Here is a 571,909-nt window from a genome sequence, read left to right on the forward strand (position 1 = left end):
GGGGCTAGGTCAGTGGTGACAGAATCAAGGGAGTACTCCCAAGGGGCAGGGAGTCCTCAGTAACAAGGGGGTAAGGAGGGGAGTCCTTGGGCAGGGGTTTGGGATTTGGTCGATTTTATCCCAGCGGTGCCAGAGCAGCAGTGACTTGTGGGTGGGCAGGCTGCTTCCCTGGGGGAGACAAGTAATGCTCATGAGTCACACCACCCGAAATACAAGCAAAGCTGCCTCCATCGCCTTTTGCTGCAGCCCAGATTGACAAGTTTGTTTGAAATCGCGATCCACGGGGTATATTTATAATCGCACCTTTAAGAGAAATCTTTTTGCAGGCCTCCCCTCCCCCTACTGCCAGCCGCTCAGCTGGCGGGGCTTCTGCGAGCAAAGATACCTCGCGTTGGGGGTGGGGGGCGGCGGCGGCGGCGGGAGCCGGGTGCTGCACCCGCACCAAGGAGTCAGTCCGTGGGCTTGGTGGCCCCAGGCTGGGCGACGGAAAGGAGCGGCCTGGCCGCTCTCACTGGCGCACAGCCCACGATAGGTCGCCGCCGGTTCACCCCCGATCGACCCCCAGCTATGGAATTTCATTTATTAAATGTCGAGGCGGCTACTGGCAGCCCCATCGCTTGGCTGTCTTTGTTTCTCCGCTGTGTGGGCGCGTCTCGAGCACGTGGCAGCTGGAGCGCGCAGACCGGAGGAAAAGCGACCTGGGTTTGGTCTAGGGCCGCGTGGCAAAGAAACCCGGCTGCTAGGGGTCTAGGTCCCCCAGTCCAGGCTGAGCTCCCCCTCTCCCAGAGCTTCAACACTTTTCAGGAGGATGATTCATGTTGCCCCCTCCTGCCCGCCAGCTCCCCCTCCCGGCTGGCCCGGGGACTACCTGGGAGTGGCCCAGGCGAAGAGCCACACTCTCCAAACTTTGTTCCGGAAGCCCCCGGCCCCGCCACGGTAGAGCTTCTGCGCCTGGGACTAGGAATAAAAGGACTTCAGGATTTCCCTTTGGAGATGTCGCCACCTCAGGAAGCGGGACGGTAAAAGAGAAATCTCAGACCAGGTTCTAAAAACAATTTAATGAGGAAATGTACAGGCATTCTCCCGGCCACTCCTAGCTGTCCCTCCCCCGCTCCAGCCCCCTCCCCAACTCCGGCTGCAGCCACAACGCTCTGCTGACCCCTGGTGGTAGAGGTGGGCAGCGGTCCCCGGTTGCGGGAGACGCCAGCCGGCTCCTCCCTGGCTGGAGAAAGGGGCGAGGCAGTCCACTCCTCCCTTATCCTTTCCCGCCTGGACCTGGCACCGCAGGGTGTGGAGGAGGGAGAGAAGACCACACAAAGAAACCTGAGAGAGGCGCGGAGAGTTTGCAAGCTTTTGCTAGCACCTCCCACACAAACACTTTTTGGATTGTTCTAAGTAGGGCTGGTATGGAATCCCTAATTCCTGTCCTGTTCTAGGGTGGACTCGAGAAGGCACTGGGCCCGGGCCCGGTCCCGCCACCTGTCTCAGTCCGCCTGGGTTTCGGGCGGGATGTGCCGTTTCCCAGGGCAGTTACTATCCTTAGCTCACCCCAGTAGGTAGTATTTAGAGTCTCATTTAGAGGTGAGTGGTCTGAGAAAGCAGAAAATTTAAGCAATTTGCTTACGGTCAAGCGGTTAGTAAAGAGGAATTCGAACTCTGGTTTAAGATCCCAGTCCCTCCTCCCTTCAGGGACTGGGCCACGCCTCTAGGTCACTCCAGCCCTTGCAGTAGGCAGCCCCAGAGGTCAATTACACTTACCACAGCGTCTGCTGGGCCCCTTCTGGAAGGACCTCTCTGCCCTGGGGTTATTCAGGAAGGACGCAGCCTCGGAATCAGTCACTTCCTCTCCTAAGGGGACCACACTGAGTGGAGGTGGGAAGCCGCCACCTGCTGCTTACTCTGCCCAGCCCCACTCTGGTCCTTGCGGCGGACAGCAAATGGTGGGGGGGACTGCCCTTCCAGCCTTAGTGGTCCTTCCCTTTGAATGTCAAGTGTGGAAGGTGGAATTTAATTTGCTAAAGAAGGCAGGGACGACTCCTACATAATAGTTTCACGTGCCAGATCCCTGGTTGCTCCAACGACCTCTGGTACTATTGTCCCGCACCTTTCTCAGGAGTTCCCCCCCCAATCAGTCACTCTTCTTGGAATCTGGATCCCCCCTCACGTTCCACTGGGACCCAAACTCAGTCCTGAAGGCCACAGCTTCCCGCGCCCTCTAAGGCTTGAGCAAGGCCTGTAGCCCCTTCCCTCCCCCCAAAAAGGCAAAACGCCCGTGGGTGGGGGTGCGCCCCGGCCCACCCGGCGTCAGGACACGGTCTCCGTTTCCCGCCAGCCCTGGCTCCCTCCCCACCCGCTCATGGGAGCAAGGGGGACCGTGCGGGACCTTCTCCGGCGCCCCGCCACCCGCAGTTCCACGAGGCGGACTACATGCCCCATGATGCCACGGGGCCGAGCTACCACAAGCTCTGCCCCGGGCACCCGGGTCCCCCTCCTCTCTCCCCCGCATCCCCGCATCTCTCGCCGGCCGCTCGGGCTGAGGGCCGGGCAATGCAGCTGCGGGGAGCCGGGGGCGGCGGGCGCGCGTCCCTGCGGCGGCGTCCCCGGGGTTCGCGCCCCGTGCGCCCCCGCGCCGGCTGCGGGCGCCTGCTCCCTCAGCCGAGCGGCGTCTTTGTGTGCGGGGGTGTGGGAGGTGAGGCGCGAGTCCGCGCCGCGGCGCCGAGCGCCCGCTCCCTCCCCGGGCGGGTGGGGGCCTCTCCGCGCCGCCCGCCACCGCCTCGCGAGGACGCCCGCGGCCCGCGCCGCCCGCACAGCGCCGGGCGCGCCGCCCCCGCCCGCCGGCGCCGCTCGCACATGCCCGAGCCGCAGCCCTGCGAGCAGGCAGCGCCGGCCCCCCGCCCCGCGGCCCCGGGCCCCGGCTCCGGCGCCGTCCCCCCTCCCCGGCCGGGCGCCGCGGCCCTGGCATGAGGAGCGGGCGATGATCCCGGCCAACGCCTCCGCCAGGAAGGGGCCCGAGGGCAAGTACCCGCTGCACTACCTCGTGTGGCACAACCGCCACCGCGAGCTGGAGAAAGAGGTCCGCGCCGGCCAGGTACGAGCGCCGTCGGGGCGCCGCGGGGACCCCACCGCCGGGCACGCCCGCCGGGTGTGGGGAGGGGGCGCGGCGCGGGCTGTCCCGCCTCCCCGGCGAGTTTGCAGCGCTTCTTTGTTCGCAGCCGCGGCTTTTGTGCTTGTTGACCGGGAGAGGGTGATGGGAGCGGCCCCGCCCGCTCCCCTCCGGCTCGGACGGACGGCCCACACGTGTTCCGGACCCTCCCAGGTTGGGGTCGGGGGCACGGTGCCCCTCCTCGGCCGAGGCGGAGGGCTGCGGGGAGGGGCTGCGGGCTCGGGTCCGCGCTCCATGTGGTGGGAGAGTCCGCGGAGCAGCCGAGCAGCGACACCTCCCGCGTGAGTGTGCGGAGGTGGGCAAGGCCTGCGTCGGGAGGGGGGTCACAGGTCAAGGATCAGAGAATAGGCTGTGACACTCCCAGGCATCCCAGCCCCACCCAGTGCCCTCTACCCTCCCGGGTGAGCGCTACATCTGTTTGCTCAGGTTGGGCAGAGCCCCTGGATCCCCCAGAGCCCAGCGCCGGCTCTGGAATGGAGTGGAGAGAGACACCCCCTCCCCGGGGAAGCCCTGAAGGGCCTTGTCCAGGTGCTGAAAGGAGCTCTCCTGCCCTCTGGTGCTGGGGCCTGGCTTCTAGGCGCGGAGGAAGCTAGGGGGCCACTGGGCACTGGAAGGGTTTGAGGTTCTGCACACAGAGCGGGCTCCCTGGTTCCTGCCAGTCAGGGAGAATGGTGGGTCAGCCAGCTTTGGCTGGGCGGTGGCCTCCCAGAGGCCGGGGTAAGGGATGGGGTCTCCTGGTCATTCTCCTGGACCAAGGCAGGGACAGTTCGCAGGTAGCTCCCAACTCTGCCACAGGCCACAGATGGGCATTTGGGGTGTGGATAACTCACCCTCCAGGCTGGGGGAGCAGGGGCCAGAGCTGGGCCCAGCCTGCCCTTCTTTGCCTCAGGCTGAGGCCAGCGGACTTGGCCCAGATCTGAGACCCTGGGGGCATGGGAGTGGTTCCTCCAGGAGTTGTCCCCTTGGGGAATATGCCTTTTGAGGGCCACTTCCTGAGTTACAGGAAGTTCAGACTGAGGAGCTGTTTGCTTCCCAAAGGACGAGCGAGGTAGAGAGCAAGGTGAGGGTCAGAGAGCGTCTCGGAAGTCCACCACTGAGCCCTCAGAGCAGCAAAGCATCCACCTCTGCAGAGCAGTCCTAGGAAATGTTGGGGTGACCTGAGCCTCCAAGCCTCTGGGCTGGTTGGGCTGTCCACTTACATTCCACCTCTGCTTAAACAAGGGCACTCCAAGTTGCTCCTCAGACCATGCCTCTGTTTATCCGTCGTAAAGGAAGTGGTTTGCAACCATCGAGCCCTGATGAAGGAAGTGAGGCCTGAGTGGTAGGTCCTGGGGGACAAAGATGAACAAACCAGGCACATCCCTGGCTCTCAAGGAGACCCTGTTCTGGTGATGTGAGCATGAACAGAGAAATACCGTATGATGTGCTGGGCGCTCGGACAATCCAGTCTCTCCTGACTCTTTTCTGTTTTCCTCCCATGAGGGCAAAAGAAGACAGGCTTCTGACACAGGTTACAGCTGGAGGGATTTAAATCTGATCCGAGAGGAACTTCCTGATGGGGTGATTGATGATTGGTCCAAGGACTGTTAGGCAGAAGGCGAGTGGCTGAATCTCCAGAAGGTCTTACTTGGACTCCCTTGTCTGAGGGGTGGCTGGTTCTTTTCTTGCTGAGATTGGAGAGAGGCAAAATGCCCTAGAAGAAAAGACTCTCACGTAGGCCTCTCTGACTGATAGTACTCAAGTCAGCCATCTTGCCGGAGTGAGATTGGGGTGGGGAGCCCGGGAACCCGCTGCATGTGGGGGTGCTTTGGGGCTGCTGAGTGTGTTTCTCTTTCCCCTTGGGCTGCCACAGAAACTAGGCACCAGGTTCAGCCCTATCTTCACCCTCCCATCCCTCCCACTTCCCTGGTGTGTTAATGTTTCCTTGAAAGGGACACTGTCTGCCCTGATCCAGGATGGTGTGGGGGAGGAAGGAATATAGGGCACTGGTTGAAGTTAACCCTTGTTCAGCCACAAAGGAGTCAGGCCAGTCCTCTCCTTCGCTCCAGGGGTGCCAAGAGGGAGAATGCCAATCAGTCCAGGCGAGAGAGGCTCCTGGATGTATCTCCACTCTAGGACTGACCCAGGATGGCCCTTGCATTCCAAAATGTGCACTATTCAGTCCTTAGGGCATGGGGCCCCCAGGGAGGGCCAAAGGTGCCCTACCCAGCCCTTTCCTGCCGGGGATGGGCCTGGGGGCAGCCACCTAACATCATAATGAAGCCCTGTAGACCCTAGACATCCCAGCAGGGGTTCCCTGACCTCTGGTGCCCCTAGCACCCACTGTCCCAGAACACATCCAAGCTTTCCTCAAGCACACAGCAGCTGGGTTTCCCTGGCTGCCTCTTCTGCACTCCAAGAAAGCCCCACAGAGGCCCTCCCATGAGCAGGCTTGGCAATGCTGGCAGGCTGGGGAGGGGGATGGCATGGCAGGCTTCAGAGCAGATTCAGTGGCTTTGCTCAGTGCCCTCACCCCTATAGTGCTTCTTCGGGGCTGGAAGCAGGGAGCGGTGGGGAGATGGGAGGTGCTCACCAGGTGTTTTGGTGAGGGGAAGGGTCCATGACCACCCCTAGTTGGCATCCAGCAGGATGATGGTTGCCGGGCACCCTGCTTCCTGTCACACACATGCCCTGCCAGACCGGGAGGGGGCCAGGGGGCCGTAGGCCAGTGGATGTGCCAGTTTCCCCTTGGCTGACGAGGCCGTGAGGTTGGCTCAGCTGGCTGTGTTCTTGAGTCACAAGTCCCTGGTGTTCCCAGGGGGGCAGGAGGTGGAGGTTAGGCTGTAGAGCTCCCTGTGGGAGGGCTGAGGGGAGCAGGGTTCTTCCCTTGGCAACAGGCACTCTGGAGGGGGCCAGACTGTGTTCTTAAGGAATCATTTTCTTTCTTCCTGGGGCTGCCTCCATCATGGCCCTCCTCCCTGATTTCCTCAGTTCATCCTCCTGACCTAGAAGCAGGCAGGATGGGATTGTGGGGGCCCTAGATTCTCAGACAGAGGCTACCCCACCCGAGGTACCTGGTGTGTCCCGGAGCACCTGTGACCCCCTCTCCCCCTCAAGTAGGCAGTCCCACAGCTGATGAGTTGGGAAGCTCAAGAGAGGGACCTACAAACCTCAGAAACCCAACATCAGTGTGTCTGGGAAACAGTGGAGGGGCCGCATGGGGCAGGATGGAGGGGGGCTGCGTGGGAGGAGAGTCAGTAGGTGCCACCCTCAGCCACCCAGCTCAGCTTGAGGAAGCATCCCGCCTCCCTGACCCTTGAGGGAGCTCAGGCCTACCTGGTGGGAAGGCTGGGAAGCAGTGGCCACCCCAGCCTCTGGTGGTCCTCCTTGGGGCTGGGGAAGGCAAAGGAGCAGGGAAAGGAGACCAAGGCTAAGCGTGCCAGGCTCTATGCTCTGGGCGCTTCACCTTTCTTCTCCAGCTGTACACATTTGGTGTGTCCTTCTAAGATTTCATCTAACAAAAGGATTCTGCTAATGCTAAACCAGTTTGAAAGATACCCCGCTAGTGCCTGTGGGCTCAGGGGGTACGCGGTGTGCGAGTTCACTGGCCACAAGTGTGCGTGCTATGCATCAGTAGGCTCGTGCAGATCCAGAGGGCGTCTGAGCACACAGGTGCCGTATAGGGCAGCACACGGACCCTGAGCGAGGGCCAGAGGAGTAGGCCTGGGTATTCCTATGGTACCTGTTCACGCGTGTGCGCAGCTAGGTGCGGGCCTGGGTACAGGCAGGGCGTCCCCCTGCCCAGGGAGCCCCAGCCCCTAAGCTCAGTAGACCCCTCCCCCCCCTGCTTTTGTCCAGCGGACGCCTGCTGGGGTGCAGAGTTTCATTCTCCTGGTGGGGAGGGTCGGGTGTTAGGTTCATGGGAACCTTTTTCATTCCAGCAGTGAAATAGCTGCAGGCCTTCGCTGAAGAAATGAATGAATTTGCCCACCTGGGCCCCGGGCAAGATGCCACTTCCACTGTAGGCCCTGCTTTGGGTGGGTTGGGGGAGCTTCTCTGGGGGTGGGCTGGGTGCATGCGGTGGGGCGGGGGAGGCCCACATGACCCCCCCCCCCCAGCAAACAGCAGGGCCCTGGGACCGCGGGCAGAGCCCCTGAGGAGTAGAGGGAGGGAGCAGTGCCAGCCTCTCTCCAGGGCCTGGAGGTGAGACACCTGAGGGGGGAGGGGGGCAGGCAGCATCTGGAACCCCACCCCCGCGTGTGTGTGTGTGGGGGGGGGGGGGCGGGTGCCCTGCCCGCTCCTTGGGGCCTTGTTAGCAGCAGTAGCGGGTCTGGGGCAGGGCTGGGGGCCGGAGATGGCTCAGCTGCAGCTCCCTGGGAAGACTCCTGACTTCCCAGCTCGGGAGCTATGGGCCCTCGGTCCCACCCCAGGACTCAGGGCCCACCTCGGTTGTCGGCCACCTGGGGGCTCAGCCCATCCCATAATAGGGAAAGAGTAAATAGTGCTCTCCCTCCTCTGTGGGGAGCTGGTGTAGAGGAGCGCGGGGTGGGGGCGCTCAGATCTCTAAGTCACCGCTCACAGGGCCACACGGGCCAGGCATACTTTGTTGTTTTTGTTTGTTTTTCCTGAGGTTCCTAATATATTTAAAAATGAAGAAATGAGGGCCCCTGGCTGGCTCCACCAGTAAAGCTTGTGACTCCTCATCTCAGGGTCGTGAGTTCAAGCCCCAACTTGGGCATGGAGACTCCTTAAAAAATTAAAAATAAACAATGAAGAAATGCCAACAGAGGGTTATAAAAATTATGTAAATTGCTTAAATTATTTAAAATGTTCTTTTGTGACAATGGAGTTCATTCTCATGTTTTAAAACATATTTAGCTGTTGTTAGAGGCTTGTCATGAAAAGGCAGTAGTCCTCACCCCAGCCCTCCCCACCTCTCTCATTCCCTGGAGGCGACCACCTTGAACGCTAGGGTGTTCTGTTATTTACCTCCATAATTATAAACAATATACGTCTATGACGTATATAAACCAATATGTTTATTGGTTTATCAGTTTTACATGTTATTGCCTTCCCTCCCCATGTCCCTTAAATATAGTCACTTATGCATTTGTTGAACAAATATTTATGAAGCACCAGGTATGTGCCAGGCACTGTCTAGGGGCTGGGGATGTAGCATTGAACAAAACACACAGGGACCCTCCCTCTGTGGGGCTTACAGTCTCAGTGAGGGAGACAATGAAAAACTGGACAAGCAATCTAACGTGGGAAGAGAACTAAAGCAGGATCAGTGGCGACAGATAGATACATAGCAAGTGTCATTTGAGATGGGTTGTAAGGGCAGGCCTTTCTGAGGAGGTGACATTTGAGCGGCCACCTACGCGGAGCGAGGGAGAAAATGCCGGGGCCACCTAGGGCGTCGAGCAGAGTGGAGTTTGGAGGAGAGGTGGGAGAGCACATGAGTTCAAGGAGGCGTCCAGGGCTGTTGGATTCTATTCTAAACAGGATGGGAAGCCTTGGGAGTGTTTTGAACTAAAGGGTGTCAGGACCTGCAGAACGTTTCACAGGATGACAGACGCCGCGATGGGTCATGGGGAGAACAGAGCTAAGAAGCCAAGAGAGGAGTGAAGAGACCACAGGGCCACCGGGTGAGAGAGAGGGTGGCTGCCACCAGCATGGTAGCCTCAAGGTGATGAAAACTGAGAAGCGTCTGGATCTGTTTTGAATGTAGAGCCTATGAGATCGGGTCTATGCTGATGGATTAGATATGGAAGGTGAGAGAGAAGGAAGAGAGAAAGACGGTTACAAAGTTTTGTTTGTTTTTACCAAAAAAGGGAGTGAACTGAGGTAATGTTTCCTATGAGGGGAGAATTGGGGCAGGGACAGCTGTCCAGGAATGGCTGGAGTGAAGAAGGCGAGGGAAAGATGAGAAGTCGCGGGAAGTCAGGATGTCCCATTTTGTCTCATGAATTCAGTTATCTTTTCATATATTTCTGAGGATGTCAATTACTGTTTTCCCTCCAGAAAGTTTTCTCCTGTTTCCTGCATTGACAGTGTTTCCTCTGGGTTTTTTGCATCTGTTTGCATGTTTTGGTATCTTCATGTTGGTGGCTTTCCTCAAATGTCCAGTCACCCTTGGCTGTTGGAGCATATTGAAGAATGGGGGTGTGGAGGGGTGCCCAGGTGGCACAGCGTCTGACTCAGTTTCAGCTCAGGTCACGATCTCGGGGTCGTGAGATCGAGCCCCGTGTCAGGTTCTGCGCACAGTGTGGAGTCTGCTTGGGATTCTCTCTCTCTCTCCCTCTGCCCCTCCCACTCATGCTCGCTCTCTCTCTCTAAAATAAATAAATCTAAAAAAAAAAAGAATGGGGGTGTGGAGCTTATTGATGCATGGGTGGTACTACTATGCAATGATTGGCTGGCAAGCTGGCCTGCTTATTGTAGGATCCCCAAATATCTGTACCCAGAGGTCTCTGGTGCCTCTAGTGTCCCCAAAGAAGAATCCTCCAATCTCCTACTAGGGGTGGGTTGGGGCAGTGGTGTGGAGGCAGGGAAGGGACTGAGCTTTCACTGTTCACTACTTTTTAGCCCCATGACCTCATCCTCAGGCCAGTGTCCCCAAATCCAGTGCATGTCAGGCTCAATTTCTACAGAGAATAAATTCCTGGCATCCTATGGAGGGGAAGGGGGGCGTCTCCCAGCTTTTCAAGATTGGGGAGGGGGCCAGGGGTTCTGAATTTTAACCAGCTCCCCTGTATTTAGCTCTGAGCCTCACTTACACCTCTGCCATCCCCACTGCCTGCATGTTCTGGACATTTCAAGGGTGATCTGGCCTGACACTCACTGGGGTTCCCCTTTGTGAATGCTTGGGTTCTAGTACCCTCTGCTCCCCTAAGTCAGTTGTAATGCCTCAGCCACTTTCCGCGTTCTAAAGATGCGTTAACATTTTTCATCTGCTAACATCTTTTCTCTTTACTCTTGTGGGTTTTAAATATTTTATTGACATTCTTATACTTACTCACAAATTTTCCTTTTGGGGCACTCTTCATTCCTTTGTACGGATCTAAGTTTCCATCTGTTAACGTTTTTCTTCCACTTGAATAACTTCCTTTAACATTTCTTGCATGTCTTCTGGTGATAAATTCTCTTAGCTTTTTTTGTTTGTCCACAAAAATCTTCATTTCCTCTTCATTTTTCACAGAATATAGAATTCTAGGTCAAGGGCGCCTGGGTGGCTCAGTCGTTAAGCGTCTGCCTTTGGCTCAGGTCATGATCCCAGGTTCCTGGGGTCGAGTCCCACATCGGGCTCCCTGCTCCGCGGGAAGCCTGCTTCTCCTTCTCCGACTCCCCCTGCTTGTGTTCCTGCTCTCGCTATCTTTTTCTGTCAAATAAATAAAATCTTTAAAAAAAAAAAAAAGAATTCTAGGTCAACATTTTTCCCCCCAGCACTTTAAACATTTCATTCTATTGTTTTCTAGCTTGCATCGTTTCCCTTGAGAAGTATTCATTATTTCCTGTGTTCTTCATAGTGTGTCTCATTTCTCAAAAGAATTTTAAGATTTTGTTTTTATCACTAGTTTTCAGCACTTGATTATGATGGGCCTTAGTGTAGTTTTCTTGGCGTTTACCTTGCTTGGGATTCGTTGAGTTTCTTGGTTCTGTGGGTTTATCATTGTGTTAGTTTGTGCAAAAAATTACCACAGAATGGGTGGGTTAAAACAACAAAATTTTATTCCCTCATTGTTTTGGAGGTTGGAAGTCCAAACTCAAGGAGTCAGCAGGGCCCCACTCCTTCCAAAGGCTCCAGGGGAGAATCCTTCCTTGCCTCTTTCAGCTTCTGGTGTCTCCAAGCATTTCTTGGCTTGTGGTTGCATAATTTCATTCTCTGTCTCTTTACATAGAGCTTCTCTCTTCATGGATCTCTCCTTTGTATGTCTTATAAAGACGTCTCATTGGATTTAGGGTCCACCCGGATAATCCAGGCTGATCTCAGGGCGCCTGGGTGGCTCAGTTGGTTAAGCAGCTACCTTTGGCCCGGGTCATGATCCCAGGGTCTTGGGATCGAGTCCTGCATCTGGCTCCCTGCTCAGAGGGGAGCCTCCCCTCTCCCTCTGCCCCTCCCCCTGCTTGTGCTCGCTTTCTTTTTTTTTCTTTTAAAGATTTTATTTATTTATTTGAGAGAGAGAGAGAGAGAAACAGCATGAGAGGGGAGAGGATCAGAGGGAGAAGCAGGCTCCCCGCTGAGCCGGGAGCCCAATGTGGGACTCGATCCCAGGACTCTGGGATCATGACCTGAGCCGAAGGCAGTCGCTTAACGAACTGAGCCACCCAGGCGCCCTTGTGCTCGCTTTCTCTCTCTCAAATAGATAAAAAAAAAAAAATCCAGGCTGATCTTGTTTTGAGATCCTTAATTTCACCTGCAAAGACCTATGTTCCAGGGTGCCTAGGTGGCTCAGTCAGTTAATCATCCAGCTCTTGGTTTCTGCTCAGGTCATGATTTCAGGGTCATGAGACTGAGCCCTGCATCAGGCTATGCACTCAGTGCAGAGTCTGCTTGTCCCTCTCCCTCCTCCTCTGCCCTTCCACCCCACCCCTCACGCACAGGCATGCACACGCTCTCTCTCTCTCTCTCTCAAATAAATAAATAAAATCTTTAAAAAAAAAACCCACCCATGTTCCAAAGAAGATCACATTCACAGGTTCTGGGGGTTAGGGTATAGACATATATTTTGGGTGGGTACCACCATTCAACTCCCTATAGCAATTAAAAAAAAAAACAAATTCGGAAAAATGTTTAATGTTATCTATTTAAATTTTAATTTCTCTTTAAGTTTTAAAAAGATAATGTTATCTCTTTCAATTTCAATTTCAATTTTTTTAAGATTTTATTTATTCAAGAGAGAGCATGAGCAAGAGAGAGAGAGAGAAAGAGAGAGAGAGCATGAGTGAGCATGAGCAGGGGGTAGGGGCAGAGGGAGAAGCAGACTCCCCACTGAGCAGGGAGCCCGATGTGGGACTCAATCCCAGGACCCTGGGATCATGACCTGAGCCGAAGGCAGATGCTTAACCAACTGAGCCACCCAGGTGCCCCCAAATTTAAATATTAAAGAGATAATGTTATCTCTTTAAATTTCTTATTTCTCCTACTTCCTTATCCTATCCTTTGGGGACTCCAATCACACATAGTTAGAATGCCTTATAGTGTCCCATAGATAGTTGAGGCTCTGAATGTTTTTCAGTACTTTTTTCCTCCTCTGTGCTCCATTTCTGTTCTATGTGTTCTGTTGTTATATCTTCAAGTTCACTGATTTTTTTATTCTGTATGTCTAATCCAATGAATTTTTCATTTCAGAAATTATACTTATCTCTTACTCTTTCCCCATGAACATTGTGTTCATGTGTTTCTGTAAACTCATGAGCACACTGAGCCATTTACCATCTTTATCATTTCTTTTTTTCAAGGTTTATTTATTTGAGAGAGAGAGAGAGAGAGAGCACACGGGTGGGAGGGCAGAGGGAGAGGGAGAGAGAGTCTCAAGCAGATTCCACACTGAGCGGGGATCCTGACTGGGGGCTTGATCTCACGACCCTGAGATCATGGCCTGAGCTAAAACCAAGAGTCCGATACTTAACTGACTGTGCCACCAAGGTGCCCCATCTTTATCATTTCTGAATATCTCCCAATTATGGGTCATATTTTCCTACTTCTTTGCACGTCTAGTAATTTTTTTCTAGTAGTTTGTAACTGGGTATTATTGCAAATAATATTGCAAATATTATCATATTAAGCATCTGGATTTTATTGTCTTCCTTTAGAGTGTTAGGCTTTGTTCTGACCAACTAAGCTAAGTTACTTGTAAACCAGTTTGATCCTTGTGAGATTACTTTTAATCTTTATTAGATTGGATTTAGGTAAGCCTTTTCTCTCAGGATAGTTTAGCGCTACTACTAAGGCGTACCCATTCTTGGGTCTCTGTGGAATACCCTGGGCAAGCAACAAGGACTCTCCACTCTAGCAGGTTGGAGCTTGAATGTCTCCTTGCCCTGAGACATGAGAATTTCGAGAATTTTCCAGCTTATTGCTCCTTTTCTACCTAGTGTTGCCGAGTTTCACTCTACACAGGCCAAGTTTAGTATTCAGCAAAGGCTTGGAGGAACCCCATGCAGATTTCTGGAGCTCTTTGCACAGCTCACTCCTTCCTGAAACTCTGTCCTGCAACTTCTTGCTACCTCAGCCTCCCTGAACCCCTCTCTCTGTCTCCCCAGCTCCCAGCAAGACTACCATGCTCTGCTAGAGATTCCCCTCCCTGAATTGCTGTCTAGAATGTTCCTCCATGTAGAAATCTAAGCCATCATAGGGCCTACCTTGTTTGTTTCTCTTACTTCAGAGATCACAGTCCTGGGCTACTTGTTGCCTACTATCTGAAAACAATTATTTCATGTATTTTGAAGCAGTAGTTTTCTTTGTTTATGGGAGGATGATTTCAGCTTATCTCATCATGGTTGCAGTAGAAGCCTTTTGACTGGCATTTTAATCAAGTTTGGGGATGGAGAGGAGGAGTTACATGTATGTGGTCAGTTCACTGTATTTAGCTAGAGGCCTTAGGCTCCTGAAATTTATTTATTTATTTAAAAGATTTTATTTATTTATTTGACACACAGAGAGAGAGGGAACACAAGCAGGGGGAGTGTGAGAGGGAGAAGCAGGCTTCCCGCGGAGCAGGGAGCCCGATGCGGGGCTCGATCCCAGGACCCTGGGATCATGACCTGAGCCGAAGGCAGACGCTTTAACAACTGAGCCACCCAGGCACCCCCTGAAATATATTTAAATATTTATGTTTAACAGACATGTTTTTTACCGCCCAACAAAAATCTCATACAATTCATCATGCTATTCACAAAACAGTAATAGGATTTGTAAAAAAAATTAAAAAAAAAAGTTAATACATAGTGTTCCACAGGCAAAGGATGTGGGTTTGAAGTGGTACCATGAACATATCCTTCATTCCTATCAATCTGTTATAGCAACTGTGAAGCCTCATTCAGTGATAATGTCAATGATCTAAATTGATAGCCCTTCCTGAAGGTGTGATCTTGGACCTGTAGGTTGGGTCCTGCCTCAAGTGCCCTCCTTGGCCAACAGCCTCTCTAGACCACCCTTGAACCCTAGACTTACTCTTCCCAGGCAGCCCAGTTTGGAGCCTTGGAAGAGTCAACCCAGTCAGGGGACGTAGGTGGCCAGGAAAGGAGGAAGGGCCTTCCTTCCTCAGAGCTGCTTCCTGCCCTGTCCTGCAGGCCTCTTTTCACCTGCCCAGCACCCCGCGCATTGTGTCTCTGTTCCGTTGCCTGGTGAGGTGGGCAAGGCAGGGCGGCCAGGTGGCTCCTGCCTGCCTAGAGGCTGTTGGGCTCAGATGGGCTGCCTCAGAGGTGACCAGGGATACATCTTCACCTCCTTCTCCAGGTGGACATCGAGCAGCTGGATCCCCGCGGGCGGACTCCCCTGCACCTGGCCACCACACTGGGACACCTTGAGTGTGCCCGTGTGCTCCTAGCACACGGGGCAGATGTGGGCAGGGAGAACCGCAGCGGCTGGACAGGTGGGCGCCCCTGCTCACCCCAGCCCCACAGCCAGGGTCTCCCAGCTTCGAACCTTCCCCCTGGGTGAGCGGACGGGGGCCCCCAGGGAGGGTTCTGCCCTGACGTTGCCTCCCCCCCGCCCCGCCCCGCAGTGCTTCAGGAGGCTGTGAGTACCCGGGACCTGGAGCTGGTGCAGCTGGTGCTACGGTACCGGGACTACCAGCGGGTGGTGAAGCGGTTGGCGGGCATCCCCGTGCTCCTGGAGAAGCTTCGCAAGGTGAGGGCCAGCCTCTCGGCCTCCCCACCGCAACCCTCGAGCCCTGTGTCTAGCACAGACTTAGGTACCCTCCTTCTCATTCTCCAGGCCCAGGACTTCTACGTGGAGATGAAATGGGAGTTCACTAGCTGGGGTAAGGGGGCCGGGGCAGGGGGGCCCTCTGTGGGCATCCTCCCACCCAGGGCTTTTGCACCTGCTGCTCTCCTGCGTGGTGCTCTTCCTGGGGCTCCTTCTCATCCTTGAGTTCCCAGCTCAGTGCCACCCCCTTAGCCTAGCTTTTCCATGCTGCCTCAGACACTGTCTGGATTCCATTATTATTACTTCCTTCACTTTGTAAGGATCCGATCGTTTGTTTGTTACTTGTCACTCCTTGCTAGAAGGTAAGCGCCCAGAGGGCACGGGTCTTGTCTTGTTCAATGTTGTATCCTCAGTGACTAGAATAGTGCCTGGTATACAGTAGGTGGTTAATAAATATTTGTTGGAAGACGGGATGAAAGATTGAGTAAGTGAATTAACAAATGGTGGCTACTAGGGACTTGCTGGTGACGGGGACGTGCCTATGTCCGGCTTCAGGTTGCTCACGTCGGAGTGACTGGTTTACATTCACGTGGGGGGAGTTGGGGAGTTCTCTCGTCCTTTCCGGGCCACACCGCTGACCCTGACCCCCGTGCCCCGGGGTGGCCCAGGTTGGGTGGGCCAGTCAAATTGAAGCCACCTCTGACCTTCCCTTCCACCTAGTGCCCTTGGTGTCCAAGATCTGTCCCAGCGACACCTACAAAGTGTGGAAGAGTGGGCAAAACCTTCGGGTCGATACCACGCTCTTGGGCTTTGACCACATGACGTGGCAGCGAGGGAACCGCAGCTTCGTCTTCAGGGGCCAAGGTCAGGCAGGCAGGAGGTGGGGCAAGGTGGGAAGGCTGGGGACACCCACTTGCCTGCCCCCGCCAAACACCCCTGTGCTGTTCTGTGGCTGGTAGATACGAGCGCCGTGGTCATGGAGATTGACCATGACCGCCGCGTGGTGTACACGGAGACGCTGGCCCTGGCCGGGCAGGACCGGGACCTGCTGCTGGCGGCCGCCCAGCCCACGGAGGAGCAGGTGCTAAGCCGGCTCACTGCGCCCGTCGTCACCACACAGCTCGACACCAAGAACATCTCCTTTGAGAGGTGAGTGGGCACAGCCTTGGTAGCCTCGAGCCAGCCTGCTGGGGGGCCCCTCACCTGGACCACTCTGCTTCCCCAGGAACAAGACTGGCATCCTGGGCTGGCGCAGCGAGAAGACCGAGATGGTGAACGGGTACGAAGCCAAGGTGAGGCTGTCGCTCCCTGATCCTGGAGCCCACCCACTCTGGCCTACAGCCGGCTGGGCGGGGGCTTCCCGACCACCCCCTCCCAGCCTTGGAGGTGCAGAGGCAACGCGGCGTGGAGGGAGGGCATGAGACTCAGAGGCAGCTGATGAGGACGGCCAGTTTACTGAGCACTCACTGTATTCACGTTCGGGGCACCGTCCCCATGTTTTATTTGCATGACGTATGAATACGCGCACGCGCTCAGTCCCAGCAGATTTGGGAAGGTGCTATTATTATTATTCCCGTTTTACAGATTTCATTGAGCCTTTCCCACAGTATCCCATTTAGTCTTCACCACGACTGTGGGGTAGGGTATTGGCCCATTCTCTGATGAGGAAACAGGCTTGGAGTGGTCACATGACCTGTACAGGGTCGCTCAGCTATCAGTGGCCCAGCTGAGGTTCAGACCTTGGCTGCCTGACTCCAAAGCCAGGCCTTTACCCCTGAGGATACTGTGTTGGTCCCTCTGGGACCCTTGTCACCCCCATGGGGCCCGAGGGTGGCGCCGGTGAAAGCAGGAGCTAACGCGCGCAGAATGGCCCTGCGGGGTTTCCTCCTGGAAGGCTTCCCCGGCCTGCTAGGCTGGGCTAAGGCCTCTGCTTTTGGTTCCCACAGCCCTGTGCTCCCCCCACCAGAGTGGGTCTCACATTATGTTATAACTGTCCCTTTTCTTGTCTCTTCAGCTAGTGTGTGAACCTCCAAAGGGTGGGGATTGTCTCCAGTTGTGCTCGTTCACCACTGTACCCCTGATGTCTGCCTCAGGGCCTGGCACATAAAGGCTCCTCACAAAATGTTTGTTGAATGAATAAGAGAATGGATGAATGACTTCATATATTCACTTGCCCAAAGGCTGGGAGATTGGAGCGAACAGCTCCCCCGTCCCCCGGTGGCCCCTCCTTTGCAGAAAGTGTTCATAATGCCCTTGGGGGCAGGAGGTAGGGTACCAGAATTGTCTTTGAGCCCTTTCCTCATCTGTCCCCAGGTATATGGGGCATCCAATGTGGAGCTCATCACCCGGACACGGACAGAGCATCTTTCAGAACAGCACAAGGGCAAGGTCAAAGGTAATGAAGCGGAGGTGGATGGGGAGAGGTATGAGGGAGCAGCGCCCACTTGAGTCCCTCCATCAGTGCTCCCTGTGACATCCCAGCAAAAGCCGGGTAGTTTATTCACGCAAACACATTTCAGTTCAAGTGCTGAGTGCTGATAATTGAGAGTGACTGCCTGGAGTGCAGCTAGGAAGATTCTAGGCAACGTTCGGGCTCGATGGGAGGGAACGCTACAGCTGGTAACTGACGTCCGCATTGGATTTGGGGTGGAAGCGTCATGTGTGTGGTTTATTGGCCATCCCCGTCCAGTGGACCAGGCCCTAAGCAGTAAGTCAGGGGGCCTGCCACTGATCCTCTGTGCCTCTTGATACCACACCTGACTCTTGGGCATCAGTGAGTCTCTCTAGAGTAGCAAGACAGGAGAACCAAATGAGGTAATTAAGACAGAAGTGCCCGAAGGAAAACACAGACAGACACATGCGTACCCCAGCACTGCTCACCAAAGGCACGTATTTCTTGTCCAGTGTCACCAACGTGGACCCTTTTGGAAGTTTCTCCAGAGCCCCAGGCCTATTTTTATTCCCGCTGTGCTTGTGGTCCTGGTCCCTGTCCCTTAGAGTCCTCAGTCACCTTCAGATGCAGGTGCCCAAGTGTTTGGTGTGGCTGAGCAGTCCTCCCCACCTGCCAGGAACCAGCCTCGTCACTAGGTCTCGGGGGCTGGCACGGCTGAGGGTTCAGTGTCCTCTGAGACGCCACATTTCTTGTAGGCTGTAAGACACCTCTGCAGTCCTTCCTGGGAATTGCTGAGCAGCATGGGGGCCCCCAGAATGGGGTGAGTGTGTGCCAGGGGTGCCCTCGTGTGGAAGGGTGTGGATGTGGCTCAGGAGGCAGCCTGGGAGGCGTCCTGCCCAGCACGGCCTGTGTGAAACTACTTTCCACACTGCCCAGGGCCATGTCAGCTGCAGGGTGGCTGGGGGGGATGGCTCTGGGGCCCACGATCCCAAATGGTTGGCCTGGCATCAGAGACTGAGAAGGGCTCACGGGTACCTCCTCATGTGGTATACAGACCCTGATCACTCAGACTCTGAGCCAAGCCAACCCCACTGCCATCACTGCAGAAGAGTACTTCAACCCCAACTTTGAGCTTGGCAACCGGGACATGGGCCGCCCCATGGAACTCACCACCAAGACACAGAAGTGAGGTCCCCTGATGGTGCTGGGGAGGGCTGGGTGGGGTAGGGCTGGGCGGGGTTTCCAGAAGGTACTCGGAGGCAGTGGCTTCTACTATGCCCCTCACCCCTTGGGATCTGGGGGGGCAGGTTCAAGGCCAAGCTGTGGCTGTGTGAGGAGCATCCCCTGTCCCTGTGTGAGCAGGTGGCCCCCATCATTGACCTCATGGCTGTCAGCAATGCGCTTTTCGCCAAGCTCCGGGATTTCATTACCCTACGCCTGCCGCCTGGTTTCCCGGTCAAGATTGGTGAGACCCCAGCCCCATTTCCTCTCAGCCGCTGGTGTGTGTGTGTGTGTGTGTGTGTGTGTGTGTGTGTGTGTGTGTGTGTGTGTGTGTGTGTGTGTGTGTGTGTGTGTGTGTGTGTGTGTGTGTGTGTGTGTGTGTTGAGGGGTGGGTAGGGCTTAGATGAGGTAAAGATGAGGGGTGCCAAGGTAAAGATGAGGGGTGCCAAGGTGTAAGAAGGTGGGTGGTGGCACCCGCTGTTTCTTCATCCTCAGAAATCCCAATCTTCCACATCCTCAACGCTCGCATCACCTTCGGGAACCTCAATGGCTGCGACGAGCCGGTGCCGTCGGTGCGAGGCAGCCCCAGCAGTGAGACGCCGTCCCCAGGCAGCGACTCCTCCAGCGTCAGCAGCTCCAGTTCCACCAGTGAGGCCCTCCCCATCTGCGTGTCCGCCCGCACGTCCCTCCCCACCGAGCACTGGCCGGCTCCCTGCGCAGGCAGGAGGCCGGAGGGTGCGTGCGGCCACACCCTGACCCCCAGCCTGGCGTCCTCAGCCTCGTGCCGCGGCTGCGAGATCTCCCCCGCGTTGTTCGAGGCCCCGCGCGGCTACAGTGTGCTGGGCGGCCAGCGGGAGGCGGCGGCCCGCGACGACGACGACGACCTGCTGCAGTTCGCCATCCAGCAGAGCCTGCTTGAGGCGGGCAGCGAGTATGACCAGGTGCGTCCCCGCCGCCGCGCTGCCCCACGGGACTGCGGCCTGCCGTGCCGCCCGAGCCGACCGGCCACGCCCCTCCCTCCAGGTCACTATCTGGGAGGCGCTGACCAACAGCAAGCCGGGCACTCACCCCATGTCCTACGAGGCTCGTCGACAGGACAGGTCAGTGCCCGCCTGTCCTGACCTAGCACCCCTCCCCCGAAATAACACATGCACGGAGTCCCTCAGGACGCTGTCGCAGTGGGTGAGGACACCAACGGCTGGGCGGCCCCTCGTGGCCCCAGAAAACCGTGGTACTCTCCTTAGGGCCCCTACTGGTTTGCAGAAGGCTTCCACCCCCACCCTTTCCTCACTCCAAAAGCAGCCTCAAGGCCTTCAGACCCTTACCGGGCAGGATGTTAGGGCTGGCGTTCTAGAAGATGCCCACACGTGCTGGTGCACCGTCAGCTGCAAGGATGGGCTTTGTAGGGGCAGAGCTGGGTGGGAGCCAGGGAGGTGACGCAGGACTCATCGGCTCCAGCGGAGGGTGGCGAGGCCTCCTCTGTCCTGGGGCCCCCACGCAGTCTCCCGGCCCCGCTTACGGGCAGGCGCGCCCCGGAACCCTCGACGTATCTTACCCGCCCCCAGGAGCGCCCCGCCCACGCCGCAGCGCCAGCCCGCCCCCCCCGCGGCCCTGGCGTCGGTGCCCAGCCCTCGGCCCAGCCCGCGCCCGGGCGGCCACGTGTTCCGGAGCTACGACGAGCAGCTGCGGCTGGCCATGGAGCTGTCGGCGCAGGAGCAGGAGGAGCGGCGGCGGCGCGCGCGCCAGGAAGAGGAGGAGCTGGAGCGCATCCTGCGGCTCTCGCTGACCGAGCAGTAGCGCCCGCGGGAGGACCCCTGGGCCCCGCCTCGCCCGCCCCGCCCCGGAGCCAGACTCGCTCGGGCCCGCGTGCCCGCCGGGCGCGGCCGGGAGACTGGAGCCGCAGGCTCGGGGCCGGTGAGGCGCCCCTGGCACCAGCCGGGCAGGGGTTCGGCGAGGTCGCGGGGTACCTGTCCCGGCCAGGGCCCCGGAGGCAGCTCTCACGGCCCGGTCCCCCCCTGCTTTGCTGTATCCTGACGCCCACCACTCTATCCTGGGCGCAGACTTGTCCGAGGGGGCCAGGCCGTCCTGAGGGGGAGGCGGGTCCTTAGAGGAGCAGTGTCCCCCCTCCCTCGCTCCTTCTGGCCGGTCCTCCTTTTCTGCTCACAGAACCCAGTGTAGGACACTGTCCGTGAAGCCTTTGCATCTCCGCTCTTCACCCCAGGGGGGGCAGCTGAGCTCCCCACGTGCTGTGTTGCTGCTTTGTCCCAGACACAAACCAGCGCGTCGAGGGCCCAGCTCCTCCTTCACCCCGGCATTTCAGCGTCAAGTGCACTTAGCGGGGTGCCCGGCTTCCCCAGCCCCCCCCCCACGCCCCTCCCGGGTCTCAGGGTGGTCCCAGTTTCTCCTTGGGCGGCCAGAGGTTGGAGTCCCCATGCCCACGGCACGCTTTTGTGATCAGGGAGGGTGTCCAAGGTGCCCCCCCCCGCCTCTCCCCCCCCCCCCCGCCTGGGCAAGGCCTGATTTCTTCATGATGTCTTGGCAAATGGGGGACAATATTTGGGCTGGGGGCGAGCACTAGACCCTGTCCCCTGGCCCCGCTTTATGGGCAGGTGCACCCTGGAGCCCTCTCACCAGCTCAGGGCCCTGCGCCACCACCCACCCCTTCCCACCAGCTGCTGCTAGCCCTCTGTGGTCGTGTGTCCCACCTGCCCCCAGCCAGGGGCTGACTCTAAATCCCTTCATCCAATGGTGCTAACCCCCGGCTCTGCCCTGCCCCACCCCACCCACCCAGAGAAGCACAGACCCCGCTAGGGGCAGGGGCCCACCGCACACCCTTGTCCGCCTTCTCTCAGGCTGGCCTTCCTGGCTCAGCCAGTGAGGCTCAGCAGGGACACAAAAGGGATGGAAGAAAAGAACAAAGAGAAACTGTTCCTCTCACCTTCCCTGATGCCAGGGGCACCGGACTGACTCTGAGGCACAAATAAAAGAGGCTTCAAACCCGAGGCTTTTCCTGGCTGGCTTTACTGGGGGAAGAACGCCCACCTACCGGTTGGGGGTTCCTTCTGAACCTCAGTGTGGGGAGGGCTCTGAGGTAAAAGAATGCCCGGTGGGTCCTGAGCATGTCAGCAACCCCACAAACCCGGGGTGGGGTACAGCATTTGCAGAGGCCGGGGGTCTTGGCCCCCTCACCCCCAGGCATGCAGGAGGCACACACCGAGCACGTAGTAAAATATTTCATTCAGTGAGTCTTGTTTTCCTTCTAGAGCCAAAGCCACAGCACAGGGCTGGGGGCCGTTGGGGGGTGGGCGGGAAGAGGGATGTGAACCTGCTTCCATGCTAGTTTTCTGGTTAGTTCTCTGGCGGGGCTGCAGTGAGGAAGCCGCCCTCTCCCCTGCGGGTGAAAAAAAGGGAGCCAGCCCCCCGCCATAGCCGGCAGGGTGTAACCGGGGGGCTCGGCCCTTCGGCCAAGGGGCTGTGTATGTCTGTGGAACTCGGGGGACGCCCATCCGGTTTACCACTTCGGGTAGCGGAATCAAGTGAGCTGATTAGAGGGACAAGCGTTGTAACTTTCCCCAATCGGTCTGGCGAGACCCGTCGCATCGCCACCCCTTCGAGCTCAAGCCCAAGCTCCCCGACACCCCCAAGAACAGCGCTAATACTAAGCACTTCCCCTGCCCTGGGCGGGAGACAGAAGGGACCCCGCCTCGCCGTGCAGCACCATTGCTGAGGTCCCCGTCACCCCGGGCCTCCCAAGGCCAGCTCCTGCTGAGTCCCGGACGAGGCAAGTGGCCAGGCGGGTGCCAGGCAGACGCGAGTCTCCGCGACGCTCGGTTTGTCCAGGCCTCCCGCGAGGGCAAGGAGTTCCCTTCCCAGTCCCGCCCCCGGCCCCAGCCGGGAGAGGCGGGGTCCGGGACTCCGGACCAAAGGCCGGGGCGGGGCCAAGTCCTGCTCCCAGCCCGGCTTCGCCCCCCGCCTCCCCCCCCCCCAGGCTCGGAGCTGCACCCCGCGCGCCGCACTAGTCCGTGCCGTCCACCAGCTCGCACAGCATGTTCTCCAGGGCCGTGATGCGCTGCTCCTGGGCCTGCACCTGCTCGCGAAGGGCCTTGATCTCCTCCAGCAGCGTCTCCAGAGTGTGCTGCTGCTGGGGCGCGGAGGACAGAAGAGGCTGTGTCAGGAAGGGGGGGGTGGGGGATATGTAGACTGGGCCGGGGTGGAGCGGAGCCGGATCTTACCGTCAAGGGGGCGTCGCTGGCCGACTGGCTGCGACGGGGGCCGGCGGGAGGGCGCACGTCCAGAATATTGCGCTTGGTGACCCGGAGCTCGCGGTGCTTCGGCGGCACGTAACCGTCCCTCAGCGAGATGAGCACGGGTTCGGCATCCTGGCCAGACAGCCACTCGTCCGCTTCTAGGGCTGGCTCGGGGCCGGGAGTATCTGGGTATAGGTCATCCTGGAACAGGTCTGACTGCGGGGGTTCGGGGGACAGGAAGACTAGTGTTCGCAGAGGGCCGGGCCTGCTCCGTTGCCTTCCGCCTCGGAGCCCTCTCCGCGCCCTCTCACCTTGCGGGGCACAGTCATGATGATGGGCTCACATTTTCTTTCGTGCAACTTGTAGAACCTATAAGGGAGGGAGCGGGGTTCAGCACCCCCGCCGGCTCCCACTCCCTTTTCTGCCTGGGACCAATAGGTTGGAGACCAACACTTGCTGAGCCGCTACCATGCACTGCACTTCAAAACACATTATTGGTCCAACTGGTAAAACATCTCTGATGGCGTGTTTATCATCATTTTGATGACAGATGAGGAAAGTGAAGTTTAGAGAATGTTAACGCTGGGGCTGGCACCGAAACAAGCCTGTTTGACACTCCTCCCCCCCCCCCCACAAAATACCCTCACTCCTTCCCAAAGATTACACGAGGCGAGAAGCCCCTGTGTCTTCCCCGATGGCAAGTGGGGACAGACATGCAAGCGAGAAGGGCGAAGGCTGCTGACCGGGCGATCTCACACTTGCTGACGTCCAGCCCCCGCTTGGGCATGAAACCCATGCCTCTCTGAGGTTCCTTGCTGCTGAACGTGTTCAGGTAATGCACGAAAGGTGGTTCGTCGGTAATCTCAAAGTACCGAATGCTGCTGTCGCCCTGCAAAACCAGTCGGTTCAGAGACGCTCCCAGGCGGGGCCCTCGACATCTCTACCCAGCCCCTGTACTGCCCTGCCGGCCCCAAGCACCTTGCCGCAAAGGTAGACGATGCTGGAGTCGGGGTCGTAGAAGGGCAGTAGGACCCCGTTGCTCGTGTCCATCTCCTGCAGTGCCACTGGCTCCTCGAAGTTGTTCTGCCCGAGCACAGGAGGCGTGACCAGCCCTGTCCCGGCCACCGTGCCGCTGCTGGATCCCCTGAAGCCCCTTTACACTTCCTACCCGCTGCAAACCCCGTGCGTTCCCAAGGCGGCTTTGGTGAACCGAGCTGCCGGTCCCTCCCATGGGCCCATCACCCCCAGTGCCCCGCACAAATAGCCCCTGCGCCGCCGCATGCAGTCACCGCAAACCACCCCCAGGGACTCGGCATCACCAGGTGGGGGTGCCGGCGTGGGCTCCTTCAGGCGACGCAGCAAAACTGGGCAGAGGGGTGGGTGTGGGGATGGCGGGCGCTGCAAAGGGGGCAGCAGCCTCCAGCCCAGTCCAGGTGGGCATGCCCTGCGGGGGGGGGGCGCCTGGCCCCTCTCCCGTGATGCCAGTCCCCGGGGCACACACCCCAAGCTTCCAGCTGCGTTACCGGGTCCCACAGGCCCAGCTCTCGCTGGCTCATGCGGGTGAAGCCCGTGGTGAAGATATGACCCTGGCGCGTGAAGACGGCCCGCATGGGCCTCATTCCCTCGTGGGCCGCAAACCTCTCCTGGGGGGAGGGGGAGACAGGGAGAGGCGTCATCCAGCTGCCTGCCCTAGGGAGCCTGGAGGGACGAGCAACCAGCTTGCTGACTTTGGCGGGGGAGAGAGGCGGGTGGGGGTGGGGGGGCGGGGGGGGTTGGAGACAAAAGGGGGCCTAACTACTCAGCTTCCGGGGGGGGGCGTGGGGGGACCCGGTTTGGCCCCAGGCCTGGAGAGCCTCTGGGCCCGGAGAGAGCGGGAGGCGCGCGCCTCTCGGCAGGTCCCGAGCCCTGAAGCGCCCTCAGAGGCTGATCCCTAGAGCAGGGGAAGTCGGCCGGCTCCCCGGGGTCGCAGCGAGGCTTTTCCCAGACGGGAGCTCCCCGCTCCGCTTCCGCCTTCTCGGGCACCGGCCACGGCCTGGGAGGGCGCTCCGGGCTGGGCCAGCGAAGGAGCGAGCGCGCGCGGCCAGCGCGGCCTGGCCTACCGGGTCCCAGAGCGCGACTTGCCGCTCACTCATCCTGCTGAAGCCGGTGCTGAGCAGCTTCCCGTCCGCAGTGAAGACGGCCCGCAGCGGGCGGGCGCCCTCGTGAGGCCGGGCTCGCTCCTGCTCGCGGGGTTAGTGGGTTAGAGCGCCCGCCGCGCGCACTCGGCGCAGACATGCACGTGCCCCGCGCCCCCGCACCCCGCGTCCGAGTCAGGCTGCCGACGCGGGTGCCGCCGCCCTCCCGGGGCACCGAGCTAGGACTAACAAGGCGCGGGGGTGGCCCCCTCTCCCCACCCCCTCTTCGCCCAGCGGGTCGACTCGGGCAGAAAGGGGCCCGCCGGAGAGCCAGTGTCGGGCCCCAGACCCTGGAAGATGGCGCTGGGTGCCGGCCGAGAGGAGAGGGGTCCGGGATGTGTCATGCAGGTTCTGGTGGAAGGACAGAGCTTGCAGCGTCTCCCCTGCTCAATTACAACTCGAAGAGCACTGCTCGGAGCTTCTCAGATGCCGGGGAACGGAGGGAACCTTTCCCCGGCATCGGGGGGGGGGGAGGGGTAAGGGCGGGACTGCCTCAGGTTGGGGTAGGGGAGGCGAGAGCCGGCACTAGGGACTCAGAGGATTAAGGGCACAGGGGCCTGACAGTTGGTCCCTAGGGTAGGGGCTGGGGGATGGCCAAGCCAGCCACTCACCGCCACCACCTGGCCCTTGCGGGGGTCGATAATGCGCAGGGTCTTGTCCTTGCAGGTGGTGGCTAGCCGGCTACCGTTGCTGTTCCAACACACGCTGTGGATGACGTCCGGGTGCATGTCGTCTAGACTCAGGAGCACCTCCCCAGTGCCCACATTCCAGATGAGGATCACATTGTCACCACCTGCCCGGAGCAGCCCGTCACCGTTACTTGGGTCCTGCCTTTGCCCCCACCCCCCACGCGGCCCCATCTACAGGAGGGACCCCTCCCTCTGCCCCCAGACCTGCACTGAGCAGGACATTCCGGGCAGTGGGGTGCCAGCAGAGGATGCCCACACGTTTGGAGTGGCCCTCAAGTGTCAGGATGGGTTCCGTAATGTTGCGCATAGGGGTGTAGTCTGGAATCTGCCACACCTGGGAGGGGAGAAAAGGTGTAGGGTCGGGGTGATGAGGAGACTGCTTTGTCCCTCTACGCCTCCCCAACTTTGCCCCCCACCCCCACCCCTACTGGCTCTCTTGAGTGGTAAGGGTCAAATGCAGGGCAAGATGTAATGATGCCTGCCCAGGGCAGAAGCAGCTGGGAGCCAGGAGGGGACACTGCCCGCTCTCCAGGGACCTCTCTAGACACCCCAGCCAGGAGACTGACTGCAGAGTACTGCCCCTTGCTCTTCAGGCCTCAAGTTGGCCATGGCTATAATTAGTCCTAAGAAGTGCATCCTGGGAGGGGGTGGGCATGTGGCTAAATATAGCCTGGGAGCTGGGCAGGGCAGGCCAGGGCCCTGGGACCCAGCACCTCTTTTACCACCTTCCCTAGCGCAGGTGAGGCAGCCCTCCCCCCCTCCCCCTGCCCAGCTGCCCCGCAGCATCCACCTGGTTCCTACCATGACCGTGGTGTCGTCTGAGGCACTGGCAATGACGTTGTCATTGTGTGGGCACCAGTCGATGTCCAGCACAGGAGCAGTGTGCCCAGTGACCAGTGGGTAGTTCTTATCCACGCGTCCTGTCTGGAGGGGTCAGAGAGGGAGCTCCAGTGTCACTTTCCTGTGTGCTTTTTGGGGGTGGGCAGTGACCTGTTTACATCTCAATACTCTATCACCTCTTTTCTCTTTGCGAACCCCTTTCTGCACCTCCAACCCCATCCAACTATTCCTGTACTCCACTGGAGGCAGACAGAGTTGAAGCCACTTAATATCAGGGAATCAGACTCAGAGAGGTAATGGCTTAGCCAAGGACACACAGCAAGATACCGGTGGAGCCAAGACCTGAACTCTCAGTCCAGTGCTCTTGCAAAAACACCTCCTTGGAGGAGACTGTTGTTGGGCCCGTCCCCCAGCTAGAATGTCTATAGGAAGCCCCTGGTAGAAGAGGTCAAGGGGAGGTAATATGCAATGCAGTGGCCAACAGCCCTTTCCCAGCCGCCCTTGGCAGATCTCTCCCTTGTCACTGGCTTGACCTTGGAACCACCAGCAGCAGGCACTCCTGGTGCTTGCTGTCCCCCAACCTGAGCTGGGGCTCACCTACTTTTGGTCTTTACAGGCTTTTTATGGGGGGGCTCTGAGACGTTCGCAGGGGCTGGCATCAGTAGGGGAGAGGGGTGGCCGTGTGGCACTGGAATGGCCGTTGTACTGGGTGAGGAGGTGGCTCCAGTTGAAATTTGAGCCCCGGAGATGGTGTCCTTGGACCATGTCTGCATTGTCCCGGAATGAGTCACTGGCTATTGTCAGGCCTCTTCCTGACCCTGCCACCTGCGGGGTCTCCCTTAGCAAGGTGTAGGGACCAGATCAAGGTCATGACTTGAGGTGGCCATCCTGGGGGGTGGAGATTTCCAAGGGGTTTGAGGTTCCTCAGCAAAGGGGGTGGTAACTGCCCGGCCCCTATCCTGGGGTGGAGAGGGCTCTGGCCTTATGTGTGATGTCCCCCTGCCCTTTGTTCTCATTCTATCTCACTGTAAGAACCATAGTGGGGAGGTGACCAGGACTCTTTGGAAAGAGCTTGACCCTTTCCTCAGTGTGCTGCTCTGGGGTGTGATTTAATCAAATGGTCACCGTGCACTGGGGGAGAAAGATCATGAGGGGGCGTGGCATTGGGCAAGTCAGGAACAGAATCTGGGTCAGGCCCTGGCTCCCCTGCTGCCCACAACTATCTCCATAACACCCTTCTGGTCCCTGCTGGCAAGAGGCTGCTGCTCGGAGAAGGGGACGGGCTATGCGTGGGTGCAGCCCACCGTGCTGCTACTGGTCTGGGCAGGGTGAGGGAGCCTCCGACTTGGTCCCCAAGGGCTTAGGGAACAGGGAGCCGCCAATGGACACAAAAAGCCCTCCTGAATGAAGGAGGGGTCCCCAGCGGCCACAGCCAGTGTCTTCCCGCCTGCTTTCTTCCCCTCATCCCTCACCTTGGCCAGAGGCAGGACAATGAAGGCACCTCCACCTCCAGCCTCCACAATAATGGCCAGGAATTTGGGGTTGACGGCACAGAAGGAGCTGTCCCATGTGACCTTGGACACACGGATGTCCTCGTAGGACTGGTCAGCCTTTGCCGCCTGCCCAAACACATGGCGGAACTTGCTCTGCCGAACCACACGCCGGCTCATGGCGGTGGGTAGAAATGGAGGATCTCAGTGCCCAGGAGTGCCTTTGGTCCTTAGTCCTGTGAGCTGTGGGAGGAAGGAAGAGCAGGGAGGGGGTGGCAAGTGAGAAGGGTTACCTGGCTATGAGTCAGGTCCTAGAGCAGAGAGCTTTCTTCCAGGTGATCAAAGAATGGCAAAGGGAAAGGTCTTTGCCACCTATAAAGTGCTGCTTAAAATTTCAAGGGGCTAGGATTTGGGGCCTGACTTCTCCTTTGAGACCCATGCAGGGAACAGCAGAGTTTGCGCCTGAAAGCTTCCTGGAAGTTGAAGTGGTTTGGGGAGGAGCCTCAATGCCAGGCTGCCCTCCTGCTGCCAGCCTTGGATGAGCATCTCTTCAGGAAATGGTTTCTCTCCCAGCTGCACCTTGTCCAGAATCAGAGGCCTTGGTCCTGGGATCTTGGCTCAAGGCCAGCTATGGGGCTAAGACTGGAGCCCCCCAAGATCCGGAACTCTGCATCTCTAACCTAGTTTGGGCAGATGGGCTCTTGTCTTTGTCTAAAATTTTGCCAAGGAGAAGTTCCTCCTGCCAGCTAACCGAGTCTGTCCTGCTACTGTTTTCATCAATTTCCTCCCATCCTGTTGGGGGACGCAGTGTAAGGTGGCTCTCTCCTCTTTCCACTCCTCTCTTCACATGGTCCTAACCATGGTCCGGCTTCTCCTATGGGTCCCCTTTCCTGCTGAACTCTCCTGGGGTGGGGTCCTCACCGTCCCCCCTCCCCCCGCGAGGGCCAGATTTGCAGGAGTGGGGAGGGTGAAGTGCCTTTTCTTCAGCCAGGGTCTGTGCTATGCTCTTCCCCAGGGGACTCACCGAGCTTTTCCAAAGCCCTATCCACTGACTCCTGCCCCTCCCCAGCCCCGGGCATCCCTGTGCCCTTCACGCCGCTTCTGCGGCCCCAGGCCTGAGGCCCGGGCCTCCCCGCACCCTCCTCCGGCCTCCTGCCCCCGCACTGCGTTCTTAGGAGACGAGGTGACGGGGCCGTGCAAGGCGCGCGGGCCGCTGTCCGGCCAAATATAGACACCGAGTCCGCCCCGCCCGGGACCGAATTTGGCGGCGTGGGGGAGGGGGCGCAGATCTTTGCCCCCTCGAGAGACCCCGCCCGCTGCGGCGGCTGCGGTGGCGGCGTGGGATGTGGGGGGGTGGTGTACCTGGTCCTGAGTGGGCCGAGGGGCGCTCACTCTGCGACTCCTCTGCTGAGGGGGCTAGGGGTGCCCTGGGGGCCGAGGGAGTCAGGGTGCCGGAACTGCCTCTCCGGGTGTCCGCGGCGTCTGGGGCCCGGGTGTTCCTCTGCGCGCTCGGGCCGCTGCTTGCGGCTCTCCGGGGCCCGGCGTCGCTGCAGTCCCAGCTGCCGCTGCCATCAACCTGCGGGGGCGGGGCCTACGTTGGGGGCGGGGCCACAGCTGCCCCGCCCCTCCAGCGGCGGGAAAGTCGAGCGCGGCCGGTTCCGCTCCGCCAGCCCGCCGGGCTCAGAAAACTGTCAAAAGTAATTGAGTGTGTACGCGCGGCTTGTGCGCACTCCTTCCACGCCCTCCGTACCTCCCGGGTGGGCTGGGCAGACCCAGGTTCCCAGACCCAGGCTGGGCGCGGAGAGGGAGAGCCGGCAGCCGCGCAAGATCAGGTGCCTTCGCGCCGCATTCCTGCCGCAATCGCACTCCCAAATTAGCCTGTCCAGGCCGGCGGCCCCAGGCTGCGGGACTGCACGTCCAGACCCTCCTGGGGAGAGGTCCCGGAAGATGCTTCGAGGGAGTCTCCCCAGCCTTTGGATGAGGGCCTAGGCTCGCCCAGGGCAGCTCGAGGGTACCCGACAGGGGGCTCTGAATGTCGTTTATTGTTATTAATGGCTATAGCGACCACTTGAGAACCTAAAACGTTGGCACTATAACTAGGCATTTCATCAAGTTAGAGAGGATTCCATGGAGCAGGGCAGAAAGCAGACTAAAGACTAGGTGGGGGAATGAATCCACCTTGACCCCGTGGGAACACCAGGTTCAAGGAGAAGCAGCTGCCACAGGCCTTTGGCAATCAAATTTTATTTATTTTTAAAAAAGACTTAGAGAGAGAGAGAGAACGCGAGCATGAGCGGGGGCGGGGACGGGGGAGGGACAGAGAGGCAGAGGGAGAAGCAGACTCCCCACTGAGAGGGGAGCCTGTTGCAGGGTTCCATCCCAGGACCCTGAGATCATGACTTGTGCTGAAGTCAGACGCTTAACCAGCTGAGCCACTTGGGCGCCACAGCAATCAAATTTTAATTGCCCAGCCTAATTCCTAATGAATTCTTCTGGGACTTGTTTAAATTGGTGCACAATTGTGTTCCAAACAAGTCCCAGCCGCCCCCCCCCACTCCCCCTGGGACCCAGGGATCTGAGTATTGATCAAGGTTAAGGAGAAAATAAAAACAAACCTGATCAAAATACAGCCAGTGAAGAACAACTAGTCCCTGAAGCTGCTGTACATCCAGCACCCACCCACTGCCTAGATTTCGTGCTTTGGATCATAAGGCCCTGGAGGCAGCATGAGGCCAGTTATTACCTCCTATTCTCCAGGGCACACCTGGGAATCAATGGAACAGCCTTCTGGAGGGCAGAGATTAGCATCGGGGGTTAAGAGGAGGGAAGGTGCTTGGGAACCCCAATGGCCCACCCAAGGCTCCTTCTCAAGAGGAGTCCAAGTATCCAGTGGCTTGTAGGGGAATAGAATCAGAAACTTACAGGTACTCCAGAAATAATTCATGGTACAGAGGGCCATAAGGGTAGATGACTCTCCCTTTTACCTAAAGATTCCAGGCACGTGATTAGGAGGGAAAGAGCTGAGTTGTTCAGTGGCTCCTTAATAACAATAGGTCACAACTTTACACATATTAAGTTCATTCTGATAACAGCCTTCTGTGACAGCTATTCTTAGTATCCCTGTTTTATAGGTGAGGAAACTAAGGCACATAGAGATTAAGTAGTTTACCCATCACTCAACTGGTAGTTGGTGGAACTGCGACTTTTATCCAGTGGTCCGGCATCTGGGTCCATGCTATTCAGCACCATGCATTTTTGTTTCCTCTTGAAGAATAGTGCCACTTTATCTCATAAATGCTGATATTGAGGGTTAGTTTTTGTGGCACAAAGGAAAGGATGCTTGGAATAATTAGAAAACTGGAATTCTGGCCCTGACTCAATCACCCCAGTTTTGCAGTTCTCTGAGCTGTACAATGAAGAGGGCTGGGTCAGGTTCCTTCCAACTCTGCACCACCTGTTGGCAGACAAGGGATTTGACACGCCGCCTCCTACCTTGAAATGACCTTTTCTTTCCCCTTTCCTTTCCTCCTCTTTAAAGAGGACTCCATTCTAGAGGCAAGAGTCTGAGACTAGGAAGTAGGAATCCTTTAATCCATCCTGCCTTCAGTTCTATCATCTGAAAAGAGGGGTGCTCTCCAGGTACAGAAGCAGGGACTCACAGGTATCACTTGGACCAGGCATGCCTCTCAGGTCTGCCCTCTGGGCTTTCTTCTGGCTGCCAAAGCTTGGCAGAGAGTGGGCAGGCAGAGCCAAGGCATAAAGAACTAATCAGGGGAAGAAGCCACTTGGGCTAGGGTACTTTCCTGTGTGGTTAACCCTTTGAACTCTTAGCTGGGCTCTGAACTACAATCCGTAGAAGACAGGCATGGATTTCGTCTTTCATAAAGTCATTTTCTGGAAGAGGTGGCCTGGCAACTTAGACATGATTTGCTTTGGCTATAAAGACTTAGCTTATCTAGACAGGTCAGTGACTCCGGGCACCCCTAGAAAACATTGTGAAATGACCTTGCCTTTACCATCATGCACTCTGGTACTCCAGCCAGACCAGTCATGTGTCTCTCCTACTTGATTTGGACAATTCAGAATGCAGTGGGCCGACTTAATTTTAGTTCAACGCAGTGTTTTCTCTAGACACATCAATACTTTGTTTTGCCAGCACTTTGGAAACTGAGCTTTCCCTAGATAATAGTGATGAATGGTGCCACTACACAGCTCATGATGGGTCTATGGAGGAGTGGGAGAAGTGGAGAACTGCTCCCTCCCACACCCAGCCTGTTTTGGAGAATGGCCTGTCAGCCCCATCTCCCTTCTTCAACCATTATCCAGTGCTTCTCTTCTAATGGCAGGAGATGGTTAAAAGCTTTTACTTCTTTAGAAAGTCATGCCCCATTTCCAGAAATCACTCAGTGAGCTGAGGTGAAAGTTTGTGAGTTCTATCTCACTACTGTCCAGAGGTCAGTGACCCAAGAAATCTAGTCCCTGCTGGGGCAGGTCACAGCAGCTGTGTCCCAGAGCAGTCTGTACCACACGTGGCAGAGAAATTTTGGTCCCTTTGCTTATTCATTCTCCTAACATTCAGGTGGTGGCTTTGGCAAGGTCTTCTTTGACCAGGCAAGTTCCCAGCTTGGTCACTTGATTGGAGCCACAAAGTCTGAAATAATCTTTGGTGATTCTATCCAGTCCTTATTTTGTAGGAGGTAGAAAGTTGTATTTTTTTCCCCAGAGCTCAGCTAACTCTTAAGGACGTGCCTGATGGAGAGCAAGAATTGCTCCATGTGCCCTACTGCTCACCAGTGTTCTCTCCCAATCCCTCCACCTTCTCTAGCACCGCCTCCCCCCCTTTTTTTTGCATTTGATGAAATACACGTGTCATCTTCAAAATAAAAATTTATTTAATCTGTAACAAGAACATTGAATCTGCACATTTGCACACAAGTTCACATTTAAAAACAGCAGAGCACATCAGTAATAAAAAAAAAATCTATGATACAAGTGGAACATCCCAACCACCAGGAAGATTAAGGAAGGAGATGAGACCACTCTTTATATTCTGCTTCAAATGCCTCAAAAAGGTCCCAGAGATTCCAGGGAGCACCTGCTTTAATAAAATGTGAGCATAAAAGTTCGGACTGGCCTGGGGCAAAGGTAACAGTCAGTGGGAGAGTCTTTTGGGGTTGTTTTCTACATTTAGAACAAGTCCTACAAAATAAAGTAGAAAGAAAAAAAATAAAAGGCACCTTAAGCTATGCCAGGCAAACCAAAATCCAAACAAAACAAAACCAAACCAAACCCAACCCACAAAAACCAAACAATCCCCTGTGGGCCTGTTGACTGAGAATCATTTCAGGGCCAGTTCCCCAGCTTCCAGCTTGGGTCATCAGCTGGAATGGAGCCCTGGGTATTAGCTCTGCGTGTACAGAGGACGCTGCCACCAGTGTTGCTGTGAGGACCCAGACGGCAGCACTAGTCATATACCCTCGGAGGCAGCTTCCAGCCGACGCGGGGCGATTCCAGTTCAGAAATTCTGTCCTAGATCTCGGGGGCACTGAGAACATGAGGCTGGTTTTTTCATAGCAGGAGCCAGGCCCAGTCACCCTCCACTTCCATGCTGTAAAAGTACACAAGCACCTTGCAATAGCTCTCCATGGCATCAAGGGACCCCAAAGCCCTGGGACAGGGGTTAGGAGTGTGCAGCTTCCCGCTTTGGTGGCAGGCTTTTTCCTAATATGGGTGTCAGATGAGTTGAGGCAGCAAATACATTTATGCCTGATACATGCCTTGACCTTTTAGTCTGGAAGGGAAAACAAAGTCCAAGATACCTTTCAAGTTGGACTGGTGCGGAAAGAGCTAAAATTTCATCTACCATCAAAAAGCAAAACAAGCTTTAGACAAAAATGACACTAGCCATTCACCGTTATAACCATCACTGTAAGACACACCATCACTGACTGAGGAAAGGGCTATTTCCACACAGAGTGTTGAACGGGAGTGCAGGACACAGATGGAAGTCAGGTCCAGGTCCTCCCCAGCTCCCCTCGGGTAAGGGCTGACCACCACAGCCTTGCTCTGCGTGAGGACTCCGCAGGACAGCCAGGGCGGGTGCCTGGAGGAGGGGACCGAGTGGCTGTCAAGAGGATGCATGTTTTAATTATTACAATGTAAACAAAGTATCCACAAATAGTTGTCAAAAAGAGCCAAAGAATGGCTTTATTTAAAAAATTTAAAATGCCCTTAAAAGTGACCCTCTTTGCATAATGCTTTCTTTCTTAAAAGAAAAAAAAAAAAACTCCCACAGAAACATCTCTACCAAACATGCCTAGATCACTATAAAACTGAAATCCTCAGATGGAACAGGTGAAGATTTTTATGAGCTGCTATGTCTGAGAAACTTCAGGTTTACCCAAAAGTATCTGTCTGGGGCCCTTGAGCCAGAGGGGACCTCAGAGCCTGGGCTGTCATTCTCAGGTTGTCCTTGGAGCTCTTGGTAGTTTCCCAAATATAAAAGAGTTGGGATAAAGGTACAGAACCAGGAAAATGCTAGATAGAGCCTGGAGAAACTGGGGTGCTAAGAATGATCCCAAACATTAAGACTCTGAAAGGCAACCAAAATGAGGAGAGATGAATATTACTATAGTACAGTACTATGGGTCTACTACAGTATATACTACGCCTAAGTGTTTTCTAAAATCAGGAAATGGTTGAAGTTTCTCTCCTTCCTGCTGACAGGTAACCCTCCAGATTATAGCTCAAAAGTTGTGTGCTCCTGGGGCTTCTACCCCATGCACCAAAATGTTACTTTTCAAAATATTTTTGCACATGTGCGCACACACACACACGCGCACACACACACACACACACACACACACTCTTTCTCTCTCTCCTCCAGAGTAACTGAGAGTCAGACTATGGTGGTTTTCAAAATAACGATAAAGAGAGGCACTGAACAAGAGGTCAAGACTTTTTCTACTCATCTCTGTCAACCTACCAGACCTGCTGTTCTGGGTTTGAGTTTTCCATGAACAGGAAAGGGAAATAGGCCACCTGAGATTATCAAAAAGTCTGAGGACAAGAAAGTCTGAGAAGTCCTTGATGGCTCATCATGTACTGCCCCTGGACATCGCTCAGCTTGCAAATAACACATGGACACTCAATTGTGGGGGTTTGAGAGGCTGGCAAAACCCCATGGCATGGTTGAATTACCCCGAATGGAGGATGTTTATTGAGGCAGGTAGATTACATGATAACCAAGAATGTAATTAAAAAAAAGGAAGGCAGGGCAAGACTATTTCCTTTTTCTTTAAAGAAAAGTTTTCTTCACAGCATTAGAGGATCTCTTCCCCACCTCTGTTGTTACTTATTGCAGGGATAGTGGGCAGTAACCGCAGTTGCAGGGGAGGAGAGAGAACAGTGCAATACTGTTGTTCCTGCTTGTATTAAGTTCTTAATGTGAGGGATGTCACCATTTCAAAGGATTAATGAGGGGACACCACGCTCTTCACCTCCATGCAGATCCTTCTCTCCCTGCCCCTGCCACAACTTCCTGTCCTTTCCCTATCATACTGGTGGTGGCGGAACTGCCTCAACAGGGCTGTTCAGATGGAGGAGTCCTGGAAATTCATAACCCTGTCTCGCAAGCCTCCTCACACTGGTACACACCACCTAAGAGAACCACTTCACAACACATTAAACATCCAGGAACCACAAAGCTGTGTGGAGGATACATTTGAACATTTAAGGAAACTATTTAAGGACTGCACAGGTACATATAATTACTATATCATAAAGACACTTAGAGCAGGAGGTTTCTGTCCAATCCACCTCCTGCACAGCAACTGGATTCACAGCTCCCCTGGAGCACCTATGAATGGCTTCAATCCACCTTTTCTCTCTCCTGGAGGTCACCCCACTATCTGCCCCCACCAAACTCTGGCCTCTGACATGCCCCTGACAGTCTGGGCATCTGTCTTTTCCTCTCAGTGCCGTCCGTGATGAGCCAAAAACCAAAGCCCAAGTCTGTACTTGGTCAATCTCTCAGCAACATGGACATCAACCAAAGCAAACAGGAAGCAAATTTGCAAACCTCCTCAGTTTTGATGAGCTGCAGAAGGTATTTCATTCCAGGCTCAATGTTTTCTGTAAGAAGCCCAAATAGGCTTTTTATGGCAAGCGCTCCCGTGTTAAGATCTCCACAATAGCAGCAAAGCAAAAGCATCCTAAACGGAGTCATAATGGGTGCCTGCCCTTGGCAGGGGCCTTCCTACTGATGAACCCTTCAGCCCAAGAGAAGCTTCCACCCGGGGGCAGCAGTAACACTCACATACACTCCCTGGCTGTGGTTCAGCTCCTGGCAAACAATCCGCTCTGGGATTTCAGTCTCCAAGAGAAATCAGCTTTCAGTCAAACTGGGATCTAATGGGAGCCTTTAGGGGTTTCTCTGAGAAAGAAGTTACTAACACATAATTTGGCAGGGGATGGCGATCAGAAGTCCCCATTTAAACAAAACCACCATCAATATACTCTGCAGATTCCTACCAGCAATTATCAGTTTTATTTCTGTGGTGTCTGTGTGTTTTCTCCAGTTGCAGCTTTACTCCTTCTTAAAAAGATTAAATCAAAAAGATCCTAAGACGACATCAACAAAACACTGTAAGAAAGTGACATTATGTACATAAATACTGTGTATGACAAATCTTCCAGGAGAAGAAAAAAAAAATCCCATGTCAAGTGTTAACATCGATAAGAAAACTTTGCGTTCAACGGAGGTTATACGTAAGTAATGTAACAATTCAAATATCATCTATGGAATTTAAAAAAAGGGCAGCACTGGGAGAAACAGCATGAGGGAGGAAAGTAAATTGGAAAAAGATACGGCCATTAAACTCAGAAGGCCCACAGAATTATTCAAGTAATGGAAGTGTTAAAACCCTACGTATGTATTCATTTTACAAGAACACACTGACTTTCAATTGCTGTTTTTCAAACTTGTCCCTATTCTGTTTTAACTGGAAGGATGTTGCAGAGCCCACTTCCTGGCAGGGAGGGCCAGGATGACCACCTATGTGGAGCCCACTGACCCGGAAGATACTGGGCCACAGCCTCCGCAGACTTCGCCTCCTCCTCCTCCTCATGTGCTTTCCTCTACACAGATCTCTTAGATTTCATTTGGGGTTCGCTTTTAATTTAAAAATTATGTGCCTGGCGGGGGGGAACTATCTGCTTGGTAAGTTTACAAAGCCAGCCAGTATCATGCCTTTTAATAATGACAGACTCAGGAATCCAGAAGAATTGGCTTCTGGAAGACCGCCCTTTGAAAGCAAAGCAGAACCTGCCCACTTTGGGAACTCTCAGTGGGCCAGGGCCCAAGGCTGAGAGCACGCACACTTGCGGCTGCTCTTCAGCCCCATCCCATGCATCAGGTCTGAAGCCCAAACCATCACCACACAGGCCCAGGGGGGCATTTCCGATTTCCAGCCTTTTTCTCAGAGGGCAAATGAGGAGCAGGTGGGAGCTGACTGAAAAACAGCAATTTGCCTTTGATAAAGGTGCTCTTTGAAAATGAGTATTTTTGAGGTTTGAATTTTCTAAAAATAAAAAATGCTAAAATGGTCTTGCTGTCCAAATCAATCTCTCTCTCTCACACACACATACACAGAGAAAAAAAAAAAAAACCCAAACCCCGCATGCGCCAGGAACAGTAAAATGACCAAAATATTATAAAATTAACCAATAAAGTGCATGTTCCTTACATATTACACCTGCCCCTTTTACAAACATTTCTCTCAGAAAGTCACACGTGTAGGCTCAGAATCACATGGTATTATAGAAGGGGTTGGTTGTCCGTTTTTTATCATTTGCTTTTTTCAGTCTCCTAAGGGGGTGAGTTCTGCCGTGTGGCTGACGGGGCGTCACAGCCAGCCCTGGAGCTGGGCCTGCACACTGCAGTCCCTGGGGTTGTGGCAAAGGAAGGCCTCCTTCAGAATTAGTCAATTCAGGTCCTGCCCTGGGGAGCAAACACTGCTGACTGTAACCAAATTCTTTGGCATACTGTACGATGGGCTTCTCCACTGGCTTGCTCTGCGCGATACACTCTGTTGTTTTGAGTTGCTCTATAAAATACTTGGTGGGCTCTAGGTTCTGGGGGGCATCTGGGTTTTCTGAAGGCTCCTGGGCCTCCATGGCATGCATGCCTGAGTCTGTTCTGATGAAGGGCTGAAGCAGTTTGAGATGAGGGGTATCAGAGGAGACAGGCTCTCTCTCCGATAAACAGTCTTTACAGAGGTCCAAGTAACCTAACTTGGCGAGCACAGCCGAATGCCTCATTTGGGATGGTTTGGTGAGCCCTCCCTGGCAAATCGCTCGGGACTCGATTTCTTTAGTGCGCTCCTTCACCACGCTGGGGCTATGGCTGAGACCCTTTATATTGTCACTACTAGAGCTATGTGGGAGGTGACAGGCTACAGGTAATGGGTCCAGTTTTTCTTGTAACTCCCCAATATTGTCAATGAGTTGGCTTAGGTCTTCACTAGTTAACTGGGGGTCCTTGGACGGTATTTCATTGCCACTGGAAAAGGGGCCCTCCTGACTTTCTTCCCAGCTCTCCTGCTCTGAAGAGGGCTCATTGTCGGTGGTGCTGCTTTGCTCTCTGAAGCCTTCGAGGTGAACTACAGTCTGCGGATATGCGGAATCCAAGCTGGCAGACGGGACGTGGGTTGTGTGGCTGACAAAAGGCCCTCCTGTCTCCGGGGCGGTCAACAGGCTGTCGTCCCAGGCTTCAGGGCTGCTCAGGGTGGAGGTCAGGTTGGTGGGACTGTTGTGCTCAGGAGGGGAAGAATGAGGCAGAGGTAGCACGTTGGGGTGAGCCTGGGCGGGGCCGAGAGTCCTGTTCAGATTTTCATCCAGTGCACAGAGGACGGGGATGGAGTCCTCCACTTTCACTTTCCGCAGTCCTTGCTCCCCACTCTTTTTGCTCGTGGCTCTTCCACTTCCTGGCCCAGGGTGATCGGGAGATGTAACTGTGTGGGTATACTCAATGATTTCCACCTTTTTGGGAAGGGAAAGAGGGCCTGCTTGTGTCTCAGATCCCTGGCATGAAACCACAGTCCTCTGCTCCTTCTGGACTCCTCCCTGCTTCGTACTAGTATCTGACCCTGGGCGCTCCTGAAACTCCAGCAGCTCAGGTGCTGGAACAATGACATCTTGCTCAGAATGGGGTAGGGAGCCAGCTTTGGACCCACTGCACTTCCCTTTGCCCTTGCTAATTTCTGGTTCCTTAGGGACAAAAGAATGTTCAAGGGTAGCTTCATCACTCTTTCCTTTTGGTGCTAGGTCTGCCACAGCAGAATCATTCTTGGAATTCTTGCGAATGGACAATGAGGTACAACCAGGGGCAGCACCATGGTGCTCCTGCTCCTGTCGCAAGCGCTCTTCAAACTCCAAGGTAGCTCGCCTCACGGACCCAGGGTACCACTTGGCACCTGGGTGCATTCCTGGGCCCCAGAGCTCTTGTTCCTCCTCAGCTGGTTCCTCTTCTTCCAACTCTGTGGTGGATGAGTGTATAGTTAAGCAGCCTTCTAGGTCCCACTTCCCTGAGTCTTTGGCTAGTTCAGGCTGGGCTGTGGAGGAACCCTCATTCTGCTCCAGATTTCCAGGTTTGTTCTCCAGGGCCTGAGCCCTCTCAAGGGGCAGCTCATGGATGGTGTGCTTCTTTGGTGTATGACATGGGTTAGATAAGATGTCTCCTTTCAGTTGAATCTGTCCGACTCCTTGACTGATGGATTCAATCTCAGTAACGATTTCTTTGACTGAAATTGCATTTTCTGAGTGAGACTGCATGAAGATGTCTGGGCTGACCAGTTCTAAGATTGCCTAGGGAGAAAACAGTGAGATGGTTATGGCAAATCATAGTCTAATTAAAAATGCCAGATGTTTTGCTTAGTAATCTTCTAATCCAGGAGAACCTTCCGGCTATGAGGACATAAATCATGGAGTGCCTGGGACTGTCCTCTGCCTGGGACTGTCCTCTGGCCAACTGTTTTGTCATACAAGGAAAAAAAAACCCAAAACAGATTCATCAAAGGAAGAGATACAAAATTTGTTACAGCTTGTATCACTGTCTACTAAACTTTTGTTCTGTTTATTTTTTATTTTTTTTAAAGATTTTATTTATTCATGAGAGACAGAGAGAGAGAGAGAGGCAGAGGGAGAAGCAGGCTCCCAAGGAGCAGGGAGCCTGATGCGGGACTCGATCCCAGGACCCTGGGATCATGACCTGAGCCAAAGGCAGACACCCAACCATCTGAGCCACCCAGGTGCCCTGTTCTGTTTATTTAAACAGAATTCCAACCCAGTATCTTGCTTCAAAAATGAATAGCGGTTAGCCTTGGAGGCTTCTATAATCTTTTCTTTTTTTTGAAGAATTTGAGAGAGAGAGAGAGATATAGAGCAAGCAAGCACAGGAGCAGGGGGAGGGGGAAGGGCAGAGGGAGAAGCAGATTTCTCGCTGAGCAAGGAGCCTGATGCAGGACTCGATCCCACGACCCTGGGATCATGACCTGAGCCGAAGGCAGACGCCCAACCAACTGAGCCACCCAGGTGCCCCAATCCTTACTTTCCTAAGACCATTAGCCTTCAGGATTTAGGCCATACTGGGGTAGATGAGATTTTTCGTCTCTGGCCTATCAACTTCCAGTTTGATTCTGTTGATTCTAACCTAGTTCAAGGGGAAGAGTTCCATTCAAGGGCTCAGTGACCACCTTCAATATGCCCAGTGTTAGGGTAAGATGAATGAGGTTATCATCTGATGTCTGATTTGGAGACTCACTGCTCTCTTCTCTCCTCTGTCCTGCCAGCTTTCATCCTTACCCTTCCACTCTTGGAATCTCTTGGCAATAGCATTCCAGCACGTGAGGGCACTCTGTACCTGGTCACACAATTTCCAAGTTTTGCATGGCTCCTTCTGGGAAAGGTTTACTTGGCTTACGGAGCCACATGCCTAAGCAAACTTAGAAACTGTGACTCTGATATATTACTGTTCTACCAGTTATAAATTTGGATGGATTTAGATCGAGGCAAAAGAAAATTAGCCAATATAAAATCAGGTCCTATTGTTAAAAAAAATGAATTTCAAAAGCTGAAAATGGCTTAGACATCTCTTAAAGTGGATCGTAACAACCATCAACCTGCTTTAACAGTTTATTTATTTAATTAATTAATTAATTAATTTATATTTTACTTTATTTTGAGAGAGAGAACATGAGCAGAGGGGAGGGGATGAGGGGGAGAGAGGGAGCCCGATGTGGGGCTGGATCCCAGGACCCTGAGATCATGACCTGAGCCCAAGGCAGATGCTTACCTGACTGAGCCACCCAGGCGCCCCTACTTTAACATTTTTATAAGCCTTCAAAGTATAACATTTCCCTAGGAATTGTTCTGATCTTTCTCCTTCAAAAGAAAGTCAGAGCTAGCACAAACCAACAAGGTCAGGCACACCTTTGGGAGAAATCTGCTGGGATATTAGGCAGAGGTAAACTAGCCGAGACTGGGAGAGAAGCCACAGCAGGCCCAGTGCACAGGCTGTGGAGAGAGTGCTCATATGACGGGGGGCTTTGCAGAAAAGCTATTTCTGTCAGAGCTGCTACGCCCACTGGTCCAAAGGAGAGCTCAAGCATTCTCATTTCCCAGTAAAAATGAAGCAGAGGCATAACCTCTGGGGAGAGAAGACAGAAGCAGAGGCAATGACTGCCCTGGGGTAAAGAGACAGAAAAGATAAGTCATGGACAAGGTGGTAAATATAAGTAGACAGCTATCAGGAGATGTCTAAAATGTAGTTACCTCCACCGAAATCATTAAGTGAAGTTTGATATGTGAGAGTAAATCTGTCACCATTTACTTCACAACTACTTTATTATAGTGATCTAAGATACCATTGTTTTTAAGATGCATCCCAATTTCAGAAGTGTCAAAATGAGAATAAGAGTGAGTCTTAGAATTGATACACAGTAGTTCTTTCCCTGGTCTGAAAGGGCTCCTATGAGCTCATATGCCACAGAGAAGAATCTTCAGGGTCTGTCTGTTCTCAATCATTTCCCAAAACTATCCCTCAAATCTTGGATACCACAGGGTCTGAGATAAGGACCAATCGAGAAACATTATTAATAGCAAGAACTCAGCATGCGCTGCTACTCTAACAACTATTTACACATTGTCTAGTCTTTGAATTTTCTGAGACAGTATTTCCCAAACAAATCCATCTCCTCAGAGAGACACAGGTCTTACTCAGGCAGCATGTCAGTCCCAGGCACTTCATTATTGGTGAGATTTGATTTGAACTGCAGAGGTCCAGGGAGGGGGCCTCTCCTTGTTCAGGCAGGAGATTTGTTTTGGCTACCCACCATCCCCATCCCCTCTCCAAAGTGCTTCCAAAGACACCAAAAGCTTGGAAAGATAAATTCCTCAAAAGGCAATGGGTTTAAAAAAATTTTAAGCCTTAAGTTTTCAAGGAAAGTCTCAGCCACGCTGTCTCTCCCAAACCGCCTTCCTAAATCTTTAGCAACATTAAAAGTAAAACGAACACAGCAGAATCCCAAATATTTTGTCTTCCAAAAGAACTTCATTAGGTAGAGAACTACTTACTATAAAGATACTTTTTACCTTTGACTGTTCCTCATCTATTGAAGATTCTTCAGATGCATGGGGAGTATTACTCAAAGAGCTGCTTCTCTGGTCATCAGCGGTCCCTTCGGAAGGGGCTACTTCTACCACTGAGAGTCGACAGCTCTCACTCCTTCCTCCGCCCAGTTCTTCCATCCTTGAGTGGGAAAAAGATCGGGACCGGGTTTCTTGGGAAAGCTCTACAAACTTTTCTAGGGCGCTAAAAAAATCAATGCGATCTGTACTGAAATCTGAGACTTCAGCCTGGCAACTAGGTTGGGGGCTTGGTGATTCAGGATCAGGGGACATGGGAATGTCTTTCAGGCGAGATGTTAACTCTTCCAAAGGCAGTAAGTGGACGTTCACATCTGCTTTCAGAGCATCTGTCTCCAAATCTTCCACTGTTAAGTCTGGGAACTTGTTGGCAATTTCTGGGGCCTGTCCAGGTTGGATTAAGGCTTTGGATGCTTGGCAGTTGTCAAGAGGGAATTTTGATTCACTGAGACAACACCCTGATGAGCATCCATTGATGTCATTTAGATTTAATTCATCTTCAATCTGTCCGGCATGAAATTCCCTAGAAGTAAACTCCAAGCAGATCATTCTTTCTTTGGTACACAGGCCCTTCTGATTTTCATCTTGTGGGACGACATGTTCCACAAAGACGGGAGGTATGGGTGGGTGATTCTCCATGGTCTTCACCTCGGCAATCTGGTCTGCTGAGGTGGTGATCTCCTTCTTGTTGAGTTCTAGCCCTGGTTTGCAGATGGGTTCATGGTGGTCTGAGAGGTCGCTATCTGAGTGAGATCTCCAGAGCTTGTTATGCCGCTGTTTGCTGTGGAGGACATACACAGGAAATGCCTTACTCTGGTTTGTGAAATCAATCAACACCCTCCCAGGAAACTGCTCCCAGATAAATTTAAATATTAACCTGCAAATGCTTTGTATTTAATACCCAATGGAAGAAGTAGGCAATAAACATTTGTAAAGAGGCTCAATTTGGGGCGACTGGGAGGCTTAGTCATTAAGCGTCTGACTTCAGCTCAGGTCATGATCCCAGGGTCCTGGGATCGAGCCCCGCATTGGGCTCCCTGCTCCGCTGGAAGCCTGCTTCTCCCTCTCCCACTTCCCCTGCTTGTGTTCCCTCTCTCGCTGTGTCTCTCTCTGTCAAATAAATAAAATCTTAAAAAAAAAAAAAGATGCTCAATTTAACTAATAGCAAAAAACAAAAACAAAGCAAAACAACAATAATAAAAACGAATATGATATCTGATTTTTTTACCTATCAGACTGACAAGGCTTAAAATGGTTGCTAGCAGCTAGTGTTGATGATGGCATGGCCAAACAAGTCCTCTCATATATAGTTGGTAGGAATGTGAATTGTAGAAATTCTTTTTTTTTTTTTTAAGATTTTATTCATTTATTTGAGAGAGAGAGAGTGAGAGAGAGAGCACGGGCAGGGGAGAGAGGGAGAAGCAGGCTCCTCACTGAGCAGGGAGCCCGATGTGGGGCTTGATCCCAGGACCTGGGATCATGACCTGAGCCGAAGGCAGATGCTTAACCAACTGAGCCACTCAGGTGCCCCTGAACTGTAGAAATTCTGAGAGTGAAATCTGACAACAGCTCTCAAAATTTAACCCTTAAACCAGGAATTCTTCTAGAGAAATACTACTATAAGTGCACAAAGATAGAGATATAAGGATGTTTATTATATAATACAGTGGTACTAAAGGATCAGACACCAAAAAAAAAAAAAAAGATTTATTTAAATTACAGTCCATATACCTACATGCCATTCATGAAGCTATTAAAAACAGGCGTTTTAATGGAATGCTGTCCAAGGTATACAATTAAGTGAAAAAGCATGCTGACCACATTTGGAATGGTCAGTTCCCATGTTAGAAGAAGTATAGGAAAAGACCCGAAGGAACATCATCAAACTGGTAACAGGGTTCCTTTCAAGAAAGGCAGAATACTTTCAGGGAGGGCTTTACTTCCAACACTCTATATTTGTATAAGTTTTAAAATTTAAAAATAATGAGCATGTTTAACATTAATAACCGGGGGGGGGGGGGCGCAGGTACTAAAACAAAACAGCATCTAGGCAGTACAAAGAGAAATACTCTATTGGAGCCCACTACAAGTTCTTATAATTGGGATAAAGAGCTGATACAGGATTAATTATGAAGTAGTAATGTGAGGAGGGTGGTAATCTTTCTTGAATTAGAAAGCAAAGATGAGGCTAGTAAATCCACAGAAAAAGGTTTATATGCATAAAATACAGGGCTTCTTTCATAAGGATCTTTCAATAAAACCCATCAAGCTAAGGGGACACCTGGAAAAGCAGGTGGCCCAAAGAAGATCACTCACATATATCCATCCTTTGGCCTATTTTATGGAGGGAAGTTTTTTTAAATTTTATTTATTTATTTGAGAAAGAGAGAGAGTGAGCGAGAGAGAGAGAGAGAGAGAGCACACGAGGAGAGGCAAAGGGAGAGGGAGAACCAGACTCTCCCGCTGAGCAGGGAGCCCCATGTAGGGCTTGATCCCAGGACTCTGAGATCATGACCTGAGCTGAAGGCAGACACTTAACCAACTGAACCACCCAGGCGCCCCTGTAGAGAAGTTCTGATAGGATGAGATTTCATTTCAAACCATACTAACAAGGGAGCACAGTTCCCAAAGCCCTAGCCTAAAAGAAAAAGGTGGCCCTGTGGTTGGTCAGGATCACCTGCCCAGGAAACAGGTCCCTAGATATGGCATTTAGGGGTGTGGTTTCCACGACTTACAAGTTGGTGAAGAGTTACCTAACTGCAGAGTGTAATGGGAAATAGCCCAAGACAATTTGCCGCAGGCTCAGGGCCACGCCTGCCTATGAATCTCTGCCTAGTCATGCGCCTGCACTGATGTGAACCCCTGTTTGTTCTCAACTCTGCACCTGCTCTCAGCTCCCCCTGTCTGTCTGCTGCTTGGGTGGGGCTCTCTCTGACTCAGGCCTGCACCGCAGAAGGGTGGTTTTCCGGGTAGGGAACAGGTCATTCTGTTTATGAAGACAGGCTATAATCAATAGCTGGAAGGAAGGTAGGGTTTTCACCTTTTCCAAGCTGCATGAACTCCAGCCACCCCTAGGAGGAGACAACATATCACACATCCCAAACAAGTGAGTGACTGTGGGGTGGGGCAAACTGAATGGTTGGATAGGTGGGGCCTGAACTGTACCCAGTGATCAACCCAGGCCATGTGCTTCCCTTTAAAGTTTCTTCTACATCTAGATACTCTTGTTTCCTGACCTACATATGGCTGTGTTCTCCAATTTCTAACCCTCACCTATCATGAGGATGTTCAAACCTGCACCAACTCCTCTCAGCCACCATGGGAGGGCAATTCCTGTGATGCAAGTGATTGGGAAGACATCTCAGGGAGTAGCTATTCTCACCTTTCTAATAATATAAAAGAACAGCTTATCTTACCAGTCAACAGGCAAATGGGATTTTTCATGATCCCAAGAACCTTCCGAAGCACGATTTTTAAAAAGTTTTTATTTATTTATTTGACAGAGTGGAGAGACAGCGAGAGACGGAACACAAGCAGGGGGAGTGGGAGAGGGAGAAGCAGGCTTCCCGCTGAGCAGGGAGCCCGATGCAGGGCTCAATCCCAGGACCCAGGGATCATGACCTGAAGCGAGGGCAGCCGCTTAACGACTGAGCCACCCAGGCACCCCCTAAAGGATGATTTTTTAAAAAAGTGCCTGCAAATCACTGATCAATCAGGAGGGAATGAGACTGAAATTATGCTAATAGGTATCAACAGTGTATGTTTCAGAGGAAGTGGCTGACATTACAGCTGCCTTGCCCAGCAGGGATTTCCTTCTCTTTCTGGGGGAGATAATCATCAGAAAATATTAGGCCAGGGCTCTGGAATTAAACTGATCACTACTTGTAAAGCAGAAAGAAGAATCTCAATCCAAAGATAGGTCTGATTCCGCTACCTTTTTCATTTTTGCAGTAGGGCCTGCAGGGAGGGTGGTAGGCAGCGCTTTGATAGAATCAAGAGACTCATTACCATGGCCTTCAAAGCACTGCCACTCCAGGTGCCCCTTCCTGCTCCTCCCTTCCTCCTCCCACCTCAGAGGTTTTAGTAAACTCTGTCCTGAATTTTGTGCTTATCATCCTCTTTCTTTATAATGTCATCATGTTTTGTTTGTTCTTAATATACTGCTTAGTTTTGCATGTTGTGAACTTACATAAATGAAATCATACTCTATGTATATATTCTTCTACAACGGCCTTTTGCCTACACTGTTTTTAAGATTCATCAATGTGTGCAGCTGTAATTTCAAGGAGGATGATGAACATACCAGTTTATTTACCCATCCTGTTGATGAACAGTTTTGGCTAGTATGAACAGCACTACCATGGACATTCTTGCACTTGGTGCATATTTTGGTTTCTAAAAGATGTTATATACAGGAGCGGAAAAGGTGGGTCACAGGGTATATGTTCACCGTCAGTTTTACTCAGTAACAGCAAACTATTTTCCAGTACAGTTTTTTCCCAAGTCTGTTTATTCTGATGCTCTATCACTGGTAGGGACAGATGTAAGACACCGGATCATATTTATTATTTTAAACTGTTAATGTTTCAATTCAACTGACTCCCTCCACCTATTTCAGGTAGGCATCAAGTAAACAAGTTGCCAAAAAGAACTTCAGAGTTGGTTTGTGGCCTGGATGATGCAAAGAAGTCTCAGGTTCTTTTCTCCCTTGAGTGACCTCGGACCTGAATTTGGCCTTTTACTTCATAAATGAACAAGAAGGAAATCTAAATGACAGGATACACATGATATCCCATTCTCTTGCCTCCTATTTGCTTTCTTTCTTCTTGTTACATGTTTGGTAAAATACCAACTTTGTTTGAGAAAGTTACATAGAGGAAAACACTGCTAAAAATGGGAGTATCAGGTTATAGTAAAATTAGACTGTTTATGGTTACCTCTTAGGACAGCCTGTAGAAAGGACAAGAAAGAAAAAGCAACAATTGAGCATTCTCTATGTTTTGTCCACGGTTCCTAAATGCTTGAAAATTATTTCACTGAAAAGCTACTAAGAAAATCCTTTAAATCTCAATTGCGATGAACCTCAATTGCGATGTGGGTTCATTCTCAGGTTCCCTGCTGCTGGCTGACCACTGTGCACCAGCTAACTAGACTTCAGTGTCTCCACCAGCAAAGCAGGGGAGTGTAACAGACACCGCTGCCTCCTCTGGCCCTGGTGACGGGGGTTTTCAAAGAATCAAAACCGACATCTACGAAGACATGTGGCATGAACTCTCCCTGGCTACCACCCAGTGTTTCTTCTCTGCCCCTTATACACTGGAACCTAATATCACAGACACATGGTCCAGCTTGCGAATGCCTGAAATCCGAACTTGTCTAATGGAACAAAAATCTGCCAGATACCTGCATGATCAGAGTACAGAATAACAAACACGGCTGTTGGCAGTTTAATGGAGGTTTTACACACACACACACACACACACACACACACACGCACACACACACACCCACCCTCTTTCTGTCTCACTCCCATCTCCCAGCTATAAAAAGATAAAAAATAAAATTAGATATGCACAGTATCAGTGGCTTTATGATACCCTCCCTTTTAGGTCCAAAGGGTTATATCAAATATTAGCCTTCCCTCTTAAAGACATACTGAACTATGCAAAAAGTCCCTTGCATTTCAGATAGGAGGTCACTGTTTGGTCCATAGCCTCACATTCTGATTAAAGAGACTGTAACCAATTCATAAACCACTTACAGAGGCCTGGTATCACCTTGGTAAACTTCTCTTCTACCAAGACATCAAAGCACCAAGCAAATACCCTCAAACAGAGGGCTGTGACCTCAAGTTAAGTACCCAGTGCCACTCTAGACAACCATAGGGGCTAAAGAATGCTAGGATCAGGGCTCTTTTTGGGAAAACCACATGCTTCCTGACAGAAGATGTGGAATATAAGATCTAAGTGCCTCCACAAGAAATGGATTTCTTTGCAGACAGAATGAGTGGGGTTTTGCTAAGGACTTTTCTTCTCCTGGTTACCTAAGCTGTAGAGCTTCAGACAGTTCCAGGAGTCTGGGGCTTCTCTGTTTTTGCTCTTCTAAGCAGGCAGACCCTGGAGTAGCGCTCTAGGGCTGGGCAAGAATCTGCTGGGCCCAGTTCACTTGGCAGCTAGCTTGGCAATAGCCTACAAGTGCTGTTTCTTAAAAAAAACATTGGAGATTGCAGACCCTAATGACTGTATGCCCGGCAGGCGCTCCCACTCTTTTTCCTAACTGGCAGAGGCCTGATCTGGTTTGGGTATTCACTGTTTCATGGGAGCCCTGGCAGGCGGGAGACAGTCTGGAGGGAGGAGCTAAAGGCAGGTCACTTATTCCCCTAGCTTTCTCCCCACAGGGTCACTTCAGGCCGGCTGTGTCCCTTGACTGAAAGTTATTTCTCCTCTCTGAAGGTGCCTCTTTCTCCAGGAGTCTCCTTCCAGGTTCTAGTAACTGCTCCCTCCCTCTTTGGGCCTCGCAGCTATTACCGAACAGCTCTGCTGATGCAAGTCCCTTGATTCTACTATAATCCCACATCTTTATAAAACCCTCCTCAAATAATCCTAATACGAGTATGCTGTTTCTTGTTGAGATCCTGACTGATGGAGGTATTCTATTACTTGAAAGCAGCCTAAGTGATACCCCTAGCACAAGATTCTGTTCTTAAAATCCAGGAAACACCACAGTACAGGAAATTCCAGGACCACTTCCTATTCTTGTTTCTTTTTTTAAGATTTTATGTATTTGACAGCAAGAGACACAGTGAGAGAGGGAACACAAGCAGGGGGAGTGGGAGAGGGAGAAGCAGGCTTCCCGCGGAGCAGGGAGTCCGATGTGGGGCTCGATCCCTAGACCCCGGGATCATGACCTGAGCCGAAGGCAGACGTTTAATGACTGAGCCACCCAGGCGCCCCCCTATTCTAGTTTCTAATGGAGTTAGTGCGCCTGTGGGTGGTGGAAGGCAGTGGTTGGAGGAAGGAGGAGAGGATAAATGGCACATACATGTATGTGTTTCTGGGTAGCCCTGGAGAAAGATGATGATGAGAACCACATCAGAATAACCCTTACCAGTCTATACTGTACATTGTTTTTTAAGATATATTTTTAAAGATTTATTTATTTGACAGAGACAGCAAGAGAGCACAAGCAGGGGGAGCAGGAGAAGGAGAGGGAGAAGCAGGCTCCCCGCTGAGCAGGGAGCCCGATGCGGGACTCGATCCCAGGACCCTGGGATCCAGACCTGAGCAGAGGGCAGATGCTTAACCATCTGAGCCACCCAGGTGCCCCTAAGATTTTCTTCTTAAGTAATCTCTATCCTCAATGTGCTCGAACTCACAACCTGGAGGATCAAGAGGTGCATGCAGGCTCCTCTGACTGAGCCAGCCAGGCGCCCTCGTAGTGTACATTTATTTATACATATTTTTATTTACAATAACCCTGTGACACAGGGTTCTTTAAAAAATTTTTTATTTAAATTCAATTAGTATTAGTATTATTAGTTTCAGTGTGACACAGGGCTCTTGATTTTCATATTACAGATGGGGTCAGGCGAGGATCAGAACTGTGAAGTAACTTCTCAAAGTTGCAGCAAGAGGATGAACCAGAGATGGAAACCAGATCTACTGACTCAAATTCTGTGGTTTTCTCATTCCCCAGGGCTTGCTCCTCCCTCCATGAATCAAGCCCAGGAAAGCAGAATAGAACCGAAAGGGAAAGGAAGAGGCAGAGTGATTTGTGGGTTATGCTGCCCTTCTTATCCTCATCTAAGATTTTTCTGAAGTTCCTTTAACATCTAAGAAAAACCACATCCTCTAAAAAAACCCAACCCAACAGCTTGCAGTAGCCTGAGATTCCAGAATAAATACTGAAATTGGCAGGACACATAATATCCTTGCTCTCAATGGGTCACGTGAGGACACTGCATAACATCCGTCATGTGTGTGTCTGGGAACATACAATATTTATGTTTCATCCAACCCTCAGATGCCTCTTTCTTGTGCCAAAAAGAACCGCTTTGTCCTACCTTCTGATCTAATCCAAAAATGTCATCAAAATCTGGCCCCCAAGACCTCCAAATTCTTTTTAAGTGGAGGAGACTTGAGTATCCTCCCTGCTTCCTAAAAGAACGGCTCAGATGAAATCATGCCAAGTACTGAGTAAACGGGAGGGGTTTTTTTTAGTGGAAACCATAATGCTACGCTGGGCTGCATTTTCACAAGACTTCGGGGGTGGGAGGGTGGTCCCTCTGCCTGGATAGGCTGGAAGGCTATTTAACATTTTGTTCAGGGGAAACACAGCCCAGATTCAAGCATCAAGACCAAGTCATGAGACTCACTGGAGTCAAACTCTGGCACCAGCCCCAACTGCTTCTAGGCAGCTGTGCCTTCATATGAACAAAACCACCTAGAATATGCACACATGGAAAAATTAAAGCAAAATCTAGCACTCCACAGAACTTTAGCATGTGGCATCTCGGGAAATTGACCCTTAAACCCAGTTTAATATGTGAATCTCTTTCCTTGAAAGCAGGTGAAAGTGGCCTTCACTACCAGTGGGGTAAAATAGCAAATAATTACTCATTTTTTTAAAAGATTTTATTTATTTGAGAGAGAGAATGAGAGAGACAGAGAGCATGAGAGGGGGGAGGGTCAGAGGGAGAAGCAGACTCCCTGCTGAGCAGGGAGCCCGATGCGGGACTCGATCCAGGGACTCCAGGATCATGACCTGAGCCGAAGGCAGTCACTTAACCAACTGAGCCACCCAGGTGCCCCTTATAATTACTCATTTTATAACCAATTACCAAATTATTCCTGAAATGAGTAGTTCTTATTGATACAGGAAGATGTTCAAGATCTAGTACTGGGTAGACAGAGAAAGACAAATACTGAATAGTATCACTTATATGTGTAATCTAAAAAAGCCATACTCAGAGAAATAGAGAATAAAGTGGGGGTTACTAGGGGGTAGAGAATGGGGGAAATGGGGAGATGTTGGTCAAAGGGTATAAACTTCTAGTTATAAGATTAAAATGTTCTAGGGATCTAATGTAAGATGGAGATTATAGTTCATAATACTGTATCATATACTTCTGAATGTTGCTAAGAGAGATCCTAAATATTTTCACCAAGAAAAAAGAAACAGCAGGTGAAGGAATGGAGGTGTTAGCTAATGCTGTGGTGATAATCAGTTTGCAATATATAAATGCATCAAATCAACACATTGGACATCTTAAATTTATACAATGTTATATGTCAATTCTAGCTCAGTAAAACTGGGGGGAAAAAGGATGGTTAAGTGAGGGCTAACTGCAGTGTAACTGTTCAATATACATTGCTACAGTTTAAAAAAAAAAGCAAGACCAGTTATTGGGTGAAGAGGTAGGCTGAAGAATAGCTTTTGTGAGAAAGTATCCATCAATATATGGGGTAAGAGTCAGACCTGGAGAAACATGCAAGATAATGTTGATTACTGTCTGTGGGTATTGAATTTATAAATGATTTTTCTCTCTGTGTTTTCTGCATTTCTGCAAAGCATATATAGACATATATATAAAAAGATTAAAAGATTTTTCAAAGGAAAAGAAAAGAGTTATTTCCAGGAAGTGCCTTCATACCCCAAATCTGATTTGTCACATGACCAAAATTTTGGAGAAGGCTCACTGAAACCAAGCGCTGATAAAAAATGATGCTTAAAACAGCACCACGTACTTCTTAAATTTTATTTTCTTTTACAGAACAGGCCAAAATATTTTCTAAGAACTTCATCTATGCTTAGCATTCCTTTGGGAGCAATAAGTATCCATTTTGATAAGGCAGCTGTATCTGGCCTTAGAAGATGTTGAGAAATGTTTATGATAATCAGCACCTACTTGAGAAAGTAAGAGAACAGTATGTCCACCTTTTAGTTTAAATGTCTTTAGTTTAAACACCTGACCTTCCATACTATTCTTAAATGCTTGTACTTGTTTTTTAAAATCTAGATTGACAGACGTTTCAATTTTCAAAATGTATCACACATCCAAATTAGGCTGAGAATTGGCTGGAGGGAAGGAAATTTTATCTTGCCCCGGGGAGCATAATGGGGGGAAAATCTCAGAAAGTCCCTGAAGGACTCACCTTGCCAGCAAGATCCCCTGGTACTCTTCCAGTTGTCTCATGAAGCTGGGGTTGGGCTTGGTCACTGTTCGCCTCTCCTTCACGTAGTCATAGGCCCGGTCCAGATTCCAGCCGTACTCCTTCATTGCGTAGGCAATCACAGTGGAGGCTGAGCGACTCACCCCCATTTTGCAGTGCACAAGGCATTTAGAGCCATGTTTCCTATGTCGGGAGATGGAGGTAAGGAGAAAAACACAAGAGTGAGCACATTTTAAAAAGCTACGTTCTACATGTTTCCAAGTCTCCTCTCGTCTTTCCATTTTCTTTCAAACCATCCCACCTTAGTGTACTTGTATATCTATAGTCAAATGTGCAGGGAGGGGAGGCAATTCTAGTGTACTCAAACAATAGTCAATGTTACTATTAATCCTTTTAAATTAATTCAGCAAACATTTATCAGGCAATCACTGTTGTAAGATAATGTGCAAGGTTTCCCTGCCTCCTCCCAGTAGAGGCAAAGAAAAGTAAATCTTCCCTAAATGGTAGGGTTCGGGGGAGAAAGAGATAATTAAAACGCAGAATGGTAATTGCAATGAGTGTGAAGGGAGAATTTTCAATTTAGACACTGGACCCCATTTTGCATGTCTGGAGGTGCATGTTCCAAGGCTGGCACAGTCTTGAGTTACAAGTGTGACAGTGATTCATCTAATATATCCAAATGTTCTGAGTTGCTTCCAGTTCAAGTTCCAGTAAGGGTTCTGTCCCTGGAGGAAAGTACAAACCAAATAAAACTAACCCTCCTCTTTACTCAGATGTAGTCCTACATACCACTTTTCAAACTATCACCATCATGTTCTGTCTAGGGACTGGCTAGACAATCTGTGGAGTTGGATGGGACCATGTGATGCACCATGAGGCTTTCTCAGTGAGGAGGGTGGAGTAACTACCTGTTGTTGTTTTAATGGGGTGGAGGAAAGAGAAAGCAAAGTTACCATAAAGTGACTGTAAGAAACAAACAAAACCCTGTGGTCTCAAGATGCTAGAGCTCATTACTTTGGATATGAACATGACTCAGTTATGCTATGCGAATTCTGCTAATAACACAGTGTCTGGCACAGAGTAAGCCTTCAAATATTTACTAAATGTATGAACAAACTTACAGATCTGCTGTTAGATCTGTCAGCTATAAGTAAAAATATTTTAAAATCTGGAAAAAAGAATGGTTACTCTTTTCACTAGAGTACATGGGCTAAAAATCCTTCCCATGTGGCTAGTCCAATAAATTAAAAAAAAATGTACATCAGCCTAATAGGGGAAATCTACTCATTCACTCACTCACTGTATTACAGTAAACAAGCTTCCTTCCAGAGGCTTATAACTCTTCTGCTGGAGAAAGACACACAAGAAAGAGTTAAGTACAATGCAAGGAAGGCATGAGGTTACATGCCAAAATGATAGGAATGAGGTTATGTGCCAGATAAGTGATAGGAATTCAGAGAATGATCTGCAATAATCAAAACAGTCTCAAAAGGAAGGTAAGATTAACCTCCTACCCATCATTTAGATGCAAAATTCTGGAGTCCTTAGGTTGATGAAGGTGTGTGTCTCTGCATGCTTAGATGATCCCAAATGACTAGGACATTTTTGTTTTCTTTATGGCACCATAACTTTAGACTACAGTGCAAGTTCAGACATGTGCTCTATATTTTCCCATCAAGCTCTGACATCAAATTTCAGGTCTATACCCGCAGGTATGCAAGGTGCTCAAAGGTGGACAATTTTAAGAAAAATACAGTTATGAAATCCACCCCCATAAAAGCATGACTTCTTTGGAAGTCATTATTTTGAATGGGGCTTTTTCAGCGGATGGTTTCTAACTCACATTTTGAAGGATCTGAAGTCAGTTCAGAAAATCCAATTTCATCTTTCAGTTTCAGCCACACACCGCCCCCCTTCCGCCCCTCCCCGTGCTGGGTTGTCTAGATTAAGCCTGGTCCTGGTATCACTTCAGGAATTCTAAACCCACCCATCTGTAGGTCGAGTCTGGAATTCAGGACCCTGATCAGGATGAAACATGTGAGGTGCCTGGTGCCATTTAAAGAGGCGCTCACTCTCAGATGCCGACCTACACTCACATGAGCCCAAGCAGGACTGCCTGCTCATGTGTACCCTGCAGGCCTCACATATCTTACCTCAAGGCTGAAACTGGCCTTTCCTTTCACTGGGACTGGGGCCTCACCTGAACTCTAGCCTCTTTGGCTGTGATCCTCACAACATGCCTAGTCTTTTCCAGTCTCCCTTCCTTAAGGAACTAGACTATTCCTAAATACTTCATGGACTCTGGAATAAGACATGATCTTAGGTTCAAGTCCTATCTTCACCACTTGTTACTTAACTTCTCTGAACCTCATCTCTATAGTCTGTCCCTATCTGTACAAAAGGATGACAGTATATGCCTCTCTGGATTCTGGAAAATATTACATGAGAGAATAAAGTGTAAAGTACCTGGCACATAGTAAGCATGCCGTGAGAGGTATTATTGAGAACAATTTAATAATAGGCTTCAAGAATATAAAACACTCCTCCAGGTGCTAGGTAGAGACTGAGAGTATGGGCTCAAAGCTAGGAGGATTCAGGGTAACTAAGACGAAGAACTTCTTGACTATGGAGGTCCTGAAGAAAGATGTGGAATCATTGCTGAGGGAGGGCTTTAAAAATGAGAAGTGCTTCTCATCTGCCAGGGATGTTTGAATGTGGTCCCATCAGAGGGGCAGCGTGGCTAACATGCTCATTTATGGCTCCTTCTATTGAAGGAATATATAGGATTGGCAAGGAAATCCCCAGGGACTTAAAAAAAACCAGCGCAGACATACTAATACTAATTAACACTAAACATTAAATTAATACTTTGTTTCACTAAAAGGACCAATTCAGGGCGCCTGGGTGGCTCAGTCGTTGAGCATCTGCCTTCGGCTCAGGTCATGATCCCAGGGTCCTGGGATCGAGCCCCGCATCGGGCTCCCTGCTCAGCGGGAAGCCTGCTTCTCCCTCCCCCACTCCCCCTGCTTGTGTTCCCTCTCTCACTGTCTGTCTCTCTCTGTCAAATAAATAAATAAAATCTTAAAAAAAAAAAAAAGGGACCAATTAATTTCAAGATGATATCAAGAGAACGGCCAGAGGAAAATTTCACTGCTTAGAGTACCATAAAAGTAAAGTAAAAGAAAGAGAAAAGATTTCCAAAGCTCACTAAGTTTCCCTTCTGGTCTTCAGAAAGAAGGACTCAGTATCCCACCCACCTGGAGTAATTTCTGTTCTCTCACTTTCACATGTCCCCTTTGGCAACTTAGCACTTCCTTTGGAACATCTTCCTTCTCTCACTCTTACTGCGTTTGCAGCGGCTTCAGTTTGTGTTCCCTCATCTTGTGCTCAATGGAAAGAGTCAACAGGGGATTCATTCTTCCAGGGGTTTCATCTACTTACAGGGAAAGTATGAAGTCACTAGTCAACTCTTCCCCAGGATTAAGGAACCTAAGTCTCCTTTTTTTCTTTAATTCCTTCTCCCAGAGTACAGACAGTAAGCCATCTAGAGCTCTCAGGCCCCAGTCGCATGTGGTGCGGGAGGAACATGGGTCAGAGCACGTGTGTGGGACCATTACTCACTTTGCTTTAGAGATGAATTTGTAAGTGTCATTCCAGTAAGCCAGGAGATCCGTTGCCTCTTCATCGTATACTCGGATGTTATGATACTCAAAGACTCCTGGGAAGAAGTTATCTATCTCTCGAGTGACATTCAAGATATACCGTACCCTGCAAGGAAACCAAGGGAGAATATGTGCTCTACAACTCAGGCTAAATCCAATTCCAGCACTGTTTTTTGTATTTAAAATTTGTTTGCTCTCTAGGTTGAAATAAAATACTAAAATATTGAGGAAAGCTAAAGAACTAAGAGGCTATATACTTATTTAGTAGAGAAACTAAATAACAGAATCCAGGACATACCTGGGCACCAATGAATTACTGAGCGAAAAGCTGTCTACCAAGTTCAACATCTAAATTCCCTTTTCAGTTTATGTACAGTTACACAATCTCATCTTTGATAGTCTTCTGAAAATATGCCTTGTATTTTACTTCAAAAGAATCAACCCAAGGTCCGTGATCTGACAATTTCTCTTCAGTCGATAAAATTACCAGAAACATAATTTATTCTTTGGAAGTCATTTCTATTAAATCAGACTATTAACATCTACCTCAAGACACAAAAAAACAACAAAATAGGAAAGGGAAAAATTTCCTCCTATCTTTCTGAATGCTAGATTTTACTCTGTTACTCTCTGTAAACTACAAGCAAGGCAAGAGAGGCGAGGGCTGGGAGGGTCAGAGGAAAGTTGGACCTAACACTCTTGTCACTCTGCAGGCTGCAGTCCTGGCTGCCAGAGCAGCAGATGTGTCTGAGAGTTCTCCCATACCCAGAGGCTTGCAGAGAAGGGTTTCTGTACCACAAATTTCTTCTGCTGTCTCTCTCACTGCACAATTTCAACAAATGCTTGGGTTTAATTTGCCAAACGGTTATCTTTTCTCAGTGCTGTGTGGACTTGGACATCACTGGAGTTTACTCCAACAAGACAACACAGACTGACTTATTTCTCTCTACAGAAGCTGCTTCCTTCTTGGAACTACACATAGTGTTCTTACAAACCCAATCCCTGAAGTCAGAGAAATGACTACAGAAAGGGAGAGCCATAGTTAACCCATTTTGTGGTTAAGGTCAAGAGACCAAAATTTTTCTGAAACATGATATCTGGATATGTTTTAACTTTGCATCAAAGTCCATTACTAGGAAGGATTTTTTTTTTCTTTTTAATTTAAAAACCAAGCACATGTAATTGTGGAAAACAGTACATGGAGTTACTCTATGACCCAGCATATTCCTCTCCTAGGTATAAACCCAAGAGAAATGAAAAAGAAGTCTACCCCAAAATTTGTACATGAATGGTCACAGCAGTATTCATAATAGCTAGAAAGTGGAAAAAACTCAAATGTCCATCAACTGACGAATGAATAAATAAAATGTGGTATTTCCAAACAATGGAACATTATTTGTCAATAAAAAAAAGGAATGAAAGTACTAACACATGCTACAACATTGATAAACCTTGAAAATATAATGTGAAGTGGAAGAAATCGTTCCTAAAAGAGCACATATTATATGATTCCATTTAAATGACATGTCCAGAATAGGTAAATCTATAGAGACAGAAAGTAGATTAGTAGTTTCTAGAAGCTGGGGTGACTGTTAAAGGGTACAGAATTTCTTTTTGGGTTGAAAAAAATGTTCTAAATTATTGCACAACTCTCTAAAAATAATACATATCATTGAAGTGTACATTTTAAATGGATGAACTGTATGTGAATCCTATTTCAATGAAACTGTCAAAAGGAAAGCACACTTCTCTTATTTAAAATAAAAATGAATAACCTCCCACCTTTAATCCCGTAATTTAATAATGGATTATGATAGGACAAGGCTTCCCAATCCTACTTATTACAGAACCCTTAGACAGCCACTACCAACTGAAATCAGCACTCCGTGAAACTTCTTTGACATCTCTATATGGAGGAGTGCTTTACTTGGGGTGCTAAAGTCAGTAGATTGGGTGAAAACGGCCTTATTGCCAAAATTAGTCTTGGAAGTCCCATAAATCATCCACAAGGGGCAGTATATGTGTTTTGTAACTATAATTCTTAATCCACAAGAGTTTAAGAACCAGTGAATTTATGAAACAAGATCTAAGTCGATGTCTGAGCATCCGCCTATACTGTCTTTTAAGACAAATACATCTGCGTTTTATAATTTAGCATTATAAGTAGTAAATGAGATGAACAGGTATCATCTCCAGTGGGGGGATTAGAAGTCAAAGCGTACTCTAAAGTCAAAGCCCATGTGCGCATGATGTAATTTCAATGCATTTGGCAAGCACTGGCTGTATCAAATCTCAGATTTCCTATTAAACACTGTATCTACATGCTAGTTTCTGGCAAGTCACAGTCAATTTTTCTATCGTCCCTTCACATTTACTGAGCACCCTCTTGGTAATAAAACTTTGAGCTAGGTAGAGGTACGTTTTAAAACTAAGATACAGTCTCTATTTTCAAGAACTCTAGACTCAATTCTAATCAACTTAAAATTTCCAAGTTCTATTTATTTTCATATCTTAAATTAAGTAACCAGATTCACACCCCCCTTCTCCCCACCCCAAGAACTCTTTGTATAATTCTCTGCCTTAAGTCTTGTTCCAAGTTCATTTTAGCAATTATGAGATACCTTTCTTCTGAAGGAAAAGTAGGGAGTATGCATCTAATCATGCTAAAGATAACCAGAAGGTTGGCTTACAGCTGAGAAAACAGGAAGCCAGCAACTAGCCATCACTACTTCTGGGTTTCAGTAGGTCTTATCGCTGTCCACAATTATGAGTTAGCATGGCCAACTTCAATGAAAAATTTAGGCATTAGCTAAGAAGTAAAAAGGGAAGAAAAATGGCAGCCTTTTGCTTGCTGAATGTTCATGGTGGTCTCAATCGCTACAATCAAACTCAATAACCATGCTGCTTAGGGGCACATTTCTTAATACAAAGTAGCAAAGTAGGTATTCTTGTTCAATTTCAGAAGCTTGTCCACTTTACATTTATAACCTCCTTAGATTTCAAGCACCTTATTAAAAAAGGATAGGGACTGAGTCTTATTTTTCTTTGGATCTCTAGTATCTAGCACTGTACCTGGCTCACGGAAGATGGTCAATAAATTTTGAGTGGATAGTTGTGAACCCAACATATGTAGTTCTGTGTACTCTTACATAAAAATAGGAACCAAAGGCAAAACTATGGTGGCAGTAAAAAGATCAGTGGTTGCCAGGAGTGGGGGTGGGAATAAATGGGCAGAACAGAGGATTTTTAAGGCAGTGAAAATACTCTATGATACCATAATGATGGATGCATGATACTATACATTTGTCCAAAGCCACAGAATGTACAATACTGACAGTGAACTATAACGTAAATATGGACTTTGCATGATTATGATGTTATCAATGAAGGTTTATCAATTGTAACAAATGCACCACTCGGGTGGGGATGGTGATAGTGGGTGGGGGCTATGCATGTGTGGGGGCAGAGGTAGATGGGAAACCTCTGTACCTTCTCCTCAATTTTACTGTGGATCTTAAATTGCTCTAAAAACAAACAAAAGGAACCAATAACTACCTTTGTTTTAAACAGCAGGAAAAGCATGCACATTTCTTTTGGAAAGCCTTTCCACTGAAACAGTAGCTCTTTCTTGGGAGCTGTGTGTGGGGGAGGATGAAACAGTGGGAGAATGGCCACTTAACTTTTTATTAGATTACACCTGATTAGAATCAACTGGAAGCAACTCTAAGGCTTAAGGTTACTCACAGACACCTATATGACAGGAAAAAGTAAAAAGGAACAGTGATTTCTGTCAGGGGGATAAAAGCAATTGCTCTGTGTGCTTACCCTCGGTTCTGTAAATCCTCTAAATTGGAGGCATTCCACTCTGAGCCCTGTGGAGGGGGGAAAGATTAGGGAGTATTAGCAAATGAACAAAACACAATGCTTGTAAAGGAGTCCCATGAGGGGAGCAGCAGAGCCAGTAACATCTACCACGGTTCCTTTCAATAGGTCAGGTACTTCATTATACATGATCACATTTAGTTTTCACAAGTGATAGGGTAAGAAAGTTACCTTCATTTTTACAGATCAGAAAACCAGCCCTCATAGAATTCAAATAATTTTTGCTCAAGATCACTTGCTGGAAAAGTGTCTTTGATCATCCCCCACTCTAAGGTAAATGTCATCTGTCTTCCTTGTTTATAGCACTCTGATGTTTTTCAATACTACGTATCACAATTTTTACTTGTATATTTATTTATGTGCTTATTTACTACCTCTCTCCTCCACTATAATATAAGCTTCTGAGGACAGCAACCAGATCTCTTGTTCCCTAAGGACACCCTGAACAGTGCCTGGCACTTGGCAGGTATTCAGGAATAAACATTTGTTAAATGAACAAAGTGGCATTATTATGAATTAAACCTAAATTTCATTCTAAAGCCCATATTCTTTCTAGTGCCTTATGTTATATTCAGAGAGAGTGAAATAGCAGCTTCTGTTACAAACAAGGGAAACATGATATACAACATTTAAAGAAGGAAGAGCTGTACAGATTATCTGAAAGACCTATCATTTGTTAATATTTTACCATATTTGCTTTCTCTCTCCCCCCTTCCCTTTCTTTCAATATGTATCATACTTTTTTCCCCTGAGCCATTTGAAAGTAATCTGAGCAATCATGACACTTCAATATTTGATCATGTATTGCTTATGAACAAGAACATTCTATTTCCATTTTTACAACTAAGAAAGAAAACACTAACGCAGTGATAGCCTAATACATTATCAATATTTGAATTTCAAAAACTGTCCTCTCAAAACTGTCCTTTATATTCATCCAATCAAGAATCATACTTTGTGGGGCTCCTGGGTGGCTCAGTTGGTTAAGCATCTTACTTTGGCTCAGGTTGTGATCTTGGGGTCCTGGGATCGAGCTCTGCGTCTGGCTCCCTGCTCAGTGGGGAACCTGCTTTTCCCTCTCCCCCTGCTACTCCCCCCAGCTTGTGCTCTCTCTCTCAAATAAATAAATAAAAATCTTAAAAAAAAAAAAAGAATCATACTTTGTATTTAGTTTCCATGTCTCTTTCTCAATTAATCTGGTCTTGCACAGTCCATCCCAACTTTATTTTGGTTTTCATGATATTGACATTTTTGTTGACTACAGGTCTGTAATCTTGGAGAACTCATCACAATCTGGATTTGTCTATTTGTCTCCTGATAATTAGATCCAGGTCAAAATTCTTGGCAAGAATAATACAAGGATAGTATTGTGTATTTCCTATTGCATCAAATCTTGAGGCACACAACGTCCATTTGTCTCATTGTTTGTCATGCTGAACTGGAATTCTTGGTAGGTACCTTTGTATCTGCCACATCCCACTATTGTAAAGGTTTCTTTACAATTAATTAGTAATCTTTAGGTATTAGTGATCTTTGAAGTCAGGTGAATATCCTGTTTCACAATAATCTTTTACCCTATGGTTTTAGCATCAACTGCTGACCTTGTCCAAATAAATTATTTTACTGGATGTTGACAAAATGGTGGTTTTCTAATTCTATCATTAGCTGGCATTCTTCTTTGTAAAAGAGAGCTTCACCTAGTCATTCCTTCCACACTCTGAATGCCACTATGAGTTCTTGAATTCTTTTTGTATTTAGAATGTTATATAATCCATTACCATTTTTTTTTTCCTGACACTCAAATTGTCCTGAATTTGATCAGTGGGAATCTCTTCAAGCAGGCAAGCTCTTTTTGATATGACCCCACTAGTTTTTGAATATTTCTTTGCTTTCTGGCATAAGAAGTTGTTCCACATTCACTTTGTGAGTGGAATTAGCGATTTCCCCAAGGAGCCCTGGTTTCTTTTAGCAAAGAATGATATTTTGCAATCAAAACCTGGACATTAATTAGATATGCTCATAAATATTGGGTGTTACTGCTTCTAAACTTTTCAGTGAACAGATCTAGGAAATACTTGAAAAAAAATATTGAATTTACAGGAGCACCCAGGTGGCTCAGTCAGTTGAGCATCCAATTCTTTGTCTCAGCTCAGGTCTTGACCTCAGGATCATGAGTTTGAGCCCCATATTGTTAACTCTCTTTTTTGTGCCAGGCATGAGGCTAGATATTTGTGCAATCTGATCTGTTTCTATAAGGAGAGAGTAATGAACCATAACAGGTAGGTATTCATGGAAGGCCCCTGGATTAGACAATTAGAAGTGGTCATTAGTAACATTAGCAAGAGTGATGAGGGCAGAAATCACAGTGCTGTAGGTTGAGACATATGGGAAATGAGGAATCAGAGGAAGTGTTAGATTATATTTCTATGAATCTTGGGAAGGGAAGGGAAGAAAGGAGTGTCTGGAAGAGAATTCAGGATGGAAGGAGGGTTTTTCCACTTTAATATGGGAGAAACTTTTTTTTTTTTTTTGTGCCGGGGGCTGGGGGCTGGAATGGGAACTCATAAACAATAGAAACTTATTTCTCATAGTTCTTTGGCTAAAAAAATTGAATTTACACTGGTACCTCCAATTCAAAGTTAACACAAGGTTCTTCCTTTCTTTCTTGTCCCTTTGTCATCATTTTTATCTCCCCATTCCACAGTGATAACCTTGGTTTCCAACAACTCATTAACTCTATTTACAAAACAACTTCAACATTACTACACCAATATCACAGCCAATTACAAACCTTTTTTTTTTTAAAGATTTTATTTCTTTATTTGAGAGAGAGAATGAGATCGAGAGAAAGCACGAGAGGGGGGAGTCAGAGGGAGAAGCAGACTCCCTGCTGAGCAGGGAGCCTGATGCAGGACTCGATCCCGGAACTCCAGGATCATGACCTGAGCCGAAGGCAGTTGCTTAACCAACTGAGCCACCCAGGCTCCCGATTACAAACCTATTAGGTTCAAATTTTCTTTGCAGTTTTTTTTCTCTTCCCATGAAGAGGTTCAATCAGAATATTATGCTCAAAAATTATTTAATTTCCTTCTTTTTAAAATAATTTTTAAAAATATTTTATTTATTTATTTGGCAGAGAGAGCCACAGCGAGAGAAGGAACACAAGCAGGGGGAGTGGGAGAGGGAGAAGCAGGCTTCCCGCTGAGCATGGAGCCCGATGTGGGGCTTGATCCCAGGACCCTGGGATCATGACCTGAGCTGAAGGCAGACGCCCAATGACTGAGCCACCCAGGCTCCCCTAAAATAATTTTTTTAAAAAAGATTTTATTTATTTACTTGAGAGAGGGCGAGAGCAAGAGAGCACAGAGGGAGAGGGAGAAGCAGACTCCCCACTGAGCAGGGAGGCCCACGGGGGACTCAATCCCAGGACCCAGAAATTATAACCTGAGCTGAACTCAAGCCACTTGAGTTCACTTAACCTACTGAGCCATCCAGGCGCCCCGAATTAATTTCCTTCTGTGAAGTTATCCATTTGCTATATATTTGGGTTCACTTGCTCCTGTTTGTATTCAACTTTAGGGTGTGCTTTTTCCATTTGATTCTGAATATGCAAAACTTTCATAAGATTGAAAGTCAAAAGTTTATTAAAAAGTAAACCTGAAGTCTCACTCAGTCCACTTTAATCCCTAAGGGTAACCATTTTCATTAGTTTCTGGCTTATTCTACCTATGTTCTATTTTGAAAACAACAACGACAACAATATATCCTTATTATCATTTCTTACTTACATAAAACTAGTATACTACACATATACTTTTGTTCCTCACTTGCTTCACTTTACAATATATCCTTAGAACCACTCCATCTCATAGTTCACAGAGATCTTCCTTATTCCTTCTTACATCTATTAGCACTTCACTGGATAGTGATAGAATAGTTTATTCAACTAGTCTCCTATGAATGTTGTTTCATATTTGTGGAAATGAGGTTGCTGGGTCAAGGGCCAATGCACAGTTTTGTCAGACATTGCTAAATTCCCCTCCACAGAGAATGAACAATTCTGCATTCCCACCAACAATGTATGAGAGTGCCACTTTCCCCACAGCTTTGCCAACAAAATGGGTGGTTAAGCTTTTGAATTTTTGCCAATTTGATAGGTGTGAAATGCATCTCAGTGTAATTTCAATTTGCATGTTTCTTAAGAGTAAAAGTGAGCAACTTTTCAATGTTTCAGGTCCATTTTCTTTCTTTTTTTTTTTAAGATTTTATTTATTTATTTGACAGAGAGCACAAGCAGGCAGAGCAGCCGGCAGAGGCAGAGGGAGAAACAGGCTCTCGCTGAGCAGGGAGCCCAACGTGGAGCTTGATCCCAGGACCCTGGGATCATGACCTGAGCCGAAGGCAGCTGCTTAACCGACTGAGCCACCCAGGAGCCCCCTCAGGTCCATTTTCTATCTTTGGACCCTCTCTTCATTCTCTTTTGAAAAGGCAAACATTTAAAAGTAGGAATTTACCTATTTTAGAATTATGCATTAAATGGAATTTAGCATTAGAAGACTCAGGTTCAAGTCCCAACTTCCCACTCTACTGTGGGGGCACTGGGGAAACTGCTTAACCTCTCTGTCTTTGCTTTCCTTATCTGTAAAATGGAACACTCTTCCCACCCTAGTCCTATATACCTAAATGGGTACCTTCTCAAATTACAGATAGGAAGTTTTTACCGATCTCTTTTGCCATGTGAAAGTATAAAGAAGTCTATGACCCAGAAGATGGTCCTCACCGGACTGTGCAGGTACCCTGATCTCAGATTTTAGCCAAAGAACTGTAAGAAATAAGTTCCTGTTGTTTATGAGTTCCCATTCCAACCCCTAGCCCCCGACCAAAAAACAAACAAACAAACCAGTTTCTCTCATATTAAAGTGGAAAAACCCTCCTTCCATCCTGAATTCTCTTCCAGACACTCCTTTCTTCCCTTCCCAAGATTCATAGAAATATAATCTAATACTTCCTCTGATTCCTCATTTCCCATATGTCTCAACCTACAGCACTGTGATTTCTGCCCTCATCACTCTTGCTAATGTTACTAATGACCACTTCTAATTGTCTAATCCAGGGGCCTTCCATGGCCTATCCTAATGGCCTTCCATGAATACCTACTTGTTATGGTTCATTACTCTCTCCTTATAGAAACAGATCAGATTGCACAAATATCTAGCCTCATGCCTGGCACAAAAAAGAGAGTCAACAAATGTTTATTAAATGAATGATCAAATAAGTAAATGAAGCAATCTGAAAACTGTGTTATGCAAGCACTATCATCACAATACAAGTGATATGTTATTTAATTTGGCTGTGGAACTGAGAGATATAGATCAAGGATGCTGTGAAGTTCCATTTAGGAAAAGGACAGTAACTGATGGACAACTGATCTTTTCTACAGACCTGGGCTCAGCTGACTTGCTTTCAAAAAATATGGGAGGTTCTGAAGGCTCTGTGCTCAACCTCTGAAAACAAGTTGCCACACCAAAGAAAGAGGTAAGAACTATAAGAACTTCAAGGAGACAGAAGCCAGGCAATAAGGGTTGAGAGGCTAAATTGTAGCCAGGGAAATGTGACCACTTCACTTAATTTAGAAGTCTAAATCCTCTGTGGAACTTTGTCCAGCTAGATGGAAATAACCCTTACGTGATAGGAAAAGTCCATGGTGTTCATCTACCTGTCCAGAGAAAATTCAACCTGACAATCTGAAATGGTACATATCCAGAAACAAAATAAATTAAAAGCTTTGGCTACTGACTTATTGAAGTCCGTATAACATGACTCGGGCTGTGCTTAGGGCTGCTTCAGGTTCAGCCTGAAAGGAAGAACTGGAGTCAACGTGGTGTAATTACTTTGCTGCCCTCAATATAAATGCTATGCATATTAGCCCCCTGGGCCCTCCAAAGACTCAATCTTTTTTTTTTTTTCCCCTCTCCATGCTTCTCAGGCTTACAATGACACAATTCCATGGGGTTTTTCACTATGTTCTATATAATTATGCAAAGCATATTCTCATCTTACTGAAGTGTAAAATGAAATCTTGGGACTATAACACATTTTTAAGTAAGTTCATTTCCATCTTTCACCCTGGTTCCCCTACACTGTGCCATAGCCCAGAGACCCGTGTGACTAATTTCTTTCTTTTAATTTTTTAAAGTAGGCGCCACACCCAATGTAGGGCTTGAACTCATGACCCTGAGATGAAGAGTCGCATGCTCTACTGACAGAGCCAGCAAGCGCCCCCATATCTTCTTCATCATATCATACCTACAGCCTCAATACTGAGTCATATCATGGCAGCAACCAGGCACAAGAGCTCTATTAATTTTTCCTTCTGAGAAAAGTTCATGCTACACATCTTCAGTTGATGGACAAAATCATAAATAATTAAAATAGCCCATTTGATTTAAGTCTGATCTATTTACATATCCTCCATTCTCTGCACCTACAGAAGTAACTACCAATTTGAGGCTTAATTTTTCTTTGAAAAGGAAACATTATTCTTTAATGTCAAATATTAAAAAAGATAACCATCAGCAATAAAAATTGGCTAGTTTTTTATTAATGAACATAATTATTGGTTGTGTCCAATATTCCTGTGTTTCCCTTGTTCAACTAAGAAAGCTGCCTGCTTTTCAGCAAAGGGTCTCTGTTCACACTTAGCTTCTTCTCAGCCAAACTGGACAACCTCCAGTAGAACTGTTGATATTGAGACTTGGTTGGGCAAAGGCTTCCAGCTCCGAGAAGTGGTACACTCTTAAGGGTGTGGAAGAACTTTTTCTGGAAATACCCTGGCTTCCAACCAATCAATCCTCTCTTCTTGCTGCAGATTTTCTTTAAACTATGCTTTAAACTTTTCTTCTCCATACCAGCTGGACACCTTTTTAAATAAACATCTCTGTGCAGTGCACTGCAGAGCTGAGCATTCTTCCAAAGGGAGGGGAAAAATCCTGCTGCCTCCCTTCACACAATCTGCTTGCACTCCAGGCATGGCAGCTATGCACAAGATGAAATGACTTTGCAGAAAATTAACACCACCGCTTGCAGCTTGGATAAGACCTCTTTTTCCGTGTCAATTGCTAGGAAAGCCAGCAGAGTACAGACTCACTGGAGAAGAGATAGGGGTTTGGATATAGGATATGGTGGTGCAAACAAAGGGAAGAAGCCATTGATGAAGAAGTGTTCATGCACTCATTTTGTTGGATAAGAGTTAAATTTCAGAATTCTCCAGTTTGAAAATTTTTCCCAAATAAGAAAAATATTCACAATGGAAAGAACATGTCCATTCTCTAGAAAACAGAATTATATCTGAAGCTGAGTAGGATTTCCCTTTTTCAAAAATATATAGACACATATTAAAAAAGTAAAACAGATGGGTGCCTGGGTGGTTCAGTCAGTTAAGCATCTGCATTCGGCTCAGGTCATGATGGTCTTGGGATCGAGCCCCACATCAGGCTCCCTGCTCCGCAGGGAGTCTGCTTCTCCCTCTGACCCTCCCCCTCTCATGCTCTTTCTCTCCCTCAAATAAATAAAAAAAACCCTTTTTTAAAAAAAAGATTTTATTTATTTATTTGACAGAGAAAGACACAGCGAGAGAGGGAACACGAGCAGGGGGAGGGGGAGAGGGAGAAGCAGGCTTCCCGCGGAGCAGGGAGCCCGATGCAGGGCTTGATCCTAGGACCCTGGGATCATGACCTGAGCTGAAGGCAGACGCTTAACCACTGAGCCACCCAGGCGCCCCATAAGTAAAATCTTAAAAAAAAAAAAAAAAAAAAAGTAAAAAAGACTGGAATATTATATAAGATATCAATGCTTATCTCTTCTGCTGACGATTAAATGTTACTGTCTTTTGAAATTGTCTAAGCTTTCTACAATGAACATGAATTATTTTTGTAATAAATAAAAAACCCAAGACAGAAGAATATGTCAGTAATCGTGCTAAGTGAAATAAGTCAGAGAAAGAAAAATACCGTATGATTTCACTTGTACGTGAAATATAAAAAAATCAACAAATAAAACCAGACTCTATACAGAAAACAAATCGGTGGCCGCCAGAGGAAAGCTGGGGGTGGTGGGTGGGTAAACAGATAAAGGGGATTAAGAGTTACAAACTTCCAGCCACGAAATTAATAAATTACAGAGATGGAAATGTACAGGATAGGGAATACAGTCAATAATATTGTAATAACATTGTATGGTGACTACACTTAACTGTGATGAGCACTGAGTAATGTATAAAATTGTTGAATCATCATGCTGCACACCTGAAACTAATATAACGTTGTATGTTAATTATACTTCAATCAAAAAATAAATAGAAAGGAATGGACTTCGTGTAGCTCACTAAAAAAATTAAATTGTCTAAGCTTTCTATAATGAACATGAATTATTTTTGTAATAAGTAAAAAACCAAGACAGAATATGCCCATAATCATGAATTAATAGGATGAATATCCTGGTACAAACACTCAAATGCATTTGTAGTTGATTAGAGACTCTAATCTGGGGAGAAGTGGATTGTTTTTTCTGCTAAGAATACCACTAAAATTTCTATGTCCTAAAATATATCATTTCAGGAGGCAGGAAAGAGAAGGTAGTTCTTGAAGGGGGTGGCACCAGAGGTGCATGGAAGTATGCCCCAAATTAAACAGGTTGAACAGTCAGGTATTAACTGTATTTCATATTCATCATGTCTACATCCTTTCTGGTATTAAAATACAAGCTAATGCAAAAGTGACTTCCGAGTTTACAGCTCTGGTCATTTTCTAACATGAGCTATTTTTGGCTACAGGAACTTGCCCTTCATAAAAATTAGTCATGTTACACAGAAACAGTTGGGGGCAGGGTCCATTTGAATGAGTGACTCATAAGTTTTCTATAGATTACACAAAAATTCTTTCCAACAATACACCAGCAGGGAATACTTGAACACTTTTGGAGGTATACACAAAAGATGAAGAAGCCAAGTGCTTTACAAATGGGAAAGGTCAATGATAGTTTTGCAGTATGATCTCCACCCAGAAATGGCAACACACATTGGTCAAGTTAAAGTAATGGGAAAAAAAGTTCCCTTTCCAGCTCACAGCTTTTCATGAGTAATTTCATAGCTATACAGCACTATGAATCACTCTACAAGCACACATACTCTAGACTGTCAAAAAGTTAATTCAGGGCACAAGCCTTCAATGGTACAAAATCTGACTGCTTGATGATTATAAGCTCTTGAATATTCAGGGGTGAGATGATCCAATTTAGTCAGTTCCTGGGCATTTATTCCTCTTGTCTCCTGTTTCTCAGCTTCTAATCATTTCACAAATGTCCTCACCAGAGAAAGGAAGTGAAATTCAAACCAATCAATTTATTTCCTTGTTAGCATTTTTGGTCAAAGTGTGTGGGAAGTGGAAACAAAACGAAGCTTTGACATTTCCCACTGATTCTAATTATCCTTTTTAACCTATTCCCACTGCCATGTACAGATGGAAACTAAAACTCTTTAATATTTGGAAGGAAAATAGGTCTTGGGATTTTAGAAGCTTTCTAAACATTAGAAAGGTGTCCTTGGGTTAATTTCAGGTCACTGAATGTTCAAAAACCATGAAGAACAATTTTAAGTCACTGAAATTTTAGCAAACACAAAAATATTTGGGGGACTCAAAATGTAGCTATAAAGTTCCAAATATTCAAAAAGTCCAATAGTCTCTCAGTCCTAAGTAGTCCCCACCTGCTCTGCTCAGATATATCTGACCTTACACAAATTTGGCAAATCTGAAAGAGTGACCTCAAAGTATCATTCTATCTGTATCCACTGTATAAAGCTATTGTGGACTGGTCTGTTTTTGACTTTTGACTGTCATGAAGAACAGATGAGATATTTAACAATCTCTGGGGGGAAAAAGGGCCTGATTTGTAGCATTTGCCTACTTCCTTGGTGTAAATTTTCGCACCAGTCAATTTCAATCTACCAGCTTGATGTCACTGAATGAGGAATTGGGAAGAGATGAGCAGCACACCATTATCTAACATTTCCACCATATAACAGATGTAAATAACCTAAGAGCACAGATAACAGTAAAAAACTAGGAAGTGATGAGGTTTGAGTATTTACTACCTTTGTTTTTAAGTTACATTTTATTTAAATATACTAAAATTTAACAGTTGCTCCTCCAGAGCTGGTATGGACTAGATTCAGCACATCACTTAGAGTGGCCCTGAGACTTACCAAGAATACATGCTCAAATATCTGTGTAGGGCTATCCATTTGACCAAGGATCACTATCATTTCATTATCTATAAATTCCTTGAATTCTCGTAGGTTGCACACCATTTGCATTTCCAACTCAGTTCGTATCTGAAACAAAGAGGACACATTTTACTAATCTCTGAAAAGTATCTCTGTGCTTTCAATCACTCATGATTTCTAACCCTATACCTACTGTTATCCCACACTCCTAGCCTTGGAACAGGGAGAACTCAAGGTCTCTTACCTCTTTGGATGTGATATTCTCCAAATCCTTCTGCATCATTATCTCCCTTAATTTGGTTTTAATTAATCTTTCTGTTCGCTCACGTTCAGTTGGTCTGAGAAGAGAGAAATGGTGATTTTTCTTAGGCAGGAATTTGACTAGGTTAATGAATGTGCCATTTGTTTATGTCTTCAAATTGGCAGACCTTCCTTCTATTACCCTCGAACATTTATATTCTGGGGGCATGGCAAAAAAAAAAAAAAGTATTTAAAAAAGTTTCTTTTCACAATGTATAGAATGTAAATGTGTAGAAATTATTACTTGAAGAGGTTGTACATGTCTAAAAGCCCTTAAATATCCACATACATCTATAGGAATAAAGACAATAAGCTATACTGTGTACTACTTTAATGCAGAATCAAAGCCGTATTTCATCAAGTACCCCTGACTACCCCTTGCTGAGCTAGAATACCAAGCTGGGTAGAACAGTGGTGTGACCCACTACAGAACGAGGTCTTCTGTAGCTTAAAACACCACTTAATGCTGACCATTCATTGCTATCATTCTAGAAAACAGGAAAGATGAAAGAATGATTTCTGTCTTCTTCATTGAGGCAAATTCACTCCAAAGAGGGTTTTCAAGGATTAACTACCAAGAGTACTTTCATCCAAAATGTGTTTCTTTTCATAAAAGCTCTCACAACATCTCTGTGAAACTCTTATCCCCATTTTACAGATAAAGGAAATAAACAGCTAAAAGGTTAAATGACATGCCAAAGATCACAATGCAGGAGAACCAGCATTCTCAGCCCAGCCTAACACTCTACCTGAAGGATTATGTTGCTTCCCTTAATCTTCTGACTCTTAAAATAAAATTACCCTTGGAACTTTAATAGGAATTAAACTAGGAAGCTGACTCTCCAATTACTAGAAAGGTATTGGTTCAACATAACTGGATGCTTCTCTCTAAAAGCATTATTTCATATGATGCAGAATTTGCATGAGGCTGACCAAGAGCACTTTCTGTCTCATCTTCCCTCTTACCTACTCAAAAAAGGTATCTGCTCTGTACCTCCTTATTTGGAGATGGAAATGGACTAAGCCATCAGGCATCCTGCCTGCCCTTGCTGCCTACGGCCTTATCACTGGCTGTAAAAATAGCTTCAGTAATCTCCAAAGATGGCTGCTCTGACCTCACAACCTTGGGGCTCCCCACCACTTGGGCTCGTAGTTTCTTATGAACCCTGCAGAATACAGATAATGCCTGTGCCTTTTCCCTATCCGCCAAGGCATCCCTGTCTTGACCAGGATTAAAATTCTTAATCATGCTCCTCACCACTTTTCCTGGACTAGCTAATGGTAGAAAGTTATACATTTCAGTCTTCCATTAAAATTATTGATAAAAACAAATTTTACCATCTATGTGCATGAGTTAGATTCCCTAGTTAGCAATCTTTCTCCTAATCCTTTATAATACTTCTTTGAGGCAGAGTGGTTTGGGAGCAGACACACCTGGGTTTTAATCCCAGCCCTGCTACTTCCCAGTGGTACAACCTTGAACAAATTCCTTCCCTTCTCTGAGCGGGTTTCTTTTTCTATAAAATAAGGATAATAATCATACTGACTCATGAGGGTCTTATGAGGATCAAATGAGGTACCATGTATGAAGTGCTTGGCATAATATCTGACGTGCACTGGAGGCACTATACACGTATATTCCCTTTTTCCCCTTCCTTGTATTTCAAAATATAAACTTTATTTGCAGTAGAGCACCCAAATCCATTTTGGCACACATCTTCCCTGTATGCTCAGCATTCTTTTTTAGGCTTTTCTAGTCAGTTTAGGGAGGAGGAGGGAATGGAAAAAAATTACAACACAAATACACTTTCTTGCTTGGATTTCACTAGAGAAAAATTCGGAAAATACATAAAAACACGAAGAAAAATAAAAATCACTGAAAATCCCTGCATCAGAGATAATCATTATCAATATTGCGACCTACAGCTTTTCAGTCTCTCTTTCTGTGACAGACATTTGGTTAGTAAATATATCTTAAAATTGGGGTTATATGGTACATACTAAGAGCTAATGTTTAATGAGCTTCTACCATGTGCTTGGGGCTACACTTTACATTATTCTTTTTGCTTGGGGATAGAGACGGATTACGGCCAATTTCCTTTCCTTTTCTTTCTTTCTGATGTAATATTCAAATTTTCTCTAATAAAATCATGAGAAATGAAAAGAAGGGTTTTCTCTCTCTCATGTAAGTCTGGTTTGGAATGTCCATTTTTGAGCCAGATGAGACATCCATTCCCTTGATACCCATCAGCCAGCTATAAGGCATGAAATCAGTAACATTTTCCAAGATTCTGAAAGCCGGACTAATCCTTATCTTTTCAGTTACTGTGGGATCTTCAAAGGACTAGGGCTAATGAAAAGGAGGTCCTAGTATCAGTAACACCCTGTTCAAAAAGCTTCCATTGCTTTTTTGCCTGCTCTGTTCACACAATTCTTGGAAATTTCACCTTTTCTAGTAAAAATAAGTTTACACTATTATCTAAACTAAGCATTTTCTTAAAACAAAACAAAAAACCCCAAAAAACCATTAACTGTTTTGGTATCAATTTAGGAATCTGAAGGTGAAGGTTTGTATGGTCAGATAGTAAGTAGCTACTCTTCTTTTCCAGCTGTAGAATACCTTGGAACTGCAGAAAGATCAATTCAGAGCAAAATAAACATCCTGATTAATTTCCGAAATAGTCACATAAGTTTCAACACACAGACCTAAAAAGGAAATAAATATCAACTCCACCTCAGGCTTTTATCAACTCACAGTATACCAGGGAGATTTAATAAAATCTCACTGACAAAGACCCAACAAGACAATGGTGGGGCTGAGTCAAACACTTGAATTATAAGTTATTTTTTAAAATATGTGGACAGAAATCAGTTTAAAATTAGCACAGCAACCTAGGCAGTCTTTTAAATTGACTGGAAGCATCTGGTTTTCTTAAGTATTGGAAACATTCCTTTAAAACCTTCTCTATATGTTGCGGCGCTTGGCTGGCTCACTCAGTAGAGCATGTGACCCTTGATCTAGGGGTTGTAAGTTCGAGCCCCACATTGGGTGTAGAGATTACTTAAAAATAGAATCTTAAAACAAAACAACAAAAACCTTCTCTGTGTCATTAATTTGCTTACCAAATGCTTCTTTCACAGATAATGCAGAGGCAGACTTCAGCCTAACTCCTTTTAAACTCAAATGTCAAATTAGTGGAATCTGAATGGGATTTTATGGTATTGCAGTTCTTTACTATGGAGATTCCATTGTGCCCAGGAATGAAACTCTTTAGGCCTTTGCAGACAGCAGAAAGAATAGGGTTCTTTGTGTGGCAGTTGTGTAGTGTAGACATTGACTAATATCACTGGATGAAATTAATTCTCCAAGAGGAGAGATTAGGGGGGAACATGTTGCTTACACCTCCTAGGATACAACGAAGAACACTTCCGTGATCCTGAGTAAGGTGACTTACATGTCTGTGAAGAGAGCTGGAGAGTCAGGCCGGTGGGACTGCACATCCTGCATAGCATTCCATTCATTGACTGACGACTGATCTGAGTTGATGTGGCTCTCGTAATAACTCACCCAGGTGAGAAACAGGCTGCCTGGGTAGTAGTTATGCATTCTGGCCACTTCACAAGCCTTGTGTAAACTCTGTAGTGCAGACCTGAAAGATACGCTGGGAAATGAGCACTGTAGAACTGTGGGGACACCAAAAAGCCAATAATCCATGTGTATCCAAAACTCTTTCAATTTTTAAATCCTATAGAATTTGGCCTCTGGAGAATCTATCTATTCCCTGGAATTTAAGATTCTCTGATTCCGCTTATACTATATTATCTATTCACAGCAATTAGTTAGACACTTCTTGCCAATGCATTATTAAGGTTGGGGGTAGAGAGGGGCAGGAGAATTGACAACCCACCAGTGAAAAATAGGTCTGGGTACCTATGGAGCTCATGATCCTGTAGTTGGAACCATACTGTAGGTATGCTGTATTACTACAGAACTAAAGACCTCAGCTATTTACTATATAAATATTTGTTTCCCTTGGCACAGAATCATCTTACTGCATACATTTCCTATGATTCTTAGAGGGTCCACAAAGATCACATAGATAGATGTCCCTAAGCCTTGAGGACATGTCCTTTCATGCCCAGGAAGTACTAATCTAATGACATTTATTATCCTTACTGCTTTAGTCTCCCAGTCTCTTTAAACCATTTATTCATACACTTGAGCCACTTTCTAAGAATAGCTCTGGTTATACTAATTAAATCTCTGACCATGAACTCAGGAACCCAAGAAGGGTAAACAAAACTGAAAGTACTTTTTTTTTTTTTTTTACTTTTATTTTATTTGAGAAGAACCTTTTTAGTTATATACTTGGGAAAAGCTAAAACCAGAAATGCTAGGAAATTAAGTTACATAAGAGCAAGGATCTTTCTACATTTTGTTTACTGATATATCTCAAGTGCCTATAAGAATGCCCAGTTCATTACTGTTCATAGTTGGAGCACAGTTAGTATTTGTTAAATGAAATGTCTTATTAGCTAAAAGCTAATGTCTCCTACGGGAAGAGGGCATTATGAGAGAATTCTATAGGCAATCCATTTACATTTTTCTTTTAAGAATACTGTTTAATTTTTTCCCCCATAACAAAAGTGATCCATGCTAACTTTAGAAAATTTAGGGACCTTAAGTAAAAGGCAGAAATATCCTGTAGTCTGACCACTGGGAAATAACCACTGTTATTAAAGTTTTAGTATAGATCTTTCCAGTCTTTTTGTCTATGCATAGATCTATAATAACGATATGACCACATTCTACACACATTTTATTTTTCTTTATTTTTTAAAAAGATTTATTTATGGGGCGCCTGGGTGGCTCAGCTGTTAAGCGTCTGCCTTCAGCTCAGGTCATGATCTCAGGGTCCTGGGATTGAGCCCTGCATTGGTGGGGTCCCTTGCTCAGCGGGGAGCCTGCTTCTCCCTCTCCCACTCCCCCTGCTTGTGTTTCCTCTCTCGCATTGTCTCTGTCAAAAAAAAAAAAAAGATTTATTTGTTTATTTTAGAGAGAGAGAGAGAGAGAGAGAGAGAGAGCAGGGGGAGTGGCAGAGGGAGAAAGAGACTCTTCAAGCAGACCCCCCCACTGAGTGCACAGCCTGACTCAGGACTTGATCTCATGACCTGAGCCAAAATCAAGAAACGACTAAGCTACCCAGGTGCCCCTCTACATACAATTTAAACTTGATTTTAGTTTACACCTTCTTGTCAGCATCTACATCAATATTCTTCAACTAGATTATTTTAATGGTTGTATTATATTTAATAACATGGATGCACCATAATTTAACTAATTCTTATTTTTCAGACATTTAAATTGTTTTCCAGTTTTTGCTATTATTACAACACTGACAAACATTCTTATGGTTAAAATTTTTGCACATACCCACAATTATTACCTTAGGATAAATTCTTAGAAGTGGAATTACTGGGTCAAAAGGGCATGCAGAATGGTAAAGCGTAATGGCAAATCATTCTCAAGAAAGGTTGTTCCAGTTTATTTTCCCACCAATAGTAAATGACAATGTCTGTTCCCTGAATCCTTGTCAACCCCGTATAATGTAAATTAAAAATAAGATAATTACCAATTTGATAAGGGAAAAACATTTCAGTCCATTTTTATCAGGGAAACATTTTTCCTTAAAAAACAAAGTTGCAGAATCTTTTAAAATGCTTTCTATTACTCAAAGTAAGCCAAATTCTCAGAGAAGTTTATCAAATTCTCAGAGAATTCTCTGTGAATTTCAGTTTCACTACATAGATTTAAAGGTAAGGGCCAGCTAAGTGCAACGTACAGGATATTCAATGCATGTTGTCTTCATCCAGGAAACTCGTGCTTCAAAAGCATATGCCACATGTGTCTGGGGCAAGTACCCTAAAATATACTCAAGGCTTAGCCACCTCAGATACTTCAGCTGCATATAGGAGCAGGAGGCTACAGTAACTACCTTCCTGTGAAGGCAACACCTGGTTTAAATGCCGTTTTGATCCATAGATCATTTTTCCTGTGACTTTCAGTTCACTACTGCCCAGATGGTACACCAAAAAGTTTATTCTGCAATAAGCTAACAGAAGTAAGACTAGTCAGTTTGCTTAGAACATCAAAGACTGAACTAGGTTATTACTTGAATCTTCCTTCATTGTCTTAAGAATTAAGACTGCTTTGTACTCCTTCTTAAAACACTCATTTATGGGACTTATGCTGTTTGGTTTTACTTGGTACCTAAGAATAGATAGGTCAGTTGCCCTTAAAGGAGGCTTAGTCAAAGAAGGTAAAAGTTTTCCATGAGAAATTTATCTGTGAAATGTGCCCTAAATCTAAAAATCTGGTTTAAACACATGACGTGTAACTCTGTCCCACCTCAATTACTGCATGAAACGATAAGACTCTTAAGTTCAGTTGACTCTGTTTTATGACTGCACCCACCTCAAGCCTATCAATCCTGTTATTCAAGGGCAAATGAGCTCCCTGGAGTCTTTTTTCAGGCTCCTTTATTTCCTGCTTGGCTTTTGTTCTCTCCATTCTGCTCCTCATGAGGACTTCTACTACAGAACAGGCAACTGAATGAGAAACTGAAATTCAAATCTCTAGCTTAGGGACAGACTCTGAAACTTACAGTCACACCATTCCCTCGTTACATTAGATCATTTTTCTAGATAATCTAGAATAAGAGAGTAAGAGTCTATTCCTCCAAAATGGAAAAGATGTTCTCAGGCCAGGTATGCAACCTCTCCAAAACTTCAGCTTTCTCATCAATAATAAGGAACTAATAATATTATTTTGGGGGAGTTGTTGGTGATGATTAGATATAATCCATGTAAAGCACAATGTCTGACATATAGTTAAGTAGCTCCAAAGTGTTAGTACACCAGCTGATGATTATTAACATCTATAATGTTTAGGCTTTATTTGCATTATGCAGTCTTGCAAACAGTCATTAGCAATTTTAATGGAAACTTATCTATTAATAATATCCCTGATTACCCTAAGAAACTGAACACCAATGCACTGTAGTAGTGTGATGTTCTAGATTTGGCTCTAGACTGCTGCTAACTTAGTCAGTATACCCATATAAGACTGTTCCAACCAGCAATCTGATTCATTAAGTATCTTCCAGAGTCTAAGAACACCTCTGAATTTCACTTGTTCACCAATGCTTAAGGCCTTCCACTATGATAATATGAAAAATGAACTCCTAGGTCATCTTTAACTATGAGGGCCACACAAACAGATCACAGAAAATCTTAAACACACAAATAGATCATACAGCATCTTCATAGAGAACTATACTATTTCTAATACTACTGCTCACAAAATATTGCCCCAAAAATATATTTAAAAACTTTCATAGAAAAAAAACACCTTTCACAGAGACATTAAAATTCCTCTTACCACATTGCCTGTACAGATACAGGTTTGAATATGTGCACTCTGTTATCCGTTGATACACTGAACCCACTAAGGAAAAAAAAATGAGATAAAAATCCACAAATGAGAGTAGGTTATTTCAATTGTGAGTTTTCAAGGTTATTTCTCAGGCTAGCAACTGCTGGCTCATTTGGAAGAAATCATCAGGCACTTCATGTAGAAGTCAGAGTACAGGACTTGACTGAAAAGCTTCAGCAAATTGTCTGATTTTATCTACCAAGCAAAATGAATAGACTCCCACACTGCAGTTAGGGAATTACATAGTTTTCCAGCTGTAGCTACAGACAAACTGGTCTGCTATATATTTCTATTTGGAAGTCTTGTGGGTTCTTAGTAAACCTGACCCTGGTTTTACAAACTGGAGCAAACATCTTGGTCTCTTGGGGACACAGTCTAAAAACACCAGGAGGTGGGGGTGGAGGGTCACTGGAAGGAACTGGCACAGGAAAGGGGTTATACTGTAGGCTGACAGCTGGCAGAGGCAGCAAGAGGTTATTTGAAACAGAACATATCATCCTCTGGGAGAGCATTGCAACAGTCCCCACATGCTCAGATTAAAGAGTGAGCCAACAAACTAGTTTTTCTTTGTTTGGATTCTTACCATAGTCGGCCTAGAAGAACAGAAGTGAGAGGCCCTGGCAAGTTGTATTTTTACTCTACTTTACAAAACAGGAGTTTAAAAGGACTCACTGAGTTGCTGACATGACAGTTCACTTGGGCACACTGGGCCTCCCATTCAGCTTAATGAATGGGCACTAAGATGGAACCCCACCCCTTGGCTTTCTGTAGGAGAATAAAAAGGGAAAGCTCTTACCCATCACCATCCAAATGAATTAGGGTATCACTCCAGAGGGGCAGGACTAAGCCCATGGTACAAGTGCTACTGCAAGACAAGAAATAGTCCATAGGTTAATTCCTGTTATTCTAGGAAGCAATTCTTTATTAACTCTTTCAACACAATGGATAAAGCCCCTAAACTCTAAATTCTGGTGTGTTAGAATGGAGGAATTTCTATCATATAACTATCAATCTAATGTATGTGCTCTGGAGCTGTATCAAACAGGTGGTTAGTCAGGTCCTTATGTATTTAATAAAGAAAACTTACTAACTGAGCTCCTTGTATCTCAAAAATGGCCACTGTCTAAAAAATCCAGGTGATTGCTGCTGACCTGTGATTGGCAGGTTTCACCCCAAGGTCCCAGCATCCAACTCAACTCCAAAAATCATTTCTAATGCCAAGAACTATTGCTGGTTGCTGAAGACCTCTGAATATAATTTGCTCCAATTTAACTCTGAGGTTTATGTAGATTTATTGAACACCAATTGGGAAATTGTGTATCTATCATACCACACCTCTGGATAACTGTAATCTACCCCAGATCTCTGCCACTTTCTCTCCTTAAGGCTGCTGTAAACCATTTTCCCCTTCCATCCAGTCTCCCAAAGGCTCTGACACCCTCTCCCTGCCAATGTATACAGAAAAGCAGCATTGTACAGAAGGAATCTCAGACATGTGAACATGCAAAGTATGCACAGCAAACAGTAGAACAGCAAAGTATGGTTGAGAGCACAGGCTCTGGAACCTGGGCTCTGGCACTAACTATATAATTTTAGGCAAATTATTTAATTGCTTTGTATTCCAGTTTCCCCATCTATAAAACTGAATAAAAATACCTTCTTGATTGGGCTGTTTTTGAAGGTTAAATTAGATAACACACTAAGAAACGTATATAACATCACCAAACATAATAACGACCACTTATTGGGCAGTTATACTTTGTCAAAATATCTGGATTTGATCCTTTTCAGTATTTCAATTCCTTTTGTCAAGTTATTTACCCTTTCTCAGCCTTAATTTCTTCACCTTAGAATGCAGTTAACAAAACCTACCTTCATAGGGTTATCATAAATATTTTAAAGTGAAACAATACATATGAATGTATTGTCACTTAAAACAAATGTTGAATATGAATTTTTAGTGAGTGCTCTAATACAACTGCAAGTGACTGGGGGTGTCGGGAGGGGGAGGGACATCATGAAAATGCACTGAAAACAACATGAGGAATACCAAGCTTTTGCTATCAGAGTCACTGCAGGGCTAACGAAGACCGTTCCCTAGGTGGGCTGTGTCTAGTGCTCTGCACTGTACTTGCTGGCCTGTGTTACTCAACACCGAGCACTGTGTGCTCTACTAGTGATTCCAGAATTCAGGAGAATCAAATCAAGATTGCAACAGCTTATCCACACTGGAAGGCTGGGCCTGAATTCCAGATGCAGAGCTATATGCAAGAATCCAAGAGGGAGGAAGACAGCTCCACCACTATTTTTGTTGAGTAGATGAGGTGAGCACAAGGAAAACTTGTTTCGAAGATGGCTTCCCAAGATGGAGTGGGGTTATTTTCAGAGTAGTTCCTTTTTCTTTTCTTTCCTTTCCCTTTCTTTTCTTTCCTTTCCCTTTCTTTTCTTTTCTTTTCTCTTCTTTCTCTTTCTTTCTTTCTTTTTAAAATGAATGCTTAGCCAGGTTCCTAGCAAGTATAGTTTGGGTATAAATATGAAGGGTTTATAGCCTGGTGACAAATCTTGAAATTAAGTAACTCCAGAAGATGATATGGAAGATCCAAAAGAGTGTGATCTGTGAGCTTGTGATGAGATACCAGTTAAACTTTGGACAAGTGACAGTGATATATAGGAACCAAATATCACATGTTCAGCTTATACTCAGGTCAGGCTGCTTCTTTACATTAAGTAGCTTTTTCACACAATAGGAACGAGAGGCCTGAATTAGGCACACCTGGTATTTTTATCTAATTTACCTTGAGTTTCATGAGATTTTTCTCCTTTGAAGTACAGGTGCTTATTTTAGTAGATACTCATCCCATTCAACAAATATTCATTGAGTGCCTATATATACTAGACATTTCAAGGTGTTGGGGGTACAAAGAAAAATTATAAAACAACACCATAAAACTATTATTTTATAATTTGAAATATATTCAATGCAATTTGGATACCAAGGTTACATTGTATATTTAAAAATTTATTACTTAAAATATAACACAATACTAAAAATTTTATTATTAAAATATAACACAATGCTTAAAAATACTATAAAAAGGTTAAATGAGTTGACATCATATCTTGAGAACTACTTGGGAAGATATGTCTCTCATAAACAATCTGGGTTCTACTTTGGCTTAGTATTGTTTTGAAACATTAACTTTTTATATTCTCAGATACAAAATGATACAAATTCCTTCAAAAGCAATTGAGGAAGAAATGATACTAGATTATGTGAGTGCCAGTATTCTGAAGTGGGCAGCACTTTTCTTACTGTCCAAGGAGCTCATTCACAGAATATGGATGGGAATTCATAATGCCAAGTTTACCAAAAAGAATGAAAACTAGTTTCTATAGCTTTTCACATCACTTTTTTGTCTTCCATTAAATAAAATTTTCATTTGTTAGCTATGATTCAGGCAGGACCATTACTGAAGACAGACACAGTTCACTGAGGATAAGATTACACATCTGATTTCTCACACACTGGTCAGGAGAATCTGAAGTTGTTGCCTTGTATCTCTAGGGGCAGGCTCAAGTGAAGTTTCCAAGCAATCCCAGTTCCTGTTTTATGGGGTTTCCAAGGGAGGAGTCAGGAAGAACCAAAGGAAATAAGACATAGAGTAGCACTGTTGAACTTTCTGCAATGATGGAAATGTTCTATATATGTACTGTCCAATATGGTAGCCACGAGTCACATATAGCTAGAGTACTTGAAATGTGGCTAGCTGTGACTGAGGAACTGAAATTTAAATTTTGTTTAATTTTAACTTATTTAAATAGTCACCATGTGGTAGTGGCTACTGTATGGGACAGCACAGATCTAGAGAGATAAAAATCTAAATCGGAGGTCTTAAAATACTAATAAATGTAGGCAGGGTAGGTGCTCTTAAAGGATAAATGCTTACTGAAAGGTCTGTTGCTTAGCTAACACCAGAGGTTAAATCCATGTAGGAGAAAACCTAAATGTGGTTTACAAGCCTGTGCAATTTCAGAGCATACAATTAAAGGCTGTAAGAATTATATAAGGTAACAACTCTGGCCTTGTGATCCTTGTGAAACTACAAATAATTTTCAGGTTGACTGTACAAGCTTAGGTAAACACTTGTTTGGGAAACCTTCTAATGACAATGTGATTCTTTTCCTCCCAACATCAGGACAATTAGAATCACTCCTAGTCTCTTCTTTTGTGGCTAAATGTGTGGCCTGGGTCACACTGCTAGCCACTTCACAGTCCATTCTAGTCTCAAACCAGGAAGTCAGTGCTTTGAGACATCTGGCAGGATTTCCTGAGGCTTATTATCCAGAGTGCAAAGATCTGCTTAGCCACATTCCAGTCTTCCAAAGGTTTCTCCAGAAGAAGTGGGAAAATAAAAAAGGAAAGCAATAAACTTTAGGGACACAAAAGAGCCAGGTTCTGAGTGCGGTACGATACCTTTAATTATAGGATGCAAAGTGCGGCTAAAGCCAAAGGTGCATGAGTATAAAAGGTTCTGTTCTGAGTTAGAAAAAAAATCAATTCCCTCCCACCCTACCCTTTTAACTCAGAAGATGGAAAAAGGAAGGAAAACATTTGGTAAAAGCAAGGTGTAAGGCCATGAATAAATATAAGAGATTAGAGTTAAAGTGGGCTCTCTCTGAACCCAAGATCTACTGGTGCACTATCACAAAGGGTACTGTGCCCTAGAATAGGCAAAGTGAATCATTACTGCTTAAAATAAAGTTAACTACAAAGATAACACAACTTTTTATTCCTGGAGATATAAGTTTAAATCATTTGTATTTAAATCATTTAAATCATTTATATTCATTACCATTTAAGGATGAGGGGAAGGTAAGGGATAGTGATAATTTAGGAACACAACCAAAGACATTCACTAATCATTTTCATCTCTCAAGACTGTATGGCTAAGATACTTTAAGAGTAGAATAGTGTAAGATGTTTTTGTAGTAACTCAAAAGGCAACTGGAATAGTTATTTAAAAAGGAGTTTTCTCATCCTTCCTTTTGTGGTACCATACCTGTCATTAGAAGAGAAATCCATTCCTAGGACGATGCTTTCTTCAGTGTCTTGTCTACCATTAGTTGAAACCACTACCATATAGCGTGTTCTATTCTGGTAAGTACTTTCTAGTCTTACAGCCTGGAAGTTAACAGACAACAGATATATTAGGAAATTTAGAAGGTCAGTTTTAGATCATTCAACCTCTTTTTACATCAGCTTCTTAAAGAATGCTCAGGAAGACTTAACTTCAAATTCCAGCTCATGTATTAACTGTGAAACCGTCAATAAGTTACTAAATTAATTGGAGGGAGATATAGTAATACCTATCCCACTGGATTATAAGAATCATATGAAATAGTGCATGTTTATAAAGCACAGTGCTTGTCATATAGTACAAGCTCAAAAGATACTGGCTACTAGCATAATTTAGAATAATAACAACTACCAGGGCATGTTCTAAAGACTGAAAGAGGGAAATGTGAGATAATATGAATGTAAGCATTGGACTCACAGATGCAAGTCCCACAAATAATTATGATACAAAGCAAACCATTAATATATAAGAGGAGTATACTCTGTTGAAATCTTACAGATTATACACTGCAAGATTTTCTTCTTCAGTTTCAGTGATAAAGAAACTGCTTTTTCAGAGAGAAATTGCTTCTATTATTTTTTTGTCAAAAACTTATTTATTGCTTGTTTGTAATATTTTAAAAGGGCCTTCCAAAAATTTGAATATGGACAGGATGTTAAATGATATTAAGGATTTACTGTTAGTGTTATAATGGCACTGTAGTTATGCCTTTTTCTTAAGTATCTGGAGTAAAATGACATGATGTCCAAGTTTTACTTCAAAATATTCCAACAATGGGAAGCAACTAAGATGTCCTTCAGTAGGTGAATGGGTAAACTAAATACATCCAGACAATGGAACATTATTCAACACTAAAAAGAAATGAGCTATAAAGCCATGAAAACACATGAAGGAATATTAAATGCACATTACTATGTGAGAGGAGCCAATCTAAAGAGGCTACATATTATATGATTCCAACTATATGACATTCTGGAAAAGGGAAAACTATGAAGTCAGTAAAAAGATCAGTAGTTGCCAGGGTGCAGGGGAGCAAAGAAGTTTTTAGAGCAGTGAAACTACTCTGTATGATACCAAAGTGAGAGGTACATGTCATTTTATGTTTGTCAAAACCCACAGAATGTACAATACCAAGACTGAACCTTAATGTAAACTATGGACTTTGAGTAATAATGATGTGTCAATGTAGGTACATCAACTGTAACAAATGTACAACTGGTGGTCTCTCACTCTCTCTCAAAAAAAATAAAATCTTTAAAAGGAAGGAAGGAAGGAAGGAAGGAAAAAAGGAAGGAAGAAAGGAATAAAAAATTCTGCAATGCTGAGAATGGACCTGAGGTTTCAAATTTCCTTTTAGGCTTCAAGATTCAAGGTTAAGAAATTAAAATTTTAAGAGCCATAGCATAAAGAAAAACCCAATACCCACCTGGGTTAGAGGTTTATCTCATAGTCCTCTGCTAGGAAGAAGATTGATAAAAATCTAATCATCTCATTTTTTTTAAAAAAGATTTTATTTATTTATTTGACAGAGAGAAAGTTAGCGAGAGAAGGAACACAAGCAGGGGGAGTGGGAGAGGGAGAAGCAGGCTTCCCGCTGAGCAGGGAGCCCGACATGGGGCTCGATCCCAGGACCCCGGGATCATGACCCGAGCCGAAGGTAGACGCTTAACGACTGAGCCACCCAGGCGCTCCTCTAATAATCTAATTCATGAAGTTAATCAGAAAAATGTAATTTAAAATGGCAGTTTGTACATAATACCCTAATATTAGAATTGGCAGCAATTTTGGTGTTTCCTCAGTCTCCAAAATTTACATGGAATAGATGACTGAAATAAGGCAATTCAGGTGCATTTGATTAACTCCAGTTCTCACTGAAAAGGATACCACAGAAGTTTATTCTATTGTCCAGCCAAAACAATACTTTGAATTTTAAAACTCTGCAACACTAGCAACTGAGAAAATTATTCCAAGAAAGTCCATTTATTGCCTAAATTTGGATCCTGTTACAAGTGTCAGGTGAACTCGACTCGGCAATCTGAGGACTGAGATAGGTCTGAGAAGTCATCTGCCTCTGCTTTATTTCTGATAAGAACCCAACCTGTTTGCAAAGCTCATCTACCAAAGAATGATGTTAAAACTTCTCTCAGTAACTACTTTTAAATGTTTATAATCTGATTACAAGCAGTTCACAAACACCACCTGATAAAATAACTTCTGTCCTTAGCATCATCCAACATCAAGAAATACTATTCCTTAAGCTTACACTGCACCTTTGCCTTTAATTTCTTTTCACCAAGAGTCTTACATCATGCCACTGCATGCAATGTTTATCCTCAAGGAAGCCACATTACAAAGTCCCAATGTCTAGACAGGCAGCTCACCCAATCCATCAGAGAGAAAGGTTTCAAAGTATGTAAATATTAAATTCTAGCCAAAAGAACAAAGCAAAGTCATTATCTAAAATTAAAAGACTTCAGATGTGACACTAATAAACTAAAGAACACTGTTTTCAAAAGAAATAGAGCTTGAGGGAGTCTCAGGATTTTATTTTTTTAGTTTATCTCTATGAAATTCTTAAGTTAAAAAAAATCTATGTATTATATTCTGTGTAGCCATTAAAAACAGATTTATTTGTTGACATGGAAAGATATCTAAAATAAAGAGTGAGGAAAGCAGATTGTAAGTTAGCATTTATGCTTTTATCTCATTTTTGTAAAAAAAAAAAAGTGCTGACATATACTCTTCTCCATTCAATTTTGAGCTCAGATCAACTGTAGAAACCTTCATAGTTATAAAGATCGGTAGTAAAACCTTTTCATCATTGCTCAAAACAGATTAGCCTTTCATATATACACATTTCCACCAATTTCATTCATCCATGAGCAAGTCCTCAGTTATCCACTTTTTAAACACACAAAAACACCCCTCCTCATCCCCAGACATGTCTTGTTTTGACGATTTTAATTATTTATTTATTTGAGAGAAAGAGAGAGCACAAGTCGGGGGAGAAGGACAAGCAGACTCCATGCTGAGTGTGGAGCCTGATGTGGGGCTTGATCCTATAACCTAGAGATCACGACCTGAGCCGAAATCAAGAGTCAGCTGCTTAACACTGAGCCACCCAGGCTCCCCAAGTCTTATTGTTTTAAATTACTTTATACTTTTGCTTCTCAGAACTACAGAGATCAATCAGGGAGATTAGTAGGTCTTCTGATACTCAGGTTTGGCTATTTTTATAGAATCTGACATACTCTTACACACACACACACACACACACACACACACGAAAGACTGGAAGGACGCTTATCCAAATTGCTAAGAATGGTTTTCTCAGAAAATAGGATACAAAGTGATTTTTACTTTCTTCCTTACACCTTCCTGTATTCTATGATTTTTAAAAATTTTGTATTTAGAAAAAAATAAACCCATTTTCATTTTGGGAAACTATCAATGTAATATAAAAAACAAAGCCTAAAAAGTCCTTATTTTCTTAAACTCTCCTGGCAAAGTACTCAAAAACATCTTGTTGCCTTATCAGCACCTTAACTCTAGTTAAGAATATTAAAGTTACTTCCAATGTTAGGAAAGGTTTTCATTTTCCAGTCTATTTTTTTTTTTTTATTGAATGGGTATTGGGTAATGTGCAAGAGTATTAAAAAAACACGGTCTTCATTTTACCAGCTACAGTTTTTGTAAATACTGAAGTTAATGCTTGGGACTGTATTTGGAATGCAGAGTTTCCCTGGAGGAAAAAATGGTTTACTCTTATTTTTTATTTTTTATTTTTCCAAAGGTGCAGAGGGAGAGGGAGAAGCAGGCTTCCCACTGAGCAGGGAGCCCGACGCGGGGCTCAATCCCAGGACCCCAGGATCATGACCCGAGCCGAAGGCAGACGCTTAACCGACCGAGCCACCCAGGCGCCCCTACTCTTATTTTCAATGCTAAAGCAAAGTGTGGGATTTGGTGCCACTATCTGTTGTTGGGTTATTAAAAAAATAAAGGCAGGACTTTCAGTTCACTATCAAACTTTTAACCTTATGTACAAGCCCCAGGATGAGCATTTTAGCATTCCAAATTTAACTCAAAACAAAAGGCCTTGCTTTGAGTCTACAAATGCTCCTTTCAGTTAGAAAAGTGCTAATTTGTCCAAAGTCACACAATGTATTCACTCATTTTCTTGAAGATGACTCACTCAATAATCTGAAACATAATGACTATGTGTTTGTAACAATTCAAAACAACTGTAAAATGGCTTGTCATTTAAAATGAATTAATTCAGAGGCATCAGTTACATTTTCGGAATTTATATTTTATAAATGTAAAGCAGTTAAAGCTGCATATTTTAGTAGGCCAAGAAAAAAAGTTAATTGCCAACTCTGCCTTCCCTAACTGCTTCCTTAATGTTTTCCTGTGGTTAAAATTACTTTAATGTTTAGAAGTGCAATCTAAATTCCAGAAGGTTATCAAGGAGAAAAAGATAAAGTGATGACAGACCTCAACTTTAACTCTACCAAACTACACAATTTTTGGAAACTATAAACATGTATCTGACAGACATTAAGTATGTGCAAGTGACCATTATTATGGGTTTTAGAGAAGATGTTTTCTAAGTGTGATTCCTGGATCAGCAGCATCAACATCACTGGAAAACTTGTTAAAACTGCAAATTATTACTGCCTCCCCCTCCCCAAATCAAAAAGTGTGGGTGGAATCTAGCAAAGGGGGCCAGTTCAACAAAGCTCTGCAGGTGATTCTGATGTACTCTAAGGTTTGAGTATCACTGCTTTAGAATATAAATGCTGTAAAAACTGTAAACCACCTTTGTTCACTTATAAAGAAGTGTTTAAGAGAGAAGTATATAAAAATATGGACAAGATTTACGTAAATGTATGATGTAATTTTCAAATTAGGATATAAAATAATTATGTAAGGATTTCTTATTTCATATTCTTTAAATTCTTTAAATTTCAAAGGAAGTTTCTCACTCAACAAAAATGGACACAAAAATTTGTGTCCATTTTAAGGTGACAGAGACAGCATCTGAGAGAAAAAAATGACAGAATTTGAACACAGAATTACTAAGTGAATGAAAAATCAGTTAATTACCATAGAGTTCAGAGCCCTGATCATCAATTTTTTATAATCATTCTTGTATTATACTCATTATCTCTCTTCCCGTTCAGAAAGCAGAGATCAACCATTTGAATTTAACATGCCAAAAGAAACCCAATTTCCAAGTTATCACCCGAACCTAGAAGGGCCGATCATCACATGCTTAGATTATTGCAACAACTACCTAGTGGACCTCCATGACTTAAGATGGCTTCCTCCTCCCCACTATTCTGTATTAGCTTCTGAGGAATCTCTCTCTCTCTCTGTTTTTTTTAGTAATCTCTATACCCAATATGGGGCTCAAACTCACAATGCAGAGATCAAGAGCTGGATATGCTACTGACTGAGCAAGCCAGGTGCCCCTCTGTTAAATACTGTAGCTGTTCCATGTAATTCTTTGCTCCAAACCTTGTAGTGTTTCACACTACTGGTTACTGAAAAGGCAGAGGTACTACCTCCAAGTATTAATCTAGAGGGTCAGATAGGGAATACAAATGAGTGAAGTAGGCCATATGAATATTAAATGGGTAGAAATGCTCTTCACTTTTCATAAAGAAACATACTCATCCCATTTTTGTTTTCCTATTTTAATTAAATATTCTACTGTAAGAAAACTAACAGTGAAGAAATGATGACAAATAGAGACACCTGGCTTTAGAGTCTAGGAGACAACACGGTATGTGGGGATTATGGTAAATTAAAAGCCTAGGCCATACCCATGCCTGCCTCTTTGGGTCTAGCAAGTTTTATCATGTGAGAATAAGGTCCCAGTGTTGCCAGAATTTTAGATTTTTGAAGACAAGCTCCAAGTATGGATTTTTATGTGAAATCATTCAACTTTAGAATTCTGGCTCGGAGGGCACCTGGGTGGCTCAGTCAGTTAAGCATCTGCCTTTGGCTCAGGTCATGATCCTGGAATCCCGGGACTGAGTCCCGCATTGGGCTCCCTGCTTAGTGGGGAGTCTGCTTCTCCCTCTGCCCTTCACCCTGCTTGTGCTCTCTCTCTCTCTCAAATAAATAAAATCTTTAAAAAAAAAAAAATTCTGGCTCAGAGTGAAAAACACCACCACTTGTGGTCCAAACAAAACATATCTGCTACTTTGAGTCCCCTAGTTTGGAGCATTAAATTCTATTTGTCTGCCTTGTTTCCTGGTATCTTATCTTCCTTATTGTAACAATAATCCCCAGATTTGGGCAGCATTTTATTCTCTTCAATATGCTTTCATGTCCATTTGATCCTCTCGACTGTGAAAGGTAGAAAGAAGATGAGGAAGCAGGCTCAGACAAGCTAAGTAACTTGTCCAACATCACATGATTAGTAAAAGCCTAAGCCCAGGTCTCCTTACTCTGAGACCAGCACAAATCCCTGGCCCTTTTACTCTTTCCTTTTCCCTTACATGTGCTTTTGTCTCAGTCAGGCCCTCATCTAGAAGGATGGTCTTCTTTCTTTCTGCTAATCTAAATTCATCATCTTTTAAGACCCAGCTCAAGTTCTACTGTATACATAAAACCTTTCCAACTAGGGCAAGTCTCAAAGTATTCTTTCTTCTGAACTTCAGTTGTTCTTATGGTTAGTAACTTACAAACTGGTGCTTATCAACAGCCTTGAATCATCAAATTATTTCACATCATTTCACATTAGCTCATATCATCCCAATGATATTCTAAGCTCTTTGATGGTGTGGACATGTTACTCTTTTTTGTTCCACATAGCTCCCAGCACTCTGTTGGGACATAAAAATTACTGCTTAATGTTTGCCATCTTAGATAGTCTTTTGAGTAAGAGTTATACTTACCAGCCTGATGTTATCTTCTGGGCGGAGTAATATGAACATTGCTTGGAGATGCTGTTGGAGATCACCTGGTGAAATTTATGAAACAAAAAATAATTATTCTCCACTGTAATGTCAATAGAGAGGATTCCTTCTACCTTAATAACCTGTATAAAAGAGAGTTCTGGGTCACTGAAGGACTATAATTAGACACCGAAATTAAGTGTCTTAATATTATTATTATTAACTTTAAGTGGAAAGACAGAATGGTGGACTGCATCTCTATACATTCACTTTTAGCCTATACTACATTAAAATTTGCTTTATGTTTGTCCAATGGGAGGTGCACTTGAAACCAATCTCAGTTTTGTACTATCGCGGATGTTGATGAAAGCAATGGTGAGATCTGTTGGGCTGTGCTTTCAGGCACACTGAAGGCAGCAAGGAGGGAATCCTGAAAATGCGGTGTGTGATGAATGGGTTTAGAATTACCTCTAACATTACAAAAAACTATTTTGCCATTCTTTTTTCTGTAAATCTTTAGTTGCACTTAACCAAAGATTTTTAGATTCCCCTTAGAATAATGTCAATGGTTTAAAATGATTTCCATATTAGTGGCTGATATTCAAGTAAGAGTACTCATTAAATACAGTGGGTCCCAAGAAATAAATATTCCACTGAACCTAATGTTAGGTCCTTTAACATGGCCAACCATTATTTGAATACACACTTGTTTCTACACATTCTCCAAAACTAAGTTGAATTTTTTTTTGTATTAAAGTATTATAGATTTCCTCATACTCCTTATTCTATACTAGAAAACATGGAACTTGGGCTAGTAGGAGATAATTAGATAACATACTGTTATAAATGATGACAATCTGAGAACAAAAAACTTCATTCATGCCCACCCAGGTCCAGCTCTTTTTTAAAAATTTTTTATTGTTATGTTAATCACCATACATCATTACTTCTTGATGTAGTGTTCCATGATTCATTGTTTGTGCATAACACCCAGTGCTCCACGCAGAATGTGCCCTCTTTAATACCCATCACCGGGCTAACCCATCCCTCCATCCTCCTCTCCTCTAGAACAGCTCTTTTTTAAGAGTCTAAAGTGACTGACATAGCCACCTAATCATAGATGCCAGTGGATGCCTGTTCTTTACATTCATCTTGAAATCTACATACAAAATCTTCCTCCAGGTAATTTCAACTGTTAACAGTGAGATGAAATACTGATATGTGCAAGAGGTGGTGAGGGGTAGGAAGAAAGAAAAGTAGGTTAGCAAACAGATATTTGTTTAAAAGGTCAGCAAGTCTGAAAGCCTCTCCTTTTTTTCCCGTTTCCTTCTCTTAAAGAATGGTTTTCTTGCCGCCCATCCCCCAACCTCCATTTCAATGCTGGCTTCTGACCAATTCCATTACTGCAGAATCTTTCAACTTTCAAAATTAAAAAGGAGAATCATCATGTTTGGCCAGGTCTGTTCTACCACATTTCAAACCCAGAGACACAATCGAAGTCTCACGTGTAAGAACCAGTATGGGCTCATAGGTATAAAACCAAGAGAAATGAAAACATATGTCCATGCAAGAACTTACACATAAAGATTCACAGCAGCATTATTTGTAAGAGTCAAAAATTAGAAACAACTCAAATGTCTATCAACTGGTGAATGGAAAAATGAAATGTGGTATATCTATACACTAGAATATTATTTGGTCATAAAAAGGAATGACACATACCATAATGTAAATGACCCTTGAAAACATTATGCTAAATCAAAGGAGCCTGTCTCAAAAGATCATTTATATAATTCCACTTATATGGAACACCCAGAATGGGCAAATCTATAGACGGAGAAGTAGATTAGTGGTTGTTTAGGACTGGCAGGGAGGGTGGAGGATATAGGGAATGACTGCTAATGGGTAACTGGGTTTCTTCTGTGGGTGATGAACATGTTCTAAAATTACAGTGATGGCAGTACAGCTCTGTATATACTAAAAAACAACAACACTGAATGTATACTTTAAATGGGTAAATTAGGTGAAGTACATGGTATGTGAATTATATCTTACTAGAACTGTTAAAAAAAAAAAAAAGAACCAGTGTGGGGAGACAAAGTGTTAGCTATAAACAATGAAAAGTGACTTAAGTTACATGTTATAATTGAGTTAAGCAGCTGAGGCTTTTTAAAAATTAAGATTCCTTCTGCTCCATCAGTACAGATGACCCAAGGGAAGGATTTTTAGGATAGAGAACTTGTAGAGGACAACCATTTCTGGGTAAATAGTGGCCTAAGTCCCTACTCCAAGTGCTACTGGCCCAAAGATCCAGCTGGCTTCTTGAAAGGTCAGGCAAAAGTCAAGAAGCCCCATCCCTTCTCCCGTAAGCCTTCTTATGTGAGCTGAGTATGTGGAAACTCAGGTTTGTTAGTGGTGAAAAGTACTGTCGGTACGCAAACTGGCTATTTGCTACTGGAAAACCTTAACTGATAAGTCACATAAGGATTCATTACAGTATCTTTGTACCTTATTATTTTTCCAACACAAATTTATTGAACACTTACTACATATATAATGCATTCTGCTAAGTGCCAGAAAAATAGTGAAAGAAAAGTGATTACAGCACAGTACAATGCCTTCTTTCACTCTTACAAGACTGTTGGAGAAACAGGGATGAGGTTGTCAGCCTTTTAGCACAAAACAAAAGGCAAAGAAACCAAGAATGGAATGGTGTATGTGGAGCTTTACCTGCATGCTTGTTGCGTCTGTGGCTAATTCTTGGTGTAGATGAGCCATTTCCCCGTGGTAGAAAAAGGGCAGCACCTTTGACAGTTAGAAAGCTCTCGCTGATGCTATAAGGGAAAAAGTCAAAAGGAAACAGATTACTTAAGGAAGGAAATCAGAGTATGATGGAGATCCATTTTGGGATTATTCTCTCTCCCATCTTCCAAAGTCCCAATTTCATGGGATGAAGTAAAAATAAAATTGAGAGAGACCCTTTTACTTACACAGTCCTATCTAGACAGTTTTTCTGAAGCAAAACCTACAATATTCTATATATATATATATTACATGGTAGTAGTTAAGAATGAAGGCTCTGGAAACAAAAAAGAGGGTAAAGGCTCTGGAGCCAGATTGCCTGGGTTTGAATCCTGGCTCTGCTACTTCTTACCTGAGTGAATTTTAGGGGGCCTAAATTTCCTTATCAGTAAAACAAAGGTAATAAAATGAAGCTGTTGTGAGGAATCAACAAGTATACAGTTTCTTAGAGTGGTGCCCTTGTGCAGAGGGATTTTTGAACTCAAAATGCAACTAAGGTATAAAATTCTCAGTTTTACTTTAGAAGTATCTCTAGAAATGAAGCTGGCAGACACATCTGAGAACACTTTAGTTGCTTTTAAAATTCCCAAAGCTCTACCATAAATTTAATTCTTAGTGTTTCAAAGGATTGCATTTTAAGGTACATAAACACAGGTTACACAAATATCAATGCTATAGAAACATCTTTAGATAAGCATAAAGGTATAAATGCCTAAACTGGAAGAAACTTGAAACCCTCATCTTAATTCTTTTTTTTTTTCTTTTTAAAGAGTTATTTGAGAGAAAGCACATGCGTGAGTGGGGAGGGGGTGGTGGTGGATGAGGGAGGGGATCCCGGTGACCCTGAGATCATGACCTGAGCCAAAATCAAGAGTCGGGCACACAACCAAGCCACCGAGGTGCCCCTCTTAATTTTTTTTTTTTAAAGATTTACATATTTGAGAAAGAGAGAGCGAGAGAACGAGCGCATAAGCATGGTGGGGAGGGGCAGAGGGAGAGATAGAGAGAAACCCTAAGCAGATTCCATGCTGAGCGCAGAGCCTGACGTGGGGCTGGATCCCATGACCCTGAGATCATGACCCAAGCTGATACCAAGAGTCCGACGTTCAACTGACTGTGCCACCCATGGGTCTCTCATCTTAATTCTTTTTTAAAAAATTTTTAAAAAATATTTTATTTATTTATTTGACAGAGAGAAAGATAACGAGAGCAGGAACACAAGCAGGAGGAGTGGGAGAGGGAGAAGCAGGCTTCCCGCCGAATAGGGAGCCCGATGCGGGGCTCCATCCCAGGACCCTGGGATCATGACTCCAGCCGAAGGCAGATGCTTAACGACTAAGCCACCCAGGTGCCCCTCTCATCTTAATTCTTAAATGTAGTATTTCTAACTTGTGACAGACAGATTGATTGGTAGCCATTTTTGTGTGTTTTAAAATAACTGGGAGTATAGTTGAAATTTTATACATCAAATGACTGCTATTGAATGTTGCAGGTCAGATGTGGTTATTTTTAGTTTATTTGAAATGACTAACTAAAGGGGGGAGGGGGAAGTAAATATCTGAAATTTGGAAAACACTAAACTTTTTGGTAATAACTTTTAATTTTCATTTACATTTTCTTTAAGGATATAAAAGGTTGATCCTGTATGTAGTTAAATTGACCCATAACCATTGGTGATCATGGGGCAGGTAACTATAGCCTGCAGAAAAAGTTATGATCTAGGAATTTAAGATCCTGAAGTTTTTGTTTAATTGCATCAATTTCTGTATTTATGTGAATTTATAAACTACATTAAGTTTTGAATGAGATTAGTCTTGTTTAATATAAGTAAATGTGTCTGTAGACTGTGATCTCTCCAAACTAAAAAGATTAGTACTTGGAATTGTGTTCTTTATGGTTATAGTGTTGGTAAAGCACTAATACACAGAAAATAAAGGAATTACACAGTGCAAGAAAAAAAAAGTGGTGCCCTTAACAAATATTATTGTTATTGGGTCTATGATTATTAATAACAGTGTTTGATTAGTGTTCTAATCAGATGTAAATTATGTTACAACAGTTACTAATAACAGACCCAAAGTCTGCCTAAAAAATTTTGTTTAAAATACACACACACCATGCTGAAATGTTACCCCAAATTTTACTTTCACTGACTTGCATTCCCACATGCAGTGAAAAGAGGCCATAGGAAATGTGTTTAACCTATGGAGTTTGCCATATTAACATCATCCTTCAATGTAAATGACAGCTCAACAGAGGTGGAGATTTACTGTTCAGGATAGCGGTTAATATAATTACTAGTGAATATCCACAGAAAAGAGAAAATATATCTAAACTATTTCATACCAACAGACTAAGCCTTTTAAATGTTTAATGTTTAAATGTTATCCACAAACTGAAAAGGCTAGAATTTCTAAAACACTAATGGCAAAATTTAGAAACATATAATGGAATGGAGGGTTCCAAGTTTGCCTGTAAGTATGTTATGCAGAGTTAGCTAATGTATTGTAAATTACACTGCCTACTCAACATTTCCACTTGGAAATCCAATTGGCATCTCAAATTTACATTGCCAAAACAAAGCTCTTGAGTCCCTGCAAACCTGATCCCTAGTCTCATCCACCCAAATTGTTTGGTCCAAAATACTTGACAGTCGTCTTTGGTTTCTCTTTTTCCCTGCAACTTTATGTATCCTAATCCAACAGCAAAACCTGGCTTTATTTCCAAATGTATCTTGAATCTGCCCACTTAGCTCCATTACCACTTTGACAATGTCCATGGCACCATCATTTTTCAAAACTAACACCACTGTTAAAGGTTTTTTTTTTAGCTTTTTATTATAGAAAATTACAAATATAAACAGAAATAGAGGGGATAATATAATGAACTCCCATGTTCTCACACATTTCAGCTTTAATTCAAGTCCAACCTTTGTTTCTTCTACATCCTTACTCTCTTCACCTTGTCCCTGAAGTGAAACTAACCCCAGACATTCTATCAGCAAAAAGTCTCTTAACTGGTCTATCTGCAACCACTTCTGCACTGCTGCTATCCACTTACCAAAGAGCAACCGGAGGGACTGTATATATCTAAAATACACAGATACATCACGTGCTTCCCTTTGTACTTACAAAGAAAAGCTGAAGTCTTTAGCTTAGACTTCAAGGCCTAGTAACATCCAATAATACATCATTTCTCTGATTTTGTACTATCTCCCCTTTTGTTCACTTGCTATAGTTGCACTGATTTCTTTTGTTTCTTCGATATTTCAGGCCCCTTCTCAGGGCCTTTGTGCTTTTTCTTTTCTTCTATTTTAAAAAAATATTTTATTTATTTAAGGGAGAGAGCACGCACGTGCGAGCACAAGCGGGGAAGGGGCAGAGGGAGAGGGAGAAGCAGACTCCCCGCTGAGTAGGGGGCCTGATGTGGAGACTTGATCCCAGGACCCTGGGATCACGAACTGAGCTGAAGGTAGATGCTCAACCAACTGAGCCACCCAGGCGTCCCATGTTTTTTATTTTCTACTTGGGATACTTTTTCTCCTGGCCTGTCACTATTTAAGTCACAGCTCTAGTATCATCACCTCTTCCCCATCCCAATCATACTCTATCTTGTTATTCTGTTTTGTTTCCTTCAGGATATATATCATATACTAAAATTATGTTTATTTACTTGTATACTTGTATTTACTTGCATACTTTATTTACTTGTATACTTGACTGTGGTTATCTCCTTATGATAGCATATAAGCTCAACGAAGAGCAAGGATTTTATTTTGCTCAGTACATAATCCTTAACACTGAAAATAGTGCCAAGCACATATTAGGTGCTCAACGGCTATTTAAGGAATGGAAACAATTCATCCCAGGGTTCTTCCCACATGGTTGTATCTGTCCCGTTATTGTAGCAGGAATTGTAATTTAGGACAAGAAAAAAGAAATTCTGTAATTTCACATGTAAAAAATAATTGTTACAGAACTCAATATATGTGGCAGATTAATGGACTGTAAATACAAATGTTTGATGATAAATTAATTGTCAAATAAAATTAAATCACCTCTATAATAATGTTGTCAGTCGTTGACTCAATTTTATCCTTTAATTAAGTGGCATGAAGCTGATAAACTTTTGAGCTAACTTGCCAAATAGAGTGGAACATGTCTTCTGAAAACAAACATAAGAATCCACGGATGCCACTTTAAAAATCTGCATTCTGGCTGGGAGGGGCTGCCTTTATTTTGTTTTGTTTTCATCTTTAAATAAAGCATTGTGCTCTTGTGGTCTGTTGCACAAGTCTTGTCTCTTGTTACGTTAGTGGTATGCACATGTCACCCTGCTGTGGGTCACTCTGTTTCACTCACATTACGGGAACCTAAGACAAAATGTCTTGAGTGACAGGATGAGTGGGGTACACCACAGACAGGAAATGAAATTCACACTTCTGCCAACACAGCATCTGTCTGCTTTACCAAATGAAAATATTTTAAAAATACAGACTAATATTCTACCTATTACCAAAGTTACAGCTGTGGGCACTTTGGTTTCCGGTAAGCAAAGTGGTCTCAACATCTACAAAAGAAGTATATTTGTAGAGAGCTTAAAACAACCAAGCATGCTTTAGTCATTCCTTTTGTGAGACAGAGGTAGTTTCTCTTAGACAAACACTAGTTTAAGAATAAACTTCCTGGTTTGATACATTTATTGTTGCTCATGCTTTAAAGCAAAAAGTGTGTTCTTTAAAATGTATGTAGTGCTTTCACACGGGGAGGGTTAGGGCGGGACCATGGTTAATTGGTTAACCTTGGTTAATTCAAAGCTACCTGGAAAATTCCTGATGGTAAAGGAAAGACCAGGAGTCAAACTCACATATAGTATAAGAGAAAAGATGCTTTTCTATTTGAATCATTTACAGAAATCTCCATGAACTTTTCTGATAGAACAAAATGCACAGTGGATACAGCTGGGTCAGGAGACTGTCCTATTAGGTGCAGTACAGGCTTCCAGAGAGTCATGGCAGACACACTATGGATGGTACAGTCAATTGTCTTTATTCTGTGGTCCCAGATTAGGACTCTCCAGTTACCATAAAAGTGGCATATACTGTTGGTTACAGGGGATCAGGAATAAAAGTGTGGCTGATTACAAAAATCCCTTATCATCACTGAATAAAAGTCAAAGCTCTATAAACGCTGTAAAAAATGGGATAGCAGTATGGTGGTGTGGAAGTGAAAAAATAAAATTCACAACCAACAGGGTTAGGTGGTTCAAATTCAACTTGAAAATTAAATGCTTTATTTGTATATGAATAAAATTATATGTACATAAAATTCAATCACATGTACTTCAGTGTAAGGTAAAAGCTTAGTATATTTTGCTAGAACGGCAAGAGATTCATTTATGTAAGTACTGGTCTTTCTGAAAAAGCTTCCTGAAGATCCAATCAACACAGAGTTGGTCTCTACTTAAAAATATAGAGAGCAAGTGAAAACTTTTACACATTTTCTGAGTTGACCAATTCTGGACCAGAAACAGGACTTCGCCAGTAAATTTTATGGAGCCATCCATAGGTGATAACAGATGCCTGAATTAGACACAAACCCAAAAGCTTTCTCAGTCTAAAGATGGAGAGTATTTAGCTGCTTGATAAGAAAATGACACAGGATCATCTTGTTAAGAAAATGACACAGTGACAAATGAAGTTCTCCAGTCTTTATCAGAATACAACTGAAGATCATCTATTCCTCTCTTGCCATAAAACTGCTTGCTCAACAGAGAGACAATCATTCCTAGTTAGACATATGAATAGCTAATAACTAACTTGACTGGATGCTTAGAGTATGCTGGGCACTAAGCTGAGCACTTGACTTTATTTCATTTAATCTTCACAACAATCCTACGAAGTAGGTACTATTTTTTACCCCCAATTTACACGTTAAGAGACTGATGGACTCAAGAGATTCTACGTTATTTGCCCAAGATCACACAGCTGGTAATCCTCAGAGCAAGAATTCAAACCAAGATTTGACTTGAAAGTTCATGCTTTGAATCACTCTCTACTATGCTGTTCTAGTTTTATGATATAATTTAAGTAAAATGAAATACAATGTTTTCCCACAGAGCTTCCAACAGAATAGAATTTAAAAGTAGACTACGGGAGTGAAAGAAAAGGACTGAAATAAATCCAGATCTCACCTCTTCTCATGCCTTTTTTGTTTCCCTTATCAAGGGCACGAACAGAAAGACTATACTGAGGGGAATCAAGAACATCTGGCTGAGAGATGAATCCAGATGGGCTGGACAGTACAGAAAAGAACAGTAATTTCTGTTGGGAATGACAGTAGCATTTCAGTCTTGAAATGGAGGAAAGGTGACTCCGCTTTAAATAGATTTGGGGAAGCACTCTGTGCCAATCTCTCCTGATCAAAATCACTTCCTAAAGCATGAAATTTGTTAACTGGCAGTTTATTCTCAGGCAGAGTGTAGAGAAAAAGGTCAACTAAAAGAAGAAAATACTTAACTGTTCTGAGGTTGGAATAATTTTTTTTTTTTTTAAGATTTTATTTACTGAGAGAGAGAGCACGAGGGAACACAAGAGAGCACAAGCGGAGGGAGGGTCAGAGGGAGAGGGAGAAGCAGACTCCCCCGCTGAGCATGGAGCCCGATGTGGGGCTCGATCCCAAGACCCTGAGATCGTGACCTGAGCCGAAGGCAGACGCTTAACTGACTGAGCTACCCAGGCGCCCCGAGGTTGGAGTAATTTTTAAAGAATGTGGCCAGCGTGATCATCCATGACCAGCAGAAAGGCCAAGGAAACAAAAGAAAGCAACAGCACACCAGGCCAAATTGCGGAGTATCAGGTGGATACATAGTCTTCTGTTTTACATATAACATACACGAAGAGATGGATCATTTACTATGGGAAGTTGGGTTTCAGAAAGTGGATGTAATACTTTTATTTCAATATTGAAATGGAGGAAGTAGATTCTCATGTTTATAGTATTTGTAATGTTCGGTATTTCTGTCAAAGCCAAAATTTATAGGTAAATTAGGTTTTACCTATAAATTGTACAAAGTGATATGGCTACCATTTATGTAAAACTAAAATACACATAATCTGAACTGTTTGTTTTATCTTTGTTTTGAGGAATATTCATCTAGGGGAAAGTTTCAAATATATTCTACACTAACATTCTCCCTTTCTTGATACGTGTTCTCTGCTTATTTAGTTGTTTAATTTTCAGATTCAGGGCACTAGGGCAGCAGCTTCTGTCAGTTCCTTAGGTGGAGAGGAACTCATGTCCCTACTCAGCGTGACCATACCATATAGAAAGGAAATTTCATAATAAAAAGCTTCAAATATCAGACCAGAGGCCAAAAGACTACAGAGCTATCAATAACAATACTTACTGAAAAGTTTGGCTAACTCCAAAAAACAGGAAGGAAACATGGCTGCAAAAGTCAAAAGCATATTTCCAAGTAGTGAGAAAAAGTTTGATTCTGTAACCCTAAAGGAACTTAGGGACTAGACACTAGTCTAGACTATAATGGAAGAAAGTCTAAATCTAAATATCATACATACTCTTCTCTGTAATTAAACATTCCCCAATCCCATCCTCACCCCTACCATACATAGCCATATGCTCAAATGACAGTATTAGAACAGCAGTCAATACCTGGAACCCTCTCCCCCAAGGTATAAACTCCAGACACATGCCTGTGAATGCAGGCAGTAGGATTATTTCTCTCCTCATAGGCAAACAAGCAGAGGCTGGGGTACATAAGTAGACAAGTTATCGGCAAAGTAGCTAAGAACTTAGGACTCCAGTTCTTACTCATTAACTATAACCATCAAACCATTTTAGTTCCAGCTAATCTTCCACTTAAACTTTCCTGTACAATGTCCAGCACAACTGCCCTCAGATGCAGCTGTTTGTTTTCCCCCTTTCCTACTTTTCTACAATCTAAGAAGAAAAGCAAAGGTCTATTTGTTTAAGGCTGAGGGACAAACTCCTTCAGGACTATCCTGGTCTTTTCCCTATAAGCATAAACAGAAGAAGAAACAAACCCAGAACTTTCCTTTTGTTCATTTTGGATGCTCATTTACTTGGTGAGATCTTGTAATGATTCCATTTTGCCTCAAACATGTGCATCTTAGAAATGTTCAGATAGAAACATAATGTAGGAGCAATAATTTTACCACTGGCCATATAACTCAATCTTCCAATTTCCACAGACTGGGGTACATCTGAATGTACCCCATTTGACATTTGTTATTTTTGGCTGTCCAGCAATAGATGTCTCCTTCCTAATCTCCCTCTGGTCTCTATTTGGGGAATCCCCCCAAATGTGGTCTTGGTGGTCTCCAACTCTGGAACTGTAAAGGGGCCTTCCAAGAACCTGGCATGTGGTTTAGGCCTGGACAGTTGGAAATTCTCCCCAAATCTTAAGACAAGTTACCCAAAGGAGTGGAGTAGAGATGGTGGGGGACGGTCACATTCACCGTGGGGAGAAAGGCAAGGTATAAACCAGTCTGTTCCTACTCCCTGGGCTTCTCTGAATGCCCTTGGCTCCTGCCTGTTCTCTAAGCCTCCCATCCAGTAGGTGAGCTCTGACTTCCTTCTAACAAATATTCTGGTTAAGATAAGTTAAAATTCATTTCTGAGCTTGCAACAGAGAATCTGATATATCAACTGAAGTTCAAAGAATTTAATGACTTGTCACAAGTCACACAGCTAGTTAGTTCAAACTCATACTAAGCTCCATGTCATCTGACACCCAGGGCAGCACTTTAACCCGTTATCCAGAGTTAGATGTTCCCACAACAGGACATACTGTGGGCCTAATAATTTGAAGCAACCAGCGGTTAAAAACACATCTCTGGTCAGTTCATCTAAAGAGAACAAAGACAGGATTTTACTGCAAAGCCTATTTTTCACAGTATCCTGAAGACAAAGTTTAGGTTCCAGTGGGGAAAAGTTTAGACATATTCCAATGAGGCAAATACTTTCACGTTGTTTCTTAAAGTTGCTTCTTCCCTTTTTTCCTTTAATAAGTTTGTTGACTATGACTATGACTATTTTAAAAAAATATCAAAAACTAGATGCCAAAAACAAAAAGTTAGGAAGACCGTGGGGCTCAGGAAGGAGGGGAAAGAAAGCCTACATGAGAAAAGTGGATGCAAAAGAAAAAGAGGGAGGACTCAATAAATAAAATCAGAAATGAAAGAGAAGTAACCGACACCACAGAAATATAAAGGATTATAAGAGACTAGTGTGAAAAATTATGTGCCAACAAACTGGACAACCTAGAAGAAATGGATACCTAAATGCCTAGAAACATACAATCTTCCAAAATTGAATCGGAGAAATAGAAAATCTGAGCAAACCAATTACTAGCAACAAAATTGAACTGGCAATAATAAAACTCAAGTCCAGGACCAAGTGGCTTCACAGGTGAATTCTACCAAACAGTTAAAGAGTTAATACCTATTCTTCTCAAACTATTTCAAACCACAGAAGAGGAAGGAAAACTTCCAGATTTATTCTATGATGACAGCACCACCCAGATATCAAAACCAAAGACACTACCAAAAACGACAACTAAAGGCCAATATCCCTGATGAACGTGGATGCAAAAATCCTCAACAAAATACTGGCAAACCGAATACAGCAACATATTCAAAGGATCATTCATCATGATCAAGTGGGATTTTTTCTAGGATGGTTCAACATCTGTAAATCAATCAATATATCACATTAACAAAATGATGGATAAAAACCATATGATCATCTCAATAGATGCAGAAAAAAGCATATGACAAAATTCAACATCTGTTCATGATAAACAACTCTCAACAAAGTAGGTTTAGACGGAATATATCTCAATATAATAAAGGCCATATCGAGTGAGAATCTTGTTCTCAAGAAGGTCCTTCTCCAAGGAGAGGAGAAACTGCCTCAGCTCAAAGGAGCCCATTTCCTTTACAGGCTGAATTAACAAAGCTTCTCAGTCCTGTGGCCCTAAACTCTGGACTTAAATACTTCTCTTTCAAAAAGGTAAAGCTTAAAAGCTGTTTGGACCAAAAAGTAAATAACCTGAACAGTTCTTTCTCAGTATTTAAATTGCCAGATGTATTGGTTACCAAGACAAGACCAATATTACTTGAGACCAAATTTAAAATAGTTGGTGGGAATAAACAAAACAAGACAAAACAAAAGGATATTAACTCAGAAACTGTTCAGCATTTGAAAAATCACTTCATTTGCATGATTCAACAAATGCCTTTCCAGGTATTTAAAACACACCTGCAGAAGGAATGCAAGCTGGGCTTTTAAGCACTTGGCCAAAATGTCCAACCCAAATCTGTTTTCAGATTTCTCTTTCACCCTAATGCAAAGCTTCTTCTTTTTCTTTCTTTTTTTTTTTTTTGAGATTTTATTTTATTTTATTTTTTTGAGAAAGGAAGAGAGGGAGAGAAGGAGAGGGAGAGGGATTCCATTGTTCATATAGATGAACATCCAACAGTTGTGTCCCCAAATTTCTCATCCTCCTAATATTCAAAGGCTTTTACCTGGACTCCATTTAGATTTCTAATTCCCAGAGTCGCTTTGGAAGGCATCAGATCTTGGTGGACTTGATTTCAGAAACTAAACTCCCACTTTCTGACTATAATCCCCTCTCTTGTGACTCTCACGTGTTCACTGTGGCCACTTTATCCTAGATATAGATGACTTCTGATTAGTTATCTATTGTTGAATAACAAATTACTCTAAAATGCAGAAGCTTAAAACAATAAAGATCCTTCATTATCTCACAGTTTCTGTGGGTTAGGAATTCAGGAGCAGCTTAGCTGGGTGGTTCTGGCTCAGGGTCTCTTATCAGGATGCAGCAGGCCTCTGAAGCCCTGAATAGGACTGAAAGATCTGCTTCTCAAATGGCTCCATCAGATGGCTACTGATAGGAGACCTCAGTTCTTTGCTATGTAAACTTCTGTACTGTTCTACTTGAGTACTCTTATGACATGTCAGCTGTCTTTCCCCAGAGTAAGTGATCCAGAGAGAACAAGGCAGAAGTGCAATGTTTTATGATTTAACCTTGGAAGTCACACACCATAATTTCTTTCTTTTTTTAAAGATTATTTATTTTTAAAGATTTATTCTTTTTTTTTTTTTTTTTTTTTTTAGAGAGAGAGACAGAGAGTGAGTGTGCGTGCAAGCAGGGCGATGGGCAGAGGGAGAGGGAGAGAAATCCTCAAACTCCCGGCTGAGTGCAGAGCCCCACGCAAGGGCTCAATTTCATGACCCCAAGACATGACCTAAGCCGAAATCGAGAATCACATGCTCAGTTGACTGGCCCACCCAGGAGCCCCTACACACCCCCTACACACCATAATTTCTGCAACACGCTATTAGTTATACAGGACAACCATATTTAACGTAGGAGGGAGACTACATAGGGATGTAAATACTGCAAGTCGAGAATCAATGGGAACCATCATGGAAGCAGGTTGCTACAACTTCCACACTGGTTCTGCAGCTCAGATCACCAGAGCCTTAGACCTATACAATCAACTGTCTACTAGATAGCTTTTTGTTGATAATAATGACAACAGCTTTACCATTATTTCACAAACTTTATTTGTGAAAACTTGCAATCTGGTACAATGGCATATCCACCAAAATGTTCTCTCTGGGAGTTGTGTCACGGTGGTGGAAGTGGTTAGGAGCTGGTTCCGAGCATCATAAAATAAACTTAAAGAAGATGTTGTAATTATCATTTATTGAATGCGCACCCTGTGTCAGGCATGATTTTACATCACTATCTCACAACTCTATGAAAGGAAGTGATTCTTCCCATTTCATAGATGAAGAAACATAGATGAGAGTAACTTGCCTAAGTTTACCAATTACACAATCAGCAAGATAGAGCAGGGATAAACATTTAGACTTACTTCCAAGTTTTTTGTTTTTATTTTTTTAAAGTTCCATTCCATGGCTGCTTTAGCAGTTTGAGTTCTTTGCTTGTTCTGTACAATGCAGTCCCATTGCAGCCTACCCACCAGGGTAGCAACTGGGTTGAGAATTCTCAAACATCAGAAAACCAAGGGTTTATTTGTTTCTTTCTTTTTAAATTGAGTCAGTTCAGAGTTCAGTGCTACTTTATTGCAGTCTTACAAGTAATTCTCAAAACTCCCTGGCCACAAACATTTAATACAGTCTGTAGAGCACTAGTCTGTCAATTTTCCTTATCAAACCATTTCTCCTAGAGTTATCTACCTTAGTAGGCTAAGAAAATGAAATAATTTGCAACAGACACTCTTAAAAGTCCCTCAAAAAAATATTTTTTTAAGATTTTACCTTTAATTTTAAGTAATCTCTGCACCCAACGTGGGGCTCAAACTCACAACGCTGAGATCAAGAGTCTCATGCTCTTCCAACTGAGCCAGCCAGGTGCCCCCAAAATAATAATTCTTAAATATCAAACAAAGGGGAATAGAGAAAGGCATGGCAAAGTTTGAATGTCTTTTAAATCTATTGCCTGGTTTTCTTTACTATCACTGCACTGACTTTAGAGTCCTTGGGCAAATCCTTATTTTCATAACTATTTTAATGCGTATTACAGATCCCCTTGGCCATGTACTAACACACAATGAAATCCAGGAAGAACACTGTTGCCAGTGCTTAGGTTCTGACACTTAAAAAACAGTTAACTTTTGTAAAATAGTGATGATGATGATGGAGGAAAAGGAGAAGGAAGAGAAAACAAAAACAAATAGCAAAAGGCAAAGTTCAAAGGACAATTTAAGGAGTTGTCAAAGAAAAGGAAAAAGAGAAAGCAAGTAGCAGTCTGAGGCCTTAATTAGCTCACAGTTTTTAACCAGTCCAATGTTCCTTGCTTCCTACTTAATCATTACAGACTCACCATAGAATTGCACCACCAGTAGAGATGAAAAGTTTACCCCACTGGTTCCTCACAAATTTAATTTGTTGAGCTTTCTTGATGCCTGATCTAATGCTTAATAATTAATTTTTTAAATTTACTAAATGCACATTTTAGATCAATTTATGAAGAAGCGTGACCCAAAGCACTTTCTTCCCTATTTTCCAAATACTATTCATAAGAAATCAGAGAGTTAGAGACAAAGAGTTCACACAGTAGTATTTTGCAATACTCTAGAGTGCAATGTGAAGTAATGAGAATTCCAAACATTTTAGTTAGGATTTGGAAAAAAAGAAAAATATTCCAATCAAAATGATCCAAGTGTAAATTTCAATTTCATATGTTTTGGGGTGCCTGGCTGGCTCAGTCAGTGAAGCATGTGATTCTTGATCTTGGGGTTGTGAGTTTGAGCCCCATGTTGGGTGTAGAGATTACTTAAAAAAAAAAAAAAAGTCACATATTTGCTCCAGTGTAGCAACAGATATTGTAGTACAATCCCATACCTAGATTGCTTTTAGGTCCTGGTTGAACTAGGTCTTATAAACTCCCAAATGGCAACTCAAGACACAGGAAAACATAAGGAACAAAAGGAAATGACTTTAACTGCCAAAGGCAAAATTTTTGTACAATGACTGGAAGGAGAGCTGCAATCCTAATCCTACCATTTTCTCACACAGTAGCAGACAGCTAGTGAGGCTGGATGTGAGTTTTGTAGACTTGCTTAGTCATCGGAGGACCCTACACATCCCAGAGATTCATCCTTTAAGTATCTAAGCACAGGGGACCAGAGTTTCTAAAAGGAAGGTGGCTGAAGATATTCCATTGTAGCAAAACAAGAAGATATGCTCCATTTCATTCTTTTTTGTAAAACAATAAAGGAAGAATAATGAGAAACATGGATATGGCCTTATCATTAGAGAACAAAAGATGAGACAGCTTGATAAGGTAAACAACTAGTTACAAGTGAAGCACTGCTACCAATGAGACTAGTCAGGTGTTGGGAGAGTTGAGGCTTGCACTCAATAAGGGCAAAAGATACAGACACACTGTTTTTCTTTTGGCTGCATGAATTGGTTAAGTTTTATTTATATTTACTGTGAATACTGACATGTGGACTAATAAGTGTTTTCTATTTATGTTGCTTTTATTTTTCCCATTAATATTTTAATAGAATTTAATATTAATATGTAAAAATATTTTTTTATATTTCTATTTTCTATTTCTGTCATCTATTAGGGTAAAAAATAATACATTCTATTTCTATTTTTACATGCATATCTTAAAACCTTAGTAAGTATATTTAATGCAGCAAATCAAGAGTTTTACATTGTAGACATGTTTTTTTCCTAAATAAGGCTGTCCTGGAGTGGGCCCAGTAATGTGCCTTAAAAATCAATGTAATTTAAAATACCAGTTTTTAAGTGTAAAGGAAATTAAAAATCCTACACATACATGTATGTCTTACTTTTAAAAAATAAAGGTTAGGTCTCAGCCACACTCTAAAAACTAGAATACTTGGGTGTAGGAAAGGAAAATAAAAACTAGAACTCACTGACAAAATGCTGATAAAATCGCAATGCCCTTTTGGTAACTCAAGACCCAAAACCAAATTATGCTAGAGTCAGGAAAAAAAATAAGGAAGTAGCTGTATTTCAAATTACCTGAACTTCTGCTTAAGAAAAAGGCCATAACCATGCAAAAAAGCCATGCATGTGAAGAATGGGAAGGTAGTAAGGCAGGAGTGGAAATGACTATTAGCAAAGGAAGGTGACACTGTGGGTGATAGTTTTCTTTTTTTTGCAAATTTCTCTTTAATGATGTTGTTATATACTGTGTTTTCAATTTTTAAAAAGGACCCTGCCCCCACCCCCAAAAAAGAGCAGTACAGGAAAACGCACCGTGGGAACGGAGTCAAGCACACAGATGTTCTGCGTAAGCTGCTTTTCAGAGACATCTGCCTTTGTGCAAGACTTGAAAAAGTAAAGCTGTTGTCAACAAGTTCTCCAAAGTGAGGAGGGGTGGGGCCTGAGAGAAAGTGAGCTGTGAAGAAACCAACAATTAGAACCCTAAGGGCTGAGAAACCCATAGTTTCTTAGACGAAGTTCCTCATTTATGAGCCACCTCTCTGCCCAAATGCTTTGCCGTCAGCAACGTCTGCTACTCAAACAAGGAGGATTCAAGCTGCCCATGTGTCTCCAGTGATTGAGGCTCTCTGTCAGCAGTGCCACTCAGCTCTTTGCAGGGGCTGCCTATCTCTGTGCTAAGAGAGATAGGGCACAATCTCCCATGGAAAAATCTGAGTGGGAAGCAAGATGCCTTACTCCTCCCTTCTTGTTCCAACTCCAAATAAAAATGCTTATTATGTACAAAAGAATTCATGTAAAAGCAAAGATAATAAATACACTTATCTGTTCTATTGTCTTGCTTTTATTTATTAAACTTTATTCTGTTTAGCAAGATGAATACTCCTAGGTCTATATTGTTCGCTTTCCCGTGTAAGGCAATGGAGGGTGAGTGCCTTCGCCCTGCTTTACATAGTGCCCAGTCTAATGCCACGGACAGAGTGTTTAGTAAATGTGATCTGCAAATGACAACAGGGACGGTGCTGAAGACTCAAGCGCACTTTGGAGGACTATACAGCGTGAAAGTCACTGTGTAAAACCTCTTTTCTGGTGCTCACGTAGCAAATGCCTAAGCCCACATGTCTGCAACACAGACTACAGGAAAAGGCTGCCTACTTGTTTGCAGCCTTCAATCATGCCTGATGCGAGTGGGGAACTTCTACTCACCAAAGAACTTTTAACTTGCTTGCAAAGTTCTCACAAAGTGCTATTTAGCGTTCAGTTTTGAACTTCCCTTTCCTGAGAAGTTGGGTGTGTTATGTGGGTTACTGTCCTACATTTGCCTTCTGGGGAAGTTAACTGCAAAAGACTCTAGACACCCCTTATTCAGGCACAGGAGCCTCTTCTAGGTCCTATAAAAGCTCCACTTACTGCTAACATGACAATGGAGCTGATAATTTCTAGGTTTATATAAATTTGTTAGGATAAAGCTACCTAAACTGCTAATATAACCTCACTATATTGTGCAAAGTAGAGGAAGGGCCACAATAAAGATGGGGAGAGGTAAGCAGGGCACAGAAATGAAAGGTCTTACACAACTTGCCAAAGAATTTGGACTTTATTCTGAAGATTAACAGAGATCCAAAGTTTGCATTTCCAGAAAGATTTCTCCAACTACAGCAAGGAGAATGGATTGGAAAGCGTTAAAATAGAAACAGGGAGCTAGATGTTACTTTCGTATTCCAGGTGAGAAAGAAGGGTGGTTTGATTGGAGCAAATGGGAATGAAGAGACGATGGATGATATCCATCTTGGGGATAGCTGTCTAGCTTACTTTCTGGTACAGATGGAAAATTTGTTCCATAAAGAAATTCAAATTGTCAGAAAAACCTGAGAGAGAAAAGCTTTGATATGAGCAAATTCCTTGCACTCAAAGAATGTCTTTTTCTTTGTACCTCCTGGCTCTTCAGACAGATCATTTTTTCCCTTTAACAAATTCCAATGCTTTAAGACTCTCACCCAGGAGGGTCAAAGAAAGAAGTGTATTTACATGGCTATTAGCTTTCATACCACCTGCTCTGTCCAAACTTTTCTCAAACTAGGTTTCTTTCTCTTAAGTTATACTTTGTTAACCCTCAGATTTTGAGATAAAATCTGCCTTACCCTATCTATCTGCCAGCTGACAGCCAATCATCCTGGACAAGTCCAAGAACCTTACAAGCAATTCTTCCTCATGTCACTTTGTTATCACACATGTCTGTATCATTTCCTGCCAGGCACCAAACTTCCAGCATCAAGGAAGAACAGCTGAGGAGAATGTTTTTACACAAAGGACTTCCCTCCTTCCTTCTCCCCCATTCAACGGATATGACAATATGCTGATGATACAGTGAGGGCTTAAGTTAAATTAAAGACAATGAAGCTAAGTTCTGGAACCAGCATTTCAAACCATTCATAAAAGACAGCAAACTTAGTTACTCAGTTGTCTGAACATAGTAACAAGCAAAAGATTATCAGAAACCTGAAGCTAGCTTCCATCAAAGGAAGGCAAGTGAATTTTATAAAATCATTTGTTTTACATCAGAATAGGACATTAGTGAAGAACTGCTAAGCGAGTAGTGCTAAATCTCCTTGGTTCTCAGCTAAATACCTATTATTAAGAATTAAAAGACAGTTCTCATAGATAATTTCCACACCTCTAAAATCAGTGCTTGTGTAAAACACAGCTGTTGGAAAATTTTAAAAGAATTTTTATTACAGATGAACCACATACAGGCTATCCAGAAGAAAGGACTGGGTAAGTCTGGGGAATAAGACTTGATTCAATATGTATCTAAATCACAGTGCAGTTGCCATGTTGTAATAGGCAACTATTTTTGCTTCTTACTTCTCCTCTACAAATGAGATCATAACAGTAAACAAGATGTTTGAGTGAAACAGGATGGGAAATATGATAAGATAGCTATATCAAACCTTTCCACAAATAGACTTCCAGTTCTCAGATCGCATTTTCACTGACTTGGGGGAAGCAGTAAGCAGTAGGTGCACACTTGGCGAGGACTCAACTGTCCAGTCTCACTTTACCTATGGCTGAATGCCTTTGAGTCCGTTTTAGCACTTTAGGCAGATTCTCTGTTTACAAAAGAAGTTAGTATCTCACCTCTTGCAGGGAAACATGCAAAGGTAGAGAGAAAAGCATGGGACTGAAAGGTGGCCTGGAATTCTTTTCTGTCACTAATGAATCATATTAATCTGAGGTGAGACAAGGGGCTCTCAATTTCCTGATATAACATTATAAACTGCCCAAGTTTATGATTTTTAAGAGATTTTCACTACGAACCTTAAAAGCACTCCATTGGTTCAAGAAGAAATCATCACTATGTTTCAAGAGTTATTAAACAAAAAAATACAACTAGATTTTTTATAGCAGAAGAGATAACTCTCAAAGAATGCTCTAAAAAGTTATGTCACAATGGGACGGACTATTCTGCAAATGTGACTTAAATCCTATTGGTTCCTGTTCAGTAACCAGTTAATTTGTTTACTGAATTCAAGCTTCCACTGGAAAATCTTTCTGCAAGTGGAATCCTATCCCTCCCCAACCCCGGTGTTGGCTAATTAAGAGGGGAAAAAAAAAAAAAAAAGGATAGGAAGACTGCCTGGGTTGTTTTATACTCTTAAAGGAGGGTAATGGATGGCTGCTTGAGCTAAAGGGTGGTATACTGCACTGGCCATATTACTGATTCATTTAGTCCTCTAGAAAATCATTGTACTTCTCTTTATCTAAATTTCTTCATCTGTAAAGCAGGATTAGATATATCTACCCTGTCTCACATGCTTGGGAATAAAATATCCTTTCTTCTTAGTAGACAAAAGTTTCTGTAGGCTTTCTAGAAAGTAGCAAGTACTGGGACTATATAAATGCAAGTTATTATTCTAAAGTACATAAACCTTAGGCTTTACCTTTTACATCCTGAATAAATGTTAACTTTAAGCAAGGGCAAAAATGAACTATTGGGATTTCATCAAGATCAAAAGCTTTTGCACAGCAAAAGAAACAGTCCACAAAACCAAAAGACAACCGACAGAACGGGAGACGATATTTGCAAATGACATTATCAGATAAAGGGCTGGTATCCAAAATCTATAAAGAACTTATCAAACTCAACACTCAAAGAACAGATGATCCAATCAAGAAATGGGCAGAAGACATGAACACACATTTTTCCATAGGTCAATTAAAGAAAAAGAAATCACTCTTTAGGCATGTTTTCATATGGCATGAACTTCTGGCTTCTTTCTGAAGTGACTAACGTTAGCTTTTAAAACGATTGGTTTAGTGCAGACAACTTTTTACTTAAGGAAGCTGAGCAGCTGGAAAGAGCACCTCAGCCTGTGAGCATAACTAGATCACAGTGTCCCTATTTCTTTAAATTTAAGTGTAACACTAGTATTGAAGACCAGCTAAGGTCATTCTACTGTCTCTCTACATATTGGCCAAGTCTACACCTCCCTATATTTAGACAAGGTATGCCTACCCCATTAAAGACAGACTAGACTCAGACCTAGGTGTAGGATCACGGCAGTGGGGTTTTATTTCAGCTGTGAGGGGAAGACACTAACAAAAAAACTGTAATGATGCATTCCTTGGCAACCAACAGAACAACCAATGCTCAATTTTATTTCATTCTGAGCAGATGTATAAGGTCTAGTATGTACAGAGCAATCTCTACCACAAGCTCTGGCATAGTTATGATTAAAGCAAAGCAGTGAATATCTTTTAGGTAAGTCACTTGCCAGGACTGCCTGCCATGTTTTAGCCAGAGACAAAGAGCTGCCCAGGTCAACAGGGTAAAACATTTCAACAGTTTGGTCTCCTGGGAATTGGAACAAATGGGTTTTCAACCCAGGAATCACAATTATATCAAAACACCAGGGTCTGGCTGGGTGGAACCCTCCAGCAGTGTCCAGCTGACAGCCTCCAAGACCCAGCATCCAACAAAAGAAGAACCAAATGGAGGCAAAGCTGACTTATGTATTTACAAAAAAAAAAAAAAAAAGGAAAGAAAGTTAAGAAAAAAAGTTATGGAACATGGATTTTGTAATAAAGAATGTGTTGAACTGAGTCAGAGACATGATAGTGCAGGTATAATGGGGGGTAAGGGGGAACCTGCTTGGCTAAACGTATTTCCTTAACTGGCCCCTAAATCTGGAATCAAAAAAGTCTGAGGAAAATATCTTAAAGAAAAATATAATTGCCCTTAAGAGAAAGCTAAGAAGAAAACCCCAGTAACAATCAGATGTTTTGGTATCTCCCCAACTGTCAGGGGAAAAAATTAAATACATTTAAAGAATGCAGTAAATATACTTCTAAAATATAACAAACAGAAATCTGTTTATCTTCATTCAGAGGAAACTGCACATTGCAATTATGAACATTTCCACTGTAGGAAAGATAAGCAGATGTTGGATGTTTTCCCAAAGTTTCTCTAGTGTCACTGAAGAGGTTTATGAAATCTGCTTTACATTTTTTCAGTTAACAGTTAATGCTAAAAAGGCAACATTCTGAATATTGTTTTCTCTTCATAATATATTTTAATATTTCTACAGTGACATATTTAAACAATAGTTACCAAAAAGATAACTAAACATAGTTTATATATTTGTATCTTCATTTTCCAGTATTTACTTCTAAACTAAAAGCTACATAAATAGTTCAGTATTTCAAAAAGAGTGGATTTTGAAAAACCCCATTTTCTGTTTCCTCTGCCTCAAACCCTACTTAAAGAAAAAGACCTACATGTAAGTATTCCTAATTGACAATGAAAACTGAAATAATCCTCTTAGAGGAAGATATTCTAAGATAGATAAAAGTTTTTTTAATAGGGTTTTTAATTTCTGAGAGTTAAACTAGTCTGAGTTTTCTCAAGGCTTTATATGCAAAACCCAGGATTTTTTGCCAAACAGGCACTGGATTAAGGCCTAAATAAATAAATAAATAAATAATGTGAGATGGCAAGAAAGCAAAAATGGTACATAAAACTTAACTGGTCACACTTTTGAAAATTTATACATGGAAGGCCGCAGAAATTGGTCTTAATTGCAAAGAATGTTTTAGTAGCTTGGAGAATCCTCAACCTTCAGTGTACAACTGAGTTCAACAACACATTCATTACACTAAATGTCTATGCCCAGGGCAGTGGTCTCCCAAACCTCCCAACAAGCTCTTTATAATTAATTTAATAAGTATCTGGATTAAATGCAGTTAGAAGTTCTAATTCCTCTCACGACTTTTTCTTCAAAGTAACAACTTTAAGTCATTTTTGCCTTCTTGGATATAGTTCAAAGCACCAGAAATGTTTTACCCAATATTGCTTCTTTTTACATTCACCACATAGGTTGTGACTATTGGTTGAAGAACACAAATATTCAGGCTTTACAGTAATATTCCGAGTTTTCCTTAAGCAAATTCCATTCTTGGGAGTATCTACTCCAAGATTATTATGAGAGAGAGAGAGAGAGAGAGAGACAATTCAAAAGGCTGTACAATCCTTCTCAATAGAAAATGTTAGTTCAGAATCTTTCAGTGTTGGGAAATTATGAGTGATTGTTTAAAAATGGAAAAATGAATCTTGCTGGTAAGGTCAAAAAGCTTAAAAAGAGTTTACTTAATTTCTAAGTCAAATGTCTGAAACAGTCTACTCCAGGTTCTTAATTTGGGGCGTGAGAGGGAGTTGGGAGGGAAGGTCACTAGATTCCTTTGAGAATTTGATACAAGCTATGGCCTCTCCTCCAATAAAATAAATGTACAATCAATCATATACAAAAACCCACTTCTGCATATGATTTCACCGTATCCATGAATTTCTAGTCTAAAAAACTCTGGATTAAAAAAATCTGATAGTTGACCTAAAGAAACCATGGGCAGCTGGGAATTAACAACCTCCCCACTATCACCACCTCATCTTTTGGCAGATAACAACTCAGCTTTAACAAGAGGCAAACACTGAATGACTGATGCTTGGATTTAACTTTGAAACCAAAGGAAACACACATAAATAAAGTTTGGGACTTTCAAAGGGGCTTTTTAATTAATACTTTGGACTCTGTCATGCTAAAGCACACAAACAGGCAAATCCTATGAGAAGATCCTCTACCTGTCCCATTGTGCTGCCCCCATCTCTCCCCATTTCTGAAAATCCCTCTACAACAAACATGTTTATATTACAAAGATCCCCAAGCAGCAGGTGAAAGTTCACTTACTGAAGCTCTATAGTACTAGATATAATGGAATTTCAGTACAATAAAGAATTCTGGACAAGATTTTTGAAATTCATTACAATTAAAGCAGACCAGCATATGAGATTTTACACTTCCTAAACCTAACGGATACTCCAGAAATTTTAACAGCTGCCCAGAACATGCCATGTCGTGTACATGCCATTACAGTACTTATTTTCTAGGAGTGTGAGCAGTCTAAGGTCACTAACACATTAAACACTGCTTTATATGGTAAGTGATGCATCACGAAGGAAATGACTAGTTTTAGAGCTTTATTGATCTTATGATTTTATAATCCATGCTCCATGGGAAAGGAGATTAAATGCAAAGTGTAACTGTTACTATAAAGGTTAATGTTTATTATAGTTAACAATCCTCACCTATTGCCATTATGTCCATAAATGCAGTGGCCTCATATTGTTTAGGTGATTTTTTTGTACCCTAGAAATTGATTTATACATTCCCACCAAATATCTACATTTCAGTTTGTGGCTCAAACAATGATTAGGTCCCCGACCAGTTTTTCTAAAATAGCACTGCCTACTCCCGGTTTATTTTCCATCTTTTTGTCCTGCTTTATATTCTCTTTACAGCCATACTATCAGCTGATTACTTATAGTATTTATTTACATGATGGAATGTAAATTCTAAGAGCTGAGTCTTGGTCTTCTTGGATCACTAATGCATTCCCAGTGCCTAAAACATTGTAGGTGATCAATAAATGAGTGAATAGGTATTTACTACTAAGTAGAGATTTAAAATTAGTTAGAGCCAAACACAGCACAGTACAAAAGCGTGGGATATAAAGTAACAGCACTTGGATTTCAGTCACTGCTCTTGCACTTATTGTTTACAGAACTTTGAACAAGTCATTTAATCTCTTTGAACCTCAATCTCTTTCCTTTAAAATGATGTTAAAATATTACTACACAGGGTTATTGCAAGGATTATAGAAAATAACAGAAGTAAAAACTTGTTGCAAATATTCATGATTACATCCCAGGAGTTATTCTTGGGAAATTGGCAGAAAGTTCTGGGAAACAGATCAATGCTGAGAAAGCAAGTTATCGCAAGTCACCTTATCCCTGGTCTTGCAGAACTGCAGAGGCAGAAGGACGTAACGAGAAAGCACAGCACCAGCAGACATGGGCCTGAACTTCACTTACTAGCTGGCTGACCTTGAGAAAATCCCTTAACCTCTCTGAGGCTTAATTTTCTTACCTATAAAATAAGGGGGCAAATATTGCCTCCACAGTATAGTTGTTTGATTCAAATGTTACATTAATTGTGAAAGCACCTAAAAATAAAATGCACAATATGTTTTCCCTGAGGTCAGTTAACTGCCGTTCCTTAAAGAAAACCCTGATCCTGTTAGTTCAACCGAGGGGAAGGTAATATTATTCAAGAACGTGCTCACACAGACTGCAGGCAGACGTATACATACTCCCAATTCTGGCTGCAGGTTGTCCAACTTTGGTGAGAGGACAGAACCCAAGAGAAAATGACAGAATAGGACTATATGGAACGGGAAAAGAAAACAGAGGTTCAGAGAGACACACGGAGTAAGCAGAGAGCTCTCATCAACTTCAGGTCTATTTAATTTCACATCCAACAGGCAGGGCCAGCTTCATGGATGTGTGATCTGTGCAGTTGCATAGGGTGGGTGCTTGGAAGGGCCCTACACTTGGTTCAATGCTCTGTTGTTGCTAACTTCAAATTCTTAATTCTTTCTGGACAAGGGGTCCCACATTTCTGTTCTGCACTAGGTCCTGCAAATTATCAGGCTGGTCCCGCTCACCGTCTTTCCACTGGCCCGGAGGACCAGGACAATGGTTTACAGTCTCAGTGAGTCTGTATACAGGAGCCACTCAAAGGACAGTCACTAAAAAGGAGATCTTTAAATAGGTTGGTGGATCACACATTTGTAATACTTGAATTCCAAAGTGAGCAAAATACTTCTGAAAAGCCAATTTAATTAAAAAGCATTAGCCCTGGGGCGCCTGGGTGGCTCAGCTGGTGGAGCTCTTGACTCTTGATTTCCCCGCTCAGGTCACTATCTCAGGGTTGAGATACGGGCATGGTGCTCATCAGGGAGTCTGCTTGAGATTCTCTCTCTCTCTCTCCATCTCCCTCTACCCCTCTCCCCAAGCTCAGGCATGTGAGCAGGCATGTGCAAATGCGCTCCCCCCCAAATAAATAAAGTCTTAAAAAAAAAAGCATTAGTCCCAATTAGAAATGCAAATGGCATATGCCTTTCTTATCTTTGTGATCCTAATAATGGGCCAAAAGGTGATGTTAGTAAATGAAATACCAGAATCCAATTTAACTGACTTTCTATTCTGAAACCCAACAAAAGATCCTATGATGGTAGGTTATCTTTGGTTTTGATTTGATATCTGCTACCTCACAGTAAGCAAAGTGACATTGCCACAGAAATCATCTCTGGGGTGAAATCCCTAACACAACCCAATTCAATTAAATCACACCCTTTAAATAGTGTTCTGTTTCCTTCTGCTCCTGCTGACTGCAGAGACTGTTGGTTTTTCTCTAACGGCAGTGGGAAAGGCTGAAGCTGATGAGCAGAACATCTCCCAGGCCGCAATTCAGTTTTTGATGTCTGCTGGCCAAAAACATGCCTTTTCCCCTTAAATCCAGACTGAGTCTATACGAGTCCATTTTGACCTCTGGACTCCTTATCAGTGACCTTGGGTCTCTGACAGCAGTTGGCAGAGGTCCACTCTCCACGAACAAAAGCTGCCTATGTAAAAGAGACGAGCTTCGGGCCCAGATATGATCTGCAGAAAAGGTGCTGAACTCATCCTCTGTGTTCCCACAGCACGTCCAGGGCTGCTGCCACTACAAAAAGTGAAACTTCACCCAAACACGTTTTCTCTCCCAGTGATTAAAACATACACCTTCATTAAGGAAGCAGCGAGATTTCAGATAGAGACAGGCAACCACTACTACTGAAACTAGCGTGCAACTGTGATCTGCACTCCAGCACTCCTTTCTCCTTCCCATCTTTCTTTTCTTCTTGAAGTCAGCCAGAGGACCACTCTGGTTACTGTTTAGACCTGCCAGTGACATTTCAAGGTGAGATGCTCTAAGAGCTTTAGGAAGTACACATACTCTTCTCCTTTCTCCAATACTCAATACTCACATAATCTCAGAGATGAAAACTTTTGTTTCAAGAATTTAACAGCTTGTTCCCTAAAAAAGTTAACCTCCTCAACTTTGAAAAATATACCCACTCTTTCCTATAGTTAGGATCAGGAAATTCTAACCTCAATATACTTAGAACCGTTAACAAACTAATGTATTTGATCATCTTTATAAATTTCACCATCCTTAGTTAAGATGGTACTATGGGAAATCTCAACACTGCCTAACATTTCCTAAACAGAAAAACAATGAAATGTTGCTCAAGATCTGACTTAATTTGCTGCAGGACTCTAGGTAAGTCTGTTTGTTTATCTTTTGGCCTAAAATTCTCTAAGTCAAAAAATGGTGATGATTTTAGAATAAAATGAAAAAGTGGGAAGCAAACTTAAATTCATAAACACTACATATATATTCAACAACATCTCAGGGTAATTAGTTTATCTTATCAATACACTGTTATTTCATCTATTAGTTTTACTCAAATAGTTCACAAATTAAAGAATTTTCCATTAGTGCTTAGGTATGAAATAGCTTCCTGATAGGAAAAGGCAAATGAGGATCAATTTTTCTGGGTCTCCAAGCAGTTCATATGAATTACAGAATAAAACTGTATTTCTCTCGATTTCACTTTTTATCATTTCAGGGGTGCTATGAAAATGAATTACTAAAATTGCTGGTGGGAGTAAAACTGGCACATTACTGGTGAGCAACTAGCAATCTATCAAAAGCCCTAGGATTAGGTATACCCTTTGGCCTAGCGATCTCAGAACTGAGCTTCAGGATATTTCTTTTATGGACATGTGCAAAGATTTAAGCACAAGGATATTCATTCAGTGAGGTTTAGTCAAAATGTGTAGCAACAGGACAGAATTTGAATCAGTTCTATGGAAAACAAACAACTCTTAAAAAGGATATGAAAGAAATGCGTTTGAGGACAATGGCAGGATGTTCGCAATACGCTAAGTGAAAAAAAATTAGGTTACAAAGCAGTAGACAGAGGACAGTCGCCTTTTTAAAAGTATATACATACATAGAAAAAGCCTGGATGATGTTAATAGTAAATATCTTTGGGAGATAAGAATGAGAATAATGGTTTTTGTGGGGAAAAGGAGTGCCTTAGTGTTTTCTCTTTTTTTCCCTATAATAAATGTGCATCATCTGCAAATATTGAAAAATAACCAATACTTTTTGCTTGGTTATTTTAATTATCAGTAAGATCAGTCATATTAAAAAAGATCACTCACCTAGGACAAGTTCGCTTTAAAGCTGAGTGGGTGGTAAAGAAAGAGATATTACCAACTTTATAAGGTAGATAAGTTTTTAAAACAAAAGGGAATCTCCACTTGGAAATTTCCCCCAAAGTGATTTGTAAAAGTGCAATAAAGAACAGCACTGGTATTCAGTATTTGTTAATTTTGATTTTAATTGAGGAAGAGACTAGATGTTAATTTTTTTTTTAAAGCACAACAAATATCTTAGGACACTAACATTTTCTAATAAACAGGGCATATGGCCTTGCTGAGAAGTTCTCCAAGCATCAAAATGGCAACAAAACAAAGAGAGAATTCCAGTAGTGTGGGAATAGTTAACTTGAGACTGACCACAGAAGAGCCACAGACGTGAACAAGCCCCAACTCACCGATAGTTAAAAGGACTGAAGTGGGTTCTCAACAGATATACTCAAGTACTTCCAAGGAGGTAATAAGAATGTATGGTGATTAACGTAACATAAAAAAAAAAAAAGAATGTATGATTAAAACAACAATGGCTTTTCATCTTTAAGTTAGAGAGATGATAACTAGCCAGTCTACAATCTTCAGTTTTCTTTAATTTTGAAAAAAAATTACTTTGGGTTTACATTTATTTACTTGGAATCACTAAGTGGAAATAAACGTGCAGTTTCTCTTATGTGCTCACAGTCTGCCATTTTCTCAGTGCAATTGAGTATAAGGAACAATCTGCAAAAGTTTTAGCACTTCGTTGCAGCTACTCTTCTTTGAATCAGTATCATTAAACTATCATTTGGGCTTAGTGTAACATGGCATTTATATAGTTCTTGATCTTTATTAAGTGATGTCTAATTGTAGCCTTACTATGTGTGTAAAAGATCCAGGTCCACTTGGATGGTTTCCATGTGTATTTGACTTAGAAACTAAGGAGCTGTACCTTGCTTATAGAACGCTAAATAAGTTGAGCTATTAATAGGCAACCAGGCCATTAAACTGGTAACCAAGCCAGTAAGAACAAGGACAAATAGTAATCAGCACACTCCACCCCTTATAGCTCATTGTACTGTAAATATTACAAGCCCTCTGTGCCATGGGAACCATGTTGCCTACCACATGATGCTGATGTAATAATATCTAGAGCTAAGCACCTGGAGGAAGCAGAGGAGGAGGTTTTTGCTTTGAATTACTTGAATGTGTTTTCTTTTTCTTCTTTCTTTTGTTTCTCTTCCTTCCTTCGTCCCTCCCTCCCTCTTTCTCTCTTTTCCCTCTCTTCCTTCTTTCTTTCCTTTCTCTCTCTCTCTCTCTCTCTTTTTCTTTCACCATAAAGCCACTAACAGATAGTTTAATGATTTCTGTTCTTATGCTGCCTGTAGGGATTTCACATTGTACTCCCAGCCACTGGTACTGATTCATTAAGAACCCTGTAAAATTGGCAGCCTTCCTAAATAAGCTATGTAAAGTCTGCAAGTGTTAGTTACTGTGCTGTGTACTCAGTGGGTACTCAATAAAACTTGATAAATTCTGCCCATGATATATCCAAAATATGCTCACAGCAATATCCTAAAGAATATAATCAGTCTATCCAAAAGCCTTTCTGGATTCTCCTTCTCACCGCAAATAATTAACAGCAGTCCTACACTGAAAATTAACTATTTGTAATATGGCCATAACATCTGCCACATCAGTCTTCCTTTTCTCTCACCACTCAAGTACCCTTTATCTCTGTTTATACAAATCAAGACATTTAAGACAGGGAGAAATAAAGGTCCGCGTCCCAGCTCAAATCCTACTTCTGTAATGCCTTTACTAATTGGCTCATTTACAATACCTTTCTGTCCTCTGAATACTTAAAGCACGGTTTGCACCAGTCAGCTGGCACTTAGCGTGTGCTAAATTGTTTTCTTATTTATCCTTTTATTGACCTGTCTGCTATCTTCAACAGATTGAGCATCCTGACTGCAAGAACCATGTCTTGTGTTTCTTTGAATCTCCCACCCTTTGCCCAGAATAGGTGCAATTATGACAATCATGCAAATGGTAGAATTTTACCATCAGGCTGGCTTACCACTCTGTATTCTAATTCTTTCCCCTATATTTTAGCTTATGTTAAAAGAGCAAAAATATTAACTACCATTTACTGAGTGCTATTAGCAGTACTTCACAAATATCATACTTAATCCAAATAGGTATTCTAAGTTCCATTTTATTAATGAGGAAACTAAAGCTCACAGTGGTTATATAATATATTCAAGGTCACACAGCTCGTAAGTGGTGAAACTCTGAATGGGACTAAGGTCTGTTTCTTTCCCTTTCCTTTCCTTCCTTCTTTTTTTTTTTTTTAAGATTTTATTTGTTTATTTGACAGAGAGCACAAGCAGGCAGAGTGTCAGGCAGAGGGAGAGGGAGAAGCAGACTCCCCACTGAGCAGGGAGCCGAGCCCAAGGCAGGGCTCGATTCCAGGACCCTAGGACCATGACCTGAGTTGAAGGCAGATGCTTAACCAACTGAGCCACCCAAGCGCCCCAGGTCTGTTTCATTCCAAACACCAAACTATTACTATTAGCAACAAGAACAAATGGCAAGATTCTGAGTATGTGACCCATGAGACCTTTTAAGAATTTTTAAAGAGAATAGTTAAGGAATGGGATACTTTTAAGAATTGAATGTGAAATTTTACTGGGGACGGATGAACATCACAGAGGTGGGATTGACACAATGATCTACACCAAATTTGGTCAAAGCGATGTCAAAGAAGTTCAGTTTCACATACTGTTTGACCTATTTCATTCATCTCCTAGGAACAGAAATATACATTGAGAATTTACATCCTCCATAGATGCTGCAACTTTTCAAACTAAAGCTCCCCACAAAAATTAATAGAAATTAAAAATTAATAATAATAGAAAATGAAAATATTTTGGTGTTTATGGGAATTGGGTATATTAACCTTAGGAGAAACAGTACAGGTGACTGACTGTTCCTTGAACAATATGGGTTTGAACTGCATGAGTCCACTTACATGCAGACTTTTTTCATAGAATATACTGGAAAATATTTTGGAAATCTGCAACAATTTGAAAAAATTCACAGATGAACCATGTACCTAGAAAAAGTCAGAAATCATTATAAGAATATAGTATAGGGGCGCCTGGGTAGCTCAGATGGTTAAGCATCTGCCTTCCGCTCAGGTCATGATCTCAGGGTCCTGCGATCGAGCCCCGTGGCAGGCTCCCTGCTCAGTGGGGAATCTGCTTCTCCCTCTCCCCTCCACTCATGCTCTCTCTCTGTCTCTCAAATGAATAAATAAAATCTTGAAAAAAAATACAGTATATAATACATATAACATAAAAATATATGTTAATTGGCTGTTTGTGTTATTAGCAAGGCTTCTGGTCAACAGCAGACTAGAGGAAGTTAAAAGTTAGACACAGATTTTCTATGCACAGGGGGGTCAAGGTTCCTAACTCCTGCCACCTCAGGGGTCAACTGTAATTCTAAGTCTTCCACATCTAAAAACTGTTACAACTTAAAAGAATACAACACTCTAAAACAGACTAACACAGAAGTTTCTCTTTGAGAGTAATTCAAGCCTCTGGATTCTGTTGCTTTAAAAGACATAACTAAAGTCAAAACCCTCAGGTTACTAAAAGAAGGATCACACCCCTCAAAAACAGATTAATGCAGAAAACAAGAGTTGCTCAATTCGCACAAACCTGCAAAAAAGGAAGTGAGCCCAAATTTGCCCTTTGGTGTGCAAGCAATCTATTTATAAATCATTTGCTACATCCTTTCCAAATCACAGGAACACCTAAAAGGCCTTGATGTTCCTACCACATTTCTTCAGGTTAAACCTAATTATATTAGTGCAGCAACATCCTGCATCACTCAACAATGCAAAGCTAACATTAACCCTATCTTAGTTAGGATACCAATTTTTTTCTTTCACCTTAGAAATTCAGAAACATTATGTGATAGCATCTACACCACTGTTCTTTAGCCCCAAGGCAGTTTAACATATGGTAATTAAGAGGACTCACATTTACTGGAGACACCCAAGAAGAGCTGTGAGCAACATGATACATAGAAGTTTGGACCCCTCTATTACTCCAAGGTCCAACAGCTCTTGGAAACAGAGAATGACAACATCCTTAATTATTTAGCTTTGGGCAGTGGTTTCTCAGTACTAGTCTGAAGAAATTGCTCAATTTTAGGAATGATTACACATTAAGCACACAAGCAAAAAGCAGTAATTTAGGGGGGGAAAATCCACTCTAGGTTAATCAAAAAGAAATTCTGACTTGAACATTATCACAACTTCACCATTCTTGTTCATCTTCATTGTGCAGATTAACTCTTAAGTTAACTTGGTTGAACACGGTCCCAGTAAGGCCAAAGTTGAGAGCTCTCCTTTTATTTTCTCTTTGACTCCAAGCCAATTACTGCTCTGACTCCAAACACACACAAGTGTGGATAAAACCACATAAAATTATCACCACTAATGAAAACATAAATGTACCTTTCTACTCTGACAACAGATCATTAACCTTTTCTTCATATTTGAAGGCCATAACACCTAGAGGATTCACCAGATGTAAACTTACTTGATCTTTTAAAAGACGTTCCACTTTTTAAGGCTATTTTCTCTATGTAAGAATCAGACAGCTACAAAAACAATATTAATTTATAACCAAAGAAAAAGACACACCTCATAACTCTTTTAAATATTAGTATTAGTCTCCTTACCCACCAAAGAGAGAGAGAAAAAAAGACCTTAAATCATAAATAAATGCCTGGTTCCAATCCATTACCAATTATCTATCAATTATTCTAATGATGTTTGCCCATTTCTGTAAGGGACAAGATCTAGATTTAAAAAGTATCATGGGTGATAATTACACTTATTCAGTGAGAACAAAGACATTTAAAAATTTGAAAGGCAAAAAAATTCATAAAATGGGTAGGGCTTCTTGGTGCTAGACTTTTATAATATAGATAATTTCTGCTAACGAACTGTCTCAGATCTAGAAATAGATGGAAGGCTACACCTAATTATTCTACAAATCAGACATACATTGGAGAAAGCACCACAGATTCGACAAATACTCAAAAGCAAAAATCTTAAATAATAGTAAACCAAATCCAGCAATCTGTTAACAAATAACGCAAACAGCGTGTAAGGATGATTTAACTTTAGCAACTCAACATAAGTCACTGCGTTACTAGCAAAGGGGGAAAATATTATCATTCCAATAGATGCCCAAAAAGCATTTAATGAAATTCAATAACTATGCATAAAAATGTTTGAATAGGTATACAGTTGACCCTTGAACAATGTGGGGGTCAGGGGAACTGAGCCCCCACGAAGTAAAAAATCTGCAAATAACTTCTGACTCTCCAAAAACTTAATAGTCTACTGTTGACCAGAATTCTGCCTTACCAATAACATAAATAGTCAAACAGTTGATAATACATGTATTTTTTAAAGATACTATTTATTTATTGGAGAGAGTGAGAGTGAGAGAATGTGACCATAAGTGGGGTGAGGGGCAGAGGGAGAAGCAGACTCCCCACTGAGCAGGGAGCCCCATGTGGGGCTCGATCCCAGGACCCCAGGATCACAACCTGAGCCAAAGGCTGACACTTAACCGACTGAGCCACCCAGATGCCCCAATACATGTTTTGTATATGTATTATACTGTATTCTTACAATAAAGTAATTTAGAGAAAAGAATACGTTATTAAGAAAATCGTGGGGCGCCTGGCTGGCTCAGTCGTTGGGCATCGGTCGTGATCCTAGGGTCCTGGGATCGGAGCCCCACATTGGGCTCCCTGCTCAGCGGGAAGCCTGCTTCTCCCTCTTCCACTCCCCCTGCATGTGTTCCCTCTCTTGCTGTGTCTCTCTCTGTCAAATAAATAAATAAAATCTTAAAAAAAAAACAGAAGAAAAAAAGAAAAAGAAAATCGTAAGGAAAATACATTTAAAGTACTGATTGTAAAAAAAAAAAAAAAATCCATTTTTAAGTGGACCCGCATGGATAAAAATCCATGTTGTTCAAGGGTCAACTGTTGTAGGAGATGTCATCAACTTGATAAATGGTCTATGCCAGAACCTATAGCACACAATATACCTATTACAAAACATAAGAAACATTCCTTGTGCAATGGAAAACAAGGTAAGACCATAAGCATTGCTACTATTTAACATTACATTAGACCCCAGCCAAAGCAATGAGTTTATAAACATTCAGGCAAAATTCATTTACAGGTGATATAATCATCCACCCAGAAAAGTGAAGAAAATCAATTTAAAAATCTACTGGATATTACGACCAAGCAAGAGTTCAGCAAGGTGGTCTGATATAAAAGCAAATAAAAAAAGTAATAGGGGCACCTGGATGGCTCAGGGTCCTGGGATTTTATTACATAAAAATTATAAAAACTTCTAATGCATCCATTTGACAGACCTGGAGCAGTTCCTGTCTATTGCTAAGGTTACCACTAGAGATGCAAGAAAAAAGTGTCCTCGCGCTTTCTGTCTGTCTCATTGTGGCAGTCAAGATTGAATGGGGGAGTACAGGGAAGAACCGGGAGAATTTCTGCAACTCAGAAGTAACCCTGTCAACAACGAAGACCTTGTTTTACTCCCCCCCCCCAAAAAAAGGAAACTTTTATAACAAGATGTAAAGTTAAAAGACACAATAAACTGGCAGAAAGTATTTTTGCCATATATTAAGGACATACAGAGTACATCAAAAAGAAACAAATACCAACAGAAAAAATGGTCATAAGTACAAACATGCAAATAAGAAAAATGAAAAAGACTAATAAAAAATATAAAAGGATACTTAAACCTCTATAGTAATTAGGGAATTGCAAATAGAGAAATATTTAAGAGCAGAGGTCCTGGAGTCAGGCTGCCTGTGCTTGCATCCTGGTTGTATAATCTTAGACAAGTTACTCAACATCTCTGTGCCTCTCATCTGTTAACTGAGTATATCTAACTCTTGAGAAGAAAATATTAGACAATATAAACAGTCTTCAAAATAATGCCTGGTACATAGCAGGAGTTCAATAAAAAATTAATTGCTATTTAGTGTTAATACTACCAGGGTTGGTGAAGGTATACTCTTACAGCTGGTAAGAGCCAACTGGCAGAGCCTTTTCAGAAGGCAGTTTGGCAGTATGTATCAAATTTTTAACATATACATACCATTAGACCCAGAAATTCCGCTGTTAGAAATTTATCTAAAGAAATGTTCCCACATGTATACAAAGATATCAGTACAGTGCAGCATTGTAGAAGTTCTGTATTTGGAGACAGGAAATGCAGGTTCTAGCTTCAGTTCCACCAATAACAAATCATGTAACTGCTATGCAAAAAAAAATCACTTTACCATTTCAATTTTGTTAGTTTATTACTACACAAAATGTGGATGATGACTTGCCCAATCTGCCTCAGAGGAATACTTTAAGGATGTGGTTCTCAAAGTGTAGTTAGTTTCTGGACCAGCATCATCTAGGAACTTGTTAGAAATGCAAATTATCCATCCCCACCCCAGACCTACAGAATCAGAAACTCTGGGGGTGTGGGCAGCAATTTGTGGTTTTTTTGTTTTTGTTTTTTTAGAGAGGGAGAGAGAGAGAAGGGTGGGGAGGGGCAGACTGAGAGGAAGAGAGAAAATCTTAGCAGGCTCCAGGCCCAGGCCCACACAGGGCTTGATCTCACCACCCTAAGATCATGACCTGAGCGGAAATCAAGAATCAGATGGTTAACCGACTGAGCTACCCCGGCGCCCAGGCAGCAATCTGTGTTTTAATACGTTGTCTAGGTGACTCTGATGCAAGCTTAAGTTCAGAAAGGAGCAAATGTGAAGTCACTTGGGTAACTACAGAACAGAACTGAAAGAGTACTAGTACTATTACTAATTAACACAAAAATTAAAACTTTTTCCACCTTTCAGTTTCACAAAAATTTATATTTTGGATAATCATCTGGATATGCTCCTGGTGCTAAGCCTGAGCTTTAGAAAGCCTTGATGTGAAGCTAGGACATCAAACTCATATATGAAATCAAGTAATAAATACAAGTATTTTAAGTCAAGGATAAAAAGTTCAAGGTAACCTGTTTAACAAATCAAGCAATGTCCCAAGAACTTAAATTCCAAGATTTCTGATCAGAGGTTTTCATAAGGGGAACACTGTTTTAATGGTAGCCTTTGCCAGCATTTTATCTAATAATTCTTGATCTTTCTCTGAACTTTGTAGGACACAAAAATAGCCACCTATTTGATAAGCTGCTTGGCATATACCAATACACTAGAAGGCCCCTTGCTTAGCTAGCGGCCATTTCTCAGGGATTGAATGTTGGCTCTCTAAAAACAACACAAGTTCCCATATTTTTCAGAAATTCTGATTTCTATTTTATTGAAAAGTATGTATAGACTCTTAAAGGGTACGGAGCTTTTCATGAATATTTGAGCAGTCTGATCTAAGACCCCTGAAATTTGATCACATGATGCTCTTGGCTGCTCACATATTTTTTTTCTAGTAGGATTTAAATTTATGACAGTAACTATTCTTAGTTTCTGGAGTGACTTTAATAACTTCTTAATGTTCTCCATTGATACTTCAAAATTAACCCCATATTTGGTGAGTTTTATGCAATAACAAAGGGAGACCATAATCTAATTATGATGATATTATCGCCAATAAAATACAGTAATACCCCAGCTAATCTCTAATTTCATTTATATATAACAGTTGGAAGTCCAGAAATGAGAATGATCCTGTGAAATCACCGAATAGGTGTCTAAACACCATACTCTAAATAAAGGTCATGAACTTTCTCTATAGGAGAGCCCCCCTAGGATCTAACTCTATGACTCTAGCCTTTTTACTCTGACACAGATCTCATAGGGTTTGTTACTTGGGTTTCTAAACCCACAGCAAATCTAAGGCAGCAAGTGAGAATAAAATAAAAGTTCTTATGAGTGGGTTCTCAGCAGTGACCACAGAACCATCCGGCTAAGACTAGTCATGTGTTAAGGGACCCCCTTCCCCAAATACACACTTAAATTTTTTTTTGAGTCAGCTTCACTTAGGATCCTAAATCTTAATCTTTTAGTTGCTCCCACCAGTCGCTGCTATTTATATATCTGGCCTGACAGGGATATGCTCACACCAGTTGAGCTCTACAGTATCAAGCCTTAGAAATAATAGTTCCTTTTAGGAAAGAGATTAACTTTTTATAAGATCACACTGAGAATCTGATTTTAAAAATACATTTATCTGCACAACATTTTCATACGATCTCAAGGTGTTTACTGACCTTCTTAAGCCAATCCATAGAACTATGGGTGACCATGGACCCTAAATTAACCTTTGCATTATGTACCCAAAATGCGTATGTTTTACAAAATCTTCATTTTTATCAGAATGATCCCTAAAGATTTTTAAATGATGATGAACTTGGTGACATTAAAAATGCAAAATAAAAATGATGGCTAACGTAATACTAATGAATACATTTTAGAAGAAGTGAAATTTGGATATTAAGTCTCTTACAAGAAAAAAATAAGTGACAAAAGACAAAAATGAAAAATATTCTGCAAATTCTTAAAAGATTGTCTACCTTAACAAATCTTAGCGTAACAAATACGGTTTTCACTGCTAAGTTGAAGATGTCAGCAGGTAAGGGCATCTGCTAAGATTAAGTCTCAAAAGTGACCTTGCAACTACTAAGAATATAATTTTTACAGTGGTTGAGAGCACCAGTGTAGGAAACAGATCTGGATTCTAAGGACAGTTTTGTCATTTACTAGCTATATGGCCATAAGCAATTACTTAACTTCTCTAAGTCTCAGTTTCATTGTCTGTAAATAGAAGAAATTGGTTCATAAAGTTGCTGTTCTGATTAAATGAGACAGTATACATTTAACTCTTAGCAGAGTGACAAGCAGTCAACAAATGGAAGCTATTAGTTATTGTTTAATTTCAATTAACTCATTTTTTGTGCAGGGATTTACAATTTGCAGTGTACCTGGCACATATGATCTCTTATGGGCCCCTGGGGTAGGCACCTCATTTTCCAGTAGAAGACACTGAAGTAAAATGATTTACCCAAAGACAGTAATTAGTAGGAGAAGAAATTTGGGCTTAATCTGATTATACTAGGAACTAAAGTGCAAAATTCCTTCCCCCCCCCCAAAGCTTAGAAGCTCTGCCTTTTAAATTTTGTTTAATCTTTTTTTTAAAATTGCAGTTTAAATATACATAACATAAAACTTGCCATTTCAACCATTTTAAAGAGGCATTAAATATAGTCACATCGTTGTGCAACCCTTCACCATCATCCATCCCCAGAACTTTTTCTTCTTTCTGAAATGAAACTCAATCTATTAACCACAAATTTCTCATTCCCCTCTCCCCCAACTCCTTTGTCACTGGCTTATTTCACTTAGAATATGTCTTCAAAATTCATCCATGTTGTAGCATTTGTCAGAATTTCCTTCCTTTTTAAGGCTGAAAAATGCTCAGTTGTATTTCATATCACATTTTGTTGTATCCATTTATCCTACTGGTGGACATGTGGGTCACTCCCACTATGGTTTTTTTTTTTTAATTTTTAAAGTATTATTAACACTATTATTTTGAGATTGGTTATCCAGTTTCAGATTATTCCCGCTTTTCCTTCTCTTTTACTCCATATTGTTTTAAAGAAAAAAATGCAAGTAAGTGATTGAATTTAATTCTGTAGAGTTTACACTCACAGCAGTAAAACCACTTTTTTGTGTGTGGCTATTTTTTGTAGGTGCTCCACCATGAATCAACACAAAGGAAAAAAACTGAAACTCAAATGAATTTAATTTGATTTGGTGGGAGAGCAAACCATTAATTAAAATAATAAATTAGATGTAAAGTTATTTATAAATCACTTAACACGCTAATCTTGGGACCTTTAATAAGAGATCATGGAAAGTTTCTGTTGTTGGACATTAAAAAAAGTTTTTCAGGGTTGACCTGGGAAGGAGACAGAAGCATTGCTTAAGTACCGGTAATCTGGGTAAACCTCAGTAGCTGACTCTCCTGGAGCCACTCGGGAGTGAGTGCTAATATATTACAAAGACCAAACTGCTGCTACCTAAAGTAATGGTAAACCACCCCACTGGTTTAAGGATGCTGCTTGAATAGATGGAGTTCCTCTACTTTGCGCTTTGTAACTGTGAGACGAGATTAACCACAAGCTTCAGCACACAATTCTCAGAAATAGCTAAACCACAATGGAAGGGAAGGACAACAACTCTAGAGACTTCAAAAACAGCGATTTAAAGATGCGTTGAATCTTGCACTTTCGTGAATGAAGGTGTGCAAGCCGACTTGTACTACTACAGGGGGAGACTAAAAGTAAAACAGCCAAACTACTGAAATCCAATTTTTTGAAATAATTCCAGACTACAACCAGCCGGAGCAAAGAATGGACAGCCTTCCTTTGTGTTAACAGCTTGCAACAGGAACCTATAGTCACACGCAAACTTATTCCAAACGACAAAAAAACCCTAAACAACAAACACCGGAGCTTGATCACCAGCAGGACCCGCAAGGGAGGTCCAAGCGTTTCCGGGCGGCGTTTCAGGAGCTAAAGACCGCCCTCCACCCCTGGAGTCTCCCGCTCGGCTGTCACTCGGCCACCACAACTTCCCAGGGACGACTGCACTTTCAGATTCCCTCAAAGTTCATCAGAAAATTCTCGCAAATGGTTCTTCAATCCGCCCAATCCCCGGGGACACGTTCTGCCTCCAAGAATTACCCCACACCTCCACCCCACTATACCCCCGGACACTTCGAAACCTTCAAGCCCGCAGAGTGCGATTTCGCCCTCGCTTGCTTGCTAGCTCCCCAGGATGCTGGGGAAAGCGGCTGATGAAAAGCAAACTTTCCCAGCTTTCGCGGAGGGCGGGAGGGCGCGCGGCGCACTCACAGCTGGTTGATGGCGTTCTGCGAGATGACCGCGTTGGCGGAGAAGTAAGGGATCATGTCGGGGCCCCCGAGGCTGCAGGTGCAGGCGGGGGACGCCTTCCTCTCGCGGGCCAACGTGCTCAGGGTCATGGGGCCAGCTCAAGGCTCGCAGCTCCGCATCCTGGCCCCCGCCCGGCTCGGGCACGAGGCGCTCGCGTTGGACTCCGTCGGGCCAGAGGCGCGGGCAGCCCGGGCTCCCCGCGTCCAAACTGGGCCCTCCGGATCGCGCGGAGACAGTCGCCGCAGCCCTAGGGCTCGGCTGTGTAGTCTCGGCTGCCGGGCGCCGCCAACAGCCCGCCCCAACCCGCGTCCGGGGCGGGGCGCTGCGGCGGGGCTGGCCCAGAGGGCGGGGAAGAGTCCGAAGAGCCGAAAGGGTCGGCCCTTTGGGCGCTCCGCCCCGGAGCTCGTGGCACCCACCCGATACTGCGGCGTGCATCTCCGTACGTGGGGGAACGATTGGCACCAAGACGTCGCGGCTCGCGTTAAGGACTGAAGCGAGCTTGGCGTGGGCAAGAAAGGCTAGTGTTTCTTGGGAATGTTTCCATAGAAAGGTCCTGCTTCTTGAACGACTCTACATATTGAACCCGAAACCCCATTTTTCAAATGTTCTTAAAACTTTGAAGGCTGTTCATTCACAAATGCAACGAATACTTATCAACGGTTTTCTATGTATTAAGGGCTAGGGAAATTCAGAGATAAGCTTTTGTTTTGTTTTTTAAAAGAGAGAAAGAAGAGGGCTGGGAGAAGAGGGAGAGAGAGAATCCCAAGCAGTCTCCACCCCAGTGGGGAGCCGGATGCAGGGCTCATCTCACGACCCTGAGACCATGACCTGATCTGAAATCAAGAGTGGGAGGCTTAACTCAACGGGCCACCGAGGGGCCCTTGGATCTTTTTTTTTTTTTTTTGAAGCAAAACAGCTTAAGTTATGATGGGGGAAAAAACCCTATTTACATTGTTCATAACATCTGCTAACCCTTGTAAATTTATAAAGGGCTTTCCTAACGATTCTCCAAACCAAGGATTCACAGCCTTAGCTGCACATATGAATCACCTGTGGGTATTTTAAACACCCCAGTGCTTGGCTGCACCCTAGACCAATCAAATCAGAATCTCAAGAGGTTGAGATCTTAGACATCAACATTTTTCAAAGCTCCCTGGGTGATTACAACGTACAGCCATCGTTGATAACTACTGTGCCAAATGATCCAGGAGATGGAGAAGGCTAGAGAGTATATCCTCACTTTACAGATGTAGAAATAAATATTCAGGGTCTATCCAGATGACCTCATTTGTAAGTGACATCACTTAGATACGAACCCCAGTTTTATGATTTCTGTTTTAGATGGAGCTTTTCCTACCAAACCCTATATCCTGATGCCTTCATGAGTTTAAGCTTTATCATGTTCCTAACAATTCACTGAGCAATGCCTTTCACCTGACCAGGAAGTAGCTCTTCATAAAATGAAAATCTCTCCTCTCTCTCCTGCATGCTATATAGTGGTTTACAAAGGGGCTGGCCTGGTGCAGGCACGCAGTAAAAGTTAGTTCCCTCATCTCTTGCCCTTCCAGTCTCATGAGAACAAATATTTTCAGGCATGTGCATGTTATGCTTTTCTGACTACCTGACTAAATTATATATCAATAAAACTCTTTGGATCTAGAGCCAGAATTAGTAATAATTTTGAAAATGACTTCACTATCCTATTATAAGATAAAAGAGACTAAAATTAGAAACAAGTCTTTGTTTTATATAATTTTTCAGATCTCTTTTCCTATTAGGAAATTTGGCAATTTTCTAAATACTAGAAATGAAATAATCTAAATTATATATTTTATGCCTAAAACCAGAAACTCTTTTGTTATTTTGCCTTCCATAAAACTTAAAGTTGTTGCCAAGGCACTGAGAGATTTGAAATATTGCAAACTCATGCTGGAAATAGGAATCTAAGTTTCCTACAGATCTGGTAATAGGAAAGAACCAGTTGGCAAGTGAAGAGTTAATGAAAGGTCCGGAGTCCAGTGCATCATCGTCTTCATCCATCTCTAGTAAGGAAAATGTTTGAAAGATTTATTCAGGCTGTGTCAGCAGGCACCCAAATGGCAGTGTAAGAAAAAATCTGCTGATACACCCCGAAATAAATTGCTTTAAATATCTGGCGAACTTGCCAGTTTGAAACTTCTTCCAGGCTGTAATTTATTACAGCCTCCTGGCAGTGATCAAAAAAAGGCAGCAGGCTGTTTAGAAGAGCACTGTTAAGGTGAGTCCAGTTCCCTTCATGGCAGCAGAGATGGGATTTTATTGAAGTCAGTACTAAATGATGCCGTTTATGAAAATGATGGAATGGTAATCATCTATATCTGTCTGAAAAAGAAGTCAGCAGGAAATGTATCTTACTCAATTCACACTTAATATCTCTGGCATTTAAAAAACGCTAAAGATAAGGATTTCATAAATATGTATATTTGTCTTTTATAGATAGGTTCCTACAGTGACACCTCAGAAGTGCATACAGTCCTCTGTTTCCCCTCAAAAGACCTCTGCCAGTGCCTGTTCAGCGGAGTCTATTTTAACACCCCATCCAGGCCTTTTTAAAAGCTTTCAAAGTTAAATTCTCGCATTGAACTGTAAGATAGGAAATTGGGAAAGTGCTAAAACGTGCCTCATAATTTTTTATTTAAGAAAAAAACTAAATCATCTTTGCAAACAGGGGTACCTTTAAGGGACTAGTTCTGCTACTGTCTTAAAAAGTTGAACAAATTCCCTTTCTTTTCACAATCTGCAGTGTCAAAATGTCAATCAATTTAGTTTCAGCTCAATTTAATCCTTTACTCTCCACAGTCAGGAAACAAGGCTCTAGGGAGCAAGCTCTCTGTACCCAAGCATCTAGGAATTAAAAAATGATTCCAAATTAGACTAACATGAAATAAACTAAGCTACTTTTCCACTCCACTTGAAGTCAGAAGGAGCTTTAAAAAATCTGCACAAAGGCCCTGAAGAAAAACTGCTGCATTTCTTCATACTCTTACTTGAGTTAGAAGATTTAAAATACATTTTGTCATGTCATTTGCTGACCATTTCAAGGCTCAGAAATATGAATATTTTAAAATGTTATTTTGGCTCTTGACAGCATTAGCTATGACCAAATTAAGTTTTTATAGAATTATATGTTAAAAACATTAGATGCTTTTAATAGATGTCCCTTGTATCCATAAAGTGCTTCTGTTACTACGTCTTCACGTGTCTCTCCTTAAGGTGTAAACACTGTAAAACCAGAGACTTACTTGCTGACCGATAGGAATTCCAGGACAGACAGGAAAGTGCCCTTAAATGTGAATGAAGGATGTGGGTATGTTTTTGCTGCTGTAACAAAATTTCAACCTGGGTGGATCACTTGAATGGAAGGTAGCCAATGAGCTAAAAAGTGATAGTGTTAAAGTGCCAAAAGCAGTAGACTAGAAACCAGAGGACCTAAGCTCTAGTTCTAACATGGCCATTTAATAAACTAAGATTTTGGCTAAGTCAATGCTTTTCATCTGTAAAATGGGATAATAAAACACTAAGGGAAGGTCCCCAAATCTATTTTTGTTAGAGTTGGGAACCTTAGGAAAGGAATTTCATCCAGCCTAGAAATCCTGAAAAATGCATTTAACCTACTTAAGATAAACAGTCATCGAGTTCAAAGCAGTAGAGCCCAGCAGTTAAAAATAGAATATTACTCAGCCATAAAAAAGAATGAAATCTTGCCATTTGCAACAAGGATGGACCGAGAGGGTATAGTGCTGAGTGAAATCAGTCAGTCAGAGAAAGACAAATATCAATGGTTTCATTCATATGTGGAAGTTAAGAAACAAATGAACAACAAAAAAGAGACAAACAAAAAACGAGACCCTTAAATACAGAGAACTGGTGGTTGCCAGAACGGAGGGGGGATGGGTGAACTAGATGAAGAGGATTAACAGTACACTTATCTTAATGAGCACTGAGAAATGTATAGAGTTGTTGAATTATACTGTACACCCGAAACTAATATAAAGCTGTATGTTAATTATACTAGGAAAAAAAATCCTAGCCTTGGAATTATTAGGCTGGGTTTGAATCCTAGTGTCACCATTAGCTGTGAACTTTGAATAGTTACTTCATCTGTGGCTCACTATTAGTACCTCATTTATGAAGTTACTGTGAGGATTAAGTTAATAGGTGTAAAGTACTTGAAAGAATGTATGGCACAAAAATCTACACTTGGGACTTAATGGCTCCGTAAGCTTAAGAGAGTTAAGAGAAAGGTTGGGGAGATTACCCTTCAGAAATAAAATCAGAGAGCTGGAAGTCTCCAAAGTATCTTAGATCAGAGTGCATGGCTGTAATAAATAAATCTATCTATCTATTGATTTTGGTTTTTTAAGTAATCTCTACATCCAGTGTGGGGCTTGAACTCACAACCCCGAGATCAAGAGTCACATGCTCCTACCAACTGAGCCAGCCAGATGCCCCTAAATCTTTTAATTAAAAATTTTTTTTTTTGCTTTTCTAACTCCTCCATTCATCTTATCTGTTGACTGTTTCTCTGAGGTAAAAACTCTTAATAGGGAAAAAAACCTATGGGCCTTTCTTCAGGTCATTAAGAAAGCTGAGTGTGTGTATGTTTGTGTGTATGTTGGGGGTGAGCAGGGGCCTCTGAAGTCTGTCTGGCAACCTTGAGGTAAAGTTGACTGCACATTTTAATTCATTCATTGAAGAAGTTAAGATGTTGACTAGAAATAATCCTCTATGCTCTTTCCACCAATCTGAAAAATAGCTAAAGCAGGCAACACTAAAATGTCAATGAGTATGATATCAGAAGTTCTAGATTCTAGTTACTTTATCCATGGGCAAACTTTAATCTGTTCCAGCCTCAGTTTCTTTAATCTTAGAGTGGGGATGGTAATGTTTACCTCACAGTTTTACATAATTGCTTTATGAACAAGATAGCATGAAATTCTCATTATTACCATTCATAAACTGGCCAGTCAGCTTCTAGTAACAGAAAGCTAGTTGTATTTGGGGTGAGAAGTTGATGAATGAATGGAAATTAAAACACATACAAACTTCCCCAATGTACTACCCCATTTCATCCAGGAAGTGTTCACCATTATTGTTTGCCAGGTAGTTAATTACATTAACTTAATATTGCATTTTGTAGTAATGTGAGATCTGCAGTGTTTACTGGAATTTTGTATTTACAAGCTTTTATTTATTATTATTATTATTTAAAGATTTTATTTATTTATTTGAGAGAGAGAGACAGCAAGAGAGCACAAGCAGGCGGAGCGGCAGAGGGAGAGGGAGAAGCAGGCTCCCCACTGAGCAGGGAGCCCAACATGGGGCTTGATCCCAGGACTCTGGGGTCATGACCTGAGCCAAGTTAAGCGTCATGACCAGACGCTTAACCAACTGAGCCACCTAGGCGCCCCTGTGTTTAAATAGCTTTTAAATAATAGTATTAACTTATATAACTTTATTTTAAAAATACCTAGTCATAAGAAAATATGATTATATCTGTCAGAAGGCCTATTTGTATTTTTATGTTTTCTCCAAGGGTGTGATCTACAGAAATAAATAGTAAATTAATCTCCTGAGTGTCAAAAGGGAGAACACCAACACTTTAAAGAGTTACAAAACAAAAAGTCTGTTACCTGGAGTAGCACAACATTCTGTCTCCTGTTAATCTGTAAAATCCCATTAATCTGTAAAACTCTCAAGATAATACATCCAAGTTCCTAACTTATTGCCCAGACAGCACCAAGAGGTATCTCACTACACTTAGTCAAGGGCACTCTTCATACAATAAACCAAACTCTGTAAACAAAGGCTCTTAAAAGCAATCCTTTTGCAATCACCATGTGGCTAATAGTTTTATTTAAAAAGAGTATCAGACAGTAGTTTTAAACACTGGATAGAACAATGTCACTGAACCCTTCTACTCCTTTCCATGGAACTTTCCACGTAAGAGCAATGGGGAATACTGAAAAGATCGGCATATCAACTCCATGAGAGGCAATTTCTAAGGCGTTCGTTCATCCCCCGTGGTCTTAACCACCACATGCACCAGTAGGAAGAGATGCTGAAATGCTGCTTTCTTCAGGTTACAAAAGCCCCACATGCTATTGTTTAGTAAAAATAATAGGCATTTATAGATCACTTTTCACATCCAACACACCTTATAAAACATTTAACCATTTAATCCCCATTCTATCTCTTTAAACATTTTATCTTTACTTCTTTATTTCTTTATTATTTAAAAATTATTTTATTACATGCTGAATGATTGTTTTATAAAACTTTTTTATACACATGCTGAATGATTAAAACTTTTTTTTCCAGTTTTTAAAAATTGTGTTTATTTTTACTCATTTGAAAAAGTAATACGTACTTATGGTATTTTTTTTGTTCAGTATTCAGAAAGGTAAAAAGTCACTCTTCTCATCCCCATCATCCTACTCCCAGCGATGACTGTTAACGTTTCCAGAAGTTTTCCTTGCATATGTAAACATTAATATATTGTAGCTGCCTTTTAAGAAACACACACGCCCATAAGCATAGAATTATATACATTACACATATTATTCTGCTTCTTGCTTCCCCCTCCACTTATCACTATATCTTAGACATTTTCCTATGTTTATATAGATTTGCCACATTCTTTTAAAGGAGTGCGTAGTGTTCTATTTTACAATTATATATAATTTATTTAAACAGTCCTCTCCTGATGGATATTTAAGATTCTTACAGTCTTAACCATTGCATACAATATCATTATGAACATACTTTCACGCAATCTTTATGCATACATGTGAATATATTTCTTGGATTTATACCTAGAGGTGGAATTGGCAGTTAGTTAAAATATTTTAAACATCTTAGGAATTGTTAGATATGATTAAATTGCCCTCCTAAAAGGTTTAGTTTTTTATTTTCCCATGGAATCTTAGTGCCTCCTATCCTGTGATCTATAAATTAACTCAGGGCTCAAAATTCTCTTCTACATACCATCTTTTACATACTACATTAAAAAAAAAGTATATATATATGTATATGACACATGCTTATGGAGAGAAACTAGAAAAACAGACTTAATTTAAAGAAAAATGAAAAACTATATTATGGACATTTATGTCAAAGAATTACTTAGACTATAACAAAATATATGTAATACTTGAACTACTTTGGAGATAATATAATTTTAAATCTAGAAGATATTTTAGGATCTTGTTTGGTGCTAATGCTCTAGAACATACTATAGGTAAATGAGCCAAATGTGGCTTTCAGTATCCTGGAATGGAGTGAGACAAGAGACAGAAAAATAGAAAGTTAATTGGGAGTAACAAAAAAATGAAGGCTAGAGGAATTGAGAAGGTCTTGAAAATAAACACAATAACTGACATTTGTTGAGCTGACCTTCATGGTGTACCAGATCCTCTATTAAGAGTTTACGTGCAGTGTCTCACTTAATTCTCACAAACAACTCTATGATTCTATTTTTCTCTTTATGAGGCTCACAGAGGTGGAATAATTTGTTTAAGGTTATATAGCAGTATTTCAAACCCAGCCAATTATTCTGGCTCCACAAGCTGTTTCCTTAACCAGTACTCTACACTGGCTCCATGAGATGGAGGTTCACTATGGAATAGGTTAAGTCTGGAAAGTCCTACCGCCACCAGGAAGAGCTCCTGGAGACCCTACTTACCTTACTGCGCTTGGTATTACCTCCTCTATTTGATCCTCGCTATGCCAGCAGGGCCTGACAGTAATAGGGACCTAACCCAGCACTGAATACAGCAGTTAAGATCTTCTGGCTGTTGTATACCATCCTCTTGCTACCAAATCCCTTAGAACTCTGCCTTTCAAGCTAATATTCATCACAAGACATTTTCCAAGGCATTTATATCTATAGTTTTTTGTTTGTTTCCCTAGTTTCTTTACACAGCATCCTATGTGAAGGAAGCATTTAATGTATTTGTAGATAATGGTGGCACCATCATCTTATTTGATGTTTGAAATAAACCTACTAGCTATAGCTAGGCAGGTAAAGAAAAAGATGAACCAGACTAATAATCTAGGTGATAAGAAGCTTAGACTCTAGGTGCAGATGTGTCTAATTCGTCCTATATATTGTTGATAGAGTGACTGAATTCAGTTAGACTAATTTTGAATACTTGTATGCCAGGCACTTTCTAAGATACTATCAAAATAACTACTTTTATTTATTTATTTAAAGTTAAATACTTTTATAATAATTCCTTAGTCAGAATCCCCAAATAGTTTCTTATTCCCTTTCAGAACAAGTCCAAACTTTCACTTTTAGCCTTCAGATCCTCCATAATTTAAATCCTACTATAATCCAGTCCTTATGGCATATTACCCTCAATTCCATTCTTTCCAACACAGTGTAACTATTTTTTTTGCCCATTCTCCCAAAACAGATCTTTGCTATAATTAGGAGGTTTTTATACTGTCCTCCTGTATCTGAGTCTCATTCTCCTCTCTGTTCAAGTTGTTCCCTCTCTGAGACCACTTTCATCTAGCCTTTCAAGTTATCTATGTAGAATATATTTCTCAAGGCCTTGTTTCAAATTCTCCGGTCTTTCAAGAGTTAGAAACTCTATAGTGTTTTCACATTCATCCTCACTTGATTCTCATTAATTACAATCCTGTGTATAGATAAGCAGAGCTAGCTGGGATTATCAGCTTCATTTTACAGATGAGGAACCTGAGGCTCAGAAATTAAGGGACCTGCCCAAGTTTATACAGTCAGAGCTAGGCTTTGGTCTGATTAAGTCCAATGATCAATTCCTTGTTTATAGTATGCTATGACACTTTTCTGATTCCTCTAGAATTTATAATCTATATTACTATTCAAGGTTTTACTCTCTATTTTATGCTGTATAACTTATCTCTTGGTGGGAACAAATCAGACACAGTAACTCTCTTTTGTGGACTTCAAAGAACTTAGCACAGTGCTAGGCAAGTCTTAAAAATTAAATATATTTGGTTGATCCCTTACACTGCACCCCACTATAGTTTTCTTAGGGCTCTAGATTAATATTTCCTGAAGGAATCAATACATTAGTGATCTCCCTCACAGCTGGTATAAGGAGTGGCCCCTAAGACTCCTTTTCACTGCCTCCTTTTTCTCCTGCTCTCTCTTTTCTGATAGATAGACGTCTCCTTCACACAGAGAATCCAGTAGAGGGCCTGGAATACAACCCAGTTAGGTAAGGGCTTTATTTTTATTTTCAAGCGTGTCTTAGACTTTCAGGAGCCAAAAGTTCAAATCGCAGCAGGATTGATTCAGCCCTTTCACAGCAATTTAGTACTATGCAGTTTGTTTAGACTGGTCAAGTTTCTCAGCCCTGGCTGAGCAGCATCATTATCTCTTCAAGCTTTCATGTATCAGCTTCCCTGGCCATATTTCACTTTCCATGTCTTTCTTTTCTAAAATCAGGTGAACATGCAAAATCACATACTTACACAATTATACACTTTTTCAACAAGCATGTCAAATATCTTCAAGGAATTTAAGTACAATACAGGAAGTTCTTCTCTCTGGGTTAGGCAAAACCAAGAAGTATGCAAAAGTTATACTCCTCAATACTTTGTAGAAAGGGGGTATTTTGTATCATTCTTTAGCTAGTGCATCAAGTGAGCAAAGATATGGTGTTGTCAGATTCTACTTAATCCACCTCAGCTGGAAGGCCAACTAGACAATGGATCTTAAGTGAAGTGAAAAATACTTTGCCAAGGGAAAAGAAAACTAAGTAGCAAATATTTTAATTTTTAATTGTGAAATATTTCAAACATACAGCAAAGAACAGAGAGGATAACAAACAGCCAGATACTCAATAGACAGTTCTATCACAGTCTAACATTTTACTCTTTGGATTTTTAAGAAATAAAACATCACAACTGAAGCCTTCTGTGAACTTTTCTATGAGCCCTTTCACCCTGTCTGTACATGTAGCTACTCTTCCTAAATTTGGTGTTCATCTTGCCATTTATGTTTTTATATTATGCATATGGCATATTTTTAATGTAAAATTCATTCAGAAAGTTGTAGCTTGTAAAGCCTTGAACTTTAAAAATATTTCTTATATATTGCTACATAAAATAGATATAAAAGAATAAATAAAACATTTTTCCTGCTTAAAACTTCTAGTCCAGGGTGGACAGGTGAGTAAATATCTGATAAGGTCAAGAGAGCAAAATGCTAATTGTGAATCCAGAAAGGGTGTGTATTTGGGTGTTTACTGTAGAGTTCTTTGTCTGCATTGTCCGCATGTTTACTTTTTTAAATAATAAAATGTTGGAAAAATAAAGCCTGGCTGATGCAGTGTCCTCTGACTCTTGGCTTCAGCTCAGGTCTTGATGTCAGGGTCATGAGATTGAGCCCGGCATGGGGCTCCACTCAGTGCAACCTGCTTGAGATTCTCTCTCCCTCTCCCTCTGCTCCTCCCTCAGCTCATGTGCGCATGCGTGCGCTCTCTCAAATAAATAAATAAATCTTAAAATAAAAAAAACAAAACCCTCTAGTTCCTATTTTGTCTAAAAATCTCAGGAATAATATCAGCTGGTTTCAGATACTTAAGAATCTGGTATACTTATAGAAAACAATAATTAGGCTTGATAGTCTAATTACTGTTTAAGTTCTTGCTTTATGGTATCTAACAAATAAGAGAAAAGACCAGTCCCTTTGAGATTTATCTTCACATAGTCACTTCTCATAAAGTAGTTATTTCAGCTTTGACTTTTCTATCCGTTTCTGCAGTTCATGAAATGATTTGAAATTTTATAATCCCCTTCTCACCATGGTTTAAACCCAGGGAGGGGAAACTATTTATGGTTGATAAGCATCCCTAATAAAATGAGTATATTAAATAATTAGAAGAGAAATACTTTTAAAAGTTTGTTTTAAAGATTTTATTTGAGAGAGAAGCAGACTCCCTGCTGAGTGCGACCCCTTTGCAATGCATGACTTGATCCCAGGACCCTGAGATCCTGAGCTGAGCTGAAGTCAGCCGCTTAACTGACTGAGCCACCCAGGTGCCCCTAAACATTTTAAAAAGGTTTTTGTAGTTCCCCTTATAAACCTTCTAAATGAACTCTTATTTTAGGAAAATGCTCTGTTACAAACTGACCATGAGAAGAAATACAACAAGAGATTCACTAATGATAAAAATACCTTCTGTGATAAAACATTTATGTAACAGGACTTTGCCTATTTGAGGTATTTTCATATTTCTATATTATTTATGCCTCATAAAAAGCATGCTATTTTTTTTTAAGTAAGAGGAAACTGCGTCTCAAAGAATGAATCCAAGGTCATGCAACCAATACAAACATACATCTAACTCCAATACCAGTGCTCTTTCCACATAATTGAAAACAATGGAATATACATCTTTCGGTTTTAGGGTTTTAAAACGACTACATTACCAGAAATTACATTCTTTGTAAGGTACTTTACATTCTTTGTTTGTAAGGTACTTCACTTTAAGTGGTCTAACTTAAAATAGTAATTACTCCTTGAGGCTGATGTTTTCATAATTTTACAGGTAAAATAATAGATACAGAGAAAAATCAACTTGAATGTGGCCTGTTTCAGTTGCAGAATACTGCCTTTCAAAAGGAAGGTCTTCAAGGAAAAGGATTGTGTTGAGTTAAAAATAGCAATTCAATTTTGGGAAATGAGAGATACTACGGCCTTAACCCAACTTCTAACAACAATTTTTAAAGAAAAATTACTTATTAAAATTAATCATTTAGGTTAAAATTAAATTTAAAAGTATGTCCAAGCTGATTTTTTAGATTGAGCAAATAGGAAGATATAATAAGTGGCTGTTAAAATAAAGTCCTTAGTGAAATTTATTGATTACTGAAAACCACTTATAATTATAGTCCTTTCTATGTCATAGAAAATAAATTTGGGCCTTTGAGTGAGAGGCTGGTGACAGATTTAGCTAACACTGAATGAATTACAATTAAAGAAAGTTATTTTCTTCTTATATTATTACCAGGAGTAATTTATTCTAGATATTACTGGAACAGAGGTGGATGATTAAACAGTCAGTTAAACTGTAACAAAAACATAGCTCCCTAATTCTCCATTCTGAAACTCTTTATAGTTGAATGGAATCAAAAGTGGCACCTAAATATACATTTAAAACATAATTCCTGTAAGAAGAAATCCCATCACTAAAAAAAGACCAAAAGCACACAAACACCCACCTTTGTGGGCTGTTAAGTTTCATCTGCTTTGTAAAATGCAATCTCTGCTTAAAGGCATCTTAATTCTCCACAGCCACCCCATCTCCAAAGGTCCATACTGATATTGGACTATATTGGGTGATACTGCTGGAACGATGGATGTGTTCTATCAAATATTAAATTCACATTTCTCAAAGAGTTCAAATTTTGTTCTGCATCCCCAAAAACATAAAACATATTTTGCCCCAAGGACCCTTTCTTAAAAAATCTCAGAAGAAAGATAGCTTGAGTCAATCAAACTTAAAGCATTAACTACAGAAGAATGGCTGCTTACATTTTTACGTGGACATAATGGTAAGTACTGAAATGGTAAGTGCTAATACTCTAGAGAAAAGCCCTGTAATAATAAAAACAGAACACTAGGAGACAGAATAGTAAATTTCTTATACTGAATCTTTACAACAGGGCTTTCAAAGTCCCTTCAAACATTAATTCATATTTGGACATATACTGTGATTACTGTTCATATTTTACCGATGGATATACAGAGGCATACCAAAATATGAATACCAACTCTGCCAGGCACCATGTTAATACTAGGTATTCAAAGAAGTATGAGAATATATAATTATATGGTAAACAGTTCACAGTAAAGCAGGGGAGACAGATGAGATATATGAAAGACTGGCATTCGATTCACCAAACTACTCAACGTTCTCCCTGAATGGTGTGCTCTTCACTGGTCTGCATTTGAAAAGTTTACTCCTCCCCTCCTCTCATCACCACCCAAAGCTGTCGGGTTAATGCTTTATTTAAGACCCCTTCTATAAAGGTTATCATGGTTCTAATTAATAGTGAATAACATTTATTGAACATTTACTATGTGCCAAACTATTTAAATGAATTCTATCTCATTTCATTGTCACAGCAATCTGTAAGAATTGCTAATCAGCTTCCAGTTTTAAAGGACTTGAGGGACTGACAGTCTCTATAAAGCATACTGTCATAGTAGCAGAGACGTTCCTGCCTAACAGGCCACTCCTCTCTAGTAATGCCCATTCACTTCTACTTTTACCAGTTAAGGGGCATGCTTATCAAGAATGTGTGTGCTTGTGGGGCACCTGGGTGGCGCGGTCAGTTAAGTGTCCAACTCTTGGTTTTGGCTCAGGTCATGATCTCATGCATTGTGAGATGGAGCCCCATGTTGGGCTCTGTGCTCAGCGGGAAGTTTGCTTGAGATTATCTCCCTCTGCCCCCCACCCCACTTTCTCTTTCTCTCAAATAAATAATCTTTTTAAAAAAGAATCTGTGTTTGTTTTAAAAACTTTGGTGCCCATTGCATTTCTTATCGTAATTATATAATGTAATTAAGTATTATATAAACCAATTACTTATGATTACAAAAATAAAAAGTTATTTCTAGAAATATGAACTCAAAATTTTTTGAAAAACCTAAATAAAGGCTAGTTACTTTAAAAACTGCTGTTTAATTAGGTATGGCTAAGAGGGTTGTAAAAGACTGAAGGAAAGTTCTAAATTTCTAGTAGGATTCTGTACTCAACTCTCTTCACAATTATGTGTAAGTTCGCACTCTAAAGAAATCAAAACAGGAAACTAAAGACAATGCTTTCATGATGGGTTGGATGATACAAGAAAAACTAGAAATCAGAGTATCAGAAAACCAGGACAATTCACATCTCATCTAATTCTAAAATCCAGATTCTCAGCCAATACTCAAAAAGTGCTAAAGTTTACAGGATGGGGCACCTGGGTGACTCAGTCAGTTGAGCGTCCAACTCTTGATCTCAGCTCAGGTCTTGATCTCAGGGTCATGAGTTTAAGCCCTGCATTGGGCTTCACGCCCACCCAGGGAGAAAAAAAGTTTACAGGATAGATGATTGAAAAGAGAAAACTCTCCATGGGAGTTGATATGAGGTAGACTTTAAAGGATGAATGGAATGTTACTAGACAAAAAAAAAAAAAAAAATGATGGGAAAGGGCATTCTAGAAGGTGGGTAGGAAAGACATTAGAGTGAAGATATACTAAGTTTGAATTTGAGTTCAGTGCTGTATGATTTGTCACTAATCTTTCTGGGTCTCAGCTTCCTCATCTGAAAAATGGACAATACTTCCCTGGAACTGTTAGTAGGGATGAAATGAGATAATAAATATGAAGCATTAATTTGGTGCTTGAAGGCACATATAATTTAGCTTTGAGAGGATAAAAGGCATGTTTAGGGAAGAGTGCATAGTTCCTTAAGGCCTGAATAAAGGGTGTAAGGTTGAGTAGCAGTAGGTAAGACTGGAAGGTTGAACTGGGGTCAGTTTTTAAAAAATGTCATACCAAAGTCTAGACGATTCTATAGGTAATAGAGAATAATGGGAGACTTTAAGTTGGAAAGTGACAAGAATAAATCAGAGTCATGCCTGAAGGTAGGTGAAGGATATATCAACATGAGGATCAGTTAGATGCAAAGAGATCATGTTAGGAGGCAATAATTCAAGCAAGAAAAGGACCTAGATTAAGGCTGAGGCAGAACCTACAAGCAGAAAAGGAAGTCTGAGATAAAAACATATATGTACATTTTATGTAAGCCCTTCTGCCCTTGATTCTATAAATACAGAATTAAAGTCCTTTATAAAGCTATTAACATAAATCCTGTCACTAAAATAAACTCTGTATTATTTTATGCAAGCTTTTAAAATTTGATTAAAATAAGTTTTGCCAAATGATAGTGAATACCCAGATAATAAAGCCTATAGTATTACTACAGAATCAAAGGATCAGTCTGTCCAAATCCACCTTAAACCTGATGCTTACTATTCTTACTTGGATATTTGTTTAAGAAGTTATTTACATGGCGAGTGGGGGCGGGGAATGGGTGAAATAGGTGAAGGGGATTAAGAATGCACTTATCCTGATGAGCCCAGAGTAATGTACAGAATTGCTGAATCACTATATTGTACACCTGAAACTAATATAACACTGTACATTAATTATACTGGAGTTAAAAAAAAGAAATTATTTTCACTAACTTAAAATGGTTTTGTCTATACTAAGTCCTTGTTTCAGTCTATAACCTTGTCATATTTGTTCTTTCATCAGTAAGAGGATAGGAGGTAGAAGTGACAGACCTAGGGATTTATTGAATTTGGAGGCATTGGGTAGAGTCAGGGATAAATATGAAGTTTCTAGCTTAAACTAGTAAGTGGATTGTGGGGTCCTTAAGAAGAGGAAGAAACTTTGTTAAGAGAAATAAATTTCACAAATACAATAAAGACAATCAGAAGACATACAAGAGATTGGAGGCAGTTAGAAATAAGCGCTTAAAGTTCAAAAAAGAGATCTGAGGTGAATACATAAATTTGAAAGTTCTTGGTACATGGGCATGAAGAATGGGGTGGATGAAATCACCAAAGAACAACATATAAAGCAGAGAATGGGAAGCCATCAGTACTCTTGAAATTTTATGCAAAATTAAGTTGTATGCACATATTTTTCTTTTGAAAATGTCTAGCATTTTGACTAGCTTTTCAAATGATTCCATGTTCCCCCAAAGGTTGAAAATGTCGCTCTACAGTAAAAGAGAGGTAAGGATGATTTCTGGAGGAAAATTAACTTTTAAGAGATAAATAGGGGAAGACTTGTTGGTGAAACCAATTGGGAGGTTATGGGCAAAGGCCATAAGGGGGACCAGCAAAAAATGATAAGAAAACCAAAGGAGGTGAAAACTGCAGAGAAGAAAGGTCTATAGTTTCATTTAAGATGGGAACCAAAAAGTATTCACTGGTGATCTTAACAGCAGCAGTTTGAGTTGGTAGAAGGGTAAAAGCTAGATTTCATGGGTTGAAGAGTGAATGGGAGTAGACAAAGGACGCAGTGAATACAGACTGTCCTTTCAAGAAATCAAAATAAAATTGTAGTTTGAGATGAAAGCAAGGTTATGGAATATTTTAAAATTATATTTCAATTTCTTTTAGTTTGATAAAGACCCAACCACATTGATAAGATGAGGGAAACAAGCCAGTTGAGAGAGGTAAAATATATATTTAACTCAATGACAAAGGAGGACATTGTCACAATAATTGATCTTGTTATGCAAACATTTTTGACTTAAAGGTTAATATTTATAGAGTCTAAACTCCAAGAAACCATTAGAATGCTTTAAGACTATTAAAATATTTTGCAGAGTCACACTTTCCAAAATGTATTCACACACTTGAACCCATGGATCCACATCAAGTTGGCTTGTCAGCCATTTTCCAGAAATTTCTTGAGTGACAGAGAAATGTAATTGTGTGTGTGTGTGTGTGTGTGTGTGTGTGTGTGTGTGTGTGTGTGTGAATCTCATCAATTTCTTAGTTTACATTATTATTGCAATGCTGCTAAGTAATCCTGACCTTCTCAACTCCAGGTCAGTTCCTAAACTCCACAGGACAACCCTACCTGCATGCTATATGGCATTTAGAGTTTAATACATCCCCAAATAAACTACAGTATATATAAAAAACCCAAACAGTATGTGTGGGGGAGGGAGAATTCAGTTAATAAGCTTTGCATGGTAGAATCTGGTACTCTAAAAATTGAGCTCTTGCATGGTTACCTTACCTCAATTAAGGAACTTACAATTTCATATGTAACTTCTAGCCAACAGGTTTTTGTTTTTTTTTTTAAGATTTTATTTATTTATTTGACAGAGAGAGACACAGTGAGAGAAGGAACACAAGCAGGGGGAGTGGGGGAGGGAGAAGCAGGCCTCCCGCTGAGCAGGGAGCCTGACGTGGGGCTCGATCCCAGGACCCTGGAACCATGACCTGAGCCGAAGGCAGACGTTTAATGACTGAGCCACCCAGGCACCCCTAGCCAACAGGTTATTTAAAACAACAACCATTTCCTCTTCTCAAACACAGATAAAATCTCCAACTTAAAAATAGTAACATACATGAATTTCCTACTGGCATAATATTTTTACATGTAATTATTTGCAATTTTCCCAAATATGCCTTTCTTATCTTCTTCATGGCCTATCTTTTCCTGTTCCAGAGGATATAAATATTTTATGTGGCTAAAGATGCAGTAGCAATGTATAAGTGTAATGTGTGTGTAATGTATATATGCTAGAGCATCCTTTTTATAGAAAGCCCAAAGTTTGGTTTACTTAAAATTAAGTCATTTGGCATTCTATACAATTCATATACCAACCTATCTAAGACAATCACCATTTAATTCAGTTGAATATTAAAAGTGACTTCATTGATCATATGTTCCAGCTGTTAAGAAGAGGGATAGTTAAGCAAAACTAAACAAAACAATAAAACTTTGGCCTGCTGGGTATATTTTAACTTATTTGAAAAAAGCTTTAACCTTAAAATCAACAGCTTATATTCCCCAACCCCCAAGGCACTAGGCTGTAGTGATTTTGAAAATTTCTGAAATATGCACTATGAAGATTTATTCATTATGGACAAAAAATTATAATCCTAGTTTTAGAAGAACTCAGTTTATAATGATAAAAAGGAAAAACAGTAAAAATAATATTAATAATTACTACTCTTTGAGTGCCTCTTACTGTGATAGGCACTTAACCTTCATATTTTATGAAAATCCTTAAGAAAAACTGAAATATTTTGTTTCTATTACAGAGTTGAGGAAATGGGCTCAAAGAGGTTATATATCTTTCCCAAAACCTGAAAATGGATGAAAAGTATGGTTTTTTACTCATTACTTCTACAGGAAGTTACTGAGTACTTTCTATGTGCCAGAATTTAAGGATACAATCATGAACAAGATAGAGATTCTTTCTGTCTTTACTCATTGGTAAGTGGCAAGAAGAGACAACAAGTAATATGTAATAACAGTGGGGGAAGTGTTGTAAAAGGGAAGCAGAGAGTTCTGTTAGAGCATGAAGTGAGAATTTTTCTACTGAAGAGGATGGATTGTTATAGGCAAAGATGGCTCATAACCAATCATGTGTTTTAAACAGTTTCTAAATTTCCTGACCTTTTGTTTGGTGTTTCAGCAGAACAGCTGTTTTAGGGCTGGGCTAGGTAATCAATAACAGGTCCTTTCTTCTCTCTCCAAATGACTGCTTGGCTTGGGGAAATTCCCAGTGAATAATTAACACCAGAATAGTCTGCCTGTTATGTTTATTAATATATACTTTCTGCCTCAGGATAGTGGAATAGTAGTGAGTCAGAGAAGCAAGTAGATGAGTCTCTGCTTAATATTCATTGAATGAATAAAACAAGATGATCAGCACCTTTAAACAGGGATTTCCAAATAGCATCTAATAGCTGCAACTTTAGGTTATCATCCAGGTTGAATCATCTCAACTACTGACCCCGAGATGGGAAGCTCCCATTCCTAATCCATACTAGATTTGTAGTAAATAAGAATTTTATTGGTATCTAAAGTCTGTCAACTTCTCTTCTTGTTTTTCCTCAGTAAATTATCTTAACACTATATGATATAAAGGGTGTCAGTCAAAACAGAGTTAGAGAAATTAGGCTGTGAGTTTGTGAAACTAAAATGGAAAAGAATTTAGACAAGTACTAGTGAAAGTACCACCAGTTTACATCTTGCTGTAATATTGGGTGCTTAATATTTGGTAAGGCTTTCCTATACACTATTTTGCTTTTTCAACAGAGCTAGAGGATAGATAGGCAGATATTATCCTTATTTTACAGATAAGGAAACTGAGGCTTAGCATAGTAAGAGGTGAGGCAGAACTAAAATTAGTTCTTTGTACTCTTAGTTCACTGCTCTTTCCCTCTATTACACTGCTGGATACCCATACTTTCCTTGATGACCCCTTCATATATATAAAAAGAAAATCAAATAAGCTGTAGACTTAGAGTCTTGTCTAACTAGACAGGAAGGCTAAGACAAACTAATTATTATAGAAATAATATTACACTGATGATAGAAAAATAACGTAGTCCAATTCCCTGCCATTACATAGGTATGATAGGAATTGTATGCCTAAAATTTATATACATTTATGTATGTTTCTGCTTCAATCCAATTTGAAGAACAGATGCTGCTCTGGGATAAACTTTTACTTTTACCTGGGAAATTTTTTGTTTTTCAGAAATCTTGTTCTGAAGATGAAAATATGGCAAACATTTTGAAGTGTCTTTCCAGAAGACTAATATTCTGTAAATACTAATACTCAACATATTAGTTCTAGTAAATGCTCTTTAATTTCACTTCGTAAAAATTCTCCATCAGAAAGTTTATAGCATCTTTTGAGGTAATTAAATATGAATGTTGACGTGATACAGAATTTGATGATGATGGCAATTTGAGTTCATTTGGGTTATCATAGGAAATCTTCTGTAGTATCTATTTCCTTTAAAATATATTTATTTATTTATTATTTATTTATTTGACAGAGAGAGAGAGCACAAGCAAGGAGAGCAGCAAGCAGAGGGAGAGGGAGAAGAGAAGCAGGCTTTCTGCTGAGCAGGGAGCCCGATGAGGGACTCAATCCCAGGACCCTGGGATTCTGACCTGAGCTGAAGGCAGACGCTTAATGACTGAGCCACCCAGGCGCCCCTCCTTTAAAATATATTTAAAACTAAACATACACATAGGTGAAAGATATATATATATGCATAATATATGTATATTTGTATATATGTATATTATATACATATAGTTTTCTTACCCTGAAATATATACTTGCATGTGTACACACACACACACACACACACACACACACACACACACACACACACTGTATATAAGTTTCAGGTAAAAAAATCATGTATATCAGGAGTTCCTACAGTTTATACTGTTTAAATCCATAAGCACAAGAATATCAGAAGAAGAAAATAAAAAGCTTGACCTTATACTGAACTTGGCAGTTCTGAATTAAGTATTCAGAATAGAACTTTCCTAATAGCCTCTTATCCTTTCATCCAAAACAAATAACTTGTAGCGAATAAGAAGGAAAGTATATTAACTTTATTAATTTTTTTTTAAGTTCCCTGAATATTTCCTGGAGGAAGATGAGATTCTAATTTTGGGGGTTGGAAGAGGAGGGTAGAGAAGTGGGGAAGAAGGAAAGGCAAATCTTTGGTTCTTATTTGTAAGCTATTTTTTCTTTAAATGAAGTTAATTACACCTTTCATTCAATTGGGAAAAGGTAATAGCACTATAAAAAGTTAATCATCCAGTCATTAATTACTTTTAAAGCTACAAGATTCTTACTGCTATACAAGCTTCCCTAGTTTCAATTCATACATTTATCATTAATTTATTCATAATTTAACAATTAGGTAATGCATGTCTATTAATTGCCAGGGGTTGGCCTAGATCTTGGGAATGCAATAACAAGGAATGCATGGGAGCTGAGAGTCAAAAGGGGAGATAAACAAGAGTGTGAAAACTGAAGTCCTTTCCTACAGAAATATCTGTGAATTATTATGAACTCACATTGCTAATTTTATTCATCAAATTAATATAGAACAGACCTGCAAAATTCAACATAGTTTTAAAGCAGGACTAATAGCAAATTCACTAAAATTTTTTCATGAGTGAGTGGAACTATCCTGTGACTATGTCTTTAAAAAAAAAATATATATATATGTATATATATATATATATATAGAGAGAGAGAGAGAGAGAGAGAGAGAGAGTTGTCTTTTATTTGTATGTTCTGCTTTTTTTGTTGTTGGTGGGAAGAAAAGAAAGTCCTTAACATAGTGGTTCTCCTATTCTGGATTTATGCCTTCAAACTCATTCCCTGAGTTTCCTTGGCCATATTGTTTCATCTATAGGATAGGGCTTTATCCTGAGACAATGCCACTTGCGGTCTTGCTAAATTGGTAAAGACCATGGCACCACAAGTCATCAGTACTCTGTATCTGCCCTTGAACTCTTTATAACAAGGCTTTAGTTTTAATTTTAAACATAATCTGGAAAAAGCTCTTCAAATGCCTCAAAAACTATGGCAAAAGGAAGACAGTAGGTCTAGCAGGACTTTGGATCATGAGCAGCTCCTTGGATCAGGCTCTGGTTAGTAGAATCCACACATCTGCCTCTGCAGACGCTGTCCAGCAAGAGCTTGGCAGAGTTTCTGTCCAGATCCTCTAGAGCACGGCTGCCCCCTGGCCCTTACAGTTGAGGGCCAGTTCGGCAATAAGGAAGGTTCCATTGGTGGTCTTAGCAAAGAATGAGAGCCCACAGATAGAAACTTCCCAGGGCTGGCCCTTTTCATGTGGTCTATGTAAAGTACAAAATTGTTAAAGGTGCTCCTTGAGAGTGCCACAATTTGGTTAGTCATCAAAGGTGATAATACCTATGGAGTACATTTTCCTCTGATACTTTTTAAAAAAAGATTTACTTATTTATTTGATAGAGAGAGAGGATGTGCAAGTGCACGTGTGTGTGTGTGTGGGGGGCACAAGGAGAGGGAGAGAAAGTCCCTGGCTGACTCAGCGCTGAGAGTGTCTTTTAAAATTTCTTTTAGCAATGATTTATAGTTTTCATTGTATAGTCTTTCATCTCCTTGGTTAATTCCTAAGTATCCTTTTTGATGTTATTATAAATGGAATTGTTTTTGTAATTTTCTTTTTAGATTGTTCATTGTCTACAAATATGTAACTGACTTTTGTGTCTTGATTTAGTATCATATTGACTGAAAGCATAAGTAATTCTACTTCTTCTTTTCCAATTTGGATAGTCTTTTATTTCTTTTTCTTCCTTAATTGCTCTGGCTAGAACTTTTAGTCCTATGCTGATAGAAGTAGTGAAAATGGGCATCCTTGCCTTGTTTCTGATCTTAGAGGAAAAGCTTTTAGTCTTTCACACTTCACATCAAAAGGTGTTGAGTTTTGTCAAATGCACTTCTGCATCAATTGAAATGATTGCTTTTTCCCCTTTATTCTGTTGATATGGCATATTACACTGATTTTCATATGTGGACTATCCTTACATTCCAGGAATAAATCCCACTTGGTTACAGTGTACAAGTCCTTTTAATATGTTGCTGAATTCTGTTTGTAATTTGTTGGAAATTTCTGCATCAATATTCATATGAAATACTGGTCTAAAGTATACCGGCTTTGGTATAAGGGTAATTCTGGTTTCAGAATGAATTAGATTTAAAAATCTAATTTTTTAAAAATCTAAAAAATTAATTTTTTTTGAAGTTTGAGAAAGATTGGTATTATTAGTTCTTTAAATGTTTGGCAGCAATGTCAGTGAAGCGTCGGGTTCAGGGCTTTTCTCTGTTGGGAGATTTCTGATCACTGATTTAATCTTCTTACTAGTTATAGGTCTGTTCAGATTTTCTATTTCTTTGAGATTTAGTCCTGGTAGTTTTTTTCCTGGAAATTTATCCATGTTATCTGGTTATCCAATTTGTTGGTGTACCACTGTTCATAGTACACTCTTATAATCCTTTTCATTTCTGTAGAATCAGTAGTAATGTCTCCTCTTTCATTTCTGGTTTAATAATTTGAATCTCTTCTCTTTTTTCCTTATTTATCTAGCTAAAGGTTTGTCAGCTTATCAATCTTTTTGAAGAACCAATTTTTTGTTTCATGGACTTTTTCTCTATTGTTCTTCTACTCTCTATTTCATTTATCTTTGTTCTAAGTTTTATTATTCCCTTCCCTCTTCTAGTTATGGATTTACTTTATTCTTTGAGCTGTAAAGTTGGGCTGTTGATTTGAGATCTTGCTTTTTTATTTTTTAAGATTCTATTTTTAAGTAATCTTTATACCCAACGTGGGGTCAAACTTACAACCCCAAGATCAAGAGTCGCATGCTCTACCAACTGAGCCAGCCAGGTGCCCCAAGATCTTGTTTTGTTTTTTTTTTAATTAAGATTTTATTTACTTATTTAGTTATTTATCTTAGAGTGAGCAGAGGGAGCAGCAGAGGGAGAGACAGAGTCCCAAGCAGACTCTGCACTGAGTGTGCAGCCCTATGTGGGGTCCGATCCCACAACCCCAAGATCATGATCTCAGCTGAAATTAAGAGTTGGACACCCAACCAAATGAGCCACCCAGGTGTCCTGATCTTGTTTTTTAATGTAAGCATTTATAGCTATAAATTTTTCCTTTAGCACTGCTTTTGCTGCATCCCATAAGTTTTGGCATGCTGTGTTTTATTTTCATTTGTCTCCAAGTATTTTCTAATTTCCTTGTGGTTTCTTTGATGCATTGGTTGTTTAGAAGTGTGTTAATTTCCAATATTTTGTGAATTTTCCAGTTTTCCTTTCATTATTGACTTCTATCTTCATTACACTGTGGTCAGAGAAGATGCTTTGTATAAGATCTACCTTTTCAAATCTATTGAGACTTAATTTGTTGCCTAACATATGGTCTATCTTAGAAAGTTTCCCATGGGCCCTTGAGAAGAACGTATATTCTGGTGTTGTTGGATGGTGTTCTGTACATGTCTGTTAAGTCTAGTTGATTTATTGCCTTGGTTAAGTCTTCTATTGTTTTTACTTATCTTTTGTCTGGTTCTTCTATCCATTATTATGAGTGTAATATTAAAGTCTCTAACTATTACTACATAAATATCTATTTCTCCCTTCAATTTTGTTAATTTTTGCTTCATACATTTTGATGGGTTTGTCATTAGGTACATAAATGTTTGTAACTGTTACATCTTCTTGCTGTATGGAATCTTCTTAAAAAAACTGAAGTGTAATTAACATACAGTGTCATATTAGTTCTGTATAGTTCCAATATAATAATTCAATAATTCTATATATTTACATAAGAAAAAACTTTTCTAAAAGTTAGTTCGGAAAAGTCAAGAACTGAGGGGAAATTTACATTTTGTTGTTGTTGTTAATGCCATGAAGAATAACCTCTGGAAAAAAAGTAAAATTACTTACCTAGCTTTAAACGATATACCTAATTTCATCATGGCTGCAATAATTAGATTTGCTTTTTAAATCAGATTTAAAAAGAATGTCCTTCATAGCTACCAGAAGCAGAACATGCCAGATAAATATAAAATATCTGTGAATACATAATTCAGAAACAAAGAATACTTCAGTGAAATGAAAATTCTCACTCTTGTCAGGAAACTAGGAAAAGGAGGAGGAGCGGGAGCAAGATGGTGGAGGAGTAGGAGACCTAAATTTCATCTGGTCCCAGGAATTCAGCTAGATAGGGATCAAACCATTCTGAACACCTACAAACTCAACAGGAGATTGAAGAAAAGAATAGCAGCAACTCTCTGAACAGAAACGTGACCACTTTCTGGAAGGTAGGACACGCAGAGAAGTGAATCTGAGGCGATATTTGGGAGGATAGACGGCGGGGGAGGCGGCCTCCGTTGGCCGCTACTGGCAAGTGATAGAGCAGCAGAGCACAAAATCAGAAATTTTAGAAGTTGGCTGTGCTGAGGGATGTCGCTCCAGTGGCTAAGCTGGGGGGGGGGGGACTCTCACTGGGACAGTGTGGTCGCAGGACCCCCTGGGTCACAGGAAGAACGGGGGTGCCTGAGTGCGGCAGAGCTCCCAGGTATCAGAGCGGGGAAGCCGGCTGTAAAGACGCAGCCGAGGAGTGGGCTCTCAGCTCGGGGTGGCCATAAACCGTGATCTGCAGCAGTCGGGCCACTGCTCTTCCAGCAGGGACCCAACAAGTAGCAGATCCAGGGAGACTCCCCTTCCTCCCCTGGGAGGAGCAGCGCGGGAGCATACCGCAGGGATCGGCTGGGTTTGGAGACTCCACTCGGGGTCAGGTGCCAGAGATAGAAACATTTGATCACAGGCCGGGTGAGCACGGAGCACGGCCGGAGACTGGGGAGACGGGAGTGTGATTGACTGCTTTTCTCTGGGGGCTCACTGAGGAGCAGGGCCCCAAGTTCTCGGTTCCTCCAGGGTGGAGACTGGGAGGCCACCATTTTCACTCTCCTCCTCCAAAGCTGTAGGGAAAGCTTGCAGGGAACAAAAGCTCCCGAGAGCAAACCCCAGGCGGTTACTTAGCCCCACCTGGCAAGGGTGGGGCAATTCCGACCCTGGCAAAGACATTTGGGAACCATGGCAACAGGCCCCTCCCCCAGAAGGTCAGCAAAAACAGCCAGCCAAGACCAAGCTTACTGATCAATGAGAATGGCAGAACTCCAGTGCTAGGGGAATACTGCACATAGAATTCATGGCTTTTTTGCCACGATTCTTTAGTCTTTCAAGGTTAATTTTTTTAATTTTCTTTTTCATTTTTTTCAAATTTTTCTTTTTCCTTTTTTCAACAAATCTTATCAATCCTTTCTTGAAAATATATATTTTTTCATTTTTAGAGTCATATTCTATCCCTTATTAGTAGTTAACCTTATTTTTGGTATGTATATATATATTTAAGTTGTTCTCTCTTTAAAATTTTGGGATACCATTTCTTCTAACAGACCAAAATATACCCTAAATCTCTAGTGTATGGCTTTGTTCTGGTCTCCTGCCCGATCACATTCTCTCCCTTTTTTTTTTTTAAATCCTCTCTTTCTTTGTTCAACCAACTTCTTATCAATTCCTTTTATAAAATCTTATAATTTTCATCTTTACAGTCATATTCCATCCCTTCATTGTATTTACCCTTATTTTTGTACATATATGTTTTTCTTTCTTTAAAATTTTGGGAGGCACTTTCTTCTAACAGACCAAAATACACCCAAAATCTAGTGTGTGGCACTGATCTATGTACCAGCCTGATCATATTTGATCATGTTCTTTTTTTTTTTTTTTTATCTTTTTCTTTTTCCCTTTCTTTTCCACCGGTTTCAGGTCTCTACTGATTTGTTTAGTGTATATTTTTCTGGGGTCGTTGTTACCCTGTTAGCATTTTGTTCTCTCACTCATCTATTCCCCTCTGGACAAAATGCCAAAACAGAAAAAAATCACCTCAAAAAAAAGAACAAGAGGCTGTACCGACTGCTAAGGACCTAATCAATATGGACATTAGTACGATGTCAGAACTGGAGTTCTGAATGATGATTTTAAAGATACTAGCTGGGCTTGAAAAAAGCATGGAAGATATTAGAGAAACGCTTTCTGGAAACATAAAAGAACTACAATCTAACCAAGTTGAAATCAAAAAGGCTATTAATGAGGTGCAATAAAAAATGGAGGCTCTAACCGCTACGATAAATGAGGCAGAAGAGCAAATTAGTAATATAGAAGACCAAATGATGGAAAATAAAGAAACTGAGAAGAAGAGAGATAAACAACTACTGGATCACAAGGGCAGAATTCAAGAGATAAGTGATACCATAAGACAAAACAATATTAGAAGAATTGGGATCCCAGAAGAAGAAAGAGAGAGGGGCAGAAGGTATACTGGAGCAAATTATAGCAGAGAACTTCCCTAATGTGGGGAAGAAAACAGGCATCAAAATCCAGGAGGCACAGAGAACCCCACTCAAAATCAATAAAAATAGGTCAACACCCCGACATCTACTAGTAAAACTTACGAGTCTCAGAGAAAAAGAGAAAATCCTGAAAGCAGCTTGGGACAAGAGATCTGTAACCTACAATGGTAGAAACATTAGATTGGCAACAGACCTATCCACAGAGACCTGGCAGGCCAGAAAGGACTGGCATGATATATTCAGAGCACTAAATGAGAAAAATATGCAGCCAAGAATACTATATCCAGCTAGGCTGTCACTGAAACTAGGAGACATAAAAAGCTTCCAGGACAAACAAAAACTAAAGGAATTTGCAAACACGAAACCAGCCCTCCAAGAAATATTGAAAGGGGTGCTCTAAGCAAAGAGAGAGCCTAAAAGTAACATAGACCAGAAAGGAACACAGACAATACACAGTAACAGTCACCTTACAGGCAATACAATGGCACTAAATTCCTATCTTTCAATAGTTACCCTGAATGTAAATGGGCTAAATGCCCCAATCAAAAGACACAGGCTATCAGATTGGATAAACAAAACCAGACCCATCAATATGCTGTCTGCAAGAGGCTCATTTTAGACCCAAAGACACCCCCAGATTGAAAGTGAGGGGGTGGAAAACCATTTACCATGCTAATGGAAGCATACCAAAAGAAAGCTGGGGTGGCAATCCTTATATCAGACAAATTAGATTTTAAACCAAAGACTATAATAAGAGATGAGGAAGGACACTATATCCTACTTAAAGAGTCTATCCAACAAGAAGATCTAACAATTGTAAATATCTATGCCCCTAACATGGGAGCAGCCAATTATATAAGCCAATTAATAACAAAAGCAAAGAAACACATGACAACAATACAATAATAGTTGGGGACTTTAACACCCCACTCACTGAAATGGACAGATCATCTAAGCAAAAGATCAACGAGGAAATAAAGACTTTAAATGACACACTGGACCAAATGGACTTCACAGACATATTCAGAACATTCCATCCCAAAGCAACAGAATACACATTCTTCTCTAGTGCCCATGGAACATTCTCCAGAATAGATCAAATCCTAGGTCACAAATCAGGTCTCAACCGATACCAAAAGATTGGGATCGTTCCCTGCATATTTTCAGACCACAGAGCTTTGAAATCAGAACTCAATCACAAGAGGAAAGTCGGAAAGAACTCAAATACATGGAGGCTAAAGAGCATCCTACTAAAGAATGAATAGGTCAACCAGGAAATTAAAGAAGAATTAAAAAAATTCATGGAAACCAATGAAAATGAAAACACAACTGTTCAAAATCTTTGGGATGCTGCAAAGGCAGTCCTTAGAGGAAATTATATAGCAATACAAACCTTTCTCAAGAAACAAGAAAGGTCTCAAATACACAACCTAACCCTACACCTAAAGGAGCTGGAGAAAGAACAGCAAATAAAGCCTAAACCCAGCAGGAGGAGAGAAATAATAAAGATCAGAGCAGAAATCAATGAACTAGAAACCAAAAGAACAGTACAACAGATCAATGAAACTAGGAGCTGGTTCTTTGAAAGACTTAACAAGATTGATAAACCCGTGGCCAGACTTATCAAAAAGAAAAGAGAAATGACCCAAATAAATAAAATCATTAATGAAAGAGGAGAGATCACACCAACACCAAAGAAATACAAACATAATTATAAGAACATATTATGAGCAACTCTATGCCAGCAAATAGATAACCTGGAAGAAATGGATGCATTCCTAGAGATGTATCAACTACCAAAACTGAACCAGGAAGAAATACAAAACCTGAACAGACCTATAACCACTAAGGAGATTGAAGCAGTCATCAAAAATCTCCCAACAAACAAGAGCCCAGGGCCAGATGGCTTCCCAGGGGAATTCTACCAAACATTTCAAGAAGAATTAATACCTGTTCTTCTGAAACTGTTCCAAAAAATAGAAATGGAAGGAAAACTTCCAAACTCGTTTTATGAGGCCACCATTACCTTGGTCCCCAAACCAGACAAAGACCCCATCAAAAAGGAGAATTACAGACCAATATCCTTGATGAACATGGATGCAAAAATTCTCACCAAAATACTAGCCAATAGGATCCAACAGTACATTAAAAGGATTATTCACCACAACCAAGTGGGATTTATCCCTGGGCTGCAAGGTTGGTTCAACATCCGCAAAGCAATCAATGTGATACATTAATAAAAGAAAGAACAAGAACCATATGATCCTCTCAATAGATGCTGAAAAAGCATTTGACAAAGTACAGCATCCTTTCTTGATCAAAACTCTTCAGAGTATAGGGATAGAGGGTACATACCTCAATATCATAAAAGCCATCTATGAAAAACCCACAGCAAATATCATTCTCAATGGGGAAAAACTGGGAGCTTTCCCCCTAAGGTCAGGAACACGGCAGGGATGTCCACCATCACCACTGCTATTCAACATAGTATTAGAAGTCCTAGCCACAGCAATCAGACAACAAAAAGAAATCAAAGGCATCCAAATCGGCAAAGAAGAAGTCAAACTCTCACTCTTTGCAGATGATATGATACTGTATGTGGAAAACCCAAGAGACTCCACCCCAAAAGTGCTAGAACTCATACAGGAATTCAGTAAAGTGGCAGGATATAAAATCAATGCACAGAAATCAGTGGCATTCCTATACACCACCACCAAGACTGAAGAAAGAGAAATTTAGTCGATCCCATTTACAGTTGCACCCAAAACCATAAGATACCTAGGAATAAATCTAACCAAAGAGGCAAAGAATCTGTACTCAGAAAACTATAAAATACTCATGAAAGAAATTGAGGAAGACACAAAGAAATGGAAAAACGTTCCATGCTCATGGATTGGAAGAACAAATATTGTGAAGATGTCAATGCTGCCTAGAGCAATCGACACATTCAGTGCAATCCCTATCAAAATACCATCCACTTTTTTCAAAAAAATGGAACAAATAATCCTAAAATTTGTATGGAACCAGAAGAGACCCCGAATAGCCAGAGGAATGCTGAAAAAGAAAAGCAAAGCTGGTGGCATCACAATTCCGGACTTCCAGCTCTATTACAAAGCTGTCATCATCAAGACAGTATGGTACTGGCACAAAAACAGACACACAGATCAATGGAACAGAATAGAGAGCCCAGAAATGGACCCTCAACTCTATGGTCAACTCATCTTCGACAAGGCAGGAAAGAATGTCCAATGGCAAAAAGACAGTCTCTTCAACAAATGGTGTTGGGAAAATTGGACAGCCACATGCAGAAGAATGAAACTGGACCATTCATTACACCACACACAAAAATAGACTCAAAATTGCTGAAAGACCTAAATGTGAGACAGGAATCCATCAAAATCCTAAAGGAGAACACAGGCAGCAACCTCTTTGACCTCAGTCGCAGCAACTTCTTCCTAGAAACATTGCCAAAGGCAAGGGAAGCCAGGGCAAAAATGAACTACTGGGACTTCATCAAGATAAGAAGCTTTTGCATAGCAAAAGAAACAGTCAACAAAACCAAAAGACAACGACAGAATGGGAGAAGATATCTGCAAATGACATATCGGATAGAGGGCTAGTATCCAAAATCTATAAAGAACTTATCAAACTCAACACCCAAAGAACAAATGATCCGATCAAGAAATGGGCAGAAGACACGAACAGACATTTTTCCAAAGAAGACATGCAAATGGCCAACAGATACATGAAAAAGTGCTCAACATCACTCGGCATCAGGGAAGTCCAAATCAAAACCTCAAAGAGATACCACTTCACACCAGTCAGAATGGCTAAAATTAACAAGTCAGGAAATGGACAGTTGTTGGCAAGGATGCAGAGAAAGGGGAATCCTCCTACGCTGTTGGTGGGAATGCAAGCTGGTGCAGCCACTCTGGAAAACAGTATGGAGGTTCCTCAAAAAGTTGAAAATATAGCTACCCTATGACCCAACAATTACACTACTAGGTATTTACCCCAAGGATTCAAATGTAGGGATCCGAAAGGGTACATGCACCCTGATGTTTATAGCAGCAATGTCCACAATAGCCAAACTATGGAAAGAGCCAAGAGGTCCATCGACAGATGAATGGATAAAGAAGATGTGGTATATAATACAATGGAATATTATGCAGCCATCAAAAGGAATGAGATCTTGCCATTTGTAACGACGTGGATGGAACTGGAGGGTGTTATGCTGAGCAAAATAAGTCAATCAGAGAAAGATATGTATCATATGTCCTAACTGATATGAGGAATTCTTAATCTCAGGAAACAAACTGAGGGTTGCTGGAGTGGTGGGGGGTGGGAGGGATGGGGTGGCTTGGTGATAGACACTGGGGAGGGTATGTGCTATGGTGAGTGCTGTGAATTGTGTAAGACTGTTGAATCACAGACCTGCACCTCTGAAACAAATAATACATTATATGTTAAAAAAAAAAAAAAAAAGAAGGTAGCAGGAAGGGAAAATGAAGGGGGGAGGTAATCGGAGGGGGAGATGAACCATGAGAGACTATGGACTCTGAGAAACAAACTGAGGGTTCTAGAGGGGAGGGAGGTAGGGGGATGGGTTAGCCTGGTGATGGGTATTAAGGAGGGCACGTACTGAATGGAGCACTGAGTGTTATACGGAAAGAATGAATCATGGAACACTATATCAAAAACTAATGATGTAATGTATGGTGATTAACATAGCATAATAATAAAGAAAAAAGAAACTAGGAAAAGGGCCAATGTGAATGTACTTAATGCCAGAGAACAGTATGCTTAAAAATGGTTAACAGGGCAAATTTTATGTTAAGTATATTTTTCCACAATTAAGATAAAAATATTCTTAAAAAAAAAAAAGTGTGCACTTAACAATTTAATGGGGCAACCCCATACAGTGGCAGAACTCAACTGAATGAGAGGACAGCTCACTACACCCTGTGTTGGCCATACCCAAATGTTTATAAACAGTTGATAGTTCTCTGGATTATAAGATTATAAGATTATAAGAATAATCTGCATGGTGGGAGGTAGAGATTCAAACTTCAGTAGGGTCAATAGCAAAAGATGTATGGCTTCAATGTGATCAGTTAGAACTAATTTTTAATATATGGAAAGTTCTACATTTGTAAGCAAACAAATCACACATATACATACTGTTATAAATTCAATAAATATTCAGTTATACTTTCTTAAAACAGAAAAGCAAGGTGATAGAGCATTTTAGTATCAAATGGCTCAAGAAAAAAATCCCTTGTATTGTATTTGCAACTTTCTGTAAATATGAGATTATTTCTTTTTTTTTGTTTTAAATTTTAAGAATGATAAAAATGAGGCAGCTCAGATTTACAATGGACTTTTCTTCTTTCCTATCTTGTTTTTTTTATTTAAGTATAATACTTTTATTCTCTAGGATAATATATTCTTTAACTAGAACATATACTGAGGTGGGAGTATATCTGTCCTTTTCTCATGGGCAATGCAGTACATTTATTATTATGATATTTAAATCCATACTAAAATTATTTCTTTTTTAGTAAAGATTTTATTTATTTATTTGACAGAGAGAGAGACAGCAAGAGAGGGAACAGAAGCAGGGTGGGTGGGAGAGGGAGAAGCAGGCTTCCCACCAAGCAGGGAGCCTGACATGGTGCTCGATCCCAGGACTCTGGGATCATGACCTGAGCCGAAGGCAGCTGCTTAACCAACTGAGCCACCCAGGCACCCCCATACTAAAATTATTTCACCAAATAAACTGAAATTAAATGAAGACATATCCCAAAAGTACAAATAACAGAGCAAATAGAAGATTAAAAAAACCTGATGAGGTACCAAAGATTAAGATTTGGAGAAGAGATTTGGCCACTGATTGAATGAACTAGTAACACAGTGCCATTTTGAAACTATATCTTACACAAAGACATGTCCTGATTCTGTTTTCTTTCAACTGTCTTCAAGAGGTCTCCATTTGACTATTGCACCGTAATTCTACATGTTCAAAGGTGAACTCCTCACCCAAGTTTTTTTTTTTAGTACATCATTTTTAATAGCGATATCAACACTCTCTTATTTTCATTTATTCACTCACCATTCACTTAAGCATTTACTGAGTGCCAACTACATGCTAGTTGCTGTGGATACTGAGATAAAAGGCATCACCCCGGTCTTCATGCTGCTGTCAGATGGGGAGGAGATTGCCCACCTCTAGCCATTTGCCTGCAACAGCTTTCTGGATAGTTTTCTTGCCTCCTCTCATACTGCTTAACACTGCCATACTCTTCTGGCAATCATGTCATTCTTCTAGACAAAGATCTATCAAAAACTCTGCTTTTAAGATACTGACAATTATCTTCTAGAAACACATTAGCACCTACTTCCAGACTTCTGAGGATATCTTTCCACTCTCTCTATCTTCCTGTATTTGGAATGCTCTCCTTCTGTTCTATCTAAATCCCATTCATTCAAGATCCAGCTCTTCCAAGAGATTTCACAAGACTTCTTTGGCCCACAAAGCTCTCTATCCCATCTGCTGCAAACTTTGTTTTCATTGCTCGGTCTGAAGTACCTTGGGAGAAATAACATGTTTTCAAAGGTGAAGAACTTTCTCAGTAGATGGTGAGTAATTCTTTATGTCTATCAATGACTAAAAAGGAAGAAACCAGGCTTAAAACATGAGGGGCTTTGGGCTGAACATGAAAAATAACTTCACAGGGGCACTTGGCTGGCTCATTCGGTGCAGCATGCAACTCTTGATCTCAGGGTTGTGAGTTCAAGCACCATGTTGGGCATAGAGCTTGCTTAAAAAAAAAAAGAAAAAAGAAAAGTAACTTCACATTGATTAATTTAAAAAGAAAAGGGTCAGTACTTCCAGCCCCCATTATTTTGGATTCCTCCAGAGGGCAACAGACTCCTGCTGGTCATATTTTGGACATAACTGGCTCTCCACAAACAGCTATGTAACCTTAGAAGTCACCTTCTGGAGGTGGGATCAAGATGGTAAGTAAGAAGATACTGAGCTCACCTCCACCCACACATGAAGGAGATCCACTGACTAATTTTATGGTGTGGGCTGGAGGAGCAGTGATCTGTTGTAATGTTCCCTGGAGACAGAAACACTGGTGGGCACTTTTTATTTTTTTACTTCCCTTCTACCTGGTTTTCCTGGCCGTAGCAGGTGCCATTTCTGACACTCTCCATCTACTGTGCTAGCACCACTAGCCCCATCCAACCTACCCACCCAGCCCCTCCCAAGTGGATCCCTGATCCACCACATCCCACAGGCACAGGCACACTCAGTCAGCACCAGAGCCATTCCTAAGTGTTCCTGCCTTGAAGGGCCAGCCCTGCACCTAGAATGCTGGCAACAGTCACAGCCAGACACAACAGTCAGCTGTGCCAGAGGGCTGCCCAGCCCACCAGCATGCTTATGGCTATTGTGGCCACCCCACACACCAATGAGATTGTACTAATTACGACCAGGCTACAACAGGAAGGTGTATACAGCCCACACAAGAAATACCCCTGAGGGACCTGGCTCAGGCGATCAGAGGTGTTTGCGCTACTGGGCCCCACAGGGTGACTTCTGCATAAAGCCAGTCTTTCAAGGCTGGTACAGGTAACTGATCTAATACATAAAAACAAATAGACAGTTAGGTAAAATAAAAAGACAGGAGTACGTTCCAAAAGAAAGAAAATGACAAAATCTCAGAAAAAGAAATGAAATGGAAATAATCTACCAGATAAAATTCAAAGTAATGGTTACAAAAAAACCTCATGGAACTCAGGAGAAGAATGAATGAACATAAGAAGAATTTCAACAAAGAAACAGAAAATATAAAAAGAACTAATCAGAGCTGAAGAATTCAATAACTAAAATGAAAAATACACTAGAAGGAATCAACAGCAGATCAGAATGTAGAATGGATCAGCGATCTGGAAGACAGGGTAATGGAAATCACCCAATCAGAAGAGCAAAAAGAAAAAAGAATTTTTAAAAATGAGGCTAGTTTAAGGGACCTCTGGGACAACATCAAGCATACAAACATTTGCATTATAGGGCTCCCAAAAGGAGAAAAGAGGGAAAGAAAGGGACAGAAAAACTATTTGAAGAAACAATTGCCAAAAACTTCCCTAAACTGGTGAAGGAAGCAAAAAGAGTCCCCAGTAAGATGAACCCAAAGAGACCCACACCAACACACATTATCATCAAAGTGTCATCAGTTAAAGTAAAGAGAGAATCTTAAAAGCAGCAAGAGAAAAAACAACTACTTATGTACAAAGGAACTCCTATAAGACTATCAGTTGATTTGTCAGCAGAAACTTTACAGGCCAGAAGGGAGTAGAATATATTCAAAATGCTAAAAGGAAAAAACTTCCAACCAAGAATACTCCACCCAACAAGATTATCACTCAAAATTAAAGGAGAGGCAAGGGATTTCCCAGAAAAGTGGAAGACAAAGGAGTTCATCAACACCAAACTGGCCCTATAATAAATATTAAAGGGACTTCTTTATTTATTTATTTTTATTATGTTCAGTTAGCCACTGTATAGCACATCATTAGTTTTTGATGTAGTGTTCAATGATTCATTGTTATGTATAACACCCAGTGCATATCACAACGTGTGCCCTCCTTAAATGGAAAAGAAAGGTACATAACTAGAACTAAGAAAATTATGAAAGAAAAAATCTCATTGGTAAAAGTAAACATATAGGAAAGGTGGTGGGTCAACCACCTACATAGCTAGTATGAAGGTTAAAATACAAAATTAGTAAAATCATCCAGATCTACAATAATTAGTCAAAGAATACACAAAATAATAAGATGTAAAATATGACATCAAAAACATAAAACATGGGGAGGGAGGAATAACAATGTAGTGCTTTTAGAATGTGTTTGAACTGAAGCAATCATTGACTTAAAATAGGCTGCTATATATGTAGGATGTTATATATGAACCTTATGGTAACCACAAACCAAATACTTATAATAGATACATAAAAAATAAAGAGAAAGGAAAACATAACACTAAGGAAAGTCACCAAATCCCAAGGGAAAAGAACACCCAACATAGGAGCACCTAAATAAATAAAGCAAATATTAACAGACACAGAAGAAACTGACAGTGATATGGTAATAGTAGGGGACTTTAATACCCCATTTTCATCAATGGTTAGATCATCCAGACAGAAAATCAGCAAGAAAACATTGGCCTTAAATCACACATTAGACCAGATGAATTTCATAAATATCTGCAGAACATTCCATCTAAAACAGCAGAATAATTTTTTTTCAAGAACACATGGAATATTCTCCAGAATAAATCACATTGGGTCATAAAACAAGTCTCAGTGAATTTTTTTTAAAGATTTTATTTATTTATTTGAAAGAGAGAGTACAAGCTGGGGAGAGAGGCAGAGGGAGAGGGAGAAGCAGACTCCCTGCTCAACAGGGAGCCTGATGTGGGGCTTGATCCCAGAACCCTGGGATCACGACCTGAGCTGAAGGCAGACGCTTAACCGACTGAGCCACGCAGGCACCCCAAGTCTCAGTGAATTTAAGAAGACTGAAATCATACAATGCATCTTTTCCAACCACAACACTATGAAACTAGAAATCAATTATAAGAAGAAAACTGGGTCAATGAAGAAATCAGGAGGAAATAAAAAAATACTTAGAGACAAACGAAAATAAAAATACAACAGTCCAAAACCTATGGAACAAAGCAAAGGTAATTCTCAAAGGGAAGTTGATAGCGACATAGATCCACCTCAAGAAACAAGAAAAATCTCAAGACAACAATGTAACATCACACCTGAAGGACTAGAGAAAGAACGAAGCCCAAAGTTAGTTCAAGGAAGGAAATAATAAAGATCAGAGTGAAAATAAATGACATAGAGACTAAAGTAAAAAATAGAAAACATCAATATAAGTAGGAGGCAGTTCTTTGAAAAAAGAAAAAAAATTTATGAGCTTTTAGTCAGACTCATCAAGAAAAAGAGAGGACCCAAATAAATAAAATAGAAATGAAAGAGAAGTTACAACGGATATCACAGAAATACAAAGAATCATAAGACACTAGTACAAACAATTATATGACAACAAATGGGACAACCTAGAAAAATAAATTCCTAGAAACATACAATCTTTCAAGACTGAATCAAGAAGAAATAGAAAATCTGAATAGACTGATTACTAGTAATGAAACTGACCCTGTAATCAAAGAATTCCCAATAAAACAGAAGTCCAGGACCAGACAACTTCATAGGTGAATTCTACCAAACATTTATGGAAGAGTTAATACCTATCCTTCTCAAACTATTCCAAAAAACTATAAAGAGGAAGGAATGCTTCCAAAATCATTCTGTAAGACCAGCATTACCCTAATACCAAAACCCAAAGACACCACAAAAAAAGAAAATTATAAGCCAATATCCCTGATGAATATAGATGCAAAAATCCTCAACGAAATGTTAGCAAATTGAATTCAACAATACTTTAAAAAAATCATACACCATAATCAAGTGGGATTTATTCTGAGGATGCAAGGATGGTTCGATATCCACAAATCAATCAATATGATACACCATATTAACAAAAAGAAGGATATAAATCAGATAATCATGTCAATAAATGCCAAAAAAGCATTTGACAAATTTCAATATCCATTTATGATAAAAACTCTTAACAAAGTGGGTATAGAGGGAACATACTCCAACACAATAAAGGCCACATATGATAAACCCACAGCTACCATCATATCCAATGGTGAAAAGCTGAAAGCTTTTCCTCTAAGATCAGGAATAAGACAAGAATGCTCGCTCTTGCCACTATTATTTAACATAGTATTAGACACATTGATCAAACAAGAAAAAGAAATAAAAGACATCCAAATTGGAAAGGAAAACGTAAAACTGTCACTATTTGCAGTTTAAATGGTACTATATAGAGAAAACCCTAAAGACTCCACCAAAAAATTATTAGAATAAATTAATTCAGTAAAGTTGCCAGATATGAACTCAGTACACATAAATCTGTTCCATTTCTATACACTAATAATGAACTATCAGAGATGTGAAATTAAGAAAACAATCCCATTTACAATTGCAATAAGAATAAAATATCTAGGGATAAATTTAACCAAGGAGGTGAAAGACCTATACTCTGAAAAATATAAGACACTGATGAAAGAAATTAAAGTTGACAGAAATAAGTGGAAAGATAAACTATGCCCATGGACTGGCAGAATTAAGATTGTCAAAATATCCACACCACTCAAAGCAATCTACAGATTCAACACAATCTCTATCAAAATACCAATGGCAAATTTTCACAGAACTAGAACAAGTAATCTTAAAATTTGTATGGAACCACAAAAGGCTCTGCAAAGCCAAAGCAATCTTGAGAAAGAACAAAGCTGAGGTATAACACTCCCTGATTTCAAACTATACTACAAAGCTATAGTATCAAAACAGTAATGACACTGGCATAAAAACAGACACATAGTTCAATGGAACAGAATAGAGTCTAGACATAAAGCCACAATTATACAATTAATCTTTGACAAAGGGGCAAGAATATGCAATAGAAAAGACAGTCTCTTTAATAAACAGTACTGGGAAAACTGGACAGCTGACATACAAAAGAATGAAACTGGACCAATTTTTACACCATATACAAAAATAAACTCAAAATGGATTGAACACCTAAATGTGAGATGTGAATGTGAAAACTTAAAACTCCTGGAAGAAAACATAGGCAGTAAGCTCTTGGACACTGGTGTCAGCAATATTTTTTTGGATCTGTCTCCTCAGGTCAACAAAAGCAAAAATAAGCAAATGGGACTGTATCAAACTGAAAAGTTTTTACACAGGGAAGGAAAACATCAACAAAATGAAAAGCAACTTACTGAATGGGAGAAGACATAACAAATAAGGGGTTAATATCCAATATATACAAAACACAATTGGTTATATATTGGTTAATAGCCAATATATATAAAAAACAATTCAATTTAAAAATGGGCAAAGGAGCTGAATAGACATTTTTCCAAAGAAGACACGTGGATGGCCAACAAACATGAAAAGATACTCAACATCACTCATCATCAGGGAAATGCAAATCAAAACCACAATGAGATATCACCTCACACCTGTCAGGATGGCTAGTATTCAAAAGACAAGAAATAACAAGTATTGGTAAAGATGTGCAGAAAAGGGACTTGTGCAGTGTTGGTGGGAATGCAAAATAGTGTAGCCACTATGGAAAATAGTATGGAGGTTCCTCAAAAAATAGAACTACCATATGATTCAGCAATTCCACTTCTGGGTATTTATCTGAAAAAACAAAAACAAAAACACGAATTCGAAAAGATATCTACATCCCTATGTTCACTGCAGCATTATTTAAAATAGCCAAGATATGGAAGGAAACTAGGTGTCCATCAATAGATGACTGGGTAAAGAAGATGTGGTAGGTACATATATATATATATATATATATGCATGTATGTATATATGTACACACACACACACAATGGAACATGTGAACTATTACTCAGCTATAAAAAAGAATGAAATCCTGCTTTTTGTGACATGGATGAACCTAGGCAGTATTATGCTAAGTGAAATATAAAAAACAAAATGAGCAAACAACAAAACAGAAACAGACTCATAGATACAGGGAACAATCGGTTGGTTGTCAGAGGGGAGGGACTGTGGGGTTGGGTGAAATAGGGGAAATAGACTTCCAGTTACAAAACAAGTAAGACATGGGATACAATGTACAGACAGTACAGGGAACAGAGATAATAATACTGCAACAATTTGTATGGTGACATTTAGTACATGGATTTATCATGGTGATTACTTCGTAATGCATATAAATGTTGAATCACTATGTTTGTTGTATAGCTGAAAGTAATATAATATTGTATGCCAACTACAATAAAATTTAAAAAGTCACCCTCTCTACAGATCACCATTCTATTCCATTAAAATCACCCTGTAGAATTCACCCATGGTGTTTGCACTTCTAAAGTCAATAGAACGCAATGGTGGGGAAAAAAAGACAAAAAAATTCTTGAAACATACAAACAAAAATTGGTAACAAATATTATATGTATTGCTTGAATTGACTGGGGAAAATATAAAAACTGTCCTGAATGGCTTAAATATTCATTTCCATTTTTTCAAAAATAGCACAATTTCTGGATCTTTGAAGCCATATTATTGTACAATACTATAAATTTCTGACCTTATAATTTCCTAAAGGTCATTCCTTTTCTCTTTATACAACTCTTAGCTTAGAGTTGGTACACACAGGAATGGAAGAACTCTACTGTAATTAAAATACTTATTTTCTAAATTTAGATCTAAAGTACTTTGTTTCCTATCACAACTATTCACCTTAAAAAAGATGTCTTGTGATTTCAAAGATTTCAGTGGTGTATTTCTTTGTTCATTTTTATTTATTGTCTTATAATTTTTTTAAAGATTTTATTTATTTATTTGAGACAGAATGAGAGAGAGAGAGAGCATTAGTTAACTCATATGAGAGAGCCATTTATAGGTCAAATTGTTGAAGACTGGATGCTGTATGGTTTAGTTTTATACTCATCTTCCTGGTTGTTCCCAAATAAGCAAAGTGGGTCATCACACAATCAGCAAAGCAATGAGTTCATAAACATGCACAAGGAAGACTGGCATTGAGTGTCATCTATTTATCTTTTTTACTAAGAATAATATACAACCTGATTTTTAACTCTGTGATCATGTTATCTTTTTATGCTTATCTTTTGAGAAAGACAAAGTATTGCCAGAGTTGTCATAAAAAGGGGCCAATGTAGCATGAATACATTGTTTTTAACTATAGTAAAAAGTACATACCATAACATTTGCCATCTTAACTATTTGTTAAGTGTACATTAAGTACATTCCCACTGTTGAGCAACTATCACCACCATCCATCTCTAGAACTTTTTTCTCTTCTAAAACTTTAACTCTGTACCCATTAAACAATAACTCCATTCTCCTCTTCCCCCAGCCCCTAGCAATCAACATTCTATTTTCTATCTCTGAGAATCTGACTACTCTAGGTACCTCATGTAAGTGGAAGCATACAATATGTATTATTTGGTGACTGGCTTATTTCACTTAGCATAATATCCTCAAGGTTTGTCCATGTTGTAACATATGTCAGAATTTCCTTCCTTTTTAAGGCTGAGTATATTCTGTTCTATGTATATACCATACTTTGTTCATCCATTTATCTGCCAGTGGCTATTGTGAATAATCTTGCTATGAACATGGGTGTACAAGTTTCTCAAGACCCTGCTTTTGATTCTTTTGGGTATATAACCAGAAGTGGAATTGCTAGATCATACGGTAATTACATTTTTAGTTTTTTGAGGACCTACAATACTGTACCCTTTTACATTCTCACTAACAGCGCACAAGGGTTTCAATTTCTTCACATCGTCACCAATACTTGTTATTTTCTGTTTTTTGGGTAGTAGCCAACCTGATGAGTGTGGTGATATATCTCATTGTAGTTTTGATTTGCATTTCCTAATGATTAGTGATACTGAACATCTTTTCATGTACTTATTGGTCATTTGTATATCTTCTTTGGAGAAATGTCCTTTACCCATTTTTTAATTGAGTTGTTCAAAGGTTAATTTTATATGTCAACTTGACTGGGCCACAAACTTCTGGGCTCAGAAATTTGGTTAAACATTATTCTGGGGGTGTCTCTGAGGGTGTTTCTGGAAGAGATTAACATTTGAATCAGGAGACTGAGTCAAACTGATGGCCCTTCCCAATGTGGGTAGGCTTCACCATTCCAATGAAGGCCTGAATAGAACAAAAGGCTGAGCAAGTTAGAATTTGCTCCCTCTGCAGGTCTTTGAGCTATGACATCAGTCTTTTCCTGATCTGACTCAGGCTCAGACTGGAAGTTAGACCATCAGCTCTCCAGGGTCTCCAACTTGCAGATCTTGGGGACTTCCCAGCTTCCACAAATTGTGTGAACCAATTCCTTACACTAAATCTATCTGTCTTTATATTTCCTATTTTTTCTAGAAAACTCAAATATAGATTTTGGTACTGAGAAGTGAGGTGCTGCTATATTGAATACCTAAAAATGTGGAAGTGGCTTTGGAATTTGGAAGTGGCTCGAGGCTGGAAGAATTCTGAGGTGCATGCTTGAAAAAGGTAAGATTGTCATGAACGCAGTGTTAATGGCAATTCTGGTGAGAGCTCGGAAAGAAAAGAGGAGGGCCGGAGAAAAAGCCCTCTCTCTTCTTAAAGAATACATCATAATCATGAACAGAATGTTGGTAGAAATATGGGCAGTAAAGTCCACTCTGATGAGGTCTCGGATGGAAATAAGGAACATGTTATTGGATAACGGAGAAAAGGCAATACTTGTTATAAAGTAGGAAAGAACTTAGCTGAATTATGTTCATGTTCTAGTGTCTTGTGAAAAGTATAACTTGTGAGTGAGGAAATTAGATATTCAGCTCAGGAGATTTTTAAGCAAAGCACTGAAGGAACAGCTTCCTTCCTTCCAACTGTAAATAGTAAAATATGAGAAGAGAAAAATGAATTGAAGAAGTAGTTAAGCAAAATGAAACAGAACTTAGAGATGTGGAAAATTCTCTGTCTGTATTGTAAAAAATGAGAGAGCATGTTCAGAAGAAAACCCCAAGGGTGTGATGATGAAAGTGGGTGTGAACCATGGACCTCTCCACAGCCATCTCCACAGAAGCTAGGAATAGAGATGGGATTTATACCAGCAGAAACACTACCAGCTGGGACTAAAGGAAGCAAAGAAAACAAGAGAGAATGAAGGAAGGCTGTGAACATACATTATCCTTCAAGAAAAGGGAAGAAGGACCCCAAAGGCGATTCAGAGATCATCAGGACTGCTACTCCAACTACAGACCCGGAGTGCAAGGGCTGAGGGGCAAGGCTGCCTTTGCGTTGGTCCTGCTGCCCAGCAGAGTGCCAGGTAGACGGGCCCTTGCAGAATGCCAGATGTGTGGCACTTCGAGGGAGCCAAGGGTACAGGGCTGCCCTGCTGAGCCATGGAGATGACACCACCACTCCAGTGGGTCTTGAAGGCAGGGCAACTGCCCCAGTGGGTCCCCAGTGAAGAGTATCGAAGCCAAAGAGCATTATTGTTGAGCCTTAAGATCTAAATTTGCCTTGCTAGGTTTTGGATTAACTTGGGGCCTGTCACCTCTTCTTTCTCTCCTATTTTCCTTTTTGGAATGGGAATGTTTTCCCAAGCTTCTCTTACCACCATGTCTTGAAGTGCATAACTTATGTGGTTTCAGAGGTTCATAGCTGGAGAGAAATTCTGCCTCTAATCTCACCCATATCTGATTTAGATGAGATATATTTTTTTAAAGATTTTATTTATTTGACAGAGAGAGAGCACAAGCAGGAGGAATGGCAGACAGAGGGAGGGGAAGAAGCAGGCTCCCCGCTGAACAGGGAGTCTGATATGGGACTCGATCCCAGGACCCTGAGATCATGACGAGCCGAAGGCAGATGCTTAATCGACTGAGCTACCCAGGCATGCCCATGATTTAGATGAGATATTTAGATGAGACTTTGGACTTCACACTTAAGAGTAGATGCTAAAATGAGTTAAGACTTTTGGGACTACTGGGATGGAATGAATATTTTATTTTTTTTATTTTTTTTATTTTTGACAGAGAGAGACACAGCGAGAGAAGGAACACAAGCAGGGGGAGTGGGAGAGGGAGAAGCAGGCTTCCCGCGGAGCAGAGAGCCTGATGCGGGGCTCAATCCCAGGACCCTGGGATCATGACCTGAGCCGAAGGCAGACGCTTAACGACTGAGCCACCCAGGCGCCCCATGAATATATTTTTTATGTGAGAAGGATATGAGTTGGGGGGGTAGGGTGGAATGTTATGAATTGAATATTTGTGTCCCCCCCCAATCCATATGTTGAAGCCCTAACCCCTAATGTGATGGTATTTAGAGATGGGAGCCTTTGGGAGGAAATTAGGGTTAGATGATGTCATGATGATGTCAGAGGGCTCCTGTGACAGGATTCATGTCTACATATGAGGAAGAGACCAGAGCATTCTCTCTCACACAGCCATATGAGGACACAGCAAGAACACAGCTGTCTGAAATCCAGGAAGAAAGCTCTCACCAGGAACCAAATCTGCCAGCACGTTGAGCTTGGATTTTCCTGCCTCCAGAACTGTAAGAAATAAATTCCTGTCGTTTAAGCCACTTAGTCTATGGTATTTTGTTATAGGAGCCTGAGCTGAATAAGACAGATTGTTCTTTTTCCATTGTGCTTGAGTTGTAAGAGTTCTTTATATATTCTGGACATTGACCCCTTATCAGCTATATTATTCGCAAAAATTTTGATGTAGACTAATTTATCTATTTTTGTTGTTGCCTGTGAACATTGGTTTTTAAAGACTTCATAGTTTGAGCTAATTATATTAAATGATTACTTTTAACTTAAGACTTTCCCAATAAATGGCATTTGGTTAAAATAAGAGATAATTAATGAATCATCTTTTTTATTATGTGGAATTGGCATTAGTTTTATTTTTTTTACTTATTTTTAAATTTTTTATTGTTATGTTAATCACCATACATTACATCATTAGTTTTGGATGTAGTGTTCCATGTTTCATTGTTTGTGCATAACACCCAGTGCTCCATGCAGAACGTGCCCTCTTTAATACCCATCACCAGGCTATCCATCCCCCCACCCCCTCCCCTCTAGAACCCTCAGTTTGTTTTTCAGAGTCCATCGTCTCTTATGGTTGGTCTCCCCCTCCGATCCTCCCCCTTCATTCTTCCTCTCCTGCTATCTTCTTCTTTTCCTTTTTTCTTAAAATATGTTGCGTTATTTGTTTCAGAAGTACAGATCTGTGATTCAACAGTCTTGCACAATTCACAGCGCTCACCATAGCACATACCCTCCCCAATGTCTATCACCCGGCCACCCCATCCCTCCCACCCCCCACCACTCCAGCAACCCTCAGTTTGCTTCCTGAGATTAAGAATTCCTCATATCAGTGAGGTCATATGATACATGTCTTTCTCTGATTGATTTATTTCACTCAGCATAACACCCTCCAGTTCCATCCACATCGTTGCAAATGGTAAGATCTCATTCCTTTTGATGGCTGCATAATATTCCATTGTGTATATATACCACATCTTCTTTATCCATTCATCTGTCGATGGACATCTTGGCTCTTTCCACAGTTTGGCTATTGTTTGGCATTAGTTTTAATAATATGCTGTTTACTATTCAATTCTCTACTACAAACCACAACTGAACCCACAAACTGAAAAGGTGAGTTCCGGCATGCTCAGTGAAATGATGCTAATTCAGTGCTGGTTTATTCTCTAATAAGTGATAGGGAATACCAGAATAATCTGCAGTAGTCAAGCACACAAAAAATCAACCTCTTACATACCATCTAGCTACAAGGGGCATTCAATTGGCACTTAAGAGAAGTTTCTTTGTTTTGAGTCAGACTAAAACAATTAGATTTAGAAATAGCCTGGGAAACATACTGAATGTAAGAAATTACAACAGGCAAGTAAATTTTGATTTTTAAAAATGGGTGCTACCAGGGATGCCTGGGTGGCTCAGTCATTAAGCATCTGCCTTCGGCTCAGGTCATGATCCCACGGTCCTGGGATCGAGTCCCACATTGGGCTCCTTGCTCAGTGAGGAGCCTGCTTCTCCCTCTCCCTCTGCTGCTCCCCCTGCTTGTGCTCTCTCTCTCTCTGACAAATAAATAAAAATCTTTTAAAAAAAAATGGGTGCTACCAGGTTTTTCTTCATTCCTTCTTTGTATAAATGATCCTTTTCTTGTAAAAAGAAGCCTACAAAAACCCTCTGCTAGTCATATTAATGATATATTGCCAACAACTTTAAAAACAGTGGTCTTTATAAAGATTCTTAATGGCTTGACAATTCAGGACTGTGAATGAGAGTAAACTTGCATTGCCTCATCATTATGTAATTTTTGGAACAACAATTATCCCCCAGTAGATGCCAAGTCAATATGTAAGCTTGAAATTAACCCAATGATCTTTACATTTGGCCCTGTAGAAAATTCAGAATCTTTTGGAATCCTTTTTTCACTCTAATGGGAATAAGGTTATGACGCCTCTGGTAATAATTCAGCTAAAATTTTTTTCTGGGTTTCTATCTCTTAGCCCTATGTGAAAGAATGACACTTCACTGTCAGATCTTACCCAAGAGATAGTGAGATATTAAGCTGCAAGCCAAATTTTTCATGCTAACCAAGACAGGAAATTTATTGTCAATAAGCTTCAGTTACTGATGAAAAGGAACTCTTTTTATATAAACTTGCAGTTTACAAGAGTGGTATACAGCAACAAACACTTGATAATTCATCATTAAGGAAGCATTCCCTTTGGCCAGGTTCTCCACATTGAGCATGCTTACTGTATACTTCCTCTGTATCATACAGAACAGCTCATGTGATTGAGTTCAAAGGATACAAATTTGGTAGCATTTAAATGACCACCTTGAACTTACCAGAACTGTTTCTTGGGGGAAAAAGTTGATTTATAAAACCACTTATAGGAGATAACAAAAATATTTATATACTTCCTAAATATCTCTCATAATATTTTTCTTTTAATGGCAGCAGGCACTGGTACCCTTTTAACAATATGCCCACTACTCTGTGAGTATTCATTGTATTTGAAGGACTGGGTAAGTTACTCAGTATATCCTTTGTATTTAGAAGCAAAATATTGACCAATCTATAAGAATTTAAATATCCATCAAAATGAATGACAAACCTAAGTACAAAACTGAAGGCTGAAATGTTCAGTTGATATTTTCCTAAAAGGTAATGAGAATTTACTTTTTTATTACTCAAGATAGTTCTTCAGACTTGAATAAAAATTGGGCCAATATTGGCATACCTGCACTTTCTTAAAGCAATCTACCATTTTATGTATGTATGTATGTATGTGTGTGTGTATAACTGACATACAACATTGTATTAGTTTCATGCGTACAACATAATGCAATCTACCATTTTAAATCTCTGAGTCAGTGACTGGATTCTTAAAGCAATTCCATTTTGAGAGACCAATTAAGCTTCTTGGAAAACCATGATAACCTAATCTGACAAGACTAAGAAAGAATTAGAGAAAAAACATTAACAATAGAAATGCTATAGACTATAACGAACAAACATACCTCCGGGGCTGTGACCGGCATTCCTCCTCCCCACTGTCTGCCTCCTGCAGAGACAGGAAAATGATAAAAAAAACAGTTTAAAACCTGAGGTCATATATCATAATATCAACAACGCAATTTTACTAAGCTTTACATATAGGCATATCTCACTCATCTTGCGCACTTGAACAAATTCTCTCCATAAATAGCAACTTCAACCAAAACAGAAGGTTGATATATATCAGTAGAATTTATTTCTGGAGGAAACTTCAACAATAGCCAATAAATTTCATTGATAACAAAATGCTAATAGTTAAAAGAATTACCTCTGAAAACCAACTAAAGATGTTATGCCACTGTTATGCTATTTCGGATTCAAAATGAGTGGGCATTCTGATTGCCACCAACAAATCTCATTAAGATGTTCTATTAATAATTCTGATCCCCAAAGAACAACCTAAACAATGAGCTACTTCACAAAGTGCTCATGATCAAATCACGAACAGTATCACCCTCAACATAAAGGTTACTAGTTATTATTTATAACGTTCCAGGCTCCTTGATCAACACTTTAAGTACATTGTCCTACTTATTACTTATAAGTAATTCAGAAGGTTGAGGGGCGCCTGGGTGGCTCAGTTGGTCAAGCATCTGACTCTTGGTTTCCACTCAGGTGATGATTTTGGGGTCGCGAGATCAAGCCCAGCATTGGGCTGCACGCTCAGTGCAGAGTCTGCTTGGGATTGTCTCTCTCCTTCTCCCTCTGCCCCTGCCCCTGCTTGCAAGGAATGAATGAATGAATGAATGAATGAATAAATAAAATCTTAAAAAATAATTCAGAAGGCTGATGGTACTATATTTCTCACTGATTCACACAAACACACACACACACACACACACACACAGCTTAGGATAAATATTTTCAATCAATAAAAAAGCATTGAATCATAGTTTAATTGCAATATTTATTTTTTCTTAGTGGCACATAAAATAATTGAGGGTGTTATAACATTGTAATTTAGATTAAGTGAAATACGGATTTTACAGATGAAGAAACTGAAATTCACAAAGAGGAACTAGGTAAATTGCCCAAGGAAACTCATATGGTGAAGCTAGAATTAAAACTGATAAAAATACTGCCTCCCAACACATTGAAAAAGCATCATTTATTTCTCCCTGGCCCAGGTTAGGTCTTATAAGTTATCACACAGATTTTCATGTACAGAAGAATATTGACATAAAGGAAAAGTGAGAAAAGATGTGAGAATTAATAATACTAAAGTGTTAAGTTTTTCCTTAAGTTTGTTCCCTGACATTTTATATTTGCTTTTTGGTCACTTTTGCTCTATTTGGCAAACATAAAAACTGGAGGACAAAAATAATTTCAAACAGTATGTGTACTGTCTGTCACTGAGCCACCGACATTTTCGAGTTTATGAAACCAAACCCATTCACCTCTATATCATTCTGTCTCCATTCCAGGTCAGCTACTATTACTTAAAACTCTACAACTTTTATTCTCATTTTATTTTCGTTATTGATTAGAGGCATGCCTATTATTTTCCACAAAGGGAAGAACGCAGTAAAGATTCTACCCACAGAGAGAAGACAGGTTAAAGGTCATAGTGTGCTCAACTATTTGCCTGTAGGGGAGGTTTTAGGTTCAGAAGTATTCCCTTTAGGGATTGAAAAGAAGGGTGTTAAAAGGAAAGGAACTGATTGTCTCTAGAGTCAATAGAACCTGGAAAGTTTGCAAGAAAGAAAATGAAAAGATTCAGACAAGCAAATGTAAATGTTAGATTTTGAGGCCCAAGGGAACTATAATATAGAGAAATGATATCCTGGAATGTCGTTTAACAAATAGTGCTTCATTATTGTTATTACTGGTTAATAGAGCTCAACTTCTGATGTATTCTTATCATATTTTTTAATTGTATGAAAACTACATAAAGGGTATTCTTAAGATGTATGTAAGTTACGAGGTGCAATAATACAGTGAATATCTGTGAACACTGAAGAGCTGACTAGTACTGGGGCACCTGGGTGGCTCAGTTGGTTGAGTGTCTGTCATGATCGCAGGGTTGTGAGATTGAGCCCCGTCCTGGGCTCCATGCTCAGTATAGAGTCTGCTTGAGACCCTTGCCCCCTCCTACTCCTTCCCCCTCTGCACCTCACCCTACTCACATTCTTTCTCTCAAATAAATAAATAAAATCTTAAAAAAAAAAAAACTTAAAATAAAAAGAGCCAGACTAGTACTGATACCTTTGCATCTGTGTGCTTATTACCTATCTCCCATTCTTATTCTTCTCCCAGGATGTGACTACTACCTTGAATTTTAAGTTTATAATTTTCTTGTTCTCATTCTACTATAAAAAATTTCAAACATAAAAAAGGTTGAAAGACCATATAGTGAATCTGTATATTTACCATATGTATTCTACCATTAATATTTTAATCACATATTAATTTATCTATCTGCCTTTCCATCAATCCATCTTATTTTTTGATGCATTTTAAAGTAGGTTACAGACATCAGTACACTTGCCATTAAATGTATATAATTAATTAGAATTCAGTATTACAGTTTTTTCTTCTTACAGTAAAATTTATATACAATGAAATGCACAAATCTTAAGTGCACCATTCAAAGAGTTTTGAAAACATATATATCTGTGTAAATAAAACTTCTATCAAGAAGCAAAACATTTCTGGGGCACCTGGGTGGCTCAGTTGTTAAGCATCTGCCTTTGGCTCAGGTCATGGTCCCAGGGTCCTGGGATCGAGCTCCGCATTGGGCTCCCTGCTCCGCGGGAAGCCTGCTTCTCCCTCTCCCACTCTCCCTGCTTGTGTTCCCTCTCTCTCTGTGTCTCTCTTTGTCAAAATAAATAAATAAAATCTTAAAAAAAAAAAAAGCAAAACACTTCTATCACTTCAGAATTTTTTCTTGTACCTCTTCTCAGTCCACACCTGGCACCACCCACCCCTAGAGGCAACCACTGTTCTGATTTTTCTACCACAACTTTCCCCCCCAAATTAGCACATAGCATATAATTCCATTTATATGATTCTACTATTCATATAAATGGAATCATATAGTATGTACTCTTTTCTGCGAGGCTTCTTTTACTCAGCATTATGTTTTGAGACTCATCCATGTTGTTGCATTTAACAGGAGCTCATTCCTTTTTATTCCTGAGGATTCCATTGTAGGAATACACCACAGTTTATTCATCTCCTACTGATATATGTGCTCGGGGTGTTTGAATTTTTGTCTATTATGAATAAAACTGTTATATGAGCTTTCCTTTTTTTTTAAAGATTTATTTATTTTAAAGGGATAAAGAGCATGTGAGCAGGGGGAGAGGAAGAGGGAGAGAGAGAATCTCAAGCAGACTCCCCGCTGAGCATGGAGCCTGATGCAGGGCTTGATACCAGGACCCTGAGATCATGACCTGAGCCAAAATCAAGAGCTGGAGGCTTAACTGACTGAGCCACCCAGGAGCCCTCTTTTGTGTGTTTTTTTTTTTTTTTTTGGTGGAAATATGTTTTTGTTTCTCTTGGGTAATGAGATAGATGCATGCATAGTTTTATAGGAAATTGCCAGACCTTTTTCCAGAGTGCTTGTAACACTTTATACTTAATCAACAATGTATGAAAGTTGCAATTACAGTTTAATTAGCAATTTTCTTCTCCAATGGTTGTTTTCCATGTCCTCAGAAACTTTTGCTTACCCTTTAGTCACAAACACACTCTACCATACTTTTTAAAATGTTGCACAAGGTGTTTTCTCTTCTTCTTTTAAATATTTTATTTATTTATCTGAGATAGAGAAAGAGAGCAAGAGAGCATGCGTGAATTGGGGCAGGAGCAGAGAGAGAGGAAGAGAAGCAGACTCCATGCAGAGCACAGAGCCAGACTCAGGGCTCGACCCCACAACCCTGAGATCATGACCTGAACCAAAACGAAGAGTCAGGTGCTCAACTGACTGACCCACCCAGGTGCTCCTACTCTACCACATTTTTAAATAAAAGCTTTATGGTTTTATATATAAGGTCTAAGGCCCATCCTGAAAAAATATTTGTATATGGTGTGAGTAAGAGGTTCATTTTTTTCCACATGGATATCTAGTTTCAAGTACCATTTGTTGAAGACTTTCCTTTCCTCACTGGATTACTTGGCCCCTTTGTAAAAAATCAAATGATTGTATAGGTGAGTCTACTTCTGGGTTCTTTATTCTGTTCCATTGATCTATTTGTCAATCTTTATGCTAGGACCACACTATCTTGACTACTGTACTTTATACTAAGTTTTGAAGGAAATATAAATCCTCTAACTTGATTCCTCTTTTTCAAGATTGCTTTATCTTCTAGTAAGACTTTTTATCTTGAAATCTGCTTTATCTGATATTAATATAGCCACTACAGACTTATTTATACAAGACATATTTTTCAATCTCTTTGTATTTTAAAGACTGTCTCTTATAAACAAAATATAGTTGCATTTTGGGGAGCCTGGGTGGCACAGTTGGTTGAGCATCTGACTCTTGGTTTCAGCTCAGGTCATGGTCTCAGGGTTGTGGGATCCAGCCCTGCATTGGGTTCTGTACTCAGTGCAGAGTTTGCTTGAGATTCTCTCTCCCTCTGCCCCTCTCCATGCCTCCACCCCGCACACGCTCTCTCTCTGAAATAAGTAAATCTTTAAAATAATAAAGTTGCATCTTGCTTTATCTAGTGTGACAATCTTTGCCTTTTATTTGTAGTGTTTAGTTCATTAACATTTAGTGTAATTTGATAGTTAGATTTGGTTCTATAATGTTACTATTCATTTTCTGTTTGTCACCTACATTTTTTCCCTCTATTCCTCCTTTTCTGTCTTCTTTTGTATTATTTGAATATTTTTTAGAATTTCATTTTTATTTACTTTACTGGCTCTACCTCTTTTCATTATTGTTTAATTCCATTGTCTTTTTAATTACATCTATATTCTTAAACAATATATTATTTAGTTTTGATTGTTTAAGAGTTTTAAAAATTGTACTATATGTATGTAGTCTTCTCAATATGCTTTTTAATTTTTAATTTTTTTTTAAGATTTTATTTATTTGACAGAGAGAGACACAGCAAGAGAGGGAACACAAGCAGGTGGAGTGGGAGAGGGAGAAGCAGGCTTCCCGCGGAGCAGGGAGCCCGATGTAGGCTTGATCCCAGGACCCTGGGATCATGACCTGAGCTGAAGGCAGACGCTTAACGACTGAGCCACCCAGGTGCCCCCCAATATGTTTTAATAGTATTATGCAAACACGATTCATCTACTTATTACATATAACTATATTTCATTTTACTGAGGTAAAAGACTACATTATATGAATATATCAAAGTTTATCCATTCTAATTACATAGATTGTTCCCAATTTTTGGTGACATCTACCATGCCACTATAAACATTCTTGTACGTGTCTTTTGGTCTACATGCATAAGAGTGTCAACACAGGATATAAACCAAGCAGTGGAATTGCAGGGTCACAGAGTAAATAAAGGTTAACATTTACAAGATAGTGCCAAATTATTTTCCAAGGTGGTTGTGCTGATATATACTCCCACCAGGAAAACGTGTTTCAGTTGATCTAAATACTACCCAACACTTGGAATCATCATGTTTTTATTTTTTGCCAATGGTCTCAATTTGCTTTGCCTTCATTACTAATAAGGTTGAGCAACCTTTTATGTTTATGGCCTATTACTAACTTCAGAACAGACCAAAAGGGGGATAATTCAAATTATTTTCAGCTCTTTGGTGGATTTTTCTTTCTTTTAAGATTTATTTATTTTAGAGAGAGAGGGATAAAGAAAGTGCTTGTGAGTTGGGGGGGGCAAGGGGAGAGGGACAGAATCTCAAGCAGACTCCCTGATGAGCACAGAGCCTGACATGAGGCTCAGTCTCACGACCCTGAGATCATGACCCGAGCCAAAATCAAGAGTCCGACACTTAACCAACTGAGCCACCCAGGTGCCCTGGATTTTTCTACCGGTGAGAATTGTGATGAGAGTATATGGAGAAGTAAAAAGCAAAAACACCCTTGATGCTTCCTTAGTGGGCACAGACAGCCAAAATCAGTTATATCTACAGAGGCATATTTTAATATGCACCATAATTAGACTTGTTCAAGGACACAATGCTAATAAGTGGTATAGTTAGGATTTGAACTCAGGTCTCTCTTTCTGTTCTAACTAGCTTCCTCTAAACTAAAAATCTGACTTTGATACCTATATCCAAAGATAGTGGGTAGGGAGGGAGCCACAAAAGAAAGCATTTCTTTTTCATGGCTTATAATAAAATAATATCATTTATCATCTTTCTTTTATAAGACTTCTACACTTTAAAATAGTGCCAAAGGAGTGGAAAATTCCTTTGGCACACACAAAAAAGCAAGTCAGAGTAGTGCTTCTTTTTTTTTTTATAAAGATTTTATTTATTTGTTTGACAGAGACACAGCAAGAGAGGGAACACAAGCAGGGGGAGTGAAAGAGGGAGAAGCAGGCTTCCCGCTGAGCAGGCGGTTCCATCCCAGGACCCTGGGATCATGACCTGAGCCGAAGGCAGATGCCTAATGACTGAGCCACCCAGGCGTCCCCAGAATAGTACTTCTAATACAAGATCCTCAACTTTTTCTTTCTTAGATTAATATTACAATAGTCAGGGCAATAAATGATTTGCTTCCCATCGCTATTACTCGGAAAAAGAAAAAAACAACTTAGTATATATCAAGGTATTGTAGGCCTTAGAGTAAAATGGATTTAAAAGGAATGAAGAAAATGCTCAATTACGTTTCTTTCAGAATTCATTGCCACAGAAGCAAAAATAAAACACTGCTTATTCAGTAAGTCATGCAGTTATCTTGAATAGTGGCATTTAAATGATAGCTAAAGTAGAATGCTTACTATTCTATTCTAACAAGTTCATATGACAGATAAAACCAACTACCTTGTCAAGTAACTTCACACATTGTCAGGAAAAAGGAAAAAAGCCAAATAGTCAACCTGCTCAGAACATTAGAAATTACCAGGATAAAAGTATAGAGGTAGCTCTTTAGTTTCTTCTTAGTGAATGGACTCATTTCTAAGGTGTAAGCAAGAGATCTAAATAATAAAACGATTAAATATATATTTGTTGCTCTTTTTATATTGCACAGTCCTATTGCTAAATAATTCTTGATGCTCTTAAGAAAAATTCAACCTATAAACAATATGGTATGAGATTCTGAATGTGCATTTAATTTTAAGGTATTCAGGAACCATTAAGTATGAACTAAAAGATTAATGCATTCTTATGAATCTACTACCTGAGCATAAAAGTAGGTTGCTAAGTAAAAGATGTTTGGAAAAATATAAGCACCCAAGTGATATTTGCTGATGAGTAGGCTGGGGAGAGGGAAGTGCTGCTAGCCTTGAAAAACACTGCACTATGTAGGTGTTAAGTACCTTCCCAAACCTTATTGTTTAAGATTCTTTCCACTTTCCATATTCTCCAACCCAAGTGGACTCATTCATTATACTTCAAAAGTACCTATTAACTTCCTTTGTCCACACTGTTTCATCAATGTGGAAGGCCCCTCTCCCCTCCTATATCTCTCCCCAGCTTTGAAAGATGGTTTCAAAAGCCTGAAGTTCATGACATTTTTTTAAATCACCTGATAGGCTGTCTGTCTCCCTCCAAACTTAACAGTTACTGTGCATCTTTCTTGTGGCACCACCCAGCTCTGCTTATGGGTTACCATTGAGAGCTGTTGCTGGGTGTCTTTTGTCTACAATCCTTTAAAAATTTTTTTTAAAGATTTTATTGATTTGTCAGAGAGAAGACAGGAAGACAGAGAGAGGGAGAGAGATAGAAAGACAGAGAGAGAGGGAGAACACAAGCAGGGGGAGTGAGCCTGATGTGGAACTCGATCCCTGGACCCTGGGATCATGATCTGAGACAAAGGCAGATACTTAACCAGCTGAGCCACTCAGGCAGCCCCAAAATTTGTTTAATATGTGCAACTTAACTCACCCACTTGTGAAAATTTCAGAATTGCTACACTGTCTTTTCTATCATCAGAGATTCAACTCTGAGGCTACTTGGTTTTTTAAAAAAAGCAACAAGTTTCCTGTGTTCTGAACCTGTTATATCTGACAAACATGCAATATGAAAACGTTATAAGGTTCTTAACTCTGGCTCCCTTTACAACTTTTTTAATAAAAAAATCTCCAGGTCTCATGCTTACCAATTTTTATTCCTTAGCTTTGAGGTGGGGCTGATGGTGTGCTGGGGCTGGTTAGTAGGCTCATGAGAGCCAATTGTTAGATTTTTTAGGAATCTCCTGACATTCACGTTGGAAGCTTGAAATTGGCCATGGTGGGAGTATTTACCAGGAAAATCAGCAAATGCTACAAACAGCCCCCACCCAGAGAACAGGTTTTTAAACATTTACCAGTACACCATGAGGTATGCGGCCCAAGAATGTGTACATTTAAAAAGCTTCATAGATAACTAACAAACAGTTAAAGATTGAAAACCTTTATCTTAAGCGTTTGGAAAAACATTAAAAAGCCTGGGGTACACATAGCTACTACTCCCTCAAGGTAACTGTGCTAGGGAGATCAGTGATGATGGGAACTTAGCTCCCCAAAGCCTCTACTGTCCCCCTTCCTAGACTGTAAGGTCTATAACGGCAGGACTATGTTTGCATAGTGACAGTCATGCTCAGTAGATATTAGATGAATTAATAAATATTGTTCAAGGCATCATAACCTTGGTATCACAACTAGGTATCACAACCTAGTAAGTGGCAGAATTAGGAATAAACCTTAGGCTAATTTCAATATATCATGTGCCTCATCTCCATTAAATTATTGGTCATATCCTGGTCTGTCAATCCAAGATGAGTGCTTAAAATGGGGTAGAGAGCAAGCAGCATCCACCATAAGGTAATAAGACTATGCCTCTGTGCCATCTTTTGGTTCTCCATAATTTAAAGACTATTATTCATCTGAGCCACCCTGGAATGAATGCTATGCAGGTATGAGTAGAGATAACTTTTCAGCTGAAGAAACTCATAGAAATGTGATAATTTGCTCAAAGTAACATAAGAGCAAGCAGCAGAGTCAAGATTCTGTCAATAAGGTCAAATATATCTTCTGCCAGAACAAGCTGCTTCTCTTCTATCAAAAGAATACTCTGGGGCACTGATAGGGGCCTGATCCTAGGACCCTGTCTTTGAATTCTCTCCCTATCCAAATTCTGTTCCCTCCTACTCAAGTGAAATTCCACATCTCACTCTCTGATGATTCCACCATTGGTCCATTTCCTTCTTTGTAGCCTGAGCCCTCAATATGGACATATGGTCTTATGTACCAGAACACAGTGGTACAACTGTACTAATTGCTTAAACATTGAAATACTTCTGTGCCAGATGGTAAACAGTAGCTGTCTACCGCCTCTCAGAATGTTTCAATATCCAACAACAAACAGGATGATGCCAGGCACAGCAGAGGATTTCCAGGTCTTGCTCCTGACTATTCTGATTGGTTTATAGGCATGCCATACTAGTTGCTAAATATTTTGAATATCATCTTTACCTACAGCAAATCTTTTCTGTGCTCTAAACTTTGATTTAAAACTCTTAGCTCTGGGGGCGCCTGGGTGGCTCAGTCTTTAAGCGTCTGCCTTCGGCTCAGGTCATGATCCCAGGGTCCTGGGATTGAGCCCCCGCATCGGGCTCCCTGCTCAGCGGGAGCCTGCTTCTCCCTCTCCCACTCCCCCTGCTTGTGTTCCTGCTCTTGCTGTCTCTCTCTGTCAAATAAATAAAATCTTAAAAAAAAAATACACATACTCTTTAAAAATAAATAAATAAAACTCTTAGCTCTGTCTTAGCTTCACCCTGGAGATAATGTCTGCATGCCTCTTTCACCTGTATCATCTGTTCTGTTTTTTGTGTGTCCTGCTAGCCACACTCCAATTGCTTAGACTGTCTTTTGGTTTTAGTACCAGTCCTCTGTGACACATGATTACCATGACTCCCCAAGGAATTTAAAAATATAAAAGGCACTGATAACATCTGGAGGAGGCTAAGTAAAATCTGATTATTAAAGTTTCTCTAATTTTAAACACTTGAATTGTTTATGGATATAAAGAATTAGAATACAATTAACCAAAGTTACAACTTCAAACATTATTCAGAAATAAGGCCACAAGACTCTGAAAAGCCAAAGAAATCTTGAGAAAGAAGAGCAAAGTTGGAGGTATCACAATACCAGATTTCAAACTATACTATTAAAGCCATAGTAATCAAAGCAGTAAGGTAGTGGCATAAAAACAGATACACAGATCACTGGAATAGAATTGAGAGCCCAGAAATAAACCCACTTCTTAAAATGTCAGTGTGCTCCTACAACAAAGGAGGCAACAATATACAATGGGGAAAATACAGTTTCTTCAATAAATGGTGTTGGGAAAACTGAACAACTACATGCAAAAGAATGAAACTAGAACTTTCCTGCACTATACACAAAAATAAATTCAAAATGGAGTAAAGACCTAAATGTAAGACCTGAAACCATAAATCTCTTATTTTTTTTAAAGATTTTATTTATTTATTTGAGAGAGAGAGAATGAGAGATAGAGAGCACGAGAGGGAAGAGGGTCAGAAGGAGAAGCAGACTACCCGCTGAGCAGGAAGCCCGATGTGGGACTCGATCCCAGGACTCCAGGATCATGACCCGAGCTGAAGGCAGTCGCTCAACCAACTGAGCCACCCAGGTGCCCAACCATAAATCTCTTAAAAGAAAACAGGCAGTAGTAATCTTTTGCACATCAACCTTAGCAGTATTTTTCTGGATATGTCACCTAAGGCAAGGGAAACAAGCAAAAATACACAATTGGGGCTACATAAAACAAAAAGCTTTTGCAGAGCAAAGGAAATCATCAACAAAATGAAAAGGCAACCTACTGAATGGAGGAAGATATTTGCAAATGACATAACTGATAAGGGGTTAGTATCCAAGATATATAAATAACTCACAGAACTCAACACCCCAAACTAATACGATTAAAAACTGGGCAGAGGACCTGAATAGACATTTTTCCAAAGAAGACTTACAGATGGCCAATAGATACATGAAAAGATGCTCAACATCACTGATCATCAGGGAAATGCAAATCAAAGCCACAACGAGATCATAACCTCACACCTGTCAGAATGGCTAATATCAAAAAAGATAAGAAATAAGTGTTAGCAAGGATGTTTAGAAAAGGGAACCCTCCTTGTTCACTGTTCGTAGGAATGTCAAGTGATGCAACCACTCTGAAAAAACAGTATTGAGGTTCCTCAAAAAACTATAAATAGAATTCCTATAATCCCACTTCTGGGCATTTATCCAAAAAAATGAAAATGCTAATTTGAAAAGATAAATGCAGCCCTATGTTTATTGCAGTGTTATTTACAATGGCCAAACCATGTAAGCAACCTAAGTGTCCATCAATAGACAAACAGATAAAGAAAATGTGATACAGAGGTAAAATGGAATACTACTGAGCTATAAAAAAGGAGATCTTGCCATCTGCAACAACATGGATGGACCTAGAGGGTACTCTGCTAATAAAATAAGTCAGACAGAGAAAGATAAACACCACATGATTTCACTTATATAAGGAATCTAAAAAACAAAACAGGGGCGCCTGGGTGGCTCAGATGGTTAAGCGTCTGCCTTCGGCTCAGGTCATGTTCCCAGGGTCTTGGGATCGAGTCCTGCATCGGGCTCCCTGCTCCTTGGGGGCCTGCTTCTCCTTCTGCCTCTATCTCTCTGTCTCTCTCTCTCTCTTTCATGAATAAAAAAAAAATTAAAAAACAAAACAGACAAATAAGCAACAATAAAAAAACAAAAAAGAGAAACAGACTTATAAATACAGAGAAAAAACTAGAGATTGCCAGAGGGAAGGGGGCCGGGGTGATAGGTGAAATAGGTGAAGGGGATTGAGAAGTACAAACTTCTAGTTATAAAATAAGTAAGTCATGGGGATGAAAAGTACAGCATAGAGAATACAGTCAATAACATTGTAATAACTTTGTATGGTGACAGATGGTAATTACAGTCATCCGGGTGAGCATTTCATAATGTATATAACTGTGGAATCACAATGTTATAAACCTGAAAGTAATATAATATGCAACTATACTTCAAAAAGCAAGCAAGCAAGCAAGCTGGCCAAAGAACATACATAGAAGGGTAATGAAAGGACACTGATTACCTACCAAATATTACTGTACTAACAGAATAATTTTTTTCAAGTTTTCCAAAGTCATTTTCAAACCAAGGAGTTGATAAATACAGTCATGACTCTGATCAAAAAGAAATTAGAATATTTAAGACATAGATGTACCGCTAAGATTAGTTTGATTAGGGAGAAATGCATTGCTATTTTGTTTGGACTCATATTTAAATCTAGACAATTAGCTATTCAGTCATCAGCAAGGGAAAAGACAGAGTCAGGATATGGGATATCTTTGGCAAATAAATAGTCAACATATTCACTAAAAGCTGCTAGAGTCCACAGGGGACAAAAAGAAGGGTGAGGGGCGCCTGGGTGGCTCAGTCGGTTAAGCGTCTGCCTTCGGCTCGGGTCATGATCCCGGTGTCCTGCGACTGAGCCCCGCATCGGGCTCCCTGCTCGGCGGGAAGCCTGCTTCTCCCTCTCCCACTCCCCCTGCTTGTGTTCCCTCTCTCGCTGTCTCTGTCTCTCTGTCAAATAAATAAATCTTAAAAAAAAAAAAAAGGGTGACACAGTACCATAGTCAAGGAGTTAATCTGGCTACTATATTGAAAAGTGGATACAACAAGTACAGTGTAAAGCATAGCACAGGAAGTAACATTTCACAACACAGGAAGTAACATTTCAGGAAGTTCAGAAGAGAGATCTCTGTGGGTACAGTGTTCACTGGAACAAGTGAGCTATGAGTCCAATCTTGACAGAAGAGTAAGATTTGAAGAGGCACAGAGACTGACAGAGCATCTGAGACATGAGCAAAAGGAAGGAAAACAGGAGTATGTTTGGCACTGGTGGGGTGGTGGTGAGCTGATCAGCTGAGTTGAAACCCAGGGCTTGCAATGATCCCATGGGGAAGCTAGGGAAGGTATTTATCAGCGTCTTAGAAAATGGAACAAAATTATGAATATGTTGCTTTGGTGGTAATAAAAATTCTTTAAGGAAGCAGAGGCTAAAATTTGGAAAGCCAATCAAGAGAAATGGGGTACTCTTCCTAAAGCCAGAGGACATTGCTCAATATAACCACAGATCTCCACTAGAGGGCAGACAAGGTTCATTCTGTGGTTGAACCGGAGGACCTGCATCCACAGAAAATACTGAAAAAACATCATGTGTTGTTTAAAGATCATTTTCAGTGCTTTCAACCTTGGACAGAGCCTTTAACTAATATACAAATCTTTCACAGAGTAGCTTTCTGTGGTATAAAATGCTTCTTAATTGCAAAATGGACCAGTGGAAAAGTTATACATTAGGAACCTGGTTTGGCTGACAGGGACATGTGCTTATCCGTCACAAACATACCTGGAATCACAAACATACCTGGAATGCCAACAGCAGCACTTATCACTGGCTATCTTACCTCAAGCTTCCCCTCCCATCTCAAGCACATCCTAACCACCACTCAAGCCAATGACTAACAATGTGTATACTAGCTGGACCATGATTTCAATCCAGGTTCTCCTTTTGGTCAACTGAAGATGTGCTTGGTCTTAAGGACTCATCCTTTTTAAAGTCAGAGTGAGGTTAGGTCACCAGAGAGAGGTTTTTATACATACATTTGACTTAGTAGGCTGAGGAGCTGTCACATGGGGGTGTTGGTGGGAGTCCTCAGGTCTTACTAACATAGCATGAATATTAATTTCCAAATAAAAGGGTTGAGAATGCCATTAAACTTTTTAGATGCTAAGGCTAGATTTTATAAAGTACCTAAACATTTTTTCTGTTTTGATCTCTTGCAAAGTGTTTGTCATTAAAGGTGCAAGGGCAGTAGTAGGTTGACTTTCTGCCATTAGCTGGAAGTAGTTTTCTTCCACTCTTGATCAATACTAGTATCACAAGTATTTTCTTTCTCCTTGGAAAATGACAACAGTTTCTTGAAAATGACAACATTTGGTTTCAGATATTAGATATTTCAACTGCAGGTAAATTTTGCTATCCTGAAATTCTGGTAGTATCGTCAACAAGCCAGGCCATTGTGTATCTTAGACTTTGCTATACTGTTCCCTCTGCCTATAATACACTTCATTTCCCCTTTTTCCTTGCCTACTTCTACTCAGGTATAGTGGAACAAATCCTTCAACCAAGGTGTCCCATTTTCCATGTTGTAGATTCAGTCTTCAAGCATTATTTACTATGTATAATTTAAATACAAAAATGTAGTAAAAATTCCTAGCACAAGAATATTCATAGCCATACCTGTTGCATATTTTCACATGGTCAACCATTTTAGAGGCTTTTATAACAGAATTCTGATAGAAACAAAGATGAATGGGGCAATGTTTCAATAACAGGGCCTAATCATCATTCTCTTCTTTTAGGAATGCATTCTATTTATCTTACTTTCTGGGAGTGGTAATACCTACCTCTAACCCTTGCAGAAAATAAAAGGATAGAAAGACCCATTAAGCTGTGAGCTTTTTGAAAGCAGGGACCATGTTTTGTCTTTAGATTCAAGTACCTGGCACATAGTATTTGTCTTGTTTTTTTGTTGTTGTTGTAAACATCTTTATTGAAATATAATTCACATACCATTCAATTCACCTATTTATTTTTTAGTATCTTCACTAAAGAACATGGTTGAGTATGTTCTTAAGTAAGTGGTCACACATTTTAAAACCATGCCATATATTCAAATATAAAAGGATATACACAGGAAAATAGTAAAATTTAAAAAAAAAGTCTAATGACAAACCAAGAAAAACAGTTTCACCATAAATAAAACAATGGATTAATAGTTTCAATAAACAAAGAATTCCAATGAATCAATAAAAAAGGCAAATACCCCCAGAGAAAAATGGGCAAAGATAATTCACACAAGAGATATAAATGGGATGAAAAGGAAGTAAAAATATGCTTAGCTTGAAATAAAAAAAACACACAAAAATTCAAATAACGATGCTGTAACATATTTTCTCTATTATTTAAGATAAAACAAATAATAATGTGCAATACTGTCAAGAGGTCATGAAAATGGTCAGTCTTTTTGGCACTCTCTATCAAAAGCTTTAAAATTGGTCCTTATTGGGTATGTGCTATGGTGAGTGCTGTGAACTGTGTAAGACTGTTGAATCACAGACCTGTACCACTGAAACAAATAATACATTATATGTTAAAAAAAAAAAGATAGTAGGAAGGGAAAAATGAAGGGGGGGAAATCGGAGGGGGAGACGAACCACGAGAGACTATGGACTCTGAGAAACAAACTGAGGGTTCTAGAGGGGAGGGGGTGGGGGGATGGGTTAGCCTGGTGATGGGTATTAAAGAGGGCATGTACTGAATGGAGTGCTGGGTGTAGATGCAAACAATGAATCATGGAACACTACATCAAAAACTAATGATAAAAAGGAAAAAAAAGAAAAACAATAAAAAAATTGGTCCTATTTTCGACCTTATAGTTTCATGTCTAGAAATGTATTCTAGCAAAAACAAAAACAAAAACAAAACAGAAATATCCCCAAAGATTTATATACAAGGGTACCAAATGCAGACTATTCATAATAGCAAACAAGTTGTAAGCCACCTTAATGTACAAAGACAGGAGAAGTTGAGTAAATTAAGAAATTGCTATACAATAGAATTTTATTAAGCCCTAAGTTTATACTGTTTATTTAAAATGAGAACATGAGCAGAATGTGAGGATTACTGAAAAAAAAAAAGGCAGGTTTCTTATGAGATATGGGTTATAAGTGGTAACTTTCTTCTTTATGATCATTTATATTTTCTAAACTTTCTACAATGATCATGTATTATAATCAGAAAAAAACTTTAAAAATGTGGAATAAGGACATGGGAGAAATGTACAGATTCCTATTCTTTTTTTCTTAATTAGATGTCTTCTGATATATTAGGTAGAAGATTACACATATCATCAAACCAATATTTTAAAAGAGACATAATTAATAAGTTGGAAGATCAATAAAAGTCTCTATTGGCAGGTGGCTACCTGAGTAAATGATATGCTCTTTTCTTCCTCTTTGAACAGGAGCTTCTCCTGCTATAGCCATTCAATGTTCTTTTGTTTATGGAAACCAAATAAAGTTTTCCTATTCAATGTTCTTTTTCTCTAGAGCCATGCTTTTTAAACCGGGATACAAGTACTCCAGGGTCATGCCTCAGTGTGGTAGGAATTACTGAAATCAAAGGATGAATATAAATCATATTCCCAGGGCATCAGTTATACTTGATTGGAAGTAATGTTTTTAAATCTTTTTTTTTTTTTTTTTAAGAGAGAGGGGTGGGGAGGGGGAGAGAGAGAACCTTAAGCAGGCTCCACACCCAGAGCGGAGTCCATGGTGGGGCTCAATCTCACAACCCTGAGATCATGACCTGAGCCAAAACCAAGAGTCCGACGCTTAACCAACTGAGCCACCCAGGTGCCCCAGTGGGAAGTAATATTTTTATAGCAACAGATATATAAACATGAAATTTGAAGTAGACCATGAAAATTCAAATAAATCTCAGTCTTATAATAGACTCCTTTAAACTCTGTATACCCAGGCCGCCAGAGGTTTTCTATTCACTCTCTTCTGCTGTTAGAGAAACTTCCGGTGGAAAGATTTGAGAAGTACTGCAGAGGACTGCTGTGTGTAACTTTATTTACTTATGTATTTATGTATGTATGTATGTAGGTAGGTATGTATGTGTGTATTTTTACGTAGGCCCTACACCCAATGTGGGGCTTGAACTCACAGCCTTGAGATCAAGAGTCACATGTTCTACCAACTGAGCCAGCCAGGCACCCCTTGCTGTGTATAACTTTAAAATAAAGTTTGCGGGGGACGCCTGGGTGGCTCAGTTGGTTAAGCGTCTGCCTTCAGCTCAGGTCATGATCCCAGGATCCCGGGATCGAGTCCCGTGATGGGCTCCTTGCTCAGCAGGGAGCTTGCTTCTCCCTCTGCCTACCGCTCTCCCTGCTTGTGCTCTCTCTCTCTCTAATAAATAAATATCTTTAAAAAACAAAACAAAATAAAATAAAGCTTGCGCCTAATACTGAGCAATTAACATATAAATTAAATTCTGGGGAGTATGATCAGTTAATAAATATGAAGAGATCAGATGCTTATGACTCCTTATTCTAATTCCTTGATCTACCTCTGAGACTACAAGGGCAGGCCACTTAACTCTATTTGGTTTCCATAAACAAAAGACTAAAAAACAAAAGTGGTGAAAAAGTTGACTGAGTACTTAAACAAACAAACCCAAAGCCTCCAAGCTTACTTGAAGTGAAAGAGAGGTACTGAAGTGAAGAAAAAAATATGAAGTTATACATCAGAATGTGATTTAATTCCTAAAAAAGTTAAGCCTAGCTAGTGATCCTTGCTAACACACTAAACATCATAAGGAATCCAATTATTAATAGTTTTCCACAGTTAAAACACCTCTGGATTTATTTTATTAATGGAAATAAATGACAGAGGAAAAACATTGGCAACTTATTGCAGGAAGCTTTTAATTACACTCACAGTCCCTATGAACCTTGACAACCCACCAACTTAATGATAACAAGAGCACCTCCCGCACTAATATAAGTCTAACTAGAACTGCATGATTACAAAATGCTGTTTAAAAGAAAGGTAAACTCTTATAAAAGAGAACTATTCAGTCATCTGAATTTCCCCTCTAATTTGTTAAAAATCAGAATCATGTATTGTCAATTTTTCGATTATCTAACCCACCTCAGAAGCTTCTTGGTTATTCATTCTTATGTGTCTATTGTTTTTCATTAAATACTTCCACAATGTCTCCCCATTTTCTCCTCCAGCCTCATTTTTACTTCTCTAAGGCTCCTATCTACCTTTCCCTTCCATTTTGCACAAACCTCAAGAAGTTCTCCCCTTGGTCTTTGAATTTTATACCTTGAGATAACTTTAGAAAATATTTATATTTTAAACTCTGGGAAAATATTATTGATGCATCTTTCCCACCATCCCCTCACCAGTTAACAGTCTAAGACAGAAGAAACTGTTATAACCAACTTTTCAATACAATCCTTTTCTTCTTCCATCTGCAGGGAGTTTGGGATATACCTCATCAGTGATGCTTTGGGTCATTAGAATTCTGACAATCCAGACAAGTAACTACAGGAAGGCTGTGATGATATAGTCAGATTAGTTTGCTAATTATCCTGTTATCTATTAGTAATGTATTCTTTGATCTAGATTTCCCCCTCAAAACTGAATAGAACTGGGGAGGAAACAGGAGATAAAAAAAGGCAAACAATAAAAGGCAAGATGGGCATACCTGATAGGAAGCCCATTCCCCTATTTACAGATTCTAGTACAAAAAAGCTTAACTGAAAACATCTATCCTCATTGTCATTAGTTATTTCTTCTTGAGAAACTAGTACAGCCCCAATAGGGATTTAGCTATATGTGAAAATTCAAAAAACCAACAAAAAGCACCAGCAGTGCCATAAGAATGCAATACCTGTAAGAAAAAGCAGTTTTAAAAAGACATTCCCCAGACAGTATCCTGGTCAGTAAACACTTTGAAGCAACCACCAAGAAATATTTATTACTTCCCTAATTTCCTGGAAACGTAACTTTCTTGATAAACAATGCCTTGAACATCCCATGAAAAAAGTACCCAAGACTATTAAGTAAGTGTTGGTAAAATGAAATATTACATGCTACTATTTCATATAACTTAGAGTCAACTGAAACTGTGGAATAAAATATGGAATAAAATAGTAGTTATAAAGTATACTGCAGATTAAAAAAAAAAACCCTCAAACTATCAAAGTAAATTGAGATGGCAGACAAAAATACATTCATGCTGGGACGCCTGGGTGGCTCCAACAGTTGAGCATCAGACTCTTGGTTTCAGTTCAGGTCATGATCTCATGGGTCGTGAGATGAGCCCTGAGTCGGGCTCCACATTCAGTGGGAAGTCTGCTTGAAGATTCTTTCCCTCTGCCCCCCTCTGCCCTGCTCCCATGTGCACACTCTTTCTCTCTCTCGAATAAATAAATATATCTTTTAAAAAAAATGTTCATGCTATATTTTCTGCAAGATCTAAGAGACCAACGATAAGAAAAACTAGGCCTTGAAGAAAATCAATAGTGGCTTACAGTTTTATCTATACATATGATATGAACACATGTACATAGTCATCATCAATCTCAAATAAATGCTTTCACAGACTGGACCATGGAACTGAATTTTTATAAAAGTGATCATTTCCAATTTTCATAGTTTTGAGGAGTCACATAATTGAATACTCAGTATGCACAATCCAATGGCAAGTAAGCAGTTATTAATGGTTACTGTGACAATTATGAAAGCTATGTAATGTATTCAGATCTGATCCTCAGCCTTTAGGGCAACTGCATTGCATAGATAACTTAATAATCAATGCTGGGTTCATAAATACTTATTTCCTGGCCTGTATAAGTCAAGGGTTTAAAACAATTTCACATAAGTAAAATATAAGAAATATTAAAAATATTTCCACTTTTTAAACTATTCTATTTTATATGAACACTTCCATGACATTTTCATATCGGGGGTTGGTTAGGCAAACTAATTCAAAAGTTATGGTTCTTCTCCTTATATTGATTAAAATAAAAACCAATGCCAATAATAGTTATGCTTATAATGTAGAGAGGCAAAATAAATGTAAATTAAACGGCATACCAAGGTTGTAAATATTCAACTTTTTCTCCATACTTCACTTCAAAAAGCTTGTGTGAGAAAAACAAAATCTGTTTCTATATACTCTTGACATTCTTAGATTCTTCTAAATGAATCCACCACAGAAATATGGGACATGACACTTCAGACCTACATGCCCATTTATTTAAGAATTGTCTCATAAGTCACTCCAGTCTCCAAGTACAGTGCTAGGTGTTGGGGATAAAACAGATATAGTCCCTGCTTCAGTCTGATAAAGGAGGCAATCAAATAATCATAAGCAAATAAGCAAAAATAAATTGTAACTACAAGTAGTTGGGAAATAAAATAATAATTCTGGTGTTCATCATGCATACATACTGACTGCACACCCCAGGTCCAAGCTTTTATGCTGTTTGCAGTAAAAATCCTCACTCCCAGGGTGCCTGGGTCATTAAGCATCTGTCTTCAGCTCAGGTCATGATCTCAGGGCCCTGGGATTGAACCCCATGTCAGGCTCCCTGCTCGGCAGGGAAGCCTGCTTCTCCCTCTCCCACTCCCCCTGCTTGTGTAACCTCTCTCACTGTGTCTCTCTCTGTCAAATAAATAAATAAAATCTTAAAAAAAAAAACCTTCACTCCCTTCTAAAAGTTATTCTTCAAGGCTTCTTTCATTCCTCATCATTCATTTACAGAATAAAACAAATTTAAATAAAACATTTCCATTGAATTTCTGATACGAGTGCTGCCATGGAGACTACCTCACAGGCTATTAATGTAGACTTTGGATTTTAAATCATAAAGAAGCCTATTGGAAAACTAGCTAGAAAATTTTTAAAAAATTAAAATAGATATGAATTCAGCCCATTGCCACCTCTCTCTCTACCAACTGTCCTTGGACTGTGCAGCAGTTTCTATCTCTGCTATTTGGGGGAATCATCAACCATAAGAACTCTAGGCATTTTCATTTTTCTCTTCTCCTATACCACTTCAAGTTATCCTAGGGAAATGCTTCAGTCAAAAACATATTTTGCTTTGACCTTCTTACATCAAGACTTGGTTCCTGCTTTTTAGGAAGAAAAATCATGCAAAATCCTAAAGTCTCTGCTCTCCCTCGATCGGGTATGAGCACTCTCCTTTCCTAAAGCCCTATTCTTTCTTCTTGCATTTATCTTTTTTTTTTCAATTATAATTACATATGTTCACAACTTATCCTTATTTATTAAGAGTAAAGGACCTAATACATACTCTGTAAGTACTGAATCGGTAAAATATGAAAGCAAATTATGAAAAAACATTTCTACGTAAGGAAAGGGAAAATTAGTAAAATGGATTTCACAAAGATGAAAAAAGCATAGAGGGGTAACAACATTCTGGTCTATTACATAGCAATAAGGACATAAAGCAAATAATCAGCCAACCAAGGCTATAAAAACCAAAGAATATCTAAATGTGTTATACCTAATAAACTTTGGAATTCATGGTGATAAGAAACTGGAAACAAGAGCTAAATAATAACCTGGGTCAAATTTGTAGCTAAGTAAAGGCAAAGGCCACATTTAATAAGATCGCAGATAGAACCAGAATCACCAATGCCCTCTCATTCAATGCATCTTTTTTTTTTTAAGATTTTATTTATTTATTTGACAGAAAGAGACACAGCGAGAGAGGGAACACAAGCAGGGGGAGTGGGAGAGGGAGAAGCAGGCTTCCCGCAGAGCAGGGAGCCCGACACGGGGCCCGATGCGAGGCCCGATGCGGGGCTCGATGCGGGGCTCGATGCGGGGCCCGATCCCATGACCCTGGGATCATGACCTGAGCTGAAGGCAGACGCTTAACGAATGAGCCACCCAGGCGCCCCATCAATGCATCTTGTTCTCTGAATTCAAAGATGCTGTTACCTCATTATATACTAACTTACCCCTTCAGCAACTCCAGTGATATGCAACCTACCAGCTCAGTTACCTGAGACTGGCAATTAGTTAACAAGTTGCACTTTCTCAGTCTCATTAAACTAAGCAAATTTTAAGTGATATATATTTCTAGCTATGGAAAGCTTTTGTTAAAATGAGATCATACAAATACTGAAGAAAAACTTCTTTTGAGCCAGGTACTCTTTCACTTTCCTTTCTTCTGGCCCCAGTTTTCTCCAATCCTCATTTCCATAAAGCACATTTAATAGGCAATGGATAACTCTTGGCTTTGGGAAAATCAACCTAGCTCTAGTTCTTCCTAAAGATCACAGTGGGACCTAGGTTGGCCATATTTATCACTAATAAAATGATATAATCATTTTATAATAAAATCACTAATAATCTTGACTACCTAATCACATTTTCAAAGAGATTGCAACCATACCACGCTGTTGTGTTGATAATAATGGTGAGCTGAAACTTTTGCTTACATAAATCAAAGAGTTTGGGACATCAGTAAGCCTGATCTTTTTTCCTCAAAAGACAATTTCTATAAGGTTTTCTTTGAAACTTTTTTAAAGTGCCAAAGTAAAATTGTGAAGAAATTAAATATTTTACTCCACTGAAAACTAAAATGAAAAATATTTTCTATGCAGATGAAAGGCAGATTATAATTAATGAAATATATGCATTATAGAAAATAAGCTGATTTGCTGGGAAGGCAATATTGCTTTAATCAAACAGACAGGGTTTTGAGGAATTTCATGTAATATATTAAAATAACAGTTTCATATTTTAAAAAGGCATTAGAAATATTAACTTCGTGACATTTTCATTAAAAAATGATACAGAGGTGCACTGGGGGCACATATGATTACAAAATTACAGTAAAGTTTCCAGAACAGTATAAGCAAATATCTTCCTCATCCCACTCAGGATCTGACACCTTGGCATTGGGCCAGTGTCCCTCTGGGTAGAAGTCTGCTTCATGTTCCTCAGGCTCTAACATCCCCTGTCTTAGGACATGCAATCCTTGCTTCCCACAGAGACTCCTTCTTCACCCATTCAGGTTCTAACAATCCACTGCTGGGTGCCAATATTCTACTTACACTGAGCTTCGGCGCCTGAACACACCCATCATGCTTAGTCTCATCTAATGGCTTTTGTACTGAATTGTTAGAGGAAGAAAGAAAAGTGTTTTATTCTTTAGTGCTTTTAACTATAAACACAAATAAAGACAAGCACATTCCTCTAACAAATATTTACTGGACTGCAACTATGTACAAGGCATATACTAGGTCCAATGGAACTATGTAGCTCTCCAAGAGCTACTTTTCTGAGGAACTTATGATATCTCTACTTATTACTCAGGATGTTTTTCAGTCTCAAGTAATTAAAAAAGCCACCCCAGAATGGCTTAAACAATAAAGAAAAGTTTCACCTTAATTCTGTAGCTGAACTTTAACAACAATGCAGTTTGTCCCCATCTTTTGGCTCTGCCATCTGGATTGTGTCAGCATTTCTCTCAGGCTAATATGGTCCCAAGATGACTGCCACATTCAGGGTCCATCACATATATATCTAACAACAGTCAGCTGAAGAAAACAGCTCTTTCCCTGTCTCTTAAGTACAAGAAAAATTGTCCCAGAAGCCTCTTTCTTGTACCCCACCTCCTCCAACTTCCCCTCTCATCTCACTGCTTTGAACTGGATGACATGCTCATGTTTAAGCCAACCACTGGCAAAGGCTTGGCACCCTCGGACTGGCTGTTAATGAAACAACAAATAATTTTATTTTCAACAATAAATAACCTTTATTTTCCTACTTAAGCCAGTTTCTATTTACTCTCAACCAAGAATCCTGACAAATACATTATTTTTTTAAAAGATTTTATTTGTCAGAGAGAGAAAGAGCACAAGCAGAGGGAGTAGCAGGCAGAGGGAGAAGCAGGCTCCCCCGTGAGCAAAGAGCCCGATATGGGACTCGATCCCAGGACCCTGGGATCATGACCTGAGCAGAAGGCAGACGCTTAACTGACTGAGCCACGCAGGCGTCCCCTGACAAATACATTTACCACAATTTCCCATCTGCACAATCAAGGAGAGGTAAGAAAAGGAAAAAATTATTATTATTATTATTATTATTTTGGAGGGGGAGGGGCAGAGGGAGAGAGAAAATCTTAAGCAGGCTCCATGCCTAGTGGGGAGCCCAACACAGGGCTTGATCTCACAACTCTGAAATCATGACCTGAGCGGAAATCAAGAGTTGGCCGCTTAACCCATTGAGTTACCCAGACACCCCGAAGGGGGAAAAATTTATTTCCATTTTACAGTTAGAAAAATAACCCAATGTGCTCTGCCTGTGAGAATATGTTGTCCTTCACACAAGCTAGAGAGTCCAACACAGATATTGAGATTACAATAAAAAATAAATGTGTGTGTGTGTGTAATTTTTTCTTACAGCAAAATATTCCCCAATATTTTGGTGAAAAAATTTTATACAACTGCCTTTAAAGTCTAGGACTGGGGCATGTTTTATGTGGCATGAACAAATGGCATTGGCTCAAAAAGGCATGACTCAAAGACGTTCATGTCCACCCAGCTCATTGCTGCCTAGATTATGCACTCACTTTGCAACTACTGTAGCTTCCTTGACAGCATACTGATCCTACGTCAAGCTTTTGTTCAATTTGTCCTTAAACCATTTCCTCCTACCTGTCTGGTTTCTCTATTTTCAGAGAGCAAGTCCTGGTTAAGGGAGATACCCCACTGTTCAGGCCACATAAGAGAAGTGGTCATGGGCAAGGCCAGAGTGCTTACATAGTGTCTGAGTTTTAAACATCTGTCATTATAGACTTTGTCCTGCCATATAATATGAAACAAGGCAACTATAATTTGGTCAGAGGTCACAGCCCTAAAAGCAGATCTAATTCCTCTATGGTAAACCAGGAAACACTGCTGTTTACTTCTAGCCTGTAGGTTAATACTGAACTAGAATAACTATGTATACTAAATACTTTAATAATCTCATTCTGTGGACATTGGTGTTTTTAGATATTATATCAAAATACTTCTTTACCTGAAAATTTAGAAAATTTTAACATAGAAAAATGTATTCCACACAAATATCAAATCAGATGGGTTGTAATAACATATAGTAACAAAGTCTTAGTGGCTTAAAATAGTAACAGTTTCTCATTTATGCTACATGTCCATCTTAGATTAGTGGAGATTTTATTCCATGTTACCCTCACTCACCAAGGACACGCCTGGTCACTATGGCAGGGAGAACAGAATATAACGAATCATGCATCAGCTCTTAAGACAAAGCCTTCCACTTAGAAGTGACAAAAGTCACAAATTTCATTTGCCAAAGCAGTCATGTGACCATTCCCAACTCCCAAGGAAGTATACTACCACCATTATCTGGGTGGGAGAAGGACAATTAGAAATATTAGCTAACACGAATGACTACCATAATAATAGGTGAGGATACTGCATTATACAAGATGCTTTTGGTTACAAGCAATCTGACTTAAGAAAAACAAACATAGGAGTAAGGTAGTGGTGCATATAACCGGTAAATCCAAGGGAGGGGGGATTCAGAAATGCAATGATGCCATTAGGTTTCTATCTTCCCCTCTCTCTTTGGACTCTGCTTTCTTCTTAATCTTAGGCAGACTGTCTCCATGTGGTAGTAGGATGACAACCAACCACACCAAACATATATCATCCTCTTAATCAGAGAGTCCAGAAAAAAGAATTTTATCCTTTTTACCACAAGCGTCTGTATCTATCTCTTAACGGACAGGGCCTGATTGGCCCTGACTGGGTCATATTCTACCCTGAATCCACCATGGAATCTAGGGAAAATGGGTACCTTAAGCAGCCTGACATGGGTCTATGGACATATGTCTGTCCTAGTGGTAGAAAAACAGGGCCAGGGGATTGTCAGCACCACCAGAATCATACAGAGTAGAACAGACAAGCTCCCAAAAGGAAAGCAGACCATACCAAATAAGCAGTAGCTATCTACCCAGAGAACTCTGTTATTTCATTTCCTTCATCATTCCCCTCAACTGTGATGACATATGTGAGATTAAATTCTATAAACATAAACTCACGTGGTCTTGGCTTTCATACTACAAATTACTGCTGATGTTAAGCCAGATCCATTGCAAAAACATACCACAGAACGTATACAGGTAAATTCTGGGACAAAATTTCTTTAAGTTATTTTGCATAAGGCTCCTCTGAGTGTATGTAAATCCAAGTAATTAACAAGGAAATTTCCTATTATACAACCAATGTAATGAATGATTTTTTGAGATACCCAAATGAACCCAAATGAAAACATGAGGTGAAAGAAGGGAAGTGACTTCCCAAGGTCACAGATAATGTGGTCATACCAAGATCTGAACCCAGCATTTCTCTTGGCAAAGGCAGAAGGCGAAATGGTCAGGCATCAGACTATTAAGCTTTATAGGGCAGTGCTTTTTAGTTTGGTTCACAGATATATCTAGAGCATCCAGAACAGTGTGTGGCACATACTAAGTGGTTGATAAAAAAGTGTAAGGATTAAGTTCCTTTTCTTATTTTAGGTAATAGTCAACAGCAATAAAATAAACTTGATTTTCTCATTGTTACTCTTCTAAAATTTGGGTAAACAAATTTCTACAGAAATAAAATGCTCGGCTCCCAGGAAGTTCCAGGTAATACACATTGCAACTTGGTACATTCCTCAGTGTATCTTCTTCGAGCTGAGCAGGACAGACACAAAACAATGAAAAACAAAACAGAATGAAAGAGAACATTTAAAAAATCAACGTGGTTACAGCATCTGTATATGAACATTTTTCTAGATTAACATAAGCCCACACTACTTTAGGTTTTAGAAGTAAAGTTATATAATGCATAGTTAATAATTTAAAGAAGGTAGTTACATATAGTAAAATGTCCGTTTATCTTCCTGCAATAGCTGGTTAAACCCTGTTTTTGGCCAATCCTTTCTCACTCAACACCCTTCCCACTGTCAGAACAATTTAGCTGATGCTTTTGGGTCTTTCCTTAGAGCACAGAGCAACAGGAAAAAACAGCTATGCAGGTGGAGCCATCATGTTGGACAAGAGAAGGAACAAGAAACAAAGCTCACTTTCATTTTTAAAATGGAATTATTCACCATCTGTGAACCATCTCACCACAGGAAGTCTCTGACAAAATCAGTAAGTAAACTTGATTGCAGTGAACTCTCATTGACTACATAAGAACTGTTAATTTTTTCTTTTGGCAACAAAACTCCCTTCAAAATCTTGCCCTCTAATGTTCTCAAGCTAGAAGATAAATTTAAACCCAAAACAAAGACTTTCTGGGCAGGGTCTGAATTCACTGCAAACTTTTAGAATAGACTCCCATCTATCCTAAACTCCCCAGGACTCTTATGAAAGATGACATGCTTTAGCCACTCTCCCTAGTTCCACAAAATGGATCATAGGCAGAAATGTATAATTTTAGAGAAGAGGCTAAAGATAGCAAAAGTCAGGCAGTAGGAATTTCTATTAGGATGTGATATGGCAAACTTTAAAGTGAAAGAGAAAACACATTTTCTGTGTACAAATTTCCTAGAAAATATTAAATTGGAAGATCCCAGTTTCCAGGCCTAGAATTACATCTCACTGAATGACACCTAGGGTTAAAGCGAACAACCATTCATTCCTCAGCCTCCATTTCAAATGACATTTGTAAAAGTAAACCATAAGCTTGATGTTTCCTTACCAGTTGACTAGGCCAGGCTCCTACAGTCCAGTGGTGATAGCTAGGCAAGTCCTTATGTGACTTTTGGATGGAAAGCCATTCCATGGACCACCAAGAGTGGGTGGTTCTCAGAGGAAAAGATGAACCTTTTGTGAGACTGTTAAATTATAACAGTGGCTAACATTTATTATAGGTTTACAATATGCCAGGTCTTAGTCTAAGTGTTAGCAGACATTGTCTCATTTAATCTTCACAATAACCCCACAAAGCAGGTATACTATTTATTATCTCCATTCTTCGGATGAGAAAATTGAGACTTAGAGATGGAAAGTAACCTATCCAGGGTCATACACTCTTCACCACACCATACTGACTTTTTGTCAACTTTCTTCTTCTTAAGAGCTCCATCCCCCAACAAATGAGTTAATCAAATCAAATCACAGAAAAACAAAAAGCCATAAACAGCCGGGGCTTTGTTTTTCTGTACATTCTCAAGGGTACCACTAGGCAGATCTTTTTAAAATGTTAACTGGTTCACTCCCCAGCTGAACTCTTCCGTGGCTTCTTACTGTCCAGGGAATAAAGACTGAGATCTTTAATTTAGCTTACAAGAGTCTTTACCAGCTGGCCTTTGCTGACCTCACTAGCATCATCTTGCATTATTTCCTCCCTTATTTTCTATGTTCAAACTTTACTGGCCTTCTTTTGGTTCCTTGAATATGCCATAGGTTTCCTGACCTGTAAGTATTTCCTTTCCCACTCTCTCCACCCAACTCTCTAGTTGACTTTGACTCATCTTTCAGAGCACAATTCAAAACACTAGTTCTCCAAGGAAGCCCTCTTTTGACCACTAACCCTTAAGGAGGTCAGGTCCCAGCCTGCTAGATTCTCATAGTATGGTGTACTTTCCTCTTTTCAACCAGCACAGTGTCTAGCACATAGCAGGTACTCTGTACATACTTGTTGGCTGAAAGAATAATGAGTGAAAGGTAATCATATACACAAGAAATGGAAACTAAGGTCATGCCCTTAAGGCACAGGGGTCAAGCAAGGAAGTGTGACTATAGTCAGTTCTGCTCCACTTCTGGTATGTGCCTAGTGCTGCTCCACATTAGGCCAGTTTAAATAGTTCAAGGTCGAGCCACAGAACCAGACCAGGGGAAATGGAGAAGGAAATGAATGGAGAAGGAAATGAAACAGTAGTGCTTTAAAATATGACTTGAGAGATGAAGCTGATCACAAGACCTGGACCTAACTCACAGGGTAGAATTTAAATTATTATGACACAGCAACATCATATTTGATTATGTTCCAGTGGCTTTTAATTGGTATTTACTTGTTATATGTAGCTTGTAACAGGAAGGGCCATAAATTCTGAGGGCCAGAATTGCTTAGTATAGTCCTGGCTGCTCTGTAGCTCACTTTTAAGACATCTAAAAATGGCCCCAGTGAAGGTCTGCTAGTGTTAAAGAAGCTCTTTGAGAAGGAAAAAAAAAAAAACCCCAAAAAACAAAAAAAAGGTTATATATCAAAAATTGAAAAGATACCCCTGCCCCCAATGAAGATCAATGAACACTTCCACAGATATAACCTGTACACTAATCAGTTCCAAGGCTCTTCACAGTAGCCTGCAGAGATTCAGGCTTAAATGGAGGGGAAAGGTAGAGAGGTGCATATGATAAAGAGTCTTTTTTTCCCATATATTAATTTAGGGCAAATACAGTATTTCCCATCCTCTCATCTTTAAGACTACAAGTAATAGACTCTAGAGACCCTGGCTTAGCTGGGTACTGGATTACTTGATTTTTAAAAATCTAAAGTAAATTTAAAAAACCCACTGTCTTTAAAATACGAATAAGACAACTGTGATATTCCAAAAGCCCTTCACAGTCTCACCATTTGAATGAAACCTTATATTTAAGGCTTCTTCTGGGTGTTTTAATTCCTCTTTTTGTTATTTATTTATATAGTTTTTACATAATTGCAGAGTATACATGTAAATTTTGTTCATTTTTATTTTATTTTAAAAGAATTGTTTTATTTTTAAGTAATCTCTATACCCAACGTGGGGTTTGAACTTACAACCCTGAGATCAAGAGTTGTATGATCCACCGACTGAGCCAGCCGGGCACCCCAAATTTTGTTCATTTTTAAACTTGTCATATCAAGCAAGGAAAAGATTATTCTCTTCTTGAGCCACATTGTACCTAGTACACACATCTACTCCATGATTGCACTTACACTATATTTCAGTAATCCTACTTAGATACGTCTCTTTTTCTAGGCTGTGGGCATTTAAGGCAAGGAATTGTCTTCTTTCTTTTAAAATAATATTTGTGAGGGGCGCCTGGGTGGCTCGGTCGGTAGGCGTCTGCCTTTTTTTCTTTTTCCTGACAATGTGTGAAGTTACTTGACAAGGTAGTTGCTTTTATCTGTCATATGAACTTGTTAGAATAGAATAGTAAGCATTCTACTTTAGCTATCATTTAAATGCCACTATTCAAGATAACTGCATGACTTACTGAATAAGCAGTGTTTTATTTTTGCTTCTGTGGCAATGAATTCTGAAAGAAACGTAATTGAGCATTTTCTTCATTCCTTTTAAATCCATTTTACTCTAAGGCCTACAATACCTTGATATATACTAAGTTGTTTTTTTCTTTTTCCGAGTAATAGCGATGGGAAGCAAATCATTTATTGCCCTGACTATTGTAATATTAATCTAAGAAAGAAAAAGTTGAGGATCTTGTATTAGAAGTACTATTCTGGGGACGCCTGGGTGGCTCAGTCATTAGGCATCTGCCTTCGGCTCAGGTCATGGTCCCAGGGTCCTGGGATCGAGCACCGCATCAGGCTCTCTGTTCAGCGGGAAGCCTGCTTCTCCCTCTCCCACTCCCCCTGCTTGTGTTCCCTCTCTCACTGTGTCTCTCTCTGTCAAATAAATAAATAAAATCTTTTTAAAAAAATAATATTTGTGGAATGAATGAATGGTAACTACGAAATTCTGTTCTACCCCTTTTTATTATTTTAGTATTTTTTAAAAGGAGGTAACACATGCACATGGTATACAATTTGGAAAAGGACAATATGATAAACATTAAATAAGTCCCCATCTCACATCTGTTCCCTGAGCCAACAAGTTCTTCTCCCTAAAGACAATTTTTAATTTTTTTATATATTTTTAAATTTTATATATATATATCTTTTTAATTTTTATATATATTACAAGATACAATCTAGGCATATTTAAATATCTAAATAGATTCTTTTTCCTCTAATTTTTTTTATACAAATGATATACACATACTGCTTTGCATCTTGGTTTTTTTTTTTTTAGAAAAGTTATTTACATATTTGAGAGAGAGAGAGAGAGAGAGTGAGGGGAGGGGCAAAAGGAAAGGAAGAGAGAGAGAATTCTTAATCAGACTCCCCACTGAGTGTGGAGCCAAACTCAGGGCTTGATCCCAGGACCCTGAGATCATGACCTGAGCAGAAATCAAGAATCGGTTCCTTAACCAATTGAGCCACCCAGGCACCCTGTTGGTATTTTAACAATAGGAGATAATTCCATATTAATTCGTATGGAAACACCTTGATGGACATATAGGATATTTTGAATTTTTTACTATTATAAATGACTTTGCTATAAATATGCTTGAATGTATGAAGTTTCACATATACAGGAAAATTTCTGGAGGATAAATTTCTAGGGCAAATGAATGGACATACAGAATTTTGATAGATATTTCCAAAATGTCCTCCATGGAGGTCATTCTAATTTACAGTCCACCAACAATATATAGCATTGCTGCTTCCCCTCTGCCTCTGCCAACACAACACAATATCACATTTTTTTGATCTTTGCCAATCTGACAGGTAAATAATGGTATTGGTTATGAAGACTACTGAATGTTTTTTTATATGGTGAAGAGCCACTTGTATATCTTGCCGTGAAAGTCTGTTGATTTCCTTTGCACATTGTTCTGTTAGGTTTCTGATCTTTAAAAAAACTGTAGAAAACATTATGTATTATAGAAATTAGCTCTTTATCATATGTGTTGAAAATCTTTTTCCAACGTGTTGTCTTGTGACTTTGTTTATAGGATCTTTTAAAGTAGAATTTTTGGCTTTATGTATTTGAATTTATCAATTTTTTAAGATTTTATTTATTTATTTGACACAGAGAGAGAGACAGCAAGAGAGGGAACACAAGCAGGGGGAATGGGAGAGGGAGAAGCAGGCTTCCTGCCAAGCAGGGAGCCCGATGTGGGGCTCAATCCCAGGACCCTGGGATCATGACCCGAGCTGAAGGCAGACGCCTAACGACTGAGCCACCCAGGCACCCCATTTTATCAATGTTTCCTTTTATGGTCTCTGGGTTTTGTGTCTAATCGCTTCAGAGTTAATATTACCATAGTTTACCTAACCATTCCCTTTCTCCTATTATTAAACATATTCACTAAAATTTTAGTACTATACTTTTAAATAATTTTTTTAGAAGAAGTTTTCAAGAATTAGATTTCTATGTCAAAGAGTTTGGACATTATTATAACTTTTGACTGAACTGTCAGATTGCCAGGATTTATAATCTTCACCAATATAATTATCAAGTTAAGATGTATACATGAATATCATGCACAGATCTTTTCCAAACATAAATTTGTGCTACGACTATTCAAATCTACAGTTAGGCTTATAATCTACGGTTTAAAAATTTGCCTCACACTTCTACAGAATCTGACCAGCCTAAGAATTGCTGTTATTTCCTGGGAGGAAAAAGAGTAAGTGAACAAATTCTTCTGGAGCAAAGAGGGAATTCAGAGGACTCTCTTGGAAAATCCTGAGAAAGTAACTTGGCAAATTAAGCATTGCACTAGAGTCAAAAGAAGACAGCAGCATTTAAATTCAAGGCTGTACTTCGCCATTCACTTCGTTCTTTCCCTTCCCAAGAGCAGTGTCCCTTCCTTCCAACATTCTTTCCAAGTATCTTGAGGTTCTAGCCACCATGTAACATTTCTCAGTCGGCTTCTTCTTTAGATGTCTTCTGCCTGGCTCCCGGATCAGCCCTTCAAGTTCTTTAAGTTCATGTAAGGCCAGGAAATAAGATGTTGATCCCAAGTGGAAAATCCAGTTCCAGCCCATGCATGCCAAGAGAGCACTTCCTCATGTAAATGTACCTAGTACAGTTATAGCAGAGATTTCCAGATTCTCTGGGGCTATGTCTCTCTCTCATTTGCTGAAATTCATATACTGCTTGCAATTTTTTGCTACCCCTTCTCCTTGCTGCCTCCTAGAGCTCTCCTTAAAGAAGCATTTTAGGAGAAAAGAATTATAGGTTCATAATCATAAATTTTATGATGCTCCTGGAAATCTGGTACAGTGTCATGATAGGAATGCTTGTCAGACCAGACGGGAGAGTCACAAGCCTAGGATAGACTCCAAGCACATGCCTGACAGGCAGTAGAGCTTGGTGAGCAGAGCCTTGGAAATCAGACTTGAACTTCACCACTTACTAGATGTGTGACACTAAGCAAATCCCTGAACTATTCTGAACTAAAATATCAACATGTTAGAGAGGCCCTTCTTGACCATCCTTTATTTAAATGGCTATTGTTATTTTTATTTTGAATATAAATAAATATTGTTATTATTATTATTTCCCCATTTGTATTTTTCATTGCACTATCACATTTTATAATGGAATACTTATTTTTTTTTTTTTTATGTGTGTTCCCCTGTAAGTTCCATTAAGGATGGGGTTTGATTTGTTCACCACTGGATACTCACTGCCTAGCATGGTACCTGCCACAGAGTAGACTCAAATAACTGTAGAATAAATGAGCTCAGTTTCATTACCCCTAAAACATTATTCACATCAGAGATGTAATATGAGATAATACATGTAAAAACATTTACTACAGAACCAGGAATATGGTTAGAGTTCAACAAATGTTAGCCATTATTTTAGTTATAGTTCTCAGCAAGTCATGGCCTTTGTAGCTCAATTTTCCTAACTGTAAAGTGAAAGGAAAAGTTACTAACCCTTCTCTGCTGCCAAAGTACACTGTAAAGTTACAAAAAATAAACAAAAGGCATTAGGAGGAACTCAGAAGATAGGATCCATTAAGATTAACAATTTGTTAAATTTATAACTCTCCCATGACATTTGTCTTAATCAGGGCCATCCACTGCTCTCTCCAGGGTTAGCAGTTCTTGCCTAAGAGTCTGAAATTGCAAATTCACTAGGACTTCACCCCAACCACTGAGTAAAAAGGTATTTGGGAAAGGAAATTCGGGTTGAGAAGGACTGTGCTTGAGTACAACAGTGGCAGCACTCTAGAAATTGATAGAATGAAGAATTAATCTAGCTATAAAATACTCCAGTGAGGGGCGCCTGGGTGGCTCAGTCGGTTAAGTGGCTGCCTTCAGCTTGGGTCATGGTCCCAGGGTCCTGGGTTCGAGCCCCACATCGGGTTCCTTGCTTGGTGGGGAGCCTGCTTCTCCCTCTCCCTCTGCCTGTCTGCCGCTCTCCCACTGCTTGTGCTCTCTATCTCTCTCTGTGTCAAATAAATAAGTAAAATCTTAAAAAAAAATACTCCAGTGATATATCCAATTTCCAGTGATGTGTACTACCTTACCTCTTGAAACATGAACTTGACTGTTATTAAGCCACCTCCTCTTTCCCTAAACTTCTGTCAACCGTGTGTCTTTACAATATCCCAAATTCAGTCTTCAGATGCCCCCAGATCTATAATCTTATAATTCCTCTCTAGAGAATTTCTAAGAACCATGATTCTCAACTTTGGCTGCATGAAGTACCTTTGTAAAGAATAAAGATGTCCAAGACCCACTGAATGAGAAGGTTACTAAGGTGAGATTTGAGTCTCTCTATGTTTAAAAAGCTCCACAGATTATTCGGGTGCAAAAAACAGAGCTGAGAACCACTATTCTATTTGCCCCTGACCTCCTAGCACCAGAATAACAATATTCCATTCAGGGGCAAAGGCAATCCAGCATAAGGATAAAAGCTCAGAGTGTCAGGCAGACTCGTCTGTCACTACCAGTGTGGTCACATACTTCAGGCATGCCTCTGTTTCTTCAGCTTTAATTGGGAAATACTAAAAGTACTTAACCTCAAAGACTTGGATTCAACACTAACTTGTATGAAAATCACCTAGAATGTCTGGCAAATAATAAGTGCTAAATAGATTGCCTTGCTCACCTTTCAAAGGGTAAATTATTTCCCAACTGCAATCTAAAAAAAGGCTGTATAATTTTATTAATGAAAACACCTACAAGTCATGCCATCTTCTGATTTTCTTGCTTTCCTAAACCAAAATAAGGGACAAGTACACTTGAACAGGCCCCGCCTCAGATTATGAAAGCAGAATAACTCAGCTAGTCGGAGCTTTTATTTGGCTGATTTTATAAATTAGGCCAACCTCTTGGTGTCTGCCTGCAGTTGTTTCACTGCTACGTTATGTATCCATGTGCCAGATATCTCCAAAATATGTCTCTGGTCAAAAGAAGGACCAGAAGTCGAACGAATATAAATCCAGCACAGGGTAAGCATGGTGTGCCTGAAGCATCATTTTTAGATTCCATTACCCAAGGCATTAAATATGTGCAACTTCTATGTTAGGCATTATGGAGAATAAAAGGATGTATGAGAGAACATTTCTGGCCCTTCAGTGATCAGTTTATGAATTTAAATAATATATTTATTTTTTAAAGATTTATTTATGAGAGAGAGAGAGAGAGAGAGAGAGAGAGTGAGAGCACGGGTGCAGCAGGGAGGGGCAGAGAGAATTAAGTAGATTCTGTGCTGAGCATGGAGCCCAATGCAGGGCTCGATCTCACGACCCTGCGATCATGACCTGAGCTGAAACCAAGAGTCAGAGGCTTCACCAAGTACACCATCCAGGCACCCCTAAAGAATATATTTTAGAAGTGGCCACAAGTTACTCACGCCACAAGGCAAATAAAGGATGGTGAAGAAAAGGAAAGATGGTCAAGATGTCCACTTTTTCCTCCTCCTCCCCTACAGAGCTGGACCATAAACTTAAATTGAGCCCAAAGATAACAGCGGCACTGTCCTGACTCTATGGAAGAGATGGTGAGACCAGGGAATCCTGCATTTGCCCTGCTCTCTACATAGCACAGAAAATGTGCCAGGCCCTCTAAGTACCTTACATAAGTCATCTTATTTAATTCTAACAACTCTCTGAGACAGTATTATTATTATCCCCATTTTATAGATGGGGAAGTGAGGCTTAGAGAAGCGAAGTCACAAAGCCAGGAAGTGGTGGAGCTGGGACTGTGACCTAGGTTGTCTGAACCCTGTGCCTGAGCTCATTACATCATGCTGAGCCCTGATTCTGGTGGCCAAAGAGGGTCATCTAAAGAGCATAGCCTCATGCTCACATCAAAGTCATATGGTCAAGAATTCACGATAGTGGTTATCTTGGGGGTTGAAGGTGATGATAGTTGGGAAGGTGAAGAGTGACTAAAAGGGAGAAAGGGGGGGTGTTAGCAGAAGGGGGAATTGGTGGAGGGGAGTGGTAATATTCCATTTCTTGATCTAGGTACGGTTACACACTTTCTTGATGTGTGTGAAAATTCATCAAGATATACATAAAAGTGCAAGATAAGTGCACTTCTCTGTATGTATATTTTATTTCAAAAAAAGTATTATATACAAAGTCTAAAAGTGGTCTTTAATACTTTGTCTTTATGCTAGCTCCTAGCGGTATTGACACAGGAAGGATAAGTCTTCATAACCTCATGGAAAACCTGGCCCTTAATTGACACAGGTTCATTGAGGATTTGGATCACCGAATTTCAGTATCTTGTTCCTCTTTTAACAGAAGCCTAGCCAAGGAATTTCACTGAATAAAAGTTAAATGCATTGTAACTGAGTTATCAAATGCAAAGTCAACTCTTAGGATTCTAGTCAATGTCTTTTTTTTTTTTTAAGATTTTATTTATTTGACAGAGAGATAGAGAGAGAACACAAGTAGGCAGAGCGGCAGGCAGAGGGAGAAGGAGAAGCAGGCTCTCTGCTGAGCAGGGAGCTGGACGTGGGGCTCGATCCCAGGACCCTGGGGTCATGCCCCGACCCAAAGGCAGCCGCTTAACCGACTGAGCCACCCAGGCGCCCTCTAGTCAATGTCTTATTTTGTCCATTCTTCAAGGAAACAGATGTTACAGACGTTGGAGACTGGAGCTCTGATTCAGGAGATGCAAAAATTAGCATAGAGTTAAAACAGTCATTCGTAATCCCTCATTCACCTGAGAATAATCCTGGGATCACTTAAAAAATACCTATACCTGGGTCCCACTCACAGAGATCCTGATTTAACTGGACTGGGGTGAGACTCTTATTAAATTATTTTAAAAGGTCACAGGTGATTCTAATGTGCAGATGCAATGAGAATTACTGAGTTAAATGATAACGGTAATTCTTTTTTTTTTTGTCCTTACAATTTTTTATTTATTTTTAATATTATGTTATGTTAATCACCATACATTACATCATTAGTTTTTGACCTAGTGTTCCATGATTCATTATTTGCATATAACACCCAGTGCTCCATGCAGAATGAGGGGTAATTCTTTTTTTAAAATTTTTATTGTTATGTTAATCACCATACATTACATCATTAGTTTTTGATGTAGTGTTCCATGATTCAATGTTTGTGTATAACACCCAGTGCTCCATGCAGAACATGCCCTCTTTAATACCCATCACCAGGCTAACCCGTCCTCCCACCCCCCCAACCCCTCACAAGGGGTAATTCTTTTTTTTTTTAATTTTTTTTTTAAGATTTTATTTATTTATTTGACAGAGAGAGACACACAGAGAGAGAGAGCACAAGCAGGGGGAGCGGGAGAGGGAGAAGCAGGCTTCCCGCTGGGCAGGGAGCCCGATGCGGGGCTCGATCCCATGACCCGAGCCGAAGGCAGACGCGTAATGACTGAGCCACCCAGGCACCCCACAACGGGTAATTCTTAAAATAGCCTTTGTATACCCAAGATTACTAAAAATTGCATTTTCCCTCAAATAAGTCACTCAAGAGGGTAAGATTTTTAAAAAGAAAAGTTGCAAATTATTTCTCATTTGTTACTCTAAGATAAAATAGTTGAACAATGCTTTCTGATTATATCTTATTCTGGAACAAAGAAAAATAAGTTTGACATCAGAGGAGGTAGATCCTCTGTGTTATTTTTTCAGTAATGGCAACCATGATAGTGACCACATGGTCATTCCAAGTTGCTTATTTACTCATAGCAGTGATAATCTTTTGTGAATTCTTGTTCGAATTCCTTCTGCTTATGGTGTGATCCTCCTTTTCAGAGAAAGCAGTGAGTTGGGTTTTTTTTTTTTTTAATGATTATTTAAGCTATTCATGTGTGGTGGTAGTGGGATATCTGTTTAAATGTGTACATTATTTTAATGTAATTGTTTTGTGGATGGGTCACCTTTGGAAAATATTTCATTATAGTTTTATATTCTATACTTGCAACCTGTTTCATGATAAGTTGATATGTTGTCCTTTGTAATTTCTACATTTTGTGTTTGTACTTTTTCATTCATTTTAAATCTAGTTCATGTAAAATAGAAATATTTTATACTTCAATGCAGTATTTACCTTCTTTTGGTCAGCTCCGAAATATCTTTAATCTATATATCTACATCTAATCTGTTTTAAATTTTACTTGCAGTTTCATTTGCAAAAACAAAAACAAAAACAAACAAAATTTATTCGTTTAGATCAGACTCCCTCAAAGGGAAAAATAGGAATACCATTCATGGTGAAACTATGTTTTTTGCTACCGGCAATACTTCTATGCCATTCTCTGACCAGGTGCCCTATCAGTAATTGCTCTACTATGCAGCAGAGGTGATGCAGAAACAATTCAAATAATCCTCAACTCTGGTGGGACAGCTGTTTGCTGTTGGCTAACTGGTCATTTGGAACTCATAATAAAACCCACATCTCCTTAGCAACAAATTTTCACTTTTTTCCTTTTTATATTTGTGTATGTTGTCCAGTGAAATGCTATCTCTGCAAATGAGCCTGAAAAAAGGAAAAAATACAGTACTAAGAGCTGAATGAAGGTAAATACAAATCATCAGAAATGACCAGATGCACATACTCTCGGCCTACACACCATCACCACCTTCCATCCAACTACTCTGGTTATCATTTTATCTGTAGGTTTATCCACAACATACAGTTGTGTATTCTGCTCACAATCTCTAGAGTCTTACAGAAGTAGATATAGTGACCATAGCAGTTTTCCCCTTTTAAATATAGTTTTACTTTCTGAGCTAATAAATCATTCATTGTTTTGATCATCCCATATACCACATTCCAAGACTTAAAATATACAAAAAAAACAAGATGCTTCAGAAGAATTCTAAAGATTAAAGTTCCTTTTATTTTCAATCCATAGGCTGGCTACTCAATAGCAGGTCTTGAATTAGGGCTTGCTTATCTTAACATTAATAACTTTTTACAATTCTTAAATCCTTTATCTTAAACTTAGTGAGGTTAAACATTCTCTCTCCAAAGCCATTCTCCCACTCCACAAAATGACTACATATGAAAACTTCCACAGAAGTTGCCATCTAGAAGGATACTGCTATGTTCTGAGACACCTAAACTGCCCTAGAAAAGAATACAAATCTACAGTTTAAAAGTATAAAGAGCACTGGGTGTTATATGCAATTAATGAATCACTGAACATTACATCAACAACTAATGATGTACTATATGTTGGCCAACTGAAGTTAATTAAAAAATAAAAATGTAAAGTATGCTAAACCAAATAATTCTTCTTTTAGATTTTCCTTTCTTTTTGTCTGCCTTCTCCATATTTGATTTGAGGGTGGCCTTTTCTTTTTTTCTTTCTTTAATAACAAAAGGCTAACACTCCTTCCTTTCACTGGGCTAATCAAACAAAATGCTGTTTTGATTGCATGGAAGGAAAATGCATTCCCTACAAGGATTTAATATCCAAGCAAAAGAATGAAATAGACCACAAAAATAGTATGACCACCTACGTGTGTCCCTCCTGTTTGGTGGGGTGGGAGTGGGGTCAGACAAGCAGGGAAACGAGAGAAAGAAACTGCTGTATTTTGAGGAAATAAACTGATGTAACAAGCATTTTCCTGACCTCCAGGCTGGGGAAGATATAACCCTGCAACAGTAATGAATCTACCTGCTTCTAGTTGAACCCCCACCAATATGATAATTGGAATTCCAGCTCACACAGAGCTTTTTCTTCTTTAAGGCAAGACAGCAGCAGGTATTAGGATGGGGAGTGGAGAGGACTCTCAGGAGTCTCAGTGGCTACTGCAGCCGCCAGTGCCCCAACCTGCTTTAGTCACTGCCTACCTTCCTTCTTATCTGAAGCTGAAGTGAAACTCCTGCAGCTGGGGCCAGTGTCTTCTTCCTCTGTGACCTTTGCTAGTCACATTATCAATCCTGCTCCGGGGCAGACAGTCCCTTTTCCCATTATGGAGGCATCCAACAACCCTGTGCACAGCAAAGGGAACAAGAAGCTGCTTCTATTCAGTAAAAGCTGAATAGGACCAGAGAGAGACAGAAGCCTTTCTACACTCCTCCCCACTCTTCCAAGAAAGCCCCAGGAGATCTAAGGCAGTCAGCCCTCTTCCAGAGAGAGCTACCCCTTCTTTGCCTCTAGCCAAATTTCTTTCCACTCATCCACATATTTCTTTTCTTCTCCCCATGTACTGCATATGAATGATTTTCTCCTCTCCTTTTCATGGTTTTCCATGAATATTCATAAAACTAACTTGTTGAAGTAGAGTATACAATTCTAAGGGTAGATTTAAAAAAAAATTCAGCTTTATTGAGGTATAATTGACAATGAAATTGTAAGGTTTTAGAGTGTACATCATGGTGATTTGAGATACATATAAATTGTGAAAAGATTCTCCCCATCTGGTTAGTTAATATATTCATCACTTAACATATTTATCTTCTTTGTGTGTGAGAACATTTCAGTTCTGCTTTTTTAGCAATATCAATTATAAAATGCAATGTTATCGACTATAGTCACCATGTTTTATGTTAGAGCTTCAGATCTCATTCACCCTATAGCTGAAAGTTTGCTGTTAGGGTGGATTCTATACTTTATGCCTAACCTCCATAGCCCTGGGCCCAGTAATTAGTACATGATAGTCAATCAATGCTTGGAGAATGCATGTATGCATAAGTGAATTAATGAATACAGCCAACCAAAGTTCATAATTCTGTTATCCTGAGATTGAAGAGAAAGCTCTTCAGTGATTGACTTTATCTCCCACTCTTCTTTACAACAGTTAACTTCTATTTCAAATAGTTGTCAAGATCCCATACCATTTCCTTTGAAGAAAATTCAAACTGGGGATTTCAATCAGTTTACTCTCCAAACAATTTTGTTTTCAAGTTTAAGCCTTCACACTTGGGAAGGAGCTCTTGAATCTCCTTTAACATGAGGGATGGGATGCTGAGGAAAGGGGGAAAAAATGTACGGGAAGTACTCCCTAAGCAAACAAAACAGGAGAATCCAATACTTTTTAAAATCTAGCCAGTACATGTAACCACTTTTGCCTTATGAAGAGGAAAAGACAACAAACCTGACTTAAATGAATGAAAGCCCTGGCAATAAAATAAAGCAATCCAGAATTATCTGCAAATACATATACCCAACTAATTATATCTCAGAGAACCATTAAAACTAGAGTCATCTCTTCCCCCTATGTGTACAACTTCATAAAAATATTCTTCATATAGATTGCCAAGCACTGGTCTCTTTAAGACAAAATCAGCCAAAACGTAAGCCAGTTTAATCCAGAGGATGCCAGTGCAGACTGAACAAAATAAATCTTGAGGAAAGTATATAAAGAGCCTTGGTATATATCCCATCAATGATGATGCTGCCTGCTGATAATGAGATCACTGATGGGTGGCAGCTGAAATCTGACGTCAGCGCTGCCCCTGCTTATCACACAACACCGTGCAAAGAATATAATCTTTCCACCCTCAGTCTGTCATCTGCAATATGTTGATAATAAATGAGTGTTCACATGAATTCTTCAGTTCATGTTTTCAAGCACTAGGGAATGAGCTCAGCTCCAGCTATTAGTGAGTGAGTCACAATAACTAACTTCCTGCCATCTCACACTCATCATCAATGCTGAATGAAGTGCGACCAGGTAAGTCAATGTAACAGTTGAATGAGGTCCTGAAAAAGTGATCACTTTCTTTGTGCAATAAAGGTGAAGTAAAGAAGCCAGTTTACGCGTTGGCAGTACTATGGTGATATACTTAAGAGGCACAGCTCACTTCGAGAGACAGAGTTTCCATTGGTGAAACTTTAACAATATTTATAGAGTGCCTACTATGTACAGTAAACATCCCAAAATAGACAGAATCCAGATTTTATCATCAAGGTTTGTAGAACCTAGTTTTAGCCATGGCTAGCAAAGGCAGTTATCCTGTTGGAAGAGATATTTAAATTTTTTAAAAGTCAATTTAAGAGCACCTGGGTGGCTCAGTCAGTAGCGCATCCACCTTCAGCTCAGCTCATGATCCCAGGGTCCTGGGATGGAGCCCTGCATCAGGCTCCCTGCTCAGCGGGGAGCCTGCCTTCTCCCTCTCCCTCTGTCTACCCCCCTCATGCTCTGTCTTGCTCTCTCTCTCTCTCACATAAGTAAATCTTAAAAAAAAAGTCAATTTAAGTCCTCTAACTTCAATTTAAGTCCTCTAACTTCAGTTTAAGACCCCTGATTGCATGGGTAATTTGCAATAATTAAGCAGTTATGTTGGGGATCAGGTAAGATAAACAAAATTTATAACGTCTCATGAAATGTAGTTAGATAGCTCCACATTTGAAATGACCCAGTAATTATAACACTATTTAGCTTAACATTATCAACAGTCAGGATGTGTTAGGTCTATGTATGTGGGGAATAAAGGTCCAGTGGCAGCACCAATACCAAGCAGTTGCTATGGGGAAAGGGAAACTACTGACAATTAAAAAATGTAAAAACCCACAAAACAATCATTCTTTATTGAGGGAGAACTCACTCTAAAAGTTCCAGGATACAACATTTCTCTACTTTGTAGATACGCCCTGAGTGGAGATTATTATGCATACACATATACCATACTACTTACATATACACTGATTTGCTTTCACAGACTATGTATTTGGCTGAGTGACGCCAAACAGATGAAATGATAGGCACTATCTCAGTCACATTTAAGAGCCAAATTTACCCAAAAAGCTTTCACTTGAAATACCAAAGGCTGTATAAAAACATATACCAGGGAGCCTAGGTGGCTCAGTCGTTAAGCGTCTGCCTTCGGCTCAGGTCATGATCCCAGGTCCTGGGATGGAGGCTCGCATCAGGCTCCCTGCTCCATGGGAAGCCTGTTTCTCCCTTTCCCACTCCCCCTGCTTGTGTTCCTTCTCTTGCTGTGTCTCCCTCTGTCAAATAAATAAATAAATAAAATCTTCAAAAAATATAAATAAAAAATAAAAACATATACCTACGTACATTGGAACCACTAAAGATATCTGATTCTTCACATTCACAGCAAAGTAACACTGCTGATTCACTGTCTTCCAAATGAGAGCTCTGTAATATAAACAACATCATTTCAGAGATCCAAATGAATGGGGCCATGGGCATGAAGGAAAAGCCAGCAGAAATCAGAGTCATGTTAGCTCATAGGTAAGAAGTTGCAATCCTGATTAGTGATGGCTATTTTGGAGAGAATAAAGCCAACAAGTTGATTGGTTAGATGACTGGAAAATTGAGGAATGTTTGATTAGCTGAAGCATTTTCTATGCTTTCCAATTTGGGCAATGGGGTGTCCCTTTTCTGTAAAGATGGTGCTACTAACCCTTTATAGTGTGTACTCTGAATACTTCTCAGAATGGGGTAGGTTTGTGTTCATTTATCCTCATATCCAAAGGTATATATATATATTTTTAAGATTTTGTTTCTTTATTTGACGGGGGTGGGGAGGAGAGGGAGTACAAGCGGGCAGAGCGAGAGGGAGAAGCGGGCTCCCCCACCCCGAGCAGGGAGCCCAATGTGGGACTTGATCCTAGGACCCTGGGATCATGACCTGAGCCGAAGGCAGACGTTTAACCGACTGAACCCCCACACAGGCCCCCCAAAAAGTACATATTTTATATTACTGTTTATAGGACATGACTGGAGTATCTAACCACTAGCCTCATTAGCCCTCTGCTAACAAGTGTTTATAAGAACAGCCAAAAGATATGCCCTACCCAAGTCCCTCTGACAGATGCCAGAAAACAATTTAAAACCTTTCTTTCACTATCCAATCTCTTTTTCAAAATCTGTCTAGAAGACAGATAAGGAAAAGGAGACAAAGAAGTGAAACAATTAGCTGGTAACACAAGAGTATTTTTCCCTTATGACTAACACCACCACAAAAGAGAAGGAAAAAAGCTCTAACTCTGACCCATTAAGTTCCATCCAAATGTTTGTTATTTGAGTAACAGCTGCTGGAAACTGAGCTGTCCCTACACATAGAGATGTAGATGCTTATGTCATCAAAACTTCTCACTATCATATTATCCAGCAATCCCACTTCTGGGTATAAATCCAAAAGAACTGAAATCAGGATCTGGAAGAGATGTCTGCACTCCCATGTTCATTGCAGCACTATTTATAATAGCCAAGATAATGGAATCAACCCAGATGTCCAACAATAGACCAATGGTTAAAGAAAAAGTGATATATACATACAATGGAATATTATTCAACCTGAAAAAAGGAAGTCCTAAGTGAAATAAGCCAGTCACAGAAAGATGAATACTACATGATTCCACTTATTTGAGGTGTCTAAAATAATCAAACTCACAGTAGCAGAGAGTAGAATGGTGGTTGCCAAGGGGCTAAGGGAGAGGAATAAATGGAGAATTTTTATTTAATGGGTATAAAGTTTCAGTATTATAAGATGAAAAAGTTATAGAGATCTGCTGTGCCACATAGTGTCTACTGTTAATAATACTCTATTGTGCATTTAAAATTTTTGTTAGGAGGGCAGATCTCATGTTAAATGTTCTTACCACAAAACAAATAGACAACAACAACAAAAAATGCAAAGAGGCACAAGGAAACTTTTGGAGGTGACAGATTGGTTTAGTGATGGTAACAGTGATGGTTTCACTGGTGTGTGCATATGTCCAAATTCATCAGATTGTATATGTTAACTATGTGCAGTTTTTTGTTTATCAATTATATCTCAATAAAGTCTTAAATAAATGACAAACTTCTCACTACTACTGGCTGAAACTTAATCATGTATAACTACTCTGTGGCTATCCTAGTTGACTGCTACTTTGATTTTTCAAAGCTGAAACTATGTTTCAATCCAATGAATACCCGAAGAGATTAAGAGTTTTAGAGTGCAAATAAATGAAAGTAAAGCTCAGACTATTCCTGGTAACTGCCTTCTCCTGGTTTATTTCCTTTTTACTTTTTTCCTATCCTGATCCTTTGCCTACTTTGGTTTTCCTTCTTAAAACCAAATCTCATCGTCCATTATCCCTCCCTCTTCCTCTTTTAGAAAATAAACAGAAACCAAATATTTAAAACTATTTTTTAAATCCTGCAAATGCAAAAATCTCTTTATTTCTTACTCCCTTGCATTTTGGAGGGGGAAAATATAAGAACAAGATAAATAAGATTTATTTTAGTTGGGGGGAGAATCTCAAGCAGACTCCCCGCTGAGCACAGAGCCTAACACGTGATTTCATGACGCTGAGATCATGACCTGAGCCCAAATCAAGAGTTGGACCCTTAGCCAACTGAGACACCAGGCACCCTGGGAAAAAACATTTACTTTTCATTTGTGTTTTTTAAAAATCAGGTTACAAAATACTTGAAGACTTCTAAAAGTCATTATCAGAAAAGGCATAATAAAAAAAATAAAATATCTGAAGGAATTAATGTAGAAATCAAAACTGTATTCAATTCTCCCAAATTCTCATATCACAACAGATGATAACATAGGTAATATTAAGCATATTAAAAGTGGCTTTTCACTGCCACAGTGTATACAATTAATCCAAATTACACAGTTAAGATTTAAAGTTTTCATTCCTATAAATATTTCAGCATGTTTACATGAGCTCTTTTAAAATAGCTTCTAAAAAGGAGGTCCTGTAATGACTTGCACTCCTAAAGTTATTTTAAGATTTTATTGCATTCTTATTAATTGCAATTTAATTCATTAAGATACAAGGTATCAATTTAAGTGTGCTGGTAGCATTGAAAATAATTGGTTCATGGAACAAGTATTTACTTGCAAACAACATATTTAGTTCCAAATTAAATTCTAATACTAAAGGAAGACAAAGGATATTTCAAGTTCTTTCCTCTACTTTCTGGGGTACTTGGTAATTCCAGTTCCTGAATTGTTTCTGGGTTCTGCAGCATGAACTGTCTTGCTTATTAACTATAAAGGACTTATTCCAAGAATGAAAGAATATTTAGGAATTCTATTAATATAACTTAGCACATTAGGTCAAATGAGAAAAACCGTAACATTATCTAAATAGATGCTAAAAAGGATTTGATAAAATTAATGTTTTTAGTAAACTAGGATTAAAAGATGCTTCCTTTATTTACTCCTTAGATGGGCTTTTACATATATATACATAGTACTCAAGTTGGTAGGCCCTTACCTCAAGTTGGCCTTGCCTGAATTTCATATTGAACAAAACCCTCCAGTATTTCTTCTAGCATGAGGATCCCACTTTATAATGCAGATACCAATTCTCTTTTATTTTCCTTCTTTCCCTCCTTCCTCCCTTCTTAAAAGTCCTTTTGGCCATTTCAGTAGGAATTTTGAAGAGGATAATGTCAAACTCATATTTTTGCATTAGAAATGCCAAATCCAAATCTTAACTAAATTGAGTTCATATCCTGGTTCTGCCACCTACCAGCCATGTGATGTTGAACGTTACTTAATCTCCCTGAGCTCATCCATAAATACAGGCACAACAATAGCATCTATCTAATAGGGTCACTGGAAAGATTACATGAAAATATAGGAAAAGCACTTGGCATGACTTAGCTACTGATGTTACTCTGCTGCTGCTGTTGTTGTTAATAATACGATAGTAATAATAATCTCCCTACTAGATGTAAAAGGCTTATAAATTTGCATTAAATTCTCTTTCAAAGAAACTTTTGCTATCTAGGGAAATTTTGCTTCTATAAAATTGTAAGTGTTTCACTTCTAGAAACAACTTTGTATTTCCTATATAACTCTGAAGTATTGAGCTCACAGTGAGTCATTCGTTACTATTTATTGTACCCTTACTATGTATTAAGCAATTTTCTGGGTGCTGAATTAGCTACAGTAAAACTCTAAACAAAAAGGGAAAGATAACTGAACAGGTTCCATAATTGTTTTTGTGTTTTATGGATACAAAACCCACAAAAATAAGGATATGGCTCTGTGGAAATATGCTCCTTTGGCTAAGTATTGTTTGGAGAAAAACAGGGGCTAAGATTTTTGGTAAGGAAAACACATCCATATATAACAAGAAGTCTCAATCCAGAACAGCTTCTAAGCAACAATTATAGTAATAAAATGTTGCAATCTTTATATGGAATGTATGATGCAAGGACTCATGTACTAAGAAGGATGTTTTGAAGAGTGTTAAAATCTAACTTGTGCAGTTGCCTAACAATCCGCAAGCAGAAGTCTTAAGAAATAATCCTGCAAGAGTCAAAACCCGTTGCTACTGTTAAGTGTCTTTTATTCTAGTTACAGTTTATGTGATTTTTAAGAAGCAGAAAACACTATTACATTTCTTTTATCTTTTATTTTTTCATTTATATTTCCTCCCTCAACATTTTTGGGGGGTTCTAAGTGAACAGAATGCAGTTGTTCTTAAAAAAACAAACAAACAAAACACTAGAGATTTTGAAAATATACTAATAGACACCAAACCATAAAATATGTGTGTACCTTAAAGCCTGGTGAACACTTTGGGACTAAGAACTTTTAACCGTTTAAAGGCCAAGGCAAGACATAGGTCTAATTTATCCTGACACTTACGTGCAGCTGGACTGACAAAGCAATTTCACAGTCTAATGATGACCTAAGTGAGATAACTCTCTCTGCAGTCCCTAACCCCAATTACACATTTAAAAATCTTTTTCCTCCCTCCCTTCCCCCTTCTTCCTTCTTTCCATTACATCCCTGTGACTTACTTATTTTTATAACTGGAAGTTTGTGCCTTTTGACTCCCTTTACCCATTTTGCCCACGCTTTCCTCCACCTCTGGGCAGCCACCAATCTGTTCTCTGTGTCTATGAGCTTGGTAAAAACCATGGTTTCAATATATAATATATGCATGTGGCAAACAAAATTCAGAAGGTGTCAAGGAATATTTAAGTTTTCCTCCCAGCCCTGCCCTCCCACCTCCTAATTCTCCACAACTCCATTCCCAGAAGTAATCACTACGTGAGTTTCTTGGGTATCTTTTCAGAGATACTGTATGTATATACAAGGATATATACATATCCTTTTTCTCAAAATATACAATGAAAGCACACTACACCTATTTTTCTGTCATATCCTTTTAAACCTATCTTTGTTTCACTATTTTAAAATAACACAAAATTTACCACCTTAACCATTTTCAAGTATAGAGTTCATTAATATTAAGTATATTCACATTGTTGTTCAACCAATCTCCAGAACTTTTTCATCTTGCAAAACTAAAACTCCATGTCCATTAAAGAACTCACTTCCCCCCATAACCCCTGGCAAACCCTACTCTATTTTTATGAATTTGATTACTCTAAATACTTCATATAAGTGATATTTATGCAGTATTTGTCTTTTTGTGACTGGCTTATTTCACTTAGCATGTCTTCAAGGTTCATACATATTATAGTATGTGTCAGAATTCTTTCCCTTTTAAGGCTGAATAATATTCCATTGTATATATACACACCACATTTTGTTTATTCATTGGTCCGTAGATATTTATTTCAGTATTTTTAATCACTGTTATTCCATTGTATAGATGTTCCACAATTCAGTTAATCAGTCTCCTATTAGTAGACTCAGATTACTTGTAATTGTATTCATATTCTAATTTGCTGTAACAAAATACCTCAAAATTGACGACTTAACACAAATTTATTATCTTTATAGTCAAGAGGTCAGAAGTCCTAAAATCAAAGTGGTGGCAGACCCATGTTCCTTCTGGAGGATCTAGAGGAGTTTTACTGCTCCCTCTCCCCCACTAATCCCTAGGACTTCACAATGTGACTGTATCTTGAGATATGGCCTTTAGAGAGGTGATTAAATTAAAATAAGGTTTATTAGGGTAGGTCCTAATACCTAATACAGTATGGGACTGGTGTCCTTATAAGAGGAGGAGATCAGGACACAGACACACAGAGGAACGACCATGTGAAGACAGAGATAAGACAGACATCTACCAGCCAAGGAGAGAGATCTCAGGAAAAAAAGTCAACCCTGCCAACAACTTAAATTCTGACTTCTAGCTTCCAGAACTATGAGAAAATTAATTTCTGTGGTTTAAGCCACTAGTCTATGGTACTTGTTTTGGCAGTCCTGACGAACTAATATAAGGAGAATCTGTTTCCCTGCCTTTTCCAGCAACTAGAGACCACCTACATTCCTTGGCTTGTGGCTCCCTTCCTCCATCTTTAAAGTCAGTGAAGATGAGTTGAGTCTTTCTCATATTTTATTAGTCCAACCTCTTCTCTGTCTCCCTCTTCCACTTTCAAAGGCCCTGGTAATTACATTGCCACCCATTCCAACAATCCAGAATAATCTGCCTATTTTAAAGTCATCTAATTGGAAACCTTAATTCCATCTGCAATCTTAATTCCCCCCTTACCATGTAACATAATATATTTCCAGGTTCATAACTGATTAAATGAGGACTCTCTGGGGGCATGATTCTGTCTACCACAGAATCTTCTTTTCTGTAAGTTTTACTGGGGAAAACAATTGTTCTTTAGATCCCAATATTCATACCAGTATAGTGGGAAGCACAAACACTACAAGCTATATACTTTGCACAGAAAGAGGATCCTAAAAAATTGGTAGCAGCAACAGCAGAATGTTTGAAATTGCTTTTTCTGGATGACAATTTAGATTTGATTCAACCACAGTATCTCACACAGGCCTTTTTGTAATCAATGGTACAGATCTGCAAGATAATTGGCTAGTATTAAGGATATAATCTACGGCCATTGAAGGACAGCAGTAATTAGACTGAGTGACCTAGAAAGTTTAAATCAGGATGAATTGGTGGTTCCTTCTTCTCAGCATCCACAGTTTCTTGTACATATATTTTCTAACCCTTATCTCACTCTATCACAATTATTTCTATATATATTGTTTCCCTCCCTCTAGACGGTTTCTCAACTTGTATCTCCAGGGCCTGGCACACACTAAGCATTTAATAAATGTTCAGTGAATGAGTGACTTACTACTAGTTGGTGCAATTCTTCCCTGTTGTCAGTAACAATCACACAAACTGAAGACGAGTTATAATCTTTGTGTGTAGCTATGGTTAAGAGACCAATAGTCTTCTCCAAACACATGATGTCTGTCCTTTAATTAGTCATAGTACCAACAGCTCCTACTGAAGAGCCAACTGCTACGTGAGACACTGCCTCCCTTAGGCTCCAAGTCAGCATGGAGGCTTTAAGCCAAAGGGGCATCTTCATTTCTCAGAGCTACTTAGAAAGTTGGCTTGTCAGTGGCTGAGGAAGTCCAGGTATTCATACCTTGATACTCCCTAACTTTGGCTTGCAATTTAGCCCATCTCACCTGCAGAGGTATTGTTGCTTTTCACTCTTTTCATGTACCAGGTAGCTATTTTATGGTAAGCATCACAGGCATGTTTCCCCCCTCAATGCTCCCTTCAGAAGGAATAGGATTTCTCAATGTAAATCTTATCCATCCTTCAAAGATCACTCAAATCCCAGAATTTCAGGAAGCTTCAAAATGATAACACTCATCTCCCTCTCCTCTGAGCCTTCATGGCCTTGGCAGAGTTGGCAAACTGTAGCCTGTTGTCATATGGCCAGCAAACTAAGGATGGTTTTCACATTTTTAAAGCGGTTTTTTTTTTTTTTTTAAAGAAAAAGCAAGGAAGAAAATGCAACAGAGACCATTTGTGGCCAGCAAAACCTAAAATATTTACTATCAGCCTTTTAACAGAAAAAGGTTGCCAACCCCTGCCCTAGAGCACACAATTCTGCCTAATGAGAAATTGCCTAGAATTGTCTCTAATCTTTAAGGATCATAGTCTTAGTTCCGTTTGGTAGACTCTCCCTGTTGTCTACCAACAGTCATCTCTCAACTCTCTCTCCTACCTACTAGTCCCACCCCTGAAGCTGAGAAGAAATATACCTGCCTTTTTAGGCTTCCTGCAGGCCAGCACACAGTCATATACCTTCATCCTGGTTAACAGGACCTAAGGGCAAATCTGCTCAATGGAAAAGATTTTCTACCCTGATAAAGGAGAATTGAGAAAAACCCTGCCCTTGCTCTGCCTTTGGCAGTAGTGGTGCAAAGATACGAGGTCTACAGCTGTGACAGCCATTTTGTGACCTTGAAAGGAGAGGCTCAAAAATAAAAGGCAACATGCCAAGGATGGCAGAACAGGAAAGATGAAAAGAATCCAGAGCCTTGATAACTGCATTGAGCCACTGCCTTACCTCTGGGCTTTTTATGTTTAAAAGGTCACAGTTTACCCCATTTTTAATATAGTAGTTTGGTACTTTCAATGGAAAGGATCCTAACTCTCTAAGCAGATTTTATATAGTTGGAGAACAGAGTCCGTATCTTGTCTATATTTCTATAGCATCCACAGGGCTGCAAATGTTGGGATTTGATTATTTTATAAGTAATGACTTTGGATAAAACTTATCACCCATGGAGTGTGAAAAGATTCTTGAGTATACAAAGCAACAGAGGAGGCCAGCTTCTATGAAAATAACTGATGGACAACTACGATAATCAGAGCATTTCACATGTTATTTCATTTAATACTAAAACAACCTAGTGAAGTCACACACTCCAAAATCATTCATTAATTGCAAGTGGCAGAACAAGGACTTTAACTGAGACCGCCTAGATACCAACATCCCTATTCTTTCACCTCCCCTCCTCTTCTAAGTCTTTCATCCCAAGTAACAGGGATAAGATTTAGAAGTACCCCTCCACCATTTCATTGAGATATAATTGACATATAACAGTATATTAAAGTATACAACATAATGACTTGATATAAGAGTATTTGTAGATTTAGAGGTTTTACTTTTTAACTCTTTGAATGTTCACTTATGATAGTATCTCAGAGCCTATACAAATGCTACATTGTAATAGCAAATTCACACCCTCACACAGAGATCATTTGAATATTTTTGTTAAAAGTCCACCAAACCCTGTCATCTCCTTGAGGTTTGGGCTTTGTTTTTTTTTCCTTCTCTTTTTTTGATATAATCATCTGTCCTACAAAGGCATATTTCTGAAATAGGAGAAAAATCCCTAAGCAGTGATTCTTAAAGTGTGGTCCCCACACCACCAGCAACAACATCATCTAGGAACTTATTAGAAATGCAAATACTAAGGCTCCACCCTGGATCTACCAAATCAGAAAATGGGGGGGGGGTTGGACCCAGAAATGTGTTTTTAACAAGCTCCACAGGTGATTCCGATAAACACTGAGGTTTGAGATACACTGGTCTAAAGTATTTGCATCTATAGATAACACTTAAATCACTGCTTTATTTTTTTTTTAAAGATTTTATTTATTTGACAGAGAGAGCACAAGCAAAGAGAGAGAGAGGGAGAAGCAGGCTCCCTGCTCAGCAAGGAGCCCGATGTGGGACTTGATCCCAGGACCCTGGGACCATGATCCGGGCCGAAGGCAGCCGCTCAACCGACTGAGCCATCCAGGCGTCCCTTAAATCACTGCTTTAGAACCAGAATGGTGTGATCATATCAGTCCTAGACTAGCTCTCTGTAGTAAAACCAACAAAAGGAAAGTGGTGAATTGCCAGTGAGATGTAAAAGCAGTCATTCATATACACAGATTATTCAATTTACATAAAGAGGCATTATCTTTTAATGAATGCCTACATAGGTAACTAAAGTACCAAAGTGGATTCTGAAAAATAATCATCCACAGAAGAACAAATTAATAAACAAGAAATAAGCAAGTTCATAAACACATGAAAAAGCAAAGAAGCCAGTGGTAGGTGTTCAACCCTCACTGAAATCTCACAAAAAGAAAGAATAAAATAGCAGCAGTGACTGAGAACATCCAGATCCGGAATCTCGAAATACAAAAGAAAACTTTTGGATTTCTGTCTCTAGTTGCTAATTAAGTGGCTCAAAACTGATATATAATCCATACAGAAACTATCTGTTTGTCTCATTTTAGGCAAACCAAATAATTATTATTTTCCATTTGGGGTTAGGCTTCTGCTATTAACAAGTTAGCTGCTTATTTCCCTCCTGTTCTGTGTAGGAGTTAAAAAAAAAACAAAAACCTGTTCTGTCAACTTCATGAGCTGACAGCAGGCTAGCAAAACAAAGAGATACAGAAAGTTTAATGTTTGTTGAAAGCATACAATTCTTGTTGACCCCCATTTATTTGGTAAATCATCTTATGTATTATCTTTATGGTCATTAAAACCTTAGACTTCTAATTCTTTATTTCCCTCCTCAGACTAATGTATAAGAGCTATCTGTGGTTTACACATAGCCACCAATCAATCACCCCCAACCCCTGCCACACAAACACCTTTAAAAAATTTTTTTTGTGTAGCTTGGTTTGGAACCTTGCCTATGAAGTGAACTGGGTTTTTATTTTATTTTTTTTTTAAGATTTTATTTTTATTTATTTGACAGAGAGATAGAGAGAGAGCACAAGTAGTCAGAGAGGCAGGCAGAGGGAGAGGGAGAAGCAGGCTCTCCACCTAGCAGGGAGCCCGACGTGGGGCTCAAACCCAGGACTCTGGGATCATGACCTGAGCCAAAGGCAGACGCTTAACGACTGAGCCACCCAGGTGCCCCGTGAACTGGGTTTAGATACTAATGCATATACCATGTAACATGACCACTCTATGCTTCTGTAGTGTGCAAAGAAGTGAAGCTCTGTTACTCATTTGGGGAATGCAGGTTTGAAGAGCAAAGAGAAGGCTATTTAGAGAAACTGGAGGAATTCAGAAAACAAGAATTTGAAGACAAGATGACACTGAGTAAGAAAGAAGAGAAAAGCCTTCCTTGGACAACTGTCTGGGTATGTGTGCCAGGAAAGAAAGACAAGTGCAAAAAGATTGCTGTTACTGAGATAGAGTCCTGAGACATTACTAAGTCAGGTTTCAGATGATTGTGAAAAGAACAGTTTTTACTTAGAACCAAAGATTAGACCTATTTCTCAATGAGATTCCTTCTTTAATAAATAAGAGAACTGAAAGACTGAGTTCTACTACCAGAGGAGGAATCCAGGCTGATTAGCAAGGAGGGCTAGAGACACTTAAATTAAGGGCTAACAAGCTGAACTGGGATTTTTTACTTGTAATTAATTTCCTATTTTGATCACAAGATCTCTTCATACTGCAGAAAGGTCATTTTTGCTTTCTAATTAATTGCCTGGACTATGATGAGAGAAGTTGCCCAGAAGAAGCTGAAAGGTTATAAACCTGAGGAATAATCTTTCCAGAAAATTCACTCCCTATTCTCTGGAGAAATAGTTATACCAGCCATTAAAACTATCTGAGGGGAACATCACCTGAACACCTCTCTGGAGCTCTCCTTCCCTGATTCTACTCTCAACATGTACTAGAAATCACAGTCAGTTTTGGGTCCAGGAGAGGTAGGGCTTACTTCTCAAAATCCTTTAATTCATAAAACTGTTAAAGGTAAGAAAAGCCCAATTATAGAATCTGCCCAAGTCTGTCATCTTTTCCGCAGTCACCCAAAATTCAGGGGCTGACATGATGGTGAGATTGCTAAACTCCTCAGGGAAACTCTCATGCTGGTAGGAGACAAGGTAATCACATAAAACTCAGTTTCCACCAGAGAATTTTGAGAAGGTTCCCTATCAAATATTGGTCATGGGCCAATGGTATTCCCAAATGACAAGAGCAAGGATACTAGAGACCCAAAAGAGGAGAGCATCAAGGAGAATGCAGAATCACGGAACTTGCAAGGGAAGAGCCACTTTGCTCAGGCCAGGGTCAGCAGAGACCCTTGTGAACAAGACCCTCTGATGATTGCCACAGAAAGGAGTTCCTCTGAAAAAAAAATTTGCAGAATCTGATAAATTGCTTTTGACAGTGGCTTTTTCTCTAGAACAGAGACAAAATGCAGGAAGGTTCTCTGCAGAAATCAAAATCCATGTCAGCCTCTTCATAGAACCCAGGCCGAGTAGAAATTAGAGCTCTTTTCATGAGCAGCAGGGCTAGATACTAAAGCACAGGAGTTTATGGTTGCAATTGTCCTGATCCTAGAGAAAAACCTGGAGTTTACACATGGATTTCTTGCATGGGACATTAGTCAGCACAAGGAAAAATTCCAGGCCCAGGCAATGCCCCTGAGGAAGCAGTGACAAGCATCACGTCCTACAGACATCAGTCAGATTCTGAGAGGCAGAGTTGTCTGAGCCTGGGCAGAACTGTCAGAAATTGGATATTCTAGCAGAAAACCCCGCCTATGAGGATAATTTCTCTGAAAGAAAATGTTCATTCCATGTGGGGAAAAACCTTAGATCTTTCTCATGTTAACATATCCTCTGAAGCGGATGGTCTCTGTTTCTCATAACCAAGAAAATTCTTTCCAAATATACTAATTTCTTCTAACTGAGAAGCTGCTGACTTGGGAGTTGTCCTAGCTCATTCTGTTATTCTCACTATTCTCGCTGTCTAGAGATGGAGAACAAATATTGGCACAAGAACAACACTGGTATTCTTCATTGGTAATTAAGCCATGTGCATCTCAGAAAATTATCATTTAAAATATAATAACGTAGGGCGCCTGGGTGGCTCAGCTGGTTAGGCATCCAACTCTTGATTTTGGCTCAGGTCATGATCTCAGGGTCATGAGGTCAAGCCCTGCAGGGGGCTTGCACTAGGCATAGAGCCTGCTTGGGATTCTCTCTCTTCCTCTCCCTGTGCACCCCCTCCACCACTGCGTGCAAAAAAACCCCCCCAAAAAACAAAAAACAAAACAGTAATTTACTCTCATCCCTTTGCTACAACAAGATAATTCCATTAGGAAGGGGACCAACCCATCAGAAAATGCAATGGAACCCTACACCCTCCAGACACTTTAAATTTGGAACCCACTGTCAGTTCAGATCACTGTCATTGGCTCACGTGGATTTGTCAAAGGAAGGTGGTTAGAAAGATTCAAAGTAAAAATCACCCTACTGTAATAGTACTTCCACTGGGAGTTAGAAAACAAAACCTCCACTACCAAAACCCCAACTTTTAGACCCAAAGTGAGTAGAAATCAGACACAGTGCCACAAAACAAAACTTCCTCTGAAAGTTTTGGTGTGTTTGGGAGGAATGTGTAGTTATATTCCCTGTCCCACTTGGCCAATGGACAGTTGGGAATCTCAAAAAACAGACACCATATTCATGTTCTCCCAGTAAGATCCTCGGCAACAAACCACAGTGTTTCAAAGTCCCCTAAATGCAGTAATCAACCAACATCTACTCATTTCTTCAAACTGCAGGCTGAGACCCATGAACAGCTTGTGAAATCAATTTAGTGGTTTGCAGCAACATAGCTTTTTTTTTTTTTAAAGTGAATAGAAAAGAGAGTACACTGCATAAAGAGGAAGAATTGTTTCATGAAACTTCTGTTTTAAATATGTATGTGTGTACACCTAAATAAGCACCAATACAAGCATAACACCTATCCAAGCATAACAAGTCATCATGTAAAACATATTTCTTACATGTGGACCTCCATCACAAGAACTTGAAACCTACTCCTCTAGACCACAAATTTCAAGAGGAAAAAGGTCAAGTGTATCTAATCCACTCATTACTGTATATCCAGCAATTACACACAGTGCCTGGCACTTAGAATAGGCACTCAAGAAATACCTGTTGCTGACTATTCAATATGCATTCTTATATTATTAATACTGTGGTCCCATAAATAAAAATTTGAATTGAATCCAGGTAATTAGAAAATATCTTTTATGAAGGCACTAAAAAATAACATTTGATTAGTAAATTTAATTTACTTCCTCTTTCACTTGCACTCTAATTGATGTGCTAAACAATTGGTAGATCCCAGCAGGAAATAAGAGAAGGCAAGACTTTGGGAAATAAGAGAAGGCAAGAACTTGGGGAAACAACAAACTAAATGATCAACCCCAGGATATATTAGATCAACACAGGCCTATGATCTTATTATATATGTACATATGCTGACATAATATGCACAGACCTGTACAGTGGGAAAAGCACTTAATTTGGAATCAGAAACAGAGTGACACAAAACACAAAGTCTAACTGGCCTTTGATGAATTATTTCAACCTCACTGAGCCTAGTTTCCTCAACTGGGAAGACCAGTTGTGACAACTATAAATGGTTACTAAAAAAATTAGTGTAACTTGTAGAATACAGGAGAAAATCTTTGTGGTAATGGGTTAGGCAAAGATTTCTTAATGGCACAAAAAGCATGAACCAAAAAGAAAAAAACTGTAAGACAGATTTCAAAAAAATTAAAAACTTGCTTTGAGAGACACACTTAAGAATATAAAAAGTAGGGGCACCTGGGTGGCTCAGTCGGTTAAGCATTGCAGCTGGGATCATGATCTCAGGGTCCTGGGATCGAGACCCATGTCGGGGTCCCTGCTTCTCCTTCTCCCTCTGTGCTCTCTCTCCCTCACTCGCTCTTGCTCTCTCTCAAATAAATAAATAAAATCTTGACGAAGAAAAGAATACAAAAAGTAGCTACAGACTGGGAGAAATATCTGTGAAATATGTCTGACAAAGCATTTGTATACAGAATATGTAAAGAATTCTTACAACTAAATAAGAATAAAAAACAGACAAAAGATTTGAACAGACCCTTCACCAAGAAAAGATACAGACAGCAAATAAGCACATGAAAAGATGCAGCCAGGTATACCATTTATCGAAGGAAAAATAAATAAAGCACAGAACATTATATAACATTAAAAGATGAATCCTTTCTGAATTTTTGCCCAGATTGTAAACTACTAATTTAGTCAACTCTTTGAGGGCAAGGACAATGTCTTCATAGAATAGGAACTCGATAAATGTTTAAACCTGGTGCATTGTGAATGAGTTTAAAATCATGATGCTATTTAAAATGCCAAACATTAATGTTTTAAAAAGTGCAGAGCAGTATTTAGGATGGTAGCAAGTTGAATAAACGAACTCCTTAGAATTCTGTAATTGCCTTGAACTATCAATGGCAATAAGGAAATAATTTAAAATGCTGAATTAAAGTTACTGCCCATCACTGAAAAGTAATCATTACTGAAAATAATCATTTAGCATTTTCATTGACATTTTTACTTACGTAAAGAAAAATATTTTAAAGTCATCTCTGGTCAGCTAACTATATGATCTCTATTTCTTTTCGGGTTTGGTTTTTAAGAGTAAACCCTTGGGTCACATCCAAGCTTTATGTTTACTTAAAATAAAACTATACTCTCCCTTTGGCCCAGCAACTATGTTTCTAGAAATTTACTGTAATTATGTGAAATGACCTTTTTCTTATGTTATTTATTGCAGCATTTATTCTAATAAATTACAAAAGCTTAGACACTGGTTAATTAAACATGGCACATCTATGCAATGAAATCCTATCTAGGAAGAATAAAAACAAGGGAGGTTTTTATGTATTAATATGGAATATTTCTAAGTTAGACTAAGTGGAAAAAAGCAAAAATATTATGTATATTGTGGTACCATTAGTGTAAAAGAGGGGAAAGGCACGCACGCGCGCACACACACACACACACTGCTTATCTATGCATAGAGTATGTCTGGAAAGAGTCACAGAAAACTAATAGCATTAGTTAATTAGTTGTATGTGAAAAGGAGAATTGGATGGCTGGGAAACAGAAGGAGGAAGACTTTTTCACTGTGTGGCCTTTACAACTTTTTGAATTTTGAATCTTATGAATATCCAATCTAGTTTAAGAAATTAAAATTTAAAAAACTTAAAAATCAAATAATAACAATGAAAGAATTTACTTAGCCTTTCAGCATAAGTAAACCCCAGAAAAAAAAAAGATTTGATTAAATGCCGACACATTTGAGTGAGGATACTGACATCTATCTGGGCCTGTCTGAGCTCCTTTAATGACGTGGAATACTGATATCATAAACCCGAAATCTGTATATGCCATCATTCAGACACTGATTTAGCAAATTCCTACTGGAATTACCATTGTCCATTTGATAAAAATAATAGTTATCCCTGAAAGTTTCTCTTTATTACCTGTAACTTTTATCTCAACACAAAATGAAGAACTAGGCTTTCTTATAATAGATATAATATAAATGAAGTCTGGGCATCCCCAAAGGTCAAATTAGAATCTTCCATGGGTAAACCCTAATTACATACAGGCTTCTAAACATGACAACAAAATAGGGGGCCAACTAAAGCAGTATCAAGACTTTCTGAAGTTGTGAGATTCCCTTCAGCATTTCTAAAACTTCTCACATGAGAAAGAAGGGAAGCAAAATATGGAATTTTAGGAATGAAACTCTGGCTAACAGGGTTATAGGGCATCTGAGAAGTCACGGGATAGGTCTGACTTTCTCAGAGGGGAGCTGCCTTTTTTTTTTTTTTTAAATATTCCCAACATCTGCTATTAAAATTAGTTCTGCACAAATGTTTGCAGATGCAGAGCCGCTGGCAGTCTTGCCTGCATTTTGCCCATTGGTGGATCATAAGCAAGTCACTGAAGTAGGGCTAGTGAGTTTTCCATTTGTGTTCCAGTGTTTTCAGAGAACTGGCAAATTTATGTTTTGGAATACTGGATTCAGAATGTTAATGTTCTACTGAACACTGATTAGAGCTTGAGATATTCTAGCAGAATTGAAAGTTTACATCTATTCTCTCAAGATAGTAAGATTTGAAAATATACTCTCTTGCAGTCATTTGTAAGCAAATTTTTTGCACGCCAGTGTGGAATAAAGATATACTATTCTATTTACACTAGTGCGTTCTGATTCATTCATTTGACTTTTAAAAAAGAAATCAGAAAGTAAACATGTCCTACTCCATTAGTTAAAAAAATGCAAAATAGAAAAGGATACAATTTTCATCCTTCAGACTGGCAAAGATAAGAGGCTATAAATGTTTCCAAAACTATTAAAGAAAAGAAAAAGAGGAACTTGCACACCAATGGCTGGGAGTGTAAAATGGTAAAATTTTTCTGAAAAGTAATAGGACATTGTATCAAAAACCTTGAAAATGCTCATTATCCTGAACTCAGTAAATTCCAGAATTCATTGTAAAGAGACAATCAGAGATGTATATAAAGATTTATGTAAAAAATATTCCCTACAGAATTATATATAATGAAACCCAAATGTCTAACAGGTAAATAGCTAAATTATAGCACACTAAAATGAATATCTTAGTAAAACACAGGGAGAGTCATTGCAGCCAAATCCTTTAATAAGTCTAAATCATTTTTTTAAAACATTAAAACAGTGATGGAAAGCAATGGTCTATTAGATACGCTTGCTTTTGGTTTTTAAAGTTATGGAAGGATAAAATTATTTCTTTTTAATTATGTGAATGTTGGTTTTAGACTAATTTCAGCTCTGATTCTCGAAAACAGAGTTACATCTTTAAGTTTGTTTTAACATCTCACAATTAGAATTGGTGACTATTAGTACCCACACAGTACAACATTAGCACAAAGTCTTGGCTCCCGTCCAATAAACAATACAATAGCAACAATAAAAATCAGTGTGTATGCCTATGCCTAGATCCTACATGGAAAAAGAAAGGCCAAATCTCCTTCCCACCCCAAAACACTTAATGATATTTACATAAGGTTAGGTGGGTACAGGAACAACTAAAGGGGGGGTGGGCTAGTGTTCTCTTAACAGAATGATATGGAGCACAGGCGGGCTTACAGTGGCATGTGAAAATTCTTGGTGGCCTAAAAGGTATTTTTTTTTGGCATAGTAAAGTGCAAGTAATAAGTCTCTCAAATACTTCATGTTTGAAAGAAGAATTTAAATAATTTTGGTGAGTTTCAGAGCTACAGGGTCAAAAAAAAAAAACAAGCAAGCAAGCCAACATGTAAGCAAAACAAAATATTCATACTTAATAATGGGATATCTAAAACAAACAAACAAACAAAAAACCAAGAGAAATGAAATTGAGTAGGATGGCTTTTAACATGATTTTTTAAATAAACCATCTAAAATGTATAACAGGCTCAAAAACCTCTAAAGAAACATGTGGAACAAATACATAGAGATAAATATATTTAAAGAAAGAAAGAAAGAAGAACCAAGGTCACATATCCAGAAGAAAAGTTGGGCTTTTTCATCATTACCTACCAAAAACATCAATTTCCACTGTTAATATAAGACATGTGACTTGAATAGAGCAAATTTAAAATAGTTGGAAAGTCCAATTCAAGGGAAGGTTCTCCATACCCCATCCCCTTTATGTTCTGGTTTTATAAGAGGTTACTGACAAGAACACAAATGGACTGATTTATAAACAAGCTTCTAGGAAAAGTTCTCCAGAGATTTCATATTTGGCCCAGTTTCTTCCACTTCCCACATCTATAGTCCCTCTAAAGAGAAATGTTCAAAATAATGGCTGCTTTCCAGAAAAGTTTATGAGTGTACTAAAGAAAGATATTTAATTAAAAGGAATTTTCAGATTAACACTTTTAACTAAAAAAAAAAAATCATTGGGTTTGTTTTATTTATTGGCTTTATGAGTTGTGAAAAGAGAACAAAGAGATGCAGAATTCTCATTGTCAGATAACATGTAACTGGGCCAGAAAATTAAGTTAACTAGAATGTTGCAGACTCTCAAAAGATAAAGGAATTGGTCTCGAGCTTTCTTTTCTTTCTCTAAAACTCTCCCCCGCCAAGTGATCTCATTAGTCACAGGACTTTAAATTTAATCAGCTGTTCACTGATGATTCCCAAATGTATATTCCTAGCCCCAAACCTCTCCTCTAAGGTCCAGACTCATATATTCAATTATTTGTCATCTCTGCTGGGAGTCTCACCGTCATCTGTAGACTCCCCAATCCAACACCCACTCCCTCCCCCCAAATCTGCCCTGGCCTAGAATTCCTTATCTTAGATAATGGTGCAAACATACACCTCAGCTGCTATAATCAGAAAGTTGGAGGGGCGCCTGGGTGGTGCAGTCAGTTAAAGCACTCTTGGTTTCAGCTCAGGCCTGATCTCAGGGTGGTGAGATCGGGTCCCACGTCTGGCTCCAAGCTTAGTGCAGAGTCCGCTTGAGCTTTTCTCTCCCTCTCCCTCTGCCCCTCCCACTCTTGCGCATGCTCTCTCTCTCTCAAATAAATAAATAAATCTTAAAAAGAAAGAAAGTTGGAGTCATGTTTAACATATTCCTTTGCCTCAATCCTCTATCCAACCTATCAGGAAGCTCTACAAGGTTCTATCTCAAATCTATCCGCTTCTTGTCTCACCCGCCATGGCCTCCCTACTGACAGCCTGTTTTTACCCTATCTCTTACAATCTGTTCTTTATACAGGAACCAAAGCCATCTTTTGAAAGCAGAAATATGGTCCCATCCTGTTGAAAACCTTTCAGTGGTTTCTCTATATCTCTCGGGAAAAATAAAATAAAATCCAAACTTCTAAGTTCTATAAAGCCTCACATAATCTGACCCTTGCGTACTTCTCTAATTTCCTCATTCTGCCCCACTGTATGTTGATCCAGCCATACTGGCCTTCCTGATTCTCAAACATGTCAAACTTTCTCTATCTCAGAACCTTTGAACATGCCATTCTCTTTGTTTAGACCACTCTCCTCCTTGTTTTCCTGTGGCTGACTCCTACTCATTCTTCAACCTAAGTTTGACTCCCTCAGGGAAGCCTTTCCTAACCTCCAATCTAAGCACTACTTATTTGCTTCAGTCATAGAATTACCAGTTTGTAATTATAAATTTGTGTACATGCTTAATTTCATCTTCACTACTATGCAGAGTAAGCTTCATGAGAGAAGGAACTATGTCTGCTTTATTCATCAATACATATTTATTGCCCTAGCACAGTATGTGACATATAGTAGATGCTCAATACACATTTTTAGAACAAACAAGTAAAGATTTTTAAAAAGCAACTGGAAAGATATATGGAAACAAGGAGCAGATCAAAAAAATCTGGGCTGCAATACATCATACTACCTTACTCAGCATTCAAATTTCTTCCAGATTTCTCTATAGTAGGTACTACATATTAAATGAATTACTAATCATAAGTATCAGAGAAGGCATATGCAAAAAAAGATGAGATAAAATCTAGCCATATGCTACTAAGTATATTGCATGATTATAACTAGTATCTATTGATTGTTAACTAGTAAACAAATTAAAGGTGAGGATACTCATGATCTCAGTGATCTGAGCTACATAAATTATGATTAGGCAGAGAAATAAGCTCAAAGCAGCAAGTGAACAATTGAAAAAGTCTGACTAGCTGATTTTTTGATGTCAATCATAGGAAATTTTAAGTATAGCATTTGGTGTTATTTTGCATAATTATACAAATTGTACAAAGTGGTGGCTAAATTACATGAATGTCCACTAAACTTCATGTCTACACATTTTATTTTTAAAAATGTGTGGAGTATTTTTTTTTTCAGGAGTATCTAGTTTTAAAATTCCAAAGTGAAAAAGTCTAAGAAGTAAAATATGATGACTATGCTTTCCAAACAAAAAATCAGAATGTACATTGATGAATATTTAAAACTAAGAGTATTAAAAATCCATAATTATCATTTCCATATTACAAATAAGGGCACAGGACTCATGTAATTTAACCAAGAAAAGAGTTAGAATCAATATTCAAAATAGGTTTTTCTGAGAAGTGCATGCTGTTCCCACTTCGTTACAATGCTTTCCAATGTTCATTTATGTCAATATTAATCAAGTACTATGTGCTATTGTGATTAAATGGATATTAGAAAGGAAATTATAACTTGTCCTTAAAGCTAACAAATACTTCCAGAATTAAACTAAACCTAATGAGAGAGAAAGAGGGAGAGGGAGAGAGAGAGACACTACTTGAAACAAAGAGGATCAACTGTGTCATTTTCTTTGTTAGATCTGCTCCAACAGCATGTGACATATATTTGAGACCTCTGGCCCATCAGAAAGTTATCAAAACAAGATGCATTGTTTCCAAGTCCCAACCAAGGACCATGAAAATAAAGTTGGTGAGAGCAATGCATAAATATGTTGGATATTCTAAATTTTGACACTTAAAGATGTTAGAGACTAGAACGTTAGAAAAATGAAGACTGTTTTCAAAAACTGAATGTTACAAAATAATTGTTCTTCAGAATCAAATAAAAAAATAAAATACAAATCAAGTACAAAGCCACAATTAATATACTTATGCACATGTTGCTAGGATAAAAAGCCCACTAGTCATTCATCCATCCATCCATCTGTCCAATATCCACCTGACTAGCCGGCCATCACATACCGCTGAGTGCCTGTTTAAAAGGACACTCTGCGGGGTGACTGGGTGGCTCAGTTGGTTAAGCGACTGCCTTCAGCTCAGGTCATGATCCTGGAGTCCCGGGATCGAGTCCCACATCGGGCTCCCTGCTCAGCAGGGAGTCTGCTTCTCCCTCTGACCCTCTTCCCTCTCATGCTCTCTATCTCTCATTCTCTCTCTCAAATAAATAAATAAAATCTTAAAAAAATAAAAAAAATAAAGACTCAATATCTGATTATTTAAAAAAAAAAAGGACACTCTGCTGCACAGTATATAAGGATGAATCGAATGTGGATTTCACTATTATGTAGCCTTCAGTTTAGTACTAGAAGGAAAAAATAATTAGAAGGTACAAAGCAGAGGTTTCTTTCTGCTTAAGGATTAGGGAGGGCTTTGTGGAGGAGAGGTGTTTGAACCAGGCCTGGACACACAAAAAAATATATATGGAAATGTGAGGAGAGTGCACTCGTCCATTCTGTCTGGGTAGAGGCAGTAGGCTGAATATTGTAGAGGGGCTAGATGGAATCCAGGCTTCATCCTGGAATCCATAATTCTGCTATTAACTTAGCCCACTTAATTCATAAACGTTGAGATACTTTCCCACTTGTAACCATAAAATGGAGCTAGTATCACCTTCCTTCTTGATTGGGATTTTGTGAGAAGTAATTAATATGTACAAAGGAGTAATATTCTCAGAGGAAGTTTCTTTTCCTGGATTTTAATAGGCAGAAAATAATTTTACACATTACAGTTTCTTTCCTAGTTTCTCCTTAATAAGTCTTGCATGAGCCAAAGTTACTCTAGCCAATCTAATGAATAAAACTAAGATAATTTCACAAAGTATCACAGAATCCTTTGCCTCCTTCAATCTATGTCCTAACCTTACTAAGCTAGTGACAAAGGTAAGACAGAGCAACTGCCTGGGAGGTGAAATAGTGAGATAGAAAATACACTCAGGTGAATTAGTTTGTTGCCACCAGACTATAAGCTTCTTTTTTTTTTCTTTCCCCCAGACTATTAGCTTCTTAACATAAAAGAAAGTAATTCTCAGAAACTGGAAGGGTCATTACAGATGGATTTAGTTCAACTTACACAGATGATGGAACTGAGAGAGTTCTAATGATCTGCTCAAGACTGCCCATCCAGTTAATGGCAAACCTAGGACTTTCATTTCGGGTCCAGCATTCTTTCTTTTACACGAGAGGCTGTCAGAAAGAATCCTGCCTGCAGAACTGTTCAGCATAGCCTTCACAGTATTTTATTAATCTAAAATTTAAAAAGTTATATTTATTTATTTATTTATAGACTACAAGTGAGGGGGGGAGGGGCAGATGAAGAGAGAGAGAGAATCTTAAGTGGGCTCCACAACTGAGAATGGAGTTTGATGTGGGCCTCATCTCATGACCCTTGACATCATGACCTGAGCCAAAATAAAGAGTGCGATGCCCAACCAACTGAGCCACCCAGGTGGCCCGAAACACTCTTTTTAGTTTAAGACTAGAAACTAGAATTTAATAATACACTGCCAAAATGTACATATATGTGAAGTGCTAAAGATTTTCCAGACCTTAGTTACATAAAATAAGTTTATTATCAATCAGCAACTGAAGAACAGGATGGTTTTTAAATGAAAAAGAGAAATAAAATCTTTATATTAAATGGAATTAGGAAATCGTAAACCATCTACAGCTCTTATTTTCCCAATATCTTTGTTAATAACAAAATAATTATGAAAAGTACACCAGGGAGATGAAATTAGAACTTGAAATTCCCTAAAAACTGAAAAAGGAACTCAAACTATTAAAGGCTTCAATAAGAAAAAACATTAAATAGCTCCACTTAGAAACAGATTACATAATTGGTTTCTTAAGATGTATAGGATGAACTTTGGTTATAGAACTCAATAGCTGGGGGCTTCCAGGGCATACAGAGCTTAATACATAGCTATCAGTTTTGCTTGTCACCTGAGTAGCTATACAATGCCAATTTTCTTAACTTTTCCTAAAACGTGAATATAATTTTTAATTTTTGGAATGATGTTTGGAGCGTACTCACTGCCACTACTGGTAGAAATGTAAACAATACAACCTTCCTAGAAAGGAATTGCCAGAATCCTTTAAAAAGTTCACTGCCTTTTTTCCAGTAAATCCATTTTGATATGCCATGTTTCTTTCTCCTACTATCATTACCATCAAATGAATATAACAAATTTGAAATAATCAAGGATTTATCAACTGGCCTTAAGAGTCTAAAGAATGAACAAGATTGGACTTTTTTTTTCATTATATACTCAACATATCTGAGTACATGTAGATTTATCCTATTCTTAAGCCCTGCATAGTGTTCCAGAGTTTACTTAAGCATTCCCCTATTAATGGCTATTTAGGTTTTTTGGTTTTGTTTTGTGTCGTTTTGCTATTACCAGCAACATTACAACAATCATTCACAAGAATGATTACAAGCAGATGCTTGTATTACATGTAAGGAAGTTTTTCTAGAGTAGATACCAAGAAAGGGGACTGCTGAGTCATGAGGTACAGGTATTTTAAATTTCAAATTTCAACAGATACTGCCAAATTGTCCTCCAAAGTACCTGTACCAATTTATATGTCCACAAGCAGTTTATGAAATGTCTTTCCTTATTTCATCATACTAGATGTTTTCACATTAAGTATTTTTCCTAACCCAATCAGTGAAAATTTTATCTTATTTTAAAATTTCTCTAATTACTAATGAAGTTGAATGTATTTTCTTATTGGTTATTTTTATTCCTTCTATGAATTTATTTTTCCTATAATGTATTTTTAAATTACTTGTAGGAATTCTTTATATATCATGAATACAAAGCATCTGCTATATACATTCAAATACTTCTCAATTATTGCTTTCTTTCTAATGTAATTGTGCTATCTTTTATTATGTTAAAATTTACATTTTGATATAGTCAAATTTATTGATTTTTTTTAGGGTTTGTGTGTTTTGTGACTTAATAACTTTCCTTTCTCAACATCATAAACATACTTTCCTCTATCTTTCTTCTAATAACTTTATATATTTAAAAAATGTTTAGACTATCATCCATCTGGGATTTATTTTTGAGACTGGGGTAATGTGGGGCTCTACTTTTTTACCTTTGAAAAAGCTTATTACCAACTCCAGTTGTAGTTTTTCCTATCCCCACTGATTTGAAACATCATTTCTCTCCAAATATATACATAGATCTGTATCTGTTCCATTAATCTATACTGCTTTAGTAATGGTTTATAATACATTTTGATATCTGCTAGGGTACATCTTCTCTCACTCTCTTATTTAAAAGTATTTTGCTATTCTTGAGCATTTTCTCTTCCACATGAAATTTAGAATCAGCTTATGAAGTTCCAAGAGAAAGCCTATTGGGATGCTGGCTGGGACTGCACTGGATATAAATGAGGGGTAGCTGGCTGGCCCAGTAAGTAGAGCATGCGACTCTTGATCTCGGGGTCATGAGTTCAAGCCCCATGATAGGCACACAGCATACTTTTTTTTAGAAAATTAATACATAAAATTATATTTTAAAAAGATATAAATTAATTTGTTTAGAAACAGCATCTTTGCAATATTAAGTCTTCTCTTTAAGAAACATGCACAAACCTCTACTTGGGTTTTCTTTTATATCCTTCAATAGGTTTTATATAGGTCTTACAGATTTTTTGTCAATGCTGCCATGCACAGTAGGCAAGAGTGGTAGTTACTATTATTATTACGGATTTATTGGTTACAGTATACTGAAAAATAACCAAGGAAGCATATTCTAGAAGCCATTGTCAGTTTCCCAGGCCAAAACTAATCTGGATCCTAAATTATCCTTCATCCCAAATTTCTTTTCCTATTCCTACCACTGTACCAAACGTTCTGTTTTTAAGAATTATTTTAAAACCAAGTTTTAAAAACTCTAATTTTAGTCACTAATGTATTAACTCATTAGAGAATATATTTAGGCCTTTAACAATCTCTGGCCAGATCCTTAATAAAACACTAAGAGCATCTAAAAATACATTTCTAAGACATAGTATATAATTCACACTTCCTGTGCAGAGAAGGGGTTTCTACTCCATGGATCCAGAGGTCAATTAACTGAGTTATCTCTCATCCTATTCTGCATGCCTGCCTATTATTACCATAAAATCCAAGGAATAAAACCCAGTTATAGTACTCCTTCAACTTCTATTCTATGGGTCGAAGACACTTTACCAAGAGTATACAGTATCTCTGAATGCTAAAACTGAACAGGACCTTAGGTTATCATTCACTTCTATTTCTCAGATGAGAAAACTAGGGCCAGATAGATGAAGAGACTGGCCAGGGCCACAGTTTTATGGTACTAAAACCAGATGAATGGTTCTCCTATCAGGCCAATGTTATTTCTTCTACATCATGCAATTTGTGTTACTTTGAGGCCACCTGTTTTACTTAATAATATCCCTATGGGTATTTCAGTAACAACTTAATACCCAGGATCAGTAATTAATATTATAAAATTAAGCTATAACCATAAAATACATTTACTAATGTAAAAAAGTCTTGGAACATGAATGGAGACTTTTGTACATTTGGGATATTATTATTATGGAATTGTTTAATGAGGATTAATGGAGAATAAGCTTGAGCTTTAGTAGAAAAAGAAACAAATACAAGGCATTTCAGGTGTATTTTCTAGATCCTCTTTCCTAGGTTCACCAAAAATGATATGGAATTCAAGACAAGAAAGATAAGGGAGGCCAATCTTTTGGCATGAGCTGTTAAGTCTCTGAAGTCAAAATGCTTGGATTCTGACCCTGTTCTACCCCTTATGGGTGCCTCAATTTCCTCATTTGTAAAATATGGGTGATAACAGTACCTATCCTCAGAAGGTTGTTATAAGGACAACATACCTATAAAAAGCTCAGTGCCTGGCAAAGAGTAAGTGGTCAGTAAATGTTCATTGTTCTTTTTTCTTTCTCTTTGGAGAGAAAAAACTTTCTGGCTATTATAGCACAGGGAATAAGACCTATTTTTAAGTGGTCGTCTATAACACCCAGTGCTCATCCCATCACGTGCCCTCCTTAATGGCCATCACCCTACCCACCTCTGCAACTGATAAATTATTGAACACTACATCTGAAACTAATGATGTACTATATGTTGGCTAATGGAATTTAAATAAAAAAGTAATAATAAAATAAATAAATGGTCGTCTATACTGGAGTTTAGGGAATTCTATTACTAAATAGTAATTTTAGGAAAAAAAGAAGTATTTTCAGCTTTATGATTTAATGTGAAGAAAACATTTCCTTCCTTATCTTTCATAAAAATTAGGATAATCTTACAAAATCATAATAGCTTTATAGGCTAGTATATGTGAAGTTAATGAAAGAAACCGTGATAGATTGCACTTGACTCCACCATAGAAACTGATAAGATACCAGCAAGAAAAGCCCACCTCCATGAAGCTCGAGAGTGGGAAGTCTTCATGGTCCCATGGAATGATTAGGAAGGACTTTGGAGAGAATCAGACATTAGTGTATTCCTTTCCCTCCAAAATCCAAGAAACAAGAGTTGGAGCTTTATATATGCGATTCAGTTCCATGGCAGAGACAACTTGGGAATTAGGCAACTCTCTGGGGTAGGATCTATATGAATGCAAAATAAAAATCTAGTAATTTTTACAAACCAAATATTTTGATGGTTTATATTTCTGTAGTCTTAGCAGCAATCTTAACCACATAAATAGCAGAAAAAGTCACTATAAAGAAAGAAAATTGAAATAATTCATATATATTTTCATAGGTAACTTTCATCCTTCTAACTTAAAAGAATGAAAAGCATTTTTATACAAAAATCGAGTCTAGTTTTTTTAAAAGAACAAACATATGGTGCTGAGACAAAAGGATAGCCACATGCAAATGAATGAAGTTGGATCCTTACCTCACACCATATACAAAAAGTAATTCAAAATGGATCAAAGAACTAAATGTAAGAGAAAAATTCTTAGAAAAAACATAGGAGTAAACCCTCATGACACAGGGTTTGGTGAAGGATTCTTAGAAATGACATTAAAAGCATGAGCAACAGAAGAAAAAACAGAAATTACACATCATCAAAATTAAAAAGTTTTGTGCTTCAAAGGATACCCTAAAGGAAGTGAAAAGGCAACCCAGAAAATGGGAGGAAATATTTGCAAATCATATATCTGACGAGGGATTTGTGTCTAGAATATATAAAGAACTCTTACAACTCAAAAATGAAAAGACAAATAACCCAATCTTAAAATACTGAATAGACATTTCTCCAAAGAAGATATACAAATGGTCAAGAAGCACATGAAAAGATGTTCAATATCATTAGCCGTCAGAAAAATGCAAACCAAACCCACTATGAGATAATACTTCATACTCAAAAAGATGGCTAGAATTAAAAGAGTCAGATAACAAGTGCTAATGTGGACATGGAGTAATCAGAACCCTCTACACTTAAGTTCCTTTACAGGGAATGTAAGATGGTGCAACTGCTTTGGGAAACTGTCAGGTCCTCAATTAAACAGAGCTACCTAGCGATTCCATTCCTTAAGTAAAGAAAAAGTAGGCAGGTAAGAGAAATGAAAATATATCTCCAAAATATAAATGTTTATAGCAGCATTATTCATAATTGTTGAAAGATGGTAACAACCTAAATGTCCATCAGTGGAAGAAAGAATAAAAATGTGTTATATCCACACAATGAAATATTATTCTGCTATAAAAAGGAATAAAGTACTGACACATACTACAATATGGATGAACCTTGAAAATACTATGCTAAGTGAAAGAAGCCAGTCACAGAAACCAACATAGTATGTGATTCCATACATTTAAAGTCCAGAATAGGGAAATCTATAGAGACAAAAAGTAGACTAGCAGTTGCTTAGGGTTGGGGGAGGGGAAGGAGAGGGTGATGACAACTAAAGGGTACAAGATTTCTTTCTGAGGTGTAGAAATTATTCAAAAATTGACTGTGGTGATAGGTGTAATATCTATGAATATGCCAAAAACCACTGAATACTTTAAATGTGTTAACTGTAGAGTATGAATTGTATTTTCAACACAGCTGTTTAAAAATGGTAAGTTTTAACAAAACTTTAAAAGATCATCCTATGAAGAACACCTGGACAAGTACTCATCTGATTTAGGTTCTAACCATGTATACTTTTGCCACATTCAACGGAAGAACCAGGCTGGGTCAGACTCAATCATAGGATGGATCCCCTAGTTTTCATATGTTAGTGCCTACCAGAATCACCCAAAAGCTGTTTAACAACACACAGTCCTAAAACCCATTAAGACAAACACTTCCCTGCACTATGCTGTCTACATGAAACCCACCAGATCTAATCTACATTTCTACATAAATTCTAAAATGTCGAACAGGTACCCTAGCTATAGGTAAAAAAAAAATAGCCTCCAAACTTATGACTTGTGAAAAGCACTCCAAAGGTTAACTACAGATTTTCTAGACTTCTCATTTGAATGAAAGGGATGTCTAGCTGTAGACAAAAGAACTATAAGTAGCCGTAAAAGCACAGAACAGGACTGCACTGTTATATAGTGACCCACTTAAATCAAAAGGCTTCCATATAGACCACAAATACCGGGTAGTATTAACTGAAAAATATTTACTCTTGCCCATTTTAATGGTTATAATTCAATAATTTTTGTTCTGTTCATCCCATTATTTTTCTAGATTCTAGTTAAAAAACATCTTTAAACTGAAGAGATTTTGTATGAACAATACATAGCTTGAAGATATCTACCATCAAGAAGCTTTTGAAAATGAAAAATGGCTTTTAGAATTTAAAAAAGTAGAGAAATAAAGCGACATTTTCAATAGTAAATATATATTACATAAAAAAACTTCTGTAAGTTCCTTATCTGGTATTTCTATCTATCCCTTAAATTTGAAATTTGAAAGCAACTCCAACCTAACACCTCACCTAAAAAAAGGGATTCTAAATACACAAAAGACATGTCCCAAAGCTTATAAACTCCATCCCCTGGGGGGGAGAGGGTGTCATGCTCTTTTAGATCTTCAGTTTACTTATTCTTACTTCCTATTCAGCTCTGCAAAGCTTGATTTCCTGGTTTGTGGGGTTTTTTTTTTTTTTTTAGATTTTATTTACTTATTCATGAGAGAGAGAGGCAGATGGAGAAGCAGGCTCCCTGCTCTGCAGGCACACGGGACTCGATCTCAGGACCCCAGGATAATAACCTGAGCTGAAGGCAGGTGCTTAACTGACTAAGCCACCCAGGTGCCTAATATCCTGGTTTTCTAGTTGGAAGCAGATATAAAGCAGCAAATTAGTGGAAGTAAAAAAACTAGAGGACAGGACAATGACCATAGGAAGTGACAGCTGACAATAAGGAAGAAGATTCAGTAAAGCTATAAAAAGTAGACACAAACACAAACACCAAGAGCACATTCCTACTTGGAAAAGAAGCCCTTAAGGGCATTACTGTATTAGAACTCAGTGTAATATTTCCACCCGTCCAAAGCTAATCTCTCCATCTGTCCTCTGGAACCTCTCTCCTCCCATTTCCTCTGTAATCTTGCTCCATGAATCATTTGCTCTTCCCTACCATATCTGGACCCCTTTTCTTGCCGAAGGACTCCTTCCCCTCAGCAGAGAAATATTCTCAAATCTCTCCCAAATAACACAAAAGAGCCCTTCTTTCACCCCACACTATCCTCTAGTTACTTTCTTCTTCTTTCCTTCAGAGACGAGGTTTTGGAAAGAACAATTTTTGCTTGCTTCCTCCCCTTCCTCACCACTCATTTATCTTTTCACCTGCTGTAACACAATGGTCTTCTCACCACCCACTCCACCATAGCTGCTCTCACATAGGTCACTAGGGCCTAAGTGCCGAAATCAACTGACTGCCTACTTTTTCTACACTGTTGACCTCTTTAAGACATATGATCCAACAGTGACCACTTCCTTCCTGAAACTCCCTCTTTGCTTACAGTCTGTGATGCCACACTCACTTGAATTCTTGTTTGGGGATGTAATGGAATGTATGGAAATAAGAGCGGGGTGGGGGGAAGGAGGTTCCTGATCAAAAAGGTTTGGAAAATGTGGTATTAAGTTAAACAGATTTCCTTACTACAGGATTTCTCAGATTTCTCTTATCAATACTGGTGTTCATTATAACTCTACAAGACGGAGTTCTGCAGTGTTTCCCAAAATTACTTGACTCTAGAACCATTCCCTCCCTTTTAAAGAACCATCTTATATGACAAATTGAGAAACATAATTTGAGTAACATTACTCTTGATGTTCTTTTCCAGTCTTATCTGCAAGATTTTCTTCCTCCACTGTCCTCCACTTTTAGTGCTTCCCTCATTTCATACCTTAGTCACCTCTCAGTCCTCCACTTATCTCCACCCTATACATTCATCCTAATCACTCAGTCACATCCTCATGGTTTTAACCTGGCCTTAGAATCAGTAAGTGACTCTGCCACTTACTGTGTAACCTTGGATCTTGGTTTCCTAACCTATAAAATGGGAATAATGATAACTATTCATAAGGACTAGATGACATAAATACATAAAGTATTTACCACAGGTATTTACACATTTACAAAGTATTTACACATTTAAATAAAAGTTCAATAAGTGGTCACATCATTTCCTGTCCCAGCTAGATCTCCTTGCTGAGCAGCAAATATATCTATCTAACTTAGGAATTTACCTTGGTTGTTTCATATATACCTCCAATTCAAGATGCTCACCTCCCATCCTACCATCTAAATGGCCCCTGTACTCTCTAGCTAGGTGAACAGCACTACTCTCCAACCAGCTGCCCAAACCTGAAATACTGAAGCAATACTCATTCACATTCATACACATCCTTCCCTCTGCCCACTAATTATATCTGACTTCCCTCCAATACATTTCCAGATAGCTACGTTTCTAAAGTGCAAATTCTGATCACATTACTCCTTGGCTTAAAATTCTTCAATATTTCCTCATGATTTTCAGGATAAAATTCAACCTCCTAACATATCATGTGAGGCTGCTTATGATCTGGTATCTTAAATCTCATCTCCCTCCATGTTGCAACCTGACATACTCTCCACTCTAGTCAAATCAAATTACCTATTTCCTCAAATGGTCATACTGTCTTGTCTTTGCACATACTATTCTTCTGTTCATAAAGTCAGTTCAACCACACTCCTATCCACTTTACTGCTGGTTCCAAATGGTCTTTTTCATGAGTTTAATTATATGTTATTTCATTCCCAGCCTTTAAATTTTCCCCATAACAAATGTAAAACACAGCCTATAAATTTAAATATTCATTCTCAACCTATTTAATGCTATAAAATACAAGCAATGCATTCGAGCTGGTTAAGTAAAATTATCAGCCCCAAAACAGTCTTATTTTAGTAATTAGGAAGTCTATAATTAAATAAGATTAACATTCCTTCACTGTCATATTTTTTTTTATATTCTAGATACAAAGGGGGTCACAAAAATTAACAAGAAAAGCTCCTGACCTCTGAGGGAGGCTGACCCTTAAATAAAAAACCCCAATATAATGCCGTGTGTGTGTGTGTGTGTGTGTGTGTATGCATGTGTGTAAAATTTATAAAAGAAAACAGAGAAATAACTAACTTAGGTGAGGTGGTTTCAAAATAATATAATAGGAACAAATTCCAAATAAACTATTTTCCCTCTCAGTGAAAACTCACCCAATAATATCAAGATAAATTCCAGTTCTATCACTAGGGTCATCATATGTCCCCATTTGCACATTCCAGTTAACATCTGCTGCACAGTGAAATGATTATTAGCACCCCTTTCATTCTCATTATTTTCCTGGTTTGGATAATAAATTATAAGTTCACCTTATCTATAATCCACTTCCTGTTCTCCTAAAAACAACCTCAATAATTTGTTCTTTTCATTCTGAAGGTTATATCTATCATTTAACATCGTTAGGGGGTAAAAGTATCTAATTTTAACTACTCTGTCTCTGAGATGGATCAGCTCAAAATATTTTTCAGTTTTACTACCTCGTTCTCCCTCCCTTCCCCTCATATTTGCTGGGAAAGAAGACGGTCTTCTTTAGCCTTGAAATTAAAAAAGAAAAAAAAAAAGTAAGTGGTAGAGGCATCTAGGATAGGTTGGAAACAATAGACAAAATCTTTGTCAATTTACATGGTGAATACTTTTTGATATTGTCTCTCAAGGTAAAAATAAAGAATTCAACCTAAACATCTAAAATAATAAACTAATGAAAGTCTCTTTTTTAACCAACAAAACAGAATGTATATTTTTAAATGAATGTTCTTTCCAAATAGTCATTTTGAGAGGTCCTATGATATCCCACTACTTGAAACATTTTGGGAACATCTGCTTGGAAACCATGCTTAAGGCCAATTCCTGATTCACAGAAATTTATCTTACTATCTTATAGACAAGCCTATTCTCATTTCCTTCTTTTCTCTCTCTTTCTTTCTTTCTTCATTAGAGAGGGAGAGAGGGATGGGGGGAAGAGGAGGGGCAGAGGGAGAGGGAGAGAGAGAATCTTAAGCAGGCTCCATGCTCAGCACAGAGCCCGACGGGGGCGGGGGGGGGGGGTGGCGGGAGTGGCTTGATTTCACAACCCTGAGATCATGACCTGAGCAGAAATCAAGAGTCAGATGCCTAACAGACTGAGCCACCCTTTTTCCTTTCTTTCTTTTACTGAAATTATTAATTTTGTGAATTAGGCTCCATGGCTTCTCTCTGCCAAAACCCTTAGACAAGTCAGACAAGCAGAGATGTACTATCTGCCCCAAGACTATGCACCAAACATTTTCCCACAGCTTTGAAGGCAAGGACAGATTTTAGACATTCTTGTACCCCTAGGACCTGAAAGATAAAAGACACTCAATTAAGATATTTTGGTTTGGTTAATTAATAATCATCAGACATGGATACAAATTTTTCTGACTATTGCCAAAAATCAAATTTACCTTCAAAGGAAGATTTGCTACCCTTGGAGATATTTAAAAGAACTGAGAGCAAAGCCAAAAAAAGGAGCTCCAAAGATGCTAAGTAAATATTGTATCATTTGCACAAATGTGTTGTCTACTTTCTTTAGGGACTAGACAACAGTGCGTCAAATATACAAGCTCTGTTATGTTTGTCAAAAGAACTAGTCTTATTACCCTATAGCCTGGAACTCCTCAACTAATTGAAATCTTCCAAATAAATAAAGAAAAAAACTAAGGTCCAAAACCAAATTTGCTATTTATCATCAACATCTGCTCTTAAACATTTTCTTACTTTTAAAAACTCTCTAAGATAAGACTGCCAATCAATCACAGTCAAAATGCATTAATCCTGCCAAAATCTTAATCATGTTTCAAACCTTTCCCAAAGTTTTTCATTAAGAGTTTCTCCAAACCTCTCTCAGTTTTAGATTATTAAAAACTATATTCTTCTTTACTGTAAAAATGCTTGAGTTTAAGTTTCAGTACTTCTCTTACAAGAAATCATAAAAATCTCTAAATCTCTGTAACTATGAAAATAAATGTCTATATATCTTTCCAGTTATTCATACCTGTTCCCTTTTTACTAGCAAACAATATTTCCAGGTATCATGGCAATATCTGTACCACTATAACAATATCAAAATCAAGCTTCCATTAGACCTAGTTCCATAACCACAGTAAGATCTTTTAAAAAAAAAAATACAATAAGAATCGGTAGCTGAATTTAGTTAACTGTAAATGGATAAATCATCCGATCATAAATCAATGGGTCCCAAAGGACATTAGGAGAAAAATAATCACAGATAGGAGACATTGAGAGATAATTTAAAGTTTTAAAAGTATAAGCTAATTATAACTCATATATTACAAATGCCACACCTTAAATTCCCATGGTCACATAACAGTGATACTTAACCATTCTTACTATTAAGAATTTGTGGAACCTGGCCCCTGTATACACAGATTCCTAAGAATTTCCAAATATTAATTAAATTCTGTGGGAAAGTTGCCAGTATCTGTTATTACTAGTGCTCATATTGAGCAAAGAAACACCACCCTGTTACTAACATACTACATCACTATATGAGTCACCTTAAAACAAGATTTTCCTCCCTGTTTAAAAACAAGACAACCCTATACCAAGCAACAAATGATAAGGTACAAGTTTAGACAACTTTACATTCAGTAGAAAATACTCAACAGCACTTGAAAAAAAGCATATTATTGCTCTTAGAGTTTTACTGCCTATCACTCTTATTTTTTTTTAGATTTATTTATTTATTTGAGAGAGAGAGAGAGTGAGAAAGCATGTGAGGGGTGGCCAGAGGGAGAGGGAGAGAGAATCTCTAGCAGACTCTGAGCCAACTGCAGAGCCCCACATGGGGCTCCATCCCAGGACCCTGAGATCACGGCCTGAGCTGAAGCCAAGAGTCAGAAGCCTAACCACTGCACCTACCAGGTGCCCCTAACACTCTTATTATTCTTACTTTATAATTTTGGATCCTCAAAAAAAAAAAAAATTCAGAAGTTGCATCCTTGCCTACTGTAACCTGCAAAATAAATACTTCCTCTCAGAAAAAGGGGGGATTCTGTTTGTCTTCCTATATGGCAATTTCTTAAACTATATTTATACCTTACCCTATATATGATTCGTTATATTTGAGTGCTACAATCTGACCCAAGCAACTTAATTCCCAAAGTATTTTAAGCAACAAATATAAGTACAAAAAAGTACTTTGTTAGTGGTATAAGATCTTGTTGGACATATGTGTCAACACTGTAAAAAGGATCACCAGTAACTATTTATGGGTCAGTATAGCTTTAGTTGAAAATGGTTAACATCCTTAATGAATGAATGAATCCTAGATGAATTTTACCAATAGGGTTTCCTAACATCTTGCATTCCACTTAATATCACTTTGTTCTTGGAAAACGTCTACATCATAAATTTGAAAGGAAACAAAAAAATTTTGCATTAAAATCAAAATATTCTTTTTTTTAAGATTTATTTTAGAGAGACAGTGTGCACAAGTGGGGGGAGGGGAAGAAGAAGAGGGAGGGGGAAGCAGACTCCTGACTGAGTGGGGAGCCCAACGTGGGCTTGATCTCAGGATCCCGAGATCACAGCCTGAGCGAAAACCAAGAGTTGGATGCTTAACTGGCTGAGCCACCCAGGCACCCCAAAATAAAAATATTCTCTCTTTTTTTTTAAAGATTTTATTTATTTGTCAGAGAGAGAGAGACTGAGCAAGCAGGGGGAGTGGCAGGCAGAGGGAGAAGCAGGCTCCCCACTGAGCAAGGAGCCTAATGTGGCACTCGATCCCAGGACTCTGGGATCATGACCCGAGCCAAAGGCAGACGCTTAATGACTGAGTCACCCAGGCGCCCCAAAATATTCTCTTCCTTTTTTTAAAAGATTTATTTATTTGAGAGAGAGAGACAGCACATGTGAGTGAGGGGAGGGGCAGAGGGAGAGGGAGAGAATCTCAAGCAGACTCCCGCTGAGTGCAGAGCCCGATGAGGGGCCCAATCACAGGATCCTGAGATCATGACCTGAGCCAAAATCTAGAGCTGGACACTTAACCAACTGAGCCACCCAGGTGCCCCCAAAATCAAAATATTCTTTAAAAATACTCTGTGCAAATGATATACTTCAAAATTTAAACAATAAAAAAATTAGCATATTTTTTCAGGTCATGTTAATTTTGGCCTATATTTGGAGGCAGTTATGTTAGAGTTTTCCCTTGAAATACAACTGATAATCTTTGTCTTAATTCCTCAAGAGTGACATTATTCCTTTGTTTGTTGTAAGTTTTAGCTGGTGTCACAGAAAAAAAAATCATCATTGGTCCATGTTGCATATCAGGAGCCTAGATGAGCCCTAGACAAATTCAATTCTTCATCCTCACACATCATATGCTGTACCGATGGTACAATTAACAGCTACCATTTATTGAAGGCTTAAAAGGGCCAGGTTCTATGATGACTATCCCATAACTCTACAGTTGCATCAAATGTGCACTTCATTTACACTAATTTGAGTATATGTATTTAGAAGAGAGTAAATATGAATGAAAATATAAGTTATGTTATGGTGCACATGATTTTACCTGCAATTACATTCAACAAGTGCATGTAACAAAGTGTGCATGAGATGGAAGAAACCGCATGTCCAAAACCATATATATTGTTCTTTATGGGTGATTTAAGAATTTTTTTCAGAGATAATTTTGACTATAATTTAATTTTTGCCTTATATGCTAACTTTAGAACTCTACTAAGGTAGGACTTCACTGTATCTCATTTGGTCTTCATAAAGACTCCGTGAAGTAGGTACAACAATTAACCCTATTTTACAAAAGAATTAACAGGGAGATCATGCAACTTGCTTGGCAGAGATAAGATTCCAACTCAGGGGTTTCTGAATCCAAAGCTCCTGCATTCAACTACTATGCTATATTGCAATAGGCTCATTTTCTAGATGGGGCATGAGAGACTCAGAAAGATTAAGCAAACTGGTCCAGTATCACTCTGCTGGTAAGTCTTTATATCAGGACGTAAACTCAAGCGTTCTCATTTTAAGTTCAACACTCTTTCCACGTTACAAAAAAATGTCTCTTTCCCACCAGGTTATCCTAGAAACGTAATTAAATAACTAACTGATAGAAGCCAGGAGCGCATAGTAAATGGGAAAAAAAAATAGTTATAAAGTGTTCACAAACTGGTGGCCCACAAGATAAGTTTGGGCCACAGATAAGCTTTGTTTAGCCCCCATGATACATTTCCTTTAAATCTTCATTAGTTGTTATTATAGACAAAGTTTGACAGCTATTGCAAAGATCCTTCTCCCTGTTGCCACTCAATGATTAAGATGGAGTCAGATACTTGCCTTCCTAGGCTCTCTTGCACCAAGGGATAATCACGTAATCTAGTTCTGACCAGAGACTAAAAGAGAAGTCGGCCAGGAATGGGGATTTGTTTCCAGGAAAACCTATGCTCTCCTAATCAAAGGTATAGCTAATTGCTGGCACTGTACCTTTTACTCCTTCCTGCATCAAACATGGACACACTAGCTGGAGCTACAACAGACATTTTTTATATGGAGACAAACATAAAAATGGGAATCAGTACATTATTAATGGAAGAACACAAAGTTATAAAGGACTTGGATCATTATGATATTGTTGAGCTACTACTAAGTTGGTCCTGGACTATGTATCTTGGACTTCTGTTAGATAAACCAAAAATATTCTTATGGTTCAAAAATCTGGTCTTTTGTTGCTTCTAGCCAAAATAATTTCCAGCCAATTCAGTTGCCAACATTTAAAAATCAAGAGATTTCACATAACAATCTGCATCACTAGTGTTTCTTGAACAAGAAGACTTTTCTGGAAACACTGGGTCTACACTCTTACTTGGTTACAACTGGGATCCTCTGACAATAGAGTTCTCAGTCGCCAAAGGACCACAAGCCCCATGCGGCCAGCTTCACTAATTTTGTTCATCTGCTTAATCCCACTGCCACATTTAAATGTGTGATCTTCTGTATTACATTTCAATGTATGTCTAGCCTAGAACCCAGGTAGCCACTTGAATGCCTAGTATCCTAGAAAACCTCCAATCAATCACTACCAAAGACAGAATACAGCATTTTTAATATAGCAAAAACTCTCCTGAAACTGCTCAAGAAATGAGTTATTCTAAACTTTATCCCTGGAGCCAAACTCTAGAGACTATTTAACAGTAAAACAAGGAGTTAAAGTAGTCAATTTTCCAGTTCTGAAATTCTGTGAAACCCCAGGAAGCAATATTTATGAATAAACCCTAAAATTTTGATAGTAATCAAAAGTCCAAGAAACCTCCTGCATTTCTTACATAGGAGTAGCAAAAAAATATAAAAACCACTGCATCCAAAATCCCTTAAACAAGAAATTGAGGTTGTGATTTTGTAGTCTTAGCAGCAAGGTAAGCTTGCACCACTACTGCACATTACTGATAAAAGATTTAGGGTTCCCATATCCAAAACTATTAAGCCAGAATCTCACAAATATCTCAGAAGTCACAGGTAGAGGATGACGATGTGGGACATTTCAAGATGGCTGTCCTCTAGGAGAGCTAAATAATGTAGATTTTCACTAGAAGCAGTTCCAAGAGATGATACATATCTCAACTGCCAAAAGACTATTTCTTGTCAATTACTTGGGAAATGATATAAACAAAGGCTGAATTCTCAAATATCATTCATTTGTGCCCACTGAGCATTAAATTTGGACATACCCTCAGTGCAAAATTCACTGCATCTTTATCTGGAAAGAATTTTAATAAGCTCTAATGGTAATTATAGATAAGCACAAACCAGTTTTCACCATCTCTTCAAATGTACTTCATTACACATTACTTCATTACCATGACAAAGATGGTTGTGTCCATTTGAATCCAGGGTATACAACGTCTCATAAAGTAACACATCTGAGAGTAGTACATACTGGACACATACAGTAAAGATGAAAATATATCACCAAAAATAAATACACTTCGGAAACCAAACTATAATTTTTTTTAAGATTTATTTATTTATTTGAGAGAGAGAGAGAGCAGAGGGAGGGGCAGAGGGAGAGGGAGAGAGAATCTCAAGCAGACTCCCAGCTGAGCATGGAGCTGGATGCAGGGCTCAATCTCATGACCCTAAGATCATGACCTCAGCCGAAATCAAGAGACAGACGCTTAACCAACTCACCATCCAGAAGCCCCCATCATAATCTTTTAAAATTAAGTCTGTATGTAATACTGTGCAAAAAGCAAAGAATTAAATCTACTTAACAGTAATCACTAGCAGTTAACTGAACACCCACTATGCTATATAGTGCTAGACACTGTGCTAAGCAGTCATTTAGTTATTTCAAGAAAGCCAACAATAATTCTGTAAAATAAGGTAACTGAAACTTAGAAAGGTGATTTGCCCAAAGTCTACACATAGTAAGTGGAAGAGCTGGGATTTTAACTCTGGAATCTGTGTCTACAACCTAAAGCCAATTTAACCATTATGCCATAATGCAGCTTACTTCCTTGAGAACAAGTACATAAGACATAAAATCATTATTAAATTAGCCAGAGAGGGAAACTGTCCTTTTGGGTCCGGATCTGGCAGGAAAGAAAAGCATACTGAATGAGGGCCAGCGTATAAAATACTTTTTCTTCAGAGGAATATGATCAAGAAAGGTTTAGCATCATTAAAAAAAAAGTCTCATTATTTCAATATCACTGTCACATTACCTAATAATCTTAAAGAAATTCTGCTCTCAACTTCCAAAATGGTATTTCAGAAAGTCAGTAATAAATCAAGTAAAGTAGGCAAAAACCAAAATGAAGAAAGAGAACTTAGTAATTTTAAGGAGGGGTTAAGAAGTAACCATCTTATAAGGCATTTTTCTCTACTATTGCCCTATCCATTTTCCAAGAACATTTTTGTGTATTCAAATATTTTCCAAAAGCAATTGTCCATTTCAATAATTTATTCTTCATCTTTGAATTTAGAAGCACATATGATCTAATTCTATTTAGGGTTTCACTTTGGAGTCCACACAACTATTGCAGAAAAGTTATTTCTAATTAGAGAGTCACTATTATGGTTATTTCAGAAATGTGAGCCACAAACAAAATACAGAATAAAAAAGTACAAAATCAAATGGGATATTTAAGTATATCAGTAGAATGAAGAAAGAATGAAATACAGAACCTCAATCATCTAATTTTCTAAATCACATGTTCAAGATAAGGCAACTTGTGAAAAAAAAAGGCAACTTGTTTTAAAAAGGGTAGACTGTACTAGCAGTTTAAGTGATATAAAGTCTTGTGCACAGTGGGATTTAATAAATGTTTGCTAATGAGTGCAATCCAATAAAGTGAAAAAAATCTATGAGAAAAAGAAAGAATAAGCCTGGGACCTGTAAAACACAGTCTTCCTCTAAGTGCCTGAATCACCTGACAGGACAGCTGGAAACAAAGCAAAGACTAATTTGGTGAGCGACATCTCTATTTCTAACTTTTGAATGACTGGCATTCTCAACAAGCTCGTGCAGCACAGAGGTCCTGTGTCTTAATAGTCACAACTATAGCAACTATTGTCTTCTATAAGACAATTTAAAAACACACAAAGACTTAATGGTTTTAATAAAATTCTCTTAATTTGGGACGCCTGGGTGGCTCAGTCGGTTAAGCGGCTGCCTTCGTTTCAGGTCATGATCCCAGGGCGCTGGGATAGAGTCCCACATCGGGGCTCCTTGCTCAGCAGAAGCCTGCTTCTCCCTCTGCCTGCAGCTACCCTCTGCTCGTGCTCTCACTCACTCTCTCTCGCCCACGCTCTCTCTCTCTAGCAAATAAATAAAATCTTTAAAAAAATAAAATAAAATTCTCTTAATTTTTGAAATCTTTTGGATTAAAGTTCTATAAAGCAGCACTTTAAACTGAAATTAATATTTTCTTTCTCCTAAAAGCTTTATATTTAATTTTCAAGATTCTATATCATGCAAAAATGTTTTGAAAGCAAGTGGAGGAGTTCCTGGATTTTTCAGCCACATCTTGCCTAACCAGATGTCCTTTACAGTCAGTATAGTTTCCTTTGAAGTTTAATTGAAAACCACAGAATCAGCATAAAAATGCTCAGAGTTGAGAAAGTTGCAGTTTGTATAAGGCAGATCAAGAAGATGAATCAAAATATTGTGCTCACAGAAAATTTAGGACAATTTTTTTCAGTACTCTCTTAAGGAAGAAATAGGTTGTTTATTTTCTAACAAGGTTCAATAATAAAAACTATAATCAAAATGTAGCCAAAGTTTAAACCAAAGACTTCTTGTTATATCATATGTGACTTCATTCAGTTGGTTTAGAATTGCATTTTCTAAAAGCTGCATTCAATTTCAACTGCCAACTGTTTGGTATAGCTGAATTAGACAGATCATTCCTCTCACCTACTGTTTCTTTGTACAAAGATATATTTAAACTGATGAATACATTCAATGTCCTCAGATTCTCTATATTTAAAAAAAAATCTGTAAATTTCTGTTCTCTTTGCCACATGATCTGTAGTCCCAATCATTAAGAACACCAACACATTCAGTCTATTATTTGACTATACAAACTAAGATGACCACTTGCAATTATCTGTCCTACCATATAGCAGAACATCCAATAGATTAAATATGCTACTAAGCATGGCCTAGTGAACTGATAAGCTCTCAAGGGAAGGAGATTTTTAAAGATTACAGTTACATTAATCATTCTATATGGTGTTCCAGGGTCATTACAAAATCATACACAATATACTTTGCTGTGGAGACTGGGACTCCCTGATTTAAAAAATAAAGCTATTACTGAGTAAAAAAATTTAAAAAGAAAGAAAAAAGATATAGAGAAACTAACCCCTGAAATAGGCTACTTGTTTAAGTTATATTGTCATAAAGCATGTATCTTCCTCACCAAATGTGTGTTCTAATGAAAATTTGCTTACTAAACAAATAGCTACCCTAAATCACCATCATAAAAAAAACAATTACTCCATGAGTGCACGCTATTTGGTGCCTTAGTGCTAAGGCATTCTCTCATTTAATGCTTATTTCTGTGAAAAAAAGTACTATTATTACCCCTATTTTACAGATGGGCAAACTGAAGCATAGAATAGTTAAGTGACTTGTCTAAGTCCAGTACACTGTAAAGCCAGGATTCAGATTCAGGCAGATATTTTCCAGAACCTACATTCTTAACTACTATAATGGACTGCTTCATGTTGCTGTAGGTATTTGAAAACCAACATTAGGGCTTCCCCACCGTATGGTCTATATTAGAATCACTGGCAGATACTATTTTTATTCTAAACTACAATCGCTTTCTCAAACCCCGAAGAACCAATGAACTTCCTTAATAGATTAAGATGTGTTATGAGATGCTAACATGTGGTTTATTTTAATTTTTGCCGGAGATATGCTAAGTATCATAATTGTGAAGAGAGGGCTCTCCCAAGCTGTTGCTGTTTCTATAAAAATGTCTGCAGCAATAATTGGAGAATCACTGCTCCAATTAAGTAAGTTGCACAAAGATGTCTTTCCTTAAACTTTAATAAATATAATTTCATGCATTCCCCTCTCTATCTGAAGCAGTAAAAAAGGGATTGGATTTTTTTTTTCTTTAACTAGGGCAAGGTATGGAGCTGGGAGAGAAAGAATAGGTGAGGGGCAATGTAACAACTACAAGCACATGTTTTCCAAAGATAGAAGCTTGAGTATCCGGCTATCATGCCTTAGATAGCAATGTCTTAATGATAACCACCCCGTAGGAAAAAAACCTGGCTTCTAATTATGAATGGAACTGAAAGGGATTAATATTTAGAAGTAGATAACATATCTTTCATTTTTTTAGCTGCAAAGATCTTTTGCTCCTCCATCTTTCCTAATTATTCTGTTCCACATTCTCTACCCATTATCCCCTTTGGAAATGGTATCTTCTTCCCTATACACACACACTTGGTTGTGCCTCTCCTACTGCACTCACTATACTACTTTTATTGGTTATTATAGCTGCCTTCCCCCTAGACCTGTAAATTCTAAGATAAGGATAATGCCTTACATCATCCCACAGTGCTTGAGAAGGTTCTCAAATGAGTTTATCAACTACTAAGGCATACACAGCAAAATGACAGAAATCACAGTGATTCAAACTAAAGCAGGGCAAACATGAAACAAAATGAGTAAAAAAAAAAAAAAAAAGGGAAGAAATCAAACACACAACAGAGAGACTAACTCTTAACACCCAGAAGAGAATTTAGTCTAGTAACTGGTCTCTGAGTAGACAACCAAAGCTGAAATACCAGCTCTGCCACTCCAAGCTAGGGGAGTCTAGACAGCTCCCTAAAATCAGTTTCTTCATCTGTAAAATAGGAACAATAGTAGTACTCCTTCAAATGGTTGTTGTGTTGCCTGTTTAACAACGAAACTAGTGTCTACAGCACAGCAAACACTTGAAATGTGTTAGCTATTAGGACAGTTATACTTTAAGGTTTCTTGCCCCAATCATAAATTTTATTTTTTTAAAGATTTTATTTATTTATTTGACAGAGAGAGAGACAGCGAGAGAAGGAACACAAGCAGGGGGAGTGGGAGAGGGAGAAGCAGGCTTCCCACCGAGCAGAGAGCCCGACAACGTGGGGCTCCATCCCAGGACCCTGGGATCATGACCTGAGCCAAAGGCAGACACTTAATGACTGAGCCACCCAGGTGCCCCCTAATCATAAATTTTAACAAATTCACTTTAAAGGAAAGCCAAGAGAACGTATACACTATATGAAAGGTTAAACTAACAGCATAGATGTTATAATTCAGAAAAATTATGCTTATTCTCCAGCCCTATTTTATGCACTTTGTAAGACATCAGCATTGTACTGCTTGTGGTTCTCAATGTACATCTGCTATTTCTAATCCCTGTGCTTTAAATTCATGCTTAAGAATGCTCCCTTCCCGGGTGCCTGGGTGGCTCAGTGGGTTAAGCATCTGCCTTCGGCTCAGGTCATGATCCCAGGGTCCTGGGATCGAGTCCTGAATTGGGATCCCTGCTCAGCAGGACGTCTGCTTCTCCTTCTGCCACTCTCCTCTGCTCCTGCACTCTCTCTCAAGTAAATAAATAAAATCTTAAAAAAAAAAAAGAAAGAAAAGTAAAGAATGCTTCCCTCCCTCCTGCTACTCACCCCAACCCTCTGTTTGCTGGCCAACTCCCACTCACTCTGTAAGGCTCAACTAAGAAATTCTTACTGGCCTTCTTTCTCTTCTTCAAGGCTTATATCATCTGTGATTACTACACTGTACTCTATTTACTTTTTTAATACCAATCTTTCCACTTAGACTCTAAAAGCTTCCTGAGGCCAGGGACTAACTGGCTGCTGGATCCCTAGTCCTGGCATGAATGTGTAAATAAATAGTTATCTCCAGAACCGACTATAGCACAGGATACAAAAAGGTACTAAATTACTTTTTTTTAAAAATTATATCAAACTGCTCCATAAAAACTAGGCTGGAACACAGTATACTACCATTTGTTTCTAAGCATATTCTCTCCCACTCAGTCAGTGAGATATTTCCCATTTTTCAGGAAATCTTGGGAGCCAGGGGCCTCTCACTACATTTCAGAGCCAAGATCACCTCACCACACTCTCTTGACAAACAGGAAAATGAAGGGCTCTGTGAACAGCAGCTGTGCTCCTCAGCTGGGCAAGAAAATGCAGGGCAGTTTGTAAAAGTATCTGAAAAGGACTCAGTGCTAAGAACCAGAGGAAGAGAATGGATGGGGTTACCTGAACAAAACAGCACTAATTAAATATTTGCTGATAACAAAGAATCTTTGGGTCTCTCCCATGTACACCTGACTTCTGGCAGATTTCAGATTGCATAACGGGTCTTATCAATAATCACACGGGTTTTTTAAAATTAGAAACAGTTTCCTTACTATAGTTAAGTTTTTTGAATGAATGAACAAATAAGTGAAAAACATGGACACCTGAATGCTTACAATGGGCCAGGCAATGTGTAGCCAGCAAAACAGCAGACATTTAATGGAAAACAGTAAAGCCCCAACCTGCTGGTACCAGCAATGGTATTTAATGGTGCTATATAGGAAAGCAGCGTGGGCTCTGCATGGTGCCTTTTTTCAGACTGGGCATAATCTAGAATCTGCTCCCTTCCATTTTTTTTTTTTAAGATTTATTTATTTATTTGATGGGAGGAGAGGGAGAGGGAGAGAGAGAATCTGAGACTCCCCGCTGAGCTGGATTTGGGGGGGGCCTTCATCTCATGACCCTGAGATCATGACCTGAGCTGAAATCAAGTCAGAAGCTTAACCCACTGAGCCACGCAGGTGCCCCTGTTCCCTCTCACTTAAAGCCAGATAGAAATGACAAGAGACATGAAGATACCTTTTGATTACCAAAGGACTGCTCTTACTCTGGACTTCCCAAGGCACTTGAGTCAAATTTTCAAACCTAAGCTAGTTGAAGTTTATTGTCTATGCATGCAGTTAAATGAATACTAAGTAATATCTGCTAAACTAACTAAACTCCTGTGGGACTAGCAATAGAACTTCAGCGGAACACATTTTAGCTTGTAACTCCAATTTAGTATTTCCCATAGGTGGAATTACACACCATTAGAAAAAGAAGCCATTGTTTCATAAAATGAACTGAGACAAGTTGATAACTGTTTGGAACAAAATAAGTTTAATATTTACCTCATACCATGTAGTAAAATTAATTTCAGATGATTAAAGTTAAATATAAAAATAAACTATTAAAAAATTAAGAAAATATAGGTGAAGATATCTCTATTGATGGAAAGCTGAACTAAGAAAAACAATGGAAAAACATACACACACGACTTTGGATTGATGGTATTAAAAGTTTTTTTGATGGCATCAAAATTTTTTAAATGTTTATATATCCATGAATAAAACAAACCAAATAAAACAAAATGGCAATTGAAAAACCAAGGCAAATGTCCAACATAACAGAAAAAGGTTAACATTCTTAGTGTATAAAAAGTATTTACAAGGGGAACCTGGGTGGCTCAGTCAGTTGAGTGTCGGACTCTTGGTTTTGGCTCAGGTCATGATAAATCAGGGAAACCTCGCTGGCTCAGTCAGTAAAGCATGCGACTCTTGATCTTGGGATCATGACTTCGAGCCCCACATTGGGCATAGAAATTACTTTAAAAAAATATTTACAAATCAGTATGGCAAAAATGGCTATCCTTGGAGAAAGTTGAGCTAATCACACGAATGACTTACAAAACAGGGAATATAAAAAATATAGTAGCAAATATTTGAAAAAAATGTTTAACCCCCTGAAAAAAATGTAAATTAAAATTATAAAATACTAGTGGTTAAGAGAAAGGGGCCTGGGGTTAGACACCAGGCCTATAATCTTGGGCAACTCATTTTACTTCTCTGAGCCTCAATTTTCTTTTTTTTTTTTCTTAATATTTTATTTATTTATTTGTCAGAGAAAGAGAGATTGAGCAAGCAGGGGGAGTGGCAGGCAGAGGGAGAAGCAGGCTCCCCGCTGATCAAGGAGCCCGATGTGGGACTCGATCCCCGGACTCAGGGATCATGACCTTGGCCAAAGGCAGATGCTTAACCAACTGAGACACCCAGATGTCCCTGAGCCTCAATTTTCTTTGTAAAACAGAGATAATAATAATACCTAAACCAAAGGAGTGATGTAAAAATTAAATAACATAATGCACATACTCAGCATAGTGCCTGGTACACAGTAAGTGTTCAATAAACAATAAAAATAACAATAGCTCTTACTATAATAAAGAAAACGGATGATGATGATGATACTCAGGGCTGATGAGGGTGCAGTGGAGCCAACATTTTTATGAACCTGACCTCTGGTATATTTCACAGTTTGTCAACGAAGTTTGATTTGACATTTCTGGATGACAATTTAGCAATATGTACCCCAAGTCTTAAAGGTAGTCATACTCTTTAGGCTTCTGGAAACAAATGTTGAAAAACTCAAAATGGAAAAGTCCGTTAAATAATACCATATTCATTGATTCATCATCCATTGATCCATTTGTCCAATATTATTAACCCTGGTGATACAAAATTATGAAAACAGACCTAGTCCCTGCTTACAGGTTAGGTGGGGAGATAAGCAGTCAAACAATCAAGTACATTAAGGAAGTAAGAGCCACGATGGGTAAGTATAGGGTGCTATGGTGCACATAGAAGGAGCACCTACCATAGTCTGAGAGTGGAGTCAGGGAAGCTTCCCAGAAGAAGTGACATTTAAGCTGGGACCTGAAGGATGAGTAGGAATTAGTCAGGTAAAGAGATGAAGAAAAAGTGTTCTGGGTAAAGGGAACAGCATGTGCAAAAGCCTAGAGATCAGAGGGAGCATGGCATGTCCGCTTGACTGAGCAGTGTGCAAGGCAGGAACTTGGGAAGAGACAAAGATGAAGAGGTAAAGCAAAGTTTGTTCATTAAAAGTCTTGCTAGCAAAACTCTGGAGTGTAGACTTTATTCTAAGGGCAATACAAACAGTTAAAAAGCAATCAGTGCTAATAAATAGTCAATATTCATAATATATCAAGAGGATACACAGGTTGAAAAGAATGAACAAATAGCTCATAAAATGGAAATACAGGATTGTAGTGAAGGTTGTACAACTCTAAGTTTTACTAAAAATTGCTGAATTGTACAATTATTAAAATGGGTTTATTTTAGGCTTTGTAGACTATACCTCAATAAAGCTATCTTCTAAAAAGTTAAGAGAAATGCCTACCAAACATCTGAAAAACATTCAACTTTCCTAGTAATAAAATATATATATAAGACCAATGAGGTACTATTCTTTATCCTTGAAAATTACTAATGATTAAATATGAAATGAGGATATCCAGTGTCAATAAGGCTAGGAGAAATGAGTATTCTTATACTATGCTGGTTGAAATAAATGTTAATTGGAACAACCTCTCTAGAAAGTATAAATATGCAACAGGAGTCTTAAAATTGCTTATACTCTGTGATCCAGTAATTATATTTCTTGAAATCTTAAATGTTCCAAAATGCAGTCAAATATTTTTGCCCAATGATGTTCACTGCAATGTGATTTATAATAACAACAACAAAAAAGCTGGAAAAAAACCCAGATATTCAACAACAGTGAAATGGTTAGGATGAGTTATAACTGCCCAATGTAGCCATTTAAGTGATATGGCACATAGATATATATCTATGACATATATCAAACTTTAAAAGAACCAAATATACAAAATTATACAGACAGCAGCATTTCAGCTATATAAAATATATATACAATTGTACAGGACATATCTTTCATTCTCTTTTCTGAGCTTTTCTGTATTTTCCAAAATTTCCTACAATGACCATGTATTATTTCTATAGTGCAAGAAAGTTTCTTAAAGCTATCTTCAAAAAATTAAAAAGTATCACTTTTAAGTATTTATACTTCAGACAAATTAATTTCATATTTGCTATGGTTTTATTTTCTCTGGGAGAAAGGTGTAGTCATATTTGAATATATATAAAATATACATATAATTCAATAATATCTTATTTATCCAGCATCACATATGGAAATGAATTTCCCATTAATTAAAATGTGCATCATAAACTTCAAAACTTCAGTGAAATTTTGATGGATATCTATCTCAAAATACAATTCACTCAATCCTGACCGCTTAAATGAAGACAAAACAAGATGAAGCCTTACTATGATTATTCAGGGTCATCATTATGACCACATAATAGTAGCTCTGAGGGACCACCAGGTCTTAGAGAGGGATCTGTCCTTACATTAAGTAGTCCATAACTGCTAAATTTTTTCTTATGCCAGCTATTTATAAATCTTCTTCTTCCTCCCTTGCTATAAAACCATCAGCTATCATTTTTCAGAATTGTAAGCAGCCGGTCTTTAGCAGCACCAGCCACACTTTTCATTCCTATTTTGCTGTTGATAATCTTCTTAGAGTAAGAAAAACTAAATACCCAAGTTTTAAGAATTATGTGTAAACTAAGAGATATTAGGCTTCAAATAAAGGTATCACCTAAAAATGATTTGCACATAGATGATTTTGTTCTAGTTACAATATAAATGAACTGCAAAGAGTATGAGTTCTTGATTGTATGTATCTCAAGTCTTGGTTCCTTTACTATATTGGCAGTCAAGTTCTCAGGATCAGAAACTCATATCTGTTTCACATCATGGAAAGAGATGTGGACCAGGAGCCAAGGAACTTAGTTCTAGTGCAGGTTCTGACAGTAACCAGTTTTGTAACCTTCAGCAAGTCTTTTAACCTTGGTACATGTCCTGCATAACTTAGGAGGCTGCCATAGAGTTAAATTAGATCACAAACACAAAAACACTCTGAAAAGTATAAAGCACTACACAAAAGTAAAATATTTTTATGGTATTTCACTGTGTTTATATGACCATGGATCAACATAGGTATCCATTCAGAAAATTCATAACAGAAAGAAGGAAAGAGATAATTCTTAAATTGCCTATCAATGAGGAAATATCTATTATCTTAGAAGAACAATACATTCCAAAGTTGGCACCTCTGATTCCTCCTCCCCTATATCCAATCAGTTCCCAGGTCCTTTGTGTTTTCTCCATAATCCCTCACATCTGTCCCTTTCTTTCCATTACCACTTCACATCCCCAGTTTAGGCCTTTATTATCTCACACCTGGGCTACCATAATAACCTCTAACTGACTCCACTCATGGCCTCCCTCTGCCTCTCAAATCCTTCTGGCCAACAGCTGCCAGATGAATTTTCTTAAAACACCACTGTGATCCTATCTGCTCAGAAACCTCTTTAGACTCTCCATTACCTTCCCTATCAAGTTCAAACTCCTAACCTCAGCAGTCCCTGTGCAGTCCCAGCTTCCTCTTCACCTTTATTTCTTACTACTCTTCCAAAGAAATCCTTCCTCAAACTGGTCTAGTTAAGTCCTTCAGATAGACCTTGTGCTTTTCTGCCTGTAAGTTTTGGTAATACAGCTTCTCTCCACCTGGAATACTATTTCCCAGGCCCTACCCCAGCCTATAAATATTTTACCCATACTTTAAGGCTGAGTTTGAATCCACCTACTATATATACTTCTTTTTGATTACCACAAAGGAAAAGATGGAAGATTCTAAAGTTAAATACATCTCTAACAGCTGAGTGACACTGGGCACATTCCTTAATAGCTCTTTGCCTCAGTTTCTTCATCTGTAAGACAGGGATAATAGCAATTTCCTTTGGACATAATGTAAGGAGTAAATGAGTTAATCCATGTAAATCACTTGGCATGATCCCTGGCATAGACGAAAACCCAAAAAAATGTTAGCTATTGTTATTATTACTCTTGCCATTAGTGAATTTATCTTAATCTGAATTCAGACAATACTTATGGCCATTACAAACTAGCTGTTCATGTACATACAGTATCATTTCCCTCACTCTCTTTTTCTACCCTCTTATCTCACATTTGTTCTTCTTCCTATCCCCTCCCAAGATTGCATGATACTGATACATGGGATCAATGTCTTATACATCTTACTATCTGTAATAATCACTCTTACCCAGTAGATGATCAATAGATTTATTTAATCCCCAATGAATGAATATTGAAGAGCTGACAGTATTAAAATGCCCTATACCACCTATAGTGAAAAAGTAAAATAAAATGTTTAAAATTATTAAAAAAAATCTAAATTTCTAGTCTCAGAAAATTAAATCTCTCCTTTCATGATTCTCTAGACTTTTTTCTTTTTCTTTTTCTTTTTTTTTGCTCTTTTACCTTTAAAACAACTTAAACTATTCATGCAACAAGAGATACAACAGCAAATATATGCAGGTCAGACAGCAGCCAAATATTGGAACACAAGAACCACAGGACAACTCAGCTGAACATAGCTATGGATGAAGTGAAATAGGAAGACAATTTAAGGGGAAAGGTAACTGGCTCATCAGTCATACAAACACACACACCCACACCCATACACACACCAGTCCCAGGATTCTTTTACACCCAGGGCCACATATAAACAGCTGAGATAACCAGGCTACTACAGCAAGCAGATGTAGAAATACCAGTCAGTTAGCTCAACAACTGAGCTTACCACATGATCAATTACCTATCTCAAAAGTGGCTATTAACATACCTCAATATTCTAATAACTAAAGTTTGGCTAATTAAGTCTTATCAAGTAGATACGGCCTTACTATACACTAATCATTTGCCTCAAGAGACTAAGTATAACTTGATATATGTATGTTATTATCATAGCATAAGCTATTTTTTTTAAAGATTTTATTTATTTATTTGAGAGAATGAGAAAGAGAGAGCACATGAGGGGGGGGGTCAGAGGGAGAAGCCGACTCCCTGCTCAGCAGGGAGCCTGATGCGGGGCTTGATGCTGGAACTCCAGGATCATGACCTGAGCCGAAGGCAGTCGCTTAACCAACTGAGCCACCCAGGCGCCTCATAGCATAAGCTATTTTTAACAATGCCCAGGGAAAATGATGTTACCATAATACTGGTTTCTAGTGTATCTGCATGACTCTATTAACTTTCAGTTGCTTTCTCAGCCAAAAACAGGCCTGGTGACCACTATCCTCAAAGGGTTTACTAGTAGAGAGAAGTAAGATGGTTTGTCTTCAGAGGACCCTAAAACGTTTTATCAGCTTTGAAGTGCAACTATTCTCAAATCACAAAATATTAAGAGTTGAAAGAGCCTTAGAAGTCCCCCACTGAAGGAGTTATTTATACTAACTTCCAAGCAAAAGGCCTTTCTTTGAATACTTTCTCTGAATACTTTAAGTAATGGACACTCACTATTTTTGCAAGGCAGTCCACTTCACTGTTACAAAGTTCTTCCTTAAAATCATTGGAAATCTGCCTCCCTGAACTTTTACCCAAAGATCATAGTTCTGCTCTCTGGAACAATACAAGTTAACCTCTGAAATATAATCAATTCTAGAATTAGGACATAATTGTCAATTTGGTCACACAAAATACAAAAGAAAGCTCAGGGGAAAAAAAAAAAGAAGAAACCACCACTATACACAACAAAATTTTGAAATTCAGGAAACTATGTTGAAATCACAACCCACCATAGTTTCAAGATATCAAAACCCACGCCTCAGTAAACATACAAATATTAAGAATAACCTGATGTTTTACAGTGGAAGGTGGTACAGTGTTTACTGAATTCCTTTTGGCAACTTGAAACTACTAAATCCACCAACACAGTTTTAAAAATTACAATTTTGTAGGAAGCTCAAGACGGTTTTTCAAATTGCCCATATTTTCATTCTATTCCCTTCTAAAACATCTGCATGTTTTTGAAAGATCCCACTTCGCCCCACTGGTGCAATACTTTATGTATTTATTTTTAATATTTTATTTTTTTAAATAAATATTTTCAAGAATAAAGCCTAAAAGAATGGGGTGTAAAGGAGTGGGGGTGGGGCTAGCAGGGAAGTCGAAGAATTGCCCAGCAGGAAAAGGCTGGTTACTGGGTATTTTCCTTCTGGAAGCATGCTTCACTGGCATAGGTATCTGAAGTAAGGAACCATACAAACACGACCCAAGAACAAGAACGATCATGAGCAATGAGTGTTAAGGCATTAATGTCTGTAAGATGTAAATGAATTGGCACTGGTCATCAAGCACCGCCAGACGTTTCAGGACCTCTTAGAGAAAAGGTAAGAGGTCCAAGAAGCAGAGACCACGGCCACCCTCTGCGGGAGGAAAAGAGGGAAGAAACCAAGGAGTAAGTACCAGCTCAGCAGTCCAATGAAGCCCAAACAGTACCAGAGCACAAAAAAAACGGCAAGTGACTAGGGGGAAGGCACACAACCCGGAGAGCCTGAAGAAGGGGTTGCAGTGTGCGAATACCGAACGGGTCCAAGAAATAGGTGTGGGTAAGGGGCTGTGGTGTGTGTAAGGGGCAACGCAGGAGTCCCATGGTCCTCTCCCTGCAGCAAAGCAACAGAGGGTACAAGGAAGGGGGAGGGTGAAAAGCAAGAATGACTCATTCCCGAAAGGAAGTGTTCAAGCCATAGGAAAGCATGCTACGGAGGGCGGGGGGGTTTCAGGGCGAGGACTGTGAGAGCCAGGTGCCCAGAGTGATGCGGGCAAACCCCAACGTCCCGTAGTTCCCGTAGCTCGTCTTTAAGATGGGGTGTGGGGGGGTTTCGCGGCAGCCGAGTGCCAAGGCCTGGGAAACGGCGCGGCGCGTGCGCAGTGGCGCTCGGCGGGACCCGCTGAGGCAAAGCGGAGCCGCAGTGACAGAAGCGAGCGGAGCTGCTGCCGGGTGGGACTCACCGAGGCGCAGGGGCTGGAGGTGGTGCTGGGGGTAGGCGACCGCTGGACCGTGACCAAAGCCATCTAGGCGCTGCTAGGTTGTTCCGGGCAGGGCATTCTTGTCCTGAATGTGGGGGGGGGGGGCCGGGAGGGTGACGGAGCCGGGATGGGGAAAGGGGTATGGGATGGGGGTGAGGGGTAAGGGGAGGAGGAGGAGGCCGCGGGAACGGCCACAGGCTCCGCACCCACCACCGGACTCTCGCCTACTGACGCGCCGAACGGGCGGCGGGCGGGCGGGCGGGCTGTTCGGCAGCAGCGGGGCACAATGAGCACTCCCAGTGCGCAGGCGCCACCTGTCAGCAACCGCCTCTCCCCTCGGCGCGCGCCGCCGCCTCGGCGTAACCCTTGAGTTGCCGGAAGGCGGCTGGGTGTTTGCGTCTCCGGCCGCCGCCCGGTCCCGGGTTTCCTCCTTCGCTTTGGAATCGCGCGGTTTGCCCGAGTCTAGAGGCAGTGAGCTGGGATGCGGGAGGGGCCCCGGGGCGGGGGGCCGCTGGAATCCCCAGCCCTGAGAGACGACCATTTTATGAGGTGGGGGCGCACAGCTTAAGCGATCTTAGTGAAAGGAAACTGAGGTGAAAATCCTGAGGGAAAGACGTCTGGTGGGAAAGGGCTCCGCCGGGTTTCAAAGGCTTTCTCTAGATGGGAGTGAGACTGGACTGGAGACCCTCTTGGCGCGACCAAAGACGAGTTTTATCCCCTTTTGACCCGGCTCTTGGGGGCTTTTTCTGAGCTTTACCACCTTCTGTCTCAGAGCCCATGTTTTATGATGAGACTTTATGAAAGAAAGAAAGGTTTTTAATTTTATACCCTGGCAAGCTTCAGGGTACCCCTCACGCTTCCTTTATTACCCTGGCCCCTGTCTAAGGACTCGTTCATTATTCCTAAGGTGGAGAGAGGCTGCATGAGCCCGGGAGGCCGAGAAGGCTGGGCTCACGGAATTATAAGGGTCCAACCTGCTATTTACCTCCCACTTGCTTCCTGCTGGAAGAAATTCTCTTAAATAGGATTTGCTCCTTGAGATTTTTTACTCCTTCGGCTCTAGATTTCATGATTGCATAGACCTACGTGAAATGTAGATTATTAAATATTTTAACGGAATACTTTTCTAAAAGATAAACCGTCAACCGACGGAAGTAATGAAAAATCAAGATTAAAAGAGGAGGGAAATCTCACTATGCAAATACCATTGATTATTTACACAGAGAAAGAGTTGACAAAGCTATTTCTCAACTTGAGTGCATGCTCTGGAATATACCGCCATACATATCAAAGCTGTAGAAAACACACACGTTAAGGAGTTTGCAGTTATTAAAGCCTCCTGCTCCTGTTGTCGCTCAAACTCTTTGGATCTCATTGCTTTCTTTAAACTGACAGGGCTGTCATGAGCTCCTTCTGGCTGCTGTATGGTTAAGTGCTACTAGAGCCCTCTGTGCTGAGCCTTTGTTCTCTCCCTGGGGCCCTGCGGTTGAAATAATTAGCAGGGAGGTTCCATCAAGAATCAGACACTGAGGGTCCCTGTACTGTATAGTCCTGTGTAGAATGAATTGCAGAGAAGCCAGCTGGTAGGCTTTTGCCCCCTGGTGGTGGTCAAGAGTGCCTGCGAGACAAAATTAAACAAAGATGTATGGTTCACCGATTAACAATCTGTTTTTTTCCCAGAGCTGCGTACGTAGTAAACAGGAAAAGAAAAGACAAAGTTCAGAAATAAGAACTTTGAACCAATGCTTAGAAGACCAAACAGGAAGTTATATGCATAGCTAAGAAACATACATAGCTGAAAGCTGAATGAACTCAGATAAATGAAACATGTGGTTTAGAAATCAAAGTATCATTCCAGAAAAAGTATTATTCAAATCAATAGGTCTTAGTAGTGTACTTGTATGTTATTTTTCTTAGTGACTCAGGGATAGCAACACTGATTATCTAGTTTTGTGTAGCAACATAATATTAAGAAATTCTTTTGGCAGATGACTTAATTCCATTAATCTTACATTGGGAAAGATCACTACCATAGGAGTCAGGAGACCTGGCTCCTAGCTCCACCTCTGTGAAACCTTAGGCAAATGGCTTAAACTTTTGGAGCATTAGTTTCTACAATGGATCGCTAACTCACAGGATTTTCCTGTGATCAAATGAGATAATGTATGGTAAAGTACAGTATAAACTATAAAGCCCTGTATGTAGTTAAGATAACTTTATTATTCTCTAAAGTTTGTTCCAAGTTCAGTCAGCTTTTTTTGAGTGTACCCTATGTGTAGAAAATAGCATCAAGCAAAAAGGGAATAAAAAGGACTTAAAAAGACATGATTCATGCCTTTTCTTAATAGTAAGAGAAGTAGATTAGTGGTGAAGATATGTCTCATTTGCAGGCAGATATAGAAGATCTTTGTTAAACATAACTGGGGTGATAAAATCCTGGTCAAAATTAGGATTATAAAAAAAAATTGGAATTAGGGGCACCTGAGTGGCTCAGTTGGTTAAGCGACTGCCTTCGGCTCAGGTCATGATCCCAGGTTCCTGGAATCGAGCCCCATGTTGGGCTCCCTGCTCAGCAGGGGAGTCTGCTTTTCCCCCTACCCCTGCTCATGTGCTCTCTCTCACTCACTCTCTCTCTCTAAATAAATAAAATCTTTTTTAAAAATTGGAATTACAAAGTACCCAGATTCACATTAAGTTTATTTGTATCAGGAAGTTAATTTATTAATTTACAGAGGAAATAGCTCTTCCTGGTATATAACCTTTTAAGGAAACTAAGGTTTGGAAATTACTGGTGCATGTTCATTAATCACCATTAATTGAGAAAATATTGAGTATGTATTATATGCTACACACTGTTTTGAGAACAAAATAAAAGTCTATCTTTCAGGGGCTCAAAGCCTATTAGCAGGGAAAAACACACCAAATAATGACATAATGGCTTAGTGGCACTGCAGTTTCAGTCACCTTTGCTAGGCCCCCAAGGGGGATACATATACAGGAGAAGCCTAGATATGTACAAAGTGCTTTAGAAACTCAGAGGAAGAGGTCTGGGAAAATGCACAGTTTATGATACTGGCTTTCAGGCTTTGGTTGCAGAGCTAGATCACATGTGAGCATTCGAAATCTATGCTCTCCGTCCCATTTATACCTGTTCTTCCCTAGGCTCCACCCTGGTTCCTACTTGGTCTTCTGGTGATCTGAGGGAGGAAGTATCCACTTTTAATAGAGAAAAGACCCTAGATCCTCTTAGTATGTTAGTTGAATTTGAGAAGAGAGAGACTAAGAGCAGGATTCCCAAAAGAGGCAGCCGGGGACAGAAGTCCTCCTACTTCTAACACCTTTATTCTTCCCACCTGTGATAATGGAGGCCCACTTGTGCCATTGGAATTCTAACCCTTAACTTGTATCATCATTTCTTCAGGGGTGAAATCATAAGAGAACTTTTGAAATTCTTTTTTTTTTTTTAAAGACTTTATTTATTTATTTGACAGAGCGAGACACAGTGAGAGAGGGAACACAAGCAGGGGGAGTGGGAGAGGGAGAAGCAGGCTTCCTGCTGAGTAGGAAGCCCGATGTAGGGCTCGATCCCAGGACCCTGGGATCATGACGCGAGCCGGAGGCAGGCGCTTAACGACTGAGCCACCCAGGTGCCCCAGAACTTTTGAAATTCTTGAGATCCGTTGGTTCTTAAGCTTTGAGAACTTGATGAAAACTCTTAACTCTCCAGAAAGATATACTTGCACATTTCATACACTCACTGAAATCCATTGAGAGGCCGCCTCAGGTTAAGAATCCTGATCTGGTTTGCAACGACATGGATGGAATTAGAGGGTATTATGCTAAGCGAAGTAAGTCTACTGGAGAAAGACAATTATCATATGATCTCACTGATATGTGGAATTTGAGAAACAAAACAGATAATCATAGGGGAAGAAAGGAAAAAATAAAACAAGACGAAACCAGAGAGGGATCCAAACCATAAGATACTTTTAATCATAGGAAACAAACTAAAGGTTGCTGAAGGGGAGAGGGGTGGAGGAATGGGGTGACTAGGTGATGGACTTTAAGGCAGGCATGTGATGTAATGAGCACTGGGTATTAAATAAGAGTGATGAATCACAGACCTATACCTCTGAAACCAGTAATACATTATATGTTATTTAATTGAATTTAAATTTTTTAAATGTTTAAAAATAATAAAATATCAAAAAAAAAAGAATCCTGATCTGGGGCTAAAGCAGTGCTTTTCAACTCTTTTTCATATCATAACATCCATAGAAATGATATTTGTATCATTTATCACTGGGATAAACTAAAAGGGATTTGGATAAACTAAAGGGGATTTGGAGGCAACTATATGGGGCTTGTTGTAAAAAACTTTTTATATAATATAATGGGAAAAAAATAAACATTAAGGATGATATTAGGGCGCCTGGGTGGCTCAGTCGTTAAGCGTCTGCCTTCAGCTCAGGTCATGATCCCAGGGTCCTGGGATCGAGTCCCACATCGGGCTCCCTGCTCAGCAGGAGGCCTGCTTCTCCCTCTCCCACTCCCCCTGCTTGTGTTCCTGCTCTCGCTGTGTCTCTCTCTGTCAAATAAATAAATAAAACCTTTTTTTAAAAAAAAAAGGATGATATTAAATATTGAATTTGTATGAACTTCTGAATAGTCTTCTCAAAAATTAAATGAAAAACCTGAGATTGCTTCTATAAACATAATATTTTCTATGTAGGTTTTTAAAAGCATTATTACAATATTATTGACTACTCTCTTTGTTGTACCTTTCACCTCCATGACTTATTTATTTTATTACTGTGAATTTCTACCACTTAATCCCCTTCACCTATTTCACCTCAACCCCCACATCCCTCCCCTCTGGCAACCACCAGTTCGTTCTCTGTATTTATGAGTGTATTTCTGCTTTTTTTGGTTTGTTTTGTTTTTTGGATTCCACATGTAAGTGAAATCATATGTCTTTGTCTGACTTATTTCACGTAACATAATACTCTTCACGTACATCCATGTTGTTGCAAGTGGCAAGATTTCATTCTTTTTTATGACTAATATTCACATATATATATTCATATCTATCTATGTATCTATCTACCACATCTTCTTTATTCACCCGTCTATCAATGGATACTTGGGTTGCTAACATATCTTGGTTATTATAAATGCTGCAATAAACATAGGGGTGCATATATCTTTCCAAATTGGTGTTTTCTTTTTTTTTTTTTTTAGGTAAATACCCACTAGTAGGATTACTGGATCATATCGTAGTTCTATTTTTAATTTTTTGAGTGATCTCTATGCTATTTTCCACATTGGCTGCACCAATTTACATTCCCACCAACAGTACACAAGGGTTCCCTTTTCTCCACATCCTTGCCAACACTTGTTATTTCTTATCTTGATACTAGCCATTAAGACTGGTGTGAGACAATATTTCATTGTAGTTTTGATTGTCTTTCCCTGATGACTATTGATGTTGAGCATCTTTTCATGATTCTGTTAGCCATCTGTATGTCTTTGGAAAAATGTCTAGTCAGGTCCTCTGCCTATTTTTAATCGGATTATTATTTTTTTTTTAGTGTTGAGTTGTATAAGTTCTTTGTATAATTTAGATATTAACCTCTTTTTGGTCATATCATTTGCAAATATCTTCTCCCATTCAGTAGGCTGCATTTCTGGTTTGTTGATTTTTCCTTTGCTGTGCAAAAGCTTTTTATTTTGGTGTAGTCCCAATAGTTTATTTTTTATTTTGTTTCCCTTGTTTGATGAGGCATATCCATAAATATGTTGCTAAGGCCAAAGTCCATACTTATGTTTTCTTTTAGGAATTTTATAGTGTCAGGTCTCACATTTTGATCTTTGATCCATTTTGAGTTTATTTTTGTGTGTGGTATAAGAAAGTGGTCCAGTTTCATTCTTTTGCATGTAGCTGTCCAGTTTTCCCAGCACTATTTATTGAAAAGACTATCTTCATTGTATGTTCTTGCTTCCTTTGTCAAAGATTAATTGACCATATAAGTATGGGTCTATTTCCGGGCTCTCTATTTTGTTCTATTGTTCTATGTGTCTGTTTTTGTGCCAGTATTATCCTGTTTTGATTATTATAGCTTTATAGCATATTCTGGAATCTGAGATTGTGATACCTCCAGTGTTGCTCTTCTTTCTCAGGATTGCTTTGGCTATTCAGGGTCTTTTGTGGTTCCATACAAAATTGTAGGATTATTTGTTCAAGTTCTGTGAAAAATGCTATTGGTATTTTGATAGGGATTATGTCGAATCTGTAGATTGCTTTGGATAGTAGGGATATTTTAACAATACTCTTCCTATCCATGAATATGGTATATCTTTCCATTTGTTTGTGTTATCTTTAATTTCTTTCACTAGTGTCTTATATTATCCATATTTTAGGTCTTTCACCTTCTTGGTTAAATTTATTCCTAGTATTTTATTCTTTTTGGTGCAATGGGAGTGTATTTTAAATTTCTCTTTCTGCTACTTTGTTATTAGTCTATGGAAATGCAACAGGTTTCTGTATATTAAGTTTATACCCTGTATATATTACTGAAATAATTTATTACTTCTAATAAATGGTCGAGTCTTTAGGGTTTTTTATATAAAGTATCATGTCATCTGCAAATAGGGATAGTTTTACTTCTTCCTTACCAATTTGGATGCCTTTTATTTCTTTTTCTTGTCTGATGGCTGTGGCTAGGAATTCCAGTACTATGTTGAATAAAAATAGTGAGAGTGGACATCCTTATGTTGTTCCTGATCTTAAATGAAAAGCTTTCTGTTTTCACCATTAAGTCTGATATTAGCTGTGGGTTTTTTATTTATGGCCTTTATGATAGTGAGGTATGTTTCCTCTAAACCTACTTGGTTGAGAGTTTTTATCATGAATAGATTTTTGCATTTTATCAAATGCTTTTCTGCATCTATTGAGATGATCATAAGGTTTTTATCCTTCCTCTTGTTAATGTGATAAATCACATTGATTGGTTTGTGAATATTGAACCATCCTGGGGTAAATCCCACTTGACTGTGGTGAATGATCCTTTCAATGTACTGTTGAATTTGGTTTGTTAATTTTGTTGAGGATTTTTGCATCTATGTTCATTGGGGATGTTGGCCTACATAGTTTTCTTTTTTTGTAGTGTCTTTATATGGTTTTGGTATCAGGGTAATTCTGGCCTCATAGAATGAATTTGGAAGTTTTCCTTCCTCTTCTATTTTTGGAATAGTTTGAGTAGAATAGGTATTAACTCTTCTTTAAATGTTTGGTAGAATTTATTAGTGAAGCTATCCAGTCCTGCACTTGTTGGGAGTTTTTTGAGGACCTACTCAATTTCATTACTAGTAATCAGTCTTCAAATTTTCTATTTCTTCCTGATTCCATTTGGAAGATTGTATGTCTTGAGGAATTTATCCATTTCTTCTATGTTGTCCAATTTGTTGACATATAATTTTTCATAGTTTTCTTTTATAATCCTTTGTATTTCTGTGGTGTCAGTTCTTATTTCTCCTCTTTCATTTCTGATCTTATTTATTTGAGTCCTCCCTTTTTTTCTTGATGAGTCTGGATAAGTTTATCAATTCTGTTTATCTCTTCAAAGAACTAGTCATTGGTTTCATTGATCTTTCTATTGATTTTTTAAGTTTCTATTTCATTTATTTCCACTCTAGTCTTTATAATTTCCTTTCTTCTACTAACTTTGGGCTTTGTTTGTCCTTCTTTTTCTAGTTCCTTTAGGTGTAAGTTTACATCGTTGTTTTGAGATTTTTCTTGTGTCTTGAGGTGGATCAGTATCACTGTAAACTACCCTCTTAGAACTGCTTCTGCTGCATCCCAAAGATTTTGGACCATTTTGCTTCCATTTTCATTTGTTTCCATGTTTTTGTTGTTATTGTTGTTGTTTAGTTTTTATTTCATAATTATAAACTTAACTCTGCAATCCAGCTAGACTTTGAGGGGAGTAAGGAAAATATGGAACCCATAGAACTGCAGTGAGAGCACAAAGATTATAGGGTATTTGAAGCAGATGGGGGTGAAGGTGTACTTTTCTGAGCTACAGAAGGAATGGTTTGGTAGTTAAGATAAAACACAAGTCAAATTTATTAGATTTGTCCACAGTCAGCAATGGTGATCTTCTTGCTGGTCTTGCCATTCCTGGACCCAAAGTGCTCCATTGCTTCCATGATATTCATGCCCTCTTTCACCTTGCCAAAGACCACATGCTTGCCATCCAATCTCTCAATCTTAGCTGTGCAGATGAAAAACTGGACACCATTTGTATTGGGCCCAGCATTTGCCATGGACAAGATGCCAGGACCTGTGTGCTTCAGGATGAAATTCTCATCATCAAATTTCTCCCCATAGATGGACTCGCCACCAGTGCCATTATGGCCTGTGAAGTCACCACCCTGGCACATATATCCCAGAATAATCCTGTGAAAACTGGAAACCTTATTATCAAATCCTTTCTCCCCAGTGATCAGAGCAGGAAGGTTCTTTGCTGTTTTTGGAACTTTGTCTGCAAACAGCTCAAAGGAGGTGTGGCCCAAGGGCTTGCCATTCATGGCAATGTTGAAGAACATGGTGGGGTTGACCATGACTGGCGGCGTGGGCAGCTCTGGGGTGGTGGCATATGCAAGGCTGTGTCCATGTACTTTTTGATTTCCTCTTTGATATCTTTGTTGACTATTGGTTGTTTAGTAGCATGTTGTTTAGCCTTAATGTGTTTGTGTTTTTTCCATTTTTTTCCTTGTAATTTTTTCTAGTTTCATACTGTTGTGGTCAGAAAAGATGCTTGATATGATTTCAGTCTGCTTAAATTTATTGAGACGTGTTTTGTGGACTAACATGTGATCTATCCTGGAGAATATTCCATGTGCACTTGAAAAGAAAGTCTATAATGCTATTATGGGATAGAATGTTATATATATAGATATATATATATATCTATATATATATCTGTTTATCCATCTGGTCTAATGGGTTATTCAAAGCCACTCCTTCCTTATTGATTTTCTGTCTGGATGATGTATTCATTGATGTACGTGGCATATTTAAGTCCCCTACTATTATTGTATTACTGTCAACTTCTCCCTTTATATCTATTAATATTTTTCTTTATGTATTTAGGTGCTCCTATGTTGGGTGCATAGATATTTACAATGTTGATCTTGCTGGATTGACTCCCTTATCATTATGTAATGCCCTCTTTTTCTCTGGTTACAGTCTTTGTTTTAAAGTCTATTTTGTCTGATACAAATATTGCTACCCTGGCTTTTTTTTTTTTTCTCACTTCTATTTGCATGGAACATCAATTATCCTTATCCCTTCACTTTCGGTCTGTATGTGTCTTTAAGTCTGAATTGAGTCTCATAGACAGCATATGGATGCATTTTGTTTTTTTGTTCATTAAGTCACCTGATGTCTTTTGATTGGAGCATTTACATTTAAAGTAATTATTGATAGGTATGTGCTTATTGCAGTTTGTTGTTTTGTGGTTGTTTTTGTAGTTCTTCTTTGTTCCTTTCTTTTTCTCTTGCTCTCTTCCCTTCTGGCTTGATGGCTTTCTCAGATTTTTTTCTTTTTCTTTTTTGTATATCTGTTTTAAGTTTTTTATTTGTGGTTACTATGAGGTTCATATATAACATATGTGTAGAGGCAGTCTGTATTAAGTTGATGGTCACTTAAGTTAACATATGTGCTGAAGAACATGTTCTAAAGGCACTAAATTTTACTCCCCCTCCATGTTTTATGTATGTGATATTATATTTTACATTTTTATTTTGTGTATCCCTTGACTAATTTTTATAGATATAATTGATTTTACTGTTTTTGTGTTTTAACCTCCTTACTGGCTTTGTAAATGATTAATCTACTACTTTACTGTATGTTTGCTTTTACCAGTGAAGTTTTTTCATAGTTTTCTTCTAGTTATGTTCTTTTCTTTCCATTTAAAGAAGTCCCTTTAGGGGCTCCTGGGTGGCTCAGTTGGTTAAGTGTCCGACTCATGGTTTTGGCTCAGGTCATGGTCTCCAGGTTATGAGACCAAACCCCATGTTGGGCTCCTCGCTAGGTATGGAGCCTGGTTGGGATTCTCTCTCTTCCTCTCTCTCTGCCCTTCCTGAGCCCCCCTCACACACTCTCGCTCTCTTAAAAAAAAATAATTCCCTTTAAACAAAGAACAGAAGAAACAAAAAAAGGAATTCCCATTAACAGTTCAGGTCATCATTCAGAATTTAGGAAGAGGTCAAGAGCTTCCCGGATAAACAAAAGTTAAAGGAGTTCATCACCACTAAACCAGTCTTATAAGAAATGTAGAGTTTTGTGATTGAAATGACTGCTTATAATTCCTGAACAAGACAATTTAACAATGATCACTTGGTAGTAATTTTTGATGAGAATATAATTCATGCAACTAGGTGATAAATTTAAAACAATTTTCACAACAATTAAAAACTTACAAGTATAAATTATATTTGACTCTAACAGCTCTTACTCTTTCCCACCGGCAAATGTAATGTGGCAATATCTTATGATTACATGACTGGATTTAGAATATCCAAATATATTTTCATATCAAGTATATATTACAAAATAATGATGAAGCTCTAATTTGCTGAGTATGACTATGTTATTACAATGAAAATTCTGCAGCTAACTTGGATGTAACTAAAAGGACACATCAGCCATAAACAAAGGGAATAATTCAATATATATGAAGAGAGAGATTGGGAGCTGAGTCCATAAGGAGTATCTGGCAGGTCTCCCTGCCTTTCCTGGCCATACCTTGGGCTGTGAGTCCTGCCCCTTGGTTACCTGGAACATGCAGGTAGCTCTAAGGCTCAATGTTTATGACAAGCAGCAATACTCACTGCAACTGGCTTTGGAAAGTATTGCCCTGGTAGTAGAATACTCCTTGGCTTTGCTTCTTTATTAAAGAATAGTTGCTTTAATAAAGCAAGTTCTTCATTGTGCTTGCCTCCTTTGGGACCATGGGGACACTAGGATGGATCATCAGGCTCTGACTACTTTGGGCTACTCTCCGAGAGTCCTTAGAACAAATTGCTTCTGGCCAGGGGTGAATTATGTATAGGCACCAACCCCTCCAGTCATTTCAGGCCACTTAGAGCTGAATAGATAACTATCTTGCAGTACATCTGTAACTCATTTATTATACACTAAATGAAGTATATCACTTAGAAGACTATGGTTTATATAGCTAAACTTGTTAAAATGGGGGGGGAAGAAATCATAGTTTCTGTTTTTAATAATCCAAATCCATTTGAAATGACTAATTACAAAGTGATATAGCTATAAGTTAATTAGTACAGATGGAATATATAACAGCTGGAGTATGATTGAATCATATATTACCTTCACCTGGGTGTAATTTTTAATAAAATTTACTTTTACTTCTTTTACTAACTTTAATAGTCAGTGTCCAGATAGGAAATAGAAATCACACCAGTTATTTGAATAGAGACTTTAACAAGCACTGTTGATTAGATATAAAGTTAAGTAGATGATTGCAAAGCTGAAAAGAGACATCTAAAGTATGATAGAGAAAGCAACTGTTACTGCCTCTAGAGCTGGGGGGAAAAAAGAAGCAAAGGAAGCCATCAAAAAAAACCCAAAAAACCAGGAAATCTTGCCATTTGCAATGATGTGGATGGAACTAGAGGGTATTATGCTAAACGAAGTAAGTCAATCAGAGAAAGATATGTATCATATGATCTCACTGATATGAGGAATTCTTAATCTCAGGAAACAAACTGAGGGTTGCTGGAGTGGTGGGGGGTGGGAGGGATGGGGTGGCTGGGTGATAGACATTGGGGAGGGTATGTGTCATGGTGAGCGCTGTGAATTGTGTAAGACTGTTGACTCACAGATCTGTACCTCTGAAACAAATAATACATTATATGTTAAAAAAAGAGAGAGAGAGAGAGAGAAGATAGTAGGAAGGGAAAAATGAAGGGGGAAAATCGGAGGGGGAGACGAACCATGAGAGACTATGGACTCTGAGAAACAAACTGAGGGTTCTAGAGGGGAGGGGGGTGGGGGGATAGGTCAGCCTGGTGATGGGTATTAAAGAGGGCACATTCTGCGTGGAGCACTGGGTGTTATGCACAAGCAATGAATCATGGAACACTACATCAAGAACTAATGATGTAATGTATGGTGATTAACATAGCATAATAAAATTTAAAAAAAAGAAGCAAAGGAAAAAATGTACAAACTTAGAGGAGTGACCCCCACAGAGCTGAAACTCAGATCTCCGAGAAGACGCTGCTCAGGTGGTGTTGGTGTCTCTGAACTTAGAGGAGGGACTCCACAGGACCCAGACCTCTAAGGCAGGAACACTGACTGGCTGGTGTTGGTGTCTTTGAGTCGATGACATGTGTAGAACTGTAGAAAAACTACAAACTGGATCCAGTTGTTGCTATAGAAAGGACCTGCTGCTACCAGGATAAAGAAGCATTGCAGAGGTAAAGCATACAGGAACCAAAAGTTCACGGGAAGCAGTCTTGAGGTAGACAGGAAGGAACAATTCTATTGTCCTTCTCCAGTCTTGGGGTCTCCCTCTGGTACCACCAGTTAGAAGAGCTTAACAGAACCAGCTGGCAAGCAAAGAAATGTGGTTTTCAGAGTCCCAACTTCAGCATCAAAGAAGAATACAAAAGGGTGAGTTTAGAGCTGAGATAATAATGTAGTAATTAGCACTTGACTGATATGGAAATTGATACCAGAAATGGAGGTTATCTTTCATCCTCTAGTTTGCATATATTTTATGAAGACGGTTAAAGACCTTGCTACTTCCTGCACCCCACATCCAATGACTGTAATGTCATCAGTGTGCTGGACCAACTCAGTGCTGATTGGAAGGTCAAGATGCTCAATATCTCTGTGGACTACATTATGGTAGAGAGCAGGAGAACCGACATAGCCCTGGGGCAAGACAGTGAAGTTATATTGTTGGCCTGCCAAGTAAAAACCAATAGCTGCTGGTGTTCTCTCCCAATTTGTATGGAGAAATAAGCATTTGTTGGGTCAATAGCTGCATACCAGGTGGCAGAGATTGTGTTGATTTGCTCCAGTAAAGATATTACATATGGAAGGCAGCTGGAGACATCACCTGACTAAATTTATAATTCTCTACAATCATTCTCCAAAATCCATCCAAACAGGCGAATTAAATTGGCATGAGATAGGTTTCATCACTCCCTGCTTCTTTCAAATCTTTATTGGTGTTACTAATCTCTGTAATTGCCCATTCTGCCATCCCACGAAGGCAATAATTTTTGTTTACTCTCCTGGTATATATGTATGCGGGGGAGGGGAGTTCCCAAGGGCTACAACTTGGACTTTCATACTATAAGGCCCCTTATTTCAGGATCAGAGAGCCAATATGGAAATTCTGCCAGTTACCATGTATCTATTCCAATTATACATCCAGGAACTGACCAAATCACTATAGAGTGGTTCTATAGATTTACTTAATCTACTGTGATTCAAACTTAAGACTCAGTTTCTTAGGGGGTGGGAGAGTGGGGAATGAGTTAAATAGGTGATGGGGATTAAAGAGTGCACTTGTGATGCACAGGGTGATGTATGGAATTGTTGAATCACTATATTGTACACTGGAAACCAATATCACACTGAATGCTAACTGGAATTAAAAACTTTAAAAAAATAAAGGGAAGGTGCAAGGACTAAGCTCTGGGAGCACTCCAATATTAAGAACTCTGAGAAAAGAAGAATAACCAACAAGAGAAACATAAAAAAACAACTAGGGAAGTGGGAGAAAAACTCAGATATTGTTATCCTGGAAGCCAAGTGAAGAAAGTACAGGTTTCCCCCACTTTCCCCCACTATCTGAAAGTACAACGTTCTTGTGAGACTGTCTATAAGCCAGACTGACATAAAGCAAAGAAGCAATTACCATTAATTTATATGGAAAATTCTTTTGAGTATTCCTAGACCCAAAAAATCAAATCTCTTAGGCTTTTCTGATTTCTTAGGACACATCTTGCTAATGGATGCACCAAAATACATCGAGATAAAGCACAGATGCTCAGACACAGTTCAAAGCTACAGTTGCTGAATGCTGAGCTACTGAGTGTGGTTCCTGGGGAAGGAGCTCAGGGTGTATGCTGTCTCTACAATGGCTTGCTGTGAAACAAATGCTGAATGCTATTTTTACTTTTTTGCCTTTCTTTGTAAAAGCAAAAATCCTCTTCAGATTTCTTTCCCTGAGGGAAACCAGATGGTGGTCAAGGCATCATCAAGATTAACGCTCAGTTATGACCTCAAGACCTACCTCACCAATATCCCAGTTCAGCTGTGTTCAGGCTTTTCATCACCACCGGCAGAAATGGTGCTAATCTTAAAGGATCCTGTACCCCAAGTCAGGCCTTGGCCATTACAACAATACTTCTTCATGAGACCCTCATTTTGTGCCATGTGCAGTTCAGTAATACTTTGCTAGACATCCCAGCAAGCAAAGTCTTCCATGTCCATGCAGGTGTCAGCATGGGGAAAGATCAGTGTGAAGATTCACATGTCCTCCAAAAGTTCCTGGGTTCTCACCAGACCATCCTTCTTACCCTCTTTGTGGTGCCGTTGTCAACAGCTTTGTTTTTCTAGCATACAGTGCCTTCGTAAGATACAGACAATTCCAGTTGTTTATGTACCAACCGTAGGAATACCACAGCCAGATTCTTATACCTCCACGCATTCCTCCCCACCCATTCATGATTCCCCAGCCCCCACCAGCCTAAAGTCAGCTACAACAGTGGCTATGGAGTATAAGGCACTAACCTCCACTTGAACAGGTCCCCTTGACTATGGAAGACTGGAGATTTCTAGCCCTAAACCTGGAGCCTAGCAGCAACCTCTACACTCATAAGCCCCTAAGCATGTCTTCTGAGAACTGTAAACAAAGGATCGCAAGCTGTTCCATTAAAAAAAAAAAAGACTCAATTTCTCACCTGTCTACCACAAGCCGACACTTAAACAGGTGGACTGAAGTGGCACTTGTTCCTAGGAATTAACATCGATGTAGTGCCAGTGTTTAGAAATCCCTGAAAAACCTGAATATTTCTTTTCCCCTGGCACATAGTCATTTTAGGAGATGGCCACAGGTCGTGTTGCGAAGACTCGGAAGAAGATTTTCAGTATATACTTATGGTAGTGCTGCAGTATCCTCCTTTAAGGAGATCCAACCTTGCTTTCATTTATGGGGCTTAGGCCTAGAAACTGGTGAGAGGTCAGAACTCTCCACCATGGTAACTAGAGTCATATTTTTGGCCACCATGTGTGGATTTTTTATATTATGTATAGATAACCATTTCAGTAGGCTGGCCATCTATTTTATTCCTAGGACCACCATAATCACTTAGCCGCAAAGATTGCTGAGAGTCAAAAAAACATGTGATTACCACTATATTTCTACTTCTCCTTTATAGTAAATGTGCCTACTTTGTCTTTGGTGGTTAAACACTAATATTTGGACTCTGCTACTCTGAAATGGGTCATCGCACCTGCTTAACCTACAGAAGAAAGCCACTATAGAGCTTTTCAAGGATGTAAGTATTCCCATCACTAATATACTTTTCAATGCTTTAGTAAAGGGATCTCCCCAGAATCCTTTCAGAGGATTGGCATCACTTCCAGCTGTAGATGCTATAACCTTAAGTCCTTAATTTCTGTTAAGTGTACCCATATTAACAAATTCTAACAACTCAGCATTATATTCTGTGTTCCTTTCTTTAACTCCCTTAATAATATACTCTCACACATTCCCTGGGTTTATGCCACTATATATGCAAATCGTGAAAATCCTTTGCTGTAAAAACTATTTTTCCTGGTCAGACTTTGTATTTGCCCTGCTGGAGCATTTTAACATCTGATTTTAGTTATGAGTCTCCTAGAAGTAAGAGGTGGTTGTGATGAGTCTTAAGGAAAATGGGCATCTCCTAGTAAGGCAATTCCCCCAGATGAGATTATTGCAAGGTTTTCAATTTAGTGAAGGCTAGTCTCCACAAATACAGGAAGACAAATCGCCTCCATTGGCAAGAGAGACTCCAGGTGACTCAGAAGTTTGAGATTATTAGTCTCCTAGTCCCACTAAATGTTGGAAATTTGGAATGAGGTCCTTCTTCCCAATCAGTGCCCCAATTTTCACAAGAGTAATTTAGCTGGGAAGTGAATTCAATTAATCCTATAATTCTGCAACCCCATAATTCTTGATAAATTGACCCCTTTATCATTGTATAATGACTTTCTTTGTCTCTTGTTGCAGCTTTTGGTTTAAAGTCTATTTCAAAGTCTGATGTAAGTATAGCTACCTCTGCTCTAATTTGGTTTCACTTGCATGTACTCTCTTTTTCTATCCCTTCACTTTGAGCCTATGTGTGTCCTTAAAGCTGATGTGAGTCTCTTGTTTAGGCAGCATATAGTTGTGTCTTGTTTTTTCACCCATCCAGTCACTGTATGCATTTTGACAGAGAATTTAATCCATATACATTTCGAGTAATTATCAATAGGGAAGAACTTAGTAATATCATCTTGTTAATGGTTTTCTGGCTGTTTCATAATTCCTTTGTGCTTTCTTCCTCTCTTACTGCCTTCCTTTGTGAATTGATGATTTTTCATAGTGGTATGCTTTGATGCCATTCTTTTTATCTTTTGTGCATCTACTGTAGGTTTTTGCTTTGTGGTTACCATGAAACATTGATTATAATAATTATTTTAAGTTGATAACAATTTAATTTCAACTACATACAAAAGCTCTACCTTTTTACCCTCCCATTTTGTTTTTGATGCCACAATTTACATCTTTTTATATTGTATATCCATTAGCAAATTTTGTAGCTATAGTTATTTTTAATACTTATGTCCTTTGACCTTTATGCTAGAATTAACTGATTAATACCCACTACCATATTACAGTGTTGAAGTGTTCTGAATTCGACTATATAGTTATATTTATCAGTATGTTTTATATTTTCGTATGTTTTTCTGTTACTAATTGGTGTCCCTTTGTGCCAGCTTGAAGAACTCCTTTCACATTTCTTGTAAGGCAGCTTTTGTTTGTCTGGGAAAGACTGTCTCTCTTTCATTTCTGAGGAGAATTTTGCCAGGCAGGGTATTGATTACTTTAAATATATCACCCCACTTTCTCCTGGCCTGTGAGGTTTCTGATAAGAAATTCACTGATAGTCTTATGGGATTCCCTTGTAAGTGACATACTTCTTTTCTATTGCTGCTTTCAAGATTTATCATTGTCTTTGGGTTTTGACAGTGTGTTATTACAATGTGTCCAGGGGAAGATGTCTTTTGGTTGACTTTGTTTGCAGACCTATGAACTTCATGAACTTGGATGTGCAAATATCTCCCCAGATTTGGGAAGTTCTCAGATATATTTTTTAAAATAAGCTCTCTGCCCCTTTCTCTCTCTCCTTAGACTCTCATAATACATAGTTTCTCTTAATGGTGTCCCATCAATCCCATAGGTTTTCTTCATTTACCTTCATTTTTTTCCCTTTGCTTTTCTCTGACTGGATCATTTCAAATGATCTGTGTTCCTACTTAGTATTTACCCCCCCCAAAAATGAAAATGCTAATTTGAAAAGATACATGCACTCCCATGTTTATTGCAGCATTATCTACAATTACCAAGATGTGAAAACAACCCAGTGTCCATCAATAGATGAATGGATGAAGATGTCACTCTCTCTCTTTTGCTCTCTCTCTCTCTCTCTCTCTCACACACACACACACGGGAATATTACTCAGCCATAAAAAAAGAATGAGATCTTGTCATTTGTGACAACATGGATGGACCCAGAGGGTATGCTAAATGAGATAAGTCAGAGAAAGACAGATACCACATGATTTTACTTATATGTAGAATCTATAAAAACAAAATAAATAAACAAAAAGCAAAAACAAACTCATAAATACAGAGAACAAAGAGATGGTTGTCACAGGAGAGAGAATTGAGGGATAAGCAAAATGGAAGGTAATGGGAGACACAGGCTTCCAGCTATGGAATGAATAAGTCACAGGGATAAAAAGTACAGCATAGGGAATATAGTCAATGGTATTATAACAGCATTACATGGTGACAGTTGATAGCTACACCTGTGGTGAGCATAGCATAGTGTATAGATTTGTCAAATCACTATGTTGTACACCTGAAACTAATGTAACATTGTATATCAACTATACTTCAATAATAATAATAATAATGAATCTGTGTTCATATTCGCCGTTCTTTCTTCTGCTTGATCTAGTCTGCTATTGAAACTCTTCATTGAATTCATTTCAGTCCTTGTATTCTCCAGCTCTAAAATTTCTGGTGTTCCTTTTTATGTTTTTCTCTTTGTGGAACTTATCATTTCATTCTTTTATTATTTTCCTTATTTTATCAAACTGTTTATCTCTGTTCTCTTGTAGCATTCTGAGCATCTTTAAAACAATTATTTTGAATTCTTTCTTGGGTAATTTATGAATCTCTACTTCTTTGGGGTCCATTATTGGAAGTTTACTGTGTTCCTTTAGTGGTGTCATGTTTTCTTGATTCTTTGTGATCCCTGTCACTTTTGTAGGTGTTTGTGTGTTTGAAGAAGAGTCACCTCTTCCAGACTTTATGGAATCATTTTGGTAGGGAAAGACCTTCACCTGTATTTGGGGGCATGCTGGAACATGCCCTGACCCTTGGTCTAGTGCTGCAGGATGCCAAGTGTGAGGGTATGTAGTGCCTGTGGATGGGGATGGGTGGGGGGTGGCATGGTGTCTCATTGACTCAGGAAGCTATGGTCCATGACATCAACAACTGCATAATCCTTGGTGAGAGCTTCAGGCAGTACACAATGGCTGTGAGGACTGTTGGATTCTTTTTTTTTTTAAGATTTATTTATTTTATTTTATTTTAGAGAAAGAGAGAGAGAGCGCACCTGAGCTGGGGGAGGGGCAGAGGGAGAGGGAAAGAATCCTAAAGCAGACTCCCTGCTAAGCATGGAGCCCGACACAGGACTCGATCCCAGGACACCAAGATCATGACCTGAGCCAAAATTGTCAGATGCTTAAGCAACTGAACCACCGGGGTACCCCAGGACTGTTGGATTCTTTAACAGAACCTCCAGTCTACTGGCTAGGGACCATGCCAGACAGTGATGGTGGCCACAGCCAGTGGTGTGCACAGAGTTGGCTGTGGGGTCAGTTGAGGAGGCTGGCTGCAGGGGCCAGTTGCAGACAGATGTGCAGTAGTGAAGGTTAGGGCCCTCAGCAGGGGCTGGGACCAACTGCAGGCACATAGGCTCTGGCTGTCAATGTGTACATGGGTGACTATAGGGGCTAGCTGTAGGCATGTGTTTGGCAGGGGAGGCCAGTGATGGGAGTTGGGGCTGGTGTATTGCAGGTGTACAACTGTAGGGTTAACTGCAAGTGAGTGGAGCTATGCAGACCAATGACAGGGGTTGGGGTTCAATCCAGATCCACCAATAGCTGTACAGACCTTGGCCATTGGCATATACTTGTGGGGCTGCAGGAGCCTGCTGTGACCTATGCACAGTGGGTAGAGGCTGATAATGGGAGTCAGGCCAGCAGCGTGCAGATAAATAGCTGCAGGAATCTCCTGCCATTCTCAGCAGTTATCTCTCTCTTATCCTGGCTTTTCTTTCCTGGCCTTACCTTTAAGTGTTCATCAGCAAGGGTTTATCTTTAGCTTTTTTCTTTCTTCTCCTAGAAGATATTCTTATGGGTGAGTTCCACTAGCAGCCTCCTGCAAATGCATCTTTCTGTCAGTACCCAGGGGTTTAAGACTCATGAAATCTAGCTAAATGACATTTCTGATCTTCTATTAGTCTGACAAATCAGAATTGTGTATGATTTCTCTCTTACACTGGGAAACCCCTTCCTCAAGGATAACTGGCTACCCTTTAATATATGACTGACAGTCTTGCCAATCAAGATGCCAAATGCTGTAATTCACCAATTTATAAATCTACTGGGAGTGCATGTAAAGGGCCATTAACAGATTCACAAAAACTCTGTCTCATAGCTGACAATCTAAGTAGAATGACTCTACAATCTCATGGGTGGGAGCATGAGGTGTGCAGAATGCTATGCGTTTTGAGTAATTAAAATGCAAGTTAGTACTGTTCAGACTGGACAGTGTTTCTATCATTTTCCAGTGGAACTGATTCTGCATAACTTCCTACCAATGCACCATGATATATTTCAGTGTCATTAAGATTCTTGCTGGAAACTTCTATCAGACTACTGAATAGGTATCTTAAACGTGTTAACACCTCCAAACCCAAGCTCTTATCATTCCTCCAACCTGTTTTCTCTCCTTTCCTTATTTCATTTAATGGCATCATCATCCATTCAGCCTTCTAAATATGAAAAAAAACACTCAGTGAACATTAACTATTTCTCTTTTACTCTTTAGATCCAATTTTGCCCCCAGTCCTGATCATTATATCTGTTTTAGTTTAGGTTCCCTCAGAATAGACCCTGATCCAAGGAGTTGAGTGCAAGTTCATCTGGGAGGTGGTTCCAGGAAATAATGGTAAGGGAGTAGGGAAGTAATACAGAAAAGTGAAAGACACCTGTATCATTGGGCAGGTTGCACTGTAGACAACTGTGATTCTATCCCATTGGGGAACTCTGAGACACAGAAACATTCCACCTATGGGACTATATGCAATTTCTTATCCATCACTGGCTGAGGCTTATCCTGTAAGATATCAACTCCCACGCACTTCTCGCCTATCCCCACATTTGGACTGGCAGGAATGCTCAGACAGAATTCCAGGTGCTTGAGGTCAGAAACCATCCACAGGTACTGTAAAAGTAAAGCTGAAGGGGTATGGTTAGGGTATTGGCAATGTCTGGCAGAACCTAGACTAGAGTGAGGGCCATTTACTGCAGGTGCAACATTTCAGGTGCAAAATCTACCTTTGTTCTCTCTTCCCCCAGTCTTTCATAATTCTAGTATTTGCTGGTGGAGGTAACTTTTTAAAAGACACCAATTTGATCCCATCTATCCTGTGCTTAAAAAGCAGAGAGTAAAGTCCAAACTCCTTGATTCAGCTTGATAAACCTTTACAGATTGAAAAGTGACTTTTTCAGCCGCATCTCCTATAATTTTCTTTTATGTAAGTATGCTCTGCTCCATCAGTATTTCACTTTTTGAACTTGCATACCCTAGTGTGTATTGCTCCTTCTGCCTCAAACGTTCTTCCCCCTGCTCCTTTACACAAAAATGTCTTATTAGCCTGTTAAAATCCAGTTTAGAAATCTATCTTTCTGTGAAAACTTCCCTGACCGCCCTGGGAAAAGTAATTGCTTATTCCTCTGTGTTCCTTAGCGTTTTATATGCACCTCTACTTTTGAACTTTGCAGATTGAATTGCATCTGTTTATCGCTTTTTCCATCACTAAACTAGGAACTCTTCAAAGGAAGTTTTCCTGTTTCCCTGAGCACAAATCTTACTCATCTTTACAACCCTAATGTCTACCTGCATAGAGAAGACACCCAATAAAGGTTTATTGCATTGGATTTATCTGGGTGCATCCAAACAAAACGGATTTTAAAAGAAACGGAAGGGAACTTCTTAGCAATTTCAGGAGATGGACACCAAAAGCAAAGAAAGCAGTCTGTGAGAATGTACAGTTGGGACCTACCAAAGAAATCTATTTTATATTATTTATTATTTATGAACTACTTCAAAAAGGCTTTGAGGCAGCTATTCTAAAGTGTTGGAATCTGTTGTCTCCAAAGGCAGTAATTTCGGTTTATTCAACTAGAATATGTGCTGTTTTGATAAAAAGAAATGCAAATACTCTAGCACAGTATAAAGATACCATTTCAAATTATTCCCTAGATTGTAACTGCCCTAGAGGCAGAGGCCACGGATATAAAATTTAGTTTTTACATAGCACCTAGCCTAAATATACACAAATTCTTAAATGATTTTTGGCACAGCAATGATTTTGATAATTTGTGACCGAATTTGCAGTCATTTGCAGTGAAGTAGAGATCTGATAATTGTCCATTTTAATTCTTTAATATGAATAAACAAGATAAATCACATTCCTCTCAGAACTCCTCATTCAATAAAATGCTTTGTAGTGAGATTATTACTCTGTCTATATGCCTTTCTCACATGAATTGGGTAGCCATCAAAATTTCACTTCACCTCATCTGAATTGTTATTTCAAAAATTCATGAGGGTGATAATGTTTTTAAAAAATTCACTTGCATTATTGTTGCCGTGTGTGGGTTTCTTTTTAAAATAATAATGGTGGTGATTATTAATGGTTGAGTTTTCCTGTCTCCCTGGGTACTAGCCTAGCACTAATCTAGTTTTGGCCAGTAACAACAGCAATAACAGTAGCAGAGTTTGAAAAGTTTAGCAGTTGAGAACTTACCATTCAATAGAATGATGGCATGCATTGGGGGTTGGGGGTGATTTTGGTCTTCTGTAGTACTTTTTGTTGTTTACTAATATTTTCTTTCTCATTTTGTTATTAATATTGGTCTGGTAATACTTTTCCCTACCATTTGATGATACTTTTCAGTGGCCCAGATGAGTGAGTCAGCATCTCAAGAGGAACCCAAACCTGCTCAGGTATCTGGCTTACATAGATTTCTAACCACTTAACTATGAGAGGATTTGGAAGTCAACATTCTTGAGAAAATTGAGATGCAATATCATATTTTATCACTTAATTATTTCTCTTTTTAGTTGAAATATTCTGCATCAGGTTGTGACAAAAGTGCTGAAAAAAAGGGGGGGTCAGGGGTGCCTGGATTGCTCAGTTGGTTAAGCATCCAAATTTTGATCTCAGCTCAGTCTTGATCTCCAGGTCATGGTTCAAGCCCCGAGTTGGGCTCCATGCTGGGTACGTAGTCTACTTAAGAAAAAGGGGTTGGGGGGTGTCAAATGATAGTTGGGTCACAGTAGTCTGCTTCTAGTTGGTTGGCATTTATAACAAGTCTGTTACTGTTTGAATTTGTTAATACAGCTACTTTGTATGATTTTATTTGGTGTGATGTTTGCCTGTTACGTAAATTTTTTTACATAAAAAGCTTGCTATACTAGAGTATAAGATGTTAATTTTATCTTTAGCTTCTTTTGGATGCCACTTATTAACACTGTTTTCATTTCAGGGAGATGGAAAAGAAGACAAAGAAAGGAAAGAGGAAGCACCTGAAGTCAAAGAGCCTACTGAGGTAGAGTTTTCATGAATAATCAGATGTTAATGCTGGAGAGTAAACTGGACAAATTAGTTTCCTTATGAAGAAGGAAAAGAAAATATGTGGGTATTCAAAAAGGTAAACAAAATGGTAAATGAGAAAGAGCAAACTCATGTTAATCATTAAGCTGATTCATTTGAGTCAGTTGCAGGAAGCTTCCATGGACAGGTAAATTATTTGTGAAAAGCTATTATAAACTATAGGTAAATAAAGCATGCTTTCTAAAATCAGAACTATTACCCTGAGTACAATAACCACCAGTTTTTAGGGTAACTTCACTATTCATTCTGAAAACATAATTCCCATGTTAATAATTTAAGTAACTTTATATTTATTTGAATACAAGACTTCAATGAAGAAGAACATTCTATACAAAAGATGAGGCAATTAAAAATATGATTCACCATTAAGTTCACTAATATGAGTCTTAAAAATATGCTATTATCATTCTTTTAAAACTATGTCAGCATGAAAACAAAACAAACAAAACTACATCAGCATGAGCACAAAAAGCTATTTGCCACCATTTATTCAGAAAACCAAGCTTTAATTTCTTCAGTTAAGATGAATTATTTTTCTTTTTTTTTTTTTAAAGATTTTATTTATTTATTCATGAGAGACAGAGGGAGAGGGAGAGAGAGAAGCAGAGGGAGAAGCAGGCTCCCGCTGAGCAGGGAGCCTGATGCGGGACTCGATCCCAGGACCCTGGGATCATGACCTGAGCCGAAGGCAGATTCTTAACCATCTGAGCCACCCAGGCGCCCATGAATTATTTTTCTTTCCACCACAAACATGGAAAGTGATTCTAATAGTAAAACAGTAGCATTTTCAAAAGTCCGATTTCACATGCGGTGGTCTCAAATTATATTTCTAGAAAGTATTGTATACCTTATATAATACTTTGAGGATTAATGTACATCTGGGATAATATTCTTAGCACATCACTTTGTTAGCCACAGGAAGATGGGATGACATGTTGAGCCAATGCATTTTATCTTGTTGATGCAGTAAGACTGTGATTACTGCTTTGCTTCTAATACACAGCATTAAATTCTAGAAAAATTAAGCAGGTATGTTTGGTAACTCCTACAAGGCATTTATCTGCATTCTTTAACTGGGAGAGTTGATGTACCTTTGAGGAAAAGGTTTCTTTTCTCAGAAATTCATGTTTCTTTTCTTCTTTCAGAGTTCACAGAGTGAACCAGGCAGCTTTGCATTAGACACCCTCAGCAATGAGGCAGAAACAACAGCAGATGAAATCAAATCCCAAGGTAGAGAACTAGCCTTCCCCCTATACAGTGGAATTTAAAATATTTATATTTTCATTGGGGATGCATTCCTTAAGATTTTACCTTTAAAAAAATATAATCCAAGGGGTATTTTAAATTTGGGAAATAGTTAAAAATGTACTCCCCTCACCATCTATTAATACTTTCGAGGCAACTTTATTCATCTTGTGCTTAAAGAGAAAATTTAGCTGAGAGCTGACTGACGCATACCCATTAATACAAAAATAAGATGAAGAACACAAGTGATTTGGCAGGCTTATTGTTTTTTGTTTGTTTGTTTGTTTCTCCTTTTTACCTCTGTACTTTGACCACACATTTATTCTGTTTGACTTCTAGCCCCATCCTTAACCCAAATCCCACATAATTATGCTCATTGGAAATTTATAGGATCAGAGACAAAAAAATAAGTGGGAAAGACATTCATCCCTGTCATTACAGTTCTTCTAACTTCAGATACTTAGTGAAATCCTGTGCAATAAAAATTCTTGACACTGTCTGAAATTTAACAATTTAATTAATTGAAATTTGCTTCTATTCATTTTAAAGCATTAAGTGTTTAGTATGTGCTAGGCTGTGATAGATTGAATTATAATAATAATTATTAAAGCATTTTCTAAACTATAAATTGCTATATAGATACTACTTATAACTTTTAGGTACTTATTTTTCTCCAAAGCGTTTTCTGTCTGTTAAACCAACTAAAAGCAATTATTTACTATTTTTTCTTATTAACATACATTATAATACGTACACATTAAGAACCAAACTTTCCAACACGTATTCTGTTTTTATTGTAAACTCATAATATTTTCATAGCTTCACTAACTTCTAAAAAGTTTCTTGGACTGTCCCTCTCCACTGCCTCTCCCCGCAACCCTCGCTCCCACCCTCCACCACTATTACTGCTACATATACTTTACCTTTACCTTAATCATTTCAGCCAGGTTTTTTTTTTTAAGTTTATTTATTTATTTTTAGTAATCTCTAACATGTAAGGTGGGGCTTGAACTTATGACCCCGAGATCAAAAGTTGCAAGCTCTTCTGACAGAGCCAGCCAGATGCCCTTCAGCCAGGTTTTTAAATGAACTCTTTCATTTTAAACATGCCAAACAAAATTGTTATAAATTTAATTAGGTTTTCACTTTAATCGGTTTGTGACCAAATTTGCACATACAAAACTTCACACATGTATTCCATAATGTGACTGATTGCCTCTCTAGAAAACTTACCAATCAAGAGTTTGTGGTATTTTCCTGTTCTTGTACTTTCAATTTCCGTTATTGCTTTTCAATGTATGGTAGAGGGGAGTGTGTTTTGTTTAAGTCTATTCACCCCAGTATATGATATATACTGAAAACACTGCAATTGCTTATTGCAGTATCAATTGCAATGCATTATACTTCTTTATTCAGTGACCAGTCACTATTAAGCCTAATATTTTAAATCTCTCTTTGTAAACGTGTGTGTGTGTGTGTGAGAGAGTGTGTAAGAAGTGGGAATAGGAACTGTTAATTTAATTTCAACATAACAAAGGAAGGGTCTTTATTCTTGTTACATACTTGTCAAAATTAAAATTATGTTATCTTCTCAGGCAGCTCTCAGAATGCACTCAAATACAGATCTTTGCAAAGAAAATATTGTGTTTAAGTATACGTGTGAATTCCTCATTTCTTTATCCTAGTTATTGTACTTTTCAGGATATGAGCTTAACTGACATTTTGAGAAGCCATTTTTTGAAAATATGTTTGTTCAGAGTGCCTGGCTGGCTCAGTTGGTAGGGCGTGCAACTTTTGATCTTAGGGATTTAAGTTCAAGCCCCATGTTGGATGTAGAGATTAGTTAAAAATAAAATATTAAAAGAGAGAAAATATGTTTGCTCAAATCTGTTCTTATTTCATAGCCCTAAGATTAACAAAGTTTTGTAGGAAAATTCCTTTTCCTACAGCTATTGAATCTTGATTCCAATAGTATTTAATAGTGCTTCTTTTCCTCCTTTCTAGTCATTCTACCTTCTGTACAAATGTTAGAATCAAGCCAGCTGAGTTTCAGACAGGGCTTTTTTTTTTTTTTAATTTAATTTTATTATGTTATGTTAGTCACCATATAATACATGATTAGTTTTTTTAATTTTTTTATTTTAAAGATTTTTATTTATTTATTGGGAGAGAGAGAATGGTAGAGAGAGAGCATGAGAGGGAAGAAGGTCAGAGGGAGAAGCAGACTCCCCGCCGAGCAGGGAGCCCGATGCGGGACTCGATCCCAGGACTCCAGGATCATGACCTGAGCCGAAGGCAGACGCTTAACCGACTGAGCCACCCAGGCGCCCCCATCATTAGTTTTTGATGTAGTGATCCACGATTATTGTTTTTGTATAACACCCAGTGCTCCATGCAGTACATGCTCTCCTTAATACCCATCACCAGGCTGACACATCCCCCCACCCCCTCCCCTGTAAAACCCTGTTTGTTTCTCAGAGTCCATAGTCTCTCACAGTTTGTCTCTCCCTCCGATTTCCCCCCCTTCATTTTTCCCATCCTCCTAATGTCCTCCATGCTGTTCCTTATGTTCCACAAATAAGTGAAACCATATGATAATTGACTTTCTCTGCTTGACTTATTTTACTTAGCATAATCTCCAGTCCCATCCACATTGATGTAAAAGTTGGGTATTCATCCTTTCTGATGGCTGAGTAATATTCCATTGTATATATGGGCCACATCTTTTTTATCCATTCATCTGTTGAAGGGCATCTTGGCTCTTTCCACAGTTTGGCTATTGCGGACATTGCTGCTGTGAACATTGGGGTGCATATGGCCCTTCTTTTCACTACATCTATGTCTTTGGGGTAAATACCCAGTACTGCAATTGCTGGGTCATAGGGTAGCTCTATTTTTAATTTTTTGAGGAATCTCCACACTGTTTTCCATAGTGGCTATACCAACTTGCATTCCCACCAACAGTGTAAGAGGGTTCCCCTTTCTCCACAACCTCTCCAACATTTGTTGTTTCTTGCCTTGTCAATTTTTGCCATTCTAACTGGTGTAAGGTGGTATCTCAATGTAGTTTTGATTTTAATTTCCCTGATGGCTAATGATGATGGACATTTTTTCATGTGTCTGTTAGCCATTTGTATGTCTTCTTTGGAGAAGTCAGACAGGGCTTGTATTTAAGGAGAACATCACAAATTTAGTTGAATAGCCTTGCTGGATCAATTTGCACCAGTTTAATCAGTAGCCAGTCCCACTAATGTTATAAGCCCTCTTGTGAAGAATCTGCTAAAGCTTATTAGAATGTGGATAATAATTCATTCCTATATATGCCCTTAAATAGGTTTGTACCAAGGCCATTCCCAGCAGGGAGCAATGAACTAAGTGCAAGAAATGATAAAAGTCATTTTTAAGGATGGACCTTTCAAAATATGAATATGGAATTCTTTTGTGTCCCTACTTATTTAGTTGGAAGCATTTATGCCCAAAGTACCCGAGTAAGTCTTTGTATGTTAGAAGGTGGATTAATACAGGGGTGAAGGTGTACATGTTGGGGAAGAATTTGAAAGGTTTTTAATGCTATGAAGTGTTTAGGAAGGTAATCCTGAAAAAGAATTCTGGTGCTTAGCATAGTGCCTGCCACAAAATGAGGCATCATTATTATTAAGTAAATGTATAATGAATCAGTCAATCTGTAAAAGGTTTGGGAATGTCCAAGCATAAACCTGCTAAAAAACCCAGTACCTGTTTGAAACTATATTCAGTTGAACCTCAGAATTTGCCCTTGGGCAGTGCTATAATTTATGGTCCTTGAACTCAGAGGTCACTCAGTCAAAAGACAGCTGCAGATAGGCTTGCTTAGAATTCTGATTTATTAACCCTACTATTGCTGTGCCTCCTTTTCTTTTCTTGGTTTTATGGCTCTAAGAGAGAAGTGTTTGACTAGAGTTGTAACCAAATGCACATCTTCTTCCACTCTGCATATCAGTGCAAACACTAGGATTATTGCTTAGCAATCTATCATAGCCAAGCACACTAGAGAAGCACTAGCAGTCTGCAGCAAGTTAGAGAATGTCCTAGTTCATGTGTGAGTGTGCATATGAACCATGGCACATGGGTAGATATTAAGTTGCTATGCATCTGTAGCACTACCTTTAGAGCAGGAGAGGATACTCTTTGGGTTATGCTGGAGAGGGTAAAAGCAAAGAGAGTAACAGTAGAACCCACAGACTTTAAAGAATTTCTCTCTTTCACACTTATTTAAAACAAGAACAAAATCATTGTATGTTAATGAGCATTGGATGAACCAGAGTGGAAACATCCCCTCCCCCTCAAAAATGTGACTAACTTGTTGGCAAATCCAACTGAGAGGTAAGGGAGAGCGTTTATACTACCTTCCTTACTGCCCCCATATTGGAATAAGAGAATTAGCCAAAGAGGAAATAAAAACTTGGGAGGAGATTCATAAATACTATTTGCTATTGGACATAAGACATTCTTTAGATTAAATACTGGCTTTTCAAGAGTTTCCTCATACACTACTTAATTTTTTCCTGGGCAGAAAGATGGATACTATCTAGGTAGGATATAAAAAAATTCTTCAGAGTATTCTCAATAAGTCTAGGAATTTCTAAGGAAATTTCTAAGGAAATTTTAAATAAATAAATAAAACAAATTTAAAAATATCTGTGGGTAACTTCCCCCCAAAAATGAGAATAAGAATGTACATTGCAGTATGGTCATATAATGAAATACTATGAAGCAGTGAAAAATGAATGAACTAGTTATAACTGCACCAAAAATAATAAGATACCTTAGGAATAAACCTAACCAAAGAGGTGTAAGACATGTACTCTGAAACTATAGAAAACACTGATGAAATAAATTGAAGATGACACAAAGAAATATAAAGACATTCCATGCTCATGGATTGGAAGAACAAATATTGTTAAAATATCTATACTACCCAAAGCAACCTATGGATTTAATGCAATCCTTATCACAATACCAAGAGCATTTTTCACAGAACTAGAATGAACAATCCTAAATTTATTATGGAACCTTATAGGACCCCAAATAGCCAAAGCAATTTTGAAAAAGAAAAGCAAAGTTGGAGGCATCACAATTCCAGACTTTCTTTCTTTCTTTCTTTCTTTCTTTCTTTCTTTCTTTCTTTCTTTCTTTCTTTCTTTCTTTCTTTCTTTCTTTGACAGAGAGAGAGACAGGCCAACTCTTTTTTAAAAATCTTTTTAAATTTTCATTTTTACAGTTACATTCTATCCTTTCATTGTATTTAATTTTATTTTTGTACATATATTTTTCTTTCTTTACAATTTGGAATGAGGTTTCTTCTAACAAACAGATGAAAATACACCCAGAATCTAGTGCATGACTCTGTTCCCTTCACCTGTCTGATCATATTCTCTTATTTTTCAACCTCCTCCTCCTCCTTCTCCTTCTCCTCCTTCTTCTTCTCCTTCTTCTTCTTCCTCGTCTTCTTCTTTTGTTAAAGTCTTTTTAATTTTCATCCTTACAGTTACATTCTATCCTTTCATTGTTTTAATTTTATTTTTGTATATATATGTTTTTCTTTCTTTACAATTTTGGAATTTAGTTTCTTCTAACAAACAGACTAAAATATACTCAGGATATAGTGTATTGCTCTGTTCTGTTCACCTGTCTGTTTATATTCCTTCTTTTTCTTTTTTGTCTTTTAATTTTAATTTTTATAGTTACATTCTATTCTTTCATTGTATTTAATTTCATTTTTATACATATATAAGTTTTTCTTTCTTTACAATTTTGGGATCTAGTTTTCTAAAAAAAAAAAAAAAAACAGACCAAAATACACACAGAATCTAGTGTATTGCTCTATTCTGCTCACATGTCTGATTATATTCTCTTCTTTTTAATTTTCTTTTTTCAGTTTTGGATTTCTTCTGATTTGTTTAGTGTATATTTCTCTGGGGTCGTTGTTTCCATTTTAGTATTTTGTTCTCTCATCTATTCTTCTCTGGACAGAATGACAAGATGTTAAAACTCACCTCAAAAAAGAGAACAAGAGGTAATATGACTGCTATGGACCTAATCAGTATGGATATAAGTAAGATGTTGGAACTAGGGTTAAGAATAACTATTATAAAGATACTAGCTGGGCTTGAAAAAAGCATAGAAGACACTAGAGAATCCCTTTCTGGAGAAATAAAAGAACTAAAATCTAATCAAGTCAAAATCAAAAAGGCTACTAACGAGATGCAATAAAAAATGGAGGCTCTAAGTGCTAGGATAAATGAGGTAGAAGAGAGAATTAGTGATATAGAAGACCAAATGATGGAGAATAAAGAAGCTGGAAAAAAGAGAGATAAACAACTACTGGATCACCAGGGGAGAATTCTAGAGATAAGTGATACCATAAAGTGAAACAATATTAGAATAATTGGAATCCCAGAAGAGGAAAGAGAGAGAGGGGCTGAAGGTATATTGGAGCAAATTATAGTGGAGAACTTTCCTAATCTGGGGAAGGAAACAGGCATCAAAATCCAGGAGGCAGAGAACCCCACTCAAAATCAATAAAAATAGCTCAAAACCCCAACATATAATAGTGACATTTCTCTTTGTCTCATAGACAAAGAGAAAATCCTGAAAGCAGCTCAGGACAAGAGGTCTGTAACCTACATGGGTAGAAACATTAGACTGGCAGCAGACCTATCCACAGAGACCTGGCAGGCCAGAAAGGACTGGCATGATATATCCAGGTTGCTAAAAGAGAGAAATATGCAGCCAATACTTTATCCAGCTAGGCTGTCATCCAAAATAGAAGGAGTCATAAAAAGCTTCCAGGACAAACAGAAACTAAAAAAATTTGTGATCACCAAACCAGCCCTACAAGAAATATTAAAAGGGATCCTCTAAGCAAAGCAAGGAACAGAGACAATATACAGTAACAGTCACTTTACAGGTAATACAATGGCACCAAATTCATATCTTTCAATAGTTACTCTGAACGTAAATGGGCTAAATGCCCCAATCAAAAGACACAGGGTATCAGATTGAATAAAAAGCAGGACCCATTGATATGCTGTCTGCAAGAGACTCATTTTAGACCCAAAGATACCTCCAGATTGAAAATGAGGGGGTGGAAAACCATTTATCATGCTAATGGACACCAAAAGAAAGGTGGGGTGGCAATCTTTATATCAGATAAATTAGATTTTAAACCAAAGATATAATAAGAGATGAGGAAGGACACTATATCATAATTAAAGGGTCTATCCAACAAGAAGATCTAGCATTTGTAAATATTTATGCCCCTAACATAGGAGCAGCCAATCATATAAAGCAATTAATAACAAAATTAAAGAAACACATTGATAATAATACAATAATAGTAGGGGACTTTAACACCCCACTCACTGCAATGGACAGATCATCTAAGCAGAAGATCAACAAGGAAACAAGGGCTTCCAGATGGAGACCAGATGGACTTCACAGATTTATTCAGAGCATTCCATCCCAAAGCAACAGAATACACATTCTTCTCTAGTGCCCATGGAACATTCTCCAGAATAGATCACCTACTGGTCACAAATCAGATCTCAACTGGTACCAAAAGATTGGGATCATTCTCTGAATATTTTCAGACCACAGTGCTTTGAAACTTTAACTCAATCACAAAAGTAAACTTGGGAAGACCAAAAATACATGGACGCCAAAGAACATCCTACTAGAGAATGAATGGGTCAACCAGGAAATTAAAGAAGAATTTTAAAAATTCATGGAAACAAATGAAAATGAAAAGACAACTGTTCAAAACCTGTGGGATGCAGCAAATGTGGTCCTAAGAGGGAAGTATATAGCAATACAAGCCTTTCTCAAGAAACAAGAAAGGTCTCAAATATACAACTAACCTTACACCTAAAGGAGCTGGAGAAGGAACAGCAAGTCAAGCCTAAACCCAGCAGGAGAAGAGAAGTAATAAAGATTAGAACAGAAATCAATGAAATAGAAACAGATCAACAAAAGAATAGTAGAACAGATCAACAAAACTAGGAGTTGGTTCTTTGAAAGAATTAACAAGATTGATAAACCCCTGGCCAGACTAGTAGAATAGTAGAACAGATCAACAAAACTACAAGCTGGTTCTTTGAAAGAATTGACAAGATTGATAAACCCCTGGCCAGACTTACCAAGAAGAAAAGAGAATGGACCCAAATAAATAAAATCATAAATGAAAGAGGAGCGATCACAACCAATACCAAAGAAATACAATTATATGAACATATTATGAGCAACTATATGCCAACAAATTAAGCAATCTGGAAGAAATGGATGCATTCCTAGAGACATATAAACTACCAAAACTGAAACAGAAAGAAATAGAAAACCTGAACAGACCCATAACCAGCAAGGAAATTGAAGCAGTCATCAAAAATCTCCAAACAAACAAAAGCCCAGGGCCAGATGGCTTCCCAGGGGAATTCTACCAAACATTTAAAGAAGAATTAATACCTATTCTTCTGAAGCTGTTTCAAAAAATAGAAATGGAAGGAAAACTTCCAAACTCTTTCTATGAGGCCAGCATTACTTTGATCCCAAAACCAGACAAAGACCCCACCAAAAAGGAGAATGACAGACAGATATCCCTGATGAACATGGATACAAAAATTCTCACCAAAATATTAGCCAATAGGATCCAACAGTACATTAAAAGGATTATTTACCACGATCAAGTGGGATTTATTTCTGGTCTGCAAGTGTGGTTTGTCATCGGCAATCAATCAATGTGATACACTACATCAATGAAAAAAAAAGGACAAGAACCATATGATCTTCTCAATAGATGCAGAAAAAGCATTTGACAAAGTACAGCATCCTTTCTTCATTAAAACTCTCCACAGTGTAGGAATAGAAGCAACGTACCTCAATATCATTAAAGCCATATATGAAAAGCCCACAGCAAATATTCTCAATGGGGAAAAACTGAGAGATTTCCCCCTAAGGTCAGGAACATGGCAGGGATGTCCACTATCACCACTGTCATTCAACATAGTACTAGAAGTTCTAGCCTCAGCAATTGGACAACAAAAAGAAATAAAAGGCATCCGGATCAGCAAAGAAGAGGTCAAACTCGCACTCTTTGCAGATGACATGATACTTTATCTGGAAAACCCCAAAGACTCCACCCCAAAATTGCTAGAACTCATACAGGAATTCAGCAAAGTGGCAGGTTATAAAATCAATGCACAGAAATCAGTTGCATTTCTATACACTAACAATGAGACAGAAGAAGGAGAAATTAGGGACTTGATCCCATTTACAATTGCACCAAAAACGATAAAATACCTAGAAATAAACCTAACCAAAGAAGCAAAGGATCTGTACTCTAAAAACTATAGAAAATTCTTCTTGGAGCAAGACAGCGGAGGAGTAGGAGACCTGGATTTCGTCTGGTCTCAGGAATTCAGCTGAATAGGGATCAAACCATTCTGAACACCTACGAACTCAACAGGAGATCAAAGAAGAGAGTAGCAACAACTCTCTGAACAGAAAAGCGACCACTTTCTGGAAGGTAGGACGTGCGGAGAAGTGAATCCGAGGCGATATTCGGGAGGATAGACGGCGGGGGAGGGGGCCTCCGTCGGCCGCTTCTGGCAAGTGATAGAGCTGCAGAGCACAAAATTGGAACTTTTAGAAGTCGGTTCCGCTGAGGGACGTCACTCCAGTGGCTAAGCGGGAGGTGGAAACCTCGCGGTACAGTGTGGACTCAGGACCCTTGGGTCACAGAAAGACCGGGGGTGCCTGAGTGCAGCAGAGCTCAGGTATTGGAGCGAGGAAGCCGCTGCAGAGACAGAGCCGAGGCACAGGCTCGCAGCTCAGGGTGGCCATAAACTGTGACCCCCGGCCCACTTGGGCCACTGCGCCTCCAGCAGGAACCCAACAAGCAGCAGAGCCGGGGAGACTCCCCTCCCTCCCCCAGGAGGAGCGGCGGGGAAGCGCACCTCAGGGATCTGCTGGGTTTGGAGATCCACATGGGGTTGGGTGCCAGAGATAGAAATGCTCGGTCACAGGCCGGGTGAGTGTGGAGTGCGGCTGGAGGCCAGGGAGACGGGAGTGATTGACTGCTTTTCTCTGGGGGTGCACTGAGGAGCGGGGCCCCGAGTTCTCAGCTCCTCCGGGCAGAGAGTGGGAGGCCACCATTTTCACCCTGGTCCTCCAAAGCTGTGCCAAGAGCTTGCAGGGAACAAAAGCTCCTGAGAGCAAACCCAAGCAGCTTGCTTAGCCCGGACCGACAACGGCGGGACAATTCTGCCTCTGGCAAAGACATTTGGGAACCACGGCAACAGGCCCCTCCCCCAGAAGATCAGCACGAACAGCCAGCAAGCCAAGACCAAGTTTACCGATCAAGGAGAACGGGAGAACTCCAGCGCTAGGGGAATACTGCACATAGAATTCATGGCTTTTTTACCATGATTCATTAGTTTTTCAAAGTTAATTTTTTTAACTGTTTTTTGAATTTTTCTTTTTCCCTTTTTCAACCAACATCTTACCAATCCCTTTTTTAAAAAAACATTTTTTATTTTTCATTTTTAGAGTCATATTTTATCCCTTCATAGTAGTTACCCTTATTTTTGGCATATATATATGTTCTTCTCTCTTTAAAATTTTGATATACAGTTTCTTCTAACAGATCAAAATATACCCTAAATCACTAGTGTATGGCTTTGTTCTAGTCTCCTGCCTGATCACAGTCTCTCCCATTTTTTTTCTTTTCTTTTTTCTTTTTTTAAAATCTTCTTCTTTCTTCTTTCAAACAACTTCTTATCAATTCCATTTATAAAACCTTTTATAAGTTTCATCTTTACAATCATCTTCCATCCCTTCATTGTATCAATCCTTATTTTGTACATATATAAGTCTTTCTTCCTTTAAAATTTTAGGAGGCACTTTCTTCTAACAGACCAAAATACACCCAAAATCTAGTGTGTGGCACTAATCTATGCACTAGCCTGATCATATTTGATCATATTCTGGTTTTTTTTGTTTTGTTCTGTTTTTGTTTGTTTTTATCTTTTTCTTTTTTTTCTCTTTCTTTTTTCTTTCTTTCCCTTTCTTTTCCCCTGGTTTCAGGTCTTTTCTGATTTGTATAGAGTATATTTGCTGGGGACGTTGTTAACCTGTTAGCATTTTGTTCTCTCATTTATCTGTTCTCCTCTGGACAAAATGACAAGACGAAAAAAATCACCTCAGCAAAAAGAACAAGAGGTAGTACCATCTGCCAGGGACCTACTCAATACTGACATTAGTACGATGTCAGACCTAGAGTTCAGAATCATGACTTTAAAGATACTAGCTGGGCTTGAAAAAACCGTGGAAGTTATTAGAGAAACCCTTTCTGGAGAAATAAAAGAACTAAAATCTAACCAAGTCAAAATCAAAAAGGCTATTTATGAGGTGCAATAAAAATGGGGGCACTAACTGCTAGGATAAATGAGGCAGAAGAGAGAATCAGCGATATAGAAGACCAAATGATGGAAAATAAAGAGGCTGAGAAAAAGAGAGATAAACAACTACAGGATCACGAGGGCAGAATTCGAGAGATAAGCGATACCATAAGACAAAACAACATTGGAATAATTGGGATCCCAGAAGAAGAAGAAAGAGAGAGAGGGGCAGAAGGAATATTGGAGCAAATAATAGCAGAGAACTTCCCTAATGTGGGGAAGGAAACAGGCATCAAAATCCAGGAGGCACAGAGAACCCCTCTCAAAATCAATAAAAATAGGTCAACACCCCGACATCTAATAGTAAAACTTACGAGTCTCAGAGACAAAGAGAAAATCCTGAAAGCATCTCGGGACAAGAGATATGTAACCTACAATGGCAGAAACATTAGATTGGCAACAGACCTATCCACAGAGACCTGGCAGGCCAGAAAGGACTGGCATGATATCTTTAGAGCACTAAATGAGAAAAATATGCAGCCAAGAATACTATATCCAGCAAGGCTGTCATTGAAAATAGAAGGAGAGGTAAAAAGCTTCCAGGACAAACAAAAACTAAAGGAATTTGCAAACACAAAACCAGTCCTAAAAGAAATATTGAGAGGGGTCCTCTAAGCAAAGAGAGAGCCTAAAAGCAGCATAGATCAGAAAGGAGCACAGACAATATACAGTAACAGTCACCTTACAGGCAATACAATGGCACTAAATTCATATCTTTCAATAGTTACCCTGAACAGGCTATCAGATTGGATTAAAAAACAAGACCCATCAATATGCTGTCTGCAAGAGACTCATTTTAGATCCAAAGACACCCCCAGATTGAAAGTGAGGGGGTGGAAAACCATTTACCATGCTAATGGACACCAAAAGAAAGCTGGGGTGGCAATTCTTATATCAGACAAATGAGATTTTAAAACAAAGACTGTAATAAGAGATGAAGAAGGACACTCTATCTTACTGAAAGGGTCTATCCAACAAGAAGATCTAACAATTGTAAATATCTATGCCCCTAACATGGGAGCAGCCACTTTTATAAGGCAATTAATAACAAAAGCAAAGAAACACATTGACAACAATACAATAATAGTGGGGGACTTTAACACTCCCTGACTGAAATGGACAGATCATCTAAGCAAAAGATCAACAAGGAAATAAAGACTTTAAATGAAACACTGGACCAAATGAACTTCACAGACATATTCAGAACATTCCATCCCAAAGCAACGGAATACACATTCTTCTCTAGTGCCCATGGAATGTTCTCCAGAATTGATCATATCCTAGATCACAAATCAGGTCTCAACCGATACCAAAAGATTGGGATTATTCCTTGCACATTTTCAGACCACAGTGCTTTGAAACTAGAACTCAATCACAAGAGGAAAGTTGGAAAGAACTCAAATACATGGAGGCTAAAGAGCATCCTACTAAAGAATGAATGGGTCACACAAAGGAAATTAAAGAAGAATTTAAAAAATTCATGGAAACCAATGAAAATGAAAACACAACTGTTCAAAATCTTTGGGATACAGCAAAGGCAGTCCTGAGAGGAAAGTATATAGCAATACAAGCCTTTCTCAAGAAAAAAAAGGTCTCAAATACACAACCTAACCCTACACCTAAAGGAGCTAGAGAAAGAACAGCAAATGAAGCCTAAACCCAGCAGGAGAAGAGAAATAATAAAGATCAGAGCAGAAATCAATGAAATAGAAACCAAAAGAACAGTAGAACAGATCAATGAAATTCGGAGCTGATTCTTTGAAAGAATTAACAAGATTGATAAACCGCTGCCCAGACTTATCAAAAAGAAAAGAGAAATGACCCAAATCAACAAAATCATGAATGAAAGAGGAGAGATCACAACCAACACCAAAGAAATACAAAGAATTATAAGAACATATTATGAGCAACTCTATGCCAGCATATTAGATAACCTGGAAGAAATGGGTGCATTCCTAGAGATGTATCAACTACCAAAACTGAACCAGGAAGAAATAGAAAACCTGAACAGACCTATAATCACTAAGGAATTGAAGCAGTCATCAAAAATCTCCCAACAAACAAAAGCCCAGGGCCAGATGGCTTCCCAGGGGAATTCTATCAAACATTTCAAGAAGAATTAATACCTATTCTCCTGAAACCGTTCCAAAAAATAGAAATGGAAGGAAAACTTCCAAACTCATTTTATGAGGCCACCATTACCTTGATCCCCAAACCAGACAAAGACCCCATCAAAAAGGAGAATTACAGACCAATATCCTTGATGAACATGGATGCAAAAATTCTCACCAAAATACTAGCCAATAGGATCCAACAGTACATTAAAAGGATTATTCACCACGACCAAGTGGGATTTATCCCTGGGCTGCAAGGTTGGTTCAACATCTGCAAAATCAATCAACGTGATACAATACATTAACAAAAGAAAGAACAGGAGTCATATGATCCTCTCAATAGATGCAGAAAAAGCATTTGACAAAGTACAGCATCCTTTCTTGATCAAAACTCTTCAGAGTATAGGGATAGAGGGTACATACCTCAATATCATAAAAGCCATCTATGAAAAACCTACAGCGAATATCATTCTCAATGGGGAAAAGCTGAGAGCTTTTCCCCTAAGGTCAGGAATGCGGCAGGGATGTCCACTATCACCACTGCTATTCAACATAGTGTTAGAAGTCCTAGCCACAGCAATCAGACAACAAAAAGAAATCAAAGGCATCCAAATCGGCAAAGAGGCGATCAAACTCTCACTCTTTGCAGATGATATGATACTGTATGTGGAAAACCCAAAAGACTCCACCCCAAAACGGCTAGAACTCATACAGGAATTCAGTAAAGTAGCAGGATATAAAATCAATGCACAGAAATCAGTGGCATTCCTATACACCAACAACAAGACAGAAGAGAGACAAATCAAGGAGTCGATCCCATGTACAATTGCACCCAAAACCATAAGATACCTAGGAATAAATTGAATCAAAGAGGCAAAGGATCTGTACTCAGAAAACTATAAAATACTCATGAAAGAAATTGAAGAAGACACAAAGAAATGGAAAAACGTTCCATGCTCATGGATTGGAAGAACAAACATTGTGAAGATGTCAATGCTACCTAGAGCAATCGACACATTCAATGCAATCCCCATCAAAATACCATCCACTTTTTTCAAAGCAATGGAACAAATAATCCTAAAATTTGTATGGAACCAGAAGAGACCCCGAATAGCCAGAGGAATATTGAAAAACAAAAGCAAAGCTGGCGGCATCACAATTCCGGACTTCCAGCTCTATTACAAAGCTGTCATCATCAAGACAGTATGGTACTGGCACAAAAACAGACACACAGATCAATGGAACAGAATCGAGAGCCCAGAAATGGACCCTCAACTCTACAGTCAACTCATCTTCGACAAAGCAGGAAAGAATGTCCAATGGCAAAAAGACAGTCTCTTCAACAAATGGTGTTGGGAAAATTGGACAGCCACATGCAGAAGAATGAAACTGGACCATTTCCTTACACCACACACAAAAATAGACTCCAAATGGTTGAAAGACCTAAATGTGAGACAGGAGTCCATCAGAATCCTAAAGGAGAACAGAGGCAGCAACCTCTTCGACCTCAGCCACAGCAACTTCTTCCTAGAAACATCGCCAAAGGTAAGGGAAGCAAGGGCAAAAATGAACTATTGGGATTTCATCAAGACAAAAAGCTTTTGCACAACAAAAGAAACAGTCCACAAAAGCAAAAGACAACCGACAGAATGGGAGAAGATATTTGCAAATGACATATCAGATAAAGGGCTAGTATCCAAAATCTATAAAGAACTTATCAAACTCAACACCCAAAGAACAAATGATCCGATCACGAAATGGGCAGAAGACATGAACAGACATTTTTCCAAAGAAGACATCCAAATGGCCAACAGACACATGAAAAAGTGCTCCAGATCGCTCGGCCTCAGGGAAATCCAAATCAAAACCTCAATGAGATACCACCTCACACCAGTCAGAATGGCTAGAATTAACAAGTCAGGAAACGACAGATGTTGGCAGGGATGTGGAGAAAGGGGAACCCTCCTACACTGTTGGTGGGAATGCAAGCTGGTGCAGCCACTCTGGAAAACAGTATGGAGGTTTCTCAAACAGTTGAAAATAGAGCTACCATACGATCCAGCAATTGCACTACTGGGTATTTACCCCAAAGATACAAATGTAGGGATCCGAAGGGGTACGTGCACCCCAATGTTTATACCAGCAATGTCCACAATAGCCAAACTGTGGAAAGAGCCAAGATGTCCATCGACAGATGAATGGATAAAGAAGAGGTGGTATATATACACAATGGAATATTATGCAGCCATCAAAAGGAATGAGATCTTGCCATTCGCAACGACGTAGATGGAACTGGAGGGTGTTATGCTGAGTGAAATAAGTCAATCAGAGAAAGACATGTATCATATGACCTCGCTGATATGAGGAATTCTTAATCTCAGGAAACAAACTGAGGGTTGCTGGAGTGGTGGAGGTTGGGAGGGATGGGGTGGCTGGGTGATAGACATTGGGGAGGGTATGTGCTATGGTGAGCACTGTGAATTGTGCAATACTGTTGAATCACAGGTCTGTACCTCTGAAACAAATAATTCAACATATGTTAAGAAAAAAGAAAAAAAAGAAGATAGCAGGAGGGGAAGAATGAAGGGGAGTAAGTCGGATGGGGAGATGAACCATGAGAGACAATGGACTCTGAAAAACAAACTGAGGGTTCTAGAGGGGAGGAGGGTAGGGGGATGGGTTAGCCTGGTGATGGATATTAAAGAGGGCACATTCTGCGTGGAGCACTGGGTGTTATGCACAAACAATGAATCATGGAACACTACATCAAAAACTAATGATGTAATATATGGTGATTAACATAACAATAAAAAATTTAAAAAAAAAAAAGAAAGCTTGCCTCCTCCATGGCTTTTAAGGACACAAGGAACACACCCATGGAATAAGAGGTGGTGATTCACCAAATTAGAATTACTCTAACCAACCACAATGTAAAATCTTTGGAGAAAGTATGTACTGCCTTACTTGATCAGAGGCAAAAAGGTAAAGAATCGCAAAGTGAAAGGAAAGTTCAGATGCCTACCAAGACTCTGAGAATCAATATAAGAAAACTTGCGGTGAAGTTTCTAAGACTTAGGGATCATTTTCAGGTAAGGATCCACAAGCGACTACTTGATTTGCACAGTCCTTCTGAGATTGTTAAGCATATTACTTCCATCAGTATTGAGCCAAAAGTTGAGGTTGAAGTCACCTTGCAGTTGCTTAAATCAACCTTTTAAATAAATTGATTATCGGGACACCTGGGTGGCTCAGTTAGTTGAGCCGCTGCCTTAGCCTGGGGTCATGATCCCAGCATCCTGTAATGAGCCCCGTGTCCGGCTCCCTGATCAGTGGGGAGCCTGCTTCTCCCTCTGCCTGCAGCTCCTCCTGCTTGTGCTCTCTCTCTCTCTGACAAATAAATAAAATCTTAAAAAAAAATAAGTAAATAGATAATTAGTTGTTAAAAAATATACCTATATATAGATATCCTAGTTATTAGCAATAACTGATTAAAAATATAATTTTTCAAAGTTTCTTTCTATAATAGCTACAAAATTGGAAAATATCTAGAGATAAACCAAACAAAAATGTGTTAAGACCAATATGGAAAAAACCATAAAACTTTTGGTACTGGCAGGATAGACATATGTAAATGTAATAGAATTGGAACTACAGAACTAAACCCATATGTCCATGACCAACTAATTTTTGACAAAAGTGCCAAGATCATTCAATGGGGGAAAAATTGTCTCTTCAGCAAATGGTGCTATAAAAACTGGATATCCACACGGGAAAAAATGAAGTTGGACCTCTACCTCACATCATATACAAAAATTAACTATCTCTAATAGACATATAGAGAACACTCTACCCAACAACAACAGAATTCACATTCTTCTCAAATGCACATGGGATATCCTTCAGATAGACCATATGTTAGGCCACAAAATAAATCTCAATAAATTTAAAAACATAGATATCACATAAAGTATCTTCTTTGACCAAAACAGGATGAAGTCAGAAATCAATAACAGAAGAAAAACTGGAAAATTCACAAATCTGTGATACTTTAAACACACACACTCTTAAACACCAATGAACCAAAGAAGAAATCACAAGGGAAATAGAAAATTCTTAGAGATGAATGAAAATGAAAATACAACATACCGAAGCTTATGGGATACCGTGAAAGTAGTGCTCAGAAGGAAACTTAGAGCCGTGACTACATTAAAAAAAGAAGACCTCAAATCAATAACCGAACTTCACATCTTTTTTTAAAGATTGATTGATTGATTGATTTGAGAGAAAGAGTGCACGGGAAGACACGCACACACCTGCGTGAGTTGGGGGAGGGGCAGAGGAAGAGAATCCCCAAGCCGACTCCCTCCTGAGCTTGGAGCCCAGCTCACAACCCATGAGATCATGACCTGAGTCAAACCCAAGAGTCAGAGGCTCCACTGACTGAGCCACCCAGGTGTTTCAAACCTAACTTCACATCTTAATGGACTAAAAAAAGAAGAGCAAAATAAACTCAGAACTGAAGCAGAAGGAAGGCAGAAGGAAGGAAATAATAAAGATTAGAATGGAGATAAACAAAATAGAGAATAGAAAAACAGTAGAGAACATCAATAAAATCAGAAGTTAGTTTTTTAAAAAGGTCAACTAATTGACAAACCTTTAGCTAGACTGGCAAAGAAAAAGAAAAGATATGAATAACTAAAATAAGAAACGAGAGTGAGAACATTACCACCAGTCTCACAGAGATAAAAAGAATAATCTAGAATAAGTGGACGAATTCCTTGAAACACAAAAATTATCTAAACTGACTCAAAAAGAAACAGAAAATCTCAACAGACCTATAGTAAGTAAAGAGATTGAATCAGTAATCAAAATCCTCCCGGCAAAGAAAAGTCCTGGACTGGATGGCTTCAACAGTGCAATCAAACATCTAAAGAATTAAAATCAGGGACCCCTGGCTGGCTCAGTCAGGAGTGTGGAGTGTGTGATTCTTGATCTCTGGGTTGTGAGCTTGAGCCCCACGTTGGGTGTAGAGATTACTTAAAAATATATTTTTTTAAAAAAAAATAAAATAAACATAAAATAAAATAAAATCAATCCTTACCAAGCTCTTCCCAAAGAATTGAAGGGGACGGAATGATTTCTAACTCATTCTATGAGGCCAGCATTATTCTGATACCAAAAGCAGATAAAGACACCACAAGAAAAGAAAATTGCAGACCAATATTCCTTTTGAATACAGACGCAAAAATCCTCAACAAGATATTAGCAAATCAAATCCAAGAGCATAGTCATAGGATTATTTACCATGATCAAGTGAGATTTATCCCAGAAATGCAATTGTGATCCAACATAAGACAATCAATCAGGGTAATTACTCACATTAATACAATGAAGGGAAAAAAACACATAATCACCTCAACTGATGTAGAAAAGGTATTTGACAGAATCCAACACCATTTCATGATTTTAAAAAAAACCTCCTCAGAAAACTAGCAACAGAGGGGAAATTCCTCAGAATGATAAATGATATTTATTTAAAAACCCAGTTAACATCATACTTAGTGGTGAAAGACTGAAAACTTTCCCCTTAAGATCAGAAAAAAGACAAGGATACACACTTTTTAAATTTTAATTTAATTTTATTATGTTATGTTAATCATCATACATTACATCATTAGTTTCTGATGCAGTGTTCCCTGATTCGTTGTTTGTGTATAAAACCCAGTGCTCCATTCAATACGTGCCCTCTTTAATACCCATTACCAGGCTAACCCATCCCCCCACTCTCCTCCCCTCTAGAATCCTCAATTTGTTTCTCAGAGTTCATAGTCTCTCATGGTTCGTCTCCCCCTCCGATTTCCCCCCCTTCATTTTTCCCTTCCTACTAGCTTCTTCTTTATTTCTTTTTTTAACATATAATGTATTATTCGTTTCAGAGGTACAGGTCTGTGCTTCAACAGTCTTATACAATTCACAGCACTCACCATAGCACATACCCTCCCCAATGTCTATCACCCAGCCACCCCATCCCTTCCCTCCCCCACCACTCCAGGAACCCTGAGTTCATTTCCTGAAATTAAGAATTCCTCATATCAGTGAGATCATATAATACGTGTCTTTCTTTGGTTGACTTATTTCGCTTAGCATAATACCCTCTAGTTCTATCTATGTCATTGCAAATGGCAAGATTTCAGGGGTTTTGATGGCTGCATAATATTCCATTCTGGGTGGAAATATATAAAATAGAATATTATATATATATATATATATATATATATATATCACATCTTTTTTATCCATTCATCTGCTGATGGACATCTTGGCTCTTTCCACAGTTTGGCTATTGTGGACAACACTGCTATAAACATCAGGGTGCACGTACCCCTTCGGATCCCTACATTTGTATCTTTGGGGTAGTGCAATTGCTGGATTTTAGGGTAACTCTATTTTCAACTTTTTGAGGAACCTCCATACTGTTTTCCAGAGTGGCTGCACCAGCTTGCATTCCCACCAACAGTGTAGGAGGGTTCCCCTTTCTCCGCATCCCCGCCAACATCTGTCGTTCCCTGACTTGTTAATTTTAGCCATTCTGACTGGTGTGAGGTGGTATCTCATTGAGGTTTTGATTTGGATTTCCCTGAGGCCGAGCGATCTGGAGCACTTTTTCATGTGTCTTTTGGCCATTTGGATGTCTTCTTTGGAAAAATGTCTGTTCATGTCTTCTGCCCATTTCGTGATCGGATCATTTGTTCTTTGGGTGTTGAGTTTGATAAGTTCTTTATAGATTTTGGATACTAGCCCTTTATCTGATATGTCATTTGCAAATATCTTCTCCCATTCTGTCGGTTGTCTTTTGCTTTTGTGGACTGTTTCTTTTGTTGTGCAAAAGCTTTTTATCTTGATGAAATCCCAATAGTTCATTTTTGCCCTTGCTTCCCTTACCTTTGGCGACGTTTCTAGGAAGAAGTTGCTGTGGCTGAGGTCGAAGAGGTTGCTGCCTCTGTTCTCCTTTAGGATTTTGATGGACTCCTGTCTCACATTTAGGTCTTTCAACCATTTGGAGTCTATTTTTGTGTGTGGTGTAAGGAAATGATCCAGTTTCATTCTTCTGCATGTGGGCTGTCCAATTTTCCCAACACCATTTGTTGAAGAGACTGTCTTTTTGCCATTGGACATTCTTTCCTGCTTTGTCGAAGATGAGTTGACTGTAGAGTTGAGGGTCCATTTCTGGGCTCTCGATTCTGTTCCATTGATCTGTGTGTCTGTTTTTGTGCCAGTACCATACTGTCTTGAGGATGACAGCTTTGTAATAGAGCTGGAAGTCCGGAATTGTGATGCCGCCAGCTTTGCTTTTCTTTTTCAACATTCCTCTGGCTATTCGGGGTCTTTTCTGATTCCATATGAATTTTAGGATTATTTGTACCATTTCTTTGAAAAAAGTGGATGGTATTTTGATAGGGATTGCATTAAATGTGTCGATTGCTCTAGGTAGCATTGACATCTTCACAATATTTATTCTTCCAATCCATGAGCATGGAACGTTTTTCCATTTCTTTGTGTCTTCCTCAATTTCTTTCATGAGTATTTTATAGTTTTCTGAGTACAGATTCTTTGCCTCTTTGGTTAGATTTATTCCTAGGTAATTGTAAATGGGATCAAGTCCTTCATTTCTCTTTCTGTCTTGTTGTTGGTGTATAAGAATGCCACTGATTTCTGTGCATTGATTTTATATCCTGCCACTTTACTGAATTCCTGTATGAGTTCTAGCAGTTTTGGGGTGGAGTCTGTTGGGTTTTCCACAGAAAGTATCATATCATCTGCAAAAAGTGAGAGTTTGACTTCTTCTTTGCCGATTTGGATGCCTTTTATTTCTTTTTGTTGTCTGCTGTGGCTAGGACTTCTAATACTATGTTGAATAGCAGTGGTGATAGTGGACATCCCTGCCATGTTCCTGACCTTTGGGAGAAAGCTCTCAGTTTTTCCCCATTGAGAATGATATTCACTGTGGGTTTTTCACAGATGGCTTTTATGATATTGAGGTATGTACCCTCTATCCCTATACTCCACACTTTCACAGCTGCTATTCAACATTGTACTGGAAGTTCTAGCCATAAATATTAGAAAAGAAAAAGAAATTAAAAAGCATCCAAATCAGAAAAAAACCCTATGTTTATAGGTGACATATCCTATATATAGAGTATCTTGAATAACTCACAAGGAAGATGCTAGAGCTAATTAATGAATTCAGCAAGGTTGCAGGATACAACACCAACACACAAAGTCAGTTGTGTTTCTGTACAATAGCAATGAACAACCCCAAAAGGAAATTAGGAAAGCAATTCCATTCTCAATAGCACCTAAAAGAATTACTTAGGAATAAATCTAACCAAGGAGATGAAAGGCTTAAATGCTGAAAACTATAAACTATGCTGAAAAAATTAAAGAAGACATAAATAAATGAAAAGAATCCTATGTTCATGGATAGGAAGACTTAACATTGTAAAGATGTAAATACTACTCAAAGGGATCTGTTGATTCAATGCAATTTATCAAAATTCTAACAGTCTCTTTCACAGAAATGGATAAACTGATCCTTGCTTTCATATGGAATTGCAAAGGACTCTGAAGAGCTAAAACAATCTTGAAAAAGAATAAACTTGGAAGATTCATATTACCCAATTTTGAAACTTAATACAAAGCTAAAGCTAAAGTAATTAAAACAGTATGGTGGAGGCGTAAGGACAGACATAGACCAACTGAATGGAATAGAGAGCCCAGAAATAAATCTACATATATATATTTATGTATGTATGTAAGTATATATGTTAATATATATACATATATCTTTTTTCAATAGGGTGCCAAGTCTATTCAATGGGAGAAGAATATTTTTTTAACAGATGGTACTAGGACAGCTGGATATCCCATGCAAATAAATTGGAAACCTGGACCTTTACACCATATGCAAAAATGAACAAAAATTTAATGAAAATTTAAATTTAAGAGCTAAAACTATAAAACTCTTCGGCGCCTGGGTGGCTCGGTTGGTTGGGCGACTGCCTTCGGCTCAGGTCATGATCCTGGAGTCCAGGGGTCGAGTCCCACATCGGGCTCCCTGCTCGGCGGGGAGTCTGCTTCTCCCTCTGACCCTCTTCGCTCTCGTGCTATCTCTCATTCTCTCCCTCTCAAATAAGTAAATAAAATCTTTAAAAAAAAAACTATAAAACTCTCAGATGAAAACTTGGGGAAAATCCTTATGACATTGGATTTGGCAATGACTTCATGGAGATGACATCAAAAGCACAGGAAACAAAAGAAAAAATAGATAAACTGAACTTCACCAAAATTAGGAACTTTTGCACATCAAAGGTAGAACAAGAAAGTGAAAAGACAATCTACTGAATGAGAGAATGTATTTGCAAGTCATATATCTGATAGGGAGTTAGTGTTCCTTATCAGAACGTAAAAATTTCTAAAACCCATAATAACAACAACAAACAACCCAATTCAAAAATAGACAAAGGACTTTAAGAGGCATTACTTCAAAGATATACAAATGGCCAATAAGCATATAAAAAGTGCTCAATATCATTTGTCATTAGGGAAATGCAAATCAAAACCACAATGAGATATCAGTTCACTCTTACTAGGCTGATTATAAAAATTAAATAATAATAATAATAAATTATAATAATTAAATAAAAATAAAATAAGTATGGGCAGGAATGTGGAGAAATTGGAACTCTGGTACATTGCTTGTGAGAATGTAAAATGATGCAGCCACTGTGAAACAGTTTGGTAGTTTCTCAAAAGGTTTAAACATATAATTACATATAACTAAACAATTCCACTCTTAAGTATATATCCACAAAGGGGCGCCTGGGTGGCTCAGTTGGTTAAATGACTGCCTTCAGCTCAGGTCATGATCCTGGAGTCCCGGGATCGAGTCCTGCGTCAGGCTCCCTGCTCAGCAGGGAGTTTGCTTCTCCCTCTGACCCTACCCCCTCTCATGTGCTCTCTCTCTCTCTCTTGTTCTCTCTCAAATAAATAAATAAAATCTTTTTTAAAAAAGTATATATCCACAAAAATTGAAAGCAGATATTTGAACAGATATTTGTACACCAGTGTTCATAGCAGCATTAGTCACAATAGGCAAAAAGTGGAAACAACCCAACATACATCAACAGATGAATGGTTGAACAAAATATGATATATACATGCAGTGGAATATCATTCAGCCATTAAAAATGAATAAAATTTGATATATGCTACAACATGGATGGACCTGGAAAATATTATGTTTATTGAAATAAGCCAGACACCCAAGGAAAAATATTGTAGCTAGAGTATGCAAATTCATAGAGATAGAAAGTGAAATAGAGATCACTACGAATTGGGGGAAGTAGAGAAGGGGAATTTATTGTTTAATGGGTACAGAGTTTTTGTTGGGGATAGTGGAAATGTCTTCAATATAGATAGTGCTGATGATTATTACAACATTTTGAATATATTTAATGTCACTGAATTGTACACTCACAAGTAGTTAAAATGAAAAATATTATATATATTTTATCACATTAAAAAAAAAAGAGAGAGCATTACCACAATTCCAGGATCCCCCTCGTGCTATTTCTCCAGTCATAACCTCCCTCCAAAGTTGACACCAACATTCCTTCCTTCTTCCCTTCCTTCCCTCCTCTCTCTCTCCCCCTTCTTCCTCTCTCCCTTCTTTTCTTCCTTCCTTTCTTTCTTTGGTAACACTTCCTCAGTTTCCAACACTATAGATTAATTTTGCCTGTTTTTGAACTTCGTATTAATGGAATCATACAGCATGTGCTCTATTGTATCTGGTTTTGCCCAATAATTTAACTACTTTTATCCACATTGCATGGCAGTAATTGTTATTCATTGCTGCATAGTATTCTATTGTATGAACATACTATAATTTTTTAATTCATTCTACTGATGATAGACATTTGAATAGTATCCAAATTAGACTAGAACAAAAAGAAGCTGCCATAATCATTCTCCACATGTCTTTTTGTAGACATATAGATTCATTTCTCTAGGAGCATAAATGCTGATAATGGGGTATGTTCAGCTTTATAAATAGTGCCAGTTTTCTGAAGTTCTACCAATTTAGATTCCCACAAGCACTGTATGAGAATTCCTGTATTCCATCTTTGCCAACATTTGGCACTGTTTTTTGTTATTCTGCTGAACACATAATTTTATCTCGTGATTTTAATTTGCATTTCTCTTGGGACTCATGAACTAGAACACATTTTCCTCTACTTATAGGCTATTTCAATGTTCTCTTTGATGAAGTTTCTGTTCAGATCTATTGTCCATTCTTCTGTTGGGTTGTCTGTCTTATTGATTTGTAGGAGTTCTCTATATAGTCAGATAAAAACCTTTGATGAACAAAGGTATTGTAAATATCTTTTCTCATACCTTGCTTGACTTTTCACTCTCTTCTTTTTCTTTTTTTTTAAGATTTATTTATTCATTTGAGAGAGAGAGAATGAGAGAGAAAGCATGAGAGGGGAGAGGGTCAGAGGGAGAAGCAGACTCCCCGCTGAGCAGGGAGCCTGATGCGGGACTTGATCCTGGGACTCCAGAATCATGACTTGAACCAAAGGCAGCTGCTCAACCAACTGAGCCACCCAGGCGCCTGCCTTTTCACTCTTTTAATGGTGTTTTCTGATGAACAGTCTTTTTTTTTTTTTAAGATTTATTTATTTTGAGAGAAAGAGAGAGCATGAGTGAGCCGGTAGGGGGGGCGGCTGAGGGGCAGAGGGAGAGAATCTTTCAAGCAGACTCCCCAGTGAGCACCGAGCCAGATGTGGGACTTGATCCCATGACCCATTAGGTCATGACCTAAGCTGAAAACAAGCGTTGGAGGCTTAGCCAAGTGAGACATCCAGGCACCCATGAACAGAAGTTCTTAATTTTAATGTCTATTTCCCAAGTTTTTCTTTTATGTACAGCATTCTTTGTGTTTTGCTTAAGAAATCTTTGTCTACTCCCAAATCATGAGAATATTCTCCAATGCATTTTTCTAAAATGATTTGTTTTATAATTCACATTTAGATAGAAAATATATGTAGAATTTATTTTTGTGTGCCAGGTAAGGTAAGACTCAAAATACATTTTTTCCCTGTGGCATCATTATTAAAAACACCTCCTGTTTTAAATATAGGACTTTCTGGGGCTCCTGGGTGGCAGAGTCATTTAAGCATCAGCCTTCAGCTCAGGTCTCGATCCTGGAGTCCTGGGATGGAGCCCCACGTAGGGCTCCCTGCTTGGTGGGAAGTCTGCTTCTCTCCCTCTGCCCCTCCCCCTGCTCCTTCTCTCTCTCTCTCAAATAAACAAATAAAAGCTTAAAAATAAACAAACAAACAAAAAAATAAATAAATATATGACTTTCGACTGGACTATTCTGTTCCATTGCCCTGTCTATCCTTATTATCATGCCACCCTAATTTCTGTAACTCTGTTACAAATAGTGATATTTGGTGGTATAAATCCTTTCACTTTGTTTTTCTTCAAGATTTCCTTGGCTTTTCTGGGTCCTCTGCGTTTCCACATACATTTTAGAATCAACTTGTCAATTTATAGACACACAGACACATACAGAGAGAGAACTGCAGAAATTTTGATTAGAATTAGATTGAATCTAGAGGTCAATTGAGGGAGAACTGCTATCTTAACAGTATGTATTAAGTCTTGTAATTCATGAGTAAGTATGCTTTTCTTTTTTCTTAAATTTTTAAATTTAAATTCAATTAATTAACATATTATTAGTTTCAGAGGTAGAGGTCAGTGATTCATCAGTCTTATATAATACCCAGTGCTCATTACATCACATGCCCTCCATAATGTCCATCACCCTCTTACCCCATCCTCCCACCCTCCTCCCCTCCAGCAACCCTCAGTTTGTTTCCTACGATTAAGAGTCTCTTATGGTATGTCTCCCTCTCTGGTTTCATCTTATTTTATTTTTTCCTCTTCCTATATGATCCTCTGTTTTGTTTCTTAAATTCCACATATCAGTGAGATCATACTATAATTTTCTTTCTCTGATTGACTTATCTCACTTAGCGTAATACCCTCTAGTTCTATCCATGTCATTGCAAATGGCAAGATTTCAATTTTTTTGATGGCTGAGTAGTATTCCATTGTGTGTGTGTGTGTGTGTGTGTGTGTATCACATCTTCTTTATCCATTCATCTGTTGATGGACATCTGGGCTCTTTCCATAGTTCGGCTATTGTGGACATTGCTGCTATAAACATTGGGGTGCAGGTGCCCCTTTGGATCGGTACATTTGTATCTTTTTGGTAAATACCCAGTAGTGCAATTGCTGGGTTGTAGGGTAGCTCTAATTTTCAACTTTTTGAGGAACCTCCATATGTTTTCCAGAGTGGCTGCACCAATTTGCATTCCCACCAACAGTGTAAGGGGGTTCCCCTTTCTCCACATCCTCACTAACATCTGTTGTTTCTTGTATGGTTAAATGTAGCCATTCCGACTGGTGTGAGGTGGTATCTCATTGAGGTTTTGATTTGGATTTCCCTGATGCTGAGTGATATTGAGCATTTTTGCATGTCTCTTGGCCATTTATATGTCCTCTTTGGAGAAATGTATGCTCATGTCTTCTGCCCATTTCTTGATTGGATTATTTGTTCTTTGGGTGTTGAGTTTGATAAGTTCTTTATACATTTTGGATAGTAGCCCATTATCTGATAAGGCATTTGCAAATATCTTCTCCCATTCTGTTGGTTGTCTTTTGTTTTTGTTGACTGTTTTTTTGCTGTTGCAAAAGCTTTTTATCTTGATGAAGTCCCATATAGTTCATTTTGCCTTTGTTTCCCTTGCGTTTGGAGACGTGTCTAGCAAGAAGTTGCATCAGGTCGAGGTCACAGAGGTTGCTGCCTGTGTTCTCCTCGAGGATTTGGATGGACTCCTGTCTCACACTTAGGTCTTTTGTCCATTTTGAATCTATTTTTGTGCATGGTGGGAGGAAATGGTCCAGTTTCATTCTTCTGCCTGTGGCTGTCCAGTTTTCCCAACACCATTTGTTGAAGACACTGTCTTTTTCCATTGGATATTCTTTCCTGTTTTGTCAAGGATTAGTTGACCATAGAGTTGAGGGTCCATTTCTGGGCTCTCTATTCTGTTCCATTGATCTGTGTGTCTGTTTTTGTGCCAGTACCATACTGTCTTGATGATTAAAGCTTTGTAATAGAACTTGAAGTCCAGAACTGTGATGCCACCAGCTTTACTTTTCTTTTTCAACATTCCTTTGGCTATTATCCAGGGTCTTTTCTGGTTTCATACAAATTTTAGGATTATTTGTTCCAGTTCTGTGAAAAAAGTTGATGGTATTTTGATAGGGATTGCATTGAATGTGTAGATTGCTCTGGGTAGCACAGACATTTTAAGAATATTTGTTCTACCAATCCATGAGCATGGAACGTTTTTCCATTTCTTTGTGTCTTTCTCAATTTCTTTCAAGAATTTTCTATACTTTTTTTAAATTTTTTATTGTTATGTTAATCACCATACATCATTAGTTTTTGATGTAGTGTTCCACGATTCATTGTTTGTGCATAACACCCAGTGCTCCACGCAGAACGTGCCCTCTTTAATACCCATCACCAGGCTAACCCATCCCCCCAACCCCGTCCCCTCTAGAAACCTCAGTTTGTTTTTCAGAGTCCATCGTCTCTCATGGTTCGTCTCCCCCTCCGACTTACTCCCCTTCATTCTTCCCCTCCTGCTATCTTCTTCTTTTTTTTTTCTTAACATATATTGCATTATTTGTTTCAGAAGTACTGATCTGTGATTCAACAGTCTTGCACAATTCACAGTGCTCACCATAGCACATACCCTCCCCAAAATCTGTCACCCACCCACCCCATCCCTCCCACCCCCCACCACTCCAGCAACCCTCAATTTGTTTCCTGAGGTTAAAAAATCCTCATATCAGCGAGGTCATATGATACATGTCTTTCTCTGATTGACTTATTTCACTCAGCATAACACCCTCCAGTTCCATCCACGTCGTTGCGAATGGCAAGATCTCATTCCTTTATATGACTGCATAATATTCCATTGTGTATATATACCACTTCTTCTTTATCCATTCATCTGTTGATGGACATTTTGCCTCTTTCCACAGTTTGGCTATTGTGGACATTGCTGGTATAAACATTGGGGTGCATGTACCCCTTCGGATCCCTACATTTGTATCCTTGTGGTAAATACCCAGGAGTGCAATTGCTGGATCGTATGGTAGCTCTATTTTCAACTGTTTGAGAAACCTCCATACTGTTTTCCAGAGTGGCTGCACCAGCTTGCATTCCCACCAACAGTGTAGGAGGGTTCCCCTTTCTCCACATCCCCGCCAACATCTGTCGTTTCCTGACTTGTTAATTCTAGCCATTCTGACTGGTGTGAGGTGGTATCTCATTGAGGTTTTGATTTGGATTTCCCTGAGGCCGAGCGATCTGGAGCACTTTTTCATGTGTCTGTTGGCCATTTGGATGTCTTCTTTGGAAAAATGTCTGTTCATGTCTTCTGCCCATTTCGTGATCGGATCATTTGTTCTTTGGGTGTTGAGTTTGATAAGTTCTTTATAGATTTTGGATACTAGCCCTTTATCTGATATGTCATTTGCAAATATCTTCTCCCATTCTGTCGGTTGTCTTTTGCTTTTGTGGACTGTTTCTTTTGTTGTGCAAAAGCTTTTTGTCTTGATGAAATCCCAATAGTTCATTTTTGCCCTTGCTTCCCTTACCTTTGGCGATGTTTCTAGGAAGAAGTTGCTGTGGCTGAGGTCGAAGAGGTTGCTGCCTCTGTTCTCCTTTAGGATTCTGATGGACTCCTGTCTCACATTTAGGTCTTTCAACCATTTGGAGTCTATTTTTGTGTGTGGTGTAAGGAAATGGTCCAGTTTCATTCTTCTGCATGTGGGCTGTCCAATTTTCCCAACACCATTTGTTGAAGAGACTGTCTTTTTGCCATTGGACATTCTTTCCTGCTTTGTCGAAGATGAGTTGACTGTAGAGTTGAGGGTCCATTTCTGGGCTCTCGATTCTGTTCCATTGATCTGTGTGTCTGTTTTTGTGCCAGTACCATACTGTCTTGATGATGACAGCTTTGTAATAGAGCTGGAAGTCCGGAATTGTGATGCCGCCAGCTTTGCTTTTGTTTTTCAATATTCCTCTGGCTATTCGGGGTCTCTTCTGGTTCCATACAAATTTTAGGATTATTTGTTCCATTGCTTTGAAAAAAGTGGATGGTATTTTGATGGGGATTGCATTGAATGTGTCGATTGCTCTAGGTAGCATTGACATCTTCACAATGTTTGTTCTTCCAATCCATGAGCATGGAACGTTTTTCCATTTCTTTGTGTCTTCTTCAATTTCTTTCATGAGTATTTTATAGTTTTCTGAGTACAGATCCTTTGCCTCTTTGATTCAATTTATTCCTAGGTATCTTATGGTTTTGGGTGCAATTGTACATGGGATCGACTCCTTGATTTGTCTCTCTTCTGTCTTGTTGTTGGTGTATAGGAATGCCACTGATTTCTGTGCATTGATTTTATATCCTGCTACTTTACTGAATTCCTGTATGAGTTCTAGCCGTTTTGGGGTGGAGTCTTTTGGGTTTTCCACATACAGTATCATATCATCTGCAAAGAGTGAGAGTTTGATCGCCTCTTTGCCGATTTGGATGCCTTTGATTTCTTTTTGTTGTCTGATTGCTGTGGCTAGGACTTCTAACACTATGTTGAATAGCAGTGGTGATAGTGGACATCCCTGCCGCGTTCCTGACCTTAGGGGAAAAGCTCTCAGCTTTTCCCCATTGAGAATGATATTCGCTGTAGGTTTTTCATAGATGGCTTTTATGATATTGAGGTATGTACCCTCTATCCCTATACTCTGAAGAGTTTTGATCAAGAAAGGATGCTGTACTTTGTCAAATGCTTTTTCTGCATCTATTGAGAGGATCATATGACTCCTGTTCTTTCTTTTGTTAATGTATTGTATCACGTTGATTGATTTTGCAGATGTTGAACCAACCTTGCAGCCCAGGGATAAATCCCACTTGGTCGTGGTGAATAATCCTTTTAATGTACTGTTGGATCCTATTGGCTAGTATTTTGGTGAGAATTTTTGCATCCATGTTCATCAAGGATATTGGTCTGTAATTCTCCTTTTTGATGGGGTCTTTGTCTGGTTTGGGGATCAAGGTAATGCTGGGGAGGCAAGCTTTCTGACGGACTTGTTCCTCCAAGAAAGTGAACGGTGGTGAGTCAGGAGCTGGAGGTGTGTGTCCAGAGCTCTGCTATAGGTCTGACCTCATCTTCCTTAAAGAACTTTTTTTGTATTTTAATCATGTATCTTGCATTAGTTATTTGGTTCTTTTTTTAAAAAAATTGTGGTAAAATGCACATAATATACAATTTACCATTTAAACTATGTTGAAGTGCACAATTCAGTGTCATTAAGTAAATTCACAATGTTGTTCAACCATCATCACTGTCTAGTTCCAGAAGTTTTTCATCATCCCAAACAGAAACTGCATTTGGTAAGCCTTTTAAAGCTCAAGATTTGTATCTTTCTTCAATACTAAGAGATTTTCTTGCATTATCTCTTCAAATATTTCCTTACTTCTACACTCTTGGTTCACTCCATTTAACATTTGTATAAGATGAATATTAAAAGTTCTGGATCTATCCTCCATTCTCTTATTTCCTTTGCCCTTTTTATCGCTTTGGCCTGGTCTTCCAGCTTGCTGGTTAGTTGTTCAGTATTTTCTGATCTTCAAGGCAATGCAATTGATGGTTTTGTTGACAGCAATAATTCTTTTTCATTTCCAAGTGATTTCTCTCTTTTTTGGTTTCTTGAGTTTCTTTTTTTAAAATAAACTTTTATTTTTAGAATACTTTCAGATTTACAAAAACATTATGAAAACAATAGAGTTCCTCTTTATCCCCCATCCAGTTATGCCTATTATTAATACTTGTATTAGTGTGGTACATTTGTCACAATTAATGAGCTATATGGGCTAAAGTTCATATTTTATTCAGATTTCCTTTGTTTTGTTTTCTTAAGATTTTATTTATTTATTTATTTATTTATTTATTTATTTATTTAAGAAAGAGAACAAGAGAGCTCACAAGTGGAGGGAGGGGAAGAGGGTGGGGATAGGGAAAGGGAGAGAAAATCTCAAGCAGAGTCCACACTGAGAGTGGAGCCCAACATGGGACTCCATCTCATGACCCTGAAATCACAATCTCAGCTGAAACCAAGAGTCAGTCACTTAACCAGCTGAGCCACCGAGGCACCCCAGGTTTCCTTAGTTTTTATCTAGTGTCCTCTTACTGTTCCAGGATACCATATTATATTTAATTGCCATGTCTGTTTAGAGTTTTCTTTTCTCTGACAGTTTCTAAGATTTCCTTGTTTTTGATGACCTTGACAATGCTAGGCAGTGTTATCAGGTGTTTTTGTAGAATGTCCTTAATTGGGATTTGTCTGATCTTGAAATTATGATTAGATGGGGTTATGGATTTTGGGGAGGAAGACTACAGATGTTAAGTGCTGTTCTTATCATATCCTATCTAGCGTATTATATATGCTATCAACATGACTTTCCATTGTTTATGTTAATTAATCTTGATTATCTGGCTGAGATAGTTTTTGTCAGGTTTGTCTGAAAAGTTATTATTTTTCCCCTTTTCCATATTGTACTTTTGGGAAGAAGTCACTATGCACAGCCTATAATTAAGAGGAAGAGACTTAGGGCACCTGGGTGGCTCAGTCGGTTAAGCATCTGACTCTTGGTTTTGGCTCAAGTCATGATCTCAGGGTTGTGGGTTGAAGCCCCGTGTTGGGCTCTGTGCTCAGCCAGGAATCTGCTCCAGATTCTCTCTCTCCCTCACCCCTCCTCCCCTTTCTTTCTCTCTTTTAAATAAATAAGGGGCACCTGGGTGGCTCAGTTGTTAAGCGTCTGCCTTCAGCTCAGGTCATGATCCCAGGGTCCTGGGATCAAGCCCCATGTGGGGCTCGCTGCTCAGCGGGGAGTCTGCTTCTTCCTCTACCACTCCCCCCGCTTGTGTTCCCTCTCTCTCTGTCAAATAAATAAATAAAAATCTTTTAAAAATATATAATAAAATAAAATAATAAATCTTAAAAAAAAGTTATTATGCTCTACCTCCTGGAAGGCAGAGTATCTACCTAAATTATTTGGGATACTTCTGCCCAGGAGATTTGTCTGTTTTCCCCCATTTATTTGCTTATATCAGTACAGACTTATGGATATTTATTTTATACTTGGTTTAGAATCCAATACTATTTTATTACATTGCTCAAATTGTTCCACCTTTGGCTGTTAAGAGCTCTTTCAGTTGGCTGCTGTGTGCCTTTGCCATACCCCAATCATTGTAGTGTTTGTCTGTCTATCTGTCTATTTGTTTGTTTTTGAGCACTTCTTTACTTTCTGGCACTACAAGATACTCTAGGCTCATTTAGTATTTCCTTCTCCAGTCCTAGAATCAGTCATTTCTCCAACAATGTGTCCTGATTTTTAAAAATTGGAGAATGATACTAGAAATCAAGATCTGAGCACTAGGTGTCCAAGCTCTTTTAATTGTATTTTTAAATAACATTCATAACATTCTTTTTATTTCTTCTGACTTCTCTGCTCTGAGGATATTAATTACAATTCTTTTGGAGACTCCTTGCATGGTATTTCCTTGGGTAATATTAGTTATTGTATTTGTTGGATTTAGTCATGGAGGTAGTTTTCTTTAAATATTTAGTGATTCTTTTATGTGTACTTACATTTGCATTTGGGAATCCCTGTTTGCTTTTCTGTAGCTGGAGTTTCTGTTTTCTGTACATTGCTGCCAGTGATTATGAAGGAGGTATAAGGTGTACAGACAGTGAAGTCTGTCAGCAATTCATTTTCTCTTTGTGTGGAGACATTACCCTGCCTCTCTAGCCCAAACCCCCTTGACTCAGTGTGGGGGTGAACACCTCTGATGCCTAATGTTTAGCTCAAATGGGGATGAAGGTACACAAATGATCAATCAATGCCCTGCTACCCACATGTACATCCTTTAAACTTGGGGTGCCTCAAAGCTGCTCCCAAATTTCATAGTGATCTTCTGTATTTTTTTAGTCCTATAGTTTCTTCAATCATCTAATTCTACCTTCCTTGCATTTTTCAGAGACCTTCAAAATTTCTGACTACTGAAGACCCCTTTCATGATTGCCAGTTTTCTTATGTTTATGTTAACACCACACACACACACACACACACACACACACACACACACACACACACATTTTTTTGTCATTTATAGAGATTTTGATAGGTAGGGAATATAAGTGCCTGTTCTCACTCCACTATTTTGGTCTAATATCTCAATACTGCATTTTTAAAATGAAAACTTGAAAGAGGCTGGAAATATGAGAGTGGAAAGAAATATATTTAAATATATATGTGTGGTAGAGTCTCTTCACTGCCTACTCAGCAGACATTTCCTCACCTTTTTGTCTGCCAACTGAGCCTCAATTTTGCAGCAGATAAAAATCACTTGATGTCAGGAACTTATTCTAAACCCTGGCATGAAGGAATAAATTATGATTAGTCAAAACTATTCATAATAATCCCTTTTTCCTTTACCAGTTATTGGTCTAGGGATACACATGCAACTTAATAAGGCCAATGAAATGTAAAGGAAAATTTTGGTTGGAGCGGGGAGTTTGGGACATTCTCTTCTTATATAATAAAGTAGAACCACAAGAAGAGAAAACCCGTTTGTTCTCAATTCTCTTTTCCTAGAAAGAAGTGATGCTGGGAGCTGCAATAGCTACCTTGTAATCCTCAGGTACAAGCACAAAAAATGAATAAAGAACAATAGAAACAGGCTAGGTACTTAATGAAAAACAGTGAGCTGCTGAATGACTTCTGATTAAGTCAACAATTAATGTCCTTAGGGTGAAAGTCACTGTTATCTGATTTTCTGTTACTTTCAGCTGTGTTTGAATACACCATGTAAATGGGTATAAAAAACTTTTTTTCTAATAATATTCTAAAGTAACATAGATTAAAATCTACTTCTAATATTTCTTACATTTCCCTTTTTTTCCTCCTCAGAAATTGACCTGGAAGAGCAGACAAAAACCTCAATTTGTTCAATAAAGGACTCTAACACTAGAGTCTCAAAGAATTTGGTGGTTAGAAAACCTGCAAAAGTGATTTTCAATTTAGATCCAACTGCACTGAATTCAAAGCTAGAACAGCCATGGAAGAAAAATTTTTTCGAAAGATTGGAAGCAAGAGCCCAGGCAATGCAGCAGAAAATAATAGATAAGGACAATCTGAAGAAAGAACTAGAAAAAAAGGCTAAAAAAAAACTCCCTAGGGATAATTTGGCCAAAGAGTGGTTTAATGCTGAAAACATGACACTGAACACTCGTGCATATTTGCTTGACAAACTTCTGCCTACCTTAGTTCCTGGAGTGGAAAAAATGTTAATGCAAGTGGAAAAGAAGAATCTTTGGGCAGAAGTTGACAATACAACCAAGTTTAACCCAATTAATCATTTGGGGGAATACTTAATGAGAAACAATCCTTATTATATCAAAGACTCAGGAATGTCTGGTTATCAAAGGGTGATGAAGGATGTCACAGAAGCCCTGAAGATACATATTCCCAACACTACTGACAACAGGTACAATTTTTTATATTTTCAGTTGATGATGATCTAGATCCTTACATTGAAAGCAAGTAGAACAATAACAAGCATACAAACAGGACTTAAATAATTTTGTAATTATTCAGAAAGTATTGAGCTGCTAGTATGTGCTTCATTATTTAAAAGGCACTATGAAGATTAATGAAGCATATTAAACAAGGTCCTTGAATTCATGGATTTAGTTATCTCACTATGATCCAAAGTATATATTTATTTGCTTATTATCTGTCTCCCCGCACTGGAAAGTAAGCTATATAAGAGTAGAGACTTTTTGAAAATTTAACTTTTCAGATAGGCAATATATTCACTTGGTTCAAAAGTCAAAACGTATAAGGAGTTATACAATGAAAAGTTCCTCTCCCATTCTCATCCTCCATCTACCCAGTACTCCACCTCTGCCATAAACAATGACTGTTCTTCATTTTCAGTGAATTTTTCCAGTTTCTTTATACATACAGAAGCAAATGCAAATATAGATTCTAAATTTTCTTTTTATATAAGACCATCTGACTGAGTTACAAATATTTTCTTCTGTTTTTTACTTGCCATTTATATCTTGTCATGCAGAAGATATTTTATTTCTATGTGGTTGAATTTATTTACTTTCATTTTATGACTTCTGGATTTCAAGCCATTGTTATTTTCAGGATAGTAAAAGAATCCTCCCATGTATTTTTTCTGGAATTTTTTTATTTTAATTCCCATTTTGAGTATTGATCCATTTGGACTTTATCCTAATGTAAGATGTAAAATACGAATCCAACTTTTTCCTTTTCAAAAATGGCTATATAGTGATCCCAATGACAATTGTCAAATAGTCTATTTTGCCCCACTGCTTGAAACTTTATTACTAAATTCCTATATATTTTGGAGTGTATTTCTGCATTTTTCTTTCCTATCCCATTGATTATCTCCCTGTTCATGCACCACACTGTGCTGCTTTAGTCACTGAGATTTTTTTTAATTATGTTATGTTAATCACCATACATTACATCATTAGTTTTTGATGTAGTGTTCCATGATTCATTGTTTGTGCATAACACCAAGTGCTCCACACAGAACGTGCCCTCTTTAATACCCATCACCAGGCTAACCCATCCCCCCACCCCCCCACCTCTAGAACCCTCAGTTTGTTTCTCAGAGTCCATAGTCTCTGGTTCGTCTCCCCCTCCGATCTCTCCCCCTTCATCCACTTACTGATTTTTTGACTTTATGTTGGTGCAAAAGTGGTATGTGTTCAGTAGAAATCATACTTTGAATTTTGAATTTTGATCTTTTCCTGGGCTAGCAATATGCAGTATGATGCTCTCTTGTGATGCTGGGCAGTGGCAGTGAGCCACAGCTCCCAGTCAGCCACACAATCATGAAGGTAAATAACCCATACCCTTAAAACGATTCTGTACCCATACAACCATTCTGTTTTTCATTTTCAGTACAGTTTTCAGTCAATTACATGAGATAGTCTACACTTTATAAATAGGCGTTTGTTAGATGATTTGGCTCAACTGTAAACTAACTTAAATGTTCTGAACACATTTAAAGTGGGCTTGACTAAACTATGATGTTGGGTAGGTTGGGTGTATTAAATTCTTTTTCTACTTAGGATATTTTCAATTTATGATGGGTTTATTGGGGCATACCTCTATCATAAGTTGAGGAAAATCTGTATTTCAATAATTCTGACTGTGCTGGTCCTCACTATTTACCCTTTTATCCTGGTGTTTTTGCTTCTTTTTTTTTTAAGATTTTATTTATTTACTTGAGAGAGGTAGAGAGAGAGCATGCACATAGAGGGAGAGGGTGAAGCAGACTCCCCGCTGAGCAGGGAGTCCTACAGGGGGCTTGATTCCAGGACCCCAGGATCATGACCTGAGCTGAAGGCAGACGCTTAACCAACTGAGCCACCCAGGAGCCCCGTGTTTTTGCTTTTTAATATGAACTTTAGGATTGATCCATCTACTTGGAAAAAAAAAGGAGAGCAACAAAACAAACCTTATAGGAATTTTTATTGAAATCTGTTTAAATTTATTTATTAACTTAGGGAAAATCAACATTTTTAATGACAAGTGTTTCTGAGAACTTATGTCTTTCCATTTACTCCTCTTATTTTGTATCCATCATTGTTGTCGTAAAGTTTTTTTCATTTAAGCTTGCATCTCTTGTTAGGTGTATTACTAGGTATTTTATTATTTTTTTATTGCCATTGTAAATGGGACTTTCTTCTTTCATTACATTTTCTATCTACATGTAGTTTGAATACATGAAAGCTATTAATTTCTGTAAATTTTTGTACTCTGCTACCTTACTAAGTTCCATCATTAATAGAAAAAGTTTATTTTTTATTTTTATTAAAAGATTTATTTATTTATTTGAGCGAGAAAGAGAGAGAGCATGCATATGAACGGGGAGGGGCAGAAGGAAGCAGATTCCTCACTGAGTGTGGTGCCCGACATGGGGCTTGATCCACGACCGTGAGATCATGACCTGAGCCAAAACCAAGAGTTGGATGCTTAACCAACTGAGCCACCCAGGTGCCCCTGTTTATAGAAAAATTTTAGGTGATTATTTGGATTTCCTAGCAAGGAAACCTTATTATCTGCAAATAATAGGAGTTTTCTTTCTTCATTTTCAATTTTTATGCTTGTAATATCTTCCTCTTACCTAGTTACATTGGCTGGCTATTACTTCCAATAGAATTTCAAATAATTGTGATGATTTGGACATCCTTGTCTTGTTTATGACTTTAGTAGGGATGATTCTTGTATTATTGCCTCATCATGAGCAGTTTTTAAAAACTATATATTAATACCATAACTCTGCTTTATTTGGATCTGAAAAAGATATATTTTATTACAATAGAAAAAATGTGCTGGGTGCCTGGGTGGCTCAGTCAGTTAAGTGTCTGACTCTTGATTTTGGCTCAAGTCATGATCTCAAGGTCCTGAGATCAAGCCTGGCCTCGGGCTCCAGGCTGGGCATGGAGCCTGCTTAAGATTCTCTTTGTCCCTCCCCCAACTCTAAAAAAAAAAAAAAAGAAAGAAAGAAAGAAAAAAAGAAAAGAAAAATGTGCCTATTTTCTATATTATAGAATGATTTTTTAAGTTTTATTTTATTTTATTATTTCATCGTGGTAAATGTACTCTTTAATCCTCTTCCTCTATTTCCCCCACCCCCACACCGACCTCCCCTCTGGTAACCATCAGTTTGTTCTCTATAGTTAAGAGTCTGTTTCTTGGTTTGTCTCTCTCTCTTTTTTTCCTTTGCTCATTTGTTTTGTTTCTTAAATTCTACGTATGAGTGAAATCATATGGTATTTGTCTTCCTCTGACTTATTTTGCTTAGCATTATACTCTCTTGCTCTATCCATGTCATTGCAAATAGCAAGATTGCATTCCTTTTTATGGCTGAAGAATATTCCATTGTATATACACCACATATTCTTTTTTTTTTAAGATTTTATTTATTTATTTGACAGAGAGAGACACAGCAAGAGAGGAAACACAAGCAGGGGGAGCAGCAGAGGGAGAAGCAGGCTTTCCGCTAAGCAGGGAGCCCAATGTGGGGCTCAATCCCAGGACCCTGGGATCATGACCTGAGCCGAAGGCAGACACTTAACCACTGAGCCACCCAGGCGCCCCTATACCACATATTCTTTATCCATTTATCTATCGATGGACACTTGGGCTGCTTCCATAGTTTGGCTATTGTAAAGAATGCTGCTATAAACATTGGGGTACATGTATCCCTTTGAATTAGTGTTTTTGTATTCTTTGGGTAAATATCCAGTAGCGTGATTGCTGTTCTATTTTTAACTTTTTGAGGACCCTCCATACTGTTTTCCTCAGTGGCTGCTCCAGTTTACATTCACACCCACAGTGCGCAAGGGTTCCCCTTTCTCCACATCCTTGCCAACACCTTTTGTTTCTTGTATTGTTGATTTTAGCCATTCTGACAGGTGTGAAGTGATATCTCATTGTAGTTTTGATTTGCATTTCCCTGATGATGAGTGATGTTGAGCATCTTTTCATGTGTCTGTTGTCCATCTGGATGTCTTCTTTGGAGAAATGGCTGTTCATGTCTTCTGCCCATTTTGTAATTGAAATATTTGGGGTTTGGGTATTGAGTTGTATCACTTCTTTATGTAGTTTGGATACTAACCCTTTATTGGGTATGTCATTTGCAAATATCTTCTTCCATTCTGTAGGTTGCCTTTTAGATATGTTAATTATTTCCTTCCCTGTGCAGAAGCTTTTCATTTTGATGTAGTCCCAAAAGTGTATTTTTTTCTTTTGTTTTCCTTGCTTCAGGAGACATATCTAGAAAGAAGCTGCTACAGCAAACGTCAGAGAAGTTACTGCCTGTGCTCTCTTCTAAGATTTTTATGGTTTCAGGTCTCACATTTAGGTCTTTCATCCATTTTGAGTTTATTTTTGTGCATGGTGTAGGAACTTAGTTCAGTTTCATTCTTTTGCATGTTGTTGTCCAGGTTTCTCAACACCATTTGTTGAAGAGATAGTCCTTTTCGCATTGGATATTCTTTAACTCTTCTTTAAATGTTCGGTAGAATGCACCCTTGAAGCCATCTGGCCCTGGACTTTAGTGTTTTAGGAGTTTTTTTATTATTGATTCAATTTCATTGCTGGTGATTGGTCTGTTCAAATTTTCTGTTTCTTCCTGCTTTGGTTTTGGTAGATTATGTTTCCAGGAGTTTATCCATTTCTTCTAAGTTGTCCAATTTGATAGGGAAATAGGTTTTCATAATATTCTGTTAGAATTGTTCATGTTTCTGTGGTGTTGGTTGTTATTTCTCCTCCTTCATTAATAATTTTGTTTGTTTGTGTCCTCTCTTTTTTTTTAAATGTGTCTTGCTAGAGGTTATTTAATTTTGTTGATCTTTTCAAAAAACCAGCTCCTGTTTTCACTAATCTATTCTATTGTTTTTAGATTTTTTAATTAACTATTTTTTTCAAATAAAAGGACTCACATATTTATTACCAAACCAACCTACTGGTGCAGAAGCATAGTAAGAGAGAAAAATAATTTCCCTGATAAAACATGTCTATTGTCCAGGTAGCAGTGATGTTTATAGAGTGACAGGATACAAGCACAAGACCTTCATGCAGCATAAATATGTGTGCCATCTCATGTGCTATCCCTTATAGACCCAGCTTGATTCTTCTCTAATATCTCCTCTTGGAGTTGTACCTGATTTTATTACCAGTTCATCTGAATCCACTGGGGAATGGGACAATTCTACCTTTGTTTCTTGGCCTGGGATCACTTGATCCTGAAAGTCTTTTGAGAAAACATGGTGAGTAACCTTCAACTGCACACACCACAATGGCGGAGGAAAGGATAACTGTTCTATTGGGTTTAGTTTTTATGTTATTTATTTCTGCTCTAATCTTTATTATTTCCTTCCTTTTGCTGGGTTTAGGTTTGATCTTCTTTTTCTAGATCCTTTATAGAGTGATTTTTAAAAAAGATTTTATTTATTATTTTGAGAGAGAGCACGAGTGGGGGGAGGAGCAAAGGGAGAGAGACAAGCAGACTCTGTGCTGAGCATGGAGTCCAACATGGGGCTGGATCTCACGATCCCAAGATCATGACCTGAGCTGAAATCAATAGTCAGACACAACTACACTGAGCCGATTTTTAAAGCTCAAGAACAATTGTTAATTTTGTTAAATGTTTGTTCAACATCTGTGGAGATGATCACTTGGTTTTCACCCTAGACCTCTTGATAATGAATTTTATTAATAGATTTCCTAATTTTGAGATATTGGAATTCCTGAAATAACTCCCACTTGATTGCTATGTATTTGGTAACAATTAAATGTTTCCTAATAATAAGACAAAATAAATGTTTAATTCTTTCCTTTTAATTACAAATTTTCAGAATATTATATATTATATTTCTAAATCTCTATGTGTCTATGTATCTATCTATCAATAGGCACCTCGAGGAGCAACAAATGAAAGATTTTTGGGGGGGGCTCCTGGGTGACTCAGTTGGTTAAGTGTCTGCCTTCGGCTCAGGTCATGATCCCAGGGTCCTGGAATCGAGCCCTGCATCAGGCTGTCTACTTGGTGGGGAGCCTACTTCTCCCTCTCCCTCTGCCTGCCACTCTGCCTATCTGTGCTCTCTCTCTATCTCTCTGTCAAATAAATTAATAATATCTTTAAATAAATAAATATGTTTTTTAAAAAAGATTTTTCACCCTTTTGGGGGAATGGTTCCTTTTGAGTATCATTGTAGACACATTGATTTTAATATATATTCAATGTATTTTAATCCATTATAATTACTCTTTCTTTTTGATCCTCAACTTGACCCAACTTTGGCTCCTGTGTTCTTCCAACCTTACTCCTTTAAGTCTTTGAAAACTTTGTACATTTTTTGAAAAGGATTCTTAGTTCCTTTTAATGGAAATCACTCATCTGGGAGCTAGGAATGCTCATAAATATTGTATTATCATTACTTCTAGGCTCTTTCAGGACTAGCATCTAATTTTTAAAAATAATGAGTAAATATTGATAATTTCAGATCAAATACAATGTTTCAGGTTTTTTACCTAATTCCTTGATTCTATATTTGTATCTCCTTTTTTTTTTCTGAAAATCTTGACTCCTAACAACATTGACAATTACTTGTCTTATCCTACAATTTACGTAAAATAGCTTCAAAATAATAATACCAACAATCCCAATAAAAGAGCTACTAGATTTATTTGCAGATTTTTTGTCCATAAAACATATCCTTCTAAGTATGTATATATGATAAATGAAACCATGCAACAACTGGGAGAAACCAGGGATTAAGTTCCTTTATTACCAGAGAAAAGCCTTTTTAACCATGACTCAAAAATCATGAAAATATTGCTAAACTTGATTACATAAAAATTAAAGGTTTTTTTTCCTGGAAAATTGAGTCACAGCTACTCAATTTTGCTGTTGTATTACAAAAGTAGTTATACACTATGTAATATGTAACACGTATACAATATGTAAATGAATAAGCATGGCTGTGTTCTAATAAAACTTTAGTTATGAATACTAAAATGTGAGCGTCATAGATTTTCTACCATGCCACAAAATATTATTCTTATTTTGATTTTTAAAAACTATTTTATTTTATTTTTTAAGATTTTACTTATTTATTTGACAGAGAGAGACACAGCTAGAGAGGGAACACAAGCAGGGGGAGTGACAGAGAGAGAGGCAGGCTGCCCACCGAGCGGGGAGCCCAATTCGGGGCTCGATCCCAGGACCCTGGGGTCATGACCTGAGCCATGAAGACAGACGCTTAACGACTGAGCCACCCAGGCGCCCCTTTAAAAAGTATTTTAAAATGTAACAGCCCATCTTAGCTGTTGAGCTGTATAATACCAGGTAGCAGGCCAGTTTGGGCCCTAAGCCCTAGTCTAGATAACATCTTGGTCTCTTCCAGATCTTAAAACCAAAAACCAAAAACCAAAACAAAACAAAACAAAAATAAGATACTTTGAATGTCTGATGCTCTTCCTGAATCTTCATACTTTCCTTCTAATATCTTTTGGCATGAATACTTATACTAAAATTTATAAAAGAACCTAAAATTCTTTTTGATTTCTTTTTGTGTTCTTCTATAGGGTAAGCAACTAATCAGAAGTGTTAGAATAGCAATTCTTTTTTTTTTTTAAGATTTTATTTATTTTTTTGACAGAGAGAGACACAGCAAGAAAGGGAACACAAGCAAGGAGAGTGGGAGAGGGAGAAGCAGGCTTCCCGAGGACCAGGGAGCCCGATGCGGGGCTTGATCCCAGGACCCTGGGATCATGACCTGAACCGAAGGCAGACGCTTCACTGAGCCATGCAGGCACCCCTAGAGTAACAATTCTTTTGAAATTAGGTACATATATACCACTAGAATAAAGTAAGAGATATGTACAGAACTCTTCTTTTGTTTTATTTTATATGTGGACATGGAATTTTAATTTTCAGTTGAAACAGTCTTTCTCAGAGTGTGGTTGCCTATGAATGACATCAGGATTACCTGGATGCTTGGTTAAAAGTGCAGATTCCTAGCTTCTTCCTCAGATCTTCTGAATCAGAACCTTTAGGCATGAATTGAGAACAAGTTCCACAGGAGGTTATTATGCACCCTAAAAAAAGCTTCAAAACCAATTATGTAGAGAAACCAAATTAAAGGAGTTTTAGTACTAGTGAAAAGTTCCAACAGCAGCAGGGAGCAGTGTCATTAAATTTAATAAATAGCTTAAAGAACATTTCTGTTCACCATCTGTTCTTGCAGAGCAATATATTAGATTTGTATTTAGATCTACTGCCATAAAAATACTTAAAATTTGGGAACTGATGTCAAGGCTGTAAATCAATATATTGACATATACTTCCTACTATTAGGGATATGTAAATCTCAATCAGTACATAAAAGTAGGCATTTATCAATATCTGTAATAAGAATAGTAATGGGCACACTAGGACTCTGGTCTAGGTTTCATTGCCAGCAAATAACATGACACAAGAGGGTTAGTTTGTCTCACTTCTTGAATTGGGGGTTTGAATATTTAGAGTCATTTGAAGCTTGATAAGAGCCCTAGTTTCTTTCTTTCTTTTTCTTTTTTAGTTTTTTTTTTTTAATTTGTTTAAGTAATCTCTATACCCCACGTGGGACTCCAACACACAACCCCGAAATCAAGAGTCACATGCTCTTGCGACTGAGCCAGCCAGGTGCCCCAGAGCCCTAGTTTCTATTGGAGCAATACTGTTGTAGGAATTTCATGCAAGTGTTAAAGTAATCAAGGATGCTTTGTCTAGTTTGTCAGGATTAGGGCTTTATCTCTTTCTGGCAAAAATTCAAGATTTTTAGATCAACATAAGACAGTGTCAAGCATCTGCAGAATATTCGGAAATCCCAGGGATGTTTACAACAGCACATTACCTACTGACTTAAAGCTTGGATACACAGCAATCTTAGCTAAAAGTCTTGCCTTTAAATTCTCTGAACTATATCATTTGTGTCATCTTAGAGACACAAATGTCATTAGAGAGTTTTGGAGAAGTCCACTTATATTAGGAATGAGAATTTTTCTTATTTATATTCAAGAAAAAAGATGAATACAGTTTTTGTTTGGTTTGTCAAGACTTTATCCTCTCATGATGATATTAAAGTATCCTTTTGCCTCAACCTGGTCCAAAAAATTTTCATCTGACTACTTCCCTGGATAAAAAGGGATTTGTTTCTGTGTGGGGTCTAAGAACAATAGATAGAGAAGATATTCCTTACTGATTTGGGACAATTTTTATAGTGGTAGCCTCTTGTCTGAAAAATAAAATATCACTGTTGTTTGTAAGTTTTACATATGTATTATACTTTTATTGCTTTTCATCAGAGTTTCTGAATGACAGATTAAGAATTGAAGTGGACTTTAATTCTTACATGTAATTTTGCAAAACTAGTAAGATTATGTTTGTGTCATTTTGATTTTCTTCATATTTTCTTTTCTTTTAACATCTTTTTTCAGTAACTTTTCTCTCTGACTCCTGATTCCTTCCATGCTTGGGAATGCATATTTTATAAGTCACAACTGTTTTATTGTGAATTGATAATGAAAAGTATTTATTGGGGCACCTGGGTGGCTCAGTTGGTTAAGCAACTGCCTTTGGCTCAGGTCATGATCCCAGGGTCCTGGGATCCAGCCCCACATCGGGCTCCCTGCTCAGTGGGCAGTCTGCTTATCCCTCTCCCCCACCCCCCATGCTCATGCTCTCTGTCACTCTCTCTCTCAAATAAATAAATAAAATCTTTAAAAAAAAGAAAAGTACTTGTTCTTTTTTTAACTTTTATTTTTAAGATTTTGTTTTTAAGTAATCTCTACACCCAACATGGGGCTTGAACTTAAAACCCTGAGATCAAGAGTCTTGCTCTATGAACTAAGACAGTCAGGTGCCCCTGAAAAGTATTCGCTCTTAAAATAGGATTACAGGGGCAACTGGGTGGCTCAGTTGGTTGAGTGTCCACCTTCAGCTCAGGTCATGATCCCAGGGTCCTGGCATCGAGCCTCAAGTTGGGCTCTCTGCTCAGCGGGGAAACTGTTTTTCCCTCTTTTCCCCGCTTATGCTCTCTGTCACTATCTCTCTCTCTCTCTCTCAAATAAATAAATAAAATCTTTTAAAAAAATAGAATAGGATTACAAACTTTCAATAGCCTGATTATGGTGATGGTTATACATATTTACACGTGTTTAAATTTATACAACTATGTCCCCAAAAGGTCAATTTTACTATGTGATATTTAAAAAAATAAAAGATTTAAACAGTAAAAAAATTACACAGATGTAATTTAAAAACTAAATTAAAAATTTTTGAAAATGACAAATATTATTATTATTATTATTAATGTTAGAACTTCACACTATTCCAGAGAAGCGGGGCCTATTATACTATAAATTTTCTCACTTTTCTCCACCAGTCCTGATACACAGTCCTGATCCTAGATGAGAGTTCAAATGAACTAGGAAGTAGATCTGAGACTAAAGGCAAAAACTTGGATCTTTTCCTGTGTGGAAGTTCTAGTGATGCATACCAGGTTCTGGCTTGCTAATGATCTCTGATATCTACATCTGTTGCTTTATTTCATAATTACTATGGAGTCTGTGCTGCACATTGAAATATCTTTTTGGCATTTTTCCTGTGACAACTCCTTATTACCCTTATGGACTAATAATGGAAAATTTAACCCACAAAGAGAAAAAATCATGACAAAATTTTGCATAGAATTACTTTCTCCACCACAGCTATATAAAGGAGAAAAATAAGTCAGTATAAATGCTCAAGCATTAAGGATACACAAGCCAAGTAAAAACTAAAAGGGAAAGAGACACAGGCCTTTATTTTACTTAATAATTAATTTTTTTACTTGATAATTCCCTACAAGTTAACTCACGTACAGTGTTCAAAGAACTTACGCAAACTATGTGACAACATCCATTGTGTTTCTATTAGAATGTGTTATCTACAAAGGGTTTGTCAATTTACTTCAAAGTGCTTACTTTTTGTGTTTCTAGAAACAAACCCCATCCCCCTTCTCACTTGCAACTTCCAACAATTTTGGTCAAATTGTACATGTAAGTTGGGCATATTGTAAAACCTTCATTGTATAGTGCACTCTTTATAAAGTATCATCTTTATAATTATTTTCCAGAATTTAATCTCATCTGATAAGAACATTGTAACCCCTACTTTCTTTTATATGTATTTTCATAGAATATTTTTGTTCATCATTTTATTTTCAAATTTTCTGAGTAATTTTAACTTAGTGCTTTCTCTATGTACAGAATATACAATGTAGAATGCTCTTTGTTTTATAATTCGATCAGAATCCTTTTTTTAATAGGTAGATTTTAGCATATTTACATCTATGGATATAATAGGTGAGTTTTAGTTCTATCATTTTTTATGACTTTTTTTTTAAGATTATTTATTTATTTATTTGACAGAGAGAGACACAGCGAGAGAGGGAACACAAGCAGGGGGAATAGGAGAGGGAGAAGCAGGCTTCCTGCCAAGCAGGGAGCTCAATGCGGGGCTCGATCCCAGGACCCTGGGATCATGACCTGAGCCGAAGGCAGACGCTTAATGACTGAGCCACCCAGGTGCCCCTTATGACTTCTTTCTTATTTTTAGCCTTTTAAATATAATTTTTCACTATAAACAAACAAACGCCCAAATGTCTAACTTATGCTTACAATACACCAGCTACCAGGATTTGGCAAGAGTAAGGGAATGTTTCATCCTTGATATGGATCCTCTTCTGTTGCCAGGAGACAGTGACTTCCTAGTCAGATGTCTGTCTGCTCATACTCCACACCAGCTGTCACCTCTTTAGTGAGCCAAACCTTAGTGCTTAAGAAATCCCATAGGTGCTTCTTCCGCAGGAGATATTATTAATATCAACCATTTTGTCAATTAGTATTGAATATCATAGTTTACCAATCCAGTAAAACAGGTTATGCCAAAAGTGAGTAGCTAGATAAGGAGAATGCTTTTTTTTTAATAGGGTTTGAATGACTATTCTACCCAATGGTGTGTGGTAGGACTTCATCAAACAGGTTCTACTTTTATTCAACCCGAAGCATAATAATAATGTATATACATGGGCTAGTTTCATATCCATCTCTAAACCACACATATGTGTATGTGTATATGTGTATATCCCATTATGAAGTACTTAGAAATTGAAGTACTTGTGGACTGAGAAATCATGGTCTCCTTGGATGTTATCCTAATATCCTACAAACACACACACCCTGCAACTTGATGTTGAATGAGTCTGTTGTCCTGCTTCAGTGGCATAGGACATTCCTAATGTTAAAAAGATTGAGGTGAATCTGAAACAAATAATGCAATATATGTTAAGAAAAAAAAGAAGAAGATAGCAGGAGGGGAAGAATGAAGGGGGGGAAATCGCAGGGGGAGACCAACCATGAGAGACGATGGACTCTGAAAAACAAACTGAGGGTTCTAGAGGGGAGAGGGGTGGGGGGATGGGTTAGCCTGGTGGTGAGTATTAAAGAGGGCACGTTCTGCATGGAGCACTGGGTGTTATGCACAAACAATGAATCATGGAACACTACATCCAAAACTAATGATGTAATGTATGGTGATTAACATAACAATAAAAAATTAAAAAAAAAAAAGACTGAGGTGAAGTTCCTGAGTCAAGTTCACTGCAGCTGGGGCTGGATATCTGGTATAATGTCTGACAAAGTGTGGTAGTCCTAGAGTAAGACTGTCCAAGATGTCCAGAAATTCCTGGGATTTGCCAGATAAAACTATTGATTCATTTTAAACTATCCAGTAACTGTTATCCTCAGAAGAAAATAGGATTTTTTCTGTTTATAGAAGAGAAGAGACTGAAGACCTTATGGGCTACTGCATTGATTTGTATATCCTCTCCCCGACCTCAGTCCTATACCATCAAAACAGATGCTTTCCAGGACTCCAGTGGGAAATATCCAGTGGGAAATGCCTTCTGCCTTGCTCATACTCTTCCGGGAACGTGGTTCATTTGGAACTCAACTACAACATTTGGAAATAGAAATCTTCACCGTCAAGGCCACCTTCAAAATTTGCAGGCACTAGATCTGATGTACTCAGCATGTAGTGGTATTGAACTCAGACCATCAAGCCCTGACTTCGCTCATCTGGGCCAGATAGGCTGCATTCTTTATGAACATCAACTTTATTATTTCTTACATATCAGCTAATCAAAACCACTAGCCAGATGCCCTCTCCTTTAATCCAGAGTGCCAGCTTTCTATGTCTAGAACATCATTCCCCTCCTTTTTCTCACTGGACAATTTTTCCTGTGCTTCAAGAATTGGCGCAAGTATCTGGGCGCCTGGGTGGTGCAGTCTGTTGAAGGTCAGACTCTTGGTTTTGACTCAGGTCCAGATCAGGATTGTGAGATCAGGCTCAGCACTCAGCACAGAATCTGCTTAGGATGCTCTGTGCCCCACCCCCACCCCTGCGCTTGCTCTTGCCCCCTCTCTCTCTCTCAGCCCTAGTATTACTTCCTCTGGGATACCTTCTGTCACATCTGCTTTGGGTTAGGTACTCTTTCTTTATATTCCTGGAGTACCTGTAGGCTCATGTCAGCCTTTAGCACATTATAATGTAATTGTTGATTTACCTCCCCATAACAAATTGTTGATTTACCTCCCTTGTCTTTGAAGACAAGGACTATTTTTCTATCATATCTATGTTTTAGATAATTAATTAATAACTTAGATTTATTGAGGAGTCTTCACTCAGTGAATCAGTATTTGTTGCATAACTACCAAGTGTTCAATGTTGAGCCATACCTTATAGGGAAAAAATACAAAATTTGGTTCTTGTCATGAGGAACTTACACACTCGAGTTGAAGAAATATAACTAAAACATAGCTAAATTTATCAAAGTAGGTGTCCATATACATTTTCCCCGCTACCAACACATTTCTCAATCTGTTCTAGCTGGCCCTCATTCCAGGCTCTCTTCAATAAATGTCACTTACTGAGATCCCAATGTTCTCCATGTTTCTAGGCCCAATGGAAGTTTGCAATCCTCATCTTACCTAGCCTCTTACCAGTATGCAGTGATGTTGACCATTTCCTCCTTGAGATACTCTTTCCTTTCCCTTCCATGTTATTATTCTTTACTTGTTTTCCTTCTACCTCTTTTTAGTCCTTCTCAGCATCCTGTGGTGGCTCATTCTCTGCCATCTGATCTTCAAATAGTAAGATTCCTTAAGTCATGGTTCTCCAGTCACTCCAAAATCATCCTTGAGTGCTGTCATTCTAACACATGACTTCAGTTACCATCTATACCTTCATGCTCTTAGATTTACATCTCTAGTCCAAATGCCTTTTTTGAGCTTCATGCCAGTATGTGTAACTATTTATTCAGTATCTGTACATTGGATATTTCACAAGCACTTCAGTTTCAAGTCACTGTCTTTCTTGGTTTTGCATCAAGATTTTCAAGCCCAAACCCAAGGGATTGACACCTTCTGCTTCCTCACTATGCACTTTTCATCAGTCCTGTTGATTTTACCTCCTCTCAAATTTGCTCATTTCTGACCTTCTCTGCTGTTGTCTCCCTAGTCTAAGCTACTCTCAGGTCTCACCTGCACTATTGCAACAGTCTCCTAATTAGTATGTTTCCATTAACTCTTGACTTCTCACAGTCTATTCATTACTTGTAACTGAAGTGATTTTTTTAAAAAGGTTAATCTTCTGCCCATTTCTTAACTGGATTTTTTATTTTTTTGGGTGTTGAGTTTGATAAGTTCTTTATAGATTTTGGATACTCGCCCTTTATCCAATATATCATTTGCAAATATCTTCTCCCATTCTGTCAATTGTCTTTTGGTTTTGTTGATTGTTCCCTTTGCTGTGCAGATTTTTATCTTGATGAAGTCCCAATAGTTCATTTTTGCTTTTGTTTTTCTTGCCCCCGGAGATATGTCTAGTAAGAAGTTGCTGCGGCCAAGGTCACAGAGGTTGCTGCCTGCGTTCTCCTCAAGGATTTTGATGGATTCCTTTCTCACATTTAGGTCTTTCATCCATTTTGAATTTATTTATTTTTTTGTTTGGTGTAAGGAAGTGGTCCAGTTTCATTCTTCTGCATGTCCAATTTTCCCAACACCATTTGTTGAAGACACTTTTTTCCATTGTATATTCTTTCCTGCTTTGTCAAAGATTAGTTGACCATAGAGTTGAAGGTCCATTTCTGGGTTCTTTACTCTGTTCCACTGATCTATGTGTCTGTTTTTGTGCCAGTACCGTACTGTCTTGATGATTAAAGCTTTGTAATAGAACTTGAAGTCCAGAATTGTGATGCCTCCAGCTTGGTTTTCTTTTCCAACATTCCTTTGGTTATTCAGGGTCTTTTCTGGTTCCATACAAATTTTAGGATTGTGTGTTCCAGCTCTGTGAAAAATGCTGGTGTTATTTTGATAGGGATTGCATTGAATGTGTATATTGCTTTGGCTAGTATAGACATTTTAACAATATTTGTTCTTCCAGTCCATGAGCATGGAATGTTTTTCCATTTCTTTGTGTCTTCTTCAATTTGTTTAATAGGTGTTCTGTAGTTTTCAGAGTAGAGGTCTTTTTACCTCTTTGGCTAGGTTTATTCCCGTATCTTATGGTTTGGGTGCACTTGTAAATGGGATCAGTTCCTTGATTTCTCTTTCTGCTGCTTCATTATTGGTGTACAGAAATGCAACAGACTTCTGTGCATTGATTTTATATCCTGTGACTTTGCTGAATTCCTCTATCAGTTCTAGCAATTTTTTGGTGGGTTTTTTGGTTTTCTACATGGAGTATTAAAAAAAAAGTTAATCTTATTGTGTTTTTCCCAAATGTGGAACCTTTCAATGGTCTCCATTTAGTCTTAGGATAAAGACTAAAATCCCTAACTAGGCCTATAAGACTTTCCTTGTATGACCTACCTGGTCCCTAACTTACTTGGCTGCTGCCTCTTTTCTTCTCACATTCTATACTCTGAGCACATAGGATTACTTTCAGTTCTTCAAACATATTATGCTTCTTTCCATATCAGGGTCTTGTATGTCATTCCCTCTGTATCATTCTTCTCCTTCCTCTTCATTTTATACTACCAATCCTTTCCAGTTTAGCTCACATACCACATCACTGTGAAATTGTTCTCTTATATGCTCTCTCATTGCATCCTATATTTCTCCTTTACTGTATTGATCACAGTTGTAATGGTTGTTTCCCCTGCTATAATGTAAGCAGGAACAGTTGGTCATATTCATCTTCACTTCTCTGGTATCTAATGTTGCATTGTGTAAGTAATGCTCACTAAGTATTTGTTAAATGAATTAACTAACTTATTCTAATCCTCTTTTGCTTTCATGATGAAAGTTTTCGTGTGAGTGTGTGATTTGCTTTTTTGTTTTTGTCTTTAGATACATATGATTATTATAATATGTGTCTTAATTTGGAGTGATTTTGAAATCTCTGGAATTAATTATCAGTATTTAATGGGGAAGCTATGATAAATGTTTTTCATCATTTTATAAAATTCTAAATAGGTCTAATCTATTCAAATATCATTGATTAACTAGTAACTTACATTTTTCTTGTTATTACATCTTTCATCAGGAACCTCATTTCATAATAAAATATATGTTGAATATACAAAATATTAGAATTCAGTAAGTATAATAATTAAGTAGACACATGTCATATATGCATTTTTATAGGAATACTCATGACAGAAATAATATGGACATCCTCCTGGAATGGCAAGAAGTCCAGTTTAGCTTTTTGAAACTAAGATCACCAGAACTTAAAAACAAACAAAAACTGAATTTATTAACTTGCCAGGCAAGGCAATATACAGCCGTGAAGAATTCACTGACTAGTTTGCGGAGGGGGAAAATTCAGGAGTTTTAAAAAGTGTTAGGAAGGGAGATTTATAATGTTTATACTTATAAAAACTGAAAACTATCACATGTATAGGACAGAATGAGTCCATATGTTTGTACATGATTGATTAAAACAAGTCCCATTGTTCAACAGACCAAAAAGAGTCTTCAATTAGGTCCAGTTAATGGTATACTGGAGTCACTCAAAGTTTATGGTCAGTTCTCACATAAGCTGGTAAAACTGGTTTTGATGAAATACAACATTCGATTTAAATATAATAAAGGCAAATGCTGCTATAAGAGGAAGATGTTCCTTGTACTGCTTGAATGAATGAATAGAATTTGGATTGTCATAACTAGGATAGGGAATATTTTTACTTCTATTTTTGGGGGGGAGAAGGGGTAGAGGAAGAGGAAGAGAGAATCTTAAGCAGGCTCCATGCCTGGGCTCCATGGAGCCCAACATGGGGCTTGATCTCACGACCCTGAGATCATGACCTAAGCCAAAATCAAGAGTTGGACACTTAACCAACTGAGCCACCCAAGTGCTCCTACTTCTATTTTGTAACCAGTTAGATTTATACTGTGTTTTTCTTTAAAACATCTCAAAAATACTTATTAAGATGGGGAAAGTTTTCTTATTTAGCTTTTGCTACGTAACAAAATGCCTCAAAACTTGGTGGCCTTAATCAATAATAATTTATTTGCTCATGATTTTGTGGGTTGATAACTTTGGGCTGAGCTTATGGCTCATCTCTGCTCCACATGGTATCAATTGGACTCATACATGGCAGTAAGATGTTGGCTGTTTACAAAAATAATGGAGGTAACTGGATCCTCATCCCACAGGCTAGCATAGGCCCATTTCCAAGGTGGTGGTGGAAGGGCTTCTAAGTTCAATAAAAAAGGGCTAGCCCCAGTGTTCAAACACTTTTCTTTTTTTCTTTTTTTTCCAGTTTTGTTGTGATATAATTGATAATATTTTTCAACTTTTTGCTTGCATCATGTTTGCTAATGGCCCATTAGCCAAAGCAAGTCACTTGGCCACAGTCAGACACAAAGGATGCAGAAATAGATTCTATCTCTTAATGGGAGAAGCTGCAAAATCACATTGCCTACAAATGGACATATGCACAGGAATGGAAAGAATTTGTGACCATTTTTGCATTTTACCACATTTTAAATGTGGGTTCATACTTAGAGTCTGCTAGTAGTTTATGTCTACCCTACATTATGCATAGTTAAGAGTTTTACACGCTATAAAGTTCTGTTGATTGATGTACATATATATCCTCATGAGATAATGCAGACCACAGAAGAGAAATTTTATTCACTCCCTGAATAATCAGTTTAAAATCCATTTAGATTATATTTGGAGTCTCATGTACAGTGGCTCTGAAATACAAAGTAGGTTTTGTTTCTTTATTAATAAAAGGGAGGAAATGATGTCTGTGCAGATGTGGAAGATCTAGTGAAACAAAGAGAGGGGAAAAAAGTATTTTAGGCAGATGGATACATGACAGAAAGCCAGTTTTGTTCATCCATTTTTTGTGTTTCAGTGATTGATACACATGAAAATTTGGCTATACCCAGTACCTACTATGCAATATTATTTACTTTTCTTGTTCTGCATTGGACCCTAAGCTTTATAATGGCAGCATCCATAGCAGGTGCCCAAGAAATGTTTGCATAACGAATGAATAAGTGACTGAGTTGGTGAGTAAGTGAGTGTTTGAATGAATAATGAGAAAAGACTAGAAGAAAGACACAAAGAATAGAAAGTCATGCAAGAATGAAGATAGAGGGCTCCTGGATGGCTGAGTCGGTTAAGCGTCTGCCTTTGGCTCAGGTTGTGATCTCAGGGTCCTGGGATCTAGCCCACATTGAGCTCCCTGCTCGGCAGGGTGGGTGGGGGTGGGTGTCTGCTTCTCCTGCTACCCCTCCCCCCTGCTTGTGATCTCTGTCTCTCTCTCTCTCAGGTCTTGTGATCTCTATCTCTCTCTCTCACTCTCTCTCTCGGGTAAATAAATAAAATCTTTAAAAACGAAGAATGAAGATAGAAACTGGGGAGAATGCTGTATAGAGAGAGGAATAAAAGGAAAGAAGGAGAGGAGGAGATAGGTAAAGCAGCAGAAGTAGAAAGAGTGGTGGAAGGATCAGAGAGCCAGCAGAGAAGGGACTGGCGGAACTGAGATCAGTGGTGGAGGTTTGGCTGCTTCGCATTTGCATCAGAGAAACTTAGCACTTCCTTTAAAATCCTAATTAATCTTCCAGCAGCTCAGAAACAGGTCCTTCTGTACTATTAAGCCACTTGCCTATTTTATTTTCAAGCTTCAAAGTTTATTTTTGAAGGCCTATTTACCTCGAGAATTTTGAAGGCCTTATATGGGCATAATAAAGAAATGACAGATTTTGATTGATTCTTTGGGATTATTAGAGATATCCAATTTGCTAGGCCTACCTGAAACGTCTTTTGCATTTCTAAATCTGTCAGATCACCTTAGTTTTTTTCTTTGAAAGATGAAGACTTGCTTCAAACAAATTGTATTTGAAACCAGCAGCTATTTTGATTATTCTGAGTCATTTTGGTGTTTCAATCAAAACCAGTTCAGAGGTTTTGAAGTCCTAATAGGGATGATGAATATGGGAACAATTAAAATCATGATACTTTCTCCATTCCCACCCCAGTGATGTAGCTCTATCTGAATATACGGATAACTATTATGCTTAGAGGCTGTCAAAGTGTTTGACTCTAGATATTTGAAGGAAATACATATTCCTAGACAGAAATCAGAAGTTTGATCCGAGGCATCAGAATTACCTAAAATGCTGGTTATAAATGCAGCTTCTAGGCTTCCACCCTAGACTTGGAATTAGAATCTTTCCAGATGACTTCTGTGTCCAGAGAATAAAGAGCCCCACCACTATAAGACTTTAGTGTATTCGGCTTTGCTTTTAGGTCTATGTGGCAGCTTTTAGGGCTATTTTTAGTACTTCTTACGTATGGTATTTTGTTGGGTAAAATAAGGCCCACCTCTATAAAAAGTCAAATAATACTAGAAGACAGCCTATGATTTAGTCAAATTCAGTAAGTGCTTGGGGGAGGAAGGGTCACTTCAGGCCTAAATCAAGGAAGATCTCATGGGGGGCACTTGGGTGGCTCAGTCAGTTAAGAGTCTGCCTTCGGCCCAAGTCATGATCTCAGGGTCCTGGGATCGAACCTCGAATTAGGCTCTGTGCTCAGCAGGGAGTCTGCTTGTCCCTATCCCTCTCACTCTGTGCTCTCTCAAATAAATAAATAAAATCTTTAAAAAAAAAAAAGGAAGATCTCATGGCTAAAGACAGGAACAAAGTTTATTTATTTTTATTTTTTATTTTATTTTTAAGATTTATTTATTCATTTGAGAGAGAGAAAGGGAGAGAGCACAAGCGGGAGGGGAAGGGATGAGGGAGAGAAAATCTTAAGCGGACTCCTCACTGATCATGGAGCTGCACGCAGACCAATCTCATGACCCTGAGATTACCACCTGAGCTGAAATCAAGAGTCAGAGTCTTAAACGACCGAGCCAACCAGGTGCCTCTTTTATTTATTTATTTATTATTTTTTAAAATATTTTATTTCTTTATTTGAGAGAGAGCGAGAGCACAAGCTGGGGAAGCAGCAGGCAGAGGGAGAGGGAGAAGCAGGGAAAGCCAGATGTAGGGCTCGATTCCAGGACCCCGGGATCATGACCTGAACCAAAGGCAGCCGCTTAGCTGACTGAGCTATCCAGGCACCCCTTATTTATTTTTTTTAAAGATTGGAACAAAGTTTAAATAAGGCTCTGAATTCTTCGTTTCTGCCATTTGAACAATCTGAATGAAATTCAATGGTCTTAACTCAATATGTCTTTTATTTCAACATCTTTTAGAATAAGCAAGATCAAGGAGAGTATTAAACAGAAACGAGAACAAAGACAATACATAACAGAAGTCAAAGTCCAGGTGGCCAATACACGGATGCAGGCTCTGCAGGAGCAGTTCAGTGAATGGATTCTAGACCCCAAAGGAATGATTCCCTTGGTAGTGGTAAGAAAGGAGGATATTGTGAAGGGTAGGTGGGGTGAGTGATAAGAGGATAATTGCTGCAATATTGAGTGGAGTGCTAGAAATCTGCCTCTAAATTTGCAGTCTTGCTGAGGTAAGCTGATTCCTGACCTGTCTGGTCCATGAGAGTCAATTTCTTCAATTTTCTATTAAGCATTAAAAAAAAACAAAAAATTCTAGCTAAATTTCTAAAATATTGACTCTGGCTGAGGTTCCCAAACTCTTCATTATGGATAGACATAACTTTCATTTGTTTCTTTGTTTGTTTTTTTGTATGTGGGTGACTAATTACTTCTGTAAACTAAGAACATGTGTCTTTTAGCATCAGAAAACAACTGTACTCTAACAGTTAAACATTTTCTCTTAGGTGTATATAGATGTGAGAACATTTATTGGTTAGATACAATGCCAAGCATATTTTCAATTCAAAGTGAATTATTGAAAATACACCAAGGAAGACAAGCCACAGACTAGAAGAAAATACTTGCAGAAGAGATAGCTGATAAAGGACTATTATCCAAAATATACAAAGAACTCCTAAAATTCAACAATAAGAAAATGAACAAATGATTTAAAAAATGGGCAGGGGTACTTGGGTGGCTCAGTTGGTTAAGTGTCTGCCTTCAGCTCAGGTCATGATCCCAGGGTCTTGGGATGGAGCTCCCACATCGGGCTCCCTGTTTCCCTCTCCCTCTGCAGCATCCCCTGATTGTGTGCTTTCTTTCTCTCTCTCTCTGTCAAATAAATAAATAAAATCTTTTTAAAAAATGGGCAAAAGACCTGAACACTTCACTAAAGACATACAGATGGCAAATAAGCATATGAAAATATTCTCCACACTTGTCATCAAGGAAATGCAAATTAAAACAATAAGAGATACCAGTACACACCTATCAGAATTGTCAAAATCTGGAACCTTGATAACACCAAATGCTGACAAAGATACACAGCAACTGGTGGAAATTGTTGGTGATAATGCAAAATGGTACAACCACTTTGGAAGACAGTTTGCAGTTTCTTATAAAACCAAACATACTCTTACTATATGATTCAGCTATCATGCTTATTGGTATTTACCCAAAGGAGTTGGAAACTTATGTCCACACAAAAATCTGCATGTGGATGTTTATAGCAGCTTTATTCATAATTGCCAAAACTTGGAAACAACCAAAATTTCCCTCAGTGGTTGAATGTATAAATGAAGTGTGGTACATCTAAACAATGGAATATTATTCAGCACTAAAAAGAAATGAGCTTAAAAATAATAATAAAATAAAAATAAAAATAAATGAGCTTTCAAGCCATGAAAAGACATGGAAGAACTTTAAATGTATATTATTAAGTGAAAGGCGCCAATCTGAAAAAGCTACATACTGTATGATTCCAACTTCATGACATTCTGGAAAAAATTATGGAGACAGTAAAAAGATCAGGGTTTCTCAGAGTGAAGACAGAAGGAGGGATGAATAGGCAGAGCACAGAGGATTTTTAGTGTGATGAAACAATTCTGTATAATACAATAATGATGGATACATGTCATGATACATTTGCCAAAACCCATAAAATGTACAACATCAAGAGTGCTTCCAGTGTAAACTATAGACTTTGGGTGATGATGTTTCATGGAGGTTCATTGATTGTAACAAATGTACCACTGTGGTAGGGAATGTTGATAGTGGGGAAGCTGTGTATGTGGTGGGGAGGACAGGGAGTATATGGAAACTCTCTGTACTTTCTGCTCAGTTTTTCTGTGAACCTAAAACTGTTCTAAAAAATCAAGTCTATCTTTTTTTAAAGTAAGCTCTATGCCCAGTGTGGGGCTTGCACTCACGTTGGAGATCAAGAGTCACAAGTTCTACCAACTGAGCTAGCCAGAGGTCCCTCAAATCTATTTTTTAAAGATGGACCAAGAAGAACTCAGAAATTTTGTTTTTTAGTAATTGAAGGACAAGGAATTATAGAGGATTCTTTGGATTGCCAAACTGGTTGCCAAAGATGCCCAGTGTCTGAAGGTTTGCTAGAAATGTCCTTGGAGAGGACAAAATAGGATCACTCTCAGCATCCTACTTCTCACACAGAATGTTCTCGATGGGAATCATTGAGGATATATATGAAAAAACATTTGATATACCTTGAAGTAGTCTATGAACTAAATGTTAATTATTAATAATTTCAGTCCCTGGTTTAGAAGGATTACTCAAGATTTAAAAAGAAAAACTCTAGACGGCTTTTAGTCTAAAACACTAAATATATGGCAATTGAGATGTAATGCATGGTCTATTTTCTTTGATTTGCAGATTCAGAATGTTCTTCATGAATTTTTTCAAAATCCAGATTTCCACCTTGGTAAACCTGCCTATTCCTGTAGTATTTCTATTTTTCCCTCTTTTGTAAGGGTGGAGGGGTGTGAGGGGACAGATGCTGGATTAAGATGAAGAGTCAATATTGAGATATATGTTATTCAAAGTTCTTATACATGTACTTTGGTTCTTTTGCCCTTTCCAGATGGAGAATGTAGAAAAACAGAAAAGCAATCAGTGATTTTTGATCCTTTTAGTCGAGTGCTCCATTTTATTGTAAATACTCTGTACTATCCCTTTATCATCCCATCAAGTTCCTAGAAAATCATTACTTACTTACATACACAGAATTTAAAAAAGAAAGGTATTATGTCCTAACTGTGATATAAAGGAAAAATACAAGAAAAGACCTAAGAAAATTATATGGACTGTATTTCAATATATAAATGTTTGGCTATAACTTCACTAGAAGACATAATGTATCAGACATTTGTACTTATAATGAATGTTTAGACATAAGAAAAGTAAAATTATATCCAATCGACCATTTTTTAAAATTTTTTTATTGTTATGTTAATCACCATACATTACATCATTAGTTTTCGATGTAGTGTTCCATGATTCCTTGTTTGTGTATAACACCCAGTGTTCCATGCAGAACATGCCCTCTTTAATACCCATCACCAGGCTAACCCGTCCTCCCACCCCCCCCAGAACCCTCAGTTTGTTTCTCAGAGTCCATCGTCTCTCATGGTTCGTCTCCCCCTCCGATTTCCCCCCTTCATTCTTCCCCTCCTGCTATCCTCTTCTTTTTTTTTTTTTAACATTTTGAAGTAAGGGCAAAATGAATGATTTGTATATACACATAGAATCCCCATAAAGAGGAGAGCTACAAATGCAGAATGATGCAGTTGTGCTGTATTGGAGTTCAGACACAAATGGTGACATTATCTCCCATTAAATAATTTTCTGAAATGGTGGACAACTCTTGGTAAAGTTTCAGAAGGAAGCAAAGTACAATCCACTCTCAAATTTTCATAGTAGTTACAGTCTTGGAAAATTTAACAATAAAAAATATACTGTGTTTATATGTGAAATAATTTCTAGACTAAAATTTATTCTAAGCAGATTTTCCCCCTATTTGAATATCTATTTATTTGAGAGAGAGAGAGAGAGAGAGAGAGAGAGAGAGAGAACAAGAGCAGGGGGAGGGCCAGAGGAAGAAGGAGAGAATCCTCAAGCAGACTTCCCGCTGAGCGTAGGGCTCCATCCTAGGAGCCCGAGATCACCTGAGCAAAATCAAGTCATCTGCTCAACAAACTGAGCCACCCATGTGCCTCAAGAATTGCAGGATTTCTGACCCTACCCCTACTCCCCATCACTGTACCAACAAAAACTCAAACTACAAATTTCCACCATGCTCACTGGGGGTAGAGGGAAACAGTACTACAACTATAGAGAACCACAGATTTTGATGCTTTTATTTTCATAATTGTTTCCTCATATGAGATCAAGCAAAAAATTCTGACTTGCAGGGGCATCTGGCTGGCTCAGTTGGAAGAGCATGCCACTCTTGATCTTGACATTGTGAGTTGGAGCCCCACGTTGGGTGTCGAGGTTACTAAAAAAAAATAAACTTAAAATTCTGACTTGTAGAATAAAGCACTGGAGTTTAGTTCCTTAGGTATACATAATTTACATCCAAATGATTTATTTCAATTGGTTTTTGACCACTATTACATTGATAACAATAGATTGAAATCTATTCTCACTTTAAAAAATAAAATATGCTCCCCATCTTCCTGATCACTCGTCCCCAAACATGATTTGGGCCTTGCTGACAACCCTTTCTCCCACATGTTCACAGCCTATCCAAAATCTAGAATTCTTCGTGGTTAGTACAACCTCCCCTTTCAGAAAATCTTTGAGATAACTTCTTTTATTTATTTACTTTTTGGTGAAGGTACAGAAGGAGTGAGTGAAGAGAGCTCTATTTGAGATTGTGGTAAAATTAGAGAAATTCCAGACCATCTAGTTGACTGATTTTTTTTGTCCTCTCACCTCCTATACTACCTCAGATTTCCTGTATCATTCATTGATTCATTCAATATTTATTAAGCCCTCACCTAGTTCCAGATTCTGTGATGGAGTAGAGGATGGGAAGAGGGCTAAGGCATCTTTTCTCTCCTTAAGTTCCTCAAAGTCCGGTCAGGGGACAGACACATACACTTAATAACAGCTATTACCATTAGAAACCAGTGTGGCTTGCCTAATCTTCCAGAGCTTGGGGGGAGGTTTGGGATGAGGATAACAGCATCTAATGCCTAAGTTTATACTAAAGTTTATACGATCTTCTTATGACAGTAACTGATATCTCATAAAAAGCAGTTACAAAAATCAAGAGTGACTAAAGAATCTTATATGTACCAGCCCATTAATGGGCAGGAGGATTTGGAGTTAGAAGTAAGAGAGGAATCCAGTGCTTTCCTCATGAACTTTTACACAGTTTGTGTTTGTTTTTTGTCATGGTCAATAAAGATTACATAATTGTCATATCAAAAGGAGGTTTAAAAAATCTTTATTCGAACTAACTGCCATATTTACCATTAGTGATCACTCTTATTCATGAAACTCTTTCCTTCTTGGCTTTTGTGATATCTTTCTTTCTTGATTTTTCATCTATCACCGATCACCTCTTAGCATTCTGTTTCTTGGTTCTTATTTGTACCTTAAATGTTGTTTTCAGAGTTTTCTTTTTGGCTTTATTATCATTTTACACATTATACACACTACCCAGGTTATTATTTAAACCCATGACTTGGGGCACCTGGGTGGCTCAGTTGTTAAGCCTCTGCCTTCGGCTCAGGTCATGATCCCAGGGTCCTGGGATCGAGCCCCGCATGGAGCCCCGCATCGGGCTCCCAGCTTGGCGGGAAGCCTGCGTCTCCCTCTCCCACCCCTGGTGCTTGTGTTCCTTGTCTTGCTGTGTCTCTCTCTGTCGAAAAAATAAATAAAATCTTAAAAATAAATAAATAAATAAACCCATGACTCGAGCTGATGACTCATTTTTATATCTATATTCCCATCCCAAACCTTCCCCCTGAGCTCCACGTCCTATATGAAAAGGTGAGTGATGAAGTGAAAAAAGGAAGTTGCAGATCAATATGATCATATGTGTGTGTAGAAAAACAAAAGCTGTCGTTAAGCGTCTGCCTTCGGCTCAGTTTATGATCCCAGAGTCCTGGGATCAAGACCCACATCATGCTCTCTGCTCCACAGGAAGCCTGCTTCTCCCTGTCCCATTCCCCATGCTTGTGTTCTCTCTCTTGCTGTGTGTGTCTCTCTCTCTGTCAAATAAATAAATAAAATCTTAAAAAAAAAATGTATGTTATAAACAAAAATACCCAGAAAGGTTGCTGGAAGGGTGGCAACAAACGGTTGATGGTGGTTCCTTCCCGGACGGGCGGGGGAAGGGAGAGTGAGAATGCTGGTGGGGTCAGGGGAAAAGGGAGATATTCAAGTTTTGCTGCTTCTGTTTTTGTACTATTTGAATCTTTTACTAAAAGAACATATTTGTATATTATTTATTTAATTTAAGAAACATTAAAAACAAAATATTTAAAAAGAAGGTTTGTAGAAGTGTTGTGTTTTAGGACCTGCTTCTGCAAATGCTAGCATAAACCAACACAGTTGTTTTCATAGTCTTTTTTATACTATTGATGTGCATATTTGTTTTTGCTTTATCTCAGGCTGGTCGTTAAAAATGTAGACACATTTACTTCAGTGTTTGGGTTGCTTGGTTAAATAAAAGCGAGGAAAAGCAATAATTTTGTAGTAATTGGAATGTTACCCAACTATATGTCATTTGCTTTATTGTAAATATTGATGGATATTAAGATAGATATTAATTAAGAAATAATTTTATGTTCTTCAAAAGTGCTATAAAATGAATATGAAATATGAATGTATTACAACCAAACTAGCAAATACCTTTTATTCCATAATTAGAAGCATGTTGCAAACAATTGGATATTGCTGACTCAATGGAACCAAGATTGAACAAAATGGAATTTACAGAGGTAAGAAGTTACATTATTTATTATTTGAATCAAATTATTTTGCATGGATGTCACGCACACATTAACTTAGAATTAAATTAAAGCATACTAACTTATTTCTATTCTAAGATAAATATTATTTTATTTCATTTTAACTTCTCTGAAGTTAGGGTACATCTTATAATCAAAGGAATTTTACAGTTTCTTTCAGTTAGTGGTACTCATGATGTGAAAGTGAGAAAAACTTCCACTCACACCTTCAGTTAAGATCAAGAAAAACCAGCTTCTTTTTCCACTGCATTTTAGATAAAGAAATCTAAAAGTTATAAAACATTTCTTATAGGCCAGGCATTGTCCTAAGCTATCCATCTATTAACTCAGGTAACGCTCTCAGCAATCCTTATTCCTGCTTTTATAGACGAAGACACTTTAGGTGCAAAATGGTTAAGTAACTTGCACAAGGTCTCATAATTAGTGAAGCTGGACAAATTTGTACTCAGGCAGTTTGGTTTCAAAGTCTACATAGTATTTCATCTGAGAAAGTATGGGATTACTTTTGTCTTGGGATTGTATTAGGATAAGTAAAAGGAGCAATTTAATGGTACCAGAGTCATAAGTCTTTTATAGGTTGCTTTTATATTTGTTCATGTCTTTCCTCTAATTTCCCTTCTTTAACTCTGGGTCCCAGAGTCAAGGTAACTTTTCCCTTCTCTCCTACACCTTTGCTCAGTTGTAGGTGATGGCCATGTACTATATGCAATTTCAAAGTTCTGTGTGAAGGATTCTGGAATCCTTAAAATCACTATCATAGAGATAAAAATTTGGCAATCCTGTCTGTTATATTCTGTGTTTTCTTAGATTCTGTATTTGTCTACTTGGCATCCATTAGTCATGGGGCCAAACTAATGGCCAAAGGTATCTATTATCTAATTATGCTTTTAATTGTATTGTTTTATTCTCCCATAATCAATGTATGAGAGCTTTCAAAGCACCCTATTCTCACCAACATTGGGCATGATCGAATATAAGAAACCAGGGCACCTGGGTGGCTCAGTCAGTTGAGCTTCGGACTCTTGGTTTCAGCTCAGGTCGTGATCTGCTGGTTGTGGGATCCAGTGCCACTTTGGGCCTTGCACTCAATGCAGATGGAGTCTGCTTCAGATTATTTCTCCCTCTCCCTCCCCTTCTGTTCCTCCCTGCCCTCTCTCTCTCTCTCCCTTTCTTGCTCTCTCTCTCTCTCTCTCAAATGAATAAAATCTTTAAAAAAAAGAAACCTCTGCAATTTGAATGCATTCTGTTTTTTAACTTTCATCTTTTTGATTACTAGTAAGGTTAAATGTTTCCTATGTAACTTTAAAATTTCTTAAATCCATACTCTTCTACTTTATGATTGGTGGATTTTGATAATTGGAAAAAAACATGCTATATGCACTTTATAAGCAAAGCACCTAATATAAAGTGACAAAAAAGATGAAATTAAGGTAATTGTTAAAAGAATATCAAATAATGAAAATAAGCAATCAAACAAACAAAACAGCAGATTTCAATATTAAGAATCATGTAATGGGACACTTGGGCTACACGCTCTGTGGGGAGTCTGCTTGAGATTCTCCTCTCTCCTTCTGCCCATCCTCCTTCTCTGAAAATGAATAAATCTTTAAAATAAATAAATGAATAAATAAAATAAAATCACCAAAAATTTCTTACCCAGAAATAACCATTGTCACCCTTAGGTAAACATTATGTAAAACAGTTTTAATAAATAAATAAAAACTTTTAATAAAAAACCCTAGTTTTATATACTGTCTTGATAGATAGATGGGTATATAGCAATGTAGATGATCATAAATTCTGCTATAAAATTTTATTAATTAAAATAAAAAATATTTGTACTTGATTCCAACAGAAAAAAGAATCTGAAATAAAAAATAATAGAATTATTAAAATTGAACCTAACTTCACAAAAATCATTCTAAAATCACTCTAAGACCCTATGATGAAGATTCATTATTATTATTATTATTAAAGTCCATTCATTATTTTTTTTAGAGTGGGGGTGTGGGGTAGAGGCAGAGCGAGAGGGAGAGAGAATCTTAAGCAGGCTCCATGCCCAGTGTGAAGCCTGATACGGGGCTTGATCTCACAACCCTGAGATCATGACCTGAGGTGAAATCAAGAGTCAGATGCTTAGGGGCACCTGGTTGTCTCAGTTGTTGAGCGTCAGCCTTCAGCTCAGGTCATGATCTCAGGGTCCTGGGATCGAGCCCTGCATCGGGCTCCCTGCTCAGCCAGAAGCCTGCTTCTCCCTCTCCCACTCCCCCTGCTTGTGTTCCTGCTCTTGCTATCTTTCTCTCTCTGACAAATAAATAAATAAAATCTTAAAAAAAAAAAGTCAGACGCTTAACCGACTGAGTCACTCAGGTGCTTCTCCATTCAGTATTTTTTTATCACATTTTTCAATCATAGAAATAAAAACTGACATCCTACTATAAAAGATGAAGGTATTTAGTATTTCCTCATCTTATTTTTTTCCTTGTTATATTTCCCAACTTTAATTATTTATAATTTTTATTTTATGCAGATTTACACTATTCACTTTCTTTTCTGTAATTACAGTTCCCATAATTGATTAATCTTGGACTAATCTTTAAATGGATTTGAGGTACAGTTGCTGTTCTTTTTTTAAAATTATTTTTATTTTGGGGGGGATGTCTGGGTAGCTCAGTTGGTTAAGCATTTGCCTTCAGCTCAGATCATGATCCCAGCGTCCTGGGATCGAGTCCTGCATTCGGCTCCTTGCTCAGTAGCAAGCTGCTTCTCCCTCTGCCTCTCCCCCTGCTTGTGCACGCTCTCTGCCTCTCTCTGACAAATAAATAAATAAAATCTTTTTAAAAAATCTTTTAAAAATTAAATTATTTTTATTTTTTTAAGATTTTTATTTATTTGAGAGAGAGAGGGAGAGAGCGGGGGGAGGAGCAGAAGGAGAGGGACAAGCAGACTCTGCACACTGAGAGCAGAGCCAGAGGCAGGGCTCCATCCTGTGACCCTGAGATCATGACCTGAGCCAAAATCAAGAGTTGGACACTTAAAGAACTGAGCTACCCAGGTGCCCCACCCTTTTTTTTAATTGAAGTATAATTATACAATGTTATATTAGTTTCAGGTATACAATAAAATAATTCAACAATTCTATACTTTGCTCAGTGCTCATCAAGATAAGTGTACTCTTAATCCCCTTTATTTCACCCATCCCCCTCACCCACCTCCCTTCTGGCAACTACCAGTTTGTCCTCTGTATTTAAGAGTCTGGGTTTTTTTTGGTTTCCTTTTTCTTTGGTCATTTGTTTTGTTTCTCAAATTCTACGTAGAAGTGAAATCATATGATATTTGTCTTTAAATGACTTATTTCACTTAGCATTATATTCTCTAGGTCCATCCATGTTATTGCAAATGGCAAGATTCTTTCTTTTTTATGGCTGAATAATATTCCTGTGTGTGTGTGTGTGTGTGTGTGTGTGTGTGTGTGTGTATACCACACCTTCTTTATCCATTCATCTACTGATGGACACCTTGGTTGCTTCCTTATCTTGGGCATTGTGAATAGTACTGCAATAAACATAGGGGTGCATTTATCTTTTCAAGTTAGTATTTTCATTTTCTTTGGGTAAATACCCAGTAGTGAAATTACTGGATCATATGGTAATTCTATTTTTTATCTTTTAAGGAACCTTCATACTGGTTTCCACAATGGCTGTACCAATTTACATTCCCACCACCAGCAGTGCACGGTGGTTCCTTTTTCTCTGTATCTTATACAAGTATCTTATCTTATATCTTATACAACAAATAACATTTGTTATTTCTTGTATTTTTGGTTTTAGCCATTCTGACAGGTGTGAGGTGACATCTCATTCTGGTTTTAATTTGAATTTCCCTGATGATTAGTGACATTGAGTATCTTTTCATGTGTCTGTTGGCCATCTGTATGTTTTCTTTGGAAAAATGTTCTGGTGTTCCACCTGTTTTTTAGTTGGATTATTTTTTGGTATTGAGTTATATAAGTTCTTTATATATTTTGGGTATTAACTCCTTATTGGATATATCATTTGCAAATATCTTCTCCCATTCAGTAGGTTGCCTTTTTGTTTTGTTGATGGTTTTCTTCACTATGTAAAAGCTAGAACAAATAATCCAAAAATTTGTATGGAACCAGGAAAGACCCCAAATAGCCAAAGCAATTTTGAGAAAGAAGAACAAAGCTGTAGGTATCACAATTCCAGGTTTCAGGGTATACTCAAAGCTGTAGTAATCAAAACAGTAGGGTACTGGCACAAAAATAGATATATAGATCAATAGGACAGTATGGAGAGTCCAGAAATACACCCACAATTGTATGGTCAATTAATCTTTGATAAAGGAGGCAAGAATATACAATGGGGAAAACATAGACTCTTTAACAAATGGTATTGGAGAAACTAGACAGCTACACTTTCTTACAGCATACACAAAATAAACTCAAAATGGTTTAAAGACCTAAAGGTGGGACCTGAACCATAAGTCTTGTGAAGGAAAACATAAGCAGTAATTTCTCTGACATTGGCTGTAGAAACATTTTTCTAGATACGTCTCCTCAAGCAAAATTAAACTATTAGGACTACACCAAAATAAAAAGCACTTCCTGTCTTTTACAATGGCTTTGCTATTCCTGAGTTACTTATTTTGATTCATTTCTTAATCGGCTGAATTTATTACGAAGTAGTTTTTTTTTTTCAGGAAGGTCACATGGGTATTATATTTTCTGAGTTCTTTTGTGTTGAAAATGTCTGTGTATTGCCTCTAAAATTATACCGTGGATGGGTATAGTGTAATTATGTCACATTTTCTTTTCTTTTCACCTCAAAACTATATATACATATTGCTTAATTGTTTTCTGGTATTGAATGTTGTGAAGTCTGATGTCAGCTTTACTTTTCTTCTCCCTTCATTTGTTTTAATTAATTCAACAAATATATACATATACACACGTACATGTATTCATACACACAAATCCTACACAAATACATATATATCCATATATGATATGTGTACATATGTGTGTGTATGTATATCCACACAATTAAAATGAGGAAATGGGTAAGGGTCATGTATATCCAATGATACTTGATACAAATTCATTAGCATTCTACATAATACCTTTGTGTGTGTGTGTGTGTGTGTGTGTGTGTACACACACTATTTTGTTTTAATGGGTGGTTTGAGCTATTAATACTAGTTTTCCTGACATTTCCCAACATCACTTCCTGAAACATAAACAACCCATATTCAGGTATTTTCATTATAGAGAAGAGCTGTAACATCAACAGAAACCAAGGAAATATTTCTTGCATAGAAATATTGATTGAAAGTATTTAATTATCTGATCAACAAATCTTTGACCATAACATATGACATAGAAGTAGTGTTTGGAACACTTGTTTGTTTTTTTAAGATTTTATTTTACTTATTTGACAGAGAGAGAGAGAGAGACAGTGAGAGAGGGAACACAAGCAGGAGGAGTGAGAGAGGGAGAAGCAGACTATCTTTTTGTGGAGTATAACTTCTCTCACTTTTCATCTGTTTTATCCTAGTAAATGAAGACCGAAAATAACTATTTTTAGAAGAATATTTTATATTATTTATAATATAGTATAGAAGAATTTTTATGTCTAGTCTCTTAGTTACTAAGTATATACTGAATACTGAATATTCATTTACCCTCTGGTAGGAGAGATGTCAAAATTAGAAGTTGTATTTTTTACCCTCAAGGACCAAATAATGCACTGTTGTATGGGAGTGTGCCTGTGAGTATATGCAGGTGTGTGTGTGTGTGTGTGTGTGAGTGTGTGTGAGTGTGTGTGAGTGTGTGTGTGTGTGTGTGTGTGTGTGTGTGTGTGTGTGTGTACGAACATGCAGGCATACACATGCTGGATGGAACCAGAGTAGGATCCAGGGAACAGAAGGGTCAAAATATAAGCAAATTAAGGACACACACCACAACAAGACAATTACAAAGCAACAAACAGGTACAAAACATTCCCATTATTATATTCATCACTGCCAGGGGAGGCAGAGTAAAAGAAAAATGAGACTTCAGTGGGGCAGGTTTCATGTGGGAAACTCATCTGGTGGTTACAAGGTTTAAATTTCTTCCACCTGCCATACCTGTAGCTCCTTACTTTGAAAGGAACCTTTAAACATTTATATATTGATAGGAATAATTTAGGATGTAGAATGTACTGGTTTATTTGGGATTTTTGTTTTGTAATTTATTTAGACACAAAAGAAATATGTTTGGAAGAGTGTCAAGCTTGTTTTAAATTCTCAGAACACTCTAGTTTCCAAAAGACAACTCATTCCAGGAGGCAAAACTTAGCATTTGTGTCATTTTATTTTATTTTTCTAAAGATTTTTATTTATTTATTTGAGAGAGAGTGAGAGTGAGAGAGATCACAGAGAGAGAGGGAAAAGCAGCCTCGCCACTGAGCAGGGAGCCCGATGTGGGGCTCAATCCCAGGACCCTGAGATCATGACCTGAGCTGAAGGCAGACGCTTAAACAACTGAGCCACCCAAGGCACCCCCATTTGTGTCATTTTAACAGTGGTGTTGTTTTCTATGTAGATATTGTATGCAAGTTTGAAAAGGAACTGAAGTCTTAAGTCTTAGATTTCACTGGGTTCCCATTACTGTGTTCAGGCCAGAAGTAAGCAGGTGCTGATAGGTTTATCCTTCCTGAAGTTTCCAGATTTCGACCTTACAGAGGATCCACCCTTTCAGTGCACTATCTGATTAGTTGATTGGTTTATCAACAGAAGAAAACCACCATTACTGTGGTTACAGAGAACTTAGTTAACTTTTTTAGATAGGAAATTTTTTTTAATTTCCGGGACTTTTTGAGTTCTACAAATTCCATTTGTTTTCATAAGGAATTTTCTAATAATTTGCTTCCAGAGAAGTCTGAGGGGTAAGGGTCTCTAAGTTTTTCTTGGTACATCTCAAAGCAAAAGTTACTTGGAGTTGTTAAAATGCCCATAATTTTTCAAATGACAGTCCCACAAATGGCTATATGCCCCTCTCAAAAAAAACCTCTGTAGATTGTTTGGAACTTGAAACCCATTTTCCAAATAGAAGCAATAGTTTATATAGTCACTGGGGTCTGTGGTTTATTTTATTTTTTTAAAGTAAGCTCCAGGGCACCTGGGTGGCTCAGTCAGTTAAGCGTCTGCCTTCAGAGCAGGTCCTGATCCCAGAGTCCTGGGATTGAGTCCCACATTGGGCTCCCTGCTCCGAGGCGGGGAGCCTGCTTCTGCCTCTCTCTCTCTCTCTCTCTCTCTCTCTCATAAATAAATAAAATCTTTTAAAAAATGAATAAAGTAAGCTCCATGTCCATCGTGGAGCCCAATGCAGGGCTTGAACTCACAATCCTGAGATCAAGACCTGAGCTGAGATCAACAATTGGACACTTAACTGACTGAGCCACCCAGGTACCCCTGAGGTCTGTGGTTTGAATGAGCCTGAAATGGAATTCTTAATACGAGTGACTATTTCTGTGGGGGAAATGCTATCTGAAGAAGGCATCACCATGCACTACCAGGGAAAGGAATTTTCTTATCTCTAAACCATTAGTGATAACTACATACAAGACTTTTAGTATGGCAAGAGTTCAGGGAGTGAAAGGTAAAGATGGCCTTTACCCTTCGAGGTCGACGAGGACTCCCAAAGACTCCAGAGTGAGGAACTGAGGGAGGCTGATCTCTCATCACAGCAGATCCTTTTACCCTACCTCTGGGGGCTCCAGATATTGACATTCTTCTGTTTCTATTGATAGTATCAGCTGGGTCTGGCCTGGGTTATATTCCTCCCCTGGTGTAATTTCAAAGTTAGTTCCCCAAACTCTTGCCTCCAAAGTAATAACAAAGTATAGTTTTCTCAAACAGAGTGAAGCCTTTATTTATTTATTTATTTAAGATTTTATTTATCTATTTGACAGAGAGAGAGAGAGAGAGAGAGAGCACAAGCAGGCAGAGTGGCAGGCAAAGGGAGAGGGAGAAGCAGGCTTCCCGCAGAGCAGGGAGCCAGAACCGGGGCTTGATCCCAGGACCCCAGGATCATGACCTGAGCTGAAGGCAGACACTTAACTGACTGAGCCACCCAGGCACCCCCAGAGTGAAGTTTTTTAAAGGACTCTTCTCTAGGGGAGTGTGACCTGCTTATCGGTTCTGCTCACTCTAGGCACCAGAATCCTGACTCAAATGTCATTTGTGTTCATCATCATTCCCAGTTATCTATAACAGACACATATTCTTTATTGTGTGATTCTACAAATACAACAAGTGGATTGAGAATGGATGAATGCATACCATAGAATAAGAACTCTATACCATTTGTCCCATGTGTGGTTGTCCAATGGCATGTAATGGAAAGATGCCTCACACACGGTTAAAGGTTGTAAAGTTTCTTTTATGGCAAATGATTTCAATATTTACAGAGACAATCTGTTATACAAAGCAGGATACAACACAGCATGCTTCCAAACAGAGGTTCCCCAAAGTTTTCCACAGGAATTAGACCTGTGATCCATTGGCATGGATCAATGGTTTAGATTTTCAAACCATCCTGGTTTTCCCAGACCTGAGGGGTTTCTTAGAACATGGGACTCTCAGTGCTAAAACTAGGGAAGTCCCAGGCAAACCGAGGCAGTTGGCCACCCTCATTGAGGAGTTTGCTTTGCTTTGATCTAATCTCCCACCTGATCATTGTGAAGACTCAGGCCATACATCTACCTGCTCACCAGGGGCAAGTGAAAAAATCTAACACCGTCTTTACTGTGGGACTGGGTAAAATGAGGGTCAGTTTCCCAAGAGCGTCCTTCAGCAGGCCTGGGCTTCAAGCGGTCTGAGGTCTGCACCTGATTTATATAATGGGTTTAAGAATAATTATATGCAGGGGTGCCTGGGTGGCTCAGTCGGTTAAGTGTCTGCCTTGGCTCAGGTCATGATCCCAGGATCCTGGGATCGAGTCCTGCATCAGGCTCCCTGCTCAGCCAGGAGTCTGCTTCTCCCTCGCCCTCTGTTGTGCTGTCTCTCTCTGTCAAATAAATAATAATAAAAAAAGAATAATTATATGCAAAAACTAGAAATACTATTCACTGGGATTCAGGTATTAACTTTGGATTCTGTGACACTAAGGAACTGGTGCAGGAGTAAATAAGGGCCATGTGTCTGCCTGAATTCTCTTCTCTGGGACTTATAGTCCGTTCTTGCTCCCAGTCTGCTTTGAGATAGTCACCTTCTCATGCTCAGTTATTTTTTACCAGTCAGTCTGAGGTCTTCAAACTAACGTGGCTCAACGTTTAAATTTTAAATCGAGAGGCTTCATCAAACTACTCAAAGATTGTGTCTTTCCTGTAATGTAGTCTGCTAAATCCAGGCTGTGCATTTCCCCCAAAATGGTACATATCTGAGTGGCTCTCTATTCTGTTATTCGTAATTTATATTTTGTAATTTTTGCTGTTTTCTGCTTATTTTGTTTTTTCATGTGCTTTGAGCTAGGGCAGGGAAGGACAGAAGAAGGAAGAATGATGACTTTAGTGGAGGTATAAGTAGGAGCAGCAATATGCTCTGAAAACTGCCTGAGGAAACCTTGGGGTGAAATGAGGGAATTTTAAACCAAGGAAAGGGGACGGTCTATGGTAAACTATCCTCCAAGGTATGTGTCTTTGTAGGTGGTCTTCAACCGTAAGAAATACATAAAGGAGTTTACTGATCATCAATTCCTTATTGTTTGTGTCAGTCAGGTAGGGCTACCATAACAAAGCCCGGGGTGACTTAAACATCAGGAATTTAATTTCTCACCTCTGTGGAGACTAGAAGTCCAAGACAAGGTATTGGCAGGGTTGGTTTCTTCTGAGGGACCTCTCTTCTTGGCTTATAGGTAGTCATCTTTTCCCCATGCTTTCACATGGTCTTTCCTCTGTACATATCTGTGTCCAAATTTCCCCTTCTTATTAGGACACTGGTCGTATTAGTTAATGACCCACCCTAATGATCTCATTTTAATTTAATTACCTCTTTAAAGATCCTATCTCAGGGGCGCCTGGGTGGCTCAGTCAGTTAAGCGTCTGCCCTCAGCTCAAGTCATAATCCCGGGGTCCTGGGATTGAGCCCCAAGTCAGGCTCCCTGCTTAGCGGGGAGTCTGCTTCTTCCTCTGCCCCTCCCCCCTGCTCATGTACACTCTCTCTCTCTCAAATAAATGAATAAAATTGAAAAAAAAAAACAAAAACAAAGATCCTATCCCAAAATACAGTCACATTTTCGGGTACTAGGGGTTAGGTCTTCAACGTATGAACTTTGTGGGGGGACACAACCTAAGCCAGAACATTGCCTAAGCTACCTCACCACTAGGGGAAAATTCGTGTGCTTCTGTCTGTCACTTTTATTATTATTGGATATTGAATAAGGCCTTTGTTCAATTCATTTGTTAAGCAAATGATTCTGATTTTTATTTTTTTTAAATTTTTTATTGTTATGTTAATCACCATATATTACATCATTTGTTTTGGTGTAGTGTTCCATGATTCATTGTTTGTTGATTCTGATTTTTAAAAATTAAAAGAGTTAAAGTATATTTTTGCTTTGTTGAGTATATAATTAGCATTAATTATTTTTAAAAGTTCCCTGAGACTGGAAATCTAATTTTCTGCCCAAATGCTATATGAACACACCACTCCTTCAGTGATAGATAGCCAGTATAATCTGTGTATTCCAATATTCTATAGTCTTTGGGCATTTCTGAAAGTGTTATTTACTACCAGGACTTACAAATACATTTTGGAAGTTAATGCCTAAAATAGTTAATTTCCAAATATATTTTTCTTTCTATTGCTTTTATATCACCCACTTCATCAACTCTCCAGTATGTCTACAACTAAATAAATGTGAATCCCAATGGCCCAGAGCTGTAGAACTTAACAGTAAATACCAACCTGTTAAGTGTGACATTTACTACATTCTCAGCATTTTGGTTTTCGAGTCAGAAAGGAAGAGCCCAGAATTCATCACAATGGGACCCAGCACATGGAGATAACTTGATTAAGTACAATTCAAATGTTTAGCAGTTCACAGAGCTATCAGATGGAAGGATATTCGTAAATTCATTATATTCTTAAATTAATCTAAGTAATCATTTCAGGATTGGTGGATATTAATTGATTTATTCCGTGGGAGGATAGGAAAACACAAAGGCCACGTGTTTTCACTTTCTCTGTTTTTACAAGAGACACCCACAAACTTCTGTAACTGTTCTTTTTGGAATTTGATTTGTAGTTAGTTGGCAACCGGTAGTCTTTATGTCATATAGCCCATACTTATGGAACACACTCATTCAGAAAACCCATAGGCCCTAAATCCAGAATGTTGAAGTGTCTCTTGGAGAAACAGTTAAAACTAATCCTCGGTTTAATAGGATTCCACAACCAGAAAACTCAAATGGTCTTGAGGTCAATTCCCAAAAGCTTAATTTATATATTAAGGATTGAACAACAGGATCTTAGGATTCTGGAATAATTAAGAACAGTTGCCCCATATCATCTATTTCAATGGTTCTCAACCTTTAGTGAACATAAGAATAACCCAGAGGGCTTATCCATTTATTTATTTATTGACTCCACAGTGGACTTCTTATTTCAAGTCACCATGTGTTAAAGGTTGGAGGAAAAAGACCCAGGTCTGTCTGTCCCCTTGGCTGGGGCCCACTTCAATTTCCATACATGGTTTCCACAACCACATGCCCCCACTGGCTCATGTCACAAGAGTTCTGAGTGTTGGAATATAAGGAAAGATTAACAGTGGAAATGTGTTGGGGTCTGTTTTTTAAGAGGGGAAAAGAAAGATGATTTCCCTTCTCCAAGAATCCTGGAGGCAACTGGTCTGGTCATGTGACATCTACTCATATTTTTTTCTGTTCTGACTCTGCACATTTGTGACTGGAAGGAGCCTGGTTAAGAGCTAGAAGTGTATTTTGCTTTCAGAGGGCTTTTAAAAACACAGATTCTGGGTCCCATTCCAGAGTTTCTGATTTAGTAGGTCTGGAGTAGGGCCCCCAAATTTACATTTCTTTCCTTTTTTTTTTTTTGAAGAAAAACTGTTTCTTTCTTTTTTTTAAAGATTTTATTTATTTATTTGACAGAGAGATAGAGATCACAAGTAGGCAGAGAGGCAGGCAGAGGGAGAGGGAGAGGGAGAGGGAGAAGCAGGCTCTCTGCTGAGCAGGGAGCCTGACGCGGGGCTCAATCCCAGGACTCTGGGATCATGACCTGAGCCGAAGGCAGCCGCTTAACCCACTGAGCCACCCAGGCGCCCCTGTTTATTTCTTTATATGCATTTTGCTTTAATAGCCACCCAAAAGACTGGGTTCTTTCTTTTTTTTAAGTTTTTACTTTGGGGCACCTGGGTGGCTCAATCCGTTAAGCGTCCAACTCTTGATTTCAGTTCAGGTCATGATCTCAGGGTCTTGAGATTGAGCCCCACATCAGGCTCCATTCTGGGGGTGGAGCCTGCTTGAGATTTTCTCTCTCTCCCTCTCCATCTGCCCCTCCCCTGCCTTCTCTCTCTCTCTCTCAAAAAAAAGTTTTTATTTTATTTCCAGTTAGTTAACATACAGTGTGATATTAGTTTCAGGTATACAATATAGTAATTCAACACTTCCATACATCACCCTGTGCTCATCACAACAAGTGCCCTCTTTAATCCCCATCACCTATTACATTCCCCCTCACCTCCCCTCTGGTAACCATCAGTTTGTTCTCTATAATTAAGAGTCTGTTTCTTGATTTGTTTCTCTCTCTGTCTTATTTTTTTCCCCTTTGTTTCTTTGTTTTATTTCCTAAATTCCACATATGAGTGAAATCATATGGTATTTGTCTTTCTCTGACTGGTTTATTTCACTTAACCTTATACTCTAGCTCCATCCATGTCATTGCAAATGGCAAAATTTCATTCTTTTTTATGGCCGAATAATATTCCATTATATATATACCACATCTTCTTTTGATGGACACTTGGGTTGCTTCCATATCTTGGCTATTGTAAATAATGCTGCTATAAAAGGAACACTCGTGCACTGTTGGTGGGAATGCACACTGGTGCAGCCTGTTTGGCCGTTCCTCAAAAGGTTAAAAATAGAACTACCTTATCCAACAATTGCAGTACTCTACTGGGTATTTACCCAAATAATACAAGAAGACTAATTCAAAGGGATACATGCACCCTTATGTTTATACCAGATTTACATTTCTAACAAGCTCTCAAGTGATGCTCTCAGAGCTTCCAACAAGCTCTTGGGTTATGTGGTCAAGGCACCACATTTTGAGAATCACTAATCTCATTGGGTTTTTCCTTCTAAATAGGTATGTCAGCCGAGAGGACTTTCATTCTATAGAAAAAACTTTCTTGGTCAATTTCTAACATAGCTCAAAATTAAGCAAGATGGCTACAGAGAACTTATTACATGAAATACCTATACTCTGTACATACCAGGATCCTCTTCATGATCCGTGAGATAGCTACTGTGATACATATTTCACAAATGAAGAAACTGGAAAGTTCAGTGACTCAGCCAAGATTACTCAGCCAGTAAATAGGGGAACTGGGATTTGAACTCAGATAGTCTCTAAAATGTGAGGGTTGGTTTTTTTGTTTGTTTGTTTTGTCTCCACCTTCCAGAAATGTTTAGAATCTGATGTCTTCTCAAAACCTGTGCTAAGCCATCACCATCTCACAACTGCCTTATTTCATTAGCCTCCTGACTGATGCCCTTGCTTTCACCCTTGCCTTTTAAAATGAAAGATAGGGAGGGGCGCCTGGCTAGCTCACTGGGAAGAGCATGTGACTCTTGATCTCAGGTCATGAGTTTGAGCCCCACTTTGGGTGTAGAGATCACTAAAGAAAATAAAGTTAAAAAAAAAAAAAGAAAAGAAAGGTAGATTAAGCCGGTCTTCTGCTCAAAACCCTCCAATGGCTTCCCATCTTACTTAAAGTAAATACCAAAGTCCTTAACACGGCCCCACGGCTCAACATGGTCTGTCTGGTGACCCCTCTGTCTTCACTCTCTCTGTACACCTCCCTCAATCTGCCCCAGCCACATTAGCTGTCTTGCCATTCCTAGAAAACCTTAGGCGTGTTCTCTCCTCAGGGCCTTAGCACTTTTCCAGGACAGTACTTCTCCCATATTTCCACGTGGTTTACTCCCTCCTCTCCTTCTTGGCTCAAATGTCACCTTCTCCATGATGCCCTCTGTCAGGTTGCAATCTCTGGAAGCAGATGCTGAGACAGATGCTGGTGTGCAGGTTATTAATTAGGGATCAATAGCTATGAAGGGAGAGAAGTGTAACATAATTAGGAAGGAGAAGTCGGCTGCAATACAGGCCTGATAAAGCCTCATCCAACCCAGAAAAGAGCTCTGAAGCAAGTATTATTGCCCATCAGTGTGTCCTACATCAGGTTGAATGTCCAGGCCTCTCTATTTCTCTCTCATTTAGTTCCTGAATTCAGGCTGCCCTATGAAAGACATGACCAAACCATGGTGGCTTTCTGCAGTGGAAGCAGACCCTGAAGGAACTGAAAGCTAAAGACTGTCTGCTGACCACCTTCCTACTATGATGGGGAATCTGTGCAGTGTATCTACAAATCTACCACACCATCTTATTTAAAATTGCAAGACTCCCTATAGTCCCTATTACCTTTCCCAGATTTCTTCTCTTTTTTTAAGTATAATTGGTTTATAATGTCCTATTAGTTTCAGGTGCACATCATAATGATTTGATACTATTGTACATTATGAAATTATACCCACGATTAAGTCTCATTACCATCTGTTGCCATACAAAGTTATTACAATATTATTGACCATATTCCCTATGCTGTACATTACATCCCCATGACTTAATTATTTTACAGTTGGAAGTTTGTCGTTCTTGTTCCTCTTCACCTATTTCACCCACCTCCCAAGCCCTCACCATTCTGGTAGTCAACAATTTGTTTCCTGTATCTATAGATCTGTTTCTATTTTGTTTCTTCATTTGTTTCGTTTTTTAGATTCCGTATTATTTCACTTAGCATAGTACCATCTAGGTCTATCCATGTTGTTGGAAAGGGCAAAATCTCCTTTTTTATGGCTGAGTAACATTCCATTGTATACATATACCACATCTTTGTTCATTCATCTATTGAGGACAAGTTGCTTCCATGTCTTGGCTATTGTAAATAATTCTACAATGAACATATATCTTTTCAAATTGGTGTTTTCATTTTCTTTAGATAAACACCCAGATGTAGAATTGCTGGATCATATGGTAGTTCTATTTTTAATTTTTTGAGGAATGTCCATACTGTTTTCCACAGTGGCTGCACCAATTTACATTTCCACCAACAGTGCACAAGGGTTCCCTTTTCTCCACATCCTCACCAACACTTGTTTTTTTCTTTTTGATAATGGTGAGGCAATATCTTATTGTGGTTTAAATGTACATTTCCCTGATTATTAGTGATGTTGAATATCTTTTCAAGGGTGTGTGTTAGCCATGCCAGCAGTATGCCTTCTTTGGAAAAATTTCTATTCAAGCTTCTGCCCATTTTTAAAATCAGGTTTTTTAAAAAAATATTAAGTTGTGTAAGTTCTTTATATAGTTTGGATATGAACCCCTGATTGGATGTATGATTTGCAAATGCTTCTCTCATTCAGTAGGTTGCCTTTTTCTTTTGTTGATGGTTTCCTTTGCTGTGCAAGAGCTTCTTAGTTTGATGTAATCGCATTTGTGTATTTTAGCTTTTGTTGCCCTTGCCTCAGGAGAATGGTTAAAAAAAAATATTAAGACAAATGTCAAAGAACTTACTGCCTATGTCTTCTTCTAGAAGTCTTATGGTTTCAGGTCTTACACCCAAGTCTTTAATCCATTTTTAATTTGTTTTTTGTATATGGTATAAGATAGTGGTCCAGTTTCATTCTTTTGCATAGAACTGTCCAGTTTTCCAACACCATTTATTGAAGAGACTGCCTTTTCCCCACTGTATGTTCTTGCCTCTTTTGTCATAGATTAATTGACCATAAATGCATAGGTTTATTTCTTTTTTGGGGGGGCTCTCTATTCTATTCCATTGATCTATATGTCTGTGTTTATGCCAATACCATGCTATTTTGCTAACTATAGTCTTTCAGTATAGCTTGAGATCAGGGAGTGTGATCTCTCCAGCTTTGTTCTACTTTCTCAAGTTTGTTTTGGTTATTTGAAGTCTTTTGTTGTTCTATACAAATTTTGGGACTCTTTGTTCTAGCTTGGTGAAAAATGCCATTGGTGTTTTGATGAGGCAAAATGCGAATTCTTAACCATTACACTTTTCTGCATCCCAAGGTTAACACATAAAAACTTAACTGTACTCACTGATCCATCAAAAATAATGACAATTAGAAGGTTTTAGCCACCAAAGGAACTAAATATTTAGAAAAGCTCTCTTACTCTGCTTTAAAATTTCCTTTTGATCTCTAAGCCAGTTGAATAATGGTTTATGATTCATTAGCATGGGTTCAAGCCTAACGTATCTCTTACATAATACATTTCTAAATTTGCCTAGATAATATTAATGAGGAAGTGAAATATCTACTATATCCTTCATTTTAAAAATTATGTCAATAAAATATTCCAACAAAATTTTCCATTTTAAACAAACTATATTAGTTAGTATCCTTTAATTGCAAGAAACAGAAGCCAACCTGAATTAATGTAGCTGAAAATGAAATGTATGGAGTCTAAGGGCAAGAATATGATCTGACTTCTGGAAGAGATTAGAACAGGGACTTGGAAAAACATCAAGACTCTTCTTTCCGCTTTCTGTTTCATCTGTGTAGGTACTGACACTTCCTGCATCCTCGGTTCACCAGGCCACCCAATAACTCTTAAGTTTACATTTACATTTACAGGTCCAGCCCCTCTCAGAGGACAGCCACCCGTTTCCCAGTCCTAATTCCCAATTCCTAGTGGAAAGAATCTGAATGGCTTTGTTTAGGTTAAGGATCATCCACTGGTCCAATCATTTATGGCTATGGAAGTAGGGTAATTCAATCCAAGTTGGACTACTGTACAAATTTGGCTACCACCGCGCTTGGTTGGGACAGAGGAGGAAATCAATGGCTTATGAGTTGCGCTAATATTTCAAGAGGAGTTCACTCAGAAATTCTTACAGTGCTAGATCCACATATATAACACATACGACAGGTATAGATCAAGAACTAATGTTCCTGGGTGCCTGGGTGGCTCAGTTGGTTGAACGCTGCCTTCCGCTCAGGTCATGATCCTGGAGTCAGAGAATTGGGTCCCCCGGCAGGCTCCCTGCTCAGCGGGGAGTCTGCTTCTCCCTCTGACCCTCCCCCCTCTCATGCTCTCTTTCTCTCATTCTCTCTCTCTCTCAAATAAATGAATAAAATCTTTAAAAAAAAAGAATGTAATGTTCCTGACTCATCAAATGAGCAAAAATCCAGAAGGCAATATACACTGGTGGTGAGACTGAGGAGAAATAACCACTCGTTCACTAGTGGTAGAAGCACAAAAGGACACAAGCCTGATGTCAAAACCTATCAAAAATACAGATGAACTTACCTTCTAAGCCAGCAATCCCACTTCTGGGAATCTATTCAACAGGGATCAAGAAAAATGGCCCATAAGCATAGATATTTTCAGACTCTACACTTTCAAAATAATAAAAAAAATAGCCAAAGATACCTTATTATAATATCAGAAGACAGAAAAACCGTCCACAATCCCCATTCCTTACACTCCAATAATTAAATGTAGCCAGTCTTGGAAAAAGCATGGTCTTATATGCCATACATCAAAAGAAAAACTACATTCAATTTTTAGAACTATTAATTTACAGGCAACGTTTTCTAACTGCTGCTATTTCATACTGTGAGGTAAAAAGTCTGCCCTATATAATGCTGATGTGATCTAGAGAGGAATTGCTCCAAAAATAGTCTCACTGGTGTGGTTTTGGGGACTGTATTGATCACCTCTCTCTGCAGCCCAGCTGTAGAATAGTGCTAACATGAAAATGCTTTATCTATGTAACAAACAAATGATATGGAAAAAATTGTAGCCAATAATTTCATGTACATTGACTGAATCCTTGGAAAAATCCAAGTAAAGAGCCCGGTGTTAAATCAATCATTTATCCTCTTTTTCTCTGCAGTACATCTCTTCACATATTGCAGACTTTAAAAGTGAAATGTTTGAGAAACTCCTTAAGCACATTTGTCATTGCGCAGATGAATTCCGGGAGGTCATAAAAACGGACATGCGGAGGCAGATGTTTGCTGAACTCTTCCTGCATTGTGACCGTGGGAAGGTAGGATAAGACGCTTAAAGCAGTGCTTCTCAAACTGTTTTTTTTGTGAAGAACCAGTTTTTAGGTTGTTGTTGGTGTGGATGGTGCTGTTTTTAATTGTTAATCCATTGTGGATGGACACTCAATGGATATGGATTGCTAGGGGGAAAATGCACATACAACCCACATTTTTAAAAAAGATTTTATTTATTTATTTGAGAGAGAGACAGAGAGAGCATGAACTACCGGTACAAATTTGGATACCACCGTGCTTGGTTGAGACAGAGGGGAGCAGGGGAGAGGGAAAAGGAGAAGCAGACTTCCTGCTGATTGGGTAGCCCAACGTGGGGCTCAATCCCAGGACCCTGAGATCATGACCTGAGCCAAAGTCAGACTCTCAACTGACTGAGCCACCCAGGTGCCCCCAATCCACATCTTTCATTATTGGATTCCAGTCCGATTTATTATCACTTTCTCTAATTGTTATAAAATTTTCTAGACACTATTCTCAGTTTCTGTACCTTTCTTGTCACAGAGTGGTACCAGCCTGTAGATCACATCTTACATGGCACTGCATTTTACAATGTACATCTTGTCTCTAAGTCTCTTTCCCATTCTTAAGAATGGGTTGCTTAAGACTGTTTTTGCTTACTCTCTTTGCTGGTGGCTTCCTATAGAAAAGAGTTGTTGGGAATAGAAAGCTTACCACATTTTATTATGCTGCTTCTTAAAATAAGAAAAGTTGATATCTAAAAGTATTTCTAAGAATGGTATTTGGAAGGATACAGTATGCCAGGATACCAAATGGATTTATAAGAATAGATACAAGCTTTATTGAAATACATTTGTGGGGCACCTGGGTGGCTCAGTCACTTAAGCATTTGCCTTCAGCTCAGGTCATGATTCCAGGATCCTGGGATCAAGTCCCCCATCGGGCTCCTTACTCAGCAGGGAGTCTGCTTCTCCCTCTGCCTGTGCTCCCCCTGCTTGTGCTCTCTCTCTTTCTGACAAATAAATAAAATCTTTAAAAAAATACATTTGTTTATGAACTTTATATTTGTTTGTATCCCCATGTTCCAGAAAAGATTTAAGGAAGCTTATGAAATTAGATAAAATGCAACAAAGGAACATAAAGATAAAAAGTAGGATGAAAGAAGAAAAAATGAGAAGATACTAAATGAAGCTGGGAACAAAGCCCAAATTGCATACTATAATGACCTAAATATTTGTTCTGGGTCATCTACAAGTTTGAATCTAAGCTAGGTTCCTAGCAGTGAACATGAAAAGGGAAACATAACTAAATACTCTATTGACAATGTTTGTGAGATAAATATAAACTGGTGTTGAGAAGAAGTACAAATATTGAATCACCCTTGGCAGCAAGGAATAAGTCCCGCTTGAGTGGTGAATGATTCTTTAAAGGTACTGTTGGATTGGATTTGAAAATTTTTGCATCCATGCTCATCAGAGATATTGGCCCATAGTTCTCTTTTTGTAGTGGAGTCTATCTGGTTTTGGTATCAGGGTAATCATGGCCTCCGAATGGATTTGGAAGTTTTCCTTTTTCTTTCTTTCTTTCTTTTTTCCTTTCTTTCTTTCTTTCTTTCTTTCTTTCTTTCTTTCTTTCTTTCTTTCTTTCTTTCTTTCTTTCTTTCTTTTTTTCCTTCTTTCCTTCTTTCCTTTTTGCAATAGTTTGAGAAGAATAGGTATTAACTCTTCTTTAAATGTTTGGTAGAATTCCCCCATGAAGCCATCTGGCCCTGGACTTGTTTTTTGGGAGATTTTTGATTACTGATTCAATTTCTTTGCTGGTTATCAGTCTGTTCAAGTTTTCTATTTTTTCCTATTTCAATTTTGGTAGTGTATATGTTTCTAGGAATTTATCATTTCTTCAAGATTGTCCAATTTGTTGGCATATAGTTTTTCATAATATTCTCTTATGATTGCTTGTATTTCTGTGGTGTTGGTTGTTAGTTCTCCTCTCTCATTTGTGATTTTATTTATTTGGATCATTTCTCTTTTTGATAAGTCTAGCTAGGGTTTATTTTATTAATTTTTTCAAAGAACTAGCTCCTGGTTTCATTGATCTGTTCTATTGTTTTTTTAGTTTCTATATTAGCTATTTCTGCTATAAGCTGTATTATTTCCCTTCTTCTGCTGGCTTTAGGCTTCATTTGTTGTTCTTTTTCTAGCTTCTTTAGGTGTAAGTTTAGGTTATTTGAGATTTTTCTTGCTTCTTGAGGTAGGCCTGATACAACCACTCTGGAAAGCAGTATGGAGGTTCCTCAAAAAGATAAAATTAGAACTACCCTACCATCCAGCAATTGCAGTACTAGGTATTTACCCAAAGAATACAAAAATACTAATTTAAAGGGATACATGCACTCCAATGTTTATAGCACCATTATCAACAATAGCCAAATTATGGAAAGAGCCCAAATATGCATCAATTGATGAATGGTTAAAGAAGATGTGGTATATATACATACATATATATATATATAGAGAGAGAGAGAGAGAGAGAGAATTTACTATTAAGTATCACTCAACCATAAAAAAGAATGAAATCTTGCCATTTGCAACAACGTATATGGAGCTAGAGAGTATTATGCTAAGCGAAATAAGTCAGTCAGAGAAAGACAAATACCATATGATTTCACTCATATGTAGAAATTAAGAAACAAAACAAATGAACATGGGGGAAAACGAGGCAAACCAAGAAACAGGCTCTTCTAAAAAATTTTTAATTTAAATTTTAGTTAACATACAGTGCAATATTGGTTTCTGGAGTAGAATTCAGTGATTCTACAACACCCAGGCACCCCAGACTCTTAATTATAGAGAACAAACGGATGGTTACCAGAGGGAAGGTGGGTAGGGGGATGGGTTAAGGAGGGCATTTGTTTTGATAAGCACCAGATGTTGTATATAGGTGTTGAATCACTTAATTCTACACCTGAAAATAATATTTTTTTAAAGATTTTTATTTATTTATTGAGAGAGAGAGAATGACAGAGAGAAAGCATGAGAGGGAGGAGGGTCAGAGGGAGAAACAGACTCCCCGCTGAGCAGGGAGTCTGATGCGGGACCCGATCCTGGGACTCCAGGATCATGACCTGAGCTGAAGGCAGTCACTCAATGAACTGAGCCACCCAGGTGCCCTACACCTGAAAATAATATTATACTGTATGTTAACTAACTGGAATTGAATAAAATCTTTAAAAAAAAAAAAAAGAAGTTCAGGGGCACCTGGGTGGCTCAGTTGGTTAAGTGTCTGACTCTTGATTTCAGCCCAGGTCATGATCTCAAAATTGTGAGACTGAGACCCACGCTGGGCTCTGCACCAAGTGTGGAGCCTGCTTGAGATTCTCTCTCTCCCTTTCCCTCTCCCCCCCCCCTCCAAAAAGAAAAAGAAGAAGTACAGAAATTTGGGATTCAAAGTATAGTCAAGAGTTTCTCCTGGAAGTACTCATTTAAAGGGTCCCATGCAATGAAGTGAACATCCTTTATAATGGTCTTATGATAAATGAAACAATGGCTTTCTTAGGTCACTTTCTTATAACCACCTTAAGTATAAGCAAATGACACTACATAAGACTACAATTCAGAAAAAGCAAATATTTTTGAGAGAGAGAGAGTACAGCAGAGGGAGAGAGAGAATCTTTAGCAGGCTCCCGACCCAGTGTGGAGCCTTGCATGAAGCTTGATCTCATGGCCCTGAGATCATGACCTGAGCTGAAATGAAGAATTGGTTGCTTAACTGACTGAGCCACCCAGGCACCCCCGAAAAAGCAATTCTTAAAGGAGCCAATATATTGTAGTCTAGGTTCTCAGATCCCTGCCAATTTGGTTTAAGTAAGGAATATATTTTATAAAATCTGAAATGTCTATGCATCTTTCAGGCAATCCTCCTTGAATATTGCTTTTTTTTTTTTTAACAGAACTTATAATAATAAATATTGGGTGACATGGGGGTTGAGATTTTTCTCCCTGGTAAATGCCTGGAGAACAACTATTTTTTGTTGGCCACTGTAATTCCAATTTATGTGCCATAACAAACATAGTGGGATAATATTTAGAGGAGTTGGCTGTGGTTTGCTTGTGCTCTTTTATTTTCTTCTCAGCATTCAAACAGTATTTATGTGCTGATCTTGGAGGGGAAGTAGATACAGTCTAGAATAAAGAAGTTAATTGAGTTTCTGAATGTTTTTAACCAGTAGCTGAAAGAAGAGTTCAAAAAAGAGTTCAACTGAAAATGCCAAGCTCTTCATATGTGGAATTTAAGAAACAAAACGGATCATAGGGGAAGAAAGGAAAAAATAAAACAAGACAAAATCAGAGAGGGAGACAAACCATAAGAGACTCTTAATCATAGGAAACAAACTGAGGGTTGCTGAAGGGGAGGGGAGTGGGAGTGGGGTAACTGGGTGATGGACATTAAGGAGGGCACTGGGTATTATATAAGACTGATGAATCACTGAACTCTACCTCTGAAACTAATATATTATATGTTAATTAATTGAATTTAAATAAAAAAATAGAAGCTATTTGAACTTTTTTGGCCAAATATATAAATGATTCTTCTTGTGGGCATGGAAAATTAAATGCATTGAATATGTAGCATGCCAATATTCATGATATGGATTAAAATGTAAAAACGACATATAAACTATTTTTACTTTTAGTCTTTAGTGAAAAGTCTTAAATTATATTTGGATGCACTGGAATTCATTTAGATTCCCTACATCTGATAATTGGTAATTTCAGTCTCCAGGAGCTAAATATATATTTAAAAAAAAAAGAAAAAATGCTGAGCTCTTGAAAAAGAGAGGGGCACCTGGGTGGCTCAGTTGGTTAAACGTCTTCCTTTGGCTCAGGTCATGATCTCAGGGTCCTGGGATTGAGCCCTGCATCATGCTCCATGCTCAGTGGGGAGTCTGTTTCTCCCTCTCCCTCTGCCCCTACCCCCGCTTGTGCACACACTCTCTCTCAAATAAAAAAATAAGATCTTTTTTTAAATGTTTTTTTAAAGATTTTATTTATTTGAGAGAGAGAGTGTGTGTGCACGAGAGGAGAGGGAGGGGGAAGAGCAGAGGGAGAGGGAGAAGCATTCTCCCCACTGAGCAGGAAGCCCGACTGGGAGAGCCCAGGATCATGACCTGAACCAAAGGCAGATTCTTAACCAATTGAGCCACCCAGGTGCCCCTATATAAATAAAATCCTTAAAAAAAGAAAGGAGAAACATAGAGTAAGGAAGAATGTAAAACATGACATCAAAGCACATTTTCTATCATGGAAATTGTGAGCAGCTGATAAGAGGAGGTTGGAGGAGATGTGACTAGGGCTTGGAGGTTGTCTGGGTCCCTAAGTTAGCATCTAATCCCCTACCCCTGGGGCCCAATCAGGATTAGAGGCTAAAGGCAACATTATAGACACTCTTAGAAATTCCAGGTAGGTTGAGGAGAAATTTAAGAACATCAGGGCTTATGCTTTATTTCCTGGGTGTATCTCAGAGACTGCAAACTTGGTAGAGAAGTCTTGAATTCAACATGGTATGAAAGAGAAATGGTATCCACTGCAGAAAGAAAGTCTTAGTGGATGGTCCTGAGGGTAGTCCCACTCCTGTGGCTAGAGGAAAGGTGATGAGTGATCCTAAATACATGTGGGAAGGGGCGTGGGTATGCAGAGAAGATGGCAGCAAAAGTTCTGGGAGTATCCCCAGGAAGACACCCAGGGTCGGGACAAGGAGAACCATGGGCATAAGCAGCAAACATCAAAACAAAGCTTCCAAATGCGGGGTGCCTGGGTGGCTCAGTCGGTTAAGCATCTGCCTTCAGCTCAGGTTGTGATCCCAGGGTCCTTCAGCTCAGGTCATGTTCCCAGGGTCCTGGGATCGAACCCTGTGTTGGGCTCCCTGCCCAGCAGGGAGCCGGCTTCTCCCTCTCCCTCTGCTGTTACCCCTGCTTGTGCTCTCTCCCTCTCTCTGTCAAATAAATAAATAAAATCTTAAAAAAATAAAAAAAGAAAGCTTCCAAATGATTCAGTGTGATGAATGCCATATGGTCAGAGTTAACAAGTACTATGGTGACACTGTACTAACTTTCTTTACGGTATTAGTAGGACACTATATAAAGCCCCAAAGAAAAATGTGCAAAGGATATGAACAATTAATGGAATCACTATGTACTCAACAGATGAGCAAAAATATTTTAAAATAATAATATCTATTACTGGTAAGGATAGCAGAAAAGTATTTTTTCAAATATTCCTGGTGAAAATTTAATACTCACAGTATCTTTGTAAAGCAATCTGGCTATATCAGCTTAAATAAGAAATGCATCCTTCAACCATACCTGAAATTTTCATCCAAAGAAATAAAAGCACTAGTAAATAAAAAACATATGTACAAGGATGATTTCTGTGGTATTGTTTATACATGAAAAAAAAAGAGAGAGAGAGAAAGAAAGAGATTAAGGGAATAGTTATCTGTGGGGAAATGTTTAAAAAAATGATGGTACATCTACATCTTGGAATATCATGCAGCATTTATAAAATTGAATACATCTGTACTAGTTGACTTAGAGGAGTTTTTATGCATTATTACTGAGTGGAAAAAGTAAAATATGGAGAAACATGTAATATAATCCCATTTTTGTAAAGCAAATAACAAAAGCTATATAGATAGATAGATAGATATACATAGGTACACGTATTTGTATACCTACAGCTACATGAGCCTAGAGAAATGTTCATAACAAAACATGTGGTCAACTGAAATGAGGCTCAGAATCCACCATTCAGAGTGGTCCTTAAAGACTTCTGAAGGCAGAGTGCTTTCTCAGAGATATTTATTCAACTCAAGTTTTTAGAATTAGCTAGATAGCATGAAAAGTCAATAGTAGTTCTTGGAGCATTCTATTTAAAAAAATCAGCAGGAGATTTGCTTTGTTGAATGAGGAACAATGATCTTCTAAGTGTTAACCAGGATCAGAAATTCACTGTTCATGTTTCACCACCAACTAGGTTCATGTTTCAACCAACCATGTCTCAAATAGAACTCCTAGAGATTTAAAAAAAAAAAAAAAGATGAAATTAAAACTACTACATGGGATTAGTATCAGATTAGACACTGCGGAAGAAAAATGAGTAAGCATGAGGACACAGCAATAGACACTATCCAAACTGAAGGGGGAGGTGGGTATGTGAGTAGTTATAAAAGTCCTTTATCTTCATTTAAAATTTTATTTAAATGACAATTTACTCTTTGAAGCAAACCTATGACAGTTTATTAGTTTATATCATGTAGAAGTGAAACGTATGACAATAGTAAAAATAATGGGTGGGAGAAAATAAAAGTAAGTTTCTTACATTAGGTGTGAAGTATATATTATTATTTAAGGTAGACTGTGGTAATTTAAAGTTGCATAATGTTAGACCTAGAACAATTACTAGGAAAAAAAGAGATATAACTATTAAGCCCCAATTGTGCAGATAAATGGAATATTAAAATGTAATTGAAAGAAGGCAGGAAAAGAAGCAAAAACAAAGAAAAAAATGGAATAGCAAAATTCTATATTTAAAGCCAACCATAATGCTAATTATATTAAATGTCCAGTCAAAAGCCAGAGATTGTTGAGCTAGATAAAAATGCAAGAACCAGGAGAGAGCTTGGGAAGATGCTGGAGTAGGAGGACCATGAGCTCACCCCATTCCACATTTACAACTAGATATCATCCACATCTAAATCAGTAAACCATAGAGTGATACAAAGACTGGCAGAACAAACCCCACAATAAATATAGAGAAGAAGGTGCATCTGAAAGGTTAGGAAGGTCAGAAAGGTGGACGGAGGTTGGTGGTAGGTGGGAAGGAGCTGTGTGCATGGAGAGGGCAGAGAAATGGGCCCTCACACCAGGGAGCTCACACAGGGAAGACTAATCCCCCAAGATTTGACTTTAAAAAAACCAGAAGGACCGAATTCTGTGAGTTTGTAAAACCAGTGGGACTTGGAGCCTGAAGCTTTAAAAGTCCTCTGACTTAGCACAGGGAAAGCTGGGAGTGTGAGTGATAGCTGGCTTGCCACCCTTAAAGAGACAGCAGCCTGCTCAGAGAGGCCAAAAAAAAAGGCAGCTTGCACAATGGCAGGGCAAAGGGGAGATAGAACTGTTCATACTGATTTCGCAGCATGTTGGGGAGCTTCTTTGAAAATGAGGGAGCTGGCAGGCACTATTTTCCTCCTCCATCCCCCCAGCATAAACACAGAGCCAAGTGGGAGGCAGCACTGCACAGACACTTTTAGCCTAAACCCAGGGCTCAAGGCTAATCACAGTCACCAGGTGCACAGCTGCCACTAAGGGCCTCCAGCCACTTTTGCCCACTGAGCTCAGACATCACCACAAGCTGCACCCAGCCTCACATCCCCAGCTGCCCCATCGTGCAGCCCCCAGCCACGGCAACACTTTCGGGGATCTGGCATAGGACTAGTGGCCCAATGCAAATTTTGCTAACACCACTGCCCTGCTCCCAAGTTCCCTGGCAGGCATGCCCCCTCAGAGCTGGCCTGCCTGTGTCCCACTAACACCACAGAGAGCAAGCACAGCCCACAAGAGGCAAAGAGTCAGTGCAGATGACTGCACTGAAAGGAAAAGTGACTCAGACACAACAGTAGGGCATAAACAACATACATAGGATACTCTCCTGAAGTGCCAGGTTTTGGTGAACAGGGAATACTGCACTGCAGGGCACTCCAGGACCATCTCTTCATAAAGTCACTACTTTCAAGAGCAGAAGACATGGCTGACTTTCTTAACACACAGAAACAGACACAGAGAGGCAGAAAAAATGAGAAGACAGAGAAATTTGTCCCAAATGAAAGAATAGGACAAGACCACAGCCAGAGATACATGCCTGATAGAGAATTTAAAGCAATGATCATAATGATACTCAACTGGATTTGAGAAAAGAGTAGAAGACATGAGTGAGACCCTTAACACAGAGATAAGGAATAACATAGCAGAGATAAAGGGCTGAATAAATGAAATGAGTAACATGCTTGATGGAATGAATTGCAGGATGGAAAAAGCAGAGGAATGGATTAGTGACTTAGAATACAGTATTGTAAGGTAATAAAGCTGGACAAAAGAGAAAAAAAAGAATTACACAAAATGAGAATAGACTTAGGGAACTCAGTGACTCCATCAAACATAATAACATCGTATTATAAGAGTCCCAGAAGACTAAGAGAGAGAAAAGGGGACAGAGAATTTATTTGAAGAGCTGCCTGGGTGGATTAGTCATTAAGCATCTGCCTTCGGCTCAGGTCATAATTCCAGGGTCCTGGGATCAAGCCCTGCATCAGGCTCCCTGCTCCGCGGGAAGCCTGTTTCTCCCTCTCCCACTCCCCCTGCTTGTGTTTCCTCTCTCACTGTGTCTCTCTCTGTCAAATAAATAAAATCTTAAAAAAAAAAAAAGAAAGAAAATTTATTTTAAGAAATGATACCTGAAAACTGTCCTGATCTGGGAAAGGAAAGAGATAATCAGATTCATGAGGCACAGAGAACTCCCTTCAAAATCAACAAAAGCAGACCCACACCAAGACATATTGTAATTAAATTTGCAATATATAGTGATAAAGCAAAAATCTTAAAAGCAGCAAGATAAAAGAAGTCAATAACTTACAAGGGAAAGCCCATACGGCTAGCAGGAGATTTTTCAACAGAAATTTTGCAAGTCAGAAGAAAGTAGCATAATTATTCAAAGTGCTGAATGAGAAATGTCTGCAGCCAAGAATACTCTATCCAGCGGCACCTGGGTGGCTCAGTCGGTTAAGCATCTGCCTTTGGCTCAGGTCATGATCCTAGGGTCCTGGGATTGAGCCCCATGTCAGGCTCCCTACTCAGTGGGAAGCCTGCTTTCCCTCTTCCTATGCCCCTCCCCCCAACTTGTGCTCTCTCTATTGCTCTCCCTCTCTCTCAAATAAATGAAGTCTAAAAAATTAAATCTAAAAAAAAAAAAGAATATCCAACAAGGCTACCATTCAGAATAGTAGGAGAGATTAAGAAAAGCTATATGATCATCTGACAAAATTCAACACCATTCATCATTTAAAAAACAAAACCCAAAAAACCTCTCAGCAAATAGAAATAGAATTTCTTCAACCTAATAAAGAGCATCTATGAAAAACCTGTAGTTATACTTGATGGTGAAAATTTTAATGATTTCCTCCTTATATCAGGGACAAGGCAAGGATATCCACTTTTATTTAACACAGTACTGGAAGTAGTAGCCAATGAAATAAGGCATGAAAAGAAAAAGAAAATTTTCTTTATTCAGGAATTTCATGATCTCCTATGTATAAAATCCTAAGGAATCTTTCTTTTTAAGATTTTATTTATTTATTTGAGAGAGAGAACATGCACAAGTGGGGGAAGGGGCAGAGGGAGAGGGAAAAACAAACTCCCTGCTGAGTGTGGAGCCTGATACGGGATTTGATCCCAGGACCCTGCGATCATGACCTGAGCTGAAGTCCAATGCTTAAATGACTGGGCCACCCAGGTGCACCAATCCTAAGGAATCTTTAAAAATAAAAGTTGAATTCACTAGAACATATACGTGATTTAGTAAGGCTAAGTCTATCGCTTCCTTTTCATTTTTTTAAAAGATTTTATTTATTTATTTTAGAGAGAGAGCACAAGCGGGGAGAAAGGTATGGGGAAAGGGAGAGTTTCAAGCAGATTCCACACTGAGCCTGGAGCCCAATGCAGTGCTCAGTTTCACAGCCCGTATGTTTATAGCAGCATTATTTTCAACAGCCAAATTATGGAAGCAACCCAAGTATCCACTGATAGATGAATGGATAAAGAGGAGGTGGTATATATATAGAGAGAGAATGGAATATTACTCAACCATTAAAAGGAATGAAATATTACCATGCCTCTTGGAAAATAGAGGGACCTTAAGACTTGGAATGTTTACATTTGGATGGAAGCTAAGACTTGAGCTACAAATCTCTCTAAGCCTCCCTTGGCAGCAGAAGCAATCCCTTCTCTCCTACTTGAGAATATTAGCTTTTCTTTCCTTAGAGTCCCTATGATAACTTCACTTAAGGCAATTAGTTTGCAGGGGTATGTCTATTTTCCTTAAGGTCCACCTGTACAACATTCATTGCCTTTAGACCCAAAACTGGGGTCAGATCTCAGCATGTCCCATCAGGACAGTCAAACTGTACTGAGAAGTTATTGTTGGTACTCCAAAAGAATAGCAAGTTTTTGCTCATTCATAGCAGCAAAAACCTGGAGGATATGTGTGGGGATTATTTATAAAACTTTTATTATTTTAAAAGATTTTATTTATTTATTTGACAGAGAGAAACACAATGAGAGAGGGAACTCAAGCAGGGGGAGTGTGAGAGGGAGAAGCAGGCTCCACAGGAGCCCGATACAGGGCTCAATTCCAGGACCCTGTGATCATGACTTGAGCCGAAGGCAGACACTTAATGACTGAGCCACCCAGAAGCCCCTGTTTATAAAACTTTTAGACTAAGAAGGATGAATATAAGTTTGGGTTGGCTCAAACTTGTCAATATTGTTGTACTTAGAAGATTTACTTAGCAGTAATATTTTGAGTATATGGGAATGGTTTTAACAGTTTCCATGGTAGGTAAATTGAAACCTTCACCCAAATATGGCCTACATTCAATGAGATTGAGATGCCAAAATCTTCTTGGCATACTATAGAGGAAGAAATCCAAAGGCTAAGTTTCCTAAAGTTGACTTCTCTTATGTAGCCTGCCTATTATGAACCTTTACCATATCCTCCCAGAAGGCCCAGATGACACTTTCTTGAGAAATGCATTAATGAGGGGAGCATTAGTGTCTCTAAAAAGCTGTTTGGTAGCTGTCCTCTGTAGGCTGAAGATGATGATAGTAGACACTGCCATTGAAATTATGGGATTCCAGAGTGATAGAAGACAGTGTTTAACTGTCAGAGACAAGGTCTACTGGTCAAAGTCTGTGCTTATAGATATCATAGATAAATGGTATTTTGACTCAATGCCCAAGATCAAAATCCATAATATAATGGGCTCATTTTGTCTAGGACTCACACTATGGTTATTTACCTACTTACTGAATGTATAATTGGAATTACCACAATGAACAGCAAGAACTAGAGTGGCTATCTGAAAATTTTGACCCACATGGATTTTCTGTGGTGATAACGGTTTCCTTAGAGGTTAAATACATAGGATGTCTACCAAATTATCACTAAAGTTATTTACAGAAAAGCTCTAACTATGGGGCCAGAAACATGAGTTGAGACACCTCAATGGAGAATCTTGACTTCTTATCCAGTTTCCAGACAATTTACACACCCAGAATTCTTTGATTTAGAATAAGAGCCTGGCTCTCTTGAGGAAGAATCCTCAAGACTGCCTCAAGCATATACAGTAGATCTTACTCCAAGTGTTCCTCAAAAGACCTATAGCCATTTACTAGGGTGGAAAACATTGGAAAGAGGGAAATATCCCAGACTTTCTGAGATTACCAGACACTGACTCCAAGTTAATACTAATCCCTAGAATCTCAAAATGCTCCAGTGGACCACTGATTAAAATTAGAGTTTATGGCTATCAGGTGATAAATGCTATTTTGGTTTCCCAATTAATCTGTGTCTTTAGCTATTTTTATTTCTGGTTCCTGAATGTATAATTGGAATAGACATCTTCAGCAACTGGCAGGATTCTCACAAATTGGAGGCTGAAGGCTATCATGGTAGGAAGGACCAAATAGAAACTCCTGAACTTTCTCTGCCTGCCAGAATGGTAAAAATAAACAAACAAACAAACCCAAAACAATTCCACAGAAATTAGACATTAAAATATATGATGTGAAGGATTCAGAAGAAGTAACATTATCACATTCTTGTCTGATTCTCCTCTTTTGCCTATGCAGAAGAGAGATCTTAAAGAATGTTTGTAGGTTACTATGACTCCATTTGCAGTTGTTCTTCACCATGTAGAATCTTTATTGAACCAAACTGATACAGCCCCCTCACTCACAACTATTGGATCGTCAAATACTATTTTCTCCAGAGCAGTTTACAAGGATGAACAGAAGTTTGACTTCACCTGTCAGCACTATACTTTTATGCCTCACCATAGAAGTAAGACAGCCCTCCTTCTTTCTATTATAATCTAGTATGCAGACATCTCACAGAATATCAGATCTACTACCTTGATGATTTCCATCATGGCGATTGGACCTGCTGAGCATGAAGAAGCATTAGATGCCTTGGTACCACCCATATGTGTCAGAGGGTAAAAGATAAAAACCATGTAAAATCAGGGTTTACTACCTTGGTAAAAGTTTTAGCAGTCTGGTAGTCTGAAGCATGACAGAATATCTCAAATACGAGACAAATGTGCCACCTGCCACAAAGAAAGAGGCACAATGCTCATTGGACCTTTTTACATTCTTTTTTTTTTTAAAGATTTTATTTATTTGAGAGAATGAGATAGAGAGAGAGCATGAGATGGGGGAGGGTCAGAGGGAGAAGCAGACTCCCCACTGAGCAGGGAGCCCGACGTGGGACTCGATCCTGGGACTCCAGGATCATGACCTGAGCTGAAGGCAGTCGCTTAACCAACTGAGCCACCCAGGCGCCCAGACCTTTTTATATCCTAGGAACAACCTTTACTCTCATGTGCTGCTGCTGCTCTTCTACATTTATTGAGCTATCAGCTGCAAGAGTAAGTCCCAGAGCAAGAAAAGGTTTTGTAGACTTTGTAGGCTGCAGCACAAAAACTCTTCTTTACCTTATACCTTATCACCTAGATGACCCTACAGTATTTGAAGTGTCTGGGGCAAATTGGAATGTTATGGCAAGTTGTCATAGAAGAATTACAGTATAGGTTCCTTGAGTTATGGAGCAAAATCATGCCTTCTACTAATGTTTTTTTTTTCTCCTTTGAAAAACAGCTCCTGCGTGTGATTATACTGTGATAAAAACCATTTGCTTATTGTCTGTATACTTTTCTGAATGTATGCTGTATTTTTAAAAAGATTTCCTTTTTAAAAACTCTATGGAAATGAAGGTCCAAATATAGCAAAAACAGTTATAAAAAGAAGAACAAGTTCGGGAGGATTTCCCTGTGTTTTTTTAAAAATATTTTATTTATTTATTTAGACAGAGAGAGAAATCATGAGCAGAGAAAGAGGGAGAGAATCCACTCAGCATGGAGCTGGTCATGGGGCTCGATCCCATGACCCTGAGATCATGACCTGAGCAGAAATCAAGAGTCAGGCGCTTAACCAACTGAGCCACCCAGGCACCCCAATTTCCCTGATTTTTTAAAAACAAAGCTATATTAACAGAATATTGGGCCTGGCATCAGATTTATGAGTATGTGAGAACTTAGTGCATAGCATAGGTAGCAAATAATTCGGTGAGAAGAGACTAATCAATAAATGCTAAGTTAGGACAATTGGGAAAAAATTAAAATTAGGTTTGAGCCTCAATAATGAGCAAAAATAAATTCTATCTAATCAAAGACCTGGATGTAGAAAACAAAATTATAAAAGTTTTAGAAGCACATATAGAGCATGACTTTTGACCTTGGTATAGGTAATATTTCTTAAAGAATACCTCAATAAGCACAAACCATACAAGAAATAATCGATACATTTGGCTACCTCAAAATTAAAAACATTGATACAGCTAAACTCACCAAAAGTTAAATTAAAAAATAAGAGATTTGGGGCACCTTGGTGGCTCAGTCGGTTAAGCGTCTGTCTTCGGCTCAGGTCATGATCCCAGGGTCCTGGGATCGAGCCCCGCATCGGGCTCCCTGCTCAGCGGGAAGCCGGCTTCTCCCTCTCTCACTCCCCCTGCTTGTGTTCCCTCTCTCGCTATGTCTCTCTCTGTCAAATAAATAAATAAAATCTTTTAAAAAAATAAGAGATTAAACTGGGAAATTGTATTTCCTATATAGATAACAGAATGATCATTATCAAAACTTTACAAATTAATAAGAAAGGGACAACTCTTCACAACTGAAGAAAGGAAAAGGACATAAAAAAGCCTCCCATAGATGAGGAAACACAAATACATAGTAAACATATGAAAATATATTTAATCTCACTAATAATCAGGGAAATGCAAATTAAAATAACTAGATACCATTTTCAACCCATCAGATTGGGAAAAATCATGAACTCTAATAATATCAAGTATTGGCATGGATATGGAGAAATGATATTCTCATTCAATAATAGTGAGAAGTAAATTGGTATAGGTATTTTTGGAGCAATTTGGCAATAACTACTAAAGCTGAAAATACTCATAGTAGGGATGCCTGAGTGGCTCAGTCGGTTAGGCATCTGCCTTTGCTCAGGTCATGACCCCAGGGTCCTGGGATCAAGCCCCATATCGGGCTCCTTGCTCAGCAGGGAGCCTGCTTCTCCCTCTGCCTGATGCTCCCCCTGCTTGTGCTCTCTCTCTCTGATAAATAAATAAAACCTTAAATGATATACTGTATGCTGGCTAACTGAACATAATAAAAAAAATGCTCATAGTATACAATCCATTAATTAACACTTTTAATTATTACCCTAAGGAAATATTTATACATGTATGCAAGGAATGTGTATAAGCATATCCACTGCAGCATTATTTTGGTATCTAAATACTGGAAATAATCTAAATGCCCATCAATAAAGGGACTTTTAAAAAAATTACAATGTTTTTGGGGCACCTGGGTGGCTCAGTTGGTTAAGCGGCCAACTCTTGTTTGAGGTCATGATCTCAGGGTCCTAGGACTATGCTCCACACTGGGCGGGAAGTCTGCTTGAGGATTCTCTCTCCCTCTCCCTTTGCCCCTACCCCCTCAAATAAATAAATAAATCTAAAAAAATTTTTTTTAAATTACAGTGTTTTCATATTATAGAATACCATACAGCAGCTAAAAGGAATAAAATATATTTCTTTACATATATGAATTCATCTCAATGTTGAGTAAATAAAAGCAATTTTAAGAAGTACATATGTACTATGATATCAATTATATGTTTTTAAAGTACATACACAAAATATTTTTTTTATTTATTTATTTGAGAGAGAGAGAATGAGAGACAGAGAGCACGAGAGGGAAGAGGGTCAGAGGGAGAAGCAGACTCCCCGCTGAGCAGGGAGCCCGATGCGGGACTCGATCCCAGGACTCCAGGATCATGACCTGAGCCGAAGGCAGTCGCTTAACCAACTGAGCCACCCAGGCGCCCAGTACATACACAAAATATTAACAACAATCATTTATGGGTGTTGGGAACACAAGTGTTAGTTTTATCATTTTCTCTATTTTTCTGTAAATTGTTTCTCAAAACTGATGCAAAAAAGAACAAGTAGGGAGTGGTTAAGCGTTTCAAGTGCCATATTCAGGTCTAATTAGATAAAAACTGAGCATTATACATTGGATTTAGCCAGTAACTATTACTAAGTCAGTAACTTAACTAAGCATCTATTAAGTGCAAGGTAAGTAACTATTAAGTCACTGACTATTATTAAGCATCTATTAAGTGCAAGGTATTTTGACTTGTCACAGCATGGGGAAGTAGAGTATAAGCCTAAAGACAAGACACAGCTTTCATGATTTTGACTCTGCAGCTTTTATTTACATAATGATGGTAGTGGTGGTGATGATAAAAGCTTCAATAAACCATATTCATTTACATAAAAATCTCAAATCTCCTGTATCAACTAATGGCAAACTTTCTGCTTAGATAGGGTTTTTGGATCGGCAGAGGACATTGGCCTTGCTGGAAACATTCTATGACCAAAGTTCAAAAATGCTTAGAAGTTTGCTGCGAAACCCAAGACAGTGTAAGTGCCATTCAGAGGAAGAATGCTCAAGCTAGAATGACATAATATACTCATATGATAAAAGTCATTGTATTCCCATGGAATCCCTTCACATGATATCTCCCTTAGATCATGATAGCTAATCTAACTGTTCATTCCCCACAAAATTCACTCTTCATCACCACTAGATGTATTTTTTCCCTTTAAATTTTTTATTATGTTAATCACCATACATTACATCATTAGTTTTTGATGTAGTGTTCCATGATTCATTGTTTGTGCATAACTCCCAGTGCTCCACGCAGAACATGCCCTCTTTAATACCCATCACCAGGCTAACCCATCCCCCCACCCCGCTCCTCTCTAGAACCCTCAGTTTGTTTTTCAGAGTCTATCATCTCTCATGGTTTGTCTCCCCCTCCGATTTCCCCCCCTCATTCTTCTCCTCCTGCTATCTTCTTCTTTTTTTTTTCTTAACATATATTGCATTATTTGTTTCAGAGGTACAGATCTGTGATTCAACAGTCTTGCACAATTCACAGCGCTCACCATAGCACATATCCTCCCCAAAGTCTGTCACCCACCCACCCCATCCCTCCCACCCCACTCCAGCAACCCTCAGTTTGTTTCCTCAGATTAAGAATTCCTCATATCAGTGAGGTCATATGATACATGTCTTTCTCTGATTGACTTATTTCACTCAGCATAACACCCTCCAGTTCCATCCACGTCGTTGCAAATGGCAAGATCTCATTCCTTTTGATGGCTGCATAATATTCCATTGTGTATATATACCACATCTTCTTTATCTATTCATCTGTCGATGGACATCTTGGCTCTTTCCACAGTTTGGCTATTGTGGACATTGCTGGTATAAACATCGGGGTGCACATACCCCTTCAGATCCCTACATTTGTATCTTTGTGGTAAATACCCAGTAGTGCAATTGCTGGATCGTATGGTAGCTCTATTTTCAACTTTTTGAGGAACCTCCATACTGTTTTCCAGAGTGGTACAACTAGATGTATTTTTAACTGTAGTCCAGTACTAAAAGTTGTCAAGTTAGAACTCAATTTTAAGTTCATTCAAATGAAGAGGTGCTTGAGTGGCAATCTGAATGTTTTGGAAATTAAGTTGGTAATTCTAAAACTGGTAATTCCAGTTTTAATGTCCAACTTAGAATTCTAAAATTTCTAAGAAAAATGTTTCCTTCTCCCAAGCATTTTTACTTGTCCACCTTTACTGAAATTATACAGTAAAATATCTTTTTTATATTACTACCAAAACGGATGATTATGGGGTTTTTTTTGAGAGGGAGAAAGGCGGGGGGGGAAGGGAGAAGGAGAGAGAGAATCTTAAGCCGGCTCCACGCCCAGCACAGAGCCTGATGTGGCACTTGATCTCATAACCCTGAGATCATGAACTGAGCTGAAATCAAGAGCCGGATGTTTAACCAACTGAGCCACCAGAATGCCCCATTTTTATTTTTTAAAAAGAAAGCCTTTGAATGGATGGGTTTCCCAAAGAATGTCAATAATTTAGTTCTGTGTGAAAATAGTTGGATACTTAAAAATCTATGGGTGATACAGAGTAGTCCTGGACACCAGAGTTGTTTTGTTATTGTTGTTGTTTTATTGTTTGAGTGGGATTCTGGTGAATGCCATCCAATCTTTCCCTAGAATTCTGAACCAGGTGTTCACATAAGTTGTGGAGGAAAAGAATTGAGGAATGAAGAAGAAAGAAAGGGAGAGCATAAGGAAGGGGGAGAAAATGAATATTAGGAAAACATAGCCCAGTGAATGATAGAGATTTGCTTTTATTTTGATACTGTAGATATTTAAAAGGTATTTGAGGTAGAAGACATGTGTTCTCTTCCTCATCCCTATGCTATGCTTGTTGTTGGAGGACCAGAAATAGAGGATAAATTCTATTGTCTTGGCAGTCTAAGCAACTCCCCAAGTAGAAAAGGAAGAATCATGCTCATTTCCAAAACCACACCTATTAGGAAGGGGTAATTTCTAATGTACGGTAGTGAACATCTTTTATGTTTCCTTGAATAACTTTTTTGCTTTTATTGTGTTGTAGGTAAAGGTAACTGTTATTTATTTAAAGCAATAGGCCTATGTTAAATTGCTGTGATCAATACTGCATTGCATTAATTTACTAGCTCTGATTCTTCATTATAACATCAATTGTTTAGGGAAATATTTTTTTTTCTGCACTAGGGCCATTCATTGAATTTGAAGAGATAGACTTGCCTGAGTTCTGGGGAGACATGGATAATCAGAAACATATTTATGAAGACTTTGACAAAGTGCTCTTAGAGATGAATGCATTACTTTCTGAAAAACATGCTAGCAAAACCCAAAGCAAATTGTTAGAAACTCCAGAAGATCAACATAAACATGATGAACATAATGAATCCACACTGCCAGAAGAGCAGAGAGAGATGACTTCAGAACAAGAACCAAACAGAATTTCAACTGAAGAACAAGAACAAGACGGAGAGTCAACTGGAGAAAAAGAACTATACAGAGAATCAGTAACAGAACAAGAAACTCACACAGGGTCAACTCCAGAACAAGGATCAAGTAGAGAGTTAATAATAGAACAAAGACCACGTGGTGACTCAGTCATAGAACAAGGGCTACCACAAAGAGTGTCATCTTCAGAACAAGGAGTCAACATGGAATCAACTACAGAACAAGGACTCTACAGAGAATCAATATCAGCACAAGGACAACATAATGGGTCAACAGCAGAACAAGGATCACACAGAGAGTCAGTAACAGGAAGCGCACACAAAGGGCCAATTGCAAAACGAGGATCACACAGAGAGTCAGTAGCAGAACAAGGACCACACAGAAGGCCAGTTGCAGAACAAGGATCACACAGAGAGTCAGTAGCAGAACAAGGATCACACAAAGGGTCAATAGCAGAACAAGGATCACACAGAAGGTCAGTTGCAGAACAAGGATCACATGGAGAGTCAGTAGCAGAACAAGGATCACACAAAGGGTCAATAGCAGAACAAGGATCACACAGAAGGTCAGTTGCAGAACAAGGATCACACAAAGGGTCAACTGCAGAACAAGGATCACACAAAGGGTCAACTGCAGAACAAGAACCATCCAGAGAGATAATTCCAGAAAAACAACAGGATTCAACTTTACAATCAGAAAGAGGTAGTATCTTCAGAGAAAGTAAAATATCTAGGGAGGCTACTTCCTATGAGTACACTGAAATCTCCCCACGGGAAGAGAAGACTCAGGAGCAAATATATGAAGAGGAACTATTTGTGAGTCCTGAACTGCAAGAGGAAGTCCCGACATCAAGAAGAAAAGATCATCTTTCAGGTAGTAACGCAGTTCACCTATGACATCAGCTTCATGTTTGTGGAGTGATTGTTTAAGTCTTTTCAGAAAATACTCATTCCAATTAGGATCTTTTCTGGCATACCAGATCATTCAAACCTTGGATATTTTGCTATGCAACATGTGTCTAGGCCTTGAACAATCAATTAAATACAAACCAGAATGTTTCTATTGTCAATTTACCTAGAATTCCTTTTGCATGGGAAGCCCATTCACAAGGAAGCAATCTGATAATATTACACATAGAAAATTTCACTGGACTCCTGAAAAGGCAGTAGAAGCCCTTTCGGTTTTTTTTTTTTTTTTTTTTTTTTTTTTTTTTTTTAAGATTTTATTTATTTATTTGAGAGAGAGAGAAAGCGGGAAGAGGAGCAGAGGAACAGACAAGCAGACTCTGTGCTGAGCACAGAGCCCAGTGCGGGGCCCAGTCCCAAGACCCTGAGATCATGACCTGAGCCAAAAACAAGAGTTGGCCGATTAACCGACTGAGCCACCCAGGGGCCCTAGAAGCCTTTTCATTTTAAATGTGGTGGTGTCTAATATTAGAAGCCACTTTTTAAAATGTCTTTTATTTCAACTATAAACTGGATCTTGCATTTTTCAGTTATATAAGATATGTGTTCTAGAAGAGTTTCTGAAAGTTATATTTAAGACAGAAAACACTCTGCATGACAAATATTTATTCTGCAGACTTTTCCTCTGAATTGCCTATGCCAATGTATGCCCTTTTGTTGAAAGATTCGAACTTCTTAGAAAGCCAGTCTCAATACCACTTAAGACCTCAGTTAGGCATATTTTTAAAGTTCTGCTCTTTAATTTTAAAGTCTCACAGTCCCAAAGAAAATCCTTATTCAAAACTCCTAAAACATGAGTAACCTGTGTTCTAGATTCTACATTATCAGTAACTAAATTGAAATATCACATTTTTTCAGCATTATGTTTGGTTCTCCATAAAATCGGGTTATTAATTTTTGGCTCTCCTTACATAGTAGGGATGCAGCTAGGAAAATTGTGAAGTTACTATTCAATCAGATGTTATTAGTAAGGACTTAATTTTGTTAAGTGTAACAGTGATCCAAAATGACAGTGTCTTAAAAAAAACATAAACAAAAACAAAACAAAATAGCAATGTCTAAACAACATAGGAGTTTCTTTCCTTTTGATATAAGTTAAAACTTATATGACAGCTCAGTCCCATGAACTCAGCAGTGGCTCAAGTTCTATCTTGTGTCTCCTCTAACCACATAGTCCTGGATGGCTCACTACCGTGTCCATATTCTGACCGAAAGGTTAGGAGAAAAAAGAAGAGGTAGGCATTACATCACTTGCCCACACATCACATTGGTCAGAATTTAGGCATTTAGTGACATCTAGCTGTGACAGAGGCTAGGAAATGTAGCCCTCAGATTGAGTGGCCAAATTTGGGTACAACAAATATCTTTTGTCATAGAGCTGCTCTCAACAACTAAAGTTATTAAGTGATATCATTGTGGTTGAATGTGACACAACATAGATGGGAAATAACCTGATAGAACGTTTTTGGTGTTCTATATGCAAGGCATTTTTCTCATTCATTAACTTAGGAATATATCATAGAATATATAAAGTCCAATTTATAGGCATTTTCTTTTTTTTCTTTCAAGTTTTTATTTAAATTCCAGTTCATTATAGCCACTTTCTTTTGTACCTTTTAGAAACTACAAAAAAGAAAAGTCAGAAAGATCCATCCTGTGAAAAGTCCCAAGAAATAGAAGGAAAGTCATGGTCAGGTGACTCATTTAATCCTCCTTTCATTTATACTCTAGAACAAAAACATTATGAAAGTGAAATTAAATTGTCTGTGTTATGGAATGTGTATTTTGTAGGTGAACTTTTGACTTGTAACTGGAAGATGAATTGTATCAAATGTGAAGATGAGGAACAAGCAAACTTACTCCTCGGTAACTCCAGGTTCACAGGTACATGTTAGCCACCAAACTAGGAAGACTAGATGGCAGTCCAATTGATGAATTTAATTTACTATGGTACCCCATGATAAAAACTGAACTTAGCCAAGACACAATGGCAGGGTGATCCTTGCATTATTTTGTCCCTGAGCTGATGGATCTAAACATAGACAAGATGAATGGTTTTGGTGGTAGTGTACATGTAGCCATGTGCTATTGAGGGATGCTTTTCTGCTTTAAAACATATGCATTAGTATACAATTTGTTTTTACCATTACATGGCCCTACAACCGCTTTGAAGCTATGATCCAGGTATACAAAGGGAATGAGATATCAGATATTAGAACTCAATAGAAATCAATCCAGCGATTCCTCTCCCTGGTAGTTCCATAACTCAACATGTGAGACAGGTTTGAAATCTGTCTTGTTTTTAAAGACTTATAAAGTAAGACTGATTCAACAGAGAGAGCAAAGAGTAGCTTTTAGCTCTCAGATAAACCATGTATTTAACAATGATTGTTCCAACAAGTACTCATATTTTACTGCAATGCTATTTTATCATTTTATCTTCCACCAACAAGTAGTAGAACTAATTATATTAAGATTATTTTCTTCCTCTCTGCAGATTTTTTTCTCATTTAAGCCTGGGTCAAATAACAAACTTTCTATCCTCAAAATATTTTGGTAAAAATGCATGGCATCGGTCAAGCTCCTGTGGCCTGCTAGTTCGTGTTCTTCCTCTCCTGGTCTTACTTCTTTCTTTTCTTTTTTTTTTTTAAGATTTGATTTATTTACTTAACAGAGAGAGAGAACACAAGTAGGCAGAGTGGCAGGCAGAGAGAGAGGGAGAAGCAGGCTCCCCGCTGAGCAGGGAGCCGGATGCAGGCTTGATCCCAGGATCCTGGGATCATGACCTGAGCCAAAGGCAGACGCTTAACCAACTGAGCCACCCAGGCACCCCTAGTCTTACTTCTTTATTTCAGTTTTGCTTTACCATTTTAAAAAACTGCATGGGTGATTATTTTTAGGTCATGTCAAATCTCATATGGAAGGCATGAGGGCAGGAATGATTGAATCGGAGAATAAATCAAACATGTCACTGGGCTGATATTTTATGAAATATGCTTCATATTATAAGACTGAGATTCAAGATAAATATATTAGTCAAGACTCTTTGGGGGAGAGGTTGCTGTAGTATTTATAGATTTATTTAACTGTCAAATCCAGACCACAGCTGGCTTCAGGCACAAATGAATCCAAGGGCTCAATAACAGCAATGAGACACTGTCTCTGCCTCTCAGCCCTGTTCCTCTCTGTGTAACTTTCAGTTTTAGGTTGTTTTCTCCATGTTGTGATAGAGATGTCCGTCAGAGTATTGCTAAGCCTATAGCCTATGTTCAGGAATCAGAATGCTAAAAGAGTGATTCTTCCCCAGTAGTTCCCCAAAAAGTTCTGGGGCTCATTCTCATTGGCATATAGTGGATCACATTGCTGTCATATGGGAATCATTGGCCAGACCTATATCACATTGTCTTGTAGCAAAGGTGGGGGATGCCCAGCACCACCTGATTCATCTAAATCTATAAAGAACTTACTGAACTCAATACCCAAAAAACAAATAATCCAGTTAAGAAATGGGCAGAAGACATGAATAGACATTTTTCCAAAGAAGACATACAGATGGCCAACAGACACAGGAAAAGATGCTCAACATCACTCCTCATGAGGGAAATACAAATCAAAACTACAATGAGATATCACCTCACACCTGTCAGAATGGCTACAATTAGCAACACAGGAAACAACAGGTGTTGGCGAGGATACAGAGGGGAACCCTCTTACACTGTTGGTGGGAATGCAAACTGGTGCAGCCACTGTGGAGAACAGTATGGAGGTTCCTCAAAAAATTAAAAATAGAGCTACCCTACAACCCAGCAATTACACTACCAGGTATTTACCCAAAGGATACAAAAATAATAATTCAAAGGGATACATGCACCCCAATGTTTATAGCAGCATTAGCAACAATAGCCAAATTATGGAAAGAGCCCAACTGTCCATCGATTGATGAATGGATAAGGAAGATGTAGTGTAGGGGTGCCTGGGTGGCTTAGTAGGTTAAGTGTCCTGAGATAGAGCCCCACATCTGGCTCCACGCTCAGCGGGGAGTGTGTTTGTCTCTCTGCCTCTCCCTCTGCCCCTCCCCCACTTGAGTTTTCTCTCTCTCTCTCTCTCTCTCTCAAATAAAAAAATAAGATCTTTTTTTAAAAAAGAAAAGAAGATGTAATATATATTACATATAATATATAAAGTATATATAATGGAATATTACTCAGTCATAAAAAAAGAATGAAATCTTGTCCTTTGCAACAAAGTGAATGGAGCTAGAGTATATTACACTAAGTGAAAAAGTCAGAGAAAGACAAATATCATATGATTTCATTCATATGTGGAATTCAAGAAACAAACAAGCAGGGGAGAAAAAATAAGACAGAGAGAGAGAGAAATAGACTCTATAATTATAGAGAACAAACTCATGGTTACCAGGGCAGAGATGGGGGGGTGGGGGGAATGGGTTAAGCAGGTGATGGGGATTAAAGAGCGCACTTGTTGTGATGAGCACAGGGCGATGTATGGAAGTACTGAATCATTATATTGTACACCTGAAACTAATATCACACTGTATGTTAACTAACTGGAATTTAAATAAAAACTTGAAACATAAAAAAATTAACATAAAAGAATAAGATGATAAATTAGATCTCATCAATAAAACTTTTGTTTCTTAAAACATGTCCTTAAGGAGTGCATATATAAGCCACAGATATGGAAAAAATACTTGAAATATTTGCAAAATTTATATCTGACAAAGGACTGCTATCCAGAAAATATTAAGATCTTCAACAACTCAAAAATAAAAATATAAACAACATAATATAAATTAGCAGAACATGTTAATAGATGCTTCACAAATCAAACACATAAGAATGAGCAATGAACACATGAAAAAGTGTGCAATGTCATTAGTCATCATGAAAAAAAGATTAACATTACAATGAGAAACCACTACATATGAACCGAATGGCTGAAATGAAAAAGACTGACAACACTGACTCTTGGCAAGATTGTGGAGAAACTGGAACTCTTCATGATTGTTGGTGGGAGTTTAAAATGTTACAATTACTTCAGAAAATATCTGTGTGTTGTAAAACCAAACACATATTTACCCATGATCCAGATATTCCAATCCCAGTTATTTATCCAATAGAGTTAAAAGTGTGTTTACAACAACAACAGCAAAACATATATAAGAATATGTAAACCAGGTATATTTATAATAGCCTGAACTTTCTGGAAACATTCCAGGTACCTATCAGTAAGAGAATAAATAAAAAATTGTGATATATTTATAAATCAAATATTACTCAGCCATAAAAATGAACTATTGGTACATGTGAAATGAAAATAAAAATATAAGCTGACAGTGGGGAAGAGATGTTTTCCTCATGAAGGGAGCGTGGGTTTCTGACAGGAAAAAAAGTAAAAAAGCAGATGTTTATTACAATAAGTACTTGTATATTTTCTCTAAGCTTTAAGAAATTGTTCACTTCACTGTTGTTGTATGTTTCCTGCTTAATAGACCTACACTCAATTATCAGAAATATTCAGTCTTACAAGGAAGTAAAAGGTAGAAGTGCTTTCACTGGAGTTTCCTTAAATCTGCTCCAGTTTGTGCAACTTCTGGAGACATTTGTTGGTGAAGATGCCCCCTTGAGTGTCAGTGAGACGCTCACATCCTTTTTTAAGCGGGGCTATGTTGAAACAAAAGAAGAGAAAATAAGTGGCTTAGAACAGGTGAGTAATATTATTTCTCAATAAAACAGGGAGGAGTCACTATTATTAATAAATCTCTCAACCTCAGTTGCTCCTAATGTGGCCCTTTGAAAATTTATAACCAAGGGGCCCCTGGTGGCCAGTTGGTTGAGCATCTGACTCTTGATCTCAACTCAGGTCTTGATCTCAGGGTCATGAGTTCAAGCCCTGCATTAGGCTCCACAAGGAGCGTGAAGTCTACTTAAAAAAGAAAGTTCCTTAAAAAAAGGTTTATAACCAAACTTATTGCTTTATTTCAATGAGCATAGCCATTAAGTATTTTATTTTATTGTCAAATGTTCTGAGATCACACTCCAGAGAATTCATTCCCCTAATAATGACATGATTGCTGGTGGCAGGAGATGGTTTATTGTACAGCTTTCTTTTTCCTCCTCTGAAGCTTGAAGAGCTGATTCGGAGGAGTAGAAATGTGTATGTACAAAAAATGTGTGTGTATGCACACTATCTGCTGTGTGAATGCATTTACTAATGCACATACCTAGGGGTACAATTATGATTTGTATATGTATTTTTATTCATGTGAATCCAGGCGATACATATTTCCTAAGAACTTAGTACCTACTTGATGATAGATAAATGCATACACCTTAGCTGATATAATTTATGTGCCCTTTTATGAAATATGTAAGTTACATTCACCAGACATATTCACTAATCTCAGCAGCCTTGAGTCTTCTCAACCTAATTCTAGAGTTGATATCCCTTTTGCCTCCTCAATTGCAATTTCCCCATTTAACCAAATGCTATATATTCACTTTCTTTTAGCAATTGAATCTATCTAGATAATAGTTTAGTCATTATCTGACTGATATAATTAATCTAGTAAAAAATCTAAACAGTAAATAAAATCAATGTCAAGTTAGGTCAATGTTAAGTTATAAAAGATAATTTTTGAACACAGTCATTTTTCATTGTTTGAACACTGCCCTTTATCCTCCTTCAATACACAGCAGCATATTCCACTAAGAAGCCAGGTAGAGTATGCCATGTGTTTATCATATTCCTAAACAACCAGCGGGGGAGTGGAAAGGAATGAATCAAAGACTCCTAAGGAGTGTAGCCCCTTTCCTAAGTTAATGCGCTTTAGTCCAATGCAGAGAATGCCTGTTTTTTGTTTTGTTTTGTTTTTTGTTTTTGGTCTACGAGTGAAACAGAGAAATGGTATTTAGATGATTAAAATTAAATGCTTCACGTCTGCCTTCGGCTTGGGTCATGATTTCAGGGTCCTGGGATCGAGCCCCGCATTGGGCTCCCTGTTGGGCTGGGAATCTGCTTCTTCCTCTCCCTCTGCCCCTGCCCCCACGCTCTTGCTCTCTCTCGCGTGCGTTCATGTTCTCTCTCTCTCTCAAATAAATAAAATCTTTTTAAAAAATTAAATACTTCATTTTCCCATTAATATCATGCTTAGTCCCAGCCATTTTTATAAAGCTGTTTTTAGAAATAGTGCTGCACTTTTTGGGGAATAAACATAGGATGGCAGCCAGCACAATGGATAATATTGTCCTGTGCTTTGTTATCCTGTTTCTATCCTAGGCTAGACAAAATGCTTCCAGAGCCCGACGGGAACTTCTCCTAGAAGCCGTGTTTCAGAAGTGGGACAGTGATGGCTCAGGCTTCCTGGATCTGAAGGAAGTTGATGAACTCTTGTACACATACAAGGAGGGAATGGAAAAAGAATCTATGAAGAAAGGTAAAAAGACAAGAATTTTCTTATTAAAGCTGTGGTAACAACTTGGCTTCACATTTTCCAGTACTATGACATATATAGTTAAAACTCTGGTTCTGAAACCACGAGACACCACTTCACGCCTATTAGTATGGCTATAATTTTTTTCAGCTTTATTGAGATATAATTAACAGAACATCATGTAAGTTTAAGGTGTATAGTGTGTTGATTTGATATATTTATATACTGCAAAATGATTACCACAGTAGCATTAAACACCTTTATCACTTCACATAATTACCATTTCTTTTTTGCAGTGAGAACATTTAAGATCTATTCTCTTAGCAACTTTTAAGTATATAATACAGTATTGTTAACTATAATCACCATGCTGTACATTAGATCCACAGAACTTATTCATCTTGTAATAGAAGTTTATGCCCTTTGGGGCACCTGGGTGGCTCAGTTAAGCAACCGACTCTTAGTTTCTGCTCAGGTCATGATCTCAGAGTCATAGGAATGAGCCCCAGGTTGGGCTTTGTGCTCAACATGGAGTCTGCTTGAGATTCTCTCCCTCTCCCTTTGCCTCTCCCCCTGCTTGCACGTGCTCTCTCTCTAAAATAAAATTAAAAACCTTAAAAAAAAGATGTTTATACACTTTGACCAACATTCCCCCCATCTCCTCCACCTCCAACCCCTAAGAACCACCATTTTATACTCTGAGTTTGGCTTTTTTAGATTCGACATATAAATGATATCATACAGTATTTGTCTTTCTCTGTCTGATTTCACTCAGCATAATGGTTTCAAGATCCATCCACGGCAGCACTCCACCTTTTTCGTGACTGAATACTATTCCTGTGTGTGTGTGTGTGTGTGTGTGTGTGTGTGTGTGTGTGTGTGAATCACATTTTATTTATCCATTCATTCATTGATGGACACTTAGGGTTTTTTTTTATATCTTGTCTACTGTGAATAATTCTGCAATGAACACAGTGGTACAGATATCTCTTTGAGATAGTGATTTCATTTCTTTCCATTAGATACTCAGAAGTGGAATTGCTAGATAATATGGCAATTCTATTTTTAATGTTTTGAGGAATCTCCATACTGTTTTTCCTAGCGGTTATACCAATTTACATTCCCACCAGCAGTGCACAAGGGTTCCCTTTTCTCCACATCCTTGCCAACACTTGTTATTCTCTTGTCTTTTTGGCACTAGCCATTCTGACAGGTGTGAGATGGTATCTCACTGTGGTTTTGATTTGCATTTCTCTAATGGTTAGTGATGTTGAGCATCTTCTCATGCACCTTTTGGTCATTTGCATGTCTTTGGAAATATGTCTATTCAGTTTTTTTGCCCATTTTTTAGTGTCTTGTTTTGTTTTTTGCTGTTTAGTTGTATGAGTTCCTTATATATTTTGGATATTAACCTCTTGTCAGATATATGATTTGCAAGTATTTTCTCCTATTCCATAGGTTTCCTTTTCATTTTGTTGTTTGGCTCTTTTTTTGCATAGAAACCTTTTGGTTTCAGGTATTCCACCTTAAATTTATTTTGCTTTTGTTGCTTATGTTGTATGGCTATAATTTTTTTTTATTATGTTATGTTAATCACCATACATTACATCATTAATTTTGACGTAGTGTTCCATGATTCATTGTTTGCATATATCACCCAGTGCTCCATTCAATACGTGCCCACTTTAATACCCATCACCAGATTAACCCTCCCCCCACCCCCATTCCCTCTAGAACCCTCAGTTTGTTTCTCAGAGCCTAGTCTCCCATGGTTCGTCTCCCCCTCCGATTTCCCCCACTTCATTTATCCCTTCCTGCTATCTTCTTTTTTTTTAACATATACTTTATTATTTGTTTCAGAGGTACAGGTCTGTGATTCAACAGTCTTACACAATTCACAGCGCTCACTATAGCACATACCCTCCCCCATGTCTATCACCCAGCCACCCCATCCATCCCACCCCCTACCACTCCAGCACCCTCAGTTTGTTTCCTGAGATTAAGAATTCCTCATATCAGTGAGGTCATATGATAAGTGTCTTTCTCTAATTACTTATGTCGCTCAGCATAATACCCTCCAGTTCCATCCACATCATTGCAAATGGCAAGATCTCATTCCTTTGGATGGCTGCATAATATTCCATTGTATATATACACCACATCTTCTTTATCCATTCATCTGTCGATGGACATCTTGGCTCTTTCCAGTTTGGCTATTGTGGACATTGCTGCTATAAACATCAGGGTGCACGCACCCGTTCAGATCCTTACATTTATATCTTTGGGGTAAATACCCCGTAGTGCAATTGCTGAGTCATAGGGTAGCTCTATTTTCAACTTTTTGAGGAACGTCCATACTGTTTTCGAAAGTGGCTACACCAGCTTGCATTCCCACCAACAGCGTAGGAGGGTTCCCCTTTCTCCACATCCCTGCCAACATCTGTCGTTTCCTGACTTGTTAATTTTAGCCATTCTGACTGGTGTGAAGTGGTATCTCATTGAGGTTTTGATTTGGATTTCCCCAATGCCGAGCGATGTTGAGCACCTTTTCATGTGTCTATTGGCCATTTGGATGTCTTCTTTAGAAAAATGTCTGTTCATGTCTTGTGCCTATTTCTTGATTGGATTATTTGTTCTTTGGGTGTTGAGTTTGGTAAGTACTTTATAGACTTTGGATACTAGCCCTTTATCTGATATGTCATTTGCAAATATCTTCTCCCATTCTGTTGGTTGTCTTTTGCTTTTGTGGACTGTTTCCTTTGCTGTGCAAAAGCTTGTTATCTTGATGAAGTCCCAATAGTTCATTTTTGCCCTTGCTTCCCTTGCCTTTGGCGATGTTTCTAGGAAGAGGTTGCTGCGGCTGAGGTCGAAGAGGTTGCTGCCTGTGTTCTCCTTTAGGATTTTTTTTTAATTTTATTTATTTATTTGAGAGAGAGAGAATGAGAGATAGAGAGCACGAGAGGGAAGAGGGTCAGAGGGAGAAGCAGACTCCCTGCTGAGCAGGGAGTCCGTTGCGGGACTCAATCCAGGGACTCCAGGATCATGACCTGAGCCGAAGGCAGTCACTTAACCAACTGAGCCACCCAGGCGCCCCCTCCTTTAGGATTTTGATGGAGTCCTGTCTCACTTTTAGGTCTTTCAACCATTTTGAGTCTATTTTTGTGTCTGGTGTAAGGAAATGGTCCAGTTTCATTCTTCTGCATGTGGCTGTTCAATTTTCCCCACACCATTTGTTGAAGAGACTTTTTTCCATTGGACATTCTTTCCTGCTTTGTCGAAGATGAGTTGACCATAGAGTTGAGGGTCCATTTCTGGGCTCTCTATTCAGTTCCATAGATCTATGTGTCTGTTTTTGTGCCAGTACCATACTGTCTTGATGATGACAGCTTTGTAATAGAGCTTGAAGTCTGGAATTGTGATGCTGCCAGCTTTGCTTTTCTTTTTCAACATTCCTCTGGCTATTTGGGGTCTTTCCTGGTTCCATACAAATTTTAGTATTACTGTTCCATTTCTTTGAAAAAAGTGGATGGTATTTTGATGGGGATTGCATTGAATGTGTCAATTGCCCTAGGTAGTATTGACATCTTCACAATATTTATTCTTCCAATCCATGAGCATGGAACGTTTTTCCATTTCTTTGTGTCTTCCTCAATTTCTTTCATGAGTATTTTATAGTTTTCTGAGTACAGATTCTTTGCCTCTTTGGTTAGATTTATTCCTAGGTATCTTATGGTTTTGGGTGCAATTGTAAATGGGATTGGACTCCTTCGTTTCTCTTTCTTCTGTCTTGTTGTTGGTGTATAGGAATGCCACTGATTTCTGCACATTGATTTTATATCCTGCCACTTTACTGAATTCCTGTATGAGTTCTAGCACTTTTGGAGTGGAGTCTCTTGGGTTTTCCACATACAGTATCATATCATCTGCAAAGAGTGAGAGTTTGACTTCTTCTTTGCCGATTTGGATGCCTTTGATTTCTTTTTGTTGTCTGATTGCTGTGGCTAGGACTTCTAATACTATGTTGAATAGCAGTGGTGATGGTGGACATCCCTGCTGCGTTCCTGACCTTAGGGGGAAAGCTCTCAGTTTTTCCCCATTGAGAATGATATTTGCTGTGGGTTTTTCATAGATGGCTTTTATGATGTTGAGGTATGTACCCTCTATCCCTATACTCTGTAGAATTTTGATCAAGAAAGGATGCTCTACTTTGTCGAATGCTTTTTCTGCATCTATTGAGAGGATCATATGGTTCTTGTTTTTTCTTTTATTAATGTATTGTATCACATTGATTTGCAGATGTTGAAGCAAACTTGCAGCCCAGGGATAAATCCCACTTGGTCGTGGTGAATAATCCTTTTAATGTACTGTTGGATCCTATTGGCTAGTATTTTGGTGAGAATTTTTGCATCCATGTTAATCAGGGATATTGTTCTATAATTCTCCTTTTTTTTAAAGATTTATTTATTTATTTGAGAGAAAGAGTGAGAGAGAGAGAGAGAGCACATGAGAGGGGGGAGAGTCAGAGGGAGAAGCAGACTCCCTGCTGAGCAGGGAGCCTGATGCGGAACTCGATCCCGGGACTCCAGGATCATGACCTGAGCCGAACGCAGTCGCTTAACCAACTGAGCCACCCAGGCGCCCCTATAATTCTCTTTTTTGATAGGGTCTTTGTCTGGTTTTGGGATCAAGGTAATGGTGGCCTCATAAAACGAGTTTGGAAGATTTCCTTCCATTTCTATTTTTTGGAACAGTTTCAGAAGAATAGGTATTAATTCTTCTTGAAATGTTTGGTAGAATTCCCCTGGGAAGCCATCTGGCCCTAGGCTTTTTTTGTTGGGAGATTTTTGATGACTGCTTCAATCTTCTTAGTGGTTATAGGTCTGTTCAGGTTTTCTATTTCTTCCTGGTTCAGTTTTGGTAGTTGACACATCTCTAGGAATGCATCCATTTCTTCCAGATTATCTAATTTGCTGGCATATAGTTGCTCATAATATGTTCTTATAATTGTATTTCTTTGGTGTTGGTTGTGATCTCTCCTCTTTCATTCATGATTTTATTTATTTGGGTCGTTTCTCTCTCTTTTTTTTTTTTTTGGTAAGTCTGGCCAGGGCTTTATCAATCTTGTTAATTATTTCAAAGAACCAGCTCCTAGTTTCATTGATCTGTTCTACTGTTCTTTTGGTTTCTATTTCATTGATCTCTACTCTGCTCTTTATTATTTCTCTTCTCCTGCTGGGTTTAGTCTTTATTTGCTGTTCTTTCTCCAGCTCCTTTAGGTGTAGGGTTAGGTTGTGTATTTGAGACCTTTCTTGTTTCTTGAGAAAGGCTTGTATTGCTATATACTTTTCTCTCAGGACTGCCTTTGCTGCATCCCAAAGATTTTGAACAGTTGTGTTTTCATTTTCATTGGTTTCCATGAATTTTTTTAATTCTTCTTTAATTTCCTGGTTGACCCATTCATTCTTTAGTAGGATGCTCTTTAGCCTCCATGTATTTGAGTTCTTTCCGAGTTTCCTCTTGTGATTGAGTTCTAGTTTCAAAGCATTGTGGTCTGAAAATATGCAGGGAACGATCCCAATCTTTTGGTACCGGTTGAGACCTGATTTGTGACCTAGGATGTGATCCATTCTGGAGAATGTTCCATGGGCACTAGAGAAGAATGCGTATTCTGTTGCTTTGGGATGGAATGTTCTGAATATGTCTGTGAAGTCCATTTGGTTCAGTGTGTCATTTAAAGTCTTTATTTCCTTGTTGATCTTTTGCTTAGATGATCTGTCCATTTCAGTGAGTGGAGTGTTAAAGTCCCCCACTATTATTGTATTGTTGTCATGTGTTTCTTTGCTTTTGTTATTAATTGCCTTATATAATTGGCTGCTCCCATGTTAGGGGCATAGATATTTACAATTGTTAGATCTTCTTGTTGGATAGACCCTTTAAGTAGGATATAGTGTCCTTCCTCATCTCTTATTACAGTCTTTGGTTTAAAATCTAATTTGTCTGATATAAGGATTGCCACCCCAGCTTTCTTTTGGTGTCCATTAGCATAGTAAATGGTTTTCCACCCCCTCACTTTCAATCTGGGGGTGTCTTTGGGTCTAAAATGAGCCTCTTGCATACAGCATATTGATGGGTCTGGTTTTTTTTATCCAATCTGATAGCCTGTGTCTTTTGATTGGGACATTTAGCCCATTTACATTCAGGGTAACTATTGAAAGATATGAATTTAGTGCCATTGTATTACCTGTAAGGTGACTGTTACTGTATATTGTCTGTGTTCCTTTCTGGTTTATGTTACTTTTAGGCTCTCTCTTTGCTTAGGGGACCCCTTTCAATATTTGTTGTAGGGCTGGTTTAGTGTTTGCAAATTCCTTTAGTTTTTGTTTGTCCTGGAAGGTTTTTATCTCTCCTTCTATTTTCAGTGACAGCCTAGCTGGCTATAGTATTCTTGGCTGCATGTTTTTCTCATTTAGTGCTTTGAATATATCATGCCAGTCCTTTCTGGCTGCCAGGTCTTTGTGGATAGGTCTGTTGCCAATCTAATGTTTCTACCATTGTAGGTTACAGATCTCTTCTCCCAAGCTGCTTTCAGGATTTTCTCTTTGTCTCTGAGACTCATAAGTTTTACTATTAGATGTCAGGGTGTTGACCTATTTTTATTGATTTTGAGTGGGGTTCTCTGTGCCTCCTGGATTTTGATGCCTGTTTCCTTCCCCAAATTAGGGAAGTTCTCTGCTATAATTTGCTCCAATATACCTTCTGCTCCCCTCTCTCTTTCTTCTTCTTGGATCCCAATTATTCTAATGTTTTTTGTCTTATGGTATCACTTATCTCTCGAATTCTGCCCTCGTGATCCAGTAGTTGTTTATCTCTCTTTTTCTCAGCTTCTTTATTTTCCATCATTTGGTCTTCTATATCACTAATTCTCTCTTCTGCCTCACTTATCGTAGCGGTTAGAGCCTCCATTTTTGATTGCACCTCATTAATAGCCTTTTTGATTTTGACTTGGTTAGATTTTAGGTCTTTTGTTTCCCCAGAAAGGGTTTCTCTAATAACTTCCATGCTTTTTACAAGCCCAGCTAGTATCTTTATAATCATCATTCTGAACTCTAGTTCTGACATCTTACTAATGTCCGTATTGATTAGGTCCCTGGCAGTTGGTACTGCCTCTTGTTCTTTTTTTTGAGGTGATTTTGTCCAACTTGTCATTTTGTCCAGAGGGGAATAGATGAATGAGAGAACAAAATGCTAACAGGATAACAACAACCCCAGAAAAATATACACTAAACAAATCAGAAGAGACCTGAAACCAGGGGAGAAGAAAGGGAAAGAAAGGAAAAAGAAAAAAAAGAAAAAGAGGAAAAAGAAAAAGAATATGATCAAATATGATCAGGCTGGTGTATAGATCAGTGCCACACACTAGATTTGGGTTGTATTTTGGTCTGTTAGAAGAAAGTGCCTCTCAAAATTTTAAAGAAAGAAAAACTTATATATGTACAAAAATAAGGGCTAATACAATGAAGGGATGGAATATGACTGTAAAGATGAAATTATAAAAGATTTTATAAAAGGAATTGATAAGATAAGAAGTTGGTTGAAAAAAGAAAGAAGAGGAATTAAAAAAAAGGGGAAGAGAATGTGATCAGGCAGGAGACTAGAACAAAGCCATACAGTAGAAATTTAGGGTATATTTTGGTCTGTTAGAAGAAACTGTATCCCAAAATTTTAAAGAGAGAACTTATATATATATATACCAAAAATAAGGTTAACTACTAAGAAGGGATAGAATATGACTCTAAAAATGAAAAATAAAAAAGATTTTTAAAAAAGGGATTGATAAGATGTTGATTGAAAAAGGGAAAAAGAAAAATTCAAAAAAAAAGAAAAAGAAAAAAAAGAAAATTAAAAAAATTAACTTTGAAAGACTAAAGATTCATGGTAAAAAAGCCATGAATTCTATGTGCAGTATTCCCCTAGCACTGTAGTTCTGCCGTTCTCATTGATCGGTAAACTTGGTCTTGGCTGGCTGTTCGTGCTGATCTTCTGGGGGAGGGGCCTGTTGCCGTGGTTCCCAAATGTCTTTGCCAGGGTCGGAATTGCCCCGCCCTTGCCGGGTGGGGCTAAGTAACCGCCTGGGGTTTGCTCTCAGGAGCTTTTGTTCCCTGCAAGCTTTCCGTACTGCTTTGGAGGATGAGAGTGAAAATGGCGGCCTCCCAATCTCTGCTTGGAGGAGCCGAGAACTCGGGGCCCCACTCCTCCGTGAGCCCCCAGAGAAAAGCAGTCAGTCACTCCCATCTCCCTGGTCTCTGGCCACACTCCGTGCTCACCCGGCCTGTGACTGAGCATTTCTATCTCTGGCACCTGACTCGGTGTGGAGTCTCCAAACTCAGCAGATCCCTGCAGTGCGCTCCCACGCCGCTCCTCCCAGGGGAGGAAGTGGAGTCTCCCTGGATCTGCCGCTTGTTGGGTCCCTGCTGGAGGAGGAGTGGCCCGACTGGGCCATGGATCACGGTTTATGGCAACCCCGAGCTGAGAGCCCACTCCTCGGCTTCGTCTCTGCAGCCGGCTTCCCCGCTCTGATAACTGAGAGCTCTGCTGCACTCAGGCACCCCCGGGCTTTCTGTGACCCTGAAGGTCCTGAGAGCACACTGTCCTGTGAAGGTTCCACCCCCTGCTTAGCCACTGCAGCGACGTCCCTCAGCGGAGCCGACTTTTAAAAGTTCCGATTTTGTGCTCCGGGGCTCTATCACTTGCCGGTAGTTGCTGACGGAGGCCCCCTCCCCTGCTGTCTATCCTCCCGAATATCACCTCGGATTCACTTCTCCGCACGTCCTACCTTCCAGGAAGTGGTCGCTTTTCTGTTCAGAGAGTTGCTGCTATTCTTTTCTTCGATCTCCTGTTGAGTTTGTAGGTGTTCAGAATGGTTTGATCCCTATCCAGCTGAATTCCTGGGACCAGACAAAATTTAGGTCTCCTACTCCTCCGCCATCTTGCTCCTCCCCCTATGGTTATAATTTTTTAAAATAGAAAAATAACAAGTGTTGGCAAGGATGTAGAGAAGTTGGAACACTCATGCATTGCCGGTGGGAAGGGTAGAAAATGTCAGAGCTATCAGGAGTGGAATATGTTGTAGAGTGCTTTGTCCAAGAACTTTACATAGTTAGATTCCTTCTGTGTACCTAGCTACCCTCACTCTTGGGGTTAAAAATATCCAAAACATTCCTCAGTTCTGCCTATTTTCTCTTCTTGTTGTATCTCTCTGCCTCTTCAAGGTCTGATTCACCTCTCAAGTGGGGCTGACTTGTAAGTTTCTCCTGAATTTAATAATTTAACCACTTAATTCTCCTTAATGACTTTTTTATTTCTTTATTATTATGTTTAATTAGCCAACCTATAGTACACCATTAGTTTTTGATGTAGCGTTCAACGATTCATTAGTTGCGTATAACACCCAGTGATCACTTTTCTTTTCCTATACTACATTTTTCTCTTCTGATCAAGACTTCCCAATCGAAAATTACTAAAATTCTTATTCCAGTGTAATAAGTTTCCTCATTCATTTGATTAGATTCCAGGATAAGTTATTTTGCTTTCCACTGGGTTTAAAGATTTATCTGGTGACTTTTACATACTAGATTTCCAATTCATAAAGTATACGGTGAAGGATAAAAAAGAATGATCAGGGTTAGTTAAGTTCTTCAACTCTTTCAAAATTATTGTATTCATTGATCTTCAAGTGTACTTAAGTTTATCAATTGTCATGTGTTCTTCATTCACTATGTCTTCTGCAAACTTTACATTACACTACACTACTTGTCTTAGACTGCATCCAAAGAATAAAGCTTCAAAGGGCACAATGAAGTGGTCTCCACTTATAAGGTGGGCAAATTTCATAACACAGAACCATGTTCTATAGAGGAAAGAACACTACACAGTCGTCAAGAGAGCTATGTTCCAATATTAGATCTTTCACTTAATGGTCACATGGCCATGGTTCAGTCAGCTAAGCAGCTGCCTTTGACTCAGGTCATGATCCCAGAGTTCTCGGATCAAGGCCCGCATCAGGCTCCCTGCTCAGCGGGGAGTCTGCCTTTCCCCCTCCCACTGCCTCCCCCTCAAATAAATAAGTAAAATCTTTTTAAAAAAATGGTCATATGACCAAAGGCAAGTTACTGAACCTCGAGAGATCCAGGTGTTCTCATTTGTAAAAGGAAGGAGTTAGACATGATGATTTCTAGAATTTAAGAAACCTGAGGATGATATTATAAAGAAGCTCCAATACATATGACTGAAGTACAGCAATAGGGATAGGTAGAAATCATAAATGTAATGGGTTAAGCCCAGCAAGTGAGAAGGAGGAAAGTAATGAGGAGGCAGAATCTGCTGCCAGAAATAGATTTCTGCAAGCAGGAAAAACAAATTATTCTCTCCAAGGGTAGGCTTATACAAAATGACTCTCTCTGAACACATATTGGTAGCCACCTGGCCTGAGGAGATGATTGCTGAGTTGATGGCCATATGGAAGAAGAAAGGCAGATTTAGCTTCCTTTAAAAAGGGAGAAAATTCTAAATTCAAACATTAGCTAATAACTGATCAGCAAATCTTCAAATAGCTCTTTGTTTATTTGTTTTGTTTCGCTCTATCTTTCTTATCTCAGTGTCAAAGATTAAAAATTGGATAAAAATTAGAGAAATAGGATAAAGTCACAGAATTAGAAATTTCTATAGATGTTTCTGCTGGTATCCTCAAAATGCAAGTTTTTTTAATATGGAAGGGGCAACTTGAAACTTTTAGCCAGTAATTTTCCTTTTTTACTCCTGTCTAATACAGCCTAATCTGAGAAGAAATATCACATATAAAAGCTGTAAAACATGTGATCTGTCTATACTGTAGAATTTAATGGAATAAATCACTCTTTCCCCATTACTTCCCAAGGAATAGCTATTAACATTTGTTGGATATGTATGCCCTTTAATTTTCTATTAAATAATAAGATCTGCTTTAATATATGTTTCATTTTTTTAAGTAGGCTCCACCCCCAGTGTGGAGCTCAGCATGGGTCTTGAACTCCTGACCCTAAGATCAAGATCTGAGCTGAAATCAAGAGTTAGATGCTTAACCAACTCAGCCACCCAGACACCCCTATATAAGTTTCTATTTAAGCAGGACATTTAACTTTCTTAAAGTTATAACATTCTGGTGATGCATTTTGTCACCAAATTCCAGAAATCTTGAATATTTAAGAACCATGTTTATTTAGAAAATCCCACTCACATAGTGTTTTTTTTTTTTAAGAAACTGAAAACTGTTTCTCTGAGAAACAAACTGAAGGTTTTAAAAGGGAGGGGGTGGCGGGATGGGTTAGCCCGGTGATGGGTATTAAGGAGGGTACGTACTGCACGGAGCACTGGGTGTTATACGAAAACAATGAATCGTGGATCACTACATCAAAAACTAATGATGTATTGTATGGTGACTAACATAACAAAATAAAATTTAAAAAATAAAATATTTAAAAAGCTGAAAAAAAAAAGAAACTGAAAACTGGACAAATGGTGTAAAACAACTGCTGTTTCTTCACTCTGGAACAAGGAATCTCTAAGCAACTCCTCAGTCTTTCCTTGATTGCCATGACTTTAACATTTCTGAAGATTATAGGCTGGTTGTTTTTAGTGTGTCCTTTTAGTTTGGTCCAATGTTTCCTCAGGATTAAATTCAGATTAATCACCTTTAGCAGAAATATCATGTAAGTGACGCTGTGTTTTCTCATTGAATCTTAGCAGAAGTCCCATGATAATAACATGATATCTGTGGAGGCTCCTCAAAAAATTAAAAATAGAACTACCCTATGAGTGAATGATCACTCTACTGGGTATTTACTCAAATAATACAAAAACACTAGTTCAAAAAGATATATGCACCCCTTTGTTTATTGCAGCATTATTTACAATAGCCAAGCTATGGAAGCAACCCAAATGTCCACTGATAGATGAATGGATAAAGAAGATGGGATATATATACACACACATATACATACAATGGAATATTATTCAGACATAAAAAAAGAATGAAATATTGCCATTTGCAACAACATGGGTGGAGCTAGAGAGTATTATGCTAAGTGAAATAGGCCAGTCAGAGAAAGACAAATACCATAAAACTTCACTCATATGTGGAATTTAAGAAACAAAACAAGGAAAAAGAGACAAACCAAAAAACAGATTCTTGACTCTAGAGAACAAACTGATGGTTAGCAGAGGGGAGGTGGGTGGGGGGATGGGGGAAATGGGTGAAGGGGATTAAAGAGTACACTTACCTTGATGAGCACTGAGTAATGTACAGAACTGTTGAACCACTATATTGTACACCTGAAACTAATATAACACTATGTTAACTACACTGGAATTTTTAAAAAATGATACCTGCAGTCCCTTCCATTTAAAAATTGCTCTTTTTCCCTTTGTAATTAATAAGTTTTTTGTGGTTGTCCTTTGAAACCATAGAAACATTCCCTTTCTTCTTTTTTTTTTTTTAAGATTTTATTTTTAAGTAATCCCTACACCCAATGTGGGGCTCGAACTCACAACCTCAAGATCAAGTTGAATGCTCTACCAACTGAGCCAGCCAGGCCCCCCAGAATCATTCCCTTTCTTGTCAAACTTTTTGTTCATTTATTATAACAATATGTACTCATGGTTTCCTATCTTATTCAATGGGTTGTGATCCAACACTATCACTATTTATTTTAATGTTCCTATTGTCCCAGATCTGACCAATTGGGAGTCCTTTCAGTCTAGCCATGTCTTCCTCTTCCTTCCAACATTCTTTTTTTTTTTTTTTTAAGATTTTATTTATTTATTTGACAGAGAGATAGAGCCAGAGAGCACAAGCAGGGGGAGTGGCAGAAGGAGAGGGAGAAGCATGCTCCCTACTGAGCAGGGAGCCCGACGCGGGACTCAGTCCCAGGACCCTGAGATCATGACCTGAGCCAAAGGCAGATGCCTAACCAACTGAGCCACCCATGCGCCCTTCCCTCCAATATTCTATTATGAAAAATATCAGGGGCACCTGGGTGGCTCAGTTGGTTAAGCATCTGACTCTTGTTTTTGGCTCAGGTCATGATCTCAGGGTCGTGAGATCGAGCCCCATGCTGGGGTCTGCACAGAGTCTGCTTGAGATTCTCTCCCTCGCCCTATGTCCCTCCCCTCGCTCATGGGCCCTCTCTCTCTCTCTCTCTCTCTCTCAAAAATCTTTAAAAAAATTTTCAAACATACAGCAAAGCTGAAAGTATTTTACAGTGAGCACCTATATACCCACCACCTTGATTTGACCATTAACATTTTACTACACTTTTAAAAATTATCTATTTATTCATCTCTTTATCCCTCTATCCTTCCTTCTATTTCTCTTGTTTTTGATACATTTCAAAATAAATTGCAGACATCAATACACTCCTCTCTAAATACTTCAGCATCTATATCTTGAGAGTTTGATATATGTTTTTTGGTGGGAATGCAAGCTGGTGCAGCCACTCTGGAAAACAAGTATGAAGGTTCCTCAAAATTTGAAAATAGAGCTACCATATGACCCAGCAATTGCACTACTGGGTATTTACCCCAAAGATATAAATGTAGTGATCCGAAGGGGTACGTGCACCCCGATGTTTATAGCAGCAATGTCCACAATAGCCAAACTATGGAAAGAGCCAAGATGTCCATCAACAGATGAATGGATAAAGAAGATGTGTTTTTTTTATAATTTTTTTATTATGTTATGTTAGTCATCATACAGTACATAATTAGTTTTTGATATACGTTAACAGTTTTTTTTCCTTTGAGGTAAAATTACACCCAACAAAACATACAATTTTTAAGTGTACATTCACTGAGTTTTTGCAAAGCATAATTTGTGCATCCAATACCCCTATTAAGATATAGAACACAAAGTTCCATCATGCCCCTTTCTTATGCAATCCCCATCACCAAATCCCCAGGACAAGCACTCTCCTGGTTGTTTTCGACTATAGATATGTTTTATCCCTTCTAATCCATATTTATGGAATCGTTTGTACCCTTTTGTGTAAGCCTTCTTTCACTCAGCATATTCTTTCTTGAGATTCTTAAATGTTGTTACATATACCAACAATTTGCTTCTTTTTTCTCTGAATAGTATTCCATTATATGAATATACTACAGTTTGTTAGTCCATTCTCAACTGATAGACACTTAGACTGTTGCCTGTTCTTGGCTATTATGAACAAAGATGCTATAAACAATCTTGTACAAATCTTTTGTGTGGATATATGTTTTTATTTCTCTTTAACAAATACCCAGGAGTAGGATTTCTGGGCTATAGGGTAGGTGTATTTTTGAAACTGCCAGGGGCGCCTGGGTGGCTCAGTTGGTTAAGCGACTGCCTTCGGCTCAGGTCATGATCCTGGAGTCCCAGGATCGAGTCCCGCATTGGGCTCCCTGCTCGGCAGGGAGTCTGCTTCTCCCTCTGACCCTCTTCCCTCTCGTGCTATCTCTCATTCTCTCTCTCTCAAATAAATAAATAAAATCTTTAAAAAAAAAAAGAAACTGCCAGAATGTTTCCTGCGTCCTTTTAACATGTATCTATCATTCTCTGAGCACCTCCTTGCTTTGCACAATGAGATCTTCTAGATTCGTCTTATACTTTCCCTGCTCCCACCCTGGAATCACCCATTTCTCCGAGGAACCCCGGTTTCTTTTAGTGGAGAATGGTATTTAGAGGCCAAGATCTCGGTTCTACACAGGCTTATTGCTCCCAGGTCACTGCTCCTGTTTCTCTTGGGAAGTGTGTGTGTGTGTGTGTGTGTGTGTGTGTGTGTATAAACAATAAGTTCACACCCATATTTTCCAGGCCAAAATAGTAACAGGGTTCATTCTAGTTTTCTCCCTTTTTTGTAGCTCCCTTCTCTCTTGCTTGTATTATCTATCTATCTAATCAATCCCCCTGTGTGGAACTAATCTCCCACCACACTGTCCTCTCCCCCACACTGATGTCTTTTCCTTCTCACTACACTTAAGTTCCAACACCCTGTATTAATCTCCCTTCCCAGCTTCCCTCCTTACTCTGCTCAGGCTCTGACATCCCATACCAGATCCCCCTTCCATGTGAATGCCCTTCACACATCCCTTAGGTTCTGACATTCTGTGACAACGCACCTTTTCATGTAGATGCTCTCCTCAATCTGCTCAGGCTTCTTATTCCTTATGCTGAGCTGAACTCCTACCTGGAAGTCCTCTTCATTTTGCTTGGGCCCTGATTCCCCATGCCGGCTGTCTCTCCACATGGATACCTTCCTCACACTGTTTAGGTCCTGACTTCAAGTGAAGCTGTCCCTCTATTTGGATGCCCTTCTCAGTCTGCTAAGGCCTAAATACCACATATGGATATCCTCTTCTTCCTGCTTAGGTTCTGATACCCCAAGCTAAACAACCTCTGCAGGGCCACGCTCTTCACTCAGATAGGCTGGTGATTGCCTGTCTTCATGGATAACATCTTCACCTGCTCAGGCTCTGACAACCCATGCCAAGTCACTTCCTGATCAGTGCCCTCCTTACCCCACTGGATTCAGATACCCCGCTCTGGGCCACCGTGCCTTCCTTTGATCAGGAGCAGATGCTTAGCTTGTCCTGCCCCACCAATGGCTTAGGACCTAATTGTTCAAGAAGGGAAGGAATAAAAGGAGAAAAAGAAAAAGATATGGAAGAGGAAGAACCCACAAGTTACTTTTTTTTTCTTAAAGATTTTACTTATTTATTTGACAGAGAGAGAGATAGCGAGAGCAAGAACACAAGCAGGGGGAGTGGGAGAGGGAGAAGCAGGCCTCCTGCTGAGCAGGGAGCCTGATGTGGGGTTCGATCCCAGGACCCTGGGACCATGACCCAAGCCAAAGGCAGATGCCTAATGACTGAGCCACCCAGGCGCCCCCCACAAGTTACTTTTAATTTAATTCAAGACTATATCAGTTAGGACTCTTTGAGTCCAAGTAATAGAAAACGCAGCCCAGAGTAGTTAAACAAAAAAAGGCTTTATTAGTTCACATGATGGAAAAGTCCAGGGCTCCAGCTAGGTTTGGGAGTTCAAATAATGGCATTAGGACAAGTGTCTGCTTCTTTCTTTTTGTCTTTTTCAGTCTGATCCTGCTCTTTTCTATGTTTTGACTCCATTTTCATACAGCCTTTACCCTTGTGGAGACCAGGTCCAGTCTCACATCCTCACAGGTTTATTCAAGTCCAGTGGGAATAAAAAGGAAAATGTTCTCTTCCTAATAATTCAACCAAAGAGTCTGGCATTTGTCTGGACTCCACCAACCACTCTGGCTGGGGGAGCAGAATGTCCTGACTGGCTTAGGCCCGCAATGCATGCTGCATCTCTCAAGCCACGAGTGGAATCCCATTCAAACACACAAAGTAAGATGAGAGTGGAGGGGCTTCCCCAAAGCAAAATTTGGGATACAAGTAACAGGAGAAAGATGAGTGGATGCTGAAGAGCAATAATCAACAGAAGTCCAACTATAAAAATGAGAAGCTTTCATTGATAAGATGACTAAACACACCAGGCAGTATTCGTTGTCAAATAGCTGATATAGAATGGCTGCTTGTCTTTCAAGGGAAGGAGAAATTGTGGTGGAAGCCTTCTTCAGGAAGGAGAGATTTTGAAATTTGAAATTTAAGTGAGAAGGGCACATACCCTATGACTTATTTATAATAGTAATATATAATATATAATTTATAATAAGTGTCAAAGAAACTTACATGCACCAGGAGACATGTATAAAAATGCTCATAGCACAGCTCATAAGGGTAAACTCTGGAGACAACCTGCATGCCCATGGAAAGGAGAATAAATCCATGGCAGTATGCTCACAAAATAACATACTATATACTGGTGGAAATGAATGAGTCCACAGCTAGGGGAACAACATGGATGGATATGGTAACATAATGTGGAATAAAAAAGTAAGTCCCAGAAAACTATATATAGTATGATGTCCTTTTTCTGAAGTTTACAAATAGGCAAAACTAAACCACATATTGTTTAGAAGTACCCACCCCCCCCACACACACACACAAATAACACTATTGGGAAAATAAAAGGAAGGGAAAGATGAAGCAAAAGCAAAATTTCACGATATTGGTGGGGGTGTGGGGAGGCAGGGAATGGAACAAGGTCAGGCCATGGAGGAAGATGTGTTATTGGTAATGTTCAGGTTTGGTAGCACATTCGTAATTGTACAACTAAAAAAAATAAAAGAGATATGGATGAAGAAGTGTGCAAGGCATGGTCAGGATCATAAGTAGAATGGAGATTCTGGAGCAGTTAAATTCAGGTGTACAACATAGTGATTCAGCTTCTCTATACATTATGCTATGCTCACCTCAAGTGTAGCTGTCAACTGTGACTGAATATGGTAGGACTTCGAACCAGGGAATTGCATAATGCAAGTTGTGTTTTATTTTGGCATGTTGATATCTTTTTATCAGATATTGTTTAGAATAATTGGGTGGTGTGTTTATGATTATTTAAATGCCATGATTAATAAAAGCCATAAATTTGACTTAGTGCCTTTGAGGTTCATTCTAGTTGTATGTTATTTATTTATTTATTTAAAAACTTTTTTTGGGCACCTGGGTGGCTCAGTTGGTTAAGCAACTGCCTTCGGCTCAGGTCATGATCCCAGGGTCCTGGGATTGAGTCCCGCATCAGGCTCCCTGCTCAGCAGGGAGTCTGCTTCTCCCTCTGACCCTCCCCCGCTCTCATGTGCTCTCTCTCTCTCATTCTCTCTCTCAAATAAATAAATAAAAAATCTTTAAAAAAAAACTTTTTTTACTTGCCTATAGTTGACACAATATTACATTAGTTTCAGGTGTAAAACATAGTGATCCAACTTCATATGTTATGCTATGCTCACCTCAAGTGCAGCCACCATCTGTCACCATACAGTACTATTACAATATCATTGATTATATTCCCTATGCTGTGCCTTTTATTCCTGTGACTTATTCATTGTATAACTAGAAGTCTGTATCTCCCACTCCCCTTCACCCTTTCTGTCCATCCTCCTACCCCCTTCCCTCTGGCAACCATCAGTTTGTTCTCTGTATTCATAGGTCTGATTCTGCTTTTTGTCAAAAGTTGTGTCTTAATTTAATTTTATAAATATGTATTGAGCCTTACTCTTGGTAATCTAATTATGTATAAAATAATTAATACTGCTTTGGGATTACGGAAGTAGGAATGGGAAGGAGTGGCCACAAGATATATTGCCAAAAGCTAACAGGATAGGATTAAGTGGTCTGTTGGATATGGAAGGTAAAAAGTAAGGAGGAGTCAGAGTTGACCCTCGGGTTTCCCCCGGCTGAGTGTGGTAGAGTTAAAAAAACAAAACAGAGGGGCGCCTGGTTGGCTCAGTTGGTTAAGCATCCAACTCCTGATTTTGGTTCAGGTTATGATCTCAGGGTTGTGAGATCAAGCCCCACGTCCAGCTGGGCGTGGAGCCTGCTTAAGATTCTCTTGCTCCCTCTCCCTTTGCCCCTCCTCCCACTCTCCCCTCCCTCTTTCTCGCTCAATCCCTGAAAAAAACAAATTTTTTAATTAAAAATAAAAGTACATTAAAAAAATAAAACAGAAACAGGGAAGATGACACAGGACATCTTGAGCTCAATACAGGAAGTCACTGTAGGTATTCTGTTGGACTTTGAGTTGCCTTTGATATACCTGGTTTTCCATGGGTAGCTGTTGTCAGGGGCTTCAGTCAGCTTATAGCTGGGGAGTGAAAATTTCCCCAGTAGATAAATGAACTTTTGATTAGTTCTTGGTTTTTATATTTATGTCTTTTAGCTAAACTACACATCCAATTTCCAAAGCCACACCCTGACCAAGAAGTGAGGTTGTCCTTAAAACAGTTTCAGAAATACATAGAATTGGTTGTATCTGAACTCAGGGGCAATGAAGATCATGTTCTGGAGAGTGTTGTGGAGTTTCTGATGAATACTTTAGAAAGGAGCCATATTGAGAATCTGAGGAATTGTGCCAGACGGAAATGGCTGTACCAAATCCAACACGCTGCAGAGACAAGTGGGGTGTCCCTGGAGCCGGTGTACACGGAGACCTTTAATGCCCTCACCCAGGTAGGTTTTTCTAAGGTGATATACAAAAGGAAAAATGTACTCATGGTAGGTGATGTTCAATGGTTGCAAAGGGGGAGCACACGAAATTCTCTTGAAAAATCACTGGGTACTGCTATAGATGTTTTATTCATTCCCAAACATTACAATGACCCAAAGCCTAGGAAGGATGCAACTGGAATGATTGTAGGTTGGGAAGGTAGAAGGAGAGAGGAAAGGTATAAAAGACAGAATCATGTCTTGGGATTTCTATTCCATTTGTGCTGAGAGTCAAATAAGCTTAAGGCAGAAAATAGACTAATAATGAAAAATACCAGTAAGGAAATGTGCAGGCACTTCAAGCCACATTTCCCTTGCATGATGTTTTGGGAGTCGGTTTCAAAAGGAACTATTTAAATCATAAAGTCATTATAAAGGAGGATCCAACATCACACAATATTTCATAGCACTGCCTAGAAACACACTGATACTATTATAGAATCGTGCCACTTAAAACACATGCCTCTGATGGGACCACTGCCCACAGCTTTGCCATCTTCTTCAAGATTCCCAGCTGGTTGCTCCTCCCAGGCAGAAATAGCATGGCTGTCTCCTATATATGTCACAGACTCCTCTAGTCCACGAAACCTGGAATCACTCATCTCAGTTAAATTGCAACACTTAATTAAAGGACTCATTTACTGAATGGCCGAATTTTCCAGTATAGTTTGAAGTGGTGTGACCAGAAACAGAAGACCAATCTAGAAAAAGAGATATTACTCCAACTTGCTTCAGAGATCTGTGGTACATTTTTGTTAGTTACTCTATAGATCTTTTATGTCGAAAAAGAAGAAAAAAAACATGAAAAGCAAACCTAAGTATATAGAAAAAGGAGACAAAGATCAAGGAAAGCATCTTTCATGTCCCCAACTTATGGACATGCCATTATCATAGTATTGTTAATGACATAATAATATTTTAGGTACAGAGAATTTTCAGTTATTTTAATTAGAAAGAGTAGTTGCATAAAGTCTGCAATCTGGGGCCCCAAGAAATTTTTTCCTGACATAAATCAAATATCATAGCCAAACTATGTTAAGAATTCCTTGAGAGCATTTTTTTCTACATTCACTTCACAGAAGATGGTGAAAATCTACTCAAGAAATATGAGTGAAATGAAGCCATATTCTTACCCTAGCCCTCTAAAATAAATACTTTTAAGTGAAGCCCAGACAATATGACTATAGTTTAAATGTATCCAAGTTTTAAACCTCTAAATTTGAGTAAGATGAGAGTTTTTTTTTTAAGTAAACCGGTTTAATTGACATAAAGTAAATCGATTCCACTCATTAAAACTCAGATTTGGGAAGACCTAGTTTGCGGCAACACGGCTAAACGCACCAAGGTCGGAATTGTGGGTAAATACGGGACCCATGGGGTGCCTGGGTGGCTCGGTCATTAAGCGTCTGCCTTCGGCTCAGGTCATGATCCCAGGGTGTTGGGATGGAGCCCCACATCAGGCTCCCTGCTCTGCGGGAAGCCTGCTTCTCCCTCTCCCACTCCCCCTGCTTGTGTTCCTGCTGTCGCTGTGTCTTTCTCTGTCAAATAAATAAAATCTTAAAAAAAGAAAAAAAATATGGGACCCGTTATGGTGCCTCCCTCAGGAAAATGGTGAAGAAGATTAAAATAAGCCAGCACGCCAAGTACACTTGCTCCTTCTGTGGCAAAACCAAGATGAAAAGACAAGCTGTGGGGATCTGGCATTGTGGCTCCTGCATGAGAACCTTCGCTGGTGGCGCTTGGACCTACAACACTCTTCTGCCATCACAGTAAAGTCAGCCATCAGAAGACTGAAGGAGTTGAAAGACCAGTAGAAGCTTCACCATTTGAAACATTGCTAGCCTATAATAAATGGGTTAATTTATATAACAACAACAACAACAAAAACTCAGATTTGGGAGACAGCTGTGGGGTCAGCCTTTTTCCCACTGCCCATGAATGGTAATTATTGGGATCAGATGCTCAAACAGGCTAATGAAGGGAGACATGATTAAAATAATAGCTCTTTGGCTATTGGCAAATACATGGTCAGAAATATTTTGCCATAGGACGCTGAAATCCATGGGAATAAGAAGATCAGTGCTCACATTTCCCTCTTAGAAGAGAACCTACTACTGCCTGATAGAGGGGAAGTTCTATTGAGGAACGTAGCTTGTACTTTAGATGATGCTCCATTTGTACTGAACCGAGTGCTCTACAGGGACATGAAAGGAATCAGGTAAGAATTTCTTGAGGAGGTTGGTTTTACCCTTCTAAAAAAAAATAATTCCAAAAAAAAAATCCCTTTCTGAAGTAAACTAGTATTGAAGTCCTAGTTAGCTGCCCACGAGAGAAGTGCCTCAGGTCACCAATGCTTCTGGAGTGGGAGGTGATGGGTTTCTAGTCTTGAATAATTTCACCTAGTCATTCCTGGCGCTCCCTCCTAGGCATTGATTTGCCATGTTGGGACTCTGCTTCACAATATCAGCTCAATTATTTCTGCCTTCTTTATAAGTTATGTCTCTGGCATCCTGTTTATATATGTTTACCCTGTTATGATCTAAGCTTGTTTTTTTAAAACTTTTTCTTAAGTCAGACTCTCCAAACTATAATCATGAGTCCACTTCTCTGACATATAATCCCGATAATTATGAATGGAGAATTTATTTAATTTCCTGCACAGTTTCATCCAAAGCCTTCTCCTGGGCCTTTCTACCATCTTCATATTCCTATTCCTCAGCTTCACAGTAGTGGATGAAGGAACGCCAATACACGTGCCCCAAGTTCAACACCATGGGAACATCTTTTTCTGGAACCAGTCCCTCAAGAAGAATGATCAAAATGGGTCATTCCTGGCTCTGCCTCTTCAGGATGCATATATGAGGATCTTTGGGGTCATGGCTGTTGACACCCTAAGAGATCCCAAAAAAATAAACATCTTTGTACCCCACGAGATCAGATTCTATCAGGTAAGTCATGGAGGAATTCTTCAAGAGTAATGGTAGGATTGCCTCTCCTTCTATACTTTTTAAAAAGCAAAACCTAAAACCAGATGAGAGTAAACCTATATATATAGATAGTGTCATCCTACCTGTTCCTGTCCACTGTATCTAACAGTCTTTGGAGAGGTTCCTCATTACACATGGAAGGACTCAGCCTCAGGGGCACATCTATGCCTCAGTCTCTCTGGGGAGTTTGTTAATATGTGTCCCATTGCCCTAATCATAGGAGCAGCATTTTATGCTGTAGAACTGAAATCCAACCATTAGACTACTAATTAAGACCCACAAAGTAGGAATGAAGCTTGAGAAGGGACACATTTATGTTTTATTAATAGGGGAACCTAGAAATTTTTTACTCTTTCCACAAATGCATTCCCATGGCTCTTGGTTTCAGTGTTGATTTTTGAGGATGAAGAATGAAGGAAAAAGCCTAAATGTGTCTTGAGTATGCATGTTTTCAAATTAGATCACAAAAAAGACAGGCACTTTTAAGACGATAATGACCATTTCTACAAGCATTTTAATTTGGTTTTATGAATAGAAATTGCAATGAAGTAAGATTGAAAGCCTTTATGGAGGCAATGGCCTGAGATGTAGCAGCAATCAGGAACTTGCTATGCTTTTATCACTTGTTCCCCTCTAAGCCTCTGGCTCTTTATGTCTATTTACCAGGATATAAAATTTTCTCTTCCTGGGGTGCCTCAGGTCATGATCTTGGGGTCATGGGATCGAGCCCCATGTCAGGCTCAGCGTGGAGTCTGCTTGAGATTTTCTCCTTCTCCCTCTGCTCCTCTCCCTGCTTGTGCTTTCTCTCTCTCAAATAAAATCTTTAAAAATAAATAAATAAAATAAAATTTTCTCTTCCTATTTACTGGATGTATAATTGAGGAAAGTGGTAGAACCTTTTTCTCTGGACATCTTTTTAAAAATATGATTCACTCTCATCTGCCATAAGAATGATGTAAAGATATTTAAAAGAAGATGGAGGAGAATGGAGTTATCAGTAGGTGAATTACAGATGGTCTTGTCAGAGAACATGTCAAAATGAATTTTAAACTGACTCTCTAATGCTGCCTGGGCTCACAGTGTCCCTTAGCTCCTTGGACACACCGTTGCTGCTCTCCCAAGTACAGGGTGGGCGTGTTGTATCCCTTAACAACTGATACAGTGCCTCTGACACAGAGTAGGGAGTCAACACGTGTGCTTTCCATGTAATACCAAGAAATGTTCAGGAGTGACGTTGATCTCTAGGTCAATGTAGTTGACTATTTATGTTTGGGACTTTATTTCATTTCATGCCAAGAATGAAGTAACATTGTGAAAATAAAGTATTATGTGCAAAAACAAGAAAAAATTGACTCTCTAGCCCCTGGAGGTAAAAGGCTCCTGGGTTATCGTGAGATGCCTTGGGTCCTATTATAAAATCCACATATGGGATGCCTGGGTGGCTCAGTTGGTTAAGCAGCTGCCTTTGGCTCAGGTCATCGTCCCAGGGTCCTGGGATCGAGTCCCACATCGGGCTCTTTGCTCAGCGGGGAGCCTGCTTCTCCCTCTGCCTCTGCCTCTCCCCCTGCTTGTGCTCTCTCTCTGACAAATAAATAAAATCTTTAAAAAAATAAAAAATAAAATAAAATCCGCATAGTTTTGAAGAATTCGTGGTTCCTAGAGTCTCTTTTTTAATTATTATTGTTATAAGTCAAGCAGAGAAAGACAATAGTCATATGGTTTCCCTCATATGTGGAACATGAGGAATCGTGTGGAGGACCATGGGGAAGGGAGGGAAAACTGAATGGGAGGAAATCCTAGAGTCTCTTGACAACAAGACAACAGATGGGTTCTAAGGACTTCCTATCCCTTCTCTGTGGAACAGGTTCTCTTTAGGTCTAGGAGAAGACTGTGTAATCTAGCATGTTGCAGGCCTCGGAATGGAGGACAGCCTGTACTACCAATCTGATGACAGAAGCCACATAACGATCCAGACATTCATATTGCATCATATCAGGGCAGCTCCTACCCATCTGCCCAAGGTTGGCACTGGTTCCTGGCTTGTAAATATTTTCCCTCATCTCAAATTTCACCTTATTCTTCTGACTCTGTTCTCTGACAGTACACATCACAGATTTCTCTGGATGATTATCAGGAAACGTAATAAGTTACATGGATCTTCTAGTAGATCTCTCCTTAAACCTTTGATTTCTTGAGATCTTTTCTGCATAGTAGGATCTGGAACACTGCCTTTTGAGAACTGATAGGTAATTTGTCGGAAGTAGATTATCATTAATTTTATAAGTTAATCCAATTGACGCATTAATTATTTTATTTTTTTTAAATATATATATTTATTTATTTATTCATAAGAGTCAGAGAGAGAGAGAGAGAGAGGCAGAGGCAGAGGGAGAAGCAGGCTCTCCGCCTAGCGGGGAGCCTGATGCGGGGCTCGATCCCAGGACCCCGGGATCATGACCTGAGCTGAAGGCAGACGCTTAACCATCTGAGCCACCCAGGCGCCCCTATTTTGTTATTTTAAAACGAAAAGACAATGAAAATGTTCTGTCTCTACAGGGTGTCGCCAATGTCTTCAGCACTGCCTATCACTATGTGCACAGCAGGGAGCACATCCTGCATGTTGTGATCATGGGTACTGGCTGGCTCTGTGACATCACATCTGACATTACCACCATCACAACGTACTTTGTTGAGCCCGGTCCAACGCAGGTAGGCAAGGTTGGGCAGTGTTAGACCTCTAACAGACTTTCTAGATATTATTGTCTTGCTAATATTTTTTAAAAGATTTTATTTATGTATTTATTTATTTATTTGAGAGAGAGAGAGAGGAAAAGAGGGAGAGCACAGAGGGAGAGGGAGAAGCAGACACCCCACTGAGGAGGTAGCCTGAAGTGGGACTCGATCCCAGGACCCTGAGATCATGACCTGAGCCAAAGGCAGATTCTTGATCAACTGAGCCACCCAGGTACCCATGTCTTGCTAATATTTTAAAACCATAATTAATTAAATATTAGGCCAACTGGGGACATATTTCCCATAATCCCAACTCAAGAGCATTGGTTGTGAGTGGCAAAAGTCCATCTCAAACTGCCTTAGGCAAAAAAAGGAATTGATTGACTCGTGTGACCAAAATAAAGGAAGGACAGGAGTCAGGCTAGCTTCCAGGATGACCAGAACCAGGAATTCAGTACCATCAGGGCTCTCTGGTGTTCTTTCTCTCTGCAGTCCTCATGTCCCTCTACACTTTGGTTTGGTCCTTCTAGCTTAAGATAGGCTTTCTCCCCAGGGCAAGCCAGATGCTTAGTAACTAAGAAAGAATCTTTTCTTCTTGTTTCAATTTGGAAAACCCAAGAGAGCCCTTTTTAGTCTACCCTGAGATATGCCCCCCAGCTTGGGGTGGGGGTGGAGGAGTTTACACTAACTGGCAGCCCCCACCAGAATCATATGGGTGAAGTGGGAAGGGATGAGGCACTGCTGTTTGGAAGGACATAATTACATCACACCAGTTAAAAAAAGGCCTAGCTATAATGTAATGAGTTTTCACCAAATGTTTATTTTGCTTCTTTACACTTTTCCCCCGCAAGGTTTTATTTAAATTCCAGCTAGTTAACATACAGTGCAATATTAGTTTCAGGTGTAGAATTTAGTGATTCCTCACTTATATATACAACACCTGGTGCTCATCACAACAAGTGCCCTCCTTACTACCCATCACCTGCTTAGCCCATTCTGCATGCTCTCCCAACCCCCAGTGGCCCACCTCCCCTCCAGTAACCATCAGTTTGTTCTCTATAGTTAAGAGTCTATTTCTCAGTTTGCCTCTCTTTTTTTTCACACTTAATTTTACTTATTTAATTTTCTTCAGATTCATTTATTTATTTGAGAGAGAGACAGCATGCGTGAGAGTAGGGGGAGGGACAGAGGGAAAGAGAGCATCCTGAAGCAGACTCCTTGCTGAGTGCAGAGCCCGATGTGGGGCTTGATCCCAGGACCCAGGACCCTGAGATCATGACCTGAGCCGAAATCAAGAGTCTGCTGCTCAACCGACTGAGCCACCCAGGCGCCCCCACACTTAATTTTAATGTTAGGATTGTGCATGTGGTAAGAATGGATGGAAAGGTGTCTTCCTTTTAAGAAAGCAAAACAATCCTGCAGGGTGCCTGATCAGGTGGTGACAGCACCTTGGTTGTCTCTCAGTCCCTTGGGTGGACCCCCACACCTGCCTCTCCCCTTCTCTCCAGGCTTCTTTCTCTCAGTCCTTGGACCAAGCTGATGAGGACTTGGCCAAAGAGCAGAATCACAGAGCTCTCTGGTGGAATGAACAGAGTGCAGAGGGAGAGAACTCCTAGTTGTGGCTGCTGCTCTTGGGGGTAGGGTAGGAAAGGGAAACTCCAAGTGCCCCCATTATGTGGGGGTGGGGGCTGAGGACCATTCAGTCTGATAGGCCACAGTCATTTGACTTGGCCAGTGTCCACAATAAGAAGACCCCTGATAGGGCCTGAAAGGAAATGATAGCTAGGGCGCACCATGAGGAAAGTTAAAATCACCCATAGCAGTCAACAAAAAGCATGGCTTTTTGTCCTCATGTCTGCCCGGGGCATGTAGTTTCCACAGTCACAATACTGTGGACAAGATCTCTAGGGTCACTATCCTTCCGACTCATGTCATGGAGGTGAAGAAGACCATCCCCAAAGTGGGGAGGAGGGGGACTACTCAGCAGCCCAGGGTCTGGGGAGGGTCACAACTGAGCAGAGACCAAACAGCCTGTCCAAGGCTGTGGTCAGGAGTTTATCCTAAGTGGAAGCTAGGTGAGGTTTTGGTGTTAAAAATGGCTGAGGGTGGCTGTAGGGATAACTTTTTCCAAGCACTTAACCCTGGTAACTTCTTAAGCGCCCCCCTTCCTCGTCCGCAGCTCCTCCAGTCTATCCTGCTTCCTTCTCCAACCTGCTCTCTACCTCAAAAAGTAGACCGTATCAGTAGGCTCCTTGGCTTCTGCTTAGGTTTGTCCACTGAGATGCACCAATAGGTGATTGAAGAGCAGAAGGAAAGTGAGGCTGGGGTATTTTGCTTCTGGGAGTCTCTCTGCCAGGTTGCTGTGGGTTGGCTCTGTTGTTCTACTAAAGGCCACGACACCTTTAGTCAGCTGACCCTCCCCATACAGCTGTCTTCTCCAGGTTCTGGTAATTGCTTCCTTCCCGTGCCTCTTCAGGCTAAGAGTGGTAATGGCTCCCCATTGTCGCTAGGCCTGGGATTCTAAATACTACCCATGCCTTCACAAATAGTCCCTTTATTCAACTCTCTTCAAATTACCCAGTTCTGTCATGTCATCCTTCTGGAACCCTGACACAAATTATAGATTCTGAAACACCCCATCTCACCTCATGCCCATGTTCCTATAAGGTACAGAGCCATGGTGGAAAAAGAATTCTTGCTCTGTTGACCATAGATGAAGGAGGATAGGAAATTCAAATTATCTTAGGTATTAAACTCATGTTATTTATTTTATTATCAATAATAATAAATATCATTTATTTAGTTTATCATCCCAAAGCACCTATGCTTTACTATTTCTTTGCAGTACCAAATTTGTTAAATAGGTAACTGTAGTCAACAGAATAATGGCTATCCCCCAAAGATGTCCATATCCTAATTCCAGGAACCTGGGAATGTGTTATTGTATTGCAAGAGGGACTTTGCAGATGTGATTCAGATGAAAGGCCTTGAGATAGAGAAATTATCCTGGATGACCCAGGTGGTCCCAATGTAACCACCTAAGTCCTTAAAAGCACAGAACCTTGTCTGGCTGTGGTCCCTGAGAGATGGGGGGTTGGAAGAAGAACCAGGGATGGCAGGGAGGGAGGGAAAGGATGGGCCACCTGTTGCTGGTTCTGAGATGCTCAGGGCTATGTACAAAGACTGGGGTCTCTGGGAGCTAAGGGCAGTCCCCAGCTAACAGCTACCAGGGAAACCAAGACCTCAGTCCCTTATTTCCCTGAGGTCTTGAGAGGGACAAATGGTGACTGTGTGTGCCCAGTTTGTTATCTGAAGTCATATCAGTAGGCTCTTGAAAAAGCAAATGCCAGAGATTAATCAGTGATTGCTGCCTTCTACCTCATCACATTTCTTTTCTAAGGCAATACAGTCTTTCTGCGTGAATGAGAGGGAAGGGGGAAGAGACTATCAGGAGGAAGAAAAAAACGATACCACAAGTAATGTTTCACAGCTCATCATACATGACAGAAAGTAATTTTTTTCTACTTCAGTTTCAAAAATGCTGTTACTTCTGCCCAGGATGTTCTCCCCACTTCACCCTGTGTCACCTTTAGATTCTACATGAAACAAACTACACACATTGCCAAGGAACCTAAGTTTTTTTAATAAAACAGAAAATCATATCATGATTTTTTTGGACAAGAACACCACTTTTTTAAAAAATATAATTTCTTCCAAGAATTATTTATAAATTTAACAAAATTCCAAGAAAAATCCCAAAATGATTTTTTAAATTGACCAAATGATTTTAATTTCCATCTGGAGGAAGAATAAATGTGTGAGCATAGCTGAGAAAATGAGGGATGAGAGGAAATGTTACAGTGTTGATCTGGGGAAGAAAGGCTAAACCTACACCACAGTTTGAAACAATTCAAGCAAGGTTGCTACATTGATGACATAATAAGGTAGAACTTCCGCACCAAAATTAGAGACAAAATAAGTTGTTTTAAAAAAAGCGGGGGGGGGGGGGGGAAATTGCTACATATTTAGCAAAGGGTTAATACTGTTCTACACAAATCAGTAAGATTTAAAAAAAATCCAAAAGAAAAATAAGCAAAAACAAGTCTACCAAAAAAAAAAAAATTGGGGGGTGCGCCTGGGTGGCTCCGTCGGTTGAGCATCTGCCTTCAGGTCAGGTCATGATCTCAGGGTCCTGGGATGGAGCCCCGTGTTGGGCTCGGGAGGGAGTCTGCTCAGCGGGGAGTCTGCTTCTTCTCCCTCTGCCTCTCCCCACGACTCATGCTTGTTCTCTCTCTCTCTCTCTCAAATAAAATCTTAAAAAAAACTTTTTTAATGCATGCTCAATAAACATGGGAAAAAATGTTCCATTCTTATAATGAAATAAATACAAAGTTAAGTAAAAGTTAACTTTTACCTACTAAATTGAAAAAGATTTTTTTAACTATAATTTGAAATGCCTTTTAGACTCTTAAGTGGAGATAGTAAATAGGCAGTTGAATATATGAACTAGTGTTTGGGGAGAAATCCAGCCTAGCAAATAAATGGTATTTAAAAACCATGAGGGGCGCCTGGGTGGCTCAGTCAGTTAAGCGTCTGCCTTCGGCTCAGGTCATGATCCCAGGGTCTTGGGATCGAGCCCCACATCGGGCTCCTTACTCAGTGGGGACCCTGCTTCTCCCTGTGCCTGCCACTCCCCCTGCTTGTGTGTTTTCTCTCTCTCTCTCTCTGACAAATAAATAAATAAAATCTTAAAAAAAAGCACAAAACCATGAGACTGGGTTATACAACATTGTGAATGTGTTTCATGACACCAAATGGTACACTTTTGAATGGTTGAAGTGATAATATTATGCTATGTGCATTTTACCATAATCAAAAACAAAACAAAAACCATGAGAGTAGACGGAATAACCAAGGGAATGAATGAGGATAGAAAAAGTCTGAGGTCCAAGCCCTGAGGTTATCTAAATGTTTGGAATCATTGTGGCTCAAAATTATATTGACTTTGACCTATTGTATGAAAAACATTTTGTATCCTGACCCCTGACAAACACACACATACGCACGCACGCCCACTTAAAACAGAAGTTTCACAAAACCATATCTACTTTTACTATGTGATGTTTCCTGATATTTTCTTTTCTATTTTATTTCATTCTTTTTTTAAAAAATGTTTGTCAAAAGAGAAAAAAGCAAAAGAGGATAAATACGAAATCATGTGTAATGCAGGAGGTGAGAATGAATAGATGCTAGTATGCCCACTTTCCAAAAGTTCATGTTAGGCCACTTCTCTTTTACAAAAGACCCTCATTAGTCTCACCTGCTTTTGCTGCCTGACAGAAATCCAATGAGAATTTTTGCTTTTACGAAAAAAGGCAAAAAGTGGAAATAGTGTTCGGTGTTTGTTTTGCAGGGAGCCCCCAGAGCCGCAAGAGTGGCCCCATCAGGCTCTCCCCACTCCCCAACTGCACTCAGCATCTCAACATCAAGCCGTCACCACTTTGAATAGTATCTATGAGCATCTGTGCTTTATCTCAATTTATTTTGGGTATCCATTAGCAAGATGTGTTCTAAAGCATCAGAAAAGCCTAAGAGAGGTTATTTTGGGGGTCCAGGAATGCTCAAAAATGTTTCTGTATAAATTAATAGTAATTGCTTCTTCACTTTACACTGTTTTAGCTCATGAAAGTTTTCATAGGAACGTTCTACTTTCAGATAGCGGGGCAAACCTGTATTGGAAAAGTAAGCGGGGGGGGGGGGGGGGGGATAACAAGCCAGCAGCAGAAGAAAGAAAATGCAGGATAATATCATTGCAGCTCTTTTCTCTAAACAGTTCCCTAGAAAATTTTGACTAGAGTGGTTATCTCACTACTGAATAATTACTGAGGCACTTGCTGATTTTATAGTTCCTTGGTCCAAGTAAAATTAAATGAAAAGCTTATTATGAGGCATATTCTTTATGAAGCCCTTATTTTCTACATTATGTTTCCAGTCTTAACAGAAGTGGCCGAATTGACACAGTTTGGGGGGAAGAGGGGGAAACAGGAGAGGAATTGTTTAGTTTGAACTAAAGATTTAAACCTAGGAACATAGTCACAGTGAGATTCTAAAAAATCCTATTAGTCTAGTATATATAACACCAAATAACAAACCATGGAAGAAATAAATTAGGAAAAGCTAGATGCTCAATTGCCAACATCAGAGAATCTTTCCAGATTCTCTGTTGAGAACATTTTTCATCTAAACAGTTTGGGTGAACACTTGAGGTCATGACAAGAGGAAGCTCCACACTACAAACCCGTTGTTCCCTGGAGCACCATTCATCATGCAGTCCCTCTGGATCCTGTTATCACAGTTTCCCTTTTAATCAAAGAATTTTTTAAAGGTGGACATAAAAACCCCTTTTTAGAGGCACCTGGGTGGCTCAGTCAGTTAAGCGTCTGCTTTTGGCTCAGGTCATGATCCCGGGGTCCTGGGATCGAGCCCCGCATCGGGCTCCCTGCTCAGCGAGGAGCCTGCTTCTCCCTCTGCTGCTCCCCCTGCTTGTGCTCTTTCTATCTTTGTCAAATAATAATAATTTTAAAAAACCCTTTTCATTCTTCCAATTGAATGTCTTTCTTACAGTTTAGTATATTTTACAGGATGTGTTAATCTTACTTTCTGATAAATAATCTCTACCCCCAAAAAAAGTTGGTCAAGACTCATTCCATAGTCATCAAATTGTATACATCAAATATGTGCAGTTTTTCGTATATCAGTGATACTTCAATAAAGCTGTTTTTAAAAGGCACTAAAATGGGGTATCTGGGTGACTCAGTCACTTAAGCATCCAACTCTTGATTTCCAATCAGGTCATGATCTCAGGGTTGTGAGATGGAGCCCCTTGATGGAGAGGGGCTGCTTAAGATTCTCTCTCTCCTTCTCCTTATGCCTCCCTCCCTACTTACACACACACTCTCTCTAAAAACAAAAAACAAAAAAACAGCATTAAAATATTTTCACAACCCATAGTTAGGTTATGACCTATAGTTTGAAAACCTCTTAGAGGTGAGGAAGACAAAGGGGCAGCAAGAAATATAAGAGTGATTCATAGGAGAACCAGGAGCAAGTGGTGTCCCAAACGCCAAGTGAATAAAATATGCCAAGAAGGAAATTGTTCACTGAGACAAATGCTGCTATAGTGGAAGATCATGATTAGGGTTTGGTCAGTGGATTTCAAAATAAGAGAGTCACTAATAACCTTGACCAAAATAGTTTTGATGAGATGGTGAAGACAAAGACCTCATGGGAGGCTGCCTGCGTGGCTCAGTTGGTTAAGCAACTGCCTTTAGCTCAGGTCAAGGTCCTGGAGTCCCGGGATCCAGTCCCACATCAGGCTCCCTGCTCAGCAGGGAGTCTGCTTCTCCCTCTGACCCTCTTCCCTCTCATGCTGTCTCTCATTCTCTCTCTCTCAAATAAATAAATAAAATCTTTTAAAAAAAAGACTTCATGGGAGAATATTTTTTATTGTTCTTATTTTCCTTGGACTTTTCTGTATTTTCCTAATGTTCTATAATGCATGTTTCACATCAAAAAAATAATATAAACATATAGTTTTATCATAATTATAAAAAATAAGTTTGTGCATTTAAAAGAATGTTGATAATTTGAAATTTTTCCCTCGTGAATACCTCATTCTTAATGGTACTAAGTAAAATGTCCCGGTACTTCAAGCTAGAGATCTAAACTTCCCTAATTTTTTTCCTATTTTTCTGTTCCCAAAACCTTTAATGGGAAAATGAGGTCTAATTATTCCTCTCAGTGTTGAAATCTCTTCCTCTTTTCAAGGATTCAGACTATGTTTTACGCAATATGATGGTTACCGGGCACCTGGGTCTAACAGAAATCCACAAGAACCCCCCTACAATCTTCAGGAAGACCTGCATCTTCAGGTATGAGATGCATTTTCATGTCCGTTTTTTTGACTGCCAAAACACATTCCCCTTGTGCGTTAGTAGCTCTGAGAGACACAGCTTTTGCCTATTAGTATACACCTGAATCCTATTCTAATTGGGTTTTTTTTTTAAAGAAAAATTCCTGTCTGTGTGGGACATGTTAATTCCCTTCCCCTTCAAGTCCTTTTTAAAACAGGTTTCATTGGCATTTTATATTGCACGTTTTTAAGCATGATAGTGTTTTATTTTCTATGATTTTTTTGTAAACATGGAATTCAACAAAAACCCACCAGGATTGTGAAAAAATACATCCACGTCACTTATCAGAGCTCATCATCTTAGTGTCAACAGGCCTGTGAACGTGTACTTTTTATTTAAAGAAGACAGGCTGGGCAAAGGTGGGGAGGAAGCAGAGGCTATGGTCCTTAATAAGTACCCAGAGTACTTTGAATGCCTTTCACCTGTGGGATGCAAGGACCACCCCCGCCCAACTGAGGACAGATGTAAAACAGATCTTAATGATGGACATGTGTATTGCAAAAGGGAGAGGCTGCTTGTTAGAGGTCAGTGCAGCCGAGTAGGCAGTAACCTCAGTCAGTCCAGGAGGCTAATTTGATATTTAAGTATATGTGTTAATTAAATTTTAGTTTGGCCTCATACCTGAATGTTCATTCAGGTTTAAGCTCTTTTCCACAGTTATTCCTTGCACCAGTCAAGAGTTTTATGAGCGTCCTTGTAACACCCAGGCTCATAACCTTTGATTCCTCTGTGTAACTTAGAACAGGTGTCTTTTGAGGAATTTAGTTGACCAATCAGCTTTATTTTTATGGTTATGCCTAGAAAGTTTAGGAGGATACATCACTACTGTGGTTATCATTCAGATACAAAGTGTAGGCTGGGCAGTGCAGCAGGAAGGTGTGGGAACAGCAAAAAAGAAAAAAGAACATAATCTTACCTGGCATTATAGGATTGCTATTATGAACCATAAATGTGCTTTTTGAGGCTCTGCAAAGCACCAACATTTTTCAAATACCTCAGAAGAATGACATCTTAATATCAATGTAGATTGGGAAGGGAGAGGGTGCCTGGGTGGCTCAGTCGGTTAAGCATCTACCTTCGGCTCAGGTCATGATCTCAGGGTCCTGGAGTCGAGTCCCACATGGTGCTCTCTGCTCAGCAGGGAGTCTGCTTCTCCCTCTCCCTCTGTGCTCTCTCTCTCTCTCAAATAAATAAATAAAATCTTTAAAAAAGGTTAAAAGATTGGGAAGGAGGAAGGAGGGGAAGATGTGTCTATACCTCACTAGAGAGAAGCAGCTACTACATTTCAATGAGAATCTCAGTTCCCTCGAGGAAGCAGTGCCGTTGATGCCTTACCCAGGTCCCTAATATACCTCTCTTGCCAGGCTGCTTCAGGTACAGCTGCTAATGATTCACACTGGAATTTTCTCTAGAGGAGAGTCCTTGAGTGATGGAGACCCTCACTACGTGTGCCTCACAGTTATGTAAACACACACCCAAAGCATCTTAGAGCCAATGACTGATAAAAGACCTCTCCCTTGCCTCAAGGTGGGGCAAATACTTTGGCTCAGTTTGCCTTCCAAAGCTCCCCTTGAGAGGAGACTGAGGCTAGCCTTCACATTTTTTTTAAGATTTTATTTATATTTTTTATTTTATTTTATTGAGAGAGAAAGCGAGCACGAGCGTGGGGAGGGGCAGAGAATCTCTAGCTGATTCCGCCCTGAGCACCGATTCTGAGGTGGGGCAGCATTTCAGGATCGTGACCTGAGCTGAAATCCAGAGTTGGATGCTTAGGGACACCTGGGTGGCTTAGTCGATTAAAAGACTAAGCATTAAGCGTCTGCGTTTGGCTCAAGTCATGATCCTAGGGTCGCAGGATCGAGTCTTGCATCAGGCTCCTTGCTCAGCCGGGAGCCTGCTTCTCCCTCTCCCTCTGTCTGCAGCTCACCCTGCTTGTGTGCTCTCTCATTCTGACAAATAAATAAAATCTTAAAAAAAGAAAAGAGTTGGATGTTTAACCAACTGAGCCACCCAGGTAACCCTTTCCTTCACATTCTTTTTTTAAAATTTAAGTTAAATTAAATTAATTAACATATAGTGTATTATTGGTTTCAGAGGTAGAGGTCAATGATTCATCAGTTGTATGCAACACCCAGTGCTCATTACATCACATGCCCTCCTTACTGTCCATCACCCAGTTACCCCATCTCCTCACCCCCGTCCCCTCCAGCAACCCTCAGTTTGTTTCCTATGATTAAGAGTCTCTTATGGTTTGTCTCCCTCTCTGATTTCATCTTGTTTTATTTTTCCCTCCCTTCCTCTATGCTCCTGTTTTGTTTCTTAAATTCTACATATGAGTGAGATCATATGATAATCGTCTTTCTCTGACTTATTTCGCTCATGATCATACCCTCCAGTTCCATCCACATCCTTGCAAATTAGCCTTCACGTCCTTAATTAGCCTCTCCTCATTCCCTATTTTACTTTCCTCAGACCTTTACAGGTTTCTCCAGAAAGCACTCCCTCAGTCAATCCTCTGCATAAGCCTGCCGGGCTCCGGCTCTGCTTCTAGGGAACCCGACCTAACAAACTCCTCATTCCTTCCGCCATTCAACCCCCACTTACTGGACAGTATGTAAACAAAACCCAAATACCTTCAGATGAGTATACGTCTAGAAAAGATAGCAGAGCAGAGCCGCATGATGGAGAGTGACTTCAGGCTGCTTGGTCAGAGGAGGCTTCTCCATCTGACGAGCGAGCTGAGGAACAGAGCTGTGTGCGATCCCAGCAGATAAAACCAGGGCTGGTGGAGAGTGGGGGTGCAGTGGGCACAAAAGAGAGCGACTCGGTACATTTGGCTGGAGTGTTATGAGCAGGCTGATGTTGTATGATCTTAGGGTTGTTTGGTTTGGGTTTCAGAAACTTCCTCTTCAAATGTACAGACAGTTCGGAAGTTGTTTTGGCCTCTGTCTGTGGAGAAAACCACATCATAATTCCACTCCGTGAGAGAACAGGAAAAGCTCTGGGAATTCTTGATTTTAACATTGGCAGGAGTAAAATGTTATTGTATCGAGAATTTAAAGATCTACAGAAAATGATGAAGGTGGTCCAAGCTGCCTGCTACGAAATACTGGGCGAATTATCTGGAGAAATAAAGAAAAACTATGTCTTAGGTATTGTGAATGGGGAAACAATCTGAATTCCTGGGTTTAATAAACGTGGGGGGAATCACAGAGTGCAATACATTTCCTAAAAGGAATAGTTACAATATTTCTTTCTACGTGAAAGGAATGCAGCCTTGGGCTGATGAGTATGGTCTATAAATTAGAGCAAAGGGTATGAAAGCTCATTTTCTTGGCTGGAATCATGGTTTCGAACTGGAAGGACTCATAAAGGCAAAGTAGAACTAGCATTTATTAAATGCCCCATCATGGAGCAAGCACTTTACATATGTAATTTCCATTAGTCCTTACCATAACTCTCAGGTGAATGGTGATAACTCATTTTACAGGCGAGGAAAGTAAAGTTCAGAGAAACAAAACAACTTGCACCAAATCACACAGTTAATAAGTGGGGAAGCCTGGATTCGCACCCCACTTTGGGTGCTCTGCCCACTATCTTACACAGTATTAATTCAATGGAACATTCTCTTTTACAGATAAAGAAGCTAAGGCCCATCAAAGAAACGGTCCAATTGCAAGCTAGAGGCAGACCCAAGACTAGACCCTAGTGCTTGTGATTCCACACCCACCAGGCTACTCTTAGCACAGTACCAGTTTGGGCCTCAGGGAGGAAAGAAGGAAGCATGGAAACCTCTGGCTACCTAGACTGGAGTAAATAGAGTAATGTTACGTGGTATCAATCTGAGAGGTTTCTTGCCATTAGATAGGGTGGGCTAAGTAGAAAAAAGAAGAAAATGCATGTCTTCTGGTCTTTTGAGCATCCACGCTGTACTTATCCACGAAGTGCTTTTACATATATCATCTCATTTAATTCCCACAGGCCACCAGGGAAATAGGGATCAACCCCATGCTCACAGAGAGGAAAAGGGGGTTCAGAGAGACAAAACTAATAAGGGGGAGAGTAAGCATTCAGAGTAAGGTCCAACCCCCAAACCTGAGGTTTTTTTTTACCTTTCCTCAAAGCCTCTTTCTGTGAGCTTCACCAGGTGTAATTCCATTTCCGTGTTTTGATTTCATGACTAGAGAAACTAAGATTCTTTAGACCCATAGGATATGGTCTTCTTTTTCCTGGAAAAAAAAAGTTTACTGTATTATGCTCAGAGTGCTATGAAAAACTACTGTATGTACTAAACAACAGTGTGGGGTGTCACTCTGTTGTTTCAGAGATTGAAAATGTAGGAGAAGTCCAGCGGGCAGGAGTTCTCTTTTTCCGAATCATGCTGCAAGAGCTGCAAGAAAGCCTCCGGCTGCTTACCTCCCTAGACTTTGTATCACTGTTGCTCTATGATTATAATCTTCCACCAGAGTTCACATCTCCGTCAGATAGCAAGTCCCAGGAGCTGGAAGCCAACACAAAGCTAGTACATGACATCCTGATAGGGGTGATCTTGTTCATTCATCCAGAGTTGGAATTATCAGGTGACTTCAGAAACTGGGAAAAGTGTAAACTGGTAAGTTGTTTTGTTTTGTTTTTAAGTAGTCTTTTTATCGAAGAATAACCCACACAAGTTTAGGTATACCAATCATGATTGCACAAATCCTAAATGTACAAATGCAAGAATTTGTATAATATGAACATTTGTAACCAGCATCTAGATCAAGAAACATCAGCGGCATCCCAAAAGCCTTCCTTTGTACCCTCTTCCCTCACCCGCGTCACACACACACACACACACACACACACACACACACACTCACCCCAGAGTGACCAGACCAGAATCCTGACTTCTAACACCATAGACTGGTTTTGCCTGTTTTAAAATTTACGCACATGGAATCCTGTAAACTGGTGAATTGGGGGTACTCTCCTTCTACTAGCTGATGCTCCCATAACTTTTGTTCTTTTGTTCACAGTATGTTAAGAGTTACTTAGTCGAGAATATTTGTGAATTTGATCCGACCGCTAAGAATGTGAAAGTTAATTTACAGCTCATTGGCGAACATATCAGAGGTAAATTTACACCTAATTGTGGTCTAAATCTAACAGCAATAAAACATAGTTGCAATTCAGATATTCAGATATTTTTATTACAATAAAGTAAGTGGTTTATAAACTCAATTTTTAGGAAAAACAGTTCTGATTGTAGTCCTCTTAAAGGGAGGGACACTTTGTCTATAATTGACTGTATTCCCCAAAGTGGCTGTTCATGCCACACATTTGAGAATTCTGAATCACATTCATCTCCCACTTATTGACTACATGTGCATTATTTATTTAAAAAAAAAAGTGAATAGGGGCTGCAGTGAGGATAGGAAACAAGTACGTTAAAGAAAAAAGACTATTACTATCTTTGGGTTTCAATGAAGAACCAAATTAAAAAACAGATCATGAGTCTTTGTAGACTACTAACAGACCTTTTGGAGAAGGAGAATCAGCAGGAATCAAGAGTAGGGAGGCTCCCAGGCTGGAGAAGGTGATGAGCTCTTTGGCCACAGAGAACCGGCCACATATAAGAGTAAAATCCAGGGGCGTCTGGCCACATATAAGAGTAAAATCCAGGGGCGCCTGGGTGGCTCAGTCAGTTAAGCGTCTGCCTTCGGCTCAGGTCATGATCCCAGGGTCCTGGGATCAAGCCCCGCACCAGGCTCCCTGCTCAGCGAGGAGTCTGCTTCTCCCTCTCCCTCAGTGCTCTTGCTCTCTCTCAAGTAAATAAATAAAATATTTTTTTAAAAAAAGAGTAAATGTCCAGAGTGAAATAGGTGAAGGGATTAAGAGAACACTTATGATGAGCACTGAGTAATATATAGAATTGTGGAATCATTATACTGTGCACCTGAAACTAATATAATGCTGTATGTTAACCATACTGGAATTAAAATTTGTTAAAAGAGGGCGCCTGGGTGGCTCAGTTGGTTAAGCGACTGCCTTCAGCTCAGGTCATGATCCTGGAGTCCCGGGATCGAGTCCCGCATCGGGCTCCCTGCCTGGCAGGGGGTCTGCTTCTCCCTCTGACCCTCTTCCCTCTCGTGCTCTCTCTACCATTCTCTCTCTCTCTCTCTCAAATAAATAAAAATCTTTATAAAAAATTGTTAAAAGAGTAAATATACCTATGCAAGCATACATTCCTCCACGGGTGTGTGTTATCTCACCAAAGACCTCAGGCCGTTTGTGTGAATGGACCAAAAAGGAATAAATTTAAAATTTGTTTCCTTCTTTGTTTCTTAGGAAGAACTAATCATCAGCTGGGAAAATGGCTCTGTAGAAATTGTTCACTAAACTTGTCCCTGTTCTCTCCTTCTCCCTTTCCTGCTGTCTGTGGAGACTCTGGACCAAGTCAGAAGGGTTTTCTAGACTTCTGGGATACATATGTGAGGCCAAGAGGCTCAGAACCAGAGAGACTCGGAGGAGAAGAGGAAGGGAAAGGCAACCCAGAGGAAGACACCACGCTCCTCGGGGTGGCTGTGGCAGGGGAAGGAGGTAGCAGTGAGCCAGGGCAGATGGATAAGGGAGAGAGATCTTATGGCCTAGGAAGGCAAGATATTCTCAGAAGTTTGGGAGCGCTGGGGAAGAGGAGAGAAGATGACGTCCGAAGAAAAGTTAACATGAGTTCTTGAGGACCATGAGTGAAGTGAATAAAGGTTAGGATTTCTATTTGGAAGGGCTTCTACTGTAGCCTTAGGACTCTGGGCTGATTCGCGGGAGCCTCTGAATTCACAGATGTCACACGGATCGCTTCTTTTAAGGTAGTCACAACAAAAACTAACACTTGTTTGCTGGATGTGTGTCTCTACTTCTTCCATAGCCGTTTGCTCACTCTTCACTGAAGACTTAAAATCCAGAAGAAATATTCTCTATGTCAGTGCCTTTGAAGTAGATTCAGTCCCCGCCATGAGCCCCAGCACACCCTCCCCCGCCACGTGGGACCCGGTCGTCTAACTGAGGTTTTCCCTGAGCCCCTGCTCCACTTTGGTCGCCCCCAACCTGCCAGCCCCTTGGCCAAGAGCCAGACCCTGCTGCCGGGGTCACTCATGTCCTCTCAGACTGATATTTCCCCTACTTGGGCAAGGGCGCAGGCACTCACCACTGAACAATCTAGTCCTTCTGTCAGATGGGAGCTGGCGATGAGGAGCAAGCCCTTCCACTCTCCATCTTGCAGGTGTGCTCAGGATTTGGCTCTCGCCCTTTAATCAGCTCATCCCCAGACAAAGACATATACTGTGACGTCCCAAGGCAGGTTCCACCTCCGACTTGCCCGTGTCAGAACTACCTCCCATTACTCATTTTAGCTCCTTTGTTTGAGAAAACATGCAAATTTCTGCCTCCTTTGCCTGACCCCACTTTAAATTGTGCTGGCCAATTCCTAAGCGGCCTTGATCGTCAACGCTCCCACCACTTTCTCTTTTCCAACAGTGTCCTCAGGTGGCAGGAAATCCAATTGCAGTTAATGGAGTTGGATTCAGCCACAACTCAATAGCCTATCACCACTGCCAAAGCTCGAGCATTATCATAGTCTCTGCGGCAATCAAGAAAGTTCATGGGCCACCCAGATACCAACCCTCTCTCTTTCAGATGCAATTGTATCAGGAAATTCTAAGCTCTCCATTTGGGGAAGGGAAGGGGACCTCATTGGGACCCCTTTCTGTTTGTGCTGGGAAAAGAGGAGCCTTCTGGAAGGGCAATTTGTTGCTCAAAATGTATCTGAGCCTTCTAGCAGTGTTAACTAAGACCCCACTCAATAGCCCTACCCAGCATGAAATACCACCACCATTATCTGTCCCTTCTGCACATCTTGGGGAGGGACTGTTAACATAGCTCCTAACCCACCAAGCCTTCCAAACTAACAATTTTGCCAAGAAGATAAAATCGGGGCTGGTGATGTGCCTGTACTTTCTTAGGACTTCTGTTGCCAACTTTCACCCTACTACATCCTAGTTCTAGAAAAGAATATATATTTTTTAATGTTTATAAAACTTTACACCTTTACTTGTTATTATTTTTTATTTTTTGGTCCTAGATTTATTGAGATATAATGACATATAACCATGGTATTAGTTTAAGGTGTACAACATAATGATTTGGTATATGTATATACTGAGAAATGGTCATCACAATAGATTTAGTTAACATCCATCCCCTCACATAGTCACAAGTTCCATTCACTTGTGATGAGAACTTTTAAGATCTACTCTCTTAGCAACTTTCAAATAAACAGTGTAGTATTGTTAACTACAATCACAGGCTGTACATTACATTTCCAGAATTTATTTATCTTATAACTGGAAGTCTGTACCTTTTGACCACCTTCACACATTTCCCCCAACCCCTAACTCCTGTTTCTGGTAACCACCAATCTGCTTTTTCTATGAGTTCAGTTCTTTCAGCTTCCACATACAAGTGAGATCATATAGCACTTGGCTTTCTCTCTCTGACTTATTTCACTTAGCATAATGATTTCAAGGTCCATCCATGTTGTTGCAAATGACAGGATTTCCTTCTTTTTATGGCTGAATAATATTCCACTGTATAAACGTACACCATGTTTTCTTCATCCATCCATCAGTGGACACTTTGGTTGTTTACATGTCTTGGCTATTGTAAGTAATGCTGCAATAACATGGGGGTGCAGATTCCCTTTGAGGAAGTGATTTCATTTCCTTTGAATATATACCTAAAGTGGATTTGCTGGATCCTATGGTGGTTCTATTTTTAATATTTTGAGGACCCTCCATTGTTTTTTATAATGGCTCTACCAATTTACATTCCCACCAACAGTGTACAAAGGTTCTGTTTTCTCCATATCTTCATCAATACTTGTTTTTTGTCTTTTAGATCATAGCCATTCTAACAGGTGTGACATGATATATCATTATGGTTTTGATTTGCATTTCTAGAAAGGGGTGTTTTATATTCTGGTGGAATTCCAGGCAGCACAATCCCACCTTTAGATTGAGGCAGTCATCTCTGGAGGAGCATTGGGCAGCTTTGTTCAGCAGGCTTGCCTTCCCAAGGCTGTGCCATTGCACATGAATGTTGCTGACATACTTTCCTGTGGGGATCCCAGTGACGCCAGTGACCGAGACAACTGTGCACGTAGTAGAGCATCAAAAGCAGTCCCAGGAGTTGGCCTCTTCTACCCGAAGACCCACGACCTGACCACCTTCTCAAGGATCTAGTCTCCCCCCTCCACTTTGGACCTCTGCTGCCAACCTGGCCTGCTCTTTCTGTAGAGTGTCCCATACCTGTCCCATGTTCCCCTCCCAGGGGGTTTGGACAGATGTTGTCTACTAGGAAATGTTCTCAGACCTAGAAGTGAGAAGAATGCTGTCTCTCATTTCAAGTGTGACCAGAATCACTTTGCTCTCTAGAGCCTGTATTTCTGGCCATACTTCTTCCCCATGCCTAAATCCAAGGGTCTCTTAAGTCCACAGGCACTGGTCTCTGCAGGAGTCCCCAGATCCTTCACTTCCCCTACAAGAGCCCTAGAGATCCTCCTAAGCCAAAGCAGCCAGAACCTCAGTGCCATTACCATAAAGAAATTTACCAGCTTCCTCAAACAAAACAAAACACCACCATGATCCTCCAAAGAGGGCAATGGAGGGAGATACCCTACCATCTGAGGGAAGGACTGCCAGACTCGCAGCCCTGATTAACTCTGTCTTCAAGATTCACCTTCCCCAGGTGATCTTTTCCTAAGTGCTATCACCATCACCATGGTGGCTCTAGCAAGTGCTATTCTCTGTCTCCCTCTATTACAAGAGTGGGACAAGACTCTCCTTCATTCCCCACGGCACAGCTGAAGATGAGACAGGAACGTTCCTCAAGATTCTCCCACTTTCCCAAAATAATATGAATACAGTGCTGAATTGAATCTGCAACTGTGAGGATGTGCCTGGTTCTTTTATTTTTTTTAAAGATTTAATTTATTTGTCAGAGAGGGAGAGAGCACAAGCAGGGGGAGCGGCAGGCAGAGGGAGAGGGAGAAGCAGGCTCCCCGCTGAGCAGGGAGCCCGATGTGGGGCTCAATCCCAGGACCCTGAGATCATGGCCTGAGCTGAAGGCAGCCACTTAATTGAGCCGCTCAGGCGCCCCATGCCTGGTTCTTTTAAATGAGTCAAAGTGAAATGGTTAACAAGATACCAAGAGCATTGTTTTGTCCTATTAATTTGGACCCTCTATAGACTATCATTGGTTTGGATTTGCAGTTCTCCACTACCTTCTTAGACCTAGTTTCTTGGATGGTGATTCCTTCTGGGCTTTGTTGTTTTCCTACCTGTAGGAAGAAACCTGCCATCACAGTAGACCTGGGTTTAACAGGGAGCCTGGAGTGTGCCATTTATGAAGTGCTCACAGATGTCAAGTTCTAGAGGAGGAAACACCCATTCAGTTTCAGAATAGATTCCTTTTGTCCTGGAAAAAACCTCTTAAAGGGCCCCGTTAGTGAAGATATTGGACAAGTACTCATTCACACACTGTTTGGGAAACCACTGTAGGCTTCAGTAAAGACTCGGGGCCTGGATGCTTGATTCATTTCCCATGCGTGCAGACCGCTTCCATCTCCAGTCCAAGTCCCCCAGGGAGAAAGAAGAAAGAAAAAAAAAATCAAATAATCAATTCTCTTTTTGCTCCTTACCATTCCTTTTGATTTTAAATTTTGAAGTTTTCCAAAAGTAGTTACTGAATTTAGAGAAACAACATGGTTTTATTTGTCTAGGTACCATCACTGATGCTTTAATATCTGATAAAGTCTGCTAAAAATCAGTTTAATGAGAATATTTTTTCTATTTAAGGCAAACATAATTTTCAAGATTTCCTTAACACATTTTTTTTCATTTTAGTGGATGTTAAATAATCTTTTATCATGAAGGATTAAAAAATTATATTTTTATTAAAGTATTTTAAAAGGTTGAAAAGAACTAAAAGCCTATTAACAAAAGAGTCACTAACCCATCCCTCTTCTCTCTTCTCACTGTCCCCAGTCCCCCTTACCAGAAGCAATTCTTTTTAACTCTTTTGACTGTTTCTTCTGACATTGGCATGTGTCTGTATTTCTAATATTATACAATATTGCTATCTTTTCATTCATCAGTTTTCAACCTTATCAATTATTTCCTATTACAGATGAAAGTTTAGTTCTATTATACCATCATTCTCTTATCCTAACCTCCCAATGTAACTATATTACCATTTCGGGTTAAATCAAAATGCAGTGTTTACATGATTTTGCCTATGCAAATATTACCTATAGCTGAACACTGCAACACATTTGGATTGCTCCTTTTTCACTTTGTTTTTCCTGAAGTAAATAATTAGCTTTATTTTTTTAATTGCTGGATGTTCTTGGTATTTCTTCATAATTCCCAGCCTATCCATTTGTCTTTCCATATAATTTCCCAAGAGACATTTGGGGGAAAGTTTTATCAGATAACTTTTTTAGTTCCACTTTTTTTTTTCTTCCAAGACATCTGTTCTAGAGATCTTGATTCTCTTCCTACCTAGGGTCTTCCCCCACCCCAGATCTGCTACTCAGTTGCTTTCCTGAAATTCATTCTGTTGCTATCATAGGAATTTACTTTGCCTTGTTCTGAGGTGGCAGATCTCCAGTAGTTTTCTGAGAAAGAGTGGATGAATGGTAAATTTTTGAGACCTTTCATGTCTGAAAATGTTTTTATTCAGCCCTCTGATTTGGTTTGCCAGGGAACATAATCTTGAAGACAATGCCTCATTGTCTTTTTCGACAAATTGAGATTATATTTCACATACCACAAATTTCACCAATTTATAGTGTACCATTCAGTAGTTATTAGTATATTCACAAGGCTTTGCAACTATCACCGCTATCTAATTTTAGAATATTTTCATTTCTCCATGGGGCGCCTAAGTGGCTCAGTCGTTTAACATCTGCCTTCGGCTCAGGTGATGGTCCCAGGGTCCTGGGATCGAGCCCTGCATCGGGCTCCCTGCTCGGCAGGAAGCCTGCTTCTCCCTCTCCCACTCCCCCTGCTTATGTTCCCTCTCTCGCTGTCTCTCTGTCAAATAAATAAATAAATAAATAAAAATCTTAAAAAATATATATTTTCATTGCTCCAAAAAAAGAAACCCAGCAGCACCCATTAGCAGTTACTGTCTCTAGCCCCTCTCTATCGCAGCCCCTGGCAACCACTAATCTACTTTTTGTCTCTAAGATTTGCCTTTTCTAGCTATACATTGCATATAAATGGAGTCATAAAATAGGTTGCCTTTTGTATCTGGATTATTTCACTTAGCAAAATGTTTGAAGGTTCATCTTTGTTCTATGTATCAGTACTTCATTCCTTTTTTCCGGCTGAATAATATTCTATTATATGGAGATACCAAATTTTACTTATCCATTTATCAGTTAATGGACATGTGGGTGGTTCCTACTTTTTGGCTATTGTATATATAATGCTGCTATGAACATTTGTTTACAAGTTTTTGTGGGAGCATATGCTTTTAGTTCTCTTGGGTATATAATGAGTGGAATTGCTGAGTCATATGGAAACTCTCTGTTTAACTTCTTGTGGCAATAGCTCCATTGTCTGGAGCTACTTGGAAATTTGGAAACTTCCAAGGTTGCTGTTGAGACGTCTAAAGCCTTTCTGAAACCTGATTCTGTGCATGTGACTTCTTCGTTTTTGTTTTGTTTTGTTTCTTTCCAGAAGCTGGAGAATCACCACCTTCCACTCCAAGACTGAAATTTCATAATGCTAGGCCTTGATATGGGGCTGTTTTCACCCATTGATCTGAGCATTCACTGGGCCTTTTCTCTTGTGACACTCAGGTCCTTAAGTTCTGTGTGGTTTCTCCCATGGCATCACCGTTGCGACTGCAGGCTGTGTCCTCTGCACTGCACAAAGGTGCCCTGTTGAGGAGGGGGGTGGGGGCTGAAATCTAACCAGCATTCCATTCACTCAACTGTGCGCCTTAGCTTAAGGCTATGTCTTCTTAGAGGAGGGGCATCCTTTTCTTTCCACATCTTTTTCTGTTTACCAAGCTCCACTCAGAATGCATTCATCCACGCGAGGTGTCTTTTTCTCATTTACATAAAGGTGACCTAGAAGTTGGTGGTGACCCTGCCCTCCCTTTCCTGTGTTCCTTCTTTGGAACTCCTATTATTCAGATATTGGATCTCCTAGATGAAGTCTCTCAAATCCCTATATTTTCTCTCCTATTTCCCATCTTTTTGTCTCTTTGTTTCACTTTCTGAGACATTCTGTCAACCTTATCTTCTAATCCTATTGAATTCTTGTTTCTGCGTGCTTTAATGTCTAAGAGCCTTGGTTCTCTAAATACTTGCTTTGTGCAACATCTTGTTCACATTTCATGAATGCAACGCCTTCTCTCTCTGAGGGTATTAACGATAATTCTTTTTGGAAGCTCTCTTTTCCCTGTTGTTTCTCCTTTCTTTCTGTTTTAGTGTTTTGGTCTCTGAATCTCATCTCTACGTCACACCACCGGACAACTTCCTCTCTCCAACACTAGAAGTTTGTTTCTCAGAGAGGGTAACATAGAAAGTCTCTGGGCTGGGGGACATCAGACACAGTCGAGACAGTACTAGAGTGAAAATGGGGAGAGCATGAGTGCGTTTACTGAATATAGAGACTTCTGTAAGCTTTCCCCCACAAGGCTCCAGACAAAAAGGAGAAAACAGAAGGAGCAAACAACTGATGCCTGTACATTTGGGGTATAAGAAAAATATCACAGGACTTCTATTTGTAATTATTTTATCCCACCATTGCCTAATTTCTATTTTTTGTTTTTAAATATTTTAAAATGAATAACTTATAAATAAACATATATCAGGGCTCGTGCTCAAACAGTTATTACTAATGGAGGCACATAATCAAAAGAGTTCAGAGGCCACGGCATTAAATTATGAATTTTTGTAAAGTAAATTGCATTGATTTCAATTCTCCACATTTGATTTACAGCTGTATCATGAAAACAAGCCTATACAGTGGGATATATCGTACAGAAATTTTGCTTAAAACAAAAATGAAACTAATATACCTGCAAGAACTCAATGTTCCACCTGGAACAAAATTCTACCCAACTTTGGATAATTCAAGAAAACATGTGTTTTTACCTCCCCACTCACCACCGAGTCCTTCCTGATAAGCTGGAAGCAGCACTCTACAGTACATTTTAGACCACATTAAATTAATAATGACATATTAAGTGCCCGACTTCCATGGCAAATATGAGTTTTCTGACCTATATAAAAACTGAAATATGCACATATGTGCTCTTTGCAGTATACAATGTGGCATGGACATTCAGCTCATTGCATGTGGCAGTAACGTTAAGAGGTAGCATAGGGTATATAAAGCAATAGAAATAAAGGAACTAAAACTAAGAACTAAAGATAAGGAGAGGAACATTCAAGAAATACTGCTGATCTTGGGTTATTAGTTGAAAGGAGTAGTTAACACTTTAACTTTGGAACTTGATGCTTAATTAAGTACGTCATGATTTTTTGCTTTACCCATGTTTCTAATTGTAATTCCCCAAAGGATTTAACTAATCTAGTGTTAAAGCAGTGATCCATAATGGGAGTTTGAATTAGAAATATCCGAGAACATCCCAATGTCTTCAGCAAAATCAACTCCTTATGTAAGTTTGATTAAACTAGAACCTACAAAAATACCATAAAATGTTTCTGAGTTAATAAGTTCATAAACGGATTCGAAGGTTGACCCAGCAATTCTTTTAGCTCAGATGTCTTCAAATAATTTAGTATAACCTTCACCAAGGCAAAGCAAAAAATATATAATTTCTTATGGTTAGAAAAGAAACAAAAGTCGTATATCTGCTTGAAAGGATTACCACCCCTGTGCAATCTGACGCTGCCGTCTGCCAAGCTGCAAAATCTGGCATCTCTCCACCACAAGAGGGCAGTAGCGCTCAACCGTCGTTAATGGAAACCCAACAGAGCCAAGGAGGCTTCATTAGAGAAATCGTTAACAGCCAGTTGTTAACACATCAATCTCTCATTGGAAAACGCAGGCAAACAGGAACCACAGCCCAGATAGGTCCAGAGCTTCTGTCCCCCGTAACAAAAAGACAGGAAATAAGCAAAAGGGGCTTGTGAAAGAAAGCGCCCTCCCTCCCCATCCTCGCGTCCTTCAATCACCGTGGAGATGGCCGACTACCTTAATAATGGCTGCAGATAGGGGTCTGTTTCATTTGGATGTTCAGATAAGCACACTGTGGCAGGCATCAGTGGAACACAGCTCTTAATGCAGATTTGGGAAGGGCAGGATAAAAACCGTTCCGTGCAGGCAGAGCTGATATCTCAGAAAATGAATTAGGATTGGTTTTAGTAATGAAACCTGGCATAACCTTTAGATTCATGACATTGGAACATTAAGATAATCAAAGTAATCTTCGCAACCTATAGCATTACCTTGTAAAGGTTCCAGGAAGCTAATTAATACAAAAAGGGGTCAATTATAACAACTGCACCTCAATATTTTAAGTATGTGCGTTCATTGGTCTAGTATTGCCCATAACTTGAGATGAATCAGGTATTTTTAATGTGCCCTCATGACCAGCATCTGTTTTTGTTTTTATTCATAATTGTCATTTATGTTACTGAGCTATTACCTGAAGACTTTTAATATTTGAAAAACCTAACTTAATTATTCCATAATTTAATGTTGTTTCAACATTTATTGAACAAGTACAATTTAGAGAAAAGACAGTGCTTCTGTGTGTATTAAAAGAGAATTTTAGAAAATTGTACCCCCATGTTTTAAAGTCACCCTCAAATAAAAGTAGAGACTTTTGAATATTTCCCACTTTTTATGTGCCTTTCATATCTCATTTTGTACCTTTTGTCATAGTCAAAACTTCAAAACCATAGAAAGGCTAAATCTAATTCAGGGAATCTTGTTCCTTCATAGAAAGAAGGGATAGAATACAGGGAAATAAAATACGTTCTGTCATCCTGATACCCATGAGGGACATAATTGTCATTGTTGTTAATGAGCCATTGGACAGAAGATGATATTTAAAAACTCTTATTCAAGTATAAGTATCATTTAATGGTTTATTCAACTCAAATTAGCAAACATTATTGAGTTAGGCACTGTGGTAGACAATAGGATTAACAAAAATGAATAAAACATCGAGCTGAGGGTGAGAGTCACCTAAAAGAAGGAAGGTAATTAATATTTTTTAGCAACTACTCTGTAACAGTTTGTTGCATATCTTTTCTCATTAATCCTCATAACAATTCTGAGGTATCATCCCTGTTTATGGAAGACGAAACAGGCTAACAGCAATTAAGGAGACTGCTCAAAGTCACAGAACTAGTTGGTGTAGAGCCAAGATTGGAACCCAGATCTGTTCAACTTTCAAAGCATGTTCTCTTTTCATTGGACCATTCTATCTGAATAGTAGCGATTGACTCCTGGGGAACAGGAATTTTTATAAATGGCAGTTTAATCATTTACAATTTAACAAATGAAACATCATGGTGTGCAGTCATTACATATTTTAAAATAAAATTTAATTAGGAAATATTTTAAACATAGAAGTTAGAGGGGCGCCTGGCTGGCTCAGTCCAAAGAGCGAGCGACCGGACCTCAGGGCTTGAGTCTGAGCCCCACGTTGTGTGTAAAGTTTACTTAAAAAAAAAAAAAAAAAGTTAGAGACTAACACCTGTGTAGTCGTTACAGAACCATATGCTATATTTAATCTTAACGTTATGTATGAGTCAGACACTTTTAAAGAAATAAAACATTATAGGAACAGTTGAGACTTTCTACCTCTTCTTGATTCCATTCTCCTTTCTTCCTCTCTAGAGATAACGCTATTATGAATTTGATGTTTATCAGTTTTATGCATGATTTCTTACTCTGACTACATGCTTATGAATCCATAAACAATATAATATTATTTTGCAGGGTTTTAAATTGTTTTAGTTGTATCCAAACGAACATTTTTTTAAAAGATTTTATTTATTTGAGAGAGAGAGAGAATGAGCCGGGAGGAGGGGCAGAGGGAGAGGGAGAAGCAGACTCCCTGCTGAGCAGGGAGCCCAACTCCAGGCCTGATCCCAGGCCCAAGGCAGCCACTTAACCGACTGAGCCGAGGCATGTGCCCCAAGAACACATTATTTTACAACTTACTTTTTGTGATAATATGTTTTTGAGATTTATCCACAATGGCCTATGCAGCTCTAGTTCTCTAACCATAAAATGCTACATAGTATTATATGAAGGTACCAAAATTTATTTATCTCTTTACTTATAATTACATAAATAAAATTCTGCTATGGTTTTGACTCAAAGCATATCTGACCAATTTTCCTCATAATAGTGGAACTTGTATTTTAGTAATAAAAGTATAAAACTATCCACACTTTTATTTTTCTCGGTACAGATCATTCTCGAATCGAAGTATGGGAATTTGGTAATACCGTCATCGAATACCTCTACCAGTGGGCACACATCTGTTTAGCTCTCATGGAGCTAAACAAAAAACCAAGTAGTGCTCTCGCACCCCCGTTGCCCTCCAAGACCAACTCCTGTGTGTATGCAAAAATGCCAAAGGGAACCGTGCCAGGAAAATGTTAATGAATTAGTACTGTATTTAGGATATTTTTGTCATGTTCAGTTTTGTTAACTATAAAATATTTTCAAATGGAAAGAAGTGCCACATAGACATATCCGGCTCCTAGACATTTACCTCAGCACTTTCTAAAACGAAAAACGCTACCTAAGGAGAAATTTGATCTAAAAAATATCCAATGAAGGTAGCCATAACCAAATGTATGTTACAGAATATACTTAAAAGTTTCCTTTTAGTTTTAACTTTGTATCTGCCATGGGACTATTGTGGTTAATCGGGTACAGTTATTTTAATTCTTTTAAGGTACAAAGTAAAGACTGAGAATTTAAGGGGGAAATGGCAGTTTTTACATTAAAAGGGTACCAAGTAATAAAGATTTTAAAAAATGAACTGGCAATTGTTTTTCTACTTTTTCAGAGACTTAAGTGAGCACCCCCTTTTCCCTCTCCCCATCTCCGACTCACCCTCCGCACTCACTTTAACAAGTTATTTCAATGAATAGAAATTCTGGTGGGAAAATGTCCATGACTCATGGAAAAAAGAAAACACCTTTTTTTTTAATAACAAAAACCTCTCAAGTTCAAGAACTGCAAAAAGAATTTATATTTATTTAAAGCTTATTATTACAGCAAACTTTACTGCTCTTTTGTGAGATTTCATCTTTGCAATAAGATATCTGATGAGAGTCCATTTTTAATAAAAATTTGGGAAATTAAACTTCATTTTCTTTATTTGGTTGACAAAATGTGATGTGTTCCCAACATCTTATAATTTGAGATTGGAGGCCCCTTCTTAACCTTTTCTGATAAGATGGCAGTGTTATTACCAGTCCTCATCTCCTGGATGCCCAATTTTAACCTATAAGCCTATTTCATATTTGGAAGAGGGCTTTTCAGGGCATTTGCAACAACATTTCTAGGAACAATGTTCTTGAAGATATTAAACTGATAGCCACATATCCTGATGGCTTCAGAACAAGCTTACAGAGTTCACTGTGCATACAAATGGCATCTTAGGCAGTGAGGAGAGGACATTTTTGCAGAATGCCAACTTCTTAACCAAAGTTAACTAAATGGCATCTAGCTTGAAAACAGATATGATACATTTGCATGGATTTTAACTCATTTGAAGTACTTTCACACACAAGCTCATTTGATCCTCCCAATAACCTATAAGGTAGTCAGTCAAATATCATTATCCTCACTTTATAAGCGAGGACATAGGCTCAAACAGTGAGCTACCTAGGTCAAAACAGCTAGTAAGAAGCAGAAGGGCCTAGCATCCATCTTTCCTAATTTTTGCCAGCACCTCAGACATCTCACTAACACTTTTCAACCTTTATCGGGCTAACAACCATGCTATCAGCCTTGTGGAAATTACTTTAAAATTAAGCAACCAACAAGAAAGATTAATTGGATTTATTTAACCATCATTCAAGTAAAATACTATCCCTTAACACCAGGAGCTTACTTTAGTGAAGAGGATGTTATTTATACTTGACAAAAATTTAGAGACAGATTTATATTTAAATCTATTTATTGGATAGATTGATTTGAATAATCTGAATAGATTGAATTACCTATAGTGACATATATTTCAGAAGCTTAGACTTGATTTAGATTTTTTGTTGGCTCTCTTTCCTGTAGCTTATGGGTAACAAGGACACTGCATGGTGTCGACCATCCAGACCATTTTCTTCGTTCTTTCTTTTTTTTTAATTTAAAGGAGACAGAAGTTTATTGAATACACGGTAAAGACCTTTCTCAATAGATAATATCAATCAATTAAATATTGCCTATTTCTTTGTCCTTAGGCATGGTAATTATCCTCAGAGGTTGTTCCATCTCCTACTCATTAACTGTATTTTACCTTTCCTCAATCTACTGCCTGGGCTTAGATTGTCTTGCCCACAGAACACAACTAGTAAGGCACCTCTTGGTGGCCATATTTTGTTCTATGTGACCCTGACTCTTCAGCCACAGCTTTTTCAATTAGGGTTGACCCCTTGCCAAAGGGAGGCCAATTTGTGAAATGGCCTAATATTGAAAGTAACCAAACCATGGATAAACGAAACTGGGAAACAGCAATAGGAGCAGTGTCTAGAAGGATAGTAAGTGTTTAGAGAGGCCAAAAGTGTCATGCCAGGCCTTAGATTAAAGCAAATTGCCTTCCAGACAGTACAAGTTAGCAGAAACTGTTGGTAGAGAAAAAGTTTAGAGAATGGGTAGTTGGTTTGGGACGAGAATGCACAAAAAGGGAGGGTACAAAAAGCAGCAGAGACTGAAAGAGTAAGGAAGTAACATAAGTAACATTAATGTCGAAAGATTAAATGGAAGATCCATTAGCTTGGATGCTGAGGACCCTACAATCGCCTTGCATCCAATTCTAGTCAACTGCTCTGTTCTTGGGGTCTTATTTCTGAAAGTCTAAGATAGAATTCTCTGTTGTGTAACAGTCAAGAATATGGTGGTGATGATACCATCTTTTATTGGCTTACCCTGCTTCTGTCCTTTCAGCACCTTCAATTAAGTTCCCAAACTTGGGTTCAAAATGTTAGGAGGCTTCTCTGTGTCTCTGATTCTTGCTGCAGGTACTACCATTGCTGCAAACTCTGCCAAGTGTTTGAAGAACTTGAATTCTCTGAAACACTGCATCTGAGAAATCAGCCTTCTACCTTTGGGAAAATCTCACAATTGCTTCACTGCAACATCCCAAAGGCAGTGGGAGAATACAGGATTCAGTACACCAATTCAAAAGCTCACATTATATATAGCATATTGAGCTGGGTAATTTTGTGTAACTAATTCCGCATTCAGTCTCTTTAAGCAAGAGGCAGTCTTTGGCAGGGGGGCTTTATTTTTACCCTTTATTGATTCTTTTTCATTTTAAGCAAAATAACATAAGAGTTGAAAGAGTCATCCTGTTATACAAGGTCTTTTAAGACCAGAGAATTTTTCTTACTTCTAAGTCAACTATTTTCAATTCCTTTACCTCAGGAATTAATACACAGCCCACAGGCTAAATCCGGCCAGCTGCCTATTATGATAAGGTTTTATTAGAAAAGCCATGCCCAGCGGTGCTTGGCTGGCTCAGTCACTGGAGCAAGTGACTCTTGTTCTCAGGGTCCTGAGTTCAAGCCCCACATGTGGTGTAGAGTTGGAAGGAAGGAAGGAAGGAAGGAAGGGAGGGAGGGAGGGAGGGAGGGAGGGAGGGAGGGAGGGAGGGAGGGAGGGAGGGAGGGAGGGAGGAAGGGAGGAAGGGAGGAAGGGAGGAAGGGAGGAAGGGAGGAAGGGAGGAAGGGAGGAAGGGAGGAAGGGAGGAAGGGAGGAAGGAAGGAAAGGGAAAGGAAAGGGAAAGGCCATGCCCAATTGTTTATGACTGCTTTTGCACTACGAGGGCATTGTTGAGTAGCTACTACAGCTACTAAGACCCTAAGACCCACAAAACCTAAATATCTACTATCTGACCCTTTGCATAAAAAGTTTCCCAACCCCTATTTTGGCTTTCATTTTGACATGTACCTCCACAGTGTGAAATAACATGCTGTGTGGCTACACTTTTTTTTTTCCTGATTTAAGCAATATTTATTAGCCTCTCAGTATGCATTACAAAGATTTAGCTTCTTCCCCAGTATGTGTGTTCACACACACAAACACATAAACATTTCCCATTCCTCCATTCATTTCAATATATTATATTGTAATTTTTTTTTATATTCAGCGTTTGCATTATCATGACTATGTATGCTATTTAGGGCTTAACCATGTAGTAAATTACAATTATTTTCCTTTTCTGAATATCTTTTCACTTTCCCTGGAGTTAATGTCAAAAGAGTGGCTGGAGTGACCATAATAATAGCACACAAAGTAGATTTCAGAGCAAAGAATATTACCATGATAAAGAAGGTCATTTCATAATGAAAAATAGGTCTCAGTTAATTAAGAAGTCATAGCAATCTTAAATATTTATACATCTAATAACAGAGTTTCAAAGTACATGGAGCAAAAACGGATAGAACTACAGGTCTAAAGAGACAGAAGTAGATTACTGGTTACCTAGAGTCAAAGGGTCTGGGGTAAAGTGATTGACTGATGGATATATGCTTTTCTTGGGCATTAAAAGCATTCCAAAATTGATTGTGGTGATGGTAGTACAACTCTCTGAATGTATTAAAAACCACTGAACTATATACACTTTAAATTGGTGAATTGCATGATATGTGAATTATATCCCAATAAAGCTGTTTGAAAAAGAATGGCTGGGGGTGCCTGGGTGGCTCAGTCGGTTAAGCATCTGACTCTTGATTTTGGCTCAGGTCATGATCTCAGGGTCATGATATGTGAACCCACAATGGGCTCCACTGCACTGGGTGTGGAGCCTACTTAAGATTCTCTTGCTTCCCCTTCCTCTGCCCCTCCCCCCTTAAAAAAAAAAGAATAGCTGTACTAGATAGAAATCTGACCTACACAGAGATGGTAAATATGTGGGTAAACATAATTTTCTCTTATTTTAAAATAAGTTCAAATTATTGTTTTTGAACAATAATTGCTTAAAGCAAAAATAACAATTTATTATGTGTTTATAAACAGTTAGAAGTAAAATGTGTGGGGCGCCTGGGTAGCTCAGATGGTTAAGCGTCTGCCTTGGGCTCAGGTCATGATCCCAGCGTCCTGGGATCGAGTCCCGCATCGGGCTCCCTGCTCCTTGGGAGCCTGCTTCTCCCTCTGCTTCTCTCTCTCTCTCTCCCTCTGTCTCTCATGAATAAATAAAATCTTAAAAAAAAAAGAAGTAAAATGTGTGAAAACAGTAACAAAGTCTAAGAGAAGGAAAATGGAAGTATATTTTTGTAAGGTTTTTTAACTATACATAAAGAAGTATATTCTTACTTGAAGACGGACTGAGATAAAGATGTAAAATGAGGGGCGCCTGGGTGGCTCAGTTGGTTAAACCGCTGCCTTCAGCTCAGGTCATGATTCCAGAGTCTTGGGATGGAGCCCCACATTGGGCTCCCTGCTCATGCAGGAAGCCTGCTTCTCCCCTCTGCCTGCCGTTCCCCCTGCTTGTGCTCTCGCTCTCTCTCTCTCTCTCTCTCGCTATTTCTCTCTGTTTGTCAAATAAATAAATAAAATCTTAAAAAAAAAAGATGTAAAATGAGAAACTCCAAAGCAACACCTTAAAAAAAATAAGTATGGTTAATGAGCCAACAAAGAGGTTGCACATAAAAATCTTAGGCTAAATCATAAAAATTTCTTGATTAATCCAAAGAGGGAAGAAAAAGCAGGGAGGGTTAGAGAACAAAGAACACATGGGGAAATAGAAAAACTGCAACCATACTCATAATCACTTTAATGAAAATGTTCTAAACACCCTAATAAAAGAAATCGTCATATTAGACAAAAAAAGCAAGACCCAATTATATACTATCAACACGGGATCCACTTTGAATATAAAGACACAAATAGATTAAAATAGGTTAAAAGTAAAAGGATGGAAAAAGATATACTATGCTAACAATCAAAGCTGGCTGTATTAATATCAGATAAAGTACGTTAAGAGAAATAAGAGAATCATTTAATGGTATAGAGATCAATGCAAGAGGACCTAACAGTCCTAAATGTTTATATACCTAATAACATAACTTCAAAATAAGAGAAACAAAACTGACAAAATTAAGAGGAGAAATAGATCCACAATTATATTTGGAAATTTTAACATCCTTCTGTCAGTAACTGAAAAGATACTTTGGCTGCTATAAGACTAGCTTGGAATGGGCCAAGTGCTAGTGAAGGAACAGACGGAATGTGACTAGATTTAAAAATATACATAGGTCATATGTGATTTTGATTTCTATACCCAGTATTACCACGATGTTATTATTTCGTCCAGTGAGCATAGGTCCAGTATTAACGTATAGGTTTTCATCTTCTGCCAAGTTACCCCGAGCCAGGTATACTCACACTGAATACCTCGGCGGAAAAAAAAAATCGATAGCCTTAGGGCAGTGTTTTTCAAACTTGACTGATAATCAGAGTTACCTGGAGGGTTCGTTAAAATTCAGATTGCTGGAGTTCCAGATGCAGTAGGTGTGGAAAAGGGCCAGAGAATTTACATTTTTAACAAATTCCCGGGGTTAGCTCCATACTTTGGGAACTACTGGCCTAGAATTCTGTCATTCCCTTCTTCCCATTAATTTCAAGACAGCTAGTTCGTTTCCAAACAAAGCCGAAGGCGGTAGGACTCGGCTCCCTACAACGCATAAGCAAATCAAAAGAGCGACTCAGCCGCTACAAGTATTCCAGGCCTCCCAAATCCGCGCGAGAGTTTACGTGACGACGTCGGCGTCGGCGTCGGCGTCACGTCGGCGTCGGCCACGTTCAGCGGAGACGGGAGCAAGATGGCGATTCCGGGCAGGCAGTGAGTGATCCGGGAGTTAGGGTCAGGCTGGGAATGGAAAATTACGGCGACTTTGTCTTTGGCCGAGGAGTAAAAGTGCGCTGGAAGTGAAGGGGCTTGTGTCGTCAGGGATAGAGACGGGGGAAAAGCGAGAGATCCTGAGGAACATATTCCCCTCCCCCACACATTTTCCAGGATGGAAGCCCGAAGTTTGAGGGAGAAACTTGTGAGGAAATAAAGGAAGTTAGGCTGAGGGGCAGAGAGCGAGACTTTTCTATTTTCCAAAAGCTCGGTCTGAGGCCCCTCAGTCTTGCTTCCTACCCCGCGCTTGAGTTTCTCCCTGGTTGGATGCTTTCATGGGCAATGAGAAGAGAGACAATTCCTGGCTTCCTTAGAGGGCCTTGTTCTTGGCGGCTCAAGTCCTGATTCCCGCCCTCCTTTCTTGTTTTAGGAATGTTGTGCTGAGAAGCCACAGAAAAGGGTAGGCATATAGGGAATTGGGGTATACATTGCCGCAAGAGAGACAAATGTTGTGTGTTCTTGAAGTTTTACCATCGATGTGTAATCCTTACTTCCCATGATCTCGGCATTTTAAAGGCCAAAACGTAAGAAACTAAATGAGTTTGATCTGATGATGCTTCTCTGAGATGCTCCAAGACAGAGCAGATGAGCTCAATAGGGTGTAAATGGGCATTTGTCCCATGGCTACTTGGATTTCTCAGTTAATGTATCTTGTAAAAATTTTTCGTGGGTGACAAAATCCAGTAACTTACTTAAAACTATGTAAGTACCCAGTAGGGACAAAGAAAAAATAGCTATTTTCTTGTTCGACCACACAGGTAATTTAGTGTTTTCTAATTTTTAGTGGGCACAAACTGAAGCTTTCCACTAACATGTTCTTTCTAAAACATTACTATTATTATTTCACCATCTAAAACATTTCTGAAGTCTTCAATTACTTCTCTTTGATTAAAATGGTATTTGAGTTTGGCCCTTGCCTGCAAATAATTGCTTAAAAGTAATATTTATAAAATCTTAATGGACATTAGAATATTGAGATCACTGAAAAGCAGAAACAATGTTATATGTTCATAAGCAATATGACATGTTTTGACTTGGTAGCTTCATCTGGAAGAGGTAGTGAATGTATTATTTTTTAACATTTAAATATAATGGTGTAATTTCTATTTCAAAAAAAAAAAATGCAGGTATGGGCTTATTTTGCCAAAGAAAGCACAGCAGTTGCACCCTGTTTTGCAAAAACCATCAGTGTTTGGGAATGATTCTGATGATGATGATGAGGTAAGGGAACCTATGTTTTTCTATTGCATTGTTGGAAATATATAATTTTTTAAATTGAACTTGTGAATTTGATGTCTTTGCTTGCCTTAGTTATTTGTCATTACAGTGTTATCTGGAGTATATTATAATTTACAGAATTATCAAAAGGAGTATTTAAAGAAAGACTTCTCACTGAGTTTTTTTCTTCATAAGTGGTACGTGGGTAATCTAAGATTTTTTTTTTGAAGTTGTGAATTTCAGTTATTTCTAAGCAGTTATACAAAGTTGTTTTAGATAGCTAATACTGATGTGACAAAATTGTTAGTGTGAAGATCCCTGAAAATGATCTTAATAAAGATGTCACCAATTGCCTAGAAATTTTTGTTAGCAAAGTAGTTTTTTCTAAGACTACTTTTGTGGTTATTAATTGTCTGCTAAATGTAATTGCTTGTAATTATGGTAGTGCTTGAAGTTACCATTGATAGTACTACAATAATATCTAATATGAATATTTTCTATTTTAGCAGCCAAAACAATGTTTTCCTGTGAAACGTAGGGCATTGGGGTATACATTGCCGCAAGAGAGACAAATGTGTGTTCTTGGAAGTTTTACCTTACAGCAGAAACAACCCCAAATGTATGCTTATCTAATACTTGAGTCATTTTCTGTATTTCTAAAAGAGTTTTGCATCCGTTAATCTGGTACTTCCTTTGTTCTGGAAGAAAGATAGCTTCTCTTTCAGTTTTTACTAAGATACTTCTTTGTTTTTTGCTTTCCTTCTTTTGAAGAAATTGGCTCCAGATGCAGTCAGTCTACTTCCCTATATTCTGCCCCAGACCACTATCACATTATGATTTTGATTTGCATTTCCCCAGTGGCCAGTGATGTTGGCCATTTATGTATCATCTTTGGAGAAATGTCTATTCATATCATTTGCCTATTTTAAAATTGGATTATTTGTCCTTTTACGAGTTGTAAAATTTCTTTATATATTCTAGATACAAGTCCCTTATTAGATATAATTTGTAAATATTTTCTCCCCTTCTGTGGGTTGTCTTCACTTTCTTGATAATATCCTTTGAAGCACAAAAATTCAATTTTGAGAAAGTCTGGCTTTTTTCCGTAGGTTACTACGCTTTGGTGTCTTACCTAAGAAACCACTGCTTAATCCAGTGTCACAAAGATTTGCACCTCTGTTGTAGTTTTACCTCTTAAATTTAGGTCTGTGATCCATTTTGAGTTAATTTTTGTATAGGATATGAGGTAGGGGTCCTACTTTATTATTTGCATAGGGATATCCAGTTGTCCTAACATCCCATTTGCTGAAGACTATTCTCCATTGAACTGACAGCACCCTCATCGTTTGTTTTAAATACAACTATATATTTTTTTTAAATCACCTACCGTGAACTTGCTTATTCTGTAGTTTCATATCCAGGCATCCCATGTAATAACAAAGCGAAATATTTGAGAAGGATGGGTGTATACAAGTGATCTGGAAAGTTTACACACATTATTGCTCTTTCTTTTCCATTGTGAAATGAGGCTGGTGGACAGTGGATACACTAGAGCCAGAAAAGCTAGGGCTAGGCCATTTTGCTTTTTCTTCCTTCCGTCTCTCCCTCCTTCCCTCCTTCCCTCCTTCCCTCCTTCCCTCCCTCCCTCCCTCCCTCCTTCTTCTCCCCTTCTTTTACATATAGGGACTTTAATGCAGAGAATTGGCTACATAAGTAATAGAAGACTTAAGCCAAAAAGAGGATGGTGAAGCAGCCCAGAGATCAGCAGTAGTAAGAAAAAGTAGTGATAAATGGAGGGATACAGGTAGGATATAGGTCCTGGTGGCCAAGGGATAGGGTTACCTGGGAACTAGTCTTCCAGAAGGAGGTGAAGGCACTGGAAACATTAATGTCTTCTGTAGGTAAAGAAAAAGGCGGAGAGGAATACTTTTATTCCCTTTCTCCCACCTTCCAGTATATCATCTTTGTTTTCCACTGGTAGAGCTCAGCCAGAAGCCAACTGACAAGAAAGCTGCAGCTTAGTTCTTAACGAACAAAACTGCTTTTTAGTATAGTATAACGTCTTACCAATAAAAAGATCAGTCTGATGAATTCCAGCTTATCTTCATACTGAGAAGTAAATTTTTTAGTTAGGTATATTTAAATATTTGAGGTTTGAATACAAAATCTCTTATTTAAAAATTAATCAACAATTTAAGCAACAATAAAATTATTGGTGCTTTGGAAAATACAGAGAAAGATATTTTACAGTTCTCTTCCTAAAGAGGGCATTATATATCAGGAGAAGAGCTGCTACAAAGCAAATCCATTGTTATTTACAGCAATTCAGAAGCATTTAAGAACCCAAATTTAATGGGCGCCTGGGTGGCTCAGTTGGTTGGGCAGCTGCCTTTGGCTTGGGTCATGATCCTGGAGTCCCCGGATCGAGTCCCGCATCGGGCTCCCTGCTCAGCGGGGAGCCTGCTAATCTCTCTGACCCTCCCCCCTCATGTGCACGCGCGCTCTCTCTCTCTCTCTCAAATAAATAAATAAAATAAAATAAAAAAGAACCCAAATTTAAGATCAGACTTTCCTTCCAGTGGTCCAGCAGATGGGGCCCTAGCAAATGAATTCAATTTTAATATGTGCTTATATTCAGAGTAAGTTTAAAAGTGGGAAAGTGGTATTTAAATAGTTCCTCTTTTAAAAATTATCAGATCTTATTAGAAATAATTAGTTTTGGGGCTCCTGGGTGGCTCAGGTCATGATCCCGGGGTCCTGGGATCGAGCCCCGCATCGGGCTCCCTGCTAAATGGGAAGCCTGCTTCTCCCTCTCCCACTCCCCCTGCTTGTGTTTCCGCTCTCTCTGTGTCTCTCTCTGTCAAATAAATAAATAAAATTTTATTTATTTATTTGACAGAGAGAGCAGGAGCACAAGCAGGGGGAGTGGGAGAGGGAGAAGCGGCTTCCCGCCGAGCAGGGAGCCCAATGCGGGCCTCGATCCCAGGACCCCGGGATCATGACCTGAGCTGAAGGCAGACACTTAATGACTGAGCTACCCAGGCACCCTAATAAATAAAATCTTTTAAAAAAGAAAAAATAATTAGTTTGTTCAAAGGTAGAGGAGATGGGAGTTTTTACCCTTTATGAGTAAGAGGTTTATATTGTGTACAAATGCTGCTGTCTAATCATAAATGTTTGAGTGGTTTTGGTGTGATAGTAATGTGTTTATTCCATTTTTTCCAGTGTATCCTCTTCCAGTCTCATTGCCACCACCCTCATTACTTAGATTATTTTAATAGCTTTGTAACTAGTTTCCTTATCACCTGTCCCCTTAAATTAATTTGAAATAATGTTGACAAGATTGATCTTTTTCAAGCACAGTTCTATTCACTTGTAACTCCCTTGCTTTTGAACGTAATTGTATTTAAAATCTAAATTGCTAGTCCTGACATTGAAAGTCTTCACTATGCTTTGGCTTCAAAATGCTTATTAGCATTTTTTCCTAACTGTGCTCCTCTGTGCAGAGTGTAGTTTTGTGCAACTCAGCTTTTCATCACAGTAGAAGTCTCCCCATTCTTCAAAACCCATTGCAGAAGCTGCTTCCTTCATTTTCCCCAGTGGAAGCAGTCTCACTCTTTTTCTGTCACTCTTCTTTTCTTAGCACTTAGCTTTTTATACCTTGTGTTGTAAGTTATTTGCAGACAAGTCTTGTCACTGTACTAGAGTTTGAGCTCCATGAGTTAGGATCTGGATATTTATGCTGATATGTGTACTACAAGTAAAATTAGTATTTACTCGGATGTTTTAGTTGTCTGTATTGTATAGAGCCAGGTAGTAGATGTTTGGGCTTTGCAGGCCAACTATTGAACTTCGCTCTCACGGTGTGAAAGCAGTCATTAGACAATATGTAAATGAATGAGCATGACTAATTATTCTAATAAAACTTCATTTACAAGAAGAGAGGGGGCTAGATTTGGTGTAACTTGCTGACCCCTGGTCTACACAGTTCTCAGAAGTACTTGTGATAACTACTAGTATTTCACAAATGTTACAAGATGGTCAGTGACTAAAACAGATGTTGCATGACAGGTTAAACAAGGAACTTCCTTTTAGATCTCACTACTAAATGCTTGCTCATTTTGCAGAGCACAGTGACTTTTCCCTTTAATTGTGGCAATTGAAATGCTTATTTCTAGACAGTATTCTTGTAGGATCCTATTTTGCACAGTAATTCATAATGCTATGAAGAAGTATGATCAATACAACCTGAAAGTTGGGGTACCTGGGTGGCTCAGATGGTTAAGCGTCTGCCTTCGGCTCAGGTCATGATCCCAGGGTCCTGGGATCGAGCCCCACATCGGGCTCCTGGCTCAGCAGGGAGCCTGCTTCTCCCTCTGCCTCTCTCCCTGCTCATGCTCGCGCGCTCTCTCTCTCTCTCTCTCTCTCTCCCCCCCCCGTCTCTCTCTCTCTCTCTCTCTGTATCTCTGTGTCTCGAATAAAAATAAAAAAATACAACCTGAAAGTTGATGCAGTTTTGTGTCTTTATCCAAAAGCAACAATTTTCAGGTTGGATAAAGATACAGGACTCTTTGATCTTTTCACAGAAGTATTAAGTTAAACTAGATAGCAAATGTTTATTAACTTAGTTTTTCATAAATGTATCAAAAATGTCAGATAATGGTGGATGATAACAATAAGTTGCACTTTGAGTCTCTCAGAAAGCCGTGGTATAGTCCTTTTACAGGTTAAGCATTCGTTTTCGTAAGATGTAAAGCATTTATAAAAACACTAATACTCAAGAAAAATGAGGAAAACACATTTATAGACAAATACAGAAGAAATAGAAATATCCATTAGACATTAAAGATACTTCATCATAGTATATTTAAGAAATGTAAATTAGGACAACGGTGAGCTGCCATTTTTACTATATTAGCGAATACTTTTAGAAAATGGTAATGGCAAGTTTTTGGTGAAATGGGCACTCACACTTGTGTTAGTGTAAATTGATGCCCCTTTTTGGAAAGTGGTTTTGCAATTTGTATCAATCCTTTAAAAGTTAAGTGTAAGTGTGTCAAAGAATAACTGCCTGTATTTTCTCTTCTAAAATTCTCTCTTAAAATTATCAGAAATTTGTATTAAAGATTTGTAGGTATTCAAAAATCTTTGTTTATGAAAGCAAAAACTTAGAACCAGTCCAGCTTTCTACAATAAAAGTATGGCTAGGGGCGCCTGGGTGGTTCAGTTGTTAAGCGTCTGCCTTCGGCTCAGGTCATGGTACCGGGGTCCTGGGATCGAGTCCCACATCGGTCTCCCTACTCAGCAGGAAGCCTGCCTCTCCCACTCCCCCTACTTGTGTTCCCTCTCTCACTGTGTCTCTGTCAAATCAATAAATAAAATCTTTAAAAAAAAAAGTATGGCTAAGTGTGGTGCGATATATATATATATATATATATATATATATATATATATATAAAATTGTTACAGATAAAATCAAAGGAAAAAAGAATGCATTTCAGAATATTAATGGTAGTTTCCTTTGTGTAGTGTACTAGTGAATGGTTGTTTTTTACATTTTTGATGTATTTTCCAAATTTTCCACAATAGTTTCATAATTGAAAAAATATATTTAAAAAAATTAATGGTGAATTTGATAAGCATTTTCCATAAGATTCTTAGATTTTAAATCATGTTAAAATATAAAAGGAAATAACACATTTCATCTGATAGAAGGCATAATGAGACAGTGAGTATTGGAACTACTTAAAAGCATGAAGTAAGGTGAAATAAGCAGAATACAAAATTGAATATATATGGTTGTAGAAAGCTATATGTGCATGTATAAATAGAAAAATAAATGAGGGGCGCCTGGGTTACTCAGTTGTTTAAGCGTCGGCCTTCAGCTCAGGTCATGATCTCAGGGTCCTGGGATCAAGCCCCGCATCGTCGGGCTCCCTGCTCAGCAGAGAGTCTGCTTCACCCTCTCCTTCTGCCTCCTCCCCCCTGCTCATGCTCATGCTCTGTCTCTCTCTCTCAAATAAAATCTTTTAAAAAAAAAAAAAAGTAAAATAAATGAAACCCCTTATTTTTTTTGGATGACAGCATGTGGTTTTTTTTATTTTTGAAAAAATCATATATATTATTATCGTAATTTCGAAGAACAGAAGGAAATGAGTGCTTAAAAAAAAAGATACCCATAATTGTATATTCTTTTTTTTTTTAAAGATTTTTTTTGTTTATTTATTTGACAGAGAAAGACACAGCGAGAGAGGGAACATAGCAGGGGGAGTGTGAGGGAGAAGCAGGCTTCCCACCGAGCAGGGAGCCTGATGTGGGCCTCGATCCCAGGACCCTGGGATCATGACCTGAGCCGAAGGCAGACGTTTAACGACTGAACCACCCAGGCGCCCCCCATAATTGTATATTCTTGAAGTTAGAAACAGTAGTAAGTAACTGGGTTACATAGTACACTTTCAGTGCTTTCTCCACTTTAATTCCAATTTTTCAAAAGCATTTTCTAGAAAAGTAGTCTTCATAGGTCTGTCTGAAGGAACTAATCTTATTTTAGTTGAAAGCCGGTTTGGTTTGCTAATGGTAAGAAAAAGTTAAAGTATTAATCTATCTCAACATAATAGTACATCTGAACCAATAAAGTTTCAATTGTGGTTTTTCATCAGTTACAATTACATAATTTTCTATTTCTCTAGATCTAGTCTGGTATAGCTAAAATGACAGTTTTATGTAAACATGACAAAGCATATTACGTATGGAAATGGCAGGAAATTTACATTATTTTAATGATTAAGAATTTTTTACACTCTACTACTAAAATGAATTCCTGGTAAATTCATGATACTGAATATATCTAGCAGCAATATAGGCAGTAAGGAATTTAAAGTAGTTGTGCAGTTTTGCTAAAAATGCATCCCTAGACTTGCTGTCCACAAGTGAAACAGAAGCATAAGAAAATGCAAGAGGACTGGGCGCCTGGGAGGCTCAGTCAGTTAAGCATCTGCCTTTGGCTCAGGCCATGATCCCAGGGTCCTGGGATCGAGCCCCGTGTTGGGCTCCCAAGCAGGGAGCCTGCTTCTCCCTCTCTTCCCCACTTGCGCTGTCTCTCACTATCTCTGTCACTATCTCTGTCTCTCAAATAAAATCTTCTTTTTTTAAAGATTTTATTTATTTGACAGAGAGAGACACAGCGAGAGAGGGAACACAAGCAGGGGGAGTGGGAGAGGGAGAAGGAGGCTTCCCGCGGAGCAGGGAGCCTGATGTGGGGCTCGATCCCAGGACCCTGGGAATCATGACCTGAGCCAAAGGCAGACGCTTAACGACTGAGCCACCCAGGCGCCCCTCAAATAAATAAAATCTTAAAAAAAAAGAAAATGCAAGAGGAGAGAAAAAGCATTAAATGATGGCATTCTGTTAGCAGTGGGAGAGATGACAGTTCTATTCTTATTTTTTAAGTAAGCTCTTCCCCCAGTGTGGGCTTAGATCAAGAGTCCCTAGGTCAAGAGTCACATGCTCTACTGACTGAGCCAGCCAGGTGCCCTGAGAATTTTCTATTCTTATTTTATCTTCTGGTAGGTGGGAACATTAGAGAAGTAGCTGAGAGAACCCAGATGATGAAGATGAGATGGAGTAGGAATTTTTTTATCTTTTTTTGGGAGGAAATGATGGTATTTAATCATGAGTCCTTGTAGATGTGTAAAATTGATTTGTGAATCTATGTTTAAATCTATGCATTTTTAGCCAGATTTACTTACGTTGGCACATGGGCGACTTTTTAAAAGTCTTCTTTGGTCTGAAATATAATGCATAAGCATTATTGTATTTTCTAATTTCAGGGTTTTTCATTTTGTTTTATAATTTCTGTCTCTTTATTGGTATTCTATTTGATGAGACATTGTTCTCAGACTTTAGTTCTTTAGATGTGGTTTCCTTTATTCTTGGAACGCATTCTGTGTATGGATCATTCTTGTTTCTTTGCATGTCTCTTAATTTTTGGTTGGGAACTGAAAGTTCAAAATACTACAGTGTGGCAACTCTGGAAACCAGAGCCTTTCCTCTTTCCAAGGTTTATTGGCTCTTTGTTTTTGTTGTTGTTTGCTGTTTTTTGTTGTTTTTGTTTTTTTTATGTAGTGACTTTTCTGAACTAATTCTTTTTTTTCTTAAAGATTTTATTTATTTGAGAGAGAGAGAGAGAGCACATGAGAGGGGGAAGGGTCAGAGGGAGAAGCAGACTCCCCGCCGAGCAGGGAGCCCCATGCGGGACTCAATCCCGGGACTCCAGGATCATGACCTGAGCCGAAGGCAGTGGCTCAACCAACTGAGCCGCTCAGGCGCCCCTTCTGAACCAATTCTTAAGGTTTATATATTTTTTGTTGTGTGTGTTGCTTGGTTAGCTAATGATTTGACAGAGATTTCTTTAAATACTTTTAACTAATAAGTCTCCAGTCTGCCCAGGGGCTCTGTATGCATGTTGGGCGTGTCTACAGTACACCACCAGGCATTTTACAACTTTGCCTTAGCCTTCACTTCTTGTTTCTGCAGAGCCTCAGGGTCAGTTGTGAGAGCTTAGGACCGCCTCAGGTCTTTCCTGATCAGGCACAGATGTGTTTGTGTACGTGTGGACTTCATGATCCTCCAGAGTATGGGGGAGCTTTCAGAGCCCCCTATTGAACATCTTATTTCTCAACTCTTCTTCTTAAGCTTTTTGGTTAGCCTATTGTTTTCCCCAACTGTTAAAACTGTTATGCACTGCTGCAGGCAGCCCTGAAGTTCAGCAATTGTCTATGATTGTTTTTGACAGACACCCCCAGGGAAAAGGCTGTTTTACTTTGGTGCTCTGTCAAGTCAGATAAAGGCAGCCCTGTGAGTGGTGTGTCTTCAGGGAACCACCAGACAGGTCCAATAATAATTCTCTGGGATAGGGGTTTTGAAGGCTCTCTAACCCCATTCTGCCTTCTCTAGTGGCTGCTAGACTGCTGGTTTCTGCCATGATTGTGGGCTGTCATTTTTAGGCTACCATGGCACTAGGGAGGGGATGATGGAAATAGGGAAAGTTAAAATGTCACAGAGTTCTTACTGAGATTCAGCTGTTCTTGAATAAATGCTCCCTAGACTCTTTTCAGCCATTAGTTAATTTCCAGAGTTCTGAAAAAACTGATTCTGACATTTTTTTGCCAGTGTTGAAAAGTTTTGTTGGTCCATACTGTGCCATTTTCAGTGACTTCCTAGGTTATCTTTTAAGCCTCTCCAGTACATTTTTGCACACTTCACAGAGTCATCTTTTTAAAGTTTTAAAATCACTATTGACTTCCCATTGCTCTTAGAATGGAGACCAGAATCCTTAGTTTTGACCTGCAAAGTCATGCATTGTCTTGCTATTCTCTTCATCCTCTTTTCCACTATCCTGCCCTATTTGATTCTTTAACATTGCCTTGGGTTGGGGGGATCGAGCCCCACATCGTGTCTCTCTCTCTCAAATGAATGAATGAATGAATAAAATAAATAAATGCCTTAGGTCACATAAGGGAATTTTAGTATTACCTTCAGGTACACGTTGAAAAAACTAGGAATTTTGATTGGACTTGCATTGGTTTTATAGGTTAGCTTAGAAGAGAATTGATATTTTGATATTTTAGTCTTCATTTATGAAGATAGCATATGTCTTTGTTCAGGTGTTTTACATATCATTTAGTACAATTGGAAAATTTCTTCGATTAAGGTCACACACATCTTTTATTAGACTTATCTAGGTATCTTATAGCCCTTGTTATTGTGTAAGGGAATTTTTTGTGAGTTATTATTACTAGTACCTATGAGTGCTTCTGGTTTTGTTGTTGATTTAATTCTAGTTCCTATATAGATCTCATAGCTTCATGATTTCTTTTGAGTTTGTCTCTTTTTAGTTCTTTTCACTGATAATATTCTTCTGTGATTATGTGTGTGCATGTTATTGCAGTCCATAGAAACTACAATATAGTGCTAAATAGAAAACAATGATAGAAACATTCTTGTTACACATCTGACTTTAATGGGAGTTGCTTATAAAGTTTTATAATTAAATGTGATGTTTGAGCTGTAAGTTTTTGGTAGTTCTAGTTTACTAAGAATTTTTATTAAAAATAAGTATTAAATTTTAATCTTAGCATTGATTAACATGAATTTATTTTTTATTATTTCTCTAGTTTTTTGAAGTTAAGCCATCCTTGTATTCTTAGAATATTTGATTTGTTTTTAATCTGATTTGGTGCACTCGGTAGTCTTTTTACCAGTGCTTTCCATTTCTGAGGTCTTTGGCTTAATTTCATTGTTGAGTAGTTTTTCAGCATATGCTCATAGGGGCATTATTTCCTAAGTTCTTAATTATTAAGGAATAATTGCTTATTGCTTTTATCACCTAAGTATTTGAATGGGTATACTACTTCTAGAATAACAATTTATTTCAAAACCTTGTAGACATTAGTCATTTTCCCTGATAATTGAATGTTCTTGTGAGGAAGTACAATACCGTATTTTTTTTTCTTTTTAAAGTCTCTCTTCTAGATGACTTCCTTTTTTATTGCCTTGGACAACTAGTGGGTATTTTCATTTTATTCTTTAAGTTCAGTGTGTTTTGGTGCAGATTATTTTGAAGTATTTTTTCCTGGAATCAATTGTTGCTTTTTATCTAAATATCTAATTTTTTCTTTATTTCACAGAAATTTGCTGTCATTGTATTAGTCTGATCCATTTGCTAGGTTCTTTTTGGAGGATCATCTTTGTCTTTCATATTGTTGTGCATTTATTCATTATTTCATTCAACAAATATTTAGTGATTCCTGTTCTGGGCCAGTGAAACAAAACAAAGCCATGCCCTGTGGCACTTCTAGTGGGAGGAAGAGAAGTGATAAGTAGTTAATCTAACAGATAAGTAAATTACATGTTAATTTAGAAGGTTACAAGAACCAAAGCGAAAAAATAAAGCCAGATAGGATAAAAGAGTTAAACAGATATTTGGGGAAATGACTCAGTTTTTGTCTTTTTTCTCTGAATTAACCATTATTATCTTAAACCTTTGTGAGTATTGCAGTTATGTCTTTTCTGTTTTTTGCTGTTTCTAATTTATTTATTATCTCTAATAATTGTTTCAGTCCTTAATAGGTTTTCTTAGCTCTGCAGTCTCCCTTTCCATCCCTTTTGTTGTTTTATTATCTGACCATTAACTCATTTGTGGTCTTATTTTGAAGGAATTTGACAGGAAAGAGAGAAGAGATGGAGACAATAACTTGAAGGAATAATAGTAGAGTTGGTAGAATTTTCCTCTTCGTTGTTTTCTTAGGATAGAGATAATTTATGCATGTTTAAGCTGGAAGGGAAGAAGCTAAAGGAAAAGAAGAGATTATACAGCTAAGACAAGAAGTAAATCGGTCCGTATCTCACAGAGTACCTAGGTAATCGTAAAATTGTCGAATCCGGGAAGATCTGCCTGATTCCAAAGTCCATGCTTTTAAAACACTACAATGTACTCCCTTTGAGAGGTAGGTTGTTTATAATGGAATTTTAAAAATTTGAGAGAACGGATTTCAGAAGCAACAGAAAAAGGGTTAGTTGGGGGACTGGCAGAGATAAGAGACTTCAAAGAGTCCATCCTGTTTACTAGTTGGAAAAGGAATACAAATAGAAGTTATGTTGAGACATGGTTTTTACCATATGAAATTACACAGTTCTGTCTTCCGGTGACTTAGGAATATTTTGAGTAGATGGGGCTTAATTTTCAACAAAGTGGGTATCCAGTTGTCCAGAATACTTTTTGAAGAGTCTCTTCCAAGGGTTTTCAGTGGAGGTATCACTACTTCCAGAGGAGCACTAGGAAATTTTTGGAGTGGCTTTTGCTTATTGATGTTTTTGAGAGTATTACACCAGTTTTTGATGTGGGCCAGGGAATGTAGATATTCTGCATCTCATGAACCCCATCCATATAGGTAAGGTCCCTCTGAACATTTATATAGATGAAAAACTTTATAATTTTGTGAGGCTAGACTGAAGTTCTTTTTGCACATAAACACAAAATATGTTTTGTACATTTTATTTTTATTAAATTTTCATAAAATAAAATTTTAAATACTTTTTAAAAAGTATTGTTTTTGCATGGCAAAATGAATGCTAAAATTTCCCCTAATATGACCGTCTTGTAGATCGAGGGAAGATTATATCTTATTTTGTTTAGAACTTTACTGGGGGTGGGGGAGGGGAGAACTTCTACAAAGAGTTCACCATTTAAGAAAATCAGGTCACTGTCACCAGTTCTGCAGTCATCATTTGTATCTGTAGCATTAATGGTGATTACAGTGAGTCTGCATGGTAGAATGATACTTTGATACTTACTGTTTTCTAATGTGCTTATGCATTTATGTATAGAAATAGTTTATATTATTCCATTATAAGTTATTTTCCTTTATTCTTTATAGATGTATATATGTAAATATCCAAAACTGTACAAAAAAGAAATATATATATAATTTTTATAAAAATTGTGTGTAGAAAGTTTATTATCTGTGTGTTTCATTTCAATATAGATAAAGGGCCTTATAAAAGAAGGGTATTGAGTATAATAGGACTGAGAACTGTTCTGTGCCTTTCCTAGTGATGTAAAATGGCTCATTTATTGTATTTTAAATTCCCATAAATATGTGGGTCTGTTTCTCTGGACTGTTCTGTTCCATTGATTTCTTTCTCTAATCCTGTTCCAGTGCAGTTTTATTTCAGTTACTCTAGCATTATAATTGGGTTTGATATATAGTAGGTTAAAGAATAAGAAAAAATAGTATTTATTGAGTACTTGCTATCTGTTAGCCATTGCTCTTAAGTGTTTTATATGAGGGCCCCTGGGTGGCTCAGTTGGTTAAGCGACTGCCTTGGGCTCAGGTCATGATCCTGGAGTCCCGGGATTGAGTCCCTTATCTGGCTCCCTGCTCAGTGGGGAGTCTGCTTCTCCCTCTGTCCCTATCCCCTCTCATGTGCTCTCTCTCTCTCTCATTTTCTCTCTCAAATAAATAAATAAAATCTTTAAAAAAAAGTGTTTTATATGCATTAATTCCTGTAATCATCACAATAACACTAAATATTACCATATTTTGTTAAACCTAAGATGCTTTGTTAGTGATGCTTTCTTGGTTTCAGACTGTGTCAGTGGAAAGTTTTTGTTTGGAACATCATTATTGCCTCCTGGGTGACAGCTATTATTTTTAAGATGTGTCAGTTTCTGAGACATTAAAATGTGAAAAAATACGTTGTAGAATCATTGAAATAGGATGTTGTCATCTTCATTTTACAGTTGAGGAAATGGGCTGAGAATTTAACTTGCCTAAGATCACATAGTTAATTGACTTCATAGCTCATATGCGTGGTTGGGATCTTTTAAATTTATTGTTATATTTTTCTCAGTATTTATTGCTGTTATATAACAGTAGTTATGTTTGCTCTAGGTTCATGGTAAATACCCTTTTTCAAATTGGAGAAGTTGCGCTTTGCTGTAGGTATATGATTTCTAAATCTTCTCATTTACAACTAATCCTGTCTACTGGGTCCATCTCTGCAGAGTTCTATCAAATGCTCCTCCCTGTGAGAGAATATACTTTCTGCCCTTGATACTAAGCTTATCCATGAGACTTGTTTAACCAGTGGAATGTGAGTGAAACTGATAGGCTGTATCTGAGCAGAAGCTTTCAGAGCCATCTCATGATTTAGCCATTGCTTTTCCGCCCTGCCATATGAAATAGCATGTTGCAGATAGGGACTGCCTTCAGCCTGGAATGAAGACAGTATGGACCTATAAGCCATCCATAATGGACACATAGCATGAGCAAGAAATAAACCTTTGTGCTGTAAGCCATGAGATTTTGATGTTGTTTGTTAACACAGGATAAATTAGTGGAAGTTGACCAATAATCTAGAATGCTAAAAATTTTTATTAGGCATTTGCATTGAATTTTATCACATTTTTTCAACATCTGTTACTACAGTAAATTACATTGATAGATTTTTCTAAAGTGAAACCACTCTTTAAATACTAGAATAAACCCTCTTGGTCTTGGTGTATTTATTCTTTTATATGTGCAGCTAGGTTTTATTTTCTGTTTTTTTTATTTTGGCAAAATATACATAACATAAAATTTACCATTTAAACATTTATAGGTGCAGCATTAGGCACATTCACATTGTTGTGCAATCATCCCCACTCCAGAACTTTATAAGTTGTAATATGGAGTCTCCTAGGGATCCCCAAGATCCTTTCATGAGGTCTGCAAAGTCAGACTGTTTTTATGATAAAACATTATTTGCCCTTTTTTACTGTTGTTTTTCTCACAAGTGTAAGTGGGGTTTTCCAGAGGCTGCATTACAAATGAATTGCAACAAATTGAACACAGCAAATTTGAAAATCTAGCAATCTTCCATTAAAGAGATGCACCAAAATATAAAACACTGGCACTCTTACTAAATTTATTTGTAAAGTACATTTATTTTTCATAAGTGTGTTGTTAGTATGAATGGATTTATAGTTATTTCTCAGTGAATAAATAATAAAATTTTCTGTTTTAATATCTAATATGGTAAATATTGATAGGATGACCCATACAAGCAAGCAAAAGCTCTCTGGGTCCTCAGTAATTTTTAAAAGTATTTAAAAAGGTCCTGAGACCAAAATATTTAAGAACCTCTGCCTTAGTTAACAGAGAAAATACGTTCCTTTAAAATGCAAAGTGATATATTTGCATTTTGTCCTTGACTATTTGCATTTCTTTTTTTTTAATCTGTTCAGATGTCTACTTTTCAACTAATGTTGGCCATTTATATTTTCCTAAGTAATCACTCATTTTTTTCCTAGGGATTCAAATCCTATTGTAGAGAATTTCAATAATAGTTAAAATGTTTTCTAAAAATCTCTTCTGAATTGGTAATTCTGTCTCATTTTTATAACTGAGGTTTATTTGTTTCTCTCCTTTTGCCTATAAGTTTGCCTATATCACTTATTACCTTTCTGAAGAATCAGCTTTTTGATTACTGATCATCCAGTCTTTTAGTTTTCTGTTATATTGCTTTTTTGTTATTTCCTTGTAATCCTTTTTTCTTTTTTTTTTTTTTAAGTAACCTCTACACCCAGCGTGGGGCTCCAACTTAGAACCCTGAGATCAAGAGTCACATGCTCTACTGACTGAGCCAGCCCTGGGTCCCCTTGTAATCTTTCTTTATTCTTAGTCTGTTCTCTTTTAAATTCTTCGACTGAAAGTCTTTTTTCTTTCCTAAGAAACTTATTAATAGCTATAAATGTTTCCACAGTCCTGCTTTGCATGTCACAAGCTTTGTTTTTTTAGTGACCTCATTTTTTTTTAGAAGTAGTTCATAATTTTTGTTTTGATCCTCTTTTTTTATTTTTTTTATTTTTTTATTTTTAAAGATTTTATTTATTTGAGAGAGAGAAAGCACATGGGGGGGGAGGGTCAGAGGGAGAAGCAGACTCCCTGCCAAGCAGGGAGCCTGATGTGGGACTCGATCCAGGGACTCCAGGATCATGACCTGAGCGGAAAGCAGTCACTTAACCAACTGAGCCACCCAGGCGCCCCGATCCTCTTTTTTTAATGCAAGAATCATTTAGAATTTATTGGTTTCTTTGCTGTAGGTTTCTTCATGCTACTTCTTTGTCTTGTACTTGCATAAGTATATTCTCAAGTAATTCTTTTAGAGTGTATCTGTGGGTAATAATATGAATCCTCGCAGACCTGCATATGTCTTTATTTTGCCTTCACACTTGAAAGATAGTTTGGTTACATATAGAATTCCAAGTTCAAAAGTATTTTCCTAAAGGACTTTTAAATATCATACTTTTACTTTTATATCCACTCTGCAAATGGAAGTGTGTGGTATCAATCTAATTCTTTGTAAGTAATCTGCACTTCAGCTTCCTTTATCAGATATTTTAGGATTTTTCTCTTTATCCTTGGTATTCTAAAATTTTACCAGGCTTACTCAAGTTCCTGTGTTCACTCTTTCCAACTAAGGGCAGAAATGAAATCTCTGTTTTTTGCCTTTTCCAAAAAAGGCAGTATATAGAGATCCACACGAATGGCTGCTTCTAATGCAAAAACTGCAGTTAATCTGTCTTCTGTCTTTTCCGGTTTTTTATCCCTTACCTCAGAATTTGTAGCTTCCTGGGGACCATTCCCACCTTTTCTAGCATTCAGTCTCTGTGGGCAGTTTGGTTTCTCGCCTTTTATCTTCCTCAAGTTTCCAGTCCATTAAAAGTACCCATTCTTGTTTTCTAGCATGATTGTGGATTTTCCTGTCTGTCATTTTGAGGGCTTGGATTAGGAGGAGGTGGAGGAGGCTGCAGCGTGTATTAATTTGCCACCTTAAACCAGAAGCTTTGCATTGTTTTCCTAGTTTAAGATCTTGGGCAAATTGTTTCAATCTCTCAGTTTCAGTTCCACATTAAAAACAACAACAACAACAAAAACCCCTCTGTTTTATAATATGGTCTACTAAAAGTTTATTTTAAGGATTAGAGAGAGTATACCTCAAATGCCTAGTACAGTGTATGGTGTAGAATAGATGTGTAACAAATAGTACCTGTATTGCTATGATATTAAATGCCTACTACAGTGCATGGCACAGAGTGGAAGTGTAATGAATGGTGCCCATGGGGCGCCTGGGTGGCTCAGTCATTAAGTGTCTGCCTTCGGCTCAGGTCATGATCCCAGGGTCCTGGGATCGAGCTCCAGATTGGGCTCCCTGTTCTGCAGGGAGCCTGCTTCTCCCACTCCCGCTGCTTGTGTTCTGTCTCTCACTTTGTCTCTCTCTGTCAAATAAATAAATAAAATCTTTAAAAAAAAAATGGTGCCCAGATTGCTACAATGAAACTAATATCTTCTGTGTGTGCAGTAAAACTAAATCATTAATCGTTGGTCATCTGAAATTTTGTGCTATCTCCATCCTATGTTGTGTTTGACAGTCATAATTTTGGTAGCCTGGCTTTTTAGTAGAATCTTGATCTTCATGTTGGGTTTTGACCATTAGTTAAAGGCCATTATATTAGAAAAAATTCCATAAAGAAGGCAGTAATAACTATATTTTTAAATTGTTTTTTTGGTTGTATACAATCTTATTGTACCTTTTTTACTCATTTTTTTGAAGTTTCTAATTCGAAGATAGTAAAAGCTTTACGTCCAAATTTGCTGTTAAATAACAAAATTAGCTTTTTATTTTTCTGAAACCATACACATCTTCCTCATCTATTGACAGGCTTTGTTATTGCCTATTCCAACTTTACCATAAAAAATCATTTAAAAATTTTATTCCTTTATTTTCATGTTGTGTTTCATTGTGTATAGTGAGACAAAAAGCAATAATCCCCCATCTCATTCTTGGGTTTATCAAAAGCTGAAAATAAAATAGATCAGATCACTTTCTGGAACAAAATTACTTTATTAGTTTAGTAATAATTTGAGGTTACTTTAAAGATAAGGAGTAGCTTTTGGGAGAAGATTCATTTCCTGCCTTTGGGCTTTATCTGCAAGAACTACATCTTCAATGTCAAGAGATTGTGTATTTATAACTGAACTCTAATAAAGTCTGTACTGGGGATGCTGCACACCTGACTTGGTCATTGTGATTATATATTAGGTGCCAAACTGTTGGTTGTCATTTAAAAAAAAAAAGACATTGCCAGGTGTATTTCATTGAAATCTGCCTGTGTGGGGAGGACAACAAGACCTTGACTGTTGATTATAAGTGTGCTAGTTATTACCAACACAGTTAATGATGTCCCTTTGGAAAATAAGTTTGTGTTTCTAAGTGGAATAAAATGTAGTTTTCATTTCATTAGTGAATCAAGTAATAATTGGAAGAGGTCATTAATTATAGTAAATATGTTTTCACTAAATCTTATAAAATGTTTTCTACAACTCTTGTTGTAACATAGAATATTAAAAACCGTTTTCTGAGTTTGTTTTCCTTAAATCTGTATCTTGCAGAGTGTTGAAGAACTGTACCTTTTTTTATGAGTAGTCCAAAATTACCCTCCTTTAAACACACTTTTTATGCTTCTCCCACTTTTTGCTGTCTTTTCATCATAGAGAAATTATCATACAAAACAATATTATTTCAGAACTGCATCTTTCATGATATTTTCATATCTGTGTATGTCTTTCTGGAATGGAGACATCTCTTTGGCAGCGGAAAGAACTGTTACATATGCAGTAAACTTTTCAAACATACAGAGAATTGCTAGTCATAATCCTCATTTCAAGGTACAATTACATTATCAGCCTGACAAGGCTCTTTTCTTTGGTTTTCCTCTCCATCCCTAATCCCCTCTCCCATTCCCTTTTAAACATAGCCTGATTTGATAGATATGCTTGACTATGTGTCCTTTTATATTGTGTTGCTTTGAGTGTGTGTGTTCTATATATGTAAATAGCATTGTATTACAGATCTTTTTCAGTCAACAGTGCATTGCAGTGTGTATACCTAGTTCATTCTAACTACAGTGTGTGTGTGTGTGTGTGTGTGTCAACTTTATCTCATCCTACTCCCTCAGAAATAAACATTAAAATTACCCTCCGTTCCTCCTACCACAACAGCACTGTAAAAAAAAAAAAAAAATTGTCATACATGTCCCACCAAAGAGTTCCTTTGGGGATATATCCAGCAGTGAGATTTCTGAATCAGGGAGTATATAGATAAATTTTTCACTAAGTACTGGCAAATTGCTTTCTGGAATAACTATACCAGTTTACATTCAATTTCATTTTGGTGGTGGTCACAATTTCTCCATTTTTTCATCAACACCTTGTAATTTTTTCAATTCTTAGTTATATTTTGCACTTCATTGATTATTAATGAAGTTGAGTTATCTCTTCATGTGTTTATTAGGCATTCCTTATTCTGCAGATTCCTCATTCATATCCACTGACCACTTCTCTGTTGTATTTCCTGTCTCTGTCTTTTATGATTTGTAAGAGTTCCTTATATATTTTAGATAGTAATCCCTTGCTGGTTTTAGAAATTGAAAATCTTTCAGTCTGTTACTTTTTTTGTTGTCCTTATGGTGAAGACTGCTAATAATTCACCAAAATCTCTTCTTCCCTTTTGTAGCAACAGTTTAAGCTGGACACATAGCTGCTTAATTAGAGATTACATTTTTTAACTTTATCATTAGCTATTTGAGACCATGTGACTAATTTTGTCAGTCAGATATAGGCAAAAGTATTATGTGCACTTCTACTTCAGTAGCTCAAAAGAAAATTTTTTGATGTGGACTTCTTTTTTTCCTTGTTATAAGTTGAAAGATGGATGGGTTTATTGTTTCAGGCCATGACCTAACTTTCTTCATACCCTAGAAGATAGCAGAGCAACAAGCTAGAAAGAGCTTAGGTTTCTGAATGACCATGTGGACTAAACAGTTGTCTTACCAAACTGAATTGCCTCGTGGAACAGTTATTTAAGAGCTATATAAACTTAAGTCCAATATTCGAGAGCTAATGTGTTATTAAGCTTAGAATTGAATATAATGTAGTGTCCTTTATGGGGCATAAATTTTCTCGTTTAAATGTAGTCAAATCCATTTCCGCCTATATGGTTTGTGCTTTAGAGGTCTTGTCTAAGTAGATATTCATTGCTCTGAAGCTACCAAGATATTCTCCTCTCTGCTATTGGATTTGTAATACCTTTTACAGGTATTACAGATATTATAGATCTTTAATCCATGTTGAGTTCACCTTTATACATGTTGTGAAGTAGGTATCCAACATTATTTTTCTTAGAATGGCACAGCTGTTTCCCAGTACCATCTATAAATAATGTATGCTTTTCCTACTGATTTATGGGCCATCTTTATCATATCAAGTTCCCATATATCCCTGAACCTGCTGCAAAGCTCTCTTGTTTATTGTTATATGTTGCTATGGCAATTATACAAGTTTTTTTTATTATGGCTTGGTAGTAAATCTTACTATCTAGTAGGGTGAGTCCCTTTATACTTCTGTTTAAACTTGATTGAATTATTTTTAGATGTTCTTACATAGACATTATAGAACAAGTTTGTGAAATTTCTTGAAAACTAAAACAAAACCTGATTTGTACTGGACCTGTCTTGGATTTATAGATTAATCTTTAAGGAACAACCTGTAAGTGTGGTATAGTTCTTCATTCATTTAGACTTTTTTATGAGGTGATTTTTCACCCATTAACATTCTCTGCCTTATCTTTAAGTTAATTCCTAGATATTTCATACAACTATTTTGAATGGTACTTTATTTTCCATTTGACTGTTCTGGTACAGAGCAATGCTATTGATTTTGTAAGTTGATTTCTTGTATCTGGCAGTCTTTCTAAACTCATTTATGGTAATAATTTGTCTACACCATCTGCTTCATCTCTCCTAATCCTTATTCCTTGGTTTCTCCCCCTCTCCCCATTTTTTACTATATTAGCCACATTCTCCAATAATATGTTGAACAAAGCCTCAATGGGCATCTTTTCTTATCTGTATCTTAAATGGGATGATTCTGAACTTTTCCATTAAGTTTGATATATATTAGCTTTTAGTATATAGGCTTTATCTAAAGTTAAGGAATTTTCCTTCTGTTCATAGTTTACTGGCAATTTTTTAATAAATCATAAATATATATTAAAACTATCTGATGCCTTTTCTGAATCTATTGAAATAGTCATTTTCTCCTGTAGTGCATAATGTGATTACACTGATAGATTGTCAAATATTAAACCATTCTTGAATTTCTTGTGTAAATTGTTTTTGAGCAGGATGTGTTATTTTTAATATACTAACAGATTGAATTCACTAATTCTTCATTTCGGATTTTCAGGCATCTATGTTCATAAATGAAATGGGCTTTAGTTATTGTCTCAAAATGTGCCTGCAGATTTTAATTTATGGAGGTGACATTGACATGGAGAGTCCAGTGCATTGAAATACTATTATAAGAGAAGGGAGCATGCCACTCCACACAGGGACATGGGAAGCATCAGGTTTAGTCAGGAGGCAAAAGCAGGAGCAAGGGGAAAGGCAAGGCAGAGCAGGGGAGACACTTTAGAATTGGCTAGTTTGAATAATGTTGGCAGGCTCTGGAGTATAAAGGTGATCTCCAGTTGCTGGTACCTGACCATTAGTGCTTAGGGCAGAGGAATAGTGTCTCCTGGAGTCTAAGAGCCAGGTAAAGGAGATGATTTGGAGTTTGGGCTCTGGGATGGTTTCCTGTGTAAAATAGGAAAGATACATCCTTGGGCTAACCCATTGCTATCTCTTGGGAATTGGCCAGCCCTGGAAGAGATAGTTTCTCCCTAGTCAGCGAGGTCACAAATGCCAGAACATCAAGAATACAGAAAATAAGAAAATACAGTTCGTGTAATTGGCCTTGTGGTGGATGGATGCCAAATAGACAAATACAGACTCTAAGAAAACACAGACAGCTGTCTGTTCTTTTCTTATTACTATCTAGTTTTGAAATCAAAATGATGCCATATAAAACATATTAGATATTTCTCTTTGTATTCTATTATCTGTAACAAATTGTAGAAAACAGGGATTAATAGCTCCTTGAAAATTAGGGAGAATTCAGCTTGTATAACTATCAGGGTTTACGGCTCTTTGGGAGAGGATGTCTTTGTGGTTATTGGTCTGTTCTGATTTTTTTTTTTTTTAAGATTTTATTTAATTTGAGAGAGAGAACAGTGGTGGGGAGGGGCAGAGGGAGGGAGAGAGAAGCAGATTCCCTGCCAAACAGGAAGCCCTATGCAAGGCTTGATCCCAGGACTGGGAGATCTGAGCCATGCAGGTGCCCCTGGTCTGTTCAGATTCTTTAACCAATTTAAGAAAATATATCCATTCTGTTTAGATTTTCAGATCTATTAACATAAGTATTATGATCTTTTGTAACATAATACTGTAAACATAAATATAGTATTATGATAGTACTTTTAAATCTTTCAACTATCATCACCTGTTTTCTCTTTTCTTGATTAATCTTTCCAGAAGTTTGTCTGTCTTAAATCTTTTCAAAGAACCAGCATTTGATTTTATCCATCTTTGCATTTTGTGGATTTCTACTCTTATTTGATTGATTTCTGCCCATATCTTTGTTTCCTTGGTTTTTTTTTGTTATTCTATATTTTTTCAACTTGAGTTGAACTTTAATCTTTCTTCTATAAGCATATAAATGTATAGATTTTTTTGAGTATTGTTTTAGTTGTCTCACAAATTTTATTACTAGTATTTTTGTTGTACTTTTCTAATTATCTTGTAATTTCCTTTATAATTTCCTCCTTAACCTAAGAATTTAGAACTATGGCTTTTGAGTTTCTAGAATTCAGGTGGAGGTTTCTGTTTGTTTGTTTGTTTTTATATTTTTGTTGCTTTTTTTTGTTACGGAGTTCTAGTTTTATTGTTAGAACCAAAGAACATAGATTATATGATGTTTGCTTTGTGGCCAGCACATAGTTTTTGCAAATGCTTCTTGTGTCCTTGAAAAGCATGTATACTTTCCACAGTATGTAAGTTCTCTCTATATTTGTTAGTTTGAACTTGTATTTTCTATAATTAATCTTTTCCTGTTGATCTATTAGTTTCAGAGAAGAATAAGTTAAAATTGCCATCTAAAATTGCTGATGTCTCTCTACTTCCGAGAGTTGTTGCTTTGTGCATGTATGTTTGCAACATTATTGCGAAGAAATTCACATGCCATAAAATGCAGTTTTTTTAATATATAATTGTGCAGTCATTATTATTACCTAATTTTAGAACATTCTTACTAGCCCAAAAAGAAACTTGTGCCCATTAGCAGTCACTCCCCATTCTCCCTTTCCCTAGACCCTAGAGACTATTAATTGACTTGCTATCTCCTATTCAGTGGGTTTACCTATTCTGGATTTCAAGTAAGTGGAATCATATAATATGTGGCCTTTTGTAGTCACAAAACATGGCTTCTTTCACATAGCGTAATGCTTTCAGGGTTTATTTGTGTTGTAGCATTTATCAATACTTCATTCCTTCTTATGGCCAAATGATATTCTATTGTATGGATATACATACCATATTTTGTTTATCCATTCATCTTGATGGGCATTTGGGTTGTTTCCACTTTTTGGTTATTAAGAATAATACTGCTGTGAACATTCATGTACAGATTTTTGTATAGACATGTTTTCATTTTTCTTGAGTATGTATCTAGGAGTGGAACTGCTGGGTTATATGTGTCTCTATGTTTACCTTTTGAGGTACTGCTAGATATTTTCCAAAGCTGCTACACCATTTTACTGTTCCACCAGCAACATTTAAGGATTCCAGTTTCTCCATGTCCTCATCAACACTATGTTTTATTTTAGCCGTTCTGGTGGGTGTGAAATGACATGTCATTGTGGTTTTGATTTGTATTTCTTTGATGAATAATGATACTGAGCATCTTCTCAAGTGCTTGTTGGCCATTTATATATCTTCTTCGGAGAAATGTCTATTCAGTTCTTCGAGTCCTTTGTCCATTTTTAAATTGGTTTTAGTCTTTTCACTGTTGAATTGTAAGAATTTTTTATTCTGGATACAAATCCCTTACCATATATATGATTTGCAAATATTTTCTTCCATTCAGTGGGTTTTCACTTTCTTGATGATGTCCTTTGAAACACAACTATTTTTAATTTTGTTGAAATGTAATTTATGTCTTTTTTTTAGTTGTTGCTTGTACTCTTGGTTTAGTATGTCTCACAAATTTTGTCATGTAGTCTGTAACCCATGGTCAAAAAGATTTGTTCCTGTGTTTTCTAAGTGTTATAGTTTTAGTGCTTACTTGTAGATTATGATCCATTTGAGTTTTCTGTATGGTGTGAGGTGAGTATCCAACTTCATTCTTTTGCGTGTGGGTATCTAGTTGTTCCAGCACCATTTATTGAAAAGACTGTTCTTTCCCCCATTGAATTGTCTTGGTGTTTTATGTATTGTAGAAGCATAAATGTTTATGTTTGCTAGTTCTTGATCTGTCTTTCCTTCAGTATATAATACAGTACCCTACTTTGTCCTTTATATTTGTTTTTGCCTTCAATTGTTTTTTTTTTTTTTGTTTTTTTTTTTTTTTTAGTTTTCTAATTGCTGTGAAGCTCTTGGTTCATAGTTGTCCTTCATATTTCCCAGCCCCCCAATTGTGTGCCATATACTGTTCAGCTCTGGGTTGCTACTCTTCCCTTCCTCTGTCCAGACAAGCCAGCATTTGTTTCCCCAGGGATTTTTCACATTTTTTTGTTTGTTTGTTTCTCATATCCAGCCTCTCACTTGTAGAACAATTTCAAAGGGAGGGAGCTTGGCTTAATATCTTATCAAGAATTGGGGGCACCTGAGTGGCTCAGTTGTTAAACGTCTGCCTTCGGCTCCAGTCATGATCCCAGGATCGAGTCCCTGCTCCGCGGGAAGCCTGCTTTCTCTCCCACTCCCCCTGCTTGTGTTCCTGCTCTTGCTCTTTCTCTGTCAAACAAATAAATAATTTAAAAAAAAAAAATCAAGAATTGTAAGCTGAATATTACTAATTTAAAAAATTATGTACATTTGGCTTTTAATTGCATGAGAGTTTTTTTGCCACAAATTAATTTTTCTAATTATTTCTAATTATTAATGTAAGCTTTTACTAGTTGTTTTCCATTTAGGGATCACATACTTCTTGACAGTGGGAAAGGAACAAAGGGAGGTCCTGGGCAATGAAAGGAAACTAGTGTAGGAATATTAAGTGATAATTCAGAAAGTGAATAATGTAAATTTCAGTGCACATTTTTTTTTGATGGTTTTCTTCAGAACTTTTAAGTATCATCATTTAAGCATCTGATGTATAGAAGACATTATACTGGGTGCTCCTGATAGAAGTTGAATAAGATAAGATCTCTGCTTTCAAGGAGCTCTTTCTAATACTTTATGAAAGTGAATTTATATATAATTCAGGTTAAAACTAAAATATCTTCACTTCTGAGAGAAGTTAAAATTTCAGAAGCTACTAAGGGTGTTTTGTTGGGATTAAGGACATTTCTCTTTGAGCAACCAGAGATAAAAGCCAGATGGAACAGCCCGCCTTACTTTGAGAATTTTTTTGTGGGCTCCTTTTCTTGTGCACAGCTTTTGTTCATTCTGCAGTCTGCTTGACTCTGACCTGTTTTTGGCTACACTCTCTCTAGCTTCACCTGATTTGGGCTACCCTGCTTTCTGTTCTTAAAATCAGCCTCATATCTTAGTGTTTTTATGCATTCCAGGAATGATTTGCTTCGTATACTTGGACCATGCTCCTTAGCTTGCCTCTGTCAGTTTGTTCATCTGTTGCATAATAATTTGCCTCTGCTGCTAAATTCCTGCCTCTGAATTTGCTCTGTACCTGTCCTTATGTGTAGTTGGCTTGACGTATTTTCGCTCTTGGCTTTAGTTTCTAAATATGCCCTTTTGTTCTTCCTGAGGTGATTCATTGAGGCTTTCTTGTAACTGATTTTCTAAAACACTGGCCAGCCCTGTCACTGGTTCAGATCCTCTCTTCTTCCTCTTCCAGATTTTTGAGTTGTAATAACCACAGCTCATTTTATTTTAAAATTGTTATTATATAGCTTTTTATTTAAAATTTACCCACCACAGATAAAAAGAGTCTACAGTTTTTTGTGTATGGCCTGATGTTATTTTACTTTTTTAAAAACAGCTTTATTGAAGTATAATGGATATATACATGCACCTATTTACAGTATACAGTATAAATTTTGTCATAAGTATATACCATGAACTGTCACTGCAATAAAGATAATTAACATATCCATCACACCCCAAAATTTCTTTATGTCCCTTTGTAGTTCCTCCTCCTTCCCTCTTCCCATCCCCTCTCCAGACCTCAGGCAACTACTGATCTAATTTCTATAACTATAGTTTTTATTTTGAGGAATTTATATAAATGGAATCATACAATATATACTTTCGTTGAAGGCTGTGGGTGGCTTCTTTCAGCATAATTACTTTGATATTAATTCACATTATGTTTCAGTAGTCCACTCTTTTTTCTTGCTGAGTAGTATTCTGTTGTATAACTATACCACAATTTATCTGCACACCTGTTGATTATTTGGATTGTTTCCAGTTTTTGGCTGTTAAAAGTAAAATGGCTGTGAACATTTGTATACAAGTCTTTGTATGGACCTATACTTTCATTTCTCTTGGATGAACACTTAGGCATTAGACCCATGACTGGGTCGCATGGTAGGTGTATAACTCTTTAAGAAACTGCTAAATTCCTTTCCAAATTTGGTGCACCATTTTACATTTCTACTACTGATATATGAGAGTCCTAATTGCTCTAAGTCCTTTGTATGGCTATATTGTCATTTGACTTTTTAATAAAACATTTTATTCTTTCAAGTTCTGCAACTTGTGTTTACATTTAAATGTTTAATAATGCCTGGAATGTATTTTGGTGTTTGTTAAAAGGAGTGAGGTAAGGTAAGAAATCAGTTTTAATATTTCTTTCAAAAGGCAGACAGTTGTTTCCACATCATTTTATTAAATAGTCCATCATATTTCCATGGATTTAAAACCTGCCTTCCTAACGAATTGTTTCAGATGAATACATTTTTAGGTTCTTTGCCTGTTCTTCAAAACCTAAATGTTTAGATATTAGAGAAAAATGTAGAATAAATCAGAAATTTCTCCACTTATGATGTGATAAAGTATTTTAAGGAGGTAAAATTATGAGGATCATGTTCTATATATGAGATCTAATTGAGTTCTCAAAGGAGAACTATTATAAGATTTCAAAAATGTACATTCATATCTTTTGGATAAGGAGTATGATTTTTTGTTCAATTTGTAATCATTCTAAAAACACAGCTCTGGATAAAATGATCTCTGCAGAACATATATGTATGATTCTACCAATGATCACTATTTCTGCAGTCTCCTGGTTTAGAAACTTTAATACCATGTTTGGTCCTGTTTTCTGCATTCCTTCTATCCATCTACTTCCAAGTTCTCTTTCTTTTAGAGCATCATCTAGTTTATCCCGTTTATCCGTTCCCATATGCGGTAGTCTTACCACCTCAGTGCCCCTAGTCTAATTCCCTGTTACCCATATTACATTGATTCCAGATCATTTTTCTAAATGACTTTTTCATTAAGTTTAAAAAAGTTAATTCTTTTTTATCTTTGCATCACATTTAGGGTTTCTATTTTTCATAATGTAGTCTGAGTCCAATTTTGTTTTTTTTTTTTTAAAGATTTTATTTATTGGGGCGCCTGGGTGGCTCAGTTGGTTAAGCAACTGCCTTCGGCTCAGGTCATGATCCTGGAGTCCTGGGATCGAGTCCCACATCGAGCTTCCTGCTCAGCAGGGAGTCTGCTTCTCCCTCTGACCCTCTTCCCTCTCATGCTTTCTATCTCTCATTCTCTGTCTCTCTCAAATAAATAAATAATATCTTTAAAAAAAATTAAAAAAAAAAGATTTTATTTATTTATTTGACAGAGACACCGCGAGAGAGGGAACACAAGCAGAGGGAGTGGGAGAGGGAGAAGCAGGCTTCCCGCGGAGCAGGGAGCCCGATGTGGGGCTCGATCCCAGGACCCTGGGATCATGACCTGAGCCGAAGGCAGACGCTTAACGACTGAGCCACCCAGGCGTCCCCCAATTTTAGTTCTTAGCACCCATACAGAAGTCATTTGCTTTAATCATACTGATCTCGTCATTCTTTCTTGCCATGTTTATGTCATTGTATTTCTTTTTTAAGACTTTATTCATTTATTTAGAGAGAGGGAGAGACAGAATTCCCAGCAGACTCCGCGTTGAGTACAAGCCCTATGTGGGGCTTGATCCCATGATCCCGAGACTACCACCCGAGCTGAAATCAAGAGTCAGACGCTGAACCAGCTGATCAACCCAGGTGCCCCTATGTCATTGTATTTTTTTATTGGATTTCCTTTATATAATACAACCTTTTTTTCCTGTTACCTTTCTTTCTAAATTTAGCTTAGATCTTCCTTCTCCATAGATACCAGACCATGATTTCCCCTCCTGAACTTTTTTTTTTCCACTGTCACCAAGTTGATTTTTATTAAAACTGTCTTTGCACTTGAAATAAAATTAATTAAAAAATAATCTTTTTTCATATAAAATTTGATATATCAGATAAAAACTTCCACTTAATCCCCAAATTTGTTAATTTCTTATTGAAGGCAAGGTTTGTGTTTAAGAACACACTGAAATTTTATTAACCTCCTCTGAATTCTTAATACCTGTAGTAAGTTACTCCATTCACTCTGATCCATGTCCACTTCCTTGGAGATGTTAGCCATGCCCTTGCCTATTCTCTAGGCCTGAAAAACTGTTCTCCAGATCTCATTGTGACTTGTTTTCTTAACTGTTTACCTGTCTTGATTCAATGACACCTTCTTATTGAGACCTTCCTTGAGTGTCTTATTTTAAATTCAGTCTTCTCCTTAGTCTCTGTACCTTTCTTTGATTGTTTTTTTGCATAGAGTGCCATACATCTGACATACATTTTACTTGTCTGTTTTTGTTCCCTTATAAGTTCATTGAGGGCAGAGGTTTTTGTTTATTGTTTTTTGACCAATACCTTGAATAGTGCCTTACACATGGCATGTGCTCAGTAAATACTTAAGTGAATGAATAAATACTATTAGGTTGGTATTGTTCTTTAGTTAAATAAAGGTATTAGTTCAGTTTGTTTAGTTCTTCGAAGGTTGGCATGGAGTGACCTATTAACATTAAGTACTAACTGACTGAAGGTGTAGAATTAGAAACTTTGACCACACAGAGGCAGGTTGCACTTTATATTCCACAGCTGGTCAAGATACTAAGCATAATTAACTTTCCGTTCTGAGTAGGATCTTAAAGTTCCTTTTGTTACTTAATAAATTAGAATAATTTCTGGTTACTTAATAAATTATAGTAACCTCCTGGTTATATAAAAAAAATGCATATTCCTTGAGACCATTTAGAAAATACAGAAAAGCGGCGCCTGGGTGGGTCAGATGGTTGAGTGTCTGCCTTCGGCTCAGGTCGTGATCTCAGGGTTCTGGGATTGAGCCCCGTGTCGAGCTCCCTGCTCAGTGGGGAGTCTGCTTCTTCCTCTCCTGCTGCTGCTCCTCCTGCCTGTGCTCTCTTGCTCTGTCAAATAAATAAATAAAATCTTTAAAAAAACCCAAAATACAGTTTCTTCCTTCTGGTACAGGGAAGGCACCTTTCACATGGGAATTTTCAAGTTTCTTCGGTTCAAAATAATCAGTATTTGCCAAAGGAGTATATTTTGGGGTGGCCATGTCCTGAACTCCTTCAATACATATGTAGCAAAACTAACAAAAAGCAAGGAGACTATATAAAAATTTAGGATGGAAAGGGTGGGAGATGAGATTTAGGGAAGGATATACAGTGACTTCATCTTTACTGATAATGTTCCATTTCTTAGGCTGAGTAATAAATTCACAGGTACTACGTTACTTTTTGTACCCTTTTTGTACATTATTTTTCATAATAATTTTTAAAGGTAGTGGTAATGTCACGTATAGGGAAAGTTGACAGGGTGTAGGAGGTTTACAAAGAGAGGAGGCCTGAATATAGTTGGTAGAGAAAAAAGACTTGATTAGTAAAAAGAGGAGGTTTGGTAGATACAGTTAGGACCCAATTACAATTGGAAGCTAAGAAATAATATTTTCCAGGAGTGCTTAGCTGCCTTACTATAGACAGAGGTGGTTACATGGATTCAGGACTCATATTTATCAAATAGGTGCAAAAGATGGGCAATGGGAGTTTAATTATTGGCAAGAGTAGTGGAGATTCACTACTGTAAAGATTCTAATAAAAAAATAGAAAAATCAAGGGATTAGTGACATCCATAAGAACAAAGAAAAGATAAAGGAAATAAATGAGCAAGAGCTATGTATTTTATTGAAATCTGAAACATTGGGGCGCCTGGGTGGCTCAGTCATTAAGCGTCTGCCTTGGGCTCAGGTCATGATCCCAGGGTCCTGGGATCGAGCCCCGTATCGGGCTTCCTGCTCAGTGGGGAGCCTGCTTCTCCCTCTCCCACTCCCCCTGCTTGTGTTCCCTCTCTTACTGTGTCTCTCTCTGTCAAATAATAAAATCTTATAAAAAAAAATCTGAAACATTGTAAATTACACTGTTATTTTATGCATCATTAAGAAAACACTACCAATTAAACTATGATAGTCTTATGAGTTAGAATTCTAATTATATATTTACTATACAATATTGGAAGTTCTTTTAGTCTTAATAAGATGTAAATTTTTACCTTTGGTTACTCTTATATTAAAAAGCAGAATATGAATAAAAATAATTAGTTAAGGGATCCCTAAAACTTTTTCAAATCCAGTTTTTTGTTACTGTTTTTTCTTAATCATAGGAAGTTCTCACTGATTTGTTCAGGTTTTCCAAGGAATGCATATGAGGGAGTCATCATCAGTCTTTTGGACTTTCTTCTTCACTCAGACTCACTGATAACTATGTTTTTCCAAATTTATCATTCTTTCTGACATCGAGCTTATTGGTCGTAAGGAGGGTGTTTGGAGGTAGTGAACTAGGCATATTAAGTAGTAATCCCAAGTGGGAGTCCAAAGTAAATTATCTCTACATAATTGCATAATTTTAAGAAATGCTATGTCACCAACACTTGATGATATTCATTCTGCAGGTTTTGGTGCTGGTGCTGTTTTAGTATTTACACACGTGCAGGTAGAACCAACTATTAAGAATACCTCTTGGTCAACAGCAGTTAGATGATGCCTGCTGATTATAAAGTGTGTCCTGATTTCATCAATATAAGGATGTGAAATAATGTACATCTTCTATACAGTGAAATTTGGTAGAAAAGTAGTGGTTGTTGTTGGGTTGGTTGTCCAGATTTACAGTTTCAGAGCTGGGGCAGTCGCAGATAATGACAAGAGTGACAATGATAGGGGTGGCTATGTGGAGAGGAAACTGTCATAACTGGACCTGAAGAAAACAAGGTCAGGTCAGTGTGTTGTATGGATTTTCTGTGATGGCATGATATAAAGCAGGAAAACTGAGATCAAGGTGTCAGAGATAGAGAAATAAAGAATTCATAAATTGAGAGTAAAAAAGGATAAAGGTAATAGTCATATGGCATGACTTCAAAGGAGTAGGGGTTTTGCTTTCACCCTGTATGACACTAGAATCAGGAGGAGACACAATGTCTTCTAATGTGAAGTACGTAAGCCATGAGCAGCCTCAGAAGAAAGGGTATCTTTAGGGAAGAGCCAGTTTCAGTCAAGGAAATAAAGGCTTATGACAGAGGATGAGAATGCAGGGATTATAGAGGACTTCATGGGAAGGTTTTAATCAAGGTAAGACACAAGCAATATGGCCATAATATGAGAGGGGATGATTATTAGCAGGGGGGCTTACTTCTTGAGTAGTGAACATGGACTAACATAGGTATAGCATTAAAGTTTGCCCATACCATTAAATATTGTTGAAAACAGATTTTTTTTTTTAAGATTTTATTTATTTATTTGAGAAAGAGCGACAGCACAGAGGGGGAGTGAGAGAGAGAAGCAGGCTCCCCACTGGACAGGGAGCCCAGTGTGGGGCTTGATCCCAGGATCCTGGGATCATGACCTGAGCCAAAGGCAGACGCTTAACTGACTGAGCCACCCAGGCGCCCCGAAAACAAATTTTTAAATGGCTGCAGAACTTTGTGTTGAAGGGTATACAGCTTACTTAGCTGATATGATGTTGAAAGTTAGATTGGTTCAAGTTTTTCACTAATGTGAATGGATATTCCATTATATAATACAGTGAAATATAATAGCACCTAAATCTTTATGTATATCTTTTTTTTATATCCATATAGTGAACTCCTGAAAGTGGAATTACTGGTTCAAAAGAAATGGATATTTTTTCAGGCTTTTAATGCATTTTGCCAAACTGGAACCATTTCACACGTTCACAGTGTAGGAGTGTATATTTACTCATTACTTTGCCATTATTGGAAGATACAACTTCAAAAATCTGAATTTGATGATAAAAGTTAGTATTTTCCTTTTCATCTCCTTAGTTACTGGTAAGATTGAACATTTTTTCATATAGTTAATGGTCATTTATATTTTCTCTTTTCTAAATTTTCTGTTGATAGCCATGTCCATTTTTCTTTCTGAGTATATATAATAAAAATTTTATGTATTTTTTGCAGCTCTTAAACAGGCTTTGTACTTAACAAAAGAAGCATGTGAATGTGGACAAACAAAGCTCAAATAGAGATTGCTAAGTTGTAGGACCTTTAGTAAATGATCTGTTGCTAAGTTAAAAAAAAAATAATAAAGAACAGGATGTTTTCATTTCTAAGTTCTCAGAGCACTACTGAAAATTATAGCCATGAGCCATTTGAGGAAGGATTGATTCTTGAACTGTTTTTAGTGGATAGGTAAATGTCCTATTTCATGAAGAAGGCTATATGTGATTTTTTAAAATTTGTGACTTATTAGGGAAAAAGGGATTGATTTCTGCAAAAAAAATATTCAGAACCCTTTTCTGAATTTTTATTTTTTCTTATTTTTTTTAATTTTGTAAAAAGTGTTTGTGACTGAAGAAAGGTAATTCAATAATATAAATTAATGTCCAGTATCTTACTTCTTTCCCAGTGTCATTAAACTGTATTCTCTGTATTGGTGAAGGGACTATAGTAATATATATAAAACTATTTCTCTTCTGGCAGTTATCAAAGCCCAGGAGTCAACCCATCTAAACATGTGTAGTGATGTAAGAAATGCACAATCATGTGGTTTCTTTTGCATTTATCTGAACTAATTGTGAAGGTTTTAAAAACCATTTCCCTTTTAATTAGATTGTATCTGTCAGACTGCATCCCAGTGAAACATTAGATTGATTAAATAAATTTTTTTTTGTAGATTTTATTTATTTGGAAGAGTGTAGAGAGAGAGCAGAAGTGGGGGGAGGGGCAGAGGGTGATGAGAAGCAGGCTCTCCGCTGAGCAGGGAGCCCGATGCAGGGCTCGATCCCAGGACCCTGGGATCATGACCTGAGCCGGAGGCAGCTGCTTAACCAACTGAGCCACCCAGGCGCCCGATTAAATAATTTTTATTCTCTATACAGAACAAATGACCAGGGGAGGTAGTAAAGACTAAGAATAGCCAGTCACGGTGTTTTTCTTAATTCTGCAGTTTATGGTGCCTATACTTGATAACCGTGTGTGTGTGTGTGTGTGTGTGTGTGTGTGTGTGTGTGTGTGTAGAGGGTATTATTATATATTATTAGTATCTATAAAATGGACCTGGCATTTTATCTTTTTTTTTTATATTCATTTCTTATTTGGAAATTAAAAGAAACCTACCAACTCTTAGATTAGACATAAAAAATTAAGATGTTGATCAAATATGGCTCCTCTCCCACTTTTAGTGCTGTACACATAGTAGGCTCTCAGAACATGTTTGTTGAATCAAGTTGAAATATTTGCAAGGAACTACTTCAGGTTTTATAAAAGGTTATTTCCCTGATATTTTTGGTACAAAACCTATTTTGAAAGATTGGTGTGGTACAATAGCAGTTTTTGCACTTTTAGGACTGTTGGAATGTTTACATAAGAGCCAGTTTATTTATAACTTGAGTTATTTTTTCTTTAAGATAAAGGCCCAGGGTGCCTGGGTGGCTCAGTCAGTTAAGTGGCTGACTCTTGGTTTTCGCTCAGGTCATGATCTCAGGGTGGTGAGTTCAAGTTCCTTGTAGGGCTCCGCACTGGGTGTGGAGCCTACTTGAGATCTTCAGATTCTTTCTCTCCCTCTCCTCCCTTTGCCCTTCCCTGCTTACACAGAAGCTCGCTCTCTTGCACGTTAAAAAAAAAAAAGATAAAGGCCCTTATGGGGAATAATTTTTATCTTCCTATATTTAAAACTAATGCTAATTTGTGGTTTTATTAGAAGGTACTGTTAATGAATACTCTCTTCTATTCTGTGAACTAATTGGTCTTCAAACATAAAATTAGAATAATTGCATGCCTGCTGATTTTGAAACTAATCAATTAATGACTGTTTTGTATGGTTAGATCACTTACATTCATCCTTAATCATATTATTTAAAGCTATTTTTCCTTAGGCCATTTGTAGGCTAGAATATTTTGTGGCAAGAACTAAAGTGTTTTGTGATATCTGGGGCTTTAATTTACAATCCCAAGGTCACAGGCTGCAAGCAGTACCAACTGAGCCAGCCAGGCGCTCCTCCTTCCTTTTTATAGAAACCATAGATGGTCCCCAAACTAGAATACTTTGATTTAGGATTTTTCAGCTTTACAGTGGTGCAGAAGTGTTATGCATTCAGTAGAAATTGTACTTCAAATTTTGAATTCCAATCTTTTCGTGGGCTAGTGAAGTGCAGTACTCTTGTCATGGTGCAAGGCATTGGCGGTGAACCACAGCTCACTCGTAGTCAGCCGTGTGATCATGAGGGTGAACCACTTACAACTATTCTGTACCCATACAACCATTCTGTTACTCACTTTCAGTATAGTATTCAATAAATTACATTAGATATTCAGCACTATATTATAAAGTAGGCTTTGTGTTAGGTGGATTTGCCCAACTGTAGCTAATGTGAGTGTTCTGAACACCTTTAAGGTAGGTTGGGCTAAGCTATGATGTTGGGTAGGCTAAGTGTATTAAATACATTTCAACTTAAAATATTTTCAGTTTTTGGGGCGCCTGAGTGGCTCAGTCGTTAAGCGTCTGCCTTCAGCTCAGGTCATGATCCCGGGGTCCTGGGATCGAGCCCCGCATCCAGCTCCCTGCTCTGCGGGAAACCTGCTTCTCTCTCTCCCACTCCCTCTGCTTGTGTTCCCTCTTTCTCTGTGTCTCTCTCTGTCAAATAAATAAAATCTTTGAAAAAAAAAAACATTTTCAGTTTTTTAAAAGATTTTATTTATTTGAGAGAGAGTGTGTGCAGGAGATAACAGCAAGCACAAGAAGAGAGAGGAGCAGAGGGAGAGTGAGAAGCAGGCTCCCCACTGAGCAGGGAACCCGAGGCGGGGCTCCGTTCCAGGACCCTGGGATCATGACCTGAGCTGAAGGCAGACACTTAACCCACTAAGCCACCCAGGTGCCCAGATATTTTCAATTTGTTGGCATTTTGGTGAAAACGTTGTCATTGTCAGAGTTCTTCTAGTTAGAAAACTGAGAATCAAATGAGCTTCAAAAGGAGATAATCTTCCCTGACTTTTTCAGCTTAAGTTCAGAGCTACCTCTTTATCCACTGATGATGCTGTTAGAATTCCAGGGATACAAGTCTATGAATAGAATTTGTAAAATTACTGTACTCCCTCCATTATGTTATCACCCTGTAAGCAATAACTGATTTTTTCAAAGGGCAGACAGACATCATCCTTCAAAATGGCTATAAACATGGAAACAAAACCTCTTACGTCTCACAGTATATACACTGTACATTGGAAACGCCCTTCCCTGTCTGCTTATTCTGTATTATATGAGTCTAAAAAGTACTAGCTTTATGTTTTACTTTTCTAAGTTCAGTAGTTTAGGTTGAAGCAACGAGTTTGAAAGTGACAGCCAGTGAACTGTGATTGACTGGAGGAGATAGAGGAAAAAAATAATAAAAGCAAGTAAAAGAAGTAAAAGTTTAGTATTTGGAGACTTACTCTTCTAGTCAGCCCTTAAGACATCACTAAGTCAATGATCAAGAAATACTTAATTTACACTGATTAGAAAAACTGAGACATTAAAAATAGATGGGAAAGAATTCATGAGCTATGGTTATTAGAATAGTTAATATTTTAATGTTTAAAATTGATATTCTAATGAGTAAAAATGTATCACATAATAACAGGGAAATTTGTATTAAACGAGTAATTAATGTAATATACAAGTCATACACTTAGCATAGCATCTGGCTCAATAAATGTTAGCTGCTGTTGTTTTTGGTATCAGTATCTTTTTCTCTAGTTGTAGTCAGTTTACTGTCACCTAAAATGTCCTTAGTTCTTTGCCTATCCACTTCTTTTAATTTATGAAGTATGTGTTCTATTACTTGTATGGCCTTTGTGAGTCTCCATGGTCATAGGGAACTAGAATTAGGTTTATTTTGTTCTCTTGGTTGCCATGGAAAACAAAGGAAGCACCAATTTACTGTATAGCTGAAAGCAGCAAATGTCAGTAGGCTAGAAAACTATAGTCCTAGGGCTGAGGATTATATTTTTCAATAAAAGATAAATTCATCTAAAGTAAAATTCACATAACATAAAATTTGCCCTTTTAAAGTTTACATTTCAGTGTTGGTTAGTATATTTACAAAACCTTAGGCTTTTAAGAGAAAACTTTTTTTAAGTAGTTTAATTATATATTTTTTCTTAGCTGTAAATGTTTACTTTGGCCCTTGTGGTTACTACTTCCTAAACACCTCTTGCCTTCTCTTAAATTCTTTTTGATTCAGGTCTAATGTCATATCTCCTTTAGGAAGGCTTTCTTGATTCTTTGCTCCTACAGCCCCCTTTTTTTTTAATCCCTTTATTATATAGCTTATCACATCTATATTACAATTATCTCAGTCTTCCCTTTCAGACCATTTATCTCTCAGGAATTGTTCTTATTTTCTCCACTATCTTCAGGAGCTAGAACAATGCCTTAGTACATATTTATTAAATGATTATAACCCCAGATAGTTCTGGCTGCTCCTAAGCCTTAGACATATATTAAGAACTTGATATACTATATTCAGTGGTGAATATTTTTTTTTTAAATGTGCTTTTGTTGCTGGGAATCATACCATTAAATGTGTTGGAAGGGACCAGTGCTCCCCCACCTAATACATGCATGTTCACTCACATTCACATGTGCACACAAAATAATTGAAATCGTAGAGATTGCATGCCTTAATGGTGAAGTTGGGAATAAAAAGCCATGTTACCAAATTTTTTTCATATACCATTCTATTTTCTCTTACACCCTACAGCCTACACTTTTGATTTACAATAAAATTCATTTGTTTCCTAAGGTTTTGGTAAAAGACCTTGAAAATGTTTATTTAATTATATTTTTTCATAATACTTTTCTGGTTTTTAGTATAAGTAAGGAACTAGTTGCCAGCCAGAATACTGGAAAAGAAATTTTAAATTGGCTTAAACAGTGACAACATTTTTATGTTTTATAGACCTCCGTGAGTGAAAGCCTTCAGAGGGAAGCTGCTAAGAAGCAAGCAATGAAACAGGTAAGGTGGTTGAGTGAATTAAATGTATTTGGTGAAACAAGTATTTCAGTATCAATTTTGGTATCTAGGTCCTGAGACAGAGCAGAGTAGTTGTGTATAAAGAAATAATTTTATCTAACCCTTCTTTTCTGAAAATGTTCAAGATGTTTCTTGATTTATATATATTTCAGGTTTTTGTGATAAATTTTCATGGAAAAAGCACAATGAAGAATTAACTCTTCATTGCTGTGTTGTAGATTAAACCCATTTCTGCGTTTAGATGACTCAGGAGTCTTATGGTGGATTATATGCTTTAATAATTCTTACTAGTGAGCCTACTTGCTTAAAAAAAGTCTCTTCACACCAAAGTGGTTTCATAATTTTATAATTATTTGAAATTCGGCTACTGAGAATGGGGAACATCTGATCATTTTCAATAGATTTGCCTTGCACCTTATATAGTGCTCTGTCATATTTCCAAGCACTTTTTTATACATATATTATTTTTAAAATTCTCAAAAACCTGCCCATGGTCTGTTAAGAAATCTGAAACTTCAAAAGGATAAATTACCCCTCATGATCACACAGCTAATTGCAGAACCAGGCGTGAAGGTTTACTAATTTTTCTACTGTACCATTGTATCTTAGATTTAGCTGCTGCAGAACATAATGAAGTTAAACAATGGCATAATACCTTTCTTTTTAATTTTAATTTTTTCCTCTCCACATTTTCTTTAACCTTTGGCATGTTTCTCTCTTGTCTACCTGGAATCCTGCGTAAGGATACATTTGTTAAACACTTTCTAATGTGCCAGATATTAGGGCAACCACTTTTTTTTTTTTAATGAAGCTGATACTATTTATATAAAGCTGATAACAACAGCACATCATGGAATATATTACTGAGAGCCATATACATAGGTGGGGGAAAAGGAAGAGAAAATAAGCATTAAATTTAGAATATTGTTTACGTCTGTGTGGTAGGCAAAGGGAATCATGGAGGAACACATAGATAACTTTGAAGATACTTGTAATATTCTAGTTCATAAGCTGGGTAACATATTCTTGAGTGTGAGTTCTGTTTTATTGCATGGGTGTGTGTGTATGCTACTTTTTCTGTTTGAAACGCTACATAAAAATAACTTTTATTTTTAATTTTTTTTTTTTAAGATTTTATTTTTCAACAGAGAGAGAAACAGCAAGAGAGGAAACACAAGCGGGGGGCATGGGAGAGGGAGAAGCAGGCTTCCCGCCGAGCAGGGAGCCCAATGGGGAGCTCGATCTCAGGACCCTGGGATCTTGACCTGAGCTGAAGTCCTACGCATAATGACTGAATCACCCAGGCGCCCTTTAAATACTTTTTTTATTTAAATTCAGTTAATTAACATTACTGGTTTCTGAGGTAGAGGTCAGTGATTCATCAGTCTTAGAGAATACCCAGATGGCAACCACTTTTTTTGTTGTTGTTAAAGATTTTATGTACTTATTTGACAGAGAGAGCAGGAGCAAGGGGAGCGACAGAGGCAGAGGGAGAAGCAGGCTCTGCTGAGCAGCCCGATGCAGGGCTCAATCCCAGGATCCTGGGATCATGAGCTGAAGGCAGACGCTCAATGACTGAGCCACCCAGGCGCCCCTTCTTACCTACTTTTTAAAGCATAAATCCCAAATCTAATTTTATTTTTTTTAAAGATTTTATTTATTTAAGAGAGAGAGCATGAGAGGGGGGAGTGTCAGAGGGAGAAGCAGACTCCCCGCTGAGCAGGGAGCCCGATGTGGGACTCGATCCCGGGACTCCAGGATCATGACCTGAGCTGAAGGCAGTCGCTCAACCAACTGAGCCACCCAGGCGCCCCCAAATCTAATTTTATTCTTAATCCTAGCTGTCCAAAACCACTTTTCCTATTAGACATTTTCTTACAGTTTGCTTGCAAGTTAGGAGTGCTCCTGTAGCTATTCTTGTACCTTTAGCTGCCTGCTGCCCCTTTGATCTCTCATCTATACTTCCTGCTTTTCACTTTATTCCCCACCCACTTGGATGATTTAGCTCTTGTCTTCTGCTTTAATCCCAAACTAACTTTTATGATGAAGAATACTAACTTGACTGCATTTACTAAATCTAAGATACAATACTCTTAGAAATGGGGTATTTTATTTTATTTTTTTAAGGTATTATTTTTTATTTAAATTCAGTTAATTAACATAGTGTATTATTAGTTTCAGAGGTAGAATTCAGTGATTCATCAGTTGCATATAACATCCAGTGCTCATTACATCATATGCCCTCCTTAGTACCTGACACCCTGTTACCCCATCCCCCCCACTCCCGGCTCCAGCAACCCCCAGATTGTTTCCTATGACTAAGAGTCTCTTATAGTTTGTCTTCCTCTGCGATTTCATCTTGTTTTATTTTTCCCTCTCCCTATGCTTCTGTTTGGTTTCTTAAATTCCACGTATTTTTTTTTTTAAGATTTTATCAGTTGAGAGAGAGAGAGCACGAGCAGGGGGAGGGGCAGAAGGAGAGGGAGAAGCAGACTCACAGCTGAGCAGGGAGCCCAACTCGGGGCTCCATCCCAGTACCCTGGGATCATGACCTGGGCTGAAGGCAGATGCTTAACCGACTGAGCCACCCAGGTGCCCCTTAAATTCCACATATGAGTGAAATCATATGATAATTGTCTTTCTCTGATTGACTTATTTCCCTTAGCATAATATATTCTAGTTCCATCCATGTCATTGCAAATGGGAAGATTTCTTTTTTTCTTTTGGATGGCTGAGTAATATTCCATTTTGTATATATACCACATCTTTATCCATTCATCTGTCGATGGACATCTTGGCTCTTTCCATAGTTTGGCTATTATATAATGCTATAAACATTGGGGTGCAGGTGCCCCTTCGGATCACTACATTTGTATCTTTGGGGGAAATACCTAGTAGTGCAGTTGCTGGGTCGTAGGGTAGCTCTGTTTTTAACTTTTTGAGGAATGCCTGTGTTTTCCAGAGTGGCTGTACCAGCTTGCATTCCCACCAACAGTTTAAGAGGGTTCCCCTTTCTCCACATCCTCACCAACATCTGTCGTTCCCTGACTTGTTAATTTTAGCCATTCTGATCAGTGTGAGGTGGTGTCTCATTGTGGTTTTGATTTGGATTTCCCTGATGCTGAGTGACCTTGAGCATTTTTTCATGTGTCTGTTGGCCATTTATATGTCTTCTTTGGAGAAATGTCTGTTCATGTCTTCATCCCATTTCTTGATTGGATTATTTGTTCTTTGGGTGTTGAGTCTGGTAAGTTCTTTATAGATTTTGGATACTAGCCCTTTATCTGATATGTCATTTGCAAATATCTTCTCCCACTCTGTAGGTTGCCTTTTGGTTTTGTTGATTGTTCCCTTTGCTGTGCAGAAGCTTTTTATCTTGAAGAAGTCCCAATAGTTCCTTTTTGCCCTTGCTTCCCTTGCCTTTGGAGACGTGTCTAGCAAGAAGTTGCTGCAACCGAGGTCAAAGAGGTTGCTGCCTGTGTTCTCCTCAAGGACTTTGATTGATTCCTGTCTCACATTTAGGTCTTTCATCTGTTTTGTGTCTATTTTTGTGTGTGGTGTAAGGAAATGGTCCGGTTTCATTCTCCTGCATGTGGCTGTCCAATTTTCCCAACACCATTTGTTGAAGACACTGTCTTTTTTCCATTGTATATTCTTTCCTGCTTTGTTGAAGATTAGTTGACCATAGAGTTGAGGGTTGAGGGTCCGTTTCTGGGTTCTCTGTTGTGTTCCGTTGATCTATGTGTCTGTTTCTGTGCCAATACCATACTGTCTTGGTGATTACAGCTTTATAATAGAGCTTGAAGTCCAGAATTGTGATGCCACCAGCTATGGTTTTCTTTTTCAACATTCTTTTGATTATTATACAGGGTGGTCTTTTCTGGTTCCATACAGATTTTAGGATTGTGTGTTCCAATTCTGTGAAAAATTCTGGTTGTTATTTTGATAGGGATTGCATTGAATGTATAGTTGCTCTAGGTAGCATAGACATTTTAACAATATTTGTTCTTCCACTCCATGAGCATGGAACGTTTTTCCATTTCTTTGTGTCCTCAGTATCTTTTATGAGTGTTCTAGAGTTTTCTGATTACAGATCCTTTGCCTCTTTGGTTAGGTTTATTCCTAGGTATCTTACAGTTTTTGCTGCACTTGTAAATGGGATCAGTTCCTTAACTTCTCTTTCTTCTGTCTCATTTTTAGTGTATAGAAATGCAACTGATTTCTTTGCATTGATTTTATATCCTGCCACTTTGATGAATTCCTATGAGTTCTAGCAATTTTCAGGTGGGGTCTTTTCCATATAGAGCATCATGTTGTCTGCGAAGAGTGAGAGTGTGACTTCCTTCTTTGCCCATTCAAATTCCTTTTAAGAAATAGGGTATTTTAATAGAGAACACTTTTTTTTCTTTCTGTTCTTTTATCTGTTCTTCAAGTGCACAGAACTGATGATGGCAACATTATCTTACTACCTATTTCATTGGAAAAGCTGTTAAATGTCATCATTAGGTGTAATATTTGTAGTAGGTCTTTGGTAGATATCTGTTGTCAAGCTCAGTTCAGAAGTTCTTCTCTGATCTTGTTTTGAGGTGTTTTGTTTATTTTTAAAAATCCTATATGAAAAAAAATCATATATGAATGAACTATATAAAGTAGATAAGACAACAACTTGGAAGGTAGATGCAATTATTACCCTAATTTTTTTAGATGAAACTGAGGCACAAAAAGATGACACAAACTTGCCCCAAGTAGCTAATAAGTTATAGAGCCAGGATTCAAACCCAGGCAGCCTGGCTCCAGACCAATGTTTATATTTTCAGTCTAAAATGTGATTGATAGAATTTTTGTAACATATATCTGATTCATGATCCTCTCTCAAAAAAGTTAACCAAGACTTTTTATGGTATGTTTTAGCTGGTTCATATTTTTTAGACATGTTTGTTTGTTTATTTTAGACCAAACTAGAAATCCAGAAGGCCCTTGCAGAAGATTCCACTGTATATGAATATGACAGTATTTATGATGAAATGCAGAAAAAAAAGGAGGAAAATAATCCCAAATTGCTTTTGGGAAAAGACCGAAAGGTTTGTAGCTGAAAATACAAATTTCTTTGACCTCAACCTGTATTTTAAAGATTTGTTTATTTATTTTAGAGAGAGTGAGAGCATGCATGTGCAAGTGGGGGGTGGGAGAGGGTAGAGGGAGAGAATCTCAAGCAGACTCCCCCCTGAGTGTGAAGCCTGACACGGGGCTTGATCTCACTACCCTGAGATCGTGACCCAAGCCAAAATCAAGAGTTGGACGCTTAGCTGACTGAGCCACCCAGGTACCCCTTGACCTGCATTTTATATCTTAATCTTATTTAGCATGAGGAATGATCTGAGAAAAAGCTTTTTTATAAGGGTATTTGAAGTGTGAAGAGCCCCTAGTTTCAGATAATACAGTTTTGATTTAGAACCCACAAAGCCCTGCATTTAGTATCCTAGTAGGAGTGAGTAAATTATCTGACAATAAAAACAATAAGTTTTGATTTTTTGTTTTACCACCTTCACAAATAAATTTTTGAAATTTTTTTCTTAGAAAGTCTTTGTATTTAGAAACTCCTCTTCCTGTTCATATTTTTATGTTTTATCATCCTCTCATTTCTTTATTGCTTTCAAGCTGGTAACTGAATCATCTGCACATAGGATCATATTTTTAGTTTGAAAAAATAATTGAGAGTGGGGTCTTGATATAAAATTCACATTTTATATCATTCTTTTTCTTTTACAAGCACAGACTGATTTTTAAAGATTTTTACATTTTATAGTATGTACAAGTAGGGTAGTGGTGTAAAATTACAGCTATTTTTTTTTTAAATAGACTCCATGTGGAGCCCATTGTGGGGCTTGAACTCATGACCCCAAGTTCAAGACCTGAGCTGAGATTGAGTTGGACACTTAACCAACTGAGCCACTCGGGAGCCCCCATCTATTCTTTTAAATAACCATATTTCAACTAATGTGAAAAACTAGTAAGAACCTTTCTGATTCACTTATCTGTTGAAGTATTGAGATAATACCTGTAAAAAGGATGAAAGCACAGTGGAAAAATTACTTAGTTTGAAATTTAAAAAAAAATAAGTCTTTACACTTAGATTTTTATTGAAAAGAATTTTAGTTTCAGTCTTGCTAGTTAAATTTATATTTAATTTTGAGATGATGACAGTCCCACCTATTTGGACTAGCCATTTTTATCTTAATAAATTCATGATAAAAACAGAATATTCTTAACTCTTATCCTTGATTCTTCCCTAAATCTTATTTTTTCCTCTAGCCGAAGTATATTCACAACCTACTAAAAGCAGTTGAGATCAGAAAAAAGGAACAGGAAAAGAGAATGGAAAAAAAAATACAGAGAGAAAGAGAAATGGAGAAGGGAGAATTTGATGATAAGGAGGCATTTGTGACATCTGCCTATAAGAAAAAACTGCAAGAGAGAGCTGAAGAGGAAGAAAGAGAAAAGAGGGCTGCTGCACTCGAAGGTGAACTGGAAAAGGGAGGAGGGGAGAAGGAAACAGAAGCAGCAAAATTCTGCCCTATGGTTTCACCATTTGCTCTGTCCCTGAACTTCTAGATTATAATATTGTGGTCCTCATTTGTATATATGAACTCGTGGTGTAAATATGATATTCTGTGATAGTATAAAACGGAGAAAAGACAATGAATAAAAACATAGCTGTAGTTTTATTTATTTTTTAAAGATTTTATTTATTTATTTGACAGAGACACAGCAAGAGAGGGAACACAAGCCGGGGGAGTGGGAGAGGGAGAAGCAGGGAGCCCGATGTAGGGCTAGATCCCAGGACCCTGGGATCATGACCTGAGCCGAAGGTAGACGCTTAACAACTGAGCCACCCAGGTGCCCCATAGCTGTACTTTTAGGAACTATTACTTCTACTGGACTTTTCACATCTCTTATTTTGCTTCTTAAAACTATGGTCATTACAAGTCATTGCCTTAGAAAATAATTCCAAATGTAAAAAAACCTTTATTATAAGTCATAACACCACACAGTATTTGTCAGAAGCAATATAAACTAAGATTTAAATCCTACTTATATTTTCTGGGTTTAGAAAACTAGAGTAATACCACTCAAGGAACTGGGTGGGCCTTTAGAAAAAGAATAATGTTAATTCAAAAAAGAACAAAAATGTGCAGGAGCCAAAGAATGTCTTAGGGCTTTACTTCAGTACTTTCTATAATCAAGGTCATTTCTCAAGATCTAAGTACACTGTATACTTACAAGTAATTTGCAAATGCTCATCAATTTTAAATAGAAGGAAATCAAATCTATAATATTCTATCTAAGCATGTACTATGTGTTTATATAGAATACCAGTTGGCAAATTTTCTGTGAAGGACCAGATAAGTAAATATTTTAGGCTTTGTGTACCATATGATCTCTGCTGGAGCTACTCAATTCTGCCTTTCTAGTGGAAAAGCAGCCTTAAACAATAAATGAACAAGGCTACATTCCAATAAAAATTTATTTACAAAAACAGTAGACCACATTTGGCATGCAGGCTATAGTTTGCCAACTAGATCTAAAGAGTAGTTTATACACTGTGTATGTTACATTCTCTATACCTCTAAAACTGAACTGTGTTGTGCCTTGTTGAATCTATTCCTCTCACTTTTGCTTGCCCTCTCTTAGCACGTTTGGACGTAACCAAGCAGAAAGATCTCAGTGGATTTTATAGACACCTATTAAATCAAGCAGTTGGTGAAGAGGAGGTACCTACATGCAGCTTTCGTGAAGCCAGGTGAGACGTGTCATATGGAATAGTAGAAGAAAGATTCCACTCACGATCTGTGGTTGTGGGATCATTTTAACCCTCTGAAAGATAAGAGGATTGTAGCACTGCATATTTTGTTGTCAGCCAAACCTGACCTAATTGAACTGCTAGGGATTTCTTAATTCAAAACCTACGGATTACATATATGTTCAAATAATATATAAGAGAAGTGGTTTATTTTCGTAACTAGAACATGGCCTCTATAAAACAGAAGATTCACATATCAAGGGCTAGAAATGCACTACCTGATGTGTAGCCACATTGCAAATACTCAGTTGCCACATTTGGCTAGTGGCTACCATAGTAGATGGCACACATATGAACATTACCATGTCTGTAGATACGTCCATTAGCACTGGCATAGAAAGTAAGGGTTGGAGGGGTTTTTTGATAAAATTATAAGGTATTGTAGGAATGGTGAAATGACTGTCATAAGTATATAGCTGAAGGTAGAAGAATTTGTCTTAAGCTTGTATGTGAGTAAATGGTTTTTTGGAACAGAAACATTCATATTAGAGGATCTTAAGTCTGTGTTGCTGGGAAAAGGAAAGAGTGGAATTAAGGCTAAAGAGACAGAATTAGATTTATATTCCACCTTCCCTCCCCCTGCCAAATGCTGGGTTTGATTACAAAATTGATGAAAATTATGAGTCTAAGAAAGTATATTTGAAGACAGATTTTTGAATGGAAAATTAGAATTTCTGTTAGAGTTTCATCTGGAATAGTTGTGAGGCCAGCCATGAAACTCCATAATGTCATTTAATAGTTGTACTTTTCTCAGAGTCTAATAGAATTCCAAAGTATTAGATAATCCTTTAGCCAAGACAGTTCTGCCAGCAGTTCCCAGAGAACCACAGTTGTTCTCTTAGTATGATTATTATGTGATCAGTAAGAATGAACATGTGGCTAATGTAAATAAATTAGCCACACTTATCAGTTGGGAAAATGTAGGTGATGTAAACAATTTTTAGTGTTATTGATTGTAATCAGATGGATTCATGTATTCCTATTTTGTTGTGATAGGTGCCGGGGGTAATACCAGGATGCTCATGACTTTTTAATCATAAGAGATTATTTAGTGATATTTAGAATTAGATTTTGCTGTGAAAATATCTCAGCTATTTCCAGGACTATTCTTGAATTTTTTAAAAAGAAAGGAATGTGAATCTAACAAAGAGCTGCAACTTGAACTTCATGTTGTGAAAATAGTACTTAGATCCAGAATATATCTTACTTTTCCCAATTTTTCTTTGTCATGCTTAACAAAAATGAAGACCTTACACAGACTTATGCCTAAAGATTCTAGTGGTCCAAAACAGAAAGGCTAATTTTCTCTATTTCTCTTCTACCTTTTTCTGGAAATATTCTGAATGGTTAGAAAATACTAGTTTGGGGGCACCTGGGTGGCTCAGTGGGTTAAGCGACTCCCTTTGGCTCAGGTCGTGATCTCAGGGTCCTGGGATCGAGTCCCACTTCGGGCTCCCTGCTCATCAGGGAGCGTGCTCCCTCTGACCCTCTCCCCTGTCATGCTGTTTCTCTCTCTCAAAAAAGAAAAAGAAAAACTAGTTTGCAGATGTTTACAAGGTAAATAGACAGCACCTTTTTGCATTTAGTAGTTGTATTGGTTTAAGTATTGAGAAAAATTATTTGAATACTTCATGTGCTTATTACTACAGTGATAATGTGGCATTTTGTGTTACATTATTTGTTTTAAGGTCTGGGATAAAGGAAGAGAAATCAAGGGGTTATTCTGATGAAGTAAGTTCAGAGAACAGAATACCACGTGAGAAATGCAGTCTCCAAACTGTTGTGCAAGCAGAGGAAAACCCAGATGCAGACAGTGACTTTTATGCTCATAGTGAGGATGATGAAATGGAAGAAAATAATAAAGTGAACTGCAGAAGGAAAAAGGTCACAGAGACCTCCGAGAGTGACTCCAAGCATCAGAGAAATCAAGCGCACTCACGGTCTTCTAGTGAAGAAAGAGAGCATGGTACTAAATGCCACACAAAAAGGTCCAAGTCAGGAGTTCAGGAGAAAAGGGAAGATCAGCACCAAGAGAGACAATCCAAGGATCATGAGAACTATTACACTGACCATGGTTTCCGAAAAGAAAGGAAGGATTCTCAGAGGCACAGAGAGGTCAGTCACAGAGCTTCTCACTGGAAGAGGCATGAACACGAAGATAAACTGAGGGGAAGAGACCAAAGAGAAAGAAATGACAGAGATTGGAAAAGGGAGAAATACTCCCCAAGAGAACAAGAAAGAGATAGACCACAGAATGATCATGACCGACACAGTGAGAAAGGAGGAGAGAAGGAAGAGAAAAGCAAAGAAAAGGAAGAGCGTATGAAAGCAAGGAAAGAAAGAAATGAAAACGGTGGTAAGTACAGAGATCGAGAACGAGAAATAAGTGTTCAGTCTTCGGAAAGAAGCCGAGACAAAAAAGAAAGCCCAAATTCTAGGGCAAAGGATAGGTTTCTTGACCGGGAAAGATCCAATAAAATGAGAAATATGGAAAAGGACAAAGAAAGAAACCCAGAAAAACCCTCCAGTTCTGAAACATCCCTGGGAGCAAAACACATACTCACAGAGGGAGGCCAAGAGATGGGCAGAGAACAAGAGAGACCACGTGAGGTGGGGAACAAGTTCGCAAAGCGAAGCAATGAAGAGACTGTAATGTCGGCTAGAGACAGGTACCTGGCCAGGCAAATGGCACGGGTTAATGCAAAGACATATATTGAGAAAGAAGACGATTGATAACTGCCCAAAAAGAAAGACCTGTGGAAGCACAAAAGTTGTAACTCCTTGACCATGCTGTGTGAAGGCACAAAGGAGTGTGTTAACAGTGGTTGGTAGGGTATTTTTTAATATATTTTCAGAATTCATTTTTGGTTTAAGTAAAAAATAAGTCCTTTTTTCTTGAATGTTGAGTGAATTGATATGTATATTACCAATACCACATTCTTGGTTGTATTCAGGCAACTTAAAGAATGTTAAGTCCCTATAGTTACTTAATGAGGAAAATGGGCTCCACCGTAGCCATTAAAAAATAATTCAAACAACTCCCCTAATGTTGGTTTTGTTGCAGGGAGGTGTTAGGTTTATAAATACTGTATTCTAGATAAAAATATGGATTTGAGGGGCTCCTGGGTGGCTTAGTCATTAAGCGTCTGCCTTCGGCTCAGGTCATGATCCCAGGGTCGTGGGATCGAGCCCCTCATCGGGCTCCCTGCTCCTCGGGAAGCCTGCTTCTCTCTCTCCCACTCCTCCTGCTTGTGGTCCCTCTCCCACTGTCTCTCTCTGTCAAATAAATAAATAAAATCTTTAAAAAAATTTTTTTAAGTGGATTTGAACAATAGAGACTATTGTTATACCTCACATTCTGAAATTTGTGTTAATGTATAATGGATCATCTTGTGTAAGTAACTTTCTAGCTCACAGCACATTTGGCTTAAATGCAAATAAAAATAGTGATGTGTTTGTACATTTAATTCATGCTCATATTTTATTTTAAAAGTATGTCACTCATTTATGCCACAATTCCTCTTTTATTTTTTAATTTTAAAAATCACTTTAATTCTGATCCCCTGTCAAGTTAGTAAATTGGTTATGTTATTTCAGTCAGTTTTAGGTAAAGGTAAAAAGATGGAGACATTTAGTCAAAATGAAGTTAGCTAAAGATTCAAGTAGCCTATTTAAGAGCCTGTCTTATTTTATATACTTAAGAAACTTAACATTTGGGGGCACCTGCGTGGGTCAGTTGGTTAAATGTCTAACTTGATTTCAGCTCAGGTTGTGATCTCAGGGTCATGAGATTGAGCCCCCATGTCAGGCTCCTGTGCTGGGTGAGGAGCCTGCTTAAGATTCTCCCTCTCCTCGGGGCGCCTGGGTGGCTCAGTTGGTTGGGCGACTGCCTTTGGCTCAGGTCATGATCCTGGAGTCCCGGGATCGAGTCCCACATCGGGCTCCCTGCTCAGTGGGGAATCTGCTTCTCCCTCTGACCCTCTTCCCTCTCGTGCTCTCTATCTCTCATTCTCTCTCTCTCAAATAAATAAATAAAATCTTTAAAAAAAAAAATTCTCCTTCTCCTCTGCCCCTCCCCCTGCTCGCTTTCTCGGAAAAAAAAAAAAGAATATTGACTTTTAGAAAAGACATAATATTAAGGATCAAATTTAGCATTCATAAATCATTTTATTATAGCTTTAAAGCCAAAAAGGAAAAGTACCAAGAAATCTAATGCCCATATCTCTTGACTAATACATTAAATATCAGTTGCATCCTAATAATTTAAAAAGATCAGTGATGGGGCACCTGGGTGGCTCAGTCAGTTAAGCGTCTGCCTTCAGCTCAGGTCATGATCTCAGGGTCCTGGGATTGAGCTCCGTGTCAGGCTCCATGCTCAGCGGGGAATCTGCTTCTTTCTCTGCCTCTGTGTGTGCTCACTCAAGTAAATAAAATCTTTAAATAAAAATAAAATAGATTAGTGACAACTCAAAAAGCTCTGAATACATGTACACAGAAGGAGTCATATAATGTAACTGAAAAAGTTCAGGTGAGATGATGGAAGAGCATGAGTGACAGGCTAAAAATCTTCAACCTCTGTAGGGAATATGGTTCCTTTGTTGGAGTTGTTATAAGTAGAGCCATATATTAAATTTTTTTAAAGATTTTATTTATTTGACAGAGCACAAGCAGGGGGAGCAGCAGAGGGAGAGGGAGAAGCAGACTCCCCACTGAGCAAGGAGCCCGATGTGGGGCTCGATCCCAGGACTCTGGGATCATGACCTGAGCCGAAGGCAGATGCTCAACCTACTGAGCCACCCAGGCACCCCTAGAAAGATTAATTTAACTATAGTATGTAAGCTATTGTCAAGGAGGGAGAGACTGGAGTTAAATCTGATAAATTAGATTTCTTTCCCCCAGTAGTTCAGAGACTCACAAAGCAGCTTGGATGCTTTGGATAGGAAAAGCTATATATTACTTCTAACAAAATTTGACATAACTCAGGGACGAACTACAAATTAAGGGTTTTCTTCTGATCTCCAGAAGAGATCTCCATGTTTTTGTCTCTTTGGCATTCATTTTACCCTTTTCTGAGAACAGTGCCTTGGTTTTCACTTGGGGAAGTACGCCTTCACTACTTAATCCAGTGGTTCAAATGGGGTTGGAGAGGCTCCAGGAAAGGTTTGTGACTTAAGCGAGACCAAGTCAGACTTAATGTTTTCCACTACCATTGCCGACTTCAAAGGTGAGGTAAGTCCAGAGTTCTGTGGGAGAATGAGTGCCTCACTGCCTGACAGGCTAAAGCCCCCACAAAAGAGCAGAAATGAGGGGAGAGAAGGACAAACACCTGATGGTTGCTTTCGACTTTCTGGCTCTAGTGGGTGCACATTTCTTTAAATTTTTTTTTAAAGATTTTATTTGTTTATATGCCAGAGAGAGTGACAGTTCAAGCAGGGGGAGTGGCAGGCAGAGGGAGAAGCAGGCTCCCCACCGAGCAAGGAGCCTGATGTGGGACTCAATCCCAGGACCCTGGAATCATGACTTGAGCCGAAGGCAGACGCTTAACCGACTGAGGCACCCAGGCGTCCCTTCTTTAAATATTTTAAACCAATACTTTACCTGTTTTTTCTTAAGCAAGTTTCAATTGGATTTCTGCCACTGTAGCCAAAAAAGCTCTGTTTGATACAAGATTCTGCCTATGATAAGTGTATGCCAGAAGTTATTGGAACATTCTTAATAAACTTCTAAAAATTGTAGCATAACATACATTTTTTTAAAAAAAAGTGCATATAAAGTATGTGGTTTAATTGGTTAACACGGAATGAACACATCCATTGCAAAAAGAGAAAGCTCTCTTCACACCCTTTCCTGGCCTCCTTATTACCCTTCCCCTTTTACTTTTTTTTAAAGATCTTATTTATTGGAGAGAAAGAGCATAAGCCGGGGAGGAGCAGAGGGAGGACAAGCAGACTCTGCACTGAGCATGGAGTCCGATGTGGGGCTCGATCCCATGACCCATGAGATCATGGCCTGAGCCAAAACCAAGAGCCAGAAGCTTAACTGACCACCCAGACACCCCCTCCCACTTTGACTTTTAACACCATAGATTAGTTTTTCTTGTTTTCCAGATTTTATAGTATTTACACATTCTACTGCGGTTGGACATTGAGTTATTTCCTGTTTGGGGTTATTATGAATACACTTCTAGGAGCATTCTGGTCCTTGTCAAAATTTTAGCATGTTACATGTATGTTTTGGTTGGGTATTTCCTGGGGATGGAATTGCTGACCCATAGGTTATGCATATTTGTAGCTTTATTAGGTGCTGTCAGTTATCCAAAATATACATCAATATTCTCATACATTGCTCCACGTTCTTGCTTACACTTGGTCATTGTTTACCTTTTGTCTTTTGAGTTTTGTCATTCTGTTGGGTGTGATGATATCTCATGGTTTTGTGGTTCCCTTATGGCTGCCATATGTTGATTAGCATTTGAATATCTCCCTTTTGAAGAGTGTTTCTTATTTTGGAGGGGTTGGGGCTATTACCTGCCTTTTTTCATGACCTGAATGATTTTTTTTTTTTTTTTAGAGTGGGAGAGAGAATCCCAAGCAGGCTCCATGCCCAGTGCAGAGCCTGACACGGGGCTCGATCTCAACCCCAAGATCATAACCCAAGCCAAAATCAAAAGTAGGACATTAGGGGTGCCTGGGTGGCTCAGTCGTTAAGCGTCTGCCTTCAGCTCAGGTCATGATCCCGGGGTCCTGGGATCGAGCCCCGCATCGGGTTCCCTGATCTGCGGGAAGCCTGCTTCTCCCTCTCCCACTCCCCCTGCTTGTGTTCCTTCTCTCACTGTGTCTCTCTCTGTCAAATAAAATCTTAAAAAAAAAAAAGTAGGACATTTAACCAACTGAGCCACCCAAGCGCTCCAATTCTTTATATATTCTAGGTAGGAGTTGTTTGTCTTTGCAAGTAATTTCTTCCCCTCAGTGGTTTGCCTTTTCACTCTCAATGTTAGCTATTAATGAACAGAAATCTTTAATTGTCCTAAAGTTCAAGTTAATCAAAAATTAAAATTTAAAGCTCACTTCCTCAGTTGCCTAGACATTTGAAGATGTCAATAGCTGCATGTATCTAGTGGCTACCGTATAGAAAAGTGCAGATTTATAGAATATTTCTACCATTGCAGAAAGTTCTGGACAGCACTCTTCTAGAAGCATAATGCTTCTACAGTAATGTCTACTTTTCTCAATTAGATTTACCATCTACCTGGAAAGATTGTTTTATATAGTATAATATGGGGATTTTTTTTTTCCAACTGGGCATCAGGTAGACTCATCGATGAGAAAATTTGTTCAAATTAAAACCACAATGAATACCACCAAACATCCACTGAGAATGGCAAAAATAATTTAGATACAATACCAAGTGTTGCTTACGACATGGAGCAGTAGTCATCTATGCTACCAGTGGCAAATGAACTTGTGGAACCTTTTTGAAAACAATGTGATGCACGTTTTCTATAACTTGTGTTTTTCCACAGATGCACCAGGAATTTTCATAATAGTGTTTTTCATCAAACCAGAAATAACCTAGAATGTCACCAGTAGTAAATGAATCTGGTATCTATATAAACACAATACAGTGAAAACACTAGAGCTACACACAATTGGGATGAATTTCACAGTATTGTAAGAAACAAAAAGTAAATTGCTTTGTTATTTTTAAAAGAAGCAAAATGATACCATATATAGATACATGGTAAGTAAAACTAAGAAAAAGCAAGGAAATTATTGTTAGAGTCCAAAATGTACTTAAATTTTACGAATTGATAAATAGCTGTTCCTCTGACTCAATTTTCAACACAATTTTCAACACAAATAACTCAAAATGTTTTCATTTTCCTTCTCCCTCCCCTTGTTGACTCTCACTGCAATCATATCAAATACGTAGTGCTGTTTCATGATAACCATGCCTTCCCACATACTGGTTGCTTTGCCTAGAATGCCACCTATGTTTCTACCTAACTTGTTAACTTTTTTTTTTTTAAGATTTTATTTATTTCTTTGACAGAGAGATAGCACAAGTAGGCAGAGCGGCAGGCAGAGGGGGAGGGAGAAGCAGGCTCTCCGCTGAGCAGGGAGCCAGACATGGGGCTCGATCCCAGGACCCCAGGATCATGACCTGAGTCGAAGGCAGCCGCTTAACCAACTGAGCCGCCCAGGCGCCCCTACCTAACTTGTTACTTTTAAAACTGAACAAAAGTGGTATTGCCTCCATAAAGCCTCTCTTAATACCACTCTTTCAGCAGCATCTCTATTTTCTTTGCATTCTGTGCATTATAATATGATAGTATGTTAGTTGTTGAAGGGCAAAGACCCAATCTCAACTTTATATGCCCAGTGCCTATTATAATGCAAAGCTTTGTTTCTTTTAATATCACCCAAGCATTTCTTAAAATCAGGATTTTTAAACTGGAATGACCTTAGAGATCATCTAATGTAACCCCTCGAATTTAAAATGTTTTTAATGCATTATGACATCATGTTTAAAAGCTGAGACTTGGGGCGCCTGGGTGGCTCAGTCGTTAAGCGTCTGCCTTCGGCGCAGGTCATGATCCCGGGGTCCTGGGACGAGCCCTGCATCGGGCTCCCTGCTCCACGGGAAGCCTGCTTCTCCCTCTCCCACTCCCCCTGCTTGTGTTCCCTCTCTCACTATCTCTCTCTCTCTGTCAAATAAATAAAATCTTAAAAAATAAATAAATAAAAGCTGAGACTTGGAGGTCTAGGGTCTACTACTTACTAGCTGCATAGCCTTGGACAAATTAAGTTCTCTAAGCTTCAGTCTCATTTGTAAAATGGGGATAATAAAAGTGTTTCTTTGGGGGCACCTGGCTGGCTCAGTCAGTGGAGCATGCAGCTCTTGATCTCAGGGTTGTGAGTTTGAGCCCCACATGGGGTATAGAGATAACTTTTTTTAAAAAATCTTAAGAAAATAAAAAATGAAAGTGTCTTTCATAAGACTGATGTGAGACTTGCTTAAAACAATGTATGCAGTGCTGTGCCTGACATTAGTAAGCACCCAGTAAATATCAGTATTTGTCATCAGTTATATTATTACTACCCATGAGGAGATGGGGCTGGTGAAGTTGAGTGACTTATGTAAGGTTACTTAGTTTAGTAGTTGCTGAGAAAGGAGCCCTTGTCTTCTCAATCCTGTCTGTTCTTTGCATTGGTGCAGGGAAGGTTTTTGCTCTTGGAAAAATATATGACATCAGTCATACGATGGAGGGAAACTAGGCCAGATGAATGACATGAAATATATGTTTTCATGCATTTAGCAAATTGAGGGCTATGTGCCAGATGTGTTATATTCTTATTCATTGTGTTAAGACAAAGCCTAAAAGAAGAAATAAGGAATAATTAGCAGGAAAGTTTGTGGGTTGGGAAAAAGTTTAAAAAATATACTTAAGTTTCTCTCCTGGAAGATGCTTTCTTTATCCAAGCTCTGCCCACCCCATTGTACTACTAATCCCCATCCTCACTTTGCCCCTTAAGAAAATATGATGGCTTTTTAAGGCTATAACTATGAATGTAAACTGATCCTCTCCCCTTTTGATCATACCTTCCCTAGCAATTCAGTCCATCAAGGGGTGCTGTGCAGGGTAAAAGCTATCATGGCCCAGAGCTGGGTGTCACTAAAACCCAGTGAAGAAAAGAATTATGTAGGAGCAGCCTACACTCTGTGTCAGCCCAAATGAGGGTGGGGGGTAATCGTGCAGAGAGGAGGCCCATGCAAGAGGTTGAGCCCAGGTGTGGTCAAGAAGGCATCCATAGAGTGAGTGCAGTGTGACTGCCCAGCACAGTTGTCACCCTGATCAAGGTGAGAAGGGCATCCGTTCAGGGGACAATCCCAGCACGAGGTGTCAGAACCTGAGTGGGATAAGGAGATCAGAAGGCGTAGAATATTGCTTACGTTCAGGGACACCGATCAAATAAGGAAATCTATTCAGGATAATGGGAGCCAGGCTTCTCATTGTCCTAGAAGGGTTTATAAATAGACAGAAAGCTAGAGAGAACTTTGCAGTGTTGGGTTAGAATTGGAGATACTGGTGTGAACTCAGTTTCCACAGTAGAGATCCAGAAATAATTATGGATGCAAGTGTGTGTGTGTGTGTGTGTGCACAAATACACACATGGACACACATACTTTTGTTCTGTCCAATGAGAGGACTTGGGATCAGTGATAGCCCAATAGCAATGATCATACCTACCCCCTAAATCTTGGTTTCTAAATACATCATTCACTAAAAGGAAGCAGGGCTTCCTGGAGGAAAGGCTGTGTCAGGGAAAATACAAGATGATCCTGGAACATTTTACTCCAGAAAGTAAGGAAGTGTTCTAAATGATGGGGACATGTCAAAGAGACAGCTTGCCAAGACTCTCACTGGCTCAGCATGGGATGATTTGAGCATCAAAATTAATGATTACAGTCCACTGAACAAAATAGGAATCCATAATAAATACATGAATAAAAGTTAAAGAAGGAAGGTGATATTTGCACAATCTCAGAGGAACACTCTCTACAAAATACTAATTAATTACAAAAAAGAAAAGAAACTTGACAGCGGAAAGCCTGGCAGACACCACCTTATTTGTGTGATTGAAGTTAACATGAATATGGGACAAATCAAATTGTGCTCCACCAGATAGAGGAACACGGCATCATTCCCACGATATTTGCCAAAATACTTAGCCTGAATCTAATCATGAGGAATCTATCATCAAACAAATCAAACTGAGGGACATTCTGCCAAATATCTGATTTGTAATCTTCAAAAGTATTGAGGTCATGAAAGTCAAGGGAAGACTGGGAATCTGTTCTGGCCTGAAGGAGACAAAAGCGACAAGAAACTAAATGAAACGTGTGATTCTGGACTGGATCCTTTTGCTAAAAGGTCTGAGATTAAATGGCAGTGACGTATCAATGTCACTTTCCTGATTTTGATGGTTGTATTATGATTATGAAGGAGAATGTCCGTATTTGTTGAAAATACATCCCTCATGATTTTTATTTTTGAATTTAGGATCTGTGCATTTAGGCTTCTATGGATGATGATTTTAAAGATAATGTGCAAGTAACCTTTGGCCTTGAATCAGAAAGCCGAGGCGTTAATAAGTCCTGTCCTGGAACTTTTCAGCCGTGAACTTGGGCAAATTAATTGACTTCTTTGAGCCTCAGTCTCCTCATCGGCAACACTAGGGAAATAACACCCAGAGTTCTGATGATCACATGAGATGATATATGTGAAAACACATTATCACTAAAGTTCTGCATGAATTGCAAAAATTGTAGTAATTTAGCTTTACTGAAATTTAAATATTTCTAATTCTAGGTAGTTTTGATACTAAGTATTTGCAAATGACGTATAGTGTTGGGGAATTGTGTAAATGTTTTGATAATGTACAGTTAAGATTTTTATCTTAACCTTAAGAGTTTGGAAGTTTTGTTTTTATTGTGAGACAGAACAAATCTATATATCATGATGTTAAGAGTTATTACAGTTGACAGTTCACAACATAAGGCATTTGCTGAGATCTCTCATCTAACCTGGACTGCGTAAATGAATACAGGGGCATGCTATGCATCTTAAAGAAAGGATTCTACTTTTGTACAAATAAAACGGTTTAGTTCTGCCACTAAAGTTGAAAAATGTTTTATGTAAAAAATAAATAAGAAATTTCAGTGTACCACTTTGACAGAAGTGAATAGAAGAAGGAATTTGCTTCATTGTAATTGTAGGTAATGTGGAAGAGGAAAGTAAAGATGAAGGGAAAGAAATACCATTTATATAATTCAATTAACCATAATCAAGAACTTGAAGTACCTCACTGATATGTCCAACACATATAGTATCCTGAAAAATTGTTTGTAAATCTAATCCTATTTACTTTAAAGATTCATTTATTTGAGGGGCCTCTGGGTGGCTCAGTCGTTAAGCGTCTGCCTTCAGCTCAGGTCATGATCCTGGGATCCTGGGATCGAGTCCCTAGTCAGGCTCTCTGCTCAGCGGGGAGCCAGCTTCTCCCTCTCCCACTCCCCCCTGCCTGTGTTCCCTCTCTCTCTGTCTCTCTCTGCCAAATAAATAAATAAAAATCTTAAAAAAAAAAAAGAGAGAGAGAGTATGTGTGAGTCGGGGAGGGGCAGAGGGAGAAGAGAATCCCAAGCAGACTCCCCTCTGTGCGCGGGGCTCATTGAGGGGGCTCAATCTCAGGACCCGGAGATCATGACCTGAGCCGAAATTAAGAGTCGAACACTCAACCTACTGAGCCACCCAGGGGCCCCAGTCAAGACCTATTTTAAATGCCATTGAAGAAATAACTGCAAACTCTTGAAGTCCCTAATTTTATCTTTTAAAATATGCATTTTTCATATATCGTTTTAAGGTGCACTTCTAGTATTAGAGTTTGAATAAGAAGTATCTTTCAAAATAGCTTTTTTTTTCCAAGATTTTTATTCTTAAGTAATCTCTACACCCAACATGGGGCCTGAACTCAAAACCCTGAGATCAAGAGTCATATATATGTTCTACCAACTGAACCAGCCAGGCACCCCCAGAATAGCTTAAAAAAAAACCCAGAAAATGTTCTTATTTGGTTATAGTATTTTAGGTATTTTAGCATAAAGATGGGATAACTCCTCTTCCCCAAATATTTGTTGTTTGGGCTGTCAGTGTTTACAAATTGCTAGAAATAACGATCTACTATCATTTAGTCGAGCAATTTGGCATGGATATTGTGATGTGTTGGTAAGAGAAATACCATCTGAAATTCCAACTGAAATATATTGTGAATCATTTAAAAAAAAAAGACTTCTTCTCTTGAAAAGGTGAGTTGTTTTGAAACACTCCATTTAGAAACATTACTAAATAGGTCCCAATTATATGAAACAGAAGGACAGACATATTTAAGATTCCATCCTAAAATGTTTATCTTTTCCACTGAGGTAAATGCCCACTAAACCAATTGAGAGGAGTATTATTTCATTCTAGCAGAGGAAATAACCTCACCTTCATTTAGAAATTTCCAGATCCCAGGAAGAGCAGAGAAATTAGCTAGATCACCAGGTTTGCTCTGCCTGTAATGTGATTATCTAAACTTTAAAATATTGTTCTATCATTAAAATTTAGAGAGAGTTAGGCAATGAAGGGAAAGTAAGAAAAGAAAAAAATTTAGAAATTTGAAATACTCCATCTATGGAGCTACTCACGCTGAATTTTAATAAGATAATTTACTTATCTCTGATACTGAAAAAAAACCTTCAAAAACCAGAATGTTTCAAGTGGACCAGAACAGCTTTCTACAGTTTAGGGATAATCTCTGCTGTAACATTTCTTTTCCCATATTTGAATTTATAAATTTCTCTCTCTGACATGCTTCTCAGATAAGCACTTTATAAACTCAACTTCCCAGTGAAGAGCCTTTTGTGTAACTCACCTTGTGTTTTAAATGATGTGTGAGCTCCATGATGACTTTAACATACTTAAGGCTTCCCACTGAGCATAGGACTATTTCGCTTTTATTACATTACTTAATTACTTATGGGATGACAGATTGTAACAGAGTCTCTCTGAGGAACCTACTGCTTTTCCCCATTACCCCCGACCAAAAAAAAAAAGAATGAAGAAAAGGATGTCCTCTGATTACTGCCGTGTTTAATGACACCATTCTGAACAATTCTGGTATCTTAAGCACCAGTTGTTGATTTATGAGTAGAGGAGTTGAGAAACTGCTAAGAAGGGAACCAGGCTTGGATTGTATGATTCTGTAGCTAAGCACTAAGATATGGGTAAGAACACCACAGTTAAGCCATTGCATTCCATAGTTTTAAGCTTTGCTCTGACAGTGAACCCCCAAATCAATTATACAACAGGTAGAACATATCGGGTCACTCCTTCCTACTTATCAGAGAGAATACGATTGTAATTATAGGAGAGTAATCTCCCTTTTCAGGCGTGGAGGTGGGGTGGATGGGTTAAATGGAAATTCATATTTAAGCTTAAATTTTAAGATTGGTGTCACAAGTTAACAAGCTTAGTAAAAAGAGGATGGTGAGGGAGTGACTCATCTCACCAAATAACCTTTTTTTTTTTGCCTTATTGTGAGATTTCCTTATTTGGTTTGATTTTCGCTAGTTGATTTTGGAGCTATTTTGTTGACTTTGTGCTTGTGAGGGTCTTCATCTCCAGATGGGGCAGCCAGGGCAATGAATTTAGGTTATAAGTCATATGCATTCTAAACAGTAAATGGAATAAATTTTAAATAGGTTGTAAGTTTTCTGGAAGGGAGATGAGTTCTTTGGCTTCATTGCTTATCAATATAGGAAACAACCTTAATCAGCTGAATTGCCCTCCATGCCTTTATCTTGTGTCTTGCCTATTTCTTGGGTATTTCTTACTAATAAAATCACAGCAAAAAAAAAAATTAACTTCAGTACTTAAATAACTTTACAATTCAATTTCACTTTTATTCTTTACTTTTATGTAAATACTACATTAGATGTAAAAGATCTTTAAAAGATTAAAGTCCACCTACCTACTTCTAAGTTTTCCTTTAAAAAAAAAATCCATGATAGTAAATAGGGATCAAGTAAATGCAAACTGTGCAGAACAGAGATTTTGTTATTTTTTTAAGTCCAGTGAAGTGTGAAAACTTTTCAAAACACCTATATAATTCCCTCAGCACCTGGCTTGGCAAAACTCCATTCTGTTTGAAAAAGTGCTTTTTAAAAAATGATGTCTTTGAAACATGCGTTAAGTGTGTTTGGGATGGAAAGAATCCGTATCTGAATATCTTTATAAAGTAGTTCTTAAAATTTGCAAAGCTATTTACCACTGAATTACGCTGCCACTTACACAACTCCTCTCCTTTCAGCACACTAGAAAGCAAAGAGAATGGAAATAAGGTAGCATGAAGGGATGAAAGAGCGAAGATAATGAAGGTAGGTCAGTGAGGGACATTTTTTAATCCCTCTTCTCTTTTCCTCTAATATTTTGGGAAACTTCTCAGCAGCTCACATCTATAAGGAAAATATCCTGCTGGGAGAAGCAAAGAATCAGAAATAGAAGAATGTAGGGGGAGTACAAGAAGATGGCTGGGGCAGAGATTGTTGGGGAAAGAAGCCAAGAGAGGAAGATCTGTAATTGGATAAAACCAAGCTTCTGCTATATGGGTCTTCTTTCTGTAAGGTGGTTAGAATTAAATGCTATATATAGAGGACTGAAATGATGTGGGGCAAGATGATTGAGTCCTTTTATCATCGACTAGGCTTTATTCCCTTCAAGATTTTGGTGAGGAAATCTTACACTACAAGGTAAATTTACTTCTTTAGTTATGCATCTGAAAGTCACAAGCCACTCAAGGTCAAATTTACTTGATCTGTATTCAAGGCTTTATGTGGAATGCAAGGTTATTCATTTAACTGACCCTTTTCCAGTTAGCCTCAATCTTGGAATATTAGCTGGAGGGCTCCCAATCCTGGTGGTCAACCAGGAAGTGTTAGGGGAATTCCATTTAAGGCCAACCCAGAGTCTCCAGTTACTTCTAGATTGAGGGTGACCTTGGTTAAGGTCAGGGTGCCAGACTCTACACCCTATAAGCAAGAATTGGATTTATCCTCTCTTCACAAAGCAAGGTAACCTGAGCGGTCAAACCCGGCCATTTGAAACAGAGCTTAAACCAGATAGTCAACTGAACGCCGAAGACGCTTTTCTCAGTATCCGTCTTCAAAGCAGTTTACGGCCAAGCCACAGTCACTAATGAAACAGGCCAGATTTGCCTGTGGAACATTATCCTGAATGTTTAGCTGGCAGAGACAGGAAGATGGCAATGAAGTGCAGCAAATGCTAAACACTGGCCCATAAAGGAAGGTGCGCGCTAAAGCGGGGTCATTGGAGAAGGCAAAGTTGGCAATGATACCCTTATAATAACATACATACACATTTGAGCAGGTGGAATTGTTAATGTAAGAAAAATTAGAGGAAATTCATATAGTTTGTAATGGGCCCAAAGTATTGGAATAGAGACAAGGATACACTGAAACAACAGTATACACAGACACACAAGCTCACATGAATACATTTTCCATTTAGTTTCTACCTCTCCCTCTGCGGACTCCACAACAGCACACGGGTTCCAGGGTTCTAGTAGATTTCAGCTACAGAATTCTATGCTACTCAGAAAATAGATGGCTAGCAAAACGGCATCCCTGTTTTCTCCTACGTGGCTTATGCATTCATGAACAGTGAAACCTTTAGAAGCAATGGATGTCAGATACCAATGATCATAACAAGAAGTGACACAGGAGACTTGTACAAACTTGATCCTTAGCCTAATCCTAACTGATTAGATGGTGGCTTTCATCACCTCCATACACACCCTCACACATCCAAAATAGTCCAGTTTAGCTGTGTCATAGAGCTAATGTGGTGATATGTCCAGGAGATTTCCCAGAAACAAGTAGTTGGAGGCCATAAGGGTCTGGGCACCATAGTCTTTTGGGACTGTCTCTCCATGAAGAAGGCCCTTCCATTGTCAGGCGTAGCTGGAAACTTGTTCACTCTGAGGGGAGAAGGCGAGGCATGACTTGTCAGAACCAGAGGAAGAGGTTGTTTGGAAGCCATTTTCCCCTCACGGAAGCTTGTTATATGGCATTCAAGTGGATGTCCCCATAGGGAATTTCTGTCGCTGTTTCTGGAGTGATACCTTTAATAATACGCTGTTGGGAAGAAAATACGATGTTACAAACACTCATAAAACAGTACTGCAAAAATATTTCAACATTAATATTAAAACATTTAAATAGCATTTTAATGGCATTTACTAGTAAGTGGGAATAGTCTCATTGACTTTCCTTAAGAAAATAATTCCCAAGGAGTGGGGGTATGGGTTAGCCCGATGATGGGTATTAAGGAGGGCACATATTGAATGGAGCACTGGGTGTTATACGCAAACAATGAATCATGGAACATTACATCAAAAACTAATGATGTAATGTATGGTGACTAACATAACATAATAAAATAAAATTTTTAAAAATTAAAAAAAAGAAAAGAATTCCCAATTTATCTTTTCTCAAATATAGATAAAAATGCTATGTTCAGGGAGCACCTGGCTGGCTCAGTTGGACACTGTGACTCTTGATCCTCAGGGTCATGAGTCTGAACGCATTTTGGGTGTAGAGATCACTTTAAATACATACATACAACTTAAAAAATGATATATTCAGGAACTATAAGCATCTGTCAACTAATTACAAAAATCATTGTAACACTAATGGGAGAAAATGATGATCTTTCAGTTGAACCTCCACTGGGGTATAACATGCTTTCAAGGACCTGGGAAAGCACATCTTTTTCTTGGCACCGAGGAGGCTTCCTGTGGCCACACAGGGCACAGGGAGCAGAGCGAATGCTGGACCCTATACACCGCCCACCCTGCCCCAGCCAGGCTCCTTGCACCCTGCACACACACCGGGCGCATGATGCACCGTGTCAGCAGCCGCTATAATGGCTGGGATATTACTGATCTCAGGAATCTACCTGTGAAGTTAGTTCATAGAGGGTTACAAATTATCACAAAACTTTTTAAAAAGATGTGACCATTTAAATCAATCACTCCTAAAGCAAACTCATGTTGACATAGGACTCATTACAGGGAAGACTTTAGGAATTTTTAGTTTGGAAACAGCTGAGATCCACAGAAGCTTTAAGACAGATCTGAAATACACTTGGGCTTGGGTATGAAACATACAGCCCACCATGTAAAACGTAGCATCAGGGTGACATGAAGCAGCTCAGGGATGTAAAGAAGGGAAAACAGAAGCACTTCAGAGGCTTAGGAAAATCTTTATTAAGTTTCTTAGCAAAATCTTTGATGGCTGAAAGTATGTACAGGAAGTGGGCAAAACTGGATTTGAAAGCAGTTTTTGATTTACGGATTGTAGGTGAAGCTCTGCTACTTGTCCTTTTTATTTTGGATTGAAAAAGTATTTAGTCAGTCCCCCTCAGTCTTTTTTTTTTTTTTTTGAGACAGTTAATACATAATGTTATATTAGTTTCAGTCCTTCAATCTTTTATTTCCTGATTCTGGGAGTTTGTTCTTCTTTATGGAGCAGGGCCTATGGAATTCAAACAGTTCCATCTGCATAGTTAATGAAATTAACAAAATTGTATATTTTGTGTTCCTAATGACCTTAACATTCGAGAACAGAAATTTCACGCCAGAAATCTCCTTAAAAAGGAGCTGCTGCAGCCCTCATCAGCTACCTGGACATGTCAAGCCATAGAAAGCAAAATTTCACAAATCATCCCTCCCCAGAGATGAATATGTAAACCATAACTGATTATGCAGAGTTAAGTCTTGCTAATTGGGAACTGGACGCAGATCTTTCTAACTAGTCTTGAGTGGAGCTATGTTGTGCAGGAAGAGAAGAGAGCACTGAGGTATAATGAACAACACTGCAAAGCAGAACTTTTGGCTTTTGTGTCCTAGTTCCCAGCCACCCATTCTGCTGCCCTTCTGGCTACTGATCTCCCAAAATGCGAGGCCCACTTTTGTTTTCCCTATTTTGGCAGCATTCCAGTTGCCAGACTACCACTGCTCTCAAAATTTGCCAGGCCTTGGCCTTTTGCAAGGTGATAATCTAAGAAACTGATCACTGTTGACATCTTCATGAACGCTTACTTATGAGGGCCCATCTTCCCAATATCTTTGTGCAGTTTACTAGGACTTTCTACAACAATGACCTAATCTAGTTGATGACTCCAAACTGGAGACTTCCAGGCTGCAGGTGCGTGTGATATCCTCCAAATTCCAGGTGAGCAAGTGGAGGATCATTCCACAAACTCCAACCTTTTATATGTTGGGCCCAAAAGAGTTAAGAAATTTACCTTAGTCTTTTTTTTTTTTTTTTAACTATACCAAAATTTCATATGCGGCCTCCCTCCCTCATAGATAGAATGTTATGGACCAGCAAGTCTGGTATTCACAAAGAATAGTCCCTTGGAGTGCTTGGCAAAAAAACCTAGCGTGCTTTATCCATCTCAGAGATTAAGCATGCAAATGGGCATATAAAGGCTTTTGAGAAGTCCTGTAGTAAAGAAACCTATTTAACTTGCGTTAATCCAGCTTTCTTCAAAGTTATTTGACCACATAACCTTTTCCCCAGCAGTAACACCTAGTGATAGTCCAAGAATATTTTATTCCTTAAAAAACAGTTTGAGAATTGTTAATCCAGTCCAATAAGCACATTTTATAGATGAAGAAACTAAGGTCCAGAGAAGATAAGCCACTTGCCAGAGCTGACTAGCTCCTTTCTCTACCAGTCTTCCTTGACGGGCTGCATCATGCTTCCTGGAAACCCACTGTTCCCCATATGATGGCCTGTGGCAAAGATGATGGTGCAATCACCCTTACTTACCTCTATTGCTAATGGATCTGAGCTGTAATAATTATTCACCCTTGGGTGACATTTCCTTGTGGCCAACAGAGAATTTGCAAGAGAGAGGACCAGGAATTGAGGTGTAGTCTGACCAAAGAATACTGACATTTTCTAACCTAACTAGACTTCCCACCCCTGACCTTGACCTCTGGATTTTAATCAGTGGAACCAGTGGATCATCACAACCATGATAAAGGATGATTTGAAGGGATAAATCCAATGATTCTGAGTCTGAGTGTGTATTTCAAGCAACACCAGGGTCCCAGGCCCTTGGGGAAGAATGAGGTTGTGATAGGACTGGTTTCAGTGCAGGAAATAAGTAACTCCATGCAGAGTTCTGTCCACCTAGAATTCAGTTTTCCTGTTTGGAAAAAGAAATGCACTCAGCTGTTCTCAGAAAGAGCTGATGTTTAATTGCCTTATGTACTCTTGCTTAATGTTTCTTATGAAATGTTTTAGGAAGATGAGTGTGATGGTCTCCTATTTGAGTTTTGCATCTAAGAGCCCTTGACCACCTCAGTTCTCAGGTCGTTACAGATACGGTCCCTTCTAGCTTTCCCCAAATACCACTCTTCACCTTTGAGCTCATCCCCTACAAAAGCACCCACCTACAGACTTCTTCAGGCTCTTCTGCCACAATAACCTTCCTGCTATGGCAAGAAAGACAACCAAACAAGTAACAAACATTTTCAATTCCGGAAATAACGAAGTACCACATTATTGGGAATCCTGGTGACCTCAACTACGAACTCTGGTGGCACTGGATGAAAAATGGCAACTCACCGCTCCCAAACCTCTAGTGCCAATTTCTACATAAACTATTGATCCCCTGAGGACAAGTGAAAAGAACTGGACCAGGAATTAGAAAACCTGGATTCTGAGCATCCCTGTACTTATATCCTTGGACAAGTCACTGAAATAAGGAAATTTTGAGCAAGATTATTCCCAGCCTCAATATCTTATGTCTAATAATACCTACCCATCCACCTCACAAGGGATTCTGATAGCAAAAGGAGATCATCTACATGAAGATGCTCTGAAAAATATACAATCTTATACAAATTATAAGGTTCTATTAATAAAATTTTATAGCATTATTCATTATGATATTAATATTACTATAATGGAAACATTTTTTTACTCCAGTGGTTTGCACTAAAACTATTATATTGCTTCAACATCCTTTTTAGTGATGATTTTCAAAATAGCACTCATCACACTGCTGTTAGAAAAATGACCATGGACATTTTCCACCATAATCTCCACTTAAGTCAAAATATGTGTATTGCTTCAGGGGCACCTGGGTGGCTCAGTCAGTTAGACGGCCAGCTTTTGGTTTCAGTTCAGGTCATAATCTCAGGGTCCTGGGATGGAGCCCCGCCTTGGGTTCTACACTCAGTGGGGAGTCTGCTTGAGGATTCTCCCTTTCCCTGTGCCCCTCCCACTGCTTGCAAATAAATATTTATTTATTCTCTCTCAAATAAATAAATCTCCCTCTCTCAAATAAATAAGTAAACCTCTAATAAACCATAATGTGTATTGCTGCAGACATGACAGATCTGATGCCCGTGCCCAGCGGCAAGCAGAAGGCAAAGTAGTCATTTGATAAGTTTAGAATGCTATCCACACCTCAAGCTGTGTGCTCTGGTGCATGCAAATAACCAGCTCTCTCTTTTGCCACTGCATCTAAGGCTCATGGGGGTGGCAGCCATTACAGGTCTGCACATTGGTGTAGGCATGTAAATACATAAGATGGAGAGCCAACTGGTGGGGGACTCATCTCCTCTGAATAGAGCACAACCAGAAAATCCTTTTCTCCCAAAACAATTACTAGTCTGAACACACACACTAGCACCTACCTCTTTAAATGTCCCTGGAGTGATGATCAGCCGGTAAGCTATATATGTGGGGATGCAGATGAAAGATGAGGTTCCTATGCAGTAACCCAGGATGATACTCCACGGAGGATAGTTATACTGGAAAAGTCGGAGCTGTGGCGGGCTCATTAAAAAACTGCAAATGATGAACTGAAAGAGCAATGCCAAGAAACATTACAAATCATAACAACATCCTTGCAGATGGGGGCAGTTCTGATACCAGGAACACCAAGTGCCAAAGGTGAGATCCTTTCAGGAAATCCCCCCAAACGTGACAGATCCTCGATTGAACTCTGACTCATAGAATTCACTCATTTCTGTGCCTCGCGAGCTGCAAGCAGAAAACAGCCAGGTGTTTATATTGATTTTCCTCTCCACCCCCATCTCAACCCTTAGAGCGGGGATGCCAAGCTCTCAGAAAGTTGTTTCTGAGGAGTTAAAGCAACCCTTTCAGGGCAAAGGGGAAGAGACCGGCAACCATGAAGAGTGGTCTGGGCCCTGTCTCGCCAGACAGTGGAGGAATAAACTGGATGACTCCCCACAGCATCTGTCAGTCCTAAGGCCTCATAGTTGTCTGGGCTGTTTTCATTTCCTCCTGCATTTCTCAGCTGTCAGATGGAAGTTACCTGTGTCCAGGAGAGATTCTAAGGTTCTCAAGATTGGAGAGGCCTTGGGCTCCTGGGTATGTGTTCCCTCTTTTCCCTTTTCTTGAGCTCTCTGCTTTCTGCATTGAGCGCCTTAGCTTGGGTTCTGCCACGACGTGTCTCAACCACAAGTGACTGCCTGCCCCAGGCCCTCGTCATGAATAGAATCATGGAAGGAAAAAACAACTTTGTGTACTTTTTACTTGAAAATTCGAGTGAAAATGTCTCCCAAGAAAAATGCCATGGTGTGCTCCCAACGCTCAGTTTATAGGTTTTCTTATTTTGCTTTGGTTTCCAGAGAGAACATAAATACCAGTTTTTGCCTAGTAACCATGGGGCCGAAATCATTATTGCTCTTGATTTAATTTTGTTTTATTACTTCATAGTCACAAAGAAAGCAGTAAGGTAAACTATTTGTGTGGTTAAACATCTATTTATATATTTTCTTCTTTGTCTGCAGGTAATAAAGTGGGAAGTTGTTAAACACACAGCCATCTTCCCAACAGTGTTATCCTAAGTCTGGGAGGAGGCTTTTCCAAACAGGAGCCCGGCCGATCGCAGACCCTCCTCCGGACTTACCCTCCTCACCCCTAGACCCAGCTACTAAGGGAGATAGCTTTGGAACACGGAAAGACGGGACGGACACGGTGAGGAGCCCTCCCCTCTATAACTCATCTCATCTTGATGGCAGGTGTGTGAAATCCAGCGCAGTTCAGAGAGGCCTCAAGCTCCTGTGGGAGCCAGTGTGTGTTGCTCCAGACAAACCCTGTGCACGGACGGCCCTGCCTGCTCATATATATTTCTTTTTTCGTAACTTGGCTTCGGTGAAAAAGAGTATTTTTAGTAAGCTACTCATTGTTTACTGAAGGCAGCCTTAAAAAGCGCAGAGCCAGGGATCTGGTAAGTAAACCGAGAAGGGGAAGACGGATTTGCCTTCTCTTTGTTGGGTACTGGAGCACTTGCCTTTAGAGGAAGTGAGTAAAGGAAACATCACACAAACTAGGAGTGACAGGCCTTAACGCAAATCCGTGCGTGAGTTTTGCTGGGCACAGGAACGCACTGACTGCACACCACACGCCCACCCAGGCTGCAAGACAACCAGAGGCTCACAGAGATTAAAGTACTAAAAGCCTGGGGCCAGGACGAGGTGGCACATGTGAGGCACTCACCTGGGGCACAACAGTTAAGTCCATTTTAGTAATCAAGGAGTACTATTTTAGTGCAATATTTTAAAAAAGACAAGATCTGGCAGGGCCAGATCAAGGTAAGGTGAGTGAGGTGAGACAGGCAAGTCCAGGGTCAGATCTTTTGTTTATTTAAAATGTTGAAATCTGCTGACGGGGGACTTTTTTGCATTCATTTTGTTTTTTTTTTTTAAAATATTATGGTAAAATAGTCTTTATTTTGATTCCTGAGTGTTTTGGCAAACACCGTCCCCCCTCTTCAATTTGACATCTGTGGAGAACGCCTCTACTTGCCTCTCCCAAATCCCAGCCCCGGACATCATTTCCTCCCTGTGTGGGGAATACTAAAGTCAACAAACAAACAGATCTAGCTTCTTCCCTCAAGGAACTAATGCAGTGTCTCCTCTTCCTTTGAAAACCAAATGAAAGGATTTAAGTAGATTATCAAGAAGCACTGGTAATAATATAAATTATTAATCCATTTATGTGAGAACTTCTGCGTCTAGTGATGGCAGGCTAGGTGGTTCATGCCAACGCCCTCACTGAAAACAATTAAAACTCCTGGATTTAAAAAAAGACATGTTTTTAAAACAGGTGAACATAGGGGAAGGGGGAAAAGAGAGAGAAAGGAAAGCAAACCATAAGAGACCCTTAAGGATAGAGAACAAACTGAGGGTGGCTGGAGGGAGAGGATCGGGGACGGGCCAGGTGGGTGATGGGGGTTGAGGAGAGTGCTTGCTGTGATGAGCACCGGGGCTTTTATGTAAGTGACGAATTCCTAAGTTCTACTCTACTAAATATTACACTGTCTGTTAATGTACTAGAATTTAAATAAAAATCTGAAAGAAAAATATACATGTGTTTTTAATCTATCTAGAAGCACCAGTGAGCTGATAAGATAATAGGAACTACCAGGCCAAGTCTAGGGGAACACTAGAGCCCAGCGCACACCCCAGAGCCACCCGGTGCTGAGAATTATCTGCTGCCTGGAGCAATGGTTGGTTTTGGTTTTGGAAACCTCCAGGGTCCAGGGGAATGGAAGTCAAGCAGGGATTCTGGGTACAGAGAGACTCATGCAACATTGCAGAGGCAAGAAGGAACGTCCTGCTCGTCTTATATGTTAGTGTCCAGACATACGAGTACAAAAAGTACCAAACAAAGGGCTGCCCAGAGAAAGTCAAAACAGAACTCCTTGTTGTTTTAAACAAGACGGGGAAGGAATAGCTACCTCTATGTCAAAGCCAAAGATGTCTCTAAGACAAAATGTTTGGTCCAGACATTCCTAACAAGCTGGAGCCGGATGGAGGGACCAGTCTGACAAGCCCTCTGGCTCTAAAAGATAAAAAATTCCCTCCAAGATAAAGTTACAGTTAAATCAAAGAGCTGGAGAGTGATCCCTGCCCACAGGCACGGAGTCACTTTACCCCAGGCTACGTCAGAGCACATGTGGGATGTGAGCAGGGAGCTTCGCCATCTTGGGGCAAGTGTCTCTCCTTTGGAGGGACACCGGGAGGTAAGCAGGGGCACTCGCTGCCCGGGGGAGTGAGTGCTGAACACATCTTGGCAAAGAGGCAATGCTTGGAACTGAATGTTCTCACCCAGGTCCTTCGGCATTAAATGGATTCTACTTTTGACTCAGGTCCACGCTTGAGGACTTTCGTGTGGGGCACCTTGAAGAAAATGCATACGACATTACGAGGACCCCTCCACCCAGGGCCTTCGAGAGCAGCTCAGGAAATCCTTCCCAGGTCTTGAGCAGGTCTTACCTGTCATGTGACCTGGGACCCTCCAGGCTTCAATTTCCTTAACTGTAAAATGGGGTATCAGGACTACGCTTCTTCATAGGACTGTTGTAAGGATTCAGAGAGCAACAGGTGCACGTTTGGCCCAAAGTCTGGCCTGGTACGTCATGTTCAATAAATGTTACTTATCATTATCATTGAGCAGGGGAGTGATGGACACAGGCAGCGGGGACCCAAGCCCAGACTAACGTTCCACGGCTCTGGAAGTCAGAAGAGTGGGGAAGCATGGGGGGAGCAGTGACTGGGAGGGGACACTAGAGGGCCTTCTGAAGGGGCTGGTCATATTTTTGTTTCTTAGCATGGTTTCTGCTGTGAAAGCATGCTTGATTTATAAAATTGCAGTGAGATGTACACTTGAGATTTACACAGTCTTCCGTATCTATGTTACACTTCAATGCAGTTTACTCTATATAAGTGTTTGGGTGAATCTTCCTTTGCGGCCAGAAGGAGAGGGAAATGACCACTTACCAGGAGAAAGAGAGGGCTGATGGCTACCCAGCAGATCCTCCAAAACCACCCAGGGCTGAAGCCGAGCATTTCCTTCACGTCACTGCAGAACTGAGTGATGCCTAAAATCACCCACAAGAGAAAGAGATTGACTGAGGGAGGACATGGACTGTCTTATCCCCTGATTCTTAGAGACAGTAGCATCTCTGGAGTTTGTCCAAGGCTGGGGCTCAAGGGCACCAATCTGGTCAGAAAGTGGGACAGCGGACATGTCACAAAACTACATTTGATAGCAAGCAGAGTCGGGGGAACAGGTGGGTATTTGGGGAGGGACCCAAAGCCCCCTCTTGGTGCCCACACTGCACTGATTTCTGAGAACTCAGCACACGTTTGATTTTATTGTTACTGTAGAAAAGGAAAGTTGAATTTTATCTAGGAAGTGTGAACCCACTTGACAGAGACTGACTTGGACCGTACATTGGAAATGTTCAAGAGAAAATTTTAGAAAAGATTGCCCATTCACATGCCAGATCAAGATCAAGTTCTTCTATAAAAAGTATGAGAACGTGAGAACTGAGAACTCCAACTGGTGAGAAACTGGGAAGGGGAAGGTGGGGTGCCCTGCAGTCACTTCCCAAGAGCCCCGGCAACAGCGAGGTCCACAGCGATGCACCTACTCTGAACTCTGTCATCTGAATCACTGAGGAGGTAGGGAGAAATTCTTTTTAAAAAACTGGGCCCATGTGCAACTCAAAATATGGGGCCTCCCCTTCTTCATGTTATGTGTAATGAGAAACATGCTAAAGCTGTTTTGTTACCATAGAACTAGGGAAATCAATACATTTTCAGAATGAAATAATCACTTCTTGATTTTAAAGATGAAAAGAGGTATCTCTGAACCTGGTTTTCTAACTTTCACTTTTTTTCCAAGATTTTATTTATTTATTTAAGTAATCTCTACATCCAATGTGGGACTCAAACTTACAACCCTGAGATCAAGAGTCACATACTCTATGGACTTGAGCCAACCAGGAGCCCCTGAACATGGTTTTCTTCATTGCAATTGCCTGGGCCAACCGCATCTGCACCCACAGATTCTTGGGACCCCTGCCAATGGGCCCACGTTAGCTTACTCTCCGTGCTCCTGCAAGTTTCACCCCTATCAGATTCCATCCCAGCATCACAGGGAGTGAATTGGGGATTTTACCAAGGTAAATAATCCAAACAGGAACATTCTTGCCTCTTCCCTGGAAGATAATCTCCTAGACTCTATCTCGGGGCTTTGTGGGGAGCTCTGTAAAATAGTAGTATATTGTACCCTCTACAAATGCATTCACCATCCACTAGTTCTCTGTTGTCTGTGCTATTCTTAGAGCCCATCAGCACTTTCAGCATCCACCAGGATGAGCTCTATGGAACTGCTTCAGCCTGTGTCCGCTGGGTGAACGTTTAAACTCAGAAGGAAACAGCATCCTCCCACGAGTCAGGGGAATCCGTGGTACAGAGTGTGGAGGAAATGGTGACCTGTTTCTGAAGAAGGTACTCTGCTGGGGTGGCTTTAGAGACCCCCGGGGAGATGACATCTTGTACCCTGCCCCGGCTTTCTTTGATGAAATCAGCCCTTCTCTATTCTGGTGGCTACAAGCTGGTGTAGAAAGGCTCGCGACTGGCGGAAGGAAGCATCTTACCATAAAACCAATACACAGCAACCGCCTCTATAAGCGCAACGGTGAGCACCGCGGGCCCCGTGGCATACTCCTCCAGCAGCTTCACCACGTAGGCCCCTCCCTGGAAATGAGATGGCAAAACGGTTAAGGGCCCTCTGAGGCACTGCCTCCTCTTTACGGTGAAGGCCAAAAGCAGCTTCTTAACGTTGGATCATTCCCGCCTTGGACCTAATATAAATATCCCAGAACCTGCCTCTTGGCCTGGCCCTCGCAGCATGGGCCAGATTTCATGCCAGTGGACATCTCTTCCTGTCCTATGGAGCACTCTCTCCTTGCTTCCTCTCCCACTGAGCTTTAAGACACAAACTCAAAAGAGCCCCTGGGTCTGTTTTCAACTTTCTTCCATTGACGCGGCACTTAACTGTGTACTCTACCCTAAAGACTGAATCTGGGCAAGTTCACCATACCAGACACGCTGAGCACGTTGGTCCTGGTTTTGCCATCTGTCTTAACTCACCAATCCCTTGGGTCCTCCTCAGGGCCCCCCACCTCTACCCCAATGAAGCTCCAGAGCCTCTGGGGTCGTGGCTTGAAGAGGCAGGTCTTCAAAATCTGCCTTGAGTCAGGAGGACACGAGCCTGGAATGCCTGGCATTCTGTTTTACCTTATTTGCCTCAGCTAGCAAAAAAAAAAAAAAAAAAAAAAAAATCATGGGAGAGGGTCTGACTTCACCATTGCAAATTCTCCGGAGGAGACAAAGTGAGATTATAAACATGAGATGCCAGCCTCCAGATATTCTGCATATCAGGTCATCAGGGCAACAATCCCATGAAAGCAGCCCTAAAGACTGGAAAAGCAAATCTCAGTTCTTCTGCAGACACCCTGCCAAGCCTGAAATCTAATTCGGTCTACAGTAGGGCGCAAAGACCTCCAGCCACCAGGCACAGATTCTACACACAGACGCTGCCGGAAACAACTTTGTGTCTGATCAACCCCTCTTACTTTGGCCCCCAAGCCAGGGCCCCCACGGAGGATGGAGGGTCCTTGTAGGGCTTTGCTGCCCTAGGAGAGGCTACTCAAAGCTGGGGGTTGTGGTACTCACAAAAGTCAGGGTGGCCAGGGATCCAAAGAAGCAGGTAATGACCACACCAAGCACAAACCACTCCCGGCGCTTGGTCCAGATGTGCGGAAACTCATCTAGCACAGCTGTGATCACCCCCTCCAAGCCTGCAAACTGAGAGGGACACACAAGCAGTCACAGGGGAGGCTCGGGACAAGTCTGTTACCTTCAAGGACAGCGAACAGGCCAGAGGGTGGCTGGTCATGACCGGTTCCCCCCATACACCCCAGCCCTCACTGGCAATGTTATCACCCTGTTTTACACGGTCACTTAGGACCCACCCCCAAGGACATCAGGGAAAGAAAATACAGCACCTGGACAGGATTTCTGTATGTGAGGTCTATCGGGGAGACTTCGGTTGTGCCAGAAAGGCCAACTCAAAGCTGAGAGTCATCCCACGCTACTAGGAATGTGCTTGAGGTGCTGAGCCAAACGCAGGACAGCAGGGTACCAGGACACAAGAGGGACCTTTAGGTGCTGCCCTCTGGTCCAGGGACAGTGCACAGTAATAGCAGTTCACATATCTGAGCCCTGGCCTGTGCGGACACCTAACCCTCATTAGCCCATTAATGACCCTCTCATGTCCTCGAGGGCCACGAGCACCAGTGGTGAGGCCTGAGCCAGGGGCTGAGGGAGCACCGGGAGGGGGCAGTCAACACCACGTGGGCTGGCCAGGATGGGAGGGATACGTGCACCTTCCTCCCCCCCATCCCCTGTCTCCTCCAAAAAGCCAGGTTTCCCTCCCCATTCACTCACGGTGCTGTCCAGGCCCAGTGTGATCAACATGAGGAAGAAGATGATGGCAAAGAACGTGGATGCTGGCATGTTGGCTATGGCCTCTGCATACGTGATGAAGAGGAGGCTGGGGCCTGAGACAGAGCGAGACAGAGGAGGACGTGGTCACCAACACCTGCCCTGCGAAGATGTCTCGGGGCGAACCTCAGCCACACCAACTCCGGTCACGAGACCTTACACGTGAACGAGCCTTCCTCACACGCCACACCATCCCACTGTCCCGACATCATGCGAGGCAGGGAAGGAACAGTAGCCATCTTGAAAAGTGTGAACCCTCAATCAATGGGGGGCGGGGCGGAATGGAGACAAACCCAAGACCCTAAGACTAGCAAAGCTGCACACAGGAGTAAGACTTTCCACCATATCATAATTCAGAGCTTCTTTTCAGGGCCAAGACTGATAGCTCTAGAGCATTTAGCTCTCTCTGATGGCGTTAGCTCCAGAATAGTAGGAAATGTGAACTGATTTCAGAAGAGTCATAGAGGCCTTGGAATAAAGACCTCCCACTATTTTAAAGTCCCTTTTGATAGTGTGAGGGACACGTCCTCCACCTCTCACGAGCGAGACAGGGGTGCCTGAGTTTGGGGTACGGGGATGATCAGAGCTGTGCATCAGGCCAAAGACAGGCTTGTTGGCAAGAAAGCCCTGGGATTCCATCCACAAGCCGCCATGGCCACTTTTTCAATATCTGTCCCTCCTTTTCCATGAAAACCTCACAATACAGTAGAGTGATATGTCATCTACATTTTCTTTTTCTGCAAGGGGAAATTCTAAGGGTTAGTAATCATTTGCTTATTAGACTTGGACCCATCGCCGGACCCAAACCCAGTGGTTTTTTAAAAGCCCTCATCCAAGTCACATTTTCGGGGGAGCTGCCCCATCCCCATCATGGCTGAGCACACAGAAGGCGGTAAGTTTCTCTAAAACCTTGGGCAATGTTTAAAGGAACATTTAGAAATAATTCAAAAGTTAGATATTCATAAGGACCCAAAGAGCAGCCAAGCAATTCAGCGGGAGCAAGGGGACGTAAAGAGAACCCAAGTTCCCACCTGCGTCTTTGGCCACCTCGGACACATCCTCGTTCCTCATCTCGGCCATATATCCGAGCACCGTGAAGATGACAAATCCGGAAACGAAGCTCGTCATGCAGTTCACCACGCTGGTCACCAGGGCATCTCTGGAGCAGAAAACGCACGGGGACTGAGACATTTCCAAGGAGAGAGTCTCAAGAGCATCTGTCTCCAGCCAAGGCCCGCAGGGACCCGTCCTGGTGGCCCTTCCTGTTCTCCCAGGCCCGGCCTCTCACACTGGTTGGTAGCTTCAAGCACAAGCTGCTGGTAGCACCAAGCACGGTGGGGACGAGCCGTAGGTCAGGACTAACGGTTATCATGACCTCCTGTGGTGAACTGGAACCACACAGACCTCTTGATTTCAAACAAGAATTGCTCTGGGGGCACCTGGGTGGCTCAGGTGGTTAAGCAACTCACTTGGGCTCAGGTCATGATCCTGAAGTCCCGGGATCGAGTCCCACATCGGGCTCCCAGCTCAGCAGGGAGTCTGCTTCTCCCTCTCCCTCTGCCTGACACTCCCCTGCTTGTGCTCTCTCTCTCTCTCTCTCAAATAAATAAATAAAATCTTAAAAAAAAAAAAAAGAATTGCTCTGAAGCAAGGTCTGGATTGGAGGCGGGGCCATGAGGGGGCCTTGGCCTCACATTCATGAAGTACCTCAGATTTAGACTTTTGACATTATGTGCAAATGAGGTTACAAGCCTGTCACTGGGATATCCTGATACTTTTAAAAGAAGACCTTGTCATCCAACTTCAGGCTGGTGTCCCAGTGCAATGCCACATTGCTTAGGGTACTTGTGGATTCCTTTGTAAGAAAAAGTGAATTCTGTAATCATCTTATGAACAGCACTATTAGAGTGCTGGACACTGCCATCTGTGAGAAGACATTCAAACAAAGTTAACTCTAAAGATGACGAGCGATAGTGAAATCGTAATTGGCACAACACTCCCCGTTTTGTCAAAATTTCTGAAATGAGATTTTGTGACAAAATCATGGTGGCATTTTACATTGGTAAAAAGAGCTCAATCGTTACACTTTTGTGAATATGTACATAAATAAATGATCACATTACAACTTTTGTTAAACACGTTAATAAGTGAAATCTAAATATTTAATGTATGTTGCAATTTTTTAAAATCTGCTGTGGAGTTTCTTAATTTAAAAAATTTTTTTTTGGTGAGAAGCTCTCACAAAACCAAAGTGGCCTGGGGCGCCTCTCTCAATTCCTGACTGGGGGAGGCTATGGACTGGGCAGGTGCTCTGGCCATGGAGGAACTGGTCAGGGACCTGGGGGGGTGCCTGGGCCTGGCCAAGTTTGAGGCCATTAGTTCGATCACCTTCCTCTGGCCAGCTGACTATGCTCACCCCACTTTCAAGCTTTGCCTGGGGAGCCCCAGATACTCACTGGTAACAGTTGTTGTTGAACTTGTTGTAGCTAGCGAAAGCCAAGAGGACCCCAAAGCCAGGACCAAGAGAGAAGAAGATCTGAGCGGCAGCATCTACCCATACCTGGAAGGCAGCAGAGATAAGGGTGAGGGCCGAGCCCGGGGCCATACTCTCTGTGCAAAATGAAAAACAAGCTTTCAAAGCTCCTCCCAGGGGCGGCCACATACCAAGTACAAACAAGTATGATTTCTCTTCCTCACATTTTGGCACAAACCAATCCACTGGCCTTGACTGTACTTTTCATGCTTGCACTCCTGATTTAAAACATTATTGCACACTTGCAATAATGAGCCTAAATTTCAGCTGTCCCCCTTATTGGGGGGGGGGGCGCTAGCTTCAGTTCGTAAAATGACAGACAGGTGCCCATTGTTTTCCTGTTATCTTACCCCTGTCTCCAGGAGTTTCTCCCAGTTGGGTTTCAAATAAAAGAGAACACCCCTCCAGGCTCCAGGGAGGGTGGCTCCCCTTACCAGCAGGACCGAGAGGATGATATAAGGGAAGGTGGCTGTCACCCATACCACCTGTGAAGGAAGGGGGTAGAAACACAGATTGTCAGTATGCGGATGTTGGTGCCTTTTATGTTTTCTGTAACTACAGGAGGCAGGGTGATGTGGCAGAAATATCAGAGCCTTTAGGATCAGACGGGCATCTGATTGCCAGCTTGCCAGCACTACCACCTCCAAACCCACTTCCCGCCTGCAATATGGGAAAACCCCAGCAAAAGACAAGACAGTAGCCAGTGTATATAAAGCACTGATCATGGCCCATCATGGGTTTTCAATAAATTATTGCCGTGGTTATTAATTGTGACACTACAGGTGGGTTAAAGGAATTTTTAAAAAATCATATAATGGTTCCTGGGATTGGCCCACTTCTACAATTCTTGAACAGATTTGGTGAAGAGAAATTGAGCATCACGAATCGTGTTTGGTGTTGAAGGACAAATGTCCCTGTGTCTATGGCTGTCCAGGCTACTGAGTTCTGAGTTTGAATCCTCTGGGGCCCCTTGGCAGGTCAGGATCTGCAGCCAGAGTCCTCCTCACCTTGCCAGACGTTTTGACACCCTTCCAGATACTGAAGTAGATAACAGTGAAGATCAGCATGATGCAGAGGGTGAGCTGCCAGCTGACCCCCCCCAGGTCCTGAAGTCCCTTAGACCGATGGATCTGCAGGACGTGGCGCCTGGAGTGAGCGAGAAAGAAAGGCCCGTGAGATGACCTGAGCAGCGAGCGGATCCCGCAGGTGCCAAGGGAAGAACCGGACAAGGTGCTGCAAGGACCAGAGCAAGGCACCAAGCCTCAGAAAGAGCGGGCCCTGCCCATCCTGGGGGACAGAGCGGCACATTCGGCCACAGCCCCTGGGAAGAGCACTCAGCCCCCGAGGCCGACTCTCAGGCACCTCCTTTCCTGGCCGGGGCAGCTTTTGTATGTGTGGGTAGTGGGTCCTCGCCACCCAGAATCACACTCTGGGGCTGCCGCTGCCCGCAATGCCGGCATTAAAAAGTACTCCGTACTCCAGGCATCTTCTTCCAAAGGGTAGGTCCTGCTTGTGAAGTGAACACATGAAACCAGAAACCCTTTGAATAGCTGCAAACCAGGGCAGCAGGGGGAGGCTTTGATTCCCTGACAACCGGCGGGAGAGCGGGGGCCCAGGAGGAAGGGTGGTTTGGACGCGGAGTCGTTCTGGGATGTGAAGGAAGGGATCGGCCTGGGCACCTGGGGGCAGCCTGGCCTGGCACATTAGACAGCCCACAGGGCCAGATTAGGGAGCACTCGAGGTCGAGTCTCCCAGCTCCACATCTGCCTGGGGCCGGCCCTGCCGCTACCTCACTTACATTTACTCCTCTTGCCGAAGAGCTTCGTTTCTCGCATACCAGGGCTCTTCCGTGGGAGCCCCTGGCCCCGCCTCCCTCCACAGAAGCCACGCCCCAGGAGTGTGGCCCGCCTCTACCAGACCACCCTCACTTACATGCACTTACGTGTAAAATTCTTCTGCGGGGGACGTGGAGTGCAGCGTCCAGGTGACGTTGTTCCCGGAGAAGTAGTTTGTGCAGTTGCCAGTGTTCCAGGAGTTCGTGCAGCTGGTCCAGGGCAGCTGGTCGGTGAAGGAGGAGATGAGGTAGTAGAGCGCCCAGGCCATGATGGTGTTGTAGTAGGAGGCGATGTAGAAGGCGATGATGCAGATGGCGTAACCGATCCCTGGGAGAGAGGGGGACGGGGGGGGGGGGGGGGCACGTTTACAGGGCGGCCCGACAGTGACAGACTGACGGACCCGGGGGCCTTGGAGGGCCCTGCAGCTCAGGGGAGGGGGCGTGCTGGGGGCTGCCATTCCCCTCATTCCCCAAAAGACTGGGAGATGGCGGACAGGGGTGGTAAATTCCTTAGATGTATTTGCAAGACGTGTGTGCGCTGTTATTGCTTTGAACTCTTTATATTTCGGTTGCTTTGTATTTTTTTAAGATTTTTATTATTTTTTATATTATTTATTTGAGAGTGAGAGAGAGCATGAGAGGGGGGAGGGTCGGAGGGAAAAGCAGACTCCCTGCGGGGGATTTGATCCTGGCATCCCGGAATCATGACCTGAGCCGAGGGCAGTCGCTTAACCGACTGAGCCACCCAGGCGCCCTATTTTGGTTGCTTTAAAAAGTACTTTTATTTGAATATAGCTGACACACAATGTTACCTTAGTCTCAGGTGTATAACAGGTGATTCGACAATCTGTATGTTATGCTCTGCTCACCACAAGCGTAGTGCCATCTGTCGCCACACAACACAACGCTATTAGAGCACCATTGACTATATGCCCCACGCTGTGCCTTTCATCCCTGTGACCAATTCATTCCATAACCAGAAGCCTGTACCTCCCAGTCCCCTTCACCCACTTTGCCTATCCCCCACCTCTTTCCCTCCGGCAACCATTAGTTTATCCTCTATATTTATAGGACTCTAATAGGTTTACTTTTATTTATTTTCTAAAATGCTTATTTTACTTTTATTGTTATTATTTTTAAGCTTGTTTATTTTTTTAGTAATCTCTACACCCAACCGTTCGAACTCATGACTCCGAGATCAAGAGTCGCATGCTCTAGCAGCCAGGTGCCCCAGGTTTACTTTTAATTGCTATTTATTCTGTTTCCCTTTAACAATCTCATACCACTTGAGCAGTGAAAAACTTAATTACTCAGGTCATCGCCCAGAGATACATTAAGGCCCAGCTGATTCCAGAAGAAGGTCCCCAGCTCCCATACACGGATGGGAATCACCACTCCCCTGCAAGACCCATCACCCACCCCACCCCCACTCGTCTTTCAGTTACCTTTGAAAATCGGGCAGATTTTCCTCCATATAGAAATGCATCCATTTCGGTGGTACTGGCCCAGTGCGAGCTCCATGTAGAACAGTGGGATCCCCCCAAAAATGGCCATGATCGTGTAGGGCAGGAGGAATGCCCCTGAGGCAGACGAAAGACAATTTCACCCCCTGCCCACATCTGCCCCTTGACAGCCCAACTGATCTGGACACCCAGGGTAGTGCCAAGATTCGAGGGGCCGTCTGATGCTCAAGTCTCACGAAGCCACCCTGTGCTGAGTGACCTCACACTATGCTCCCCTGGGCTTAGCACTTCCCCAGAGTTCCACGGTCAAATGGGGGCTTCAGAGAGTAAATGAAGGTGGCAGAGAGTACATGGAAAGAAAGCTGGGTTCAGGATCAACAGACCAGGCCCTGGAATCGGTTGCACTTCTAACCACCTGGAGGACCCTGGGGGACACCGCCCCTCCCTGAACCTGTTTCCTCCCCTGTGAAATGACAGAGTGGCAGAGGGCTGAGCTTCCCAAAGCCAGCCACACGAGGGAATCACCAGTGAGCTTAAGAACACACATCCGACGGGGAAGTTCCAGGTGTGAGTTTAAGACAAAAATGTGTAAGCTGCCCAGGTGATTCTGAGGCAAGCAGAGTTTGAGACCCTGGGGACAGATCACCTGTGACAGCCTGCACAATGACTGCAGTAATCTGCAAATCCCTGCATTCCAATCTTTGTTCATCCTTATTATCCCTGGCTCCAGACTCTTGTTTCTGAAATGTGGCTCTATTTCCGTAATTCCACTAAGCCAGAACGCTCCCTTGTGGGCCCCCTTTGCAGATGTGGCTGAGAAGGGTATTTGTCACAGAACGAGGAAGCGCGGGGCTGCGGCATCCCCAGAGACGCTGGTGTCCCCTGGCTCTCATGGCTGAGGCACAGTTTGGAAACACCGAGGTGGGGATTGCTCACCTGCCACCTGAGTCTCAGCCCAAAGGGTGGGTCAGCTGTGATTTTCCCTGCTAACCCTCCCTCCCATAAAGTGCTTTGAACCTAGAAACCGGAAGTTGGGGCAACTCAGAAAGGTCCCACCTCACTTACAATCGCTCTGGATACATCTAGCTTGGGAGTAAGAACCACGTTGTGTTCCCACGGTGGCATTTGTAACGGGTTTGCTTGGCTGGCTTAATGGTAGGGAATGACTGTAGGACAAACGTCACCAGAGCCCCAGGCCCTTATAGAAAGCTCAGGCTAAAGATGAGCCCTCCCAAGCTGGAGATAACTTCCGCTCCTCCCAGGCAGGGAGGGCTGGGCTTCCCGGACCCCCCCACCCCAGAACTGCCTTCGTAGGCACGTGGACCAAGGTCCTTATCCAGGCAACTCTGTGTCAGGCCGTGGAGGAAATGAGGACACTAATGAATTCTCCCCAAACGTCATTTTAGCTGCCCTCCCAAGTCAGCTGCCAGAGCTTCTGTCAAAAAAAATATTGACTGATTTGACTTCCATTTCTTGTCCTTTTACCATTTTGATAGCAAGTCCGGTGTCAACACAGAGGCCCCATACCTACTCCACTCCTCTCCACTTCCCCTCTCTGCGGCTCCCATAGCCACGCCGGCAGTCAGATACTCTTTTTGATAATCTACAAGTTAACTGCTCTGAAGGTGTTGGGGGGTAGAAGGAGGAATCTGAAATAGTCTCTAGCCTCAAAAACCTAGCACTCTTATAGGGGACATAAGGCAGATCCAGTGTATGGTTTGGGGTTATCATTAAGGCCATGCTGGGGCTGGGTTCAACTCTGGATCACGCTCAGATTCCAGCTCGAGACTCTGGACCTGAGCAGAGGTCCTTCTCTGACCACACACTGGTCCGAAGGCCCCGGAGGGCCTGAGATCCTGGAGCCCCTTCCCAATTTTTCCTTACACAGGTCTAACTTCTCTGGCCTCTGCCGAGCAGAGCCTGCACAGGCTGATGGTCATTCTCACATCTCGCTCTGAGGGTGGAGCTTGGGTAACGCGGGGGTGAGAAGGGGGCTCTTCCACACATGAAGCACAAGGATGATGAAAATCTGGCGAGGTCAGGTTTGGGAGAGCTTTTATCCAACTTCATAACCCAGGGAGCCTCAGATATGCTGACTGAACATTTGGTGTACTGGGGATCTGTCTTTTGGACCAGCTTGAAAGTCTAAGCAAGCTTGTTCCTGGACTCATCAGACAAGACAGAAAAGACATGATCTCCGCTCTGGCCTCCCGAAAGGATTTACAGACCACCCCTGGGTCAGAGCCTCTGCTTGTGGCCCATGATACTGACCCCCTCCGTTCTGGTAACAGATGTAGGGAAAGCGCCAGACGTTGCCCAGGTCCACGGCATAACCAATGACCGAGAGGAGGAAATCCATCTTCTTGCCCCAGGTCTCCCGTTCCCCTTGATGAGCCTCAGCCACTAGGGCGGTGGTGGCGGCCGGAATGGAGTGCTGAGAGTCATCTCCGGCACCAGGGCTCGGCACTGCTGAGTACCCGTTGGAGATGTGGTCAGACTCCACTTTATCCTCAGGGACAGGGACACCCTTCTGCAGAACTCCATTTTCCTGACAATCTTCTTTATCCTTACACGCTGATAGCTCCTTCTGGGAATTTAAGGGCGTGGTCTCCATCCTGCTGGCTAGGAGAGGACAGTGACACCCATCTGCTGAGGACCCGAGCCGAATTCTCAGTGCTCAGATCTGGGGATCTCCTCGGAGCTTTATATCAATGGGATTGAGAGCTCTGTTGGAAAGGCACACGGCAAAGGGAGAAGAGAATTACGCATCCTACTTGTCTTTGGTATTAACTCAACAAACATCGTAAACTACATTAATGAATGGGATTACAAATGCATCTGTCAAGTGTGAAACATCCTGTTTGCTATATGGCAGTCAATAAAATCAACTCCAGTTTTCAACCTAGACAAGGTATCAAATCACAATCAAGTCATTTGAAAAGGGAGGAAAAAAAAACAAAACAACAAAACAAGAACAGACAGCAAATCACCCAGGTCTTGCATCGGCTCTGTTTAAGAACAAAGGACTGACTTCAGTTTGAGGGACTAGAATTGCATCCCGGAGTTTACCCCAGTCACTCAGAAGAAGGTAAGAAGAGACCTTGCTTCACCAAAACTGTGCAGAGCACTCACCTTGTCCTGGATGCTAGGCTGGGAAAAGAAACACAAAGAAAGAAGCAGTTGCCGCCTGCAAATAAATTAGGACAATCCTAAACCGTTTAAGCGGAGCATGCCGTGTATTTTATGTAAATTGCAAGTATGACTTTAAAAGGAGAAGACCAAAGGCACCCCTAGCTCCTTAGTTGTGGACTTTTCCCCTCTTCCTGTGGTCCAGCCCTGAGAGAGTCTAGCTGCTCCTGACTGTGTCTGGTGCATCTGGGCTTCGCCGAGATGCATTCACCTCGTGCCTCTGCGAGTCTGCCCAGGCTTTGAATGGCCCTGCTGCTCACCGTGTATTCTGCCTACCTCTCCGAGCCACTCCTGAGGAGGATCCACCTGCTAGCCGGCAACAGTGGACAGGCGGGGAGAGCTGGATGAGCGAGCAACAAGAGCGTGCGGGGTACAGATGCCAGTATGGATGGTGTCTCTGTCCCCAAGCAGCCTGGTGGGGAGGGCTGGCAGGGGCCTCGGCACCTCCATAGCCCTGCTGGGGCCGAGCGAGGTGCGGGGAAGTCAGCGCCGCAGCCTGGACCGAGACCTCACACATCAAATGTGGGGCAGAAATCCGAGCCCTCTTGGACTTTAAACCTACAGCATGTGATAAAGTAGTAAGGAGCCAAGATCTTCCAGCTAACTTCATTTTATCAGGGCCTGAACTTTTCAAGCTCTTGAAATAGTCTGGGAGTTGAAACAGGTCTCTGCTTAGCTCAGGTCACATTCCACCTTTTGAGATGTCTAGGGATGACTGTTATCACTAGTCACAGCTGCAAAGATCTGATATTACCCCTTCAAATCCAACAGTTGGAGGATGGCTAGAAATGGAAGCTAATAAAAAATGGCAGTGTCTGTCTCCTACCTCTTTGGGGCTTTCAGTGATAGAACTTAACTATCCACAGGTGGAAATGTGACAATAAAAATGTAGCGAAGAATTAGAACACAAAGTAGTAGATTCACACCGATGACTATGTACAAAAATATTGGCAAGGATGAGAAATGAATACGAGGGGATGCAAGTAATTAGAGGTTTGTGTTCACTGGGTTCTTTGCTCTGTAAAGTAGAAAAAAATTTTTAAAGGGATTGATTGTTGCTGAAAATATTCCAGCAACAAGAGAGATACCAGCTCTATGGATCCAGGGTGTGTATGTGTATAAGTAAGAGGATGGGGTGGGTGTCCTGGGTTCTACCCTATCCAGCTGCTTGGCCCCCACCTCCTGACCCTACCCTGGGCTCAAGGATGCAAACACCACTCATAGGAGAACATGAATTTCTGATAAAGCGTGATCTAGATAAAACCCCATTGTGCTCATCTTTATGTTGCTCTCCAGCCTCCCCTGTCCCCCTCCGTGGACTCTTCAAATTAACCATACATTCTCTCATCCACCATAAGTAACCATGTGCCAGGCTGAGGGATTTTTTTAAAGTTCATTATTTTTTTTGAGAGATGATGATGAGGTGCCAGTGTATTTAAATACACAGCTAAATTAAACCTGCACTTTGTGGTCTCTGGTTGTGTTGTTTGAAGAAGGCCTCTGCACTTCCCTTTGCCTCTATCCATGGCATGTTCTCCGCATTGAACACTGAAGAACTTGAAGGCCAGGTGACAGAGATAAAGAGCTTTACCATGTGCAGCCCAATGGCACCAATGGGCTGAGCCAGCCTGTGACCAAGGCTCCCCCTCCCCCACCTTTCTTTCTCCACCTTCAAGATTTTATCCAAAGTTCTCTGTAGGAACTTCTTCTTATCTGGAATACCGCACTGTTGCTCTCATTTAAACTGCAGCTCAGGGGCGCCGGGCCAGCTCAGTGGGTGGAGCGCGCGACTCTTGATCTTGGGGTCATGAGTTTGAGTCCCAGGTGGGGTGTAGAGAAGACTTAAAAAACAAAACAAAAAACTGCAGCTCAAAGAGCAGCTGTACCATCCAGTCTTTCTCTGGCACATCCCCCATGGTCTATGGGAGGGACACGTCACCCATCTCCAAAGAATATCGTGGTGGGGGGAGCAAACACTTAGCCATACTTGTGACTCTGTCACCTTCCTCATGCCGGGGTCAAGTGATTTGTTCTAGGTTTCCTGTACTTTTCTCCCTTGGGGCATCCTGCAGGGAAGCTGGAAAATGTGTGTGTGTTGGTGAACTTTTCTGGGCAATATATGTTCTTCAGTATCTTCAGGGGTTCGTCCCCTAAGGCAACAGATCTTGATTTCTTGGCACCTGTCCCGAGCAGCTCCTAGAAGAATAATGCATGCTTCTCTATTTTTGTTCTGACCATTACAAAGACCTTGTTTCCTGAAATATCCCTCAGCACTTTTTTTTTTTTTAATTGTATCAACAGGCTGAAATGGTCCAAGTCCTAAGAAAGCCTGCCAAGGGGGATCCTCCGCGGACTCATGACTTCAGGCCGGGCTCTCTCCAGCCAGCTCCGCTCTCTAGCACTCCTGATCCCCGAACCTGGGGTATAAATGTAAGTTACAGCCACCAAATGGGCAGGAAACGCACATCTCCTTTCTTTCTGCCGCTCCCAATTGGAAGAAGGCTCCTCCCAGTGACTCATCCAGTTGGCCAGGAGACCACTGCCTGGCCCAGACCCCCTGCTGCCGGCAGGACACTGCCCGTGGCTCCCATTCTCCTACTTTTCCGATTCTACAGAGCACGGGCCACCTTTTTCTACTGAGACCAGCAGATCACAGTTGAGAGCGGGCTGCCCCGGAAATGAAGAAGTAAGAGTTAAGAAAATTGGCTTCTAAGAATGTTCTCTTAAAAGCTTTCTTTTTTAAAAGATATTTTTATCCTGCTGGGTAGGATTGCAAACGAGGTCAATATTACAGCTGTGACCTCCTCCAGGCAGGCTTTGAGTTTCTCCGTGGCCAGAGAAAGCCCCACAAGCCTTCCTTTGCACCTTGAACATGGGCTCTTGCACGCAGCTGAGCAGGTGACAGGCTGGGGGTAGCACCACATCACCCTGCTTCTCGGTGGGATGACAACGTGACACATGGGACCCTAATCCCACCTCTCCGCACACAGGCAGCACAGGGGAGCCCCTGGTGGGCTGACAGCCTGCTTTTGGTTCACACTCCTGCTTCCTCTTAACCCCGGGGGGCAGGGGGTGGCTAAGTCACCCCGCACCCCCCACCCCAGGAGAAAGGATTGTTTCTCTTTAAACTTCTGATCAAACCTCCATTCCTCTTCCCACAAACTCTGTCTCTGTAGCCACGGGAACCGGTTTCGGAACAAGCATGTAATTACGATTAGTCATGAAACTACCCAGACCTTTGGAAATGTCCGTGACCCCGACTTGTCTGTTGCACGTCCGTCAGCACGCTCTAAGCAGAAACACTAGAGAAAGTTTGTACTTTGACTTCGCTTGTTGAGATCAAAGTGAGTTCATTTCTCAGGACACTCGGTTTTCATTTTCAAAAACCAAACCAAACCCAGCACGAATGATGGGTGTACCACGGAGAACAAATTAATTATAAGTCAGATAGCCAAGTGGCAATTTGCCTTCTCTCTTCAGAGAGGGAGTCTGAAGTTCCCAACACACCTCCCCGAGGGCGACAGCAATTACAAAGTTCTGGTGCCCATTGCCAGGGAGCCTTGAGCCTGGCAGCACTAATTCTGCAAAGACATACTGTATGCCTACTACGTGCCAGGCTCTCGGCGGCAAGGCAGGCGCAGTTCTGCCCGTCTGAAGTTCATGGTACAAGGCCCGGCTCTGACTGTGGGAAAACAGTACTTAGGCTTAAGGAGGGAGAGGCTGGTGGTGCTCGAAATCCCTGTCGTGCATCCTATTGTAAACGGAGCCTTCTGCTGACCTGAAGCAGCGTGTTTAGATAGCTCACATTTCTAGCCCCAAGGTGCCTTCAGAGTCTACAAGTGTTTCCTTTTGTTCCTATTGCGCAGTTTCTGTCACAGGAGCCGGGATGTGAGTGGGTCTGACTCACAGTCGCCCACAGCATAAGACGGTGGTTTGTATTTGGATCCAAAGGGACTCCTGGCTCACCTTTCAAACAAAACAGACTTCACCGTGTGAATGAGGAGGGCAGGGAAAATCCGCCTGTTTTTGGACAAAAGGGGTAGAAATGAACATCGCTTTCCCACCCAAAGAATTCTTTGTGTGAGACAGTTCAATTTTTTGGAGAGGGATTAAATAGTCTATAATCCTTAGGGTCGTCTGGGCCAGTTATCATGAGAAAGGACAAGGGTCTCCGTCCAGAACTTTCCCTGACTGGGAGAGGGGAGCTTCGAATTTCTCTGCACACAGTGTAGGATGGTGAGGATGAGCCGTTTGTGCTGTGGTTCACAACACTCCAGAGGCTGGACAAATGGACAACGGATTATTTATCTTGACTCTCAGTGTCTAGCACGTGGAGAGCATCAGTAAATGACAGAGTGTTGATGGCCACTGGGCCACCACATGTGTGCAGCCCATCCTGCCCTCCAGCTTCACACCCCAACCAGGGGGACCGGGGCCCAGACGCAAGCTCCTCCCCCACTTCCACAGGCCCTCCCTGACTGTGCCTGTTCCTCCCAATCAGCTCCTCTCCTTGGGGTCACTGGCAAAGTTGTAAACAGCAGATTCCTGGGCTGCTGTCCCAGAGATTATAATTCAAGAGATCCATGTGGGTGCTGCATGCTTAACAGACACCCCAGGTCATCAGGGGCAGGTGGGCCACCCAGCATGCCCAAGTGTATCCCTACCCCATGCCGAGCTGCTGCCCCTAATTATCCCGCATCCTTCGAGGCCTGGCTTAAGTTTCTATCCACCCCCTCCATGAAGCTTCACTCATCACCCCAGCCCAAATGATCTCTCCCTACTCTGTAGGATTACTAATGTGTCATTCATCACTGATTATTGTGTATCATTAGTTATCCTTCTATGTCTATTTGCTTTGGATGCCCTGGCAGCAGGGGCCATGCCTCATACACCTCTGGGCTCAAATACTTGCACAGCTGCCAACACAGAGGTGGTATTTCGGGTTCCCTGGGTGCAGGGCCCAGGGAGCCCCAGCCGCCATGCTGGTGGTTTTGAGCCTCAGGTAAGGCACTACCCTTTCATACCCCGGGTTCCTTTCTCAGGGGCCCCTCCCCACCCCTCACCCATCGGGAAGATGTGCTGTGCATCTTGAGGGCGGGGAGGGAGGACTTGTCACAACAATCATTTTCATGGACTCTGGACTAGAAAAGACGGACATGTCTGGGATTAAAGAAGAGTCCGGGCTGTGCTTTCAGACTTTGAAACAAGTACCAACAGGCACACCCATCAACAGTCTGTGTTCCAAACGTTCATTTGTGAGTTGCTTGTTTGGAAGGTGGAATGTATTTTCTACCTACAGAAATCAACCTTGTAAATGGCAGTTAGCTTCCTAAACTCGCTACAGAATCCTAGTTTGCCCGGAAAATACAGAAACATCTAAAATGTAAGCTGTGGGACACAGCATTGTGAAGTACGACAAAAGGGGACAATGAAGCTGATTGGAAGGTATCTGTCATCCATCATCTCTCTATCCTAACATTCTTTCTGGTTCTTGGGAAAAACTACAGTTCAGGAGAAGACAGCAAGTGGGGAGACTCTTGTGCAGATTCTGTGGAGGAGTCTTTCAGGCACCTTTCTAAGAGCTGTAGAAGGTGAGGACACACGTTTGTTATTACATTGAACCCCACAACTCACAACTTTTTGCTGAAAACGAAACTGCTGCCTCTGTGTTTCAACGTGGATGAGGCCAGGAAAGGACTTGGGAAACTCAAACTGCTGATGCTTTAGATCAGGTGGAGTAAGGAGTGCCACTTCCACCTTCAGAACACTCCTTTACTGTGGTCGTAATGCAATTTATGCCATGAATAGAAATCAAGATAAAAAAACGTGGCAGCATTTCCAAACACAGATTTTCTCTTCCTTAATACGAAGTATGCCACTAAAACTACTTTTACGTAAAACAGACACGATTAAACCCACAAAGGGAGCCAAGGGAGGGAGAGGCAGTAGAGAGAGAACACGGGGTGGGGGAGGGGGGTGCATTAGGAAGTGAGGGTGGAGCAGAGAGAGAGAGGGCGGGGAGAAAGGGGTCTGAAGTCGAATTAAGTACAATGGGAGTGGTGGAGGCAAGAGGAAAGGGGGAGCTGGGCCCATTTCTCGGGGTGGAGCAGGGAGCAGGGAGGACACAGTGGAGCTGAGGGCTGAGGTCAAGCAGCAGAGTGGAGGGGGCCACAGGGGCCGCAAGATGTTTGTGATTTAGGGAATGTTGCCTGAAGGGACCTATACTCTTAGGTCAAGAAGTTCTGAAATGTGCTTTACAATGTGTCATGCACGCTGTTTGGGAACATTCATGAAACTCAGTTCATTGTTACACAATATCGATCCAGGCCTCAGATGCACAGAGGTGAGAGTGAGAGGTGGTTTTGGACCCCTGGGAGTCTGCATCTCAAGAAGTAACCCTCTATGCTACAGAGGACACCGTTGAGATAGTGGGGGAAATTTAAATAAGGACTGTAATATTTGTATATTTGATAATAGTTTATCAAACTGCTTCCCAAATGTGATAATAATGGGGCTCTGCTTATGTAGGTGGATGTCCTTGTTCTTAGGAGACAAGAGGTGAAGTATTTAGACGTCTGCAAACTCTGAGGTTCAACAAAAAAATTATATAATATATAGATTGTCTCATTGTTACATGAATTATGTCACACATATGCAGAATGTATCAAACTATATATAATACACAGGCAAAAATTAGAGCGAGTGCACACACAAACATGACAAAATGTTAATGACTGGCCTCTCTGAGGGAAGAAGGTTCGCTGGACCATTTCTCTGACTTTTCAGTTGAAATGTTTTAAAAGAAAAAACTGGGGGCGGGGAGGAAAATCATTCTAGACTTCGGAGCGCTGGGAAACGTCAAGTCAGTCAGACGTCCCTGCGGGGGCCCGGGGCACGCCCAGAATAGCATTATCTCCCCTCTCCTCCCTCTCTCTCTCTCCGGGCAGGGCCTCCCTCCCCTTTCCTCTGGCCCCGCTCCTTTCCTCTGCAACGGGGAGAAGAGCCAGCTAGCTTGATTAGTGTTTAAAAACCACACACCCAGGGGAGAGGGAAGACCAGAGGTGCAGGAGATTAGCAGCTGCAGGCCAGGCTGAGCCCTCACAGCCGAGGGCGAGCTGGAGTAAACCATCGGGGACCTGGAGCCCTTCCAGCTCTGCCCCTCCCTAAATTCGAGGGAGTCCCTTAGTGAGAGGGGAAAGCTCTGTTTATTTTATCTTCATTCAGCAGCTCAGTAGTAATGGAAAGAAAATGTTCTTTTTCTTTGAACGTGCCCAGCAAAATCACACAAAAACACAAGAAGGTCAAGGCCCCCCGCTGACTCACTGCCTCTAATCCAGCCCGCCTCCCAGCCTCCAGCTCTGGATTCTCCCAGAGCACACAACTGGCTCTCCCAGGTCTGCCACTTGGCCTTGTCACCCCCTCCCCCCACCTCCACCCCCCACTTCTTCCCTCTCTCCCTCAAATAATGGCAGAAAGAGCTGGACCTCAGGACCCCAGGAGCCCTTCCCCACACCATCTCTCCGGCTTGTCAGGGCCTGGAGACCCTGGCCACCGGGCTGGCCCGGCCAGAATGGCCTCCACCTCTCCCCACTGCTCGCATTCATCTCCCGCTCTGCAGTCCCTGGGGGTCCTGGGATTCCTGACAGGGTATCCGGTCGCCTATGGCTTAGGGGCACCCGGCTGGCTCAGTCAGTGGAGCGTGCAACTCTCGACCTCAGGGTTGAGAGTTCGAGCCCACGTTGGGTGTAGGGATTACTTAAAAATAAAATAAAATTAAATTAATTAAAAGTGAAAAGCCTAGGGGCGCCTGGGTGGCTCAGTTGGTTAAGCATCTGCCTTTGGCTCGGGTCATGATCCCAGGGTCTTGGGATCGAGCCCCGCATCGGGCTCCCTGCCCAGCGGGGAGCCTGCTTCTCCCTCTGCCCCTCCCCTGATCATGACCTCTTTCTCTCTCTAATAAATAACATCTTAAAAAAAAACAAAAAACGTAAGGGCACCTGGGTGGCCCAGTTGGTTGAGCGACTGCCTTCGGCTCAGGTCGTGGTCCAGGAGTCCTGGGATCGAGTCCCACATCGGGCTCCCTGCTCGGCAGGGAGTCTGCTTCTCCCTCTGACCCTCTTCCCTCTCGTGCTCTCTGTCTCTCATTCTCTCTCTCTCAAATAAATAAATAAAATCTTTAAAAAAAAAAAAACGTAAAAAGCCTATGGCTTAAATACCCACTAACGAGTACCGTTGGTCCAAGGTTGGGGTGGCAGCAAGGGAGCTCTGCGAGCTTCCAGGGGAGCCCAAAGAAAGGAGGAGAGATGACAAATGGCCTCACACTGGCCTCATCTCTATGCATTTTGTCACCACATGGACACAGGGCTGGGAGCACACTCCCTTGCTTTAAAAACGTGTTATCGACATCCAGTAAAGGCGCACTGATCTCCCCACTCGCTGACAGCCAGCCCCTGTCAGGCTGAGGGAATGCCCCTGCACAGAGCCGTTACTCCGGGACCATTTCTGAAAATGGACCCAAGTCAGTATGACGAGCTGCGCCAAGAAAGATGGGGGCTGTGTCAGCTCTGGTGGGTCTTGTGCCCACCCTAGAAAAGCAGTTCACCCTCTGCTCAGGGAAAATCGCTTCTGCCAGGTATCTCCCACAGGCCACTGTCGTCTATTTTTCCACCTGGGTCCCTCCTGGAAAGATGACCGTTTTCTTTCCCTAGGGTGCTAGAAGGTTAAGCCCAGAGACTAATTTCCCACAGGAGCAGGATGAGTAAGTCTCACTTGCCCCAGGAAAGGAGAAGTGGGGCAATTTATCAGATCTTTAACTCTAAGACTGTTGTGTTTACATGGGAGACCACAAACCTCAGAGGACCACAGCCAATTGGCCACGGCTCAGTGACTGGAAAGAAAATGGGCACAGCCCAAATCATACTGCCTGGAGGTGGTTTCCACCGAACCCCACCCTGGGCATGATGCAAAGGGGAGGTGGGGGGCGGGGATCTCGGGCTCCTGTTGCCTGTGGGTGGATGAGGTGCAAGACTTGTGCAAACCTCTGCCTTTGAGTGACGCCTGGGGGTTCCCTAGGGGACCCTGATTTGACGGCAACATCTGGGCAGAGTCCCGGTGCTCTGGCATTTTGCAGCATCCTTTCAAGTCGTGTTTGTTTAAAGCAGAGAGATTAGGGTCACAGTCACAGAAGAAGTGGATGGGACTTGGACATCATGTCACGCAGGGCCCCCTCCTGCCCTCACTTACAGCTGAGGACTGTGACAGCCAGAGGAGCGGACCTGGGATGGGAAGAGCTAAGGGGTGAGGTACCTTCTGACAGAAAAAAATGCATAATTCTCCCTTTGGTCACACAGGCATCTTTCTTCAAAAAAGTCAAATCATGACCATATCCTGTTGATTCATGAAGCCAAACTGAAATTAAACTTCTTCAGGCAGCCCTGCCTTTTTCTCTCTAATCAAACCATTTGATGATACACAGGAGAAGGAGCTGCCACTTACTGGCTTAATTTCTGGAATCATCTGTGTTTCTCTTTGGAAGGGGACACTGGGGACGTTCCTGCAAGCCTGCCCTCGGACCCTTGGAGACTCCAGCCAAGCACCAGCCAAGCACCCCCACCCCATGGCCACACCGCCCACTCGTGAAACTCTTGGACATGCTTCTCCGAGCTTTATCATTATGCTCAGACAACTCTCAAAATCCCCCACAGAGGCATTTCTGAGGTTTTGCTGATTCCATTAAAACTTCAACATTATTCTGTCCCCACCCTCACCCCTCTCCCCACCCTTAGTATGTTTCTTAAGCAAGAGACGGAAAGAAATGGGTTTGAGTATCTGTGCTGCTCTTAGATTCCTGAAACGTCCCACATAGGTCACCAGAGTGCTGAGGGGCCTTCTAATTAATTGTGAAACAGTCTCGATCTGCTCTTGTTCAAGTTCAGTGAAAAAAAGAAATGCCCATGCTTTTGGTTTGCTTAGTTTGCACCAGCCTCATCAGAACCTGACTCTCCTCGGTGGCGCTGGGGGCAGCCACCCCCACCCCAGTCTGTGGTAGGAAAGCCACCTTCCTGGCATCAGGGACTCCACACAAACGCAAGGAATGGGACAGAGTCAAAGCTGTGTGTTTCTCTGCACTGCTCAAAACCCAAATGCTAATGCCGCCCATAGTGCCCCTCCGTGGCATTAAACATAAATCCCAATGTTGCTTCCTTAGACGTTTTTCCTATGTAACTGAAGGCAAAACACATTAAATATTTGATCTAGTCTTACCATGATGAGAGCTAGCAGGCTCATAAATAATCCATTGACCTGTTTCATTTTTCTGGACAAAATTGATCATAAACACACACGCGCGCGCGTGCGCGCGCGTTTGTAATGTCTGACTCTTAGAAATTCTACCCCTCTCAAATTCTTCAGAACCCCAACTGAAGAAGAAATTCTTTATGCAAAAGACTCAGTGCAAAAGGAAACGTGCTCCTTTGGGTTCCTCAGCTCCAGAGAGTGTTTTCAAAGACATATTTAAATGCACACATTTTCTTTAGCAACTGACGGTTACGCACTTGAACCGTGTACAACAGCTCGCTGGAGTGTGAGTTTCCCATACATTCGGAATGGCCCGGGAGATGGCTGAGCGTGCACCGGCTCTGCCAGTGAAAACAACCCAGACGCCCGGAGACTCGTCCCACTTAAGAGTCCATTCAGAGATTTCTCTAGATACTTGGGCATTTCTGTCAACCAGAACCCTCCCTGCAGAAGTGCCTCTGCACGAAGCCACCTGCACGCCGTGGGTAAGTGAGGACCCAGCCGAAGCCGCGAGTTGAAGCTAAAGCAACTTTTTCCGACGCGCAGAACAGAGTTTAGCCTAAGCCGGGCTTCACAGGGTCTTGCTCCGGTACCCAGGCCATCGCAACAGCCCCCGCGTGCGGTAGACAAAGGCGCCCTCCAGTGCCGCGCCCCCCCCCCCCCCCCCCCGCAGTCCCTTCGGCGCTCGCCCTGTCGCCGGGCGCGCCGGCCGTCCCCACCCGTCCTCCCCGCGAGGGCGGCGGCGGGGCGCGGAGCCCACCGCGCGGCGCATGCACGCCCGCGCCCCGGGAGGCCCCGCGGGATGGGGTGTGCGGGCAGGAGCGCGGATCCGCCGCCAGGCAGGCCGACCCACCTGCCGGGAGTCCGTAGGGAGGCTGGTCCGGGGCTCTCCGAGGCGGGGCGGCCCTCGCGCCCTCGAGGCAGCGGGGGCGCGGCTGCCTGTGCCGGAGCGGGCGCCCGAGCGGCCGTATTTGTACTCTCGTGCCCTCACATGGTCTGATCTCTAGATATCCGCCGCCAAAGAGCTCTTTAAGAATTTTTGCGTCACTTTGAGCCGCAGAAACTTTACGTTTCCGCGTGGCCGCGGCTCCGCGTTCCCCCCCTAGGTGGGGTGGGGGGTGGCCGCCCGGGCGCTCGCGCGGGGTGGGGGGTGCTGCGCCGTGCAGGGAGCGGGCCCGGGGGCGGGGCCCCAGGGGACGTGGGGGGGACCCTCCCTCCCACGGAGGGACAGTGCTCTAGGCAGCGAGAGAGCCCGGGGCGGCGGGGGCGCCGGCCGAAGGCCGAGCAGAGCCAAGAATCCCAACTTTCTCGCTCTCACCTCGCGGGGGACGGGGCCTCTCCACAACCGACAGGGGTATTTCCGCCCCCACCGATTGCTCCCCAAGTCGTGTTTAGGGTTCTGCTCAAAATCACTCCTTCGGAGCAATCTTTCTGGACCACTGACACCTGCCCATCACCCCCACCCGGAATCCTGCTCTATTTCTCTTCCTACGACTTAGCACCTGGCATTCCTGGAGTTTATCTCCACCGTGCGATGTGCGCTTGGCCAGAAGGGACCTAGTCTAATTTCTGGCCTCCAGCAGTGCCCGACCTAGTGGCTCACAGTAGATACTTGCAGACAGACAGACAGACAGACAGAATGAATGAATGAATGAATGAATGAATGAAGAACTCTTTCTCGTTTTGTTAACTAGCCACACTTCAAAGCTGTATCAGAACAGAGTGTCCCGGTGGTGATCTGCCTGAGCAGATATGCCCGTGGTGTTGCTAGAGTAGAGAAGTTACTAAAGTATTTTAATTATCTGAAGAGGTTCAACAGGAGCTTATTGTTTTGAACCATGTGAAAATATTGCTGATTTTTTTTAAAAAAAAGTTAAGTTTAAATGTGAATTTCATGTTATTTGTTGTATTCTCTTTTCAGTAGATTTTTTTTTTTTTTTTACATTTGATAAGAACAGATGGAGTCCTTGCTTTGGGATGTCCCTGAGGCAGAGGGGAGAGGGCGAGGACCTCCAAAAGGAGGCCAGAGATGGAGCAAAGTAGAAGGAAGAAAGGAACTACAAGCTTGCAGCCTCTTTGTACTTGGAGGAACTGAACCCACAAAGCTGAGCACAAACTCGCTGGGTTGAGCAGGTGTCTGCCGGGCACCCGCGGGCTCCCCAGCCTGGGAGGAATCAGTGTGAGGCTTTGGTGCCACCTAGACGTCAGGATAGCGATTGCAAGGGAGTGGTGAGCCGGATGGCATTTAGGGCTGCAAAGCCAGGCTGGTGATTCCTGGGCAAACTTGGGAATTTCATCTCCGGGCCAAATCCCCAGGCGGCAGGGGCCCACATGGGTGCTTCCCCCTTTGAGATAAACAAGTTGCTGCACCCCAGGTTCTACTTGGCCTTCTTAAACTCATGTGTATGCGCAGTATGAACAAGGAGCTACACAAATGTAGGGTGTGGTTCCAAGGAGGGGACAGGGCAGAACCAAGGGAGGAGGAGACTGGGAAGGGGGCCACAGGCTGTAGGAGCAGTGGGGGTGACTTTAGCCCTTGGTTAAGGCTCTCCGGAGTCTGTCCTCCACCTTAATTCCAACGTGGATTTTTAACACCACTCCACAGTCTCACGAACCCGTTGACCCCACCACTCCTGGCCTTCTTCCTAGATCCTAATACCCATTTCTGCCCAGCCACTCCAGGGTGGGTACTGCCTTCTTTGGTGTGGTGCTGGCCTAGAGAGTGGGGATCCCACGGGCCTTGGTTAAATCTTAGCTCTGACCCTGTCCTGTCTATGTGGGTTTGTTCCCACACAGGGTAAGTTGTCTGGCCTTCCCGGCCCTTGTGTGTAGAATAAGGATCCTATGAATGGTGAGCACCACCCAGCTTGGGGGTGTGAAGAGGCTGACAGGTGCGTGGCCCGCCCCCTATGCACCTCTCCTCCCGAGGGAGACTTCCTGTATCCTCTCTCTTCGGCCTTGGACCACCCAGACCAGGCTTCTCTCCTCTTGCTCCCTTGCTAAGGGGGCGCTACCAGAAGAAGACATTAGACTTACACAGACTGGATCCTTCCCTCGCTCCTTACTGCCTCCCTGGTGGAGTCCACACAAAATTGTCCCAGACGGTCTATCCTCTCTCGAAACCTGTGCTTTCTCTTCCTCTTGTCCCCATGGGTGCCACCCTACATACACCCCTTAGCCCCAGCCGCCCCCACTTCATCTCCACGAATCCAGCCCCCCCTCTCCTCCCTAAAGCCAACCCTTCCCCATCGTGCCTCTCGCTGTCATTGCCACAGCTGCCCAGTCATCTCCAGAAGCTGACTCTCTCCCTCGTGAAGATCCCTGGTCTGACTGCCCATCCTCCGTCCACATGGCGGGGAGCGGACAGATGTCACCGTCTACTGGTGCCCTGGCCAGTTGTCCATCTCCATCACGGCTCCTTCGTGACCCGGGCACCTGCTCCGTGCCAGGCGGAGGAAGACAGAGGCTCTGCCCTCCAGGGCCAGGCCGAGGGGCTGTGCTGAACGTGGGCGGCAGCAGGGAGCCCGGAGCCGGAGAGGCACAAGGAAAGCAGCGTTTCTGGAAGGATCCCGTGGCTGCTCCACCCGGGGCCTGAGGTGCAGCAGGGGAGATGCAGGGAGGCACACGGGGCCCTCAGCCCGGAAGGTACAGACAGGGAGGAGGCGGAAGTCAGAAACCAGGGGAACTGGTGAGGCTCAGCGACTGGCTGGTGTCGGGAAAGCCATGGGGCTGTGGAAGATGCTCCGAACCTGGCTGAACGTGCGTGACCATGACCGGGTGAAGAGCCCTGCCAGGCGACCCTGGTTCAGCGATAATTGCTCTCAGTTCCACCAGCTCTGGCCTCTGCAGAACAAACACAGCCCTCTCTCCCTCACCCCACGTAGACACTGCCACCACGAACACCCACGTTCTGGGTGTCTCGAGGCCCAGCAAACCGTTCCCCTGTGGAGCCAGAGCAGGGAAGGGCTCTAAGGCCAAACCTCTCCCTCCAGAAGTCCTGGGGCCATCCGTCTGTCCTGCCTCCGTTCTGTTTAATGCAGTAATGGAAGACAAGGCCCACCCCTTCTTCTGGGCCTTTCCTCAGCATTCTCAGCCCTGGCGGTGTCTGCCTGCGCCATCCCTTTCAAAGGGGATTTGCCAGGGAGGTGACACAGTTTGGGTGACTCTGTTCATGTTCAGCCACATGCAGGGTCCGGCACCTCGAAGGCAGGACCTGCTGCACTGTGAGGCCTGTGCTCACCCCCTCAGAGGGCTTGGGCGGGCGTCCCCCCGTGGCAGCCCCCGCTGGATCCAGAAGAGACAAGGAAAGGGCATGGGAGGGGCAGCCCCATCCGGAGTGCCAGGAGGGGAAGGTGCTAGGCTGTGGCAGGGATGGGGTTGAGCAAGATGCTTTGGCCACCTTTCCTGCCCTTCTGTCCCGTTCCTGAGGAGCCTCCTGTCTTGGATAAACACCCCTTCTTCCTCCAGGCTTGACAGCTATTGTGACTGCCCTGTGCTCTATCTGTAATGTCTTTGAACGGGGGTTTCTGATTTTTCCTTCCTTCCTACAGATTTCCCTCCCCTGTCTATAAACACCCGGAGCTGGGGCCACATTCTGGAGGGGGGCTGGTTTTTTACCTCCGACCTTGGCAGAGAAGCAGAAGCCAGGAGCAGCACGGAGCCCCGGGAAGGGCCCCCGCGGCCCTGTGTGTGCGCCCCCTGGTACATGGGGCCCGTGCCCCTCTTCTACGTGCGCACCTCCTCTGCTAGGCTCCCAGGTCCCAAGGGAAGGGGCACCCCACCTCTCCCCACGGCTCAACACACAGCAGGCCCTGCAGACATGTGCGTGGCCAGGGAACAACTCGGAAATGCTTTTTACTCTCGACAGACTCCGGGTGCCACTAAAACCAGGGCCTTGGGTAAATCCTGGCGCAGCCAACGACGGGGTACCACACAGCTGTTGGGAAGAGTGAGGCAGTTTATCTGGGCTCATTTGGGGAGGTTCACAGGGTTTATTGTTAAATGAGGGGAAAAAAGCAAAGCACAGAACAGGTGTTACTGAGTTTGCTGGGCAGGGGGAGGCTGATAACGCGTGTTGAAATCTAAGTATAGACAAGTGAGGAGGAAGAACAAGGAGGCGGAGGAGAAAAGAAAGAAGGCAGGAAAAAGTCGAGGAAAGACAGAAGGCAGGGGGACATCCTGGGAGACCCAAACTTACCACAGAACAGAACCTGGAGGTGTTCCCAGGGCCGCAGCTCTACTTCACAGGATTCAGATGTGTTTCCTTCCAAAAGTTACTCGGCACCACTGTAATTTTGTCTGTTCCCTTAGGAAGGGGGCAAATATTTGCGCTAATTTACTAGCGAGGATGCTAGTTGACGTTTAGAGGTGACGTTTAGGGCTGCGCTCGGGATGGGATCAAGAGGGCCAGAATTATTCTGAGAACGGGCCCTCACTCACCCTCTCTTTGGCTTTTCTTCCCTTCTAGGAAATTCACGATAACTTGTGCCCCTGTGTATAGGGAGGTTTCCCCTTTATCTCTTCTTCGTAAGCCCGTCACCCTCATCCACCACCCTCACTGGGGTCTGTGGTCGCTGTGGTTAGAAGTTAGTTTAAAACCCGTCAGCATTTCTTCCCTTCTCCGAGTTCAAGCCCTTTTGCAACTGTAGGGCACTTACTAGAAGTCCTCACTCATATAAAGCCACCTTCTTTCTCCACTGGCTCCTGTAAAGACATCTTACTTTCCCAGCAGAATGATAAACTCCTAGAGAGGAGGGCGATGTTTGGACCCCAGAGGGCTCAGCACAATACCGCATGCGTTGGAGAAGCTCTGTGAGAACTGGTCATTAATAAAAGCTACCATTTGGGGCGTGGCTCAGTCCGTTAAGCGTCTGCCTTCGGCTCAGGTCATGATCCCGGGGTCCTGGGCTCGAGCCCCACGTTGGGCTCTCTGCTCAGCGGGGAGCCTGCTTCTCCCTCTGCCCCTCCTCCACTTGTGTTCTCGCTCTCTCTCAAATAAATAAATAAATAAAATCTTAAAAAAATAATAAAAGCTACCGTTTATGGAGCATCTACCAGACTCATTCTGCACATTGTCTTTTGTCCTTTTGCTATTTTATGGGTAATATGCAGTATAGACTCTTCGGTTGTATTTTGCTGTAAATGTTTTTAAAAATAAATGACAGTTTTTCTCCTTCTCAATCTGTGAGTTTTCATATTTAATACACCTAAAATGATTTTTCAATAAAAGTGGTATGGAGACTGAGGCTCAAAGAGGTTCAGGAACTTGTCCATGGTTACACAGACCCCAAGTGGCAAAACCAGCCAATCTGGTCCAAACACCCTGCACCTCCCACTGTGCTGGGCTGATTTGAAAGGAGAAAGGTACAGGCAGTGAGAAAAGTGACATAAAAGTTTGTGGGTTTTCCCTTTTTTTTTCTACTCCCCTCAAGTAAGTCACCTCCATGAAATCTAGACCTTTCTGTGAAGCACTGGAATGAAGATCACAGAGACTTTGTTCTGCTACTTGTTCCTGTTGAGCAAGTTGTGTAGGAAAGCAGACTTTGGATCTATGTATAAACTTTTAATTGAGTATAGCTGTCAGAATATAGGGCATTTTCAGTCAGCCAGCCAATCAGTATTTACCACGAGCCCGGCCTGGGAACACAACAGTGAGCAAGACAAAGCCCCTGCCCTTGGGGAGCTGACAGGGAGTATCGACTTTGGGGGAAACAGACAAACATATAAAGAAATAGGATCATTTCAGAAAGTGATGAGTGCTGTGAAGAAAGTAGGCCCTGATCACAGCAGAGGGCAACAGGTGTGGAAGTGGTAGAGGCAGCGGGGAGGGGAGGCTGGCTATGTAGGTAAGGTGCTCAGGATGGTCTTGACATGGCGCCATGACTAGAGTCAGGAGAAGCCAGCCATGCAAAGACCTGAGGGAAGAGCTTTAGGAAGAGGAACAGGTGGGAGTGAGCTCGGTGTGTCTGAGGGACAAAATAGGGAGAAAGGAGTTGGCAGGAGCAGAGTGAACAAGAAGGGAAGTAAGTTGAGTCTGCAGAGATGGGCAGAGGCCACAAGGGAGGAGCCTCTGTGTTCCTGTTGCTGAATGTTCCAAGTAAAACTCCAAGGATTTCTTGACTGTTTTGGACAAGTTTGGACAAGGTAACCTCTAAGGTCCCCGGCCAGGGGAGATGCAGGAGGCCACAACTCTAAGTCAAGCACACTCTGGTACTTTCTACCATAAGCCCACCTTGCCTCAGCTGCCCTACCCTGAACTGCAGCTGATTTTAAAAAATAAAACCAGGGGCACCTGGGTGGCTCAGTCAGTTAAGCGTCTGCCTTCAGCTCAGGTCATGGTCCCAGGGTCCTGGGTCCAGATCCAGGGTCCAGGTTGGGCTCTCTGCTCAGCAGGGAGCCTGCTTCTCCCTCTTCCTCTGCCTGCCACTCCGCCTGCTTGTGTGTGCTCGCTCTCGCTCATCTCTCTCAAGTAAATAAATAAAATCTTAAAAATAAATAAATAATAAAACCAAAAAACTGTCATGGGGCAGGCCAACAGATGGTTCCCAAGAGCACTCCATCCATTTCAAGAGGAGTTATGGAACTAGAGTTTTTCTACAGGAGTAAGCAAAGCATAAAAGAGAGCAATTGGTCTTCAAACTGTACCAAGAGAGAGGAGTGCAGGGGCTTCCCGTCTTCACACTTCCGTTCCCAAAGAACTGCAGCTGCTGCGAATTGAACATTCCCTCCCTCCCTTTGTTCCTTTCTCTTTGTGGTAATGCGGAAAAGGCTGAATTTGAAAAGGGAAACAAGGGGCACCTGGGTGGCTCAGTTGGTTAAGCATCCGACTCAATTTTGGCTCAGATCATGATCTCAGGGTCGTGAGATGGAACGGATCCACGCTGGGTGTGAAGCCTGCTTAAGATTGTCTCTCCTTCTCCCTCTGCCCACCGCCCCCCCGCCCCCGCCTTACTGTCTTTCTATTAAAAAAAAAAAAGGGAAACAAAACAACTCTGTCTGGTTTATTCCTAGTTTTCAAATTGTATCATAGACCCCAGGGAGGAAGGAAGAGTCAGCGTCATGAAGGGCAACAACGGTTTGAACAAGTTGTCCTAAATATGGGAATGCTCATCTGGAATTACTTAAAGAAGTTCAGCTTAACCAGGGGCTGTGGCCGTGGTCAGCAGCAGCGCTGGCCCGCACCGCACAGCTGAGGGAGTTCATTGGCGCACAAGAGCCCTGGAGCTGCCGACAGCAAATTAGAATCAAGCTGCTCCTTAAGGACGAGCTGGAACAGGCACATGGGTCCACGACCACATCCTGAAGGCACAGCTCATTATCAGGGCCTGGCTTCTGGGATGTGTGGGGTCAGTATGACTCTACATGTCTCCAGAGTCATCCTGGACGGCCAGGACTTTGCTCGGGGTCAGAGTAGCAGAGAGTGCCCAGCCACAGCTCCCTATTCCTGTGCTCAGCAGTGCCCCCCAGGTATTAGCAAGGTCCTCCAATTCAGGTCTCTGGCTAGCCCTTTGACCCGTTTCCCTTCCTCTTCAGCAGAGAAGACATAGGCAGTGTTGTGTTTCTCCCCACGTGATCCTAATTTTATTTGAGAAATAGCTTTTATTAAATATTTGGTCATGAAGATTATTTTTTGCATACGGTGGATTTGGTTTATAATTTGGGGACTTTTGCATCTATGTGTATGGGTGTGATTTACGTGTAATTTTTTCTCTCTCCTTGACAGAGTTATGCCAGTCTCATAAAATAATGTTTTATGCCATAATAGTTCTTTACATCTTTCCTTTTTGGCTAATCAAGATTCCCCAGAGATTTCCAATCTCCTGGGCACCAGAGTTCTTTTTTCTTTTCTTTTCTTTTTTTTTTTTTTAAGTTTATTTCTGAGAGAGCAGGGGAGGCGGGAGGAGCAGACAGGGAGGGACAAGCAGACTCTACACTGAGCACAGGGCCTGACATGGGGCTTCATCTCAGGACCCTGAGGTCATGACCTGAGCTGAAACCGTCTCTTGATGGACGACGCTTAACTGACTGAGCCACCCAGGCGCCCCTGCTGGGCACTAGAGTTCTAGGAGCACAAGACGACACAGAACATTCAGAATGCAAATACTCAGCCCTCTTATGGTGCTTTCATCCTCAGCTATGTCAATGACCTCCAGACCACAAACTGTTTTCCTCTCTCGAGAATAAATTGCACAGCTGAAGGAATTCGTTGGGGCACAAGGGCCCTGGAGCTGAAGGTTGAAATGGCTGAAGCAGCAGGGCGGGGACAGTCACCCAGCTGCCCAAATTGGCGATGGGATCTAACAGACACTCAGCCCTCCAGTAACCTTCCTTTCGCTCCCAATTCCCTTAGTGGCTATCTGGAGCTGCCTTATCTGGGGGATTATGCAACGTAAATTGGTTTGCTTAGCATTCAATTTTTTCAGCTCTGCTAAATCTTTCAACGCCTCTGTCTGCTTTCCAGCTTATTGTTCCTCTTCTGTTGCCCTGGAGGTTGTGGATGTAGGTCTTCTAAACAAAGTTAAGTGTATCTTCCGGTTGTCAAATATCTGCAGTATCTAGAATAGCATCCTCCTTTTAATTTCTTGTATGTGTTTTAATCAGTCTTGTCAAGATCTGCTAATTTACTTCATTTTTTTAAAAAACAACTTACGGGGCGCGCCTGGGTGGCTCAGTTGGTTGGGCGACTGCCTCCGGCTCAGGTCATGATCCTGGAGTCCCGGGATCCAGTCCCGCATCGGGCTCCCTGCTCAGCAGGGAGTCTGCTTCTCCCTCTGACCCTCTTCCCTCTCGTGCTCTCTATCCCTCACTCTCTCTCTTTCGAATAAATAAAAAATAAATAAAGTTCAGCAAGTCAAAGGGGCCCACCCCATTTTAAAAAATAAATAAAAAAAAATAAAAAACAACTTACGGCTTTGTTGATCCTATCTTTAATTTCTGTACATACATTTTATTTCCTTCTACTTTCTTCAGGTCTTTTTTGTAGTTCTAATTTCTTGACATCGATGCTTAGCTCAATTTTCAGCCTTTCTTCGATTTTTTTTTTTTAAAGATTTTATTTATTTGACAGAGAGAGACACAGCGAGAGAGGGAACACAAGCAGGGGGCGTGGGAGAGGGAGAAGCAGGCCTCCAGTAGAGCAGGGAGCCCGATGCGGGGCTCGATCCCAGGACCCTGGCTGGGATCACGACCTGAGCCAAAGGCAGATGCCTAACGACTGAGCCACCCAGGCGCCCCTCTTTCTTCGATTTTAGTAAAATTTTAAGGCTTTTAAAATGTATGTACTGTGTTAGCTATACCTGTCACTTTGAATATGCAGTATTTTTTTTAAATCATTATTCAGGTTAAATTTCCTTTATGATTTCTTCTTGGACCTATGAGTTAATTTCTAAACAGATAGGAGCCTTCTAGTCAGCTCTTAATTTTAGTTTCTAACAATCGCTTGGAAATTTGTTGAGGTTGACTCTACTCCCCAATATATGGCCAATTTTTGAAAAAGTTCCACGTGTGTTCAAGAATGTGCAGTTATTAGGTACAGTGTCCTATAGATGTCCACTATACCAAACTTACTAAATGCTTAAGTCTTTCATATACTCACTTGAGTTTTTGGTTGCTTGATCGATCAACAATTGAGAAGTGTATTAAAATCTTCCATTATGATATTGGATTATTTTTCCAGATAGTTATGCTTTTGTTTTATATACTTTGAGGTTATTAGGTACATACTAATTTATAATTTAGAATCTTTGGATTTTTTCTGGAGCATCAAGTAAACATATAATTATGCAGTGATTCTATCTCTAGTAATGCTTTTTGTTTTAAAGCCTATTTCCAGGGTCACTGTGTTGCATGACTCCAGGGAGGCTGTGAATAACATATCCTGCCATCAGTCTGTTTGGTTATTCAGAGTAGCCCTAATGTTGCTAATTATTAGTATAGCCACACCAGGGCGCCTGGGTGGCTCAGTTGGTTAAGCCACTGCCTTCGGCGCAGGTCATGACCCCGGAGTCCCGGGATCGAGTCGCGGGATCGAGTCCCGCATCGGACTCCCCCTTCTCTGTGGGGAGCCTGCTTCTCCCTCTGCCTCTGCCTGCCACTCCCCCTGCTTGTGCTCACTCTGTCTCTATGTCAAATAAATAAATAAAATATTTTAAAAAAAAATAGTATAGCCACACCAGATTTATTTTGGATAGTATCTGCCTGATAGATCTTCGCTATCCTTTTTATATCCCAGGTTGCTGATGTCTCTTGTAATTAGCTTATGGCTGAGTGTCTTTTAAAACTCCAGATTGAGGGTCTCCTGGGTGGTTCAGTCCGTTAAGCGTCTGCCTTTGGCTCAGGTCCTGGGATCGAGCCCCGCTTTGGGTTCCCTGCTCAGCGGGGAGTCTGCTTCTCCCTCTTCCTCTGCCCCTCCCCCTGCTCGTGCTCTCTCAAATAAATAAAATCTTTTAAAAAACCCAAAAACCTCCAGTTTGACAATTTGTCTTTTTTCAGGAACATTTATATATTGTAATTATTGACACGTTTGGATTTATCTCTGTCTTATTTTGGACACTCCTATTTGTCTTGCATTTTTTTTCTCTCACCATCTCGTCTCCTCATGGATTGATTATATTCTTGCTTGGAAACCATATCCTGCTTATTTTTTAGTAGTTCATCCAGAAAATTTTAGGATGTATTATTAACATACCAAGGTCTAAAGTTAATCGATATACTTATGTTCTTCCTGAATGACAAAGAATATGTTTAGTCCAATCACCTCCCTAAGTATCATTGTCTTCTTCCACATATTTTAGTTTCATCCTTCTTTGAACCCTATTGGACTTACCTACAGGCACTTTTTGTTTGGATGATGCACGTACTTCTCACATTTCAGGT

The 571,909-nt window shown here is 40.1% G+C and overlaps 6 protein-coding genes, 4 non-coding genes and 2 pseudogenes across 16 annotated transcripts; 5 read left to right on the forward strand and 7 right to left on the reverse strand.

Moving 5' to 3' along the window:
* Positions 1-2,974: 2,974 nt before the first annotated feature.
* ANKRD13B (ankyrin repeat domain 13B) lies at positions 2,975-20,424 on the forward strand. Its single transcript, XM_028109327.1, has 15 exons — positions 2,975-3,088; positions 14,604-14,739; positions 14,872-14,996; positions 15,084-15,129; positions 15,735-15,878; positions 15,974-16,163; positions 16,240-16,306; positions 17,328-17,409; positions 18,162-18,226; positions 18,461-18,591; positions 18,714-18,871; positions 19,123-19,275; positions 19,405-19,568; positions 19,651-19,727; positions 20,193-20,424. The coding sequence occupies exons 1-15, from the start codon at positions 2,975-2,977 to the stop codon at positions 20,422-20,424; spliced, it is 1,884 nt and encodes a 627-aa protein (XP_027965128.1).
* Positions 20,425-22,622: 2,198 nt separating this feature from the next.
* On the reverse strand, positions 22,623-29,530 carry CORO6 (coronin 6). The gene is made up of 12 exons (XM_088027342.1): positions 29,430-29,530; positions 28,050-28,310; positions 26,539-26,661; positions 25,942-26,071; positions 25,660-25,841; positions 24,974-25,093; positions 24,398-24,517; positions 23,853-23,957; positions 23,618-23,763; positions 23,186-23,243; positions 22,860-23,090; positions 22,623-22,765 (listed from the first exon to the last, which is right to left on the reverse strand). Exons 2-12 carry the CDS (start codon positions 28,245-28,247, stop codon positions 22,643-22,645), a joined length of 1,536 nt encoding a protein of 511 aa, XP_087883468.1. The 5' UTR covers positions 28,248-28,310; positions 29,430-29,530; the 3' UTR covers positions 22,623-22,642.
* Positions 29,531-32,936: 3,406 nt separating this feature from the next.
* Positions 32,937-274,851, reverse strand: SSH2 (slingshot protein phosphatase 2). 5 transcript variants are annotated; one of them, XM_028109374.2, is made up of 16 exons: positions 274,746-274,851; positions 221,575-221,655; positions 178,449-178,492; positions 93,337-93,440; positions 90,607-90,671; positions 83,621-83,742; positions 79,357-79,425; positions 78,507-78,572; positions 74,521-74,715; positions 71,010-71,103; positions 70,745-70,873; positions 60,430-60,476; positions 56,564-56,710; positions 52,925-53,125; positions 42,717-43,551; positions 32,937-39,932 (listed from the first exon to the last, which is right to left on the reverse strand). In XM_028109374.2, the coding sequence occupies exons 1-16, from the start codon at positions 274,806-274,808 to the stop codon at positions 37,875-37,877; spliced, it is 4,320 nt and encodes a 1,439-aa protein (XP_027965175.1). In that variant the 5' UTR covers positions 274,809-274,851; the 3' UTR covers positions 32,937-37,874. The 5 variants fall into 5 exon arrangements, with proteins under 5 accessions (XP_027965175.1, XP_027965177.1, XP_027965176.1 ...); XM_028109376.1 differs by lacking the exon at positions 221,575-221,655 and having other exon boundaries at positions 274,746-274,849; XM_028109375.2 differs by lacking the exons at positions 178,449-178,492; positions 221,575-221,655; positions 274,746-274,851 and adding an exon at positions 131,558-131,869.
* On the reverse strand, positions 86,456-86,525 carry LOC114214053 (small nucleolar RNA U2-30). Its single transcript, XR_003610324.1, has one exon. It is a non-coding gene; the product is annotated as a small nucleolar RNA U2-30 (small nucleolar RNA).
* Positions 86,867-86,940, reverse strand: LOC114214054 (small nucleolar RNA U2-19). The gene has a single exon (XR_003610325.1). It is a non-coding gene; the product is annotated as a small nucleolar RNA U2-19 (small nucleolar RNA).
* LOC114214051 (small nucleolar RNA SNORA31) lies at positions 126,026-126,159 on the forward strand. The gene has a single exon (XR_003610322.1). It is a non-coding gene; the product is annotated as a small nucleolar RNA SNORA31 (small nucleolar RNA).
* EFCAB5 (EF-hand calcium binding domain 5) lies at positions 274,724-458,962 on the forward strand. The gene is made up of 24 exons (XM_088028403.1): positions 274,724-274,776; positions 297,381-297,430; positions 297,973-298,035; positions 299,246-299,330; positions 334,131-334,707; positions 355,583-355,739; positions 358,055-358,103; positions 362,066-362,136; positions 380,390-380,545; positions 397,297-397,396; positions 399,601-400,731; positions 402,444-402,518; positions 402,615-402,707; positions 406,336-406,550; positions 408,123-408,279; positions 427,145-427,434; positions 429,519-429,688; positions 430,190-430,418; positions 433,014-433,166; positions 441,018-441,121; positions 444,062-444,315; positions 445,489-445,775; positions 446,179-446,275; positions 458,672-458,962. The coding sequence occupies exons 2-24, from the start codon at positions 297,389-297,391 to the stop codon at positions 458,863-458,865; spliced, it is 4,749 nt and encodes a 1,582-aa protein (XP_087884529.1). The 5' UTR covers positions 274,724-274,776; positions 297,381-297,388; the 3' UTR covers positions 458,866-458,962.
* On the reverse strand, positions 282,891-283,411 carry LOC114213976 (peptidyl-prolyl cis-trans isomerase A pseudogene; annotated as a pseudogene).
* On the forward strand, positions 427,469-429,289 carry LOC114213766 (large ribosomal subunit protein eL43 pseudogene; annotated as a pseudogene).
* Positions 458,963-465,231: 6,269 nt separating the features above from the next.
* On the forward strand, positions 465,232-515,154 carry NSRP1 (nuclear speckle splicing regulatory protein 1). 3 transcript variants are annotated; one of them, XM_028109384.2, is made up of 8 exons: positions 465,232-465,274; positions 465,705-465,734; positions 466,462-466,555; positions 503,752-503,808; positions 508,779-508,907; positions 510,139-510,346; positions 511,519-511,627; positions 513,376-515,154. In XM_028109384.2, exons 1-8 carry the CDS (start codon positions 465,255-465,257, stop codon positions 514,418-514,420), a joined length of 1,692 nt encoding a protein of 563 aa, XP_027965185.1. In that variant the 5' UTR covers positions 465,232-465,254; the 3' UTR covers positions 514,421-515,154. The 3 variants fall into 3 exon arrangements, with proteins under 3 accessions (XP_027965185.1, XP_027965186.1, XP_027965187.1); XM_028109385.2 differs by lacking the exon at positions 465,705-465,734; XM_028109386.2 differs by lacking the exon at positions 465,232-465,274 and having other exon boundaries at positions 465,722-465,858.
* LOC114214045 (small nucleolar RNA SNORD116) lies at positions 496,935-497,029 on the reverse strand. The gene has a single exon (XR_003610317.1). It is a non-coding gene; the product is annotated as a small nucleolar RNA SNORD116 (small nucleolar RNA).
* Positions 515,155-526,313: 11,159 nt separating the features above from the next.
* SLC6A4 (solute carrier family 6 member 4) lies at positions 526,314-549,164 on the reverse strand. Its single transcript, XM_028109227.2, has 13 exons — positions 548,822-549,164; positions 546,533-546,667; positions 545,196-545,415; positions 544,261-544,399; positions 543,604-543,738; positions 543,177-543,280; positions 541,752-541,879; positions 540,664-540,776; positions 539,890-540,021; positions 538,809-538,908; positions 537,142-537,242; positions 533,026-533,193; positions 526,314-528,442 (listed from the first exon to the last, which is right to left on the reverse strand). The coding sequence occupies exons 1-13, from the start codon at positions 549,162-549,164 to the stop codon at positions 528,368-528,370; spliced, it is 1,893 nt and encodes a 630-aa protein (XP_027965028.1). The 3' UTR covers positions 526,314-528,367.
* Positions 549,165-571,909: the final 22,745 nt, after the last annotated feature.

Source organism: Eumetopias jubatus, unplaced genomic scaffold (genome assembly GCF_037043125.1).
Source record: "Eumetopias jubatus isolate StellerSeaLion01/CBP00866 unplaced genomic scaffold, mEumJub1_p1.0 scaffold_10, whole genome shotgun sequence".
In the NCBI taxonomy this organism is placed as follows: Eukaryota; Metazoa; Chordata; class Mammalia; order Carnivora; family Otariidae; genus Eumetopias; species Eumetopias jubatus.

Excerpts from the sequence above, each read along its gene's own strand:
- ANKRD13B (XM_028109327.1), top strand. The coding sequence starts at position 2,975 with ATGATCCCGGCCAACGCCTCCGCCAGGAAGGGGCCCGAGGGCAAGTAC. Across the intron at positions 18,227-18,460 it reads ATGGGGGCCCCCAGAATGGG|ACCCTGATCACTCAGACTCT; the intron begins GTGAGTGTGTGC and ends TGTGGTATACAG. Across the intron at positions 19,728-20,192 it reads GAGGCTCGTCGACAGGACAG|GAGCGCCCCGCCCACGCCGC; the intron begins GTCAGTGCCCGC and ends ACCCGCCCCCAG.
- CORO6 (XM_088027342.1), bottom strand. The coding sequence starts at position 28,247 with ATGAGCCGGCGTGTGGTTCGGCAGAGCAAGTTCCGCCATGTGTTTGGG. Across the intron at positions 24,518-24,973 it reads AAGTCGCGCTCTGGGACCCG|GAGAGGTTTGCGGCCCACGA; the intron begins GTAGGCCAGGCC and ends CCCTCCCCCCAG. Across the intron at positions 23,244-23,617 it reads AGCAAGTGTGAGATCGCCCG|GTTCTACAAGTTGCACGAAA; the intron begins GTCAGCAGCCTT and ends CCTCCCTTATAG.
- SSH2 (XM_028109374.2), bottom strand. The coding sequence starts at position 274,808 with ATGGCTTTGGTCACGGTCCAGCGGTCGCCTACCCCCAGCACCACCTCC. Across the intron at positions 83,743-90,606 it reads CAGAAGATAACATCAGGCTG|GCTGTAAGACTAGAAAGTAC; the intron begins GTAAGTATAACT and ends GTTAACTTCCAG. Across the intron at positions 43,552-52,924 it reads CAGGGGATCTTGCTGGCAAG|CAAACAGCGGCATAACAAGC; the intron begins GTGAGTCCTTCA and ends TGTCCTCCACAG.
- EFCAB5 (XM_088028403.1), top strand. The coding sequence starts at position 297,389 with ATGAGTGAGTCAGCATCTCAAGAGGAACCCAAACCTGCTCAG. Across the intron at positions 400,732-402,443 it reads AAGAAAAGATCATCTTTCAG|AAACTACAAAAAAGAAAAGT; the intron begins GTAGTAACGCAG and ends TGTACCTTTTAG. Across the intron at positions 406,551-408,122 it reads AAATAAGTGGCTTAGAACAG|GCTAGACAAAATGCTTCCAG; the intron begins GTGAGTAATATT and ends TTTCTATCCTAG.
- NSRP1 (XM_028109384.2), top strand. The coding sequence starts at position 465,255 with ATGGCGATTCCGGGCAGGCA. Across the intron at positions 503,809-508,778 it reads AGAAGCAAGCAATGAAACAG|ACCAAACTAGAAATCCAGAA; the intron begins GTAAGGTGGTTG and ends TGTTTATTTTAG. Across the intron at positions 508,908-510,138 it reads TTTTGGGAAAAGACCGAAAG|CCGAAGTATATTCACAACCT; the intron begins GTTTGTAGCTGA and ends TTTTTCCTCTAG.
- SLC6A4 (XM_028109227.2), bottom strand. The coding sequence starts at position 549,164 with ATGGAGACCACGCCCTTAAATTCCCAGAAGGAGCTATCAGCGTGTAAG. Across the intron at positions 546,668-548,821 it reads CTGTTACCAGAACGGAGGGG|GGGCATTCCTCCTGCCCTAC; the intron begins GTCAGTATCATG and ends CGTCTGCCTCAG. Across the intron at positions 540,022-540,663 it reads CACTGGGCCTGGACAGCACC|TTTGCAGGCTTGGAGGGGGT; the intron begins GTGAGTGAATGG and ends TGTCCCTCTCAG.